Source organism: Coenobita brevimanus, chromosome 23 (genome assembly GCF_032717465.1).
Source record: "Coenobita brevimanus isolate Jiangsu-jjx chromosome 23, ASM3271746v2, whole genome shotgun sequence".
Taxonomy (NCBI): Eukaryota; Metazoa; Arthropoda; class Malacostraca; order Decapoda; family Coenobitidae; genus Coenobita; species Coenobita brevimanus.
This window is the reverse complement of record NC_136976.1, coordinates 53,265,616-53,739,129: the sequence shown is the minus strand read 5'-3', so window position 1 is coordinate 53,739,129 and position 473,514 is coordinate 53,265,616. Positions and strand designations below refer to the sequence as shown.

Genomic DNA, 473,514 nt, shown 5'->3' with positions numbered 1-473,514 from the left:
TATGTTTAGATAATTTCCCTTGCAGTTACAAAGTTTTATATATGATGTTTTATATATGTTCTCTGCATAAATGACATATATATATATATATATATATATATATATATATATATATTTAGATATATATATACAGTATGTATATATACAGTATGTGTATATAATGTCAGTAATGATTGCTTAATTCTACATTGCTATCCTAACTAAAAAGCACTTCACAGTGATGTTCCTCATGGACTTCATTTGTGATTTTATACCTAACGATAACAATAAGTGAGTGTGGTTAATAGGTTAGTTTCTTGGCCTGGATGGAAGAGTATGGGAGGGACATGCTTATAGTGCCGCGTGTTGTACGAGTTTAATGTCGTGCAATGCTTTATGTGAAGAGCTTACTAATGATTTTATTCCAGGGTAGCCAGTGTTTGTAAAGTACAATGCCCATAACTCTGAGTCAGTTCCAGGCCTGTATCGATAGCTTTTTGGTGGAGCCTCATGGGTTCTTGACAGTTATGAGTATGTTACCTCAGACATAAATTGTATATGACATGGATACATAGACTCATACTTTGTTATAATGATAATGACAAGGTCATTGATATTGTTATACCGATTACACCAAGGTTATGTACAGTAGATCATTTGCGTGAAAGGACAGGCTGTCATTTGAGCATCAGGTTAGGTCAGGGGATCACTAGCTTCATATTGGCTTGAAGGTTCAATAAACCAGTTTTGATGGAAAAAAGTTTGACTACCTAAATGAATTGTTTTGACCCATTAAATCATTATAGCTTAAAATATAAACCAGAATTTGAATGTATACAGACTGACATCATATACCATTGATTAATTCTGTATTAGTCATCAATGTTGCTCTAGTGAAGGATGAGAGTGGAAGAACACTGACAAGTGGAAGTGAATTAAGGTGCAGATGGGAAGAATATGTTGAAGAGCTGATGAATGGGAATGATAGAAGCAAAATGGTAATAAGCATGATTGGTTTTGGTAGTGTGCTTAGAAGGATTGGAGTGCTAGGATGTATGGCACTGGCAGAAGTGAAAAATGCTGTGAAAGGTGAAGAACGCGAAGGCAGCAGGTGGTGAGGTGTATGCAAGAATGATAAGTGTAGTGGAGAGAGTGGAATGAAGTATTTGTTATCATCATCATCATCATCATCATCAACATCTGGACCTCCTTTCCCACCCTAGGACTGGGTGAGGAGTAGCAACTTGCAGAGCCCAAGTTTGCCCAGTTCAATGGGCCACATTTCTATCCACTCATCATTCAAACTCTTAGTATCCTGGCTCTATCTGATATGCCAAAAACTTTCACCACATTCTGTCGCTTCACAGAAACGTATCCGATAGTCAATTCAAACGCTGTCACGTTAAAAAGCAGTGCTAAATCCCCGATCATGCACTTCTTACAAAATTCATCCAGCCAGCTTGATCTCTTGTCAGTCCCCTCTCTTCCTTACACACTCATCCACCATATCAATCCATCTTCTTGGCCTGCCTCTCCTCCTCCTTCCTTCAGATTTGCTCAGCTATACCTCTTTCGCCACTCTGTTGTTATCCATTCTCTCCACGTAACCATACCATCTCGGTATGCTTTCTTCGATTCTGGTGTCCACAGACTTCAGCACTCCACACCTTTCACGAATCACATTATTTCATATCATATCCAGTCTCTGTACTCCACGTACATTCTTCAGCGGTCCCGTCTCCACTGCTCTTACTGTTGACTTTTCATTTTCGTGTCACACCATGGTCTCACATCCATTGGCACTGACATTCCTTGATGTAAGTTTCATGCAGCTGCAATACAGAAGCCTCTGTTTCTTATCAAAGTCTCCATAGCACCAGCTACTTTCTTTCCTTGTGTCACTCTACTTTCCACTTCTGTTGCACATTTTCCTGCCTTTTCTGTCACTGTATGCGGGTATTTTTACTCTCTCACCACTTCGAGTCTTTCTCCATTCTCTGTAACATCACACTGGGAGTCACCTTCTCTCTCTCGATAACTATCACTTTGTTCTTTTCTGCTTTTACTCTCGAGGCATGATGTTCATAGACAACAAAACTCTGCACTAGTGTACCAAGTTCTTGTCTGGTATTTGCAAGTAGCACTGCATCATCAGTATGCAACAAATTTGAGATATTCCATCCATCACCATTTATTACCAATGCCATCCCTCTCTCCATTACTCTTGTTTTTACTTCTCTCATCACCCCATCCATATCATCATCATCATCCGGACCTCCTTTCCCACCCTAGGTCAGGGTGAGGAGTAGCAATGTCCAGACAGCCCAACTTTGCCCAGTCCAATGGGCCACGCTTCCATTCACTCACCATTCAAGCCCCCCAAATCGTGGCTCTATCTGATACACCAGAAACATTCACCACTTACTGTCACTTCATATGAATGTATTTGACAGAGTCAATCCAGACGCTGTCACATTAAAAAAGGATGCCAAATCTCTGATCAGGCACTCCTCCTCACAATATTCATCCACCCAGCTCGATCTTTTGTCAGTCCCCTTAGCCTCATCGACTTCCAAACCTCTCTTCCTCACGCACTCATCCACCATATCCCTCCACCTTCTCCTAGGCGTACCTCGCCTCCTCCCTCCTTGAAATTCACTCAGATATACCTTTTTCACCACTCTCTTATTACCAATTCTCTCCACATGACCATACCATCTCAGTACACTCTTCGACCCTGGTGTCCACAGACTTCACTCCACATCTTTCATGAATCACATTATTTCGTATCCTATCCACTCTCTGTACATACATTCCTCAGCAGTCCCATCTCCACTGCTCTCACTCTTGACTTTTCATTTTCTTGCCACACCATAGTCTCACATCCATATGTTAAAGTTGGCATTAACACTCCATCGCGTAAACCTCGCGCACCTGCAACACTCAAGCGTCTGTTTCTTATCAAGGCCTCCATTCCACCAGGTACATTCCTTCCTTGTGTCACTCTACTTTCTACATCTTTTGCACATTCCTCTTTTCTATCACTGTACCCAGGTATTTGAACTTTGTCTCATCCATCCATATATATACTGTATATATATATATATATATATATATATATACGGTATTGAAAAACCATGGGGACATCGCAGAACCTTGTCGCACTCCCACACTGATCGTGAACCATTCACTTAGGTGCCCATTTACCCTTACACATGCCTCATTACCATCATAAAAATTCGTGACAGCATCTAGTAGTTTACCGTCTACACTGTACGTGTGCAAAACCTTCCAAAATCCTTCTCTTGTCTACTGTGTCATATGCTTTAGTCCAGATCCATAAATGCCATAAACTCCTTATAGTCCTTCTCACAAGCCTTCTCCACCATCTATCTCACTGCAGGTATTTGATCCACACATCCTCTGCCACCCTGTTCATCACTTGCAAGGAATTCTGATATCTCTTTTACTTTATAATAATTCTTTCATATACCTTCCCAGCAACACTCAATAACCTTATGCCACGATAATTCTTGCGCTCACTTCACTTGCCTTCATTTTTGTCCAGGGGTACAATCACCACCATTTTGCACTCTGCTGGCATAGTTTCAGTCATCCATGCATTCCTACATACCTCCATTGAGCTCTTCATTCCACTCTCTCCACTACTCTTAATCATCTCTGCATACATCTCATTAACCCCAGCTGCTTTCCATTTTTCTGCCACTTCACAATGTTCTTCACTTCTGTGAGTGTTATGCTTCCTGGCACAACATGCCTTCTCTGCACACCCCCAAAACCAATTATGTTTGCAATTGGTCTGCTTTGTCTATTCCCATGCATCAGGCTTTCAAAATATTCTTTCCATTTGGTCCTTGTTATGCTAGGTGTTTTCAGGGCAGCTTACTGTCCTAAGAACGCCTGGCCTAGTATTGGGTTCTTTTCAAGACCAGGGCTATACCACAAATATAGGAGGAACAGGGCATAAAAACTCAAGGCAACAACTTCCACGTATATTCACTAATCTTACACAAGGGCAATAGGATGTCTCACAATATTTCTGACTCATCAATTCTTGGGCTGCTGAAAGGTGTAAGCGTATCTTGCAGGACACATGACAGACACAGTTCACATTTCAGGGTGGTACAGTTCACAATATGAATCTGGATGCCTTGGAATTATGATTTGTATACAGTGTCTACGATTGGTGGCTCCTGGTCACATGAGAGTTCTTATGTTCAACATTGTCATGATCACTGAGGGGTGCACTGACTTGATCTTGTTGCTGGGAACAAAGGGGGGGGAAGGGAGAATCTAGGTTGACACAGGGGCAAGGAAGAGGGGGTAGGGCGTGCTGAGCAATAATGATCACCACTTTAGATACGGGAGCCTTACTTCTATAACACTGCACTTTAACCCCTTAACCACGGGGCGTCACTTTCTTGACGCTCGGGTGCAATGGATCATACCGCTGGGCGTCACTTTTGCGATTCTGTGTTATTTTGAATTCTCCTGGGCTTTGAAGTGGTTGCTTGTGTCATCTGTCAGTACTGCCAGTGTCTAACAGTAGTCAGTGCTGCTATTGTCATCTGTACTCCCATCCATTGTTGACAATTTAGCCATTTCTCCCCATTCTTGACTCCCCTCCCTACCTCCCCTCCGTTACCCTCTCCTCCCGCCTGCTTCAGCTGCGCCTCACTAGACAAATCTTGCCCAGTTTTTTCCACTCATTTCATCCATTGGAATGAGCCCTATGCCTTATTCTTATACAAAATAATATATATAAAAAAGAAAAAAGGTAATTGATAGTGCCATACACCTGGAATTGGCTAATTATCACCTGGCAACATCCCACGTGCACTCATTCGCTAATTTTTCCTGTTTATTTCCCCTTGAAATATGCTGTATGACCTGTTCTCATAATAAAAATATATATAAGAAAGGAAGGGAGAAGCCTAAGTGACATTTACATTCACCTGGAACTACCTAATTTCCTGCCAATCATTTCACAGCATATAAATTAGCAGCTGTCACCTTGCTAACATTGTCAACCCTTGGCGGCCCCACATCTGCCTCATCATTCAGTTCAGTGTTGTCTCTTGAGATGAAAGCACGTAGCACTCACGCCCCTCCATTTCCGCCGCTTCTAGAGGGCCCTGTGACCTCTGCCCCTACTAAACCCCATGTGGGAAGGGGTAAAGGACTAAGTGACTGCTGTGGAGTGTGAACTGGCTAATTTATCCATGATAATGATGGACTGTGACTACAATCTTTCTGGTGAATCATGTGATGAGCCAGTAGAGGAAATGGTGATAAACTACGAGTGCTTCAGTGTCCCAAGTTCATCCTGGCTCCAAGGGAAAGGAGCCTTTAGTTACTGGAAGTGACAGTGTATAACATAGTTTAATAAAATAGAAATGTAAACAATTACTAATATAAGAATATGAGTACAAATACTTGGAGTAATGACAGTGAAAGCTTTGCTCTCTACACTAGTTTAATGAACTTGAAAGCTAATGCCTGGAGTGAAAATAAACTACTATTACTAAAGGAAACTTACGTGTATATATAAGTGTAATAAAGTACTAGGAATATAAAGTGTGAGTGTTTTTTAAAAAAGCAAATGACAGAATACCAGCGGGGAATAAATGCGGGTGGGAAGCTGGTATGCGCTCGTAATTTACATTGCTTTCACGGTGTTTTTTTGTTGTTGTATGGATTCCAAACTACATGCAAATCATAGAATAGTGTCTCTAGCGATAATAACAGGCTGGGGTAATCATATTACGGGGTGTCAGGAAGTGTAAAGTGGAGACTTCATTACCCAACTTCAAAAGTCTCCACATGTCCTACGGTAGTCGATGAAGGCTCAACAAACATCCCAGGAGAAAGCTGAAGGTATGTGCCATATGCATATTTAATTACTGTATAATATTCTAGGACTAATAACTGATTTTTGGTAAATATTTTTAAAAAGTCAGTCGGAGCGCGAATATCCCCACGTGAGGTGCACGGACTGCCTCCTACATGCCCACACTTAAGGGGTTAAGTCACTGTCTTGGCATGGTCACTTAATGAATCCACTTTTGGCAGTCTACTGTAGGTCAGCATACTGAGCCACACCCGAGTCACTTATAGTTCAGGTAGGTTGATGTCGTCCCCCATGGGCGTGATGAAGGGCCCTGGGTGCTGGGGACTGCGGCCAGAGGTCTGTCTGGTGAGGTAGGGCCAGACAACTCCAGACGCCTTCTGAGCCGCTGGGTGGAGGATCCACGTTGCCTCAGCCAGGGGTGGGGTGGGTCTCGCCCCAGGGAGCTGGGGGTGCCGTCAGGGACCTGGGGGCTGTGGTCCGCACCGGGGTACTCCACCGTTAGGAGGGTACTGCGGCATCGTTCCAGGGAGGGTTCCGTCAGGGGCAGGTCTTCCTCAGGGGCCGGCTGCTGGGAAAACAGCCCCAGGGACAGTACAGGGCCCTGCCACCAGGCTGCGAGCAGTGGACTCCTGGCTGGGGACTGGTACCACTGCAGGTGGACGCAGGAGGGCGACGTGTGGCCATAGAGCGGCTGGAGGCTGTCTCTTGTCTGCGGGCATGGCAGGAGACTGTCGCCTGTGTCGTGTCCTCAGGACTGGCACGGACCCTGTGGGTAGTATAGATGGAGCGGCTGGAGTCCATCTCAAAAGTGGAGCGACTTGAGGCCGTCTCTTTGGTGGAGCGGCTGGAGGCCGTCTCCAAGGGGCTGTATGGAGTGTAAGGTTCGGTTCCACCCCAGTCCTGACGCAGGCTGGGCTGGCGAGAGGGTAGTGCGCCCTGGCTGAGGTGTACGGGTTGGGTCGGTTCCGGGGAGTATGGACACGTGGCTACCTGGGACTTGTGCTCATATAGTACAGACACCCCGTACGCTACATCTAACCCTCTGTTGTCGCCTCCTGGGGGTGTTGTGTCACTGCTCGTTGTTATCATTTCACCACCGTCGTCGTGGGAAAAGTCACGTCCCCATGCCCGGAGGTAATATGTGTGGATGGTGTTGGTGCTGTGTACCGGCGTCAGGTGTTGCAGGAGAGCGGTCCAGTGGTCGGTCATCTTGTCCGGGTCATGGTGTGAGGCATAAGTGAGGAAGAGGGTGGAAGGTAGGGTGGCTGCCTGGAGGAGGCGGAGTAGGTGGTGGGGCCCGCGGATGCAGTGTTTCACCCCGAAGGCTGGGGCCCAGGTGACGCGCCTGATCATCATGGTGAGGGCCTCGGCTGAATTCTTGCAAGGGCAGAGGCAGTGGTGCTTTTATGCTGGGGCATTGCGCATTGGTTTACCCTGGAGATAGAGATAGGAGATGGCTGAGCCTGGTGTATCATGAAGGTGATTGATGTTGTGTTCGGGGTGAGAGAGCTGGGAGGGGAGGGTGGAGGAGTGGGGGATGGGGTGGCAGTGTATCTTGCGGGAGGGTGTGAAAGGTGACCGGAGTGGGTGACGGTGGTTTTGAGGGTGGGGTGGGTGGTGATGTTGGTGTGGGGCCTTGTCTTGTTACAGCTGTGTTTGGGGTGGCATGTGGGGTGGTAATGTTAATGGGTTGGCGGTGTGCTGGTGAATGTGCGGTTGTGGTCGGGTGGGGAGTGGGCAGCTGAGGGCGTCTGGGTCCGGGGTGGTGTGGGCATGGACAGAGCAGGCTGCAGGTGGGGGGCGGGTGGAGTGGTGGGGGAGGATGGGGGTGGTGGGGTGGGGTGGGTGGTTTTTGCAGCATTGGTGAAGGTAGCGGTGAGGTGTGATGCGGCGTTGGTGAAGGTAGCAGTGAGGTGTGATGCGGCATGACGGGGTAGCATCGATGATGGCAGGGAGGGAGGAGTGACATAGCAATTGTTGGAATTGGGAGGGGGGTCTGGGGTGGCAGAGGAAGGTGAGGCAGCATTAGGGTAGGTGAGGTGGGCAGGGGCATGGAAAGGGCGGACGTGGCGGTTTCTGAATGTGTGGGGGGTGTTGTGATAGTCTATAGTCACTTGATAGGGGTTTGGGACTTGGGTGACGGTGTAGGAGCCCATGAAACATGGGGCGAGTTTGTGTGGTACAGGCAGCTTTGCCACCATCATGGTGTCACCTGGCTTGTAGGAGTTGGAGGGCGCAGCATCCGGCTATAGGTCTAGGCTGTTTTGTAGACTGTGGAGTTGCCTCTTAAGGTGGTGGAGGGGATCGGACGTGGGAGGAGTAGAGGGTGGTTGCAGGTGTCGGCGTAGGGGAAGGAGTGGTGCTTCCCTAAAGATGCGTTCGTGTGGGGAAATGCCATCTTCCCTGGGGCAGGAGTTCATTCCCCATTGGATGATTTTAACGTGGGCTGGCCAGTCTTCATTCTTTGTCTCCTCTATTCGGGCCCGGATTTGATTCATCAGGGTACGGTGGCTCCTTTCATATATCCCGTTGCCCTGCAGCCAATACGGGGAGGAGTGGGATACTAAGTAGCCGAATAGGTTGGCTAGCTCCTCCAAGATGGCACCAGTGAATTCGGGGGTGTTGTCCGAGTTCAGGGCCTGCGGAATTCCAAAATAGGGGAAGATGTGGCGGACCAGGGCCTTGGGTACAGCAATGGCGTGGTGTTCTTTGGCTAGGCATACTATGAGGAACTTGGAGTAGGTGTCCACAAAGGTGATAATGTACCGATAGCCTGCCTTCGGTGGTAGGGGCCACACTATGTCCATGGACAGCAACTGCCAGGGTTGGTTGGCAGTGATGTTTCCCGAAGGGCTGGATGTGCAGGTGATGTCCTTGCCCAGGGCACATGCTCGGCAGGATTGGGCGTTCTGCTTGGCTAGCTGGGAGGGGTTGGGGGTCCAATAGATTTTGTTGAATATCTGCAGGAGCCTTTTCATCCTTAGGTGGATCCTGTTGCTGGAATGAAGATGTCTCATGGCATCCATGGCGGCGTCAGGGGCAAGGACAATGTGCCCAGATGGAGTGAAAAGATGGTCGCCCTGTTGCTGCAGCTTGGTGAACAAATGAGATGGGATCCATGGTGGCCAGTCCTTACTACACTACTGCGCAAGGAGGTCCGATCCGGGCTGGAGTGCGTGGATGGGGTAGGAGAGGGCATCGGCATTAGTGTGGAGTTTGCTGGGACAGTAGGAGGTCTCATAGTCGAACTCCTCTAGGGTTTCTCTCCACCTAGTGAGCTGGGAGTTATGGGTGTCTGATTGGCGGAGCCATTGGAACGACTGTTAGTCAGTGATGATGATGACAAGGGTTCCGGAGAGGTAAGCCCGGAAGTTCTCCAAGGACCAGATGATGTCCAGGAACTCCCTCTGGGTGGTGGCGTAGTTCGCTCCGCATGATTTAGGGTGCGGCTGGCGCAGGCGATGATGTGTTCCCGTCCTTCTTGCACTTGCGTAAGGACGGAGCCGATGGCTATCAGGGAGACGTCTGTGTACAGCCGGAATGGTAAGGTATAGTCAAGGAAGGCGATGATCAGGGTGGTTGTGAGCTAGCGCTTCAGTGTCTGAAACACTTCCTGTCGTTCAGTGGTCCAACTGAAGGGTTCCCCCTCCGGGTCAAGTCGTGGAGTGGCTTGGCAATATCAGCGAAATCCTTCATGAATCGCCGGTAATAGGAAGCAAGGCCCAGGAAGGACCAGACTTTGTGGACGTCCCGGGGTAGGGGAATGTTGGCGATAGCACGCAACTTGTCTGGGTCAGGTGCAAGCCCATATTTTGAGATCACATGCCCCAGGAAGGAGACGGTCCGGGCTGCCAGGACGCATTTGGAGGGCTGGAGCTTCAGGCTGGCCTGCCAGATCCACTGGAATACTCTTCTGAGGCAATGGAGGTGATCGGCCCATGTCTTGCTGAAGATAATAACGTCATCCAGAGATGCCAGACAAATTTCCCAGGTCAGGCCACTGAGGACTGACTCCACCAATCAGGAGAACGTTGCTGGGGCGTTGCAGAGGCCGAAGGGCAGGACACTGAATTTGTGGTGCTTCCCATTGCTAGTGGAAAACGACGTTTTCTGTCTGTCCTTGGGTTGCATGGGGACTTGCCAGTAACCCGATTAGAGATCTAGTGTGGAGAACCAGGAGGCACCGTACAGGGAGTCGAGGGAGTTGTCTATCCTGGGAAAGGGGGTGGCATCTTTGATGGTCATGTTGTTGAGGTGGTGGTGGTCGACCTAGAAGCGCATGGTACTGTCTTTCTTTTGGACAATGATGACGGGGGAGGACCAAGGGCTGGTGGAGGGTGAGATCACGCCAGCATCAAGCATTTCCTGGACCTGCTGGTCTTCCTCCGCCGCTGTTTAGGGTTTTTTCCATCTGGATGATTGGCGGATTGGTGGTCCTGTGGTGTGTACAGTAATCTCTCCACTATCTGATGTAATTGAGCCAAAGGCATGTCCAGAAAGTGGTCCCGTCCGGATAGTGGGCCCCAGCCTCCTGGACTTGTACTTATGGACCCTAACTCAGAAAAACGCCTATACAACTCCCTCTGGACATGCATAGCACCTATTCTAGACCCAAATCACACCAATAAGGGACATAAAAGACTGAAATAAATGTAAAAGAACCAGAAAATGAGGTTTCAGAGGTGAGTTTATACAATACTTAACATTCTGGGTACCTACTTAGAAGTCCCTGGCTCCTGGACTGGTAGTTATGGACCCTAACCTAGCCTAACTCAGAAAAACACCTCCCTACTGCACATGCATAGACCTAAGACCCTATTCACACCAATAAGGGACATAAAAGAATGAAATGAGGTTTTAGAGGTATGGAAAATACAGTATAATATGAAACCTTCTGGTTACAACAAGTCCCTGGCCATTTCGATGAATAACCCGCCTCCTCTCAGACTCTGACAGTAAAAAGGAGTTCCTGAAGCACCTGCAGTGCACTGTACATAAAGTCTTGCATTGAACTTTAGTCATTTGCACTCAGAAATCCATTCTCTTAACACTGAGCACTCAAGTCTTACTTGCGCTCCATTGTACCGTAATGAAATAAGTGTTGCACTCTACACTTAAAGTCTTTTCACTCATAAATCCATTTTCTAAACATAACACACTACTTTATTTGCACTACACTAAGTCTATAAAATCAGTGTTGCACTCTGCACTTTAGTCTTTGCTCTCAGAATTCTAATTTCTTAACACTATGCACTATTTTTTTCACTGCACAACACTGTAAATTCCCGTGATTGACGCAAGGAACGAGGATTTTGGCGATTAATGATCCGCTGCCTGAAAGCGCGCACTTCCTGCACAAGTCCCAAGGGCCCCATCTCCCTGTTGCAGTCCGGGTGTTCCAGGTAGTCGAGAACGAACTCTACGTGTTCCTGGAGTGCGCTCAGCTTGGGGATTGCTGGTGTAGTGTCATGCTGAGAGGAGTCTGCATCATTGTCGCCGTCCTCGACGCAATCTTCAAGCTGGGTACTGACACCTGCAACTGAAGATGCGGTCTCGATATCAGACATGATCTGACACCCAGGATTGCCCTCGTCGTCATCCAACCACTCACGCACTTCGTCCACATCAACATCGTCCCCGTGCGCACATAGACGTACATGGAAGTCATCCACGTCAAAACCTAGGAAATCGTGCTCCACATCCGTTCCGAGAAGCAGACGAGACCAACCATTTGCTAGAGTCTTGACAGGGACTTCCTTCCATGCACTGGCCCAGTTGTAAATGGCAGACTTGATGTTGTAGCGGCAAAGGTTTTCCAAAGTCTGCTGGCCTCGCGTGTCCCGTCCCTCACTGCGCTCGTCCTCGTCCTCGAGAACAACCATCACCTCGTCCAGGAACTTCCTTCGGTACAGCCTCTTCGTTGCCACGATCACTCCTTGGTCCATTGGTTGGATGAGAGCAGTAGTATTAGGTGGCAGAAACATGCACCTAATGCGCCCATTCTCAGCCACCAAGTCCTAGTCGCACAGGTGAGCAGGTGCATTGTCAAGGAGAAGGAGGGCCTTTACCTGGTCGCGTGGGATTTCCAGTTTCTCTGTCTGGTAATGTTATGACCTCCTTGACGAAATGGCGGTGGAACCAGTCTTTGAAGATCCGGGCAGTGAACCATGCCTTCAAAGAATGGTACTGTAACGTCCAAAGATGTTATCCATACAGGTAGGGATTGTAAAACGCCTGGTCTTGTACTCGGGGTCTGCTTTATTGGATGTTCATCACAAATAATGTTGCTTACGCCGACGCTCCCCTCGGAGGCCTCTCACGTAGCAACCCCGGTCATAAATCTTGTCCACCTCCCCTCACCTCGAGAGGCGGCCCATACACAGACCCCTATCCTGAGCAGTACGACTGAAAGGAATTTCGTCTACTTTAACCTTACTTTTACATCAATGCAAAGTATATAACACTGTTTTCTCACTATCAGCTGTTACACAGATGCTTCACGGACTAACATGAGGTACTTACAGATTGTGGCACCTCTCAATCCCTGGTTAATCCCCAGAAAATTACGGGGCCCCTTACACACTTCTTTCCAATTAGGCGGGTGGTCTGCCTGATTCCCGGAAAGAAAGTATCAGGAAAAAAAGTAACAGTAAAAAACGTAAGGGAAAGAGCTAATCTAACCTAACCTAACCTAATCTAACCTAACCTAACCTGACCTAATCTAACCTAACCTAACCTAACCTGACCTAACCTAGGAAAAGTTGTTACTTTTTGACTGTTACTTTTTTTCCTGATACTTTCTTTCCGATTCCCGGTCTGCCTCTGCCCCTCTAGCGGCCTAGACCGCATAAAACAACAAAGTCTTTGTATTCATACAAAGAGATCGTACATATAAACTGAATACAGTACATGCAAAGTTTTCCTATTTTACCTTAGTTCAAGCAAAAATTTCTTACTTAATAAAATGCAAACTATAGCAGGCACTACAAACTAAATATCATGTCACAAAAAATAAGAGAGACTTTATATTCATGTGATGTGCCGTAACATTCCGGCCCCTTAAATGAGACTCCTCTCATTTACAAAGCTACTACTACAAGGCACATCTCAAGCACTTATATAAATTTCCACTAAAGGCGACAAAGCACAAGTAATACTACAAAGTATACTAAACTATGATGGTACATTTAAGTTGAGGTAGTGATACAGAGTACACATTAATACTACAAATGCACAAGTTTATTTAGCCTTGCAGAGCGGAGCACGTCGCACACTCTCAGTCAGGAGGCATTATTATGGCCAGAGTCCTGACTGCTCAAGGCTCAACTAACCTACTGTGTTGCTGCCCTCTAACAAACACAACTTTGTCACTGGCCTTACAAACTTATTGTAGGCTGTGCGCACTTCTACACTGCGCACCAAGCCGTCTCTGCCAGTGAACACCTGTGTAACTCTCCCCAGAGGCCAGCATTGCCTTAGGGTACCTCCTTCCATCACTAGAACCAAGTTCCCAATCTGGAAATTTCTTTTGGGCTCCAGCCACTTCTGACGCAACTGTACTAAAGGAAGGTACTCTTTAAGCCATCGTTTCCAGAAATGATCAGCTATAAACTGAATATGTCTCCATCTTTTACCATACAAATCCTGCTTGCACGTTTTACCCAGTGGAGCAGCATGACCTGGACGGAGCAAGAGCAAGTGATTTGGGGTCAGAGCCTCTAGATCTTTGGGATCATCTGACGCAAGTGTTAAGGGCCTACTGTTGACAATTCCTTCTACCTCGCAGAATACAGTGTCTAACCGCTCATCGTCAAGAACCTGATTCCTTAGGATGACGGTCATGATCTTTCTTATTGTTCTTATCTGTCTCTCCCATATCCCTCCCATATGTGATGCTGCAGGAGGGTTAAACTCCCACTTGATGTGCTTGAGAAGAAGCTGATCCTTTACTTTGTTTGACTCATTCCACTGATTGAGGGCTTCTCTTATCTCTCTATGAGCCCCAACAAAGTTTAGTGCCATTGTCTGAACGAATCTTTTCGGGAGCTCCTCTCCTCGCCATAAATCTGACCAAAGCATTTATGAAGGAATCTGCATCAAGTAAGTTCAGCTTTTCACTATGTACGGCTCGCACTGTTAAGCATGTAAAGATACAGCCGTATCTCTTTTCCTGGGACCGGCCCCTCTTCACTAGGAAGGGCCCAAAACAATCTATCCCCACATACGAGAAGGCGGGCTTGTTAGGAGTCACGCTCTCCTGAGGTAGCTGGGCCATTTGCTGTGAGCCCATCGGTACTCTACTTCTCCTACAAGTGATGCAATTTCTTGTTACTTGACTAATCAGTGGCTGCAACTTGGGTATCCATTAGCACTGCCGGACAACTGCTGCAACATGTTCTCGCCCGGCGTGCCCTGTATTCTTGTGAGCTTCCCTAACAATTAGCTCTGCTACATGGTGCTGTCGTGGCAATATCACTGGATGCCTTGCGTCTTCAGTGCGTGGTGCCATATGAAGGCGACCTCTTACTCTCAGCAGGTCGTCATCATGTATATAGGGTTCTAAGCGGTAGACTGGACTATTTGAGGGCACACACCCTTGTGCTCTAAGAGCTTGTATCTCGGCACCATAATGCTTTCTCTGGATGCACCTAAGTATAGCATTCCCAGCTCCTTCCAAGTCTGTAACTTCAAGATCCTTGCCCTTCAGGCACCATGAAGCAGGTTTTCTTTCTTTAAGCCATGCTCCGAATGGACGGATCCGTGCTACAGTCTTCTTCATACGGAACCAGCTTGAGAAGCTTCCTATTAGCCTGTCAGTTGCACTCTCAGTGACCTGAGATACTGTTAATGCTGTCGGCATCTGTTTCACTTCTTTGTCGTTGTTCAAGATTTCAGGATTTTCTTCAGGGCACCCTGACCACTTTACTTCTTCTTGCCAGAGGAACTCCGGCCCCTGTTTCCATCTTGCATTGGTGATCATTTCATTTCCAGTCAGCCCTCGTGACGCGTCATCAGCGGGATTCAGCTTCGTGCTCACGTGCCTCCACTGTATGGCATGGGAGCCACTGTGAATTGCTGCCACTCTGTTGGCAACAAAGGTGTGAAACCTCTTAGACTCATTCTTAATGTACTGGAGAACAATCATACTATCAGTCCAGAAGACAGATTCTTGGAGTTTTACTTCCATCTCTTGACGCAGTGTAGTGTCCAATTTTACTGCTACTACTGCTGCCAGGAGTTCCAATCTAGGGATTGTTAACTGCTTCATTGGTGCCAGCCTAGATTTGGCTGCTAACAAGGTACAGTGGATTCCTCCTGCTTCATTCTTTATTCTCACATAACTCACAGCTCCATATGCTTCCTCCGAGGCATCACAGAAATGATGCAGCTGATAACTAATGACCGTACCAAAGTCTGGTGGTATGATAGAGCGACCAATTCCAAATTCTTCTAATTCTGGCGGATCTTCCAACCACCTTTCCCACCTTTGTTTGCTGTGTGGAGTCAGCTCATCATCCCAACCTTTACCTAATCTGAACTCATCCTGAAATATCTTCTTAGCTACCAACACAAAGGAGGAACAAGACCTAAAGGATCGTATGCTGAACTCAACACACTAAGCAATCCTCGCTTCGTGCTTTCCTTCCTCTTCGGTTTTGTTCTGATACCCAATTTGTCATCTTCAGTGTTCCATTCAAGACCCAATGCACGTTCAACTGGTAGAATATCTTGATCAAGGTTCATCTTCACTCCTTTAGCTCGTTCTTCTGTGGGTATTGAGCTGAGCACTCGTTTGCTGTTGCTCATCCATTTTGTCAAACGAAAGCCTCCACACGACGGCATCTGACAAAGTTCAGTCACTAAAGTCACTGCTACATCCTCAGAACTTACAGACTTCAAACAATCGTCTGCATAAAAGTTATCCAACACAGTGTTCACAGCTAACGAGCTAAATCTACTGGACTGATCAAGTGCTGTGCGACGAAGTGCAAACCCTGCACAACTTGGACTCCATACTCCACCAAACAAATGTGCAGTCATCCTGTAGACTTGAGGCTTCTGTGCAATGTCTTCGTCTGTCCACCAAAGGAACCTTTACACGTTCCTGTGTTCTGGTGTGACACGTACTTAATGGAACATGGACTAAATATCTGCCATAATAGCTATCTTCTCCTGCCTGAATCTAAGCAACACACCAAGCTGTTTATTCGTGAGATCCGGTCCCTTATATATGTACTTGTTGAGTGAATATCCCTGGGACTCAGCTGCACAAACACTAATCTGAATTTTTCAGGTTTACTGGGATGGTTCACATTAAACACAGGCAGATACCAAGTTATCCCTGGGAAGGCACTGATTTCTTCTTCAGGCACCCGTTCAGCATGTCCTTTAGCCACTAAGTTGTTCACTTCAGACCTGTAGCTCTCCAGAAGACTATCATCCTTAGCTAAGCGTCGCTTGAGGGATCGAAGGCGCTTCTCTGCCATACTACGATTATCGTGCAGTCCAGGCGGGTTGGACCTGAACGGTATTGGTAATTCATAATGACCGTTTTTTAACACAATAGATCGAGCCCAAAGATCCAAAACATTTTGGTCCGCTATAGACATTGCGGGCTTCTCTAACTGTTGACCTCCATCTACTGCCCAAAACCTTTCCACCTTAGTCTCTAGGCTTGTTTCCGGCACTGTCATGGAATTGATGTAGCTGCAGAGGGCCTTTTCTCCTTGAAAGTTTTTATTCACTGGCCCGTTAACCATCCAACCTAGTTTTGTGCGGATAGCGTAAGGATCGTCATCTCGACCACGCCTTACCTCTAGTGGTGCTAAGATCTCTGGATAGTTCTGACCAATAATCATTTCAACGCAGAGGTTGGTCATGTGGGGAACGTCAAGATCTCGCAAGTGCTCCCACCGCTCAAAGTCCTTTGGAACTGCTATACTGTCTTGAAGATCAGGGATCTTTTTTACTGCAAGCACTTCTGGTAGGCTTAGTAACTTATTCTTGCGACCTGCACCCTTCAGTTCTAAAGAAACTATCGCTGCACCTGCATCTGTCTCACTGTTTAAGGTGGAAAGGGACACATTTCTTGGTTCACCTTGAACGTTTAACTTTTCCACCAAAGACTGGGAGCAAAATGTCCTGTTACTTCCCGTGTCTACCAAAGCAAGAGCTCGAACAGCCTTAGATCCACCTTTGCCTCGTACTAGAACGCTAACTATAGGCAAGGCTATTTTGTCGTTAGTCCCTGGTGCCCTGCATCCGTAGCTTCTGTGAGTAAACTTCGCTGTCTTTTCGTTACCTCCACTGGTTCCCTTAGTTTTCTTATCCGTACCTTGGAATGCCTCGTGCAGTAGCTTGGAATGCCATAGGTCGCAACCCTTTACACCACAGGTAGACCACTTCCTACACTGATCCACCCAGTGTTCTCCACGCAGGCAGTTGTAACAGAGTCCTCTTTTTTGGGCAAAACTCAGTCTCTTCTCTGATGTCAAATTCTGGAACTGCTCACAGTCCGGTAACCAGTGCTCTTTATTGCAAAGCTGACACCATGGTTTTTTCTTATTGCTTGCCCTCACAGCACCAGCTTCACTCTTGGTCAGAGAAATTACCAATATGCCGGGAATCGAACCCGGGACTCTCAGGTGAGAGCCAGGCAGCATACCACTACACCACGACCAGGTAAAAGATAACTGACGTTGTCACAATCTTGTAACCAACGTCCCTCCGCCCCCACTGTGGGCATCAAGAGGATGAGTTAACCCCCTGGCACTCGGGCAAGTAGATGCTTTTAATCTATCCCAAACACTTACGGCAAGTCAGAATGAAGAGAGAACCTGCATTTTTTCCGATTCCCGGCATATTGGTAATTTCTCTGATGATTTTTCCTGTGAAAAAAATGCAGGTTCTCTCTTCATTCTGACTTGCCGTAAGTGTTTGGGATAGATTAAAAGCATCTACTTGCCCGAGTGCCAGGGGGTTAACTCATCCTCTTGATGCCCACAGTGGGGGCGGAGGGACGTTGGTTACAAGATTGTGACAACGTGAGTTAACTTTTACCTGGTCGTGGTGTAGTGGTATGCTGCCTGGCTCTCACCTGAGAGTCCCGGGTTCGATTCCCGGCATATTGGTAATTTCTCTGATGATTTTTCCTGTGAAAAAAATGCAGGTTCTCTCTTCACTCTTGGTCTTTGTGGATTCAACCGAGGTGGTGGCAGAGTCCCTATCACGAACTTCAGTACTGAAACAAACTTTCTTGGACGCAATTTCCTTCTTGTGGTTCGTTCGCTATCTTTGCTGATTCCTCAACGAATTTAGAAAGCTTTTCTATATCTGGGTACTCCTTATGTTTCCCTTTGAAATGGACCACCTCAGTGACCCATTTTCTTCTACAATCATAAGGCAGCCTCTCTACTATTTTGCCCATACTGTACTCTGAGCCCTCCAGGCAATCCTTAATGCTATCCACAAGTTCTTGCAGTCCGGTTTTGTCATTTGGACGTATTTGGGGGCCTTGAATAATCTTGTTTAGCCAGGCTTGTGATACCGTGAGGTCATTACCAAACCTCTCCTCCAGGATCTGTCTTGCCCATTTATACCCTTCTTCAGCTTTCATCATGTAACAACATGACACCGCTCTGGCAGCAGGTCCAGTACACAGCCGTAACAATCGGTTCTTCTTAACTGCAGGACTAACTGAAGCACTACCATTGGATTCGTCAAAGTTACGTATGAAACGCCAGTAATCGAGCGGGTTTCCATCGAAGGCTTGTAGTTCTATCTGTGGTATACGATGCATTTCTGTGAGATGTGGTCGATCACACTTCGTGCTTACTGCCTGTGAGTCAATACATTCATCACTTCTCTTGGATGGTTCCCCGGGAGGAGTTTCCTTATGGCATTGATATTCTGTTTGAGATGTCATTAACTCAGGAGGTTTATATGGCCGACATGGCTCAACCATGGGGCCTTTATCAGACTCCTCACCATGCGGATGCCATGGATTTGCATAAGGATCGAGTCTCATAGGTCTGTCATCCTTGGCTGAACTCCAGACCTGGTTGTTCCATGGGACGCTCTCAAGTGCCGGTTTCAACCTTGCTCCGATTTTCCTTATTTCTGTAGCCGTCCCCCTGGACTTCCTTTCTTCATAGTCGTCCCAAACTTGTCCGGCAGCGGCAGCCGCAGCAGCTTCACCTTGCAGTGCCATATATTCTGATTTCAACTTGGCCTCTTTTCTTTGCTGAGCCAACCTTTCAACTTGTTCCTCTAACTCAAGATCACGCATCTTCCTCTGTCGTTTTACCATGTTTTCTTGTCCTTCTAACTCGAAATGTCGCAGCTTACTCTGGAGAATCTCTTCGGCATTCTTAAGCTTGGCCTCCTGTGCAGCTCTGTGCACCATAGCACTCCTTTTAGATGAAGAATTATTTGAGGATGTTTTCGACAGTACCGTAATCCTTGATCCTGAGGCCCTCGAACTTACTCTATCAGATCTCTTTGGGTCTATCACACTAATCCCAGGATTTTCCTTTCGCCTCAGCCAGCTCCTAGCTTGACCTATATGTTCATGAGCTCTTTTTCTAGCGAGTTCAATGTACGATTCTGCCATATGCTGCTCCTCCTCATTCTGGTGAGAGTGTAAGATTTCAATGAGCTTTAAATGACACTCCTCAAGACTTAGAACAGAGGCTTCTACAACATCGATTGCAAACCTAACTGCTTGAACATCGGAATCATCATTCGTAAAGAGTGACTGCAAATTTTTGAGTCTTTTGGTTAATGCCCCTAATTTACCGGCTCTCGTACCTTTCAGTGCCTGAATCCTCTCCGCCATCACCCCGTCTTCGTCATCTGCTTGTCGACTTTCTTGATTACCTACATGGGCTGCGAAATGCTCTGCGTCCAACTCATGCTGCTCCCTTACATTTTTGTTAGTATTTTCACCCGACTCTGAGACAAGAGTGTTATCACTATCAACAGCATCTGAGCGACTTGACATTTGTCGCAGGTGGAGAAGCTCGTGCTCTTCTGCCTTATCAGACATTTTACTTCTACAGTACTAGACAAATGACAGACTGAATACAATTTGCCAACAGTTACAGAAATAATATCTAAATGCTTCTGCTGAAACCCAAACAAACGATGTCAAACAATAAATCTCCATATAGTTAAACCAATGGGAAAATAATTGATCAGTCATAGCAATCAGTACCGCACAAATTATAATTCACAACAGCAATTCAGATGGTATTGCACGGCAACAACAATACTGCAAATGAATAAACAAAGCACTTCAAGGCAATTCATCGCAATTTTACTTTAACAATGATCTTTACTATTGCTCAGCATCCAACACAGCAATATCAACTACTGCGCAGCACAATACAGCAGTCTTTACTGCAGAGTATTCTTTCTTTGGGCATGCAATCATACACCAAACAATACTAAGTTGTATCACAATGATGTTACAGTACCGTACAACATGCATTAATATCTGAGTAGCTGTTACCATGTAATGGCAGCTTGAATTCCTTTGTTCCCAGCACTAAACTCTATTCATTTATCACTAGTTAAAACTGGGAAAATTTTCAAACTGTACCACTCATACATGAATATTATAAGTCCAATGATGTTATATCACTTGCCTACTCTGTGGTTGTTTCCCCTCTGATGTTCAGTAGGGCCAAAGTCTGGTACACTAGGTGGGGCTCCGCACAAAATGGCGGTCCTGGGGCCAAAATACATAAATCAAACACCTCACCTTGGGCGACGATTTTCTTACGTGAAGCAAATCTTCGTACTTCGACGTGTAACGTCCAAAGATGTTATCCATACAGGTAGGGATTTTAAAACGCCTGGTCTCGTACTCGGGGTCTGCTTTATTGGATGTTCATCACAAACAATGTTGCCTATGCCGACGCTCCCCTCGGAGGCCTCTCATGTAGCAACCCTGGTAAAATGCCCGACGCCGGACCACCCACCCTGCCACCCCCCACCCCACCACCGGGCCACCGCCACACCACCACCCCAGGAAGACACAACGGGGGGGCTAGTGACCCAGGGAAAAAGGGTCACCTGTCCACTACTGACCTGCGCCCCTCTTCCCCGCAACTGCCCCGACACCAGGTGAACAAAGATCGGCAACGACCTTGCAGGCGGGACAACCATCGCCAGCAGTGGGGTGGGACTGAACAGGTTTCAGTCCCAAGTAACGTTTTGGCGACGGCCATAGTTACACCCTCAAGGGCAGGAGGCCCAAGGCTACGGCCTAGAGTGAGCACCGAGGCGCCAGTACCCTTAGCCACGTCCAGGGCAGGAGGCCCTATAGTGTGCACCGGGGTGTCAGTGCCCTCAGCCACGTCCAGGGCAGAAGGCCCAATAGTGTGCACCGAGGTGTCAGTGCCCTCAGCCACTTCCAGGGCAAGAGGCCCTATAGTGAGCACCGGGGTGTCCGTGCCCTCAGCCACTCCAAGGGCAAGAGGCCCAATAGTGTGCACCGGGGTGTCAGTGCCCTCAGCCACTTCCAGGGCAAGAGGCCCTATAGTGAGCACCGGGGTGTCCGTGCCCTCAGCCACTCCAAGGGCAAGAGGCCCTATAGTGTGCACCTGGGTGTCAATACCCTCAGCCACTTCCAGGGCAGGAGGCCCTTATGTGAGCACCGGGGCGTTAGTACCCTCAGCCACTCCAAGGGCAGGAGGCCCTAGCAGACAGCTAGAAGTGGGTCCCAGGGTGAAAAGACCTGGAGCCACGGCTGTGACAGACCCAGGAGAGAGAGTCGCCTCTGTGCTTCCCTCCCTGTATATAGGAGAGGACACGGTCTCCGTGTACACTCAGCCTATCTCGTTCCCCTGTGGGAACTGCTTGTCACCACCCGGGAGTGTTGCCCCGGAGGTGTCGCCAGAGTGGTGGCAAAGTCCGAGACCGGACCTGCCTCCCACTCCTGGGAAATCTCTGTCCTTTGCAGGCACCAGCAGGAGACGAGGCCGCTGTCCAACCCTGACGGCGCGTCTCCTGGCAGGCGACCGCACCCCCAGGACCCTCAGGCGAGCCCAGCAGACTACAGGCGAGGGCGACCCCGACTCCCTCATCCCGCGGAGCCACTGATGCCAGGCCCGCCTCCTCCAGTTGTTTGGACCCAGTCCCGAGGGCCACCTCTCAGGTCGAGGCCCCCAGACAGGAGGGCCTCCCTGCACCCCACCAACGAGGCCCCGAGGTAAAGGCCTCCCTTCAGGTTGAGGCCCCCAGACAGGAGGGCCTCCCTGCATCTCACCGACGGCCCGGATCCGGGCAGTGACTCCCCTGCGGGTAGTGTGTTGGCCGTTACAGGCAGAGTTGTGGGTGACAGATAAGAGATCATTAATATAAACTAGGAATAGGGTTGGAGCCAGAACTGATCCTTGTGGTATGCCGGTGTTGAGTGAAAATTGGAATATACATCGTCTACTTTATTACTCTTCTTTTTCTGTCACTGCGATATGAGGAAAGCAGAGGAACAAAAGACGTTTGTCCATAGCTAGGGAGTTTGGGTAGCAGGGAATGGTGCCACACTGTGTCGAAAGCTTTTGAAATATCAAGGGCTACTCCGTCAGTTTCTCCATGTTAGTCATTTGGTTGATGGATGGTATGAGTCAGGAGATTGAGTATATCAATGGTGGATTTTTCGTGGCAAAAACCATATATTCTATCACAGATTAAGTTGTTGGATTCAAGGTGTTCGGTTTTGTGCTTATTAATTACAGTTTTAAATACGTTACCAAGAGAAGACGTTATAACCATTGGTCTGTAATCAAAGCGGTCAGAGGAACTTCTCTTCTTTGGAACTGGATGAATATTGGCTTCTTTGCAGGAATTTGGGAATGAAGAAATATGTATACCTAGTCTGAATAATTTGGCTAGAACAGAGGCAAGTTCTGGGGAGCACTTTTTCAAAACAAGTGGAGAAATTCCATCTAGGCCTGGAGCTTTGTTGGTAGGTAAATTGTCTAGGATGGATTTTACATATCTAGTCTGTATTTTAAGTGGAACAATTTCGGGAGAGTCAAGTTCTAGTACTGGGACGTTCTGGCTGACTTCCTGTACGGTAGAATTTCTGGCAAATGTACCGGCAAGGATATTCACTTTACCACGCAGGTTATTTGTAATGTTACCATCTGAACATTTTAGTGGGGGAATGGGTGATGACTCGTTAAATTAATTGACAGGATTGAGAGTTGACCAGAATATTCAATTGTCATTAGGACTGTTAAGTAGTTTTGATGCCTGATTTTGAAGAAAATTTGATTTAGCGACATTTATTCCAGCTTTTGCATGGTTTCTGGCAATTTTAAATTGTCAGTGATTCAGAAATTTTTTATTTTAAGGAAGAGTTATATGCTAATGACTTTTGCGCCTTTGCTCTGGCACGATTGCTATCAAGTCATTTTGGAGAGTTTGATCTTTTAGTGAACTGTTGACTTGATATGAATAAATCCATACCAGCTATACTAAGTCATTAATGTGGGACTGGGTAGAACTGACATCACAGAGAAGAAAGACTGCCATGGAATGACAGCAAGATAATTTCTTGATCCATCCCAGTTTGCCCTGTCATAGTGCCATCGGGTCACCCTGAGAGGTTCAGAACGGGGAGGTTTGGGGGAGCCGACTAATGAGGCTTTGATGAGATTGTGGTCATAGGATCCAAGTGGTGACAGTACTTCTAACCTGTACTATCTGGACTATTTGTCAGGAATAGTTCCAATTGGGTGTTATGGTCAGGATTATCTGGTATTCTGGTTGGTTGCTTTACCAACTGAGTGGAATTAAATGATTCCGCAAACAGCTCGCACTCTAGGTCAGTAGCCTATCATAAGTCTTGGCAGAATGCAATAACCATTTTATATTATGTATGTTAAAATTACCCAAAGTGGTAATTTCGGTGGTAAGGGTAGGGTTAAGGTTACTCATCTGTGTGCATTGATGAATAAAAGGAAGAGAGTTGGTGATAGGACAGAGCCCTGAGGAACACCACTATCTATAGATCTAGAAGAATGGTGGCCGTCTACAACAGCAGCTATAGAACGACCAGAAAGGAAACTAGAGATGAAGTCACAGATAGGATAGAAACCTTAAGAGGGCAGTTTGTATATTAAAGATTTATGCCAGGCTCGATCAATAGCTTTTGAGATGTCAAGTGCAATGGCAAAGCTTTTGCAAAAGTCCCGAAAGGAGGATGACCAGGAGTCTGAAAGGTAGGTGAGATCACCAGTGGAGCGTCCCTGATGGAACCCATACTGACGATCAGAAAGAAGGTTGTATTAGGAAAGATGCTTTATTTATTTATTTATTTTTTAAAGAATAGGCTCGAAAACTTTTGAGATACAGGATGTTAAATTAATTGGGCAATAGAGGGTTGGGAATGGTCACCCTTCTTTGGGACAGGCTGAATGAGAGCAAACATCCAGCAAGAAGGAAAGGTACAAGCTAATAGACAAAGGTGAAAGAGTTTACTTAGGAAGGGTGTAAGCTCAGAAGCACAGTTCTTGAGAACAACAGGAGGGACCCCATCAGGCCCATATTCCTTATTAGTACTGAGGCTAGTGATGGCAGAAAATTATCAGTTGAAGAAATTATAAAGTCAATCATGAGGAAGTCAGAGGGGGTAACTGATGGGGGTAAGCACCGGAATCGTGTAGGGTGGAATTGGAGGAGAAAGTCTGAGCGAAGAGATCTGCTTTATTAATAGAAGAAATAGTTACAGAGCTATGGAGGTTAAGCACCGGAATCGTCTAAGGTGGAATTGGAGAAAGTCTGAGCGAAGAAACTGCTTTATTAGTAAAAGAAATAGTGACAGGAAGGACGTTGCCCAGTGAGTTGTTCCTCCTAGAGGCAGCCTTTCGGTGTACAGTACACAGGATCAGCTCAGGAGTCGTAAATAAACACTGGCTTCTTGTTCGCTATCTTTATTTTCCAGATAATTACACTTAAGCTTGCGAACCTTACTTCACTGTTTTCACAAGTTATGGAGCTATAGCCTGCAATCTTCACTAACTGCAGTTACACTTAATGCTTGCCATCTAGACTCCACTGTTTTCACAAGTACCGGAGCTATACAGTTTTCACTATAACTACACTGAATGCTTGCCAACTACACTTCACTGTTTTCACAGGTACTGGAGCTATACAATTTTTACTAACTGCAGTTACATTGAACTACACTCAAATTGAACTAGAACCGACTGAAACTGTTCTAGACTCTTCTCCATCCTTATATAAGCTTCCTGTATGCTAGACTGATCTATTACTTCTCCAAAGTTCTCGTGCATTATCGAGGGAGCAACGGTTACAACAATTACCAACTCAGACACATCCAAAACATGCCAAAGTTTACTTATGATGCATAACACTGAATTATTTAGCATACAAACTGAGATAAAATTACATAATTTAACAGTCACATAAATAAAAACACATAAAACAAAAGAGCACAAACATTAATGTACAACTTTCTAAATACTTCCACTCACAAATAGCAGGCTAACTGGCAACTCTGACATAGCGGAAAAATATTCGAGAAATGTCGAGAATACTCCAGTACTAACGACCTGGCAAATCCCACTTCTCAACATGAAATGTATAAAATAAAGCAGATTACTGTACGCATCACACTGGGCTGCTACAAATACACCCTCTGTGGCCCAGGCGGAACCCCTTGTGACGTCACGGGTCAAGGAAACCAGTCATAGACGATCTGTGCAAAACCTACCTTATTTTGGACCAGATATGAACGCACTGTTTGACTCTACAGCTATCCATCCTTCCTACTTACCCACTTACCCCTCTCCATACCCACTTACCCCTTTCCCTACCCACTTACCCTATCTGCTCTGTAATTTATCATATCCTAGTCCTAGCCGAGCTGTAGTAGACAGTGAGTAGATTTGTAGGAGATAAATTCAGTTTACTTGTAGTCAATGACAGGGGAAAGATAAAGACTAGTCCCGAGGTTTGTAATTTATTTCTTCAAGGGGATATCTCAAAATTTACACTAAGTTAACTTCGCGAGCCTGACCCCATTTTAACCCCACCGTGCTTCTCTCTCTCTCTCTCTCTCTCTCTCTCTCTCTCTCTCTCTCTCTCTCTCGAGTCTAGACCCCCTTCTCCCTCTCCTGATTCCTTCTCGCTTCTGTATCCCTTCTTCTCTCTCGTATAGGAGAGCTTCTATCACGTGTACTAAGCGGTTGAGTGAAACTTCCTCGCTGCTGGGGGCTTTCCTATCAGGCGTCACGAAGTGCTGACTGGCATTCCTCTGAGGGAATGTGCAAACGGTATTTCCTGCAGGCCCTAGCCATGACTTTGACTTAACCTCTAGATTACCTATGTATGTTAGCAGCTATAACGTAGAGTCCTGACATCTCCACTTCCTACTCACTTACCCCTCTTCCTACCCACTCATCCATCTTCCTACCCTCTCCCTACCCGCTCACCCCTCTTCCTACTCACTTATCCCTCTCTCTACCCACTCACCCCTCTCCCTACCCACTCACCCCATCCATTCACCCACCTCCTTGCCCACCCTACCCACCATCCCTATCCAGTCACCCCTCTCACCCACTGCACAGCTCACCATATCCATTCTCACAGCCGCCTCCCCCTCCCTGCCCTCCCGCTCACTCAGTAACTCACACATCCACCCTGCTTACCCACCCACTGATCCACCACGTCCATCAAGCCACTTGCTCTGTTCACCCACTCACCCTGGCAAACCACCTGTTCCAATCAACCTTCCATATATATATATATATATATATATATATATATATATATATATATATATATATATATATATATATATATATATATATATATATATATATATGGAGCCTCTGTGGTACAGTGTTAAGAGTGTGCGTTTCGTACACGGGTGGACCAGGGTTCGCGCCCCGCCAGGGTAATAAACTTTGGGAGTGTTCACCCGGCCACGTATTACATTGGCGGACACAAGGGGTGCTGTGGGTGAACCAGTGTCGTTTACTGTAAAGTATGCATGCAACCAGTCGGCTTGCGCGGGCCGATTACACTTGGTTCACAGACTACACACACATCCAAAGCCACTCCAACACTACAGTTACACTTACAAGCACTTCTCACCCTACATACAATCTCTACCAGACAGCCTAAGCCACTTGATAGAGATACATTGGCTGTATCGTCCCGATTTCGGTCGGGATAGGCCGGTCCTGCAGTGGATACTCAAACGGCTGATGATGATATATATATATATATATATATATATATATAAACTGAGACACTACAACCATAACCAGTTGTTTGTGAGCACAGTTTCACTCTGCAGCACAATTCTGACAGACTTTTTACTTAATGCCCATTATGCTACCACACTTTTTCTATTCCATTTCAGGCAAATGTGCAGCCCAGTTATTGTGAAAATATGTTTAAGAAAGTTATTGTTTCCAATAACACAGTAATAAATATACATGAAACTCAGGTAAGAATGTAGTGTATATATATTTAATGAATGGGAGGACAAGATGGCCGTGTTAGGTCACTAGGTACAAGGCAACCCTCCTGGTAGTTGGCAATGTCTCTAAGATAGCCAACAGCCTCATTATATTGGTCAGTGGGCGTGATGTTTGTACGAACGTGGATGCGATGGTAGTGGTCCAACAGGGTGGAGCTCTCCACTCTTCGATTTACTGGATCAGCAGTCACTGCTGCCATCAGCAGTTGCAGGGCTTCTAAGGTACTCTAGAACACAGCAGTATTAGCAAGTATTCAACCCAGGTCACTTTCACACAATAATTATTATGTACGCCATTTCAGTGAACTATATATTTCCATGAAGTGGCATAATGTATGATTTAGCATTTATCACAAAATTACTCGATAATTTGGTCTATAGGATACTTGTATAGGCTGCAGTGGCAAAGTGTTATTTACTTACATGTGTTGAGAGCGCTGCAAGATGTGAGAGGATGTGGTCCCACTCTACAGCACCACCATCACCACCGCCTGCACGTTGCCATGCATCCTGTGCTGCTTCTTCTGCCACACCCATGGCAGCACACATCTCCTGCAAATGCTCCCATTCCACACGTCCCTTCTCACTCAGCTGGTTAGACCAAATGCCTTCATGAGCTTCCTTATTCGACATGGGCCTTCCATAAATAATTTGCATACTCTCATAGAGAATTTTACACTGCAGCGAATATACAATACATTCGAAAAAATATATATGTTGCACATAATGGTTTTTGACGTGAAACCTGTGTTTTTCCGTAGGATTCTGGTGTAATTTAGTCGATTCTGGTTTTGATTTTCGTCTGATATAATTTTTATAATATGGCACTATCTTTCCTGGCGATCTGAATAGAGTAGATCAAGAAAACTTGTGAAGCACAAGCCATTAACCTACCCAGACCACACTTAACCTAGCCTAGATCCATGTAATTCAAACATAACCACGACTAAATCTGTTATACAATTTTGAGGCGGCTCCGTCCATCTGGCGCCATGGCGTCCGGCAATATAATACAATCAGCATTATAGGTAACTTTTTAAAAAAATCCTACATCTATAAATTTAACTGTCTGTCTATCATTCTGCCGTCTGGCAATATAATAGGCTACAATCGACATGACAGGGCACTTGTTAAATATTGCCCTATATCTTTCTATTTCTCTATCTATGTCTTTGTCTACATTTTTTTTTGTAAATAACAGAACGGAGGAAGGAAAAACAAATGAGTAAAAAAAAAAATAATAATCCACACACCAGATTACTGGTGTCCTCTGTTCATAAAATATCTGTAACAGTTAGACTTGAACAGTTGTGGGTTGAAATTTGGAGGGAAACAACTCTGGGGAAGCGAGTTCCAGAGAGATGCAGTTCGGGAAATGAAAGAATTCTGATAGGCAGAAGTTCTGCAATATTGGTGAGTGACATTCCAGTCATGAGCGCTACCAGATGCCCGTGTAGCAGGAGGGAAGGCATGGAGAGGTGGCACCATGGACGCAACTTCGTCTGAGCATTTGCCAAAAAAATACTGTAAAATAATGCAAGGGAGGCAACATTCCTTCTTCCTTGCAGGGGAGGTAGTTTATATGTAATGGCAGGGTTGTTAATGATTCTAACAGCTTTGTTTTGAATTTTGTCTAGTTGTCTTAATGCAACCTCTCCACAACCATTCCACAAGGGTGAACAATATTCAAGCTGAGAGTGCACATAACTCTTATAAATTATAGCTAACTGCTCATTGGCGAAGAAGTTACGGACTCTGTACAATAATCCAAGTTTCTTTGAGGCGGTTTTAGCAAGTGATCTGACATGAGAGTTCCAGCTGAGGGCACTGTTAAGTGAGACGCCAAGAATTTCAATACTTTTGGAGATGGGAATATTAGTAACACTGAAGGTAATGTACGAATCTGGCAATATCTGTCTGTTAGTAAACTGTATATATTTAGTTTTACTAGCATTAAAAGAGACAAGGCTGTTTTGTCCCCATTCACTGATTGTAGATAGATCTTGATTTATGGAGATGGCTGTACTGAGTTGAGAGGTAGAGATATTAGATTTTGTAAATGGATGTCTGAGTGTGAATGAACTATGTAGTGTTGAGTCATCTGCATATGAGTGAATGGGATAGTGGGTGACAGATAAGAGATCATTAATATGAACCAGCAATGGGGTTGGCGCCATAACTGATCCCTGCGTCACGCCGGCGTTAAGTGGAAATTGGAATATACATCATCTACTTTTACTCTTATTTTCCTGTCACTAAGATATGAAGAAATCAAAGGAACAAAAGACGTTAGTCCATAGCAAGGGAGTTTGGACAGCAGGGAACGGTGCCATACTCTGTCGAAAGCTTTAGAGATATCAAGAGCTACTGCATGAGTTTCTCCAAAAAGATCAATTGATTGATGGATGGTATGAGTTAAGAGATTGAGTATGTCAATGGTGGATCTTTCGTGGCGAAAACCATATTGTCTATCACTAATTTAGTTTTTGAATTCAAGATGTTTAACAATGTACTTATTAATTAAAGTTTCAAATACCTTACCAAGAAAAGATGTGACAGCTATTGGTCTGTAATTGGAGGGGTCAGACGAACTTCCTTTCTTTGGAACTGGGTGGATATTGGCTTCTTTCCATGAATTTGGGAATAAAGAAGTACGTATGCATAGTCTGAATAATTTAGCTAGGGCAGAGGCAAGTTCAGGGGAACACTTTTTCAAAACAATTAGCGGAATTCCATCTGGGCCTGGAACTTTGTTGGTAGGTAAATTGTTTATGATGGATTTTACGTATCTTGTCTGTATTTTAAGTGGGGCAAATTCGGGAGAATCAAGTTCCAGTACTGGGACATTCTGGCTGGTATCGTCTATGGTAGAGTTTCTGGCAAAGGTACTGGCAAAGATATCTGCTTTCCCACGTGGGTCATTTGTAATGTTGCCATCTGAAGATTTTAGTGGAAGAATGGAAGATGACTTGTTAAAGTTATTATTGAAAGAATTAAGAGTTGACCAGAATATTCTATCGTCATTAGGGTTGTGAAGTAGTTTTGATGCTTGCTTTTGAAGAAAGTTTGATTTAGATAGATTTAATACAGCTTTTGCATGATTTCTAGCAATTTTAAATTGGGAGAGTGATTCAGATGTTTTTGATTGTAAGTAAGAGTTATATGCTAATGACTTTTGGGCTGTTGCTCTGGCACAGTTGCCATCAAACCATTTTGGAGAGTTCGATCTTTTAGTGAACTGTTGACTTGGTGTGAATAAATCCATACCAGCTAGTATTAAGTCGCAAATGTGGGACTGTATATACAAACATATATATATATACACACACATACATGCATTCATACAGAACTTTGTTGTAATGTAATGAAGCATTCCGAGTTAGGACAAATTCCTTCACTGAAGAATGGTTCGTCAGAATGTTGCTGGATATTTAGTGGTTTACCCAGAAACATGAAAGGATAAACAGAAATGACATGTACTTCTCGACAGGTACAACAAAAAAAAGTGTGTGTGATACAATAGGATAAAAGAGCCAAGGATTCAGAATTACCATCATCAAACCAAGACCAATTAAGTTCTACAAATCTTTTCAAAGCTTATCGCACCTCGGGAGGCAGACAGTTCTCTGGTGGACGGTACACACCGTAGCCTATACTGAGAAATGATCTTTTAATACCGCACTGAACTGAAAGTACAGTTTGATTATAACTTGTTATGCTAGGTGTTTAAGGGTCAGCCTCCCGTCCCTTGAACGCCTAGTGTGCAGCTGGGTTCTCCTAGACCGGAGCTTAGACAAATAAGAGAGAGGTAGGACACAAAAACTCAAGGCAACAACCTTACACGTGTATTGACTAATTCTATTTGTGGAACAGGTAGATGTCACAACAACAGGAATCTGGGGAATTATCAATCATGTATCGTAGTATCGCGCAGATACTATTTAGTCAATAATTCAGAACAGCAGGTGAATGGCACGATAAATAGTGTTCGTAGTATTTCGGGCAGGGGAATGGTTCACTATCACTTGGCGGGGAATAGAGACTCTACGTAGGTTGGGCAAGTATTACACTGGTCTTGTAGTGCAGAGGAATTACACAATAAAGGCCAAGTCCGATATTTACTGAAACCACTGCACTCTTATTAGATTTCTCTTCTTGCTCTCACTGTGTCACTTCGTCCGGATCTTAATTATCACACATTACTAGGCCTTGTACTTATGTTCTCTTGGATATCACCTGCCCGAAATTCTAGTCACTTTCACAGTTACTGCACTGTTCACTGTCACTCACTGTCGGTGGGGCGGCGTGGTTAATGGGACGGCGGGAGGACTCACAGCCCGACTCCTGATGGGGGCTGAGTCCTGCCTGTGGTCTCTGTATCCAGCGGCCATGGGATCACTCGTAGGGGCGTCCTCTCTCGTCCGGAGCTAGGGGCGGCAAAGGGCCCTGCACTGCTAGGACTGGGAGTTGGAGTGCGGCCCTCAGGGCTGGGGCCGAACAGCTCCCTGAAACATGCACTCGGGCTCCTGATGGAGGACGAGGGTCGTCAGCGTCAGGGTGGAGAGAGGCCTTGCCCCGGGGGTCCTGGGGGCGGCTACAGGGGCCTGGTGACTGCAGCCTCCTGCTGTTGGGGATGCCGTCAGGGGCGAGCTGTGGCATCGGTCGTCATCGAAGTTCGTCAGGTAGGGTCCCTCTGGAGCCGGCTGGGTAGAGTACAACCCTGGGGATAGCACAGGGCCTCTCCACAGGTCCTCGGGACTGGGACCCTCCTCCTGGAGGATATATCGTGGGGGTGTGGCAGCACCTGATGGAGGAGCGGCTGCTGGCCGCCTCCTGCCATAGGGCCTGGCTACTGGCCATGGCCTGTGTGGGGGAATGGCTACCGGCCATCTCCTGAAGGAGGGGTGAGTGGCTACTGGCCATCTCAAGGGCACTTTTGGAGCAGCTACCTGCTGTCTCCTGATGAAGGCGGGAGCGGCTACCGGCCATCTCCTGAAGGAGGGGTGAGCAGCCACTGGCCGTCTCAAGGGTAAATTTGGAGCAGCTACCGGCCATCTCAAGATGAAGGCAGGAGCGTCTACCCTCCTGAAGGAGGGGTGAATGGCTACTGGCCGTCTCAAGGGCACCTTCAGAGTGGCTACCGGCCGTCTCCTAACGAAGGCGAGAGCAACTACTGGCCGTCTCCTGAAGGAGGGGTGAGTGGCTACTGGCCGTCTCAAGGGCACCTTCGGAGCGGCTACCGGCCATCTCCTGAAGGAGGAGTGAGTGGCTACTGGCCGTCTCAAGGGCACCTTTGAAGTGACTATCAGCTGTCTCAATACAAAGATGGGAGCAGCTACCGGTCGTCTCCTGAAGGAGGGGTGAGCGGCTACTGGCTGTCTCAAGGGGACCTTCAGAGCGGCTACCGGCCGTCTCAAGACAAATGCAGGAGCGGCTACCGGCCGTCTCCTGAAGAAGGGGTGAGCAGCTACTGGCCACCTCAAGGGCACCTTCAGAGTGGCTACCGGCCGTCTCAATACAAAGGTGGGAGCAACTGCAGGCCATCTCAAGAAGGGCGCAGCTAGTGGCCATCACTGGGTTGCTGCCTGGAGCTAGAATAATAGCTCCACCCCGATCCTGTTGAGGGTCAGCTTGCCTGCAAGGTAGTCTCCTTTTCCTGCTATAGCGGCGGCGGGTGAGTTCCGGGTCATAGGGGTGCGCGGCCCGGGCGGACTTATGTCCCTGTAGCCCGGGGTCGGGTCGCGCTCTGTTCACCCCTCCGTAGGCTCCTCTTGGGGGTGTCATGTTGCCCTCAGTTGCTATTATTTCCGGTATTTTATAACTATTGTAGTATAGTAAATTCATGAGTTGAGAGAGACGCTATTTAACCAGATAGGGTAGTTCATAAGAGACAGAGGAGTCAGAATGAATATGGTCGGATGGTGCTGTACCAGCCAGTATGTGACTGTCAGTTGAGATAATGTAATCCATGGTAAATACAGACAGGTAGCACCACCGTTCTGTAAAAAAAAATAAAAATCCTAGTTGGCAACTTTTACTTGGCCATGTCCCTTTCTTCTAGCGAGCATACATACTATTCAGTTGCATTGTTTTTGTGATTCACGTAACAGACAGGTATGGAAGAAATGTAATATTTTGTTATGAATGTCCATAATTAACTACTTCGTACAGTATTCATTGTCAAACATGACCCCAGTAATAGAAAGTCGAGATAATGACTAAATAAAAACAAGTGTAGAGGGCTACGGTAGCTACGGTATTAAGATACCTCATCTTCCACACTGGAGGAGCAGTAAAGTATCTCCTAATCTGATTTTTTATATATATATAATGAATGGAGGGAGGGAAAAAAAAAAAAGTCCATGTGCCTAAAGGCATCCTCCATTCATAAAATACTTATAACAATTGGTTTTAAAATTGAGAGGATTAAATGTATGTGGGAAGCAACTCCCAGGAAGTGAATTCCAGAGAGTAATAGGTCTGGGGATAAATGAATTTTGATAAGCAGGTTCTGCATTGTGGGGGAGAGAGTGTGAGTTCATGGGCGCTCCCAGCTGCCCGAGTATTTCGGGAGAAAATATGAAGGGGAGGCACAATTGAAGCCAGTTCGTTAGAGCACTTACGGTAAAAATATCGATAAAATAGTGCTAAAGAAGCACTGATAACGGAGGAAGGTCCTGCGTTATGGCAGGATTATTGATTAATCTAATGGCTTTATTTTGAATTTTGTCCAACTGGTTCAATGCAACCGCTCCACATCCACTCCACAGTGGTGAACAGTATTCAGTCTGAGAATGCACATGACTTTTGTATATTGTGGCCATCTGCTCGTCAGTGAAGAACTCACGAACTCTGTACATAAGTCCCAGTTTTTTAGAGGCATTTTTAGCAAGGGATTTAACATAAGCTGTCCAGCTTAGGTTGGGGTTTAGAGTAAACCTAGGATATCAATTGTATTGGATATGGGAATACTGACTTCATTTAAAATTATGTGAGAGTCTGAGGGATTCTTGCAATTGGAGAAATTAATATATTTAGTTTTCTGAGCATTAAATGAGACCAGATTTTTTTTGCCCCCATTGATTAATTTTAGAAAGGTCCTGGTTCAGAGAAATTGCTGTGTTTATTTGGGAATTTATAATATCAAATTGTGTAGAGGAGGTACTAAATGTGAAAGAACTATGAAGGGTAGAGTCATCAGCGTAAGAGTGTATTGGGTTGTGCGTGACAGACAGGAGGTCATTTATATGTATGAGAAAGAGGGTTGGTGCCAAAACTGATCCCTGAGGTACGCCAGCATTTATGGAACGAAACTAAGAATAAATTCCATCTACCATGACCCGTATTTTTCTACTATGAAGGTAAGAAGAAATTAGAGGAACCAGTGATGCAAGGCCATAGTGTGACATCTTAGACAATAAGGCCTGGTGCCATACATTGTCAAATGCTTTTGAAATATCAAGTGCTACTGTGTGTGTTTCACCATGTTGGTCTATTGTTTTGTTAATCTGATGGGTAAGAAGGCAAAGAATATCTACAGTTGAACGTCCCTGTCTAAATCCATACTGCCCGATCATTGATCAATTTATTGATTTCTAGATGCTTGACTATGTGTTTGTTAATTAGTGTCTCAAAAACTTTACCGAGAATGGAAGTTATTGCAATTGGTCTATAGTTTGATGGATCAGAAGTTGCCCCCCTTTTAGGAACATGATGGATATTTGCTTCTTTCCAAGGGGCTGGAAAAATTGAGGTACGGATGGATAAGCGGAAAAATTTTGCTAATACAGGAGCCAACACTGAGGAGCAATTTTTAAGTACTATTGAAGGAATTTCATCTGGACCAGTGGCTTTGTCTGCTGATAGATTCTGTAATACGGCTTGTACGTGTCTGATGTGAATCATGAAAGGAGGTATTTGAGAGGAATCAAAATCAAGTACAGGAATATTATGATTTTCTGAATTTAGGGTTGAGTTTGTTGAAAAAATGTCAACAAGAAGGTTGGCTTTTCCGCGTGGGTCACTCATTAGATTTCCATTGGGGGAATGTAACGGTGGAATTGAAGAGGTGGTAGTGAAGTTAGTTTTGAATGAATTAAGGGTTGACCAGAATATTTTGTTATCATTTGGATTGTTTAGTAGTTTGTTAGCTTGTCTATGTAGAAAGTTTGATTTAGAAAGATTGATAATAGTTTTGGCATGGTTTCTGATATTTTTATAATAGTTAAAGGCTTCTTTGGTTTTGGTCCTTGTATAAGTGTTATACGCTATTGTTTTATGTTCTGTTACTCTAGCACAATTGTGGTCAAACCATTTAGGAGAATTACATCTTTTTCTGTAACTATGATGGGGAATGAATGTTTCCATGCCGACTTTAATGAAATCCTGCATGTGGCCCAATGTGGAATTTGCATCATGGGAGAAAAAGGAGGTCCAAGGAACATCCATGAGAAAATTTTGAAGTCCCTCCCAGTCTGCCCTGTCGTAGTGCCATTTAGTCATCACGACAGGTTCAGAGCAGGAGAGTGTGGTAGGTGTGAAACTAGTGGCTTGAATCAGACAATGATCCGAGGATCCGAGGGGGGACTTCACGTCGACATTATAATTATCTGAATTGGTTGTTAGAAACAAGTCCAATAGGTGGGGATTTTGATCGGGGTTGTCTGGTTCACGAGTGGGTTGACTGACGAACTGGGTGCAATGATATTTAAATGAGTCTGCAAATAGCTCACATCCAAGACCAGAGTCATCAGTTCTGGGTGAATAAGTGAGCCATTCGACATTATGGACATTAAAATCACTCAGAATAGTAATTTCTGATGCAGTATTAATGTTGAGGACAGTTGTGAAGACAGAGTCAAATAAACTCGGCTCTGAAGGGGCATTAGGGAAACGATAAACACAACAGAAATACTTAATTTTACCAAAAGAATTTAATTTGTATATGGAATAGTCGAAAAAAGGACAATTAAATTTATTAATCTCCTCCAGGGCAATTTCTGATTTAGCAAGGCAACATACGCCAATCCTTTGGGTCTGAAATTTTGAATCAAGATATAACCAGGAAAATTAAATCTAGCTAAATCAGAGGTGGAGCTTAATTGTGTCTCTGTCAGAAATAGCAGATCAGGGGATTCAAACTGGAGGAAATTTTGAACAGAGTTGATGTTGAAGTCCCCTAATATTGCAAAAGAAAATTTTACTACACTGACGAGCAGATTTAGGGCGCCGCAACAATGGAGGTGGCACAATCGCTTGATGACGACCGGGAGGGCCCTGTGCAAACGACCCAGCCCTGCCGGTTGTGGTCACCCGAGAAACCACCGCACTGATTCCCAGTATTGCAGCAGCCATGGTTCTTTTTATGGGGGGGAGAACAGGGATGTGTTGTGGAATGTGTATGATATGTAATGACAAGATCGGTGTTTTTTGGAGAGAGGATAGCTGGTTTAAGGTAATGTAATATATTGTAGATGTGTGTATTGTGTAAAGAGGGCAGCCTGATGCCCTCCGGTGTATGAGGCAGAAAGATGTGTAACCAGCTACCAAGGCCTAGGAGAGAAAATGGAATCCAGGCTATTCCTTGAGCCTCCCATAACCTTGGCGGTAGTACTTCCCTGGGCGGGGCTGCCTACCCCTACTACTCACAAATTAATTAAATAGGTGTGCAGTTCTTGTCCTTCCATTGAAAACGGAAACTGCATACCCGATCCTGCAATATGCATGCCAGGTTGAAAGAATTACAAAATAATATCACTGCATTATAAAAGAAGTTAGTATCCTGATGTAAAAGCCACATGATCGCAATGGTGGCATATGTGAAAGGGTGATATCCCAGGATACACTCAATGAGCAGCAGCAGCAGCAGCAGTAGTAGTAATAGTAGTAGTAGTAGCATTAGGAGTAGTAGTAGTAGTTAGCGGATAGGAACCTATTTTACAACATATACTAAGATATCAAAGCGATATCTGCCCTCCTTCACTAGTTTGTATCCATAATAACTTTTGAAGGGGGCTGACCCGCTAAAAATAATAGTGGGAATTTTTATATAGTGGTAAACAGTATCTAGTAACCAGACGAACTGACCTAGAAGTTCTGTTGAAATCCATGCTCACAAATGTCGCATTACAGATGAGAATCCCTTGAACAACATGTACTAAGATATCAAAGCCATATCTTTTCTGAGATATTTAATTTGGTAAGGGAGCTGACCTAAAAATGATGGTTGGAGAATTGTATATAGTGGAAGACCTTCGAAGTAATCTGTCAAGCCCACCTGGGAAGTTTCATATTGTTATACTAGGGTATTCCTAGTCTGATGGGGCTCTTCTAAACAGATTGGAACACCAAAGCAGGATTCAACACACCTTAAGAGTACAGGGTAGACACAGAAACGTCCGATGGCAAGACCAGAGAATTGTTATTGCATAGGCCTCTATATACAACTTTACATCCAATATCGTGAGGTTTATATAAATAAGAAATGGTCAACTGAGGCGAAGGGGAATTGGGAGGGGAGATCTGGAGGGAGAAGTCCCGGATGTTACACTGACACTCGCCGCTGGGATATTCTCTGGAAAAGGAAGGGGGCCAGGGTTTGACTCTAAGTCTGTAATGGGTGTTGTGGTATAGTGAATCAAAGGCGATAGGGCCAAGGGGGAGGTAGGCTACTTCTCTGGCTCCGGAACTTGGAGGCCCAATGTCTGTCTCTTTCTCTCTCTTAGCCTGGTGATCGAGTTGTGTGGTTTGTGCCCAGTGGGTCAAGTGGTGATGTTAGAAGGGACCCAAGATAGTCGGGACATTAAGTTTATGTTACTAAGCAAGGGATTCCTTTTCCAGGGGTAGCAGGGCACTCTTTACCTGGGGATGGAGATGTGTGTGTGTGTGTAGGGGACTTGCTTCAGCGTCGCGTTGGGGAAGCCTACCGGACTCTAGGGAGTCTGTGGTCTGGAACTCCTTGTGTGTTGCCAAGCCGCTTCTAGCAAGCTCGTTGTGCCACGTCTAGCAAGCACACTGGCATACTGGAACTCCTGCGTTGCCAGGCCGCCTCTAGCAAGCTCGGGGGTGCCGCATCTAGCAAGCACACTGGAGCACTGAAACTCCTTCTGCATTGCCAAGCCGCATCTAGCAAGCTAGGTTGTGCTGCCTCTAGCAAGCACTAAGTTGGAGAGCTTTCGTCACTGCTGGTACTGGTGACTCGGCTTGCGATGGGGGCAGTGTGGCAGCTCAGGACTAGAGAGACTTCTGGCCGCGGGACGCGCTGGCTCCCTGTGTCCTTCTTGGGCAGACACTCGTATTCTAGCGATCTGGTGGTGGCTTCTCATGGCGCGTGTATTTTCTACTGCCACCCTTGAAGCCGGGACTGTGGTAGATCTTTCGGCCTATTGGGTTGGGGTCCTGGGCTTTTTAATTTCATATCCCTCCAGTAACCAAGAAGGTGTAAAGGCACAGGCACACAGACAGGCTAAATAGCATAACGGTATAGAGCCGGTTGCCGAAAATGATACCATCCTGCAGTCGGATTGGTCATCTTTTTGTCAAGCTTGTGTGCATTATGCTGCATAAGTTGAAGTAACTACTGAGATGGACATTGCGGGAAGCAAATGGAAAGGTGAAAAGTGGAATCAGCAGCGTATGAGTGGATGGGGTTAGAAGTACAGCATAGAAGGTCATTGATGAATAAAAGGAAGAGAGCTGGTGATAGGACAGAGCCCTGAGGAACACCACTATTGATAATTCTAGGGGAAGAACAGTGGCCGTCTACAGCAGCAGATATAGAACGACCAGAAAGGAGGCTAGAGATGAAGGCAGAGATAAAAGAATAGAAACCGTAAGTGGGCATGGAAATTAAAAATTTATGCCAGACTCGATCGAAAGCCCTTGAGAGTACAAGTGCAATGGCAAAGCTTTCGCCAGAGTCCCGGAAGGAGGATGACCAAGAGACTAAAAGGTAGGTGAGAAGATCGCCAGTGGAGCATCCCTGGCGGAACCCATACTGACGATCAGAAAAAAAGTTGTGATTGGAAAGATGCTTTACTATTCTTTTGTTAAGAATAAACTCGAAAACTTTTGAAACACGGGATGTTAAAGCAGTCGGGCAATAGTTAGAAGGATGGAAATGATCACCCTTCTTTGGGACAGGCTGAATGAAAGGAAACTTCCAGCAAGAAGGAAATGTATATACAAGTTGATAGACAAAGGCGAAAGAGTTTACCTAGGCAGGGTGTAAGCACAGAAACACAGTTTTAGAGGACAACAGGAGGGACCTCATGCGGCCCATTTGCCTATTAATACTGAGCCCAGTGATGGCAGAAAGTACATCAATTGAAGAAATTTTTATGTCAGCCATAAGGAAGTCGGAGGGGGGGGGGGATGATGGAGGAACAGCACCGGAATCGTCTACAATGAAACTGTAGGAGAAAGTCTGAGCGAAGAGTTCTGCTTTATCAGTGGAAGAAACAGCTATAGAGCCCTCAGAGTGGAAAAAGGAGGGAAGGATGATGATGTAAAGTTGTCTGAAAGGTTTTTGGCAAAGTGCCAGAAGGAGCTGAAAGAATTTGAATTGGAGAGTTTAGAGAATTTAGTACGAATGAAATTATTTTGATCAGCGCGAAGAACAGACTTTGCACGATTCCAGGCAGAAACATAAAAGAAATGAGATTCAGGGGTAGGTTGGCTCCGGTACCTTTTGTAGGTCCTCTCCGCGTTGTTGACAGCATTAGAACAAGTGTGATTAAACATTTTTTTTGTTGTTGTTGCATTGGTCATGGGATACAAGGAAGGAATGTATGCTTCCATGCCCGAGAGAATAACCTCCGTAATGCACAAGGCACACTCAGATGACTCTCAGCCACGGAAACAATAATCATTCCAGGGAAAATCAAAGAAATACTGCCTGAGAGCCTCCCAATGGGCAGGCCCAAAGTGCCACAACCGACACTTCATGGGAGGATCTACAGTCCTTACTGGAGTGACAGGACAGGTTAAGTTGATAAGGTTGTGATCAGAGGAGCCCAATGGAGAGGAAAGATTAACAGCGTAAGCAGAATTGGTTGAAAGGAAGAGGTCAAGTATGTTGAAACTTTCTCCAATGCGGTCAGGGATATGGGTAGGGTGCTTTACAAGCTGCTCTAGGTCATTAAGGATAGAAAAGATTTAGGCTTGTTCACCAGATGGATCAGTGAAAGAAGATGAGGGGCAAAGGTGGTGGTGAGCATTGAAATCTCCTAGAATGGAGATTTCAGAGAAAGGAGAAATTGATGTGTTCCATTTTAGAAGTAAGATAGTCGAACAATTTCTCAGTCAGTAGAATTAGGGGTTTAGTAAACAACTTGTTCCAACCATGCTCAAGCGCAAGTGCAGGGAGTTTCCTCCAAGTTTGCATCCGATTATTGATCTCAGACTTGAAGAAATGCAGCTTGAGGTTGTCCAAGGTCCTCTCCTCCCTACTGTCCTCGCTTTGGGCTGTCTCCTCCTCATCCTCGTGTACACACGGTAAAAAAAAGTATCGCGCAGGAGGGGTACGATAATATCCGAAATTATCAATATAGCTTGTGTTGTACTTGGAAAATTAACTGATTATCATCTGAATATGCATCCAGTAACAATATCAACCATAAATTGTCATATGAAACCTATCTGTGACATACTTTTGTTGGCATGTTTAACAACAAGGGGGAAAAAATCAAACATTTCTAGACTTCATCGTCTGTGGCGTCAAATTTTTCGGGCCAAATGTGCACTGATACTTTTTGTATCGAGTGTACAACCATCACGTCTTCCATAAACCTTTTCCGGTACAACCGCTTCGTTGCCGTGATAATAAACTGGTCCATCAGTTGCAAGACTGAGGTCGAACTAGGGGACAAGAACATGACCCTAATATGACCTCCATCTCTAAGCAACTTCTCAGAATGATGAGCAGGAGCTTTGTCAAGGAGCAGCAAAGCCATGATTTGGTCGCGGGCAAGGCCAAGACTCTCCGTTTGGTAACGGATAACCTTCTTCACACCATGATTGTAGAACCACTCTTTGGAGATCTTGGATGTAAACTAAGCCTTCAGTGAGTGGAAATAAATCACTGGGAGACTATCCATCAACCCCCAGAGACAACATGACTGTTTTGCAAGTCCCACTGCAACAGGTTTCAGACGATGGAAGCCTATTGCATTGGCACAACACAAAACAGACATGCGCTGTCTGCACATGTTACCAGGTAACGACTTCACCCTCTCGTCAGCCAAGGTAATAATTGGGACAGACTTGCAGAACAGACCACTTTCATCAGCGTTATAAACCTGACCGAGACAGACCTTCTTCATCAATCAGGTTTTAAGCATGGTGAAAAACTCGTCTGTTCCGTCAGTGTCTGCATCAGTTTGAACTCAGCTTCAGAGACCCTGAAATCTTTGATCCCCAGCTACTCAGCAAGCTTGGTGGCTGTAACCTTCAGCTTGACGGTACGCACAATCACACCACTAGCACGCTGTTGTCGGAACCACTTTAGGCAGGCCTGGTCAAGTTCGCCATAGCGTGGCTTGGCTATCATCTTGCACTCATTCCATCACACAGTCGTGCGATAATCGTCCTGGAAAAACATCTTGATGGAGTGCTTGTTCTTCCGCAGATCCTGCAATGTGGTCCAAGGTATATGTCATAATGGCGGATCAGCCTTGCAATGTTCCAGCCTTGCTCCATCTTCTCGTTTACCTCCATCCTCTTCTCCATGTAGAAAACGATACGATGCCTCTTAGCAGGTGGTGGAGGAGCCATGAAGACAACCAGGACAAAACACAAGGGCAGCAGGACCTGCAGCAGCCAGGGCATCGCCACAAAAGCCACAAACTCAGCCATCATACAAGACTAGGGTAGAGTAGTCAGAGCACCTGGGCATGGAGCACTTAGGTGTCACCAGTGAGGCACCTGGGACGACAAGCAAAGTCACATTAGGGAGTAGGTATCATGTGTACAGAAATTTAAAAATCACAATAGAGCGCTAGGACACGAATGGCTGAGAGGCCACAAGCTTTGCAACAACAACAAGCAAGGCATGGGAGGCCACACAGTAAGTCAGAGCTCTACGGTTTTGCCACCACGTGGTCAGAAGAGCTGAGCCACATAGATGCATATTCACTATAATGAAATTCACGGGAGAGAATGAAAGAGTGATTGTAGGCTCGGCGTGCCGGGTGGGCTGCCCCCGCAACACGCTGTGATTGGCTGGAGCATTGTAGGGTTTTCCCAAGCGCCGGTTGGCTCCCGCATCTGAGCTGGATGATACCCCACTCCACTGGATATTGCATAGGACCGCCGGTTGCTTCCCGTTTCAGCGCTGGATATTGCCAAATTCCGCCAGATATTGCTGTATAGGGACGAGCAAAAAGCGCCAGATAATGCGTTGTTGAGCTGGTTGTTGAGATGACGGATAATTGAGAGTTTACTACATTTTTAGGGCAAGTTCCTTTCGTTCCCCCCAGTGCATTGCCTTCCTGTACGCTTATACTGGTAATAGTATTATGGAATAAGCCTAAGGTAAGCTGTAACTGTGCCAAGATAAGTTGTAGCATATCCCACCTGGCGGTGTAGAACTCGTAACACACCCGGAGAGATACCATTGTCAGATTCAGGAACGGGAAACTCCAGCCTATCCTTCACAGGTGGTTCCTTGTCATGTGTCATGGCCCTGCAGACCGCAGATTGTAATATAGCATTAACTGAAATGAAACAGTGTACAGTAGTATAACATTTATTCTGATATACTTGCAAAAGGAGAGGAAAATAGAGAAAATCAATGACGTAGCAGAACGAGTGGCCAAAGTGGCAATGGCCAACCCTGAAATATGCCTGCCCACCTCAAATTTTTAGTCAGTAACCCCGGATGCATAGTTTTCTTGGACTACCTCATAGTTAGGCTTGGTCACCCCATTTCCTCTAAAAGCCTAGCTACTCCTGGTGAGAAACAGTGAATGAAATGAATGAGTTTATGATTAACTGTAAGTTGGTAGTGTGTGAGCAGGTTACCTGAAATATGCAGCAGACCAGGCAATGAGATCTCTAGGCTGTGTACGGATGGCAGCTTTGGTATAGTCCTTCAAGATGCCGGGCAGAGGGGCAGGAACACGGGCCTCGCTCACCACCATTTTTTCCTTCCTGATGATTGAGGTGAGAGGTAACTGTAAAACAGAAGGATCATCATAATCCTAACCCTATCTTTGGATTACCCTGTGATGCAACCATAAAATTCCATTATATGAGTACATTCATTATATGAAAGATCTACATCTGGCTTCCAAGAGTTGAACAAAGCTGGTGATGGGAAAACTTTAGGTCACTGCATCAACAGTCATTTTCATAAATTACACTAACTCCAGATTGTCACCGCAACAGTGATTTCAATAGATAATTGCAGTACGTAATTTATGTAAAGATATACCCTATGTTGTTTATTTAATTGCTCAAGTTTCCTAGTAAATTACGCTGAAGAATGTTTTCTTGTGCATGGTTGTGTACCTATAACTGCTCCCAGCATTTATAGGCGGTCCTATGCAATATCCAGTGGAGTGGCGTATATTCACCAGTCGAGTAGGGTAGTACTCCCAAGGTGAATGGAAAACTGATGACAAGGAGAGCTGGAGCTCCCGTTTCATCAGCCCTCGGGACTAGTTCCTGACCATCCCCCTTTGCTGATAACTTTTTCAGTGTTTCAGTAACAAAGAGGGTAGACCAGCATGCTCTGCAATACAAGTTCCTCTAACTGTCAACAGCAAACTACATGCACATTACACACTACACTTCCTTTGCAAAACTAAAAAAAAAAAAGGGGGGGGGTGTCTAATAACCAAGCCTCGGAGTCCCCAGAGGGGGTGGGGGACCATAAATGCCACCACCATCCGCCCCTCTCCTGGTGACGACTCAGCGAACTGCCTGGAACCGCTGTCTGGCTCACTTCTTCATTTCTGCAACATTTGCGGCCCTTCACCTAACTTTCTGTCTGTTGAGTACCACCTCGACTCCTCTAAATCTCACCTTCTCTTCTTAACAGAGACTCAGTTGTCTGTGACAACTGATAGCAAACCCTTTTCTGTATTATCCTACTTTCTCTATACTCACTTCAAAGCCAAAGATGGCTGTTGTGTAGGCTATATGTACGCAATGACTTATCTTACTCTCGTGTTCAGTGAACTTGATTCTTCTGAATTCTTTACTCCCTGGCATCGGCTTTCCTGTCATTCTCTGACTAAATATATCTGTGCTGTTTACTCATTCCCTAACTCTACTGACTATGAAAAATTCTTCGAATATCTTACTTCTACGATGGAACACATCTTATCCGTTTCTTCTTTCTCTGACATCTTCATTCCAGGAGATTTCAATGTTCACCACCACCTTTGGCTCTCCTCTCCTTTCACTGATTCACCTGGTGGAGAAGCCTTCATCTTTTCTATCCTTAATGACCTAGTACAGCTTGAACAGCACCCTACCCGTATCCCTGACCGCCTTGGAGAGAGTTCCAACATACTTGACCTCTTCGTTACAACTAACCCTTCTTCTTACACTGTTAGTCTTTCCTTTCCGCTGGGCTCTTCCGATCACAACCTTATTACCTTTTCTTCTTCTTACACTGTTAATCTTTCCTCTCCTTTGGGCCCCTCGTATCACAACCTTATTACTTTAACCTGTCCTATCGCTCCAGCACGGCCTGTGGACCCTCCAAAGAAATGTTGGTTGTGGCACGCTGCTGATTGGGAGGCCCTCAGGAAGTATTTCTTTGATATTCCCTGGAATGATTATTGTTTCCATGACCGGGAGCCATCTCAGTATGCCTTGCGCATTACAGAGGTTATTCTCTTGGGCATGGAAACATATATTCCTATATCATATCATTTGACTAATGCAAAAAAAAACAAAAAAACTTGGTTTAATCACGCTTGTTCTAATGTTGTCCACAACAAGGAGAAGGCCTATAAAAGGTGCTGAAGCCAACCTACCCCTGAATCACATCTTTTTTATGTTTCTGCCCGGAATCATGCTTAGTCTGTTCTTCGCTCCGCTAAAAATAATTTCATCCATACTAAATGTTCTCAACACTCCAACTTGAATTCTTCCTGCTCCTTCTGGCACCTTGCCAAAAACCTTTGTAACAACTTTATTTCATTCTTCTCTCCTCTTTTCCACTCTGATGCCTCTGTAGCTATTTCTTCTACTGATAAAGCAGTTCTTTTCGCTCAAACTTTCTCCTCCAATTCCATCCTACAAGATTCCTGTGCTGTTCCTCCAGCACTTCCCCCCTCTGACATATTCATGGCTGACATTAAAATTTCATCAACTGATGTATTTTCTGCCATCATTGGCCTTAATATTAACAAGGCATATGGGCCTGATGGGGTCGCTCCTGTTGTCCTCAAGAACTGTGCTTCTGTGTTAACACCCTGCCTTGCTAAACTTTCGCATTTGTCTATCAACCTGTACCTTTCCTTGTAGCTGGAAGTTTGCTCCCACTCAGTCAGTCCCTAAGAAGGATGCCCATTCCCAACCTTCTGACTATCAACCAATTGCTTTAACATCCTATGTCTCAAAAGTTTTCGAGTCTATTCTTAACAGAAAAATATTAAAGCATCTTTCCAATCACAACCTTCTTTCCTATAGTCAATATGAGTTCCGTCAGGGATGCACCAATGGCGATCTTCTCACCTACCATTCAGACCCTGGTCATCCTCCTTTTTGGACTTGGCCAAAAGCTTTGCCATTGCACTTGCCATCTCAAAGGCTTTCGATCGAGTCTGGTATAAATCTTTAATTTCCAAACTGCCCACTTACGGTTTCTATCCTTCTGTCTGTGCCTTCATTTACATGTATAGCTTCTTTTCTGGCCGTTCTGTAGCTGCTGTTATAGACGACCACCGTTCATCTCCTAGTTCTATCAACAGTGGTGTTCCTCAGGACTCTGTCCTGTCACCAACTCTCTTCCTTTTATTCATCAATGACCCTCTACACTGTACATCTAACCCTATCCACTCATACGCTGATGATTCCACTTTTCACCTTTCCTTTCAGTTCCCGCATCGTCCATCTCAGCAGTTACTTAACAAACACGGGATGAGGGTATGGCACACCTAATGTCTGACTTGGCTCTTATCTCTGACTGGAGTAAAAGTAACCTTGTTTTTAATGCAACAAAGACTCGGTTCTTACACCTATCAACCCGACAAAATCTTCCTCGGGAATACCCACTAATGTCTAATAATATCTAGCTCAATCTACATCATCCTTAAACGTACTTGGGGTTTCATTCTCCTGGACCTTATCTTGGAAAGATCATAATTACATCTCTTGTAAAATCTGCTTCCAAGCGATTAGCTGTGCTAAGCTGACTCTGTTCCTTCTTAACCCCATTACAGTTGTTGACTTTATACACGGGTTTTGTTCGCCCGTGTGTAGAGTACAACTTTCATGTGTGGGAAGGCTCCCCACACACAGCTTTTCATAACAGGGTGGAGTCAAAGGCTTTTCGTCTCACTAACTCTCCTCCTCTTACTGGTTCCCTTCAACCTCTGTCTCTTTGCCGCACTGCTGCATCTTTATCTCTTTTCTGTCGTTGCGTCAATGGTCACTGCCTCTCTGAACTGTCTGCTTGCATCCCTCCCTCTCTACGACGGGCGTGTATCACCCGTCTAGCGACATACTCTCATCCCTTTTCTGTCCAGCTCGCTGATGCAAGAGTTACCGGTTACTCTCAGTCCTTCATTTATGCAACAGGTCAAATCTGGAACTGTCTTCCTCTGCATATCCTACTTCCTATGATCTCCAGTCTTTCAAACGCAGTGTGTCCAAGCATCTCAAAATGATCGGATCTTGAATTTAGCTCGCTTTGTATTTTTGTTTTGTTTTGTTTTTGTTTTTCTTGGAAGGAACGGTTTACGGATTCCTGGCCTTTGATTCATTTTTCCTTGCATAAAGATAAAATACATAATAAAGAAACAGGAGAAGCTGGTAACTCCTGGATGACGCATCATGTTACGTTGTTAGATTAGATTAGACTACCTTAGGTTAGGTTAAGTTAGGTTCACTTTGGTTAGTTCAAGCAATATACCTACCCATTTCTCCCATCTTTCTTGTGCATGCATACTGGGGCAAAGACAACTCTTAATCGGGAACTCCTGAGACCATGATACACCAAGCATTACTCTCTCCCTCCACCCCATACCCCTTTACCCACAAACTTGAGTCCCGGCCCTAATGTGTTCTTACCTAATTGTATTTTTACAGGAATGAGTCAAGCTCGTACTGTCCCGTGTCTTAAACCATATTTATCGTACATATCCTTAAATTTGTGAATTGTTTTGGCACACACTATTTCATTCGGTAGTGCATTCCATTGATCAATTGCTCTGTTTGGGAAACTGAATTTCCTTACGTCTTTATCACCTCTCTTCTTATGCAGTGTCCTCTTGCTGATGCTTCTCCATATGTTAAGTAATCATTTATGTCTATTTTCTCCTTCCCTGATATGCACTTATATACCATTATCATGTCACCTCTTTTCCTTCTCTCCTGTAGTGTTGGTAGATTCAGTTTATTTAGTCTTTCTTCGTAGCTTAGGTCCCTTAAGCTTGGTATCCATCTTGTAGCGGCCCTTTGAACTTTTTCAATCTTGTCTATGTGCTTTTTGAGATGAGGACTCCAGACTACTGATGCATATTCCAGGGTTGGTGTAATGAATGACGTTATTATCCTTCTTAGCATGTCTTCATTTATGTATGTGAATGCTATTCTCATATTTGCAAGCAGTGTATACATGTTCCGTACCTTCTCGCTGATGTGGTCAGCCGGAGAGAGTCTGTTATTGATAATCAAACCTAGGTCTTTCTCTCTTTCTGATGTATATAGGGTTTTATTTCCTAACTTATAATCCCAATCAGGTCTTTTTCCACTTTTACCAAACTTGATTACATGACACTTGTCCACATTGAATTCCATTTGCCATGTACTACTCCATTCATGAAGTTTATTTAATTCTTCTTGTAGTTCCCTACAAGAGTCTGTGTTAGTAATTCTCCTTTGTATTTTTGCATCATCTGCAAACATATTCAGATAGCTCTCATTTCCAGTGTTACTGTTTATATCATTTATATACACTAAAAACATGATTGGTGCCAGCACCGAACCCTGTGGTACTCCACTAGTCACTTCTTTCCATGATGAGTAGTGTCCTCTTAGTACTGTCCTCATTTCTCTTTTTATGAGAAAGTCTTGCATCCAACAAAACAGTTTGCCTCGAATTCCTCCTTGATGGTACAGTTTCCATAAAAGTCTTTGGTGTGGTACTGTGTCAAAAGCTTTCTTGAAATCTAAATAGACACTGTCCACCCATCCTTCCCTTTCCTGTATTGTGTTTGTTACTCTGTCATAGTAGCTCAACAGATTAGTAACACATGATTTTCCTTTTCTGAAACCAACCTGTCTTTCTGTTATCATACTGTGTTCTTCTAGATGATTTACCCAAGCTTTTCTTATAAGTTTTTCTAATACCTTGCTTACAACACTGGTCAGTGATACTGGTCGGTAGTTGAGTGGATTTTGTCTATTTCCTTTCTTGAATAAGGGGACAATATTTGCTTTTTTCCAAATATCAGGTAGTTTACCTTGACTCAAGGATTTCTTGAAAATTAAAAATAATGGTTTACATAACTCCTTTGCACATTCTCGTAATACCCAACATGAAATTTCATCAGGACCACTTGCTTTTCCTCTGTCTAATCTACTTAACTCCTCCTGTATTACTTTTGCTGCTATTTGTATATCTGGTAGTATGTGTGGACATGCGTGTTCCACATAGTCCCTCTCAAAATTTTTTTCCTCCGTAAAAACTAATTGGAAATTCTTATTTAGTGCTTCACATATACCTTTCTCTTGTGTATAAGTGATTCCCTCGTCCGTAATGGATTGTATTATATCTTTTACTTTAGTTTTGCTTCTGATATAGCTGTAAAACAGCTTTGGTTGATCACTACTTTTATTTATTATATCCTCCTGAAACTGTTTTTGGGCTTCCCTCCTTATTCTTGTATAGTCGTTTCTTGCCTGTTTGTAATTATTGTACGCCCTCTCACTATTGTGTCTTCTGTATCTATTCCACAACAAATCTCTTCTTTCTTTTGATTTTTACATTCTGTATTGAACCATTTCTGTATTTTCTTATCTGCTTCTTTGTGCTGTGGGATGTACTTCTGGACTCCTAGATTGAAGGCCCTTGGGACTGGGGCCAAATAGGTCCCGGAACCTCTGGGTCAGGTCCCGGCGTCGTGGGGGCGTGGCGAGGTCTCGCCCAGGTGTCCTAGGGAGGGCCGAGAGAGGCGACGGGCTGCGGTCTCCCACGTCCAGAGGCGCCGTCAGGGGAGGACTGCGGCAGCGACTGTCACTGGGGCCCGACAGGTGTGTCTGCTCTAGGGCCAGGCGTAAAGAACAGAGACCGGGGGAGACAGGGAGGTCCGTCCGGGATGTTCTGGGACAGGACACCTGGAGTTCAATCTCCGGTTGTGGAGACGTCCCTCTCCTAGCTACGCCCTGGGAGCGACCATAGATCGTCTCTACCTGGACACTGGGGGAGCGACCATTGATCGTCTCTACCCGAACACTGTGGGAGCGACCATTGATCGTCTCGACCGGAACACTAAGGGAGCGACCATTGATCATCTCTACCTGGACACTGTGGGAGCGACCATTGATCGTCTCGACCAGAGCACTAAGGGAGCGACCATTGATCGTCTCTACCTGGACACTGTGGGAGCGACCATTGATCGTCTCAACCGGAACACTAAGGGAGCGACCATTGATCGTCTCTACCTGGACACTGGGGGAGCGACCATTGATCGTCTCAACCGGAACACTAAGGGAGCGACCATTGATAGTCTCTACCTGGACACTGTGGGAGCGACCATTGATCGTCTCGACCGGAACACTAAGGAAGCGACCATTGATCGTCTCTACCTAGACACTGTGGGAGCGACCATTGATCGTCTCAACCGGAACACTAAGGGAGCGACCATTGATCGTCTCTACCTGGACACTGTGGGAGCGACCATTGATCGTCTCAACCGGAACACTAAGGGAGCGACCATTGATCGTCTCAACCTGAACACTACGGGAGTGACCATTGATCGTCTCTACCGAAACACTGTGGGAGCGACCATAGATCGTCTCTACCAGAGGGGCGCTGTCTGAAGTACTGTTTCTGACTCCACCCCTAGCTAGCTCAGTGATTCCGCCATGCGAAGGTACTGTCTTTCGCCTACGGTGGCGGCGGCGTGGTGGCTGTATGTCACAGGGGCGCACGGCCCGGGCTGACATGCGCTGTTGTTGCCCGGAGTGGTGGTGGCTGGTGGCGGCTACCCCGTGGGGTCCGTGTGGGGGTGTCGGCATACTTGTGGGAGAACTCTGTTGTTCCTGGTTCGCACTATCGTCGGGGATACTATAGTATTCTCCGGGAGTTTCCTCGGGAGTACTGTCAAAGCCACGCATTTCAGTATTAATAATGGAGGAGGGTCCTGCGTAATGGCAGGATTATTGAATAATCTAATGGCTTTATTTTGAATTTTGTCCAACTGCCTTAATGCAACCGTTCCACATCCACTCCACAGTGGTGAACGGTATTCGATCTGAAGGCGCGATTCCACCGAGGCAACATTTCGGCAATGTGGCATGCTACATTGTCGCATAGGCCAAGTGTGTTCCAACCAGTTCAACACAAGGCAACATGTGGCATGCGACTGTGTGGCATGCAACAGGTGGCAACAAGTTGCCCGTAGAACGTGACGCATGCGACAAGATTTAGCCAGTTGCCTATACTCAATTTTTTTTATCGAGGCGAAGATGCACTTGACAGATTTGTGATTATTGGCAGAATGCAACATTACTTCATAATCTAGCATTATTAACTGACAACAAATATCTGAGAGGGAAATTTGGGTTAGTATATAATTATAGGACATGTTGCACTCAGCCAGTCATCAATAACCTGTCAAGTGCATCTTCGCCTTAAAAAAAAAAAAAAAAAAAAAAAAAAAAAAAACAGTATAGTGTTGCCGGCCTTCCCAACAGTCGCGGGAAGGATTCGATGTTGAAGGCAACAAGATGAATTGGTCTCAAGAAAAAAAACGAAGAATTTATAGAAGAATATAGAAAACTTGTTGTTCTATGGGATATACGCTTGGAACAATACAAGAATAACCAGGCTAAACCAGATGCATTGCGGGGATTAGCCAAGAACACACACTCTCTCTCTCTCTACTTTTGTCTTGTCGCTTCTCTTTCTTCCCTACTTCTCTCCGTTCCCTGCCCCCCCCCCCTCTCTCTCTCTCTCTCTCCGCCAGTCCTAATACTGTGCCAACACTAGCAAATCTTTCTTCTGTTACATTATTCTCTCTATACTGTCTCCTGTTAAGCTAAGGTATGGTACTTCAGAAAATTTTTGCATTCGTGTCTTCTTCTTGACGGCGGTCACTCAGCACTCGTCTTTCTATACATTCAAACCTTTTTATAAGTTATTCGGCAGTGTGTGTGTGTGTGTGTGTTGTGTGTTGTGTGTGTGTGTTGTGTGTGTGTGTGTGTGTGTGTGTGTGTGTGTGTGTTTTACACGGTATCTACTGGTATGATTTTTTGTTAAGCTCTGTCTATCTACATATTTGTCTGTCTGTTACATCGTGTTGACAACTGGCTCAGTTTTTGTTGAATCGGTGGAAATGGTTTTATGGCATTCAACATAAACATTGGCATGTAGCGTGCTACATGGAACAACAATGTCGACCTGTCGCAGTCAACATGTCTCCTGGTTGAATGCCGCATTCAACATACATGTTGAAACCCAGGCAAGTCGCATGTTACATGTTGCCCGTGTTGCCTCCGAGGCAACATTTCGGCAACATGTGGCATGCTACATTGTCGCATAGGCCAAGTGTGTTCCAACCAGTTCAACACAAGGCAACATGCAGCATGCGACTGTGTGGCATGCAACAGGTGGCAACAAGTTGCCCGTAGAACGTGTCGCACGCGACAAGATTTAGCCTGTTGCCTGGTGTTGCCGGCCTTCCCACCAGTCGCGGGAAGGATTCGATGTTGAAAGCAACAAGATGAATTGGTCTCAAGAAGAAAACGAAGAATTTATAGAAGAATATAGAAAACTTGTTGTTCTATGGGATATACGCTTGGAACAATACAAGAATAACCGGGCTAAACCAGATGCATTGCGGGGATTAGCCAAGAACACACACTCTCTCTCTCTCTCTACTTTTGTCTTGTCGCTTCTCTCTCTTCCCTACTTCTCTCCGTTCCCTGCCCCCCCCCTTCTCTCTCTCTCTCTCTCTCTCTCTCTCTCTCTCTCTCTCCGCCAGTCCTAATACTGTGCCATTATAGCAAATCTTTATTCTGTTACATTATTCTCTCTATCCTGTCTCTTGTTAAGCTAAGGTACGGTACTTCAGAAAATTTTTGCATTCGTGCCTTCTTCTTGACGGCGCCAAGGCGATTCCACCGGGGCAACACGGGCAACATGTAACATGCGACTTGCCTGGGTTTCAACATGTATGTTGAATGCGGCATTCAACCAGGAGACATGTTGACTGCGACAGGTCGACATTGTTGTTCCATGTAGCACGCTACATGCCAATGTTTATGTTGAATGCCATAAAACCATTTCCACCGATTCAACAAAAACTGAGCCAGTTGTCAACACGATGTAACAGACAGACAAATATGTAGATAGACAGAGCTTAACAAAAAATCATACCAGTAGATACCGTGTAAAACACACACACACACACACACACACACACACACACACACACACACACACACACACTGCCGAATAACTTATAAAAAGGTTTGAATGTATAGAAAGACGAGTGTTGAGTGACCGCCGTCAAGAAGAAGACACGAATGCAAAAATTTTCTGAAGTACCATACCTTAGCTTAACAGGAGACAGTATAGAGAGAATAATGTAACAGAAGAAAGATTTGCTAGTGTTGGCACAGTATTAGGACTGGCGGAGAGAGAGAGAGAGAGAGGGGGGGGGCAGGGAACGGAGAGAAGTAGGGAAGAAAGAGAAGCGACAAGACAAAAGTAGAGAGAGAGAGAGTGTGTTCTTGGCTAATCCCCGCAATGCATCTGGTTTAGCCTGGTTATTCTTGTATTGTTCCAAGCGTATATCCCATAGAACAACAAGTTTTCTATATTCTTCTATAAATTCTTCGTTTTTTTTCTTGAGACCAATTCATCTTGTTGCCTTCAACATCGAATCCTTCCCGCGACTGTTGGGAAGGCCGGCAACATTATAGTTTTTTTTTTTTTTTTTTTTTTTTTTTAACCGCGGGTATTGTTTTGGTCTGACTGTCCTCTCCCGCGGGGGTTTCAGCCAAATGTAAACAAACCTTTAAACCTTAATAACTCTGCACAGAATAAAGCTAGAGAAAAAAATAAGGTACCATTAGAAAGTACTAACCTTCAGCTTTCCATTGATGTAGGTTTCATGACTCACAGGACGGGCAGAGCCGTTAGAAGTGAGGGGTGTAAAATCGCTATTTTACGCCCCACACACCAGTACCAAATGCCAACCACTCTCTGATAATAGTACTATAAACATATATGAACACTGCACATACGATAAACACCCACTCTGTGTTCACTGAGGTAGGTAAAAGGCACTTCCCTGCGGCTGCGCCCGCTCTTCACTATGGCTGCGCCTCACTTCACTGCGGCGGCACCCGCTCACTGACGTTTCATGCGATCTTTTCATTCTTTCTAACTTCTAATATTATTTTACATATAATCTGGGCAATATACATTATATTTACACTGCACTTATTACTATATTGCGTCACTGTCGCATCACAGAATTACACAAGTGCCGCAGATTCTCTTATTACAATATCACATTATACTGGCCAATATTTACATTTTTTTCTAGGCAAAATATCCCTTATTACTACATTATCCATTATACAATTATTGGTAAAGCACGTCACTGTCGCATTACTGTATATCACTGTCACTTTCAGTAACTCTGCACAGAATAAATCTAGAGCGAAAAATAAGGTACCATTAGAAAGTACTAACCTTCGGCTTTGCAATGATGTAGGTTTCATGATTTCGTTGACTATCACTGGATGGGCAGTGCCATTAGAAGTGAGCGATCTAAAATCACTATTTTTCGCTCACACACCATTACCAAATGCCAACCTCATTCTGATAATAATACTATAAACATATATGAACACTGCACATACGATAAACACCCACTCTGTGCTCATTGAGGCAGGTAAAAGGCACTGTCATTACCCGCACTTCACTGCCACATCAGCGGTGTTGTAATCACTATTTTTCGCTCACACACCATTACCAAATGCCAACCTCATTCTGATAATAATACTATAAACATATATGAACACTGCACATACGATAAACACCCACTCTGTGTTCACTGAGGCAGGTAAAAGGCACTGTAATTGCCCGCACTTCACTGCCATATCAGCGGTGTTGTAATCACTATTTTTCGCTCACACACCATTACCAAATGCCAACCTCATTCTGATAATAATACTATAAACATATATGAACACTGCACATACGATAAACACCCACTCTGTGTTCACTGAGGCAGGTAAAAGGCACTGTAATTGCCCGCACTTCACTGCCATATCAGCGGTGTTGTAATCATTATTTTTCGCTCACACACCATTACCAAATGCCAACCTCATTCTGATAATAATACTATAAACATATATGAACACTGCACATATGATAAACACCCACTCTGTGTTCACTGAGGCAGGTAAAAGGCACTGTAATTGCCTGCACTTCACTTCCACATCAGCAGTGTTGTCACTCACACAGCTGGACAGATACTGATGCGTGTTTGGTCCGGGGTGGGGTGGGGGGCCTAGGGGGTGGGAGGTGGGGCCCAAGGGGGGGAGGGAGGTGGGGGTCAGCTGGAGTGAAAGAACTTAATAGCTACTCTCCCTTGAAACAATTGGTGCACGGAAAAAACGCGGGGTATTCAAAATATTCACAAACATTCGAGAATGACACCCGCGGTTTGGTCCAGTTTTGCAATGTCACTCTGGAATGACACCCGCGGTTAAAGGGTTAAGGCGAAGATGCACTTGACAGGTTGTTGATGACTGGCTGAATGCAACATGTCCTATAATTATTTACTAACCCAAATTTCCCTCTCAGATATTTGTTGTCAGTTAATAATGCTAGATTATGAAGTAATGTTGCATTCTGCCAATAATCACAAATCTGTCAAGTGCATCTTTGCCTCGATAAAAAAAAAATTGAGTATAGGCAACAGGCTAAATCTTGTCACATGCGTCACGTTCTACGGGCAACTTGTTGCCACCTGTTGCATGCCACACAGTCACAAGCCACATGTTGCCTTGTGTTGAACTGGTTGGAACACACTTGACCTATGCGACAATGTAGCATGCCACGTTGCCGAAATGTTGCCTCGGTGGAATCGCGCCTTCAGATCGAATACTGTTCACCACTGTGGAGTGGATGTGGAATGGTTGCATTAAGGCAGTTGGACATAAAATTCAAAATAAAGCCATTAGATTATTCAATAATCCTGCCATTACGCAGGACCCTCCTCCATTATTAATACGTAGAGATGTTGCTTCTTTAGCATTATTTTATCGATATTTTTGCCGTAAGTGCTCTGACGAACTCCTTCACATCTCCCGAAATACTCGGGCTTTTGGGAGCCCCCATGAACTCACACTCTCTCCCTCGCAATGCAGAACCTCTGCTTATCAAAATTCATTTATCCCCAGAACTACTATTCTCTGGAATTCACTTCCTGGGAGTTGTTTCCCACAAACATTCAATCCACCTCAATTTAAATCCAGTTATAAATATTTTATGAATGGAGGATGCCTTTAGGCACATGGACTTTTTTTTTTCCTTTGTTTTTCCTTCCTCCATTCATTATTTAAAATATATATATATATATTGTGCATCCTGTAGTAAACGTGAAGGGCGTCAACTCTCTTCCAATACTAACCCATCACGTTTTAATCATCTCCACACATTCCCAAATTATCACAATTTAACAAGTTAGATAACCGACAGGCTCACAGTAGAGAACGCGTCCCGCAGTATGTAAGCTTGCTAGGCAACGGACTAGCTGACTTAACTCAGCAAGAAGTGCGATTCTAGGCCCACCCACTGGGAGGATTCGGCAATAATGGACCGTAGCCAAAGGTGGTTGTGTGATTTTTCTCCACGCACACACACACTGAGGAGGAGTTAAGTAAATTAGACAAAGGAAAAGGAAGTGGTCCTGACGAAATTTCATGACGGGTGTTACATGAATGTGAAGAGTTAAGTAGACCAGTATATTTAATATTCGAGGAATCCTTCGGTCAAGGTAAACTACCTGATATTTGGAAGAAAGCAAACATTGTTCCCCTATTCAAGAAAGTGAATAGATAAAATCCACTTGTAAGTAAGATATTAGAAAAGCTGATAAGAAAACTATGGGTAAACCATCTAGAATATAATATAACAGAAAGGCAGTTTGGTTTTAGAAAAAGAAAATCATATGTTACTAATCTATTAAGCTACTATGATAGAGTTGCAGAAACATTACAGAAAAGAGAGGGATGGGTGGACAGTATCTAACTAGATCTCAAGAAAGCATCTGACAGAGTACCGCACCAAAGACTTTTTGGAAACTGTACCATAAAGGAGGAATCCAAGGCAGACTATACTGTTGGATGCAAGAATTTCTCAGAAAAAGGGAAATGAGAACAGTACTAAGGGGAAATTACTCATCATGAAGGGAAGTGACTAGCGGAGTTCCACAGGGCTCAGTGCCGGCACAGATTATGTTTTTAGTATATATAAATGACATAGATAGTAACATTGGAAATAAAAACTGTCTAAATATGTTTCCTGATGATGCAAAAATACAAAGGAGAATTACTAACACCGACTCTTGTAGAGAACTACAAGAAGAATTAAATAAACTTCATGAATGGAGCGATAAATGACAAATGGAATTCAGTGTGGACAAGTGTCATGTAATTAAGTTTGGTAAAAGCGAAAAAATGACCAGATTGGGATTATAAGCTAGGAAGTAAAACCCTACACATATCAGAAAGAGAGAAAGCCCTGTAGGAGTGATTATCATTAACAGACTATCTCCGGCTGACCACATCAGTGAGAAGGTACGGAACGTGTATACCTGTACACTGCTTGCAAATATGAGAACAGCATTCACATACTTAAATGAAGACATGCTGAGAAGGATAATAACATCATTCACCATACCATCCCTGGAGTATGCATCAGTAGTCTGGAATCCTCATCTCAAGAAACACATAGAGAAGATTGAAAAAGTTCAAAGGGCCGCTACTACATAGGTACCAATAATAATAATAATAATAATGACGTATAGAAAAGGGGGGGAAAGGAAGGAAGGTAAAGAATGATTGTGTATATGTGATGAGTGTTATGCAACCAGGGCGACGACACGTGGTGGCAGGAACTAGGCCTTAGTTTAGTCTCCCGGCCTTACTGAGAGCTCTGGTCCTGGTTGCATTGTGTAAAGTGCATGTTTTTTTTTTTTTTTTTTTTTTTTTTTTTTTTAAGTAGGAGAGGAAGAATTTAGACTAAGAGAAAGAGTGTCGGGGCTTAACCCAACGTGCGTGTGTTTGGTGTTGGGAAAGGGAGGGGGGGGTCTCGCACGTGCACAGGTTGTTACTTAAGGGCGGGAGGAGTGAATCGCTACGGCTTTCTCTGCCAAGCATTAGCTTATTGGCTGCCTCTCAGGTTCATCTGATTTTTCCGGCTCCAGGAGCCTGGGTAGGATGGATAGTAGGATACGGGTGTTGGGGTAAGGTGTTGTAGCCCTAGGGGGCTTGGGTAGGGGGATAAGGAAAGGGGAGGGGTGGAGGAAGGGGAGTATGGGGGGTCAGGGTCTGAGGCGGGGGTGCTGGATATGAGGATGGCGGGTTATACGTGGCTGCCGTGATCTTGATAATAGGTGTAGGGGTGGTTTGGGTCATAATTGAATTGCAGGGGGTGAACTAAGTAGTTAATTAATAAAAGGGTCAGTAAAATAAACTATTGGTGATTAAGTGAACAATGGGGTTGGTGCAGGTCTTGCGTCAGGGTGGAAGAGGTTGGCTAGAGGTCGTGTGGGGGGTGTGATCCGGGTGAAAAAGTCGATGAAGTCAGTGTGAACGTCGGTGAGTTTGGTGATTTGTTTTTGTTGTAGGTGGTGAAGGTAAGTGTTGATGGGTGGAATGTTGGCGCGTTCATGAGAGTGTATGTTGGTGATAAAATCATCCCACCGTATGCTCAGTGCCCAACGTATGGCTTTGTTTTGAACTCTCTGTAAATTTAGAATGTTGCTTTTGGCCGAAAGAGATAGACTTAATGGTGAATACGTGAGCAGTGGTCTGATCAGTGCTTTATATATGTGAAATTTAGTTGACGATGTTGCACTACGGAACCGGTATATTTGTGTGAGTGCAGTGCCAGCCACGCCTGCCTTGCCTCGTATATGATGATGGAATTTGAAGTTTTTGTCGTATGTAAGACCAAGTACGGTGCAAGTATTCCTAATAGGAATGGGAACGCGATCGGGATCACGCGAATTTAGAAAAAGTGGGCGGGGGTTGGCTGATTTGATACGAAAATATGTTACTGTGCATTTCAAGGGATTCGCTTGAATTCGCCACTTCTGCTCCCATCGTGCAATTCGGTCCAGCTCTATGCTCGCTTTGTTGGTAATTCCGTCAATTGTCGTTGATCGTACAAGTTAAGTAATGTCGTCTGCGTATTGGATGGTGAGTGAATCGTCATGTAGTGGGGTGGGGATGTCATTTGTGTAGAGTGTGTAGAGGGTGGGTGCGAGGACGGAGCCCTGAGGTACACCTGCATGAAGCTGGAAAAAGTCTGAGTAATTATTTTTAAATTTAATGCGCATTGTGCGGTTGTCTAGAAAATTGCAAAGTAGTTTTTTAATGAGTGAGGGAAAGTTGAATTGTTCGCAGATTTTGTACTTCAGGCCTGCGTGCCAAACAGAGTCAAATGCGTCACGAGTAATAAGGGCTGTCTTGTATGCATTGCGGATGTTTTGGTTGATGTGTAAGTAATTGGTGATGATGTTTAGGACGTCCTGTGTGGATCGCCTAGGTCTGAAACCAAACTGTCTGGGGGAAAGAAGGTTTTCGTCTTCTAAGTATTGGCGTAATCTACTGTTGATGATTCGTTCGAACGTTTTTCCTAGCACTTCGAGTAAACTAATGGGCCTGAAGTTTAAATGGTCTGTTGTTGTCTTGTCTTTTTTAGGGATTAGAGTTGCTGTCGCGGTCTTAAACGTATCCGGAAAGTAGCCGGATGCCAAGGCAGCGTTGTATAAGTGTGTAAGTGCATTTATGAATGTGTCTGGAAGGTGTTTGAGTATGTGATGTCCGATGCCTGTGGCACCCGGCGCCTTCTTTGGAGTTCTAGCGAGCATAGACTTGACTTCTTCGACCAGTATGGGAGCAGTGAGGGGGTTATGTATGTCTAAGTTGTTTATATGTATGTTTGCGTCTGGTGTGATATGTTCGTGGATGGTGTGAAGGTGTTGTTCTATATGTCTTATGTGACGTGTTGCGGCAGGATGAGGAGGGTTAGGGTGGTATACGTGTTGCCATGCATTTTTAAATGTGTTTGTGATTTCCCTGGGATCTGTGATTTCTCTGTTGTTAACAATTAATTTCCTAACTCTAGGTAAGTTACAGCCCTTGAGTCGGCGAATGTGTTTCCAGAATTCCCAGGGCTTTGTTTTCCTGTGCTTTTGTGCAGTTTGTATGAGGCGTCGCCAGTGTGCATTGTGGTCGGATTCAAGGCTATTGATTACATGTGTCCGAAGGTGTGATAGATCGAACCGCACTTGGCCTAAGTTGTTTTTGTTTTGTTCAAACCGACGACGGTAACACACTAGGAGTCGTTGTGTACGTATTGATGGTATGAATGTGTGAATAGGTGTGTGTGTGGTTGTGGGTATGGTAATGTTGGCAGTGTTGAGTATGCACGTGTGTAGATGTTTACATTGTTCTTCAATGTCAGTGTGGTGTTTTTCCTCATAGTCAGTGGTGTATTCTTGTTCTGAAAGGGTTTGTGTAAAGGCATCCCAGTCTGCGTGTAGGTAGTCATAGTGTGGTGTACTGGGTATCAGGATCGGGTTGGTGGAGATGGACATTATAATGGGGATGTGATCAGACCCAGACATGGGGCCGGGGGTGATGTGGTGATGAAAAATGTTAAATGATCTATTGGTGAAGATGAGATCTGGCTTACCTGATCCCCTAGGTGTAAATGTTGTGAGAAAATCAGGTCCTAGGAAATTTAATCTTTTGTGTTGGTATATAGTGAACATTTGTCGTCCATGATTGTTGGTTGTGCTGTGTTGGAATGTCCCGTGTTGTGCATTTAGGTCTGAAATGAATAGTGTTGGTGCAGTGTTATTGAAGAGTCAGTTTATGTCTGTGAAGGGGATGCCAGTGTTGGGTCTGGTGTATGAGGTGGAGACTATGAGGGGGCCAAGAGTAGTGTGTGTTTTAACTGCTAGGAAGTGCCTGTGTGTCCATGTTGTGATGAAATCATGTTTAATGGTGCCTTTAATCATGATAGCAACTCCGTCCTGTGGACCCTCGTCGGTTTGAAGTGTAGTGTAGCCATAGTGTTTGATTTTTCTGGTGTTGTTGGTGCAAGTGCTGTTGAGTAATATTATGTCTGGGTCGTGTTCGTGAATGAGTTGAGTAAGTAGGTGCCTGTTTGCGTAATAGTGTCTAATGTTAAACTGGATGATTTTAAGCATGATGGTGATCGTGTTGAGCTGAGTCTGAATGTGCTATGTATGTGGCATTTCTGGGGGAGGCAGGGGAGAAGGATGGGGTTCTCTTTTTGGGAGGGGGGGCACTGCTTTTCCTGGAGCGTGATTGATGTGTGTGAACTGAAGGGGAGAGGGAGGAGGGGGATTCGGGAGAGTCAGCCGCCTTGCGTTTGCAAGAGATGCTGCGATCTCGATCGCAGGTGAGGGGGGTGGTTGGGGTAGGTGGAGGGGGCATGGAGTTAGGTTGGTTGGGGGTTGTGCTGGTGGAGGGAGATGGGGTTGGGGGCTGGGTGGTTTGGTTAGGATGACGTGAATCAGCAGGAGGGGAGGGATGGTGAGGGGGGGAAGATGGGAGTGCTTTTGAGGATGCAGGAGTGGGATGAGGTTTAGGGTGAGTGGGTGTGGTGGGTGGGTTGGGAGTGCAGGGGAAGGACGAATGAGAGGTGGAGGGGATGGGAGGGGGTGAGGTGGGAGGGACTGAGGTGTGGGAGGTGTTGCCAGTTTGCTGTGAAGGGGGGGTGAAGATGTGAGGCGATTTCTTGGCTGTGTGCCATGAAGGGGGGATGATTATGGTGGACAAATTATTGGCTGCTAGAGCATCATTGATGAGGGATGCAAAGGGCACATCAGAGTACAGAGCTTGGGCTAGGGCGGACATGACAACTGCGGTAACGTTGGGGGGAAAGGGTGAAATGGAAGATGGATTGGGAGGGGTGGTGTTGGTGGGTGTTGGATGAGTGGTGGGTGCTTGAGTTTGGGGCTGTGAGTTCTGAGTGGCTTGGGCATATGACATGGTGGATGAAGTTTGTTGGGGTGCTGTGTTTGATTGAGGCGTGTTGATATGCTGTGCGGGCTGGCAGTTAGCCCTTACGTCCTTTAGAAGATTTTTCCTAATAGGGCAGTTTCCGGCGATTGCAATATGTCCTTCGCCACAATTAATGCATTTAGTAGTAGTGCTAGTGCAGTTTGTATGAAAATGACCTTGGGCAGAGCACTTTGAGCAGATTTGAGTTTTTTTGCATGATCGAGTTGGATGCCCATACTGGTAACATCTAAAGCATTGAGCAAGATCAAACCACTGTTCGAGTCTAAGGTTGCTGGGTGGGATGATTGTATTGAACGCTCTGACACCGTGTGAATGAAGTTTCTGTACCTCTTGAGGTGAAGCACAGAGAATCTTGATGTTGTTTGAATTGTCAAAGCGAACAATGTGGGTGGCGTGAATGTCGTTTTTCAGGGACAGTTCAGTCATAAGGTCATCATCGGTGTGTCTGAGAACATATTTGGTAACATTACGGGCAATTATTGTACAGGCAGCTTTTAGCTCAGGAGTTGAGATCAGTTCATATCCAGCCTGGGAGTATTTGGGCAGGTTGCTGGGGGAGAGGTATGAATCTAGATGAGCCTGAGAGGCCAAGGTGATCTTAATGATTTTGTCTTTTGCACTTGGAAAAAGGTTAACAAAGGGAGTTTCGGTGATGCAGAAAAAGGTCTGACCAGGGTCTGAAGGCAGGGAGGGGAGGGTACATTTAAACTTAACTGAGAAAGCCATCATTAGTCAAGGGGGAGAGGGGGGAGAGTGTAGCGCATGACGTTAATAAAAAAGAGGGGGAAGAAAACCAATCACCACACTTTTGCACAGATCCCGGGGTGCAGTGGGTGTGCAGGATGAGGTGTTGGCGCCGTTACCCTGATCACTAAACTTGTTGTGAGAGCAGGGTGGTTCCAGATTGTTAGGACCGAAGTCCTAGCCAATCAATCACCAGCAAGATGGGAAGGAAGTAGGAGAACAAAAAGGCCGAGTCTCTCAGGCGCACGGCTATATCTCCTGGACCCCCGGCTACTGTTATGGCCATGGCCCCAACAAGGTAGTGGGGGGGTCCCGGAAGTATCTCCGAATTCACAAAAGAGCAGGGGTTAGTAATAACAGAGAAATTAGAAGAAGAGAGGAAAAGAGGTAGGAGGAATGATGTGGGTGAAGTTTATTAATGACGTGATGAATGGGTGAAGTTTATTTAATGAGGTGATGAGTGGGTGGGTAGCACATGCCGACAAAGTCGTTAGGCAGCTTTGATGAAGGCAGGGAGTCACAGAGTGAGAGCTAAGGAGCGAGCGGTCGAGACACGCGTGCTTCCGGTTAGGCGTCGTCACCAAGTGATGACATAGGTACCAACGAAGATAGACTAGAAAAATTGAATCTGCCAACACTACAGGAGAGAAGGAAAAAAGAAGACATGATTATGATATATAAATGTGTCTCAGGGAAATAGAAAAAAGACGTAAATGAATATATAACCTATGGGGAGGCATCAGCAAGAGGACACGGTAAAAAACTGCATAAAAAGGTGATAAAGACGTAAGGAAATTCAGTTTCCCAAAGGGGTAATTGATCAGTGGAATGCACTACCGAATGAAATAGTGTGTGTCAAAACAATTCATAAATTTAAGGGTATGTATGATAAAAGTGATTTAATACATGAGACAGTACGAGCTTGACTTATTCCTGTTACGATACAGTTAGGTAAGAACAATTAGGTAAGAACACACACACACACACACACACACACACACACACACACACACACACACACATATGAGGACCTGGCAGAGAGTACAATTCAGAGTATAAGATCCTTGCTACATAAAATGGAAGAGAAATCGGAAAGAATTATACTAACTGGGGATTTCAATACAAATATAAATTGGAATACTCTAGATATAAATAGCCAAGAAAGCTGTTGGGACCAAAAGCTCCTGGATCTCGTACAAGAGTTTTTCTTAACGCAACATGTGAGGGAAACCACTAGAAAAAGAGGACTTGATGTACCTTCAGTGCTAGATCTAATATTTACTAGGCAAGAAAATGACATTGACAGTTTAATATATCACTCTCCACTCGGCAAAAGCGATCATGCAGTACTAAATTATAACTTCAGGATAGCATATGACATAGTAAACAGCAATGACAGTTACAAAAAGAGACTAAACTATAAAAAGGGAAATTATCAAGACCTAAAGAAGTATTCCTTAGAAGTTCATTGGGAAAATGAGCTTAGAGGACAAGATTTAAATGCTGAATATAAAAAATTTTGTGAATTTTATGAAATGGGAGTCCAGAAGTACATCCCACAGCACAAAGAAGCAGATAAGAAAATACAGAAATGGTTCAATACAGAATGTAAAAAATCTAAAGAAAGAAGAGATTTGTTGTGGAGTAGATACAGAAGACACAATAGTGAAAGGACGTATAATAATTACAAACAGGCAAGAAACGACTATACAAGAATAAGGAGGGAAGCCCAAAAACAGTTTGAGGAGGATATAATAAATAAAAGTAGTGATCAACCAAAGCTGTTTTACAGCTATATCAGAAGCAAAACCAAAGTAAAAGATATAATACAATCCATCACGGACGAGGGAATCGCTTATACAGAAGAGAAAGATATTTGTGAAGCACTAAATAAGAATTACCAATTAGTTTTTACAGAAGAAAAAAATTTTGAGAGGGAATATGTGGAACACGCATGTCCACACATAGCCTACTACCAGATATACAAATAGCAGAAAAAGTAATACAAGAGGAGTTAAGTAGATTAGACAGAGGAAAAGCAAGTGGTCCTGATGAAATTTCATGTTGGGTGTTACGAGAATGTGCAAAGGAGTTAAGTAAACCATTATTTTTAATTTTCAAGAAATCCTTGAGTCAAGGGAAACTACCTGATATTTGGAAAAAAGCAAATATAGTCCCCTTATTCAAGAAAGGAAATAGACAAAATCCTCTCAACTACCGACCAGTATCACTGACCAGTGTTGTAAGCAGGGTATTAGAAAAACTTATAAGAAAAGCTTGGGTAAATCATCTAGAAGAACACAGTATGATAACAGAAAGACAGTTTGGTTTCAGAAATGGAAAATCATGTGTTACTAATCTGTTGAGCTACTATGACAGAGTAACAAACACAATACAGGAAAGGGAAGGATGGGTGGACAGTATCTATTTAGATCTCAAGAAAGCTTTTGACACAGTACCACACCAAAGACTTTTATGGAAGCTGTACCATCAAGGAGGAATTCGAGGCAAACTGTTTTGTTGGATGCAAGACTTTCTCATAAAAAGAGAAATGAGGACAGTACTAAGAGGAAACTACTCATCATGGAAAGAAGTGACTAGTGGAGTACCACAGGGTTCAGTGCTGGCACCAATCATGTTTCTAGTGTATATAAATGATATAAACAGTATCACTGGAAATGAGAGCTATCTGAATATGTTTGCAGATGATGCGAAAATACAAAGGAAAATTACTAGCACAGACTCTTGTAGGGAACTACAAGAAGAATTAAATAAACTTCATGAATGGAGTAGTACATGGCAAATGGAATTCAATGTGGACAAGTGTCATGTAATCAAGTTTGGTAAAAGTGGAAAAAGATCTGATTGGGATTATAAGTTAGGAAATAAAACCCTATACACATCAGAAAGAGAGAAAGACCTAGGTGTGATTATCAATAACAGACTATCTCCGGCTGACCACATCAGCGAGAAGGTACGGAACATGTATACACTGCTTGCAAATATGAGAATAGCATTCACATACATAAATGAAGACATGCTAAGAAGGATAATACCATCATTCATTAGACCAACCCTGGAATATGCATCAATAGTCTGGAGTCCTCGTCTCAAAAAGCATATAGACAAGATTGAAAAAGTTCAAAGGGCCGCTACAAGATGGATACCAAGCTTAAGGGACCTAAGCTACGAAGAAAGACTAAATAAACTGAATCTACCAACACTACAGGAGAGAAGGAAAAGAGGTGACATGATAATGGTATATAAATGCATATCAGGGAAGGAGAAAATAGACATAAATGATTACTTAACATATGGAGAAGCATCAGCAAGAAGACACTGCAAAAAACTGCATAAGAAGAGAGGTGATAAAGACGTAAGGAAATTCAGTTTCCCAAACAGAGCAATTGATCAATGGAATGCACTACCGAATCAAATAGTGTGTGCCAAAACAATTCACAAATTTAAGGATATGTACGATAAATATGGTCTAAGACACAGGACAATACGAGCTTGACTCATTCCTGTAAAGATACAATTAGGTAAGAACAATTAGGTAAGAACACACACACAAGGTAAACTACCTGATATTTGGAAAAAAAGCAAATATTGTCCCCTTATTCAAGAAAGGAAATAGACAAAATCTACTCAACCACCGACCAGTATCACTGACCAGTGTTGTAAGCAAGGTATTAGAAAAGCTTATAAGAAAAGCTTGGGTAAATCATCTAGAAGAACACAGTATGATAACAGAAAGACAGTTTGGTTTCAGAAAAGGAAAATCATGTGATACTAATCTGTTGAGCTACTATGACAGAGTAACAAACACAATACAGGAAAGGGAAGGATGGGTGGACAGTATCTATTTAGATTTCAAGAAAGCTTTTGACACAGTACCACACCAAAGACTTTTATGGAAACTGTACCATCAAGGAGGAATTCGAGGCAAACTGTTTTGTTGGATGCAAGACTTTCTCATTAAAAGAGAAATGAGGACAGTACTAAGAAGAAACTACTCATCATGGAAAGAAGTGACTAGTGGAGTACCACAGGGTTCAGTGCTGGCACCAATCATGTTTTTAGTGTATATAAATGATATAAACAGTAACACTGGAAATGAGAGCTATCTGAATATGTTTGCAGATGATGCAAAAATACAAAGGAGAATTACTAACACAGACTCTTGTAGGGAACTACAAGAAGAATTAAATAAACTTCATGAATGGAGTAGTACATGGCAAATGGAATTCAATGTGGACAAGTGTCATGTAATCAAGTTTGGTAAAAGTGGGAAAAGACCAGATTGGGATTATAAGTTAGGAAATAAAACCCTATACACATCAGAAAGAAAGACCTAGGTGTGATTATCAATAACAGACTATCTCCGGCTGACCACATCAGCGAGAAGGTACGGAACATGTATACACTGCTTGCAAATATGAGAATAGCATTCACATACATAAATGAAGACATGCTAAGAAGGATAATACCATCATTCATTAGACCAACCCTGGAATATGCATCAGTAGTCTGGAGTCCTCATCTCAAAAAACATATAGACAAGATTGAAAAAGTTCAAAGGGCCGCTACAAGATGGATACCAAGCTTAAGGGACATAAGCTACGAAGAAAGACTAAATAAACTTAATCTACCAACACTAGAGGAAAGAAGGAAAAGAGGTGACATGATAATGGTATATAAGTGCATATCAGGGAAGGAGAAAATAGACATAAATGATTACTTAACATATGGAGAAGCATCAGCAAGAGGACACTGCATAAGAAGAGAGGTGATAAAGACGTAAGGAAATTCGGTTTCCCAAACAGAGCAATTGATCAATGGAATGCACTACCGAATGAAATAGTGTGTGCCAAAACAATTCACAAATTTAAGGATATGTACGATAAATATGGTTTAAGACACGGGACAGTACGAGCTTGACTCATTCCTGTAAAGATACAATTAGGTAAGAACACATTAGGGCCGGGACTCAAGCTTGTGGGTGAAGGGGTATGGTGTGGAGGGAGAGAGTAATGCTTGGTGTATCATGGTCTCAGGAGTTCCCGATTAAGAGTTGTCTTTGCCCCAGTATGCATGCACAAGAAAGATGGGAGAAATGGGTAGGTATATTGCTTGAACTAACCAAAGTGAACCTAACTTAACCTAACCTAAGGTAGTCTAATCTAATCTAACAACGTAACATAATGTGTCATCCAGGAGTTACCAGCTTCTCCTGTTTCTTTATTATGTATTTTATCTTTATGCAAGGAAAAAGGAATCAAAGGCCAGGAATCCGTAAACCGTTCCTTCCAAGAAAAACAAAAACAAAGCAAAACAAAAATACAAAGCGAGCTAAATTCAAGATCCGATCATTTGAGATGCCTGGACACACTGCGTTTGAAAGACTGGAGATCATAGGAAGTAGGATATACAGAGGGAGACAGTTCCAGAGTTGACCTGTTGCATAAATGAACGACTGAGAGTAACCGGTAACTCTTGCATTACCGAGTTGGACAGAAAAGGGATGAGAGTATGTCGCTAGACGGGTGATACACGCTCGTCGTAGAGGGAGGGATGCAAGCAGACAGTTTAGAGAGGCAGTGACCATTGACGCAGCGACAGAAAAGAGATAAAGATGCAGCAGTGCGGCAAAGAGACAGAGGTTGAAGGGAACCAGTAAGAGGAGGAGAGTTAATGAGACGAAAAGCCTTTGACTCCACCCTGTTATGAAAAGCTGTGTGTGGGGAGCCTTCCCACACATGAAAGTTGTACTCTACACACGGGCGAACAAAACCCGTGTATAAAGTCAACAACTGTAATGGAGTTAAGAAGGAACAGAGTCGGCTTAGCACAGCTAATCACTTGGAAGCAGATTTTACAAGAGATGTAATTATGATCTTTCCAAGATAAGGTCCAGGAGAATGAAACCCCAAGTACGTTCAAGGATGGTGCAAATTGAGCTAGATATTATTAGACATTGTGGGTATTCCCAAGGAAGATTTTGTCGGGTTGATAGGTGTAAGAACCGAGTCTTTGTTGCATTAAAAACAAGGTTACTTTTACTCCAGTCAGAGATAAGAGCCAAGTCAGACATTAGGTGTGCCATACCCTCATCCCGTGTTTGTTAAGTAACTGCTGAGATGGACGATGCGGGAATTGAATGGAAAGATGAAAAGTGGAATCATCAGTGTATGAGTGGACAGGGTTAGATGTACAGTGTAGAGGGTCATTGATGAATAAAAGGAAGAGAGTTGGTGACAGGACAGAGTCCTGAGGAACAGGCTGACTCGGAGGCAACACCTTCGGAGCGGCTACCGGCCGTCTGAAGAAGGCGGGAGCGACTACAGGCCATCTCCTTCTGCCGGAGGGAGGAGCGGCTACAGGCCGACTTGGGGACAACTCCTTCGGAGTGGCTACCGGCTGTCTGACGAAGGTGGGAGCGACTACAGGCTGTCTCCTTCTGCCAGGGGGAGGAGCTGCTACAGGCTGACTACTGCAGGAGGGGGTGTAGGGCGGCTTCAGGCCGTCCCTGGAAGAACACCTGACGAAGGCGCGAGCGGCTACCGGCCGTCTCCTGATTACCCTCAGGTCAGTGAGGCACCAATTCCTTTACGAGGGGCAGGCAGCTACCGGCCATCCCAAAGAGGAAGACACCTTCGGAGAGGCTACAGGCACACTCCTGTTGAAGACAGGAGTGGCTACAGGCCAACTCCTGAGGGGAGCTGTTTGGAGCTGGATAGGCAGCTCCACCCCGATCTGATCCGATGGTACCTCTTCCCGAAGGTAGTGTCCTATGTCTGCTAGGGCGACGGTGAGGCGGCTGCGTGTCATAGGGGCGCATGGCCGGGGCTGACATGTGCCGTTGTCGCACTGTGTCTTGCGGTTCGGCTGCAGCTCCTCCGTGGGGTCCTGGTGTGGGTGTCGGGGAGTTTCCGGGGGCACAAAGCTGTAGCTCACGCATTTTAGTATTACTGTGCAAAACATGACCAGCGAACCGTCAAGAGATCATTCAGCAAAACATCCAGAGGGAAAAACATGTTTAAAAGAAATTAACGTTCAAGTAACGTTTCCGTGAATGGTTTAGTTCAGTCCAGTTCATCGCTCGAGCGGCAGATGCTGGTTGGTCTCGATTAGTACACAAATAAAACATTGGTGAAAGGTTTGGAATTCGAATCCACCAGTGAAGCCACAACGTTTCCTTCAAATACATATTTTCTTCCAGAGTATAACAAAATGAACAAAAAGACAGACTGAAGGCAACATGAGAGAGAGAGAGAGAGAGAGAGAGAAGGCTGGATATTACGTCTCACGCCACTGCTGTAGGGGCACCCAACATCCACTTGCTATTAAAAAGAGACTCTTGACTGACAAGCCAAATGGTTTACTGTAGCCCAGGAAACCATTTACTGCACTGGGTGGTCACCATGTAACCACATGAACGCCTGGTGATCTAGAGAGTTGAGGCATTCCGACTACCTGTGGCCCGTAAGTTTTTGTAATATCACTCACGGACGAGCGACCGGTCACCCTTACCTCAGATATTGGAACTATATAAGCTAGTCTACTTATAGAAAAATAATGGACTGGATGACAGATAGAAGAATGAGGATCGGATGGAAAGTACCTGTGTCTTGAAAACTGATGACTGATAATAAGACATGAAAACTCGTCTGGTGGCGCACAAAAGACGGAACATGGGGTCTGAGAATACAGCAATGGCCGAAGTGAAGTATACTGTGAAGGTTGCAGAAAGGGAAGGCAGCAGGTCGTTGATCAGGTATGTGGTGGTGATAAAATGTGAGGGAATGAAATATTTGGGGGACATACACCAGATAGCCTGGAAGGAATGGAGTTAGAGCAGTGAAGTTGAGAAAGGCTCTGACTGATTTTTTGTTAAAGGTTATCGAAGCGAGTGGAAACATTATTGTGGGTCAGTTTATGCTTCCTGAGTTTTGTAAGAAAGATATTTTGAATAATAAACGCGGTAAGAAGATATCTGAATGCCTGGGGAGTGATCATGACGATTTTAAGATTGGTAGGGAATGTATAGATCAAATATTTGCAGTAAAGTAGACAGAAGAAAGCACTGGACAGTAAGGAATTTGCGGCATTTTGTATCTAGAAAATGAATACGACAAGGTGAATAGAGACGAAGTAATGGAAGGTCATATTTATGCACTGTTTGAATGAAAAACTGATAATGTTGTAGTTTTCTGATGGTAGTTGTAGTCCCTTCTCTTGGTAGGGGGGTTGTTAATATATTTTCCAAGTCAGATGTGTCAGTTGCATTGATTGGGCAAGGTATGGCAGAGGTTCCTGAAAGATGTGGAGTAAAGAAGTCTACTGGTGAGAGGGTACAACAGAGCGTACTGGGATATAACCATGTAGAGGGAATCGATATATATAGGGTGGTTCAAATTAATGTGTGAATTTGAAGATGGGAGGAGTAAATGGGAAACCAAAAATGGGTGGATTTGTCACGGATAAATCAGTGAATGAGAGACCTTAGTTTGAAAGGTAGGGAAACTAAGGAAATGACAAAGGATCGGAATGCGTGGAGATTCCTATGGAGAGTATAATTCCTTTTTTTTTTTTTTTTTTTTAACCAGGTACTTAGTAGAATGATCATCCTACAGGGGGTTATATCAAGCACATTTAAAAAACAAACAAACAAACAAACAAACAGAATACAAAGAGATTGTGTAACTAGTCTGCCTCGTGATATGACGCCCGATTTCGAAAGTTTGAACTATGTGGACAGTTTCACTGGGCTTGCGGTTTCAGTCTTTCCCTTCGATTTTTTTTTTTTTTTTTTTTTTTTTTTTTTTTTTTACTGAGATGATGATGATACTCATGATAATGATGATGATGTATCCGAAGATTTGTTTCATTTACCTCTTGCAGGAGGTATATTTTTTTACCCCGCGTTTGGTTGTTTGGTTGATTTTTTGTTTGTCTGTCCGTTAGCAGGATCACTCAAATAGTTATGAATGGATTTTCATGAAATTTTTTTTGGAGGGGAAGAGTATGGCCCAATGAACAATCGTTTAGATTTTGGTTGTGATCCGGAATTATTTGTTTGTTCGCACCATATCTCAAAACGTTCTCAATGAATTTCAATAAAATTGTGTGGAAGAGCCATGGGCCAAGAAAGAATTGATTAAATTTTTGGGCGGATCCGGATCCGGATCCTTCCGCAATCTCCAAAAGTTCTCGATGAATTTCAATGAAATTTTGTGGAATGATGGGCCATGGACAGAGAAAGAATTCTTTTTTTTGGGGGGAGGGAGGGGATCCAGATCAGTCATTGGCGGAGGTATGCGCTTTCTGAGTGCTGCCCTAGTTAGCCTTATTTTACGTTTTGCCGAACGCCTTGCTGAATGTTACCCACCCACAAAGGATACACAAGTGCAGTAAGAGAATTATACTGGCTTTAATATAACACAGAAGACCCAAATGCGCGAGCGCGTTTACTTGTTTATATGGTAAAACTGGTAGGGTTTAAAAGTTAAGAATTGTCATGCGAGTATCAAGTGAAGAGATGATGATTATCAACTGTTAAAACACGTTAGCAAAATATGTAATAGCTTACACATGAGTTGAACAGAAGGTATGACTGCTGCTTACCTAACCTAATGTGGCTGTGAAGGGTGAATGTACTGATCCTGAAGTGTGATGGGGCAGCGTCTGGCGGAGTGGCGAGGCGGACCGTCCCAGGAATGTGTGACGTCACAGGTCAATACCGCGCATGGCACACACACACACACACACACACACACACACTCACGATCGTTTCCTGGCATAAGCAGACTAAGTTGTCGGTAGGGCCCCACTGCTACCAGGGGGTCCCCCATTCATATGCAGACTAAAATTTGTCACTACGTACAGGGCAAAATCTGTTCTGTGTACGGCAATTTTCGTCATGTTAAATGAACTGTATCAAGAGGTAGATGTCTGTGGAATCCGTTTCTAAACTGTGTTGTGATGTGTTGCATGTTTGATTGACTTATTATTACCATACCTATTTCCATCATGTTGTATTTTGTATCAAAGAAGTATTTTTTCCCTTCCATTACTTTTCTTTCTCGTATTTCCTGCATTTTACTATAAAATGCAGTATAGTGCCCCCGGAGGCACCCAGACACCCCCACAAGGAGACCACAGAGGAGCAACGACAGCGAGGCGGGACTCAGAGCGACAACGGCATAAGTCCGCCAGGGCCGCGCGCTCCTATGACCCGGAACTCGCCCGCCGCCACCATAGCAGGAATACTAGACTACCCTCCGGGAGAGCCTTCCCCAGCCAGCTAAGGGGTGGTGCTGTCTATCCAGCTCCTGTCAGCACCCCTGAGACGGCCTGTAGCTGCTCTGAGGGTAATAAGGAGATGTCCAGTAGCCACTCCTGCCTTCATCAGAAGACGGCCTGTAGCCGCTCTGAAGGTGTCTTCCTTGAGACAGCCTGTAGCCGCTCACCCCTCGCTAAGGAGACGGCCTGTAGCTGCTCTGAGGGTAATAAGGAGACGGCCTGTAGCCGCTCCCGCCTTCGTCAAGAGACAGCCTGTAGTCGCTCCAAAAGTGCCTTCCCTGAGACAACCTGTAGCCACTCACCCCTCCTGAAGGTGACGGCCTGGAACCACTCCCGCCTTCGTCAGGAGATGTCTGTAGCCGCTCACCCCTCCTGAAGGAGACGGCCTGGAGCCACTCCCGCACGGCCTGTAGCCGCTCCCACCTTCATCAGGAGATGGCCTGTAGCCGCTCTGAAGGTGTCCTCCCTGAGATGGCCTTTAGCCGCTCAACCCTCCTGAAGGAGACGACCTGTAGCCGCTCCTACCTTCGTCAGGAGACGGCCTGTAGCCGCTCTGAAGGTGCTTTTGGGTCTGCTGGCAGCTGCTCACTCACCCAGGCCACAGCCAGTAGCCGGGCCTTGGCGACGGCCTGTAGCCACGCCCCCAGGAAGCCACGGCCAGTAGCCGGGCCTTGGCGACAGCCTGTAGCCACGCCCCCAGGAAGCCATGGCCAGTAGCCGGGCCTTGGCGACAGCCTGTAGCCACGCCCCCAGGAAGCCACGGCCAGTAGCCGGGCCTTGGCGACGGCCTGTAGCCACGCCCCCAGGAAGCCACGGCCAGTAGCCGGGCCTTGGCGACGGCCTGTAGCCACGCCCCCAGGAAGCCACGGCCAGTAGCCAGGCCTTGGCGATGGCCTGTAGCCACGCCCCCAGGAAGCCACGGCCAGTAGCCGGGCCCTATGGCAGGAGACGGCCTGTAGCCGCTCCTCTGTCTGAAGCTGATGCCTGTTCCCCGAATCACGACCCAGAGGGAGTCTCGGGCCTAAAGGAGTACTGGAGAGGCCCCTTAGTCTCCCCCGGCCTCTGCTTCCTACAACCGGATCTGGAGGAGACCGACCTGACGGACCCCAACGCAGACCAATGCAGCAGCACCTTCCTGTCAGCGGCACCAAGGCCTGGGGACCGCAGCCCTGGGGAACCCCAGACTGCCCCCAGGACTCCCGGGCGGAAACTTCCCACACTCGACGTCGGAGATCCTCGTCCTCTGTCAGGCGCCTGAACAACAGGTTCAGGCAGTTATTCGGCCACAGCCCTGAGGTCCACACCCCTGTCCCCAGCCCTGAGAGCACAGGACCCTTCGCCACCCACAACCCGGACGAGAACGGACGCCCCTGCGCGTGATCCTGTGGCCTCTGGATATAGAGGCCCCCGGTGGTGCCCAGCCCCTTCAGTAGCAGAGCTGTGACACCCCTCTGCCCTTGCACCTGACCGCCACGACTCCCAGACCCGACAGGAGTGACAATAATAGTACAGTGTTTGTGACCAAGTGATATAAAGGCAGAACAGTGAACTAACCCTCTAATGGAAGTCAGTGATAATACCCAAGTGGTGGAGTGAATAACAACTACAGTGTACAGTGTCTGTGACCAAGGGATATAAAGACAGAACAGTGAACCACCCTTCTAATAGAAGTCAGTGATAATACCAAAGTGGTGGAGTGAGTAACAGCGACAGTGTAAACACAAATACGGCCACCCAGTGAGAGTCGAGTCTAACAGGGTAAATACGCTACCACCAGAAAATACCTCCTGATACTAAGACCATAATCAGACCCCAGTGCCAAAGAATACTCACCAGTAGGAAATAACATTGGTAACTCCACAAGTATAGAAAACCCAGACTTCCCATAATTAAGAACACTCTGCCTCAAGTGCTATTCACTGTGACCCGAGCAGTATCTTGCGTGATACTGATAACCATATCTAGACATAAGAGCTTGTAATTGCCCAGTGTATTTGTATCAGTGACATCTACTCGTTCCCCTGTCCACCTAAGTAATACACGTGTAAGGTTGTTGCCTGGAGTTTTTGTGTCCTACCTCTCTCCTATTTGTCTAAGCCCCGGTCTAGAAAGAGAGCCCTGCTATACGCTAGGCATTTACGGGACGGGAAGCCGAACCTAAAACACCTAGCATTACATACTATATAGCCTAATGCTTTACTGGTATTATTATTATTATTACTGTATTTGACAGGAAAGGGCCTCCCTGCACCCCAGACCAGAAGCGCTCCCGGGCCGTGACGCCCTCGAGAGCTGTCCCTTGTCTTCTGCAGGAGGGCTCACCAGTAGGGCTCCCTCCGACTCCCGGAGGCCACCTCTTGAGCCCTGACCTCGGCAGCCCAGTGACGACGCAGTGAGACCCCAGTGTCGTATTTGAAACTCAATAGTGACAGTGAGTGTGTGGTACAGAAACAGTGAGACCGGAACACGACCCGTAGTGTGTCTCTACCCCAATCTACTCAGAGTGCTGTGTTAGTACCTAAGTTCCCAGGACTAGAGCAATATACAAATGTGTGGCGATACCCAAATGCAAATAGACCAGTGTACTACGTAGAGTCCAAGGGACCGAGTGTATGAACAGTGTCACCACCCCTATGTGATATTCTCTTGTGCAGTAACTCAGGTGTAACCACAGTGTCTGTTTAACTTAGTGTACCAATATTAACTAACATGTCACTATACCCATTCCACATTCAGTATCCCATTGTATGTATATTGTAAGGAAGTTGGATTAAGGCAATATATGTGTTAAGGTATACTGCCGAGTTTTTATGCCCTGTTCCTTTGTGAGTGTTCTGTTTCAAGTCTAGAAAGAGGACCTCGCTCAGTCGCTGGTGTCTTTAGAACGATAAGTCGGACTAAAAACACCCAGCATAACAAGTACACTCACTTTTTGATTCACTAACTCTGTCACCGAGTCATTGACTGTTCACTGGCGAAAAACACAACTCGAAGCTAACTCACTAAACCTCCTCTGCCTGACGCTCTCTCTCTGGCACACTGTCAGCAAACCATTAACCTCAGCTCCCCCTACTAGCGCAATCCAGAATATTTGAGTAAAGGAACTCACATTTCCTGATGCAATAATGCACATTTTATATCCTAGGAAAGCACTCTCATTTTTTCACACAATAATACACTTAGATCACTTATAACAATGAAAAATTGATTTGAAAAGACTCCCGACCGAATGAGCCGTTAACTGAACGATAAACTGGGATTCCACTTGAGTTCGTGGTTTACCACAAAAGCCAATGTCACTAGCCGACTCGTGACAGTGTCAAACACTCCATGTGCGAGATCACTGGTAGTAGAGTTCACTATGGCACACTGAGGGGGGGGGGGATTACACCGCAGCTGCCGGAGGGAGGGAGAGAGGATAAGAGCACTGGGGAGGGTTGGTCAACACTCAGGAGAGGCACCATGGATACGGGGGAGGAGTCACAGGGGCTGGTTCACTGGGGGAGGGGTCCAACAACACTGGGGAAGTGCACGATCACAGGATCTAGTACTCACGATTCTGGTGGAGTGGAGGACACGGCCCACAGGGTGGGAGGGCCTACACTGGGAGCTTCAGATGTCGAATGTGTGTGGGAGGTGGGCTGCCCAGTGAGTAGTACAGGGTAGGGTGGTCCGTGAGGTCACCACAAGTCCTGGAGAAGTGGGCAGGTGCTGTGTTGGGCGGCTCCCTAGCTGCTATGGCCCGGCAGGAGGCAGGGCTCTCCAGGCTGGGGCCGAAGAGGGCCAGCAGACGCACTGTTTGGCGCTGGCCCTTAGTCGTCGTCGAGGTCCTGGGAGAGGACCTGGAGAGGCCCAGGGTGGGGGTCAGGTGTGGAAAGGGTGGCACCTAGGGTGGGCTGCTGCCTCATTCTGCAGAGGCGGCCGTCGGGGAGGGTCTGCGGCCGCCGTCACTGAGGGAGCCTAGGCTACTGCAACAGGCACCGGGGGAGGGATGCTGACTCCAGGGGCTGCAGTCTCGCCATCGGGAGGAGGCCAGCAGGGGTGAGCTGCGGCCTCTCGTCCTGGAGGAGTCCAACAACACCTGGGGCTGCAAGGACAGGACACTGGGCCTCAGGGACGTCACACCCACTCCGGTCTCTGGTGGGGTCCCTGAAAAGAAGCAGAAACTGCCCTCTCATGTAGAGGGACGGGGAGAGGGGCACCTTACTCTGCCACCGGAATGGTGGTCGGGGCAAGAGCTCCTGCTCTGCAGGAGCCTGGGGATGAGTGGAGGGAGAGCAGCCAGGAGCCAGCTCTCCTACCTGGCAGGGCGGGGAGGCCCCGCCAGAACTCCAGTCCATGCTAGAAGGGGAAAGTCCAAGGGATTCTCCCTCTGTCAGGCAGCCCTGTTGGGCACTGCCTGGGCTCCCACGGGGAACAGGAGGGCAAGAGGAGTCAGGGGAGGCTCCTCTGGGCACTACAGACCCTGGCGGCGGGGAGAAGGCACCCGATGGATATGCCCAGCTATTGCCACAGCTCCGATAGAGGCTGCGCTCCGGCCATAGTTCTGGCAGTGGGGAGAAGGCACCAGATGGATACACCCGGCTATTGCCACAGCTCCGATGGAGGCTGCACTCTGGCCGTAGTCTTGGCGGCGGGGAGAAGGCACCCGATGGATATGCCCAGCTATGGCCACAGCTCCGACAGAGGCTGCTCTCTGGCTGTAGGGTCTGGGACTCCTGTCCCGGAGACAGCACTGGGGGACAGCGATGTCTCGTCCCGTGTGGTGCCTCTGGCAGAGTACCCCAGGGCCTGCCTTCCTCCTTGGGGCTGCCAGCGAGGGTCTTCTGGTGGATGTGCTGACGTGCCAGCTCCCGAAGGGGGTTGGCAGAGGGTGGCAAACCGACGGTCCTTCCACCCACGGTATCCACAGTGGGTGATACTGTGCCGCTACTCCTTTGGGGGAATAGGAGCCCTTGAGGCTCCTCCTGAGTCCTCTATTAAAAAGGAAGCCAATCCAGGGGACTCGGCGTCTGAGGGTATGCTTGGGATCTTGCCACTGCAAGTCCCACCCCAATTTTGGCGAGCGTTCCCTCCGCCGGAATGTAGTGTACTGTACTTTTCCTGTACACTGCCGGTGGTCTGGCTGCGGAGAAGAGGGACGTCGGGTCACGAGGGAGATAAGACGCTCTTGCCTGGAAGGTATGACAGGTAAGCCAGCCTCCCTGTCATCTCCTGGTGAGGTGGGTATCGCCCTACCCCCATACTCTGCTCCTCGGGTGGTGGTGTCTGGCTTACCTCTCCGCGCGGGTATTTTAATAATATATCTTACAAATTCCTTAACATCTTAATAGCGTATGCTATATCTACTATTTGCTAAAGGACGTTTGGCTACACTCACGAATTTATAACCAGTGACTAAGGTGTGGCACGACAGACGACATTCTTTTTTCTTGTATATGTACTCTATATACTTTTACAACAATACATATTTCAGGCAGTCAATCAGTCAATGAGGAACTTTCAGCGCGTCATCTGCTACCGAATTCAGTCTAGGCAGCTCTTTCCCAGTTACTATGTAAAACACCCGCCGCCGGACCCCCCACCCTGCCACCCCCCACCCCACCACCGAGCCACTACCACACCACCACCCCAGGAGGACACAACGGTGGGGCTAGTGACCCAGGTCAAGAGGGTCACCGGGACACTACTGTCCTAAGTCCTTTTTCCCCGCAACTACCCCAACACCAGGTGACCGGAAAAAGGCAACGACCTTGCGGGCAGGACAGCCATCACCAGAATCGAGGTGGGACTGAACAGGATTCAGTCCCAGGTAACACCGCGTCGATGGCCACTGTACGTGACGGGGAAGGAGCGGCCACTGTACGCCCTTCAGTTACCACCCCAAGGGCAGGAGGCCCAAGGGCAGGAGGCCCAAGGCTACGGCCAGAAGTGCACACCAGGGTAAGGAGACCCTCGGCTACGGCCTTAGTGTGCACCGGGGAGGGCGCTGCCTCTGTGCACCCCTCTCCTGCTGTTCTCTCCTATGGGAGAAACACCGCGTCGACGGCCACTGTACGTGACGGGGAAGGAGCGGCCGCTGTATGCCCTTCAGTTGCTTCCCAAAGGGCAGGCAGGCTTACGGCTACGGCCGAAGTACACACCAGCGTAAGGAGACCCTCGGCTATGGCCTTAGTGTGTACCAGAGAGGGCGTGGCCTCTGTGCACCCCTCTCCTGCTTTTCTGTCCTACGAGAGCAACACCGCGTCGATGGCCACTGTACGTGACGGGGAAGGAGCGGCCACTGTACGCCCTTCAGTTGTTTCTCTAAGGGAAGATAAGCTATCGGCTACGGCCAAAGTATGTACCAGGGTAGACAGGCCCTCGGCTACGGCCTCAGTACGTACCAGAGAGGGCGCGGCCTCTGTGCACCCCTCTCCTGCTTTTCCCTACTACGGGAGCAACACCGCATCGATGGCCACTGTATGTGACTGGGAAGGAGTGGCCACTGTATGCCCTTCAGTTGCTTCTCATAGGACGGGTAGGCTTACGGCTACGGCCGCAGTACGTACCAGGGTAAGCAGACCCAAGGCTACGGCTTCAGTACGTACTGGAGGGGACACGGACTCCGTGTACCTTTCTCCTGCCTTTTCCTCCTGTGGGAGCAGCACCGCCAGCACGGCCTCTGTTCGTGCGGGGGAAGGAGTGGCCACTGTACACCCTTCAGCTGTGTGCCCTAGGAGTCACGGAACCACATTCATGGCCATTGTGCGTGACGGGGAAGGAGCGGCCACTGTACGCCCTTCATTCGTGGCTCTAAAAGCACTCCCGACGCAGGAAGTCCATTGCGCGGCCGACCCCTTTCCTCTCGGCTGCGTGGGACGCCCTTTGTCACCATCCGGGAGTGTTGCCCCGGAGGTGTTGCCAGAGTGGTGGCAAGGCCCGATCCCGGCCCTACTTCCTACCCCTGGGAGATCTCTGTTTCTGTCGGACACCCGACGGAGACGGTGCCACAGCCCACCCCTGTCGGCGCCTTTCCCTACAGGCAACTGCAGTCTTAGGACTCCAGGCCCGACCAGCAGCCTCCAAACGAGGCAACCCAGGCTTACTCACCTCACAGAGCCAGAGGCGACAGGCCCGCCTCCTACAGCTGTTTGGCCCCAGTCCCGACGGCAACCTCTCAGGTCGAGGCCCCCAGACCGGAGGGCCTCCCTGCACCCCACCAACGAGGCTCCAGTATGAGGGCCTCCTCTCAGGTCGAGGCCCCCAGACAGGAGGGCCTCCCTGCACCTCACCGACGACCAGGACCTGGGCAGTGACTCCCCTGCAGGCAGTGTATTGCCCCTTGCAGGAAGGCTTCCCCTAGGGCCTTCCCCTCCCGCCCATACTCCAGAGTGATCTCTACCCAGGATACACGGGTAAATAGTGATGCCCCTTTGTACCGAGAACAACCCAAGGGGAAATAACAGTGAACAGTGACCAAGTGAAGGCCAGTGACAGTTACCATTAGTCTATAAGAACCCGATACCCAGCAGAACAGAAAATAGCCTGAAAACTTATAGTGATTTTGTGAGTCCTAAATAAGAGAACTTTCAGTAACTGTGAATGGAGATTAGGGTGCACTGGCGAATCAAAAGTCTATATATAAGTGCCACCGCGACTGACTACATCAAGTGTCGCGATCCGCACCCTGGTTAATTATAGTAGTATTCACCCGACGGACTCTTAATCTTGTTCATTCCCATTGCATCTAACTAAATATATAATCTGCCTAAAGATGAAATACGGGTATCACTACATATAACTAATAATAAAATGCCCGCCGCCGGACCACCCACCCCGCCACCCCCCACCCCACCACCACACCACAACCCCAGGAAGACACAATGGGGGGGCTAATGACCCAGGGCAAGAGGGTCACCCCCCCACTACTGACCTGCGCCCCTTTTCCCCGCAACTGCCCCGACACCAGGTGAACAAGGATCGGCAACGACCTTGCAGGCGGGACAACCATCAGCAGCAGTGGAGTGGGACTGAACAGATTTCAGTCCCAAGTAACGTTTTGGCGACGGCCATAGTTACCCCCTCAAGGGCAGGAGGCCCAGCAGTGTGCACAGAGATGTCAGTGCCCTCAGCCACTTCCAGGGAAAGAGTCCCTTTAGTGCGCCACGAGGTGTCCGTCCCCTCAGCCACTTTCAGGGTAAGAGGCCCTTTAGTGTGCACAGAAGCGTCAGTACCCTCAGCCACGTCCAGGGCAGGAGGCCCTTTAGTGTGCCACGAGGTGTTAGTACCCTCAGCCACTCCAAGGGCAGGAGGCCCTTTAGTGCACCACAAGGTGTTAGTACCCTCAGCCACTTTCAGGGTAAGAGGCCCTTTAGTGCGCCACGAGGTGTCCATGCCCTCAGCCACTTTCAGGGTAAGTGGCCCTTTAGTGTGCACAGAGGCGACAGTACCCTCAGCCACGTCTAGGGCAGGAGGCCCTTTAGTGAGCCACGAGGTGTTAGTACCCTCAGCCACTCCAAGGGCAGGAGGCCCTAGCAGACAGCTAAAAGTGGGTCCCAGGGTAAAAAGACCTGGAGCCACGGCTGTGACAGACCCAGGAGAGAGAGTCGCCTCTGTGCTTCCCTCCCTGTATGTAGGAGAGGACACGGTCTCCGTGTATACTCAACCTACCGCGTTCCCCTGTGGGAACTGCTCGACACCACCCAGGAGTGTTGCCCCGGAGGTGTCACCAGAGTGGAGGCAATGTCCAAGACTGGACCTGCCTCCCACTCCTGGGAAATCTCTGTCCTTCACAGGCACCAACAGGAGACGAGGCTGCAGTCCAACCCTGACGGCGCGTCCCCTGGCAGACGACCACACCCCCAGGACCCCCAGGCGAGCCCAGCAGACTACAGGCGAGGGCATCCCCGACTCTCTTACCCCGAGGAGCCGCCGACGTCAGGCCCGCCTCCTCCAGCTGTTTGGCCCGTCCCGAGGGCCACCTCTCAGGTCGAGGCCCCCAGACAGGAGGGCCTCCCTGCATCCCACCGACGAGACCCCAAGGTAAGGGTCTCCCTTCAGGTCGAGGCCCCCAGACAGGAGGGCCTCCCTGCAACTCACCGACGGCCCGGACCCAGGCAGTGACTCCCCTGCGGGTAGTGTGTTGCCCGTTACGGGCAGAGTCCCCCTGAGGTCCTCCCCCTCGAACAGTGACAGAGTGAAACAACCCAGGAAACACGGGTAAATAAGTGACGCCCCTTATACCGAAAATAAGCCAGGGGAAGAGGAACAGTGAACAGTGGCAGAGTGTGATCCATATAAAACCAGTGACTATTGTTATTAACCCAACAGAATTGCATACCCAGTAGAGTAGAAAATATTTAATAATAAGAAATAGAGTAATATCACCTGCCCAGAATAAAAGAACTTCCCGTAATTGTGAATGACGATCAGGGTGCGCGGGAGAACCAAAAACCTCAATAAAGTGTCGCCGCGACTAGGTAACTGTGTCGAGTGTCGTGATTCGCACCCTGTCTTCGTTATAGTAATATTCCTCCCACGGACTCTTAACCTTGTGTGTTCCCCTTGTTATCGAGTGTATATATATTTTGGGTTTAAATGAAAGACGGGTATCTACATATATATAACTAAAGATATTGGTATACATGCATCATATCGTGTGTTAAGTGCAACTGTATTTTGTGCTATCAAAGCCTAACTCCGTGTCCCTGTATCCTGTATCTCAAATACCACTCTGTATCATATTGTAACGGTTTTAGAATTAAGGCAATAGATGTGTTAAGGTATACTGCCTAGTTTTTATGTCCTGTTCCTTTGTTGGTGCTTTACTTCTGGTCCGGAAAGAGGACCCCGCTCAGTCGCTAGTGTTTTTAGGACGAGGAGTCGACCTAAAAACACTCAGCATAACACTGGTGGCAAGCGGTGGTTCTGGATCCGAGTAAATGCACGGAGGAACGAAGAAGGAAACTTGCACAATGGCAGCCAAACCGCACATTCAATTGCCGAAATTCAACCCGGACCAATGTGACATTGATGTGTATTTAGATATGATTAAACCCCTCTTAGACATAGGGTTTGACTCGTACAAGGAAAAAATTGTGGTCACACTACCTAACCTGGGAAAAATAATCGCCACTGTCGCACCGAAAGTCGTCCCAAAACTGACATGGGACCAGTTCACGCAAATTGTGAAACAGGCTTTCATGCCTTCCATGGGCAGAGTTGTCGCTCTCTCGCAGCTCGACGCCCTCACCTACGACAGTAACCTAGACGACACATTCGTCCAGGCTCGGCACCTCGTCAGCGCCGCTTATCTCGAGGCAGCAATGAATACTCGGGATACTCACACATTTAATGCTCTGCTGAGGATTCTCCCTAGCACAGTCAGGGAGCACTTCTTTATCTATGATCCCTCAGGGAACATAGATCAGGACCTTCAACTCATCAGACGTCTCCTCGCCGCCCGTCCCACACCACAACCCCTTCACGCAGTAACAAGATTCCCCACAAGTCACAACCCTCCACCAAAGCCTAAGCCGCCACCTCACCAGCCGCCTACAGAGCCGCCTCCTACAGTGCCCAGGGCTTACCCACAAAAGAAGCGCCCAAACTCCAGGGAACAAGGCAACTTGATTACCATAAACCCTTGGGAATTCACGGCCTGCAGTCGCACCTGCCCCCTGCACGACATAAGTGAGCAACTCAAGGCAAGCAGGTGCAGGAATTTCCACCAGGGGCGTAAGAAAGTCTCCCCATTAGACGCCGCCGCCCAGGAAGACGACGCGCCACCACTATTCTACCCAGGACCGGACGACGACGAACATGACGATCACACCCAACCTCAGCAGATGGATTTTTAGGCCCGTCCCCGCACCTCCCCACGGTGGCGGGGGCCACCTCACACAACTACAGACCCCCAGTCTACAACAAGATCTGGCTAAACGGGGTCAAGGCAAGACTACTGGTGGATATGGGAGCAGCCAGGTCATGCCTCTACTCCCATTTCTACTCCCGCCACACCTCAACATTCGGCCCACTCCCCCTTCAGCCAACCTCGTAGACGCGGGGGATGGCCCCCTACCCATCCGTGGGGAAACCCGGGCCCTACAAACCAGCACTCACCAACGAGTCTCTACCAACCACCCATTCATCATATTTGATTCTACATGTAATCAATATGATGGATACCTTGGGCTGGACCTCCTTCAGAAACTCCATGCGACCATCGATTGTCATCAGCGTCACCTCCACTTCAGTCCAGCCTGCCCCAACCAAGCATCCATCAACAAGGGAAAAAAACAACAACGAAGGACAACGAAAAACATCACCACCACCCCTACACCCCCCCCCACAACACTCACCCGCTCCAACCCACCTGTACATGTAACCCCACCCCAGCTTCACTCAATGCCTCACTTCATCCCCCTCCATCCCCATCTCCCATTCCGCCCTTACTACCCCCCTCCCCATCCTTCCCTGCCACTATTGCTTCCACTATTACCATTCCACCTCACCACGAAGCTTGGGTGACACTCACCAGACCCTCAGGTACATCAGTCCTTTTCTCACCATCCATACCCACCGGACCCCTATCATCCTGTCTAGTTTCCCCCACTTTCCTTCCCCCCCACGCCCACCAAATCTGTATCGCAAACCTCGCCACAACACTTTTAACTCTGCCACGAGGACTCATCATTGGCTATACAGAAGAAGTAGAACCGTGCTCAGCACCACTCCCCAATCACCCCACCCTCCCCAACCTACCATCACATCTATCCCCTTCCCAAACAGTCTCCACCAACTACTCCTGAACTTTCAGGACCTATTCTCCGCCGGCCCAACCGATCTTGGCCACACCACCTATCTCAGCCACGAGATTCATACTACAGGACCTCCCATTCACCAACCATCACGCCGAAAAAAAAAAAACAACGGGAAGAAGAAGACCGGCAGGTCCAGGATATGCTCGATGCCGGTGTCATCTCAAACTCCACTAGCCCATGGTCCTCACCTGTGGTACTCGTGCAAAAGAAGGACGGAACCATGCGTTTCTGCGTCGATTACCGCAGAGTGAACAACGTTACAATCAAAGACGCTACACCACTACCTAAGATCGACGACTCTCTAGACTCCCTCCACGGATCGACATGGTTCTCTACCCTAGACCTGCAATCAGGCTATTGGCAAGTCCCAATCCACCCCGATGAGAAACACAAAACCACCTTCTCAACATCAAACGGGAAGTACTATGAATTTAATGTCCTTCCCTTCGTACTCTGCAACGCCCCAGCCACATTTTCCCGCCTCATGGAATCTGTTCTGAGCGGATTCACCTGGGAAACCTGTTTGGCTTACCTAGACGACGTCATCGTCTTCAGCCACACCTGGGCCAACCACCTCCACCGCCTCAAACAGGTATTCTAGCATACTGTATACGCCAGGCCGGGCTCAAACTAAAACCCACAAAATGTGTTTTAGCAGAACGCTCAGTCTCCTTCCTCAGACACCTGATCAATGCAGAGGGCATCTCTCCCAACCCTGACAAGCTGCGTGCAATCGCCGACATCCCCCTACCCCGCAATGTGCACAAAACCAGAGCCTTCCTAGGTTTAACCTCCTATTACCCGGCGTTTCGTGAAAGGTTTTGCAGACATCGCCAAACCTTTGCACGACCTCACCAAGAAAGGAGAACCTTTCATCTGGACAGAACCCAGAAAGAACGCATTCACCACCCTCAAATCCAAACTGACCTCCGCCCCAGTCGTCGCCTTCCCAGACTACAACCTGCCTTTCCGTCTATATACCGACGTCTCACTCCTCGCCATAGGGGCTGTCCTTGCCCAAGTCCAAGACTGCCGCGAGCATATCATCGCCTGTGCCAGCCGCACCTTAAACCCTGCGGAGAGAAATTACGCGGCCACCAAACGTGAATGTCTGGGAATTATCTGGTCACTCGATTACTTCTCACTCGTACATCTCAGGCACCCATGTGATTATCATTTCTGATCACCAATCCCTGCAGTGGTTACGCCAGTCCAACACCACCAACGCACAACTCATACGATGGCGAGAAGCTCTCGAGGAATATGACTTTGAGATATCATACCGTCCAGGCAAGCTCCACACAAACGCCGACGCCCTTTCCCGATTACCCATCAACGCCATCTCAGCAGAACCGGACCTTATCCAAATGTGGCACAATAAGCAACGCCCTACCTGGATCCCGCCAAACACTTTCAACAAACTCCACCTGCACGGCGAACACCTGTTCGACCCCAACGGCCACATCGTCCTAAGCCCCACCACCGCCCACGACACCATGCTGCACCTTCACGCCAACAATGGCATTCACCTGGGGACTAAGAAACTCGTCCAAGTTTTCAGTGACATGTACCGGACACCAAACCCCTCCACCATCGCCAAGAACATTATACAATCCTGCCGCGCTTGTGCTTTAGGGAAAGACATCACCCGCACACCCGGCCCCTCAGGAAAAATAACAGCAACAAAACCCTGGCAACTACTTTCCCTCGACGTCGTCGGCCCCCTCACGCCCAAAACAGGGTATAAATACATAATCACCTTCGTGGACATCTATTCCAAATTCATCATCGCATGCCCTGCAAAAGATCATAGTGCAGTATCCATCGCTGATGCTTTAACTTGCCACGTATTCCATATTTTGGCATTCCCCAGGCCTTGCACTCCGACAATGCACCAGAGTTCACAGAAAAAGTCTGGCAAGAGTTAGCAAAAATATTCGGGTTCCACATCTCCCACTCATCCCCCTACTGGCCCCAAGGCAACAGCATCTGTGAAAGAAGTCATCGCTCCCTCCTCAATCAGGTCCGCACTCGCATCATGCAAACAGGGAATGAAGATTGGCCTGCCCATGTCAAGATAGTACAATGGGGCCTAAACACATGCCCACGAGAAGACGGCATAACACCACATGAATGAGTCTTTGGGGAAACCCCGCTTCTCCTACCCCTCCGCCACCACCTCCAGCCACCCACCCCGCCCTCCACTACTGACCCTCTCCACCACCTCAAACGCCGCCTCCACCACCTACAAACACAACAGGACCTTACGCCCGACACCAACCACACCAACCCATACAAACCTGGCCAATCTGTTGTTGTGGCACACCTCCCTACCCCCAATAAGATCTCACCCCGATTCATTGGCCCCTTCACCATAACCCGAGTCCCCAACCCCTATCAAGTAATCATAAATCAGCAAGGCTAACAACGCACGTATTGCAATCGCCACATGCGACCCTTCCACCCACCCAACAATGACCACCCCCACACCCGCACGCCCCGCACCTCTTCCCGCACACCTGGCCACACAGACATTTCTCAGAATTACCCCCCAGACTCCTACTCCTACTCCTTCTCACCCCCACCCAGCACCTCACCAACAACCACACCACCCCCCATAACACCTGGTCTCGACTCACCACCTCCACCGCCCACATCACCACCCCTGCCCAGCACCACCACCCACTCACCACCACCCACATCACCACCCCCGCCCAGCACCACCACCCACTCACCACCTCCCACACCACTCTCTACCACCCATCCTCCTACCACCTCCCACACCACGTTGCCCCCACCACCTACCTCACCACCGCCGCCTCAAGCCGCCACCTCCTCACACCTCACTTCTCACCCCCCTGCCACCTGCACCCACACTGCTCCCCTACCTACCCCATCAAACACCCTCCCCCTCCCCCGCGACCATGCCCATTATACATGCCACACCGCACTCCCACCCGCCTCACCCCCCAACAGCCACACGCCCTCACCACCACCACGTGCACCCTCACCACCCAGACCCACACTCACCACCACCACTACCAAATCAGGCCGCCTCTCACGCCCACCATCCAGATACACTCCAACACCACCCCCCAGTGCACGCCCGGCCCACCACCCACCACCACAAACCCCCCCTCCCCCAAACACCTCCCCCATCACCCTCCCTCTCCACCAAGCACGATGGAATCCTCCCAAATCCCAATTCCCAAAAGTGAAATGCTCCTCCCACAGACCCATTCCCCATAAAAGCACCAACCCCCCAACACTCTCCAGCATACAGCTACTGTCTCCTCACCAGGCACCAACCACCACGATGAGGGTTACCAGAATCCATTGGCTCCCTCGCGACCAGCCACCCATCAGGATCCGGGGGACACCCCACCTTCTCCGCCTCCTACGCCAGACAGAACATCCATCCTCCATCTGTCTCTCTCTCAACCCCCATCGGGAGCCGAACAACATATCCCACCACTGGGCAAACCTCCTACAACACCTCACCCCGGCCCACAAGACGTCCACCTCCACCACCTACCACCTGCAGTCACGAGGTCGTGACTTTTTCAACAAAGACGGTGGTAAACTGCCAGCCGCCAGACCACACACCCCACCACCCCCCACCCCACCACCGGGCCACCACCACACCACCACCCCAGGAAGACACAATGGGGGGGCTAATGACCCAGGGCAAGAGGGTCACCCGCCCACTACTGACCTGCGCTCCTTTTCCCCATAACTGCCCTAACACCAGGTGAACAAGGATCGGCAACAACCTTGCAGGCGGGACAACCATCGCCAGCAGTGGGGTGGGACTGAACAGGTTTCAGTCCCAAGTAACGTTTTGGCGATGGCCATAGTTACCCCCTCAAGGGCAGGAGGCCCAGCAGTGTGCACAGAGGTGTCAGTGCCCTCAGCCACTTCCAGGGAAAGAATCCCTTTAGTGCGCCACGAGGTGTCCGTGCCCTCAGCCATTTTCAGGGTAAGAGGCCCTTTAGTGTGCACAGAGGCGTCAGTACCCTCAGCCACGTCCAGGGCAGGAGGCCCTTTAGTGCGCCACGAGGTATTAGTACCGTCAGCCACTCCAAGGGCAGGAGGCCCTTTAATGTGCCACGAGGTGTCCATGCCCTCAGCCACTTTCAGGGTAAGAGGCCCTTTAGTGTGCACAGAGGCGTCAGTACCCTCAGCCACGTCCAGGGCAGGAGGCCCTTTAGTGCGCCATGAGGTGTTAGTACCCTCAGCCACTCCAAGGGCAGGAGGCCCTAGCAGACAGCTAAAAGTGGGTCCCAGGGTAAAAAGACCTGGAGTCACGGCTGTGACAGACCCAGGAGAGAGAGTCGCCTCTGTGCTTCCCTCCCTGTATGTAGGAGAGGACACGGTCTCCGTGTATACTCAACCTACCGCGTTCCCCTGTGGGAACTGCTCGACACCACCCAGGAGTGTTGCCCCGGAGGTGTCACCAGAGTGGAGGCAAAGTCCGAGACTGGACCTGCCTCCCACTCCTGGGAAATCTCTGTCCTTCACAGGTACCAGCAGGAGACGAGGCCGCAGTCCAACCCTGACGGCGCGTCCCCTGGCAGACGACCGCACCCCCAGGACCCCCAGGCGAGCCCAGCAGACTACAGGCGAGGGCAACCCCGACTCTATCACCCCGCGGAGCCGCCGACGTCAGGCCCGCCTCCTCCAGCTGTTTGGCCCCAGTCCCGAGGGCCACCTCTAAGGTCGAGGCCCCCAGACAGGAGGGCCTCCCTGCACCCCACCGACGAGACCCCGAGGTAAGGGTCTCCCTTCAGGTCGAGGCCCACAGACAGGAGGGCCTCCCTGCAACTCACCGACGGCCCGGACCCGGGCAGTGACTCCCCTGCGGGTAGTGTGTTGCCCGTTACAGGCAGAGTCCCCCTGAGGTCCTCCCTCTCGAACAGTGACAGAGTGAAACAACCCAGGAAACACGAGTAAATAAGTGACGCCCCTTATACCGAAAATAAGCCAGGGGAAGAGGAACAGTGAACAGTGACAGAGTGTGATCCATAGAAAACCAGTGACTATTGTTATTAACCCAACAGAATTGCATACCCAGTAGAGTAGAAAATATTTAATAATAAGAAGTAGAGTAATATCACCTGCCCAGAATAAAAGAACTTCCCGTAATTGTGAATGACGATCAGGGTGCGCGGGAGAACCAAAAGCTTGTATAAAGTGTTGCCGCGACTAGGTAACTGTGTCGAGTGTCGTGATCCGCACCCTGTCTTCGTTATAGTAATATTCCTCCCACGGACTCTTAACCTTGTGTGTTCCCCTTGTTATCGAGTGTATATATATTTTGGGTTTAAATGAAAGACGGGTATCTACATATATATAACTAAAGATATTGGTATACATGCATCATATTGTGTGTTAAGTGCAACTGTATTTTGTGCTATCAAAGCCTAACTCTGTGTCCCTGTATCCTGTATCTCAAATACCACCCTGTATCATATTGTAACGGTTTTAGAATTAAGGCAATAGATGTGTTAAGGTATACTGCCTAGTTTTTATGTCCTGTTCCTTTGTTGGTGCTTTACTTTCGGTCCGGAAAGAGGACCCCGCTCAGTCGCTAGTATTTTTAGGACGAGGAGTCGACCTAAAAACACTCAGCATAACACTATGCATGTAATATTTGTGGATTATTTTTACTCCCTTGTCGAACTGTGAGATATAGTAATGGCATATATCTTTGAGAATAATCAAACACTACTTAGAAAACTCATAACCAATATGAATGATCTTTTTAATTTGTGCAATTTCATGAGTTACGATGGTAGAATCGCTTCTTAAATGTTAGTACTTCACAATTCTCTTTGCATAAATGCTATTTTGATTGTTGGATATTGTAGCTGATCCCACCACCACCCCAGGAGGACACACCGGTGAGGTTAGTGACCTCGGGCAAGAGGGTCATCGGGGCATCCCGACCCTGAGCCCCTATTCCCCGCAAGAGCCCCAACACCAGGCGTTCAGACAACCTGAACTACTGTGCGGGCGGGGTAGTGACCGTCAGACCAGGGGTGGGACTGAAAAGAGGTCAGTCCCAGGTAACACCGTCTTGACGGTCTTGTTACACCCTCTAGGGCAGGAAGAGGCCCAAGGGCAGGAAGAGGCCCAAGGCTACGGCCATAAAAGAGAAATAGACAGGCTACGGCCTGACAAAGTGTGTAAAGGGGAAGGTGACCCCAGGCTCTGGCCTTAACACGCTGAGGAGAGAGAGTTGCCTGTGTGCATCCCTCTCCAGTTGTACTTTGGCTACGGCCAGAATACGGTCCAGGGTAGAGAGACCCTGCTACCGTACGTGTAGCGCTACCCAATTACGGAAGCGGCGACTTGGGGCCGGCCTCTCGCCGGAGCAGACGGGTGATCCCGTTTCTCCGTTAGTCGTTTCCCGTCTGCCACTCGGCTACGGCCGGGGCACGTACCAGGGTGGAGAATTCCCTGACGGTAGGATCTGTCCGTATTGGAGAGAGTGCGGCTCTTGAGCCCCTCACTCCGGCTTGTCTCCTACTGCGGGAGGAACACCACGTTGACGGCCTCTTGCCTCGGCGAAAGGGCGACCTCGATCACCCTACTGGTGTCCCTCGCACGCTGGGCAAGTTCACGGCTCCAGCCAAAGTCCACACTAGGGGAAGTAGAGCCCCACCTCAGCCCTATGAACACACTCAGGGAACCACGAAGAGCGTGAGTCTCCCTCAAGCCTCTTTCCCTTCGGGGAGCCCTTCGTCGCCATCCAGGCTTCTTGGCCAAGCGGAGGCGTTAGAGTGGTGGCAAGGCCCGATAGCGGATTTACCATCCACACCCGGCCGCTCCTTAGCACTGTCGGAGCCCTACAGGAGACGCTGCCGCAGCCCAGCCCTGACGGCGCCTCTCCCCCTGAGCACCTGCAGCCCCCGGACGCCCAGGCCTTCCACCACGGTCCCCGACGACGGAGACCCAGGCTCCCTCACGCCCCGGCAGCAGAGGAAGCAGGCCCGGATCCTCCGACTGTTTGGTCCTAGTCCCGAGGGCCCCCGATCAGGTCGAGGCCCCCAGACAGCAGGGCCTCCCTGCACCCCACCAGCACGGCCCTAGGAAGGAGCCGCCCCTCAGGTCGAGGCCCTAAACCAGGGAGCCTCCCTGACAGTAAGTACCAGTGACTTAACTACCCAAGAAACAAGGGTAAAACAGTGACAGTGACAGTGACCCCTAATACAGTGACAGTGATCCAATGCACAGTGGCAGTGTCTAATAAAAGTTATATTAAACAGTGGTATCATAGTAAGTCGTGCGTAAACGTTAAACCGTTCAGTCCTCCTCTATAGGAAGGAAGCGGGGAGTTTTCTGTGGAATTGGAGGTAGGTGCGTGAGTGAGCCGAAAGGCAAGTGAAGTGCTCCCCCGCGACTAGGTGACAGTGTCGGATGTCGCCATACGCACCCTACCTCTATTGTAGTAACATCTCCCCCACAGACTCCCGATCACAGTGAACCCAAGTGAAACTCCCCCGTTTATTATTACCCACCAGTGACACGACAATTAATCTCAACTGACAACCGCAGTGAAGTGATATCTCCTCTAAGTAACAGTAACACATATCATCTGGTAAATTACCAATATGCTGGGAATCGATTCTGACTTGCCGTAAGTGCTTGGGATAGATTAACCCGCCCCGTCCCGGCCACTTTTCGACCACTGGTACCCCCCAATCCCGGGCAATTTTCGACCTTTTTTTTTTTTGCTAAAACTTTCGCTTTTGGTGAGAAACATCGAAAATTCATAGAGAAATCGCTCACCTGAGGTTTAAAATACTCATTACAGGTAGGAGAGCCTCCTTACTTTACTGGGTTTTCTATCAGGCTGGCGCCAAAGAAAACGAGTTCTATGGGAGGATAACTATTTCACACCACTCATAAACGGTTTTTATTTATTTACTGTTACGAATTTATATGTAGTACAAAAGTATATTGGTTTTCAAGCAGTAATATAGGCATTATAAGCATTGTTTCACTCACTAATACCTGACCTTTTTTTGCCACATTACCTGATCATCATTTCTAACTGTTTCTTCCTCTAATGCTATGTAAAGTTTGTCCTCCACATTGTCATTGATTGGGGAATCACTCTGGCCCTGAATTTCGTACCGTGGCATGACATGGCTATACTGGCCAGGTCACTGATAACAGGTGAATTGCTGAGAAAAGGGCATGCAGGGGGGGGAGGAGGTCATGCTGGGTAAGGCATTGTCTCTGCCTGGCATCTTGTTGAGGCAGGTGTCCCGTGTATACGTACCAAAAATGACTCGCGAAAATTGAAAATTGTGGAAATTATGAACCTTGCAATTGCAGGACGTTGAAGTACGTCCTCGGGATTAGCTGTGACAAAACGTGAGGACGTGGAAGTACGTCCTCGGGACGGCGCGGGTTAAAAGCATCTACTTGCCCGAGTGCCAGGGGGTTAACTCATCCTCTTGATGCCCACAGTGGGGGCGGAGGGACGTTGGTTACAAGATTGTGACAACGTGAGTTAACTTTTACCTGGTCGTGGTGTAGTGGTATGCTGCCTGGCTCTCACCTGAGAGTCCCTGGTTCGATTCCCAGCATATTGGTAATTTACCAGATGATTTTTCCTGTGTACAGTACAGGTTTCTCCCTTCAGTAACACATATCCATGACTGCCCTGTGTAAATGTATATTGGATCAAGTTATGTCAATGAGTGTATTATTGTATCTCTGTTCTATTGTGTGTCAAATATTGTGTATGTACACTGTAAGGAGTAGAATTTAAGCAATAGATGTGATTCGGTGTACTGTCTCTTTTTATGCCCTGTTCCTTTGTTAGTGCATTACATCCGGTCTAGTAAAAGGACCCCGTTCCAGTGCTCGTGTTTTTACGTCGAGAAGTCGCCTTAAAAACAGCATTACACTTAACACCGATTTTCGACATGACAGTCATTGTCTTACCTGTAATTTATTAGTTTGTAAATTTTACCTCTTAACATTTCTCTAATACACTCGCGCATGAGCACCAGAGGGACAGTCCCGGATATGAGAAGAGGCCACCGACTCACCGAGAGTATTTACAAAAACAGACGAAGGCGAAACATGATTGGAGAAGTAGAATGTGGTTGGCGACAAGGATGTTTCTTATCCTTGGTTGGCGAAGGGTCAGCTTCTTAATGTATTGCTACCTAACGTGTACAGGAAACCATTTGGCTTGTCATTCAGTGTAAAGTCACCCATGGACAGAAGGAAGAGGAAAGAATGAAGGAAAGATAGAAGAGGGAATGTAGTCACCCGTAGACAAAAGGACGAGGAAGGAATGAAGTAAAGAACGACAGAAGAGGAGGGAAAGAAAGAAGGAAAGAGGAAAGGAAAGGATAGACACCCAAGAGCAGCACTGCATGCTGTTACCTAATAAATGCTGAATATTGTTTTCTGTGAGTGTTTTCCTATCCACTTCTTTTTTCAGAAACTCTTACCACTGTGACTACACAATTATTTTGCAGTTGCTACAGTATCTACATTTCTTATTCCTAGCTACCTGTTAACCTGTAAGTGCATACTCCCAAGAAAATACACATCCAGACTGGAACAAACTGCCTTCCCGGTGGCATTTGTAATATAGAGAGAAGTCGTACCAAGTCTCCCGTGCTATTTAGAATCATGTATGTTCCTTCAATTTTTGGCAGGGATGGTAAAATAAATCATAAAACGTGTACCAAATGATCAGGTAAGCTTCTGAGCCCTCTGAAAGAGAAAGTGATGTCAGAAGTCTCTTTCAGTCCGATGATATACAGTTTTATTCTTGCTGCCAAACGATATAGCATTTAGAATACTCATACTGAAAGGGGTTAATGAAGCTGTATCATCCAGTTCAGTCTCTCCTGAGCTGAACAAAGTCGTCGGAATAAAGAATAAAATTATTTACGTCCTCATAGTTAAGAAAATAACACGCTCATGTAGCAGCACTACGCTAACTTGTAACTGTCTTTTTTGTATCCTCATTGTATAAATCAAGGTACATCATACGAATCATGCAAATATTGGACTTCAAAACCTTGGTTAATCGCCATAATGGTCTAGTAAATGAAACGTGTACACATCCACCTTCACCGAGAGCTAGCGAAAAGTGAGCTATGTTCTATCCCGCCATAGGGACGGTCGCCTATGGCGTATGGAAACAGATGTCATGTGGCGGTATTTGGCAGATATTAAATTTCAGAAAACTGAGTCAATGACAAGCTTCAAGAAAGCACTATTCTTACTCAAAAAGACGATACGAATGTAGATATGAAAGCCAATTCCACTGAACTCATCGGTAACTTAACGAAATGACTGTGTGTGAGGGATTGCCGGATGGAAGCTCAATGTACGCATATACATAATAGCCAGTCAAAAGTATTCATTCATGGGCATGATATTTTTTATCAACGATTATTTTAGTGACTTTAATGGTCTATAGTGTTGCTAACTCTTGTAAGTGTATCCAGACATATAGAATAGTCACAATAGTTATGTTACTTTTCTAGGTCTTGACTGAAATAGGGCTCACCAGCTAGGTAGCAGACGACACCTGAAAGTCCCTCATTATAACAAATGCACAGGAAGCACGTCACCCCGGAGCGGTTACCATGTTCCTAGTGAAGTAAGAGCACCAACATTATACTTTGAAAGTAGAAATTGACTTCGGTTATTCATCTCGTAAAATATTTGAGAGACAGGTGAAACATCATAGCTTGGGGTGCGTTTCCCTTTGCTTCCCACACTTTTTTTTTTTTTTCTTACAGATGCCTACTGTGACTGTCACAATGTGTATTGTTTTTGTTTACATATAGCGCCGCCAGAAACAGGCGACAGCACTGCCATCTAGCAGAGCAACAGAGTATTAAATACCTCCTCGCTTTGCCTCGTAAAGTTTGAAACTTCCTCGAGATATATTTCATGGCAAGGATCCTTGGCACGTACGTAGCTTTCCAGGCTGTGCGGCGAGGGGACTGCACACCTTAAGGTGCCTGAAGTCTTGTCACAACAGCAAATACCAAGTTGCCTTGGATCATTTTGGGACCCGCAAAGGGCTGCTCGTAGGCAGCACAGTATGTAGAGGATAAAGAATTTGAGGAAGGCATACTGTTTTAGTAAGCCTTGGTAAAAAAAAAAAAAGAATTATGTTAGCTACATGAGCTATATAATTGCATTCTGGGATTGTTTAGGGAGGGAATTAGTGTAAAAATACCAAGTTCTTGCTTTGTTTATTGTAGGTTGTGGCTTTGGGTGGTGGGACGCAACAGTATATATGCAGGATGTAATAAGTGTTACCTATAATTATTTATGGTAGTGGGGAATAAGAAGTACTGTAAACATCTTGGTGATCAGCAAGGAGGAATAGACCACCTCTTCAAAATTAACAAATTTTTTTTTACCTACCTTTGAATTGATTCAGTGACAGCATAAGTGTATGAAATGTGGGATAATGTTTAAAAAACATAACTCCAGACTCCTAAGAAGGAAGAATGAGACTCAATATGTTGCACAGCTCTTAAGTCAACCTTTAGTAATCATTTATGAAATGGGCATGCCGATTCACCTATATTATTATAATCTTATTATCTCAAGGTAATTTTGGTACAGGCAAAAACACAGTTAACTGCAGAGTTGTGACTGCAGGAAGTGATTGGGAAAAGAAAAAATTTACCAATATTTTGGGTCAAATTTTGGAAAACATTTCTCCATTTCGAAACCAAAAATATTTTTTCTGGTCAATTTTAGTGTGATTTGAATTAATTTGACCTTCATTTTTGTCGGAAGTCACTCATTTTATAGATAGGCCTACCCAAGCCTGTCTCCAAAACGAATGATTTCCGACAAAAACAAAGATCAAATTCATTCAAGTCACACTAAAATTGACCTTAAAAAATACTTTTCGTTTTGAAATCAATGTCATAGGTTGAATTGTATACCTTAACTGGGGGGGGGCTTCACCCCCCCAGACCCCCCCATATTATTAACCTAACCAAACCTAACATTAACCAAACCCAGCCTAACCTAACCTTACCTTATGTTAATTGTCGTCAGAAGGGAATGAGGTGGAAGGGTTTGCCTCAGTCCTCTAAACCCACATGCCCTCTGCTTTGAATTTGCATAACTTAAAATTCTTACAGTACCACCAATGAAGGTCCTCTCTATAATGTAGGTCACTTCCACACTTCTTACACTTCGGGGATGAAGGCAGAACACCGTTACTGCGAAGGAAATTCACGATTTCCTGATTATACTTAAAAGAAACAAGCTCTGGCCTCGTTGTTCAGTCACAGCACGCCCACTACAAGTGGAACCCATCGTTGAATTGACTAAAGAGATTTTAAAATTTGAAAATCTGATGCTATCAATGAACTGATTGGTCTGCCTTTTGGCTGATTTTAATTTCACTGGACAGGACATCCGAGCATGCACTGTATTGGTATGACATCACGCACGGGAGCTACCATGATAGCCAGTAAGAACGATGTGAAAGTTTGAATCTGAGGGGTGATCCAAGGTAATATTTTATCTATCTGTCTATTGCCTGATGCCATAATCCCGTAAGGGGTGGCCATTTGAGTTATTTGTTTTAGGGGGAGAGGCATGAACCCTCCACCAACCCACTTGTTATTGGTGCACTCTCCTGTCCAGGAGTTCTGTTTTACAACAGATGGCATTTTTTTTTCTATTTTATTTTTTTTTTTCCATATCCTTTATCTATTTCAATTGTTCCTTTCTCATATTTAGTATTATACTTCATCTTTTCTGTATTTTTTTCTACTGTTTCTGCCACTTTAACTATATAATTTTCTTGAATTGTTTCCTTTATTATTATGTTCTCCACTGTCACCACTTGGATCCTCTGACCACAATCTCATCAAAGCCTCATTAGTTAACCCTCCTACACCTCCCCATTCCGAACCTGTCAGGGTGACCCGATGGCGCTTTGACAGGGCAGACTGGGATGGATTTAGAAATTATCTTGCTGATGTTCCATGGCAGTCTTTCTTCTCTAGTGATCCCAATTCTACCCAGTCCCACATTTGCAACTTAATACTAGCTGGTATGGATTTATTCATACCAAGTCAACAATTCACTAAAAGATCAAACTCTCCAAAATGGTTTGATGGCAATTGTGCCAGAGCAACAGCCCAAAAGTCATTAGCATATAACTCTTACTTAAAATCAAAAACATCTGAATCACTCTCCCAATTTAAAATTGCTAGAAATCATGCAAAAGCTGTATTAAATCTATCTAAATCAAACTTTCTTCAAAAGCAAGCATCAAAACTACTTAACAACCCTAATGACAATAGAATATTCTGGTCAACTCTTAATTCTTTCAATAATAACTTTAACAAGTCATCTTCCATTCCCCCACTAAAATCTTCAGATGGCAATATTACAAATGACCCACGTGGGAAAGCAGATATCTTTGCTAGTACCTTTGCAAGAAACTCTACCATAGATGATACCAGCCAGAATGTCTCAGTACTGGAACTTGATTCTCCCGAAATTGCCCCACTTAAAATACAGATAAGATTCGTAAAATCCATCCTAGACAATTTACCTACCAACAAAGCTCCAGGCCCAGATGGAATTCCGCCAATTGTTTTGAAAAAGTGTTCCCCTGAACTTGCCTCTGTCCTAGCTAAATTATTCAAACTATGCATACGTACTTCTTTATTCCCAAATTCATGGAAAGAAGCCAATATCCACCCAGTTCCGAAGAAAGGAAGTTCGTCTGACCCCTCCAATTACAGACCAAAAGCTGTCACATCTTCTCTTGGTAAGGTATTTGAAACTTTAATTAATAAGCATATTGTTAAACATCTTGAATCCAACAACTTAATTAGTGATAGACAATACGGTTTTCGCCGCGAAAGATCCACCATTGACATACTCAATCTCTTAACTCATACGATCCATCAGTCAATTGATCTTTTTGGAGAAACTCATGCAGTAGCTCTTGATGTCTCTAAAGCTTTCGACAGAGTATGGCACCGTTCCCTGCTGTCCAAACTCCCTTGCTATGGACTAACGTCTTTTGTTCCTTTGATTTCTTCATATCTTAGTGACAGGAAAATAAGAGTAAAAGTAGATGATGTATATTCAAATTTCCACTCAATTAACGCCGGCGTGCCGCAGGGATCAGTTCTGGCGCCAACCCTATTTCTGGTTCACATTAATGATCTCTTATCTGTCACTCACAATCCCATTCACTCATATGCAGATGACTCAACACTACATAGTTCATTCACACTCAGACATCCAATTACAAAGTCTGATATCTCTACCTCTCAACTCAGTACAGCCATCTCCATTAATCAAGATCTATCTACAATCAGTGAATGGGGACAAAACAACCTTGTCTCTTTTAATGCTAGTAAAACTAAATATATACAGTTTACTAATAGACAGATATTGCCAGATTCGTACATTACCTTCAGTGCTACTAATATTCCCATCTCCAAAAGTATTGAAATTCTTGGTGTCTCACTTAACAGTGCCCTCAGCTGGACCTCTCATGTCAGATCACTTGCTAAAACCGCCTCAAAGAAACTTGGATTATTGTACAGAGTCCGTAACTTCTTCGCCGATGAGCAGTTGGCTATAATTTATAAGAGTCATGTGCGCTCTCAGCTTGAATATTGCTCACCCTTGTGGGATGGTTGTGGAGAGGTTGCATTAAGACAACTAGACAAAATTCAGAATAAAGCTGTTAGAATCATTAACAACCCTGCCATTACATATAAACTACCAACCCTGCAAGTAAGAAGGAATGTTGCCTCCCTTGCATTATTTTACAGATATTTTTTTGGCAAATGCTCAGACGAAGTTGCATCCATGGTGCCACCTCTCCATGCCTTCCCTCGTGCTACACGGGCATCTGGTAGCGCTCATGACTGGAATGTCACTCAACCATATTGCAGAACTTCTGCCTATCAGAATTCTTTCATTCCCCGAACTGCATCTCTCTGGAACTCGCTTCCCCAGAGTTGTTTTCCTCCAAATTTCAACCTACAACTGTTCAAGTCTAACTGTTACAGATATTTTATGAACAGAGGACACCAGTAATCTGGTGTATGGATTATTTTTTTTTTTCCATTTGTTTTTCCTTCCTCCGTTCTGTTATAAAAAAAAAAAAAAAAAAAAAAAAATGTTCTCCGTTATGTCTTCATATGCCTTACAGTGAAACATGAAGTTGCATTTCTCCTTCCTCCATGCATAATTCACACAGTAAATTTTGTTCATATTTATTTTTGTAGTTTGCCTTAACATCAAGCATTCTCTTTCTTAGCATAAATATAACTTTTGCTTTTTCAGAATTCAGCTTTACTAAATATTCTATTTCCTGTTCTGCTGCTTCTTTAGTTTTGTTTCCTTATCTCATTTCAGCTATGATTTCTTCTCTGTTCTTTTCTTGTACCTTACTTATCATTTTCTTTGCCTCATTTTGTTCCATATTTGTTATATTTTCTGTAATATTATATAGCCTTTTCAGGTCTTGTATTTCTTTTTCGTATTCTCCCTCATTTTCCTCACTAAGCTGTTTCATTTGTACTTCCATTGCATCCTCATTTCTGTAGTTTAGCTCCATATAAGATTCTAATTTTCTTGTATTTATCTTATGTTCCATTTTCATTGATTTTGTTTCATATAGTGGGGCACATTTAGGTGTCGTTTTTGGTAATTTGATTAGTTTGGTTAAATACTTTGTTTGGATGTCATTAACCTTTTTTCTTTCTTTTTCTTTTAACTTTTTCCAAGTTTCTGCTCCAAACAAGGGTACTAGTGTGACACGTAAGAAGCATGTATGGCTTGGTTATATGGTTGCCACCCAGCATTGTAAATGGTTTCTTGACTTCAGGAAACTGTTTGGCTTGTTACTCAATGTAAAGCCACCTGTAAAGGAAAGAAAAGCAATAAGAAGTGACAGGAAAGTTGGGAGAAATGGGAAGAGAGGAGGGCAGGCACAGAAAGAATGATAAAGGTTAAGGAAGAAGCAGGCCTACTAAGGTAATATTATATAGGATTTTTATGTTAAGTATACATTTCCAAAAACAAATGTATAGTGGAATATATTTAGAATAACGTGGTCTACAACGTGGTTGTGTCAGATTTCCTGGATCGATAAGTGTAGTTTTCTGAAAATTGACCATTTTTTGGTGTTTAAGGAAGCGACCAGGTTGCCCATGTCATGTTGTTATCAGCAATCTCCCTGACTGCCCATGCTGTTTACCAACCATTGCATTAACTGAACATGTCAGTGTATCATACTCAGATATGGGCAAAAGAAAACACTAATAAGTGTCAAAGCTATGGAAAACGTAGAGATTTAACCAAACCTAACATAACCTTATCTAACTTAGTCAAAGCTAACAAGGGGCAGCTTTGCCCCCCCCATATCCACCATTCTTTTAACCTAACCTACCTTATGGTAACCTAATCCATCCTAACTAAACCTAACTCCTCCCGAAATTGGGATTGCCACAAAATATTACTGGCCGGTAAGTGCCCCAATCGAATGTTTTAGCGGGTAACTTTAGGTTTCTTTCATAGTTTCCTTGGTGTAAAAGTTTATGTAGGATATTCCCATGTGTAATCTGATGTCAAAATATGGCAGAATGACCTGAAAACAATGCCAAAAATAGGAGGGGTACTGTACTGTATAGATAGGGTGTTTTTATTTTTTTTTATTTTTTTCATGGTTTTCTTTGTGTTGACAAACTTTTTGGATAATCCTGTGTATGTTTTTATGTCAAAATATGGCAGAATGACTGGAAAGCACTGCCAAAATAAGGCGAGGTACTATTCCCTAAGTGTGAACAAGTGGGTTGGTGGAGGGTTAGTGCCCCTCCCCTTAAAACAGACAACTCAAAAGTCAAGTGGCCACCTCTTAAGGGATTATGGCACCTGGCAATAGATAGATAGTACTATACGTACAGTAGTGTATAGGTAGGGTGTTTTTTGGGTTTCAGTGTTTTTTCTGCATGGTTTTCTCGGTGTTTAGCATTACTTTGGATAGTCCCATGTGTTTTGATGTCAAAATATGCCTGAATGACCGGAAAACACTGCCAAATTAAGTACAGGTATGTGTACATAAATAGGTATAGGTTGGAGGTTGGGTATAGGTAGGGTCTGGGTATAAGAGGGGAATAGTATTCATTATCTGGATGTTGCTACTACCTGAACATACCTTTGGCTCTAATTATGTCCAGATAAATGAGGGATTACTGTACTTTCTCATGTCCATCCCTTCTAATCCTCGATTTCATTTGAACTTTGACTTTCACCACCAGCAAGTGGTGGTCAGAAAGTCCACTCTCCAACCTCCATATGCTCATACATCCATTACACACTGTCTAATTCTGTCATCCACATACATATAATCAGTCATTGCCTTCTCATTCAGTTCACCATCCACCCTTCTCATCACTTAGGCCTACCACATATACCTTTGGATCATTTTTTGTCTCAAGACAACATCAACCCCTTCCTGACACAAATGTCCACTAGAGCACTGTCATTCTCGTCAACTTCTGCCGGCACACCCCACTTAACCAACTACATCACTCTATCCACCTTCACATTCCCTACTTTTCCATTCTCATCTCCAATCAAAAACAGTCTCTCATTCATTTTAGACTTTTCCGTGCACGCTTCCACATTTGTCGAGAAGTCTTCTTTCACTCTACAGTAATCCCTGTAAGACCCGGATGCCCAAATCCTGGACACCCCAAATCCTGGACATTTTGGGCTCGGGCCGTCGGAAACCAAAAATGGCCAAAAAACATTAAAAAGCAAAAAAAAAAAAAAAAAATCTGATATGATTTCAGCCGTACTTTGAACTTGGCGTGCAGCGCCGAACAGCTGTATTTTTGCATGTAGTAGAGCACCCCCCTGCATCCTCCCCTCCCCAGTTCCCGCCTAACTACTGTCGTGACTAGACACTCGTCACAATGGCTGCCCCACGTGCTCGTTTTTGTGAATAAACTGCAATACCTCGCTACTTGACCACTTGGGAATTTACAGTGTTGTGCATTGTTAAGAAATTAGAATTCAGAGTACAAAAGATTAGGTGCAGAGTGCAAACTGGCGTGTTGCAACTGGCGTGGCACAAGCAAGAACAGAATGTGCAGTGTTAAACAATTATAATTCACAGTGCAGAGGATTAAGTGCAGCACAACACTAGATTACTGTATGTGCTTCAAGAGCATTTTCACCACCGTCAGAGCCTTAGAGGAGGCGGGTTAATCTTCGTGACAGCCACAGACGTGTTGTAAGTACGCTGTACACTGCCAAACATTTTCCATACTCACTTCTAATTTCCCATTCTCTGGTTCCTTTTCATTTATTTCATGCTTTCTGTGCCTTATTTGTGTGAATAGGGTCTTAAATAGGTGCTGTGCATGTCTGGTAGGGAGTTATTTAGGTGGCTTTCAAAGTTAGTTTGGGTTAGGGTCCATAAGTACCTGTCCAGGGGGCATTTTTCCAAGTCCTGGACAAACCCAAGTCCCGGACATGTCTTTTGCTCTATTACGTCGGCTCTTGGAGGGATTACTGTACTAACACGATCTTGCGTTGGCGTATACACACAAACAGACACCCACATTTGTTGTCCAACTTTCAGTCTTACCCACACAATCCTTGAGCCAACTAATCCATACTCTCTTATATTCTCGTTCCATTTCTTGCACACAATAATATACAGTATGCTCCTTTTGCCCTTTCATTCTGACCCACTCCTGCATATATACCCCATCCGTACTCCCATTCTCTCACATTATCACCTCACCATTTAGTCTGAGTTATTCCATATATATCCACTTTTGCACCCTCAAGCACTTGGACAATCTCTTTCTCTTTCAGCTCACGCGTCCCTCACATTCCACGTTACATGCCGGACCACGTCCTTTGTTCAGTCCTTAGTCGTCACTTGTTGGTCAGGACTGGTCGGAGGCTGCTTGTTCGTATTTTTAGTTATTTGTTTTCCAGGGAGGGTCACTAACCCTCTGCCAACCCACTTGTCATGTAGGGAACACGTATTGGTTGGTTATAAGGTTACCACCCAGCGTTGCTAATGATTTCCTGATTTACAGGAAATCATTTGGCTTGCCACTCAGTGTAGAGCTACCCTAAAACAGAGTACCACTACTCTAGATGGGTGCACAAAGTTATTTCCCGAGTGCAGTTTAAAATCTTTGGTATGGCTCATATTTCTTTTGCCAGTCAACAGTCCGCTACATAAATGAACTCAAAATTGGTGTCAAACTAAGCCTTTTATCATAAGGAACACACTCATTATTAGGAAGAAACATTTGAAAAGCATTTCTTAGTTTTTGCTGAATTAAAAAGAAAAGAATCAAGTTCTTGATATTACTCCACCAATACGATAATACCCCATGAAACAGTATAATTGAGGCACTGAAATATAAAGGGCATGATCTCAATGTGGGACTGAAACAGGGTTGTGTGATGCCTCCATGGCTGTTTAATACATACATAGATGAGGTTGTAATGGAGGTGCAAGGTAGTGCAGTGGATGTGGGGCTGGCTCTAATGAATGAGGGTGAGATTTGGAAGATTCCGGTGTTGCTGTTTGCTGATGATACAGTATTGTTGAGTGAAGATGAATGGGAGTTGCAAGGTTTGGTGAATGAATTTGGGACAATGTGTAGGAGGAGGAATCTGAAAGTTAATGTAAACAAGAGTATAGTTATGGTGTTTGAGAGGAATGAAGTCACAGAATGTAGTGAGGTTGGATGGTGAGGGTATGGAGAATGTGAGTGCATTCAAGTACAGTAGAACCTCGGTCCTCGAACACAATCCGTTCTGGAAGGCTGTTCCAGGACCGAATTGGTCGAGGACTGAACTAATTTTCCCCATAAGAAATAATGTAAATCATTTTAATCCGTTCCAAGACCCCAGATGCTTATCTATTTAAGTTTCAGCACTGGTACCAGTGCTTTCCTTGACGAGGTGACTGTATATTTCTCTTGCCTTTTCACAAATTATATACTCACTGTCTCCTGCTAACTGTTGCTCATTGATGAAGATAAGCAATAATTTTTCCACTTCTTCAATTATTTTCCGCACTACTTTCCTCTTTTCACTGCCAGTAGCAGTACTGGATGAACTTGCTTTCTTTGGAGCCATTATTAGGGGCTAATACTGCACTGAATCAACAAAAAAGTGAAGCACAGCAGGACGACCATGTTGACGAACAACAAAGGTGGACGCGTGACTGTCGGTCGGCCAGCTTCCCTTCGTTTGGCTACGTTCAGGTTGGTCGAGGTCCGATATTTTGGTCGACCTCTGGAGCAAACATTTCTTGAATTTTTTGGTTGAGGTCCGATTTGTTCGACATGTTAGACGTTCGAGGACCGAGGTTCCACTGTACTTGGGTAGTGTGATGAGTAAGAATGGAACTTTGGGGGATGAAGTGCTTGAAAGGGTACAGAAGGGAAGGAAGGTTGTTGGTTCACTGAAAGCAGTGATGAGCAATAGGGAGGTGAGCATGGAAGTTAAGAAGTCACTGCATGACAGTATTGTGATCCCTACCCTGGCATATGGAAGCGAGGCATGGACCTTGCAAGAGGGGAACAAGCCAAGAGTGAGAGCAGTGGAAATGAGTTACTTGTTAGGAGCATGTGAAGTGACATAGAGGGACAGGTTGACAAATGAAGAAGTGAAGGAAAGTTGTTGGGTGGATTAGGATGTGGTTGAGAAGATTAGGAGAAATACACTAAGGTGGTTTCAACATGTGGAGAGAATGGAGAATGAAAGACTGACTAAGGGGATATACGTAGGTGAGGTGGAGGGAGGGAGAGGGAGAGGAAGACTGAGGATGAGGTGGAGGGATGGAGTTGAGAGGTATATGAGGGAGGGGGGGAGTGAGTTGGGGGGAGGGTAGTCAAGTGGTGGGTGACAGAGCGACTTGGAGGCGTTTTGTCTGCGGCCACCCTTTGCGGGATTAGGATGTTGGGCTATAGATAGATAGATGACAAGTGCTACTGAATATTGAGCATGCTGTAATCCAGCCATTATATTCTTGTTCAGGTACTGTTTTTTTGTACATGATAATAATTAGTGTGATTTTATCCATATGTCTGTTTGAAGAAAGTCAGAACAGGTACTGAGAAAATCGTGGGAGGTGATGCCCACCATTCACCAAACGAATACAGTATGTGTTTTATGGTATGCTTTTCACATTTCTGTTTGCACAGCTACTTTTACCCCAATAGGAGATGTTGACTATAACCCTCTCACTCAGTATAGTGCTGCCTACTTTACTTTAATGGTGGTTTTCCGTTGTTTGCCTTTCTCACTTTTTTTTTTTTTTTGTCACTTTCCATTATTTTTATCTCCACTACAGGTAGCTCTATACCTGGTGACAAGCCACTTACACTGCTTGGTGGTAACCATAGCTATACAGTAACCAAATAATGGGGTGATGTGGAGCTTGGTGTGGTGTTCCTGTTAACTGGATGAAGAAATACAAATCCGGCATGCATGCAGGAACCAAACTTCCACAGTCTTCACTGTGCTTCATGCTTTTTGCATTTCTCTCTGCACAGCAACTTTTACCCCCTTAGGTGATGTTGACTATAATCCACTCACTTGATGTAGTGCTACCTACTTTACCTTATTTGTGGTTTATCCTTGTCTGCCTTTCTCTCTTTTTTTTTTTTTTTTTTCTTTTTTTTTTTTCCCCCCGTCACTTATCATTATTTTTATTTCCACTACAGGTAGCTCTACATCTTGTGACAAGCCACTTACACTGCCTGGTGATAACCACATCCATCCATCCATCATCCAGTCCTGTGTTGCCCCATGAGAAGCATAGAAGCCCAGGGCTAGACAACTTGGTACTGACATTTAAGATGAGAGTGACCAGCCTCACTCATCCCAGAGTGGCATTACCTGAGCAGTAAACGTCAACCACCCCTTGAATATAAATCTGCTCAGGTTCAATTCGATTGGTGCGCCATAATAACCCACTAAACCACCATGCGCCTTAATTTGGTTATATGGTTACCACCCAGCACAATGAATAGTTTCCTGGTGGACAGGAAACCATTTGGCTAGTCACGCATTGTAGAGTCACCCATAGGCAGAAGGACTAGGAAACAATGAAGGAAAGAAAGACAGAAGAGGGAGTGTAGTCACCCATAGACAGAAGGAAGAGGAAAGAATAAAGGAAAGAAAGACAGAAGAGGAAGGAAGGAAAGAAGGATAGACGAGAAGAAAGAGCAATCACCCAAGAGCAGCACTGCATCGAGTGAGTGGATGGTGAGCACCCCCACCTACAACATATACAGTAACCAAATAATGGGGTGATGTGGAAGAAAAAGAAAAGAAAAAAAAGAATAAAGAAAAGTAAAACCTCACTACATCGGACTAATTGGGGCCCAAGCCAGTCCAAAAAAAGCGAAAGTCCGATAAAAGCAACATCTGGACTTCCTCCTCCTTTTGTTATGCACAGAGGCTTGCTTGTCATTCATGCATTTATTCTCTCTCTCTCTCTCTCTTTCCGCACTGGGCACTTCAGTTTTACTTCACATATTTTTGTCTTCGTTGTCACCTTCATCTTCACCTTCCCATTCACTTTTATCTTCACTTTCAGTTCACTCTGACATTCACATTCGCTTTCATGTTCTCTTCCATGCTCATTTCACATTCACCTTCACACTCGCTTTCAGTATCACCCATTTTGAATTTCCACTTCACCTTCACTTGCAACCTTACTTTCTCTTTTTCATATTTACCTTTACAGTTATTCGCTCACTTTCACTCTTGTCCTCCCTTCTTTTACTATCACATTCACTCACACCTTCACTTTCACCCTCATCTTCACTTTCAAATTAATTTCACTTTCACCTTCATCTACACTTTTACATTTATTTTCACCTTCATTTTCGTTCACTTTCACATTCACTTTCACCTTCCACCTTCATTTTCAGCTTCACTTTCACCTTCAGCTTCACTTTTGCCTTCACATTTACATTTACCTTCACCTTCACCTTCACTTTCACCTTCCATCTTCTTTTTCACATTCACTTTCAGTTTTGACTTCACTCACATTCACTTTTACTTTCACCTTCACTTTCACCATCACTTTCACCTTCCACCTTCATTTTCACTTTTGACTTCACTTTCACCTTCATGTTCACCTTCCACCTTCACTTTTACTTTTGCCTTCACTTTCACTTTTACTTTCACCTTCACTATCACTTTCACACTACCTTCACTTTCCCCTTCACAATGCCTTCACTAACCTTCACTTGAGACAGAGAGAAGGGGAGGGAATATAGAAGGAAAGAGAGGAGGGACCAAGGTTATGCCTATATCCCTCATTTGTTTATGCCAAGGGGACGCCACTTGTGTGTGTGTGTCTCTCTCTCTCTCTCTCTCTCTCTCTCTCTCTCTTGACTCTGACATTCCATATTCACTTGTGTGCTCTCTTTCACCCTCATTTTTACACTCACTTTCACAGTTACTTTAATTTTCATTTTCAGTTTCACTTTTCTCTCTCTCTCTCTCTCTCTCTCTCTCTCTCTCTCTCACCAGAGAGGAATGGGGAGGAGGGGGAGGAATGGAGGAGGAGAGAGAGAGGAGGGACCGATATTATGATATCTCCTCCGTTTGTTTCTTTATTCATTTATTCCAAGAGAGGACTGTTTCTGACTTTATTGGACTTTTCCTGAGCACAAGAATTTAGTCCACTTGGCTCCTCGAGTCTGATAAAAGCGAATTCCGCTATATTGAAGTCTGTCATATCGAGGTTTTACTATATTAGCTGCGTAAACAGTGGGTCTGTTTGTTTGTGCAGTAGTATGTTGTACAAGCCTCTGGTGATCTGTACAGTAGTTAATATTTTATTACTACTGCCATAAATATTTCTAGTTAAGGTTATTTTGTAATTTCTTTCAGATAAGGTGACAAAATGACCGGAATAGAGATGCTGTCCCGGGATATGGTGACACGCTCAGTCAACTTCCATGGCCACCAGCTTCTCAAACAACTCACCATCTCTTACCCTCATGATATCGAGTCACTCAACCTCAAAGGAATTGACTATAAGGTGTACAAAGCCCGCATTCCAGAAATAAGGTATGTGTGTATGATAAAACCGAAAATGTATATATATATATATATATATATATATATATATATATATATATATACATATATATATATATATATATATATATATATATATATATATACACATACAGTGGAAGCTCGATTATCCAGGCTCGGATTATCCAGCTTTCGGTATATCCGGGCTGTGACCCAATGGTTCAGTGGTACAGTAATTCATAGAATTATCCGTACGAATGCTCCGGTTTAAACAGGAAGCATCCAGTTGCTAGGGAGAGAGGCATGGATAAACCGTAGCCTAACCTTGCTTAACTACTTAATAATTTAACCTAACCTGACCTAACCTGGGCTCCAGTTGGGAAATCGGGAAACTAAATCCACTTTTGTGTACGATGAGTTTCTTCCTTTATGCCCGAAGCAATCGTAGGTACGGCTTAAAGAATGTGATAAAAGAGAAAATCTTTCAGCAAGAGAAGGTAATTTACTACCCTTAAAATAGAAAAACACAGAAAACAAACTGCAGGAATATGAAGTGAATTGGTGAAGTCTTTAGGCTGTATGCATAGACGAAAAGTAGTGGGTTTCCTAGTTTTAGGGAACGAAATGAAACAAGAATGTCTGCTAATTAGAAAAAACAAAACAAAAATTACTCATCTCATGTCTTCTCGTAAGTTAGCATTCAGTTCTGCATTCTTCGTTAGGTATCGCCCCTCCCAACACATTTCGGACCGACAGAGCATTGTTATTTCTTCCTCTTACATTTACTATTCACTCTTTTGTTCGTTCTTAAGTGTACTGTATGTATGAAAGAGAGTATTAATCATTTCGTTTCGTTTTTCGTTTTTTTTTTTTTTTAAAGGCTCCAACATGCTTTCATGTGTCGGCCTTGGTCACCTAATGGCGGCTCTCCACGCTGCACGATCCATTGCAGCCTCCCTGTTCAGTCCCTTAACCCTAAGGTCACACTTAATGACCTCGTCCCATGTCTTTCTCGGTCTGCCCCTCATAACCCCACCCCCAATATTAACACTTCTCACCTTCCTCACCCAATTATCATCCCCCATCCTCTCCACATGTCCAAACCACCTCAATCTACCTCTCCTCATCACAACACCAATACACTCCAGTCCCATCCTACCTCTCAACTCTTCCATTGTAAACCCAGCCCCTCCAGGCCTTGGACGCAGGGATGCACTGCACATCCACCTAATCATTGTCATTTCTGTACGTCTGAGCCGGCGAATGTCTTCCTCCTTCACTGCCCAGGTCTCACTGCCATACAGCATTACACTCCTAACACATGCTGCATACAAAGACCCGTTAGCATGTAGGGAGAGCCCTCTCAATGTCAGGAGAGGCAAGAGCTCCCTGAACTTCTTCCAATCACTTCTCACCCTAGCCACAGAGCTAGCTCTAGCCCCACCTCCAGCACACAACATGTCTCCCAAATAACAAAACTCTTCCACACACTCAAGAGATTCACCAGCAAGTTCAATCCTTTCACGTCTGACGATCACCACCTGCTCACCCCGGCACGCCGTACACATAAAATCAGCATTATCTCGCAGTCTACCTCTGATACCACTACATCTCTTATGCACCCATTTATCACACACACCGCACAAGATGGAATTACTTCCCACGCCCTTGTGGCAAACTGCACATGGCCACTCTCCCTCGTCTTTGACAGTACCGCCACCAACCCTAGATATCATCACTTTTGTTTTTTCTGCATTTACCCTTAAACCCTTTTGCCCCATACCATCTCTCCACTTCCTAAACCTTTCCTCCGCCTCCCTTTCATTCTCTGCAATCAACACCAAATCATCAGCATACAACAACTCCCACGGGAGTCCGTTTCTAAAGTCACGTGAAAGGGCTTCAAGTACCATGATAAACAACATGGGACTCAAGACTGACCCCTGATGCACACCAACATTCACGGAAAACTCATCACTCAAATCTTCATTCACTCTCACCTGGGTGTGAGCACCCACATACATGGCCATAACCACCCTAACCAGCCACTCCTCCAAGCCAAGCTTTCTCATTGCCCACTTCACCACCTCTCTAGGGACTCTGTCAAAGGCCTTTTCCAAATCAACAAAAACAAAATAAAGATCCCTTCTCCTACCGATATATTTTTCCTGAAGCTGTCGAACAATGAATATGGCATCAGTGGTCCCCCTACCTGGCATAAACCCAAACTGCATCTCATCAATATTCACTCTTTCTCTAATCATACCTTCTAAAACTCTCTCCATTACCTTCATTATCTGATCTAAAAGCTTTATACCTCTATAATTTCCTCTTTCCAGGGCATCACCCTTCCCTTTATACACATTTACAATTACACTCTTCAGCCAATCATCTGGGACAACACACTCATAAATAATCCTATTTATCAGGTCAGTGACTAAACTCACCCCTATATCGCCTGAGGCCTTCAACATTTCAGCAGTCAACCCAGACACACCTGCTGCAAACAGTACAAACAATAATGCATTCCATTAACCCCACCATAGCTGTCAGCCTCGAACAATGGTTTACTGTACCGGTGTCAGGGATGTTGGGTTAGGGAGAGCTATAAAACACTGCGAACAATTATGGGAAGGGAACGAAGGTCACTGGTATGTTTTCATGACCCTCCTCTACCATCTCAAACAGTCAGGCGGCCTGCCACTTCATCTCAGATGTTTTCGCCGATATGTTTAAATGCTAATGTAACATGCATCCTAATTATGAGTAAGTTTCTTCCATTATGCCGGAAACAATCGTAGGTAAGGCTTAAGGAACATTATGATAATAAGAAAACAAACTAGAAAAATACAGAAAACAAACTAGAGAATATGAATTGAATTGGTAAGGTTATTAGGGTGTATGCTTGGATGAAAATTTACGAGTTTCACAATTACAGGGGACAAAATGGAACAATTATGTTTACTAATAAGAAAAAATACTTTCATCTCAAGTGTTCTCGTAAGGTGGCATTCAGTTCCACATTCTTTGTTCGATGTCGCTTCCCAAGACATTTCGGTTTTTACAGAGCATACAGTTATTTCTGCTCCTTACAGTTAAGTGTACATTTATTGCACATTCTTTTGTTCGTTCGTGAATGTGTGAAAGAGAGAGTATTGATACAAACAATAATGTATTCCATTAACCCCTTATGGCTGCTAGCCTTGAACAATGCTTTACTGTACCGGTGTCAGTAACGTTAAGTTAGGGAGAGCCATAAAAACTGCGAACAATTATGGGAAGGGAACGGTCACTGGTATGTTTACACGACCCTACTCTACCATCCCAAACAGCTCGTCGGTCCTTTCATCCCAGATGTTTTCGCCGATATGTTTAAATGCTAAAGTAACATGCACCCTAACTTTATGTTTAAATTCTAATGTAACATGCCCCCTAATTTTCTTTCACAAACCATAGCAAATCACAAGATGGGTTTAGGGAGGAGGGGAAAAAGCCAGGTGTACCAGATGAGTATTTTCAAATCTGTAAGAAAAAGAAACTGACTTTATAACTTTGAAAAAATGGTTTCAAGGTCTGCCACGGGAGCACACAAATTTCTGAACTCACGAACATTGAGGATTTGAGGGGGGTAAACATACGCTTTGCTGTAAGCAGTAAAAGCACCTTACCAAATCAGTTCATCCTGATAGTCTGTTATATTTTTCTTATTATTTCTGGGTTGTTAAATAAACATTTCTTGTTAAATCTTTCCCCACTGTTTTTAGCTGTTCTGATGTGACGACTCTTTGACTCGTTAACGTAACGGCAGAAGACACTTCTAATCTAAGTGTTTAAACCTGGCCTAACCTAGCTTAACTGCCCCTAATAATGTAACCTAACCTAATCTTCAGTTGGGAAGTTGGGAAACGAAGTCCACATTTGAGTACGATGAGTTTCGTCCATTGTGCTGGAAACAATCGTAGGTACAGCTTTAGAACGAGACGATACTAACAGGGAGGAAATCTTTCAGTAAGAAAACGTGATTTACCGAACTGAATAAAGTCTGAAAAATACTGAAACAAGCTGGAGGAATATACATTGAACTGGAAAGGTCTTTCTGGTACTTAAAGTGTACATTTACCGGTAAATAAATCAGTCTAATAGTACAGTACTTGTGTTTCTGCCGGATTAATCGTGCTTTCGGACTAAGTGGGCACCCCTTAACACCATATAGCCCGGATAATCGGGCTATCTCTGTATATATGTATATATGGGATTATGACGTCTGGCAATAGATAGATAAATTATATATATATTTATACAGTATATATATATTTGTGTTTATATACACACACACACACACACACACACACACACACACACACACACACACACACACACATCTGCTATCACACCTATTTTGTTACGCAACTGCGTGTGATAGCAGAAATATGTGATAGATGAATTGAAGAATCAATGGAAATAATTCTAATTGGTTATTGGGTGGCTGATCTACCTACATTTTTTGCCTGTTATACATCTCTTTGCATATATTTGCTTACCAAACTCTGCTCCAACATGAAAATGCATAACATCCACAACATTATAAATAATAAATAGGCAACATAAAAGGGCATCACAATTACCTTTATGAGGAAGAATGGAGGCTTGGGTGGTTTGAAGGGTTCCAGGGCTTGCGGGTGGGTTATTGGCAACCAGGCGCCTCACTGGCCTTCCCCTCACTTAGCAGAATATCCCGTCTCCGCTGGTCCAGATCATCCAAGAAGGCATCATAGTCAGAGCCCTCAAATTGTGAAGAGGGGGTGAAGCCCTCAAATTGTGATGAGGGGGTTTGTCGGCTATTGTTCTAAAAAAAAATAAGTTTATGGTACACAGCACACCACTTTCACCGCTGTCCATGCAAGGATGTGTACTTGACTGAATTGGCGGGAAAGTGGGCCAGTCACAGAGCAAGGATGGTCAATGACATTGCACCAATCAGCTGCAACATGCCACACGGCCCGGGTGATTCAAATCCACTGGCGCATCCAGGTTTTGTGTGCATGATAACATGTTCAGGTGCGGGATAGTAAGAGGAGGGCAGCATTCAGGATGTGTGTGATAGCAGTAAACGGCAATAGCAGAACGCGTGATAGCAGGCATGGTGGGTGTATGTATGTATATATATCTGTATACTGTTTACAGTATATATATATATATATATATGTTCCTCTCCTCCATCCTTCTTTCCATCCATCTTCCTCTGTCTTTCTTTCCTTCATTCTTTCTTCTTTCTCCTGCATGCAGGTGACTTTACACTCCCTCTTGTGTCTTTCTTTCCTTCATTCTTTGCTCTTCCTTCTGCCGGTGGGTGACTCTACACTGAGTGACAAGCCAAATGGTTTCCTGTACACCAGGAAACCATTTACTACGCTGGGTGGTAATCATATTACCAAATTTTGGCGCCTGGTGGTTTAGTGGGCAATAACAGTGCTCCAATCGGATTGAGCCGGTGAAGGTTTATATCCAAGGGATGGTTTGGGGTTTATTGCTCATGTAATGCCACTCAGGGATGAGTGAGTCTGGTCACTCTTATCTTAACAGCCAGGAACAACTTGCCTAGCCCCGGGCTCCTACGCTTCTCATGGGGTAACGTAGGATTAGATGGTGGATGGATATATATATACTGTACACACAGTCCACCCAACCGTGTCTCTCCTGTAGCATGCCAATCACTCGAGTAAAAGCTCAACAAGTTGGAAACGCATGACCTTCCACTTCTGAATCAAAACTGACTTTCATCCAAAATGTGTGGTGAAATGCAGAAACATGGGTAAGAGATAGTTGTAGAATTTATATGAAAGATGTGCAGATTGTCCTGGGAGGAAGGTAGAGTCCCAGAGGATTGGAAGTCAGGTATAATTATTCCCCTGTACAAAGGAAAAAAGAAGTGTGTTGTAATCATAGAGGCATTTGACATATTAGTGTAATAGGAAAAGTGTGTGGTACGATACTTATTGACAGAGTTAGGGAAATAGCAGAGGAATTAGTTGGGGAAGAGCAGAGAGGCTTCAAGAAGGGAAGAGGTTGTGTAGATCAGATATTCAGGCTTAGGATACTTATTGACAGAGGTAGGGAATTAACAGATAAATCAATTGCTGAAGAACAGAGAGGTTTCAGGAAGGGAAGAGGTCACATTGATAAGATATTTATTCCTAGTCTTTAGTTGAAAAGTGTCTAGAGAAGGGAAAGAAGTTGTATGCAGCTTTCATGGATTTGGAGAAAGCATATGACAGGGTGGATAGACAAGGAATGTGGAATATATTAAGATTATATAAAGTAAGTGGGAAGTTGTTAAATGCCATTAAGGGTATGTATGATGGTGCTAAGGCTGCTGTGTGTGTGGATAGTGAATTGAGTGTATTCTTCTATTCGGATTTTGGATTGAAACAGGGATATCTCATGTTTCCATGGTTGTTCAGTTTGTATATGGATGGGTTTATACAAGAGATACAAGGTAGGGGAGTGGATGTTGGAGTGGCTTGAATGAGAGAGGGCAACGTTTGGAAACTCACTGTACTGTTGTTTACAGATGATACTGTAATGTTACGTGAAGATGAAGGGAAACTGCAAGGCTTGGTGAATGATTTTGGAAAAGAGTGTAAGAAATGGAAGCTAAAGGTGAATGTAGGGAAGCATAAAGTTATGTCTTTGAGAGATATGAAGTTACTGTACCTGATGTTACTGGAGGTTGTATGATGCAGAAATGGGAGAATTTGGGTGCATTTAAGTACTTGGGTAGTGTGATGGGTAAGGATGGAAGTCTGGAGGGTGAAGTGCATGAAAGGGTACTAGAAGAAAGGTTGCTGGTTCCTTAAAAGCAGTGATAAGAAAGAGGGAAGTGGGCATGGAAGTAAAAAAGGTCATTGCATGACAGTAATGATACCAACTCTAACATATAGAAGTGAAGCTTGGATCTTGTTGGGAGGATGCAAGACCAGAGTGAGAGCAGTGGAAATGAGTTATTTAAGTGGAGCATTGGAGTTACATGGTGAGACAGACTGACAAATGAGGAAGTGAAGGGGCATTGTGGTGTAGATGTGGATGTGATAGAAAGTGTTAGGAGAAATACATTGAGGTGGTTTGGCCATGTGGAGGGGATGGAGAGCGAGAGACTAACAAGAAGAGTGTATGTGATTGAGGTAGAGGGAGGGGGAGGCCAAGGATGAGATGGAAGGATGGAGTGGAGAGGTCTGTGAGAGAGGGAGGTGTGAGCTGGGACCAGGGTAGTGAAATGGTTGGGGACCGGGTGACAAGGAGGTGATTTGTTTGTGGCCACCTTTTACGTGATGAAGGTGTCTGTCAATAGATAGATAGGTAGAATGTCTCCCACTTTTTAATGCTTTTTCATTACATGATCATTGTGGTTGTGAATAAAACAATCGCCTCTCAGATAAGAAAGCCACTTAACCCTCTCAGGCACGGTCACGTGATTCTCGTTCCATGTGGTTTGTTATAAAGAAGCACAGTCACGCGAATCGCTTCCTAAGCAGAAAAAAACGCTGTCAAAAGAAAAGTTTTCAGCCGATTTGCTTCAGATTTTGGTGCATTCTCTTTTCCGAGGTAAGCATTTGGCAACACTATGACTGCTCTGATGAGACAATGCGTAGCAGAAATATCTCAGTATCTCATGACCAGCCAGACAGGAGAGTAGCGCAGCTCTCAGCGTCCCTTTAAACCCGCCATTTTCCCCATCCTACCCAAGGCAGAAGCCATTATTGAAATATTGTGATTGTACAGTGTTTTTTACTATAATGTGAAGTGATTGTGTCTGTGGAACATAGATATATTGTCTGTAAATCATTGGGGCCCATTATCAGCCGTTAAGCCTACGGGCAGGAATGTGGTTTGTTATAACGGGGTTTCCACTCTGCTTCACCCTGCCCGTAAATGATGTGAATATTGTACCTTTATATAGTGAAGCCATTACTTATATATGTGAAACATATAGTGCCTGGATTGATGAAATAGCTGACCTACCATAGCAGGCATTATGCACGCCATAGAGATATGCAACAGTCGCTAAGGAAACAGGCAGTCACGTACGGCATAGAGTCGGGAATAATAGAGGAGGTTGGGATGGAATCATGTGATGGTGTTTTATATTGTGTATGGTTTAGTGTGAAATATACATATAAAATAGTGCAGTGAGTGTTCACAGAGAAATATTTCATGCACTGACTGACTTAGCTAAAACATAACACAAGTGTCAGAGACAAGAAATATGCCACTGCCACATATACATACGTCTGTCGTGCAGCGAATGTTCGTGGAGAAATCTACTGTGTGCATCGCATGTGTTTAATCCGCCCCATCCCGACGTTTTTGGACCTTTTTTTTTTTTGGGGGGGGTTCAAACATCCGCTTTTGGTGAGAAACATCGAAAATTCATAGAGAAATCGCTCACCTGAGGTTTAAAATACCCGATTTAGGTATGAGTACTTCCTTACCTGACTAGGTTTTCTAACAGGCTTCCACCAAAGAAAACGAGTTCTGTGGGAGGGTAACTATTTTATCCACTCATAAACAGTATTTATTTATTTACTTGGTACGAATTTATATGTAGTACAAGAGTATATTGGTTTTCAAACAGTAATATAGGCATTATAAGCATTGTTTCACTCACTAACTCATCACCATTCATGACCTTTTTTTTCCCACATTACCTGATCATCATTTCTGACTGTTTCTTCCTCTAATGCTATGTAAACTTTGTCCTCCACATTGTCATCGATTGGGGAATCACTCTGGCCCTGAATGTCTTTATTGGCCAGGTCACTGGTAACAGGTGAATTGCCGAGACAATGGCGTGCAGGGGGGGGGGAGAGCTTATGCGGTGTAAGGCATTGTTCCTGCTTGGCATCTTGTAGAGGAATAGAGGAAGGTGTCCCGTGTATACATGCCAAAAATCACTCGCGAAATCACTCGCGAAAATTGAAAATTGTGCAAATCAGGGACCTTGCAATGTTGCCGCGTTAATTCACGTCGCCGGGATGGCGCGGGTTAAGGCAAATGTATCACAAAGAGAGAAGAAAATACGCCACACACACACACACACACACACAAAACGCTCTCACTTGCCAATTGGTGAACGGGAGTTCGCGCCTCGCTCAGGTTGCGAAAAGTTTCACTGACGAAGTGGGTGGTTACTGTACCCCTTGAGCAAGGGGACGGGTGTGTGCGTGTGTGAAGGTCACAGCCTTGCCCTTAGATCGGACTATATGAGCTCTCAGCTCCCTTCCGGGAGTGTAAAAGCAGACGATCACGACCATCAAGTGATCCTGACCGACCGGGTGAATTACACACACACACACACACACACACACACACACACACACACACGCACATGCTCACACACTACATAACTCCTCATCTTCAAGCTACTGCCAGCATCTCAACACCTCTGGAGGTAGTGAGTTATCCATATTTTGTTGATTTGTATATTGATCTATTTCTGTAGGTCAATATTTTTTACACAAATAAGTAATGTTTTTGACACACACATATGAGATGGATGAAAGTTCAGCTTCAGTATCAGAACCTAGCAAAAAGACTAGTGGTCATGTTGAATTTCTGAGAGCACTATCAAAAACCTTATGATATTTTACGTGTATACTTTCAGTAAAAAAAGAAAATAATAAAACGTAACAAACGAAAATATGTAGCCGTGGGTGAGGCAGGGAAAGAATGTTTTTTATTTCGTGTGCAAGTGAGGAGGAGTATTCTACGTTTGTCGTCCAATTACTCCCAAACTATTGGACGTATCAATTTCCTGTAAGAACCATGATAAAGAGCAGTACAAATGCTACGTATGTTCATTTGCAGAATATAAGCCTTTGGGAGCATGTTTTTGTAGGAAAAGGCAGTGGAACAGACTATGTTTTTTTTTTTTTCCCTCGCTTGAGGTAAAAGTCGAAAGCGCTTTGAGGAATAATCTCACTTGGTCGGCCAATTACTCGAAAACTGTTGGACATCGATTTCCTGTAAGAACCATGATAAAGAGCAGTAAATTCTATGTATGTACAAGACATAACAATGTAATATTTATGATAAAAATTCGTTGTTACGTAGGCGGGAATATTGCGTATGCTGTGCGTTCATCACGAAAGTGACGCATGGATGTGAGTTCCGAGTCGTTTTTGGTGATTTACTCGAAAACTTAGAGGCATATTGAAACCATCTTTGCTCATTAGAAAGCTTGTGAAATTCTGCATAATATTATGCAATAAAAACATAAGGTGTGCAAGAAAAGTTCTGAATGAGAGCTCATTGAATTTTTTCAAAAATGGCTTTCAGTTTTTGGCTGTTTTCTTGAACACTACAAATCGTATCACAACCGGATTTGTCTCATTAGAAAGCTGATGAAATTCTCTATCAAAACTTCAGATAACATTTTCCTGTATGATGGAAAGCATTCAAATGGTGATGTTGAGAAGTGAAATTGACGTAGTGAATTGTTTATTCATGGCCGCCTAATGTTGTTTTATTTGTGTTTTCCTGTTTTTTTGTGGTGCTTATCAACTAGAACAAACTTTGACGAATAAGATGACATAGGTTTCATGGCAGTATATTGATGGTTGGGTGACGAAAATAAGGCGAGAATATGTGTTATTTGCCATGCGTGGGCAGCCAGGCTGGGCGGCCTTGCAGAAAAAATTGTGCGCTGGAAAACTTACCGAAACTTATCGTGCACAAGAGGGTTAAAATTAATGGTCTCCTGTACATACTTTTTATATTCTATATGATTCCTGTTTATTACAAGAAATGATGTCCCACTGTGTGTTGAACTCAATATCATCATCATCATCTAATCCTGTGTTGTCCCAAGAGGAGCGTAAGAACCCGGGGCTTGGCAGGTTGATCCTGACATTTAAGATGAGAGTGACCAGCCTCACTCATCCTTGAGTGGCTTTATGTGAGCAATAAATCCCAACCATCCCTTGGATATAAACTGACACAGGGTTAATCTGGTTGGAACACCTGAATTCATTAAATCACCAGGCACCATAGTTTGGTTATATGGTTACCACCCAGCATAGTAAATGGTTTCCTGGTGTACAGGAAATCATTTAGCTTGTCCCTCAGTGTAGAGTCACCTGTAGACAGATGGAAGAGGAAAAAAAGGACATAAGAGGAAGGGAGGAAACAAGGAATAATCTATTGCCAGATGCCATGATCTCATAAGGGTTGGCCATTTGACTGAGTTATTTGTTTTACAGGAAGGGGCACTAACCCTCCACCAACCCACTTGTTGACACGTAGGGAGCACGTATGGTTTGGTTATATGGTTACCACCAAGTGTTGTAAATGGTTTCTTGGCTGACAGGAAACCAGTTGGCTTGTCAGTCAATGTAAAGCCACCTGTAAAGGAAAGGAAAACAATAAGAAGTGACAGGAAAGATGGGAGAAATAGGAAGAGAGGAGGGCAGGCATGGAAAAAGAATGATAAAGGCTAAGGAAGAAGTAAGCATCACTACATCAAGTGAGTGGATGATGGTTGTCACCACCTACCACTAACAAGGAATAATGCAGACTAAAAAAACATTGTATGATGCAGCTCTTCAAGAAATTTGCACCTGTTTTCAGCATTAATATGCAATGCCTGTATGTAAAGTTTTTGGGTGCATATACGTTGCAGACATGCCAGTTAGTTATCTTGTTGAGTATGAATGTGTGGATGGTAATATCAGCATTATTATGAACTAGCGAGGGATATTTACTCAGTTAAGTTTGGAATGAGCATCCCGGCCCAACCCGTCGGTCACACTAAGCAGAAGCTGACAACTTTATTTCTGAGTGATGTATGTGAAGTAGAGTTGAAATTCTTTCTGCATGTGAAGCATTTATTCAGTAAATATTGTTGTCAACTAAAAACTCACCCATAAAGGCATAGCAACCCCTTGGAATCTCGAGTTTTGCTAGGGAATATTCGGCTTTAATCAGTGAATGCCTTGATTACGAAATCAAATTAAAAACAGATTTTCCGTTATAAAAATGTGTTTTTTGGCATCAACTCTATCAATTAAATATCGGAGATTCTGCCTATCAATGTACATTAATGGTTTTTGCTGTATTTTGATGGTGAAATCACCAGGGGAAAACACCCCATTTTTGCTTTAATCATCTCATCAATAATCAAGATTTCATTGTTTCAGTTTTGTCGACATGGCAGGATGGCAGCGGAGATTGGAAAAAGTAATATATCAGGGAAATTGTAATAACATGGGGCTTGCTTGCCTGCTCGTCACACGCTCGGCAAAACTCACTTTACTAGTATTATAGTAGTGCTATAATCTGGATTTACAGTATTTGATTGACAGTTTATAGTTAATAGTAATGTACAGTACAGTATTGTGATTTTGCTTTAATCTGATTTTATGTTTTTTTTCAGCAAGCAGAGTAGCTTGACAAGAAATGAACTTCTAAGTTTTATCACAGAGAAGTGTTCAAGAGTTTTCAGAGAGCATGAGGAAACAACACTTCCAGAAGAGGATGAAGAGGATTATGGGTATAAAGGTAAGTGTGGCATGTGGATTTAAGTATAGTGACCAGTTCATGTATTTTATGGTAGTTTCATAATCAACAACTTTTTTAGAGACAGAACAACATATACCCAATAATAACACCACAGAAGAAACGTCACTATAAATCAAAATGCATAGTGAAAAATGCAGCATAATAAACATGTACAGTACATAATACCACTTGCATAACTTCCACGGTAGAAACCTGTACTCTATGAAACAGTTTCTGAATAGACATTGCCTCTTTGCATTGGTTCTTAGAGTGGGCATGTCTTTTGTCAGTTACTGTAATGGAATATGAATAGGTCTTCCAGATAATCTGTTCAAGAAAGCTCAGTTGGTGTTGAATAGGGCAGCTAGGCTTACTTTTGACCTGCCTCCAAGAACCCTCTTACCTTGTTTCTAAATGAGTGGCAGTGGCTGTCAGTAAAGCTGGAACAGAAATTAAACATTGCTCTATGACTTTCAAGGTTTTTACGTTTGGTGAACAAAAGTATCTAGCAGAATTGTTAAAACTTCTGTCAGAATGCCCAGATGTGATGTTAAAAAAATAGTATGATCCATTGCGCTTGAGTGTCGGCATGCCTAGGTGTGATGTTGCAAAGTAAAGACGATTCTTTGCACTTTGAGGAACCAGGAACTGTGCATAAAATATGTTTCTCTGATGTCATTTTTCTAGACGTTCCGATAGCATCAGTTTCAGCTGTATCAGCCATTTTTTAGTATCGGTATCAGTGAAAATGTGGCTGATACTCTGATACTTTACTGTAATATATATACTCCAATACTAATATACTATAATAGAAAATATAGTAGTATTAATATGATAAAGGAATTTTTATTATTATTTTTTTTGTTGATGGGGGTGCCCATCATCCACTCACTTAGTGTAGTGGTACACTTTCAGAGAAGTTCTAAATTGAGTGGCAGTCCAAATGATTTCCTGTAAACCAGGAAATCATTTAATATGCGGGGTAATCAGCGTATAACCAACCAACACGTGTTACCTACATCTCAACAAATGCATTGGTGAAGGTTTCTGCCCCTCCCTGAAAATCAACCAACTAAAAATACAGACAAGAAGCCACAGACGAGGACAGACAAACAGGTGATGACCAAGGACAGAACAAAGGACATGGTGTAGATTGCAACATGGGATGTAAGGGGTGTGAATGATGAGGGGAAAGAGATAGAGATTTTCCAGGTGCCTGAGGGTGCGAAAGTGGACATATGTGGATGAACTGAGACTAAATTGGGAGCTGAGAGTGTGAGAGAGTGGAAGTATGGGTGGGGTATATGTGTGGGAGTAGTTGAGAATGAGAGGGCAAAAGAGGGAGTATGTATTGGTGTGTGCAAAAGATGAAAGGATAATATAAGCGAGTGTGGATCAGTTGGTTCAAGGATTGTGTGGGTAAGATTGAGAGAAGTATTACAAATATGGGCAATTGTGTGTGTGTATGCACCAGTGTAAAATCGTCCAAGCAGAGCAAGAGAAGAGTTCTGGACAAATGTGGAAGCGTGCATGGAAAAGTTTGAAAGGAATGAGAGAGTGTTTTTAAACGGAGATATGAATGGAACAGTAGGGAATGTGAAGGTGGATGGAGTAGTTGGTGAATGGGGTTTGCCTGCAGAAGTGGATGAGAATGGCAGTGTTTTCGTGGACATTTGTGCTGGAAGGGGGCTGGTGATAATGAATACCCTCTTTAGGCACAAAATGATCCACAGGTATACGTGGCGAGTGATGAGAAGGGTGGGTGGTGAACTGAATGAACAGAAGGAAATGATTGATAATGTGTATGTGTGGATAGCAGAAGGAGAAGGATGTAATGGATGCAAGAGCATACAAAAGTTTGGAGGAGTGGATTCTGAAAGTCAGGGTTCAAGTGCAGTGGAGGAATACAGGGAAGGAAGGACAGGAGGAAGTATTCCATACAAGGATGGTAGAAAGGTTGCAGGAGGATGGAAGAAAGGCAGAATATAAGAGAAAAACAGAGGAGCAACTGGATAAATGTGATTTGGAGTAGATGGGGAAGGTAGAAGGTGTGTGTAAGATATTTGCGGAAGAATGCTGTGCAGCATGTGAAATGGTGTGTTGGGTGAAGAGAAGACATAAGGGGGTGCAAGGAACAATGTGGTGGAATGAAGAGGTGAGACAGGCTGTGACGCAAAAGAAAAAAGCATATAGTGGGTGGATGGGAAACAGAGGCCTGGAGGAAGTTGAGAGATGGAAGAGAGAGTTATGTGTAGAGAGGAAAAGAGAGGTGAGAAGATTAGTGGATAGGGGCACCCATCATCCACTCACTCAGTGTAGAGTGATGCTATATGAGCTGTACACTGAGTGACAAGCCAATGGTTTCCTGTACCCAGGAAACCATTAACTACGCTGGGTGGTAACCATATAACTGGAGTTTCTGATAGGGCTAATTAATCCCCAGATTTCTCTTTCTAAAATCACGTAAACATGGGAGTCGTTTCAGAGAGCCTCGGAGGGCCCAATACCTGCCAAAGGCCCCAACCAAGTGGGGAGATTTGCATGGCCATGTGGAATGTGAGAGGTGTGAATGAGGAGAGCAAGGGGGTGGAAGTGGTGAATGTGTTCAAGATTGCAAGATATGCTGTGATGGCATTGTGTGAAACGAAGATGAAAGGGTGCGAAGTGGAGGAGTGGGAGGGTGTGAAATGTGTAAGATCGGGAATGAATGGGTGAAGAAGATGCAAGGAAGGAGTTGCTTTGTTGATGAATGAGGTGTGGTAGAGTGGAAGGAGAGATTACAAATGTATCAGTTCAAGGTGTATTTATGTCAGGTTCAAGTTTGGGAAGGTGAAAGTGGCAGTGATTGTAGCATATGCACCATGTGAGGACAGGAGTGAGTGAGAGAAAGACAGATTTTGGGATGAGCTGGATGAAGTAGTGGGGGGAATGCCCAGGAGCTATATGAATGAAAGAGTAGGCACTGGTCCTGAGGATAACATAATGGGTTTAATGGGGTACCAGGAGAAAATTATAACGGGAAGTGACTAAAGGATACGTGTCAGGAGAGGAGGTTGTGCAATTTGTACCTCGTATTTCATACACAAAGCTACACATAAAGGTACATGGTATAGAGGGAGTGGGGATCGTGTTGAAAGAAGCCTGATTGATTACGTGCTCGTAGAGAGGTCGATGATGGGAATGGTTGCTGATATGAGGGCCGTGAGAGGTCGATGTGCAGGTCTGTCAGATCATATGATTGTGGTATGCAAGATCAAGCTGAGAGGAGTGAGATGGTTCAGGAGAGAGAGGAGCAGTCAGGGAGAAAGACTGAAAGTTGAGAAGCTGAGGATCAAAGAAATGGCAGATGATTACAGGACCAAAGCAGAGGAATTAGAATCAGTGAACTGGAATGAAATGGATCTGGACAGCCTGTGGAATGCATATAGGAATTGCTTAGTTAGGAATGCTAAAGTGGTGTGTGGTGTGGCAAGAGTAACAACAAACAAGAAAGGTACGGTATGGTGGAATGAGGCGGTTAACAGAGCAGTGGAGGAAAAGAGGAAGAAATAGCTAAAATGGAAAGAATATTTTGAAAGCGTGATGAATGGGAATAGAGAAAGCAGAGCTGCTGTAAACATGATTGGTTTTGGGGGGGTGCAGAGAAGGCATGCAGTGCCAGGAGACATGACACTCGCACAGGTGAAGTTTTTTTTTTTTTTTTTTTTTTTTAATGCGAGGAAGAAGAAACCAAAGGCCATGAGCCCACAGTAACAGTCCCCTCCAAGAGAAAAACAAAATACAATAGAGAGCCAAATTCAAGATCCGATCATTTTGAGATGCCTGGACACACTGCGTTTGAAAGACTGGAGATCATAGGCAGCAGGAAATACAAACAGAGGGAGACAGTTCCAGAGCTGACCTGTTGCATAAATGAAAGACTGGGAGTAACGGTTAACTCTTGCATTAGAGAGTTGGACAGAAAAGGGATGAGAGTTTGCTGCCAGACGGGCGCACGGGTGCTACGCGCCCGTCGTAGAGGTGGAGGAATGCAAGCAGACAGTTCAGAGGAGCAGTGACCATTAAAGTAGCGTTAGAAAAGAGATAAAGATGCAACAGTGCGGCGAAGAGACAGAGGTTGAAGGGAGTCAGTAAGAGGAGGAGAGTTAATGAGACGAAAAGCCTTTGACTCCACCCTATTGAGAAGAGCTGTATGTGGGGAGCCTCCCCACACATGAGAGTTGTACTCCACACAGGGGCGGATAAAACCCCTGTATAGAGTCAACAATTGTGCAGGGGTAAAGAAAGAACGGAGTCGGCTTAGCACACCCAATCTCTTGGAAGCAGATTTTACTAGAGATGTAATATGATCTTTCCAAGATAAGTCCCGAGTAAATGAAACCCCAAGCATGTTCAAGGTTGATGCAGGATTAAGCTGAATATTATTAAACATTAGTGGATATACCTGTGGAAGATTTTGTCGGGTTGATAGGTGTAAGAACTGAGTCTTAGATGCATTAAAAACAACCATATTATTTTTACCCCAGTCAGAGATACGAGCCAAGTCAGACATTAGGTGTGCCATAGCCTCATCCTTTGTTTGTTGAAGAAACTGTTGAGATGGGCGTTGCGGGAACGAATGGAAAGGTGAAGGGTGGAGTCATCAGCGTATGAGTGGATAGGGTTAGATGTACAGCTTAGAAGGTCATTGATGAATAAAAGGAAGAGAGTTGGTGATAGGACAGAGCCCTGCGGAACACCACTGTTGATAGATCTAGGAGAAGAACGATGGCCGTCTACAACAGCGGCTATAGAACAACCAGAAAGGAAGCTAGCGTTGAAGGCACAGATAGAAGGATAGAAACCGTAGGAGGACAGTTTGGAAATTAAAGATTTATGCCAGACTCAATCGAAAGCCTTTGAGATGTCAAGTGCAATGGCAAAGCTTTCGCCAAAGTCCCGAATGGAGGATGACCAGGAGTCTGAAAGGTAGGTGAGAAGATCGCCAGTGGAGCGTCCCTGACGGAACCCGTACTGACGATCGGAAAGAAGGTTGTGATAGGAAAGATGCCTTAAAATTTTTCTATTGAGAACTGACTCGAAAACTTTTGAAATACAAGACGTTAAACAATTGGACGATAGTTGGAGGCTTGGGAGTGGTCACCCTTCTTTGGGACTGGCTGAATGAGAGCAAACTTCCAGCAATAAGGAAAAGTACAAGTTGACAGACAAAGGCGAAAGAGTTTGCCTAGGCAGGGTGTAAGCACAGAAGCACAGTTCTTGAGAACAACAGGAGGGACCCCATCAGGCCCATATGCCTTGTTAGTACTGAGGCCAGTGATGGCAGAAAATACATCAACTGAAGAAATTTTAATGTCAGCCATGAGGAAGTCAGAGGGGGGGAAGTGATGGAGGAGCAGCACCGGAATCGTCTAAGGTGGAATTGGAGGAGAAAGTCTGTGCGAAGAGATCTGCTTTATCAGTAGAAGAAATAGTTACAGAACCATCAGAGTAGAAAAGAGGAGGGAAGGATGATGAGGTAAAGTTGTTAGAAAGATTTTTGGCAAGGTGCCAGAAGGAGCGGGAAGAATTTGAGTTGGAGAGTTGAGAGCATTTAGTATGGATGAAATTATTTTTAGTAGAGCGAAGAACAGACTTAGCACAGTTCCGGGCAGAAACGTAAAGATGATGTGATTCAGTGGTGGATTGGCTCCGGTACCTTTTGTAGGCCCTCTCCTTGTTGTGGACAGCATTAGAACAAGCGTGATTAAACCAAGGCTTTCTTGTGTTAGTCAAAGGATATGAGAAAGGAATGTATGCTTCCATGCCTGAGAGAATAACCTCCGTAATGCGCAAGGCACACTCAGATGGCTCCCGGCCATGGAAGCAATAATCATTCCAGGGAAAATCAAAGAAGTACTGCCTGAGGGCCTCCCAGTCCGCGGCTCCAAAATGCCACAGACGACGTTTCCCTGGAGGGTCCACAGGCCGTACTGGAGTGATAGGACAGGTTAAGGTAATAAGGTTGTGATCGGAGGAGCCCAACGGAGAGAAAAGATTAACAGAGTAAGCAGAAGGATTAGTTGTGAGGAAGAGGTCAAGTATGTTGGAGCTTTCTCCAAGGCGGTCAGGGATACGGGTAGGGTGCTGTACAAGCTGCTCTAGGTCATTAAGGATAGAAAAGATGTAGGCTTGTTCACTAGGTGGATCCGTGAAAGGAGAGGAGAGCCAAAGGTGGTGGTGAACATTGAAATCTCCTAGAATGGAGATTTCAGAGAAAGGAGAAATGAATAGAATGTGTTCCATCGTAGAAGTAAGATAGTTGAAGAATTTTTGATAGTCAGTAGAATTAGGGGATAAGTAAACAGCACAGATATATTTAGTCAGAGAATGACAGGAAAGCTGAAGCCAGAGTGTAGAGAATTCAGAAGAATCGAGTTCAGGAACACGAGAGCAAGATAAGTCGTTGCGTATATATACACAACAGCCATCTTTGGCTTTGAAATGAGTATAGAGAGTAGGAGGATACAGAAAAGGGTTTGCTGTCAGTTGCCTCAAACAGCTGAGTCTCCGTTAGGAAAAGAAGGTGAGGTTTAGAGGAGGAGAGGTGGTGCTCAACAGAGCGAAAGTTAGAGGAAAGGCCGCGAATGTTGCAGAAATGAAGAAGAGAGTCAGACAGAGGTTCCAGGCACCTTGAGTGGTCACTGGGAGAGGGGCAGATGGTGGGGGCATTTATGGTCCCCCCCTTGGGGACTCCGAGGCTTGGTGAAGAGACGCCATTTTTTTTTTTTTTTTAATTTTGGAGAGGAAGTGTAGTGTGTACTGTGCATGTAGTTTGGTGTAGATAGTTAGAGAAATTTGTACTGGAGAGCCTGCTGGCCTACTCTCTGTGTAACTGAGACACTGAAAAAGTTCAGCAAAGGGGGACAGTCAGGAACTAGTCCTGAGGGCTGATGAAACGGGAGGTCCAGCACTCCCTGTCATCAGCTTTCCATCCACCTCGGGAGTACTGCCCTGCTCGACTTATGCTACAGTGCTGTGATGCAGCTGAAAATTGGGAGAGCAGCTGGGTTGGTGAAGTGTATGCAGAGATGCTTAAGTGTAGTGGAGAGAGTGGAATGAAGTGTATGGAGATATGTAAGAAGGCATGGATGAGTGAAACTGCGCCAGCAGGGTGGAAAAAGGCCGTGATTGTACCCCTGTACAAAAATAAATGTGACCAAAGTGAGTGCAAGAATTATCGTGGCATAAGTTTATTGAGTGTGGTAGGGAAGGTATATGGAAGAATTATGATAGAGAAAGATATCAGAAGTCCTTGTGAGTGATGAACAGGGTGGCTTTAGGAGTGGCAAAGGATGTGTGGATCAAATATTTGCAGTGAGACAGATAACAGAGAAGGCTTGTGAGGGGGACCATAAGGTGTTCATGGCATTCATGGATCTGGAAAAAGCATACGACATAGTAGATTGAGAGGTATTGTGGAAAGTTTTGTGTATGTATGGTGTAGATGGTAAGCTGCTAGGTGCTGTCAAGAGTTTTTATGATGGTAGCGAAGCATGTGTAAGGCTTAATGGGCATCAAAGTGAATGGTTCACGATCAGTGTGGGCATGCGACAAGGTTGTGTGATGTCCCCATGGTTGTTCAACATATATATGGATGGGATGATGAGAGAAGTAAAAACACAAGTAATGGAGAGAGGGATGGCATTGGTAATGAATGGTATTGGATGGAATATCTCAAATTTGTTGTATGCTGACAATGCAGTACTGCTTGCAAGTACTGGACAACAACTTGGTAGGCTAGTGCAGAGTTTTGCTGATGTCTGTGGGTGTTGTGCCTTGAGAGTAAATGTAGTAGAGTGACACAAGGAAGAAAAGTAGGTGGTGCAATGAAGGCCTTGGTAATAATCAGAGGCTTGAGTGTTGCAGCTTCACAAGGCTTACATGAAGGAGTGTTAGTGCCAACTTTAACATATGGATGTGAGGCTATGGTGTGGCATGAAAATGAAAAGTCAAGAGTAAGAGCAGTGGAGATGGGACTGCTGAGGAATGTATGTGGAGTACAGAGGGTGGATAGGATACAAAATAATGTCTATCTATCTATCTATCTATCTATAGCCCGACGCCCTAATCCCGCAAAGGGTGGCCGCAGACAAAACGCCTCCAAGTCACTCTGTCACCCACCATTTGACTCCCCTCCCCCCAACTCACCCCCCCCCTCCCTCATATACCTCTCAACTCCATCCCTCCACCTCATCCTCGGTCTACCCCTCCCTCTCCCTCCCTCCACCTCACCTACATACACCCTCTTAGTCAGTCTTTCATTCTCCATTCTCTCCACATGTCCAAACCACCTCAGTGTATTTCTCCTAATCTTTTCAACCACATCCACATCTACCCCACAACGTTCCTTCACTTCTTCATTCGTCAACCTGTCCCTCCACGTCACTCCACATGCTCCTCTCAAGTAACTCATTTCCACTGCTCTCACTCTTGACTTGTTCCCCTCTTGCAATGTCCACGCCTCGCTTCCATACGTCAGGGTAGGGATCACAATACCATCATGCAGTGACTTCTTAACTTCCATACTCACCTCCCTATTTCTCATCACTGCTTTCAGTGTACCGACAACCTTTCTTCCCTGCTGTACCCTTTCACGTACTTCATCCCCCAAAGTTCCATCCTTACTCATGACACTACCCAAGTACTTGAATGCACTCACATTCTCCATATCCTCACCATCCAACCTCACTGCACACTCTGTGACTTCATTCCTCTCAGACACCATAACTTTACTTTTGTTTACATTAACTTTCAGCTTCCTCCTCCTACACACTGTCCCAAATTCATTCACCAAACCTTGCAACTCCCATTCATCTTCACTCAACAATACTGTATCATCAGCAAACAGCAACACCGGAAGCTTCCAAATCTCACCCTCATTCATTAGGGCCACCCCCACATCCACTGCCCTACCTTGTACTTCCTTTACAACCCCATCCATATATATATTAAACAGCCATGGAGACATTACACACCCCTGTTTCAGTCCCACATTGAGATCAAAGAACTCACTCAGCTCACCATCCACTCGCACCGTAGCCCTAGCTCCCTCGTACATACTCTTCACAGCACTCAACAATTTCCCCTCCACTCCATATATTCTTAATACCTTCCACATACCTTGCCTATCTATTCTGTCATAAGCTTTCTCCAAGTCCATGAAGGCAGCATACACTTTCCTTCCCTTCTCTAGATACTTCTCCACTAAACATCTTAGAACAAATATCTGATCTACACACCCTTTTCCCTTCCTAAAGCCCCCTTGTTCTTCTCCGACTAGCTCCTCTGTCATATGCCTAACCCTATCAATGAGTATTCTACCATATATTTTACCAGTCACACTAAGAAGGCAACTACCCCTATGGTTACCACATACTTCTCTCTCCCCTTTTCCTTTGTACAGAGGAACAATTATACCTGATTTCCAGTCCTCTGGAACCCTTCCCTCTTCCCAAGCCAATCTACACAACTTCCATATCCACTCCACAACAATCTCACCCCCATACCTAAGCATTTCACCACACACTCCATCAATTCCTGGGGCCTTTCCCAGCTTAATCTTCTTCATCGCTTCCACTACTTCCGACCTACTGATCTCTTCCTCCCTCCTCTCATCTCTTCTTTTCCCAGCCATTCCCCAACCACTTTTACTCACACTGCTCTCACTCTCTACATTCAACAAATCCTCAAAGTGCTCCTTCCATCTCCTCAATTTCTCTCTCTTCACCAACAATCTATTATTCCTATCTTTCACTCCCCTACTATTTCCCCTTTCACACTGCCTTACTTTCTATACCTCCTTCCAAAACAATTTCTTACTCTCCCTCCATTTCACACTCAGATTCCTCCCAAACTCTTCATCCACTTTCTTCTTACTCTCCTTCACCAGTCTCTTAACCTCCCTTCTCCTGCTCACATATACCTCTCTCTTCTCTCTCTCATCTTCTCCCCTACCTCTACTCGCCAACCATTCACCATATGCATTCTTCTTTTGTTCCACAGCTCGTTTCACCTCATCATTCCACCATGCTGTCCCTTGCACACCCTTGCATCTCCTCCTCACTCCACAAACTGCCTCACACGCTGCGCTTATCTCTTCCGTGAATATCTTACATACGTCTTCCACCCCTTCCATCTGCTCTAGCTCATACCTTCCCAATCTTTCTTCCACTATGCTCTTATACTCTGTCCTTTTCTCACTATCTTGCAATTTCTCCACTCTTCTCACAGGAGCTGCTTCCTCCTGTCTTCCCCTTCGCCTCCTCAACCACTTTCTTTGCAGCTCTACTTTGGCCATCACTAAGTGATGGTCCGAGACTCCATTCCCCCACCCTCTCCACACCCTTGCATCCAACACTTGTCTTCTCATTCGCTCATCCACACACACGTAGTCTATCATTGCCTTTCGTTCAACAAGTTCACCATCCATCCTCCTCATTACTCTCCATGTATACCGGTGGATCATCTTATGTGATTTGTGAATATGTGGCATGAGGAAGTCTGTGGACACCAGAATCGAAAAGGGTGTACTGAGATGGTATGATCATGTGGAGAGAATGAGTAACAATAGAGTGGTGAAAAAGGTCTAGCAGAGCGAATTTGAAGAAGGGAGGAGGCGAGGTAGGCCAAGGAGAAGGTCGAGAGATATGGTGGATGAGTGTGTGAGGAAGAGAGGTTTGGAAGTCAGTGAGGCTAAGGAACCGACAAGAGATCGAGCTGGCTGGATGAATGTTGTGAGAAGTTCATGATCAGGGATTTTGGCACCCCTTTTTAACATGGCAGTGTCCAGATTGGCTCAGTTGGATATGTTTATGTTGAGCTACAGAACATGGTGAATGTTTTTGGCATATGTGATAGAGCCAGGATTCCGGGGCTTGAATGATGAGTGAATGGAAGCATGGCCCATTGGATTGGTCAGATTTGGGCTGTCTGGATGTTGCTACTTCTCACCCTGCCCTTGGCTGGGAAAGGAGGTCCGGATGATGATGATGATGATTTTTTTTTTTTTTTTTTTTTTTTTTTTTTTTTTTTTTTAAATACAGTACCCTCACATCCAGTACTCGTTTTTCCAGTACTATTCTCATCCTGTACGGTCAGCAAAAAAATAGAATAATTCATTACTGTAGTACGATTTGTTGGGCTAGTACGGATCGACCATGAAAAGTGGGCCAAATCCGAAGAGTTCTTTTTCTAGTACTGTGTTTTGCATCCAGTACTATTACCCGCCTGGGCGTGGGAAGATGGCAAACACCGAGGAACGTTTCCCTAGTACTGCCGTGCCAGTCCAGTCACTGCCTCAGTACGCCTTCCTCGTGACTCGTATCGTGTGCCAGTCACATTGCAGTATTGCACTTCCCCCTGATGACGAAGACAACATTGTGTCAGTGTGTGACTGTGAGGGATTTATGAGGGAGGTTGAGGCAGAGGCCTCCTCAGGATCCTGAAGGCCCTCCTTCAGGGGGTCAATAGGACCTCCTACAGCCTCGGATACTTCTTCTCCTTCCCCCTCAGGCCCATCACCACTCACCTTAAAAGTTGGTAAAATCTTAGTTGTGTCAAAACGTAGTTAAGTTGAATTCAGGGAGGACTTTTTCAAGGCTTGTCTGACATTATTAATTTTCCCCATGAGGTCTGTTGTTTGTCCAGTATGGCAGTACCGTCTGACAAAAATACTGTGCTGGACGTGAGGGTACTGTATATAACAACACAGGAAAGAAAAACAAATGAAGAGAAAAAATTATCCATGCACCAGATTACAGGTGTCCCTCATTCATATAAAATCTGTATCATTTGGACTTGAAAAGCCGGAGGTTGAAGGTTGGGGGGAAACCACTCTCGGGAAGCAAGTGCCAAAGAGATGCAGGTTGGGGAATAAAAGACTACTGGCAGGCAGAAGTTCTGCAATAAGGCAGTGTGACAGTCCGGTCATGATTGTTACCAGATGCCCGTGTAGCATGGGAGGAGGGCATGGAGAGGTGGCACAGTGTATGTAACATTCTCTGAACATTTTCCATAATGCAAGGAGGGCAACATTGCCTCCTACCTGTAGAGGAGGTAGTTCATTTGTGATAGTAGGGTTATTAATAATTCTAACAGCTTTGTTCTGAATTTTGTCTGGTTGTTTTAGTGCAACCTCTCCACATCTATTCCACAAGGGTGAGCAATATTCCAGCAGAGAGCACACATTACTTGTAAACTATAGCTAACTGTTCGTCATTGAAGAAGTTACGGACTTAATACAGTAATCCAAGTTTCTTTGAAGTAGTGTCACCATGTGATCAAACATGAGAGGTCCAGCTCAAGGCATTGTTAAGTGAAACACTGAGAATTTCAGTACTTTTAGAGAGAGGAATATAGTAGCATTGAAGGTAATATAGGAATCATACAAAAGTCAAGTCGCTTAAGGCGTGGCTAATTGGTTTTGGCCCAAGCCTGCGCCATAGAAAACTGTGCCATACAAATAACTAAACCCATGGGAGAAATGGAATTTGGTTCTGGATGTTTGCCCAAAGTCCCTCTTTTCACCTCACTTTTCCCCCACTTTACACAGGCACACAATCAAGCAATCAGTCAGTGTATGTATTACACACAAATTAAACACCAAACATTAAATAATAAAGAGCTTTAAGGGCATAAAATACTGAACGTACCTAACTCTGACGATGATAGTGCTAAAGTGGAAGGGGTAAGGTTGGGGGTTCCGAGGCAAGAAGCGCGTTTCAAACCTTGCTGCACCATAGGTATTTTATGTGTGTGTGTGTGTGTGTGTGTGTGTGTATGTGTGTGTGTGTGTGTGTGTGTGTGTGTGTGCGTGTGTGTGTGTGCGTGTGTGTTTTTTAGCACCTTGCCGTGTCATAGAAAACCGCGGCATAGAAGTCTGCGCCATAGGCGACTTGTCTGTATCTGTTTATTAGTACACAGTAGATTCTCGACTTAACGACCAAATTCAGCCAATCCCTATTCCGTTTTCTCAGATATTCCACAAAGTTGAGCTCCATAATCAAGGCTCAATCCAGTAATGGGACGCTCCGTATCAGGTCATGCTTCGTTTACGGACGTTAGGCCTTGGCCCTGTTAGGTCCGTATCTGGATTTATTTGTCCATACCTGGACAGAAAAGTTCTGGCATCAGTGGCCGGCCAGCGTACAAAGTCAGAAAAGTCTGTTGGGTGGCTCACCAGCCTCTCTGTCCATGTTCGGGTAATAGGTGACAACCCACAAGCAGAGCACCCTTTTTTCCACTCTGATGGCACAGTACATGTCTCCAACAAGCACTTCATTTCGTTCTTTCCACAACACTTAATCATCTTTGCATACATTTCATCAGCCTCAACTGCTTTCCCATTTTTCAGCTGCTTCATGGTGTTCTTCACCTGTGCAAGTGTCACGTTTCCTGGCACTGCATTCCTTCTCTGCACACCCCCAAAACCAATCATGTTTACAGCCACTCTGCACTCTCTGTTCCCACTCGTCAGGATTTCAAAATATTCTTTCCATCTGGTCGTTACTTCATCCCCATTGGTTAATAATCTACCACTAGCATCCTTCACACTTTCACATTTCTTTTTGCAGTCATATCTACATTTCTGCACCTCTTTCCGGAATACCTTCCTATTTCAGAGTAGTTTGCATTCATTTTTCTTCCTAGGTCATCATTCACCTCATCTTTTTCCTCTTCACTAGTCTCTTTATGTGCTACTTGTCCTCAGTATATTCAGTTCATATTTCAATTGAACCCCCTGTCCTGTAACCACTCTTGCCACTTCTTTCTCTTATCCTCCACTGGTCTCTTAACCTCTTCATCCCACCATGCTGTACCTTTCTTCTTTGCTGTTACTCTTGCCACACCTAACACCACTTTAGTATTCCTAACAGCAGTCCTTATATGCCTTCCATAGGCTGTCCGGATCCATTTCATTCCAGTCCACTGACTCCAACTCCTCCCCTACTTTGGTCCTTTATTCATCTGCCATTCTTTGATTCTCAGCTTCTTGACTTTCAGTCTTTCTCCCTGACTGCTCCTCCCTCTCCAGGTCCACCTTACTCCTCTCAGCATGATCTTGCATACCACAATCTTATGATCTGACAACCCTCCACATCTTCCCCTGGCCCTCGTTATCAGCAGCCATTCCCAGCATTGACCTTTCAACGAGCATGTAATCAGACTCCTTTCAACACGATCCCCGTTCCCTCAGTACCACGTATATTTATGTGCATCTTTGTGTTTGAAATATGGGTTACAAATGCACAACCTCCTTTCCTGACAAAATTCTTAAGTCGCTTCCTAGTATCATTTTCTCCCGGTATTCCATTACAACCCATTATGTTATCCTCAGGACTAGTGCCTACTCTTCCATTCATATTGCCCATTACAATCACTTTAAAGCTCTTGGGCATTTCTCCCACTGCTTCATCCAGCTCATCCCAAAACCTGTCTTTCTTTCTCTACTCCTGTCATCACATGGTGCATATGCTACAATGACTGCCACTTTCACCTTCCCAAACTTAAACTTGACATACATATGCTGACACATTTGTAATCTCTCAATCCACTCTGCCACACCTCATTCATCAACAAAGCAGCTCCTTCCTTGCATTTTCCTTGCCCATTCATTCCAGATCTTACACACACCCTCCCACTTCCCCACTTCACACCCTTTCATCTTTGTTTCACACAATGCCATGATGCATATCTCGCACTCTTGAACACATTCACCACTTCCATCCCCTTGCTCTCCTCATTGACACCTCTCACATTCCACATGGCCACGTGAATCTGCCCGTTTGGTTGGTGCCCTGGGCAGGTATTAGGCCCTCCGAGGCTTTCTGAAGTGTCTGCCATGATTAAGTGATTTTGGAAAGGGGAATCTGGGGGACTCTGAATCCAGCATTGTGGTTACCACCCAGCATAGTAAATGGTTTTCTGGGTACAGGAAACCATTTGGCTTGTCACTCAGTGTAGAGACAATAACGCATCCCTACAGTCACTGAGTGAGTGGATGATGGGTGCCCTCACTGTCAAAATTGTTCCATTAAAAATTGTTCGGTTAATTGGCTGATTATAATTTGAGTTCGTGGGTTATGTCATGTGGCCATGGAGGTTTACTCTTTTTTTATTTTAATCACTTGTTCCTCTGTACAAAGGAAAAGGGGAGAGAGAAGTATGTGGTAACCATAGGGGTATTTGCCTTCTTAGTGTGACTGGTAAAATATATGGTAGAATACTCATTGATAGGGTTAGGCATATGACAGAGGAGCTAGTTGGAGAAGAACAAGGGGGATTTAGGAAGGGAAAAGGGTGTGTAGATCAGATATTTGTTCTAAGATGTTTAGTGGAAAAGTATCTAGAGAAGGGAAGGAAAGTGTACGCTGCCTTCATGGACTTGGAGAAAGCTTATGACAGAATAGATAGGAAAGGTATGTGGAAGGTATTAAGAATATATGGAGTGGAGGGGAAATTGTTGAGTGCTGTGAAGAGTATGTACGAGGGAGCTAGGGCTACGGTGCGAGTGGATGGTGAGCTGAGTGAGTTCTTTGATCTCAATGTGGGACTGAAACAGGGGTGTGTAATGTCTCCATGGCTGTTTAATATATATATGGATGGGGTCGTAAAGGAGGTACAAGGTAGGGCAGTGGATGTGGGGGTGGCCCTAATGAATGAGGGTGAGATTTGGAAGCTTCCGGTGTTGCTGTTTGCTGATGATACAGTATTATTGAGTGAAGATGAATGGGAGTTGCAAGGTTTGGTGAATGAATTTGGGACAGTGTGTAGGAGGAGGAAGCTGAAAGTTAATGTAAACAAAAGTAAAGTTATGGTGTTTGAGAGGAATGAAGTCACAGAGTGTGCAGTGAGGTTGGATGGTGAGGATATGGAGAATGTGAGTGCATTCAAGTACTTGGGTAGTGTGATGAGTAAGGATGGAACTTTGGGGGATGAAGTACGTGAAAGGGTACAGCAGGGAAGGAAGGCTGTTGGCACACTGAAAGCAGTGATGAGAAATAGGGAGGTGAGTATGGAAGTTAAGAAGTCACTGCATGATGGTATTGTGATCCCTACCCTGACGTATGGAAGCGAGGCGTGGACCTTGCAAGAGGGGAACAAGTCAAGAGTGAGAGCAGTGGAAATGAGTTACTTGAGAGGAGCATGTGGAGTGACATGGAGGGACAGGTTGACGAATGAAGAAGTGAAGGAACGTTGTGGGGTAGATGTGGATGTGGTTGAAAAGATTAGGAGAAATACACTGAGGTGGTTTGGACATGTGGAGAGGATGGAGAATGAAAGACTGACTAAGAGGGTGTATGTAGGTGAGGTGGAGGGAGGGAGAGGGAGGGGTAGACCGAGGATGAGGTGGAGGGATGGAGTTGAGAGGTATGTGAGGGAGGGGGGGGTGAGTTGGGGGGAGGGGAGTCAAATGGTGGGTGACAGAGTGACTTGGAGGCGTTTTGTCTGCGGCCACCCTTTGCGGGATTAGGGCGTCGGGCTATAGATAGAGATAGATAGACTTTCTTACAGTACTGTACATATCTAGTTATACTCATCATGTGCTTCCAGCAGTTCAACATTTGGAACAGAAATCAGATAACACTCAATAACACAAGGATTTTATGGAGTTATGTCAGATGGCAAGAGGCTTACTCATGTGTGACCCCAGTTACCCTCTTCCCAATAAACATCCAGTCATAATTATATACTGTATTACAACACCTGCAATAGAATTAAGATTACAGTATATAATACATGGTTTTTTTGGAGTTATGTCAGGTGGTCATACTGCGCAGTGTTATTGTGTGGTTTGAGTCCCCCCCTCCCCCCCTGTACATAACCAGTTATTATTACACACTTAAAGTATGCACAGCTGCAATGGAATTACGGTAATGCATGGATGAATATGGGGCTATGTCAGTTGGGCATATTGTACAAGGTTATTATATGTGGCTTTAGTCACTCCTAAGTGCATATCCAATCAGAAGTACACACATATAGAAACATAACAACTGCACTAGAATTTGTATAAAACTCAATAACACATGGGTTATTTGGGTTGTTATGTCAGGTGGTCATAGAGGATTTTTCCCAAATACACAAAAATACTGATTTGTTTAAAGTATTCTTTGCAAAAAATACAGCACAGGCACACTTTCTAGGGGGTTGGCTGGGCTTTTGTTTGTGTCTGGCAGTTTGGGTAGGGGTATTATTTTGTATTGGGAATTAATGTAATCAAGAAGTACTATTTGAATGAAGGGTTTTGGTGTAAAAAACGGCATTCAGATAAGTGAAATTTTTGGTCTTGGTCATTCAGATACGGAGAGTTACCTGTATACGAAAACCAACCATTCTGTCTGGGTTAAGGAGAGAATGCATAGTATCATTGAGATACTGGAGTCATTGTTAATGCATTTACCTCTTAGACATTGCTAGTCTGCATGTCACAACTGCAAGTACAGTACATCATTTTGCAACTCGGGATGATGGGTACTGTACACCCCTGAGTCAGAGGGAATTGGCGCCCAGATACCGAAGCCTGTTCTTGTATCGTGTCCATTGTGATATTTTCCTGCTTCACTGTTTACATATACTCCTTAAGCTTTTTTTTTTTATTTATTTATTTATTTTTTTTTATATATACTGTCAATCCACCAGCAAGGTTTCATGATTGTTTTATGGTTTAGCCTACCATGTCTTCAGTGTGCACTAGGCTGTGTACTTTTATTCTAGGTACCACAGAGGGTAATGACAACAAGTGATAATAAGTCAGGTTCCGAGCAAGGTGACCATGCATTCTGCTCACCCCCTCGCAGTGCTGTGATCCTGGATATACCAATAACTTTATTGACAGGTTGGGATGTTTCATTCATAGTCAGGGTCAAATACTTCCCTTGTATGTAAGATTTGAGGCCATTGACTCAGTTTACTTTGGATGTTGCCATATCTGTGTAGGATTGGCAATACAGTGATGTTTGGTTATTGCGTTTAATTAGTACTGAGCCTAGTGCATGATAACAGAACTGCCATAACAAATGTACAGAACCTATGGGATTTATCGTAATTGGTAACAGGTTACCCCTGGGGGTAGGGGGTTTTTCAAGAATACTCTCCCAGTATCCCTGCTTGTCGTAAAAGGCGACTAAAAGGGTTGGCGGAGGGTTAGTGCCCCTCCCCGGAAAACAACTAACTAAAAAAACAAACAAGAAGCCTCGGACAAGGACTGACCAAACGATGACGACCCAGGACCGGACAAAGGACTTGGTAATGGCTACATGGAATGTAAGAGGAGCGAATGATGAGGTGAAAGAGAGAGAGATTGTCCAGGTGCTTGAGGGTGCGAAAGTGGATGTATGTGGAATAACTGAAACAGAATGGAGAGGAGAAAGTGTGAGAGAATGGGAGTATGGATGGGGTATATGTGCAGGAGTAGGTGAGAATGAGAGGGCAAAGGAAGGAGTATGTATAGTTGTGAGTAAAAGATGGAAGAAGAGCATAAGACAGTATGGATCAGTTGGGTCAAGGATTGTGTGGGTAAAGTTGAAAGTTGGAATACAAATGTGGGCGATTGTGCGTGTGTATGCGCCAACGCAAGATTGTGCTAGAAGAGCGAGAAAAGAGTTCTGGACAAATGTAGAAGTGTGCATGGAAAAGTTTGGAAGGAATGAGAGAGTGTTTTTGATCGGTGATATGAATGGTAAAGTTGGGAATGTGAAGGTGGATGGAATAGTTGGTGAGTAGGGTGTGCCTGCTGAGATAGATGAGAATGGCAGTCGTTAGTGGACATTTGTGCTGGGAGGGGGTTGGTGATAGCCAATACCCTGTTCAGGCATACAATGATCCACAGGTATACATGGCGAGTGATGAGAAGGGTGGGTGGTGAACTGAATGAAAGGAAGGCAATGATTGATTATGTGTGTGTGGATGAAAGGATGCAAAGATGTGTAATGGATGCAAGAGCTTATAGAGGTTGGGGGAGTGGACTTTCTGACCACTACTTGGTGGTGGCCAGAATTAGGATTCAAATAAGATGGAGGAATAGAAGAAGGGAAAGACGAGAGGAAGGAGTAGTTGCAAGGAGAGTGGAAAGGTTACAAGAGGATGAGAAAAAGGCAGAGTATAAGAGAGAAATGGAGGAACGATTAGGCAAATATGAATTGGAGCAGATGGGAGACGTGGAAGGTGTGTGTAGGATATTTACAGAAGAAATATGTGCAGCATGTGATGTGGTGTGTGCAAGGAAGAGAAGACGGAGGGGGGTGCAAGGAACAGCGTGGTGGACTGAAGAGGTGAGACAGGCTGTGGCTCAAAAGAAGAAAGCATACAATGAATGGATGAGAAATAGGGACGTGGAAGAAATTGAGAGGCGGAAGAGAGAGTTATATGTAGAAAGAAAGAGAGAGGTGAAAAGATTAGTAAGAGAGAGTAAGAAGAGAGTGGATGAGGAATTTGGAAGGAATTTGAGTGTAAAGTGGAGGGACTGTAAGAAAATGTTCTGGGAAGAGGTGAAAAGAGTAAGACAGGGTGGAAGTGAAGTTAGCAGGGGAGTGAAAGATAAAAATGGTAGATTACTAGTGGAGAAGGAAGAAAAAATGAGCAGATGGAGAGAACACTTTAAGGAATTGTTGAACATAGAGGATGGAAGTAATGCGAGTATAAGTGGCTGGGGAATGGCTGGGAGAAGGAGGGAGGTGAGAAGACGGGAAGAAATCAGTAGGATAGAAGTTGTGGAAGCAATGAAGAAAGTTAAATCGGGGAAAGCCCCAGGAATTGATGGAGTGTGTGGTGAAATGCTGAAGCATGGGGGAGAGATAGTAGTAGAATGGATGTGGAAGATGTGCAGATTGGCCTGGGAGGAAGGTAGAGTCCCGGATGATTGGAAGTCAGGTATAATTATTCCCTTGTACAAAGGAAAAGGGGAAAAAGAAGTGTGTGGTAATCATAGGGGCATTTGTCTTCTTAGTATAATAGGAAAAGTGTGTGGTAGGATACTTATTGACAGAGTTAGAGAAAGAACAGAGAAATTAGTTGGAGAAGAACAGGGAGGCTTTAGGAAGGGAAGAGGTTGTGTAGATCAGATATTCATTCTTAGATCTTTAGTGGAAAAGTTTCTAGAGAAGGGAAAGAAGTTGTATGCGGCTTTCATGGATTTGGAGAAAGCATATGACAGGGTGGATAGACAAGGATTGTGGAAAGTGTTAAGAATATATGGAGTAGATGGGAAGTTGTTGAATGCTGTGAAGAGTATGTACGATGGTGCAAAGGCTGCAGTGCCTGTGGATGGTGAACTAAGTGAATTTTTCTCTTTGAAAGTTGGGCTGAAACAGGGATGTGTCATGTCTCCATGGTTGTTCAATCTGTACATGGATGGGGTAATAAAAGAGGTACAAGGTAGGGAAGTGGATGTTGGAGTGGCCCTGGTGAGAGAGGATAGTGTTTGGAAACTCCCTGTACTGTTGTTTGCAGATGATACTGTGTTGTTGAGTGAAGACAAAGGGGAGCTGCAAGGCTTGGTGGATGAGTTTGGGAGAGTGTGTAAGAAACGGAATCTAAAGGTGAATGTAGGGAAGAGTAAAGTGATGGTCTTTGAGAGAGGTGAAGTCAGTGAATGTACAGGGAGGTTGGATGGTGAGGAATTGGAAAATGTGAGTACGTTTAAGTACTTGGGTAGTGTGATGAGTAAGGATGAAGGTTTAGAGGGTGAAGTGCTTGAAAGGGTACAGCAGGGAAGAAAGGTTGCTGGTTCTTTGAAAGTAGTGATAAGAAACAGGGAAGTGAGCATGGAAGTGAAAAAGTCACTACATGACAGTATTGTGATACCAACTCTAACGTATGGAAGTGAAGCTTGGACGTTGTTGGAAGGACACAAGTCAAGAGTGAGAGCAGTGGAAATGAGTTATTTAAGAGGAGCCTGTGGAGTCACATGGAGAGACAGGCTGATGAATAAGTATATAAAGGAGCATTGTGGTGTGGATGTGGATGTGATAGGAAGCGTTATGAGGAACACACTGAGGTGGTTTGGCCATGTGGAGAGGATGGAGGGTGAAGAGACTGACGAAGAGAGTGTATGTGAGTGAGGTGGAGGGGGGAAGAGGTAGGGGGAGGGCAAGGATGAGATGGAGGGATGGGGTGGAGAGGTATATGAGAGAGAGGGGTGTGAGTTGGTAGCAGGGCAGTGAAATGGCGGGGGACAGGGCGACTTGGAGGCAATTTGTTTGTGGCCACCCGAAACGGGATTGAGGCGTCTGGCAATAGATAGATAGATAGATAGTAACAGGCACTCCACTTGTAAACCCAAATTTTCCCTTTTGCAACAATTTATATCCACTAAATGCATACATACTGTTGTGCTAAGTACCAGAAACACACATAGGCATGGTTAGGTTAATAGAAATTGATGTAAAGAGCAAACTAAGAAGAAACACGTACCTTTGGGAGACCTGAGATGGACGTGAGGTAGGGGTGGAGAGTTAGTGGCCTCCACTTGGGATTAACTCAAGTAGGGCCTCATCTTTGAATCCCTCAAAACCACCAGAAATCACAGACACTGCATCATCATTGTTGGCAACACTTTATCAGGGGGTATAGGAGATGGTGGTGGTGTTCTTAGCACTGGAAGGAAAAACTCTGTGGTTTGCCTCTGCCTTGTTGTGTTGTGTTGGTGGTTGAAGTGTTTTGGCTATGTAGCTTGAAAAATCTCACTGCTGTAGCCCAGGGGAGTGTTCTGTTCAATGAGGAATCTCGAGCATTCACCCAGCTCTGCAATCTACCTGATGTCTGGTAGATGCATTGTGGTAGATTGTGCTTCAGTGTTCCCTTTCTCATATTCTCATTTTTTTTCTTCTTCTGCAAGTCAGTCTTCCTCTGGAATATGCTCAAGTGACAGCATACCAGGATCAGTCATTTTCTGAATGTCTTCTTCTGTTGTCTTTGTCACGAATCAATTCGCGACATTTCCCTTTTGTGAGAAGCCACGAACTATTAGTGGAAAACTCACTGTGTATCGCTCAGTTAACCGTTTCTCTCTCCATTTCGGGGTATACTTTTCAAAACATTCGTCACTGTTTAAAAGTGACCGATTTAATGCACGTCACTAAGTGCGCTACTGAGCGATACTATTGTTTTTTTATTGTTCGCCTCTGCTTTGCCTCAACCGTTAGCCACGCCTTCTTCCGGTGGCTTGTGCGTCCTGCCCATACAATGTATTTTGAATTCAGTCTAGTTGTTGCTCTGACGGAGAGAGGTCCTGTGCTCCAGAAGCGCAAGAGAAGAGGTCCCTAGCACCCAGACTCCACTGAGACAGTTTCTCCAAACTCCCACCCCTTGGGTGATACAAAGCATTCATCGACTACAGTATTCCCTTTTTGTATTTTGTAGTCTTAAGAGTTTAGTTAAGGTGTTTTTTCCTAGGCGTAAGTATTTAGCTTTTGTGTGAGTGAGTGAGTGCGTCTCATTGATTTGATTTGAAATGTAACGTTAAATTTATTTTTGTAATCAATAAATTTAACAGTTCTTTTTCTTGAGCTTAATGTAAAGTAAAATCTTGTTTCATTTCTCCAAATTAAGCTTATTTCCCAATTAGCTCCTAGCTTGCATAGACGCTTTACTATTCATAACTGGTACTTAGACCAGTCTTGTTGTATTAACTTAAAATCCGTTGTGCCATAGGAGTTAAGCATCAGCAAGGACCTGATTATTATTATTAGTATTAGTTATTTATTGTCAGGGGTGAAGTAACTTTCTCCAGAGGCTAACAGTACTAATTCAGCATTTGTGAGTAATTAGTCTTTGCTGTGTACTGTTGAGAAAGTTTATAAATTCTCGTTCTGAGAGAATTGTGCGAAGCAGGCCAGCGTAAAGTAATCATTGCTTGATGTAGCAAGACAATCATTGTCCCTGCTCTTTAATATTATTGAATATTAATATCAATTAAATAATATTTAAGCATTTATTTTAAAAACACCGTGATATTATAAAAACCCCGTGACAATTGGCGACCTCATTCCAGGATATTAACTCCTATAGTAGGACTCGCGCACGTTTGCGGCTGTGGTGTGGCCCGCACCTGTGTACAATGGTGCCACGTTTCCCCAACTTGCGATGTGAAACGGAAGCTATTTATGTACAAGGCATCACAAATTCGATAAATTCAGATGAATAAAACTTACACTTGTGTATTTTGATGGATGAATCAACAGTAATCTTATTATGCATAAAATATTTATACAGTAACACAGAAACCTGGCATACATATTGTACAGTGTTGCTAAAAGAAATTGTAGTCACTTTTAATGGTTTTTAGCGTAGTTTTAGAGTGGGTAATAATATCACAGTTATGGATATAAGATAATGAGCCTGAAAAAAGAAGAAATATGCCAATATCCAAAGTAAAAGAAATAATTCATGTAATTCTTGTGAGTGGCAACACTTACACACCCATCTGGCCTAAGATAAAGTACCGTAGACCCAACCATAGCTTGTACAGGTGTTGCTAGGGAAAAATGCTCACATTTACTGGCTTTTACCATAATTTTAAGGACGAGGAATAATCACATTTATAATCATAAGCTAATATGTAGGACAAAATAGTAGGCATATGCCAATACCAAAGTAAAAAAAAAAAAAAAAAAAAATTATTCACTCGCGAGCGGCAACACTTCCACACCCAGTCGGTGAGAGAGCGAGAGAGAGAGAGAGGCAGGAGAGGGGCATGCATTGAATGCATTGTCGGCATCACTAAATATAACAAAACCAAATTTTCAAATGAAAGCACAATTATAAATAACTTATAAAAGAATCAAAAGTACTCAGGGTGGCTCACATTTCCCGCCAGGAGAGAGAGAGAGAGAGATAACGGTATAGAAAACGTGGCAACACTGTACACAGGTGCGGGCCACACCACAGCCGCAAACGTGGGCGAGTCCTACTATAGCTATAAAGCCATTCACGAGATAGTGCTCACTCGTTCATATTTAGGTAGTTATAATTAAAGTTTATAGGCACAAGTTTACTGGTGTTTACCGTTAATTTAGCAAGTGAATTTTTGCTTTATCAATCCATAGAGTACTTAACTCTAGTTTATTCTTGGTAACGCCAGACGATTTTATTCGCTCCTGGGTAGTCGCTACCCATTGTGTCTATTATTGAGTCTTCCCAGTCATTTACATTTTGATTTATTCTTTGCCAGTTAACTAGATAAGACTGGTCACCACTAGCTTGTGTCTGTACTCTTTACTTGTGTCATTAGTATTCGTCGCTAAGCAGTCAGTACTCAATTTCAGTTTGCTTAATAAAGTAGCGCCATGGCTACCGCTGTATTTTTACAGGAAGCCAAAGATATGGGTCTTACGGACCCAACTGAAATTAAAGAATACATACTCTCACGGTTCAATTACGAGCAAGAACGTGAGAAAGATGCTCGTGAAGAGCGTAGAATTCAGCGCGAATACGAGCGAGAACAGTGTGAACACGAGCAAAAACAGCGCGAACTCGACTTGGAACACGAGCGAGAACAGCGTGAACACGAGCAAAAACAGCGCGAACTCGACTTGGAACACGAGCGAGAACAGCGTGAGGAACGAGAGAGAGAACGAGAACACGAACGTGCCGAGCGAGAAGCACATGAAAAACACGAATATGAAATGATGAAGCTCAAGCGAGATTCCTTGGCTTCAGACACGTCTGGTGCAGTTGGTCCAAGCTCCACGAGCATTCCCCCTGCACATGTCCTGGCGACCCCACACATCAAGCTTCCTTCATACAAGGAAAGCGAGCGAATCGAGCCGTACATAGCTCGTTTTGAGGACATGGCAGACATGTATCAACTGGATGAGGCAGCTAAGTGGATCCAATTTCTTAGTTTATTTGAGGGCCCTGCCCTCGATATTCTCCACAGAATTCGTGGAGACAATCTTACATATGAGATGATGAAAGCTGCACTCATTAAGGCGTATGGTCTCACAGTAGACGACGCCAAAGTTCAGTTCATGCGAGCTCGTCTCCAAGACAAGGAGACAGCTGTTCAGTTCCTTTATCGTCTCACAGCTTACTTAAATGAGTGGATGGAAAAAGATGAAAGTCCTTCCACGCGTGAGGGGATAATTGACCTTATGCTCCGTACACAGCTAGAGAGGTCGTGGCCTGCTGAGCTCATAGCACAGCTTAAGATCTGCCAGGTGAAAGATGCCAGCCAAATGGCAGAGAAGGCTGACGCATTCTTTACAGCATACGGGTATCAAGCTCGTAAGCAAAACACCTGGAACAGAAAACCTGATAAATCTGGGAAGCTGTCTCAGACTGAAACCCAGCAACAAGGCCATTTTCAGAATAATGGCCAAGGTCCAAGCAAACCGCAGAAGGACCAGGGGCAAAATACACAGCAGCCTGCTTGGAAGCAGTACAACAAGTACCCTAACCAGCAGCAGTATCAGCCACGCAACCGACCGTCGGGACAAACTTTTTCACCACCAGCTCAAAAGAGGCAGGAAGCGAATGCAGCCTTCATTCCTCAGCAGCGCACGGTGGTCACGTCTCTACCAGTGTGGGTACTTCCCCACAGTTCACTAGTCCCACAGTGACAGTGAACCCCCCTCCACAGATGGCCAATGTTCCATCTTCCCAATATAACCCTCAAGGCACAATGTTCGCCGCATCAGTTCAGCAGCCTCATGAGTGGCTAGCTGCTTCCTCCACAGGCCCTCCCACAGGTGATAGTACCTTCCTTGTTCAGCCAGGGTTTGTGGGAGACATTCCTGTGAAGGTCCTGAGAGACAATGGTTCCTCAGGTTGCTCTGTTAAGCAGAGTTTAGTTCGGCCTGAGCAGTATACAGTTCGACAGATCCATGCAAACCTTATTGATGGATCAGTGAGATTGTTCCCTGAGGCATGTATCCAGGTGGCATCTCCATTTTATACTGGTACGACACTTGCAGTTGTCATGCCAGAACCTTTATTTGACCTCATCATTGGAAATATTAATGGAGTCAAGGATAGTTACTCCGATGATGACGCTACTCAGACTTCGGCTGCTGCGGTAACACGAGCCATGGCTGAGGCTCCAGACTGTGTCACCCCAGTGATCATTGAATCGCCACAAGATCTGATGTGTAGTCAACTTGTTGTACAAGAACAACATTCTGACCCGACACTTGCTGCCGTGCGGAACAAACAAAAGGGTTGAGTGATTAAGTATTCACGGGGAGGTCGAGCCAAGTTCCTTCGCAAACAAGGACGGCTCTACCGTGGGTCACGAACACCCGAGGGCGAGGTTCGACTGCAGTTTGTCGTTCCCGCCAAGTACCGCCTAGCAGTGTTACAATGGGGTCATTGTTCAGCCTCAGGAGGTCACATGGGCAAAAGGAAGACCCAGGGCCGTATCCGAGCTGGCTTTTTCTGGCCAAGGATGGGACGAGACATAGATAGTTTTGTCCGTTCCTGCAGTGTGTGCCAAAGTATCACCACTAATCAGGGACATGCCCTTCCTGTGCCATTTGTAACCACACCCGTAATCTCTGAGACAGTTGAGAGACAGGGTAGTGGTGAAGTGGGTGCAGACCTGACGTCTCGCCCATTGGCCCCACAGGACACATTATGTCCAGGGCCTGTACATACATATTATGTACCTTAAGTTAAGGGGGAAGTTGAGAGGCGACTTGAGGCTATGGAAGACCCAAGTTTGCACAAGGATTCTCAGCTCCCCGATACTAATATAAGTACTGTAGGTTAAGGGGGAAGTTCGAGAGAGAACTCCGCAGAGGCGACTTGAGGCTATGGAAGACCCAGGTTTGCACAAGGATTCTCAGCTCCCCGATACTAATATACAGTAAGTACTGTAGGTTAAGGGGGAAGTTCGAGAGAGAACTCCGCAGAGGCGACTTGAGGCTATGGAAGACCCAAGTTTGCACAAGGATTCTCGGCTCCCCGATACTAATATAAGTACTGTAGGTTAAGGGGGAAGTTCGAGAGAGAACTCCGCAGAGGCGACTTGAGGCTATGGAAGACCCAAGTTTGCACAAGGATTCTCAGCTCCCCGATACCAATATAAGTACTGTAGGTTAAGGGGGAAGTTCGAGAGAGAACTCCGCAGAGGCGACTTGAGGCTATGGAAGACCCAAGTTTGCACAAGGATTCTCAGCTCCCCGATACTAATATAAGTACTGTAGGTTAAGGGGGAAGTGAGAATTCCGCAGAGGCGACTTGAGGCCATGGAAGACCCAAGTTTGCACAAGGATTCTCAGCTCCCCGATACTAATATAAGTACTGTAGGTTAAGGGGGAAGTGAGAATTCCGCAGAGGCGACTTGAGGCTATGGAAGACCCAAGTTTGCACAAGGATTCTCAGCTCTCCGATATTAATATAAGAACTGTAGGTTAAGGCACAGGTTGAGGACCCCTGTGCGGTTCGAGGCTATGGAAGACCCGAGTTTGCACAGGGATTCTCAACTTGCCGACCATAATCGTGTGCTATAATTAATGGCGACCTCGAATGTACGTCATAGCACTGACTGCTAGGCAGAGAGAGTAATTGTAACATAATAAAATTTTGTCTCATTGACACTTTTGATCCTCCACCTCAATTGGTTTTGCAGGTTCAGCAATGGGTGTAGCAGTTTTGCTGTGCGGGCCAGCTGATTGTCTGCCACACGCTGCCGCCTCTTCTCTGTCTTCGTCGTCGCCATGTTATTATTTACTATGTCATTTTACACGTAGGTACAGTTACACTACAACTGTCACACCTACACCGTGTATTACATACATCACGCTACACAACAATTAGTTGTCAGTGTAAATGTAGCGACTTTTCGCTCAGTTTGACCTGAGTACAGGATTTTCACCGTCGTCATGGAGTTTTTCCCTCAAGCTTGCTTCTATTAACTTAAATACGAGGTTTTTTCGCTCACTGGCGACTGTGACTTTCTCCTGTAGCAGGATAGCACACACACCACAGTGTGAATCTTGTGTGACTGAGTTAGGATGTGTACATATATATATATATCCACAAATTTTTTCCCATAAGGAAAAAATTTAATTTTGTGGGGGCGTAATGTCACGAATCAATTCGCGACATTTCCCTTTTGTGAGAAGCCACGAACTATTAGTGGAAAACTCACTGTGTATCGCTCAGTTAACCGTTTCTCTCTCCATTTCGGGGTATACTTTTCAAAACATTCGTCACTGTTTAAAAGTGACTGATTTAATGCACGTCACTAAGTGCGCTACTGAGCGATACTATTGTTTTTTTTATTGTTCGCCTCTGCTTTGCCTCAACCGTTAGCCACGCCTTCTTCCGGTGGCTTGTGCGTCCTGCCCATACAATGTATTTTGAATTCAGTCTAGTTGTTGCTCTGACGGAGAGAGGTCCTGTGCTCCAGAAGTGCGAGAGAAGAGGTCCCTAGCACCCAGACTCCACTGAGACAGTTTCTCCAAACTCCCACCCCTTGGGTGATACAAAGCATTCATCGACTACAGTATTCCCTTTTTGTATTTTGTAGTCTTAAGAGTTTAGTTAAGGTGTTTTTTCCTAGGCGTAAGTATTTAGCTTTTGTGTGAGTGAGTGAGTGCGTCTCTTTGATTTGATTTGAAATGTAACGTTAAATTTATTTTTGTAATCAATAAATTTAATAGGTCTTTTTCTTGAGCTTAATGTAAAGTAAAATCTTGTTTCATTTCTCCAAATTAAGCTTATTTCCCAATTAGCTCCTAGCTTGCATAGACGCTTTACTATTCATAACTGATACTTAGACCAGTCTTGTTGTATTAACTTAAAATCCGTTGTGCCATAGGAGTTAAGCATCAGCAAGGACCTGATTATTATTATTAGTATTAGTTATTTATTGTCAGGGGTGAAGTAACTTTCTCCAGAGGCTAACAGTACTAATTCAGCATTTGTGAGTAATTAGTCTTTGCTGTGTACTGTTGAGAAAGTTTATAAATTCTCGTTCTGAGAGAATCGTGCGAAGCAGGCCAGCGTAAAGTAATCATTGCTTGATGTAGCAAAACAGTCATTGTCCCTGCTCTTTAATATTATTGAATATTAATATTTGGTTAGTACTTGGATGGGTGACCGCCTGGGAACACCAGATGCTGTTGGCATCCCTACGTGTCAAGTGGGGTTGGTGGAGGATTAGTACCCCTCCCTGTAAAACAATTAACTCTAAGCCCTTGACCACCCCGTTTGGGATACATGGCGTCTGGCAATGAATGAATGAATGAATATCAATTAAATAATATTTAAGCATTTATTTTAAAAACACCGTGATATTATAAAAACCCCGTGACAGTCTTATCAAACCCGCAACTAGCCACCTGCCTTGTTTCCTTTGTCACCAACCCGACCTCTGCCTCGACTCATTGTGGTTCCCCTGGCACTCTTTTTTGCAGGTCCATAGATAGCCCCTCAAGCAAATTCCTCCATGTGTGGTTCACAGTAGCTTGAGTACCCTCATGCCAGCCTCAACCATCACATGGATTGCGTGCTTGACTTCAAAATTAATGACTGCCATACTCCTCCTCCTCCCCCTCCTCCTCTTCCCCCTCCTCCTCCCCCTCCCCCTCCTCCTCCTCCTCCTCCTCCTCGCGAAGTACAAAATGAATAATATCCAGTTATCAAGTACAGACAATGAAAAAGATCTTGGTGTGATAATATCAAATGACCTGAAACCGAGTAAACAGTGCACCGAGGCAGTTAAAACTGCAAACAAGCTGGTGGGTTTTACTAGAAGAACTTTCGAGTTTAAATTGGAAGAAGTCATACTTGCCTTGTACAGCTCATTAGTGCACCGCCATCTTGAGTATTGTGTGCAATTCTGGTCTCCATATTACAGAAAGGACATAGAAAAATTAGAGAAAATACAACGAAGAATCACAGAAATGATACCACGACTTAGAAACAAACCATATGAGGAACGCCTTGAAGAACTTAAATTATTTAGCCTAACGAAGCGCAGGTTAAGAGGGGACCTTACTGAAGTTTTCAAAATCATGATGGGATACGACAACTTAGACATGAATAAATATTTTGCAATAGACCGGTCGAGTCAAACCAGAAGTAATGTCTGCAAAATTATGGGAAAGCATTTCTAATCCCATGAAGCAAAATACTTCTTCAGCAGAGTCGTAAATATCTGGAACAGATTACCCTCAGATACCGTGAACAGTATCTCAGTTAAGACATTCAAAAACAAAATAGACAAGTATTTGCACAAGAATCCTCAGCTGACTCTTTTTCTGTCCGAATAACTTGCTTTTATAGCTACGTATAAGTTCATTCCCTTTTTGTCTACAAGACGCCCTGTAAACAACATTCCCTTACATAGCATTGCATCATGTCATTATATGATTTTCAATTTATTCAGTGCAAATAAAGTTATATAAGCATAGATTAGGATCTGCACAGATAGCCCTGAGTTAACGGTCACTACTCTTACTGTCGACCTGTAATGGGCTGCGGATCACTGAGGGTCCCTGTTAGCCAAGTGATCCCCATCGGGATTTTTTTTAATGTACCAGGGGTCACTGCTTCAGGAGGAGACTTGTGTACTTGTCCCATGTGGGAGAGTTCCTTGTCTCAGTGGAGTGAACGGAGCTAGGGCCTGATTGACTGCTGCCTACCTTAAAAGTGCCAGGCAAGGCTGCCACACCACCCTAAACATCCACACTGTGCACTGTGTAGTTTCCATGTTATGTCCACAGACGCCCCATTAACTCAACGTACCCGTTTATAATATCATGCCATAACTATTAGTTTATTCGATTACTTTTTCTTTCAGATTACTCAAATGGGTAGCTTATAGATAAAGTATTATAGAATGTGACTTTTCATTTCCAGTATTTCCTGTGAAATTTCCATGCCAGTTTTTCCTTACTGCATGGTGGTTTTTCTCACTTTTTCCTGGAGGGTTTGGGGATGGGGGGAGCCTTCTTGCTCTACTATCCTTATCCTTCAGCATGTAGAGTTAGCTCTTGTAGTCATAGTCTTCTCTGTAACAAGCAGCCCCAAAAGGACCGTAAGGTCTGTTGCTGTTTGCTTTCCTCCTCCTCCTCCTCCTCCTCCCCCCCTCCTCCTCATCATCGTCATCATCATTATAAATGACAGTACGAAAATCTACCCCGCATATCAAAAAGACTTATTAAACAAAGCAGAAGTGCACTGGAGATCCATATTGCTAATATTTGCAAATCAGATCCTTAAAATTTTACATTATTTCCTGTAAGCCAAAAATCCATTTACAACGCTGGGTGGTAACCATATAACCAAACCATACGTGCTCCCTACGTGTCAAGTGGGTTGGTGGAGGGTTAGTGCCCCTCCCTGTAAAACAAATAACTCAGAGTCAAATGGCCACCCCGTACAGGATTATGGCGTCTGGCAATAGATAGATAGATAGATAGACATTAGAAAGAAAAAGGTTATGACTACATCAATAGGCCCTCTAGAATCGAACAATGGCAAACACACAGAGAATGAGGTTGAAATGGCTAACATTTTTAACGATTACTTTGTGTCTGTTTTTACAGTAGAAAACACCACCAGAAACCTTCTATTACCCACAATCCAAGCAAATAGCACAGTCCTTAGTAACTATGCTATCCATAATAGCGACATCCTTTCAGCCATAAATAGTACGAACATAAACAAAACCCCTGGCCCTGATAAAATATCACTGAGAATTCTCAAAGAAGCAAAAATTGAGTTACTGCTACCACTCTCTGTCATATTCAGTAAATCATTAAGTACTGGGAAAGTTCCATGTGAATGGAAACTAGCAAATATAACACCAGTTTTCAAATAAGGAAACAAGTTGCACCCAGAAAAGTACAGACCAATCAACTTAATATCAGTAGTGTGTAAGTTAATAGAAAAAATCATAAGAGATACAATAGTTAATTATCTAGAAGAAAATAATATAATTAAAGACTCGCAGCATGGATTCAGACATTGTCGATCGTGCTTAACTAAGTTACTGGACTTCTTCCATGATGTTTACAAGTCATATGATGACTTACCAGCAGTAGATGTAATATACCTTGACTTTCAGAAAGCATTTGACACTGTCCCTCACAAGTGTCTCATGAGCAAAATAGAAGCACATGGAGTAAAAGGAAATACACAGAAATAGTTACAAAACTGGCTTTCAGACCGAAAACAGCGAGTTTTGATAAACGGAAAGGAATCCAAATGGCGTAATGTGATTAGCAGCGTTCCCCAAGGCTCAGTACTTGTACCGATACTTTTTATTATCTGTATAAATGATATTGATGAGGGTCTGAATTGTAAAGTATCCAAATTTGCAGATGATACTAAAATAACTAGTAAAGTAACTTCAAAATTCCAGTGGCAGCAGTTACAAAATGACTTTAATACTTTAGCAAGCTGGGCAGAAAACTGGCAAATGAAATTCAACACAGAAAAATGTGAAGTACTTCATATTGGAAGGAACAATGTCCATGCAAATTACAGACTGAACAATATCCAGTTATCTAGTACAGACAGTGAAAAGGATCTTGGTGTGATAATATCAAATGACCTAAAACCAAGTAAGCAGTGCACCGAGGCGGTTAAAATTGCAAACAAGCTGGTGGGTTTTATTGGAAGAATTTTCGAGTTTAAATCAGAAAAAGTCATACTTGTACAGCTCACTAATGCATCCCCATCTTGAGTATTGTTTGCAATTCTGGTCTCTGTACTACAGAAGGGACATTGAAAAATTAGAGAAAATACATCAGAATCACAAAAATGGTACCACCACTTTGAAACAAACCATATGAGGAACACCTTGAAGAACTTAAATTATTTAGCGTAATGTTGCGCTGGTTAAGAGGTGACCTTATTGAAGTTTTCAAAATCATGAAGGGATATAACACCTTAGACATGAATAAATATTTTGAAATAGACCACTCAAGTCAAACCAGAAGTAATGTCTGCAGAATTATGGGAAAGCGTTTCCAATCCCATGAAGCAAAATATTTCTTCAACAGAGTTGTAAATATCTGGAACAGATTGCCCTCAGATACCGTGAACAGTATCTCAATTGAGACATTCAAAAACAAAATAGACAAGTATTTGCACAAGAATCCTCAGCTGACTCTTCTTCTGTTCGAATAACTTGCTTTTACAGCTGTGTGTAAGTTCATTCCTCTTTCATTCCTCCTCTTTTTTTTTTTTTTTTTTTTTTTTTTTTTTTTTTTATTTAGTAACAACAGAGGAAGGAAAAACAAATGAGTAAAAAAAAAAATAATCCATACACCAGATTACAGGTGTCCTCTGTTCATAAAATATCTGTAACAGTTAGACTTGAACAGTTGTCTACAAGTCACCTCATAAACAACGTACCCGTACATAGCTTTGCGTCACGTCATTATATATTTTTCAATTTATTCAGTGCAAATAAAGTAATATAAGCACAGATTAGGATATGCATGGATAGCCCTGAGTTAACGGTCTCTACTCTAACTTCTGACCTGTGATGGGCTGTGGCTCACTGGGGGTCCTGTTAGCCAAGTGACCACCATCGGGATTTTTTTAATGTACCAGGGGTCACTGCATCAGGAGGAAACTTGTGTACTTGTCCCAGTGGGAGACTTCCTTGTCTCAGTGGAGTGAATGGAGCTAGGGCCTGATTGACTGCTGGCTACTTTAAATGCACCAGGCAAGGCTGCCGCACCACCCCTAAACATCCACGCTGTGCACTGTGCAGTCCCCTCGTGTCTACAAGACACCCCGTAAATTTAGCCTACCCGTACATAGCGTCGCGTCACGTCATTATACATTTTTCAGTTTACTCAATGCAAAGAAAGTAATATAAGCACAAATTAGGATCTGCATAGATAGCCCTGAGTTAACAGTCACTACTCTTACTTTCGACCTGTGATGGGCTGTGGATCACTGAGGGTCCCTGTTAGCCAAGTGACCACCATCGGGATTTTTTTAAGTACTTGTGTACTTGTCCCACATGGGAGAGTTCCTCGTCTCAGTGGAGTGAACGGAGCTAGGGCCTGATTGACTGCTGCCTACCTTAAAAGCGCCAGGCAAGGCTGCCACACCACCCCTAAACATCCACACTGTGCATTGTGTCATTTCCATGATATGTCCACAGACGCCCCATTAACTCAACGTACCCGTTTATAATATCATGCCATAACTTTTGTTTTATTCGATTACTTTCTCTCTCAGGTTACTCAAATGGGTAGCTTATAGATAAAGTATTATAGAATGTGACTTTTCCTTTCCAGTATATCCTGTGAAATTTCCATGTCAGTTTTTCCTTGCTGCATGTTGGTTTTTCTCACTTTTTCCTGGAGGGTTTGGGGATGGGGGGGAGCTTTCTTGCTTTACTATCCTTATCCTTCAGCATGTAGAGTTAGATCTTGTAGTCATAGTTTACTCTGTAACAAGCAGCCTCAAAAGGACCATAAGGTCTGTTGCTGTTTGCTTTCCTGTGTAATCCTCCTCCTTCTCTTCCTTCTGCTGCTGCTGCCGCCCCCACCACTGTGGAGGAGGAGGACATTTTTCAGAACTGCTTGTGGTAGTAAGCTGCCTTCACACAAAATAATTTCCATTTCCATTGGCTTGATGAGTGAGGGGGGGGCGGGTAGGAATTCCATTTGTATATTTGGATGCACTGATTGCAGGAGGGGAAAATGGCCAGGCATATTGTCAAGCAATACAGGTCCGATTTTTCATCTTTCACCAAGGTAAATTTTGGTCTTACAGATTTCAAGAGCTTGAATTTTCGCACCTGAAAATGTATATTTCATATGCCTTATGGTTACAGCTCTGTCGACTGTCGAAGATAAAAAGTGTCATCCTTCGTGTCGGAAGGAAAACAGGAAAATTATTGAAAATTCATTATTTTTGCAAAATAACTTTACAGAAATCACTAAAATCAGTATAAATCGTGTGCCTAGGCATGAAACAAGTTGAAGGAATGAATGTGAAAGTAAAAAAAAAAAAGGTTTATGATCTGGAGTGTGGCTTGGAAAACGCCACGTCACGGAGAACAAAGGGGAGGTGGGGTAGTGTGGGAGAGCTCTGGAGTGAGGAAATATGCATGGTATGCACACATACTACGTGGTAGAGGAAGTATGGGGGGTAGTTTGAGTGGGAGATGACACTCAGGACAGGTCCCAGTGGGGCAGAGGGAGGTGGAGAGATGGCAGTGGGGTGACTCTCCCCCACTGTGTCTAGGGGGACCAATGAGGCCAGACACCACCAGATATTGTACTTTCCATTGGCTAGGCCCCATATATGTCATCAAAGAGGTGAGGATATCTCGCGCCAGTTTTTGGTAGCTTGTGTACCTTTGATGATATTAGGACTCATTGTACCAAGGCCTGAACACATCGATAGATGATCAAAAGACTTAGGGTTAATGTTATTCATCTCATGAAACAGATGGAAGAGGATGGAAAAAAGGCAGAATATAAGAGAGAAGCGGAGGAGCAATTGAGTATATATGATTCAGAGGAGATGGGGGAGGTGGACGAGGCATGCAAGATATTCAAAGAAGAAGTATGTGCATCATGTGAGGTGGTGTGTGGGGTGAAGAGAAGACAAAGGAGGGTGCAAGAAACAGCATGTTGGAATGAAGAGGAGAGACAAGCTGTGGTGCAAAAGAAGAAAGCATATAATGAAAGCAGAGCATGGTGGTTGTTGAGTGATGGAAGAGAGAGTTATATGTAGAAAGGAAGAGAGGGGTGAAAAGATTATTAAGAGAGAGTAAGAAGAGAGTGGATGAGGAATTTGGAAAGAATTTGGGTGTAAAGTGGAGGGAATTAAGAAAATGCTGTGGAAAGAGGTAAGGGGAGTAAGATAGGGTGATAAAAAAGTTTATTGGACCCTCTATCTTTACAACTAAGTGTCCTCAACATTAATACTGCATCAGAAATTACTATTCTGGGTGATTTTGATGTCCATAATGTTGAATGGCTCACTTATTCAGCCAGAACTGATGACTCTGGTCTTGAATGTGAGCTATTTGCAGACTCATTTAATCTCGCCCAGTTAGTCAGTCAACCCATCCGTGTACCAGATAACCCCGATCAAAATCTGCACCTATTGGGCTTGTTTCTGACAACCAATTCAGATAATTATAATGTCGAAGTGAAGTGCCCCCTCGGATCTGATTCAAGCCACCAGTTTAAACCTACCACACCCTCCTGCTCTGAACCTGTCGTGATGACTAAATGGCACTACGACAGGGCAGACTGAGAGGGACTTCAAAATTTTTTCACGGATGTTCCTTGGACCTCCTTTTTCTCCCATTATGCAAATTCCACATTGGGCCACATACTGTACAGGATTTCATTAAAGTCGGCATGGAAACATTCATTCCCCATCATAGTTACAGAAAAAGATGTAATTCTCCAAAATGGTTTGACAGAACATACAACAATCGCCTGTTGAACTTATACAAGGACCAAAACTAAAGAAGCCTTTAACTATTATAGAAATATCAGAAGCCATGCCAAAGCTATTATGATTCTTTCTAAATCAAACTTTCTACATAGACATGCTAACAAATTGCTAAACAACCCAAATGATAAAATATTCTGGTCAACCCTTAATTCATTCAAAACTAACCACTACCACTTCTTCCATTCCACTGTTACAGTCCCCCATTTGAAATCTAGTAAGTGACCCATGTGGAAAAGCCAACTTTCTTTTTGACCTTTTCTCAACAAACTCATCCCTTAACCCCTTAACCGCGGGGCGTCACTTTTGTGATTCTGTGTTATTTTGAATTCACCCGGGCTTTCAAGTGGTGGCTTGTATCATCTATCAGTACTGCCAGTGTCCAACACTAGTCAGCACTCCAAATCTCATCTGTACTCCCATCCATTGTTGACATTTTAGCGATTTTCCACCTTTCCTGACTCCCCTCCCTACCTCCCCTCCATTACCCTATCCTCTCACCTCCCCGGCCGCGCTTTGCTAAGCAAATCTCCCCCGGATTTTTCCACAGATTTCATCCATTGAAATAAACCCCATGCCCTATACTTATACAAAATAATATATATAAAAAAAAAAATAAGGTAAGTGATAGTGGTATACACCAGGAATTGGCTAATTATCACCTGACAACACCTCACATGCATTCATTCGCTACATTACCACGGTAATTTCCCCTTTGAATTATGCCTTGTAATCTATTTCTGTAATAAAAATATATATCAGAAAGGAAGGGAGAAGCCTAAGTGACATTAACATTCACCTGGAACTACCTATTTCTTTATGTATTGCCGAGATTTTCTACCAATAATTTATTAGCATGTAAGTTAGCAGCTGTCATCCTCATTGTCACTGTCAACCCTTGCCTTCTCAGATAAGCTGCGGCATTTAGTTCCTTGTCCTCCGCTGTGGTCAAAACATGTCGCACTCGCGCCCCGCCATTTCTGCCGCTTCTGCGCCCATTGCAAAGGGCCCCGTGACCTCTACACCCAGAAAAACTCGTGAGGGAAGCAGGAAAGGACTAAGTGACTCTGCAGTGGAACGTGAACTAGCGGAATTGTCAATGGTGATGATGGATAGTGATTCTGACCCTTCGGGAGAATCGTGTGATGAGCCGGGTGAGGAAATCGTGCCAGAAAGTACTAGTACGAGTGCTTCAGTGTCCAAAGTTATCTCTAGCTCCAAGGGAAAGGAGCTGTTAGTGCAGCAAGGGAAGGAATTTGGGAAGGGAGTGAAAAGGCGGTGTGTTAGCCCCAGAACAATGGCCCCGCGTGACCCAGCCCGCCATGAGTCCTGAGTTGATTCATCTCCCCGTTCCCTAAGCCCCACTTCACTCATTTCTTCCTCTTCTTCTGCTGAATTATCTCCGGAGTCTTTGTCGTCGGAGTCACCACCAGCATCAACAGTGAAGGCAGGCCGTAGAGGAAGAGGTAAATCCCTGACCCGTAAAAGTAGAGTTGCTACTAGAGTAAGGGCTGCTAGTGCTGTACGGCAACTCAGGGTCAGTGCGAGTGACCTTGAACGTGGTAAATCTCCCTCACAGCCACCCACCACCCTCACCCATCCTACACCGCCACGACGGAATCCTAGATGCCTTCGCGTGGACGGAAGGGTCCGATTTTGTCCCAGAACATTTAGATTTTGATGAGAGTTCCTCAGGAGTACAGCCTGCCTTCACTCTTGACGATGATGCTGAGTGTGTGGACTTTCTTTTGGCCTTCCTAGATGACGAAGTCATGCTGCACATATGTAATGAGATCAACAGGTATGAATCACAACGTGCTGCAAGTGGTACAGGTGCAGCCAAGATGCAACAGTGGTCCATGCTGGGAGTGCAGGAGCTGTATGTTTTCTTCGCCCTCATGCTTCTCATGTCACACTCAAAGAAGCATGAGTTGGAAGAATACTGGTCCATGGATCCCTTACTACCCTCACCCACCTTCAATAAGTACATGGCCAGAGATCGCTTCCGGAACATCATGGGAAACCTGCACTTTGCCGACAATGATGTACCTTCCCAAACCGACCCACTCTGGAAGATCCGGGAGATTCTGAGCAGAATGAAGGATAAGTTTACGTCATTCTTCCACCCCTTTCAGAAGGTTGTCATTGACGAATCCTTGGTTTTGTTCAGAGGACGTCTTCGGTTTGTGCAGTACATTCCAAGCAAACGCCATCGCTTTGGAATCAAGTTCTTTATATTCTGCGACTGTAAGACGGGGTGCTTGCTTGACTTCATCATTTATTCAGCCAGCACTGTCGATCTGGATAAAACACACCCCCTTGGCTTCTCAGGCTGTGTAGTGAAAGTGCTCCTTGAAAAGTATTTTGGTGGGAATCATGTGCTGTATACAGACAACTATTATACAGCACCGAAACTTGCCAAATACCTTTCAGAGCACAGCATTGGCTCCTGCGGCACTGTCAAAAGTAATCGTGCCCACTTCCCTAAATTCCCAGAGGCAGGACCCTCGCAACGAGGAGACGTGCATCTACGCAAGTCTGAGAAGATGCTGGCAATTCGGTGACGTGACAAGAGGGTCGTGCACATGCTCACCACCGTACATAAGGGGGAAATGACAGACAGTGGGAAGGTCGACCGTAGGACAGGCGAACCTGTGATGAAACCAGATGCTGTGTTAGACTACAATATCAACATGCGGCTGACGGACAAGTCCCACATGATGATTGGTGAGATCGACTGCCTCAGGAAGAATACTAGGTGGTACAGGAAAGTTTTTCTGCATCTCATAGACATGACGATGCTGAACGCCTTCATCCTGTACAAGATGAAGGTCAAGTCACCCAAGTCCTTCTCCCTGAGGTTGTTCGCCAGGACTTGTGTTCAGCAGCTGCTGGAAAGATATGGTAGGGTGACAGCAGCAACTCCAAGGCGCCATCCAGTAACACTTCCCGACAGACTTGAGCAGAGGGCGTACATGGATCGGCACAGACTGGTATACTAATGCCTGCCACAGGCAAGAGGAAGGCTGCGATCCGCAGGTGCCAGGTGTGTGCACATACCACCCAACACACACCTGAGCACAAATGCACCTCTTGGCAGTGCGCTGAGTGCCAGGTTCCCCTCTGTGTTACCTGCTTCTTTGATTACCACAGCCAGAAGCAGTTCTAAAAGTGCAAGTGGGAAAGGAGAGTAATGTGAAAATAATGTGTAAATAGCAAGTGAAAGCAATGGATGTTCAGTACATATGATTGAACAGTGTATTATAGTTTTATCTTACTGAAAGTGACAGTAAATAACATAGTGTAAGTAAAATAGAAGGGTAAATATTGAAAATACAATAGAAAATGTATATAGTAATGTAAGTAATTAGTAATATAAGAATATGAGTACAAATACTTGATGTTATAACAGTGAAAGTGAATCCGTGGCTCTCTACGTATTTTACTGAATGAAAAATTGAATGACTTCAGTGACAATAAACTAATACTACTGAAGGAAACTTATGGATAAAAACTCTAGATATATATAAGTGTTATATAGTAATAGAAATATAAAGTGTGAGGGGTTTTATGAATAATAAATGACAGAGTACCAAGAGCAAACTAGCGCAAGTGGGAAGGTCATACGCGCTCGTAATTTTCATTGCTTTCACAGTGGTTTTTTTTTGGAGTATGGATCCCAAACTACTTGATAATCATAGAGTAGTGTTTATAGTGTTAATATCTGGCTGTGGTAATCATATTACGGGTTGTTGGGAAGTGTAAAGTGGGGACTTCGTTACTCAACTTCAGAGGTCTCCACAAGTCCTACGGTAATCGACGAAGGCTCAACAAACATTCCAGGAGAAAGCTGAAGGTATGTGCCATAAGCATTTGTAATTTTAATATTCTAGGACTAATAACTGATTTTTGGCAAATATTTTTTGAGAGTCTGTCGGAGCCCGAATAACCCTGCGGGACACGCAAAACATTGGTAAACATGCCCGCGGTGTAAGGGTTAATACAGAAAATCACAATACTGTATTCCTGTACTTGATTTTGCTTCCCCTCAAATACCTCCTTTCATGATTCATGCCAGATACATACAAACTCTGTTATAGAATGTCTCAGCAGACAAAGCTGCTGGTCCAGATGAAATTCCTTCAATAGTACTCAAAAATTGCTCCTTAGTGTTGGCTCCTGTATTGGCAAAATTTCCGTTTATGCATCCGTACCTCACATTTTCCAGCCTCTTGGAAAGAAGCAAATATCCATCCTGTTCCTAAAAAAGGGACAACTTCTGATCCCTCAAACTACAGACCAATTGCAATAACTTCCATTCTCGGTAAAGTTTTTGAGACACTAATTAACAAACACTTAGTCAAGCATCTAGAAATCAATAAATTAATCAGTGATCGGCAGTATGGATTTAGACAAGAACGTTCAACTGTAGACACTCTTTGCTTTCTTACCCATCAGATTAACTAAACAATAGACCAACATGGTGAAACACACACACTAGCATTTGATATTTCAAAAGCATTTGACAGAGTAGGCCTATGGCACTGGGCCTTAATGTCTAAGATGTCACACTATGGCCTTGCATCACTGGTTCCTCTAATTTCTTCCTACCTTCATAATAGAAAAATATGGGTCATGGTAGATGGAATTTATTCTCAGTTTCATTCCATAAAGTTCTGGTGCCAACCCTCTTTCTCATTCATATAAATGACCTATCTGTCACTCACAACCCAATACACTCTTATGCTGATGACTCGACCCTTCACAGTTCTTTCACATTTAGTACCTCCTTTACACAGTTTGATATTATAAATTCCCAAATAAACACAGCAATTTCTCTGAACCAGGACCTTTCTAAAATTAAGCAATGGGGACAAACTAACCTGGTCTCATTTAATGCTCAGAAAGCTAAATAAATTAATTTCTCCAACAGAAAGAATCCCTCAGACTCTCACATAATTTTAAATGATAGTATTCCCATATCCACTATAATTGATATCCTAGGTTCTACTCTAAACCCCAACCTAAGCTGGACAGCTTATGCTAAATCCCTTGCTAAAAATGCTTCTAAAAAATTGGGACTTATGTACAGAGTTCATGAGTTTTTCACTGATGAGCAGATAGCCACAATACTGTATACAAAAGTCATGTGCGTTCTCAAGTCGAATAGTGTTCACCACTGTGGAGTGGATGTGGAGCGGTTGCACTGAGGCAGTTGGACAAAATTCAAAATAAAGCCATTAGATTAATCAGTAATCCTGCCATTATCCAGGACCTTCCTCCATTATCAGTACGTAGAGATGTTCCTTCTTTAGCATTATTTTATCAATATTTTTACCGTAAGTGCTCTGACGAACTGGCTTCAATTGTGCCTCCCCTTCACATTTTCTCCTGAAATACTCGGGCAGCTGGGAGCACCCATGAACTCACACTCTCTCCCCCGCAATGCAGAACCTCTGCTTATCAAAATCCATTTATCCCCAGAACTACTACTCTCTGGAATTAACTTCCTGGGAGTTACTTCCCACAAACATTTAATCCACTTCAATTTAAATCCAGTTGTTATAAATATTTTATGAATGGAGGATGCCTTTAGGCACATGGACTTATTTTTTTCCCATTGTTTTTCCTTTCTTCACTCATTATTAAAAAAAAAAAAAGAAAAGAGTGAAGGATAAAAATGATAAATTTCTGGTGGAGAAGGGAGGAAAAGTGAGCAGATGGAGAAAACACTTTCAGGAACTGTTAAACATAGAGAATGAAAGTGATGTGGGGGCACACCCTGGGGGGAGGGCCTGGGCCCCCCCCCCCCCGTTAGCTCTCTGGATCCTTTAAAAATTTATATATATTTATTTCGATAACAGCAAAACATGAAAAATTGGCAAGTACAAACAAAGAGTAACATATGAGCCAGCAGCTCCCTGTCTCTAAACCTGCATATGACCTCCCAGTAATTATCGGATTACCTGACCTCACCTCACTACGGCCCCCCCCCCCCTTAGAAAATTCCTGGGTGCGCCCCTGAAGTGATGCCAGGGTAAGTGGCTGGGGAATGGCTGGAAGAAGGAGGGAAGTGAGAAAAGAGTAAGAAATCAATAGGATAGAAGTAGTGGCAGCAATGAAGAATGTCAAAATGGGGAAAGCCCCAGGAGTAGATAGTGTGTGGTGAAATGCTGAGGCATGAGGGAGAGATACAGGTATACCCCAGTTTGACAGTGCAATTGGCTAAGTAAAAAACCATCGTTAGGCGGGGTAACATATCTCGGGGTAGATTTAACATGTAAAGTATAGGAATGTGTTTTTGAGCATTGGGTTTTCTCCCCAACCAAGTCCTAAACCCGCCCAAATGAGTTCAAAAATAAGTTTATTACCAATCTAAATGGCCTAACAGCTGTAAAAGAAGCTAACCTAAGCCTAACACCAGTAAATAGCTCAGAAAAAACAACAAATAAATCTGAAAATCGTCAAAAATACTTCTGGAAAAAAGCTTATTAAACTGTACTCCAAAATGACAATGTTCACCCTACCTGTGGCTAAAACACTAATCTAAGTCTATAAACAATTTATAAATCAACGTAAACACAGAATTTTTGTCTAAAATATTATCAAAATCGGTTTTAAAAAGATCAAAACCCATCTTTAATTCATGGTTTGGCCATTGTTAGGCAGGGTATGGTGGTACTTCTACCCCCATCGTTAAGCCGGTGAATCGCATCTAGGGGTATCGTATATTGAGGTATACCTGTAGTAGAAGAATGGATGTGGAATATGTACAGATTGGCCTGGGAAGAAGGTAGAGTCCCAAAGGCTTGGAAGTCAGGTGTAATAATTCCCCTGTACGAAGGAAAAAGGTGTATGGTATGATACTGACAGAGTCAGGGAAATAACAGAGGAATTAGTTAGTGAAGAACAGGGCGGTTTTGGGAAGGGAAGAGGTTGCATAGATCAGATATTCACTCTGAGGTCTTCAGTGCAAAAGTTTCTAGAGAAGGGAAAGAAGACCTTCATGCATTTAGAGAAAGCATATGGCAGGGTGGATAGACAAGGAATGTGGAAAATGTTAAGAATTTATGGAGTAAATGAGAAGTTGTTGAATGCCATGAAGAGTATGCATCAGGGGGCTAAGGCTGCAGTGCATGTGGATACTGAATTGAGTGACGTTTTCTCACTGAATGTTGGATTGAAAGAGTATGCATCAGGGAGCTTAGGCTGCGGTGCATGTGGATAGTGAATTGAGTGATGTTTTCTCTCTGAATGTTGGATTGAAACAGAGATGTGTCATGTCTCCATGGTTGTTCAGTCTACATATGGATGGGGTTATTAAAGAGATACAAGGTAGGGCAGTGGATGTTGGAGCATCCGTAACGAGTGAGGGCAGCCTTTGGAAACTCACTGTACTGTTGTTAGCAGATGATGCGGTATTGTTAAGTGAATACAAAGTGGAACTGCAAATCTTGTGAATGAGGTTGGAAGTGTGTATGAAATATAGAATCTAAAGGTGAATGTAGGGAAGGATAAAGTTATGGTCTTCGAGAGAAATGAAGTCACTGGTTGTGCAGTGAAGTTGGATGATGAGGAAATGGAGAATGTGAGTGCATTTAAGTACTTGGGTAGTGTGATGAGTAAGGATGGAAGTTTGGAGGATGAGGTGCTTGAATGGAAGAAAGGTTTCTAGTTCTTTGAAAGCAGTAATAAGAAACAGGAAAGTGAGCATAGAAGTAAAAAAGTCACTGCATTACGGTATTGTGATACCAACTCTAACGTATGGGAGTGAAGCTTGGACCTTGTTGGAAGGACACAGGTCAAGAGTGAGAGCAGTGGAAATGAGTTATTTGAGAGGAGCATGTGGAGTTACATGGGGTGACAGACCGACAAATGAGGAAGTGAATGAGCATTGTGGTGTAGATGTGGATGTGGTAGAAAGTGGTAGGAGAAACACATTGAGGTGGTTTGGCCGTGTGGAGAGGATGGAGAGCTAGAGACTCATGAGGAGAATGTATATGAGTGAGGTGGAGGGGGGGAGAAAGAGGGGAAGGCCTAGGATGAGGTGGAGGGATGGGTGGAGAGGTATATGGGAGTGTGTGTGTGTGAGCTGGGAGCAGGGCAGTGAAATGGGAGGGGACCAGGTGACATGGAGGCGAATAGTTTGTGGCCACCCCTTAAGAGATTGTGGCATTGGGCAATAGATAGGTAGATAGATCAGAGATGCAGTTTTCCAGACACCCCGGCCTTCTTACAAGTTGACCAGTGAACAGTGACTTTTGCCATATCTTTGTGTCTGTATGGTTTGGGGTGTGTTGCACAATGGATAGCAGTAAGACAACAGTAATACAGGCTCTAATGGGTTATCTGCCTTGCATCTTGGCTGCTGTCTCAGTGATTAAAATATCCTCCTGGGCATAGATTCCATAGTATAGCACAGTCATTACTCGTTTTACGATGTTTCGGTTTACGATATTTCACTACAACGATAATAGAAAAGTTGCACCTTAAAATCCGTTTTACAATAAATTTCCTGCTATAACGATTTTGCCATCGGGAAGCATCAGGCACATGCAAGGTGACCATCGCTTGTCTCAGGCAAGATGGCGGCCATGGCGTGCAGCGCATTGTTATGGTTCAGGTCCCCTTCAAAGCCCTGTCTTTTGAACTTGTTCATGTGTGCCCCCCTGTTATCATCACTTCTCAGCCAAACATTGTACTACAGTACAGTAATCCCTAACACTTACTGAAAACTGTCAAGCACAGGCGAAGGTGGAGACACTTTAGCACAGTCTGGTGCACTAGCCATCACTGCCTCCCGTATGCTACGTTCTGCCCTCTTTATTGTATGAACAGTTGACTCATTCACCCCAAACATACGGTTCCGAGACAGTTCACTGTAATGTCAATTCACCATCAAAACATGGATGATTCCCTGTCAGGACAATTCGCACCCTGGACAATTCCCTGTCATTTTATAATATACTTATTATTGATTAATTAATACTTTAATAATTAATTTCCAGGGGGATTTTATAACTCTTATAAGTAAAAAACTAGTGTACTGTACTTGCCAAATAAATTGGTATGAAAATAAGTGATGGGGAATCGTCCTGACGGCGAATTGTTGCTGACATTCCTTCCCTAAGTTTGTCTAACACTTTAACTGTCTCTGTCAGCCACATAGCTTTACAAGCCCTCTTTGGTGTGTTACCACATGCATCACTAGCACCACGCTTAGGTCCCATGTTGACAAACAAGGCATGCAATCACTGGAAGGCAGAAAAATAAGCCACAAATAACGATTCGCCAGTCACACACTGTTTGACCGTTGGATTCAAACTGACTGTGTGGTGCATGGTAGGCCGACCTCCCACACACACACACACACACACACACACACACACACACACAGTCACACACATGTATGCATGTGCCTGGCAGCAGGCAGGCATTTTTATGTTTTATTTATTCTCTTATATTAAAATGATTTATTTCAATACTATAATTTTGTTTTAATTATTGTACGAAAAATTCGTGGGTAACCAAAATCGTGTAAAAAAAGTTCGCGTGAATTAAGGGATTACTGCGGATTTGTGTGCCCAGTGGTAAGGTCGGTGCCAGTGTAGGCCCCAGTGCTATGGTTGGTGCAGGTATGGGTCCCAGTGCTAAGGTTGATGCAGGTATGGGCCGGATTTCCCTACCCCTAACCTGTGCCTGTCTGACTCAGAGGCTGACCACTAGTGCCTGTAAGCACAGGCTGTCCCCCAGCCTCGGGGGGGGATGACTTGGAGACGACTTGGACCAACACAGGAAGGAATGAAGGTGGGTTGTTATTTATGGTTCAATCTTGATTAGGTGACTTTGGGAAGTTGAGTTGACGTAACCCCCCTTATGTAATTGGTTTCAATCTACCAATTTACTATAAAATCGGTATGCGATTAAGTATGACCTGACGTAACCCCATTGTAAAATGAGTAATGACTGTATAGTGTTCAGATTGAAATGTATTGCTCTGTGCTTGAAGTGGGTGTAGGTATTTATTCGTTGTTAGTGTAGGAACATCTGGAGGTGGGATGTTGTTAAAGAAGTCTTCTGCTTTTATAATGACTGGGTTGTTATGTGTTGGCACAAGCTGTTGCATAGAATTGTATGCCTCTCATATTGAGGTAATCCCTAACAGAGTGTGTATATTTACCTATTTGTAGTATACAGAAACTGAGCAATGCTCGTGTTGTCCTGTCTCCATATCCATATTTATCTAGTCTACTTTTACACACATGAATGATTTTTGCCTGCACCACCTCTTCATCTAAGTTGTTCCAAATATACCTAATTGTGATATACGGGAAATGAGTTACGTTCGTGGGATCCCGTCTCTGTTTCTCAGTAAGTCAGATTTAGCTTTGAACTCGTTTAAGTTTTTAGACTGGACGATCTCTTTGTCCAGGCTGTTCCACAGATCTATACTTCTATGAGGAAAACTATATTTCTTGATATCCTTCAAGCAGCTTGACTTCTTCAATTTCATTCTGTGTCCTCTTGTTGCTCTTTTATCCCATACAAACAGATCTTCTCGGTCAATTTTATCTACTCCTATCATGGTCCTGAACACTGCAATCATGTCCTCCCTCTTTCTCTTTTCCTCTAAGGAAGGCAAATCCAGCTTTTCCAGCCTCTCTCTGTATGACAGATCTGCCAGACTGGGGACCATCTTGGTTGCTGTTCTTTGTATTCTCTCAATCTTGTTAACAGTATATCTTTCTTTTTGTGTGGGGACCATATTACCACTGCATATTCTAACCTGGGGCAGATCATGGCCACTATCAATTTTTTCATCATCTCCTCATCCATGTAATGAAATAATACTCTTACGTTAGTCAAGAGTTTATATGTCTCTCTAACTATCTTGTTAATATGTTTTTCAGGTGACAAACTATCCTGGACCAGCACTCCCAAATCTTTCTCTTCTCTTGCTTTAGTGATTGATTCATTACCCATCAAATAATTCAGTGATGGCCTCTTGGTACTTTTACTCATTTCCAATATTTTACATTTCTTTGCGTTAAATTTCATTTCCCACATCCGGCTCCAATCATGTATCCTGTCCAGATCCTCCTGCAGCATTTTACAATCCTCCTCAACCTCTGCCTTCCTCAAAATCTTTACATTATCAGCAAATAGACTTGCATAACTGTTCGCTCCTTCTATCATATCATTTACGTAAATCAGGAACATTACAGGCGCCAACATCGAACCTTGAGGGACTCCACTTGTTACTTCCCTCCATCCAGACATCCTGTCCTTTATTACTGTCCTCATTTGTCTGTTTCTCAAAAAGTCTCTCATCCATTCCAGGAGTTTCCCTTTCAGTCCTCCTATATACTCTAGTTTCCACATTAGTCTATTATGGTGTACCTTGTCAAAGGCCTTCTTCAAGTCTAAATATACACAATCCACCCAACCGTCTCTTTCCTGTACCACGTCAATCACTCTTGAGTAAAAGCTCAACAAGTTGGAAAACATGACCTTCCACTTCTGAATCCAAACTGACATTCAGCCAAAATATTTATCTCTTATAGATATTTTATCAATCTGTCTTTCAGGATTCTTTCACACAATTTTGCAACCATGCTGGTTAGAAACACTGGTCTATAATTCAGGGGTTCTTCCCTGTTTCCTCCCTTAAAAATTGGTACCACATTTGCCCATTTCCATTCTTGAGGCACTTTCCCCTCTTCCAGAGAACACAGAATTAAACTGTGAATTTTATCCGCCAGTTGTTCTCTGCATTCCTTCAGTACCCAATTAGAAATTCCATCAGGTCCTGGGGCTTTCCTAACATTTTGAGTTTCCAGTAATTTATACACTTCCTGTACCTCCACTTTTATCTCTTTTATCACTGGTACATTTCTAATCACTCCCTTCCCTTCCACAAACTCCTTTTCATTAGTGAAAATCGATTGGAAACATTTGTTCATTTTTTCAGCTTGCATTGCCGCATCTTTATAGACCTCTCCATCTGCTTTCAGTTTGGTGATTCCTTCCTTTTGTTTCAGTTTGCCATTAACAAATCTATAAAACAGTTTGGGTTCATCCCTGCATTTATTTATTATACCTTTTTCAAAATTCCTTTCTTCTGCTATACGTATTCTTGTGTATTTATTTCTAGTTCTTTTATATTCTTCCTTTGTTCTGTTGTTACCTCTCTTTCTCCAGTTGTTCCACATCTTATCTCTCTCATGTTTTTGCTATCTTGCACCTTCTATTAATCCACTCCTTTTTCCTGTTTTCTTTCCCCCTTACTCTTGGTAAAAAATTTTCCAGTCCCAAATTATAGAGGTCTAGAAAGATATCCCACTTCCTGTGTAACTCCCTTGTTTCTCTTAATTTTCTCCAGTCTGCATTTTTGAAAAATTTTCTCAATCCTTTAAAATTTGCTTTCTCAAAGTTGTATCTTCCCTGCCTATAAAGCTCGTCTCTTGGCTCGACGTTCCTTATTATCATCTGGAACTCAGTGACCACATGATCACATTTTCCTATAGGACACAAGTATTTCAAAGATTTTATTACATCGGGTTCTTTGGTAAACAGTAAGTCTAATCTTACTGGTGTGTCCTTACCTCAGAACCGTGTCTCTTCTTTGACCCATTGCGTCATCACATTATTCATTGTTATATTTATTAATATAGTGCCCCATGAGTCTTCGCTGCCTCCTGAGTCCCATTCCTCCCAATTCACCTCTTTACAGTTACCGACCAAAATTATATTGCTGCTTTTCTCATTTATTTTGTGTGTGTGTGTGTGTGTGTGTTCTTACCTACCTTACCTAATTGTATCTTTACAGGAATGAGTCAAGCTCGTACTGTCCTGTGTCTTAAACCATAATTATCGTACATATCCTTAAATTTGTGAATTGTTTTGGCACACACTATTTCATTCGGTAGTGCATTCCATTGATCAATTGCTCTGTTTGGGAAACTGAATTTCCTTACGTCTTTATCACCTCTCTTCTTATGCAGTTTTTTGCAGTGTCCTCTTGCTGATGCTTCTCCATATGTTAAGTAATCATTTATGTCTAGTTTCTCCTTCCCTGATATGCACTTATATATCATTATCATGTCATCTCTTTTCCTTCTCTCCTGTAGTGTTGGTAGATTCAGTTTATTTAGTCTTTCTTCGTAGCTTAGGTCCCTTAGGCTTGGTATCCATCTTGTAGCGGCCCTTTGAACTTTTTCAATCTTGTCTATATGCTTTTTGAGATGAGGACTCCAGACTACTGATGCATATTCCAGGGTTGGTCTAATGAATGCTGTTATTATCCTTCTTAGCATGTCTTCATTTATGTATGTGAATGCTATTCTCATATTTGCAAGCAGTGTATACATGTTCCGTACCTTCTCGCTGATGTGGTCAGCCGGAGATAGTCTGTTATTGATAATCACACCTAGGTCTTTCTCTCTTTCTGATGTGTATAGGGTTTTATTTCCTAACTTATAATCCCAATCAGGTCTTTTTCCACTTTTACCAAACTTGATTACATGACACTTGTCCACATTGAATTCCATTTGCCATGTACTACTCCATTCATGAAGTTTATTTAATTCTTCTTGTAGTTCCCTACAAGAGTCTGTGTTAGTAATTCTCCTTTGTATTTTTGCATCATCTGCAAACATATTCAGATAGCTCTCATTTCCAGTGTTACTGTTTATATCATTTATATACACTAAAAACATGATTGGTGCCAGCACTGAACCCTATGGTACTCCACTAGTCACTTCTTTCCATGATGAGTAGTTTCCTCTTAGTACTGTCCTCATTTCTCTTTTTATGAGAAAGTCTTGCATCCAACAAAACAGTTTTGCCTCGAATTCCTCCTTGATGGTACAGTTTCCATAAAAGTCTTTGGTGTGGTACTGTGTCAAAAGGTTTCTTGAAATCTAAATAGATACTGTCCACCCATCCTTCCCTTTCCTGTATTGTGTTTGTTACTCTGTCATAGTAGCTCAACGGATTAGTAACACATGATTTTCCTTTTCTGAAACCAAACTGTCTTTCTGTTATCATACTGTGTTCTTCTAGATGGTTTACCCAAGCTTTTCTTATAAGTTTTTCTAATACCTTGCTTACAACACTGGTCAGTGATACTGGTCGGTAGTTGAGTGGGTTTTGTCTATTTCCTTTCTTGAATAAGGGGACAATATTTGCTTTTTTCCAAATATCAGGTAGTTTACCTTGACTCAAGGATTTCTTGAAAATTAAAAATAATGGTTTACTAAACTCCTTTACACATTCTCGTAATACCCAACATGAAATTTCATCAGGACCACTTGCTTTTCCTCTGTCTAATCTACTTTACTCCTCCTGTATTACTTTTTCTGCTATTTGTATATCTGGTAGTATGTGTGAACATGCGTGTTCCACATAGTCCCTCTCAAAATTTTTTTCTTCTGTAAAAACTAATTGGAAGTTCTTATTTAGTGCTTCACAAATATCTTTCTCTTTTGTATAAGTGATTCCCTCGTCCGTAATGGATTGTATTATATCTTTTACTTTAGTTTTGCTTCTGATATAGCTGTAAAACAGCTTTGGTTGATCACTACTTTTATTTATTATATCCTCCTCAAACTGTTTTTGGGCTTCCCTCCTTATTCTTGTATAGTCGTTTCTTGCCTGTTTGTAATTATTATACGCCCTTTCACTATTGTGTCTTCTGTATCTATTCCACAACAAATCTCTTCTTTCTTTTGATTTTTTACATTCTGTATTGAACCATTTCTGTATTTTCTTATCTGCTTCTTTGTGCTGTGGGATGTACTTCTGGACTCCTATTTCATAAAATTCACAAAATTTTTTATATACAGCATTTAAATCTTGTCCTCTAAGCTCATTTTCCCAATCAACTTCTAAGAAATACTTCTTTAGGTCTTGATAATTTCCCTTTTTATAGTTTAGGCTCTTTTTGTAACTATCATTGCTGTTTACTATGTCATATGCTATCCTGAAGTTATAATTTAGTACTGCATGATCGCTTTTGCCGAGTGGAGGGTGATATATTAAACTGTCAATATCATTTTCTTGCCTTGTAAATATTAGATCTAGCACTGAAGGTACATCAAGTCCTCTTTTTCTGGTGGTTTCCCTCACATGTTGCATTAAGAAAAACTCTTGTACAAGATCCAGGAGCTTTTGGTCCCAACAGCTTTCTTGGCTATTTATATCTAGAGTATTCCAATTTATATTTGTATTGAAGTCCCCAGTTAGTATAATTCTTTCCGATTTCTCTTCCATTTTATGTAGCAATGATCTTACACTCTGAATTGTACTCTCTGCCAGGTCCTCATATTCATCTCTTTCCCATGTGTTTGATCTGGGTGGCATGTACAAATTGGCTACAATTACTTTACCTTCAGATGTGTCGATCTCTACTGCAATCAGTTCTACTTGTGATGGTATATCTAGTTTTATTTCCTTGACTTTTAGATTTTTCTTAGTTAATATTATAATTCCTCCTCCCTTTTTTAAATATCTGTCTCTTCTCCATATATTGTATTCCTCTAAGTTTAGTATGTCATTTGATATCCTTGGTATTAATTTTGTTTCAGTTAGGCATATTATTTGTGGTTCATTTTCTCTGACATAATCATTCATCTCTAGTAATTTAGATACCATTCCATCCACATTTGAGTACATCAACTGTATCATCTTGTTTATATACTTGTCATGACATGGTTCTACTACCTTCCTCCTTTTTCTTCCATCCTGTTTGTGTACCACTTTCGTACCTGCAATCCTATTACTTTGTAAAAAAATTTCTTCTTGTCCTCTTCTGATCTTCCCTCATTTTTTGTTTTTGCTTCCTCCCTTTTCTCTTTCAGTAATTCCAGTTCCTCTTGTGTTAGGCATTTTTTTATCCATACATTTTTGAACTCCTCTTTTTCCTTAAGATTCTCTGCATTTTTTAGTATCTCTTCCACAGTGTTTACACTCTGGAAAGTCACCTATAGAGGTCTTGTCTTGCTTTTCTCATATTTCCCTAACCTTTTGTGTTCCTCTATGTCTTTACTACAGATTTCCTCTGATACTTCTTTCAGTAAGCTCATTGCATTTGCCATCTCCTTTTTGTCTCTAGTGATCTTGTTTTTAACTTCTTCCTCTTCTATACCAGTGATTACTATTGATTTGTTTATCTCTACTGAATCTCTGACTAACTTTGGATTGTTTTGGATTATTCTTTTCACCTCCTTTTTAATGCTTTTTTCCTCCACCCTTGTTTCTAAGTCTTTCTTTACTTTCACCATTTCAGCATAAGTGGTTTCTACATCATTTTTGTAGCATTGCACAGCTTCATTCACTTGTGTTATCTTCTCCTCAATATCACTGCTCTGGTCAATAAGACTGCTAACTTGCCTAATTGTCTCTGTGTCATTTTTGAACTCTTCCATAACACTCTCGTGATTGACTACTGTACTTGCCATTTCACTCATTTTCTTCCTAAGTGTACTCAATTCCACTGTTAGTTCACTGATGGTTGTGTCTTTCTTATTTGCCTCCCTTCCTAGTTTTTCTATTTCTTCCTTTTGCAAATGCATCTGCTTCTTTATTTCATCAATTTCATTTTTGAAAGCCATTTCTAGTTTATTTACACTTTCAACCAGTCTATTGTGAGTCTCTACTTCAACCAGTTCTTGGTAGAAATCATCATTTTGCTTTTTACCTTTATCCCTTTTCTTTTCCAAATTTGTTTTACTGAAGTATGTATCCATTTTGCAATACTTAAAGTGCAAAGCATTGTACAGTGTGTGTGTGTGTGTGTGTGTGTGTGTGTGTGTGTGTGTGTGTGTGCACAATTCATGCAGTTTTAATCTAATTTAGACCAAAGTTGGTAGAAGGGTTAAGGTTCTGGCAATGGAAAAGTTACTTGAGGACTGTATATCACGGGGCTAAATCACACATGTTGGGTATGGGTGTTGGACCATGAATGTTCCTTCTTGTTTTTTGGATGAACTGTCTGGAAACTGTTTTCAGAAATTCCCTCTGCTATCCGCAAGTAGTGCCTGTGCGTTATTGCAAGACATCATTGTACAGGATGGTTTTCCATTGATGTTGCATTTGTGTTGAAAAAAGTCTGTAGATTCAGAGGAAATCCATGAATTTTGGAAAATTATGTATGTATCCAGAGAAAATTCGTGAAGTTTGTAACATTACTGTAAGGAGTGACGTTAAAGAGGCCAACTCAAGAGCATGTTTGAGGTTCATGTGTGAAGTGATAGTTGATTTTGTTGGTGTAACATTCTGTTTTAAAAAAACCTTGTTCTAGTGGGTTTGAGTGTTGCTGGAGCTGGCTAGTACCCTGTTGAGTTTTGTACAGTAGTGTTGTGAAGCTATTGCTAGGTCATCAGTATAGGACATATTACTGTTAGAGAGGGAGAGGAGAGTTGGTAAGTTGTGGAAGTAAATGTTAAAAAGTGATGGTGAGCTAGCTGGTTTCAAGCACTTCTATAAATGGAAGGGGGCTTCAGAAAGACCCCTGATTAAGACCCACTTATACTGTAAACTCCAACCTCAACACCATCCATTCTCACATATGTTCTTGACCGCTCATACATATTGTTATACATACCAACCACAGTCCCTGTCTCAACTCTCAATGCCCACAGTATGACTTCTGAGAGTGCTGTATCAGATGTCTCCAAATGTATAGAAAGTAGAGTTCATTCCCCCCCCCCCTCCCTTAGAACTAGTCAATTAGTTTTTTAAATAAGAAAAAAAAAATCCAAAAATAAACCAAACTTTTTAAATAGCGTACCAACTAACAGCCATATTGTGATCGCGAAGAGGGTGCTCTGTATCAGCTGCTTTGAGAGTCTAGCACTAGCCACGTCACACAACATCACTTAGTCATCGATGTTCATGTGCATCTTAGTCATCGAGGTACATGTGCATGAGTGAATGTGTGTTTAGTGCAGTTGGCAACTTGTTGCAAAGTGAACAGTGAGGGATTTGGAAGACCAACGTGTTTGCACGAAGTTCTGTTTCAAATTGGGAAAAACTTATACTTCAGAAAGATGTCATGACAGGTGATGAAACGTGGGTGTATGACTATGATGTCAAAACAAAATGACATTTGTTGTAGTGGGTTGGAACAACACGACCCAAAAAAGCACCTCAGAGTCACTCAGATGTGAAGATGATGTCGATTTTTTTAAATTTATATTTATTTTTTTATTTTTTTACTGCAGGGCGTCACTTTCGTGAGGCTTGGGAGCAAGAGATCATACCGCGGGGCATCACTTTTGTGATTCTGTGTTATTTTGAATTCCCCTGGGCTTTCAAGTGGTAGCTTGTATCATCTATCAGTACTGCCAATGTCCAACACTAGTCAGCACTCCTAATCTCATCTGTACTCCCATCCATTATTGACAATTTAGCCATTTCTCCCCGTTCTTGACCCCCCTCCTTACCTTCCCTCCATTACCCTCTCCTCTCGCCTGCCCGGCCGTGCTACGCTAAGTAAATCTTCCCTGGAATTTTCCACTGATTTCATCCATTGAAATAAGCTCTATGCCCTGTTCTTATACCAAATAATATATACCAAAAAGAAATAAGGTAAGTGAGAGTGCCATACACCTGGAATTGGCTAATTATCACCTGACAACACCTCACGTGCACTCGTTCGCTAATTTTCGCTGTTTATTTCCCCTTCAAATATGCCGTATAATCTATTCTCATACTAAAAATATATATAAGGAGGGAAGAGAGAAGCCTAAGTGATATTTACATTCACCTGGAACTACCTAATTTGTAATGTATTGTCTAGATTTCCTGCCAATCATTTCACTGCTATATATTAGCAGCTGTCAAGAGGCTGATGTTGGCAGTAATGCATTTCCCTAGGTAGGCCACCCTGGCCCACCCCTATCAGTTCACTGTCATCTTCCAAAGTGAAGGTACGTCTGTTTGCTCCTGCTAACTTCAGCCAATTTTTAGCCCCATGCAAAGGGCCCTGTGACCTTTAGCCCCTACTAAACCTCGTGTGGAAAGAGGTAAAGGGCTGACAATTGAAAGAGAGTGACTACGATCTTTCTGTTGAGTAAAACAGTGCAAGTGGAATTGTAAATAATGTGTAAATAATGTGTAAACAGCAAGTAAAGGAATGAATGTAAATATAAGTGAACAGTGGAAAATAGTTTTATAAGTTACTTCAAGTGACAGTGCATAACACAGTGTAAATAAAATAGAAATGTAAATAATGTAAATAAAATACAGAACGTAAATAGAAATGTAAATGAGTAGTATTATAAGAATACGAGTATATATACTAGGAGTAATGAAAGTGAAAGTTTCACTCTAGCATGTATGAATACTATGAGTTATGAGAGTGAAGGTGAAAGTGACATTCACTCTCAGTGCTAGTATACAGGACGAGAAAGTGAATGCTACGTATTACAGTATACTGAAAGAAATTGAATGCCTACAGTGACAATAAACTACTATTACTGAATGAAACTTATGGATAAAGACTGTAGATATATATAAGTGTTATATAGTAATAGAAATATAAACTGTGAGTGTTTTTATGAATAATAAATGACAACACCAGCGGCAAACTAGCGCAAGTGGGAAGGTCATACGCCCTCGTAATTTTCATTGCTTTCAGTGTGTTTTTGTGTTTTTTTTTTTTTTTTTTTTTTTTTTTTTTTTTTTTTGAATATGGATTCCAAACTATTTGAGAATCATAGAGTAGTGTTTCTAGTGATAATATCAGGCTGTGGTAATCATATTGCGGGTTGTCGGGAAGTGTAAAGTGGAGACTTTGTTACCCAACTTCAGAGGTCTCCACAAGTCCTACAGTACTCGAAAAAGGCTCAACAAACACCCCAGGAGAAAGCTGAAGGTATGTGCCATAAGCATATGTAATTTTAATATTCTAGGACTAATAACTGAGTTTTGGCAAATATTTTTAGAGAGTCTGTCGGAGCGCGAATATGCCCGCGGGTGCCGGAAGAAAAAGCAAATCAAGCCCGCGGTTAAAGGGTTAAGGGTGTCATTTCTCAAGAGTTTGTTCCATTTGGTCAGACAGCCAGTAAGGAGTTGTACTTGGACATCCTGCTTTTGAAGGAGGCATTGCAAAGGAAGAGGCCTGAGGCATGGACAGACAAAACCTGGATGCTGCATCATGACTGCACCTGCTCACGCTTCATCCCTTATCCATGACTTTTTGGTTAAGCACTAGACGACTATCGTTCTCCAGCCACCCAACTCTCCGGATTTTCCACCTTCCCCAAAAGTTGTGGCATGATGGGGCTAGTGTAGACTAAAGCTCAAAGTCTCCACCACACAGTTGCGATCATGATATGGCTGCTAGTTGGTGTGCTATTTAAGAAGTTCAGTTTCTTTTTGTACAGACCTTGTATATATGTTTTACTTCTGTCTAGCATAAATTCAAATTGCATATCATCATTATTCAGTCTCATATGAATCTTGCTCCCTCAGACCCTTTCATGGTGCAACAGTTGTGTTAACATGCTCAGGTGCACATTCCTTCCCCTTCAGAATGATCAGTCATACTCTTGAGCCAGTATTTTACAGTTTCTTTATGTACCTCATCACCATGTGTTACCTTCCCTGTCTTTGACATGTTTATAAACTTTTTCATATCAGCTATTGATATTTTCTCAGGCACAGTGTTTCTTCCTTGTGCACTGTTATGATTCATCTCTCACCATTGCCAGTCAACAGTTTTTGCCTAGATAATCTCTTCATCTGTTGCTTATTTCTTAGTTGTTCTTTATCTAGCAGATCAAGCAAAACTTTTGTTGCACTTCCCTTGTCATGGATAACAAGAATTTATATGAATTTGCATTCATTTGTGTGATGCTATTTTACATAGCCTGTAAACAGGAATGGACTCGAGGTGAAATTGCAGCTAGAGATTTTTAAATGATGTTGAATCTTTGAATCATTGGCAGACTCTAACCATAGGAATAATTGATAAGTGCATAGTAGTAATATTGCACTGTACTCGTAAATACTGTATTAGTTTGTAATATGTAGATCTCTGACATTCCAGACAGAATCAATAATTTGCCACCACTAGAATACTTCATGAAGGTGGACAGCCAAGTGAGAAAGAATATGTTTTTTAAGGTGAGTGCCATTGTATATTGCTGTGTATGTTTATTCTTTTGTAAATATTCATGTGCTATGATTCACCACCACCATGACCTTATCTTTATCATTATGCTTATCTTTATCATTATTCTTATCCATATCTGCTCACCATCCACTCACTTGATGTAGTGCTACTTTGGGTGTCTGCCCTTTCCTGTCTTCCTTCCTTCTGTCTTTCTTTCCTCTTCCTTCTGCATATGGGTGACTTTACACTTCCTCTTCTGTCTTTCTTTCCTTCACTCTTTCCTCTTCCTTCTGCCAGTGGGTGACTCTGCACTGAGTGACAAGCCAGATGGTTTCCTGTACACCATGAAACCATTTACTATGCTGGGTGGTAACCATATAACCAAATTATGGCGCCTGGTGGTTTAGTGGGTAATTAAGACGCTCCAGTCGGATTGAGCCTGTGTAGGTTCATATCCAAAGGGTTGTTGGGGTTTATTGCTAATGTAATGCCACTCAGGGAAGAGTGAGGCTGGTCACTCTCATCTTAAATGTCAGTACAAACTTGCCCAGCTGCTGGTTCGTGCACTCCTCATGGGGCGGCATAGGATTGGATGATGGATGAATGGATGGATTTATATTTGTCCTTATTTTCTTTATCCTTAGTACTGTGGTGTGTAGAATGGTATCTCTAATGCAGGAGTTTAAAGTACTAGGTAATAGGTGTCCATACTAAGGTGTGGAATGTGTTTTAGGAAGCAGACCATATTCAAGCTGAGTAGTTTTTGATGAAAAGTATGTTAAATCTAGATGTTGTTCAGATTTACCACTTTCCACTGGAGTTTCACCATTTCCTCTTGTTTGAAGTGATTTATTTTACTTTTTGTTTATTTATTTATTTATGCATTTTATGTTTGCTTGCTGCAAAAATCAGAGAAGCAAGTTCTGACTTGTGACTTGTGCCAAAATCTTGATTTGTGTGCTTTGCCTTTGGTGATGGTACCAGACATCAAACAAAATCAGTCATATATAATCTCCCATAAAATCAGTATTCCATTATGAATTTTTATCAGTTAAGTGGCAAATCCAACATTTTTAAAGATGTCCAGTCAAATTTATAAAAAAAAAAAAAAAAAAAAAAAAAAAAATCTTCAGTAAGCTTTGTGCTATGACTATGAAATACTTGTGTTTTTTTTATAAAAATTTTGGTGAATTAGTATTTCACATGGACATATTACCCCTTACATGAGGATTTCAGAAAAGAGTAATTCATATCCGTAAGTTCAGTATTTCTACAAAATTACAGGACAAGAGGGTGCCCCAGTTTACACCTTTACCTACTCACTGGCTTAGGGAAGAAATGTTGACTGTATGTAAGTGTTCTTACTCACTCACTTGAATAGTTATTCAGTACATAATTTTTGTTTTATTTTATTCCAGTCGGTGAAACGTGGTGATATATTGTATGTACGAGTTGCCAGCAATGCACATGAGTTGCTTCACACAGTGAAAGTGCAAGCAAAAAGAGGTAGCACAGTTCGTGATTTAATCGATGCTGATATTAAGGTGAGGTTCTTATACGTGTTGTTCCAACATTTAATATAACTTTTATTTAGTGGTAATTTTTTAAAAGGTCACTTAATACTGAAATATGATGTAGTGCTGGTGCAGTAAAAGCTTAGTTACATGATCTATTTGAGGCCAGAAGTATCAGTTTATTATAACAGAATTGTTTGTTCTCAAGGTGGCTGCATATTGATTATCCTTTCTCCTTTGATATATGTACTGTAAATTACATTTTCATAGAGGTATGCAGTCTCTTGCTTTCCCTGGTTGGTATGAATATGGAAATTTGTGTTATGATGGTAAATGTATTGAAAATGGGAGAAACTATGTAAGACATCTGCTGGTGGTCTAAGACATTGCAGTTTCCAAAAAAGTGATAGGAAACGAAAAATACTCTGATGAACATTTCGGAAAGCAGATTTTTGGAGGTGGGGGCATTCACCATTCTCTCACTCAATGTAGTGCTGCCCTTGGATGACTGCCCTTTCCTCTCTTTTCTCCTCCTTTCCTTCCTTCCTCTTCTGTCTTTCTTTTCTTCTTTCTTTTCATTTTCCTTCTGTCTTCAGGTAACTCAACACTGAGTGACAAGCCAAATGATTTCCTGTACAGCAGGAAACCATTTATTACGCAGGATGGTACCCGTATAACCAAAATTTGGTGCCTGGTGGTTTAGTTGGTAATTAAGTCGCTCCAATAGGATTGAGCTAGCACAGATTTATATCCAAGGGGTGGTTGGGGTTTATTGCTCATGCAATGCCACTCAGGGATGAGGGAGGCTGGTCACTCTCATCGTAAATGTCAGGACCAACTTGCCTAGCCCCGGGCTCCTACCCTCCTCTTGGGGCAACACAGGATTAGATGATGATGATGATGATGAAATTTTTGGATATCACAGGCTATCATCAGGCAGATTATTTGTTGTATAATGTCACCATGACAGTTATCATTTAATATGAAAGACCTTATGAAGGCAGTTGTTATTTAATGATGATAATTTAATTCTTTATTTTCATAATTGTTTTAGTAAGGTCATTCATATTAAATGGTAATTGTCATAGTGACATTATTCTAGGACAGTAGTGACCATCATCCACTCACTTTATGTAGTGCTGTGTACTTCTTCCTTAGCCTTTAACTTTTTTTTTTTTTTCCTCTCCCTGCCCTCCTCTCTTTCTATTTCTCCCATCTTTCCTGTCACTTCTTATTGCTTTTCTTTCCATTACAGGTGGCTTTACATTGAGTGACAAGCCAAATGGTTTCCTGCAAGCCAAGAAACCATTTACAACGCTGGGTGGTAACCATATAACCAAACCATACGTGCTCCCTACGTGTCAGCAAGTGGGGTGGTGGAGGGTTAGTGCCCCTCCCCGTTAAACAAATAACTCAAAGTCAGTGGCCACCCCTTACGGGATTATGGCGTCTGGCAATGGATGGATGGAAAATAATCTGCCTGATGATGGACAGCGATGGGTGGAAAATTTGCTTTTCAAAAGCTTCACCAGAATATTTTATGTCTTTTTACTACTTCTCTGGGAGAAACTCGATTCCATTTCACCAAGTTTCGCACTGTATCAGTGATGTCGTCAACATCTGTAGCATTGATAAAAGTCTTCAGTACTGGATATACCTTTTTGTATTGCATTCATATTGGTTCTCATGGTAATAAATAGAGGTTCATCATGTGCTGAGGATTTACATCAACACTACAGGCGTTGACAACATTGCTGATGGTGCCAAACTTGGTGAAATGGCGTAGTTATTATCTGTGTACGGGAAATCTTACTCCTGCAGGCACTTTATTTGGTCTAGTAATTGTCTGAGATGCACATTCTATCAAGGAACTATTTTAGCTTATGAGAAATCAGTCAGTGATTCAGAGAATGTTGAGATAACCTATGATATATCTGTCAAGGAACTGTCTTTGCATATGGGAAGTGTGTTAATGTTTCATGGAAAGTTGTGATAATCTGTAACTTGTGTGGTGATGGTTTAGGCTCATCTGCGTGTGGAAGACACCAAGCCTGATCCCATTGACTGTGATGATGCGGGGCGGTGGCTGCTGCAGACCAGGCTGTGTGTGGAGGTGCTGGAGGTGGATGCTAGTGACTACTACCTTCTGGTGGGGACTAAGGGTGTTACCATCCCACAGCATCTTAAAGACAAAATCAGACTTGGAAAAGTCACAGTCAATGACAGGCCACCCATCATCAAGTAAGGCTTGCAAGTTTTAGTTGTATTCATAATTGGCCTCGGTTAACCCCTTCTATCGAGTGATATTCTGTTTTTTGCTCTCTGTTTCCATATAAGTCTTTTGACCTTAGAAGAACGCCACATTACTAAAAGGGTTAAAGAAAACTACTTTCACCATTCATTTATAAAGGCTCAAACATGCTTGCCTGCATCAGCGTTGGTCACCCAGTGGTGGCTGTCCATGTTACTCGATCTCTATTCAGTTCCATATCCCTGAGGTCACACTATAACCATATCCCAGGTTGTTTTCAGTCTGCCCCTTTCAAATCTATCCTGAATGTTCACATCTCTCAGACTGTGCCCCTGGTTGTTATCCTCCATCCTCTCCACATGCCCAAACCTTCTCAATCTGCTCCTCATCACATCACAAATACATTCAGGTAAACAACCTTTCTCTCAGCTCTTCATTAGAAATCCTGACTCCTCCAGGCCTGTCATTCAAGGACCACTACACATCCATCTGATCATTATTATCTCCGTATGTCTGAGTCTGCTAATATCCTCCTCCTTTGCTGCCCGTGTCTTATTAGTGTACAGCATTACACTCCTAACATATGCTACATACCAGGACCCCATAGCATGAAGAGAGAGCCCTCTTAGCATTAGGTGGAGCAACAACTTGAACATCTAACCACTTCTTACTCTTGCACCCAAGCTAGCTCTTCTAGGTACTGAGTTAGTCCATCCTTCTTCTGTATGCTCAGCTTTACATGCTGCACACACAAAATCAGTATATTTTGCTGCCTGCCTCTAATACCACCATGTCTCTTATACACCCACTTATCACAGACACTGAACAAGATGGAATTAGTACAGTAATATTCCGATTATCCATTGTAATATAGCCGAGGCCATGTGTTGCAAATTTTTGTTTGATGTCACATTACCCCCTACCAGCCCCTCTAGGGTGGATATAACCTTAACGAAAACCCTGTACTCCACCGTATTTTACTGTATAACTACCGGTATCTGAACATAGAGAAAGTATCTTAAAATAGTCTTCCAGATTAAAAAGCATCATGCAATATATTATGCAGTATAAATGTACTGTACATGCAGTATACTGTGTATACAGTACAGTATAACTAATGTACTTGGACCACAAGGGACACAAACACTTACGAACATATCAAACTACAGCTACTTACACAACATAGTACCCAACATCTGGAAGTATGGTACTATCATCACTATCCCCAAACCCAACAAAGACCCCATGTTGCATTCCTGGCACTACCCCATCAGACTCCTCTGCACCCTCTCAAAGCACTGAATTACTAGTACTACAATAAGCAACACCTCACATCCCCTTAGCCCCATCACAACATAGTTTTAGGCCACTACACTCCACAAACACTCTTCATATAGATCTTGCACAAAGAGTTATTGATGGCATCAATTCAGCTAGGCCACCACACACAACATTCCTAGTCACACTAGACAGTAGCAAAGCTTTTGATGCCATCCCTTGCCAAAACCTCACAAACAAAACATTCAACACAAACTTGCACAGAAACACCAAAAGATGGCTGGCAAACTACTCCGCAGGCAGATGCGCACATGTAACATTTGCCGGTTGGTCATCGAACATCAGAAACTTCATAAATGGTGTCTCTCAAGGATCTGTTTTGTCCCCTACACTCTTTAATCAATACATGCATGACAGACCCACACCCTACATGCCACAGATACACATAGCTTCCTATGCAGATGACAACACTTGCATGTACACACCAAAATGCAGACACAGCCTCACACATCCTCCAACCTCACCTCAACACACTACACGAATGGTTCATCACAAACAGACTCAGTACAGCCCCAGCCAAATCAGTAGTGACTCTTCTCACAAACTGGACAACAGAACATAGTCACATGCCTTACCATAAACAACCCCCCCCCACACACACACACACACACTGCTGTCTCAGTCTCTCATCACACTTGCATTCACACACACACACACACACACACACACACACACACACACACACACACACACACACACACACACACACACACACACACACACACACACACACACACACACTTGGTAAGCTGCTGTACTCAGGCAGTTGCAAGCGCTGGTTCGAATCCTCGCAATATTTAATCTGTATAAATTACTGGAAACTCAAGATGTAAGGAAAGCCCCAGGACCTGATGGAATTTCTAATTGGGTACTGAAGGAATGCAGAGAACAACTGGCGGATAAAATTCACAGCTTAATTGTATGCTCACTGGAAGAGGGGAAAGTGCCAAAAGAATGGAAGAGGGCAAATGTGGTACCAATTTACAAGGGAGGAAACAGGGAAGAACCCCTGAATTATAGACCAGTGTCTCTAACCAGCATGGTCGCAAAATTGTGTGAGAGAATCCTGAAAGACAGATGGATAAAATATCTGGAAGAGATGAATATTTTGGCTGAATGTCAGTTTGGATTCAGAAGTGGAAGGTCATGTGTTTCAAACTTGTTGAGCTTTTACTCAAGAGCGATTGATGTGGTACAGGAGAGAGATGGTTGGGTGGATTGTGTGTACTTAGATTTAGAGAAGGCCTTTGACAAGGTACCTCATAAGAGACTAATGTGGAAACTAGAATATATAGGAGGACTAAAGGGGAAACTTCTGGAATGGATGAGAGACTTTTTGAGAGACAGACAAATGAGGACAGTAATAAAGGAAAAGATGTCTGGATGGAGGGAAGTAACAAGTGGAGTCCCTCAAGGCTCAGTGTTGGCGCTTGAGGATGCGAAAGTGGATGTATGTGGAATAACTGAAACAAAATGGAGAGGAGAAAGTGTGAGAGAATGGGAGTATGGATGGGGTATATGTGCAGGAGTAGATGAGAATGAGAGGGCAAAGGAAGGAGTGTGTATAGTTGTGAGTAAAAGATGGAAGAAGAGCATAAGACAGTATGGATCAGTTGGGTCAAGGATTGTGTGGGTAAAGTTGAAAGTTGGAATACAAATGTGGGCGATTGTGTGTGTGTATGCGCCAACGCAAGATCGTGCTAGAAGAGTGAGAGAAGAGTTCTGGACAAATGTGGAAGTGTGCATGGAAAAGTTTGGAAGGAATGAGAGAGTGTTTTTGATCGGTGATATGAATGGTAAAGTTGGTAATGTGAAGGTGGATGGAATAGTTGGTGAGTGGGGTGTGCCTGCTGAGATAGATGAGAATGGGAGTGCGTTAGTGGACATCTGTGCTGGGAGGGGGTTGGTAATAGCCAATACCCTCTTCAGGCATAAAATGATCCACAGGTATACATGGCGAGTGATGAGAAGGGTGGGTGGTGAACTGAATGAAAGGAAGGCAATGATTGATTATGTGTGTGTGGATGAAAGGATGCGAAGATGTATATTGGATGCAAGAGTTTATAGAGGTTGGGGGAGTGGCCTTTCTGACCACTACTTGGTGGTGGCCAGAATTAGGATGCAAGTAAGATGGAGGAATAGAAGAAGGGAAAGACGAGAGGAAGGAGTAGTTGCAAGGAGAGTGGAAAGGTTACAAGAGGATGAGAAAAAGGCAGAGTATAAGAGAGAAGTGTGGAGGAACGATTGGGCAAATATGAATTGGAGCAGATGGGAGACGTGGAAGGTGTGTGTAAGATATTTACAGAAGAAATATGTGCAGCATGTGATGTGGTGTGTGGAAGGAAGAGAAGACGGAGGGGGGTGCAAGGAACAGCGTGGTGGACTGAAGAGGTGAAACAGGCTGTGGCACAAAAGAAGAAAGCATACAATGAATGGATGAGAAATAGGGGCGTGGAAGAAGTTGAGAGGCAGAAGAGAGAGTTATATGTGGAAAGGAAGAGAGATGTGAAAAGATTAGTAAGAGAGAGTAAGAAGAGAGTGGATCAGGAATTTGGAAGGAATTTGAGTGTAAAGTGGAGGGACTGTAAGAAAATGTTCTGGAGAGAAGTGAAAAGAGTAAGACAGGGTGGAAGTGAAGTTAGCAGGGGAGTGAAAGATAAACATGGTAGATTACTAGTGGAGAAGGGAGAAAAAGTGAGCAGATGGAGAGAACACTTTAAGGAATTGTTGAACGTAGAGGATGGAAGTAATGCGAGTATAAGTGGCTGGGGAATGGCTGGGAGAAGGAGGGAGGTGAGAAGACAGGTAGAAATCAGTAGGATAGAGGTTGTGGAAGCAATGAAGAAAGTTAAATCGGGGAAAGCCCCAGGAATTGATGGAGTGTGTGGTGAGATGCTGAAGCATGGGGGAGAGATAGTAGTAGAATGGATGTGGAAGATGTGCAGATTGGCCTGGGAGGAAGGTAGAGTCCCGGAGGATTGGAAGTCAGGTATAATTATTCCCTTGTACAAAGGAAAAGGGGAAAAAGAAGTGTGTGGTAATCATAGGGGCATTTGTCTTCTTAGTATAATAGGAAAAGTGTATGGTAGGATACTTATAGACAGAGTTAGAGAAAGAACAGAGAAATTAGTTGGAGAAGAACAGGGAGGCTTTAGGAAGGGAAGAGGTTGTGTAGATCAGATATTCATTCTTAGATCTTTAGTGGAAAAGTTTCTAGAGAAGGGAAAGAAGTTGTATGCGGCTTTCATGGATTTGGAGAAAGCATATGACAGGGTGGATAGACAAGGATTGTGGAAAGTGTTAAGAATATATGGAGTAGATGGGAAGTTGTTGAATGCTGTGAAGAGTATGTATGATGGTGCTAAGGCTGCAGTGCGTGTGGATGGTGAACTAAGTGAATTTTTCTCTTTGAAAGTTGGGTTGAAACAGGGATGTGTCATGTCTCCATGGTTGTTCAATCTGTACATGGATGGGGTAATAAAAGAGGTACAAGGTAGGGTAGTGGATGTTGGAGTGGCCCTGGTGAGAGAGGATAGTGTTTGGAAACTCCCTGTACTGTTGTTTGCAGATGATACTGTGTTGTTGAGTGAAGATGAAGGGGAGCTGCAAGGCTTGGTGGATGAGTTTGAGAGTGTAAGAAACGGAATCTAAAGGTGAATGTAGGGAAGAGTAAAGTGATGGTCTTTGAGAGAGGTGAAGTCAGTGAATGTATAGCGAGGTTGGATGGTGAGGAATTGGAAAATGTGAGTACGTTTAAGTATTTGGGTAGTGTGATGAGTAAGGATGGAGGTTTGGAGGGTGAAGTGCTTGAAAGGGTACAGCAGGGAAGAAAGGTTGCTGGTTCCTTGAAAGCAGTGATAAGAAACAGGGAAGTGAGCATGGAAGTAAAAACGTTACTACATGACAGTATTGTGATACCAACTCTAACGTACGGAAGTGAAGCTTGGACGTTGTTGGAAGGACACAAGTCAAGAGTGAGAGCAGTGGAAATGAGTTATTTAAGAGGAGCTTGTGGAGTCACGTGGAGAGACAGGCTGACGAATGAGGATATAAAGGAGCGTTGTGGTGTTGATGTGGATGTGATAGGAAGCGTTGTGAGGAACACACTGAGGTGGTTTGGCCATGTGGAGAGGATGGAGGGTGAAAGACTGACGAAGAGAGTGTATGTGAGTGAGGTGGAGGGTGGAAGAGGGAGGGGGAGACCGAGGATGAGATGGAGGGATGGGGTGGAGAGGTATATGAGAGAGGGGGGTGTGAGTTGGGAGCAGGGTAGTGAAATGGCGGGGGACAGGGCGACTTGGAGGCGATTTGTTTGTGGCCACCCCAAACGGGATTGAGGCGTCTGGCAATAGATAGATAGATAGATAGATATGGTAGATGGAGTGAACAGTTATGCGAGTCTGTTTGCTGATGATGTAAAGATCTTGAGGAAGATAGAGGTTGAGGAGGATTGTAAAATACTGCAGGAGGATTTGGATAGGATACACAATTGGAGCCGGACGTGGGAAATGAAATTTAATGTAAAGAAATGTAAAATATTGGAAATGGGTAAAAGTACCAGGAGACCATCACTAAATTATTTTTTGGGTAATGAATTAATCACAAAAAGGAGAGAAGAGAAAGATTTGGGAGTGCTGGTCCAAGATAGTTTGTCACCAGAAAAGCACATTAACAAGATAGTTGGAGAGACTTATAAGCTCTTGACTAACATAAGAGTAGCATTTCATTATATGGATGAGGAAATGATGAAAAAATTGATAGTGGCCATGATCCGCCCCAGGTTAGAATATGCAGCGGTAGTGTGGTCCCCACACAAAAAGAAAGATATAAACAAGATTGAGAGAATACAAAGAACAGCAACCAAGATGGTCCCCAGTCTGACAGACCTGTCATACAGAGAGAGGCTGGAAAAACTGGATTTGCCTTCGTTAGAGGAAAGGAGAAAGAGGGGAGACATGATTGCGGTGTTCAGGACCATGGTGGGAGTAGATAAAATTGACAAAGAAGATCTGTTTGTATGGGATAAGAGAGCAACAAGAGGACATGGAATGAAATTGAAAAAGTCAAGCTGCTTGAAGGATATCAAGAAATATAGCTTTCCTTACAGAAGTATAGACTTATGGAATAGCCTGGACAAAGAGATCGTCCAGTCTAAAAACATAAACGAGTTTAAAGTTAAATTCGACTTATTGAGAAACAGCGACGGAAACCCACGAGCATAGTACATTCCATATATATCACAATTAGGTATATTCTTAAATATTTGGAACGACTTAGACAAAGAGGTGGTGCATGAGAAAAACATTCATGTGTGTAAAGGTAGACTTGATAAATGTGGATATGGAGACAGGACAACACGAGCATTGCTCAATTCCTGTATACTACAAATAGGTAAATACAAATAGGTAAATACACACACACACACACTGAGGCACCGAGAGAGAACAGACGCATGTCGACACTGCTCTATACCTGGCCAACTTGGCCAGCGGCATTACCTAAACACAGTATCTTTATATGAGTCAAGCTCTGTACAAGGTTAGACTAGATGGTGTTCTAATATAAAAAAGAAGAAGTTTTAAGTAAGACTTGGTCAAACAGAAAAGTAAACAAGCAGCGCAAGAATGCGCACAATCAGCTGATCATTGTTTAGTCTACAATCTGCCCCAGGGAATGTAAGTACTATATGCGCTTTTAGTACTGCAAAATGACCACATACTTTAGTAAAGCAAATTTGGAAAAGAAAGGAAAAGAAAAGGGATATAGATAGAAAGCAGGATGATTTCTACCAAGAACTGGTTGAAATGGAGACTCACAACAAACTGGTTGAACGTATACACAGGTTAGAGACGGCTTTTCAAAATGCAATTGATGAAAGTAAGAAACAGATACACTTGCAAAAGGAAAAAATAGAAAAATTAGGAAAGTAAGTCAACAAGAAAGACACAACCATAAATGAGCTAACAGTTGAAGCAGGTACACCTAGGAGGAAAATTAGTGAAATGGCAAGTACAGTAGTCAACCACGAGAGTATTATGGAAGAGTTCAAAAATGATACAGAGACAATTAGGCAAGTAAGCAGTCTGTTAGATCAGAGCAGTGATATTGAGGAGAAGATAACACAGGTGAATGAAGCTGTGCAAAGCTACAAAAATGATGTGGAAACCACTTATGCTGAAATGGTGAAAGTAAAGAATGACTTGGAAACAAGGGTGGAAGAAAAAAGCATTAAAAAGGAAATGAAAAGAACAATCCAAAACAATCCTAAGTTAGTCAGAGATTCAGTAGATATTAACAAATCTATAGTAATCACTGGTATAGAAGAGGAAAAAGTAAAAAACAAAATCTCAAGAGACAAAAAGGAGATGGCAAATGTAATGGGCATATTGAAAGAAGTATCAGAGGAAATCTGTAGCAAAGACATAGAGGAACACAAAAGGTTAGGGAAATATGAGAAAAGCAAGTCAAGACCCTTAAAGGTAACCTTCCAGAGTGTAAACACCGTGGAGGAGGTACTAAAAAATGCAAAGAATCTTATGGAAAAAGAGGAGTTCAAAAATGAATGGATAAAAAGATGCCTAATACAAGAGGAACTGGAATTACTGAAAGAGAGGAGGGAGGAAGCAAAAACAAAAAATGAGAGAAGATCAGAGGAGGAGAAGAATACATTTTTTTACAAAGTAATTGGATTGTGGGTACGAAAATGGTACATAAACAGGAGGGAATAAAAAGGAGGAGGGTAGTAGAACCAAATCATGACAAGTATATAAACAAGATGATTAAGTTGACGTACTCAAATGTGGATGGAATGGTATCTAAATTATTAGAGATGAATGATTATGTCAGAGAAAATGAACCACATATAATATGCCTAACTGAAACAAAATTAACACCAAGGATATCGAATGACATCCTAAACTTAGAGGAATATAATATATGGAGAAGAGATAAGAACTTAAAAAAAGGAGGAGGAATTATAATATTAACTAAGAAAAATCTAAAAGTCAAAGAAATAGAATTAAATATACCCTCACAAGTAGAACTGATTGCAGTTGAGATAAATACATCTGAAGGGAAAGTAATTGTAGCCAATTTGTACATGCCACCCAGATCAAATACATAGGAAAGAGACGAATATGAGGACCTGGCGGAGAGTACAAGTCAGAGTTTAAAAGCATTATTACATAAAATGGAAGAGAAATCGAAAAGAATTATACTAACTGGAGATTTTAATACAAATATAAATTGGAATACTCTAGATATAATAAGCCAAGAAAGCTGTTGGGACCCAAAACTCCTGGATCTTGTGCAAGAGTTTTTCCTAATGCAGCATGTAATGGAAAGCACCAGAAAAAAAGAACTCGATATGCCCTCAGTGCTAGATCTCATATTTACTAGGCAAGAAAATGATATTGGCAATTTAATATATCACCATTCGGCAAAAGCGACCATGTAGTACTAAATTGCAATTTCAGGATTGCATATGACGTACATAACAGCAATGAAAGTTACAAAAAAGAGCCTAAACTATAAAAAGGGAAAGTATCATGACCTAAAGAAGTACTTCCTAGAAACTGATTGGGAAAAGAAGCTTAGAGGACAAGATTTAAATGCTATATATGAAAAATTCTGTGAACTTTATGAAATAGGAGTCCAGAAGTACATCCTACAACACAAAGAAGCAGAAAAGAAAATAAAGAAATGGTTCAATACAGAATGTAAAAAATCAAAAGAAAAGAGAGATTTGTTGTGGAATAGATACAGAAGACACAATAGTGAAAGGGTATATAATAATTACAAACAGGCAAGAAACGATTATACAAGAATAAGGAGGGAAGACTAAAAACAGTTTGAGGAGGATATCATAAATAAAAGTAGTGATCAACCAAAGCTATTTTACAGCTACATCAGAAGCAAAACCAAAGTAAAAGATAAAATACAATCCGTTACGGACGATGGAATCACCTATACACAAGAGAAGGATATTTGTGAAGCACTAAAGAATTTCCAATCAGTTTTTACAGAGGAAAAAAATTTTGAGAGGGATTATGTGGAACATGCATGCCCACACATACTACCAGATATACAAACATCAGAAAAAGAAATACAAGGGGAGCTAAGTAAATTAGACGGAGGAAAAGCAAATGGTCCTGATGAAATTTCATGTTGGGTGCTACGTGAATGTGCAAAGGAGTTAAGTAAACCATTATTTTTATTTTTCAAGAAATCCTTGAGTCAAGGTAAACTACCTGATATTAGGAAGAAAGCAAACATTGTTCCCTTATTCAAGAAAGGGAATAGACAAAATCCACTTAACTACTGACCAGTATCACTAACCTGTGTTGTAAGCAAGATATTAGAAAAGCTTATAAGAAAAGCTTGGGTAAATCGCCTTGAAGAACACAGTATGATAACAGAAAGACAGTTTGGTTTCAGAAAAGGAAAATCATGTGTTACTAATCTGTTGAGCTACTATGACAGAGTAACAGACACATTACAGGAAAGAGAAGGATTGGTGGACAGTATCTATTTAGATTTCAAGAAAGCATTTGACACAGTACCACACCAAAGACTTTTATGGAAACTGTGCCATCAAGGAGGAATTCGAGGCAAATTGTATTGTTGGATGCAAGCTTTTCTCATAAGAAGAGAAATGAGAACGGTACTAAGAGGAAATTACTCATCATGGAAAGAAGTGACTAGTGGAGTACCACAGGGTTCAGTGCTGGCACCAATCATGTTTTTAGTGTATATAAATGATATAGACAGTAACTCTGAAAATGAAAGCTATCTAAATATGTTTGCAGATGCTGCAAAAATACAAAGGAGTATTATTAATACAGACTCTTGTAGAGAGCTACAAGAAGAATTAAATAAACTTCATGAATCGAGTAATACATGGCAAATGGAATTCAATGTGGACAAGTGTCATGTAATCAAGTTTGGAAAAAGTGGAAAAAGACTTGATTGGGATTATACATTCGTTTCATTTCGTTTCGTTTTGTTTTTAAAGGCTCCAACATGCTTGCATGTGTTGGCCTTGGTCACCTAATGGCGGCTCTCCACGCTGCACGATCCATTGCAGCCTCCCTGTTCAGTCCCTTAACCCTAAGGTCACACTTAATGACCTCGTCCCATGTCTTTCTCGGTCTACCCCTCACAACCCCACCCCCAATATTAACACTTCTCACCTTTCTCACCCAATTATCATCCCCCATCCTCTCCACATGTCCAAACCACCTCAATCTACCTCTCCTCATCACAACACCAATACACTCCAGTCCCATCCTACCTCTCAACTCTTCCATTGTAAACCCAGCCCCTCCAGGCCTTGGACGCAGGGACGCACTGCACATCCACCTAATCATTGTCATTTCTGTACGTCTGAGCCGGCGAATGTCTTCCTCCTTCACTGCCCAGGTCTCACTGCCATACAGCATTACACTCCTAACACATGCTGCATACAAAGACCCCTTAGCACGTAGGGAGAGCCCTCTCAATGTCAGGAGAGGCAAGAGCTCCCTGAACTTCTTCCAACCACTTCTCACCCTAGCCACAGAGCTAGCTCCAGCCCCACCTCCAGCACACAACATGTCTCCCAAATAACAAAACTCTTCCACACACTCAAGAGATTCACCAGCAAGTTCAATCCTTTCACGTCTGACGATCTCCACCTGCTCACCCCGGCACACCGTACACATAAAATCAGCATTATCTCGCAGTCTACCTCTGATACCACTACATCTCTTATGCACCCATTTATCACACACACTGCACAAGATGGAATTACTTCCCACGCCCTTGTGGCAAACTGCACATGGCCACTCTCCCTCGTCTTTGACAGTACCGCCACCAACCCTAGATATCATCACTTTTGTTTTATCTGCATTTACCCTTAAACCCTTTTGCCCCATACCATCTCTCCACTTCCTAAACCTTTCCTCCGCCTCCCTTTCATTCTCTGCAATCAACACCAAATCATCAGCATACAACAACTCCCACGGGAGTCCGTTTCTAAAGTCACGTGAAAGGGCTTCAAGAACCATGATAAACAACATGGGACTCAAGACTGACCCCGGATGCACACCAACATTCACGGAAAACTCATCACTCAAATCTCCATTCACTCTCACCTGGGTGTGAGCACCCACATACATGGCCATAACCACCCTAACCAGCCACTCCTCCAAGCCATGCTTTCTCATTGCCCACTTCACCACCTCTCTAGGGACTCTGTCAAAGGCCTTTTCCAAATCAACAAAAACAAAATAAAGATCCCATCTCCTACCAATATATTTTTCCTGAAGCTGTCGAACAATGAATATGGCATCAGTGGTCCCCCTACCTGGCATAAGCCCAAACTGCATCTCATCAATATTCACTCTTTCTCTAATCATACCTTCTAAAACTCTCTCCATTACCTTCATTATCTGATCTAAAAGCTTTATACCTCTATAATTTCCTCTTTCCAGGGCATCACCCTTCCCTTTATACACATTTACAATTATACTCTTCAGCCAATCATCTGGGACAACACACTCATAAATAATCCTGTTTATCAGGTCAGTGACTAAACTCACCCCTATATCTCCTGAGGCCTTCAACATTTCGGCAGTCAACCCAGACACACCTGCTGCCTTCCCCACCCTCATCCTGCCTATTGCCTCACTCACAGTAGCAGTATCAATCAAAGGCCAAGGGCCAGACACTGGATCTGCTGGCTCCAAACCTTCCCTGTCCCAGTCAAACTCCTCATTCAACAACCGTTTATGATGCTTTCTCCATGCATCTTTAATATCCTCACTGTTCACCACTACCCTTCCTTCATCATTCTTCACACACTGCTCACCTATGATATCCCGATTATCCCTCTTCACCTGACCTGCCACCCTAAATATATTTTTCCTTTCCCCATGATTTAGGTTATCAAGTAATTGTCTCTGTGACTCAGACTTTGCCCTGTATACCTCTCTCCTAGCCCTACGCTTGGCAGCCAAATATTCCTCTTTGCTACCACCCTTCTTCCATTCCCGGAAAAGCCTTCTTTTCTCCTTAATTGCAGCTTCTACACCCTCATCCCACCACCAAGTTACTTTATGTCTTGGTGGTCCTCTTGTCCAGCCGCATGTTACATCAGTAACTCTCAAGAAATTGTTCTTGAGGGCTTTGTACTGTTCATTAACGCCTCTGTCTACAGCTCCCTGTTCAGCCACCACTCTCCTCAACTCGCTATAGAAGGCATCCCTTACTACTTGGTTTTTCAGCTTCCATATTTTCCTCCTAGGTACATAAGTCCTCTTTTTCATCACTTGTTCTTTAAGCACCATATCACAAATCAATAGTTTGTGCTGCTGCACACACTCCTCACTTCCTATAACTTTAACATCCCTCACTAACCTCCGATCGGCCCTCCTAACCAGAAAATAATCTATCTGACTGCTATTTCCCCCAGACTCATACGTAATTAACCTACTGTCTCTTTTCCTAAAATATGTGTTGCACACAATCATGTCCGTTGCCTCCCCAAACTCAAGTATCCTTTCCCCTTCTGCATTCCTTAGACCATATGCACATCCCCCATGCACTCCTTCATAACCTTGTGCTGCTTCACCTACTTGACCATTTAAGTCCCCTCCCAAAATCACTATCTCATCATCCCACATACCACCCACTACACGTATTAAATCATCCCAAAATCTATCTTTCTCTGATTCATCCAATCCTGCCTGTGGAGCATATGCCGATATAATCACAGCTATCTTTCTTCCCAACAGAATTTTCACTACCAATATCCTATCGCTTACTCTCAAAACATTCATAACATATTCCACCCATTTCTCCGCAACCATCACACCAACACCTCCATATCCGTCTGTCCCCCCCTGCCAAAACAACTTATAGCAACAGTCCTTCCCAACAATCTTTCTGGCTGATCCACCCCTGTACCGGACTTCCTGCAAACACGCCACATCCACCCACCTCCTACTGAATGCCTCAACGACTTCCCCTGCTCTTCCCCTCAAACTTCCCACATTCCATGAACCCACCCTCATCCCCATGGGTGATTTACTGTCCTCAGGCTTGCTTTGAAACCTTTTTTGTTTTGTCATCTTCAGTATTAATAAATGGGGACAGACACAGCACAGGTCCCACTCACTGCACAATCCCAGGTCCAGGCAATGGATCTGGGACCCCTAGCCCACCAGCTTGCCAGTGGCTGTGGTAGTGGCCTCGGGGCACCCTGCCAGGACAGCTGCAGGGATACCCTCCAAGCGCGTCTTGGCACTGCAACTATCCTGCCATTATACATCCACTGATAGGGCAGCCTCCTGGGGCGCTACTCCCAGGTTCGGGCCCCTCTCTATTGGGCGGAAGCGGCAGCCTGGGAACCGCAATGCCCTGTATCCTCTAGCACAGGCCCGAGCCCCATCTCGCCCTGGACCCATGATCTATGCCGGCGGAACCCCCACCACGCCTCCCCCCAGAAGTCCGCCACTAGGTACCGGGGGCAAAGTTTTCTGGCCGCATGCCCTTGCTGGCACCAACCCCTGTAACGTAGTGGGATACGTTGTGTGAAATGTAAAGTGCATGTGGTGTAGTGCATAGATAGTTAGAGGAAATGTTTGGGAGAGTATGCTGGTCTACTCACCATGTTACTGTCACACTGAAAAGGTCAGCAAAGGGGGATGGTTAGATAGCTAGTGAAACAGGAGCTCCAGCTCTCCCTATCACCAGCATTCCCACTCCCCTCGGGAGTACTACCCTGTTCAGCCCGTGCTACGGCCTCCTCCTACATTAGGAAATAAAACCCTACACACATCAGAAAGAGAGAAGGACCTAGTTGTGATTGTCAATAACAGACTATCTCCGGCTGACCACATCAGTGAGAAGGTATGGAACATGTATACACTGCTTGCCAATATGAGAATAGTGTTTACATACATAAATGAAGACATGCTAAGAAAGATAAAAACATCATTCATCAGACCAACCCTGGAGTATGCATCAGTAGTCTGGAGTCCTCATCTCAAAAAACACATAGACAAGATTGAAAAAGTTCAAAGGGCCGCCACAAGATGGGTACCAAGTTTAAGGGATCTAAGCTACGAAGAAAGACTAAATAAACTGAATCTACGAACACTCCAGGAGAGAAGGAAAAGGGGTGACATGATTATGCTATATAACTGCATATCAGGAAAGGAGAAAATAGACATAAATGATTACTTAACGTATGGGGAAGCTTCAGCAAGAGGACGCTGCAAAAAACTGCATAAAAAGAGAGGTGATAAAGACGTAAGGAAATTTAGTTTCCCAAATAGAGCAATTGATCAGTGGAATGCACTACTGAATGAAATAGTGTGTGCCAAAACAATTCACAAATTTAAGGATATGTACAATAAATATGGTTTAAGACACGGGACAGTACGAGCTTGACTCATTCCTGTAAAGATACAGTTAGGTAAGAACACACACACACACACACACACACACACACACACACACACACACACACACACACACACACACACACACACACACACACACACACACACACACACACACACACACAAAACTTGGTGTAACATGCAGTACATCAGTGACATTTAAACAATGCATCACAAACATTAAAAATGAATTAACACCAAGACTCAACATCCTAAGGTCACTTGCCAGTACAACATTTGGACACAACAAAGAAACCACCATCGCAGTATACAGACAGTATGCATGTTCATTGATGAGTTATACAAGTCCTGCTTGGGCTTCTAACCTCACTAAAACACACTACAACACCCTACAGACCATACAGAAGAAGGCCCTAAAAATAATCACAGGCTACATTGCTACTAGACCTACGGACCACCTGCACCAAGAAACCAAAGTCCTCAAAGTCAAGGAATGTCTAGACACGAGAGGCACACAAATTCGTGCCGCAGCCTCCACAAACCCACACCATCCACTACACTACATGGCAGCACATCCACACACACCAAGGAACATCAAAACAACGCCCAGCACACGATACCATACACAAATACTGTCATCTCTCCCCTCCTCACCTGCCTCAAACCAGCTTCCAGGAGCATATCCATGCTTAGATCACTTGCCATTCCATTCAGTCACTCAGAGACAACACACAGCTGGATGCACGACCTCCCGATATCCATCCTTCTGAATCCTTCCTCCCTCGTCCACCTGGCCAGGCTGAGATGTGGGGATCATCCAGCCCTCTTGAGTTATCAGCAGAGGCTGTATGACAAATTCGCTGATGCCTGTCCAGGATGCAGCACAGTACCCCATACTATTAAGCACATTGTGGAAGACGGCATTGCATACAATCGCATGCACCAACTGTGCAACATACACTTATTGAGAGCTCTGTGGGAAAGCCTGGTCTCGGCCATGGCCTTCCTTAGGGACTCGGTGCTGTTAGGTCAGACTGCCTAGGGAACAACTACTACTACTACAACACAAAATATGCTCAAAGATCTCTCTGGGGAAGGCTGGTCTTGACCATGGCCTTTCTTAGGGACTCAGGGGTGTTGAGGGGAACAATTTCAACACTACCACTGCTACTGTACTTACAGTACAGTGTAACTCTACATGCAATACACTAGGTAATCTGCCTCCCCCCCCCCCCAAAAAAAAAAAAAAAAAAGGCCTTTGTGGTATTCATAATTTGTTTGAGAATTTTCTGAGTACATTTTCAAGTTTTGATGTTTTTTGTATTTCTCTTATAAGTAATGAATAGCATTTAAAAAGTAGTCTTAGTTTACAGTTCTTATCATTGCCAAAGACAAACTGACGCCATCTCTTGGTGCACTGAAGACAAGTGGATGTCATGTTAGAAAGCCATTTTTTGTGCAGAATTTCCCTCATCAGGGGTGATTTATTTGTACTTAACCTAAATTTTCATAACTTTTTTCCCCTAACTAATTTCCCATAACTTAAACCTAAACTGACCAATTTTATGTTAACCTATAGTTCTTCCAAATTATCGAGATCGTTTGGGCGTTGTCCCTCACGGGAATTCCCCTTCGTGCGACACTGCCAAATCTATACCAAAACACACCTCTCTGTCTCATGTCAGCTATTTTTCATTCATTCATTCATTGCCAGACGCCATGTATCCCAAACAGGGTGGCCAAGGGCTTAGAGTTAATTGTTTTACAGGGAGGGGCACTAATCCTCCACCAACCCCACTTGACATGTAGGGATGCCAACAGCATCTGGTGTTCCCAGGCGGTCACCCATCCAGGTACTAACCAGACCCAACGTTGCTTTTACTACTTCTAAATGAAATTTATTTACAGTATATATGTATATATAATTCTCTAATAAGGCTATATAGTGTAAGAAAAAGCCTATTGTTTTTAATAATAACAATGACTTTTTATTAATACCTCAACACTTGGCACCATTGCTTTCCAACGCTGTCACGCTTGGAGGTGAGTCAGTGAGGGTAGGTCAGGTGTCAATCCGCTGGTCACTTCCTCTATGACCGCCATTAAAGATGATAAGCTCCTACCCCTACTACTCGCCCTCATTTGCTCCACAGTCGAGAAAAAGAACTCTGTTTACAGCATTACAGTAATAAGTATTTTTTAGAAGAGAAGGCAAACAGAGGACCTATAATTCACAAAACCATATAGACATTTTACTGAAATAAATCTCCATAAAATGTAGATTTTATATGCAGAGAGAGATAGTGAGAGAGAGAGAGAGAGAGAGAGAGAGAGAGACAGTCAGGAGGTTTTCCTCAAATTCTAATAATTCATAAAACCATATAGGCTTTTTATAGAAATAAATCTCCATATAGCTTTGATTTTATATGCAGAGAGAGAGAGAGAGAGAGAGAGAGAGAGGTAGTGAGCTGGGAGTGAGGGTTGTCCCTTGAAGTTTGTCTCTAATCCAATAATTGGCCCTGTAGAAACTGTGGTAATGTCACACGTAGGGGAATTCCCGTGAGGGACAACGCCCAAACGATCTTGATATTTTGGAAGGACTATAATCAGACCTATCCTCATCATCATTCATCTTCATCACCTGGACCTCCTTTCCACCCTAGGGCAGGGTGAGGAATAGCAATGTCCAGACAGCCCAGGTTTGCCCAGTTCATTGGGCCATGCTTCCATTCACTCATCATTCAAACCCTTGAAATCCTGGCTCCATCAGATAGGCCAAAAAAATTTCACTAAGTTCTGTGGCTTCACATATACCTATCTGATAGAGCCAGTCCGAACACTATCACATTAAAAAGGGGTGCCAAATCCCTGGTCATGCACTTGTGTGCACAGAATTCATCCAATCAGCTCGATCTCATATAATTCCCTTAGCCTCACCAACTTCCATACCTCCCTTCCTCACACACTTATCCACCATATCCCTCCACCTCCTCCTTGGCCTACCTCACCTCCTTCCTCCTTCAGATTCGCTCACCACTCAATCGTTATCCATTCTCTCCACTTGACCAAACCATCCATCTCACTACACTCTCTTTGAGTTTAGTGTCTGCAGACTTCCTCACTCCACGTCTTTCATGAATCACATTATTCTGTATCCTATCCACTCAGTCATATAAGACAGATATTGAGTAATGCTGTCATCAGGAGTAATGAAGTGAATCTTACTGCTTTCATGCCCGGTCAGAGAAGCTTTGTGTGGCAGGTAGCAACTGACCATCATCAAGTGACTGTGCACAACTCTGAAGTACTGAAAGTGGCTTCATGGAATGTGAGGGCATTACATCAGGCAGAAAAGTTAAGGAACACAGAAAGAGAAATGGCTAGGATAGGGATCGATCATCTCGGTATGTCAGAGGTTAGATGGCCAGGAGTGGGTAGGATAGACTCGGATGAGACCACGATAGTTACTCTGGAGGTGAGACAGCAGAGAGAGGAGTTTGAATGTTCATCATCATCATCATCCAGACTCCCTTTCCCACCTTAGGGCAGGGTGAGGAGTAGCAACATCCAGACAGCCCAAGTTTGCCCACTCCAAAGGGCCATGCTTCCATTCACTCATCATTAAAGGCCTTGGAATCTTGGCTCCATCTGATATGCCAGAAACTTTCACCACATTCTGTAGGTTCACATAAACATATCTGATAGAGTCAGTCTGAACACTGTCCCGTTAAAAAGGGGTGCGAAATCCCTAATCATACACATCTTCTCACAACATTCATCCAGCCAGCTGGATATCTTGTCAGTCCCATACCCTCATTGACTTCCATGCCTCTTTTCCTCACACACCCATCCACCATATCCCTCCACCTTCTTGGCCTACCTCACCTCCGCTCTCCTTCATATTCGCTCCGATATACCTTGTTCACCACTCTGTTGTTATCTGTTCTTTCTACATCCATACCATCTCGGTACTCTCTTCGATTCTGGTGTCAACATCTTCAATTCTGGCGTCTACAGACCCTTTTCATATCTTTCACGAATCACATTACTTTGTATCCTATCCACCCTCTGTACGCCACGTACATTCCTCAGCAGACCCATCTCCACTGCTCTCACTCTTGACTTTTTACCTTTGGACCACAACATAGTCTTACATCCATATGTCAGAGTTGGCACTAACACTCTTCCATGTAAGCCTTGCACAGCCGCAACACTCCAGCCTCTGTATTTTATCAAGGCCTTCATAGCACCAGCTACTTTCCTTCCTTGTGTAACTCTACTTTTCACTTCTTTTGCACATTTTCCTCTTGTTTAAATCACTGTACCCAGTTATTTGAACTCTCCTACCATTTCTAGTTTCTTTCCATTCATTGTAACATCACACTGGGAGTCACATTCTCTGTTAATAACCAATACTTTACTCATTTATATATTTAATCTCAAGGCGCGACACTCACAGACATCTACAAAACTCTGCACAAGTCCACCACACTCTTCTCCAGTATTTGCAGGTAGCACTGCATCATCAGCATACAACAAATATGAGATATTCCATCCATCACCATTCATTACCAACACCATCCCTCTCTCCATTACTCATGTTTTTACTTCTCTCATCACCCCATCCATAAGTACAGTAAAAGTTCTCCAATCCAACCACCAATAATCCGAATATCCCAGTACTCCAAATTCTTCACAGCAGAATTTTTCAAAATTTTCTAGGCTTCATCTAAGGATTTAACAGGCTTGGACTTCCTGTTTAACGTGAATGTACCTGCCGGCAACTATTCATCTACAGTTCTATGCATTTCCTGTGAGTAAAACAGTAATGCATATAATTTTAAGTATTTATTTAATGATCATGTACATAATTCTAATGCTTTCGGAGGTCCCTCCCAACAGTCCAAAAAGAACAGTACTCCAAAATCCCTTGGTCCCCTGCCATTTGGATAACAGGATTTTTACTGTACAGTATACTGAACAACCATAGGGACATCACACAACCTTGTCACATGTCCACATTGATCATGAACAACATAGATTCTCACTTACCCATACAAATGTCTCGCTACCATCATAAAAACTCTTGATGGCACCTGGGAGCTTACCATCTACACCATACATTCGCAAAACCTTCCACAGTCCATCTCGATTGCTTTGTCATATGCTTTTTCAGATCCATGTATGCCATAAACATCTTTTAATCCTTCTCACCAGCCTTTTCTGTTATCTGTCTCACCTCGGATATTTGATTCACACATGCTCTGCCACTCCTAAAGCCACCCTGTTCATCACTCACTAGGACTTCTGAGATCTCTCTTACTTTATAATAATTCTACCATATACTTTCCCTACAACACTCAGTAAACTAATGTCACAGTGTTTCTTGCACTCACCTAGCACACCTTTATTTTTGTTCAGGGGTACAGTCACTGCTTTTTTCCACTCTACTGGCACAGTTTCACTTGTCCATGCCTTCTTACATATCTCCGACAAACACTTCATTCAGCTTTCTCCACTACACTTGCTCATCTGTGCATACACCTCACCAACCCCAGCTGCTTTCGTATTTTTCAGCCACTTCCCAGCCCAGCCTTCTTCACTGTGTGAGTGTCATGTTTCCTGGCACTGCATTCCATCACTGTACACCCCTCAAACCAATCATATTAACAGTTGCTTTGCTTCCTCCATTCCCATTCATCAGACCTTCGAAATATTTTTCCTCATCCCAATGAGTTAGTAATCTACCACTTACACCCTTCACATTGCTCTCAGGTGACTGCCCTGTCCTCTCTTCCTGCCTTCTTTCCTTCCTTCCTCTTCTCTCATTCTTTCCTTCATTCTTTCCCTTCCTTCTGTCTGTGAGTAACTCTACACTGCCATCACGCAAGACCTTCCTTCATTATCAGTACGTAAAGATATTGCTTCTTTAGCATTATTTTATAGATATTTTTACTGTAAGTGTTCAAACGAACTGGCTTCAATTGTTCCTTCCCTTCACATTTTCTCCCAGAATACTTGGGCAGCCGGGAGCGCCCATGAATTCACACACTCTTCCCTGCAATGCAGAACCTCTGCTTATCAAAATTCATTTATCCCCGGAACTACTACTGTCTGGAATTTGCTTCCTGGGAGTTGTTTCCCACAAACATTTGATTCATTTCAGTTCAAGTCCAGTTGTTATGGGTATTTTATGAATGGAGGATGCCTTTAGGCAACTTACTTTTTTTCCCTTTGTTTTTCCTTCCTCCATTCATTATCTGTTTAAAAAAAAATAAAAGGAAAAAAAAAAAGCCAAATGAATTTCCTGTACACCAGGAAACCATTTACTACCCTGGGTGGTAACCATGTAACCAAATTATGGCGCCTGGTGGTTTAGTGGATAATTAAGGCCCTCCAGTCGGATTGAATGTGGGCAGGTTTATATCCAAGGGATGGTTGGGGTTTATTGCTCACTTAATGCCACTCTGGTGGCTGGTCACTCTCATCTTAAATGTCATGACCAACTTGCCTAGCCCCAGGTTCCTACGCTTCTCATGGGGCAACACAGGATTGGATGATGGATAGATGGATATATTTATTAGTTACCACAGTTTAACACATACCATTACATTAATATGCATATGTTGTATTGATTGCTTATCACAGTTTATTGTTATTGCAGTAGTTTGGTGGACCAGGTAACCTTGAACAAGGAGGTTTTACTGTAATGTGATGTTGAACATTTACCTTGATATTGGGCATTGAGGCCTATCCAACCTTTGATGTAGGATTATGTAGCCTGGTAATAGTAAAGGTTTGTTAATACTCTGGCAGCGAGATGGAGAAGCGCAGCATCAAGTCATATTCCCAGACCCTGGAGCGACTCACCATGTACACAAACCCTCGCAGTATCAGACACCTCGCCTCTAAATTCAATATTGATCTCTTCTCTCATTCATCCCTCATGGGCAGTCTCAGGTGAGATATATGTATATTTTTCTTATCATTGATGAGTTTTGTATATCACTGAGTTATATGGGGGAAGGCAAAGAATCCTCTATGTATATTTTTCTTATCACTGATGAGTTTTTTTATATCACTGAGTTAAATGGGAGAAGGGAAAGAATCATTTATGGTATGTATTTTTTCTTATCATTGGTGAGTTTTTTATATGACTAAGTTAAATGGGGGAAGGGAAGGAGTCCTCAGCAGTATGCCAAACCTTTATATGTGCATTTATGTTACAGGAAATTTGTGTAAACAGGGATTTCACGAAATCCCCAGAGAATTCATGAAATGAGTTTAAACTGGGATGGGTTAATGTGGGTAAGGTTAATTTTAGACTGTGGTTAGGTTAGGCATGGATAATCTTGGTTAAGTGTAGGTTAAGTTGGGCTAGGTTAGTTAGGTTAGGTTAATTTATATGAATGCTTAACATAAATTAGCATTCATATCAATTAACCAAACCTATCCCAGCTTAACCTAAATCTAACCTAGATTATCCCTGCCTAACCTAAGCACAGCCTAAATTAACCTATCCCAGTTTAAACTCATTTCACGAATTCCCCAGGGCTTTTGTGAAATCCCTGTCTACACAAATTTCCTGTAACATATATACAGTAATCCCTTGATCATCTGACATGATAGAGCCAAAGGCATGACCAGAAAGGGGCAAACCCATACCCTGCCTGTACCCAACCTATATGTACAGTACCCCTCCTAATTTTGGCAGTGTTTTCCGGTCTTTCAGCAGTGTTTAGACAGAACATGCATGGGAATATCCAATATAATCCTAGACACTCAAAAAGCAATGCATAAACAACATAAGTCCACACAAAAATAAGTGAAGTTGCAGTAAGTATTTTTGACCCTCCCAGGAACCATAAGTTTTCAAAAAGTTTCTGGGACAATAGATTAATAGCTGCTTCTGCAACACAAAGAAAACTTTCCCACAGCCAGATATGGCCCCAGCAGTTGGTTATATTGGTATAAATTGCATACCATCATCATTACTGATGTTTATACAGTACTATAAGATAAGCTAATGAAAACATACAAAACTGATGAGTAAAAGTACAGTACAGAAATACAGTGAGAATAAACTTGTTCAAGAGTAAATGTTACCTTCAGTAGCTTCCTAGCATCCTAGTGCAAAATATTGCCTGCACTGTGAAGGAGCTAAGCATATGTCTAGATGCAGATTTTCATGAGTTTTCTCGTGGTATTTTCAGAATTTTGATACAGCCAATAGTACAGTAATTCCTCAGTTATCCAGACATAATAGAGCCAAAGGCATGTCTGGGTAGTGGCAACATCCGGATAATGAACACTATTCCTCTACCGCACCCAGACCCTACCTATACCCACCTCCAACCTATACCAAACTTATTTCTACAGACTGCCTGTCTATCTATCTATAGCCTGATGCCCTAATCCCACAAAGGGTGGCTGCAGACAAAATACCTCTAAGTCGCTCTGTCACCCATCATTTGACTGCCCTCCCCCCAGCTCACTTCCCCTTCCCTCATATACCTTTAAACTCCATCCCTGCACCTCATCATCGGTCTCCCCCTCCCTCTCCCTCCCTCCACTTCACCTACATAAACCCTCTTAGTCAGCCTTTCATTCTCCTTTCTCTCCACGTGTCCAAACCACCTTAGTGTATTTCTCCTAATTTTCTCAGTCACATCCACATCCACCCCACAACGTTCTTTCACTTCTTCATTCGTCAACCTGTCCCTCCATGTCACTCCACATGCTCCTCTCAGGTAACTCATTTCCACTGCTCACACTCTTGACTTGTTCCCCTGTAGCAAGATCCACACCTCGCTTCCATATGTCAGGGTAGGTATCACAATACTATCATGCAGTGGCTTCTTAACTTCCATACTCACCTCCCTATTTCTCATCACTGCTTTCAGTGAACCAACAACCTTCCTTCCCTGCTGTACCTTTCAAGCACTTCATCCCCTAAGGTTCCATCTTTACTCATCACACTACCCAAGTACTTGAATGCACTCACATTCTCCATATCCTCACAATCCAACCTCCCTGTGCATTCTGTGACTTCATTCCTCTCAAACACCATAACTTTACTCTTGTTTACATTAACTTTCAGACTCCTCTTCTTACACACTGTCCCAAATTCATTCACCAAACCTCGCAACTCCCATTCATCTTCACTCAACAATGCTGTATCATCAGCAGACAGCAACACTGGAATCTTGCACACCTCACCCTCATTCATTAAAGCCTCCCCCCACATCCACTGCCCTACCTTGCACAGTACCCATGTGTAATTTGGCAGTGTTTGCCGGTCATTCAAGCGTATTTAGACATCAACACACACGGAGGCATATCAAAAGTAATGGTAAACACCAAGAAAACCATGCAAAAAAAACAGAAAACCCAAAAACCCTACCAAACACTACAGTATGTACAGTACACCTCCTTATTTTGGTAGTGTTTTCAGGTCATTCTGGCTTATTTTGGCATCAAAACATGCTTAGGAATATCCTAAATAATTTTCAACACCAAGAAAACCATGCAAAAAAAAAAACTGAAAACCAAAAAACTATCTATCTATCTATCTATAGCCCGACGCCCTAATCCCGCAAAGGGTGGCCGCAGACAAAACGCCTCCAAGTCACTCTGTCACCCACCATTTGACTCCCCTCCCCCCAACTCACCCCCCCCTCCCTCATATACCTCTCAACTCCATCCCTCCACCTCATCCTAGGTCTACCCCTCCCTCTCCCTCCCTCCACCTCACCCACATACACCCTCTTAGTCAGTCTTTCACTCTCCATCCTCTCCACATGTCCAAACCACCTCAGTGTATTTCTCCTAATCTTTTCAACCAAAAAACACCCTTCCTAAACACTACTGTATGTACAGTACCCCTTCTTATTTTGGTAGTGTTTTCAGGTCATTCTGGCATATTTTGGCATCAAAACATACATAGGAATATCCTAAATAATTTTCAGCATCAAGAGAACCATGCAGAAAAAACAAAAAAAAGTCCTACCCTAACACCACTGTGTGTACAGTGCCTCTCCTATTTTTGGCACTGTTTTTGGGTCATTCTGCCATATTATAACCTCAAAACACATATAGGAATATCCTAAATAAATTTTAGCACCAAGGATACTAGGAAAGAAACCTAAAGCTACCTGCCGAAAAACATTTGGTTGGGGTACTTACCACCCAGAACACTGCCGCCAGGCTTCGTAACCCACCACCTCCAGCGGGTTGTCCCATGTGATCTAGTGGCAATCACTAGCATCTGACAGAGGATAAAGAATCGTCTTCATCATCCTCAACCTACTGGAGCTGTGCGTTGTGGTGGTGGTGGCCTTCCTACCTCAGGAGACTCCAAAGACAGCCACAAACTTACTTGTAACAGACTCGGCAGCTGTCGATGAGCTCGGTTGTGGGTCTGAAAGTGACAGCAGGAAATGAGGTGGTGGTGGTGGTGAGAATGGGCTGGCACTCGTGGGGGTCGCAGGCTTGAAGAATGAGTCGATCTTGGTCTGACGGTAGGACCAACGATTCTGCCGGAGAATAACAACAGCCAGGACTGCCCGCAGCTCCATCGCCAGGCTGAGCGGCACCAACTCCATGTCACAGTGCAGATGCTCAGCATACTCCAGCTTCCCCTCCAGGTAGCCATAGAGGACACTGAGATGAGGGAGTGAAGGAGTTGCGGAGGGCTGCGGGTCAGGGTCCTCATCCTCATCCTCGTCCTCATCGGTCCTGCTGTCCTCTTCTGTGGCCGCTGAGGCAGCAGTGGCGATCTCCTCATCAGACATGGTCTGGTATCTAGGATCGTTTCCACCGTCATCCAACCAATCCCGCACTTCATCAGTGTTCACCTGCTCTCCTGCCTGTCTGAGGTGACCGTGGAAATCATCCACGTCAAACCCATCGAAGTCGTGCTCAGCTTCAATTCCCTGCAGGAGACTAGACCATGCGCCCTCGAGGGTTTTAATGGAGACTTCGGGTCATAATGCCGAAGATTCTACAAGGTCTGCTTCCCACCTTTGGCCTCCACCATGTCCTCGTCATCCAACGTCACCATCACCCCATTGAGAAACCTCCGGCGGTACAGTCTTTTCGCAGCCATGATCGCACCCTGGTCCTTTGGTTGAATCTTAGGAGTCGTATTAGGCAGCGGAAACATAAACCTATTCCACCCGTCAAAAAACAACCAAATCCTTCTCAGACAGATGCACAGGAGCATTGTCCAGGAGGAGGAGTGCCTTCACCTGCTCATGAATGATTCCAAGGACTTCCATTTGATAACGGATAACCTCCTTAACGAAATGTCTGCGGAACCAATCTCCGAAGATGTTAACGGTAAACCAGGCCTTCACAGAATGGTACCACACAACAGGCAGACTATCTATCAACCCACAGAGACAGCGTTGTTGTTTTGCATGCCCAACAACAACAACGGGTTTGAGGCGGTGCGTCCCGTTAGCATTGGCACAGCACAAAACAGAGACACGTTTTTTGTACAACTTCTGACCAGGCACAGACTTCTCTCTTTCCTCAGCCAGGGTGTGGGTGGGCAAGGAGCAGTAGAACAGACCAGTTTGCTCAGCATTATAGACTTGACCTAGGGCAAGGCCCCTGTCCTTGATCAGGCACTGCAGTTTCTGGCAAAACGGGCCAGCTTCTTCCGCTGCCATGTCCAAGGCTTCACTGTGTGCTTTACAATTGGTAAGTCCATGACATACCTTGAATCTGAAGAGCCATCCCTCCAGCGTCTTGAAGTCCTGGACATTGTGCAGGCATGCAAACTTCTCAGCAGCAGCCTTCACTTTGGTCCCACACACTAGCACACCAGCTTCACTTTGATGACGAAACCACATCAAAGTCGACCGGTCAATAATGGCGTGCCGAGCCTGGGCCATTACCTTCCTGTTGCCGCATCATGTGCTTTTGCCAAAGTCCTGTCCATACTTTTTAAGCTTGTTGCATGACTTCTTGATATCAAACAATGTTGAACGGTCTATATCGTATTCGTGAAGAATGTGTCCTGTGGTCTAGCCCGTGTCAACCTCGCCCAGTATCTCATGCTTCTTCTCCAGACTCAGAACCTTCCTCTTCTGCTTTTCAGGTTGTGGTGGGACCATCAGCACACACACAAGAATGCAGCAGAGCAAGGCCACAACCTGATGAAGGTAGGGAACCACCACAAAAGCAACTGCAGTCACAGCCATCATTGCAAGCAGAACCACTCACGAGGAGCAGAATCACACCCAACGGTTGCTTTTGAGCACAGAGAAAGCTGCTCACAGCAAACTGATTTATGTCTATAAGGTTCACTTCCGTTTCCCCAGGCAAGGGTTAGTACATGACGGCAACAGCAGATGACCAGTAGATCACTGCCTCAGGCAGTGTATGACTCATACGGCCTGCCAGGTGACTCTGACCATTCGGTAGGGAAGCGGACAGGCGTGCGTGAAGGGGGGTTTCCGCATTAATCCCGGAGGCCAGGGGACTCCTGCCATTCAGTGTAGGGCTGGACGGGCAGTTTTACCATACATTAACTCATGGCTTGTAGTCTGTGTTGCACACGCGGTGGCCTGTACCCCTCAGCTGGGAACAATGCTCGCCTCCTCCGTTCAAAAATTACCAAAGAATTATCTGGAAGATATGCTCAGTGTCTTCCCCAGCCAAAATTACATACAATATCTTTACTTAACCTTACCAAATCTAACCTTTCCTAATAGGGCTGCTTGGTTAAGGAGGCTGACTGTTGTATTAAAACAAATACCCATACTAAATGGAAGTGTATTGTACTGTACATACAGTACTGTACACACATGCAGTAGAGTACTGTGTACTGTACAGTACTGTAGTACTGTACTGTCATATGCATTGGTGCAGAAATTACCGTAGTGATACTCTGTCATCATGGCGTGTGAAGGAATCTCTTTGTGTGTGTGGTGCGTGTATGTCTCCCAGTGGTCGTGCGATTTTTGACCTTCTGTAGAGAGGCGGATGGGGGCTGCCACCAAACATGTACTTGTGGGTTGTGGTCTGTGTTACATGCATGATGGCCACCCACATCCCTCAGCCAGAAACCACACTCGCCTCTTCCTTTCAAAAATAACCTCAGGATTTTCTTGAAAATACAGTACGACCTCACTATAATGGACTAATTAGGGCCCAAACCATTCCGATAAAAGCGACATCCAGACTTCCCCCTGCTAATCCGGACTTTTTCCGATATATCAGACATTAATCCTGATTGCTTGAACGGTTTTTAAACTGTTTTGACTACCATTATGGCACTGTACTTTGTTATAACGTCACTACATTAATCAAATGGTATAATATATAAAATACTACTGTACTGTACTGTGCACTGATAAATATGCCTTTTATTTACCTTATTGTAGTGAACATAGCTGAAGTGGTCAGGCAGTCCGGACTGCTTTTGGCTTTATCAGACTTTTTCCGATATATAGGAATTTAGTCCGGTAGTTCCTCGAGTCCGATAAAAGCGAATTCCGGTCTACTGAAGTCCATTATATCGAGGTTTTACTGTATGCTCAATATGTTTCCCAGGTAAAAATACTTAGATTAACTGTATTTTACCTTACCAAACTTAACTATCCCAGTACGGTTGCTTGGCAGAGGTGGGTGACTGTGGCACTGAAACCCCATACCAAATGGAATTGTACTATACATACACACATACAGCACTGTACTGTGTATAGTACTCTACTGTAGTACTACCATATGCATCGGTACAGAAAGTACTGTAGCGTGCTGGTATTGTACATGGCCTGGGAAGGTTCTCTCTCTCTCTCTTTCTCTCTTTGTGTGTGGTGCAGGTGCCTCCTGTTGGCCACGTGATTTTCAGTGTTTGGTAGAGAGGCGGACGGGAGCTGTCACTGAACATGTACTCATGGCTTGTGGTCTCTGGTCGATGGTGGTGGCGGTTGGGCAAGACTTAGCCCTGTGGCCACACAACTATTGATGTTTGGTGCAGAGGCAGACAGACACTGTCAGTGAACATGTACTCGTGGCTTGTGGTCTTTGTTACATGCACGATGGCGGTGAGGAAAGAGCTAGTCCTGTGGCTGCACGATACTAGACATTGGGTGGGGATGCATACGGACGTTTTGACACACCTGTGGGTTACAATTGTATTGCTCGTGTGCTGGAGATTCATTGGGAGTGTTCAGACAAGCACGTGACCTTGACCATTCAATTCAGGAGCGAATGGACATTTTAGCTCTGGTTGTGGGTTACGGACTTCTTTCCACTCACAGCTCGAGCCCAATGGCCACAGTATTGAATGTTTGGATGTGTCGGCTTACTGGCCGAAGTTTTCAGACACTTTTACGTCCAAATAATAGCAAGTAAATTCGAATAATGGTTTAATTGAGCCAGAGCCCAGCGTCTGGATACTGAGCGTCCAGATAATTGAGGGATCACCATATTTGAATAAATTGCCAAAAACTTAAAAAGCTCACTGATGTCGAAGCAGGGAGGGCGAGAGGCTGGGCGAGAGGCTGGGCAAGCAACGCTAGGGTAGGGGATGACTGAGGGATGGGGAGGGAGATAAGCCTGGCTGCAGTGAGCATGGGAGGGGACGGAGGAGGGACAGGAATGGAGGGGAAGAGAAGCAAAAGCTGCCAGGGTACTTTGACCGTTCGGTGAGAAGACAGATGGGCGCCTTTGCTATACTGGTGGGTTAGACTCTGTTACTTGCATGAGACAAGTACGTTCACATTGATCCAGTCGGGTGGGGTACTTTGACCATTCGGTGATGAGCCAGATGGGCATTTTCAGTCAGCTTGTGGGTTGTGGTCTGTATTACTCATGCGCGGCTTTTAGCATCCAGGTGATCTGGGTGGCTGAGGGATTTTGACCTTTCAGTAGAGGTCTGGACAGCCGTTTTTGCTCAGCTTGTGTGTTATGGTCCATTACTCGGGAGTGGCCGATAGCATCTAAATGAACCAGTATACTGGGGGACTTTGACCATTTGATAGGAATCCGGACAGCCGTTTTAGCTCAGCATCTGGGTTACGGTCTATTACCCACATGTTAACAGAGAGGCTGGCAAACCACCCAGCCGATTTTTTTAACTTGTCGGCTGAACAGCCACTGACATCGTAAATTTTATGTTCGGATGTGAACAAATAAATCTGAATACAGAAATAATAGATCCAAGGCCTAACATCTGTATACGGAGCGTGTCCTGATATAGAGCGTCCAGATAATCAAGTGATTAATATATATATATATATATATATATATACTGTATATATATATATATATATATATATATATACTGTATATATATATATATATATATATATATATATACAGGTATATATATACTGTATATATATATATATATATATATATATATATATATACAGGTAACTCGCACGGAACACGAGGGTTTCGTTCCTACCGTGCCGTGTTAGGTGCGAAATCGCGTATATTTAAACTACTCCGTATTTTGCTCCCTAGACCCCCCAAATGTGTTGTTTTGCTGTTATCTGTCACTAGAAAGCACTTTAAGTGGTTAGAAGGTTTATTTAATGTTATAACTCACAAATACAGTACTCCTGAGCAAAACTTCAACACACAAATACTGTACGTAAACACAAGGAAACATTCCGACGCCGATCATAGGTAATAAATTAGGTTAACTGGTACCAGTGCTTTAACTTACAAGTACATACCAGAACAGTACATATTTAACTTAGAAATGCAGTACTGTGATATCGAATGATTTCAGTACATAATCTGTTAGGAATGGCTGGAAAAAAAAAAAATGTTATGAATACATTTTCACCTTTTTGATATATGTTTATGGTAGTTTCGAGTTATTTTTTACGTTATCGTTGTGCCCATGCTTGGAAAAGGGAGCGAAAGAGTTGAATTTTCAGTCCTAAATGAGAAAACTGCACGTCCTCCAAGGCTAGACTCTGCCACGGGAGAATAAAGTGGAGGGTCAGTCCGATTAGCAATAAGGAAGTTGTGTCACAACTTCCAGCTCCCACACCACAAGAATGGCTAAAAATAGAATCGTAATGCAGTTTCAGAACTAACAATAAGTCTAATTATTACGAATACAGATACAAAGCAGAAATAAATACGTTTACAGACAGGGAAAACGTACTTCTTCCGTCATAACATGGTCATCTTTCTCAATCATTTTACGTTCATATTTATCATTTTACCTTGTTATTTTCGCAATATATATTGCTGTCTCGTAAACAGGGTGGTTGTTTGTGTTTTGCAAGGGAGGAAAAAGGTTGTATTTTCTGTCTGGGTCGAGATAATGGGTGTAACTATGTGTGGTTAGGCATGGCCACGAGCGAAAAAATCGTTCTTCCACTCATCACGGTAGCCGGTGGTGAACTGACAGATGATACATGAGACGGTGAAGTCAAGGTCATGTCCCAGATTTTCGTTCACTTCCCGAAAGTTTTCACAGTTTTCTACAAGTTGCAAACCATTACAGCAAACCTGAGCAAATAGGTAAAGATACCAAGACAAAAATGTATTTTTCTCTTATTATAAGTCTTTAACGAACAAACTAAAAAGGCAATATTCCGACGCCGATCATGGGTAATCATATAAATCAGGTTAACTGGTTACAAGGCTTTATTTAATAATTTAATTGCTTACAAGTACATACCAGAACAGTAAATATTTAACTTACATATACAGTACTGTAGAAAAGCAGTACAGTAAGAGTTTAACGAACAAACAAAAAAGGCAATATTCCGACGCCGATAATGGGTAATCATATAATTCGGGTTATCTGGTTACAAGGCTTTATTTAATTATTTAACTTTATTTAAGTGCTTACAAGTACAGTACATACGAGAACAGTAAATATTTAACTTACAAATACTGAACAGCACTGTGGAAAAAACGAACAAATATAAAAGGCAATATTCTGACGCCTATCAGGTAAACTGGTTATAAGACTTTATTTCTTGCTTTAACGTTATTTAATAGTACTTTAAGTTGCACATAAACTTACCAGAACAGTACAGTACTGTAAATATTTAACTTACAAATACTATGCTACTGTACTCGGGAATGTCTCACTCACTGAATAATTTCCCGCCTAGATCGTCACGTAATCAAAACAAACCGCGCGCTGCGGTGACGTTCGAGGATTTGATCTTTCAAAGGCCTCTCCTGCGTTAATTTGTAGTTTTCATAATGGTTTTTTAATCTTACGTTGTCTTATATGTATCCCAGCCCTTACCGTGTATAATTGCGAGCGCGTTCCGTGAGATCGTGTTCCGTGCGAGTTACCTGTATATTAGTGCCCTTCCCTGTAAAACAATTAACTCTAAGCCCTTGGCCACCCCGTTTGGGATACATGGCGTCTGGCAATGAATGAATGAATATATATATATATATATATGGAGCCACGGTGGTACAGTGGTAAAGTGTGCGATTTCATACACTGAAGAACGAGGGTTCGCGCCCCGCCAGGGTAATAAACTTTGGGAGCATTCTTCTGGACACGCACTGCTTGGCGGACATCAGGGGTGCTGTGGTTGAACCAGTGTCACATACTATAAAGTTTGCTTGCACCCAGTTGGCTTGCGCGGGCCGATTACACTTGGTTCACAGACTACACACACATCCAAAGCCACTACAACACAACAATTACACTAACAAGCACTTCTCACCCTACATACAACCTCTACCAGACAGCCTAAGCCACTTGGTAGAGATACATTGGCTGTATCGTCCCCACTTCAATAGGGATAGGCCGGTCCTGCAGTGGACACTCAAACGGCTGATGAGATGATATATATATATATATATATATATATATATATATATACACACCTGACCCTCGATTTCCTTTACCCCTATTTCCCGGATTTCTGATTTCCCGGACATAAACTGAGGCCGGACAATATTATCAAATGCCAGACAAATGCCCGTACAAGTCCGGGATTCTCACAAAAGTCCGACCATTATTCTCTCATATAAGACACAACACAGTATAATTTGAACAAGGTTTTGACTCGATAAAGGCCATTTGTAACACACACAAGAAGATATTTTCATATGTGAAATGCATCCTGGCCACCATCCTGCTTCACTCCACCAGTTCCTTCTAACTTGTGGCAATATCCCATTTGCCTCTTACTTTTCTCAAATCCCACTATAATATTTTTTGCTTAACATAGTAAAATTTAAGGAAGCCTTGGACACAATAAAATTCATAGATAATAAAAAAAAAAAAAAAAAAAATCTTACGGGCAAAGTCAGTGGGATCATCCATTCCTACTCACGTGGCTCACCCGGCTCAGTGCGACTAAATATGAAATCGACACTTTAACTGGAAAATATTTAATTTTTTTTTCGCCACAGTGGCTCATACACACCTAATTATCTGAAATCCGCTAAAAAAATTGTGCTTAATATAACTTAATTTAAAAATTAGGTTTCAGAGCTAAAATGCGCCAATGTTAGCAGATATTTCCCCTTCAGATAGTCGGTACGCCTTGACAGACTTCTGTTTTGCATAAATATTTATTTTGGGTATAGAAAAATGTATCTGCATTGTCAGTCGATATTTATACAAAACAAAAGTCTGTCAAGGCGAGTTGTTAGGCTAGAGCCAAAATGCTTCTGCTGACTTTAAGAAATTTTCACTCTGAATCCTGATTTTCTATTAATAATTAAATTAAGCACAAATTTTTGAATGAAAATCAAATAATTTAGGTGTGCAAACCTAAATGGTGATAAAGATTAAAATATTTTCCAATTAAAATTGCCGACTCGGTCCAAGATTGAAATCACATTCGATGAGTGTGTGTTTGTATCTCGGTCACCTGATGAGTGGTTGGCCAGTGTTAAAAGATATTTCCCCCTCAGATCGTCAGCATGCCTTGACAAAGTTCTGTTTTGCATAAATATTTATTTTGAGTACAAAAAAATGTATCTGCATTGTATCTAATAAAAGTGACATCTGGACTTCCCCCTCCTAACCCAGACCTTTTGCGATATACTGTTCATATTGAAGCAGTTTTCCTAGTAAGATACTGAAGAAAAGCTAGAGATGCATTCCAGGCCCAAACCCAGATTCTCATGTACCTTACTTAATCAACAGAGACTGATACAGAAACATCATAGGTAACAGTATCATCATCATAAACAATACTATTCTAAAAAATGAGACAGCAAACATCACATGCAGGTAGGCGAGGCGGTGGGAGGGCAACTGACAGGCTACAACCAGGCAGGCGGCAGTGAGCTACGTGGGGGCAGGGGAGGGCAGGCGGATGGGAGGGAGATAAGAAGGGGTGGGAAAGGGGGAGGTGATGGGGAGGGTTACAAGAATGGGATGGGGAGGGAGACAAGTGGGGGGTGAGGGAGGACGGGGGGAAGGAAAGGGCAGGGGGGCAGGAAGGGAGACAAGCAGGAATGGGGGAGGGTGGGGGGACAGGTGGGGAGACATAGGAATGGGGGAGGGGGAGGGGACAGGGGGGGTGACAAAGCCAAACAGCCCTACTACCCCAGCACCCCACCCCTGTCTCTCCCATTCTCTCTCTCTCTCTCTCACCCATCCCTTCTCCATCCACCACCATGCTCACTTTTTTTTTTTTTTTTTTTTTTTTTTTTTTTTTTTTTAAGGCGATCTGCTCCAAAATTATTGCTTGTATCGCAGTTCTGAAAACACCACAAGAAAGCTTGTGAAATTTTGCATCCTGACACATGCTGTGCTGTTTGCACAGTGTCGACAAAATTTTAGACTAGGATGTTGGGAAGTTATTTGGAGCTATTTTTACACTTGAACAAGTTTTAGTCTCACTGCATTTATGTACTTTTATTCATGAGTTTTGTGTGTTTTTATTAGTTTATAGTATGAACACCACCAAGTATGACAGTATACAATGTATACCAATACAGTGTAACCAATTTCAGGGGGCAAATTTGGCCATGGAATTTCATTCTTTATGCTTGGGCAGAAGCCCCCATAGCTGGGATGGAGGAGGATGGGGGGGAGAAGAGAGAGGGGTGAAGGGAGGACTGGGAGAGCTGCGTACACCACCACGTCTGTGTTCAGATGCACTTGTGTCTAACCTAGGGAGAGGGGAAGCACTTAGAAAATATTTTATTGTTACAACTTAATTTTAAAGACTTTTCAAATACTGAACTGTACACTTTGTTGTTTATGATCTTACAAATTAAAGATGTTCACTTTGTCTGTATATTTCATTTATCACGTGTCACCCTTAAACTTTTCCTGATATCTAAGAATTTAGTCTGGTGGGCTCCTTGACTCCGATAAATGTGAATTCTGATATATTGAAGTCCATTATATTAAACTTTTACCGTATACTGTATGGTAAACTTGGTTATCCGTCGTCATAATATCCGGCCCATCACAATATATGGCACTGTAGACTCCACTCTTTTAACCCCAAGGCACCGGGCATAGGTAGACCTATCAACGTTCCAGAACCAGGTTATTTTCAGGAAAATCAATTTTCCCCCCAATATTTTTTTTTTCCACTACAAATCAATTGCAAATGACAAAAAACACATAAAAAGCGCCTACTTATTCTCTGTTGGCGATTTGATGGTGGTGTGGTGTGAGGGAGCCGATATGTGGCGGCTGGGCTGAGCCTGTTCAAGGTCACGGTGGCGGTGGAGGGAGGAAGAATGATTACCTCGTGCCAAAATAAGTGTTGAGTGTGTCTGTTTCACTAATTCACAATGCCGTATGAACACAATATTACAACTAAAATAGCAAAAAAACAAAAGAAAGTAGCTAATAAAGACTGGCTTATTTTATGTTTTTCATGATATTTATTTTCTAACAGATTTATGTCTGCTTAGGTATTCATTGTTATTTACACACTATTTACACATTATTTCACTGTTTTCAGTTATTCTTGACAGTATGATACTCCCTAAAGGCTGGCTATGGTCAGTACAAGTGTACTCAGGCACCCCACACCCCTCAGGGCCCTCTAGTAGCCATCCCCACCACCCCACCCCTCCCCACCCCTCCCCCTACCCTGAACCAGTATCAGCTGGTTCCAAGGCCACACTCTCCCTGTGCTGTCCTCCCACCACCCTCCACCACAGCCCTCCTCACTGCTGGGCTGCCCTTCCACCCCTCCCCCACCCACACACCCACCCCCTCCCCCGGCCAGCCAGCCTGACCCTGCACACTAGCCATGCCAGGACAACACTCTGAGTCCATATGGAGTGCTACTAATTTCAAACATGCCCGCAAAAAATTAACACTTCAAATGACGTGGACCATAGGCCTCTACCAACACGTCTTATGACGTGGACCGGCGCCTAGAGGTTAAAGCAATATCTGGTGAAATTATGCAATATCTAGTGCCGAAACGGGACGTAACCGGCATTTCTGTTCAGTATCCGGTGTTGACTTGTATCAGCTGGCTCACAAATGGAAGTCAACCGATGCTGTATTACTGTATTGTACTGTATCATTATTTTATTGTATTTTCTGCTTAATAATAATCTTTTACTCATAGGAAAGTTTTTAGGATGGATGTTCAAGACAGTAACGCAGTACAGTATCTGACTCTACACTGAATATTGAGCCATTGGTGGGTACTATGCAATAGTCAGTGTTTTGCTTTAACCGGCATAGGGCTCGGCTGAATTACGTTGGATATATGAGTTTTTACTGTATAGTATATATATATATACATACAGTATATATATTTGTGGTAGGTGGGGACGATCACCATCCACTCACTCGATGTAGTGCTGCTATCGGGTGTCTGCCCTTTCCTCTCCTCCATCCTTCTTTCCTTTCATCCTCTTCTGTCTTCCTTTCCTTCATTCTTTCCTTGTCCTTCTGCCTATGGGTAACTTTACACTCCCTCTTCTGTCATTCTTTCCTTCATTCTTTCCTCTTCCTTCTGCTTGTGGGTGACTCTACATTGAATAACAAGCCAAATGGTTTCCTGTACACCAGGAAACCATTTAATATGCTGGGTGGTAACCATATAACCAAATTTTGGCGCCTGGTGGTTTAGTGGGTTCTCATTGCGCTCCAGTCGGATTGAACCGGTGAAGGTTTATATCCAAGGGGTGGTTGGGGTTGATTGCTCATGCAATGCCACTCAGGGATGAGTGAGGCTGGTCACTCTCATCTTAAATGTCAAGACCAACTGCCCAGCCCCGGGCTCCTACGCTCCTCATGGGGCAATGTAGGATTGGATGATGGATGGATATATATATATATATATATATATATACTGTATACAGTATATATTTATCTATCTATCTATAGCCCGACACCCTAATCCCGCAGAGGGTGGCTGCAGACAAAACGACTCCAAATCGCTCTGTCACCCATCATTTGATTACCCTCCCTCCAACTCACTCCCCCTCCCTCATATACCTCTCAATTCCATCCCTCCACCTCATCCTCGGTCTTCCCCTCCCTCTCCCTCCCTCCACCTCACCTCTTAGTCAGTCGTTCATTTTCCATTCTCTCCACATGTCCAAACCACCTCAGTTTATTTCTCCTAATCTTCCCAACCACATCCACATCCACCCCACAACGTTCTTTCACTTCTTCATTCGTCAACCTGTCCCTCCATGTCACTCCACTTGCTCCTCTCAAGTAGCTCATTTCCACCGCTCTCACTCTTGACTTGTTCCCCTCTTGCAAGGTCCATGCCTTACTTCCATATGTCAGGGTAGGTATCACAATACTGTCATGCAGTGACTTCTTAACTTCCATACTCACCTCTCTATTTCTCGTCACTGCTTTCAGTGAACCAGCAACCTTCCTTCCCTGCTGTACCCTTTGACGCACTTCATCCCCCAAGGTTCCATCCATACTTATCACACTACCTAAGTACTTGAATGCACTCACATTCTCCATAACCTCACCATCCAACCTCACCATGCATTCTGTGATTTCATTCCTCTCAAACACCATAACTTTACTCTTGTTTACATTAACTTTCAGATTCCTCTTCCTACACACTGTCCCAAGTTCATTCACCAAACCTTGCAACTCCTATTCATCATCACTCAACAATACTGTATCATCAGCAAACAACAACACCGGAATCTTCCAACTTTCATCATCATTCATTAGAGCCAGCCCCACATCCACTGCCCTACCTTGCACCTCCTTTACAATGCCATCCATGTATACATTAAACAGCCATGGAGACATCACACAACCCTATTTCAGTCCCACACTGAGATCAAAGAACTCAGCTCAGCATTCACTCGCACCATAGCTCTAGCTCCTTCATACATACTCTTCACAGCACTCGACAGTTTCCCCTCCACTCTATATATTCTTAATACCTTCCACATACCTTGACAATCTATTCTGTCATAAGCTTTCTCCAGGTCCATGAAGGCAGCATACACTTTCTTTCCCTGCGTGCCGCAGAGATCAGTTCTGGCACCAACCCTGTTCCTCGTTCATATTAATGATCTGTTATCTGTCACCCACAATCCCATCCATTCATATGCAGATGACTCAACACTTCATAGTTCATTCACACTCAGACATCCATTTACAAAGTCCGATATCTCAAACTCTCACCTCAGTACATCCATCTCTTAAAATCAAGACATCCACAATCAGTGAATGGGGACAAAAGAACCTTGTCTCATTTAATGCTAATAAAACTAAATATATACAATTTACTAATAGACAGATATTGCCAGAATTGTATATTACCTTCAATGCTACAAATATCCCCATTTCCAAAAGAATTGAAGTTCTCGGCGTCTCGCTTAACAGTGCCCTCGGCTGGACCTCTCATGTTAGATCACTTGCTAAAACCGCTTCAAAGAAACTTGGATTATTGTACAGAGTCCGTAACTTCTTCACTGACGAGCAGTTAGCTATAATTTATAAGAGTCATGTGCGCTGTCAGCTTGAATACTGCTCACCCTTGTGGAGCAGATGTGGAGAGGTTGCATTAAAATAAGTAGACAAGATTCAGAACACAGCTGTTAGAATTATAAATAACCCTGCTATTACTAATAAACTACCTCCCCTACAAGTAAGAAGGAATGTTGCCTCCCTTGCATTATTTTACTGATATTTCTACAGCAAATGCTCAGACGAAGTTGCATCCATGGTGCCACCTCTCCACGCCTTCCCTCGTGCTACACGGGCAGCTGGCAGCGCTCATGACTGAAATGTCACTCAGCCATACTGCAGAACTTCTGCCTATCAGAATTCTTTCATTCTCCGAACTGCATCTCTCTGGAACTTGCTTCCCCAGAGTTGTTTCCCTCCAAACTTCAACCTACTGCTGTTCAAGTATAGCTGTTACAGATATTTTATGAACAGAGGACACCAGTAATCTGGTGCATGGATTTGTTTTTTTTTAATTCATTTGTTTTTCCTTCCTCTGTTCTCTTATTAAAAAATTTTTTCATTCATTCATTCATTGCCAGACACCATGTATCCCAAACAGGGTGGCCAAGGGCTTAGAGTTAATTGTTTTACAGGGAGGGGCACTAATCCTCCACCAACCCCACTTGACACGTAGGGATGCCAACAGCATATGGTTTTCCCAGGCGGTCACCCATCCAAGTACTAACCAGACCCAACGTTGCTTAACTTCACTGATCGGACGGAAAGCGGTGTACTCAACGTGGTATGGCCCTCCTAAATCCCCCTTATTCTTCTCCAACTAGCTCCTCTGTTATATGCCTAACCCTATCAATGAGTATTCTGCCATATATTTTTCCAGTCACGCTAAGAAGGCAAATACCCCAATGGATACCACATACTTCTCTCTCCCCTTTTTCTTTGTATAAAGGAACAATTATACCTGTATTTCCAGTCCTCCGGAACCCTTCCCTCTTCCCAAGCCAATCTACATAACTTCCATATCCACTCTACTACAATCTCACCCCCATACCTCAGCATTTCACCACACACTCCATCAATTCCTGGGGCCTTTCTCATCTTGATCTTCTTCATTGCATCCACTATTTCTGCCCTACTGATCTCTTCCTCCCTCCTCTCATCTCTCCTTCTCCCAGCCATTCCCCAACCACTTATACTCGCACTGCTCTCACTCTCTAATTCAACAAATCCTCAAAGTGCTTCTTCCATCTCCTCAATTTCTCTCTCTTCTCCACCAACAGTCTATTATTCCTATCTTTCACACCCCTACTATTTCCCCTTTCACACTGTCTTACTTACTTTACCCCCTTCCAAAACAATTTCTTACTCTCCCTCCATTACACACTCAGATTCCTCCCAAATTCTTCATCCACTTTCTTCTTGCTCTCCATCACCAATCTCTTCACCTCCCTTCTGATCACATATACCTCTCTCTGCTCTCTCTGATCTTCTCCCCTACCTCTACTCGCTAGCCATTCAGTGCCTTCTTCTTTTGTTCCACAGCTCGTTTCACCTCATCATTCCACCATGCTGTCCCTTGCACACCCCTGCATCTCCTCCTCACTCCACAAACCAACTCACACGCTGCACCTATCTCTTCCGTGAATATCTTACATATGTCTTCCACCCCTTCCATCTGCTCTAACTCATACCTTCCCAATCTTTCTTCCACTATGCTCTTATACTCTGCCATTCTCCCACTGTCTTGCAGTTTCCTTACTCTTCTCACAGGAGCTGTTTCTTCCTGTCTTGCCCTTCGTCTCTTCAACCATTTTCTTTTGCAGCCTTACCTTGGCGATCACCAAGTGATGGTCCGAGATTCCATTCCCCCACCCTCTCCACACTCTTGCATCCAACACTTGTCTTCTCATTCGCTCATCCACACACACATAGTCTATAATTGCCTTTCGTTCAACAAGTTCACCATCCATCCTCATCATAACCCACCATGTATACCTGTGGATCATCTTATGCCGAAAGTAGGTGTTAGCTATTGCTAACCCTATACCAGCACAGATGCCCAACAAATCACTACCATTCCCATCTACTTCAGCTATATATATTGTTACGGAACAGAGAAAGATAATGTACACTTTAAGTGAGAATGCTAAAAATCACTACTGTCCCGTAAAGTTCCAGGTTCGAAACAAAAGAGTTAGGTAAAATTACAAGTTAAAGTTTAATGCTCAAAATAACAACAAAACATTCAGGACTCATAAGGATAATGTAATGGCAAATAAACAGGTTAAATATATGGTTAACTGCAATAGCCTCTATTAACACGAAATTAGCAAGAGTAAATTTATCTAAGTCAGCCCTGATAAAATGAGATACCAGATAATACTCAGTGAATGCCAGATAAATTATTACAGATACAAACTATTATCAAAAATGACTGACATAAAACCCAACATTAATCAAAAACCTCACTAGGCCTACAAATTAAACTTATGCTATACAGTACAAGAAAAAAATGCAACAACAGTTATACTCAAATTACACACAGCTGCTAGATGTTTGGAGATTTCTTGAGCACTCACAATAATAATATCTGTACAGGGGAGGACAGAGATGTGAACAAAATGAGGAGCAGATCTAAGTGGCCATGATGCAGAGACTGAGCTCATTATATAGGGGCCAGGAGAGCCTGATACAACTTGTAAGAAGGACGCGCAAATGAAGCCATGGGGACAAAAGGCTGAAAATCCCGCTCTGAATAACAGAGAGAACGACTTACTCTACTATAACGGTAGAAGGGGGGACTGAGGCAGAACACGCTCGTGATCAAACATGCAGCAACTGTGCGTTAAAATTACACAAAGGATGATGAGATCATAGGCTATGTAACACCTCCCCACAAAGAAAAAGAAATTTACAAAGGAAATTTCTTATTACTCTAAAACAATCTGTCTAAAGTCTAGATAAGCAATCTGCAATAACATTTTCTTTCCCCTTGACATGTTGTATGTCTAATGAATACTCCTGAAGAAGTAGGCTCCATCTTGTCAATCTCTGATTTTTATCTTTAAACTTACTAAGGAATTTCAGTGGGTTGTGATCGGTATAAATGACTATGGGGTCAAAACCAGAACACAAATAAAATGAAAACTGCTGTAAACCCAAAATCAAGGCCAAAAGCTCTTTCTCAATAGTGGAGTAGTTCTTTTGAGGTGGAGTGAACTTCTTACTGTAATAAGATACAGGGTGTTCAATACCCTGATCATCCTCTTGCAGCAAAACAGCCCCAGCTCCTGTATCACTTGCATCAACAGCCATCTTAAAAGGCTTAGCAAAATTTGGAGTAGCGAGCACTGGCTGACTTAATAGAATAGCTTTAAGTTTGTTGAAAGAGGATTCACAGTTATCGGTCCAGACAAATTTAACTCCCTTTTTTAGTAGGTCTGTAAGTGGTGATACAAGAATAGAAAAATTAAGAACAAATCTCCTGTAATAACCTACCATTCCCAAAAATCTTTGTAGCTCTTTCCTAGTTTTAGGTCTGGGAAGATCACTTATAACCTGAACCTTAGCTCCTGGTGGTGCAACATGTCCATCACCAATTACATACCCAAGGTACTGAACTTTAGCTTGACCAAACTCACACTTTGATAAATTAGCTACAAGATTAGCCTGAACTAAACAGTCAAGAAATTTACTGACATGGCATAGATGATCTTTCCAGTTGTCACTGAAGATTAATACATCATCAATATAAACAACACACCCTGCCAAACCCTCTGTTACAACATTCATGAGCTTCTGAAATGTGGCTGGTGCATTCTTCATACCATATGGCATTACCGAACATGCAAAAGCCTTTCCTAGTGTTACAAAACATGAGATCTCCCTAGCACGTTCAGTCATAGGTACTTGCCAGTAACCCTTTAACAAATCAAACTTACTTATGTACCTAGCCTTTCCGATCTTGTCTATGCAATCTTCCACACGAGGGAGAGGGTAAGTGTCTGTTTTAGTTATCTGATTAACACGTCTGTAGTCGATGCAAAGCCTCTGTGACCCACCTGGCTTAGGGACTAGAGTGACAGGAGAACTCCACTCGCTCTGACAGGGCTCAATCATCTTGTGGTCCAACAGGTAGCCAAGCTCCTTCTGGATGAGAGGAACTTTCACTGGGTTCACACGGTAAGGAGGCAATTTAATTGGCTTTGCGTCTCCAACATCGACATCATGCATCAACACATTGGTTCTTCCTGGAGTAGCACGGAACACTTGTGGGTACTCCTGCAGTAATGCCGAAAACTCCTGCCTTTCCTTGGGAGGTAGATGAGAAAGCTTAGTCTGGAGATCATTCATGATATCAGGATTCTTCCCCAAACTATCACTCAGGCTCATACTGCATGGGAGAGCTTCACTTGCAGACTCGGGTGGAACAGCTACAGTGCAGACTGGATTATTTTCGTCCCGCCCGTGATATAACTTCAGCATGTTGATGTGACATAGTTGCTTGCTCTTTCTACGATCTGGTGTGGCGATGACATAGTTCACATCACTGAGTTTCTTCTCCACGAAATAAGGGCCACCAAACTTGGCTTGAAGAGGTTGCCCATGAACTGGTAGCAGAATCAAAACCTGATCTCCTGGCTGAAAGTGGCGCAACCTGGACTTCTCATCATACCAAGTCTCCATCTTCTCCTGAGCAGCTCCTAAATTCTCTCTCGCCAGCTGTAAAGCAGTGGACAGCCGTTCCTTGAACTTCATCACATACTCCAGCAGGTTGACGTCATCTTCCTCCGACAGCCAGCATTCCTTGAGTAACTTAAGGGGTCCTCTTACTTCATGGCCAAACAGTAGTTCAAAAGGTGAGAAGCCCAGTGATTCATTTGGAGATTCTCTTGCGGCAAACACAACGAATGGAAGACCTTTATCCCAGTCTTTCTGATGTTCCAAACAGTATTTCTTGAGCATCGATTTGAGTGTTTGACGATATCTCTCCAACGCTCCCTGGGTCTGGGGATGGTAAGCTGAAGACGTGATCTGGGTGATGCCCAACTCTTTCAGAGACTGCTTGAAAACGCTTGACATGAAATTACTTCCCCGGTCTGACTGTACCTCCCTAGGCAGACCAAACTTTGTGAAGAACCCCAGCATTTCCCCAACCACGCTCCTTGCTGAGATGTTTCCAAGTGGAATGGCTTCAGGATAACGAGTAGCCATATCAATCATGGTCAACACATAAGAAAATCCTGAAGAAGTCTTAGGAAGAGGGCCCACAATATCCACCAACACACGGGTGAAAGGCGCCTCAAAAGGAGGAATGGGAACTAGAGGTGCAACCTTTTCGGTCTGATTACACTTCCCCACAACTTGACAGGTGTGACAAGACTTACAATACCAGGAAACATCCCTGAAGATACCTGGCCAGTAGAAGTGTTTCAAAATGCGTGCCACAGTCTTCCTCACTCCAAGGTGTCCTGCCAAACTGGAATCATGAGCCACTCTAATGATATCCTGCCTACAAACATGAGGGATGACAACTTGATGTACAACCTCCCATTCACAGTCGGCTGATGCTGTTGGGGGTCTCCACTTCCTCATAAGTACTCCTGACTTTACATAATAACAAGTAGAAGCACCGGCTGACTCTTCTTCACTGTAAGCAGAGTTAGCTAGACCTTTCAACTCAGGGTCAGCAACCTGCAACTCAACCAACTCTTGACGAGACAAATTATCAACACTACGGGGTACTGCCTCATCTGGTGAGTGGTCCAAATTAGCAAGAAAAGTGTCAGCTAGGATAACATCATCATCATCATTATCCTCTAAATCACCAGTAACTTTAGACTTAGCCCTAGTGACAGCACATGCAGGGAACACATCAGGGACATCACAATCCTGGGACGCAGCCACTGGCTCACTAGACAACTGAGGAGCTGGACACACTTGACTTCCACCAATATCATTTCCAAGTAAGAAAGTTACACCTGACATTGGGAGTGTCTCAACCAACCCAACCATAACGGAACCATTAACAAAACCAGACTCTAAATTCACTCTGCACAGAGGGACAGAGAAGTAATTATTCCCTACACCTTGTAAGATTACAGTTTCATCAGAGGAATTAACATTAGAGCCTAGAACACTGGTCAGCATAAGGGATTGGCAAGCACCTGTATCACGATATATTTGAACTGATTTCCTGTCATTACTGTCCAGAGGACTGACAAAACCATCAGACAGGAAATTAGCACATGAACTCTTGAGAGTGTCACCCACGTTACTGCTCAAAAGAGGAGCTCCATCATGAGAATTTAAGTTACCCCTCAAAGCAGGTTCAGTTAACTCAGTTAAAGAATTCTGGGAACTCTCAAGAGTGGACACTAGACCAATTGACTGAATATTTAAAGACTCCTTTTTGTTCACATCACGCTGTCTCCTGAAACATCTCTGCGTAGTATGACCAAGCTTACTACAATAAGTACATTTACTTTTCTGAAATCTAGAGGTGAAGCTGGTATTTACTTCCTGAGAAACATCATCCTTATTCTCTTTCCTGTTACCTGTACTCTGAGTAGAGGCAACGTACTTACTCTCAGCTTTCCCTTTTTCTTTAGAATATCTCTTGTGAGTGAGAACATATTCATCAGCTAAAACTGCAGCATCAGACAAATTATCTATTCTTTTCTCATCAAGATATAGGCTTACATCTTTACTAATACACCTTTTGAAGTCCTCCAGCAAAACCATCTGCTTAAATTTGTCAAAATCAGAATCCACATTCTTAGAATTTAACCACTGCTCTAACAAATCTTCTTTGATTTTTGCATACTCAACATGGGATTGCTTATCTTGCTTGTAAGTTGTCCTAAATTTTACTCTATAAGCTTCAGGAACAAGCTCATAGGCCTTAAGAATCAAGCTCTTAACTACATCATAATTATCAGACTGATCCTGAGGCAAAGATGCATAAGTTACTTGAGCTTTACCGGTGAGAACAGTTTGAAGGAGTACTGGCCAATACTCCTTAGGCCAATTAAAACCTGTAGCTACCCTCTCAAACAACTGAAAATACTTTGTTAAATCAGAATATTTAAAAGGAGGGACAAGTTTAACATTTTTAGCCACATCAAAATCATCAGAGCTAGATGATCCAGTTCCACCTTGTGTCATGCGATACTCATGGTCTGCCTGAATCCTGGCAAGTTCAACTTGTGCCTGAGCCTGTATCTGTGCCTCCTGAATCCGAACCCGAGATTCCGCCTCCTTAGCCTGAGACTCAGCCTCCTTAGCACGTGCTTGAAATTCAGCCTCTTTAACACGAGACTCCTGCAGGGCTAGCTGTAACTTAGCTAATTCAATCTGCGTTTGCTCATTTGGAGGAGTTACATTAAACAAGCTTTCATTAATCATGTCAACAATTTGATCTTTAGAATGATGAGAGCGAACAGCAATTCCCAATTGTTGAGCAACAAGCTTAAGTTCATTCTTTGTTCTGTTTTCTATATCACACACTGTTTGCACATTTGACAAAAAATCTTTGGCTTCATCAAGTGTGGTAATAGTAGACATAATTAATAAGTAACAGTCACAAAATATCAAGCAATATCCTTATGATAATATCCTGAATATCCTGATATGAGGTCGCCAAATTTATGTTACGGAACAGAGAAAGATAATGTACACTTTAAGTGAGAATGCTAAAAATCACTACTGTCCCGTAAAGTTCCAGGTTCGAAACAAAAGAGTTAGGTAAAATTACAAGTTAAAGTTTAATGCTCAAAATAACAACAAAACATTCAGGACTCATAAGGATAATGTAATGGCAAATAAATAGGTTAGATATGTGGTTAACTGCAATAGCCTCTATTAACACGAAATTAGCAAGAGTAAATTTATCTAAGTCAGCCCTGATAAAATGAGATACCAGATAATACTCAGTGAATGCCAGATAAATTATTACAGATACAAACTATTATCAAAAATGACTGACATAAAACCCAACATTAATCAAAAACCTCACTAGGCCTACAAATTAAACTTATGCTATACAATACAAGAAAAAAATGCAACAACAGTTATACTCAAATTACACACAGCTGCTAGATGTTTGGAGATTTCTTGAGCACTCACAATAATAATATCTGTACAGGGGAGGACAGAGATGTGAACAAAATGAGGAGCAGATCTAAGTGGCCATGATGCAGAGACTGAGCTCATTATATAGGGGCCAGGAGAGCCTGATACAACTTGTAAGAAGGACGCGCAAATGAAGCCATGGGGACAAAAGGCTGAAAATCCCGCTCTGAATAACAGAGAGAACGACTTACTCTACTATAACGGTAGAAGGGGGGACTGAGGCAGAACACGCTCGTGATCAAACATGCAGCAACTGTGCGTTAAAATTACACAAAGGATGATGAGATCATAGGCTATGTAACAATATATATATATATATATATATATATATATATATATATATATATACAGTACCCTTGCGTCCAACACGCGTTTGTCCAGCACGATTCGCGTCCAGCACGGAGAGCAAAAAATTAGTACGATTTAATACAATTTAATCACTGTAACATGGGTGCATTAGCTTAACACGCACGGAGCTCCGAGAAGTGGGCGAAATCCGCAGAGTTCGCCTCTAGTACAATCACCCCCGGTCCAACATGGTCATACTGGATGTTCCTGTGATGCTGACAGCCAATCAAAACTTCTGATCAAGTTGCCTCCCCCACCCGCTATCGTGATGTGATCGTGATGTCACCCAGTCAAAAATGCTTCTGCTCTCACGTGATGTTTTGTTTAAATTTCTCCCGCCACAGTGCCACTCAGTCATATCACATTGGAAGGTGCTTTTTTCTCGCTGCATTTTCTGCCCTTGCTACTGCAATTTATCCTGCTCACGATGCCTAGGAAGCCTTCTGAGAACCCCAAGAAGTGGCGGCACCTCCCTCAGGCCACCAAGCTTGAAATCATCGAGAGGAAGAAGAAAAGGGAGAGGAAATTGGACATCACCAAGGCCTACGACGTGAATGAAGCCAGCGTGAGGACCATAATAAAAAACCAAGACAAGATCCTGGCAGCAGTGAAGGCTTACGGAATGCTAGGACAGGAAGAAGCAGGACTTTCCATGGATGTGGATGAGGATAGTCTTTCTGAGTGTGATTTCGCAGGATTTATGAGGGAGGTTGAGGAGGAGCAGCAGCCATTACCCGCTAGTCACACAAGCAGCCATCCTCCGGGGACCCAGTAGGACCACCTACAGCCTTGGATACCACCTTCCATTCCCAGCAAGCCCACCAACACTATCCTAAAAAGTTAGTTATCATTCATAGTACAGCACCGTTTATTATAATTACAGCAGTACCAATATATGTAAAGGTATATGGTAGGTATTTAGGGTGACTTTTCCCAGGGTTGCTGACATAATTCATTTTTCCCCCTAAGCTCTGTTGTTTGTCCAACACGTTTTTGGTCCAACACGGGACCTGTGCATGACAATATTACCATGTTGGACGCGAGGGTACTTATTTATATATATATATATATGCTGTATATATATATATATATATATATATATATATATATATATATATATAATCGTTTCGTTTCGTTTCGTTTTTAAAGGCTCCAACATGCTTGCATGTGTCAGCCTTGGTCACCTAATGGCGGCTCTCCACGCTGCACGATCCATTGCAGCCTCCCTGTTCAGTCCCTTAACCCTAAGGTCACACTTAACCCCTTAACCTCGGGGCGTCACTTTCGTGACGCTTGGGAGCAAGGGATCATACCGCGGGGCGTCGCTTTTGTGATTCTGTGTTATTTTGAATTCACCCGGGCTTTCAAGTGGGGGCTTGTATCATCTATCAGTACTGACAATGTCCAACACTAGTCAGCACTCCTAATCTCATCTGTACTCCCATCCATTGTTGACAATTTAGCCATTTCTCCCCGTTCTTGACTCCCCTCCCTACCCCCCCTCCATTACCCTATCCTCTCGCCTGCCCGGCCATGCTACGCTAAGTAAATCTTCCCTGGAATTTTTCACTGATTTCATCCATTGAAATAAGCCCTATGTCGTATTCTTATACCAAATAATATATACAAGAAAGAAATCAGGTAAGTGAGAGTGCCATACACCTGGAATTGGCTAATTATCACCTGACAACACCTCACGTGCACTCGTTCGCTAATTTTCGCTGTTTTTTTCCCCTTGAAATATGCCGTATAATCTATTTTCGTAATAAATATACATGTAAGGAGAGAAGGGAGAAGCCTAAGTGATATTTACATTCACCTGGAACTACCTAATTTATAATGTATTGTCTAGATTTCCTGCCAATCATATCAGTGCTACACAAAGCTGTTTCAAGATTTAACATTGGTAGCTCTGATTATATATCTCCTAAGTAGGCCTCTAATCTATTTTCGTAATAAATATACCTGTAAGGAGGAAGGGAGAACCCTAAATGATATTTACATTCACCTGGAACTACCAAATTTATAATGTATTGTCTAGATTTCCTGCCAATCATATCAGTGCTAGACTTAGCTGTTTCAAGAAGTAATATTGGTAACTCTGAATAACCCCTAAAGCAGGCCTCTAGGCTAGCTGGCCTGGCAACTGCGTTATCAGTGTAGTCTCATCTTCCGAAGTGAGAGGACGTATGTTTCATCTTGCTGACTTCAAGGCCTTTTTTCACCCCCATGCAAATGGCTCTGTGACCTTTACCCCCTACTAAACCTCGTGTGGAAAGAGGTAAAGGGCTGACAATTGATAAAAGAGTGACTACGATCTTTCTATTGAGTAAAACAGTGCAAGTGGAATTGTAAATAATGTGTAAATAATGTGTAAACAGCAAGTGAAAGTAATGAATGTAAATATACGTGAACAATGGAAAATAGTTTTATAAGTTATTTCAAGTGACAGTGCATAACACTGTAAATAAAATAGAAATGTAAATAACGTAAATAAAATAGAGAACGTAAATAGAAATGTAAATGAGTAGTATTATAAGAATACGAGTATATACCCTAGGAGTAATGAAAGTGAAAGTTTCACTCTAGCATGTCTGAATGCTATGAGTTATGAGAGTGAAGATGAAAGTGACATTCACTCTCAATGCCAGTATACAGGACGAGAAAGTGAATGCTACGTATTTTACTGAAAGAAATTGAATCCCTACAGTGACAATAAACTAATACTACTGAAGGAAACTTATGGATAAAGACTGTAGATATATATAAGTGTTATATAGTAATAGAAATATAAAGTGTGAGGGGTTTTATGAATAATAAATGACAGACTACCATGAGCGAACTAGTGCCAGTGCGACGATCAGACGCGCTCGTAATTTCCATTGCTTTCACAGTGTTTTTTTTTTTGAGTATGGATCCCAAACTACTTGAAAATTGTAGAATAGTGTTTATAGTGTTTGTATCTGGCTGTGGTAATCATATTACGGGTTGTTGGGAAGTGTAAAGTGGAGACTTCGTTACCCTACTTCAGAGGTCTCCACAAGTCCTACGGTAACAGACGAAGGCTCAACAATCATTCCAGGAGAAAGCTGAAGGTATGTGCCATAAGCATATGTAATTTTATTATTCTAGGACTGATAACTGATTTTTGGCAAATATTTTTTGAGAGTCTGTCGGATCCCAAATAACCCCGCGGCACACGCAAGTAATTGGTAAACAAGCCCGCGGTGTAGGGGTTAATGACCTCTTCCCATCTCTTTCTCAGTCTACCCCCCATAACCCCACCCCCAATATTAACACTTCTCACCTTCCTCACCAAATTATCATCCCCCATCCTCTCCACATGTCCAAACCACCTCAATCTACCTCTCCTCATCACAACACCAATACACTCCAGTCCCATCCTACCTCTCAACTCTTCCATTGTAAACCCAGCCCCTCCAGGCCTTGGACGCAGGGACGCACTGCACATCCACCTAATCATTGTCATTTCTGTACATCTTAGCCGGCAAATATCTTCCCCCCTCACTGCCCAGGTCTCACTGCCATACAGCATTACACTCCTGACACATGCTGCATACAAAGACCCTTTAGCACGAAGGGAGAGCCCTCTCAGTCTCAGGAGAGGCAAGAGCTCCCTGAACTTCTTCCAACCACTTCTCACCCTAGCCACAGAGCTAGCTCCAGCCTCACCTCCAGCACACAACATGTCTCCCAAATAACAAAACTCTTCCACACACTCAAGAGATTCACCTGCAAGTTCAATCCTTTCACGTCTGACAATCTCCACCTGCTCACCCCGGCACGCCATACACATAAAATCAGCATTATCTCGCAGTCTACCTCTGATACCACTACATCTCTTATGCACCCATTTATCACACACACCTCACAAGATGGAATTACTTCCCACGCCCTTGTGGCAAACTGCACATGGCCACTCTCCCTCATCCTTGACAGTACCGCCACCAACCCTAGATATCATCACTTTTTTTTTTAATCTGCATTTACCCTTAAACCCTTTTGCCCCATACCATCTCTCCACTTCCTAAACCTTTCCTCCGCCTCCCTTTCATTCTCTGCAGTCAACACCAAATCATCAGCATACAACAACTCCCAAGGGAGTCCGTTTCTAAAGTCATGTGAAAGGACTTCAAGTACCATGATAAACAACATGGGACTCAAGACTGACCCCTGATGCACACCAACATTCGCGGAAAACTCATCACTCAAATCTCCATTCACTCTCACCTGGGTGTGAGCACCCACATACATGGCAATAACCACCCTAACCAGCCACTCCTCCAAGCCAAGCTTTCTCATTGCCCACTTCACCACCTCTCTAGGGACTCTGTCAAAGGCCTTTTCCAAATCAACAAAAACAAAATAAAGATCCCTTCTCCTACCAATATATTTTTCCTGAAGCTGTCAAACAATGAATATGGCATCAGTGGTCCCCCTACCTGGCATAAACCCTAACTGCATCTCATCAATATTCACTCTTTCTCTAATCATACCTTCTAAAACTCTCTCCATTACCTTCATTATCTGATCTAAAAGCTTTATACCTCTATAATTTCCTCTTTCCAGGGCATCACCCTTCCCTTTATACACATTTACAATTACACTTTTCAGCCAATCATCTGGGACAACACACTCATAAATAATCCTATTTATCAGGTCAGTGACTAAACTCACCCCTATATCGCCTGAGGCCTTCAACATTTCGACAGTCAACCCAGACACACTTGCTGCCTTCCCCACCCTCATCCTGCCTATTGCCTCACTCACAGTAGCAGTATCAATCAAAGGCCAAGGGCCAGACACTGGATCTGCTGGCTCCAAACCTTCCCTGTCCCAGTCAAACTCCTCATTCAACAACCGGTTATAATGCTCTCTCCATGCATCTTTAATATCCTCACTGTTCACCACTACCCTTCCTTCATCATTCTTCACACACTGCTTACCTATGATATCCCGATTATCCCTCTTCACCTGACCTGCCATCCTAAATAAATTTTTTCTTTCCCCATGATTTAGGTTATCAAGTAATTGTCTCTGTGACTCAGACTTTGCCTTGTATACCTCTCTTCTAGCCCTACGCTTGGCAGCCAAATATTCCTCTTTGCTACCACCCTTCTTCCATTCCCGGAAAAGCCTTCTTTTCTCCTTAATTGCAGCTTCTACACCCTCATCCCACCATCAAGTTACTTTATGTTTTGGTGGTCCTCTTGTCCAGCCACATGTTACATCAGTAATTCTCAAGAAATTGTTCTTGAGGGCTCTGTACTGTTCATTAACGCCTCTGTCTACAGCTCCCTGTTCAGCCACCACTCTCCTGAACTTGCTATAGTATAATATATATATATATATATATATATATATATACACTAATCACTCTAATATCCAGACGCCCAATATCTGAACATCCCTACTACCTGGACATAATCGTCCTGGGATCCAATATTCCCAAAATGTTCCGGAACTCCCCCCCCCCCCCAAATCCTGCCTGTAATTTGAACTTGCCGCGCATGGCGCGGGAGAGCATTGTTGTGGCGCATCATTCCTCCGACGTCCGATAGAGTGCCGCTGCATCCTCCCCACTTTCCGCCTGTCTCTTGCCGTGAGTGCACACTCGTCGTTATGGCTGCCCATGTGATCGCTTTTGTGGTGGTGCCTTACTTGCTGCAGGGCCTCCTGCTGCTCTTGGGCCTCCTCTTAGTGTGTGTGATGATGGCCCCGCCATCTGAGAAAAGGATGAGAGTGGTGTTGACTCTGGAGAAGAAGCGGGAGATATTGGAGAAAGTAGATGCGGGGTGGTCTTCTTCCCGCATTCTCCGCAAGTTTAACCTGGCCCGGTCTACATTGTTCGATATTAAGAGATCCCGAGACAAACTCATGCAATACACGGCTGACTTCTCGTCGAGAAGCAAACGCAGTGTGGAAAGGAAGGTTATGTTTACCCCCAAATTTGCAGAAATCGACCGATCCACGTTGATTTGGTATCGCCAACAACGTGCTGCTGGTGTGATGGTACGTGGAACGGAGCTGAAGGCTGCTGCTGAGAAGTTCGCCAGGCTTCATGACGCCCTAGACTTCAAGGCATCCGAGGGTTGGCTCTTTGCGTTCAAGTTACGGCATGGCCTTACCAAACGTAAAGCACATGGCGAAGCATTGGACGCTAACGAGGATGGAGTTGACGAGTTTCGGCACAAGGTGAAAGGCTTGATCGACAGGGAGGGTCTCACTCTCGGTCAAGTCTACAACGCAGACGAAACTGGTCTATTCTATCGCTCGCTGCCAACGAACACTCTAGCCGAGGAGACGGAGAAGCGTGTACCTGGCCGCAAGCTCTCCAAGGAACGGATATCTGGTTTGTGTTGTGCCAGTGCTAACGGCATGCACCGGCTTAAGCCCGCTGTTGTTGGCCGCGCAAAGCAACCTCGGTGCCTTCGTGGGGTAATGGATGTCCTTCCTGTCGTCTGGTACCATTCTTTGATGGCATGGTTCACAGCTGTGATCTTCAAAGACTGGTTCCACCGCCACTTCGTCAAGGAGGTCATCCATTACCAGACGAAGCCACTGGGAATCCCGCGCGACCAGGTAAAGGCCCTCCTTCTTCTCGACAATGCACCTGCCCACCCGTGCTACAAGGACTTGGTTGCTGAAAGTGGCCGTATTAGGTGCATGTTTCTGCCACCTAATACGACTGCTCTCATCCAACCAATGGACCAAGGAGTGATCGTGGCAACAAAGCGCCTATACCGTTGGAAGTTCCTGGACGAGGTGATGGTTGTTCTTGAGGACGAGGACGAGCGCAGGGAGGGACGGGACACACGAGGCAAGCGGACTTTGGAAAACCTTCGCCGCTACAGCATCAAGTCTGCGCTGTACAACTGGGCTAGTGCATGGAAGGAAGTCCCTGTGAAGACTCTGGAAAATGGTTGGTCTCTTCTGCTTCTCGGAACGGATGTGGAGTACGATTTTCTAGGATTTGACGTGGATGACTTCCATGCACGGCTGCTTACGCACGGCGACGATGTAGATGTGGACGATGTTCGTGAGTGGTTGGATGACGACGAGGGTGATCCTGGGTATCAGACGTCTGATATCGAGATTGCGTCTTCGGTTGCAGGTGTCAGTACAGAACTTGAAGATTCTGACGATGAAGGCGACGATGATGTGGACTCCTCTCAGCAGGACACTACTCCAGCGCACTCCGGGAACATCTAGAGTTCGTCCTAGACTACCTGGAACACCCGGACTGCGACAGGGAGATGGGGCCCTTGGGACTCGTGGAGGAAGTGCGTGCTTTCAGGCAGCGCATCATCAATCGTCAGAATCGTTGGTCATTGCGTCAATCAACCATTGACAGTTTTTTCAGGCCCGTGACTCCCGCTGTGCCCAGCCCTGGCTCCACTCCGTTGCCTTCCCCCCAAGACAGGCCCTCCTGCTCTGAGCCACAGCCCAGCACATCAGCCACTGTGGAGTCACCGCTCGACGTGAGTTTGCGGCTGTCTTCAGAGTCGTCTGCAGTGGGTACGCCATCACCACGACCCAGCGATGCATCCCTATGTCGCCTGCCAGTGATACTCTTGGACTCTGACAGTGAATAAACAGCAAGAACATCTCCACTAGACCACACGGGAATTTAGGGTGTTGTGCAGTGAAAAAAGCGGTGTGTTGTGTTAAGGATTTACAGTTGTGAGAGAAAAGACTCAATAGAAAAAAAATTTAACGTAAATAGACTTGTTTGTTTTGGCTTTGGAAAATTATAAGAATGGGAAAAGTTAAAGTGCAACACTTAGTAAGTTACAATGGAGCATTATTTAGACAAGAGTGCACACTGTGAAGAGAACGGACTTCTGTGTGTGATTGACTAAGGGCACTGACTTCAGGAACAGTGTACTGCAAGTGCTTCAGGAAATCCTTCTTACTGTCAGAGTCCGAGAGGAGGCGGTTATTCATCGAGGTGGCCAGGGACTTGCTGTAAGTAGGCAGAATGTTTCATACTGTACTTTTTTCCATACTATACTTACCTCATTTCACTCTTTAATGTCCTTTATTGGTGTGAATAGGGTGTTAGTAGCTATGCATGTGCAGTAGGAATGTGTTTTTCTGAGTTAGGCTAGGTTAGGGTCCATAAGTACCAGAATGTTTATTAATGTATGAACATACTTCTAAACCCTCATTTTATGTTTCATTTGCATTTATTTCAGTCATTTATGTGCCTTATTGGTGTGATTTAGGTCTTAAATAGGTGCTATGCATGTCCAGAGGGAGTTGTATAGATGTTTCTCTGAGTTAGGGTCCATAAGTACAAGTCCATAAGCTGGGGCCCAATATCCGGACAGAACCAATATCCGGACCTACCTATGGCTCTATTACATCGGATATTGGAGTGATTACTGTATATATATAATATATATCTATCTATCTATATATATATATATATATATATATATATATACAGTAATCCCGCATATTTCGCGGTAGTTACGTTCTTGTAACCCCCGCGAAAAGTCAATTCCGCGAATACTCTATTAACAATTGAAAACTTGCACTTGTGTCCACCATGCTGCCCATCACACAGTCCATGTCCATACTGATTGCGAGACAATTCGCCGTCAGACAATTCCCCGTCAAAACATGGACGATTCCCCTTCAGAACAATTCGCACCCTGGACGATTCCCCGCCATTCTATAAATATACTAATCAATACTTTCATCAATATACTTATTATTAATTAATCAATACTTTAATAACTATATTTCAGGGGATCCAGCAGTCTATGTTCTGTAGCGTAGGTTCTGGATATTATTTATTAGTTGTACCTTTAGTCAATAATTAACTTGTTTCTTCCTCGCTGTAGTCGCCTTTGAATTATATTCTAGCGTCACCCATAGCTATCTTCATTAATGAAGGCGAATTGTTTTGTGTTTGTTGTGACTGCGAATTGTCCCGAAACCTCCATACTCATCCCGAAATACCTTCTTACAAGATTGAAAGCACATACTCCATTATGAAGGAAAAACGTAAACACCGTACTGTAATACACAATTATCTACACATTTATTAACAAAACAGTACAAAATAAAAAGATGCATTAACTGGTGATAGCAAACACTCGCACGGTCGTTTCTTAGCTTGTCCAGTAACACAATTTTCTCTGCTAAGGTCATAACTTGATCGTTTTGTCACTTTGGAGTTCTTACTAATTGTATTATTAGCCTTTGGTGAGGCTGGCTTACGTCCTGGGGCCATGTGGAAAGCAAGTGGGAGGCAAGAGGCTCATATCATAGTGTGGTTACAACCACAACAGCCACCTAAGGCAGTCAGGCGTGGACTGAAGAATGCGAGGCAGAGAGCAGTGTTGCCATATCCAAACAACGAAATTATGCTAGGGCAATGAAAAAATTATGCTAGACTGAGCATATTTGTTCCAAGTAAAAAATGATTTATGCTAACTTGAAGCTAAATGATAAAATTCTATACATATTCGTGCAACATATTAATTATGTATTGTTTACTATGAAAATATTAAAATGAACCTACATACAGTAAGAGGATAAATATCGGTATCTACCCATACTGCTTTTTCCCACGAAACTTACGTTTTTCTGATGGATTTTGATGTGATTCGTTCGATTTTGAGCATCATTTCCGTCGGAAATAACCAGATTTTGAGATATGACCCCCCCCCCATCCCCCTGAAATAATCAGGGATCTTTGGGGAATCGGGGGTTATAGGGAGGGGGGAAAACACAGAAAATGGTCATTTCCGACTGAAATGAAGCTGAAAATCGAATGAATCATACCAAAATCCATCGGAAAAACCTAGGTTTCATGGGTAAAGTACAAAGCTCAAACTTATCCTAACCTAACCGAACCAAACCGAACCTAACCTAAAACCTAACCTAACCTAATCCAACCTAACCTAACCTAACCTAATCCAATCCAACCTAACCTAACCTAACCTAATCCAACCCAACCAAGCCCAAACTGAAAGTAACCAATTATTCAAACATCTTACCTTGTTCGTCTCTCTCTCTCTCTCTCTCTCTCTCTCTCTCTCTCTCTGATTTGTAGCTTTTATAAAATTATTCTAAAAATATTCTATTCCATTCTAAATTATGCTAGAATGATTCTAAAACTTCTAATATGCTAAAAAATATTCCAGACTCGAAAATTTGATCAAAATTATGCTAAAAGAATAAAATTATGCTAGATATGGTAACACTGGCAGAGGGGCCACAGGAAAGGGACAGAGGGTGGCGTGAGTTTACCGCGCTACAATTGGAAGCTGCGGGAATTTCATTTTTTTTTTTTTTCTGTATATTCAAGGATATTTTTATTGAACTTATTAATGCTAAGAAAATCCGCGAGAGGGCAAAACCGTAGACAAAAAATCCGCAAAAAATGCGGGATTACTGTATATATATATATATATATATATGAATATATATATGTATATTCATATATATATATATATATATATATATATATATATATATATATATAATATATATATAGATAGATAGATAGATAGATAGATAGATAGATATATAGATAGATAGATAGATAGATTTATATATATATGTATGTGTTGGTAAGGGGTTAGCAATAGCTAACACCTACTTTCGGCATAAGATGATCCACAGGTATACATGCAGGGTTATGAGGAGGCTATGTACAGTACTGTATATATATATATATATAGGGTTTTTTTTTCAAGAATACTCCCCCAGTATCCCTGCTCGTCGTAAAAGGCGACTAAAAGGTTTGCGGAGAGTTAGTGCCCCTCCCCGGAAAAAAACTAACAAAAAAAACAAACAAGAAGCCTCGGACAAGGACTGACCAAATAATGACGACCCAGGACCGGACAAAGGACTTGGTAATGGCTACTTGGAATGTAAGAGGAGCAAATGATGAGGTGAAAGAGAGAGAGATTGTCCAGGTGCTTGAGGGTGCAAAAGTGGATGTATGTGGAATGACTGAAACAAAATGGGGTGGAGAAAGTGTGAGAGAATGGGAGTATGGATGGGGTATATGTGCAGGAGTAGGTGAGAATGAGAGGGCAAAGGAAGGAGCATGTATAGTTGTGAGTAAAAGATGGAAGAAGAGCATAAGATAGTATGGATCAGTTGGGTCAAGGATTGTATGGGTAAAGTTGAAAGTTGGAATACAAATGTGGGCGATTGTGTGTGTGTATGCGCCAACGCAAGATTGTGCTAGCAGAGTGAGAGAAGAGTTCTGGACAAATGTGGAAGTGTGCATGGAAAAGTTTGGAAGGAATGAGAGAGTGTTTTTGATCAGTGATATGAATGGTACAGTAGGGAATGTGAGGGTGGATGGAATAGTTGGTGAGTGGGGTGTGCCTGCTGAGATAGATGAGAATGGGAGTGCGTTAGTGGACATTTGTGCTGGGATGGGGTTGGTGATAGCCAATACCCTCTTCAGGCATAAAATGATCCACAGGTGTACATGGCGAGTGATGAGAAGGGTGGGTGGTGAACTGAATGAAAGGAAGGCAATGATTAATTATGTGAGTGTGGATGAAAGGATGCGAAGATGTGTAATGGATGCAAGAGCTTATAGAGGTTGGGGGAGTGGAGTTTCTGACCACTACTTGGTGGTGGCCAGAATGAGGATCCAAGTAAGATGGAGGAATAGAAGAAGGGAAAGACTAGAGGACGGAGTAGTTACAAGGAGAGTGGAAAGGTTACAAGATGATGAGAAAAAGGCAGAGTATAAGAGAGAAGTGGAGGAACGATTGGGCAAATATGAATTGGAGCAGATGGGGGACGTGGAAGGTGTGTGCAGGATATTTACAGAAGAAATATGTGCAGCATGTGATGTGGTGTGTGGGAGGAAGAGAAGACGGAGGGGGGTGCAAGGAACAGCGTGGTGGACTGAAGAGGTGAGACAGGCTGTGGCACAAAAGAAGAAAGCATACAATGAATGGATGAGAAATAGTGGCGAGGAAGAAGTTGAGAGGCGGAAGAGAGAGTTATTTGTAGAAAGAAAGAGATAGGTGAAGAGATTAGTAAGAGAGAGTAAGAAGAAAGTGGATGAGGAATTTGGAAGGAATTTGAGTGTAAAGTGGAGGGACTGTAAGAAAATATTCTGGAAAGAGGTGAAGAGAGTAAGACAGGGTGGAAGTGAGGTTAACAGGGGAGTCAAAGATAAAAATGGTAGATTACTAGTGGAGAAGGGAGAAAAAGTGAGCAGATGGAGAGAACACTTTAAGGAATTGTTGAACATATAGGATGAAAGTAATGTGAGTATAAGTGGATGGGGAATGGCTGGGAGGAGGAGGGAGGTGAGAAGACAGGAAGAAATCAGTAGGATAGAAGTTGTGGAAGCAGTGAAGAAAGTTAAATCGGGGAAAGCCCCAGGAATTGATGGAGTGTGTGGTGAAATGCTGAAGCATGGGGGAGAGATAGTAGTGGAATGGGTGTGGAAGATGTGCAGATTGGCCTGGGAGGAAGGTAGAGTCCCGGAGGATTGGAAGTCAGGTATAATTATTCCCTTGTACAAAGGAAAAGGGGAAAAAGAAGTGTGTGGTAATCATAGGGGCATTTGTCTTCTTAGTATAATAGGAAAAATGTATGGTAGGATTCTTATTGACAGAGTTAGAGAAAGAACAGAGGAATTAGTTGGAGAAGAACATGGAGGCTTTAGGAAGGGAAGAGGTTGTGTAGATCAGATATTCATTCTTAGATTTTTAGTGGAAAAGTTTCTAGAGAAGGGAAAGAAGTTGTATGCGGCTTTCATGGATTTGGAGAAAGCATATGACAGGGTGGATAGACAAGGAATGTGGAAAGTATTAAGAATATATGGAGTAGATGGGAAGTTGTTGAATGCTGTGAAGAGTATGTATGATGGTGCTAAGGCTGCAGTGCGCGTGGATGGTGAACTAAGTGAATTTTTCTCTTTGGAGGTTGGGTTGAAACAGGGGTGTGTCATGTCTCCATGGTTGTTCAATCTGTACATGTATTGGGTAATAAAAGAGGTACAAGTTAGGGTAGTGGATGTTGGAGTGGCCCTGGTGAGAGAGGATAGTGTTTGGAAACTCCCTGTACTGTTGTTTGCAGATGATACTGTGTTGTTGAGTGAAGACGAAGGAGAGCTGCAAGGCTTGGTGGATGAGTTTGGAAAAGTGAGCAAGAAACGGAATCTAAAGGTGAATGTAGGGAAGAGTAAAGTGATGGTCTTTGAGAGAGGTGAAGTCAGTGAATGTACAGCGAGGTTGGATGGTGTGGAATTGGAGAATGTGAGTACATTTAAGTACTTGGGTAGTGTGATGAGTAAGGATGGAGGTTTGGAGGGTGAAGTGCTTGAAAGGGTACAGCAGGGAAGAAAGGTTGCTGGTTCTTTGAAAGCAGTGATAAGAAACAGGGAAGTGAGCATGGAAGTGTAAAAGTTACAACATGACAGTATTGTGATACCCAACTCTAACGTATGGAAGTGAACCTTGGACGTTGTTGGAAGGACACAAGTCAAGTGAGAGCAGTGGAAATGAGTTATTTAAGAGGAGCCTGTGGAGTCACATGGAGAGACAGGCTGACAAATGAGGATATAAAGGAGCGTTTTGGTGTGGATGTGGATGTGATAGGAAGCGTTTTGAGGAACACACTGAGGTGGTTTGGCCATGTGGAGAAGATGGAGGGTGAAAGACTGACGAAGAGAGTGTATGTGAGTGAGGTGGAGGGGGGAAGAGGGAGGGGGAGGCCGATGATGAGATGGAGGGATGGGGTGGAGAGGTATATGAGAGATGGGGGTGTGAATTGGGAGCAGGGCAGTGAAATGGCGGGGGACAGGGCGACATGGAGGCAATTTGTTTGTGGCCACCCCAAATGGGATTGAGGCGTCTGGCAATAGATAGATAGATAGATAGATAGATATATATATATATATATATATATATATATATATATGTACGTATATATATATACGTATATATATATATATATATATATGTATATATACGTATATATATATATATATATATATATATATATATATATATATATATATACGTATATATATATATATATATATATATATATACGTATAGATAGATAGATAGATAGATATATATATATATATATATATATACACACAGTACATCCCCCTAGTATGCACCTATATGGGTGGCAGAGGACGTCGTGTACTAGGAATTCGCGTACTGTGAATGCATAAACTTATGGGATAAATTGCATATGAGCGGCACCACCCTTCATGGGCAACCCTTGAGACGCCTTCCAGACCTAAGTACTGTACTATACAGGGAAACTATCTAAGACATATTACCTAAGATAAAGTAAACCAACGAGATTATTGCTTTACTAGGTAAATCAAGAAGGATATGGCTTAAGTAAATCAACAGGAATATGGCTGCTCATCTTTACCCGTTATCACTTCTTTGGGTGCAATATATTGCGTACTCAGGATAACCCTGGATTTGGGCCATTCCTCGCTGCCCGTCTCGCTTACAAGGAATTCACTTTGCGTACTTTAAAAAAAAAGAAAAAAAAAAAGTTCCTCGCGTACAAGGGGGATCGCATTCTCGGAACTCGTGTACTGTGGGGATGTACTGTACTTATATTTTAATACAGTCCAATAATCTTTCATTCATTCATCTTAATTGCCCGTCTGCATCCCGGAGGGTTTCGGGGACAGGTATTGTTTTCACTCGGCATGTCTGTCCGTCTGTCCATTTGTTTGATTGTTTGTATGCATGCTTGCTTGCCTGTCTGTCTGTTAACAACTTTACAAAAAAACTATTGGTGTGATTTTGACCAAACTTACAGGGGGGATGGGCTGTGACCTTCTAATCTCCTGATTAAATTTTGGGCCAAATTGGTCGAAGACCCAGGCTGTAGGCCCCCCAAATGTAAAAAATGGGGACATGTAAGAACCTTTTTTTTTTTTTTTTTTTTCACTCTATCTCCTTTCAAATCCATCATATCAGCATGAAACCAAAACCTACAGGTGCATCTTTCAAATTTACATCCTGTAACATGCCTCATTACATCAGGGGGTCACCCCCCAGTTAGCGATGGGGTCAGAGTCAGGTGGGTCAGGCTTAAAATTTCAAATGGGCATAAAATTGTCAATTTTCACCTGATTTTCCCCAAATTTGATACGTGACATCGTTGCCTAGATATCCTGTTGTGTTTATACGTCAGCACTAAAATGACTGCTGGGGACGGGTATGCTGTGCCTTGGCACCACCTCTGGTTTCATTCTTGATTTGGTAAGTTGGATATTCCAGATCTCTGAATACAAATTTGATGGATTGATAGGCAATGCCATTGATATCTTGCAATCTTCTCTGCATTTTTTTCCATTGTAAATTTTTGTATATTATGTAGATTGTATACATTTCAGGAACAAATTCCCTGAGCGTGAAATGTACAAGTCCCTGAGGAAAGCGCAGATGTCACGATGGGCCCATAAGTCTGTAGCAGATGGTGTGGTATTCTTCAAGCGTGGACAGCACGAGGAAGCCTTTCAGTGCTTAAACAAAGCTCTTCAAATCGACAATGAAAATGTAGAAGCCTTTGTAGCAAAGGGTGCCCTGTGAGTCATTTCTGGATGTTTTTTTTTTATTTTTTTATTTTTTTATTTTTTTGTATAGGTTGTTTGAGACTTCAGTGTCTATCTCTGTCTATAGTCAGATGCCATAATCCTGTAAAGGGTGGCTGTTTATAGGGAGGGGCACTAACCCTCTGCCAACACACTTGTTGACATGTAGGGAACACATATGGTTGGTTATGTGGTTACCACCCTGCATTGTAAATGGTTTTCTGGCTTACAGGAAGCCATTAGGCTTGTCATTCAATGTAAAGCCACCTGGAAAGGAAAGAAGAGTTTTAAAAAATGACAGGAAAGATGGGAGAAATGGGAAGAGAGGAGCTCAGACACAGAAAAAGAATGGTAAAGGTGAAAGAAGTAGGTAACACCACATCAAGTGAGTGGATGATGGTTGCCACCACCTACCACTGGATATTAATATGTACAGTATGCATGAATATTGTAGTGACTGTCTTGTAGACATCTGGCCTGGGCAGGCAGCTCTACTTTAAACATTAAAGCTAAGTTTTACATGTCTTGAAGGACAGCTGATCTAAGGGGCAGAGAAAAACCATTATGGTGACCTCTCCAGTTACACAGCTAATGTATCATTGAATTTTTCCATAGAAATCAGATTGTGCTAATGGTACCATAGAAACCCATGTTATAAGGCTAATTGGTATGGTGAAATCCAGACATTTCCCCAGAGTACCCCTTTTGACCCTCTTGACAAATTTTGACATCTCCCCCTAGATTAAACCTAATATTTATTGTAGTACTCATACAAGCTCTAGGAACATCACTGCATAAAAAGGGTTAAGTAGTGTACAAAGTAGTAAATAAGTGGTGATCACTTGCCATGACAGAGGATGGAGCATTGCTTGGGTGTCAGGGAAGTGTGTATCCAAGACTGAGCCGCTACAGAGGGGAAGTGAGCAATGTCTCTAACCCCTCAAGGGATAATGGTAAACTCACACTCCTCAAAGTTGCTCCCTCCCCCTCCCCCTGTTTTGGGGGAGTCAATTTCTAGGATTTTCCCACGCAAACCAGATTCTTTCCAGCGTAACAGGCATCAAGATAGGGCTTATTTCTCCTTGTATAAACCTATTTACCTTGGGGGAAGGTATGGAAATAGAAAAAACAAGCAATAAGGGATGCCTTATATAAGGACATGTGTTGAGTGGTGGCTGAACAGACAGCTGTTGACAGAAATGTAAAACAGTATGGAGCTCTCAAGAACAGTCTCATGAGAGTTATTAATTCAGTGTGTGGATGGACAAGGGGTCTCCCAAGACATAAGATAACATGGTGGTGGGAAGAGGGCATGGAAGCTGCAGTTAAGGAGAAGAGAAGAATTTTCCGGGAATGGAAAAAAGAGGTAACAAAGAAGAATACATGGCTACCAAGCATAAGGTTAGAAAAGAGGCATACAGGGTAAAATTTGAGTCTCAGAGACTTCTGCTGGATAAGGAGTAGACTGTAGCACCAGTCGAGCAGGGCAGTACTACCGAGGTGGATGGAAAGCTGATGACAGAGAGTGCTGGAGCTCCCGTTTCATCAGCCCTCAGGACTGGTTCCTGACCATCCCCCTTTGCTGAACTTTTTCAGTGTCTCAGTTACACAGAGAGTAGGCCAGCATGCTCTCCAACACAAATTTCTCTAACTATCTACACCAAACTACATGCATAGTACACACTACATTTCCTTTTCCAAAATTCAAAAAAAAAAAATCATGGCGTCTCATCACCCAGCCTCGGAGTCCCCAGGGGGGGGACCATAAATGCCCCCACCTTCTGCCCCTCTCCTGGTGACGACTCGAGGTGCCTGGAACCAATGTCTGACTCTCTTCTTCTTCATTTCTGCAACATTCGTGGCCTTTCCTCTAACTTTCGCTCTATTGAACACCACCTCTCCTCCTCTAAACCTCACCTTCTTTTTCTAACTGAGACTCAGCTGTCTGAGGCAACTGACAGCAAACCCTTTTCTGTATCCTCCTACTTTCTCTATACTCATTTCAAAGCCAAAGGTGGCTGTTGTGTATATATACGCAACGACTTATCTTGCTCTCGTGTTCCTGAACTTGATTCTTCTGAATTCTCTACACTCTGGCTTCGGCTTTCCTGTCATTTTCTGACTAAATATATCTGTGCTGTTTACTTATCCCCTAATTCTACTGACTATCAAAAATTCTTCGACTATCTTACTTCTACGATGGAACACATTCTATCCATTTCTCCTTTCTCTGAAATCTCCATTCTAGGAGATTTCAATGTTCACCACAACCTTTGGCTCTCCTCTCCTTTCACTGATCCACCTGGTGAACAAGCCTACATCTTTTCTATCCTTAATGACCTAGAGCAGCTTGTACAGCACCCTACCCGTATCCCAGACCGCCTTGGAGAGAGCTCCAACATACTTGACCTCTTCCTTACAACTAATCCTGCTTACACTGTTAATCTTTTCTCTCCTTTGGGCTCCTCCAATCACAACCTTATCACCTTAACCTGTCCTATCACTCCGGTACGGCCTGAAGACTCTCCAGGGAAACGTTACCTGTGGCATTTTGGAGCTGTGGATTGGGAGGCTCTCAGGCAGTACTTCTTTGATTTTCCCTGGAATGATTATTGCTTCCATGGCTGGGAGCCATCTGAGTGTGCCTGCACATACGGAGGTTATTCTCTCGGGCATGGAAGCATACATTCCTTTCTCATATCCTTTGACCAACGCAAGAAAGCCTTGGTTTAATCATGCTTGTTCTAATGCCGTCCTCAACAAGGAGAGGGCCTACAAAAGGTACCAGAGCCAACCCACCCTTGAATCACATCATCTTTACGTTTCTGCCCGGAATCGTGCTAAGTCTGTTCTTTGCTCTGCTGAAAATAATTTCATCCGCACTAAATGCTCTCAACTCTCCAACTTGAATTCTTCTTCTGGCACCTTGCCAAAAACCTTTCTAACAACTTTACCTCATCATCCTTCCCTCCTCTTTTCTACTCTGATGGTTCTGTAGCTATTTCTTCTACTGATAAAGCAGATCTCTTCGCACAGACTTTCTCCTCCAATTCCACCTTAGACGATTCCGGTGCTGTTCCTCCATCACTTCCCGCCTCTGACTTCCTCATGGCTGACATGAAAATTTCTTCAGCTGATGTATTTTCTGCCATCACTGGTCTCAATACTAACAAGGCATATGGGCCTCATGGAGTCCCTCCTGTTGTTCTCAAGAACTGTGCTTCTGTGCTTACACCCTGCCTAGGCAAACTCTTTCGCCTTTGTCTGTCAACTTGTACCTTTCCTTCTTGCTGGAAGTTTGCTCTCATTCAGCCAGTCCCAAAGAAGGGTGACCACTCACAACCCTCTAACCATTGTCCAATTGCTTTAACGTCCTGTATTTCAAAAGTTTTCGAGTCAATTCTCAATAGAAAAATTTTAAGGCATCTTTCCTATCACAACCTTCTTTCTGATCGTCAGTACGGGTTCCGTCAGGGATACTCCACTGGCGATCTTCTCACCTACCTTTCAGACTCCTGGTCATCCCCCTTTTGGGACTTTGGTGAAAGCTTTGCCATTGCACTTGACATCTCAAAGGCTTTCGATCGAGTCTGGCATAAATGTTTAATTTCCAAACTGCCCTCTTACCGTTTCTATCCTTCTATCTGTGCCTTCATCACTAGCTTCCTTTCTTGTCGTTCTTTAGCCGCTGTTGTAGACGGCCATCGTTCTTCTCCTAGATCTATCAACAGTGATGTTCCTCAGGGCTCTGTCCTGTCACAAACTCTCTTCCTTTTATTCATCAATGACCTTCTAATCTGTACATCTAACCCTATCCACTCACGCTGATGACTCCACCCTTCACCTTTCCATTCAGTTCCCACAACGCCCATCTCAGCAGTTACTTCAACACCCAAGGGATGAGGCTATGGCACACCTAATATCTGACTTGGCTCGTATCTCTGACTGGGGTAAAAATAATCGTGTTTTTTTAATACATCTAAGACTCAGTTCTTACACGTATCAACCCTTCAGAATCTTCCACAGGTATACCCACTAATGTTTAATAATAATCAGCTTAATCCTGCATCATCCTTGAACATGCTTGGGGTTTCATTTACTCGGGACTTATCTTGGAAAGATCATATTACATCTCTTGTCAAATCTGCTTCCAAGCGATTGGGTGTGCTAAGCCGACTCCGTTCTTTCTTTACCCCTGCACAACTGACTCTATACACGGGTTTTTTCCGCCCCTGTGTGGAGTACAACTCTCATGTGTGGGGAGGCTCCCCACATACAGCTCTTCTCAATAGGGTGGAGTCAAAGGCTTTTCATCTCATTAACTCTCCTCCTCTTACTGACTCCCTTCAACCTCTGTCTCTTCGCCTCACTGTTGCATCTTTATCTCTTTTCTATCGCTACTTTAATGGTCACTGCTCCTCTGAACTGTCTGCATGCATTCCTGCACCTCTACGATGGGCACGTAGCACCCGTCTAGCAGCAAACTCTCATCCCTTTTCTGTCCAACTCTCTAATGCAAGAGTTAACCGTTACTCCCAGTCCTTCATTTATGCAACAGGTCAGCTCTGGAACTGTCTCCCTCTGTGTGTATTTCCTGCTGCCTATGATCTCCAGTCTTTCAAACGCAGTGTGTCCAGGCATCTCGAAATGAATGGATCTTGAATTTTGCTCTCTCTTGTATTTTGTTTTTCTCTTGGAGGGAACTCTTATTGCAGGCTCATGCCCTTTGGTTCCTTCTTCCTCGCATTAAAAAAAAAAAAAACTTAATGATATGGAAAGGAAGAATATGATATTTAAGGTGACAAAACAGATGAAGAAGGAAAACATGGATATCATAGGTGAGCAGTGTGTGAGGAATGATGAGGGAAAGACAGTGGTGAGCAGTGAGAATGTTGAATGCCCCTGGAGAGAGCATCATACCTGGTTGCTGAATGAGGAGTTTGGAGTTGGTGTATCCAGTGTTTGGCCCTTGCCCTTTGATGCTGCTTCTGTGAGCAGGACGACAGGCGGGATGCAGTTGGGGGGGTGTCGTGTGTGTTTAAGTAGACTGCTGAAATGCTAAAGGCCTCAGGAGATACAGGAGTGGGGTTAGTTACTGATTTGATAAGTTTGATAATATACTGTATGGTCAAGTGGTAGGTGGTGGCGACCATCATCCACTCACTTGATGTAGTGCTGCCTACTTTTTCCTTAGCTTTTATCATTCTTTTTCTGTGCCTGCCCTCCTCTCTTCCAATTTCTCCCATCTCTCCTGTCACTTCTTACTGATTTTCTTTCCTTTACAGGTAGCTTTGTATTGAGTGACAAGCCAAATGGTTTCCTGTAAGCCAAGAAACTATTTACAACTCTGGGTGGTAACCATATAACCAAACTGTACGTGCTCCCTATGTGTCAACAAGTGGGTTGGTGGAGGGTTAGTGCCCCTCCCCATAAAACAAATAACTCAAAGTCAAATGGCCACCCCTTACGGCATTGTGGCGTCTGGCAATAGATAGATAGATAGATAGATTATATATGAGTGTGATACCCCAGATTACTGGCTGGGGAGTGATTGTGGGTGTGTACAAGGGGAAGGGTGATGCTTTGGAGAGAGAAAATAGTAGAGGCAAAACTTTTGGACCAGATAACAAAAGTAATGGAGAGAGTTCTAGAAGGTATGATTAGAGAAAGAGTGAATGTTTATGACATGTGTTTGGGTTTATGCCAGGCAAAGGAACTACTAATGCCATGTTCATTGACAACTTCAGGAAAAATAGAATGAGAAGGGATCTGTACATTGTTTTTGTTGATTTGGAGAAGGCCTTTGACAGAGTCCCCAGGAAGGTGGTGAAGTAGGCTGTGAGAAAGCTTTGAATCAAGAAGTAGCTGGTTAGAGTGGTTATGGCTAGGTATGTGGGTGTTCACACCCAGGCGAGAGTGAATGGAGATTTTAAGTGATGAGTTTACCTTGAATGTTGTTGTGCATCAGGGGCCTGTCTTGAGTCCCTCCTTGTTTATCATGGCAAAATTAGCTGTTGAGGATAGTGTTAACATAACACTACATGTTTCAGATTAGCAAACTTGGGTCGTCTTGAAAAAGCTGTGAATGACTTCGACGAGGCTTTGAAGTACAACCCCAAGCACGGCAACGCTCGCAAGTACATCTGTGAAACTCTAGTAGAGCTTGGACGCCAGTGAGTTGATTCTTCCTTTTTCATAGCAGTTGAGATAATAGTTTTGGTTGTTCAGATTCTGTATTGGTAGCTGTTTAGTCCAAAACTATGTTTGTATTGTATACTATACAAATTGATTATGAAAAGGTAATTCTCAAGTAAGAGCACCAAGACTAATGGCAGAATAATCTTTTAAGTCTTTATATATGACTTGTAAAGTTGCTACAGTTTTTAGAAAGAGTTACCCAAAAGTTGAAGGATTTAAGTGACTTTTGTTATCATTGTGTAGTTTGGTAGTACATCGAGGTTGGCTGGTTCTTTTCTGGTATAATAATTGTTACTGTCATTATGAAGAAACAGAAATACTGAACATGAAACTGGACACAAACGTGCCTCAATTTTTTTTTTTTTTTTTTTTTTTTTTTTTTTTTTAATGGAATCATACATACATTAAGTGGTTGGATAGCAGAGTTGTCACCATCTTGTATATCATAAACACAGTTTTTTCTTGTCATTATATTATAGGTCAGTTCAGATTTAATGTTAGTGCTTGGTTTTCATAGAATGAAAACTTATCTTTATGTTAGTGGATTGTAGGAATCTGAAGAAGTATGGTAAAAATTTATGTTGGTTCACTGAGTTATGTTAATGAAAGTATTCAGTTACCAGTGATGGTCAGCTTTGTAATAGTGCTGTGCTCAAGCCAGTTTGATGAACTAATAACTCACCTGTTTTTGCATTTTCGCCAGTACTGAATGGATACCAATATTTGCCCACTGCATCAGCAAATTATATATAAAAACAGTACCTTTATGTAGAAATAACAAGTTGTGATAACACTGAGCCATGAAAACACTTTTAGACGTGGTGCTCAGACCCATTGCGTCACAGCAGGTCTAAAAGATGAGTGGCAGTCATTTGCTGATTTTTTGCCATCTTTTAGGATCCACACCGTCCTACCTAATGTCATGTGAGGAGGGTAGAGAGCTTAAGCTTACTCAGACATGATGTTTGGCAGGTTGTATGAGGTCTTTTCAGAAAGTATCCAACCTTAGACTGTGAAAAAATATATAGCTAACCTGGTGAGCTAGGACACTAATCCTCCTTAAAATAGGCCCCTTCTGACTTGACATACGTAGCCCAGCATTCTTTCCATTGTCTGACACATTTTTTAGAGCCGGTTTTCGGTATCTCCTGCAGGTGCTTCATCGTATTTTCCCTTGGGTAAACATTGCTCAAGACATGTTGAACTGTGCAAATGGCAATCCAGACTTTCTGAAGACTGTTATCACTGGAGATGAGACTTGGGTGTACGAGTATGACCCAGAAAGCAATGCATAGTCGTCCCAGTGGAAGCTTGCGGGGTCGCCTGAACCAAAAAGAACATGACAGGTCGACAGCAAGGTAAAATGCACTCGCTTGTTTTTTTTTTTTTTTTTTTTTTTTTTTTTTTACTACCATGGTGTTGTGCATCACGAATACATGCCAGAAGGTCAGACTATCAACAAACGTTACTACCTCTACCTAATCAGTCGTCTTTGTGACTTAGTTTGGTGGAAGAGACCAGACCTTTGGAAAGTGGCTAGTTGAAAGCTGCACTATGACAATGCCCCTACCTATTTTTCTCAACTGATTCTGGAATCTTTGCCCAAGCACAACATCCCGCTGATCCAGCAGGCTCCTTATACATCAGACGTGGATCCATGCAACTTTTGGTTATTCCCCAAGTTCAAAACTCCGCTGAAGGGTTCACGATTTGAGATGTGAGAAGAGATCATGACAAATGTGCCGAACCACCAGAAGGAGATTCCAAAAACCAACTTTGAAAATTGTTTCAGTGGAAAGAACACTGGGCTACATGTGTCAAGTCATAAGGGGCCTACTTTGAGAGGGATTAGTGTCCTAGGTCAACAGGTTAGCTATTTTTTTATAGCCTAAGGTTAGATACTTTCTAAACAGACCTCTTATTGCCTAATTTTGCCTGATATTGTTTTAATAGTGCAGAGCAAAAAGCGCCAAATATTGCAATTGGCCAGACAGTGTGACAACAGATAATTGAGAGGGATCTGTGATTAACCCCTCAATGGATGTGGGTTCAGAAATTTGAGGGCTCCTCTGGCTGGTCCATTTTTTTTGAGGTTGTAAAATCAATGTTTTGTTCTTATAGATATAAAGAGAATATCTAGGGAACCTGGTAATGTATTTTGTAGCTTCCTAAACCCATCCAGTGGTTTATGGAAGATATAAAAAAATTCACAAAATTCACTGAGCATATGCCATTAACACATAAACATCAGAGCGAAAGCGTCCAAGAAAAAATGACTGCCCGAGTGCTTGGGATGGTTGAGTAGGGTCAGGCAAACATACCAATGACCATCATTCCTCTACCATAATTATTCGCAGTTTTCTATAGCTCGCACTAAATTGACATCTCCGGCACGTTTACGGCAAAGCATTGCTCAACGCTTGGCATCCATTGAGGGATTAAGATCAGATAGTAATAATAATAATAATAATCTGGCCTCTTGTTTCTCAAAAGCGCCAGTTCTTCCTCTGGGAATTCACTAGCGCTCGACACACATACATTATTTTTACAATTACAAGAATTTGACATTTCTTGTATATAGGACAAGCTACATCATATATACGTGAAAGTGGCAATAATTAAACCGTATAATCCTCTGTCATAGTACCTCTTTCCAAGTCATAGCATTTTGAAAAAATGAAAGGCTTTCAGCTGTCTCTTAAAGGATTCAACAGTAGAGAGTTGTCTTATGGACAATGGCAATCTGTTATATAATCTAGGGGCTCTATACGAAAAAGAACGATCAGAGAAAGATGACTGGTGAATGGCTCCTGGCTCGTCAAGATGCAAGGAACCATCTTCACTGCGTAACATCACACCCGGGTGTGCCGATGGGAGTTTTAACAATTCAGCAAGATACTTCGGTTCACCAAACTTAAGACCCTTGAATGTAATAAGACATAGTTTAAATTCAATTCTAGCCTTTACTGGTAACCAATGCAACTCAATCAGAAACAGGGTAGTTGAGGTTCTCGGAGGGAGACCAAAGATAAGCCGTGTTGCCCAGTTCAACACAGACTGAACTTTTGTTATTATATTATTTGGAAGACCAACCCACAGTGAATTACAATAATCATCACGAGACAAGACCACTGCGTGGACCAGTGTTAAGAGGCGATGTCTATTTCAGGAATTTTCTCACAGAGTACAGATTTCTGATATGCAAGTTACACCCTCTTACAACCTGATTAACATGTACTTTGTAATTTAACTTAGAATTAAAATAAGCACCCAGATTTCTAACAGAACTGACTGGATGAAGCTGTGACATGCCAGTGTTCAAAGCCAGGGCATTGTTAGTGTCATCACCCCTTATGTTTCCTCTGATGATGACGATCTCAGGTTTACCTTCATTCAGCTTAAGTTTCCTCTTAGCCATCCAAATCTTAATATCAGACATTAGAGATTCAAGCTTTGTGTTAGTATTGTTGATATCTGACATCTTAACATAGAGCTGGGTGTCATCAGCATAAAAATGATAGGACACATCATGAGCATCAAGTAGAGACGATAAACTACTTGTCTCTATCTATTTATCTATCTATTACCAGACGTCTCAATCCCATTTGGGGTGGCCACAAACAAATCGCCTTCAATTCGCCCTGTCTCCAGCCATTTCACTGCCCTGCTCCCAACTCACACCCCCCTCTCTCATATACCTCTCCACCCCATCCCTCCATCTCATCCTCGGCTTCCCCCTCCCTCTTCCCCCCTTCACCTCACTCACATACACTCTCTTCGTCAGTCTTTCACCCTCCATCCTCTCCACATGGCCAAACCACCTCAGTGTGTTCCTCATAACGCATCTTATCACATCCACACCACAACGCTCCTTTATTTCCTCATTCGTCAGCCTGTCTCTCCGTGTGACTCCACGGGCTCCTTTTAAATAACTCATTTCCACTGCTCTCACTCTTGACTTGTGTCCTTCCAACAACGTCCAAGGTTCACTTCCATACGTTAGAGTTGGTATCACAGTACTGTCATGTAGTAACTTTTTCACTTCCATGCTCACTTCCCTGTTTCTTATCACTGCTTTCAAAGAACCAGCAACCTTTCTTCCCTGCTGTACCCTTTCAAGCACTTCACCCTCCAAACCTCCATCCTTACTCATCACACTACCCAAGTACTTAAACGTACTCACATTTTCCAATTCCTCACCATCCAACCTCGCTGTACATTCACTGACTTCACCTCTCTCAAAGACCATCACTTTACTCTTCCCTACATTCACCTTTAGATTCCGTTTCTTATGCACTCTCCCAAACTCATCCACCAAGCCCTGCAGCTCCCCTTCGTCTTCACTCAACAACACAGTATCATCTGCAAACAACAGTACAGGGAGTTTCCTAACACTATCCTCTCTCACCAGGGCCACTCCAGCATCCACTACCCTACCTTGTACCTCTTTTATTACCCCATCCATGTACAGATTGAACAACCATGGAGACATGACACATCCCTGTTTCAACCCAACTTTCAAAGAGAAAAATTCACTTAGTTCACCATCCACACGCACTGCAGCCTTCGCACCATCGTACATACTCTTCACAGCATTCAACAACTTCCCATCTACTCCATATATTCTTAACACTTTCCACAATCCTTGTCTATCCACCCTGTCATATGCTTTCTCCAAATCCATGAAAGCTGCATACAACTTCTTTCCCTTCTCTAGAAACTTTTCCACTAAAAATCTAAGAATGAATATCTGATCTACACAACCTCTTCCCTTCCTAAAGCCTCCCTGCTCTTCTCCAACTAATTCCTCTGTTCTTTCTCTAACTCTGTCAGTAAGTATCCTGCCATACACTTTTCCTATTATACTAAGAAGACAAATGCCCCTATGATTACCACACACTTCTTTTTCCCCTTTTCCTTTGTACAAGGGAATAATTATACCTGACTTCCAATCCTCCGGGACTCTACCTTCCTCCCAGGCCAATCTGCTCATCTACCACATCCATTCTACTACTATCTCTCCCCCATGCTTCATCATTTCACCACACACTCCATCAATTCCTGGGGCTTTCCCCGATTTAACTTTCTTCATTGCTTCCACAACTTCTGTCCCACTGATTTCTTCCTGTCTTCTCACCTCCCTCCTTCTCCCAGCCATTCCCCAGCCACTTATACTCACATTACTTCCATCCTCTATGTTCAACAATTCCTTAAAGTGTTCTCTCCATCTGCTCACTTTTTCTCCTTTCTCCACTAGTAATCTACCATTTTTATCTTTCACTCCCCTGCTAACTTCACTTCCACCCTGTGTTACTCTTTTCACCTCTTTCCAGAACATTTTCTTACAGTCCCTCCTGTTTACACTCAAATTCCTTCTAAATTCCTCATCCACTCTCTTCTTACTCTCTCTTACTAATCTTTACACCTCTCTCTTTCTACATATAACTCTGTCTTCCTCCTCTCAGCTTCTTCCACGCCACTATTTCTCATCCATTCATTGTATGCTTTCTTCTTTTGTGCCACAGCCTGTCTCACCTCTTCAGTCCACCACGCTGTTCCTTGCACCCCCCTCCGTCTTCTCTTCCTTCCACACACCACATCACATGCTGCACATATTTCTTCTGTAAATATCCTACACACACCTTCCACGTCCCCCATCTGCTCCAATTCATATTTGCCCAATCGTTCCTCCACTTCTCTCTTATACTCTGCCTTTTTCTCATCCTCTTGTAACCTTTCCACTCTCCTTGCAACTACTCCTTCCTCTCGTCTTTCCCTTCTTCTGTTCCTCCATCTTACTTGAATCCTAATTCTGGCCACCACCAAGTAGTTGTCAGAAAGTCCACTCCCCCAGCCTCTATAAGCTCTTGCATCCATTACACATCTTCGCATCCTTTCATCCACACACACATAATCAATCATTGCCCTCCTTTCATTCAGTTCACCACCCACCCTTCTCATCACTCGCCATGTATACCTGTGGATCATTTTATGCCTGAAGAGGGTATTGGCTATCACCAACCCCCTCCCAGCACAGTTGTCCACTAACACACTCCCATTCTCATCTATTTCAGCAGGCACACCCCACTCACCAACTATTCCATCCACCTTCACATTCCCAACTTTACCATTCATATCACCGATCAAAAACACTCTCTCATTCCTTCCAAACTTTTCCATGCACACTTCTACATTTGTCCAGAACTCTTCTCTCACTCCTCTAGCATGATCTTGCGTTGGCGCATACGCAAACACAATCGCCCACATTTGTATTCCAACTTTCAACTTTACCCACACAACTACTTATGTTGGTAGTAAATAGAATTGGACCCAAACCTGATCCTTGAAGGACTCCAAATAGAAGGGGAGCAGAATCAGAGCTAGCATAATCAACAACCACTCTCTGAGATCTGTGCGACAGATACAACTTAAGGAGCAAAAGGACATCATAAACGCCATAAAAATACAGATCATCCAACAATAGTTTATGATCTACTGTATCAAAAGCTGCAGACAGATCCAACAGAAATAGGAGAGAGGACATCCCACTACAAGTGTTTGCCACTGTCACTCTGAATCCTTGTTAGTGCAGTTTCAGTTGAATGGTATTTTCTGTATGCTGCTTGAACAACAGGAACAACTCTGTTGTGTTCCAGTAGTGGTACGAGTTGATCGATATGGCCCGCTCAGTAATCTTGGATAAAAAAGACAGGTTAGAGACGGGACGATAATTTGTCATGCTCTCGACATCAAGGCCAGGTTTCTTAATTAGGGGCCTAAGCAAAGCACATTTCTCAGACTGCACAAACTTACTTTCTAAGAAGCATCTCTCTATTATGTTGCAGATAAATTCTACAGAGTGCCCATACACATCAGGCAGTTGTGACATGTTACAGGGATTGAGTGAGCTAAATGTTTTATTTAGTTTTCTGATGTAACATTTGACCTTGTTTACATCCATCGGATGAAATGTTGAAAGCAAGTGATCGCTGGTGCACCGTGGCTGGAAGTCAGCTGAGTACGCTTCCCTAGGAGAACTGCTTTCTAAATCACTTCTTATGCGAGATATCTTACTTGTGAAAAATGAAGCAAAATCAGAAGCCAATTGGGCATCAGATACAGAAGTTAGTTTAACAATTACATTCCTCCGACCAACCAAATTGTTCACAACTGCAGACAATTTTTTTTTTATCACCACCACATGAATCAACTTATTTTGATAATACCTAGTGTTTTGGGCTTTTACAGTAGTAGTAGTAGTAGTAGTTGTTCCCTAGGCAGTCTGGCCGAACAGCCCGGAGTCCCTTAGGAAGGCCATGGCTGAGACCAGGCTTTCCCACAGAGCTCTCAAAGAGTGTATGTTGTGTTGTTGGCATAGGTGATTGTGTGCAATGCATTCTTCCATAATGTGCTTAATAGTATGGGGTGCTGTGTTGCATCCTGGACAGGCATCAGCGATGGAGTCATCCAGCCTCTTCTGGTAGCTTAAGAGGGCTGGATGGTGCCCACATCTCAGCCTGGCCAGGTGGACCCTGTCCTCACGAGGAAGATAGGATTCAGAAGGGTGGCTGTCAGGGGGCCGTGCATGCAGCTGTGTTGTCTTTAAGTGACTGAATGGAGCAGCGAGTGATCTGAGTGTGGATATGCTTCTGGAAGCTGGTCTGAGGTGGGCAAGGGGGGAGAGATGACAGTATTTGTGTATGGTATCGTGTGGTGGGTGTTGTTTTGATGTTCCTAGGTGTGGGTGGATGTGCTGCCATGTACTGTAGTGGATGTTGTGGGTGGATGTGCTGCCATGTACTGTAGTGGATGTTGTGGGTTTGTGGAGGCTGCAGCAAGAAACTGAGTGCCTCTCATGTCTAGGTGATCCTTGACTTTGAGGACTTTGGTTTCTTGATGTAGGTGGTCTGTGGGTGTAGTAGCTGTGCAGCCTGTGATTATTTTTAGGGCGTTGTTCTGTATGGTCTGTAGAGTGTTGTAGTGTGTTTTGGTGAGGTTAGAAGCCCAGGCAGGGCTTGCATAATTCATCACTGAACGTATGTATTGTTTGTATACTGTGGTGGTGGTTTCTTTGTTGTGTCCGAATGTTGTATGAGCAAGTGACCTCAAGGCATTGAGTCTTGGTGTTATTTTATTTTTAATGTTTGTGATGTGTTGTTTAAATGACATTGATGTATTGTATGTTACACCAAGGATTTGGGGGGGGGGGGTAGGGGAGTGTTGTTTATGGTGAGGTGTGGGATGTGACTGTGTTCTGCTGTCCAGTTTGTGAGAAGAGTCACTGTAGATTTGGCTGGGGCTATTTTGAGCCTGTTTGTGGTGAACCATTTGTGTAGTGTGTTGAGGTAAGGTTGAATGATGTGTGCAGTTGTGTTTTTGCATTTTGGTGCGTACATGTAAGTGTTATATCATCTGCATAGGAAGCTATGTGTATCTGTGGTGTGTGGGGTGTGGGTACGTCGTTCATGTATAGGTTAAAGAGTGTAGGGGACAAAACAGATCCTTGGGGGACGCCGTTTGTGAAGTTTCTGATGTTAGAAGACTGACCGGCAAATGTTACGTGTGCACATCTGCCTGCTAAGTAGTTTGCCAGCCATCTTTTTGTGTTATTGTGCATGGTTGTGTTGAGTATTTTGTTTGAGAGGTTGTGGCGGGGGATGGCATCAAAAGCTTTGCTAATGTCTAGTGTGATTAGGAGTGTTCAGTGTGGTGGCCTAGCTGAATTCATGCCATCAAAAACTCTCTGTGTAAGGTCTGTAAGAAGGGTGTTTGTGGAGTGTAGTGGCCTAAAGCCATGTTGTGACTGGGCTAGGGGAATGTGAGGTGTGACTAGTTGTAGTACAAGTCATTCAGTGACTTTAGAGGGGGTGCAGAGGAGTGTGATGGGGCGGTGTGAGGAGGGTAATGTGGAGTCTTTGTTGGGTTTAGGGATAGTGATGATATTGCCATGCTTCCACATGTTGGGTATTATGTTGTGTGAGTAGCTGTAGTTTCATATCTTGGTGAGTGCTTGTATGCCTTGTGGTCCTAGGTGTTTAAGGTGAATGTTGCTTATGTTGTCTGGTCCACAGGCAGATGAGTGCTTGAGGTTGTTAATGATGTGCTTCGTCTGGTTGTAAGTGAAAGGTGTGTAGTCTGGGTCTGTGGGGAACTGTCTCTTACGCTGGATAATACGTCGGTCTTCAGGATGGGGGTTTAGATGGCTGACTTGTGAAAAGTGATTGATGAGAGTGTTTGCTTGTTGTTTGTTTGAGGGTATGGCGTCTGTTGTTGTGATGGCAGCGTGTGATTGTGTGGTGTTGCTGTTGGAAAGTGTGATGCTATTTAGTGTTTTGTAGAGTTTGCTGATGTTTGTTTTGTGGTCAAGTGTTTGGAGGTAATTTTTCCAGTTTAGTGTTTGCTGTTCTGATATTTTATTGTTTATTTGAGTGTTGAGTTTTTGTATTTGTTGTACGGTGTCTTGTGTATGGGGTGTTGGGGAGTGTCGCAGTGTGTCCCGTTGTCTGATGAGGCCTTGAATTTCTGGTGTGAAGTTGGGGTTGTGTCTCTTTCTGTTGCCTCTAGGGATGTGTCTTTTGTCTGTGTTTTGTATAATTGTATTGAAAGTGTGCCTTCGGTGTTGATGTTTGTGATGGGTGTACTGTTTAGTGTTTCGTGATGTTGTTCTGTTTCAGTTACAAAGGCCTCCCAGTTGGCTCTCTTATAATTAGTGTATGTGTGTTTGTGGCCAGCTGGGGTGATTCTGGTTTTGGTAGTGATGATGATTGGGAGGTGATCAGAACCTAGGGTTTTGACCACTCTCCATGATGTAGTGGGGACGAGGTTTGGGGAGCAGGTGATGTTTGGAGATGATGGGAGGAAGAGGGCTTGGTGTGGGATATGGGTATGTTGGTCTAGAATGTTTAGTATGAAAAGGAGGTCGTCTGGGATTTGTAGTACCAGCCCTCTGTCTGTGTCAGGGTTGTTGACATGCCAGGCCGATGACTTGGCGTTGAAATCACCACCCAGGATGATGTTGGGTATGTTAGTGATGTGGTGTATCTGTGGAGAGTAATTGTGTGGTACTGTGGGGGACGATTGGGGGGGAATGTATGTGTTAGCGATTGTTATGTGTGATTTGTTGCCAGTGCGTATTTTAATTGATTGTATTTCTGTTGTGGTGTCACGTGGGGGGAGAAAGGACTTTGTGTGTGCACTGGTATCTGCAAAGTTGATGGATTTGTGTACCAGGGTGATGAGTCCACCGCCACCGCCATCGGCCCGGTCTTGTCGAATGGTGGTGAAGTTATGAAATGTCGGTGTTTTCTGTGCTCTGTGTAGTTTTGTTTCTTGTAAGATGGCAATGTGTATGTTCTGTTGTTTGATGAATTGTGTGAGTTCATGTTTTTTGGTGTTTATGCCATCTATGTTTAACTGAAGGATGTTTATGTTGTGTGTGCGATGTGTGTTGGCTGCTGCAGCACTGGGAGGAGGTGGTGTGGGTGGAGGGGAAGGGGTAGGAGGAGGTTTTGATGGAGGTAAGGGTTGAGGTGGATTAGGATGGGTTGGAATGGGAGGAGTTGGGGGACTGGATGGTGTGGGAAGGGTCAGTGGGTTTGGCTGTGGAGGTGTGAAGGAAGTAGGAGTAGGATTGGAAGGGGGGTTGATGGGTGGGGGGGAGGAGCAGAAGGAGCAGGTCCAGGTGTTTGTGTAATGTTTTCTGGATGCAAGTGTTGTGCAGGTTTAATGGGTCCAGTTCTTGCAGGAATTGCACTGAACTGAACCCTTTGTCTGTCGTCTGGATGTGATAGGTTTTGAGCGTGTTGGACATATGTATTGTTGGTGGGTCCTGGCTTTTACAGTGTAAACGGCCACTCTTCTCATAAAAACATAACGCAAACGAGTTACTTTGGTCCGCTGCAAGTGCCACTCATGCTCTGCCCTTCTACGTTGTCTATGCAAAGAATTAATGGATGTACCATACCATGGAGAATTATCACGTACAGTGATTGTTTTTACTACCTCAGGACAATAATGGTCAAAAATTGACCTAAGCTCATTGTTGTAAATATCAACCAATTCATCAGAAGAAAGATCTGAAGATTCAGTGTAGTTTAAACGCTGATCAGTTTCAAGTCACATCAACTGGCGGTCAACATTCCTGTAATTTCTGAACCAGATGACCTTTTCATATGAAGGGGATTTTGAGACATCAAAACTATGAGTGATCAGAGCATGGTCAGGGATGAGGGGGCCAAATGAGTCAACCTCCACATCTGATATGTGCCTGCAACCAACAGGGGACAAGATCAAGTCAAGGACATGTCCTGAGACATGAGTTGGATTACCCACATGATTGAAAAAATTGTTGTGGGTGATCAGCTCAAGGAATTCTGAAGAAAACAATTCTGACTCTGGACCGTCAACCCAATAATTGAAATCACCACAAACAAGAAGTCCTCCAGGTTTAAGAGAAAACCCTTCAAGAAATTGCCCAAACTCCTCCATAAAACCTCGTTTTGTGCCCAGATGACCTGGTCAATAGATGGAAATTTATTAACCCCTTAACCGCGGGGTGTCTTTTTCGTGATCCTTTGGAGCAAGGGATCATACCGCAGGGTGACACTTTTGTGATTCTGTGTTATTTTGAATTCGCCCGGGCTTTCAAGTGGTGGCTTGTATCATCTATCAGTACTGCTAATGTCCAACACTAGTCAGCACTCCTAATCTCATCTGTACTCCCATCCATTGTTGACAATTTAGCCATTTCTCCCCATTCTTGACTCCCCTCCCTACCTCCCCTCCATTACCCTATCCTCTCGCCTGCCCGGCCGTGCTATGCTAAGTAAATCTTCCCTGGAATTTTTCACTGATTTCATCCATTGAAATAAGCCCTATGCCCTATTCTTATACCAAGTAATATATACAAGAAAGAAATAAGGTAAGTGAGAGTGCCATACACCTCGAATTGGCTAATTATCACCTGACAACACCTCACATGCACTCGTTCGCTAATTTTCGCTATTTCTTTCCCCTTGAAATATGCCGTATAATCTATTTTCGTAATAAAAATATATTTAAGAAAGGAAGGGAGAAGCCTAAGTTATATTTACATTCACCTGGAACTACCTAATTATTGCAGGCCACCACACTGTATTCTACGTTAAGTAAATCTTCCCTGTAATTTTCCACTGATTTCATCCATTGAAATAAGCCCTATGCCGTATACTTATACCAAATACTATATACAAAAAAGAAATAAGGTAAGTGATAGTGCCATACACCTGGAATTGGCTAATTATCACCTGACAACACCTCACGTGCACTCGTTCGCTAATTTTCGCTGTTTATTTCCCCTTGAAATATGCCGTATAATCTATTTTCGTAATAAATATACATATAAGGAGGGAAGGGAGAAGCCTAAGTGATATTTACATTCACCTGGAACTACCTTGTTTATTATGTATTGTCTTGGTTTCCTGCCAATCATTTCATTGCTGTATATTAGCAGGTCTCACAGGGCTGAAGTTGGTAGTATTGCACTCACTCTAGCCAGGCAGCAGGAGGCCACTACTATCAGGTCACTGTCGTCTTTGAAGGTGGGAGTATGTCTGATTAGCTCCTGCTAACTTCCGCCGCTTTCTAGCCCCATGCAAAGGGTCCAGTGACCTTTACCCCCTACTAAACCTCGTGTGGAAAGAGGTAAAGGGCTGACAATTGATAGAGAGTGATTACGATCTTTTTATTGAGTAAAACAGTGCAAATGGAATTGTAAATAATGTGTAAACAACAAGTGAAAGCAAAATGAATGTAAATATAAGTGAACAGTGGAAAATAGTTTTATAAGTTACTTCAAGTGACAGTGCATAACACAGTGTAAATAAAATAGAAATGTAAATAATGTAAATAAAATAGAGAACGTAAATAGAAATGTAAATGAGTAGTATTATAAGAATACCAGTAAATACACTAGGAGTAATGAAAGTGAAAGTTTCACTCTAGCATGTATGAATACTATGAGTTATGAGAGGAAGGTGAAAGTGACATTCACTCTCAGTGCTAGTATACAGGACGAGAAAATGAATGCTACGTATTTTACTGAAAGAAATTGAATGCCTACAGTGACAATAAACTATTATTACTGAAGGAAACTTATGGATAAAGACTGTAGATATATATAAGTGTTATATAGTAGCAGAAATATAAACTGTGAGTGGTTTTATGAATAATAGACAACACTAGCGGCGAACGATCAGAAGTGGGATGGTCATACGCTCTCATAATTTTCATTGCTTTCACAGTTTTTTTTTTTTTTTTTTTTTTTTTTTTTTTAGTATGGATTCCAAACTATTTGAGAATCATAGAATAGTGTTTCTAGTGATAATATCAGGCTGTGGTAATCATATTACAAGTTGTCAGGAAGTGTAAAGTGGAGACTTCGTTACCCAACTTCAGAGGTCTCCACAAGTCCTACGGTACTCGACAAAGGCTCAACAAACACCCCAGGAGAAAGCTGAAGGTATGTGCCATAAGTATATATGATTTTAATATTCTGGGACTAATAACTGATTTTTGGCAAATATTTTTAGAGAGTCTGTCGGAGCGCGAATATGCCCGCGGAGCCACAAGTCAAAGCAAAACAAGCCCGCGGTTTAACCTGCCCCGTCCCGGAGACGTGAATTCACATCCTCACATGATGTGCACTCATATCCCGGAGACATAAATTAACGCGGCAACATTGCAAGGTCCCTAACAATTTTCAATTTCGCGAGTGATTTTTGGCACGTATACAGTTGACACCTTCCTCTACAAGATGCCAGGCAGGGACAATGCCTTACCCAGTATAACCCCCCCCCCCACATGACCTTTTCTCAGCAATTCAACTGTTATCAGTGACCTGGCCAGTAAAGCCATGTCATGCCACGGTACGAAATTCAGGGCCAGAGTGATTCCCCAATCGATGACAATGTGGAGGACAAACATTAGAGGAAGAAACAGTCAGAAATGATGATCAGGTAATGTGGCAAAAAAAGGTCAGGAATGTTGATGAGTTAGTGAGTGAAACAATGCTTGTAATGCCTATGTTACCGTTTGAAAACCAATATACTCTCGTACTACATATAAATTCGTACCAAATAAATAACTAAATACCGTTTATGAGTGGTGTAGAATAGTTATCCTCCCATAGAACTCGTTTTCTTTGCAGCCAGCCTGATAGAAAACCCTGTAAGGTAAGGAGATACTCCTACCTGGATCGAGTATTTTAAACCTCAGGTGAGCGATTTCTCTATGAATTTTCGATGTTTCTCTCCAAAAGCGGATGTTTAAGCCAAAAAAAAAAAAAAAAGGTCCAAAAATGTCGGGACTGGGGCGTACCACTGCCCAGAAAACGTTGGGATGGGGCGGGTTAATGGTTAATTAACCACACGATCGGATGATGATTGATCGTATGGTGAGGTTGACCCATACACACACATGCATACATATATACATACATAAATACAAATTTACAGTTCTATATGATGATGAGAAGGGTGGTTGGTGAAATGAATAAATGGAAGGCAGTGATTGATTATGTGTGTGGGGATGACAGAATGAGGAGGTATATACTGGATGCAAGAGCATACAGACAATGGGGGAATGAACTTTCTGACTACCACTTGGTGGTGGTGAATGTCAAAGTTAAATTGCAGTGGAGGAACAAAAGGAGGGAAGGACAGGAGGGAGTACTCCATACAAGGGGGGTAGAAAGGTTGCAAGAGGATGGAAAAAAGGCAGAATATAAGAGAGAAGTGGAGGAGCGGTTGGGTAAATATGATTGGGAGCAGACGGGGAAGGTGGAAGATATGTGCAAGATATTCATCGAAGAAATCTGTGCAACATGTGAGGTTGTGTGTGGAGTGAAGAGAAGACAAAAGGGAATGCAGGGAACAGCATGGTGGAATCAAGAGGTGAGGCAAGTTCTGGTCCAAAAGAAGAAAGCATATTGTGAGTGGATGGGAAACAGAGTCATGAAGTTGAGAGACAGAAGAGAGAGTTATACTTAGTGAGGAAGAGAGAGGTGAAAAGATTAGTAAGAGAGAGTAAGAAGAGAGTGAGTGAGGAATTTGAAAGGAATTTGATTGTAAAGTGGAGGGAATGTAAGAAAATGTTCTGGAAGAAGGTAAAAAGAGTTAGACAGGGTGAAAAGGAAGTTAGTAGGGGAGTGAAAGTTAAAAATGTTGGATTGCTTGTGGAGAAGTGAAAGTGAGCAGATGGAGATAGCACTTTAAAGAATTGTTGAACATAGAAAATAAGTATTTCAAGTATATATGGCTGGGATAAAGAAAGTGGTGAGAAGGGAGGAGGAGATCAGTAGGATGGAGGTAGTGGAAGAAATGAATAAAGTCAAAATGAGGAAAGCCCCAGAAATTGATGGAGTGTGAGGTGAAATAATGAAGCATGCAGGAGAGTTAGTTGTAGAATGGATATGGAAGAAGTGCATATTGGCCCGGGAGGAAAGTAGAGTCCCGGAGGATTGGAAGTCAGGTATGATTATTCCCCTATACAGAGGAAAAGGGGAAAAGAAGTGTGTGGTAATCATTGGGACACATGTCTGATTAGTGTAGTAGGCAAAGTATATGGTAGGATACTTACTTACAGTTAGGGAAATAACAGAGGAATTAGTTGGAGAAGGACAGGGAGGTTTTAGGGAGGGAAGAGGTTATGTAGATAAGAAATGCATCCTTAGGTCTTTAGTGGAAAAGTTTCCTGAGAAGGGAAAGAAGTTATATGGAGCCTTCATGGATTTGGAGAAAGAATATGAGAGAGTGGATAGAGAAGCAACGTGGAAAATACTAAGAATATTTGGAACAATTGGGACATTGTTGAATGCTGTGATGAAGAATATGTATGAGAGTGCTAAGGCTGCAGTGCATGTGGATCGTGAACTGAGTGAATTTTTCTGTTTGAATGTTGGAGTGAAACAACATCTCCATGGTTGTTCAGTCTTTATATGGATGGCTTTATAAAAGAGATACAAGGTAGTGCAGTGGATGTTGGAGTGGCCCTAATGAGAGAGGGTAGTATTTGGCAACTTCCTGTATTGTTGTTTGCAGCTGATACTGTGTTGTTAAGTGAAGATGGAGAACTGCAGATCATAGTGAATGAGTTTGGGAGAGTGTGTAAGAAATGTTATTTAAAGGTGAATGTAGGGAAGAGAAATGAAGTCAGTGAATGTACAGTGAGGGTGGATGAGGAGGAAATGGAAAATAAGTGCATTTAAGTACTTGTGTGGTGTGATGAATAAGGATGGAAGGTTGGAGGGTGCATTGCTTGAAAAGGTACAACAAGGAAGAAAGGTTGCTGGTTCTTTGAAAACAGTGATAAGAAACAGGGAAGTGAGCATGGAAGTAAAAAAATCATTGCATGACAGTATTATGATACCAACTCTAACTAATGGAAGCGAAGCATGGACCTTGTTGGTAGGACACAAGTCAAGAGTGAGAGCAGTGGAAATGAGATATTTGAGAGGAGCATGTGGAATTACATGGAGAGACAGACTGACAAATGAAAGAACGTTGTGGTGTGGATGTGAATGTGATAGAAAGCATTGGGAGGATGGTTTTTCCATGTGGAGAGGATGGAGAGTGAGAGACTAATGAGGAAAGTGTATATGAGAGCTGGAGGAGGGGAGTGGGAGGGGGAGGCTGAGGATGAGATGGAGTGGAGTGGTATATGAGAGAGGAGGGTGAGAGCTCGGGGGAGGGCAGTGAAATGGTGGGGGACAGGGCGACATGGAAACGATATGTGTGTATCCACCCTTATTGGATTAAGGCATCTGGGAATAGATCTATCTATTTATTGCCAGACGCCTCAATCCTGTTTGGGGTGGCCACAAACAAATCGCCTCCACGTCCCCCTGTCCCCCGCCGTTTCACTGCCCTGCTCCCAACTCACACCCCCCTCTCTCATATACCTCTCCACCCCATCCCTCTATCTCATCCTCGGCCTCCCCCTCCCTCTTCCCCCCTCCACCTCACTCACATACACTCTCTTCGTCAGTCTTTCACCCTCCATCCTCTCCACATGGCCAAACCACCTCAGTGTGTTCCTCATAACGCATCTTATCACATCCACACCACAACGCTCCTTTATTTCCTCATTCGTCAGCCTGTCTCTCCATGTGACTCCACAGGCTCCTCTTAAATAACTCATTTCCACTGCTCTCACTCTTGACTTGTGTCCTTCCAACAACGTCCAAGCTTCACTTCCGTACATTAGAGTTGGTATCACAATACTGTCATGTAGTAACTTTTTCAAATCCATGCTCACTTCCCTGTTTCTTATCACTGCTTTCAAAGAACCAGCAACCTTTCTTCCCTGCTGTACCCTTTCAAGCACTTCACCCTCCAAACCTCCATCCTTACTCATCACACTACCCAAATACTTAAACGTACTCACATTTTCTAATTCCTCACCATCCAACCTCGCTGTACATTCACTGACTTCACCTCTCTCAAAGACCATCACTTTACTCTTCCCTACATTCACCTTTAGATTCCGTTTCTTACACACTCTCCCAAACTCATCCACCAAGCCCTGCAGCTCCCCTTCGTCTTCACTCCACAACACAGTATCATCTGCAAACAACAGTACAGGGAGTTTCCAAACACTACCCTCTCTCACCAGGGCCACTCCAACATCCACTACCCTACCTTGTACTTCTTTTATTACCCCATCCATGTACAGATTGAACAACCATGGAGACATGACACATCCCTGTTTCAACCCAACTTTCAAAGAGAAAAATTCACTTAGTTCACCACCCACACACACTGCAGCCTTCGCACCATCGCACATACTCTTCACAGCATTCAACAACTTCCCATCTACTCCATATATTCTTAACACTTTCCACAATCCTTGTCTATCCACCCTGTCATATGCTTTCTCCAAATCCATGAAAGCCGCATACAACTTCTTTCCCTTCTCTAGAAACTTTTCCACTAAAGATCTAAGAATGAATATCTGATCTACACAACCTCTTCCCTTCCTAAAACCTCCCTGCTCTTCACCAACTAATTTCTGTGTTCTTTCTCTAACTCTGTCAATAAGTATCCTACCATACACTAAGAAGACAAATGCCCCTATGATTACCACACACTTCTTTTTCCCCTTTTCCCTCGTACAAGGGAATAATTATACCTGACTTCCAATCCTCCGGGACTCTTACCTTCCTCCCAGGCCAATCTGCACATCTTCCACATCCATTCTACTACTATCTCTCCCCCATGCTTCAGCATTTCACCACACACTCCATCGATTCCTGGGGCTTTCCCCGATTTAGATAAGATAGATAAATAGTATAATATAGTAAAGCATCATAAGAATGTTCACTGATAATGCGTATTTATTCCTCTAGATTTGAAGGAGAGAAGAAACTGGAGAAAACAGTACTAAAGTATTAGAAGTGTTATAGAGTTGATTTTAAAATATGAGCTGCTCTCTCTCTCTCTCTCTCTCTCTCTCTCTCTCTCTCTCTCTCAGTAAATAAATAAATGAGTAAATGTAAAATTAAATTAAATAATAATTGATAAGAGGGAAGGTGTGTCATGGTGATGTGCAAATGAATGGAGAGAGTTGGTGTGGTGGGGAGTTTAAGTACCTAGGTGCAGTATAAAAATCAGAAGTAAATGTAGGAAGAAAGTGGAAAATAGAGTAAAAACCTCAGGGAAGGAATGTGACTGGTGCTATAAAGGCCTTGATATTAAATAGGTCTGAGTGTACAGGCTGGAAGAAGGTTGAGTGGAGTTGTTTTGGTGCTCTAGTGAACATAAGAATGTGAAACTGGTGTGGTATGATAATGGAAAATCATGAGTGAGAGGAGTGGGAATGATGTTATTGAAGAATATACCTGGAGCATGGAGAGAGGATGTGATTATGGTATGAAATAATGAGAGATATTGAGCAGGGAAATTTTTTGACAGTAGGTTTGATGAATGTGCTTATATGGTATGGTCACATGGGAAGAATATGTAAATTGGATGATGAAAAAGTATAAGTGGGTGAGTGTGAAGATGGAAGATGATATGCTAGGCCAATAACATGGATAGGCCAATAACATGGATAGATATGGTAAATGATAAAGAAAGAAAGTAAATAATGGAAGTTGATCAGAGTAGGGAACTGACTGGGAATTGAGGTGGCTGGATAAATTTTTGTATGGAGGAGCACATAACAAAGGTTTGACACCTCCCCCCTCCCCCCCCACTTTTTTTTTTTTTTACCCCTAAGCTTCATAGGAGTTGGAGTTACAATACCTAATAATGAATGCGAAGGACTTCTGTAAAGAAAAATGAATAAAAAAGTAGGATTTTATGCCTGTGAGGTGGAGTCAGAATTCTGGGGACTTGAGCCGTGAGTGTGTGACGTATTTTACTGAGCATGCTGTTGAATAGTTTTCCATCTATTGTACTTTATCTTTCCTTACGTTCTGGACCCTAATTTGTTCCAGCATTAGGTGGGAAATAGAGGTCAAGATGATCAGGAGGAAAAGAAGACAAAAACTAGAAAACAAACTTTATAGATAATAATTGTTTAAAGAAATCATCCCTAAAGTATGCATCGATGTTACTCATTTTATTTTATTTACTTTTTTTTTTTTTTTTTATATAGATTAGAAGAAGAGAAGAAGCTGGAAGAAGCCGAAGCAAAGTACAAGAAATGTTTGGAGATCAACCCGGACCACACTGCTGGTTGTGCTGCCCTGGCTGCCCTCAACAAGTGCGCACCCACGAACTCTCGCTTTAAACCATTAGCACAGGGACATCTTTTTCCTTTTTTCTTGCTGTCCTGAAACTTTCTTTTAGTATAGGATAAATTATTACAACTGGAGGGGATAGAAATGGCATTAATAACCCCTTTAGTACAAGAAGCCTTAGTCAGGTTGAACCAAATCATCTGGTAAGCAGCTAGAACAAGTAAAACATGGTCAGAGATTGCATACCTTTGCCATGGCCTGTACCAGACAACTTGGATCACCACCAAAATTTAACCAACTGTTCCTTTGCCCATGACTTACATATCCACAGAAGTTAAGTGAAATCTTTGCTTAACTTTTTGTGATATCTTGTTGACAGACAAACCAAAAAAAAATGTTCTGGACCAGGACTCAAACTCAGATCACCACTAAAATGAGTAAACTCTTACTTGGCCCATAGGTGGTATGTGGTGGCCATGATCATCCACGCAGTTGATGTAGTGCTGTCTGTTTCTTCATGTTTATCATTCATTTTCTTTGTCTGCCTTCCTCTTTTCCTATTTCTCCCAGCTTTCCCATCACTTTCTATTGCTCTTCTTTCCTTTTCAGTCAGCTTTATATTGAGTGACATGCCTGATGGTTTCCTCTAAGCAGGAAACCATTTACAGCATTGGGTGATAACCATTTAGCCAACCCATATGTTTTCGGTACATGTCAACAAGTAGATTGGCACAAGGTTACTGCCCCTTCTCATAAACCAACAAACTCAAAGACAAATGGCCACTCCTTATGGGATTATGGCATCTTGGTCTAGATAGATAGATAGATTCCTTGGCCCGTAACCCACGTATCCACAAAATTTCATTGAAATCCATCCATAAACTTTTGAGATCATGTGGACAAACAAACAAACAGGGGTGAATACTGTACATAAACATCTCCAACTTCATTGGCAGATATAATAAACTAAAAAGAATGCCCCCAGAATTCAAGAGGTTTATACAGTGTTTTTTCATATTTGTGGTAGGTGAGGGCACTCACCATCCACTCACTCGATGTAGTGCTGCTCTCGGTGGTCTGCCCTTTCCTCTCCATCCTTCTTTCCTTCCATTCTCTGCTATCTTTCTTTCCTTCATTCTTTCCTTGTCCTTCTGCCTACGTGTGAATTTACACTCCCTCTTCTGTCTTTCTTTCCTTTATTCTTTCCACTTCCTTCAGCCTGTGGGTGACTCTACACTGAGTGACAAGCCAAATGGTTTCCTGTGCACCAGGAAACCATTTACTACTCTGGGTGGTAACCAAATTTTGGCGCCTGGTGGTTTTTAGTGGGTAATTATTGTGCTCCAATCGGATTGAGCCGGTGAAGGTTTATATCCAAGGGGTGGTTGGGGTTGATTGCTCATGTAATGCCACTCAGGGATGAGTGAGGCTGGTCACTCTCATCTTAAATGTCGGGACCAATGCCTAGCCCTGGGCTCCTACACTCCTCTTACATAACTGATTTTTGATGCAGTGCATGGTATAGATGTCTAGTCCTAATACCTGTCTAATAATGCTCTTGTTTACTCCCTTGAACAGTAAAATAACATGCAGGACACTATCGAGGTGTAATATGAAAAATAAATTGCTAAGGAAGAGGTATAACAAATCCCCTATACTAACAAAAATATGGTTATTATCATGATCGAAATAACTATCTAGGAAAGCTATTCTCATGATATGAGTTCTGTGTTGTTGTGGTTGAAATTTAAGTATACCTCTGATGCTGAAAATACAGTTAGCTTGCTTATAATGTGGCAGTTTGGCCAGCAGTATGTTGAGTGCTATGCGAAAATGTGTTATGGAGAAGACAGCCTCTGGAAAGAAAGGAATTAGTTCAGCATTTTCCCCAGTGTTACTCCCAACTTTTCTAGGCTTGTCTTAACTTTCTCCAGATTGGCCTTAAAAATACCAGACATCCATAGGGAAGCCTAGTAACACATTAATAATTACATTTATGAAAGCACTTCCTTAACTTACAGTGAACTGTGATGGTAGACATCGATGTGAGGGATGGAGGAGGAGGAGGAGTTGGAGGTGGACAGTGGATCTCTAGGCACTCACATGCCATGTACTATGGGAAGGAGAGGCATTTGCAAAGGCTAGAAATGCCATAATTGGGACTGTCTGAGTCTGCATCACATGTTGTGAAAGCATTTTGAATCTGTCCATCAGCTTTGGGTGATGTATATGAATGGCATTATGGAAGTGTGCATTATGGGTGAGGTGACTGTATATAATACCTATTTTTATTAGTAAGGGTAATCCTTATTTTAGTTTGAGTTTTGTCATTGATGATTTATATCACCTGGACAGGAAGCTGGGCCGTGAACCAGAGCCAGAGTTGGAATTGGAGCCAGACACAGTGCAAACAGTCCTCAAAGATCTCATTGAAATTGAAGAGGAATTCAAGAGGTAAGAAAAAAAAATTGTAGAACCTTGTTTATTCAGGTTTTATACCACAGTAGGTTCGTACTGGTGAGAGCACCTACTATCCATTCACTCAGTGTAGTGCTTTCTTCTGGTAATACTACACTGAGTGACAAGTTTCTTGTGGTCAAGGAAACCATAAATAATATTGGGTAGTAATTGTATAATTACAGAGTGGAATGAGAGACTACAAATGTGTCAGCTCAAGGTGAATGCATGTCAAGTTCAAGTTTGAGAAGGTGAAAGTGGCATTTATTGTATGCATCATGTGAGGACTGGAGTAAGAGAGAGAAACACAGGTTTTGGGATAAGCTGGATGAAGTAGTGAGAGAAATGCCCAGGAGCTTTAAAGTGATCATAATGGGTGATATGAATGAAAGAGTAGGCACTAGTCCTGAGGATAACATAATGGGTTTAATGGGGTACCAGGAGAAAATTATAACGGGAAGTGACTGAAGGATACGTGTCAGGAGAGGAGGTTTTGCAATTTGTACCTCGTATTTCATACACAAAGCTACACATAAAGGTACATGGTATAGAGGGAGTGGGGATCGTGTTGAAAGAAGCCTGATTGATTACGTGCTCATAGAGAGGCCGATGGTGAGAATGGTTGCTGATACGAGGGCTGTGAGAGGACGATGTGGAGGTCTGCCAGATTATATGATTGTAGTATGCAAGATCAAGCTGAGAGGAGTGAGGTGGATCAGGAGAGAGAGGAGCAGTCAGGGAGAAAGACTGAAAGTTGAAAAGCTAAGGATCAAAGAAAGGGCAGATGATTGCAGGACCAAAGTAGGGGAGGAGTTAGAATCAGTGAATTGGAATGAAATGGATCTGGACTGCCTGTGGAATGCATATAGGGATTGCTTAGTTAGAAATGCTAAAGTGGTGTGTGGTGTGGCAAGAGTAACAACAAAGAAGAAAGGTATGTCATGGTGGGATAATGAGGTTAAGACAGCAGTGGAGGAAAAAAGGAAGAAGTGGCTAAAGTGGTTATTGGACAGGGGTTCAGTTGAAATAATAACTGAATATATTGAGAACAAGAAGCATGTAAAGAGAATAGTGAAGAGGAAAAAAGGAGGAGGAAAATGATGATCTAGGAAGAAAAATAAATGCAAACTACTCTGAAAATAGTTAGTTATTCTGGAAAGAGGTGCAGAAATGTAGAAGTGAAAGTGGAAAGAAATGTGATGGTGTGAAGAATGTAGGTGGTAGATTATTAACCCATGGGGATGAAGTAAGGACCAGATGGAAAGAATATTTTGAAAGCCTGATGAATGGGAATGGAGAGAGCAGAGTGGCTGTAAACATGGGTGGTTTGGGGGATGTGCAGAGAAGGAATGTGGTTCCAGGAGACATGACACTCACACAGGTGAAGAACACTGTGAAGAGGCTGAAAAATGGGAAAGCAGCTGGGGTTGATGTAGTGTATGCAGAGATGGTGAAGTGTAGTGGAGAGGGCGGAATGAAGTGCTTGTTGGAGATATGTAAGAAGGCATGGATGAGTGAAACTGTGTCAGCAGAGTGGAAAAAGGCTGTGATTGTACCCCTGTGCAAAAATAAAGATGAGCAAAGCAAGTGCAAGAATTATCGTGGCATAAGTTTATTGAGTGTGGTAGGGAAGTTAGATGGAAGAGTTGTTAAGAGAAAGTAAGAGTGATATCAGAAGTCCTAGTGAGTGATGAACAGGGTGGCTTTAGAAGTGGCAGAGGATGTGTGGATCAGATATTTGCTGTGAGACAGATAGCAGAGAAGGCTTGTGAGAAGAGCTATAAGGTGTTTTTGGCATTCATGGATCTGGAAAAAACATACAACAAAGTGGACAGAGAAGGATTGTAGAAAGTTTTGCACATGTACGATGTAGATGGTAACCTGCTAGGGGCCGTCAAGAGTTTTTATGATGGTAGTGAAGCATGTGTAAGGGTTAATGGGCATCTAAGTTAATGGTTCACGATCAATGTGGGCGTGCAACAAGGTTGTGTGATGTCCCCATGGTTGTTCAATATATATGTGGAAGGGGTGATGAGAGAAGTAAAAACACGAGTAGTGGAGAGGGGGATGGCATTGGTAATGAATGGTAATGGATGGAATAACTCAAATTTGTTGTATGCTGATGATGTAGTACTACTTGCAAATACCAGATAAAAGCTTCGTAGACTAGTGCAGTTTTGCTGATATCTGTGAGCGTTGTGCCTTGAGAGCAAATGTAGAAAAGAGTAAAGTGATGGTTATTGAGAGAGGTGACTCCCAGTGCATTGTTAAAGTGAATGGAGAGAGACTAGAATTGGTGAGAGAGTTCAAATACCTGGGTACAGTGATAGGAAAGAGAAGAAAATGTACAAAACAAGTGGAAAGTAGAGTGACACAAGGAAGAAAAGTAGCTGGTGCAATGAAGTCCTTGATATGAACCAGAGGCTTGAGTGTTGCATCTGCATGAGGCTTACATCAGCAATCATTCCCATCATTGACCTCTCTACGGGCACGTAATCAATTAGGCTTCTTTCAACATGATCCCCGCTCCCTTTATACCATGTATCTTTATGTGCATCTTTGTGTATTATATGCGAGTTACAAATGCACAACCTCTTCTCCTGACACATATCATTTAGTTGCTTTACATTATCATTTTCTCCTGGTACTCCATAACATCCCATTATGTTATCCTCAGGACCAGTGCCTACTCTTCCATTCGTATCACCCATTATTATCCCACTACTTCATCCAGCCCATTCCAAGACCTGTCTTCCTTTGACTCCTCTCCTCACATGGTGCATATGCTACAGTCACTGCCACTTTCACCTTCTCAAACTTGAACTTGACATACATTCATCTTGAGCTGACATATTTGAAGTCTCTCATTTCATTCTCCCACACCTCATTCATCAACAAAACAACACCTCTCTTGCATGTTCCTCACCCATTCATTCCCGATCTTACACATTTCACACCCTCCCACTCCTCCACTTCACACCCTTTCATCTTCATTTCACACAGTGCCACCACGGCATATTTTGCATTCTTGAACACATTCACCACTTCCACCCTCTTGCTCTCCTCATTCACACCTCTCACATTCTACATGGCCATGCGAATCTGCCCATTTGGTTGGGATCCTGGGCAGGTATTTGGCCCTCCGAGGCTCTCTGAAATGACTGCCATGATTAAGTGATTTTGGATAGGGGAATCTGGGGGACACTTAACCCTGCCAGAAACCCCGGTTATATGGTTACCACCCTGTGTAGTAAATAGTTTCCTGGGTACAGGAAATCATTTGGCTTGTCACTCACAATAGAGATCATATGGCATCTCTACATCGAGTGGATGATGGACCCCCCCCCCCTCCCACCCAAAAAAAAAAAAAAGTATTCCATGATAGGTTAGATGACAGTCAAGTGGTCAGACGACATATTCTTTGTTGAGTCTCGTAGTTGGCCACGCTGTTTTGTACCTCGTCTGATTGACGAGAAACCATACCCCAATTAACAATGTTCATTCCACCTATGACTTAATCACATTACTCTAAGTCTAAAAACAGTTTATAAATCAACCTAAACACAAAATTTAAAATTATCACCAAAATCGGTAAAGAAAAAATAAAAACCCATCATAAAACCAGGGGTTGGGCCACAATACTGTAGAAGGGGCAGGGTGGTATTTCTACCCCCATCACTATTCTGGGGTATCACATCTAGGGATATCGCAAATCAGGGTTTGCCTGTATTCAGTTCTTATTTCAGTTGAACCACTGTCCTGTAACCACACTAGCCACTTCTTCCTCTTTTCCCCCACAGCTGTCCTAACCCCTAGGATACACAGTTCGATCAACCGAACTTCCCTGAAAACCTGTACAATATATGGAGCCAATTTTTCAACCCTTCCATAAGTAAAAAGTTTTATGCCCAAGGTTTAGAGCTTGAATTTACACACCTTATGCCGCAAATCAGAGCATTTTAGACTACCTGGTTCATGAGCTATAGCCCGTCAAAGTTGACAAAAGTTACCCTTCCAGGTGGGGCGACTCCAGTTTTCTGTGTGCTCCCACCCTCATTCCTCCCCTCCTAGTACCTTTCTCACTCACTCCCATCATCCCCCCCTTCCCTCTCTTCCTCCCCTACCCCACCGTTCAGAATTTTCCAGCTTTTTTTTTTTTTTTTCCCAATATCATTTTGCAAAATAATTATGTCGGTGTTTCTCCCTCCCTCCCTCCCAACACCCATCCCCCCCAAACACTTCTCCCTTCCCCACCTTCCCTCCTCCCATCCCCTTCCCTCATAGCTGTGTAGCTGTCAAAATTAAAAATAAATTGAGCCAAAGCATGCAAAACCTTTTTGTGGTGTTACACACTCCATCATCCCCTCTCCTCTCTCCTTTCAAGGGGAAAAAAAAAAGCTAAAGCATGCAAAATAATGATAATGGTGTAAGAGAAAGACAAACACACAAATACTATCTATCTATCTATCTATAGCCCGACGCCCTAATCCCGCAAAGGGTGGCCGCAGACAAAACGCCTCCAAGTCACTCTGTCACCCACCATTTGACTCCCCTCCCCCCAACTCACCCCCCCCTCCCTCATATACCTCTCAACTCCATCCCTCCACCTCATCCTCGGTCTACCCCTCCCTCTCCATCCCTCCACCTCATCCTCGGTCTACCCCTCCCTCTCCCTCCCTCCACCTCACCTACATACACCCTCTTAGTCAGTCTTTCATTCTCCATCCTCTCCACATGTCCAAACCACCTCAGTGTATTTCTCCTAATCTTTTCAACCACATCCACATCTACCCCACAACGTTCCTTCACTTCATTCGTCAACCTGTCCCTCCATGTCACTCCACATGCTCCTCTCAAGTAACTCATTTCCACTGCTCTCACTCTTGACTTGTTCCCCTCTTGCAAGGTCCACGCCTCGCTTCCATACGTCAGGGTAGGGATCACAATACCATCATGCAGTGACTTCTTAACTTCCATACTCACCTCCCTATTTCTCATCACTGCTTTCAGTGTGCCAACAACCTTCCTTCCCTGCTGTACCCTTTCACGTACTTCATCCCCCAAAGTTCCATCCTTACTCCTCACACTACCCAAGTACTTGAATGCACTCACATTCTCCATATCCTCACCATCCAACCTCACTGCACACTCTGTGACTTCATTCCTCTCAAACACCATAACTTTACTTTTGTTTACATTAACTTTCAGCTTCCTCCTCCTACACACTGTCCCAAATTCATTCACCAAACCTTGCAACTCCCATTCATCTTCACTCAGCAATACTGTATCATCAGCAAACAGCAACACAAATACACAATTTATTATTATAAAAAACAAACATTACTAGCATTTACATGGAACATTGCAGTATATTCACGGAGGTGAATATACCGTAAATACATGAAAAAACACACATTCTTTTTTGTGCATCGGTGTATGCAATTACACAAACAATAATCTGTTATTGAATAAAAACATGCGACGTGAATATTAACAATGACGTATACATATAATATTCTAGGCGGGGGGGAAGCAAGCAGATGGCATACTACAGGGGTGGGGGGTGGGGGTGGGGTGAGGAGAAGCCTGGAGGGGTGGTACGGGGGTATAGAGGTGGGAGACAAACTCCACAAGACAAAGAAGAAAGGCAGAGAGGGAGAACAGGGGTGGAGGGTGGGTAGGGGGGATACAACCCTCCCCAGTGAGACAGGGAGGGGGGAAAGGGGGGGGAACCACGGTGGCATGATGGAGGATGGTGGGGGAGGGGGTGGGAGGGAGCAGGAGGCAATCAGAGGCAAGGGAAGGGGAGAGGGAACAAAAGTATTGGGGTAGAGGAAGTTGGCGAGAGGGCTGTGGGAGAATCACCTCCCCCCCCCACAGTGGGTAGGGGCCCATATCCTCTCCCCTCCCTACTCAGGACTTAGTTCTCATTGATTTGCATCGATATACATCACAGTCGGGCCGAAGCCTAGTGTCTGCAGTTTTTTACAAAGGCTCCTCTATCGATCCTATTCAGCCTCAAACCAAATGCTGGAAAAGGATTGATCGATCCTATTAGGACTTTAGGGGTTAACCTCCTCATCCCACCATGCCGTACCTTCCTTCTTTGTTGTTACTCTTGCCACACCACACACTGCTTTAGCATTCCTAACTAAGCAGTCCCTAGATGCATTCCACAGGCAGTCCAGATCCATTTCATTCCAATTCATTGATTCCAACTCATCTCCTACTTTGGTCCTGTATTCATCTGCCATTTCTTTTATCCCCAGCTTCTCGACTTTGAGTCTTTCCCCCTGACTGCTCCTCTCTCTCTTCTGTTCCACCTCACTCTCAGCTTGATCTTTCATACAACAGTCATATGATCTGAAAGACCTCCACATTGTCCTGTCACGGCCCTCTCATCAGCAGCCATTCCCACCATCGACCTCTCTGCGAGCACGTAATCAATCAGACTCCTTTCAAAACGATCCCTGTTCCCTCTGTTCCATGTATATTTATGTGCATCTTTGTGTTTGAAATACAAGTTACAAATGCACGGTCTCCTTTCCTGACACATATCCTTCAGTTGCTTCCCATTATCATTTTCTCCTGGTACTCCTTTACAACCCATTATGTCATCTTCAGGACCAGTGTCTACTCGTCCATTCGTATCGCCCATTACGATCACTTTACAGCTCCTGGACACTTCTCCCATTGCTTTATCCAGCTCATTCCAAAACATGTCTTTCTCGTACTCCTGTCATCACTCTGTGCGTACATTGCAATCACTCCCATTTTCACCTTCTCAAACTTGAACTTGACACACAATTCATAAGTTTTGAATTGCAGGCCATTCTGAGTAACGTGATGAAATCTTGCGCAGTCCTGCTTCATCTTGCCTGGGACATGAATCATCCCTTCGTCCAGCATATCCACACTCTATACGTTACCCACCTATTAGTCACTTAGTAGCCGTCTTGGTTATCAGATCGACTGTTGCAGTATTGCAGTGCTTATTATAATTGTTCTATTTTATTATTAGTTATTGTTGTTAATATCTTACCGTGATCAAGTTATAAATTAAACTTTATCATATGGATGTATGTATGTATAGGAAAAAAACAAGTATAAATAGGGTTCAGTACTATCCATGGGTTTCAGGCATCCACTGGGGGTCTTGGAATGTATTCCATGCAGGTAAGGGGGGACTAATGTAATTAAAAAGTTGCAAAAAATGCATAGCTTTGAATATATAACTACTGTACAGGCATATGATATTCTAACCAGCAAGCCAGGAAACCAGATCTCTCTGAAAACCAGTCATTTTCTCAGGTAAACAACAAAAACACTTAAATTAGAAGGAAAAATAGAAGATTCTGTGATTTTCGTAACTCGTATTTTTGCCACTTTGTGTTGGTGGCGCTGTTGTGTTTCCCGCCCGATTCACACAGTAACTGGGTGACTTCTCTGTTCCCTCCCCTCAGTCGTTCCCTCCTGCTCCCTCAGTCAAGGATTGAGTCACGGTGCTGCTCCTTCACCCGTCTGTAGCATTCCACATCTCATCAATAATCATCAGTTCACCATGACTGAAAGACGTGGTGAAAAGAGTGAGGGTCTTGATAGTATGAAGAGAATGCATATATCACTCCATCATTAAGAAGATAGAGATATTAAAGAAATTTGACAGAGGTACCTCCATGAAAGCACTAAGTAATGGATCTGAAAGCTGTTTATTTATATATATATATATCTATCTATCTATCTATCTATCTATTGCCAGACGCCTCAATCCCGTTTCGGGTGGCCACAAACAAATCGCCTCCAAGTCACCCTGTCCCCCGCCATTTCACTGCCCCGCTACCAACTCACACCCCCCTCTCTCATTTACCTCTCCACCCCATCCCTCCATCTCATCCTCGGCCTCCCCCTCCCTCTTCCCCCCTCCACCTCACTCACATACACTTTCTTCATCAGTCTTTCACCCTCCATCCTCTCCAAATGGCCAAACTACTTCAGTGTGTTCCTCATAACACTTCCTATCACATCCACATCCACACCACAACATTCCTTTATATCCTCATTCGTCAGCCTGTCTCTCCATGTGACTCCACAGGCTTCTCTTAAATAACTCATTTCCACTGCTCTCACTCTTGACTTGTGTCCTTCCAACAACGTCCAAGCTTCACCTCCATACGTTAGAGTTGGTATCACAATACTGTCATGTAGTAACTTTTTCACTTCCATGCTCACTTCCCTGTTTCTTATCACTGCTTTCAAAGAACCAGCAACCTTTCTTCTCTGCTGTACCCTTTCAAGCACTTCACCCTCCAAACCTCCATCCTTACTGATCACACTACCCAAGTTCTTAAACGTACTCACATTTTCCAATTCCTCACCATCTAACCTCGCTGTACATTCACTGACTTCACCTCTCTCAAAGACCATCACTTTACTCCTCCCTACATTCACCTTTAGATTCTGTTTCTTACACACTCTCCCAAACTCATCCACCAAGCCTTGCAGCTCCCCTTCGTCTTCACTCAACAACACAGTATCATCTGCAGACAACAGTACAGGGAGTTTCCAAACACTATGCTCTCTCACCAGGGCCACTCCAACATCCACTACCCTACCTTGTACCTCTTTTATTACCCCATACATGTACAGATTGAACAACCATGGAGACATGACACATCCCTGTTTCAACCCAACTTTCAAAGAGAAAAATTCACTCAGTTCACCACCCACACGCACTGCAGCCTTCGCACAATCGTACATACTCATCACAGCATTCAGCAACTTCCCATCTACTCCATATATTCTTAACACTCTCCACAATCCTTGTCTATCCACCTTGTCATATGCTTTCTCCAAATCCATGAAAGCCGCATACAACTTCTTTCCCTTCTCTAGAAACTTTTCCACTAAAGATCTAAGAATGAATATCTGATCTACACAACCTCTTCCCTTCCTAAAGCCTCCCTGTTCTTCTCCAACTAATTTCTCTGTTCTTTCTCTAACTCTGTCAATAAGTATCCTACCACACACTTTTCCTATTATACTAAGAAGACAAATGCCCCTATGATTACCACACACTTCTTTTTCCCCTTTTCCTTTGTACAAGGGAATAATTATACCTGACTTCCAATCCTCCGGGACTCTACCTTCCTCCCAGGCCAATCTGCACATCTTCCACATCCATTCTACTACTATCTCTCCCCCATGCTTCAGCATTTCACCACACACTCCATCAATTCCTGGGGCTTTCCCCGATTTAACTTTCTTCATTGCTTCCACAACTTCTATCCTACTGATTTCTTCCTGTCTTCTCACCTCCCTCCTTCTCCCAGCCATTCCCCAGCCACTTATACTCGCATTACTTCCATCCTCTATGTTCAACAATTCCTTAAAGTGTTCTCTCCATCTGCTCACTTTTTCTCCCTTCTCCACTTGTAATCTACCATTTTTATCTTTCACTCCCCTGCTAACTTCACTTCCACCCTGTCTTACTCTTTTCACTTCTTTCCAGAACATTTTCTTACAGTCCCTCCACTTTACAATCAAATTCCTTCCAAATTCCTCATCCACTTTCTTCTTACTCTCTCTTACTAATCTTTTCACCTCTCTCTTTCTTTCTACATATAACTCTCTCTTCCGCCTCTCAACTTCTTCCACGCCCCTATTTCTCATCCATTCATTGTATGCTTTCTTCTTTTGTGCCACAGCCTGTCTCACCTCTTCAGTTCACCACTCTGTTCCTTGCACCCCCTCCGTCTTCTCTTCCACACACCACATCACATGCTGCACATATTTCTTCTGTAAATATCCTACACACACCTTCCACGTCTCCCATCTACTCCAATTCATATTAGCCCAATCGTTCCTCCACTTCTCTCTTATACTCTGCCTTTTTCTCATCCTCTTTTAACCTTTCCATTCTCCTTTTAACTACTTCTTCCTCTCGTCTTTCCCTTCTTCTATTCCTCCATCTTACTTGAATCCTAATTCTGGCCACCACCAAGTAGTGGTCAGAAAGTCCACTCCCCCAGCCTCTATAAGCTCTTGCATCCATTACACATCTTCGCATCCTTTCATCCACACACACATAATCAATCATTGCCTTCCTTTCATTCAGTTCACCACCCACCCTTCTCATCACTCGCCATGTATACCTGTGGATCATTTTATGCCTGAAGAGGGTATTGGCTATCACCAACCCCCTCCCAGCACAAATGTCCTCTAATGCACTGCCATTCTCATCTATCTCAGCAGGCACACCCCACTCACCAACTAGTCCATCCACCTTCATATTCCCAACTTTACCATTCATATCACCGATCAAAAACACACTCTCATTCCTTCCAAACTTTTTCATGCACACTTCTACATTTGTCCAGAACTCTTCTCTCGCTCTTCTAGCACGATCTTGCGTTGGCACACACACACACACAATTGCCCACATTTGTATTCCAACTTTCAACTTTACCCACACAATCCTTGACCCAACTGATCCATACTGTCTTATGCTCTTCTTCCATCTTTTACTCACAACTATACATACTCCTTCCTTTGCCCTCTCATTCTCACCTACTCCTGCACATATACCCCATCCATACTCCCATTCTCTCACACTTTCTCCTCCCTATTTTGTTTCAGTTATTCCACATACATCCACTTTCGCACCCTCAAGCACCTGGACAATCTCTCTCTCTTTCACCTCATCATTCGCTCCTCTTACATTCCATGTAGCCATTACCAAGTCCTTTGTCCGGTCCTGGGTCGTCATCATTTGGTCAGTCCTTGTCCGAGGCTTCTTGTTTGTTTTTTTAGTTAGTTGTTTTCCGGGGAGGGGCACTAACCCTCCGCCAACCCTTTTAGTCACCTTTTACGACAAGCAGGGATACTGGGGGAGTATTCTTGAAAAAGAACCCTACCCCCAGGGGGTATATATATTTATATGTAGTATATATATATATATATATTTATATATATATATGTTGGGAAGAAAGATAGCTGCGATTATATCGGCATATGCTCCACAGGCAGGATTGGATGAATCAGAGAAAGATAGATTTTGGAATGATTTAATAAGTGTTGTGTGTGGTATTCGGGATGATGAGATAGTGATTTTGGGAGGGGACTTAAATGGTCATGTAGGTGAAGCAGCACAAGGTTATGAAGGAGTGCATGGGGGATGTGCGTATGGTCTAAGGAATACAGAAGGGGAAAGGATACTCGAGTTTGGGGAGGCAACGGACATGATTGTGTGCAACACATATTTTAGGAAAAGAGACAGTAGGTTAATTACGTATGAGTCTGGGGGAAATAGCAGTCAGATAGATTATTTTCTGGTTAGGAGGGCCGATAGGAGGTTAGTGAGGGATGTTAAAGTTATAGGAAGTGAGGAGTGTGTGCAGCAGCACAAACTATTGATTTGTGATATGGTGCTTAAAGAACAAGTGATGAAAAAGAGGACTTATGTACCTAGGAGGAAAATATGGAAGCTGAAAAACCAAGTAGTAAGGGATGCCTTCTATAGCGAGTTGAGGAGAGTGGTGGCTGAACAGGGAGTTGTAGACAGAGGCGTTAATGAACAGTACAGAGCCCTCAAGAACAATTTCTTGAGAGTTACTGACGTAACATGCAGCTGGACAAGAGGACCACCAAGACATAAAGTAACTTGGTGGTGGGATGAGGGTGTAGAAGCTGCAGTTAAGGAGAAAATAAGGCTCCGGAAATGGAAGAAGGGTGGTAGCAAAGAGGAATATTTGGCTGCCAAGCGTAGGGCTAGAAGAGAGGTATACAGGGCAAAGTCTGAGTCACAGAGACAATTACTTGATAACCTAAATCATGGGGAAAGGAAAAATATATTTAGGGTGGCAGGTCAGGTGAAGAGGGATAATCGGGATATCATAGGTGAGCAGTGTGTGAAGAATGATGAAGGAAGGGTTGTGGTGAACAGCGAGGATATTAAAGATGCATGGAGAGAGCATTATAACCGGTTGTTGAATGAGGAGTTTGACTGGGACAGGGAAAGTTTGGAGCCAGCAGATCCAGTGTCAGGCCCTTGGCCTTTGATTGATACTGCTACTGTGAGTGAGGCAATAGGCAGGATGAGGGTGGGGAAGGCAGCAGGTGTGTCTGGGTTGAATGCCGAAATGTTGAAGGCCTCAGGCGATATAGGGGTGAGTTTAGTCACTGACCTGATAAATAGGATTATTTATGAGTGTGTTGTCCCAGATGATTGGCTGAAGAGTGTAATTGTAAATGTGTATAAAGGAAAGGGTGATGCCCTGGAAAGAGGAAATTATAGAGGTATAAAGCTCTTAGATCAGATAATGAAGGTAATGGAGAGAGTTGTAGAAGGTATGATTAGAGAAAGAGTGAATATTGATGAGATGCAGTTTTGGTTTATGCCAGGTAGGGGGACCACTGATGCCATATTCATTGGACCACTGATGCCATATTCATTGTTCGACAGCTTCAGGAAAAATATATTGGAAGGAGAAGGGATCTTTATTTTGTTTTTGTTGATTTGGAAAAGGCCTTTGACAGAGTCCCTAGAGAGGTGGTGAAGTGGGCACTGAGAAAGCTTGGCTTGGAGGAGTGGCTGGTTAGGGTGGTTATGACCATGTATATGGGTGCTCACACCCAGGTGAGAGTGAATGGAGATTTGAGTGATGAGTTTTCCGTGAATGTTGGTGTGCATCAGGGGTCAGTCTTGAGTCCCATGTTGTTTATCATGGTACTTGAAGCCCTTTCACGTGATTTTAGAAACGGACTCCCGTGGGAGTTGTTGTATGCTGATGATTTGGTGTTGACTGCAGAGAATGAAAGAGAGGCGGAGGAAAGGTTTTGGAAGTGGAGAGATGGTATGGGGCAAAAGGGTTTAAGGGTAAATGCAGATAAAACAAAAGTGATGATATCTAGGGTTGGTGGCGGTACTGTCAAGGATGAGGGAGAGTGGCCATGTGCAGTTTGCCACAAGGGCGTGGGAAGTAATTCCATCTTGTGAGGTGTGTGTGATAAATGGGTGCATAAGAGATGTACAGTAGTGGTATCAGAAGTAGACTGCGAGATAATGCTGATTTTATGTGTACGGCGTGCCGGGGTGAGCAGGTGGAGATTGTCAGACATGAAAGGATTGAACTTGCTGGTGAATCTCTTGAGTGTGTGGAAGAGTTTTGTTATTTGGTAGACATGTTGTGTGGTGGAGGTGGGGCTGGAGCTAGCTCTGTGGCTAGGGTGAGAAGTGGTTGGAAGAAGTTCAGGGAGCTCTTGCCTCTCCTGACATTGAGAGGGCTCTCCCTATGTGCTAAGGGGTCTTTGTATGCAGGATGTGTTAGGAGTGTAATGCTGTATGGCAGTGAGACCTGGGCAGTGAAGGAGGAAGATATTCGCTGGCTCAGACGTACAGAAACGACAATGATTAGGTGGATGTGCAGTGCGTCCCTGCGTCCAAGGCCTGGAGGGGCTGGGTTTACAATGGAAGAGTTGAGAGGTAGGATGGGACTGGAGTGTATTGATGTTGTGATGAGGAGAGGTAGATTGAGGTGGTTTGGACATTTGGAAAGGATGGGGGATGATAATTGGGTGAAGAAGGTGAGAAGTGTTAATATTGGGGGTGGGGTTATGAGGGGTAGACCGAGAAAGACATGGGACGAGGTCATTAAGTGTGACCTTAGGGTTAAGGGACTGAACAGGGAGGCTGCAATGGATCGTGCAGCGTGGAGAGCCGCCATTAGTGACCAGGCTGACACATGCAAGCATGTTGGAGCCTTTAAAAACGAAAATGATATATGGTGTATATATATATATATATATATATATATATATATATATATATATATATATATATATATATATATATATATATATAGATATATAGATATATAGATATATATATAGATACTAATATATATATATATATATATATATATATATATATATATATATATATATATATATATATTTTACGCCAGGTATCCCCGAAGGGCTAAGGCGTTGCCTCTGGGTAGAGGACTTTTGGATTGGAGTGTGTAGCATTTTATGACCGGATGCCCTTCCTGATGTCTACCAATGACCCTTGGGTGGATTCGATCCTCCGACCCTTCGGTCAGAGCGGAGCGTTCTAACCCACTGAGCTACGGCTGCTACATATACTTGTACAGTACATGTACTGTATATATATATATATATATATATAAAACATAGCGAAAAGTGATGGCGCGAGAGCGCCACGTGTTACATAAACAACACAGCTCGTATATGAAATGCAAAAAAGAATATGGAGTAACTCACCTAAAATGCAGTATGTCAACCCTTGGCCTTCTTGACAGCTCTCAGACGCCTAGGGACACTGGCAGCAAGGTTGTTTAAGGTTGTTTGTTCTAAATTATTCCATATGTCTTGGATGTGGTCCACCAGCTGAGTGACAGACGTAATCTGGCTGCGGCGTAGTTGCTTCTTCATGATTGCCCAAATGTTTTCTATTGGGTTAAGATCTGGGGAATTGCCAGGCCAGTCCTTAAAATACTTAACACCACAATCATCCAACCACTCTGTAACATATTTGGCTGTGTGACTCGGTGCACCATCTTGCATGAAAACTTTTCCCTGGTGCGAGTGAAACTGGTAGGCAAATGCTAAGTGAGTAAGTCAAGATAAGTATATTGGTTCATGGAAATGTTCTTTGGCAGCACAACTAAATTCCCAACACCATGGTATGTGAAGCAACCCCATACCATCACGCTGTCCGGATGCTTAACTGTGGTGTCAAGGTACTTTTGGCGCAGGCGTTTGCACCCCTTCCTCACATGTACTGTTCCACCTCGGTTAGAAGTCAGGGTAAAAGTGGAATCGTCACTCCACAGCACTGTTTTCCACTTGTTAATGTCCCACTGCAAATATTTACCTGCAAAAACTTTCCTTTTCTTCACTTGCTTTAGTGTTATCAAAGGTTTCTTCAAAGGGCACAATGCACGATACTTCAGTTTGTCATGCAAGGCCTGGGCAATCGTCCTGATGGCAACGTTGTCAAGCAGCCACGGGTTTCTCTCTCTTATCTGCCGTGCCGTGAGTCGGGGATTGGCCTCTATTTGCCTCCGAATAAGGTTCAAAGTCCTCTGTGATATTTTTCTGGGCCAGCCAGACCGTTGCTTTGGGGCGGTGCTAATGGCGGCGCCTTGCTCTCTGAAACGCTTTGTCCAGCGCTGAACAGTTCGTAGTTTTAATCCAGTGTGGGTGGATATTTCCTTATTTGTCTTCCCCACATCGAAGACCACCTTAAACCGTTCTTTACCAAAAATGTGTTTTGATGTAACCCTGTTCAGCGCCAGTAAACACCCGTGAGACACCGGAACCGCTACCGTTGTACGCTAGTACACCCTCTAATGAATGGCAGCTTATGGGCCTCATGGTAGCCCGGTAACGCTGTTTCTGAGGACCTCGTGTTAGCAACAGCTCTGTGTTTTGACGACAGAGACTGTGACAAAGTTCTGATGAATTCTGACATCATAAGATACGTTATGACTGAGTTGCGGTGGCACCAATGGCTTGCTCACTCATCTGTGATGTAACCTCTTTTAGACCAATCATTATTTTATTTATAATTTCTACTACAGATATCATACTATATTTTCTGCTGACATATGTCAAAATTTACACCCCTTGGCCTGCCTGAGAGAGTCAGTTACCACGCACTTGACCACAAGAGAGGGTGTACAGGATATTTTTCTCTCATGGCATCTCTGGTGGATTTAGATAGTGACAAGTTTATTCCTTATGAGGATACTTATTTAGATGCATCAGATGATGATGCAGCAGTGTTTGATGTGTCAGTAGATGACTGTGATCCTGAAAATGATAGCGAGGTTGATGTGAGTGAGGAGGAGGAGGAATTAGTAGCGAGCTTAGTGACGCTGCACTCTCGGCAACAAGTGGGTCAAGGTCGCCATCACCATCACGTGTGTCCACATACTTCATGCTTAGTTTACAAGGTAAATAAATAAGCCATCTATCTGTGCAGGACATTTTTTTCAAGCCAGTTTGTACAGTAGTTACCTGGGTAGTAGTACTTTAGCATAAGATATGTAAACTTAAATACTGTAATGATTTATTTAATAATATTTTTTTATTACCAACATCATGCTGGGTTTATGTGATCATCAGTATACAAACAAATAAAAAAAGAGTGAATAGTTTCGACGTGGCAAAAAATATACACTACCCCTCACACTACGGGAGGGGGAGCTATCAGGTCGGTATGGGGGATAAACATAATGTTTACATTTGGGGGAGGGGTCGGTAAAGAAGGGGTTAATGCCTTCAATCTGGGAAGGACTCAGCTCCTTACGACCACTCATGATGGTATAGCACGACAAAGAGGGGGGGAAAGTGGGGTGTAACACTCTCCTCTACGACAGCCAACAGGACACTGAGTGGGCATATGGCAGGGTCTGTGTGTTTGTCAAGGCTGAACCTCTATGTCAGACGTACGATACTTCGATACTTATGATCCCACACCTCACCCAGAGAACAGAGGGGTATGTGCAGATATAGCGAAAAGTTATGGCGCGGGCCCCCTTGCGCCATCACTTTACGCTATGTCCGGATGCCCACTTTCCAGACATCCCCACTTACCGGACATAATCGTCCCGGGATCCAATATTCCCAAAATGGTCCGAAAACTGCAAAAAATTAGAAAAAAAAACTACTTTTTCCCGCCCATAATTTGAACTTGGCGTGGGACAGCTTTGTTTTGGTGCGTCATTCCTCCGACGTCCGCTAGAGCGCCCCTGCATCCTCCCCACTTTCCGCCCGTCTCGTCGTGAGTGTACGCTCGTCGTCATGGCTGCCCACGTGCTTGCTTTTGTGGTGGTGCCTTACCTGCTGCAGGCACTTCTGCTGCTCTCGTGCCTCTCCTTCGTGTGTGTGATGATGGCCCCGCCGCCTGAGAAGAGGAAGAGAGTGGTTTTGACTCTGGAGAAGATGAGGGAGATATTGGAGAAAGTAGATGCGGGATGATCTTCATCACACATCCTTCGTGAGTTCAACCTGGCCCGATCTACTTTGTTTGATATTAAGAGATCCCGAGACAAATTCATGCAGTACACGACTGACTTCTCGTCGAAGAGCAAATGCATCGTGGAGAGGAAGATGATGTTTACTCCCAAGTTTGCTGAAGTCGACCACTCCACGTTGATTTGGTATCGAGAGCAATGTGCTGCTGGTGTGATGGTACGTGGTATGGAGCTGAAGGCTGCTGCTGAGAAGTTCGCAAGGCTTCACGACGCCCTAGACTTCAAGGCATCCGAGGGTTGGCTCTTCGCGTTCAAGTTACGACATGGCCTTACCAACTGTAAGTCTCATGACGAAGCTTTGGACACTAACGAGGATGGAGTAGAGGAGTTTCGGCACAAGGTGAAGGGCTTGATCGACAGGGAGGGCCTCACTCCCGGTCAAGTTTACAACGCTGACGAAACTGGTTTATTCTATTGCTCTTTGCCTATGAACACTCTAGCCGAGGAGACGGAGAAGCATGTACCTGGCCGCAAGCTCTCCAAGCAAAGGCTTTGTGTTGTGCTAATGCTATCGGCATGCACCGGCTTAAGCCCGTTATTGTTGGCCGTGCAAAGCAGCCTCGGTGTCTTCGTGGGGTGATGGATGTCCTTCCTGTCGTCTGGTGCCATGCCTTGAAGGCATGGTTCACAGCCCACATCTTCAAAGACTGGTTCCACCGCCATTTCATCAAGGAGGTCATACATTACCAGACGGAGAAACTGGGAATCCCACGCGACCAGGTAAAGGCCCTCCTTCTCCTCAACAATGCACCTGCCCACCCGTGCGACAAGGACTTGGTGGCTGAGAATGGCCGCTTTAGGTGCATGTTTCTGCCACCTAATACTACTGCTTTCATCCAACCAATGGACCAAGGAGTGATCGTGGCAACGAAGCGGCTATACCGACTTATGTTCCTGGATGAGGTGATGGTTGTTCTCGAGGACGAGGACGAGCGCAGGGAGGGACGGGACACACGAGGCCAGCGGACTTTGGAAAACCTTCGCCGCTACAGCATCAAGTCTGCCATTTACAATTGGGCCAGTGCATGAAAGGAAATCCCTGTCAAGACTCTAGAAAATGGTTGGTCTCATCTGCTTCTTGGAATGGATGTGGAGCACGATTTCTTAGGTTTCAACGTGGATGACCATGCACGTCTACGTGTGCAAGGGGATGATGTGTATGTGGATGAAGTGCGTGAGTGGTTGGATGACGACGATGGTGATCCTGGGTATCAGACCCAGTCTGATATCGAGATCGATGATCCCCTTTAGGATGGCTGGATAGTCCTTGGCTGCCATTTTATCAGCTGATGCACGCTCGCCGGTGAGATGAATGTGACGTAGCTCCTTCCTCTTCAGGAACCGGCCTAACCATCCCACGGAGGCTTTGAATGGTTTCTCGACACCAAGCTTACGAGCTGCAGCTTTGAAGAAAAGCTTTGCCCGCTCCCTGATGTAGTTCCCGTTCAGTTGCACTCCCTCCTTTTCATTCCTCATGATGTATGTTGCCAAGTACCGCTCCATGAGAATTATTGCCCGGTTGGTCAGCCTGCTTCTCCCGTCAAGTGCTGCAGACCCATACGTCGTAACAGTCTTCTTTATGGCCTCCCTGTTCGTCCATATTGTCCGTACCGTCGATTCCGCCAAGCCAAGTTCCTTCCCAAGGTTTTTTTTTTTTTTTTTTTTACAGAACAGAGGAAGGAAAAACAAATTAATAAAAAAAAAAAAAAAAATCCATGCACCAGATTACTGGTGTCCTCTGTTCATAAAATATCTGTAACAGTTAGACTTGAACAGCAGTAGGTTGAAGTTTGGAGGGAAACAACTCTGGGGAAGCGAGTTCCAGAGAGATGCAGTTTGGGGAATTAAATAATTCTGATAGATAAGTTCTGCAGTATGGCTGAGTGACATTCCAGTCATGAGCACTGCCAGCTGCCCATGTAGCACAAGGGAAGACATGGGGAGGTGGCATCATGGACGCAACTTTGTCTGAGCATTTGCTATAGAAATATCTGTAAAATAATGCAAGGGAGGCAACATTCCTTCTTACCTGTAGGGGAGATAGTTTATTAGTAATAGCAGGGTTGTTAATAATTCTAACAGCTTTGTTCTGAATTTTGTCTACTTGTTTTAATGCAACCTCTCCACATCCACTCCACAAGGGTGAGCAGTATTCAAGCTGAGAGCGCACATGACTCTTATAAATTATAACTAATTGCTCGTCAGTGAAGAAGTTACAGACTCTGTACAATAATCCAAGAGTCTTTGAGGTGGTTTTAGCAAGTGATCTAACATGAGAGGTCCAACTGAGGGCATTGTTAAGTGAGATGCTGAGAATTTCAGTACTTTTGGAAATGGGGATATTTGTAGCATTGAAGGTAATATACGATTCTGGCAATACCTGTCTACTAGTAAATTGTATATATTTAGTTTTACAAGCATTAAATGAGACAAGGTTATTTTGTCCCCATTCACTGATCGTGTATAAGTTTTGATTTAAAGAGATGGCTGTACTGAGTTGAGAGTTAGAGATATCGGACTTTGATGAACTATGAAGTGTTGAGTCATCTGCATATGAATGGATGGGATTGTGGGTGACAGATAAGAGATCATTAATATGAACGAGGAACAGGGTTGGTGCCAGACCTGATCCCTGTGGCACGCCGGCGTTAACTGAGTAGAAAGTGGAATATACATCATCTACTTTTACTCTTATTTTTCTATTGCTGAGATATGAGGAAATCAAAGGAACAAAAGAGTTTTGTCCATAGCAAGGGAGTTTGGACAACAGGGAAAGGTGCCACACTCTGTCGCAAGCTTTAGAAATATCCAGGACTACTGCATGAGTTTCACCATGTAGGTCAACTGATTGATGGATGGTATAAGTCATGAGATTGAGTATGTCAATGGTGGATGTTTCTTGGCGAAAACCATATTGTCTATCACTTATTAAGTTGTTGGATTCAAGATGTTTAACTTTGTGCTTATTAATTAAAGTTTCAAAAACCTTACCAAGAGAAGATGTGACAGCTATTGGTCTGTAATCAGAGGGGTCAGAGGAACTTCCTTTCTTTGGAATTGGGTGGATATTGGCTTCTTTCCATGAATTAGGGAATGAGGAAGTACGTATGCATAGTCTGAATAATTTTGCAAGAACAGAGGCAAGTTCTGGGGAACACGTTTTCAAAACAATTGGTGGAATTCCATCTGGGCCTGGAGCTTTGTTGGTAGGTAAATTGTCTATGATGGATTTCACGTACCTTGTCTGTATTTTAAGTGGAACAGTGTCGGGAGAGTCAAGTTCTAGTGCTGGGACATTCTGGCTGGCTTCCTCTAAGGTAGAATTTCTGGCAAATGTACTAGCAAAGATATCTGTTTTCCCATACGTGTCATTTGATATGTTGCCATCTGGAGATTTTAGTGGGGGAATGGTTGATGACTTGTTAAAGTTATTATTGAAAGAATTGAGAGTTGACCAGAATATTCTATTGTCATTAGGGTTGTTAAGTAGCTTTGATGCTTGCTTTTGAAAAAAGTTTGATTTAGCAAGATTTATTACAGCTTTTGCATGGTTTCTAGCAATTTTAAATTGAGAGAGTGATTTAATGCTGTGAAGAGTATGTACGATGGTGCGAAGGCTGCAGTGCGTGTGGATGGTGAACTAAGTGAATTTTTCTCTTTGAAAGTTGGGTTGAAACAGGGATGTGTCATGTCTCCATGGTTGTTCAATCTGTACATGGATGGGGTAATAAAAGAGGTACAAGGTAGGGTAGTGGATGTTGGAGTGGCCCTGGTGAGAGAGGATAGTGTTTGGAAACTCCCTGTACTGTTGTTTGCAGATGATACTGTGTTGTTGAGTGAAGACGAAGGGGAGCTGCAAGGCTTGGTGGATGAGTTTGAGAGAGTGTGTAAGAAACAGAATCTAAAGGTGAATGTAGGGAGGAGTAAAGTGATGGTCTTTGAGAGAGGTGAAGTCAGTGAATGTACAGCGAGGTTGGATGGTGAGGAATTGGAAAAGGTGAGTAGGTTTAAGTACTTGGGTAGTGTGATGAGTAAAGATGGAGGTTTGGAGGGTGAAGTGCTTGAAAGGGTACAGCAGGGAAGAAAGGTTGCTGGTTCTTTGAAAGCAGTGATAAGAAACAGGGAAGTGAGCATGGAAGTGAAAAAGTTACTACATGACAGTATTGTGATACCAACTCTAACGTACGGAAGTGAAGCTTGGACGTTGTTGGAAGGACACAAGTCAAGAGTGAGAGCCGTGGAAATGAGTTATTTAAGAGGAGCCTGTGGAGTCACATGGAGAGACAGGCTGACGAATGAGGATATAAAGGAGCGTTGTGGTGTTGATGTGGATGTGATAGGAAGCGTTATGAGGAACACACTGAGGTGGTTTGGCCATGTGGAGAGGATGGAGGGTGAAAGACTGACGAAGAGAGTGTATGTGAGTGAGGTGGAGGGGGAAAGAGGGAGGGGGAGGCCGAGGATGAGATGGAGAGATGGGGTGGAGAGGTATATGAGAGAGGGGGGTGTGAGTTGGGAGCAGGGGAGTGAAATGGCGGGGGACAGGGCGACTTGGAGGCGATTTGTTTGTGGCCACCCCAAACGGGTTGAGGCGTCTGGCAATAGATAGATAGATAGATTTAGATGTTTTTGATTTCAAGTAATATTTATATACCGATGACTTTTGGGCTGTTGCTCTGGCACAGTTGCTATCAAACCATTTTGGAGAGTTCGATCTTTTAGTGAATTGTTGACTTGGTATGAATATTTCCATACCAGCTAGTATTAAATCGCAAATGTGGGACTGGGTAGAATTGACATCACTAGAGAAGAAAGACTGCCATGGAATGTCAGCAAGATAATTTCTAAATTCATCCCAGTTTGCCCTGTCAAAGTGCCATCGGGTCACCCTGACAGGTTCAGAATGGGGAGGTTTGAGGGGGCTAACTAATGAGGCTTTGATAAGATTGTGGTCAGAGGATCCAAGTGGAGACAATACTTCTATCCTGTACTGATCTGGATTATTTGTCTGGAACAGATCCGAAAGATGGGCATTATGGTCAGGATTATCTGGTATTCTGGTTGGTTGCTTTACCAGTTGCGTGAGATTAAACGATTCTGCAAACAGTTACCCTTGCCCTTCTCCTTTCTCTTGATGACTTCCATCTTTAGGGCATGGCTGGTGCAATTCTTCTTTCTGGTTAGACATCCTGGCATAGTATGGCGATTGCAGGAGCGGTTGTAGCATACAAAACAGTAGCCTCAGAGTGAACGAGAATGTAGCTGGAACAGTGAGCGTACCCTCTGTGCGTGCGTGTTTCCTCTGCTCCTCCTCTCTCTCCACACTCCAAGTGGCACATTGGGCATCACGTCACAAGTGTGTATCATCGACGCCACAAAGTGGGCGGAGTGTAGGCAACCGTTGGCGCGTCTTGGGGTGGCAGTGTCGCGTGCACGGGGTAACCCTGGGTTTGGGCCACGTATTGCTGCTGTCTTGCTTATTACGAGTTCAATTCGCGACCCTATTAAAGAAATACACTAAAATTCGTTAAAAAATAGGTCCTCGCATACAGTAAGATTCGTGTTCTATGCGTGCCTACTGCAAGTATATATATATGTACAGGTAGTCCTCAACTTAAGAAAATATTTGGTTCTTAAAGGTCTTTCATAAGTCATTTTTTTTTTCCGTAAATCTCTATCTCTCTCTCTCTCTCTCTCTCTCTCTCTCTCTCTCTCTCTCTCTCTCTCTCTCTCTCTCTCTCTCTCTCTCTCCAAACCAGCCCTAATCCCATAATTACTAAGGATACAAAGTTCTTTACCCCATCTCCTTTATACTTCATACCTACTGTGTGCTTTCCTCTCTCTCTCTCTCTCCAACCCAACCCTAATCCCATAATTACTGAGGTCACAAAGGTCTTTCCCTCTGTCCCATTGCCTTTCTACTCCATACCTACTTCTGTGCTATCCCCTCTCTCTCTCTCTCTCTCTCTCTCTCTCTCTCTCTCTCTCTCTCTCTCTCTCTCCATCCCAAACCTAATCCCATATTTACGGAGGTCACAAAGTTCTTTCCCTGTCCCATTGCCTTCCTACTCCATACCTACTTCTGAGCTATCTCCTCTCTCTCTCTCTCTCTCTCTCCCCAAATTAAAGCCCATTATTGTCTCTACTCCTCCACTTATCCCCAACCCATTTCTGAAGTACAATTGTCACCTCACCTCCTTGTAGTGTCTTCACCTGACCCCATCCTTCCATGCTATGACTGACCCACTGTGTGTGTGCGTGCACACACACACACACACATTTTTGTCGTATCTCCGGATTTTTCGTAAGCCGATCTTTCGTAAGTAGGGGTCTAACTATACATATACAGTATATATATGTACATATATAGGCTTTTATATATATATATATATATAGTATATATCCATCCATCATCTAATCCTACGCTGCCCCATGAGGAGCATAGGAGTCCGGGGCTAGGCAAGTTGGTCTTGGCATTTAAGATGAGAGTGACCAGCCTCACTCATCCCTGAGTGGCATTACGTGAGCAATAAACCCCAACCACCCCTTGGATATAAACCTTCACCGGCTCAATCTGATTGGAGCACCGTTATTACCCACTAAACCACCAGGTGCCAAAATTTGGTTATGTGGTTACCATCCAGCGTAGTAAATGGTTTCCTGGTGTACAGGAAACCATTTGGCTTGTCACTCAGTGCAGAGTCACCCATATGCAGAAGGAAGAGGAAAGAATGAAGGAAAGAAAGACACAAGATGGAGTGCAAAGTCACCCGCAGGCAGAAGAAAGAGGAAAGAATGAAGTAAAGAAAGACAGAAGAGGATGGATGGAAAGAAGGATGGAGGAGAGGAAAGAGCAGACACCCTAGAGCAGCACTACATCAAGTGAGTGGATGATGAGTGCCCCCACCTACCACAATATATATATATATATATATATATATATATACTGTATGTATATGTATATATATATATATATATATATATATATATATATATATATATATATATATATACTGTATGTATATGTATATATATATACACACACACACACACACACACACACACACACATACGCACTTACATACACATATACAGTAATCCCTTATTTATCTGAACGTGCAGTATCCGAACATGCTCATTAGCTGGATACTGGACCTTGGCTCTATTGAACCATTATCTGAAATTGCTATTATCCGGACGTAAACGTCCCCCAAGAACTTCAGCTGGCCAGCCGACATGTTCAGACATTCTGTATCCTGACCGTTGAGCTAGAGCCATGAGCGGGAAATAGGCTGTAACCCACAGACAGAGCTAAAATGTCTGTCTACCCCTGTACTGAATGGTCAAAGTCTCGTGCTGGTCTGGTCACTCCCAGCGAACCTCCAGCACCAGAGTAATACGACCGTAACCCGTAGGCGGTGTCAAATTGTTTTTACGCGTTCCCATCGAATGTCCAGAGTCGCGCGGCCACCTAGCTAAGTCATTCCCAACTGCCACCACGCATCGAACACAGACTACAAGCCATAAGTACATGTTCGAATACGCAGCCGTCCGTCTCTCTACTGAACGTCAAAAGTCGCCTGGTCACCAGGAGTTTTGTTTCCGAATAACCACCACCTATCTAACAGACCACAAACCACTGGTAAATGTACGGTTAAAGTGCCCATACGCCTCGTGATAGAAGGACGAAATCTTGCCCAATGCCTCGCTGCCCCCCTATCCCTCTATATTCTCCTGGCTCCCCCCCTCACTCCGTCCCCTCCTTTGCACTGATAGCACAGACTCATGAGTTTTTAAATTTTTTTGTGATTTATTCTAATACTATTGGTCATATCAAAATTCTGAAGTGACCACAAGAAAGCTCATGAAATTCTGCATCTACATTAGACATGTGCTTAACTCTTGGAAGATGCAGGCAAAATTTTGCACCAGGATGGTGGGAAGTTATGTGAAGGTAAGTTTTACTCTCTTACTCTATTTATTCTCATTGCATTTGAGTACTTTTACTCATCAGTTTTCTGTTTTTATTAGCTGATTTTATAGTATAAACACCAGCAAAGATGATGGTTTACCATTTATACCAATTTAACCAATTACTAGTGCCATATTTGGTGGTGGGTTAGTGCCCCACTCCGTGAAAAGAACTAACTAAACAAGCGAATAAAGCACCTCAGACCAGGATGGACCATACGTTGATGACTAAGGAACGGACAAAGGACATTATTAGGGTTGGGACGTGGAATGTGAGAGGAGTGAATGATGAAGCGAAAGAGAGAGAGATTGTGCAGGTGCTTGAGGATGCAAGAGTGGATATATGTGGAATGACTGAAACTAAATGGAAAGGTGAAATGGTGAGAGAATGGGAATACATTTTAGGTAAATGTGCAGGAGTTAATGAGAATGAGAGGGCAAGAGAGGGAGTATGTCTGATGATAAGCAAGAAGTGGAACGAGAATATAAGAGAGTATGGAACAGTGGGTGCAAGGATTGTATGGGTAAGGATGAAAGTAGGTATACAGGCGTGGGCGATTGTGTGTGAGTATGCGCCGAGAGAGGACCGAGTGGCAAGAGTGAAAGATGAGTTTTGGGCGAGTGTAGAAGCATGTATGGACAAGTTTGAGAGGAATGAGAGAGTGTTTGTGATTGGAGACATGAATGGCTAAGTTAGGAATGTACGAGTGGATGGAGTGGATGGTCATTGGGGTGTGCCAGCTGAAGTAGATGGGAATGGTAGTGCTTTGTTGGACATCTGTGCTGGTAAGGGGTTAGCAATAGCTAACACCAACTTTCAGCATAAGATGATCCACAGGTATACATGGAGGGTTATGAGGAAGATGGATGATGAACTTGTTGAACGAAAGGCAATGATAGACTATGTGTGTGTGGATGAGCGAATGAGAAGACAAGTGTTGGATGCAAGAGTGTGGAGAAGGTGGGGGAATAGAATCTCGGACCATCACTTAGTGATGGCCAAGGTAAGGCTGCAAAGAAAATGGTTGATGAGACGAAGGGGAAGACAGGAGGAAACAGCTCCTGTGAAAAGAGTGGAGAAATTGCAAGATAGTGAGAGAATGGCAGAGTATAAGAGCATAGTAGAAGAAAGATTGGGAAGGTTTGAGTTAGAGCAGATGGAAGGGGTGGAAAACGTATGTAAGATATTGACGAAAGAGATAGATGCAGCGTGTGAGTTGGTTTGTGGAGTGAGGAGGAGATGCAGGGGTGTGCTGGGGACAGCATGGTGGAATGATGAGGTGAAACGAGCTGTGGAACAAAAGAAGAAGGCATATAGTGCATGGTTAGCGAGTAGAGGTAAGGGAGAAGATGAGAGAGAGAAGAGAGAGGTATATGTAGCAGGAGAAGGGAGGTGAAGAGATTAGTGAAGGAGAGTAAGATGAAAGTGGATGAAGAATTTGGGAGGAATCAGTGTGAAATGGAGGGAGAGTAAGAAATTGTTTTGGAAAGTGGTAAAGAAAGTAAGGCAGTGTGAAAGGGAAAATTGTAGGGGAGTGAAAGATAGGAATAATAGATTGTTGGTGGAGAAGAGAGAGAAATTTAGGAGATGGAAGGAGCACTTTGAGGATTTGTTGAATGTAGAGAGTGAGAGCAGTGCGAGTATAAGTGGTTGGGGAATGGCTGGGAGAAGGAGAGATGAGAGAAGGGAGGAAGAGATCAGTAGGGCGGAAATAGTGGAAGCAATGAAGAATATCAAGGTGGGAAAGGCCCCAGGAATTGATGGAGTGTGTGGTGAAATACTGAAGTATGGGGGTGAGATAGTTGTGGAGTGGATATGGAAGTTATGTAGATTGGCTTGGGAAGAGGGAAGGGTTCCGAAGGACTGGAAATCAGGTATAATTGTTCCTTAATACAAAGGAAAACGGGAGAGAGAAGTATGTGGTAACCATGGGGGTATTTGCCTTCTTAGTGTGAGTGGAAAAATATATGGCAGAATACTTATTGATAGGGTTAGGCATATAACAGAGGAGCTAGTTGGAGAAGAACAAGGGAGACTTAGGAAGGGAAAAGGGTGTGTTGATCAGATATTTGTTCTAAGATGTTTAGTGGAGAAGTATCTAGAGAAGGGAAAGAAAGTGTACGCTGCCTTCATGGACTTGGAGAAAGCTTATGACAGAATAGATAGACAAGGTATGTGGAAGATACTGAGAATATATGGAGTGGAGGGGAAATTGTTGAGTGCTGTGAAGAGTATGTACAAAGGAGCTAGGGCTATGGTGCGAGTAGATGGTGAGCTGAGTGAGTTCACTGATCTCAGTGTGGGACTGAAACAGGGTTGTGTGATGTCTCCATGGCTGTTTAATATATTCATGGATGGGGTTGTAAAGGAGGTGCAAGATAGGTCAGTGGATGTGGGGCTGGCTCAAATGAATGAGGGTGAGATTTGTAAGATTCCGGTGTTGCTGTTTGCTGATGATACAGTATTGTTGAGTGAAGATGAATGGGAGGTGCAAGGTTTGGTGAATGAATTTGGGACAGTGTGTAGGAGGAGGAATCTGAAAATTAATGTAAACAAGAGTAAAGTTATGGTGTTTGTGAGGAAAGAAGTCACAGAATTCACGGTGAGGTTGGATGGCGTGGATATGGAAAATGTGAGTGCATTCAAGCACTTGGGTAGTGTGATGAGTAAGGATGGAACCTTGGGGGATGAATGCATCAAAGGGTACAGCAGGGAAGGAAGGTTGTTGGTTCACTGAAAGCAGTGATGAGAAATAGGGAGGTGAGTATAGAAGATAAGAAGTCACTGCATGATAGTATTGTAATCTCTACCCTGACGTATGGAAGCGAGGCATGGACCTTGGAAGAGGGGAACAAGTCAAGAGTGAGAGCAGTGGAAATGAGCTACTTGAGAGGAGCATGTGGAGTGACTTGGAGGGAAAGGTTGACGAATGAAAGAATGTCGTGGGATGGATGTGGATGTGGTTGAGATTAGGAGAAACACACTGAGGTGGTTTGGACATGTGGAGAGAATGGAGAATGAAAGACTGACTAAGAGGGTGTATGTAGGTGAGGTGGAGGAAGGGAGAGGGAGGGGAAGACCGAGGATGGGGTGGAGGGATGGAGTTGAGAGGTATATGAGGGAGGGGGGGAGTGAGCTGGGGGGAGGGTAGTCAAATGGTGGGTGACAGAGCAACTCGGAGGCGTTTTGTCTGCGTCCACCCTTTGCGGGATTTGGGTGTCGGGCTACAGTATAGATAGATAGATAGATAGATATTTGGCCGTGGAATTTTTTTGTGGCCAGGGAGCAGTTATCACTGGTGCCAGATAACTGATTTGCCAGCTGTCCAGAGGTTTTTTTGTGGGTGTTATTTATACATTGTTTCCTTGGTGTTTAGCATTAATGTGGATAATCCTATATGTGTTTGATGTCTAAATATGGCAAAATTGCTTATTGGTGACCCTATTGTCAATACTGTATTGTATTTTATGCCTAACTTTCATCCTTTACTCATGGGAAAGATTTTAGGATAGAGATTCTAGATGGATAGTAACACATTATCCGGCTCAACACTGAATGTCGATCTGATGGAGGGGAGGGTACTATGCAGTATCCAATTTAGGGGTTGGCTGAATTATGCCAGATAATTGAAAGTTCTGTCTATCTATCTCTATCTGTCTATTGAAAGTTTACTGTAGATATAACTGAATCTTTATTGGCCTTGGTGGACCTAACTAATTTAGCTGAAATAATATGAAGTATCCTAAACTAATTGAAGTGGCCTGAGTGATCTGGAAATGATCTGAAACAAAATGGGAAGAGAAGGTCTTAATTATTGTACCTGAAGATATCTGATTTGAACTTGCGAGGATTGGCATGATTGGATTGAAATGGTTGTAATGAGTTAGGATGGACCCGAAGTGGCTTGACTTAAGCATTGAATATATTTGTTAAGTAGGTTACATTGGAAGAATATCCAGTATATTTCAGTTTTTATCCTAACAAGACAGCATGATGCATGTATGAGTTAAACAAATGTGCATTTTATGAGCAGATTGTGCTATATTAAAGATCAGGCCCACCATTTACCTGTCTTTTTACCTTGCATAGCAGAGCATGACATGAGAGCAGTGTGTTTTTATTGTCTTCTTGTTGGATTTATTTGATTGTTGTCAGTCAGTCTAGTTAACAAATCTTATTTGCCAGAAGCGACAGGAATGCAACTTTATTTGTTACAGTATTAAATGTGTATTTTTACAGTACTTATTTTACAAATAAACTTTACATGCATTGAATGTGCAGAAAACGGCAACGCACAAACTCCATCTCCAAAAGCAGTCCCTCTGCCAAAAAGGATGCTGGATCAATGCAGTCAGAATGGGCAGTGAGCAGCAACCAGTCAGAGCCGCAGTCACGAAGTCAGTCACTGTCCCCTTTGTCAGCCAAGATGGCCATGCAGGAGGGGAAGTGGCAGCCACCCCCCTCCATCAACACCACTTCATCTTACATGACTAGTGTGCCCCCGTCTGCCATCAATGTAGCATATCCATCCATGCTTCCAGGCTACAGCTATCCCCCACCTTCACATCCCTGGCCACCCTCTACTGTTATGTCCAACCAACCCCAGGTTCCAGTACCACAGTTGTTTGGTGTCCAGCCCAACACTTACCCTCCACAACCACAAGGTGGGACACACTTATTTATCCATGATTCTTTAGTTGAAAAATGTAGACCAAAAATGTGTTTGGGGTGGCTGTAAGAATGCATCTTGATACAAAAGATTTGACTCTTGGAATTGGTAATACACCAGTATTTTCTATGAAAGCATATAATATCGTATGACACCCCCAAGTATTATCACTTCTCAGGTAATAAGGTACTGTTAGAGAAGAGGACACATGCAATTTCAAGAAAATATGTATGTGGGTATAGGTGGGTATGTGAGTATGGGTTGGTATATAAGTGAGTGGGTGTGCAATGTACTCACCCATTTGTTGTGTAACAGGACTGAGTCAAGCTTGTAATGGCCTGTCTTCTTTCCATACATATTTCTTTAAGTTTGTGCGTGTGTGTGTGTGTAATTCACCGAGGTCTGTCAGGATCACATGATGGTTGTGATCATCAGCATTTTATCCTCCCAGAAGAGAGCTGGGAGCTCACATAGCCCGATCTAAGGGCAAAGCCTTGACCTTCACAAACGCACAGACCCATCCTCTTGTGTCAAGGAGGACAGTGACCACCTGCTTCATCAGTGAAACTTTTCGCATCCCAAGCAAGACGCAAACCCCCGTCTGTGAGTGTGTTGAGAATACAGTAGCCATATTTATTAGTCAGTCCAATTTCATATAATGAACAGTTGGCATCAAAAGCCTTTTTGCCTCTCCTGCCTCTTTTTTCACAGACTTTGAAATTGAGTGTTTGCACCTGCAGCAGATGGCACTTATGACATTGACCTGAGGCAATGTGAAGTTGCAGTTGGTGGCTGGGAATCCACCGTACTGGATAGAAAAGCAGGAGAGGTGACAGAAATTTTGATGCCAGTTGTTCAATAAGTAATTAGAGATATTGTTGACAGTTGGCATTCCCTGATATTCATTGTGTATTTAACCACTATAATAACAATTAAAGAACCCCAGTTACTAGCATTAACAAAAGTGCTTCTGTGTTACCCATGTACATGTTTTCATGTTTTGTTTTAATATGTTAACATTATTTCATAATCAGTAGTGGAAATGAGTCATGGTAAGCATTTTAACACTTTGAGATTCCGATGACGCGTTTTTGGATCATTTCAGATCCAACCTTAGAGAGTCTGATGACACGTCATTTTAAGATACTTTTGTAAAATATTCACCATAAATCGCGGTTACACATCATAAGAAAGAGACGAGCGTGACGTCACAGAATGGTTGCTCTATGTGTGGGGGATACTGTATGGCTGGTCTGACTCATGGCTTTGTCTCTTTATCACTTTATTCTTGGCGAATATTTTTCTACAGCAGAGTAGTTTGACTTTTTATTTTGTTTGCTTTCCTTTTTTGAACATACTATGATAAAGTACTTTACAGCTATCCAGCTTTTAAATGACACCAAAACCAGCATTCCTTCGTAAAAACTTTATTTACCTATACCGATCAAAGAAAAAGATAACTAAACGAATATGCGACTGAGAATCATACAAAATTGTGCGTCTCTTTTCTTTCACCTGTCAGCGCTGTAACATGCATAAATTGCCATAAACTGTATATCATTTTAAAGGTAATTTATTGTAGTTTTGCTTGGTTTATACCAAATTCATATACTGTATCTGTATTAGTTCCCCCCCCTCCCAAATATTTTTCTACGGCAAGGTATAACATTTTTGGTTTTCACCTAAATTCAACTTGCCATTTTTATTTTTTATTTTCTTTGTTTTCCATTTTTGAACACTGCAGTAAAGTACTACTATTCAGCTTCAAAATAACACCACAACCAGCATCCTATCTTAAAAAGTGTATTTACATCAACCGTTCAAAGAAAAAGATGGCAAAGCGAATATGCAGCTGAGAAAAAAAAAAAAAAAAAAAAAAAAAATCTTTTTCCTTTTTGCTTTACCGTGCAATAAAATACAGAAATAACCATAATCTGTATATCATTGTAAAGCTACGGTAATTTATTGTAGTTTTGTGTCATTTAAACCAGACATACTGTATATCTATCTATCTATCTATCTATACCTAGGCTGCTTCCCCCAAGGAAAGGGAATATACCTTTATTATTATTATTTTTTTTTTTTTTTTTAAGAATATTTTTCTACGGCAAGATATAAAATTTTTGGTTTTCACCTAATTTCAACTTGTCATTTTAACTTTTCATTATCTTTGTAATCCTTTTTTGAACACACTTCAGTAAAGTACAACTATTCTGCTTTGAAATTACACCAAATACCAACATTCTATTATGAAAAGTGTATTTACACAGCGCGATCGAAGAAAAATATTGCAGTGCGAAGATGTGGGTCAGCATGAGAGCGTCTGACTGTAGCACAGACATAATCTGTCTGGACCAGAAACCTATCTATCTATAGTCCGATGCCCTAATCCCGCAAAGGGTGGCCGCAGACGAAACACCTCCAAGTCGCTCTGTCACCCACCATTTGACTACCCTCCCCCCAGCTCACCCCCCCCTCCCTCATATACCTCTCAACTCCATCCCTCCACCTCATCCTCGGTCTACCCCTCCCTCTCCCTCCCTGCACCTCACCTACATACACCCTCTTAGTCAGTCTTTCACTCTCCATTCTCTCCACATGTCCAGACCACCTCAGTGTATTTCTCCTAATCTTCTCAACCACATCCACATCCACCCCACAACGTTCCTTCACTTCTTCATTCGTCAACCTGTCCCTCCATGTCACTCCACTTGCTCCTCTCAAGTAACTTATTTCCACTGCTCTCACTCTTGACTTGTTCCCCTCTTGCAAGGTTCACGCTTCACTTCCATACGTCAGGGTAGGGATCACAATACTATCATGCAGTGACTTCTTAACTTCCATACTCACCTCCCTATTTCTCATCACTGCTTTCAGTGAACCAACAACCTTCCCTGCTGTACACTTTCACGCACTTCATCTCCCAAAGTTCCATCCTTACTCATCACACTACCCAAGTACTTGAATGGACTCACATTTTCCATTTCCTCACCATCCAGCCTCAGTGTACATTCAGTGACCTCATTCCTCCTGAAGACCATAACTTTACTCTTCCCTGCACTCACCTTTAGATGCAATTTCTTTCATGCTCTTACAGACTCATTCACCAAGCCTTGCAGCTCCCCTTCATTTTCACTTAACACACTATCATCTGCAAACAACAGTACAGGGAACTTCCACACATTGCCCTCTCTCATTAGGGCCACTCCAACATCCACTGCCCCACCTTGTATCTCTTTCATAACCCCATCAACATACAGACTGAACAGCCATGGAGACATGACACATCCCTGTTTCAATCCATCCTCTTAAATAGAAAAATTCACTCAGTTCATTGTCCACTTGCACTGCAGCCTTAGCACCCTCATACATCTCTTCATGGCATTCAGCAACTTCCAATTTACTCCATATATTTTTAATACTTTCCATATTTCTTGTCTATCCACCCTGTCATATGCTTTCTCCAGATCCATGAAGGCCACATACAACTTCTATCCCTTCTCTGAAAAATTTTCCACTAAAGACTTACGAATGAATATCTGATCTACACAACCTCTTGCCTCCCTAAAACATCCCTGTTCTTCTCCAGCTAAATCCTTTGTTACTTCCCTAGCTCTGTCAATAAGCATATTTGCATCTCTTAAATCATCCAAGGTTTATACTGATGACCATAATCTTCTGTTTCACCTTCATACAACTTAGTTTCAAACCCCTGTGTGCTGTGGACTGTATCACCAAAATGCTTAACTTTGTGAAGATGACTTTGATTTTCATCCACACTGAAGAACTGGAGTTCCATACTTTCTACAATCTTAGTTCAGCATTGTTTTCTTGTACATCTCACTTCTTTAGCACTCTGAGCTCCAGTTTTCTCTTGGTTAATTCATACAGTTCGTATCAGGCCTAGCAGTGTAGGTAAGGCAGGCATATCCACAGTATCTTCATCTCATCAAAGCATACTGATGCTCCAATTTTCTCTGGGTTATATATATATATATATATATATATATATATATATATATATATATATATATACAGGTAAGCCCTTAATTCACGTAAGGGTTAGGTTCCCAGACCCTTCGCGTATGTGGTAAATTCGCGTATATGTTCTGCCCTTGTGTGCACATAATTACGCATGTCTATACGTATATTACATCTGAATGATACTGTTTATGCACTCCATACACCTTATAAACTAGCATAAAGTATTAAAAACAACAAAAATGTAACAAATTTAAAACTGAAACCTGACAAGCACAGGCGTATGTGGAGACACTTCAGCAGTCTGGTGCACTAGCCCTCACTGCCTTCCGTATGCTACATTCTGCCTTCTTTATTGTATGAACAGTTGACTCATTCACCCCAAACATGCGGTTACAAGACAATTCACAGGCGTAGGTGGAGACACTTTAGCAGTCTGGTGCACTAGCCCTTACTGTCTCCCGTATGCTACGTTCTCCTTCTTTATTGTATGAACAGTTGACTCACCCCAAACATACGGTTCTGAGACAATTCACCATCAAATCAATTCACCGTCAAAACATGGACAATTCCCCGTCATTCTATTAATATACTTATTATTGATTAATTAATACTTTAATAACTAATTTTCAGGGGGATTTTATAACTCATATAAGTAAAAAACTAGTGTACTGTACTTGCTAAATAAACTGGTATGTAAATAAATGACGGGGAATTGTCCTGACGGAGAATTGTCGCCGACATTCCTCCCTGAAGTTTGTCCAACACTTTAACTTTCTCTGTCAGCAACATCACTTTACAAGTCAGTTTTGGTGTGTTACCACATGCATCACTAGCACTACGCTTATGCCCCATGTTGACAGACAAGGCAAGCAATTACTGGAAGGCAGAAAAATAAGCCACAAATAACGATTTGCAAGTCATGCATGGTTCGACCGTCGGATTCAAACTGACTGTGTGGTGCGTGGTAGACCGATCTCCCAGGCTCCCACACACACACACACACACACACACACACACACACACACACACACACACACACACACACACACACATACATATATGTGTGCACACGGGCAGCAGGTAGGCATTTTTTATATTTTATTTATTTCTCTTGTATATTGAAATTACTTATTTGAATACTATAATTTTGTTTTAATTATTGTACGAAAAATTCGTGGATAACCGAAATCGCATGAAAAAAGTTCGCGTGAATTAAGGGATAACCTGTATATATATATATATATATATATATATTTATATATACAGTATATATATATATATATATATATATATATATATATATATACAGTGCTCGTCAGAAGTATGGAGCGCCCTGCGTCCCTCCTGAGAAACAAACCTTTCAACATTGAAAAAACATATAAATAATGCATTTTATTTACCTTTAGTGCTTCGTAGGGTAGCCTTTACGTTTCTTCACGGACCTGAGACGTCTTGGAAGTGAAAGGGCGAGGCTCCTGAGGTGCTGGAGCGGTATTTTGTCCCAGGAGTCACGAATGGCGGCTTCCAGCTTAGGCAGAGAGCTCACGTCCTTCCCTTGGAGACTCTTCTTTACGAGGTACCAGAGGTTTTCAATCGGGTTGAGGTCTGGGCTATTTCCTGGCCAGTCTGTCATGAATGATACCTCGCAGTCACGAAGCCAATTGGTGACCGATTTGGCCTTGTGAGGAGGTGCACCGTCCTGCTGAAACACTCGTGCACCTGTTAGCTCGAAGGAGTCTAGTAAATGATCACACAGAAGCTCCAGGTAAACATCCTGATTCACTCTGAGGTTCTTGGGAAGTACAACAAGCTTCCCCAAACCCTTCCCTGAAAAACAACCCCATACTATGAGTGAATCAGGATGTTTAACTGTGCTTTCTACATACCGTGGGTCAAGTGGGTCACTACCTTTGCATGCTCCTCTGTTACAGGTAACACTAAACGTTGCCTCATCAGACCACAACACTGACAACCATTGCTCCTCACCCCAATTTAGATATTTATTAGCAAAGGCAAGCCTACGAATTCTCTGGCTGCTAGAGAGAAGAGGCTTTTTCACAGGCCTGTGACTTGTGTAACCAAGCTCATGCACCCTACGAGACACTGTTCTCACTGACACCTCACCAAACACTTCTGGGTTGCTCTCCTTAATTTTCCTTGCACTCACACGAGGATTAAACTCCACTGCACGTTTTAAAACATTAACAGACCTTGGGGAAGTTTTCTTAGGCCTATCAGACCTCGGTTTCTTTGTGGGAACTTCACCACTGTTTTCCTCCCGAAACCGCGCACACCAACGACGCACTGTCGATCGTGCCACGCCAACCAATTCACTAATTTCCTTTGTCTGGTGGCCTGCCTCCTTTAGAGCAATGATCTGGGATATGATTTCACTCGATAGTTCATGGGTAGGTGCCATAACAAAGTTTTGAAGGCCAAAACACTGCGGGACACTCGGTAAAAAATGGCGCAATTTGAGAGGGACACTCGGCGGAGTTCCTCTCTCTCAGGCAGCCCGTGGGCGACTGAGGCGGGAACCAACCAGCGCGTCAGAAGGCCCCAGGCTACCGTGACGTCATGCTCGGAGCTCAAACTTGTGGCTCAATTCTTACCCCCAAAAATGGGTGATTCTTTTTGGGCCATAAGTATTGCGCGCCCGGCGGACAACGCTGAATACTTCTGACGAGCACTGTATATATATATATATATATATATATATATTGCTCGTCCCTCTACTTTCCGGATGCCCACTTTCCGGACATCCCCACTTACCGGACATTCTGGGCCTGGACCATTGGAACCGAAAAATGGCCAAAAAAAAAGAAAAAAATCCCCCCAAAATCCTAATTTTTTCCCATTCGTAATTTGAAATTGCTGCGCGGCGCCAAACAGCTGCTTACACTATGGCCCCTTCACCCCTTCCTTCCCCCTCCCCCCTCCCTGTCAGGGTTGCTGTTTGTTATTTTTCATTACCAAATGTGGGCCAATTTGGTAATGAAAAATTCGTTTGGTAATGAATCAGAATAATGCATTACCAAACGGATTTTTCACATGTGTGAGGATACACAGGATGAAGATGGTGGATTGTTTGCTCTCTCTGATTAATCTGCTACCCTCTATAGTGTGAAAATAATCAACATGTTGTTAATTATAAGGAGAGTGATTACATGTATTTCCTCTTGTATATATAATTAGTGAAGAATAAATGCTAGCTTTACGAATTTGGTAATGAAAAGTTAAATTTGGTAATGAAAGTTGAGAAGATTGGTAATGTGGCCATTGCAGTCTGGCAACTCTGTTTCTCCGACATCAACAGTTACTCCCTAACTTCGATTGTGAATAGATGCTTATCGCACTGGAGCCACACGTGCTCGTTTTTTGTGAATAAACAGTGAATATACTGCAATACATTGCCTCTAGACCACATGGGAATTTATGGTGTTGTGCAGTGTTAAGAAATTTGAACTTAGAGTGCAAAGGATCAACTGTGGAGTGCAAATTGGCAGTTTAAACTGGCGGTTAGAACTGCAGTGGTGCAGTTAAGAACAATGTGCAGTGTTAAACAATTATAACTCACAGTGCAAAGAATTAAGTGTAGCACAAGACTGGATTACTGTACGTGCTTCAAGATCGTTTTCAGCACTCCCAAAACCTTAGAAAGGCGGCCACAGACGTGATGTAAGCACCCTGGCTGAGGTACAGTCACTTCTAATTCCTCATTCTTTGGTTCCTTTTCATTTATTTCATGCTCTATGTCCATTATTGGTGTGAATAGGGTCTTAAATAGGTTTAAATAGCTGCTATGCATGTCTGGTAGGGAGTTATTTAGGTGGCTTTCAAAGTTAGGCTGGTTAGGGTCCATAAGTACCAGTCCAGGAGGCTGGTGCCCACTTTCCGGACATGCCTTTGGCTCTGTTACGTCGGATAGTGGAGGGATTACTATATATATATATATATATATGATCGTACAGTATGATACTACATGGTGTTTTGATAAGGTATTATATACCCCAGTACAGCACACCCCCATTACTGTACCTGAAGTTGCATTATAGAAAGTGGATCGGATAATGATGTGTTGAATACAGGGACGATTATAACATGGTTTCACTGCGGTTATACATGAGGCCAGAGGGCATCCACCATATCACTTTGTATCATTTATAAGGTTTCAGCATGCTTGCATGCATCAACCTTGGTCACTCAGTGGTGGCTGCTTGATCTCTGGCAGCCTCTCTATTCAGTCTCATGTCCCTGAGGTCGCACTGATCCCAGTTCTTTTTCAGTCTGCCTCTTGCAACCCTACCCGTGACATTCACACTTCTCACCTTCTGCGTGCAGTTGTCATCCTCCTTCCTCTCAGCATGTGCAGACCATCTCAGTTTACCCATCCTCGTCACAGCACCAGTACACTCAAGTCCCATCCTTCCTCCTGACTCTTTAGTCACAATCCTAGACCCCCCAGGCCTCTCATTCAAGGATGCACTGTAGTCGGTTTCATGGAGTCTGACACACCGATTTTGCCAACTGAGGACAGTTGGAATTGGTAACACTGAGCAGTGCTCCAGGGGGTGATTGGTCAGTTCCCTTTGTGTTTGAACGTGCACCAAATTGACTTTGTATTCCAACCAAGGCCCTCACTTATTTATAAGATACCGGATTATACAGATATAAATTAAAGCAATGATCTTAAAAATGTGCCTTTTAAATGATTAGAGATAAACCTGAATGACACTGATAACAAAACTAAGTTAAGTCGCAACTGGACGCATACGGACAAGTCATCGACTGATTTATTTGTTTAAATTCATTATGTTTGATTTTGTTCATACTGCACGCAGTTTTATTATAGCAGCATAGTTCAGCTATTATTTTCTCATGGGGTTTGCTTGTATCTTACTTTCCTTTCTTCCACTATTAACAATAATTTGGTTCATTCTACACTGATGTAAACCATTACTTTCCTGGCCCCTCTCAGTTGAGGGGACATAGATACATCATGCCTGAGGAGAGGGTGCATGGTGACCAGGGGTAGGGTGCCGGTCTTTCTGTCTGAATGTGTCTTGTATGATACTTATGAAAATGTTCGGGAAAATCAAACACTATCTATCTATCTATAGCCCGACGCCCTAATCCTGCAAAGGGTGGCCGCAGACAAAACGCCTCCAAGTCACTCTGTCACCCACCATTTGACTACCCTCCCCCCAACTCACCCCACCCTCCCTCATATACCTCTCAGCTCCATCCCTCCACCTCATCCTCGGTCTACCCCTCCCTTTCCCTCCCTCCACCTCACATATACCCTCTTAGTCAGTCTTTCATTCTCCATTCTCTCCACATGTCCAAACCACCTCAGTGTATTTCTCCTAATCTTTTCAACCACATCCACATCTACCCCACAACGTTCCTTCACTTCATCATTCGTCAACCTGTCCCTCCACATCACTCCACGTGCTCCTCTCGAGTAACTCATTTCCACTGCTCTCACTCTTGACTTGTTCCCCTCTTGCAAGGTCCACGCCTCGCTTCCATACGTCAGGGTAGGGATCACAATACCATCATGCAGTGACGTCTTAACTTCCATACTCACCTCCCTATTTCTCATCACTGCTTTCAGTGTATCAAACACCAAACCTGTTAATGTAAGAAATAATTTTACTGAATCTGACTATGAATGCAAACAAATTCAGATTTTTAAAACTACTGAAGGCAATGGAAATGTGTATGTACACTACATATATAGTGAAAATAGCATGTATTGACACCAGTGTGTGTGTGTGTGTGTGTGTGTGTGTGTGTGTGTGTGTGTGTGTGTGTGTGTGTGTGTGTGTGTGCTTATTCAAATCATAATTATTAGAAGATAAGCTAAGCATATCTAGGGTAAGGTTGTATATTAGTAGATGATGTAATGAAGGGCATGGTGCAGACTAGTCTGTGACACTGTGTAGTAGTGGTGGGAAAAACATTCGAGCCTTCACAGGACCTCAGGACTACCTTGCTATGAACAAATGAATTCCTGCCACAGTCGCTAACTGTGTCCGTATGCGTCCACTTTTGACTTAACTTATTTTTTTTATCAGTGTCATTCAGGTTTATCTCTAATAGTTTAAAAGGCACGTATTTATCATTAGAGATATTCATTCATTCATTGCCAGACGCCATGTATCCCAGACAGGGTGGCCAAGGGCTTAGAGTTAATCATTGCTTTAATTTGTATCAATAAAATATGGTATCTTACAAATGAGGGCCTTGGTTGGAATACAGTCAGTTTGATGCACATTCAAACATAATGGAAATTGACCAATCACCACCCAAGATCATCACGCAGTGTTACCAAATCCACCTGTCCTCAGCTGGCAAAATCAGTGCATCAGACTCCCTGGAACCGACTATAGACATACATCTAATTATTGTCATTTTTGTACATTTGAGCCAATAAATATCCTCTTCCTATACTACTCAAGTCTCACTACCATACAGCATTACTTATGCTGCTTGCTAAGAATGATCCCATAGCATGGAAGGAAAGTCCTCTCAATGTTAGAAGAGGCAACAGCCCTCTGAGCTTCCTCCAGCCACTCCTCATTCTAGCAGTAGAACTAGCTCCAGATATGTCATCCAAATAAAAAACTTCAACACACTCAAGAGATTGACCAGTAAGATGAACTCTTTCATGCTTGACAATCTCTACGTGCTTTTCCCAATGTGCTGCACACACGAAATCAGCATTATTTCACAATTCCACGACATATCATATCGTTTTGTTTTCGTTTTTGAAGGCTCCAACATGCTTGCATGCTTCGGCCATGGTCACCTAATGGCAGCTCTCCATGCTTCTCGATATATGTCAGTCTCCCTGTTCAGTCCCTTAACCCTGAGGTCACACTCGATGACTTCATTCCAGGTCTTTTTTGGTCTACCCCTTGCAACCCCACCCCTATTATTAATGCCTCTCGCTTTCTGCACCCAGTTATCATCCCCCATCATCTCCACATGCCCAAACCAGCTCAGTCTACCTCTCCTCATCACAACACTAATACACTCCAGTCCCATCCTACCTCTCAACTCTTTCATTGTTGACCTAGCCCCCACCCCCCTCAGGCCTTACAGTCAGGGACACACTGCACATCCATCTAATCATTGTCATTTCTGTAAGTTTGAGCCTGCAGATATCTTCTTCAATTACTACCCAGGTCACACAACCATACAGCATTACACTCATGACACATGCACATAGGGAGAGCCCTGTCAGTGTCAGGAGAGGCAGCAGCTCCCTGAACTTCTTCCAACCACTCATCACCCTAGCCACAGAACTAGCTCCAGCCCCACCTCCAGCACATAACATCTCTTATGCACCTACTTACCACAAACACTGCACAGGATGGAGTTGCTTCCCACACCCTTGTGGCAAAATGCACATTGCCACTGTCCCTGTGCTTTGGCAGTACCACCACCAGTCCTACATGTCATCACTTTTGTTTTATCTGCATATAGTCTCAAACTCTTTGTGCCCCATACCGTCTTTCCACTTCCCAAATGTTTCCTCTGCCACCCTTTCATTCTCAGCAGTCAACACGAAGTCAGCAGCATACAACATCTCCCCGTGGAGTTCATTTCTGAAGTCATGTGAGAGAGCTTCAAGCACCATGACAAACAGTATGGGACTCAAGACTGACCCCTGATACTCGCCAAAATTCCCGGAAAACTTGTCACTCAGATCTCCATTCACTCTCATCTATGTAAGAACACCCACATGCATAGCTGTAACAACTCAAATCAGCCACTCCTCAATCCCAAGTTTTCTCATTGCCCAGTTCACTACCTCCCTAAGCACTCTGTCAATGGTCTTCACCAAGTCAACAAAAGGAGAGTACAGTTCCTTCTTCTTCCAGATATATTTTTCCTGAAGCCGTCAGACAATGACTGTTGCATCAGTGATCCCTTTGCCAGGCATAAACCCAAACTGCATCTCATCAGTATTCACCCTTTCTCTGATCTTACCTTCTAGGACTCTTTCTGTTACCTTCATTGTCTGGTCCAGAAGTTTTATGCCTCTAAAATTTCCTCTTTTCAGGGCATCACCCTTCCCTCTTGTACACATATGCAGTCACATTCTTCAGCCAGTCATGTGGGACAGCACATTCATATATAATTGTATTTCTCAAATCAGTAACTAAACCCACTCCTGTATACCCTGAGGCATTCAGCATTTCAGTAATCAACACTGACATACCTGCTGCCTTCTCCAACTCCATCCTGCCTATTACCCTGCTCGCAATAGCAGCATCAGTCAAAGGCCAAAGGACAAACACTGGATCCGCTGACACCAAACCTTCTGTTCCAGTCAGTACCCTCATTCAGCAACCACTTGTAATGCTTTCTTCTGGCATCATTAATAGCTTCACTGTCCACCACTACCTGTCCTTTATCTTTCCCCTCACACACACTGCTCACCTATAATTTCCCCGTTTTCTCTCCATCTGATTTGCCACCTTAAATACTGTACCATATTCTTCCTTCCAGTGCTATTTACGTTAGGCAGTAAAAGTTTCTGAGACTCAGATTTTGCCCTGTGTACATCCTTTCTAGCTCCGTGCTTGGCAACCAGTTATTGCTGTCTGTTACCATCCCTTTGCCATTCCCAGAAAAACCTTCCTGTCTCCTGAACTTCAGCTTCTACACCCTGATCTCATCATCATGTTACCTTTTGTCTTGGAGGGCCCCATGTCCATCCACGCATTGAGTCAGTAACTCTCAGGAGATTGTTCTTGAGAACGTTTTACTCTTTATTAACACTTCTGTCAGCAGCTCCCCTTTCAGTCACAAATTTACTCATTCCATTATAGAAGGCATCCCTTACTGCTGGGTTTTTCAACTTTCAAATGTTCTTCCTAGGTGCATAGATCCTCTTCTTTACCACCCACTTCTTAACCCCTTAACTGCGGGTGTCATTCCAGAATGATATTGAAAAAACTGGACCAAACTGCAGGTGTCATTCTGGAATGTTTATGAATATTTTGAATACCGCGTGTTTTTTCCGCGCGCCAATTGTTTCAAGGGAGCGTAGCTATTAAGTTCTTTCACTCCAGCCGACCCCCACCTCCCTCCTTCCACCCCCCGGGGGCCTCCCCCACCCCTGCCCAAACACACATCAGTCTCTGTCCAGCTTTGTGTGTGACAATGACACTGACGCGGCAGTGAAGTGCAGGCAATTACAATGCCTTTTACCTACCTCAATGAACATAGAGTGGGTGTTTATCGTATGTGCAGTGTTCATATGTGCGTATAGAATTATTATCAGAGTGTGGTTGGCATTTGGTACTGGTATGTGGGGCAAAAAATAGTGATTTTAGATCACTCACTTCTAACAGCACTGACCGTCCAGTGAAAGTCCACGAAGTCATGAAACCTACATCACTGCAAAGCTGAAGGTTAATGCTTTCTGATGGGACCTTATTTTTTGCTCTAGCTTTATTCTGTGCAGAGTTGTAAAGGTTTAAAGGTTTGTTTAAATTTTGGCTGGAACCCCCGTGGGGGGAGGGGGGGGAGTCGGATCAAAACATTGCCCGCGGTTAAAGGGTTAAGTACCATATCACATGCCATTAATATGTGTTGCTGCACACACTCTTTGCTCCCTATAACTTTTAAGATCCCTTACTAAACTCCTGTCAGCCCTCCTTACTAGGAAATTTTCAATCTGGCTGCTATTTCCCCCAGACACATATGTAATCAATTTACTCCTTTTCCAAAAATGCTTGTTGCACAAACTCTCAAGGAAGAGATAGGCACTGTGTGTGAGGTGATTTATGGAGTGAGGAGGAGATGCAAGGGTATGCAAGGGACAGCGTGGTAGAATAATGAGGTGAAACGAGCTGTGGAACAAAAGAAGAAGGCATATAGTTAATGGAGTGTGTGATGAAACGGAATCTAAAGGTGAAAGTAGGGAAGAGTAAAATGATGGTCTTTGAGAGAGGTGAAGTCAGTGAATGTACAGCGAGGTTGGATGGTGAGGAATTGGAAAATGTGAATACATTTAAGTACTTGGGTAGTGTGATGAGTAAGGATGGAGGTTTGGAGGGTGAAGTGCTTGAAAGGGTACAGCAGGGAAGAAAGGTTGCTGGTTCCTTGAAAGCAGTGATAAGAAACAGGGAAGTGAGCATGGAAGTGAAAAAGTTACTACATGACAGTATTGTGATACCAACTCTAACGTATGGAAGTGAAGCTTGGACGTTGTTGGAAGGACACAAGTCAAGAGAGAGAGCAGTGGAAATGAGTTATTTAAGAGGAGCCTGTGGAGTCACATGGAGAGACAGGCTGACGAATGAGGATATAAAGGAACGTTGTGGTGTGGATGTGGATGTGATAGGAAGCGTTATGAGGAACACACTGAGGTGGTTTGGCCATGTGGAGAGGATGAAAGGTGAAAGACTGACGAAGAGAGTGTATGTGAGTGAGGTGGAGGGGGGAAGAGGGAGGGGGAGGCCGAGGATGAGATGGAGGGATGGGGTGGAGAGGTATATGATAGAGGGGGATGTGAATTGGGAGCACGGCAGTGAAATGGCAGGGGACAGGGTGATGTGGAGGCGATTTGTTTGTGGCCACCCCAAACGGGATTGAGGCGTCTGGCAATAGATAGATAGATAGATAGATAAGTAGAGGTTTGGGAGAATGTGAGAGAGAGAGAAGAGAGAGGTATATGTGAGCAGGAGAAGGGAGGTGAAGAGATTGGTAAAGGAGAGTAAGAAGAAAGTGAATGAAGAATTTGGGAGTAATCTGAGTGTAAAATGGAGGGAGATTAAGAAATTGTTTTGGTAGGAGGTAAAGGAAGTAAGATTGTGTGAAAGGGGAAATAGTAGGGGAGTGAAAGATGGGAATAGTAGGTTGTTGGTGGAGAAGAGAGAGAAATTGAGGAGATGGAAGGAGCACTTTGAGGATTTGTTGCATATAGAGAATGAGAGCAATGCATGTATAAGTGGTTGGGGAATGGCTGGGAGAAGAAGAGAGGAGAGGAGGGAGGAATAGATCAGTAAGGTGGAAGCAGTGGAAGCAATGAAGAAGATCAAGATGGGAAAGGCCCCAGGAATTGATGGAGTGTGTGGTGAAATGCTGAAGTATGGGGGTGAGATAGTTGTGGAGTGGATATGTAAGTTTTGATTGGCTTGGGAGGGAAGAGTTCCAGAAGACTGGAAATCAGGTATAATTGTTCCTTTATACAAAGGAAAAGGGGAGAGAGAAGTATGTGGTAAGCTTAGGGGTATTTGCCTTCTTAGTGTGACTGGAAAAATATATGGTAGAATTCTCATTGATAGGGTTAGGCATATAACAGTGGAGCTAGTTGGAGAAGAACAAGGGGGATTTAGGAAGGGAAAAGGGTGTGTAGATCAGATATTTGTTCTAAGATGTTCAGTGGAGAAGTATCTAAGGAAGAGAAAGAAAGTGTATGCTACCTTCATGGACTTGGAGAAAGCTTTTGACAGAATAGATAGGCAAGGTATGTGGATGGTATTAAGAATATATGGAGTGGAGAGGAAATTGTTTAGTGTTGTGAAGAGTATGTACGAAGGAGCTAGGGCTTCAGTGCGAGTGGATGGTGAGCTGAGTGAGTTCTTTGATCTAAATGTGGGACTGAAACAGGGATGTGTTTTGTCTCCATGACTGTTTAATATATACATGGATGGGGTTGTAAAGGGGTTGCAAGGTAGGGCAGTGGATGTGGGGATGGCTCTAAGAATGAGAGTGAGATGTGGAAGATTCCGCTGTTGCTGTTTGCTAATGATACAGTATTGTTGAGTGAAGATGAGTGGGAGTTGCAAGGTTTGGTGAATGAATTTGGGACAGTGAGTAGGAAGAGGAATCTGAAAGTTAATGTAAACAAGAGTAAAGTTATGGTGTGTGAGAGGAATGAAGTCACAGAATGCACAGTGAGGTTGGATGGTGAGGATATGGAGAATGTGAGTGCAGTCAAGTACTTGGGTAGTGTGATGAGTAAGGATGGAACTTTGGGGGATGAAGCGCTTTATAGGGTACAGCAGGGAAGGAAGGATGTTGGTTCACCAAAAGCAGTGATGACAAATAGGGAGGTGAATATGGAAGTTAAGAAGTCACTGCACGACAGTATTATGATCCCTACCCTGACGTATGGAAGCAAGGCATGGACCTTGCTAGAGGGAAGGAAATGAGTTACTTGAGAGGAGCATGTGGAGTGACATGAGGGACAGGTTGACAAATGGAGAAGTGAAGGAACGTTGTGTGGTGGATGTGGATGTGGTTGAGAAGATTAGGAGAAATACACTGAGGTGGTTTGGACATTTGGAGAGAATGGAGAATGAAAGACTCACTAAAAGGGTGTATGTAGGTGAAGTGGAGGGGATGACCGAGGATGAGGTGGAGGGATGGAGTTGAGAGGTATTTGAAGGAGGGGGGAGGGCAGTCAAATCGTGGGTGACAGAGTGACTTGGAGACGTTTTGTCTGCGGTCACCCTTTGCGGGATTGGGGCGACGGGCTATAGATAGATAGACAAACTCATGTTCGTTGTCTCCCCAAATTTGAGTGTCCTTTCCTCTCTCACATTCCTCATGCCATATGTGCAGCACCCATGTACCCCTTCATATTCTTGAGCTGTGTTACCCACACAGCCAATTGAGTCCTTACCCAAAACTACAGTATCATCATCCCCCATACTACTTACTAAACGTATTGTCTTCACAAAATCTGTGTCTTTCTACATCATCCAAGCCAGCTTTTTTATTTGCTTACTAGTACTTTTTTCATGAAAGAAAAAGGAACTTGAGGCCAGAAGTCTGCAAGATAGTTCCCCCCAAGAAAAAATGAAAGCAAGATAACTGAAAGCCAGATTCAAGATTCGTTCATTTTGAAATGACAGAACACAGTGCATTTAATAGACTGGAGGTCATAGGAGGTAGGAAATACAGGCAGTGGAGGATAGTTAGATTGACCTAACTGGAGTAACAGTGAACTCTTGCATCAGAAAGTTGGACAGAAAAGGGATAAGAGTTTGCTGCTAGACGGGTGCTACTTGCCTGCTATAGTGGTGGAGGAATGGAAGCAAACAGCAGAGGAGCAGTGACTATTGAAGTAGTGATAGAAAAGAGAGAGATTCATCAGTGCAGCAGAGGGACAGAGGTTGAAGGGAGCCTGTGGAAAATACTGTATGCTGATATAAATGAAATTTTGAATTTACCAGACAGTATGCTGATATAAATGAAATAATGAATTTACCAAACAATATTTTCACTGCTATAATCTTCCCATTCAGTCTCATAACATTCATGACACATTCCACCCATTTGTCCCTAACCAGCACACATACACCACTATATCCATTTAAAATTTTTTGCCAGAATGGTCTATATCTACATTCCCTCCTGGCAGTCATTCTGGCTGGTCCTCCCATGCACCTTTCTGTATGTAACCAACATCCACCCACTTCCTGCTCATAGTCTCAACCACTTCCCCACTCAACCCATCAAACTGCTTACATTCCATGATGCCACTCTGAATCACTTGGGTGATTTAATATTTGCAGGCTTGCATTTATTATTGTTTTTCTCATTTTTTGTCTAAGTCAGTGAAATAAAGGGGGAGCCAGACCACAGGCCCCACCCACCCACACAGTCCCAAGTCCAGGCATGGGAACCAGTACCTATAGCCCACCAGCCATAGCCAGCGGCTGTGGCTGGGGCCTCAGTGCACCCTGTCGTGAGAGCCAACAGGGACTCCATCCAAGTGCGCATTAGCTCTGTAACTGCCCCGCCATTAACCCCTTCTTTACCGACCCGTCCCACCAATGTAAACACTACGTTTACCTCCCATACCGACCTGATAGCTCCCTCTCCTGTAGTGTGAGGGGTAGTGTATATTTTTTGCCATGTCCAAACTATTCACTCTTTGTGATTTATTTGTATACTGATGATCACATAAACCCCGCATGATGTTGGTAGTAAAAAAATTATAAAATAAATCATAACGGTATATAAGTTTACATATCTTATGCTGAAGTACTGTTACCCAGGTAACTACTGTACAAACTGACTTGAAAAAAAATGTCCTGCACAGATAGATGGCTTTTTTATTTACCTAGTGAGCTGAGCATGAAGTGTGTGAACACACGTGATGGTGATGGCGACCTTGACCCACTTGTTGCCGAGAGTGCAGCGTCACTAAGCTCGCCACTAATTCCTCCTCCTCCTCACTCACATCAACCTCGCTATCATTTTCAGGATCACAGTCATCTACTGACACATCAAACACTGCTGCATCATCATCTGATGCATCTAAATAAGTATCCTCATAAGGAATAAACTCGTCACTATCTAAATCCACCAGAGATGCCATGAGAGAAAAATATCCTGTACACCCTCTCTTGTGGTCAAGTGCGTGGTAACTGACTCTCTCAGGCAGGCCAAGGGGTGTAAATTTTGCCGTATGTCAGCAGAAAATATAGTATGATACCTGTAGTAGAAATTATAAATAAAATAATGGTTGGTCTAAAAGAGGTTACATCACAGATGAGTAAGCAAGCCATTGGTGCCACCGCAACTCAGTCATGACGTATCTTATGACGTCAGAATTCATCAGAACTTCGTCACAGTCTTTGTTGTCAAAACACAGAGCTGTTGCTAACACGAGGTCCTCAGAAACAGCCATTTATTAGAGGGTGTACCAACGTACAACGGTAGTGGTTCCGGTATCTCACTGGTGTTTACAGGCGAGGTACGGGGGTACATCAAAACACATTTTCAGTAAAGAAGGGGTTAAGCACCCACTGATAGGGCAACTTTCTGATATGCTAGTCTTAGGTTTGGGCCCCTTTCTTGTGGATGGAAGTGGCAGCCTGGGAACTGCAAAGTCCTGTACCCTCTGGCACAGATCCAAGCCCCATCCCATCCTGATCCCAAAAACTGCACTGGCAGATCATGCATCATGCCTCCCATCAGGTTAGCCACTAGGCAGTGGGAGTAAAGTTTTCTGGCTGCATGTTTTTGCGAACATCAATCTCTGTAACATAGTGGAGTACATTATTATGATATGAAAAAGGCATGTAGATTAGTGCATGAGATAAGCAGAGAAAGGTGTTTGGAAGAATATGCTGATCTACTCTCTGTGTTTGTCACACTGCAGAGGTCAGCTAAGGGGAATGGTCTGGATATCCTGATGGCTAGTGAAACAGGAGCTCCATCTCTCCCATTCACCAGCATTCCCATCCTCCTTTGGAGTACCACTCCAATTGGCTTCGTGCTACAGCCTGCACGCTATCTGGCCGCTGTTACCCCCAGACTTTTATGTAATCCTCCTCCTTTCTCTTAAATGCATGTTGTACACAGTTATGTTTATTGCCTTGTGAAATCTGAGTATCATGGAAAAACATATACAAAGAAGAAATGGACTAGTCCTGATTGGAGACTTCATTTGCCAAGAGGTATATTAGGAGAATGATGTGGGTAATAATATGAACACATGGAGTTATAAATTATATAAACTGGTAACGGATAACTTACTGCTTCAGAACATCAGGGAGAACACAAGAATGAGAGGTGATGATGAACCCACAAGGATATATGAATGGTGCAGTGATAGATGTAGAATAAAAGTTGAGAAAGAAAGAAGCATAGAATACAGCAAGAAAAAATAGGTGTAAACCAGCATGGGAGAGATATGAGCTTAAGAAATGATTGTGTGAGGATTAGAAGAGAAGCAGCAGCAAGATATGAGATAAACATTGTGGATAAGTGTTGAAGCAATGCAAAATTATTAAATATATTCAATATATATACAGTAAAATCTCATTATAATGGACTAATTAGGGCCTAACCCATTCCAATAAAAGTGACATCCAGACTTCCCCCTCCTAACCTGGACCTTTCTGATACATCAGACATTAGTCTAGATCGCACCAACGGTTTTTGAACAGTTTTCACTGCCATTGCAGTACTGTGCTGTGTTATACATTCACTATAATAATCAGATGGTATACAGTAGTCTTCCGGACGCCCACTACCCAGACATTTTGGGCTCTGGCCTTCGGAACCCAAAAATAGCCAAAAAATGTAAAAAATCCTCCCCAAAATCCGATTTGCACATCACCTGTAACTTCAACTTAGCACACGGTGTGGACCAGCTGTGTTTTGCCATGTAGTTCCGCATACGTCCAGCAGGGCAATGCTGCCTCCTCCCTATTTCCTGCTCATCCATCGTCGTGAGTGCACACTTATCACCATGGCCGCCCACGAGCTCGCTTTTGTGGTGGTGCCCTACCTGCTGCAGGCCCTGCTGTTCTTCTCCTGCCTCTTCCTAATGTGTGTGTGATGATGGCCCCACTGCCCGAGAAGAGGAAACGAGTGGTTCTAACTCTGGAGAAGAAGAGGGCGATATTGAAGAAGGTGGACACGGGATGGTCGACATCACGCATCCTCCTTGAATTCAGCCTGGCTTGCTCTACCTTGTTTGATATTAAGAGATCCCAGGACAAGCCCACCCAGTACACGGGTGACTTTGCATCGAAGACCAAACGCAGCGTGGAGAGGAAAGTTATATACACTCCCCGGTTTGCAATAATCGACCGCTCCACACTGATTTGGTATCGACAACAATGTGCTGCTGGTGTGGTGGTGCGTGGTACGGAGTTGAAGGCTGCTGCTGAGAAGTTCGCAAGGTTACACAACACCCCAGACTTCAAAGCATCCGAGGGTTGGCTTCTCACTTTCCAGTTATGGCGTGGCCTTACCAACCATAAGGCCCATGGCAAAGCTCTGGACGCCAATGAGGAGGGAGTAGAAGAGTTTCGTCAGAAGGTGAAGGGCCTGTTGGACAGTGGGGGCCTCACTCTCAGTCAAGTCTACAACGTTGATGAAACTGGTCTGTTCTATCACTTGATGCCAACGAACACTCTAGCAGAGGAGACGGAGAAGCTTGTACCTGGTCGCAAGCTTTGCAAGCAGCAGATATCTGCTTTGTGTTACGCCAATGCTGACGGCATACACTGGCTCAGGCCCGTTATTGTTTGCTGTGCAAAGCAGCCTTGGTGTCTTTGTGAGGTGGTGGATGTACTTCCTGTTGTTTAGTACCATTCTGTGAAGGCTTGGTTCACAGCCAAGATCTGCAAAGACTGGTTTCATCAGCACTTTTTCGAGGAGGTCATCCATTATCAGACGAAGATGCTGGGTATCCCGCGCGACCAATGCACCTGCCCATCTGTTCGACAAGGAGTTGGTGTCTGAGAATGGCCGCATTAGGTGCATGTTTTTGCCACATAATATGACTGCTCTCATCCAACCAATGGACCAAGGAGTGATCGTGGCAACGAAGAGGCTGTACTGTCGGAAGTTCCTGGACGAGGTGATGGTTGTTCTTGAGGACAAGGATGAATGCAGGGAGGGATGGTACATGTGAGGCCAGTGGACTGTGGAAAACATTCGTCGCTACAGCATCAAGTCAGCCATCTACAACTGGGCCAGTGAATGGAGGGCAGTCTCCGTCAAGACTCTGGAAAGTGGTTGGTCTCATCTGCTTCTTGGAGCCGATGGTGCACGACTTTCTAGGTTTTGACGTGGATGACTTTCATGCACGTCTTCGAGCAGCTGGTGACGACGTTTATATGGACGAAGTGCATGAGTGGTTGGATGATGACGAGGGCAATCCTGGGTATCAGATCATGTCTGATATCAAGATCGCATCTTCAGTTGCCGATACAAGTACCCAGCTTGAAGATTACGACGAGGACAGCGACGATGATGCAGGCTCCTCTCAGCGCGCCACTACTCCAGCCATCCCCAAGCTGAGCGCACTGGAAGCACGTTGAGTTCGTTCTTGACTACCTAGAACACCCGGACTGCGACAGGGTGTTGGGGCCCTCGGGACTTGTGGAGGAAGTGCGCACTCCAGCGCATCATCACTCGCCAGAATCGCCGTTCCTTACGTCAGTCAACCATTGACAGTTTCTTCAGGCCCCTGCCTCCACACCGCTGCCTCCCCAAGACAGGCCTTCCACCTCCGAGCCATCCCAGCACATCACACACGGTGGAGTCGCCACTGGACGTGAGTTTGCGCCTGTCTTCAGAGTTGTCTGCAGTGGGTAGTCCATCACCATGTCCTAGCTACGTGCCCCTAGGCCACTTGCAACACCTACTGTCAGACTCTGACAGTGAATAAACAGCAAAAACTCGCCACTAGACCACACGGGAATTTACAGTGTTGTGCAGTGTAAAGAACACAATGTACAGTGGTAAGAAATTAGAATTCAGAGTGCAAAGGCTTCAATGCAGAGTGCAACAGTGTTGAGGGTCAAGTAGAGCACAAGTGCGAAAAGAATGTTTAGTGTTAAGACATTCGAGTTCAGAGTGCAAATGATTAAGTGCAGTGGAAAACTGGATTACTGCAGGTGCTTCAAGTGCACCTTATTACTGGCAGAGTCTGACAGGTTATTCATCGCAATGGCCATGGACTTGTTGTAAGTACCCTGGATACTGCTAAATATTTTCCATACTCACCTCTGAATCCTCATTCTCTGGTTCCTTTTCATTTTTTTTATGCTTTCTGTCCCTTATTTGTGTGATCAGGGCCATAAATAGGTGCTATGCATGTCCGGTAGGGAGTTATGTAGGTGGTTTTCTGAGTTAGGCTGGATTAGGGTCCATAAATACCAGTCCAGGAGGCAGGGGCCCATTACTCGGACGAACCCACTTCCCGGACATGCCTTTGGCTGTATTACATTAGATAATGGGAAGATTACTGTAATATATATAACTATACTGTACTGTACACTGGTAAACATGTCTTTTATTTACCTTATTGTGGTGAACATAGCTGAAGTGGTCAGGCAGTCCTGACTGCTTCTGGCTTTATTGAACTTTTTCCAGTACAGTAATCACTCCAATATCCGGATCAATAGAGCCATCGGTAGGTTCGGATATTGGTTTTGTCCGGATATTGGGCCCCAGCTTATGGACTTGTACTTACGGACCCTAACACAGAGAAACACCTATACAACTCCCTCCGGACATGCATAGCACCTATTTAACACCCAAATCACACCAATAAGGCACATAAATGACTGAAATAAATGCAATAGACACATAAAATGTGGGTTTAGAAGTATGTTCATACATTAATAAACATTCTGGTACTTATGGACTCTAACCGAACCTAACCTAACCGAACCTAACCGAACTCTGAAAAACACATTCCTACTGCACATGCATGAGGTAAGTTTAGTATGGAAAGAAGTACAGTATGACACTTTCTGGTAAGTATAGTATGGGAAAAAATACAATATGAAACATTCTGGTAAATATAGTATGGAAAATAGTACAACATGAAACATTTTGGCTACTTACAGCAAGTCCCTGGCCACCTCGATGAATAACCGCCTCCTCTCGGACTCTGACAGTAAGAACGATTTCCTGAAGCACTTGCACTACACTCTTCCTGAAGTCTTGCACTGAACTTAGTCACTAACACACAGAAGTCCGTTCTTTTCACAGTGTTCACTTTAGTCCAAATAATGTTCCATTAAATTTAAGTGTTGCACATTAACTTTTCCCAAGTTTTTTTAAGTTTCCAAAGCCAAAACAAAGAAGGTTAGTTACGTTAAATTTCTTTTCTACTTAGTCTTTTCTCCCAACTTGAAAACCTTAACACAACACACCGTTTTCACTGCACAACACTCAAAATTCCCGTGTGGTCTAGTGGAAAAGTTCTTGCTGTTTATTCACTGTCAGAGCCCGAGAGTATCACTGGCAGGCGTCCAAGGGGTGCATCGGTGGGTAGTGGTGATGGCGTACCGACTACAGAAGACTCTGAAGACAGCCGCAAACTCACGTCGAGCGGTGACTCCACTGTAGCTGATGTGCTGGGCTGTGGCTCGGAGCATGAGGGCCTGTCTTGGGGAGGCAACGGAGTGGAACCAGGGCTTGGCACAGCGGGGTTCACGGGCCTGAAAAAACTGTCAATCGTTGACTGACGCAAGGACCGACGATTCTGGCGATTGATGATGCGCTGCCGGAAAGCACGCACTTCCTCCACGAGTCCCAAGGGCCCCATCTCCCTGTCGCAGTCCGGGTGTTCCAGGTAGTCTAGGACGAACTCTAGATGTTCCCGGAGTGCGCTCAGCTTGGGGATGGCTGGAGTAGTGTCCTGCTGGGCGGAGTCTGCATCATCATCGCCTTCGTCGTCGGAATCTTCAAGTTCGGGACTGACACCAGCAACCGAAGACGCGATCTCGATATCAGACAACGTCTGATACCCAGGATCGCCCTCGTCGTCGTCCAACCACTCACGAACATCGTCCACATCAACATCGTCGCCGTGCGTACGTAGCCGTGCATGGAAGTCATCCACGTCAAACCCTAGGAAATCGTACTCCACATCTGTTCCGAGAAGCAGACGAGACCAACCATTTTCAAGAGTTTTCACAGGGACTTCCTTCCATGCACTAGCCCAGTTGTACAGCGCAGACTTGATGTTGTAGCGGCGAAGGTTTTCCAAAGTCCGCTTGCCTCGAGTGTCACGTCCTTCCCTGCGCTCGTCCTCGTCCTCGAGAACCACCATCACCTCGTCCAGGAACTTCCGACGGTACAGGCGCTTTGTTGCCACGATCACTCCTTGGTCCATTGGTTGAATGAGAGCAGTCGTATTAGGTGGCAGAAACATGCACCTAATACGGCCATTCTCAGCAACCAAGTCCTTGTCGCACGGGTGGGCAGGTGCATTGTCGAGGAGAAGGAGAGCCTTTACCTGGTCGCGAGGAATTCCCAGTGTCTTCGTCTGGTAATGTATGACCTCCTTGACGAAGTGATGGTGAAACCAGTCTTTGAAAATCACAGCTGTGAACCATGCTTTCAAAGAATGGTACCATACGACAGGAAGGACATCCATCACCCCACGAAGGCACCGAGGCTGCTTTGCACGGCCAACAATAACGGGCTTAAGCCGGTGCATGCCGTTAGCATTGGCACAACACAAAGCAGATATCCGTTCCTTAGAAAGCTTGCGGCCAGGTACACGCTTCTCCGTCTCATCGGCGAGAGTGTTCGTTGGCACTGAGCGATAGAATAGGCCAGTTTCGTCAGCGTTATAGACTTGACCGAGAGTGAGGCCCTCCCTGTCGATCAAGCCTTTCACCTTGTGCCGAAACTCGTCCACTCCATCCTCGTTAGCGTCCAATGCTTCGCCATGTGCTTTACAGTTAGTAAGGCCATGTCGCAACTTGAACGCGAAGAGCCAACCCTCGGATGCCTTGAAGTCTAGGGCGTCGTGAAGCCTTGCAAACTTCTCAGCAGCAGCCTTCAGCTCCGTTCCACGTACCATCACACCAGCTGCACGTTGCTGTCGATACCAAATCAACGTGGAGCGGTCGATCTCTGCATACTTGGGAGTAAACATAACCTTCCTCTCCACGTTGCGTTTGCTTCTCGACGAGAAGTCAGCCGTGTACTGCATGAGCTTGTCTCGGGAACGCTTGATATCAAACAAAGTCGACCGGGCCAGGTTGAACTCGCGGAGAATGCGAGAGGAAGACCAACCCGCATCAACCTTCTCCAATATCTCCCGTTTCTTCTCCAGAGTCAACACCACTCTCTTCCTTTTCTCAGGAGGCGGGGCCATCATCACACACACTAAGAGTAGGGCAGAGAGCAGCAGGAGGCCTTGCAGCAAGTACGGCACCACCACAAAAGCGAGCACGTGGGCAGCCATGACGAAGAGCGTAGGTCTTGTCGCGGTGAGAGACAGGCGGGAAGTGGGGAGGATGCAGCGGCGCTCTATCGGACGTCGGAGGAATGACGAACCAAAACAATGCTCTCACGCGGCGCGCGCGGCAAGTTCAAATTACGGACGGCAAAAAATCGATTTTTTTTCCAATTTTTTTGGATTTTCGGACCATTTTGGGAATGTTTGATCCCAGGACGATAAGGTTCGGTTAGTGGGGATGTTCGGTTATTGGGCGTCCGGATATTAGAGGGATTACTGTATATTAGAAATTACTCCAGTAGCTCCTCGATTTCAATGAAAGCAAATTCCGGTCTATTGAAGTCCATTATATTGAGGTTTTACTGTGTTTGTGTGTGTGTGTGTATATATATATATATATATATATATATATATATATATATATATATATATATATGTATATATATATATATATATATATATATATATATATATATATATATATATATATATATATATATATATATATATATATGTATATATATATATATATATATACACATGTACATGGAGTCTCTGTGGTACAGTGGTAAAATGTGCGTTTTCGTACACTGGAGAGCGAGGGTTCGCGCCCCGCCAGGATAATAAACTTTGGGAGCGTTCTCCTGGCCACGTACTGCTTGGCGGACACAAGGGGTGCTGTGGTTGAACCAGTCGCATATTGTAAAGTATGCTTGCATCCAGTCGGCTTTCGCAGTCCGATTACACTTGGGTCACAGACTACACACACATCCAAAGCCACTCCAACACTATAATTACACTTACAAGCACTTCTCACCCTACATACAATGTCTACCAGACAGCCTAAGCCACTTGGTAGGGATACATTGGCTGTATCGTCCCCACTTCGGTTGGGATAGGCCGGTCCTGCAGTGGATACCCAAACGGCTGATGATGATGATGATATATATATACAGTATATATATATATGGTATACATAACAGCTAGCTCTCACATAACTTGCGAATATTGTCCCCGGAAGGTCCCGCTTTATGAGATTTTTGCATTATAGGGCCATATATTTACATGTTTCATGGTACTCAGGCTGGCCCGAAGTTTACCTTTTGGGGCAATTTTCAGGGATGTTTCCCAGGACATTTACCTACCTAACAATGACTTCATTACAAACACTGGAGGATTCCTTACATTAAATTGAAGAGGTTGTGGGCTTCCTGGGGGGAGGGGGAATGGAATTCCGAGACAGGGCAGGACTCCTACTGGTCCCCAGGTGGCCAAAAAGAGAGAGAGAGAGAGAGAGAGAGATCAAAGATAACACTCAGCGCATGTGGGACCAAAGCGCGGGAAGAGGGTAGGCTCAAGTGGGGCAGGAATGCTCAGTGGACCATGACGACACCCCGCAAAGACATGTGACAGCCAATCGTCATTGGCTGATGCAAACCGAGCTATGACTGTTGTTGCCCACGTTATGTCTGTTCCCACTGCGTTATGACCGGTGTTTTCGCGTGATGACTGTTTAAACCATAATTTGTGGCCTCGGGCCGCGTAATTCATATTATCACAGTGTAGTACGATTTTTGATAAAATGGGCAGTTTTTTCACCTGCGTTATATCTGTCATTTTCGTAATTTGACCATTTCCCGGCCTCAAAAATTGCCTTCCATGTTATGAGAGGTTTGTGCACTCAGATCACGCATTATGTGAGAGCCTACTGTATACTGTTTTCGTTTTCGTTTTCGTTTTTAAAGGCTCCAACATGCTTGCATGTGTCGGCCTTGGTCACCTAATGGTGGCTCTCCACGCTGCACGATCCATTGCAGCCTCCCTGTTCAATCCCTTAACCCTAAGGTCACACTTAATGACTTCGTCCCATGTCTTTCTCGGTCTACCCCTCATAACCCCACCCCCAGTATTAACACTTCTCACCTTCCTCACCCAATTATCATCCCCCATCCTCTCCACATGTCCAAACCACCTCAATCTACCTCTCCTCATCACAACACCAATACACTCCAGTCCCATCCTACCTCTCAACTCTTCTATTGTAAACCCAGCCCCTCCAGGCCTTGGACGCAGGGACGCACTGCACATCCAACTAATCATTGTCATTTCTGTACGTCTGAGCCGGCGACTGTCCTCCTCCTTCACTGCCCAGGTTTCACTGCCATACAGCATTACACTCTTAACACATGCTGCATACAAAGACCCCTTAGCACGTAGGGAGAGCCCTCTCAATGTCAGGAGAGGCAAGAGCTCCCTGAACTTCTTCCAACCACTTCTCACCCTAGCCACAGAGCTAGCTCCAGCCCCACCTCCAGCACACAACATGTCTCCCAAATAACAAAACTCTTCCACACACTCAAGAGATTCACCAGCAAGTTCAATCCTTTCACGTCTGACGATCTCCACCTGCTCACCCCGGCACACCGTACACATAAAATCAGCATTATCTCGCAGTCTACCTCTGATACCACTACATCTCTTATGCACCCATTTATCACACACACCGCACAAGATGGAATTACTTCCCACGCCTTTGTGGCAAACTGCACATGGCCACTCTCCCTCATCTTTGACAGTACCGCCACCAACCCTAGATATCATCACTTTTGTTTTATCTGCATTTACCCTTAAACCCTTTTGCCCCATACCATCTCTCCACTTCCTAAACCTTTCCTCTGCCTCCCTTTCATTCTCTGCAATCAACACCAAATCATCAGCATACAACAACTCCCACGGGAGTCCATTTCTAAAGTCACGTGAAAGGGCTTCAAGTACCATGATAAACAACAAGGGACTCAAGACTGACCCCTGATGCACACCAACATTCACGGAAAACTCATCACTCAAATCTCCATTCACCCTCACCTGGGTGTGAGCACCCACATACATGGCCATAACCACCCTAACCAGCCACTCCTCCAACCCAAGCTTTCTCATTGCCCACTTCACCACCTCTCTAGGGACTCTGTCAAAGGCCTTTTCCAAATCAACAAAAACAAAATAAAGATCCCTTCTCCTACTAATATATTTTTCCTGAAGCTGTCGAACAATGAATATGACATCAGTGGTCCCCCTACCTGGCATAAACCCAAACTGCATCTCATCAATATTCACTCTTTCTCTAATCATACCTTCTAAAACTCTCTCCATTACCTCCATTATCTGATCTAAAAGCTTTATACCTCTATAATTTCCTCTTTCCAGGGCATCACCCTTCCCCTTATACACATTTACAATTACACTCTTTAGCCAATCGTCTGGGACAACACACTCATAAATAATCCTATTTATCAGGTCAGTGACTAAACTCACCCCTATATCACCTGAGGCCTTCAACATTTCGGCAGTCAACCCAGACACACTTGCTGCCTTCCCCACCCTCATCCTGCCTATTGCCTCACTCACAGTAGCAGTATCAATCAAAGGCCAAGGGCCAGACACTGGATCTGCTGGCTCCAAACCTTCCCTGTCCCAGTCAAACTCCTCATTCAACAACCGGTTATAATGCTCTCTCCATGCATCTTTAATATCCTCACTGTTCACCACTACCCTTCCTTCATCATTCTTCACACACTGCTCACCTATGATATCCCGATTATCTCTCTTCACCTGACCTGCCACCCTAAATATATTTTTCCTTTCCCCATGATTTAGGTTATCAAGTAATTGTCTCTGTGACTCAGACTTTGACCTGTATACCTCTCTCCTAGCCCTACGCATGGCAGCCAAATATTCCTCTTTGCTACCACCCTTCTTCCATTCCCGGAAAAGCCTTCTTTTCTCCTTAATTGCAGCTTCTACACCCTCATCCCACCACCAAGTTACTTTATGTCTTAGTGGTCCTCTTGTCCAGCTGCATGTTACATCAGTAACTCTCGAGAAATTGTTCTTGAGGGCTCTGTACTGTTCATTAACGCCTCTGTCTACAGCTCCCTGTTCAGCCACCACTCTCCTCAACTCGCTGTAGAAGGCATCCCTTACTACTTGGTTTTTCAGCTTCCATATTTTCCTCCTAGGTACATAAGTCCTCTTTTTCATCACTTGTTCTTTAAGCACCATATCACAAATCAATAGTTTGTGCTGCTGCACACACTCCTCACTTCCTATAACTTTAACATCCCTCACTAACCTCTTATCGGCCCTCCTAACCAGAAAATAATCTATCTGACTGCTATTTCCCCCAGACTCATACGTAATTAACCTACTGTCTCTTTTCTTAAAATATGTGTTGCACACAATCATGTCCGTTGCCTCCCCAAACTCGAGTATCCTTTCCCCTTCTGTATTCCTTAGACCATATGCACATCCCCCATGCACTCCTTCATAACCTTGTGCTGCTTCACCTACATGACCATTTAAGTCCCCTCCCAAAATCACTATCTCATCATCCCGCATACCACCCACTACACGTAATAAATCATCCCAAAATCTATCTTTCTCTGATTCATCCAATCCTGCCTGTGGCGCATTTGCCGATATAATCACAGCTATCTTTCTTCCCAACAGAATTTTCACTACCAATATCCTATCGCTTACTCTCAAAACATTCATAACATATTCCACCCATTTCTCCGCAACCATCACACCAACACCTCCATATCCGTCTGTCCCCCCCTGCCAAAACAACTTATAGCAACAGTCCTTCCCAACAATCTTTCTGGCTGATCCACCCCTGTACTGGACTTCCTGCAAACACGCCACATCCACCTACCCCCTACTGAATGCCTCAACGACTTCCCCTGCTCTTCCCCTCAAACTTCCCACATTCCATGAACCCACCCTCATCCCCATGGGTGATTTACTGTCCTCAGGCTTGCTTTGAAACTTATTTTGTTTTGTCATCTTCAGTATTAATAAAGGGGGACAGACACAGCACAGGTCCCACTCACTGCACAGTCCCAGGTCCAGGCAATGGATCTGGGACCCCTAGCCCACCAGCTTACCAGTGGCTGTGGTAGTGGCCTCGGGGCACCCTGCCAGGGCAGCTGCAGGGACACCCTCCAAGCGCGTCTTGGCACTGCAACTATCCCACCATTATACACCCACTGATAGGGCAGCCTCCTGGGGTGCTACTCCCAGGTTCGGGCCCCTCTCTATTGGGCGGAAGCGGCAGCCTGGGAACCGCAATGCCCTGTACCCTCTAGCACAGGCCCGAGCCCCATCTCGCCCTGGACCCATGATCTATGCCGGCGGAACCCCCGCCACGCCTACCCCCAGAAGTCTGCCACTAGGTAGCGGGGGAAAAGTTTTCTGGCCGCATGCCCTTGCTGGCGCCAACCCCTGTAACGTAGTGGGATACGTTGTGTGAAATGTAAAGTGCATGTGGTGTAGTGCATAGATAGTTAGAGGAAATGTTTGGGAGAGTATGCTGGTCTACTCTCCATGTTACTGTCACACTGAAAAGGTCAGCAAAGGGGGATGGTTAGATAGCTAGTGAAACAGGAGCTCCAGCTCTCCCTATCACCAGCATTCCCATTCCCCTCGGGAGTACTACCCTGTTCGGCCCGTGCTACGGCCTCCTCCTATATATATATATATATATATATATATATATATACAGTTAAACCTCGATATAATGGACTTCAGTAGACCGGAATTCCCTTTTATTGGACTTGAGGGACTACCGGACTCAGTTCCTATATATCGGAAAAAGTTCGATAAAGCCAGAAGCAGTCCGGACAGCCTGACCACTTCAGCTATGTTCACCACAATAAGGTATATAAAAGACATGTTTATCATTGTACAGTACAGTATTATTATATATATATATATATATATATATATATATATATATATATATATATATATTACCCCATTTCATTAATGTAGTGAAGTTATAACACAGTACATTACCGCAGTGTTAGTCAGAACAGTTTAAAAATTGTTCATGCGATCTGGACTAATGTTTGATATATCGGAAAAAGTAAGTCCGGATTAGCAGGGGGAAGTCCGGATGTCCCTTTTATCGGAATTTCGCATTCTTCGGAATGGTTTGGACCCCAATTAATCCATTACAGTGAGGTCTTACTGTATGTATATATATATATAATATACAGGTCTCCCTCTCTATCCGATTGGGTTACGTTCCTGAATAGGCAATCGTAAATCGAGCAGTCGTGTACTGAACTTAAGGTTTAATGGGAAAAATAGGGATGCGTTCCTAGACTCATATTTATGTGCCCTACTATACAGTACCATATAATTTATAAATAAAAGATGTTTTATGTGCTGTAGTTACGTGTCACACAAACTCATCCCGGCATCATAAACACTCGTTCCTCACTCCCTCTTCATGCAAAACACTAAACAGTCAGCGGAAGGTTTGACAAGGGAGGCTATAAATAAAAGATGTTTTATGTGCTCTAATGATAACAATTGCAAAGCAGTGAAAAACACACATCCAACTTAGAATTTGAAACATTTACATAAACACTGACTTAAAACTTATGTGTCACACAAACTCGTCCCGGCATTGTAAACACTCGTTCCTCACTCCCTCTTCACCCAAAACACTAAACAATCGACGGAAGGTTTGACAAGGGAGGCTATAAATAAAAGATGTTTTATGTGCTCTACTTTAATGATAACAATTGCAAAGCAATGAAAAACACACATCCAATTTAGAATGTGAAACATTTTCATAAACACTGACTTATAAAACTTACGTGTCACACAAACTCATCCTGGCACCGTAAACACTCGCTCCTCACTCCCTCTTCACCCAAAACACTAAACAATTGATGGAAGGTTTGACAAGCTCGTTTCACCAGCCTTCTTAACGTTGGCAGCATTCTTAATCACTGTTGATACCGTAGACTGGGCCAGACCAAGGGCGTGAGCAATGGAGTTTACCCTTTCGCCTCCCTCATGACGCCTAATGATGTTGAGCTTGGACTCTTAATTTAAGCTCTTCCTGGCTCTCTTAGGCTTGAGATCAGAGGCACTAGAGTTTGCAGGCCACTTGGAAGACATCACGGAACTTGTACTTGAGGTTAGGCGAGAAATAATAGTGAAAATCACGTCACTAATGCACAGGAATACAAAGCTAGTGAATCAAACGGGAGCGCGGGAAAGACTAGGCTGAGCCAGGGTTGCCAGATTTTTGTGACCAAAAGTAGCGGTAACAGGCCTCAAAAGTAGTGAATTTCGGTATAAAGTAGCCCAACATAATTACGTAGTGTATACTGTATATACATATCTATCTACAGTATCTCTCTCTGTCTGTCTGTCTCTCTCTCTCTTTCTCTCTGTCTCTCTCTTTCTCTTTCTCTCTCTCTCCACGAGTATATACATACAGACACAAATAATTTAACTGTGCACAACTTACCAGTTGAATGCTGCTCCATTAATTCTCCTGTAAGGTTGTTTAAAGTGATGTAAGCCTAAAGTTAATTAACACAGAACTCCTTACTTACCGCATTAACTAAATTTACTTCTCTTTTCTTTAAATTATGTCATTTCTTTTACATTCGCGGAACGAAGCTGTTTTCTTCTTCACAAAACATAATTCCTACTGTTGGACTTAGTCATTTTTTCAGCTTAACAAAAGTATTTTAGGAACTAAAGGAAAGTGTTTTCTTGCACCTCATTATAATAACATATTTAAATAATTATTCAGTAAGCCTCCACGACCACGTCTTCGCAGCTGAAGATTATCAAGGTCTGCTTCTGCATCCACAAGTCGTGGATGAAGAGAACACGACTGACTGGGGTGGTAATCTCATACTTCAGGTCGAATTAAATAGCCAGTCAGGGATTAATGCAAGAGTGCGAGAAATTTAAAGAGGGATGATATGATAAATTATAATTCATTATCTTTTTGTGTCTTCAGAAGGTAATTATATTAGGCAATATTTTAAATGATACATAATCACTAATCAACCTTTGACTTTTGTCTCATTAGTAGCCCAAGTTAGCCCAACTTTTAAAGTAGCCCAAAAAGTCGTAAGAAGCTAAATTCAAAATTTAGTAGTCCAGAGCTTCCAAAAGAATCCCAATTCACTACTTGTAGCCCAAGCTGGCTTTGATGGGTGGCCGCACCATCATCCTTGGCGCGGCAATCGCAATTCCAAACAAATGCCTATTGACTTACGCTGAGGAACGCTGGACCGACCGCGCTCGTGCAATCGTAAGTGTGAGCCAGAGCAATCGTTTAGAGGGCCAAGGGTACTAAAGAAGATCGATTGTATACGTGAAATATCGTATACAGAGTGCATCGGATGGCGAGGGATTACTGTATGTATGTATATACAGTACATCCCCACAGTACGTGAGTTCCGAGTACGCGATCCCCCTTGTACACGAGGACCCTTTTTTTTTTTTTTTTTTTTTTTTTTTTTTTTTTAGTAAGCAAATTGAATCATTTGTAAGTGAGACGGGCAGCGAAGAGTGGCCCAAATCCAGGGTTACCCCAAGTACACGACATTGCCTCCCCAAGAAGCGATAATGGGTAAATGTGAGCAGCCATATTTTTGTTGGTTTACTTAAGCCATATCCTTGTTGATTTACCTAGTAAAGCCATAATTTTGTTGGTTTACTTTATCTTAGGTAATATGTCTTAGATAGTTTCCCTGTATAGTACAGTACTTAGGTCTGAAAGGCGTCTCAAGGGTTGCCCATGAAGGGGGATGCCGCCCACATGTAAATTTTCCCATAAGTTTATGAATTCACAGTATGCGAATTACTAGTATGCGGCGTCCTCTGCTGCCCATATAGGCATGTACAAGGGGGATGTACTGTATATATATATATGTAAATACCTGTACTGCATATACATATTTATATGTACATATAGTAAACCCTCCAAAATCCGACGTAATAGAGCCAAAGGCATGTCTGGGACTTGGGAAAATGCCCCTGGGCAGGTACTTATAGACCCCAACCCAACCTAACTTTGAAAGCCACCTATTTAACACCCTACCGGACATGCACAGCTCCTGTTTAAGACCCTATTCACACAAGTACGGGACAGAAAACATAAAATAAATAAAAAGGAACCAGAGAATGAGAAATTAGAAGTGAGTATTGAAAATATTTAGCAGTGTTCAGAGTACTTACGACACGTCAGTGACTGTCACAAAGATTAACCCACCTCCTCTATGGCTGTGACAGTGGTGAAGGTGCACTCAAAGCACGAACAATAATCCAGTGTTGCGTTGCACATAATCCTTTACACTCTGAATTATAATTGTTTAACACTGGACATTCAGTTCTTACTTGTGCCATGCCAGTTGCAACATGCCAGTGTTGCACTCTGACTTCTAATTTCTTAACACTGCACAACACTTTAAATTCCCATGTGGTCTAGTGGCGAGGTATTACAGTTTATTCACTGTCCACCACAAAAGCGGTCACTTGAGCAGCCATGGCAACGAGTGTGCAGTCATGATAGTAAATAGGTGGGAAGTGGGGAGGATGCAGGGGCATTCAATCAGACGTCGCCGGAACTATGTGCCAAAACACAGCTGTTTGTCATGGCAAATTTAGAGTACAGATGAACATATCCGTGTTTTTTTTTTTTTTTTTCTCCAAGCCCAAAATGTCAGGGACTTGGGCATCCGAGTCTTAAAGGGATTAGTATATATATATATATATATATATATATATATGTAGATAGATAGATATAGATATACTGTAGATATATATGTATGTATGTATGTATGTAAGTACTGTAGATATATATGTATGTATGTAAGTACAGTAGGATGGGGTGGAGAGGTATATGAGAGAGGGGGGTGTGAGTTGGGAGCAGGGCAGTGAAATGGCAGGGGACAGGGCGACTTGGAGGCGATTTGTTTGTGGCCACCCCAAACGGGATTGAGGCGTCTGGCATTAGATAGATAGATAGACAGTAGGTTCGCACGTGCGCGTCATCACAGTGCGCGATTTGCATTGTGCACGAGTGACCAAAAATCATAACCAAAAACCCTTGAATGCGCAAGTTTACCACACAGAACGCGAGGCAGAGGCAAGGAGTGGCTCAAAAATGCCATTTTCTATTAGTGCGCAACCACCCCTCACACAGCGTGTCACATGTCGTCATGTTGATGCGCAGAAATTCCCGGGCATTCTACTGTTGACAATGAAGAGGATGCAATGTCAGAAGTGTCAGCATTGGACTTTGAAGGGTTTATGGCCAAAGTGAGTGACTTTGATGCTCCTGGGAAAGGTGCTCAAGAGGAGTCTGTGGAGGGAAGTGTTGGTGCGGTGGGGAGTGCGGCGCTGTAAATGTTGCCGCGCCTCGGAACCCCTGTTATTTAAGGTCATCAAGCCTGTTGTCTACTGTTGTTAAGGCGACTGCCCATATTTTTGTTATTGTAGCTATAGCTTTAGTACAGTGTCTGAAAAATATGAGCTTTATTATGTCTCTAAGAGCCAAAAAATGTCCAGGTTTGAGGGGGTACCGCCCATATGTAATTATTCCCATAAGATTATGTATTCCCAGTGCGCGAGGTCGTGGACCGCCCAATCTCTCGCGCACTGTGCGAGCCTACTGTATTTACTGTACGGTAAAAGTCCTCCAATCCAGCCACCAATAATCCAAAATTTCCAATACAGTAGTCCCTCATTTATCCAGACATGTTCATTATCCGGATGCTGGACCTTGGCTCTATTAAACCATTATCTGAATTTACTTGGTAGTATCCAGACGTAAGGGTCCCCGAGAACTGTGGCCGGCCAGCCAACATGTTTAGACATTCGGTATTGTGGCCACTGGGCTTGAGCTGTGAGCGGGAGGTACACTCGACCCTTGATTTCCTGTACTAAATGGGGAAGAGACCAGCCCGGGAACCCCAAAAGTCCAGGAATCGCAAAAGTCCGGCCCCACATACCATTCCCCAAACTTTTACCATGCATTGTCCGAATTCTCCCACATTGTCCAGCAATTATTCCGGCATTCTAGAGCATTCTGGAATGTAGGCTACCTATACGAACATAATTGTCATAACAGTACATAAAATGGTAACACTGACACAGTAACGTTAATAGTAACATTGACACAATAGCAGTATTTTGCTAGCTGCAACCCCAAGAATGGTTGGTTAAACAGTAGTTGATGAGAATGGGGAGGATATGATAGAGAAGATCAGAAAGCCGAGGAAAAAGAGGAAAACAAACATGGAATGGAACACCACAAGGTAAGCCAACCACTTATCAGCTGATCGAGATAGAAACACGCAGTCACCGAATGTGATCTTGATCTTGGACCGAAACAGCAATTTTAATTGGAAAATATTTTAATCTTTATCACCATATAGGTTTGCACACCTAATTATCTGAAATCCAGTCATAATTTTGTGCTCAATTTAATTATTACTTAATAGAAAATCGGGATTCAGAGTGAAAATTTCTTCAAGTTAGCAGAAGTGTTTTGCCTCTAGCCTAACAACTCGCCTTGATGGATTTTGTTTTGTATAGATATTGATTGACAATGAAGATACATTTTTTTTGTACTCAAAATAAATATTTTTGTAAAACAGAAGTCTGTCAAGGTGTGCTGACGATCTGGCGCATTTTAGCTCTGAAACCTAATTTTTAAATTACGTTATATTAAGTACAATATTTTTTGTGGATTTCAGATAATTAGGCATGTATGAGCCTCTGTTGTGAAAAAAAATCAAAATATTTTCCAATGAATAGTGCCGATTCGGTATTTAGTCGCACAAGTGAGTAGGAATGGATCCCATTGACTTTGCCCATAAGAAAATATATATTTTTTTTATTACTTATGAATTTTATTGTGTCCAAGCCTTCCTTAAATTTTACTGTGTTATGCAATAAATATTATAGTGGGATTTGAGAAAGGTAAGAGGCAAGTGGGATATTGCCACAAGTTAGAAAGAACTGGTGGAGTGAAGCAGGATGGAGCCATGATGCTTTTCATGTATGAAACTATTGTCTATCTATCTATCTATCTATTGCTAGACGCCTCAGTCCCGTACGGGGTGGCCACAGACAAATCACCTCCATGTCACCCTGTCCCCTGCCATTTCACTGCCCTGCTCCCAACTCACACCCCCCTCTCATATACCTCTCCACCCCATCCCTCCATCTCATCCTTGGCCTCCCCCTCCCTCTTCCCCCCTCCACCTCACTCACATACATTCTCCTCGTCAGTCTCTCACCCTCCATCCTCTCCACATGGCTAAACTACCTTAGTGTGTTCCTCCTAATGCTTCTTATCACATCCACATTCACACCACAACGCTTCTTTATATCCTCATTTGTCAGCCTGTCTCTCCATGTGACTCCACAGGCTCCTCTTAAATAACTCATTTCCACTGCTCTCACTCTTGACTTGTGTCCTTCCAACAACGTCCAGGCTTCACTTCCGTACGTTAGAGTTGGTATCACAATACCGTCATGTAACTTTTTCACTTCCATACTCACTTCCCTGTTTCTTATCACTGCTTTCAAGGAACCAGCAACCTTTCTTCCTTGTTGTACCCTTTCAAGCACTTCACCCTCCAAACTTCCATCCTTATTCATCACACTACCCAAGAACTTAAATGTACTCACATTTTCCATTTCCTCACCATCCAACCTCACTATACATTCACTGATTTCACCTCTCTCAAAGACCATCACTTTACTCTTCCCTCATTCCCCTTTAGATTCCATTTCTTACACACTCTCCCAAACTCATTCACCAAGCCTTGCAGCTCCCCTTCGTCTTCACTCAACAACACAATATCATCTGCAAACAACAGTACAGGGAGTTTCCAAACACTACCCCCTCTCACCAGGGCCACTCCAACATCCACTGCCCTACCTTGTACCTCTTTTATTACCTCATCCATGTACAGATTGAACAACCATGGAGACATGACACATCTCTGTTTCAACCCAACCTTCAAAGAGAAAAATTCACTCAGTTCACCATCCACACGCACTGCAGCCTTAGCACCATCATACATACTCTTCACAGCATTCAACAACTTCCCATCTACTCCATATATTCTTAACACTTTCCACAATCCTTGTCTATCCACCCTGTCATGTCCTGTCTCCAAATCCATGAAAGCCGCATACAACTTCTTTCCCTTCTCTAGAAACTTTTCCACTACAGGTCTAAGAATGAATATCTGATCTACACAACCTCTTCCCTTCCTAAAGCCTCCCTGTTCTTCTCCGACTAATTCCTCTGTTCTTTCTCTAACCCTGTCAATCAGTATCCTACCATACACTTTTCCTATTACACTAAGAAGACAAATGCCCCTATGATTACCACACACTTCTTTTTCCCCTCTTCCTTTGTACAAGAGAATAATTATACCTGACTTCCAATCCTTCGGGACTTTACCTTCCTCCCAGGCCAATCTGCACATCTTCCACATCCATTCTGCTACAATGTCTCCCCCATGCTTCAGCATTTCATCACACACTCCATCAATTGCTGGGGCATTCCCCAATTTGACTTTCTTCGTTGCTTCCGCAACTTCTATCCTACTGATTTCTTCCTGTGTTCTCACCTCCCTCCTTCTCCCAACCATTCCCCAGCCACTTATACTCGCATTCCTTCCATCCTCTATGTTCAACAATTCCTTAAAGTGTTCTTTCCATCTGCTCACTTTTTCTCCCTTCTCCACTAGTAATCTACCATTTTTATCTTTCACTCCCCTGCAAACTTCACTGCCACCCTGTCTTACTCTCTTCACCTCTTTCTAGAACATTTTCTGATGGTCTCTCCACTTTACACTCAAATTCCTTCCAAATTCCTCATCCACTCTCTTCATACTCTCTCTTACTAATCTTTTCACCTCTCTCTTCCCTTCTACATATAACTCTTTCTTCTGCCTCTCAACTTCTTCCATGCCCCTATTTCTCATCCATTCATTTTATGCTTCCTTCTTTTGTGCCACAGTCTGTCTCACCTCATCATTCCACCATGCTGTTCCTTGCACCCCCTTTCATCTTCTCTTCACCCCACACACCACATCACATGCTGCACATATTTCTTTTGTGAATATCCTGCGCACACCTTCCATGTCCTCCATCTGCTCCAATTCATATTTACCCAATTGTCCTGCTACTTCTCTCTCATATTCTGCCATTTTCTCATCCTTTTGTAACTTTCCACTCTCCTTGCAACTACTCCTTCTTCCCGTCCTTCCCTTCTTCTATTTCTCCATCTTGCTTGGATCTTGATACTGGCTACCACCAAGTAGTGGTCAGAAAGTCCACTCCACCAACCTCTATATACTCTTGCATCCATTACACATCTTCGTATCCTTTTATCCACACACACATAATCAGTCATTGCCTTCCTTTCATTCAGTTCACCACCCACTCTTCTCATCACTCGCCATGTATACCTGTGGATCATTTTGTGCCTGAAGAGGGTATTGGCTATCACCAACCCCCTCCCGGCACAAGTGTTCACTAACGCACTGCCATTCTCATCTGTCTCAGCAGGCGCACCCCACTTACCAACTATTCCATCCACCTTCACATTCCCTGCTTTGCCATTCATATCACCGATCAAGCACACTCTTTCATTCCTTCCAAATTTTTCCATGCACACTTCCACATTTGAAAATATTGTGTGTGTTGCAAATGGCCTTTATTGAGTCTAAACCATGTTAAAATTATACTGTGTTGTGCAGCAGCCTGTTTATAGTTTTATATGAGAGAATAATGGCCAAACTTTTGTGAGAATCCTAGACTTGTACACTCATTTGTCCGGCATTTGATAATATTGTCCAGCCTTAGCCCGTGTCTCTAAAATCCAAAATCCTAGAAATTGGGGTACTGCAAATGGAGGGTTGAGTGTAGTGTGTAACCAACACCCATAGCTAGAATGTCTGTCTGCCCATGTTCTGAATGGTCAAAGTCGTGCCCTTGTCCTTTCACTCCAAACGAACCTCCAGCACCCGAGTACTGTGACTGCAACTTGCATGCGGTGTCAAAACGTCCGTACGCATTCCCCACCGAATGTCTAATATTGTGTGGCCACGGGGGCTAAGTCTTTCCCAACCACCATCTCTATCAAACACAGACGGCAAGCCACGAGTACGTGTTCAGCAACAGCGGCCGTCTACTTCTCTACCGAAGGTCGAAAGTACCCATGTCATGGTGAGTGTTGTTTCTGCCTGACCCATCGGCGTCTAACAGATCCCAAGCCATGAGTAAATGTGCGGCTAATACGCCCGCCTGCCTGTTGACAGAAGGGGGAGTATCCTGCCCACAGTCTCGCTTCTCCATGCCCTCCCGGTTACCCTCCTCCACGGTGATAACAGTTACTCGTGAGTTTTCATAGTTTTTTGTGATTTATTCAACTACTATTGGTCGAATTAAAATTCCATAGTAACCACAAGAAATCTTATGAAATTCTGCCTCAAGGCATATGCTTAACTCTTGGAAGGTGTGGGCAAAATTTTTCATTACTGTAGGATGGAGCGTTGTGGTGTTGTGGATGTGATAGGAAGCGTTATGAGGAACACACTGAGGTGGTTTGGCCATGTGGAGAGGATGGAGGGTGAAAGACTGATGAAGAGAGTGTATATGAGTGAGGTGGAGGGGAAGAGGGAGGGGGAGGCCGAGGATGAGATGGAGGGATGGGGTGGAGAGGTATATGAGAGAGGGGTGTGTGACTTGGGAGCAGGGCAGTGAAATGGCAGGGGACAGGGTGACTTGGAGGCGATTTGTTTGTGGCCATCCCAAACGGGATTGAGGCGTCTGGCAATAGATAGATAGATAGGATGGTGGGAAGTTATATGAAGATGAGTTTTTCTCCAGAACTCTTTATTCTTGTTGAATTCTTGTAATTTTACTTGTCAGTTTTATGTGTTTTTATTAGCTTATCTTATAGTATAAACACCAGCAAAGATGATGATATGCCATTTATACCAATATAACCAATTTCCGGTGGCATACTTGGTAGTGGAATATTTTGGGGGGGCCCCAAGAGCAATCACACGTACAGACAACAGATTTTCAAACTGTCGTCATTTTTTGCTGTTGTTGTTGTTTATACATTGTTTTCATGATGTTTATCATTAATATGGATAATCCTGTGTGTGTTTTGATGTTTCAGTATGGCAGAATGACCGAAAAACTGCCAAAATTAGGAGAGGTACTGTACATACAGTAGTGTATAGGTCGGGTGCCTTTTTGGTTTTCAGTGTTTTTTTTTTAATGGTTTTCTTGGTGTTTAGCATTATTTTGGATATTCCTATGTGTGTTTTGATGTCTAAATATGGCAGATTTACCTGAAAACAGTGCCAAAATTAGGAGGGGTACTGTACTTACAGTTGTGTTTAGGTCGGGTGTTTTTTGGTTTTCATTTTTTTTTTTCATGGTTTTCTTGGTGTTTAGCATTACTTTGGTTATTCCTGTGTGTTTTGATGTCTAAATTTGGCAGATTGACCTGAAAACAGTGCCAAAATTAGGAGGGGTACTGTATACTGTATACAGTGGTGTATAGGTAGGGTTTTTTTTTTTTTTTTTTTTACATGGTTTCCTTGGTGTTCAAAATTATTTTGGATAATACTGTGTATGTTTTGATGTCAAAATATGGCAAAATGGCTGGAAAACTCTGCCAAAATAAGGATGGGTGCTGTACATAGTGTTTAGGTAGGGTATTATTTGGTTTTCATTGGTTTTTCTGCATGGTTTTCTTGGTGTGCACTTTAGCTATTCCTATGGGTGTTTTGATGTCTAAATATGCCTAAATGACCAGAACACCTATGTGTGTTTTGATGTCTAAATATGCCTAAATGACCAGAACACCTATGTGTGTTTTGATGTCTAAATATGCCTAAATGACTGGAACACACTGCCAAATTAAGCATAGGTACTGTACAAATAGATTAGGTATAGACTGGAGGTGAGTATAGGTAGGGTCTGGGTATGGTAAGGGAATAGTGTTCATTATGCAGATGTTGTCACTACCCAGACATGCCCTTGGCTCTGTTATGTCTGGATAAATGAGGGATTAATGTACTCCAAATTTGTCAAGGCAAAATTTATTTATTTATTTTTTTTTTTATTTTTTTTTTTGGGGGGGGCCTTTATCTAAGGATTCATCTGGCTTGGACTTGCTCTTGCATGTACCTGCCAGCAACTGTTCTTATACACGTCTATGCATTTCTGGTGAGTAAAACAATAACCCATATCATTTAAAATGAAAGTGATATTTAATGATCATGTACTCTAACGATCACTAATTTCTGCTCAGGGCTGCCCCCATCATACCCCTATATACCTGTGGAAGAAGAGAGGGGGGACGAAACGAGCTCTACCCGCCTCTACCCCAGCTCCCAACCTTCCCCCATACCCATATCCCACCCAACCCCCCACTCATCATTCTTAACTGGCAGTTACATCTCGAGGTAACTTCATTCTTTACACTCCTAGTCACATACTAATACACAAACAAAACACTAGGATATGTAAAAAATATGTAATATAACTATGAACACACTGCAGCAAGAAATTAATCCATTACAACTCTGACAGTAAAACAAAAACATTAACAACGGCCATCCCAGGCTTCATGCATTGGGTGCTTGCGTGTCTGTGTCTACGTGTGTGTGTGTGTGTGTGTGTGTGTGTGTGTGTGTGTGTGTGTGTGTGTGTGTGTGTGTGTGTGTGTTTACCTATTTGTAGTATACAGGAATTGAGCAATGCTCGTGTTGTCCTGTCTCCATATCCACATTTATCAAGTCTACCTGTACACACATGAATGTTTTTCTCATGCACCACCTCTTTGTCTAAGTCATTCCAAATATTTAAGTATTTACCTAATATACCTAATTGTGATATACACGGAATGTGCTATGCTCGTGGGTTTCCGTCGCTGTTTCTCAATAAGTCAAATTTAGCTTTAAACTCTTTAAGTTTTTAGACTGGATGATCTCTTTGTCCAGGCTATTCCGTAAGTCTATACTTCTGTAAGGAAAGCTATATTTCTTGATATCCTTCAAGCAGCTTAACTTTTTCAATTTCATTCCGTGTCCTCTTGTTGCTCTCTTATCCCATACAAACAGATCTTCTTTATCAATTTTATCTACTCCCACCATGGTCCTGAACACTGCAATCATGTCTCCCCTCTTTCTTCTTTCCTCTAAGGAAGGCAAATCCAGCTTTTCCAGCCTCTTTCTGTATGACAGGTCTGCCAGACTGGGGACCATCTTGGTTGCTGTTCTTTGTATTCTCTCAATCTTGTTTATATCTTTCTTTTTGTGTGGGGACCACACTACCGCTGCATATTCTAACCTGGGGCGGATCATGGCCACTATCAATTTTTTCATCATCTCCTCATCCATATAATGAAATGCTACTCTTATGTTAGTCAAGAGTTTATAAGTCTCTCCAACCATCTTGTTAATGTGCTTTTCTGGTGACAAACTATCTTGGACCAGCACTCCCAAATCTTTGTCTTCTCTCATTTTTGTGATTAATTCATTACCCAACAAATAATTCAGTGATGGCCTCCTGGTACTTTTACCCATTTCCAATATTTTACATTTCTTTACATTAAATTTCATTTCCCACGTCCGGCTCCAGTTGTGTATCCTATCCAAATCGTCCTGCAGCATTTTACAATCCTCCTCAACCTCTACCTTCCTCAAGATCTTTACATCATCAGCAAACAGACTTGCATAACTGTTCACTCCATCTACCACATCACTTACGTAAATCAGGAACATGACTGGCGCCAACACCGAGCCTTGAGGGACTCCACTTGTTACTTCCCTCCATCCAGACATCCTATCCTTTATTACTGTTCTCATTTGTCTGTCTCTCAAAAAGTCTCTCATCCATTCCAGAAGTTTCCCCTTTAGTCCTCCTATATATTCTAGTTTCCACATTAGTCTCTTATGAGGTACCTTGTCAAAGGCCTTCTCTAAGTCTAAGTACAATCCACCCAACTATCTCTCTCCTGTACCACGTCAATCGCTCTCGAGTAAAAGCTCAACAAGTTAGAAACACATGACCTTCCAGTTCTGAATCCAAACTGACATTCAGCCAAAATATTCATCTCTTCCAGGTATTTTATCGATCTGTCTTTCAGGATTCTCTCGCACAATTTTGCGACCATGCTGGTTAGAGACACTGGTCTATAATTCAGGGGTTCTTCCCTGTTTCCTCCCTTATAAATTGGTACCACATTTGCCCTCTTCCATTCTTGTGGCACTTTCCCATCTTCCAGAGAACTTACGATTAAACTGTGAATTTTATCTGCTACTTATTCTCTGCATTCCTTCAGTACCCAATTAGAAATTCCATCAGGTCCTGGGGCTTTCCTTATATTTTGAGTTTCCAGTAATTTATACACTTCCTGTACCTCTACTTTTATATCTTTTATCACCGGTACATTTCTAATCACTCCCTCCCCTTCTACAAGCTCCTTTTCGTTAGTGAAAACTGACTGGAAACGTTTGTTCATTATTTCTGCTTGCATTGCCACATCCTTATAGACCTCCCCCTCTACTTTCAGTTTGGTGATTCCTTCCTGTTGTTTCAGTTTGCCATTAACAAATCTATAAAACAGTTTGGGTTCATCCTTGCATTTGTCTATTATACCTTTTTCAAATTTCCTTTCTTCTTCTCTCCGTATTCTTGTGTATTATTTCTTGTTCTTTTATATTCTTCCTTTGTTCTGTTGCTACCTCACTCCAATTGTTCCATGCCTTATCTCTCTCTTTTTTTTGCTATCATACACCTTCTATTAAACCACTCCTTTTTCCTGTTTTCTTTCCCTCTTACTCTTGGTACAAATTTTTCCACTCCCAAATTATAGAGGTCTAGAAAGATATCCCACTTCCTCTGTATCTCTCTTGTTTCTCTGAATTTTCTCCAATCTGCATTTTCAAAAAACTTTCTCAATCCTGTAAAATTTGCTTTCCCAAAGTTGTATCATCCCTGTCTATGAAGCTCGTCTCTTGGCTCGATGTTCCTTATTAACATCTGGAACTCAGTGACCACATGATCACTTTTTCCTAAAGGACAGAGATATTTTAATGATTCTATTACATCGGTTTCTTTGGTAAACAGTAAATCTAACCTTGCTGGTGTGTCCTCACCTCAAAACTGTCTCTTCTTTGACCCATTGCGTCATCACAATATTCATTATTATATATAATAACAGTGCCCCATGAATTCTCGCCGCCTCCCGAGTACCATTCCTCCCAGTTCACCTCTTTACAGTTAAAGTCACCCACCAAAATTGTATTATTGCTTTTCTCAATTATTTTTTGTAAATAGCTAGCCATATCTGACAACATCTCCTGGTATTCGTCATCCTTCCATGCTCTCATCTTAGGGGGAACATACACTACCGCCATGTCTCTCTTAACAGTCTCTTCAGTTTCTAATTTCATATATATCACTTCAGCCCTGCCTTCTCCCATTTCCACGGTATCTACATTTATGTTGTTCTTCACTGCTATCATCACTACTCCTCTCATTTTTTCTTTTCTGTCTTTTCTCCACAGTTTGTATTTACCATCTCCCAAATGAACATCAATATCTTCTCTGAATATGGTCTCTACAAAGCACATGACATCAGGTTCATGTTCTCTCAAGAAATCGTTAATTTCGAGCCTTGTCGATATGAAACCATCAACATTAGTATACAGTATATCACCTTCAAATTATTTTTGAAATTTTTTGTACCCTCTTCTCTCCTACTCTCCATCCGTACCACTTCCTCAACTTCTGATCTTTCACAGCCATCCCCCTTAGTTTCCTTCACTTCTGTTTCCTTAAATACCACTTCCTTACTTTCATATCCATTACTCTAAAAAAAAAAGTATTACATTCTTCCTCTGTCCTCTTATCATTTTTTTCCTTTGCTTCTTCCTTCAATGATTTTAAAACTTCTCTTGCTTCTTCATTCAGATCTTTTCTTATTATAATATTTTCCATCCCTGCCTCTTTGCTTAATTTCCAGGTCACTCTAAGGATATCATTTACTACACCTTCTGATGTAAACTTAACTCTCATTGGTCTTGTTTCCCCATTCTTATATGGCCCTATTCCTTACTTCCTCAATTTTTTTTACCCACTTGTCTCCTTCGGGTCAATCTTGCCTAATATTCCTCTCACCAGGTTCGTGTCTCTCTCGAGTCTCATGAACCTAACCTTTTCTTCCTCTTCCCTGTTTCCAAATATTACCACACATCTGTTCCTTTCTACAGTTTCTCCCACTATTTTCTCTTTTTTCTTCAGTATTTTCACTACCTTTTCTTCCATTTTTTCTTGTTCATTTCCCTTTCTTCCTGGATGATTTCTCTTAAGCTTACCACTTCTTTCTGTTCTTCTTCTATGTGTGCCCAGTTTGCTTTATGCTCTTCTAATACACTACTCACCTTCTCCGTTTTATTAGTACTCTCTTCTAGTTTCTTCCTCAATTCGACATTTTCACGCTTCAAATTTCTAATCTCTTCATTCGCTGTCTCATTGGACTGGATCAGACTCTGTATGGTAGTCTCTGTATTTTCAGACACGTCCTTTATCACTAGATTCTCTACTTTCTTTTCAAGTTCATTAATCCTCATAATTAATGTTTTAACCAGATCCATGAAATTGGTATTTCTATCAAATCCTGTAAATTCGAGTCCCTCAGTGTTTACATTTTCGGCCATGTTTGATGTTGGTTAAAGTACCAAAACAGCTGTTACCGAAAAATACTACAAACATTCATGTATACTCTAGCCAATAAATCTTTAAATTTTTGGTAGTCTATTAACTTTCATTATTTTAAATTTAAAACAAGACAAAATTCCTGAAAACTACTTAAGGTTCGCAGCGATGGCTGGGACGTCTGCTCTCTCTGGCTTTTCATTCGTGTGGTGTGTAATTCACCGGGTCGGTCAGGATCACTTGATGGTTGTGATGGTCAGCTTTTACCCTCCCGGAAGGGAGCTGAGAGCTCATATAGTCCGATCTAAGGGCAAGGCTGTGACCTTCACACACGCACGCACCCGTCCCCTTGCTCAAGGGGGACAGTAACCACCCACTTCGTCAGTGAAACTTTTCGCAACCTGAGCGAGGCACAAACTCCCGTCCACCAGTTGACAAGCGGGAACGTTACCACTGCACCAGCGAGCGGTGTGTGTGTGTGTGTGTGTGTGTGTGTGTGTGTGTGTGTGTGTGTGTGTGTATTTACCTAGTTTACCTTGTTGTGATATACAGGATATGAGCTACGCTCGTGGGGTCCTTTCTCCATTTCTCAGTAAGTCAGATTTTGCTTTGAACTTGTTTAAGTTTTTAGACTGGATGATCTCTTTGTCCAGGCTATTCCACAAGTCAGTGCATCTACATGGAAAGCTTTCTTGATATCCTTCAAGCAGCTTGTTTTTTTCAGTTTCATTCTGTGTCCTTTTGTTACTCTCCCATCCCATACAAACAGATCTTTTCTGTGAATTTTATCTACTCCCATCATGGCCCTGAACACTGCAATCATGTCGCCTCTCTCTCTCCTTTCTGCTAAGGAAGGCAGATCCAGCTTTTCCAGCCTCTCTCTGTACGACAGATCTGCCAGGCTACGAACCATCTTTTTTGCTATTCTTTGTATATATTCCCTTGATCTTGTTTATATCTTTCTTTTTGTTTGGGGACCACGCTACAGCCGCATATTCCAACTTAGAGCGGATCATGGCCACTATTATTTTTTTCATAATTTCCTCATGCATGTAATGAAATGCTACACTTATGTTAGTCAAGAGATTATACTTCTCTTTAACTGTCTTGTTAATGTGTTTTTCAGGTGACAAACTATCTGGACCAGCACTCCAAATCATTCTCTTCTCTCACTTTTGTGATCAGTTCATTACCCATCAAATAATTCAGTGATGGCCTCTTGGTACTTTTGCCCATTTCCAATATTTTACATTTTTTTGTGTTGAATTTCATTTCCCACATGTGTCTCCAACTATGAATCCTATCCAGGTCCTCCTGCAGCATTTTACTGTCTTCCTCAACTTCTACTCTCCTAAAGATCTTTGCATCATCAGCAAACAAGCTTGTATAACAGTTCACTCCATCTACCATATCATTTGCATAAATCAGGAACGTTACTGGCACTAACACCGAGCCTTGTGGACCTCCACTTGTTACTTCCCTCCATCCGGACATCCTGTCCTTTATTACTGTCTTCATTTGTTTGTCTCTCAAGAAGTCTCTCCTCCACTCCGGGAGATTTCCCTTCAGTCTTCCAATGTGCTCCAATTTCCACATTAGTCGCTTGTGGGCTACCTTGTTAAAGGATTTCTCCAAATCCAAATACACACAGTCCACCCAACCGTCCCTCTCCTGTAGCATGTCAGTCTCTCTTGAGTAGCTGAACAAGTTGGAAACACCTGACCTTCCACTTCTGAATCCAAACTGACTTTAAGCCAAAATGTTCATCTCCAGATATTTTATCCATCTTCAGGATTCTCTCGGACAGTTTTGCGACAATGTTGGTCAGGGACACTGGTCTATAATTCAGGGGTTCTTCCGTGTTTCCTCCCCTTATAAATTGGTACCACATTGGCCCTTTTCCATTTCTGAGGCACTTTACATTCTCCCTGAGAACACGATTAAATCGTGAATCTTATCCTCCATTTGATCTTTGTACTCCTTCAGTACCCAATAGAGATTCCGTTCAGTCCTGGGGCTTTCCTTACGTCTTGAGTTTCCAGTAATTTATACACTTCCTGCACTTCCACTTTTATATCTTTTATCAGTACATCTCTAGTCACTCTCTCCCTCTCCACAAAATTCCTTTCTTTAGTGAAAACTGATTGGAAACATTTGTTCATTATTTCAGCCCGCATTGCTGCATCTTTATACACCTCTCCTGCTTTCAGTTTGGTGATTCCTTCCTTTTGTTTCAATTTGCCATTACAAATCTTTAAAATAATTTGGGTTCTTCTTTACGTTTGCCAGTTATACTGTACCTTTTTCAGAGTTGCTTTCTTCCTCTCTTATGTAGTCTTGTATATTCATTTCTATTTCTATTCTATATTCTTCCTTTGTTCTGTTATTACCTCTCGTTCTCCAGTTGTTCCATGCCATGTCCTTCTATTTTTTTACCATCATACACCTTCAGTTAAACCAATCCTTTTTCCTGTTTTCTTTCCCACTTACACTTGAAACATATTATTCTACTCCCAAATTGTGTGTGTGTATTTACCTATTTGTAGTATACAGGAATTGAGCAATGCTCGTGTTGTCCTGTCTCCATATCCACATTTATCAAGTCTACCTTTACACACATGAATGTTTTTCTCATGCACCATCTCTTTGTCTAAGTCGTTCCAAATATTTAAGTATTTACCTAATATACCTAATTGTGATATACACGGAATGTACTATGCTCGTGGGTTTCCGTTCCTGTTTCTCAATAAGTCGAATTTAGCTTTAAACTCGTTTAAATTTTTAGACTGGACGATCCCTTTGTCCAGGCTATTCCATAAGTCTATACTTCTGTAAGGAAAGCTATATTTCTTTATATCCTTCAAGCAGCTTGACTTTTTCAGTTTCATTCCGTGTCCTCTTGTTGCTCTCTTATCCCATACAAACAGATCTTCTTTGTCAATTTTATCTACTCCCACCATGGTCCTGAACACCGCAATCATGTCTCCCCTCTTTCTCCTTTCCTCTAACGAAGGCAAATCCAGTTTTTCCAGCCTCTCTCTGTATGACAGGTCTGTCAGACTGGGGACCATCTTGGTTGCTGTTCTTTGTATTCTCTCAATCTTGTTTATATCTTTCTTTTTGTGTGGGGACCACACTACCTCTGCATATTCTAACCTGGGGCGGATCATGGCCACTATCAATTTTTTCATCATTTCCTCATCCATATAATGAAATGCTACTCTTATGTTAGTCAAGAATTTATAAGTCTCTCCAACTATCTTGTTAATGTGCTTTTCTGGTGACAAACTATCTTGGACCAGCACTCCCAAATCTTTCTCTTCTCTCCTTTTTGTGATTAATTCATTACCCAAAAAATAATTCAGTGATGGTCTCCTGGTACTTTTACCCATTTCCAATATTTTACATTTCTTTACATTAAATTTCATTTCCCACGTCCGGCTCCAGTTGTGTATCCTATCCAAATCCTTCTGCAGTATTTTACAATCCTCCTCAACCTCTATCTTCCTCAAGATCTTTACATCATCAGCAAACAGACTTGCATAACTGTGTGTGTGTGTGTGTGTGTGTGTGTGTGTGTGTGTGTGTGTGTGTGTGTAATTCACCGGGTTGGTCAGGATCACTTGATGGTCGTGATCGTCAGCTTTTTACCCTCCTGGAAGGGAGCTGAGAGCTTATATAGTCCGATCTAAGGGCAAGGCTGTGACCTTCACACACACACACCCGTCCCCTTGCTCAAAGCAGTGCACCGAACACATGAGGCCTCAGGTGGCCATTATTATTTTTTTTTGTTTTACCGTCAACGTCATAATGCATTAATTTCTTGCCACAGCTTGTTGATTATTATAGTATACAGACATACCCTGGTTTAATGATGTAATTGGTTAGGTAAAACCCCATTGTTAGGCAGGGTATCGTATATCAGTGTACTTTTAACATTTAAGGTAATGTGGTGTTTACCAGCCTTGGGTTTCCCATCAAACCAACCCCAAAACCTACCCAAATGAGCCCAAAAACAAGTTTAAAGCCAATCTAAATGTCCTAACAGCTGTCAGGGAAGCTAACCTAAGCCTAACACCTGTAAATAACTCACTAAAACCAACAAATAAAATCTGAAAATCATCAAATATTAGTCTGGAAAAAGTCAAGCTTAGTAAACTGTTCTCCAAAATAACAATGTTCACCCTACCTACGGCTAAACACCTTAATCTAAGTCTAGAAACAGTTTATAAATCATCCTAAACACACAATTTTAGTATAAAATATCATCAAAATAGGTAAAAAAATCAAAACCCATTGTTAAACTGTGGTTTGGCCATCGTTAGGTGGTGTATGGTGGTATTTCTACCCCCATCGTTAAGCTGTGATATCGCATCAAAGGGGTATCGTATATTGAGGTATTACTCTATTCTTTTGACGTATCCTAGTGTTCCATGTCTGTATTAGCAGTGGGACCAAGAGTATTAAGTATGAAATCAGCTTGAGATGTAACTGCCAGTGAAGAATAATGGGTGGGGTGGGGGGTTGGGTAGGGGTGTGGGGGAGGGTTGGGAGCTGGGGTAGAGGCAGGTGAATTTCACTTTGTCCCTCCCTCCCCTCTTCCCTGTGTATACAGGGGAAGGAAGGGGGCACCCCTGGGCAGAAATTAGTGATCATGAGTGTATGAGGTGCTACCCAAAAGTTCCAGTAATTTGAACAGAGGGAGCCAAATGTTTGCAGTTTTGCCTTTTGCTGCTAGATGTCAGCGGCACCCCTTGTGCGTCAGTGTGGCTGTGGCCGTGTGTGTGAGTGGATGTGTTGTTGAGCTACACTTACTGTTGTAATGTGGCATGTAGGTGGTTTGGTGGTTTTGCAAAGGGAGACCAATGGCGCAGCAGTGTCAAGTCAATGTTGATCGTTTTCTTCTATATCCAAGGGATTGTTCATAAGGAATTCGTCCTACCCAGTCAATCTGTCAGCGGAAAGTTTTGCAGCATCTGAGGGAGATCATCTGCCGCAAACGTCCAGAACTGGGTCCTGCATCATGACAATGCCCGTGCCCACACATCAATTGTTGTTCGGCAGTTCCTGGCTTTCACTAACACAGTAGTCGTTCCCCACCCACCCTATTCGCCTGACCTTACCACCTGTGACTTTTTCCTGTTTCCCAAGCTGAAATTACAACAGAAAGGGCGTCGATTTGACTCGATTGAGGAGATCCAGACAGAATCGCATGAGGTGCTGAAGACCATCACGCCTGAAACCTTCCAGGGATGCATGGACTCATGGAAGAAATGCTGGGACCACTGTATACATGCCCATGGGGCTACTTTGAAGGCGACAGTGAAAACTAGGAGGTAAGACAACTTATTTTCCTACAATATTCAAATTACTGGAACTTTTGGGTAGCACCTCATTCATATATCATATATCTAATGTTTTCAGAGATGTTCTCCCAATAGTCCGGAAAAACCAATAGTCCGAAAGACCCACAGTCCCCAGCCATGCGGATTACAAGACTTTTACTGTATATAGATGTATATTCACTGCTCGCATAACGTGCAATCCCATAGCGCGAAACTCACGTAACACGGAAGGCAAAATTTGATGCCAAAAATTTTGTCACAACATGAAAATGATAGACATTATGCTAGTGGAGGAAGGTGCCCATTTTTTTAAACACAGCACTGCGGAGCGATGATAGACATAATGTGGCCAGAGGCCCCAAATTTTGGTTCAAACAGTCATAACGCGGCAAAGTAGGGTCATAATGCGGTGGGAACAGACATAACGTAGCCAATGATAGTCATAGCGCGGGTTTCATAGCATATGACATACTGCTGTCATGTGTCTGCGCAGGATGCCATGATGGTCCACTAAGCATTCCCGCCCCAGTGAGCCTACTCTCTCCTCTCAGTCTGGCTGCACACGTGCTATGTGTGATTTTTGCTCTTTCTTTTTGACCAAGGAACTTCACTCCACCCCCTCCTGGCAAGCCCACAACTTCCATTCAAGGGGGGGAATCCTCTAGTGTTTGTATGTAATTGAGTCTTTATTAGGTAGGTAAATGTCCTTAAAAAAAAAAAAAAAAAAAAAAATGAAAATTGCCCCAACAGCTGAACTTCGGGCTCGCTTGGGAACCATGAAACCATTTAACATTAGCCTACCTCTTTTCCCATTTCTCCCATCCATTCTGTCACTTTTTATGCCTTTTCTTTTTACTTTAGGTAGCTTTGCACTGAGTGACATGCCAAATAGCTTCATGCAACCCAGGAAACCATGTACAGTGCGGGATGGTAACCACATAGCCAAATCACAGGGTGATGTAGAACTTACTATGGTGCCCTTGCTAAGTGGTTGGATGCATGCAAATGCAGTGTCCTTCTGAGAACCAAGCCTTTAAACTTACACTTCAAGTCTGGCTGTGGCAAGACGTCTGCCATGAGGGAACATCGGTTCACTGCATGGGATGGCCCAGCTGGAGTGGCTGCTTTCCTGCAGTTGATGAGTCTACATGGCCAGACAGACCAGGGAGGCTCAACAGTAACAGTTATGAAGCTGTGTAGTGTTATGGTACCATAGTGAACTGTTTATATAATGCACAGTTGAGCAGATTATATGCAGTATTGTTGGGGGCATTCTGGTGAAACTTTGTTGCATACTGCCTGATTTATTGTATATTTATTCTAAGGTAAGTGGAACCATATGTAATATACCAAGTACCATTGAATATGAGAGTGTATTAGAGCCATTCAGTGCTGCTTCAGTCTTCTTTAAACTTTTTTTCTTAAATGAAAAATATGGTCAAATATTGTATTTGATAGTGGCGACCATCATGCATTCACATGATGAAGTGCTGCTTACATCTCCCTTTACCTTTTATTGTTCTTTTTCTGTGCCTGCCACTCCTCTCTTCCTATTTCTCCCATCTTTCCTGACTTTTTATTACTCCTCTTTTCTTTACATTGACTGACATGGGTAGTGGTTTCCTGTAAGCCAGGAAACCACTTACAATGCTGGATAGTAACTATATAACCACTCCATATGTGTTCCCTATGTTTCAGCAAGTGGGTTGGTGGAGGGTTAGTGTCCCTCATAAAACAGCTACAGAAACTCAGTCAAATGGCCACCCCTTACGGGAGTATGGCATCTGGCTATAGATAGATAAGTAGAATATTCCCAGTTGAGACATTATTATTGTGCATTCAGTTATCGGGACCATAGCCAGACTTTTCAAAGGGGGGTCATTTTCTGGTGATTCTGAACTTGCATAGCTGCCGGCTGATCAAAAACCTGATGCAATGGGGTTCTGGGTGTATGCATAGGTGATGTCAAGAATCAGTACAAAAGTTCTGAACAATGAAGAGTGACTCTGCACCTATTAAAAAAAAAAAAAAACAGACGATAAAGTGAAACCTTTAGGTAGGTGGGGGTATCGCCCTATCCACTCGACCCCCCAGGCTATGGGCCCATATTCAGGGAATAGTAATGTGTCAGTTATTAGTGGGTTCAGCTGGGTATGATATTGTAAAAAAGTTAACAGCATTTGTTCTGTATATTAAGATTCACATATTGTTATGTGGTATTTTATTAAATTTGTTCTTGAATCAGGCAGTCTTCCACTCTTCCACTTGTATAAGCAGCCTTGTTTCCTGTGGCTCAAGGGAAGGAACTGGAACTGGCACTTCTTTCCTCTCTGATGGAGATCCAGAAAAATAGCATAAATACCATGCTGTAGATCTTCCCACTCCATCAGGAAAATAGAAAACATGCTACTTGTGTTGATAATGGTGATTTTTTTTTTTTTTTTTTTTTTTTTCCATAATATTTGGAAATTGTATTTGGATAAAGTTGATTTATATTATGTTCCAGGATCCTATGTAAGTCAAGAAGATGAAGAATACAAAGCTCGTGTCGATAGGTTTTTGAAGGATCTGGAAGGCTCGAGGTACTGTAAGATGTTCACTGTATTTTGTATGTTTTTCTACACATATCCTTTTTGTAGTATAGAACTTGTAAAGGATAAGGAATTGCTAGAATGGACTACAGTATGTCTGACATGAGTGCAAGGTATGCGTTGATCAACAGTTGGCATTTTATCGCCAAAAGCTGAATTATTGAAAAAAAAAATTAATATTATATTTACCTAACTTAGCCATTTCTGACCCTCGTTTCCTTCACAGACCAGTAGACAAAAAGGATCGTGACAAAAAAAGCCGAATCAGTGGGCGGGAATCCAGGAGTCGCAAGAAACGCAGAGGTGAGATGAACCATATGGGATGAACCATTCTTCGTCAGTCTCTCCCCACTCTCCAGATTTATTAGTTTTCTTGGCCATAGGAGATTGGTTTTATCATATATATGTTTATACCATTGTTATATTTTTGTATGTAAATTTACAGGTGCTGGCCACCAAGGGAGAGTGTGGATGCTATTTTTTAGTTTAAATATCATTGCTATTTTTTTACCTATACTGTATTTTCTCACTGATTTTGAGGTTTTTATAATGTTTGTTGTTTAAGAGGTATGGAGGACATGGAAAGGAGTAAGCTGATATATAAATGAATAAGCAGAAGTTTTCCAATACAATGTGTTGATTGCTGTTTCGATATCTGAGTTTTATTACCATTAATTTGCATGACAGTGTGCATGTGTGTGTGTGTGTGTGTGTGTGTGTGTGTGTGTGTGTGTGTGTGTGTGTATGTGTATTTACCTAAATGTGATTTACAGGAAATGATCTATGCTCGTGAGGTCCCGTCTCTGTTTCTCAGTAAGTTAAATTTAGCTTTAAACTCATTTAAGTTTTTAGACTGGACGATCTGTTTGTCCAGGCTAACCCACAGGTTTATACATCTATAAGGAAAAATATATTTCTTGATATCCTTCAAGTAGCTTGGCTTCTTCAGTTTCATTCCGTGTCCTCTTGTTACTCTCTTATCCCATAAAAACAGATCTTCTTTGTCAATTTTTTCTACTCCCATCATGGTCCTGAACACTGCAATCATGTCGCCTCTCTTTAACCTTTCCTGTAAGGAAGGCAAATCCAGCTTTTCCAGCCTCTCTCTGTATGACAGATCTGCCAGACTGGGGACCATCTTGGTTGCTGTTCTTTGTATTCTCTCAATCTTGTTTATATCTTTCTTTTTGTGTGGGGACCACGCTACTGTTGCATATTCTAACCTAGGGCAGATCATGGCCACTATCAATTTTTTCATCATCTCCTCATCCATGTAATGAAAAGCTACTCTAATATTAGTCAAGAGTTTATACATCTCTCTAACTGTCTTGTTAATATGTTTTTCAGGTGACAAACTGTCCTGGACAAGCACTCCCAAATCTTTCGCTTCTCTTGCTTTTGTGTTTGATTCATTACCATCAAATAATTCAGTGATGGCCTCTTGGTACATTTACCCATTTCCAATTTCTTTGTATTGAATTTCATTTCCCAAGTTCGGCTCCAATCGTGTATCCTATCCAGATCCTTCTGCAGGATTTTACAATCCTCCTCAGCCTCTACCTTCCTCAAGATCTTAGCATCATCAGCAAACAAACTTGCATAACTGTTCACTCCATCTACCATATCATTTACGTAAATCAGGAACATTACAGGCGCCAACACCGAGCCCTGTGGGACTCCACTTGTTACTTCCCTCCATCCAGACATCCTGTCCTTTATTACTGTCCTCATTTGTCTGTCTCTCAAAAAGTCTCTCATCTATTCCAGGAGGTTCCCCCTCAGTCCTCCTATATGCTCTTTGTTTCCACATTAGTCTCTTATGGGGTACCTTGTCGAAGGCCTTCTCCAAATCAAAATACAGTACAATCCCAGTTAACCGGGTGGCTTGGGGAATTTACCTTCCCGGTTACAGATTTTTCCCGTATTTCTGATTTTCAAGTCAAATCTATACAAAGGCTATCACAGCAGTAAATACAGTTCAGGTACTCACCAGTCACATTAGGGGTTACACTAAGAGATTCCGCCTGAAAAACTGCCTTGTAAACACACACCATGGTCATAACGCACGTGTGCATTGTCTAGCAACTAGCAGTACTGCAAATTACACCAGTCCATTGTTTACCGAATTACTGTATTCATTATATGTACTGTACTCATAAAAATTGAAAAATAAAATATAGAAATAAAAGCTTGAACATTTATTAGTGAACTGATGATGTGTTAAGACTGCACTGTAGAATTATCACAACACCTGTGCCCCCACGTGAGTTTGTTTACGTTTCCGACTGTTCTTCTTCTTCCCTACCTGACCTCCATCACTCCACCCCTCACCCGCCACTCAGCTGTTTTGCAGAAAATAAAATAAATGATGTACGTATGAAATGCAGGCATATTACCATTATTTATTTATTTTTCTTCCAACAAAGTAAACTTTTATTCCTATTAACATTTATATTCAGCCATTAGTGTTTTATAATGTTCGCCTTTTTCAAGTCTGTTGCATATGTCCAGCTTCTGTTTCAAGGTAAGCACGATACGCTTACGTTTAGTTTGCACTTTAGGCATTTTGGAGTGTACAAATTACCGTCTATCAGAGGAACACAATAGCAAGAGACCTTGTTTACTGTCTGGTGGCAAAACGCAGACTGGTGATTTTTGGAAGGTGTGGAGGATGACTGAATTCAAGTAGGGGAAAGAGGGGGAGAGGAGGGGTGGTTAAGAGGATTTGCTAGGGATTTACATCAGCCGGAAATGCCTTCACCTCGCTTTGTCTGACTTCCCCCAGCCTCGTGTGACACAATCAAACGGCGGTTTGGCGGTCCATTCAAATTGGCGCACAGTTATAACTTACTGACATTTTTACCAGCCCTTGAATTTTCCCGTTGTTCTGAGTATTCCGTTTGTCTGGATACCGGATTGCTGGGATTGTACTGTACATACAATCCACCCAACCACCTCTCTTCTGTAGCACATCAATTGCTCTTGAGTAAAATGTCAACAAGTTGGAAACACATGACCTTCCACTTCTGAATCCAAATTGACTATCAGCCAAAATATTCATCTCGTCCAGATATTTTATCCATCTATCTTTCAGAATTGTCTCGCACAGAGTTGCGACCATGCTGGTTAGGGACACTGGTCTATAATTCAGGGGTTGTGCCGTGTTTCCCTCCCTATAAATTGGTACCACATTTGCCCTCTTCCATTCTTGAGGCATTTTCCCCTCTTCCAGAGAACACACAATTAAACTGTGAATCTTATCCGCCGGTTGTTCTCTGCATTCCTTCAGTACCCAATTAGAGATTCCATCAGGTCCTGCAGCTTTCCTTACATCTTGAGTTTCCGGTAATTTATACACTTCCTGTACTTCCACTTTATATCTTTTATCACTACATTTCTAGTCACTCCCTTCCCTTCCACAAACTCCTTTTCATTAGTGAAAACCAATTGGAAACATTTGTTCATTATTTCAGTCTGCATTGCTGGATCTTTATAGACCTCTCCTTCTACTTTCAGTTTGGTGATTCCTTCCTTTTGTTTCAGTTTGCCTTTGACAAATCTGTAAAACAGTTTGGGTTCATCCTTACAGTTGTCTGTTATACCTTTTTCAAAATTCTTTTCTTTCTCGCTACTTATTCTTGTGTATTCATTTCTAGTTCTTTTATATTCTTCCTTTGTTCTGTTGTTGCCTCTTTTTCCAATTGTTCCATGCCATGTTCCTCTCTTTTTTTTGCTATCATACATCTTCTATTAATCACCAGGCCTAGAAATATTACATTAATACCAGGTATGAACAGTATTCCGGACAAACTTTGTGGGTTAAAAAATATATATAGAAATGGCATAAATTTTATTCTAATATTTCATAACATGAAATACATGCATTTCTAAAGTAAATTATCTATTACTTACATTTTGAAATTAAACTAGCATAGAAGAGGAGAATAATGAAAAAGTTGTCAAAAATAGGAGAAAAAAATGACTTTTATCTTCTAAGGATCGCAGCCAGCCTCAGTCTTGAGGTATGCTGCTGAAACTTGGCACACATGGAGTCCATACATCCCACGTGATGCTCCAGTTCCCAGCACGGGTTGCTGTTTGCAATGTTGCAAAATGAAGCGTATGTTTCCATGTACCATGTATGTCCGGGATTCCGGACAATGGGGCTCTAACTCTATGGTAGAGACAGAAGCCACATGATTGCACCTCACACGGCAACAGCACATTTCAAACTAAGATGTCATGGGCAGCCAGCATCATAGGCCTAACACCGCCTTGTCCACAAGGCATACTAGACCTCTTCTCGGCATCTCGGACAAGCCTGGTGATTACGGGTATCACTCCTTTTTCATGTTTTCTTTCCCCCTTACTCTTGGCACAAGTTTTTCCACTCCCAAATTATAGAGGTCTAGAAAAATATCCCACTTCCTCTGTATCTCTCTTGTTTCTCTGAATTTTCTCCAATCCGCATTTTTGACAATTTTCTCAATCCTGTAAAGTTTGCTCTCCCAAAGTTGTATCTTCCCTGCCTATAAAGCTCGTCTCTTGGCTCCATGTTCCCTGTTATCATCTGGAACTCAATGACCACATGATCACTTTTTCCAATAGGACACGGATATTTCAAAGATTCTGTTACGTCAGGTTCTTTGGTAAACGATAAATCTAGTCTTGCTGGTGTGTCCTCACCTTGGAACCGTGTCTCTTCTTTGACCCATTGCGTCATCACATTGTTCATTGTTATAATTAATAATATAGTGCCCCACGAATCTTTGTTGCCTCCTGAGTCCAATTCCTCCCAGTTCACCTCTTTACAGTTGAAGTCACTTATTAAAATTATATTGTTGCTTTTCTCAGTCATTTTTTGTAAATAACTAGCCATGTCTGACAACATTTCCTGGTATTCATCATCACTCCATGTTCTTGTCTTTGGGGGAATATACACTACCGCCATATCTCTCTTGCTATTCTCTCCAGTTTCTAATTTCATATTTATCAGTTCAGCTCTGCCTTCTCCCATTTGCATGGTATCTACATTTATGTTGTTCTTCACTGTTATCATCACTCCTCCACCCGTTTTTTCTTTTCTGTCTCTTCTCCACAGTTTGTATTTACCATCTCCCATATGAACATCAATATCTTCTCTTAACTTGGTCTCTACAAAGCACATAACATCAGGTTCATGTGCCCTAAAAAAATCGTTGATTTCTAGCCATGCTGATATTAAACCATCAACATTAGTATATGCCACCTTCAAATTATTTTTGATGTTTTTTATACACTCTTTTCTCCCTCCCTCCGTTAGTACTACTTCCTTAATTTCTGATCCATGACTCTCCAGTAAAACACTATCTTCTCTTCCTCCGTTCCCTGTTCGTGTTTTACCTTTGCTTCCTTTACTAACTCCTTTATTTTAGCTCTTTCTTCCTCATTTGCATCTCTGCCTATCCAAACATTTTTTAACCCTTCCTTGTCTGATAATTTCCATGTTCTATTGATAATTTCGTTTACTGTTCTTGAGCTTCGTTGTTTTGCTCCATGACTACTGATATTATTTTGTTAACCTTACTCAGTTCTTCTCTTTCTCTCTCTGATCTTATTGTCATACATTTTTCTTTAACTCCTGAAATTATTACACATTTTTTCTTATCTGCTGCATCCCTAACTAAAGATTCTCTGCTTCTCAGTACCCTAACCACTTCCCTCTCCACCTTTTCCTTGCTTTGTTGTTTTATAATCTCTTTCAAATTTACATTTCCTTCTTCCACCCCTTATGTTGCTCCTCGATTTCTTTGGTCTTGCATTCTTGATTTGGATTCATGCTGATCAAGTTTGCTTTTCATTCTGTCCCTTTCTGCTTCCAACCTCATATTCTTCCTCTTAGGCTGTTTTATTTCATTAGAGGCAGATTCATTACTCATTTTTAATTCTGTAACTTCTCTTTCTTGTTCATCACTGCATGTACAAACTTTTTCCAGTTTATTTCGTAGAACTTTGATCTCGGTTTCCTGCTCAGTGTTCCTTTCCTTTAACGCTCTAATTACTGCCCATACCTTTTTGCTCTCCTGGACATTCCTCTCCACTGTTTTCTCTACTCCTGCTATTCTTGTTTGGTTCAACTTGATACTTCCATTTCCCACATCCTCTTCGGAGAAGCCCTCAAACTCCCTCTTGCCAGTTGTAAACAAAGCACTGTTCCTTTCCACCATGATTCAACCATATGGAGACTTTCTATTTCCACTATATCTTATTTTTATGACAAAAACCGCAATTTTTTTTTTTAATAACTACTGTCTGACGGGACCACCACTCACGCACTCATTAACCCGCCGCGTGCCAGTGCCATTTTAAAACGGTCTGACATAATTCCACAGCCAGTGCCAGTGCTGTTTTAAAATGGTTTAAAATAAAAAACTTCTCTGTGACCGCATTTTTCAAGATTCGCGGGTAAAAATTGGCAGGCATGTAAGGTAACTGTTCCTCTACCATCCCCCAGGCTGTCAAGGCCATACACTTACTCGCTTCCCCCCCTCACGCTTGCTCTGGCTCACTCAGCCTGTGTGCCTCACACAGTGCTGTACATAGTGAAGGCATTTTGTAAATATTTTCATGTAAGTGTAAGTTGTAAATACTTTCTTGTAAGTGTAAGGACTGTATAGTGAAGTCAAGTTGTAAATACCTTCTTGTAAGTGCCAGGACTGTACGTAATGAAGTCAGGTTGTACCTATCTTCAAGTAAGTGTAAGATAATGCATTCACAGTGAGAAAGACACGCAAATTGTGATAGATGCTGAAGTAATAAGTAATCAGAAAAGTGTACTGAACATTGTTATACCTTCCCAGCATAAATACCTGCGTATACTTTATATAGAAAATGGGCTTTCACGTATGTGGTGAGCATGAGAGAGCGGCTATACCTGTACACAAGTATGCAGGACTCGATAAAACTCATTTCTGAGCCTAGGTGAACATTTTAATGGCGAAATTAATTGTTTCCACATCAAAATCTATCATTTTAGCCAAAAACAAAAAGGTGGAAAAATGGCCGGCACTGGGGTGACCCATAGGGGTAAAAATAGCCGGCACGCGGCGGGTTAACATAATCACAAATAGGCTGGTCTCCTTTTCATCGCTGATTCAGCGATTATTTCCCCACAATCCAGGAAGAGCTCTGTCTCTGTCAGCGACCTGTGTTTGTGTGTGTATGTGTGTGTGTGTATATAAGTTTTATAGACAGCAGTGCCAAGTCATTGGATATAATGTCAAGAAAATCTTTATGTAGTTTGGGGATGAAAAGGCTAACAGGTGTGTCAATAGAATGAGGTGAAAATTCATGCATTGTAGGTTATAAGCCATAGAAATTAACTTTTTTTAACAGCTGCAGGAATAAGCAGGATAGGTACTATAAGTAGAGAAATTTGTGTACCGTGATCCTTTGGTTATCATGCATAATACGTGCCTAGCCTAATGCACGATTACAAATTTGCACACAAACAAAAGCACAGAACATAATGGATTTACCATAATTGGTACTGGGCACCGTACTTGAAAACCACAATTTTCCCATTTACAACAATTTAGACCCACTAAATACATACAAGCAGGCATACCCTGATAATCGCTGAGTAAAAAAACAATGATTTGTTCTTTCCGCAATGCACAATAGGGGACATACCTAGGAAAGCCATCACGTTTGGCTTCGCTTGCTTCACTCTTCCAACTATCAAACCATCACCAATTTGAAATGGATACAGTTCGTTAATGCATTTTTCAACACTGCAAAAGCAAATATTATGCTTTTCTATTACACAGTATCAGCTTGCAAGGGTTTCCCGTACATCATGATTATCACCATTAGTCATCTGAAAAACCTTGGTGGGCCAATATTTATGCAGAAATTTCATTACACATGCACCTCCACTGCTGGAGAGAGAGAGAGAGAGAGAGAGAGAGAGAGCAAAACTAAGGTAACCCAGAGAGAGAGAGAGCAAAAGTACATTTGCAAATGATAAAAGAGTGAGGGATGCAGTTTTCTTGTGTTTCCTCTTTTACTGTAATTTTTTCATATTTTCTTTTATAACCTTTGGATGTGACTTGACAGTGAATAGGAGATGGACAGAAGTAACAGGAGGAGGAAGGGGGGAATGTAGGGAGAGAGAGACAGCAATACCATTCACTCAGTTCACTATCCACACACACTGCAGCCTTAGCACCTTCATATATATTCTTCACGGCATTCAGCAACTTCCCATTTACTCCATATATTCTTAATGTTTTCCACATTCCTTGTCTATCCACTGTGTCAGATGCTTCCTCCAGATCCATGAAGGCCACATACAACTACTTTCCCTACTCTAGAAACTTTTCCATAAAAGACCTAAGGATGAATATCTGATCTACACAACCTCTTCCCTTCCTAAAACCCCCCTGATCTTCTCCAACTAATTCCTCTGTTACTTCCCTAACTCTGTCAGTAAGTATCCTACCATATACTTTTCATTTTACACTAAGAAGACAAATTCCCCTATGATTAACACACACTTCTTTTTCCCCATTCCTTTGTATAGGGGAATAGTTATACTTGACTTCCAATCCCCCAGGACTCTGCCTTCCTCTCAGGGCAGTCTGCACATCTTCCATATCCATTCTGCTATTATCTCTCCCCCATGCATAAGCCTTTCACCACACACTTCATCAATTCCTGGGACTTTCCCCATTTTGACTTTCTTCATTGCTTCCACTATTTCCATCCTACTGATCTTTTCCCCCCTTTCCACTACCCTTCTTCTCCCAGCCTTTCCCCAGCCACCTATACTCGCATTAGTTTCATTCTCTATGTTTAACTGTTCCTGAAAGTGTTCTCTCCATCTGTTCACTTTTTCTCACTTCACTACTATCGATCTGCCATTTTATCTTTCACTCCTCTACTAACATCTCTGTCACTGTCTAACTCTCTTTACCTCCTTCCACAATATTTCCCTACATTCCCTCGACTTAACACTCAAAATTCCTTCCAAGTTCCTCATGCACTCTCTTCTTACACTGTTTTACTAATCTTTTCACTGCTCTCTTCCTGTCTACTTAGTACTCTCTCTTCCGTCTCTCAATTTCCTCCATGCCTTTGGTTCCTGTCCACACACTATATGCTTTCTTCTTGTACCACAGCTTGTCTCACCTCTTCATTCCACCATGCTGTTTCCTCTTCTAAACCAAAGCAAAGTAAGTAAAGTGCATTCGCATAACTCACGGACTTCTAACTCACAAATTATCTAACTCACGGTGTCCTTATCTAAGTCACCATTATCACCAAACTCACGGAAAATGCTTTAACTCATGTTTTTCCACTAGAAAATGGTTTATTTCTGAGGAAATGTTTAACTCACGGTATTGTAGCCACAACTCCCAACTGGAAGGCAGTCATATTTAAGCACACAGTCATTGTGATTGTGCAGCCAATCAGAACAATGTTTTCTCCACCCATGCCACCTACACCTAGTGGCCAGTACTGCAACTAGGCTAGTGTGCCGAAACCGTTACCCATCTCTCATCGACATAAGCATTGTCATCAGTAGGATTTAGAAAAATGCTTTCAGTATTTTTTATTATCATACAAGGATATGTAATGTCTTTTAATATTGTTTATCATTATAAGATATTCAGTACATACTTCTGAGACAGGGTGTTAGTGTTAAATGGTGTTAAAAGGGGTTCCGTTAATGTTATACTAGGCTACCTGACACCATGGCAGAATCAAATATATTTTTTCCCATAAGGTGTGTTTTTTTTAACTTATGTTTTTCCAACTCACAGCATGAGTTCAGAAGGAAATTACAGTGAGTTAGGTGAGTGCAGTGTACTCTCAGCTCTTATAATAAAGTCTCCATCATATATTACCTTGTTATATAATTATATATCAAATCTCCTTATGCATAAATTGACACCAAACTCATGGAAAATATAGAGCAAAAGCCCTCCCCAACCGTAATCGAGTTCACCTAGACGTGTCTCTTTTCAGGATCGTCCCCATCTTTTATTATCAAAAATGGATCTTATACCACTTGTAGGAGCTAATACACGGGAGGTCTGAGTCAAATCTCTTTGATGTATACAGTACATAGTCCCCCTTCATTGGAGAGATTAATGTAATTGGAAGATAAGTGTTTAAAGCTTTATCTTGTTTATGAAAATATTAATATTTTTAATTATTGTTTTTCTGTAGTAATTTGAATCAAACCTATTATGTGCTCCCATCCAAGCACGTAAAAAAAATTTTACTGATCATAAAAAAAAAAAGTGTGAGGGCGACATGGAGGCGATTTGTTTGTGGCCACCCCGAACGGGATTGAGGCATCTGGCAATAAATAGATAGATAGAATAGAATTTTACTTCAGATCTAAATTACAGTAAGACCTCACTATAATGGACTAATTGGGGCCTAAACCATTCCGAAAAAAGGCGAAATTCCATTAAAAGTGACGTCTGGACTTCCCCCTGCTAACCCGCACTTTTTCCAATATGTCAGACACTAGTCCAGATTGCACCAACAGTTTTTAAACTGTTTTCATTACCATTGCAGTACTGTACTGTATTATAGCTTCACTACAATAATCAGTTGGTATAATATATATAATAATACTGTACTGTACATTGATAAACATGTCTTCTATTTACCTTATTGTGGTGGTCAGGCAGTCAGGAGTGCTTCTGGCTTTATCGGACTTTTTCTGATATGTAGGAATTTAGTCTGGTAGCTCCTCGATTCTGATAAAAGTAAATTCCGGCGTATTGAAGTCTGTTATATTGAGGTTTTACTGTACTATTTTATTTTTACTGTCTAACCTATGTCATTAAAAGAAATAAAATTAAATTAAGCTTTGTTCTGATACACTAATCTCTCCAATAAAGGGGGACTATATATTATCAGAGAGACTTGACTCGGACCCCCCGAGTATTAGGCTACTACGGGTGATATAAGATGCATTTTAGATGATGAATGATGGGGACGATCTTGAGGTAAGGCTCTTGAGGACCCTGCAAACACTGCCGTTGAGAGCATGCGTGAAGGGGTCCACAGGCCCAGCCGCACCCCCTTTCAATAGATCAATGACCATATGGACAGTGATAAATAAGGACCTGCTCTCCTTTGATATACTGTATTAGAAACTATGACTCTGCTTCTTCGTAAGTCATGATGAGATAAGCAGTTCCGATAGGGGAAATGTCTAGGTGAGCTCAGTTACAGTTGGGTAGGGCTTTCACTCTATATTTTTCTTGAGGTAAGTGTCAATTTGTACATAAGGTGACTTGATACACTGTATCGCCATGCCACTTTGAGTACACCGCTTCCCGTCCAATCAGCGAAGTTAAGCAACGTTGGGTCTGGTTAGTACTTGGATGGGTGACCGCCTGGGAACACCAGATGCTGTTGGCATCCCTACGTGTCAAGTGGGGTTGGTGGAGGATTAGTGCCCCTCCCTGTAAAAAACAATTAACTCTAAGCCCTTGACCACCCCGTTTGGGATACATGGCGTCTGGCAATGGATGGAGAATATGAAGGAATATTTACTACAACAGCTGAGAATACTTACCGTGCTTCGTTTTTTTTTATGTGACCGACTCTGGGCATAGGCTTCACAGCCTGCTTTCAAGGCCCAGTAGTTCTCCTACGTACCGCACACCTCTGCATGTCACCACTTCGGCGCTAACACCCACCGTCCATACTGAATACATGCTAGGGCTGTCTTATACAGGACTGGTGTATTGGTATTAGCGGGGGTATTTTTACGACATGTCGGCGGGTCTTCTGGTAGATCAGTAAAGTCTGATTTTATGAAATTCAAATCCTTAAACTGTTCCCTGCCCCAGCGGGATTTGAACCCGGGTCCGTAAGGATTGCAGGCCAACTCTCTACCGATTGAACCACCGCCTCCCCCGGTTATGGTTTTGGGGGCGGGGGGTTGACTTTTGTCTAGTACCGCAATATTCTGCTGGTAGCCATTGGTCAGTGCTTCTGCAGCATCTGCCCTGACTAACCACTGTGTATCTGACAAGCACTTGACAGCTGGCATGTGTTTCAGTGCATCTCTATGTTGTCACCAATGACAGGTTGACTTCATGAGATTAACGTACAGCCGTCGGATCATACCATAGTCACAGCAGCCATGCAGCACTCAGCAGCACACATCCTGGCAAGGTTCAGAGAATGAGCCATGCAAGGAATAAATTTGGCAAATGACTTTTTATGTGTACCTGGGTGCTGCAGTATTTTCCAGACTTGTTGCTGGCGTACAATTGATCCTGACAGTCAGAGATCAGAATTTTGTTTGATTTGCAGAAAATCCAGCACTATGGTATTTCTGCAATCTCCTTCCCAGAATGATTCAGTAAGGGTACGAACATCAAGAAGTGCTCTACTGGCCCCTCTGGCAACACGTAATGGATTGTTAGACATAGCTTGTCAATGTGCAACACCTCCTGAGTAGAGTCCACGTATAAAGACTAATATTTGGCCTTCCAAACTTCTGCTACAGTGGCACATGTTACTTTTCCACCCTGCACATTGATTTATTACATCCCATCAGTGAGAGGTAGTTTACTTGATCACATCCATGGTTGGCATGTTTGTAGAGATGTGCCGCGAGGAAAGTGTTGTACAGTACTTGCTAAGAATTTCCATCATTCTCAGGTAATTTCTGTTATGCACAGAGCCTATCACCTCATCGTCACCTTGGATGGCCAGACCGCGTTCACATAGAAACAAGAGGACATCCATGCACCGTTGTAGCACCTCATACCAATAATGCCATTCTGACTCATAGAGATGAACTAGCCCAGCATTAACGCACCCTATTGGCCAAACTTGTTTGTGCTGATCTGAATTACTGTGCCGTACTACTGACTCCCTTGCATGTTTCCAGTCTTGGACTCCAGAAGTAAACCGACTTTTAGTGTGTAACATCAGGCGGCACGTAGAACAGAACAGGCGGTCTTTCTCTTCAGAATTGCAAAGACAGCTGAGATTGATTTCTTCTCCAGATAATGTGTGTTTTCTGCTAAACAAGTTTTTTGTACAATGACAAGTTTTATTTCCGTCATGGACAGCCAAATTCTTGTAATCACTCTCTACATTACGACTTTCTGCATTACCCTTCTCGATCCTGCTGCTTCTGAACTTCTCAGTTAGTTGCACTGACCAAAGGCCAATGTCTTTTTGATAATCTCCAGCCAACCATCCTTGGAATACTTTCATTCACAAGAAGAAGAGTTGATGAGTAAAATGGTCATTAATTTGTTTCACTATGTGCTGTACTTTCCAAGATATTAAGGTTTGAAAACAAGCAATTAGTGGTTGGTGGGGGCACTCGCCATCCATTCACCCGATGTAGTGCTGCTCTCGGGTGTCTGCCCTTTCCTCTCCTCCATCCTTCTTTCCTTCCATCCTCTTCTTTCTTTCCTTCATTCTTTCCTCATCCTTCTGCCTAAAGGTGACTTTACACTCCCTCTTCTGTCTTACCTTCATTCTTTCCCCTTCCTTCTCAACACTGAGTGACAAGACAAATGGTTTCCTGTGCACCGGGAAACCATTTACTATGCTAGGTGGTAACCATATAACTAAATATTGGCACCTGGTGGTTTATTGGGTAATTACGTCATTCCAGTTGGGTTGAGCTGGTGCAGGTTTATATCCAAGGGGTGGTTAGGGTTTATTGTTCATGTAATGCCGCTCGGGGATGAGTGAGGCTGGTCACTCTCATCTTAAGTGTCAAGACCACCTTGCCTAGTCCCGAGCTCCTACAGTCCTCATGGGGCAATGTAGGATTCGATGATGGATGGATGGATGAACAAGCAATTTTCAGCGGTTTCTGAGAAATTGCCTGTAGTGAGGTGACGACTGCATTAATATTGCCTGGCATATGGGTGTTAGTATAATTTACCCATTGTTTACTTACGTATTTTTTCATATAAGTATTTTTCATAGACATGATTATTAATATGATTGGTCATTGATGTATTATTAGCTAGGTAGGCAGCCGAATTGAGCTATGTTCGAGCAGTGGAGGCAAATAGCATTATTGATTGTAATCATTGGGTCAGTGCGGGGCCCAGGGCTACGGCCCTGTTGGCCCTACCATAAATCCAGCCTTGATCATGACAAACAATAAGGGGCTCAAGATTGATCCCTGATGCTGCCATCATTCACAGAAAACTCATCGCTCAGATCACCATGCACTCGCACCGGGTTTGAGCACCCACATACATAGCTATAACCAATCTATGCAGCCACTTCTCAATCCCATGCTTTCCCATAGCTCATTTCACCACCTCCCTAGGGACTCTGTCAGAGTCCTTCTCTAAATCAACAAAAACAAAGTCTAGCTTGCTTTTCTTTCGTATGTGTTTTTCACAAAGCTGTCGGACAATAAATATGGCATTAGTTGTCCTTTTGCCTGGCTTAAACTCAAACTGCATCTCATCAGTATTCAGTCTTTTCATTATCATACCATCTAGGACTCTCTCCATTACCTTCATTATGTGGTGCAAAAGTGTTATGTCTACAGTTTCCTCATTCCAGGGCATCACTCTTCCCCTTGTACACATTTACAGTCACATGCTTCACTGAGAGTGGCGTAGTGGATACCAGCACTGTCCTGAATTTCTTCTCATTTTTCTTTATGTACCACACTGTGCTCTTGTTAATGTTAATAATTTCGCAACAGCAGCATAGCTCATACCCTCCCAACACTTGTGGAGCAGTTTCACCTTCTCCTTTAGGCTCATTACTTTCTTTGCCCGTTTAGGGGTGGGCTTACCACTAAGGGATGCGGGACGTTTGGGGCCCATGCTTGCAGGACAACACAGACACACATGGAACAAAGTTATCACAAGTAAATCATACAAGTGGGAGGTAATTCACTCACAAATTAGCACAGCAATGCACTTCTTACCTTTGAATGTGTGAGAGCACAATTAATGGGGACAGTACCGAGATCAAGGTGTTTTTGGCGTGGCAATGTATACTGTAGGCAGTGAAACGACTGCGACAGTGGCAGGACGCAGACTGAGAGGGAGACAGAGGAGCGCAGGAGCGCGGTGGTTTGGTGTTGGTCTGTTTTTGGTGAGAAATGACCCACAAGCGTCCGCACAGCAACACTTTGCTGCCGCGAACAAAATCTCAGCTCCACAGACAGACAGTCTGTGAATCTTTGAAGCCCGCGAAAGTTGATTCTGCGAATGTCGAGGGTGTTGTGTGTGTGTGTGTGTATATATATATTATATATATATATATATATATATATACTGTATTATATATATATATATATATATATATATATATATACAGGCATACCCCGGTTTAACGATGTAATTGGTTAGGTAAAACCCCATCGTTAGGCGGGGTGTCGTATATCGGGGTACTTTTAACATGTAAAGTAATGTGGAGCATTTACCAGCCTTGGGTTTCCCTCCAACCAAGCCCAAAACCCACCCAAATTAGCCCAAAAACAAGTTTTAAAGCCAACCTAAATAGCCTAACAGCTGTCAAGGAAGCTAACCAAAACCTAAAACCTGTAAATAACTCGCTAAAACCAGTAAATAAAATCTGATAATCGTCAAATATAAGTCTGGAAAAAATCAAGCTTAATAAACTGTATCCCAAAATGACAATGTTCACCCACCTATGGCTAGAACACACTAATCCAAGCCTAAAAACAGTTGATAAATCAACCTAAACACAATTTTAGTCTAAAATATCATCAAAATCGATTATAAAAAAAAAAAAAAGGAGCCCATTATTAAACCGGGGTCTGGCCATCATTAGTGGGGTATGGTGGTACTTCTGACCCAATTGTTGAGCTGGGGTGTCATCATCATCATCATCATCATCATCATCATCATCATCATCATCATCCAGACCTTCTTTCCTACCCTAGGGCAGGGTGAGGAGTAGCAGTGTCCAGATAGCCCAAATTTGCCCAGTCCAATGGGCCATGCTTCCATTCACTCATCAATCAAAGCACCGGAATCCTGGCTCTATCGGATACGTCAAAACATATATATATATATATATATATATATATGGTAGATGGGGGTGCTCATCATCCACTCAGTCAATTTAGGGATCTCATATGGTCTCTACACTGAGAGACAAGCCAGATGGTTTTCTCTACCCAGGAAACTGTTTACTATGCAGGGTGGTAACCATATAACTATTTTTTTTTTTTTTTTTTTTTTTTTTCCTGCCAAAGTGTCTCCCAATCTAAAATCACTTAATCGCGGCAGATGTTTCGGAGGGCCCAATACCTGCCCAGGGCTCCAACCATATGGGCAGATTTGCATGGCCATGTGGAATGTGAGAGGTGTGAATGAGGAGAGCAAGAGGGTGGAAGTGGTGAATGTGTTCAGAGGTGTGAGATATGTTGTGATGGCAATGTTAAAACAAAGATGAAAGAGTGTGAAGTGGAGGAGTGGGAAGGTGTGAAATGTGTAAGATTGCACATGAGTGGACGAGGAAGATGCAAGGAAGGAGTTGCTTTGTTGATGAATGAGGTGTGGCAGGTGGAATGAGAGATTACAAATGTGTCAGCTCGAGATGTATGTATGTCAAGTTCAAGCTTGAGGTGAAAGTGGCTGTGATTGTGGCATATGCACTGTGTGATGACAGGAGTGAGAGAGAGAGAGAAAGACAGGTTTTGGGATGAGCTGGATGAAGCAGTGGGAGAAATGCCCAGGAAGTATAAAGTGATCGTAATAGGTGATATGAATGGAAGAGTAGGCACTGGCCTTGAGGATAACTTAGTGGGTTGTAATGGAGTACCAAGAGAAAATGATAATGGGAAGCGACTGAAGGATATGTGTCAGGAAGGGAGGTTGTGCATTTGTAACTTGTATTTCAAACACAAAGATGCACATAAATATACATGGTATAGAGGGAACGGGGATCGTATTGAAAGGAGCCGTATTGATTACGTGGTCGTAGACAGGTCGATGATGGGAATGGTTGCTGATACGAGGGGCATGAGAAGACGATGTAGAGGTCTGTCAGATCAAATGATTGTAGTATGCAAGATCAAGCTGAGATGAGTGTGGTGGATCAGGAGAGAGAGGAACAGTCAGGGAGAAAGACTGAAAATCGAGAAGCTTAGGATTACAGAAATGGCAAATGAATACAGGACCAATGTAGGGGAGGAGTTAGAATCAGTGAATTGAAATTGATCTGGATAGCTTGTGGAATGCATATGGGGATTGTTAGTTAGGTATGCAAAAGCAGTGTGTGATGTGGCAAGAGTAACAACAAAGAAAGGTATGACATGGTGGGATGAAGAGGTTAAGAGAGCAGCGGAGGAAAGAGGAAGAAATGACTGAGTGGTTACAGGACAAGGGTTCAGTTGAAAGAAGAACTGAATATATTGAGAACAAGTTGCACGTAAAGAGACTAGTGAAGAGGAAAAAGAAGGAGATAAATGATGATCTATCTATCTATTGCCAGACGCCTCAATCCCGTTTGGGGTGGCCACAAACAAATCGCCTCCAAGTCGCCCTGTCCCCCGCCATTTCACTGCCCTGCTCCCAACTCACACCCCCCTCTCTCATATACCTCTCCATCCCATCCCTCCATCTCATCCTCGGCCTCCCCCTGGAGGATCACGATAGAAAAATAAATGCAAATTACTCTGAAAATGGGAAGTTATTCTGGAAACAGGTGTGGAAATGTAGAAGCGACAGTGGGAAGAAATCTGAAGGAGTGAAGGATGTAGGTGGTAAATTATTAACCCATGGGGATGAAGTAAGGACCAGATGGAAAGAATATTTTGAAAGCCTGATGAATGGGAATAGAGAGAGCAGAGTGGCTGTAAACATGATTGGTTTTGCGGATGTGCAGAGAAGGAATGCAGTACCAGGAAACGTGACACTCACACAGGTAAAGAGCACTATGAAGCGGCTGAAAAATTGGAAAGCAGCTGGGGTTGATGAGGTGTATGAAGAGATGATTAAGTGCAGTGGAGAGAGCAAAGTGAAGTGCTTGTTGGAGATACATAAGAAGGCATGGATGAGTGAAACTTTGCCAACAGAGTGGAAAAAGGCTGTGATTGTACCCTTGTACAAAAATAAAAGTGGGCAGAATGAGTGCAAGAATTATCATGGCATAAGTTTATTGAGTGTGGTAGGGAAGGTTTATGTAAGAATTACTATAGAGAAAGTAAGAGAGGTGTCAGAAGTCCTTGTGAGTGATGAACAGGTTACTTTAGGAGTTGCAGGGGATGTGTTGATCAAATACTTGCAGTAAGTCAGATAGTGAAGAAGACTTGTGAGAAGGACTATAAGGTGTTTATGGCATTCAAGGATGTGGAAAAAGCATACGACAAAGTAGACACAGATGGATTGTGGAAGGTTTTGTGCATGTATGGTGTAGATGGTAAGCTGCTAGTCAAGAGTTTTTTTGATGATAGAGAAGCATGTGTAAGGGTAAATGGGCATCTAAGTGAATGGTTCACGATCGGTTTGGGCATGCGGCAAGGTTGTACGATGTCCCCATGGTTGTTCAATATATATATGGATGAGGTGATGAGAGGAGTAAAAACACGAGTAATGGAGAGGGGGATGGCAATGGCTATGAATGGTGATGGATGGAATATCTCAAATTTGTTGTGTGCTGATGATGCCATACTACTTGCAAATATCAGACAAGAACTTGGTAGGCTAGTGCAGAGTTTTGCTGATGTCTGTGAGCATAATGCCTTAAATGTAGTAAAGAGCGAAGTGACAGTAATTGTGAGAAGGTGACTCCCAGTGTGATGGTACACGAATGGAGAGAGACTGGAATTGATGATAGGGTTCAAATACCTGGGTACAGTGATAGAAAAGGGAGGAAAATGTGCAAAAGAAGTGGAAAGTAGAGTGACACAAGGAAGGAAAGTAGCTGGTGCAATGAAGACGTTGATAAGAAACAGAGGCTTGAGTGATGCAGCAGCACGAGACTTACGTGAAGGAGTGTTAGTGCCAACTTTAACGTATGGATGTGAGACTGGTGTGGCATGAAAATGAAAAGTCAAGAGTGAGAGCAGTGGAGATGGGACTGCTGAGGAATGTGTGTGGAGTACAGAGAGTGGACTGGATTTGAAATAATGTCATCTGTGAAAGATGTGGAATGAGGAAGTCTGTGGACAGCAGAATTGAAGAGAGTGTTTGGAGATGTTATGGTCATGTGGAGAGAGTGGATAACAATAGAGTGGTGAAAAATGTATATCTGAGCAAATTTGAAGGAGGGAGGAGTCGAGGTAGGCCAAGGAGAAGGTGGAGGGACATGGTGGATGAGAGAGGTTTGGAAGTCGGTGAGGCTAGAGAACTGACAAGAGATCGAGCTGGCTGGATATTGTGAGGAGAAGTACAGCTTCAGGGATTTGACATCCCTTTTTAACGTGACAGCATCCGGATTGGCTCTATCGGATACAGTTATGTGAAGCTTCATATGTGGTGAATGTTTTTGGCTTACCAGATGGAGCCAGGATTCCAGGGGCTTGAACGGTGAGTGAATGGAAGGCAAGATCTGGGCTGTCTGGACATTGCAACTCCTCACCCTCCCCTATGGTGGGAAAGGAGGCCCAGATGATGATGTATCTATCTATAGCCCGATGCCCTAATCCTGCAAAGGGTGGCCACAGACAAAACACTTCCAAGTTGCTTGGTCACCCACCATTTGACTGCCCTCCCATCAACTCACTCCCACCTCTCACATTTGCTGTATCTCTCAACTCCATCCCTCCACCTCATCCTCGGTCTCCCCCTCCCTCTTCCTGCCTCCACTTCACCTACATACACCCTCTTAGTCAGTCTTTCATTCTCCATTCTCACCACATGTCCAAACCACCTCAGTGTCTTTCTTCTAATTCTCTCAGTCACATCCATATCTACCCCACAACGTTCTTTCACTTCATTCGTCAGCCTGTCCCTCCATGTCACTCCACGTGCTCCTCTCAGGTAACTCATTTCCACTGCTCTCACTCTTGACTTGTTCCCCTCTAGCAAGGTCCACGCCTCGCTTCCATACGTCAGGGTAGGGATCACAATACTATCATGCAGTGACTTAGTTCCATACTCACCTCCCTAGGGATGATATATACAATATATATATAAATATATATACAGGTATATATTGTATATATATATATATATATATATATATATATATACATACTGTATATATATATATATATATATATATATATATATATATATACATACTGTATATACAGTATATATATATATATATATATATATATATATATATATATATATATATATATACATACTGTATATACAGTATATATATATATATTTATATGTATATACAGTACCCTCGCATCCAACACGGTAACATTGTCATGCATGGGTCCCGTGTTGGACCAAAAACGTGTTGGACAAACAATAGAGCTTATGGGGAAAAATGAATTATGTCAGCAACCCTAGGAAAAGTCACTCTAAATACCTACCATATACCTATACATATATTGGTACTATTGTAATTATAATAAATGGTACTGTGCTATGAATGATAACTAACCTTTTAGGATAGTGTTGGTGGGCTTGCTGGGAATGGAAGGTGGTATTCAAGGCTGTAGGTAGTCCTACTGGGTCCCCGGAGGATGGCTGCTGGCGTCACTACTGGGTAATGGCTACTGCTCCTCCTCAACCTCCCTCATAAATCCTTCGAAATCACACTCAGAATCACTATCTTCGTCCACAGCCATGGAAGGTCCTGCTTCTGCCTGTCCTAGCACTCTGTAAGCCTTCACTGCTGTCTGGATCTTGTCCTGGTTTTTTATTATGGTCCTCACGTTGGCTTCATTCATGTCGTAGGCCTTGGCAATGTCAACTTTCCTCTCCCTTTTCTTCTTCCTCTCAATGCTTTCTAGCTTGGTGGCCTGAGGGAGGTGCCAACGCTTCTTGGGGTTCTCAGAAGGCTTCCTAGGCATCATGAGCAGGGTAAAATGCAGTAACAAGGGCAGAAAATGCAGCAAGAAAAAAGCACCTTCCAATGCAAATTATGCGACTGAGTGGCGCTGTGGCAGGAGAAATTTAAACAAAACATCACGTGACAGCAGAAGCGTTTTTAATTGGGCGGCATCACGATCATGTCACGATAGCGGGCAGGGAAGGCTACTTGATCAGAAGTTTTCATTGGCTATCATCATCATGGGAATGTCCAGTATGACCGTGTTGGACCGGGGGTGATCGTGCTAGAGGCGAACTCTGCAGATTTCGCCCACTTCTCGGAGCTCTGTGCGTGTTATGCTAACTCACTCATGTTGCAGTAATTAAATCGTATTAAATAATACTAATTATTTGCTCTCCGTGCTGGACATGAATCGTGCTGGACTAACGCGTGTTGGACATGAGGGTACTGTATATATATATATATACAGTATATATATATATATGAGGCGTCTAGAGCCAAAGGGGCATCCCCACCAATATACTGGTTTTGAGTTATGTAGGGGAGACAACAGGCTTAACCTTCTTCTTAGTGACAGCACTGGTTGCCATACAAGATTCGGCCTTCTGGACAGTGGTAGAGGGGCTCAAAGTCACGTGGGTTTGTCCATGCTGCCGGGCGAACAAATCAGAGCAGGCAGGCATCTAAGCCACACAGCCCAAACCAATCAGCATTCTCACTCTCTGCCACTCCCCCAGAGCAGCCAATCAGCAAGCGTGTGGCTCGCCCGGTGTGCCAGTGAGGATTCCCTCCCATGTTCACTGAGGTGTATAATTATTACGTATTGGATATTTACCCCATTTATCGTGGATTATTGGTGACAAGATGAGCTGTTGTTATTGTGGTTGAAGGGGGAGTGACAAGATGAGTTCATCACATAGTTACAGTGAGGAGGTGGTGCCTATAACCTCTCGTAAGTATCAGAAGTGTGTGGAGAAGTGGAAAAAGGTAGAAAGGAAGAGGAAAAGAGAGTGGTGAGGGGAGACAGCGGGAGGGGGCGTGGCACCGAGGAGGCAGAGTTGGATGTCGATCTCCTAGATGACGACCCCACCATTTAACCCCCCCACTACCCCTTCTCAATTTACCTAAGCACTACGCTACTTTTTTTTTTTTAAATGTTATTATTTCAATCTATTATGGTAGAGGAAAAATAATAACTGCATTGATTTCAGTTTTAGTCGTCAAAAACGTGAAATTACAGTAATAATTATTCGTTTATTAATATTAAGTGAACTGGAATCTTCAGTTAATAAAGTTTTGTACATTAATACATTAGTTGATATTTTTTCTGCTATGTTTTTAAATCCCTACAATATGTTATTAAGTCCACTTATAAATTGGGGCTTTGGTTTACTGCCTATTTTGTGGTTACGGTTATTGTTGTTTTGTTTTTTTGGCTTTACATGTAGAGCATAGGCGCTGATGATCATTTTGATGTATAAAAGGTTTGTTTATTGCCTTCTGGTTATGACGTTGCCATAAACACAACTTTAAAGCGTCATAACTCAAAAGTACATTTTGGCGCCGATGCCCCTTTGGTTCTAGACGCCTCATATATATATATATATATATATATATATATATATATATATATATAATATATATATATAATATATATACTGTATATACACACACAGTACAGTACGGTCAACAAAAAACAAATAAATTATTACTGTAGCACGGACTTATTGGGCTAGTACGGATCGGCCTTGCAAAGTGGGCCAAATCCAAGGAGTTCTTCTCTAGTACTGATGTGCTGTGGCCAGTACCACATGCGCGCGGGAAGATGCCCAACACCGAGGAACATTTCCCTAGTACTGCCGCGCCAGTCCAATATGCCTTCCTTGTGACTTGTGACGTGAGGTGATGAGAGGAGAGCCATGGGGGAGCCTTAATAACAGGCAGGAGCAGCAGCACTTCCCCCTGATGACGAGGATGACGATGTGTCAGTATATGACTATGAGGGAGGTTGAGGCAGAGAGGCCTCCTCAGGATCCTGAAGGCCTACCTCCAGGGGGAGAGTAGGACCTCCTACAGCCTTGGAAACTCCTCCCCCTTCCCCCCAAGCCCATCACCACTCACCTCAACCCCTAAAGCGCGGCCAACGGACAGCCGACCCCCCCCGGGTGGCGGGGTTTGATCGCGATCTGAGTACCTGTAGGAAAATATTAGCCAAAAATCAGAGATTAACCCTAGAACATTATACTTGGTATGGCAGATAGTACTTACATTCAGCTTTCTCCAGAGACAGGTGTTGAGCCTTCGTGGACTACCCAAGGACTTGTGGAGACTTGCAAAGTTGGGTAACAAAATCTTCACTTTCACACCTCCAGCAACCCGGTTTCCCCTCTACCACAGCCTCATTCTGTCACAGTAAACTTTATACTACAACGTACAGGTAGTTTGGAATCTGTATTTGTACAATAAGCACTGAAAATAAGGCTAAAATCAACTAAGCGTACAGCCGACATGCAGCGCGGCGGCGGTCTGCTCGTCACTCAACAAACATTTCCATTTTCACAGCTAAAAACACGTATACTACATTATTTTCAATCATATTACTTCCCAAAAGATCACCGCGGCACGCTTTTTATTCTGCCTTATGCCCATCACTTTATTCTCGTTCCTGTCAGCTGCTCGCACTGACTCGGAAGAGCTAGAACTCGCCATAATGTCACTTTGAAAGCCTGTGGTAAACTGACGCTAAACAGGGGCAAACCGTGCGAAAAAAAGCTAGTGTGACAACTGGGGAAACAAGCGTTTCCTATTAGCATAAACTGCTTGTGAGAGGAGGGCGCAGATTTACAGTTCTGAGCAGTCAGAGCACTGCCATGTATCACAGCCAGGCTGGCCAGGCCGTGACGGGGGGGGAGGGGGGAAAAACGCAATACTTGGCAACAATGGAGGTCAGTAGTACAAAGGTAAAGTATGCTAATTGTAGCTAAAGGGTGGTGGTACTGATAGACAATACCAGCTGGAACATCCTTGCCCGCGTTTATTCAAAATTAACTCGAATCGCAAACGCGACGATCCACCGTTATGTCCTTTTTGGCGAGCGTCGCAAACGGGACGACCCGCACTTTAGGGGTTAGAGGTTGGTAAAATCTTGGTTGTCAAAATGTAGTTAAGTTGAATTTTGGTGGGACTTTTTCAAGGCTTGTCTGACATTATTCATTTTTCCCATTAGGTCTGTTGTTTGTCCAATACAGATTTAGTCTAGTACGGTAGTATTGTCAGACAAAAATACCATACTGGATGCGAGGGTTTTGTATATACTGTATATATGTACATATATATATATATATATATATATATATATATATATATATATAAGTAGTCCCTCCACTTTCCGATGTAATAGAGCCAAAAGCATGTCCGGAAAGTGGTCCCTTCCAGAAAGTGGGCCCCAGCCTCCTGGACTTGTACTTATGGACCCTAACCTTCCCTGACTCAGAAAAACACCTATGCAACTCCCTCTGGACATGCATAGCACTTAATTTAAGACCCAAATCACACCAATAAGGGACATAAAAGACTGAAATAAATGCAAAAGAACCAGAGAATGAGGTTTTAGAGGTGAGTCTATACAATATTAAACATTCTGGGTACTTACAACAAGTCCCTGGCTCCTCGACTGGTACTTATGGACCCATACCTAACCTAACTCAGAATAACACCTCCCTACTGCACATGCTTAGCACGTAAGACCCTATTCACACCAATAAGAGACATAAAAGAGTGAAATGAGGTTTTAGAGGTAAGTATGGAAAATACAGTACAATATGAAATATTCTGGGTACTTACAACAAGTCCCTGGCCATCTCGATGAATAACCCGCCTCCTTTCAGACTCTGACAGTAATAAGGAGTACCTGAAGCACCTGCAGTACACTGTACATGAAGTCTTGCACTGAACTTAGTCATTTGCACTCAGAATTCCATTGTCTTAACACTGCACACTCTAGTCTTACTTGCGTTCCATTGCACCTTAATGAAATAAGTGTTGCACTCTGTACTTAAGTCTTTGCACTCATAAATCCATTTTCTTAACATTACACACTCTTGTCTAATTTGCGCTCCATTGAACGTCAATAAAATTAATGTTGCACTCTGCACTTTAGTCTTTGCACTCAGAATTCTAATTTCTTAACACTGCGCACTGTTTTCTTCACTGCACAACACTGTAAATTCCCGTGTGGTCTAGTGGAGAGTTCTTGTCACTTAATCACTGTCAGAGTCTGAGAGTAGCTGAAGCAGGTGGCCTAGGGGTGCGTTGCTGGGTCATGGTGATGGACTACCCACTGCAGACGACTCTGAAGAGAGGCACAAACTCATGTCCAGTGGTGACTCCACTGTCCCTGATGTGCTGGGCTGTGGCTCGGGTGTGGAGCCAGGGCTGGGCACAGCGGGGGTCACGGGTCTGAGCTGTCAATGGTTGATTGATGCAAGGAACAATGATTTTGGCAATTAATGATGCACTGCCTGAAAGCGTGCACTTCCTCCACAAGTCCCAAGGGCCCCATCTCCCTGTCGCAGTCCGGGTGTTCCAGGTAGTCGAGAACGAACTCTTCGTGTTCCCGGAGTGCGCTTGGCTTGGGGATGGCTGGAGTAGTGTCATGCTGAGAGGAGTCCGCATCATCATCGCCATCCTCTTCAGAATCTTCAAGCTGGGTACTGACACCTGCAACTGAAGATGCGATCTCAATATCAGACATGGTCTGATACCCAGGATCGCCCTCATCGTCAGCCAACCACTCACGCACTTCGTCCACATCAGCATCGTCCCTGTGCGCACGTAGACGGAAGTCATCCACGTCAAAACCTAGGAAATCATGCTCCACATCCGTTCCGAGAAGCAGACGAGATCACCCATTTTCTAGAGTCTTGACAGGGACTTCCTTCCATGCACTGGCCCAGTTGTAGATTGCAGACTTGATGTTGTAATGGCGAAGGTTTTCCAAAGTCCGCTGGCCTCATGTGTCCCGTCCCTCCTCGCGCTCATCCTCGTCCTCGAGAACAACCATCACCTCGTCCAGGAACTTCTGTCGGTACAGCCTCTTCGTTGCCACGATCGCTCCTTGGTCCATTGGTTGGATGAGAGCAGTAGTATTAGGTGGCAGAAACATGCACCTAATGCGCCTATTCTCAGCCACCAAGTCCTTGTCACACGGGTGAGCAGGTGCATTGTTGAGGAGGAGGAGGGCCTTTACCTGGTTGCGCGGGATTCCCAGTGTCTTCATTTGGTAATGGATGACCTCCTAGACGAAATGGTGGTGGAACCAGTCTTTGAAGATGTGGGCAGTGAACCATGCCTTCAAAGAATGGTACCAAACGACAGGAAGGACATCCATCACCCCACGAAGACACCAAGGCTGCTTTGCACGGCCAACAATAACGGGCTTGGGCCGGTGCATGCTGTTAGCATTGGCACAACACAAAGCAGATATCCGTTGCTTGCAGAGCTTGCGGCCAGTATATGCTTCTCCATCTCCTCGGCTAGAGTGTTTGTCAGCAAAGAGTAATAGAATAAACCAGTTTCGTCGGCATTGTAGACTTGACCGAGAGTGAGGCCCTCCCTGTCAATCAAGTGCTTCACCTTGTGCCGAAACTCCTCTACTCCATCCTCTTTGGCGTCCAAAGCTTCACCATGGGCCTTACGGTTGGTAAGGCCATGTCATAACTTGAACGCGAAGAGCCAACCCTTAGATGCCTTGAAGCCTGGGGCGTCGTGAAGCCTTGCGAACTTCTAAGCAACAGCCTTCAGCTCTGTGTCACGCACCAGCACACCAGCAACACGTTGCTGTCGATACCAAATCAACGTGGGGCAGTTGACTTCAGCATACCTGGGAGTAAACATCATCTTCCTCTCCACGTTGCATTTGTTCTTCGACGAGGAGTCAGCCGTGTACTGCATGAGTTTGTCGCGGGATCTCTTGATATCAAACAAAGTAGATCGGGCCAGGTTGAACTCACGGAGGATGCGTGAGGTTGACCATCCCGCGTCCACCTTTGTCCAATACCTCCCTCTTCTTCTCCCGAGTCAAAACCACTCTCTTCCTCTTGTCAGGCAGTGGGGCCATCATCACACACACTAACAAGAGACAGGAGAGCAGCAGAACCTGTAGCAGGTAAGGCAGCACCACAAAAGCGAGCTCATGGGCAGCCATGATAACGAGCGTGCACTCACAACAGGAGACTGGCGGTAAGTGGGGAGGATGCAGGGGCGCTCTAGCGGACGGCGGCAGAACTATGCACCAAAACACAGCTGGTCCACGCCGCGTGCACCGAGTTCAAATTACAGTGGGAAAGGATCTTTTTTTTTTTTTTTTTTTTTTTTTTTTAAAGGAATATTGGATCCCGGGACCAAAATATCCGGTAAGTGGGGATATCTGGAAAGTGGGCGTCTGGATAGTACGGGGATTACTGTATATGTACATGTATATATATAGATAGATAGATAGATAGATAGATTGATATGTATGTACATATCAGCAGCCATTGTACGTTCAGTGCTGAACAAAGCCCTCCCTCAGCCTTCTCCTTGAATTCCTTGACTGAGCCAATCTCTGCCATGTTTTCCCTGCAAACTTCTCTGTCTCATCTCTCCACCTTCTGTCTGGCCATTTTCTGCTACATTTACTATCTCTTGGAATCCAGACAGTCAGCCTCTTGGTCCATCAGTTATCCCTTAATCATGCTACATGACCTGCCCACCTGCATTTCTGTTCTTTTATTACTATAATCCCTGTACTATCCAGACGCCCACTATCAGGACACGCCACTTACCGGACATTTTGGGCCTGGGCATTTGGAACCTCCAAATGGGGAAGAAAAAAAAAAACGTACTTTGAAATTGGCGAGCAGCGCCGACGAGCTGTGTTTACGCTCGCTGCTTGCTTCCCCCATCCTTCCCGGCCTCCCCAGTTACGACCTAACTACCATCCTGACTAGACGCTCATTCAATGGATGTCGCACATGCTTGTTTTTGTGAATAAACTGCAATACCTCGCCACTAGACCACATGGGATTTTACAGTGTTGTGCAGTGTTACAAAATTAGAATTCAGAGTGCAAAGATTAAGTACAGAGTGTAAACTGGCAGTTCAAACTGGTGTGGTGCAATCAAGAACAATATGTGCAGTGTTAAACAGTTATAACTCATAGTGGAAAGGATTAAATGCAGCACAACACTGGATTACTGTATGTGCTTCAAGAGCATTTTCACCACTGCCAGAGCCGTAGAGGAAGCGGGTTAACCTTTGTAATGAACAGCCACTGACATGTTGTAAGTACCCTATACACTGCTAAATATTTTTCATACTCCTAATTCCTCACTCTCTGGTTCCTTTTCATTTATTTCATACTTTCTGTCCCTTATATGTGTGAATAGGGTCTTAAATAGGTGCTATGCATGTCCGGTAGAGAGTTATGTAGATGGTTTTCTGAGTTAGTCTAGGTTAGGGTCCATAAGTACCAGTCCAGGAGGCAGGGGCCCACTGTCCGGACGGACCCACTTTCTGGACATGCCTTTGGCTCTGTTACATCAGATAGCAGAGGGATTATTGTGCATCCATAATGTCTTTGACTTTAGTATGCTCCCTGACCCAAGTTGATCTTTTCCTGTCTCTTAAAGATATTCCCAACACTGACCTTTCCATTGCCCTTTGAGAACAGAATAGTTGATCTTCCATCAATTTTGTCAGTTTCCAGGTCTCACAACTGTATGTCATAGGTGGAATTATACAGTACATTAGTTATATACTTTTCATTTCATACATATTGGGAAGCTACTTTTCATGATGTCTCTGTGTTTACCAAAAGTTTCCATTCAATTGTAATTTGTCTTTTTATTTCACTGTACATAAATACATACATGCTGTATATATATAAGAATCTTTTAAAATCCAATAGTTGACTCATGTGGCAACAAATGGCCTTACTGTACCTATTTTCATCACTTAGAAGCACTGGAAACCAGTGTCTGTATTGTGGGCAGTGGTATAAATCTATTGATTATCCACTTGGTAGCTAACACCTTGTATAGCTTACTCTTATAATCATCTGACAGTTTTTATTCAGCTTGGTTAAGACCATGCTGACAAAAGAATTTAGGAGCAGTCTTTATTAACCCTTTTAGTCAGAGAATGTTATCTTCATTTTATTCTCTGGTTCTTTCCATACAGCTTTACTTAGCTAAGAGAAACCTCCCTGACTGAAGGGAATAATAATGGAGTGAGCTGGCCTTGACGAAAGTAATATAAACTGTTGAGATGACTTTCCTACTGTAGATAGCATTCTTTACCTCAGCCTAGCAGTAAGCAATCAGTGGCCTCACCAAATTGCAGTCACTTCATTTCCATCCTTTCAAAGAATCCTAGATGTTACTGTACAGATTTAAAAAAATAATATCCATCCATCCATCATCCAATCCTATGCCACCCCATGAGGAGTGTAGGAGCCCGGAACTAGGCAGGTTGGTCCTGGCATTTAAGATGAGAGCACCCAGCCTCACTCATCTCTGAGTTGCATTACATGAGCAATAAACTCCAACCACCCTTTGGATAAAAACCTGCACAGACTCAATCCAATTGGAGTGCCATAATTACCCACTAAACCACCAGGTGCCATAATTTGGCTATATGGTTACCACCCAGCATGATAAATGATTTCCTGGTATACAGAAAACCATTTGGCCTGTCACTTAGTGCAGAGTCACCCATAGACAGAAGGAAGAGGAAAGAGTGAAGGAAAGAAAGACAGAAGATGGAGTGTAAGGTCACCTGTAAGCAGAAGGAAGGGGACAGAATGAAGGAAAGAACGTTTTTTTTTTTTTTTTTTTTTTTTTTTCCCCACCAGTCTCTGAAATATCTGGCATAATTCAGCCAAACACCCTGCCAGAGATTGTCAGTATCCCAAATCAGCTTTTCATTCAGCATTGAGCTATATATAGTAATATGTCATCCCTCTGTCCTAAAAGGTTTCCAACAATAATACCCTTGAATAAAAGAGTAAAATCAAACATAAAATACAATACAGTGTTGATACATTACATATAGTACGGTAATACAGTACATAATATAATCATACCTAGTGTTGGCATTATAGAGTAGCATGCAGCAAATGGTTTCCTGTTTACCAGGAAACCATTTACTACACTTGGTGGTAACCATATAACCAAATTTTGGCACCTGGTGGTTTAGTGGGTAATAACAGTGCTCCAGTCGGATTGAGCCAGTACAGGTTTATATCTAAGGGGTGGTTGGGGTTTATTGCTCACATACTGCCACTCGAGAATGAGCAAGGCTGGTCACTCTCATCTTAAATGCAGGACCAACTTGCCGAGCCCTGGGCTCCTACACTCCTCACGGGGCAACACTGGATTAGATAATGAATAAATGAATGCAGCCATCATGCAGAACTAGGGTACAGTAGTCAGAGCACTAGGACATGGAGCACTGAGGGGCCACAAGGGAAATCACAGCACTGCAGCAGTGAGCGAGGGACAAGGGGCCACAAGCTAAGTCACAGCACTGGCAGGTAGTCACCGTGTGAGTCACAAATGCACAAGACACAGATAGGTCTGCAATGTACGGTGTCCACTGGACAGAATGAGAGGGCGCCAGTTGGCTTGGCATGTTGGGTGGGCCGCCTCAATGCATTGTGATTGGCTGGGGTGTGTTGTGGGGTGTGCCTATGTGCTGATTGGGTCTTTTGTCTGAGCTGGATGATACATATTATTGCTGAAAAATGCATAATGCCACTGATTGCTTTCTGTTTCTGAGCCGGATTTTGTCAGATATTTTTTTTAACATAGCCAGGCCGAATGCGCCGGATAATGCGGTAGGCCTGAAATTGTGATGACACATAATTGAAAGTATACAATTCCTTTAGCTTGAGCACATGTAGACACATGTGCTCAATCAAAAGGAACTGTAAACTTCTAATTCATATTCATGAATTTGGATTGGTATGATGTTACCTTGTGGGAGTCATACTTTAATAATTATTTACATTCCATGTAAATTTTTTTTGTTTGAAAGGCATTGATCCATGCATGCTTTGGTCAGCCTTGTTCATCTGATGGACAATTTGTAAACTTAGAAGGCAGTATCCAGTGGTTTACTCTGTGATTCAGGCTTTTGCCAAAGGCATTAGTTACACAAGTTTTAGTGCCATTTCCAGAATGCTGATAATTATAAAAACCCGCTACAGTCATGCCCCACTATAAGATGAAGTTGCATCCAGTCATAACCCATCACATAACAATACATGTATCGTATAGCAAGGTCGATATAACATGCTTTCAGTGGTAATAGGAAGGGGGGCCTATTAAAAAAAAAAAAAAAAAGCTGCCACCGACCTTGAAGTATGTTCTAGGCCTGTTCAAATCATTACCATGGGTCCACCCCTGAGGCTGTGGGATGGTTGTAGGGCCTAGACAATCACTCAGGGTCCTCTGGAGGTGAAGAGAGATGGGGAGAGCAAAGCAGTGAGGCTGAGGGAGAGCAAAGCAGTGAGGCCGAGGGAGAGCAGTGTGGTGAGGCAGAGGGAGAGCGATGCGGTGAGGCGGAGGGAGAGCGATGCGGTGAGGCTGAGGGAGAGCGATGCGGTGAGGCTGAGGGAGAATGATGCGGTGAGGCGGAAGGAGAGCGATGAAGTGAGGGTGATGGACAGCCTTGTGGTGAGGCCAAAGGAGACCATGGCGTTGTGGCAGCTGGGGAACATAGGGGTGAGTTGGGCAGTGATAAAAACGTGATAGACATGATGGAGGCAGGTGAGACAGGACATCATTTGCACCCCACTCGTTAATGGCCTTGGCTCTTCCTTGGTACTAGTAGCAAGGGCGAAGAAGGGAGTGATGATGGTCTGCTGTACTTATTTTTTCTTTTTTTTAAGTTGCCAGGAGCTTCCTGTATAGTCACAAGTGTTGCTCTGTGCCGTACATTGCTGCACTACTTTTCTCCAGATTTGGGTCCTTGCCCTGGATGTACAAAAAGGCCTTGTCTGTCTTTGATAGGAACATCTTCGAGGTCTCGATGTCGAGAACACGAACGGACTCATCTTTCCTGCCATTCTTGCCACCTTCCTGTGCCTCTGCCACCCATTTCCTTAGCTCAGTGAGCTCCTAAGTTGAGAGTCACTCATTGTTGCCGTCCAGCACATCTTGAACATCTTTGACAACCACTTCAAACCCCACATGTTGTGAGAGGTTGAGAATTCATGCTGGATGTTCGCCACTACTAGGAATCCTGTGAAAGAGTGTACACACTCTTGCCATGCATTTCACCAAACAGCGTTCCTTATGTTTGGCTGCACGTCCTTCCATGCCACCATGATGTTGTCAGTGGCATTCATGATATATTTTTTCCAGAAATGTTTTACTGCATCAGTCTCCTCTGAGCCACTTGTCCACACCATTTGCTCCATTGTCTGGCAGAGGTAGTGGGCCTTGAGAGTAGTGATAATTGCTGGGTCCCTTGGCTGAAGCAATTGTACTTTGTTAGGAGGCGGTGCAGTTCTTCCTCCAATTTTGCGAGAATATGATCGACAAATACCCTTGCAAACTCAAAATTTGCAAAATTGAAACAATTAAATATATGAATTATAGGCAAATTGGTCGACATCACCCTAAGGTAAGCACTTTTTCCCACTCTTTCTCTCAACTCTACCTCTTAATTTTACGATGATAAGTGAAACAAACATGAACTGATGCACTCTACAGTAATATTAATAAGAAAACATCATAGGTAAGAAACATAAAAAAAAAAAAAAATGCATTTACACTGGTGTGAAGGCTGGCGTGGTGTACGGGACTGGTGGCGGGGCGAGGCTTGGGTACGGCTACTGTGGCCCCGCGGGGCCTATGTCATCACTATCACTGTCGACAGATATTTCCACATCTTGCTGTGTTTTTTCTGCCTCTCTCATGAATCCCTTGAAGTCAGAATCGTGAGGGTCAGTGGTTGGGAACAGGTGCAAACAAACGTGGCGGGGCAGCAGACCAGTGAACTAGGAGGCGCAGTACGCCCAGTGAACCATGACATCACTACTCCACGTGGCAAAGTAGTGCGGGAAGACTCTCCCACCACTCGACCTCGCAAAGTGTGTAATCGCTCGCAGATTTTATAAATGTTAAAAAATACACGACTTTTGAAACTATCTCGCGAAATTGGTAAATAGCAAAGTTAAAATTCACAAAGTTGAAGGACTGTACACCACTTTGATATTATCCACCCAATCCCCCATGCCATCAGGGTGGCTCAGGCATTGTCCAACCAAGAGGAAGGAACGGTTTAACAGACTGCTTTGGCTGAAATAGTCATGCGGGCAAAGGGGATGCGTATCCTGCCATCTAAGAGCGGCAGAATGAGGTCAGCCAAGCCATGGAGTTATTCTACCAAATAACCCTAAGGTTCTCCATCATGTACCCAGCCAGTGCCATGGGGTTCTCCCAGGTCTTGTGGGAGATGCATTTCCAAAACAGGCCTATCTCATCAAAGTTCAGGATCTGTTTTGGAGAGTATCCCCCTGCCTCTGATTGCCTTCAACTTGGCATGGAAGGTCTTAGCCGCCACTTGGTCTGCACTAGCAGCTTCCCGATGCATAGTCACCTGTCCAAGGCCAGCACAGGCCCTAAACTACTCAAACCAGCCTATACTGGCCTTGAACTCTTCCTTGGTAAGCATTTCTTTCTCATCCCTCAGTCTTCTACAGATCGAGAGCCTTAATACGAATAAAACTACAGTGCAGAGGCTGATTCGCTTTGTTAAGTTCATTAACCCACAGCATAAGGAGACACTCCATCTCCTCCATTATGGGTTTCCTAGTTTTAATCGCTGGTAGTCATTTAGCAGTCAAGGTAGGCACGTTGTGCACTGCTGCTAGGACAGCCTCAGAGTTCTTCATTATTGTAGAGACCATGGACTGGGGCAGCTTTATGGCCCCAGCGACGTTGCTCACCCCTTGCCCTTCCTTACGGTGCATAACATTGTCCAATTTCACATCAAGGGAAAACCTACACCTTAGCCTTTTAGCCATACCCTTGGCAGCATCAGTAGCAACACATTTCGCAGTGGGGGTAGCACTAGACATGATTTCTAAGTTACGAGTTTCAGTTATTTTATACACAAAAAGCTCTCGATTTATTATCACACATAGCACTATCCACTGGGCACCTGCACTGTTATTTGGTGATAGCAGTGGTGTATCGATGGTCTTGCACATGTGGGGAAGGTAGGTAACTCAGAGAATGTGAGGGAGACGATCACAGGTGCAGGACACGAGTGAGTGGACGAGTGAGCTGGGTCCTTTAAAGGGTTGGCGAAGGAGACTGCCTGCACAGAGGCCTGAGATAGGTGTTCAGTGCATGTAAACACTAGGCAGTCATCTTGGGTCAAACTTCTGAATGTTGGGTTGCATGTGTCACTTCGTCCACATGGGATTGTCATAAATGTCCATCACAGTTATCATATATGCAAAGTTTTGTATCATTATCGCGAAACTGGGTATAACTTTTTGCCCTTCATTCTATTGATTTATCACATGTTGGAAATTGTATAATGAGACCTGACTGTATAAAGCTAGAAAAAGAATTTAATGAGACATTTCACAAGGCTTGTAGCAGAGTAAGAAGCTATGATTAGACATCAACTTGTATGTGTACTTGTGCCATCATTCTGTGGCCAAGAGTGTATGTTGTGTGGCTGATTGCAAAGCCTATAGCTATATATACATCATTCATATGGTAGTATCTTCCATAGTTGATTCTAACTAGCCACCTACTGTGGTTTATAGAAGAAAATTATTTTTTGGTGGGAGAAATTCATATTTTTGTAGTTACCTGCTGTACCTGTACTATTGGTTAACTTTTTTTTAGTGAAATGAAGAAATGTTTCTGCCTCCTGTTCTACACTAAGTATGAAAACAGAGTTGTTAATTTAATATTGTATACATTACATGACATGCATACATACATACATATATATATATATATATATATATATATATATATATATATATATATATATATATATATATATATATATATATATGTATATATATATATATATATTATATATATGTAATGCTCAAGAATATTTTTCATGTTTTACTGCAATGCTTACAGAAAATGCATCTTTCATCGATGGAAGATACTTTCTTCAATTTAATCATGCATCATTCATATAGATTCGAACAGGAAGCGAGGTAGAGGAAGCAAATCAAGTAGCTCCAGCAGCAGCAGCAGCACCAGCAGCAGTAGCCGCAGTCACAGCCGCAGTAGTGTTAGTAGCAGGAGCAGCAGCAGTAGCACCACTAGCAGAAACAGTGACAGCTCCAGTTCTAGAGAGAGCAAAAAGAAGAAACATAAAAAAAGGAAGAAAGCAAGGAAGAGTGAGCGGAGAGAGAGAAAGGGAAGCAAGACTGAGAAACAACAAAAGAAGAATGTGGAGGAAAAGCCAAAACACAAGTCTCTGGATGTCCAAGTGTATGTCTTAATTTATATTGCTTAATTTCTTAATGTTCCTTTGTTAATAAAGAATTTCAGTTTAAAAGAATATTACAGTACATTCATACTTTGCAGTGATGAATGATTGTTCATATAAGTTCATAAATAATTTCTGAATGAATTTTATGAGTCATACCTAAAGTACTGTAGTAGTTTTCTAGCACAAACTTGTTCATTCATTGTGGTGTGATTGTTTTCCAAGTATATACAGTATGAGTGATAAAGGTATATTCTAATGAGGTTTATAGTATTGGTATCTAACAAAATATCAATCCATTTCAGCTCTAGACAATGGAATTGAGATTCGTGCCTGACTATTGAGGAACACCAGCCTAAGCATAATAAGGAGTGGAAGTCCATATAACAAATCTAACTTTCATACCATAAGGAAAGCTGGCCCACCAACTGCAGCAGCAAGCTGGAAATAATATAATGTTATTTTGACTTTCTCACAGAAGTATTGTTATTGTATGACATTACTGAATCATAGGTTTTAGGTATACGTATCACATTAATAAACTTATAATGCTCATTTTTATTCTACTGATCTGAACTGTTGATGATGATTTTGATTGGTAAAACATGGTGTAACCAAAACAATAAAGCTGTAAACTTGAGAACTGGAAGTACACATTAGTGTTGCTAATTGGACCTCATAGAGTTCGAGGTGTGTTTGGATTGCAGATATTGGAAAAAAAAAAATAAACTAAACTTGAGAGCTGGAAGTACATTTTAGTATTTGTATGTGGTCCTCATAGAGACTGAGGTGTGTTTGGATTGCAGTTATTTTTTTATATAAGAATGTATATATATATATATATATGTATATATATATATATATATCCATCCATCCATCCATCCATCATCCAGTCCTACATTGCCCCATGAGGAGCGTAGGAGCCCGGGGCTAAGCAGTTGGTCCCGGCATTTAAGATGAGAGTGAATATATACATATATATATATATCTATCTATCTATCTATCTAATATATATATATATATATATATATATATATATATATATATATATATATATATATATATATATATATATATATATTATATATATATACATAAAGCTTAGTGTGTAGTGATACTGTAATGTACTACAAATCAATATAAATTTTACATTGAATATGTAACCACATTGAACAGAAAAGATATATTCAGTAACGTGTATATATATGTACGTTTGATCAAAATTTTTACAATTTTCTCCATTCAAAATGTGTAATATCATCATAGAAGTAATGAGTTAAGATCGTGGATTATATTATGAATTATCGTAAATACTGGTAGTCAGATTTGGGTTACAGAATTGTACAGCCAGTACATAGCATACTGCACAAGATGTCACACTGACTTGGCTCCTTACCCAGCATATTTTTTGTATACAGTTTTGGTTGTTCAGTACCTCTTGCCCCCAAAAACAGAGGGATATTTTATTCTAATCCCTCTGTCTGTTTGTCAACAAGATTCTGGAACAGTTATTTGAAGAATCTTCATTAAAATTTTTCAGAATGTTGTTATTGACCCAGGATTGAAGTAATTAGAATGACAAAAGCACGTTGAGCTACATGTACTGTACTCAGTCGTACTTTCCATACATAAAGTGCTAGGTGTTGAAAATTGATTCTGGTGATATGGAGACTCGCATCTGTAGTGTTGAAAAAAAAATTAATAAAAAAATAAAAGAATTCCTTAATGTGGCAGAGGTGAGCACTCTGCTGAATATATTTTTAATTGTATAACTTTTTTCAGTAATATGACAGACAAAAGCATATTGTTGTGAATATTATTTTTCTCTGCAGGGAGGATGACCAATTGCCAGGGTTGAAGAGCTTGAATGAAAAATTGACAGCATACTACAAGAAAGTAAAAGAAAGTCAGAGAGAGCCACCTCCCACGTAAGTTCTCAGTTCCAAGACTTTGGCTTATACTGTAATTCCAGCACAATAATTCATTGCACAACTCACATTCTTTGTTTATGCATTTTTCACAATAAAAATAGTAATCAGCACAGAAACTCATCAAATAACACACCATAGGGCATTATTAAATAGGTTAGGATATGCAGTGAAAGATCAGGGTTGATGCTACGTGTGCTGGCATACATCTCAATGTAACACACATTTCTTTAAATTGCTTATGCACTTTTAACATTTAATGCATACAGCTACACCTTATCTCATTATTGGGTACATTTTTAATGTGTACTTATTTTCAGCCTTCAGTATAAGTTTTCTGGTATTTGAAAGTAGTTTATCTTTCTTGTTGAAAGTTAACTCTTACTTAAAGCAGTTTTCTTATATACTGTACAGTAGTAATATTTAGGAACACATCTGCAGTGTCAGGTGAGGAAGTGCCATCCATGATTATCAGTGTCATTGCACAGCTAACTTACCTAGGACCAAACCTTAACTGTCACTTTACAGTTGACTGTTTAATGTTATAAAACGAGATTTTACTGTTGTGCAGGTATCTCACTTAATGGGGGGTTACATTGCTGAAAGCTGTTAATTTTTGTTGATTTGATGTTTAACAAGTATAATGTATGGTGGATTCTTTAGGATATGTTGCAGGGGGTCCAAAAGGTTGACAATATTGGGGTACTTTTATCTGACACAAGTCCAAAACCAACTTCACCCTTTGGCTGCGACCTAGCATTTCTCGGTCATTCCCTAGGATGCGGCCTAAGTCCCCCCAGAATGAGAGTGCTAGTTATAACTTTGTTGCTACTTTTTTAATAGGAAACTACTGTGAAGTTTCCATTGCTTGCTGTAATGATGGTCAGAAATGCACCTTTCTGAAAGAAGATTTTCATTTTCTGAGAAAAAAATGCAAAAATAGTTAATTTTTGGTGTTGTCTTATTTTGCATCTGTAGTGACTTGCTTTGCTTACACTTTGCTAAAATACATTTCAGAAGCATGACCATGCCTGAGAACCAATGTACCTTTCATGAGAGTTCATATTTCAGTGTTCAATAAGCCCCATTATGAGGTATATGTCATTCAAAACACTAGCCATCTTGGGTAAAACAAACAAAACATGTTAATCAGTCTTTTTATTTTATTATTCAGGTTGTTATTGTTATTCAGGCTTAGCTACTCTTTTCTACAACAGATGGCAGAATATCCTAGGTTGGTGCACAGCTCAGATTTGAGGGAATGCAGTACAGAAAAGTTTTTTGTCGTTTGTGGACAGTCGTCACCTGACATGTCATGAAGAACGATTAATAGGGTGACCACAGTCACCTAATGTGACCAGAGGGTTAAGGAAAATTCATAGCTACCTAATGAAAACACACACACTACCACTATAAACCAGTAAATGAATATACAGTCATCCCTTAATTTTCATGGGGGCAACATTATATGAACATCAGTGTGAAACAACTTTGTCAATACACGTTACCAACCCCCAGCAGGCCCGCGGAGCACCTGCCAGGCTGTTAATTACACTCATCACAAAAAGTATTGCAACATTCTTTCCTCTGGGATTGGGATAAGGTTTTGAATGGTATTTTATATTTTCCTACCCCTGAAATTCACTAATTATTGTTTGACTGTACTTGGCTACTCTCCAAGATTCATTCTCACACTTTGCTTTCCAAAAGCCTTCCGTGCTCATGGAGTTCCAATCACGGAGGGTGCATGCGCTTTGTTTCCAGCCCAGTCCACTGCTTAAAAAAATAAATAAAAAATAAGATAGATTAAAATGTGTACCCCCTAGTTTTTTGCAGTCCTTGCTCAAGTTGCCTAGGAGGAGCATGTCATGTAAGGAAATGGTCAGAATCCTGACCTTACAAGAAGAAAAGGTCCCTGTCAAAGAAATTGCCAGACTGTACTGTATGTTCAACACTGCAGACTGAAAGCTGCAGTAAGTGTCCTGCCAGCTATTCATTTCCTGCCGTAATATCCATGCTCCGGTTGACCACATATGACTTCTAAGGCCAGAAACATTCTGAGGTGAGAAGTACTGAAGACTCCTAGCATTACAGCAACAGAATTACAAAGAACTCACTCCGATATCCTGGGAATGTAACGCACCGCATCATTCAACATAATCTCTGAAAAAGAAAATTAACTGGTTTGTTGCTATGATGCCAGAAAAAAAGCACAGGCTCATCTTGAATTTGCCCTCTTATATATATGTGAGGGAGTAGGCTGTAGCATTAGCCAATCAAGGTGGTATTCCCAAGGGGAATGGGAATGCTAGTACTGTATTGTAATAGGACAAGCTGAAGCTCTTGTTTCACTAGCCATGAGAATATCCTGACTATCCCTCTTTGCTGACCTTTTCAGTATGACACTGACATGGAAAGTAGGCCAGCTTACTCTTTCAAACACTTTTCTCAATGTCATGCACTACCCTACATGCAGTTTACATATCACATAATATACCCCCCTAGGTCACGGGGGTTGATGCCAGCAAGGACATGTGGCCAGAAGACTTTGCCCTTGCTACCTAGGGGAGGCATGATGTGGGCTCCGCCAGCATAGTTTTTGGGACAGGGATGAGATGGGGCTTGCATGTGTGCTAGAGGGTACAGGGCATTGCAGTTCCCAGGCTGCTGCGTCTGCCCAATACAGAGGGGCCCAAACCTGGGAGTATCCCCCGAGGAGGCTGTTTTATTAGTGGGTGTGTAATGGCGAGACAGTTACGCTTCCAAGACGCTCTTGAAGGTTGTCCTTGTAGCCATCCAGGCAGAGTGCCCTGAGGTCACTGCCACAGCCACTGGTCATGGCTGGTGGGCTATGGGTCCCAGTTCCCATGCCAGGACTTTGGACTGTGTAGATGGGTGAGGCCTGTGGTCTGTCTCTCCCCCTGTTTAATTTTAATGACATGGCAAAAAATTGGAAAAAGTGGAAGTCCGATGATACTAAACCATCCAAGGGGATCAGAGTATTTATCTATCTATCTATTGCCAGACGCCTCAATCCCGTTTGGGGTGGCCACAAATAAATCGCCTCCAAGACGCCCTGTCCCCCACCATTTCACTGCCCTGCTCCCAACTCACACCTCCCTCTCTCATATACCTCTCCACCCCATCCCTTCATCTCGTCCTTGGCCTCTCCCTCCCTCTTCCCCCCTCCACCTCACTCACATACACTTTTTTCGTCAGTCTTTCACCCTCCATCCTCTCCACATGGCCAAACCACCTCAGTGTGTTCCTCATAACGCTTCCTATCACATCCACATCCACACCACAACGCTTCTTTATATCCTCATTCGTCAGCCTGTCTCTCCATGTGACTCCACAGGCTCCTCTTAAATAACTCATTTCCACTACTCTCACTCTTGACTTGTGTCCTTCCAACAACGTCCAAGCTTCGCTTCCATACGTTAGAGTTGGTATCACAATACTGTCATGTAGTAACTTTTTCACTTCCATGCTCACTTCCCTGTTTCTTATCACTGCTTTCAAAGAACCAGCAACCTTTCTTCCCTGCTGTACCCTTTCAAGCACTTCACCCTCCAAACCTCCATCCTTACTCATCACACTACCCAAGTACTTAAATGTACTCACATTTTCCAATTCCTCACCATCCAACCTCCCGGTACATTCACTGACTTCACCTCTCTCAAAGACCATCACTTTACTCTTCCCTACATTCACCTTTAGATTTCATTTCTTACACACTCTCCCAAACTCATCCACCAAGCCTTGCAGCTCCCCTTCGTCTTCACTCCACAACACAGTATCATCTGCAAACAACAGTACAGGGAGTCAATCCATGTACAGATTGAACAACCATGGAGACATGACACATCCCTGTTTCAACCCAACTTTCAAAGAGAAAAATTCACTTAGTTCACCATCCACACGCACTGCAGCCTTCGCACCATCGTACATACTCTTCACAGCATTCAGCAACTTCCCATCTACTCCATATATTCTTAACACTTTCCACAATCCTATCCACCCTGTCATATGCTTTCTCCAAATCCTTGAAAGCTGCATACAACTTCTTTCCCTTCTCTAGAAACTTTTCCACTAAAGATCTAAGAATGAATATCTGATCTGCACAACCTCTTCCCTTCCTAAAGCCTCCCTGTTCTTCTCCAACTAATTTCTCTGTTCTTTCTCTAACTCTGTCAATAAGTATCCTACCATACACTTTTCCCATTATACTAAGAAGACCAATGCCCCTATGATTACCACACACTTCTTTTTCCCCTTTTCCTTTGTACAAGGGAATAATTATACCTGACTTCCAATCCTTCGGCACTCTACCTTCCTCCCAGGCCAATCTGCACATCTTCCACATCCATTCTACTACTATCTCTCCCCCATGCTTCAGCATTTCACCACACACTCCATCAATTCCTGTGGCTTTCCCCGATTTAACTTTCTTCATTGGTTCCACAACTTCTTTCCTACTGATTTCTTCCTATCTTCTCACCTCCCTCCTTCTCCCAGCCATTCCCCAGCCACTTATACTCGCATTACTTCCATCCTCTATGTTCAACAATTCCTTAAAGTGTTCTCTCCATCTGCTCCCTTTTTCTCCCTTCTCCACTAGTAATCTACCATTTTTATCTTTCACTCCCCTGCTAACTTCACTTCCACCCTGTCTTACTCTTTTCACCTCTTTCCAGAACATTTTCTTACAGTCCCTCCACTTTACACTCAAATTCCCTCCAAATTCCTCATCCACTCTCTTCTTACTCTCTCTTACTAATCTTTTCACCTCTCTCTTTCTTTCTGCATATAACTCTCTCTTCCGCCTCTCAACTTCTTCCATGCCCCTATTTCTCATCCATTCATTGTATGCTTTCTTCTTTTGTGCCACAGCCTGTCTCACCTCTTCAGTCCACCACGCTGTTCCTTGCACCCCCCTCCGTCTTCTCTTCCTTCCACACACTACATCACATGCTGCGCATATTTCTTCTGTAAATATCCTATACACACCTTCCACGTCTCCCATCTGCTCCAATTCATATTTGCCCAATCGTTCCTCCACTTCTCTCTTATACTCTGCCTTTTTCTCATCCTCTTGTAACCTTTCCACTCTCCTTGCAACTACTCCTTCCTCTCGTCTTTCCCTTCTTCTATTCCTCCATCTTACTTGAATCCTAATTCTGGTCACCACCAAGTAGTGGTCAGAAAGTCCACTCCCCCAACCTCTATAAGCTCTTACATCCATTACACATCTTCGCATCCTTTCATCCACACACACATAATCAATCATTGCCTTCCTTTCATTCAGTTCACCACCCACCCTTCTCATCACTTGCCATGTATACCTGTGGATCATTTTATGCCTGAAGAGGGTATTGGCTATCACCAACCCCCTCCCAGCACAAATGTCCACTAACGCAATCCCATTCTCATATATCTCAGCAGGCACACCCTACTCACCAACTATTCCATCCACCTTCACATTCCCAACTTTACCATTCATATCACCGATCAAAAACACTCTCTCATTCCATCCAAACTTTTCCATGCACACTTCTACATTTGTTCAGAACTCTTCTCTCACTCTTCTAGCACGATCTTGCGTTGGTGCATACACACACACAATCGCCCACATTTGTATTCCAACTTTCAACTTTACCCACACAATCCTTGACCCAACTGATCCATACTGTCTTATGCTCTTCTTCCATCTTTTACTCACAACTATACATACTCCTTCCTTTGCCCTCTTATTCTCACCTACTCCTGCACATATACCCCATCCATACTCCCATTCTCTCACACTTTCTCCTCTCCATTTTGTTTCAGTTATTCCACATACATCCACTTTCGCATCCTCAAGCACCTGGACAATCTCTTTTTCTTTCATCTCATCATTCGCTCCCCTTACATTCCACGTTCCGATAACCATGTCCTTTGTCCGGTCCTGGGTCGTCATCGTTTGGTCAGTCCTTGTCCGAGGCTTATTGTTTGTTTTTTTAGTTAGTTGTTTTCAGAGTAGCCTCTTGGAATGTGGGTAGTTTGAAGAGTAGAGCATGGGAAGTGGTTAAGGCAACAAGTTGGAGGTGGGTGGATGTTGGTTGTGTACAGGATATTAGATGTAGAGGAGGCTCAGTGAGAATGATTGCCGGGAGGGATTGTCAGTATAAGGTATTTTGACAGGGAAGGGCAGATGGATATGGTGGTATGGGTGTGCTGGTTAAGGAATTGGTGGAATATGTTATGAATGTAATGAGAGTGAATGAAAGGATTATAATAGTTAAAATTTTCTTCTGTAGGCTCACATATTCATTTTTATTGGCGTATGCTCCACAGGCTGGCTTGGATGATGTGGAAAAAGATTGATTCTGAGATGACTTAATACATCTGGTAAGTTGTATGGGGGATGATGAGATTGTAATTTAGGACAAGGACTTAAGTAGTCATGTAGACGAAGCAGCTCAGAAATATGAAGGGGTGCATGGGGAATGTGCATATGGTACAAATAATGAGGAAGAGAAGGATACTTGAGTTTGGGGAGGTAATGAACATGATTGTGTGCAACACATGTTAAGAAAAGTAAGAGTAGGTTGATTACATAAGAGTCTGGGGGAAACAGTAGCCAGATAGACTATTTCCTGGTCAGGAGGGCTGATAGGAGGTTGGTGAGGGATGTTAAAGTTGTAGGGAGCATTAAGTGTGTGCAGCAACACAAATTATTGATGTGTGACATTCTGCTTAAGGAGCGGGTGATAAAAAGGAGGACCTATGCACCTAGGAGGAAAATATGGAAGTTGAAAAGCCAAGCAGTAAGGGATGCCTCCTATATCGAGATAAATAGAGTGGTGGCTTAACAGGGAGCTGTTGACAGGGGTGTTAATGAATAAAACAGAGTTCTTAAGAACAAGCTCCTGAGAGTTACTAATTCAGTGTGTGGATGGACAAGGAGCCCCTGAAGACATAAAGTAACATGGTGGGGGGATGAGGGTGTAGAAGCTGCAGTTAAGGAGAAAGGAAGGCTTTTCCGGGAATGGGAAAGGGTTGGTAACAAAGAAGAATACTTCTGCTAAGCGTTGGGCTAGGAAAGCGGTATAAAGGGCAAAATCTGAGTCTCGGAGACTTGTACTGGATAATGTAGATGATCTTCAAAGGAAAAATATTTTTAAGATGCAAATCAAATGAAAGGGGGAAAACAGGGATATCATAGATGAATGATGAAGGAAAGTTAGTGGTAAACAGTGAGGATACGAAAGATGCCTGGAGAGAGCATGATAACTGGTTGCTGAATGAGGAGTTTGACTGGAACAGGGAACATTTGGAGTCAGCAGATCCAGTGTTTGGCCTTTGGCCTTTGATGCTGCTACTGTGGGCAGGGTAACAGGCAGGATGCTGGTGGGGAAGTTGGCAGGTGTGACTGAGTTGGCTACTGAAATGCTGAAGGCCTCAGAAGCTATAGGAGCAGGGTAGGTTACTGATTTGATATGATTATATATGAGTGTGTTGTCCCAAATGATTGGCTGAAGAGTGTGATTGTAAATGTGTATAAGGGGGAAAAGTGATCCATTGGTAAGAGGAAATAGAGAGGCATAAAACTTTTGGATCAGGTAATAAAGGTAATGGAGAGAATTCAAGAAGGTATGATTTGAGAAAGAGTGAATATTGATGAGATACAGTTTGGGTTTATGCCAGGCAAAGGGACCACTGATGTCCTATTAAGTGTTTGACAGCTTCAGGAAGAATATATAGGAAAGAAAAGGAATCTGTGCTTTGTTTTTATTGATTTACAAAAGGCCTTCGATAAAGTCCCCAGGGAGGTAATGAAGTGGGCAATGAGAAATCTTGGGATCGAGGAGTGGCTGGTTAGAGTTTGTGTGTGTGTGTGTGTGGGGGGGGGGGCATAGGCTTCACAGCCTGCTCCCAAGGTCCAGTAGTCTTCCTACATACCATACACCTTTACATGTCAGCACTTTGGTGCTAACACCCACCGTCCATATTGAATACATGCTAGGGTTGTCTCATACAGGATTGGTGTATTGGTATTAGTGGTGGGTATTTTTACATGTTGGCGGGTCTTGTAGATGAGTAAAGCCCGATTTAATGAAATTCAAATCTTTAAACTGTTCCCTGCCCCAGCCAGGATTTGAACCTGGGTCCGGTAGGACTGCAGGCCACCTCTCTTCCTATTGAGCCACCGCCTCCCCCGGTTATGGCTATGTACGTGGGTGCTCGCACCCAGGTAAGAATGAATTGAGATTTGGGTGATGAATTTTCCATAAATGCTGGTGTGCATCAGAGGTCAGTCTTGAGCCTTATTATCATGGTGCTTGAAGCCCTCTAACATGACTTCAGGAATGGACTCCAGTGGGAGATTTTGTATGCCAATGATTTGGTGTTGATTGCAGAGATTGAAAGGGAGACGGAGGAAAGATTTAGGAAGTGAAGAGATTGTATGGGCCACAAGGGCTTGAGAGTAAACAAGAGTGATGGTATCTAGAGTTGATTGTGGCACTGTCAAAGAAGAGTGGCAATATGCTATTTGCCACTAGGGCATAGGAAGTAGTTCCATCTTGTGCAGTGTTTGTGATAAGTGGGTGCATAAGAAAAGTAGCGATATTAGATGTAGACTGCAAGATAATATTGTACTGATTTCATGTGTGCAATGTGTGTCAAGTAGTCTCTTGAGCGTGTTGAAGAGTTTTGTTACTTGGAAGACATGTTGTGTGCTGGAGGTAGGACTGGAGCTAGCTCTGTGGCTAGAGTGAGGAGTGGTTGGAGGAAGCTCAGAGAGCTGTTGCCTCTCCTGATATTGAGATGGCTTTCCCTCCATGCTAAGGGATCTCTCTCTGTGCTAAGGGATCTTTGTATGTGGCATGTGTTTGAAGTGTAGTGCTGTATGGTAGTGAGACCTGGGCAGTACAGGAGGAGAACTTTCACAGGAACAAATGAACAGAAATGACAGTGGTTAGGTGGATGTGTAGTGTATCCTCGAATGTGATGCCTGGGGGGGCTAGGTTTATGATAGAAGAGGTAAGAGGAAAGGTGGGACTGGAGTGTATTGGTGTTGTGATGAGGAGAGATAGATTGAGATGGTATGGACATGTGGAGAGAATGGAGGGTGACAGTTGTGTTCAGAATGTGAGAAATGTTAACACTTGGGGTAGGGCTAAGAGAGGCAGACCAAAAAAAAGACCTGGGATGAGATCATTGACTGTGACCTCAGGGATAAGGGTCTGAGTAGGGAGGCTGCCAGATATCGAGCAGCATGGAGAGCTGCCATTAGGTGACCAAGGCCTATATATGCAAGCATGTTGGAGCCTTTATAAATGAAACAATATTGCCCTTGGACAGCAGAGCAGTGGGCACGTCATGTGGTGCGATGAGAGCTCATTCTAGTGTGCTAAAATTGCGTGGTGCTGGGTGAGGCGTCCACTCACTCGGCAGGTATGATCATGAGTACACCAGGAAAACTGTGAAACATCCAAATTATTTTATGATTTGTGGGCTTCTTTTAGTGGTATAATGGGGAGAAGTAGTTTGTATTTCCTCCCACAGAATGTTTAAAAGAACAGTGACTGATATTTGCAGGTGTTAGAACATTATTTGCATGTGGTTTATGACATTCATGGTTGTAACATCTTAATGCAGGATGGTGCACTGTATCATTGGTCCAAAAAAGTGCTCAGATGTTCAGCTGATAACAATATTTATTATATGAAATGGCTGTACAATATTTATGATATGTAATGGCTGGAAAACAACCTGGATCTGATTCCAGCTGAAAATGCTTGTTCATACAAGAACAGAAACTTAATTTGGAGGATACCTCATCTGTGCTGCACCTAACAAAAGCCATGAAGCAGATGTGGATGCAAGACTAAAGCATAGAATACTTTCAGAGTTTGTTTGATTCCATGCCGAATGGTCATACACAGTAAAGTCTGAACAATCAGATATTAACTAAGTGGTTAGCAATAACTTAAAATGTTTTTTTTTTTTTCCCACCATAAAATAATTGTTACAAAAAATGGAGTATTGCAATCATTTTTGGAGTGGGTGTAGTTTTAGGATTATCTAAGACATTGCAGTGCTGTACAGCACCAGTGAATGCCAGAATCTACTCATTTTGAATGTATTTTGAAATGGATTAGCAACATATTAGTCTACTTAGGTCAAGTGTAGGTAGAATACATTACAGTAAGTGTATTACATGTGCAATACACAAGAATAAAGCAAAATGTACGGAGGTCCAATACTCAAGTTTGCCTCCAGGGCTGTTGTGCAATAGGAGGATCCACCAGGCAGATGACTGCAGCAGCAATGATGATGACTGCTGTTACATAGATGATGATAGCCATGCAATTATTGATGATAGATGAATAATGAAACATAACTATGTTATGATGAGCATACATGGCCTCAGGCTCATTCTTGTTGTCACTCAAGGTGAATGCAAGTAGAGGCGAAGAGGTACAATTTGCACTTGAGGTGGGTCCATCTGCTACAGTTAGGGTAGATTAACTCCACTAGGGAGGAAGAAGCAACAGCAGGGTCAGGAGCATCAGAGATTTCCTTGACCCTCTCAGAAAATATGGCAGTTGGAAGGTGATTCTGTTTCCTCATCAGATCCTCCATAGTCGTTTTCATTCATTCATTCATAAAGTATCCAACATGCTTGCATGCATTGGCCTTGGTCACCTGATGGTGGATGATCATGTGGTATAACATAGCTGCATCACTGAAGGCAAACATTACAGCACACTCTTGTAATGTGATCGCTCTGTATGAGGTCTGTCCACAAAGAAACCAAACTTTTTAAACAGTGCACCAACTAGCTGGCTTAGCATGATCACAACAGGAGCGCTGTGCAGCAGTGACTTTGAGCTTTTGTCTAATGCTAGCCTCATCATGCCATATCACTCAGTTATCGAGGTACATATGCTTGAGTGAACGTGGATCACTGTGCTTGTGGTGATTTGTTGGAAGTTGAACAGTGAAGGATCTTGAAGAGTAATGTGTTTGTGTGAAATTCTGTTTCACACTAGGAAAAACTTTTATGGAAACTTTTCAGCTGTTGCAGCAGGCTTATGGGGAGGATTGTTTGAGCCGTATGCAATGTCACAATGAGTTACAACAGTTCAAATCTGGAAGAGCATCCACCAAAGACGATCCCAGATCTGGATGGCCTTCTTCGTCAAGAGACGATCATCACAGAGAAAGTGTGTGCTGTGATCTGTGGAACTTGTTGCCTGGCTGTCCGTGAAGTTTCCGAAGAAGCAGGCATTTGTAAAAGTTTGTGCCACACAGTTTTAACCAAAAAGCTGAAGATGCATCATGTTGCTGCAAAATTTGAGCCACTTCTGCTGATAGATGAGCAAAAAAAGAACCCTGTCACTCAGTCAGGAGCTGTTTGATTGTTCGAATGCTAATGAAAACTTTCTGAACAGAATCATACCAGGTAATGAAACATGGATGTACATTGATGTCGAAACAAAAAGGCAATCATTGCAGTGGGTTGGAACATCATCACCAGGATCAAAAAAAGCACATCAGTCACTCAAATGTGAAGGTGTTGTTTATTGTCTTTTTTTTATTGGAAGGGCGTTGGTCATCGTGAGTTTGTTCCACGTGGTGAAACAGTCAATGAAGAGTTTTTCTTGGACATCCTGAAGTGTTTGAAGGAGGCAGTGGGAAGGAAGAGGCCTGAGACATGGGCAAAAAAACCTGAATGCGGACCCCCACCCCACCCCGTGCAGTTGAAATCCACCCGGAAAGGTTGCCAGTTTCAAACAGTAAAAGAGATAGAAGAAAATTTGCCAAGTGCACTAAACACACATTCACTCAAATGTGTGTACCTCAATAACTAAGTGACATGGCGTGATGCAGCTAGTGTCAGACTAAAGCTCAAAGCTACTACTACACAGCTCTCCCATCGCAATCTTGTTGGTTTCTTTTTGGACATACCTTGCATATCAGATTTTTCTTTCATTATAATTGTCAGTCCATGATGCGTTAATCTTTCCAGATTATTTTAGTTTCATAAGTTTTTGAAAATAATATTGAAAATTACTGGCATGAGGAGGTCTGAATTCCATACTGTCTGTTCATCATTTGTTTCTTTATCGCTCCATCAGGAGCCTAGCTGTGTGGGAATTAATTACTTAATGCAGATATTAATAGTGAGACTGACAAGTTGCTCCTCTGTGACATTATGGAAGAACAAGATTCCAGCTGCCCCTTTGATTTACACCCATTTGAAATACCTTAATCCACTTGACAAGCATCCATATGTTGGTTAAATGGTTACCCCTGTACATTGTACAGTAAATGGTTTCCATAGTACTGTAAATGGTTTCCTGGATTAAAGAAATCCATTTGGCATGTCAACTTATGTATTGTCACCCTACATTAAGTGATTAGATGGTAAGTGCCCCCACTTGTTAAATGTTTTTTTTAGTAATCCCCCATTTACCTGACACTGCATTACCTGACATACTTCATTATACAACAAGCAAAAAATCTGGCCAAATTGTAGTAATACTGTTTCGGCCCTCCCCCTATTACCAACAGTGTGCATGGAAACCAAATTTTTCAAATTGCCAGGTGCTCCCTGCATCACCTCTGTGCCACTGATAAAGAGCAAAGGTCATTGGCTGCTCCTCCTGTCACAGATATGAATGATTTAGTAAAACCGAGAGAAATCCTGGTAGTCAGAGGGATGAAGGCACTAGATTCATTTGAGTCCTGGATAATATTCAAGCTAACACCAGATAATTTTACACAGCTGACAACAATCCTACCAGTTAACCGTGTGATCAGTTGTTCAGCTGCATTTCCTCTCTGTGTAATAAGGGATACCTGTATTCAGTATATTATTATGTATGTATGTGTGAATGTGTAATGTATTTTGTACTCTGCATTATAATTATATGGAGGTTGTTTCATCTGTACACTCCTGTTATGAGAAAATTATCAACTGTTGGACAAAGCTAGAGTACTATATCTTTCATATCTTGAAGATCTAGTGTGGAGTGTATGTAAAGCAGTCAGTCTGTGTATGAGGTAAAGGAACTGTGCATTAATGACGGTACATGTTACATTCTCCATTTTTGTTCATACATTATGATATATTTACTCTGGAATTACTTGCTGTATCTTAATCAGTGTTAATTCTGTTTACAGTGACAAGAAAAACAAGGACAAAGTGCCGCCTACGAAAGAAGGGTAAGGCTAAATCTTGTAATTATTGATGTATAGTACTACTATAGATTTGACTGTCATATATTTATATTATATATGGATGGATGGATGGATATATATATATCCGTCCATCCATCCATCATCCAATCCTACATTGCCCCATCCGGAGCGTAGGAGCCCGGGGCTAGGCAGTTGGTCCCAACATTTAAGATGAGAGTGACCAGCCTCACTCATCCCTGAGTGGCATTACATGAGCAATCAGCCCCAACCACCCCTTGGAAATAAACCTTCACCGGCTCAATCCGATTGGAGCGCAATAATTACCCACTAAACCACCAGGCGCCAAAATTTGGTATATATACAGTAATCCCTCCAATATCCGATATAATAGAGCCAAAGGCACATCTGGATAGTGATCCTGTCCAGATATTGGGCCCCAGCCTCCTGGACTTGTACTTATGGACCGTAACTCAGAAAAACACCTATACAACTCCCTTTGGACATGCATTGCACCTATTTAAGACCCAAATCACACCAATAAGGGACATAAAAGACTGAAATAAATGCAAAAGAACCATAAAATGAGGTTTTAGAGGTGAGTTTATACAATATTAAACATTCTGGGTACTTACAAGTCCCTGGCCCCTGGACTGGTTTGAACCGCCAGTTTGCAGTCCACAGTTAATCCTCTGCACTCTAAATTCTAATTTCTTAACACTGCACAACACTGTAAATTCCCGTGTGTTCTAGTGGCAAGGTATTGCAGTTTATTCACTGTTTATTCACAAAAAACAAGCACCTGTGGCTTGCACTGCTATAAGAATCTGCTCTCGATCGGAGTTTGGCTGTGACTGTTGATGATGGCGGGGTAACAGAGTTGCCAGATCGTGACGGCCACATTACCAATCTCCTCAACTTTCAGTACCAAATTTAACTGTTCATTACCAAATTTGTAAAGCTAGCATATATTCTTCACTAATTATATATACAAGTGGAAATACATGTAATCACTCTTCGTATAATTAACACCATGTTGATTATTTTCACGCTATGTAGGGTAGCAGATTAATCAGAGAGAGCAAACAATCCACCATCTCCATCCTGTGTATCCTCATACATGTGAAAAATCCATTTGGTAATGCATTATTCTGATTCATTACCAAACGAATTTTTCATTACCAAATTGGCCCACACTTGGTAATGAAAAATACCAAATGGCAACCCTGACAGGGGAGGGGGGAGGGGGGAGGGGGAGGAAGGAAGGGGTGAAGGGACCATGGTATAACAGCTGTTTGGTGCCACGCGGCAATTTCAAATTACGGGAGGGAAAAAAGTCAGATTTTTTTCGAATTTTTTGGAGTTTTTGGCCCATTTTGGGAATATTGGATCCCGAGACGATTATGTCCGGTTAGTGGGGATGTTCAGATATTGGGTGTTCGGATATTAGAGGGAATACTGTGTGTATATATATACCCCCTGGGGGTAGGGGGGTTTCAAGAATACTCCCTCAGTATCCCTGCTTGTTGTATGAGGCGACTAAAAAGGTTGGTGGTGGGTTAGTGCCCCACCCCGTGAAAAGAACTAATTAAACAAGCAAATAAAGCGCCTCGGACCAGGACGGACCATATGTTGATGACTAAGGAACGGACAAAGGACATTCTGAGGGTGGGGACATGGAATGTGAGAGGAGTGAATGATGAAGTGAAAGAGAGAGAGATTGTTCAGGTGCTTGAGGATGCAAGAGTGGATATACAGTAATCCCTCTACTTTCCGGACATCCCCACTTACCGGACATAATCATCTTGGGATCCAATATTCTCAAAATGGTCCAAAAAAAAAAAAAAAATCCTGCCTGTAATTTGAACTTGGCGCGCGCGGCGCGGGACAGCTTTGTTGTGGTGCATCATTCCTCCGACATCCGCTAGAGCACCCCTGCATCCTCCACACTTACCGCTTGTCTCTTGTCGTGAGTGAACACTCGTCATCATGGCTGCCCACATGCTAGCTTTTGTGGTGGTGCCTTACCTGCTGCAGGCACTCCTGCTGCTCTGGTGCCTCTCCTTCGTGTGTGTGATGATGGCCCCGCCGCCTGAGAAGAGGAAGAGAGTGGTATTGACTCTGGAGAAGAAGCGGGAGATGTTGGAGAAAGTAGATGAGGGATGGTCTTCGTCACGCATCCTCCATGAGTTCAACCTGGCCCGATCTACTTTGTTTGATATTAAGAGATCCCGAGACAAATTCATGCAGTACACGGCTGACTTCTCGTCGAAAAGCAAACGCAACGTGGAGAGGAAGATGATGTTTACTCCCAAGTTTACTGAAGTCGACCGTCCCACGTTGATTTGGTATCGACAGCGACATGCTGCTGGTGTGATGGTACGTGGTACGGAGCTGAAGGCTGCTGCTGAGAAGTTCGCAAGGCTTCACGACGCCCTAGACTTCAAGGCATCCGCGGGTTGGCTCTTTGCGTTTAAGTTACGGCATGGCCTTACCAACCGTAAGTCTCATGGCAAAGCTTTGGACACTAACGAGGATGGAGTAGAGGAGTTTCGGCACAAGGGGAAGGGCTTGATTGACAGGGAGGGCCTCACTCTCGGTGAAGTCTACAATGCTGACGAAACTGGTTTATTCTATTGCTCTTTGCCTATGAACACTCTAGCCGAGGAGACGGAGAAGCGTGTACCTGGCCGCAAGCTCTCCAAGCAACAGCTTTCTGCTTTGTGTTGTGCTAATGCTAACGACATGCACCGGCTTAAGCCTGATATTGTTGGTCGTGCAAAGCAGCCTCGGTGTCTTCCTGGGGTGATGGATGTCCTTCCTGTAGTCTGGTACCATTCCTTGAAGGCATGGTTCACAGCCCACATCTTCAAAGACTGGTTCCACCGCCATTTCGTCAAGGTCATACATTACCAGACGGAGAAACTGGGAATCCCACGCGACCAGGTAAAGGCCCTCCTTCTCCTCGACAATGCACCTGCCCACCTGTGCGACAAGGACTTGGTGACTGAGAATGGCCGCATTAAGTGCATGTTTCTGCCACCTAATACTACTGCTTTCATCCAACCAATGGACTAAGGAGTGATTGTGGCAACGAAGCGCCTATACCGACGGAAGTTCCTGGACGAGGTGATGGTTGTTCTCGAGGACGAGGTTGAGCACAGGGAGGGACGGGACACACGAGGCCAGCGGACTTTCGAAAACCTTCGCTGCTACAACATCAAGTCTTCCATTTACAACTGGGCCAGTGCATGGAAGGAAATCCCTGTCAAGACTCTAGAAAATGATTGGTCTCGTCTGCTTCTCGGAACGGATGTGGAGTACGATTTCCTAGGTTTCGACGTGGATGACTTCCATGCACATCTACATGCACACGGCAACAATGTTGATATGGATGAAGTGTGTGAGTGGTTGGATGACGACGAGGGCGATCCTGGGTATCAGACCCTGTCTGATATTGATATCGCATCTTCAGTTGCAGGTGTCAGTACCCAGCTTCAAGATTCCGACGAGGACGGCGATGATGATGCGGACTCCTCTCAGCACGACACAACTCCAGCCATCCCCAAGCTGAGCACACTACGGGAACACCTAGAGTTCGTTCTGGACTACCTGGAACACCTGGACTGCGACAGGGAAATGGGGCCCTTGGGACTTGTGGAGGAAGTGCATGCTTTCATGCAGCGCATCATAAATCGTCAGAATTGTCGTTCCTTGCGTCAATCAACAATTGACAGCTTTTTCAGGCCTGTGACCCCTGCTGTGCCCAGCCCTGGTTCCACTCTGTTGCCTCCCCAAGACAGGCCCTCATGCTCTGAGCCACAGCCCAGCACATCAGCCACGGTGGAGTCACCGCTCGACGTGAGTTTGCGTCTATCTTCCGAGTCGTCTGCAGTGGGTACGCCATCACCACGACCCAGCAACGCACCCCTAGGTCACCTGCCAGCAATACTCTCAGACTCTGACAGCGATTAAACAGCAAGAACTTCTCCACTAGACCACATGGGAATTTAGTGTTGTGCAGTGAAAGAAAAACAGTGCATACAGTATTGTTAAGAAATTAGAAATTTGAGTGAAAAGACAAAATTTTTGGACTAAATTTAACGTAAATAAACTTGTGATTTGTTTTGAAATTGGTTTTATGAGAGGAAAGACTTGAAGTGCAGAGTGCAACATTATTAAGTTACAATGGAGCATAAGAGACAAGAGTGCACAGTGTGAAGGGAATGTACTTTTGAGTGCGAATGACTAAGTCAAGTGCAAGACTTCATGAACAGTGTACTGCAAGTGGTTCAGGAAATCCTTCTTACTGTCAGAGTCTGAGAGGAGGCAGTTATTCATCGAGATGGCCATGGACTTGCTGTAAGTATGCAGAATGTTTCATACTGTACTGTACTGTATTTTCCATACTATACTTACCTCAAACACCTCATTTCACTCTTTTATGTCCCTTATTGGTGTGAATATGTAGTGTCTTAGGTGCTATGCATGTGCAGTAAGGAGGTGTTTTTCTGAGTTAGGCTAGGTTAGGTCCATAACTACCAGTCCAGGAGCCAGGGACTTGTAAGTACCCAGAATGTTTAATATTGTATAAACCTACCTCAAAAACCTCATTTTAAGGTTCTTTTGCATTTATTTCAGTCTTTTATGTCCCTTATTAGTGTGATTTGGGTCTTAAATAGGTGCTATGCATGTCCAGAGGGAGTTGTATAGGTGTTTTTCTGAGTTAGGGTCATAAGTACAAGTCCAGGAGGCTGGTGCCCACTATCTGGACAGGACCACTTTCCGGACATGCCATTGGCTCTATTACATCGGATAGTGGAGGGATTACTGTATGTGGACTGACTGAAACTAAATGGAAAGATGAAAGGGTGAGAGAGTGGGAATATGGTTTAGGTAAATGTGCAGGAGTTAATGAGAATGAGAGGGCAAGAGAGGGAGTATGTCTGATGATATGCAAGAATTGGAAGGAGAATATAAGAGAATATGGAACAGTGGGTGCAAGGATTGTATGGGTGAGGATGAAAGTAGGTATACAAGCGTGGGCAATTGTATGTGCGTATGCACCGACAGAGGACCAAGTGGCAAGAGTGAAAGATGAGTTTTGGGCGAGTGTAGAAGCATGTATGGACAAATTTGAGAGGAACGAGAGAATGCTTTTGATTGGAGACATAAATAGCAAAGTTGGGAATGTACGAGTGGATGGAGTGGTTGGTCAGTGGGGTGTGCCAGCTGAGGTAGATGGGAATGGTAGTGCTTTGGTGGACATCTGTGCTGGTAAGGGGTTGGCAGTAGCTAACACCTACTTTTGGCATAAGATGATCCACAGGTATACATGGAGAGTAATGAGGACGATGGATGGTGAACTTGTTAAACGAAAGGCAATGATAGACTATGTGTGTGTGGATGAGCGAATGAGAAGACAAGTGTTGGATGCAAGAGTGTGGAGAGGGTGGGGGAATGGAGTCTCAGACCATCACTTAGTGATGGCCAAGGTAAAGCTGTAAAAAAATGGTTGAAGAGACGAAGGGTAAGACAGGAGGAAACAGCTCCTGTGAGAAGAGTGGAGAAGTTGCAAGATAGTGAGAAAATGGCAGAGTATAGGAGCATAGTGGAAGAAAGATTGGACAGGTATGAGTTAGAGCAGATGGAAGGGGTGGAAGACGTATGTAAGATATTCACGGAAGAGATAGGCGCAGGGTGTGAGGTGGTTTGTGGAGTGAGGAGGAGATGCAAGGGACCTTCTAAGAGCTAAGCATATGTCCAGATGCAGAATTTCTTGAGCGTTCTTGTGGACTTTGCGGAATTTCGATACGACCGATAGTAGTTGAATAAATCACACGCACACACACAAAAGAAAACTTATGAGTCAGTGTCATCGCCACAGAGGAGGGTGGGGACTGAGGGAGAAGCTGGCAGGGCATGGAGGAGGGACGGGAGGGGGCAACAAGCAAGGCTGTGGGCAGGATTCTCCTTCTGTAAACAGGCGGATAGGCGCTTTTGCTGTAAATTTACTCGTGGCTTGCGGTCCGTTAGATGCCAAGTGGCCATGCGGAAACACAACTCAGCATGACCTGGGGACTTTCGACCTTTGGTGAAGAGGCAGACGGCTGCTGTCGCTGAACATGTACTCGTGGCTTGTGGTATGTGTTTGATGGAGATGGCAATTGGGAAAGACTTAGCCTCGTTGACCGTGTAATATTAGACATTCGGTGGGGAATGCACACGGACGTTTTGACACCACTTGCGGGTTACAGTTGTATTACTCGGGTGCTGGAGGTTTGTTGGGAGTGGTAGGATGAGTGTGCAACTGTGACCATTCAGTACAGGGCCGGACGGATGTTGTAGCTCTTGTTGTGGTTACAGACTATTTCACGCTCACGGCTCAAGCCCAACGGCCACAATACAGAATGTTTGAACATGTCGGCTGGCCGGTCGGTGTTCTTGGGGACTTCTATGTCCTGATAATAGCAAGTAAATTCAGATAATGGTTTAATTGAGCCACGGCCCAGCATCCAGGTAATGAACACATCCGGATGCTGAGTGTCCGGATAGATGAGGGACTACTGTATATAGTATATACAGTAATCCCTCCACTATTCAATGTAATAGAGCCAAAGACATGTCCAGAAAGTGGTCCTGTCCGGAAAGTGGGCCCCTGGCTCCTGGACTGGTACTTAAGGACCCTAACCCAGCCTAACTTTGAAAGCCACTGAAATAACTCCCTACCGGACATGTATAGCACCTATTTAAACCTATTTAAAACCCTATTCACACCAATAATGGACATAAAGCATGAAATAAATGAAAAGGAACCAAAGAATGAGGAATTAGAAGTGACTGTACCACAGCCAGGGTACTCACAGCACGTTTGTGGCTGCCTTCTCTAAAGGCTTTGGCAGTGGTGAAAATGCTCTTGAAGCACATACAGTAATCTAGTGTTGTGCTGTACTTACAGTAATTCTTTGCACTGTAAGTTATAATTGTTTAACACTGCACATTGCTAACTGCACCACGCCAGTTTCAACCGCCAATATGCACTCTATAGTTAATCCTTTGCACTCTGAATTCTAATTTCTTAACACTGCACAACACTGTATATTCCCATGTGGTCTAGTGGTGAGGTATTGCAGTTTATTCACTGTTTATTCACAAAAAACGAGCACGTGTGGCTTCCATTGCGATAAGCATCTACTCACGATCGAAGCTAGGCAGTAACTGTTGGTGGTGACGGGGAAACAGAGTTGCCAGATCGCAACGGCCGCTTTACCAAACTCCTCAATTTTCATTGCCAAATTTAACTTTTCACTACCTAATTCGTAAAGCTAGCATTTATTCTTTACTAATTATATATACAAGTGTAAATATATGTAATCACTCTCCTTATAATTAACAGTATGTTGATTATTTTCACGCTATCTAGGCTAGCAGATTAATCAGAGACAGCAGACAATCGACCATCTCCATCCTGTGTATCCTCATACATGTGAAAAATTTGTTTGGCAATGCATTATTCTGATTCATTACCAAACGAATTCTTCATTACCAATTTGGCCCACATTTGGTAATGAAAAATACCAAATGGCAACCCTGATAGGGGAGGGGGGAGGGGGGAGGATGGAAGGGGTTAAGGGGTCGTGGTGTAAACAGCTGTTCGGTGCCGTGCGGCAATTTCAAATTATGGGTGGGGGAAAATTGGATTTTGGGGGGACTTTTTATTTTTTTTGGCCATTTTTGAGTTCCAAAGGTCCAGGCCCACAATGTCCAGAAAGTGGGCATCTGGATAGTATAGGGATTACTGTATATAAATACAGTAAAACCTCGATATAATGGACTTCAGCGGACCGGAATTCGCTTTTATCAAGGAACTACTGGACTAAATTCCTATATATCGGAAAAAGTCCGATAAAGCCAGAAGCAGCCTGGACTGCCTGACCACTTCAGCTATGTTCACCACAATAAGGTAAATAAAAGACATTTTTATCAGTGTGCAGTACAGTATTGTTATATATAGTATGCCATTTGATTAATGTACTGAAGTTATAACACAGTACCAGTGGTGGGCAGCACAAACGAAGAAGGATCTTGCGCAATCCACAGTTCACTACTTTGTGCAAGCGCAAGTATGCAATCTGACAAATATTTAGCTTGCGTAAAGTCGCAAAGCGCAAGCGCAAACTATTTGCATATATTTGTGGGAATTACTGTAAAATATTGAGATATTTACATAAAATAGCATACTTTTATATATTATTATTTTCTGTTATTTGTAATTTGCGCAAGTGCGCAATCTAATATTTAGCTTGCGCAATGTCGCTAAGCGCTAGTGCAAACCATTTGCATATATTTGTGGGAATTACTGTAAAATATTGAGATAATTTAATTAAATCAGCATACTTACTTTTATTTATACAGTAGTTATTCTATCTATCTATCTATCTATTGCCAAACGCCTTAATCCCATAAGGGGTGGCCACTGGCCACAAACAAGCAACAAATCGCCTCCATGTCACCCTGTCCCCTGCCATTTCACTGCGCTGCTCCCAGCTCACACCCCCCTCTCTCATATACCTCTCCACTCCATCCCTCCATCTCATCCTTGGCCTCCCCCTCCCTCTCCCCCCCCTCCACCTCACTCAAATACACTCTCCTCATCAGTCTCTCACTCTCCATCCTCTCCATATGACCAAACCACCTGATCGTGTTTCTCCTAACGCTTCTTTTCACATCCACATCCACACCACAACGATCCTTCACTTCCTCATTTGTCATGTCCGTCTCTCCATGTATCTCCACATGCTCCTCTTAAATAACTCATTTCCTCTGCTCTCACTCTTGACTTGTGTCCCTCCAACCAAGCTTCACTTCCATACATTAGAGTTGGTATCACAATGCTGTCATATAATAACTTTTTCACTCGTGGAAGGTCAAACAGAGGATTGAGCAGGCTGCGAAGCAAAGGAACAGGGAAACAAAGGCTGTGATGTTACCAGTTATACTTTTAACTGCATTTTTGCAAGACATTTAATAATTCAATATAGATATACAATTGCATGTGTAATTCCTTACAAAAATCATTAAAATATATTATTTAGATCAAATATCCACGGCCTAATAAATTAGTTGGCTGTGGATGTTTGATTTAAATAATATGTTTTAATGATTTTTTTAAGGAATTGCATATGCTACTCTTAATAAATAATGTATTTTTAATTTATAATTTACTAATAATAATAATTTTAAAAATATTAAAATACACTTTCTCTGTTGAAGCATTTTAAGAAATGCTACTACCTTCCGTCCCTCCTGCCCCCCCCCCCCCAGCAAAGCAGAACCCGCACGACTCGCCCGAGCCTCCCCCATTCCTTGTCCAGACGTACGGGAAGCTTCCAAGATCACTTGTCCCTTGGATTGCACAGTGTGCAATCCAGAGGACAGGTGAGCAAGGCAGGTGCACAAGCGCAACTAAATTTGCATTTGAGCACCTGCCTTTTCATGTGCGCAAGCACAATATTGCGCTTGGTCTCACGCGGTGCGCAATTGTGCTTTGCGCAAGTGTTTGCACACCTGCCCAGCACTGCACAGTACAGTACCACAATGGTAGTCAAAACAGTTTAAAAACCATTCATGCTATCCGGACTAATGTCTGATATATTGGAGAAAGTCTGGATTAGCAGAGGGAAGTCCGGATGTCACCTTTATCAGAATTTCACATTTTTCGGAATGGTTTGGACCCTAGTTAGTCCATTATAGTGAGGTCTTACTGTATGTATATATTTGTGTGTGTGTGTGTGTGTAAAATGTATTTATTTTTTTTCATGTATGTTGTATTCACTTGGGAAAGAGTCACATAACATACATGTGATAAAGTGACAGAGTTTTATGAAGATTCTTATTTTTTTAGGCACTTTTTTTTTTTTTTTTTTTTTTTTTTTCCAGAATTTGCATAACGTTTTACATGATAAAATAGAACTCCAAACTATTTAATGGATATACATTATTGCTTTTATATGGTATATTAAATATATTATTAGGTGATGTTAACTGAAGTTTGTATGACATTCTCAGTCATTCACTTTCATTTGCAGAGACAGGAAAACCAAGGATAAAGTGCCAGCAGCAAAAGAGGGGTAAGCATAACCAATAAATTTCAGTCAGTCATACTTTGCTTTTATGCCTTAAGATAACAGTAAACAAGTGTCAGTACCATTCTTACAATAACGTTGTAGCTTCTTGTAGTGTGTTTTGTAGATCAGTTATACATATATTAGACTCGTGGACGAGCGGTTGTTATATGTGAGTAGTTTTGTAAGTAGATAATCTTCGTTCCCTTTTTTCATGCAATGATAGGAGAGGTAAAGATTAGTATGGGACTATTTTTATTTGTCTTGGAAATATTAACAAAGTCTCTCACACGAGTGAAGTATAAATTAGAGTCCCGTGAGCCTCCCTCCCTCCCTCCCTTCCTCCCTCCCTCCCTCCCTCCCTCCCTCCCTGCCAGTTCTATGGCCTGTCTCCCTCCTGATCTCAGAATCCTACATTCTGGTGTAGCAGGGGTCGTGTCACGTGTGTTGCACTGTTGTTGAAATGTTCTAGAAGCCTGTGTGTGTGTGTATGGTCACGAGGCACTGTTCGTGGGCCATTTTGCTGGTGAGAGGTCCTTTTGGACCCTAGGTTTGACATTGACCTAACCTCTAGACTATATATGTATGTTGCTAGCTATTATGTATTAAGTTATTTTAGAGTCCTGACACCATGATGAAGTAACAGCTAAAGTAGTAAATGTGTAAAGGCAGTGGAGAGTAGACTGGCACCAGGGGCGTACCTAGAGATTTGGGGGCCCGGGGGACTAGGTTCTTTTCAGGGCCCCCCCTGCAGGAGGGGGGCCTCGCAAAGAACCTAGCCCCCTAATTCTCAAAACTTGTCTAATATCTCAGCCGGGATTGTCAGAATGATAAATATATATATTTTTAATTATTAATTAAAAAGCTTATAAATTTTTAAGGCTTTTGGATGCCCCCCTGAACTGGGGGCCTGGGTGGCAGTTTCAAGCACCCCCCCCCCCCCAGGTATGCCACTGACTGGCACAAGGAAGAGAGGTGGCCAGCCCCATGAAGGCATTGATATGAAACAGTGGACAGTGTATTGAGGTTTCAGAAGGACTGCCCACTTTAATGTATGGGTATGAGACTGGCAGAGCATGTGTCTAAAGAGGAAGGACTATGAAAATGGGAGTGTTAAGGAATACACGTGGTTCACCTAGAATGGACAGACTAAGATGCGTAGTCCTTAGTGAAAGATGTGGATGAAATTTTGATAATAGGTTACAAAGGAGTGAGCTTAGTATGAACATGTAAAGGGAATGATTGTAGTTAGGTTGGTGATACAGGTATATTTTGTATGACTGAAGGTGGGAGGAGGCATAGTAGAAAGTGAAGGGATATGTTAAATGAGTGTGAAAAAAACAAGATACAGAAGTTGATGTACTTAACCAGTGAGTTTCATTACAACAAAATTGCACTGGGGTGATGTTCCAGGCTAGCATTCTTATGCATTAAATTGGCAGTAATCATTAACCCCTTCACTGTAAGGACATCTCATATTATATTCTTCCCACTTCATAAATTTTTTTAATTCACATAAGAAAGACTTTCTGAACTAGAGGATTTAGATATATGAGCCTTCATTAACATTTTCACTGCAGGAGATCTCCGTAGAATCACTGTATATCAAATTGTCTGTATGATAGCCAGAATGAAAGTAAGAAGGATATCCTGAAGTTGAAGGAGTTAATAGCTTTACAGTAACGTGACACCATGGGAAAGAGTTGTCATGAATCTAATTTGGTCATCCATCTTAAATATTTGCCATTCCTGCTTTATGGATTAACTCCTTGAAGCCACTGACATTTTTGCAATTAATTTTTGCTACGAACAGATTATTTTATTCATCTTAGACCTTTAGCTGTGAAGATGTTAATGAAGAGTATGTCTGACATCTCCATTTCAAAAAGTTTCTCCAAAGCTGAAGAAGATCATCAGGTGGTAGCAGTAATAAAATTAGAATGTGTCATTGGAGTCACGAGGTACAAGTCAAGAACACAGGTATCTCCAGACAAGTTAGTTCAACTGAGGATAGACTTTTCAGATGGAATGGGTCAGATATAGCCTTCATTAACCACTTCACTGCAGGATGTCTTCCCAAAGCTGCATAAAATTGTCTGGAAGTAGCAGGAAATTAGTGAAAAGTGTATCATCAGACTGAAAAATAACTGCAGTGGGAAGGGAGCGAACTTACGGAAATGCCTTTTGCTTATCGTTGCTAGTGCTGCAACAAATAGAGAACTTTGAGGTACATTTTGGGTTGTTTTATTTTGGTAGAGCTGTTAGTAAGTAATGATTGTGGCATTCATGCTACAGTTAAAATTCTAGTAGTCTCTCTCTCTCTCTCTTAGGAGTGGAGGGTTGCACTCCTGCCATCAGATGTTCTGACTACAATAGTCTAGCCTTAGGCCTGTATACTGTACTATGAAAAGGATAGTATAGAATTAGTAGTTACCATTTTATTTACTTTGGAATTAAAAAGCTAGACAGTCATGAGGCACTATTTAGTAATGCCATTTAACCATATTTATGAAGTACAGTCCATTCAGATCTTAAGAATTCAGAAGCATATTTTGTTGTTGTTGTTGTTGTAGTTGGGGTATAACTAACTGTCCTCAGGAATGTCATATATTGTCAGTGATAATGTTTTCCATAATTCCCATCCATGATTATTTTCAGATTGGCAGAGAAAGGTGATAGTGTTTCTGAGATGATGAAAGTTATGAAGAGCTATGAGCAAGGATTTCGACTAACTTCTAAGCTCAAGACAAAAGCAGCTAATGCTCCCAGTGTAAGAGGAGTTCATCCAGTTTTTCAGGAAAGTGATGAAGAAGACGTATTTGATCAGCCTGCATCATCCATCATTAAGCAGGATGTTTCCCCCACAGTAAGTAAAGATGCAACCAGTAGCACATCTGTTAGTTCTGAGATTAAAACTCTTCCAAAAGGTCATTCAAAATCACCAGCCAAGGAAAAGATAAGGTCACCTGTTCGGAGTGGCCACAGGTCACGCTCACGGTCATGCACACGATCACACTTGCGATCACATTCACGGTCTAGATCTAGAAGCAAGTCAAAATCTGGGGGGAAAGATAGCTTTAAGTCACACTCCCAGAACTATTCACGGTCACCATCAAAGAGTTATACAAAATCCAGAGACTCCAGAGATCGCTCACGAAGTAGATCTCCAAGATTTGGATATTATCAGTATTCACGCTCTGGGCCAAGAACACATATTCACTCAAGACATAGTAGGGAAAAGGACATTCCATATGATGGTGATCGATGGCGCAAGTCAAATGTCAGAGGGATGGCAAAGAAGGACTTTAACTACCGGCCCCAGGGACGTGGTCAGTTCAGTTGGAAGAGAGATCACAGAGATACTAGAAGAGGACACAGTAATGTAGATAGTCATGATTTGCCAGAGCCTCTTAGTGATCAGGAGCGAAAGGCAGTAATTGAGGCAGCTAGGCAAAGACTAGAAGCTCAAATCAAGTTTGGAACTGTAGACTGGGATGAACACTCACCTCATCCCAAACCACAGAATAGGTTTGAGTCATCCTATCCAAAAACTCCCAGTAGATCGGAATCATCACGTCCAAGAACACCAAGTAGATGGGATTCATCTCGTCCCAAGACTCCAAGCAGCTGGGAATCATCTCGTCCAAAAACTCCAAGTAGGTGGGATTCCTCTCATCCCAAAACTCCAAGTAGATGGGATTCATCCCATCTGAGAACTTCAAGTAGATGGGATACATCCCGCCCTAAAACCCCAAGCAGATGGGATGTATCTCATCCCAAAACCCCAAGTAGATGCAGTGCCACTGAACCTAAAACCCCAGGCAGATGGAGGTCAAACAGTTTAGAGCGCATTGAGAGCAGTGATGAGGACAGCCAACCTCACACTCACGGTAGACCATCACCAGACAGAGGTGCAAGATTTGGAAAATGGGATAGTGATGAGAAAGGTAAAATTAGAGGTTGTAAAATTGGTACATCACTATCAGAAATGGAAACATTTGTTGAGGCAGCCAAACAGAAAAAGTTAGAAGAAATGAAAGAAAGAAACAAAGAATTTCTTAAACCAAATGTTGACTAAGTTAAATGTTAAGATAAGTACTTTACAATATGCTGCAGTACAGTGCTCAGAAATCATTTAATATTCATCAGTAATGCATGAATGTCCAGTGTTCATACTCCTGCAGATGTGATATGCATACAGTACTCTTATTATTCGATTAATAAAGTACTTAGTGTTATTGTTTTTGTTTTCTTTTTATACTAAACAATAATTGTCACCTTTAGTGATAAAATAAAATAGATAAATTTGATACACAAACTTCATTCTGTGTATATAAGAGAGTATGGGGACTATACAGTATGTTGTGCCATGAATTATTCAGAGAGAAGAATTACTGATATGCCAACATAGTGCATGTGTTTATTAGTATGATACAACCATTTTAGCCCAACTTGGACCTTCTTCCGATTTAAATTTGACCAAACTTGTATCCTCACAATAAACAGAATTTCGGTACTGGTATGTGGGTTATAATTTTTTTATGTAAAGTTTATTGTGTAACACCCTATGTATCTGCATCATCATTATTCTAAAATTTTTATTTTTATTCCATGTAATAATTTTGAATTGTATGAAACTGAGTTATTTAGTTATGACAGAGGATCAAAAAGTTATCTACATTTAGTGACCTGCTGTATAACCTCTGAAATATGATATTGTATATTAACTGCAATGCATTATGCCGATGTAACAGTTTGTTAGTGTAAATATTGTGCTTACTTTATACATGGGTTATGTATTAGGGTGTCCATAGGTTTGGTGATTGTTCTAATGTATAACTAAATTCACTTAAACTCTGAACTAGTATTTTAATGGATTAGTGAGCATCAAATGGTGTCTGTGAGTTTATAAACTTGTAAGAAAGTACTGTAATAAAGTATGAAGTAAATTAATGTATTGTATGACTTGTTTATATCTGGTACAACTTGAAAGAAATGCATGATGAATAGGATGCAGTTGAATTTGACATGAATAAATACTTTACAGCAGTTTTATATTCATCCATCATCCAATCCTATGTTACCCCATGAGGAATGGAGGAGCCCAGGGCTAGGCAAATTGGTCCTGACATTTAAGGTGAGGGTGACCAGCCTCAATCATCCCTGAGTGGCATTATGTGAGCAGTAAACCTCGACCGTCCCTTGGATATAAACCTGCACTGGCTCAATCCGACTGGAACGCCTTAACTCTTATCCAATGGGGGTTTCCCGCCGTCACCCACTCCGCCTTGTGGGGAATTTCCAAGATTTTGAGAAGAATACCCTTACATCAAACCCTAATATTTGCCAAACTATAATAGCTAGAGAAAACAAAAACATAAGACTCACCAACTGTTCCTCTTTCCAGTGAGGGTATCCTGAATTCTCCAGGTGGTCCCATCGATGAGTAAGGATAAGTTGAAGACGACTGGTTTTACATGTTTGGCGGGCTAGTTCCGAGCACACGCCATTGGCTGTGACCTTGGACTCGCTGGCTAGCAGTGGCAGCACTGACCAGAGTGGTGATTGTAACACTGCCCAGGCATCCTTGGTTGGAATGTGTAAGGTTCCATTCATTTATCGACTTCTCCTTACTCACCATCCTAAGGATGAGTCATCACCTTGTCCATGTGGCTCCCCAAAGGGTTTTCCGCCTGTTTCATAGTGCCACTATGCCCTGTAGGTGTGTGGGAAAGAAAATCGCTCTTTTTTTTCTTTTTTTTTTTTTTTTTCTGTACTCACTTCTTGCATCAGTTATAATAATTTCCCTTTACTACAACACTCATACTTGCACTTGACACAATTACGGGTAATCGCACTTTGACAAGTAAATGCTGTGGCTGTTTCATGCAATATGCTTGAGTATGAGGTAATTACTTGCACTATAATTCAGACTGATTTTTACTAATCAGGGGCATCGTGAAATTCTTACAAATGTTATATACAACTTACATTATATGTACTTAACATCACAAATATGTTTATACTCACATATTCAGCACTATTTTCCTGAGTATTGAGTGAAAAAAATGTGGTTATAGCCAGCGAGGTAATTTTCTTTCTGGCCCGCTCACAATTGGTTTTCTTTCATGTAAAAGGGAGGCTAACTCAAGGTATTTCCAATAATAATTTCACCAATATCCAATAAACAGTAACACTTATTGCACTGCACTTGTAGAACTTATTATAAAACACTTATATCATAGCACTGACTAGAAATCACTTATAATATCCAACATTTCACTTTTTTATAAAAACACACACTTGTGCATACCTGTATACTCTTTACACTTTCCCACACACCTGTTCAGTAATCACACTTGGAGTGATACTCGCAAAAACATTTAGGGCACAGGGGGACCTTGCACTCTGCACATTGGTAGGCTGCCTCTTTTCGTGCTGGGGGACGGCATTTGGTCATGTTACAGACGAGGCACCGCCTGTATGCCTGCGGACCTGCTGTGGTACGGGCAGTCTCTACCAGCCTGTGCTGCCAGAAATACTCAGCACAGCTTAGCCCGTCTGCTGTAGCCGCTGTCCCCCACCTAGCACCTGGCACCTGTGCAGCTGAATGTTCTTCAAGGAGTTCACGTGCAAGCTCTCTCTCAAACTCTCGCAGAGAGAGAGAGGTTTCCTGATGACCTCCTTGAACAGTATGAAACTGTTCAGGACGACGATATCAAGAAGGTGTAAAAACGCCTTCTTGTACCACCTGCAGGACTTACGTAGGTAATCAACCTCACCAATTTGCATGTCCGATTTATCAACCAGCCGCATGTTGACACTATAATCGTTGACAGCATCTGGCTTCAACACGGGTTTCCTGGTCCTGTAGTCTGTTTTTCCAGTTTCCTCGAACACACCCTTATGTACTGCTGACAGCATGTTAACCCGTATCTTGTCATGCCAGAGAAGGGCTAATATGTTGCCACATTTCTTGGTAAGAAGGGCTCCTTTCTTAGTATTTGCTGGAAATACAGGTACAGGGAAATTCTTTCTGTTTGCTCTAACAGTTCCACAGGACCCAGTACCATGTTCAAGCAAATACTTGGTCAACACCAGGGCAGTGTAATAATTATCAGTATACAGAATGTGGTGCCTGTTAAAATACCTTTCCATCAGCAGTTTCATGACTGATGCCGAGAAACCGTGAGGATTGTCACTAGGTATATCAACATCTGTTGGCGAATAAACTACCACATCAAGCACATATCATCGCAGTTGCAAAGGACAAAGAATTTGAGGCCAAAGCGGTGATGTTTGGATGGCACATACTGAATAAGTGCCAGACTGCCCCTGAATAACATAGCGACTTGTCAATTACCACTTTCTGAAATGGACGAAAAACCCTGGAAAATGGCTCCTTGAGCATTGTTAGGATGGGTCTAATTTTTCACAACCTGTCATTTGGTGCAGGCCCATAATTTCTCTTGAAATGGAGGAACCTTAGGATGGCCAAGTACCTGTCACAAGCCATATACTTACCGAAGACAGGCATGCCCACAAGTTCATCTACCGACCAATAGTCATGGAGCACATGTTTTCTTACATGCGCCATCAACATGGTAAGGGCTAGCCACACAAACAACTCCCCCATCTCCACAGGCTGCCAGTCCCTCATGTGCGTGCTTTTGCTGGCAGCCACATCCAGCCACCGCCCACACATAGCCTGGAGGAAATTTACGTCTTTCACCAGGTATTGCATTACTTCATTCGTGAAGATTGCCCTGAATATACTGCTAATAGTCCAAGGCCTGGGGGAAGCTCATCCTCCTGAACACCTGCTCCTTCGTTGTCAAACACCGGCACAGATGGTTCAAATCCTGCTCCATCCTCCCAGACAAAGGTATCCACTTTACCCATACCTGGTAAAGTGGGCCATTTACCATGTGCAAGACATTTTTTCTGCGTGCGTGCACACCCACGGGCAGGGGGTGAGGGGGAAGGAGAGGGAGAGGTGTGGGAGGTGGGGGAGTAAGCGGGTGATGACTCACCTGACATGGGCCTTCCCTGGGGAGACGCTCAGTCCTGAGTAACACCACGTGGGGCCCATTTGGAAAATTCCCCTCCTGAAGGGTCCAGTTGTGGTGATTCTGCCCTTGAGGTGCTCGGCTGAGATGAAGGTAAATGTTCAAGGGTAAGACGTTGGCAAGCAGGCGGTGAGCATGATGGTGAAACTGCTCATTGGTGTTTATTTCACAGATGACCACCAACTTCACGCACACCTGCCCAGTGTGCTGGGTCATCTACCTCCTCCTCATCAGTAAACTTGTCACTGTCAAAGGCCGTGCCCTCCTTCTGCCAGAGTTTGAGAGCCTTTTCTGGCATCTGAGAGCAGATAGGCGTCAGAGGGCAAGAGAGGGCGCTAACATGATAGCTCCTTCTCTCCTTTTAGGATGTGCATTCACTAAGTGTCCATGTGGACACCGTGTCGTCCAAGGCACGACCGATGGCACTATCACTGAACCCTTTCCCTGGCACTAAGGGCGGAGGTCAATGAGGTTATTGGCCCTGTGCACAGTGGTATGGAATCGGATGATGACAAAGAAGAAGATATGGCTCCTCACACTACCAGTGCCATCTACAGACCAAGCCATGCATCTGTGGGGCACCTGGGGGTCCTATCTATCCTATTATAGGTGCCATAGAAAATGGTCGAGAGTTCAAAGGGTGGCAGGAAGGTGCTTGTGGTATATCCCATCAGCCGGTGGTGCTTTGTGCCTTGAATCACAACAGCTATACACTTCAGTCTCTTAGGGGTTAATTATCCACCACCAGGTGACATAGTTTGGTTAAATGGTTACCACCCTTCATAGTAAATGGTTTCCTGGTGTACAGGAAACCATTTGGCTTGTCACTTAGTGTAGAGACACCCATAGGCAGAAAGAATGGGAAAGAATGAAGAAAAGAAAGACTGAAGAGGGAGTGTAAAGTCACCCGTAGGCAGAAAGAGGTGGATAGAATGAAGGAAAGAAAGATAGAAGAGGAAGGAAGGATGAGAGGAAAGGGCAGATACCCAAAGCAGCATTACATCAAGTGAGTGGATAGTGAGTGCCCCCATCTACCACTAAACAGTTTTATAAAAAGTTTTTATCTGTATGTTAATGCAGGTATGAAGATTACAGTTTGTGTGTGGTAGGTAGGAATGTCCACCAACTACCAATCTGATGTAATGCTACCTACAAGTGTCTGTACTGGGTGACAAACCTGTCTGCTTGCTGTATATCAGGAAACTATAGTGCTAGGAAGGTTGATCATAGAACCAGCATTATACCCTTGGATTAGGGAGAGAAAGAATGCAGCCACTATATCATTCTTTTGAATAAGCCAAAGGGGAGAGGGTTATGACCAGAAATCTCTTTGCTGTCTCATATTCTACCTAAATATGGTACATGTGATCACAGATTGGGGTTTTGTGCTTGCCCATTGCCCAGTACTACCAGGCAGGGTTATATGACTGTGTAGAATGTGGTAGTTGTGAATGAAGAGTAACAGAGTAGATGTAGTTAAGGTATTTTAAGATGAAAAACGCAGTGCAGTGTGTTGTAGAAAACAGATTGTGGTAGCACTGTGCAAGGTAGGAGGAAAGGTGCAACAAGTATAAGATCTGGTATGGAGATGTGTGGTTGGATTAAAAAAGGAGTTGGTTTGGTGATGAATGACACAAGACAAAGAGAAAGTAAAGATTCTCATCTGTAAATATTTCAGGTGACAAACAACTGTACTTACTGAGGAAATGTCAGCAAAGAAAGAAACAGAAGCAGCCGGCCATGCTGCTTTGTGATGTATACGGCACACTGGTGCCCTAGGGCATAGGGAATAATATAGAGCATCTTCAGTATGTTACATTTTTAGAGATGTTGCTAAGTCCCATTTTTGTACATTCTTAGATGCTTTTTCCTACAGCTACAGTTTTTAACTATCACAGCCCCAGAACATACTCCTGGATACAGGGGTGGAACTGTAGAATGAGACTGAGCCCATTGGAGTCAGCTTGGGAACTGAGAGGACAACTTATCATTCCAAAAATGGATCTTCAACCAGTACCACATGCTATACTGAATGCTGTTAGGTGTACATGTCAGACTAATTACATATGAACATGAAGCATTTGTAGTAAAATCCACCTTGGCATGAAGAGGACTGTAAAGGTGTGAGCTTTATTCAAGATTCATAGACTGGCCTCAGCAGTATTGCAGAAAAGAAGGTACAGTAGGTTCGCAATATAGTAATGATTGTTGCCTAGCTAATTTTCTTCTTTGCCACTATAGATTAAACCCCTTTTTGTACTACATGGTTACCTACCCAGATTTTATTATATGATACAACGATGAGTCTGAGAAAAATAAACTGAATGATTAGGCATTGTTACTTTCATTTTTTAGAATGCCAGTTAGCTGACAGTCAAAGTTCTGCATGTTGATGTCAACCACTCACCTTAGCATCTCCTATACAACTTGTTCCATGCATTCTTGGCATGTATTGCCAGTGCTTTCACACAACCGTGAAGACATGCACAGACCACCTCCAGCACCAAAAAAATTCCTCATACATTCACTATTGAGGAAAGTGTATAGATTGTCAGTGAGCTGAGGAAATGAGGTTTGTCAGCTTAGACACCGCTGTGTCACTGGCTGTGAATGTGAAGTTTGGGTTAGAAAAGTCCTCTGCATATTCAGGTGACTTGTAATACACATCTTAGAAAGACCATATATGTAAAGGTGAGGAGAAACACTTGTGGAACAGACTGGGATGTGAAATTTGTGAAAAGTAAAGCACTGTGATAAAAAAAATGCTGAATGTAGAGAGAGAAAAATGTGGAGAGCAGTTATGGAAAAAAGTAAAATACACTGAAAAATAGCATTTGATTGTGAGTTTGAAATACAACAAACTCACAGTCATCCAGCATAATTCAAACAACCCCCACACTGGATATTGCACAGGTACCCCCAGTTAACTATCCTTTTGGTGTCGAACCGGTTAATTTGTTACTATCAGTCTCAACCCTCTATCCTAAAAACTTTCCTACAATATTACCCATGAGTAAAAGATTTAAAATTAAGCATACAATACAATATAGTATTGATATAGTACAGTAATACAGTACCTACTATATTGGAATATAATCATAATCATACTGTACTCACCTAATGTTGGCATCGATGGAGGGTAGAGCAGCACACCATGTAGTACAGTGCACTTAATTCCTAGTGGTCTAGTGGTGAATGGCTTCCACAAAGATTACTCCAGCTCCACCACCTCAAGCTCTACCGGTATCTTTGCCAAGGTGCTGGAGTAGGCACCAGAGAAGAAGTGGCAGAGGGTGTGAGGTGCAGATCTAGTGAGGTCTCTGACTGTGGCGAGAGCTCGGGTGGTGACACCACCCTTGAAGAGGCTGAAGGGTGAGATGATGATGCTGTGGCAGAGGTTCCTCACTGTGACACCAATGGTGCTGGGCCAGAGGTGGATGGCCAAGATGGTGCCTGGCTGGGATGAATGAGGCCAATGTGAGGAGGTAGAGGGCTGGGGTGACATAGGCTGCTACGACAGAGGACGATGCCAGAGGTCGAAGGCTGGGACAACAGAGGACGATGCCAGGAGGTCACAGGCTGAGATGACAGAGGACAATGCTAGGAGGTCGAAGGGTGGGACAACAGAGAACGATGCCAGGAGGTCAAAGGCTGGGACGATGAAGTGGTAGGCATCACTGGATAAATATGACATGACAGATTACTGCTTGGTGATCCTTCTCGACTGCAGCTTAACATTTTCATAGCCCTCTTGCAGGTAGGTGGCCATGGCATCAGTAAAGATGGCCTGCTGAATGGAAAGCTCGCAGTTGTCGAGAAGGATGTCCACTACATCACGGACTTGCCGGAGCCTTGGGATATCAGCCACTTCATTCTCAACATCCTCTTCCTCCTCTCCTACAGTCACGGACTCCATGCTTTCCTGGTCAGATATAGTCTGGTACCTGCGGTCTCTCTCATCTACTTCCAGCCACTTGTGGATGGTGTCCTCAGTTACCTGTTCTGCTGCTGCTTCCATCCACTGGATGAGTCCTGAGCTTCGAAGCCAGTGAAGTCAGCAATGGCCTCTTCACCCACGAGGAGCTTTTTCCAACCGTCCTTGGCAAAGTCAGTAATAGCCTCTTCGCCCTTGAGGAGCTTGTTCCAACCATACAGAGAGTTCCCTCAAAGCCTAGTCCCAGTTACAGATCGTAGACTTGAGGAAATACCATTTGAGGTTGGCTGAGGTTCTCTCTTCCCTGCTGTACTTGGGCTGCCTCCTCCTTGCCCTCAAAGATAACCGTCACGTCTTCCATAAACTTCTTCTGGTACAGCCGCTTCATCGCCTTGATAATGCCCTGGTCCATCAGTTGCATGATGGTGGTTGAATTAGGGGGCAAGTACATGACCCTAATGTGACCTCCAACTCCAATCAACTCTTTCACAGCAGGATGAGCAGGAGCGTTGTCAAGGAGCAGCTGAGCCTTCACTTAGTCGCGGGCAAGGCCAAGACTCTCTGTTGGATAATGAATAATCTCCTTTGCAAGATGATTGTAGAACCACTCATTGAATATCTTGGCTATAAACCAAGCCTTCAGCAAGTGGAAATAAATCACTGGGAGACTATTCATCAACTTCTGGCCATTATGCATGCTCCACTCTAACGCGTTTCAGACAGCAAACCTGTTGCATTAGCACAACACACACTGTTTGCTCACCTTATGACCAGGTATCGACTTCTTGACGGCCAAGGTATTAGCCAGGACAGACCTGAAGAAGAGACCAGTTTCATCAGCATTATAAATCTGATTGAGACAAGCCTTTTTCATCAATCAGGTTTTTAAGCTTTTTGCAAAACTCAACTACTCCATTGGTGTCTGCATCCAAAGCTTCACTGTAAATGCTCTTGTTAGAAAGCCCATGTCAAAGTTTGAACCGAGTCAGCCAGCCTTCACAGGCCTTGAAATCTGCAATTCCCTGTTGCTCAGCGAACTTGGTGGCTGCAGCCTTCAACTGAACAAGATGCACAATGACGCCATTGTCACGCTATTGTCCAAACCACTTCAGGCAGGCCTGATTGAGTTCGCCAAAGTGTGGCTTGGCCATCATTTTGTGTTTTTTCCATTGAATGGTCATGCCATGTTCATCCTGGAAGAACATCTTGATGGAGTGTTTGTTCTTCAGCAGATCCTGCCATGGCACATCATAGTCCTATATCAACCTTGTGATGGTCCAGCCTTGCTCCATCTTCTCCATGGAGAAAACCACACAACACCTCTTAGCAGGTGGTGGAAGAGCCATGGGGATAATAACTAGGACCATGCACAAGGCCAACAGGACCTGCAGCAGCCAGGGCACCACCACAAAAGCCACAAACTCAGCCAGTATGCAGAACTAGGGTAGGGTTGTCAGAGCACTATGGCACAGAGCACTTAGGGACCACAAAGTTTGTCACAGCATTACAACAACGAGTGGGGCACCTGGGACCACAGGCAAAGTCACAGCATTCGGGAGTAAGTAGCACGTTGACCACAATTCACCATGCACATTTACATCCTTATTACAGTGCTGTATACATGTACTAGTCAGAGTACTATGGCACAGAGTACTGAGGGGCCACATGGTTTGTCACAGCACCACAGCAACGTGTGAGACGTGTGGCCACAGGCAAAGTCACAGCACTGGGGGGAAGTAGGCACCATGTGAGTCGTAAAATCACAGTGCACATACATCCTTGCTATAATAAATCAGAGCACTAGGGCACGAATCACTGAGAGATCACAAGGTTTGTAACAGCACAGTAACAAGTGAGGCATGGGAGGGCACGGACTAAGTAACAGCACTAGGGTTTAGCCACTGTGTGGGTCACAAGAGCTGGGCATACAGATACTTCCTCGCTATATGGTGTCCTTGGGAGTGAATGAGACAGTGATGATAGGCTCACTACATTGGATGGGCCAGTCCTGCAGGGCACTGTGACTGGCTGGTGCATTGGTGAGTTTTCCCAAGTGCTGATTGGATCCCACGTCTGAGCCAGATGATACTCCTTGCCACTGGAAAATGCACAGGGTCGTGGATTGCATCCCATTTCAGCGCCGGATATTGCCAAATTTCACTGGATACTGTTTTAATCCTATGAGGTTTCAGTCCCGGTCAAATTAGTCTCTCAGATTCACCCCCTTTCACGCTGACCGCGTTTTCGCATAGCAATATTTTTTTTGATCGGTTGGTGTAAATTTACTTTTCATGATAGGATGTTGATTTCGGTGTCATTTTAAAGCTGAATAGAGTAATCCCTCATTTATCCGGACATAACAGAGCCAAAGGCATGTCTGGGTAGTGGCAACATCCGGATAATGAACACTATTCCCCTACCATACCCAGACCCTACCTATACCCAACATTCCTACCTATACTTAACCTATTTGTACGGTGCCTGTGCTTAACCCGTCACGTCCCGAGCCATTTCGCACCTCTGACACCCCCCAATCCCGAGGTATTTTCAAAAAATTTTTTTTTGGCTAAAACCTCCGCTTTTGGTGAGAAACATCGAAAATTCATAGAGAAATCGCTCACCTGGGGTTTAAAATACTCGATCCAGGTACCAGTACCTCCTTACCTGACTGGGTTTTCTAACAGGCTGGCAGTAAAGAAAACGAGTTCTATGGGAGGGTAACTATTTCACACCACTCATAAACGGTATTTATTTATTTATTTGGTACGAATTTATATGTAGTACAAGATTCAAACAGTAATATAGGCATTATAAGCATTGTTTCACTCACTAACTCATCACCATACCTGACCTTTTGCCACATTACCTGATCATTATTTCTGACTGTTTCTTCCTCTAATGCTATGTAAACTTTGTCCTCCACATTGTCATCGATTGGGGAATCACTCTGGCTCTGAATGTCTTTACTGGCCAGGTCACTGGTAACAGGTGAATTGCCGAGACAATGGCGTGAGGGGGGGAGGGGGGAGGTTATGCGGTGTAAGGCATTGTCCCTGCTTGGCATCTTGAAGAGGAATAGAGGAAGGTGTCCCGTGTATACGTACGAAAAATCACGCGCAAAAATTGAAAATTGTGCAAATTAGGGACTTTGAAATTGCACGACGTACCAGTACGTCGCCGGGACTGGCAAATGCAAAATGTTGCAACGTACCCATACGTCAACGGGACGGGGCGGGTTAATTTGGCTGTGCTTTCCAGTCATTCAGGCATATTTAGACATCAAAACACACAAAAGAATATCCAAAGTAATGCTAAACACCAAGAAAACCATGCAGAAAAAAACCTGAAAAACAATAAACTATCTATCTGTTGCCAGACGCCATAATCCCGTAAACGCCCTATCTAAACACTACTGTATGTACAGTACCTCTCATTATTTTGACTTTTTTCTGGTCATTCTGCCATATTTTGACAAAAAATACATAGGGATGTCCAAAATAATTTTCAACACCAAGAAAATCATAAAAAACAAAAAAAATTACCTATACACCACTGTATATACAGTACCCTTTCTAATTTTGGCACTGTTTTCAGGTCAGTCTGACATATTAAGACATCAAAACACACACAGGAATATCCAGTGCTAAACACCAAGAAAATCATGGAAAAAAAAAAAAAATTGAAACCAAAAAACACCCAACCTATAAACTACTGTATGTCCAGTACCCCTCCTAATTTTGGCACTGTTCTCAGGTCAATCTGCCATATTTAGACATCAAAACAAAGGAATATCGAAAGTAACGCTAAACATTAAATGGCGCTTGATGCATCTCCACATTGGACCTGCAGTCTGGCTACTGGCAGTTCCCCATTCAACCTGAACATTGTAAAAAAACAAAAGAAGGCCTTCTTGACCAGCAGCAGACGACTGTATGAATTCAGTGTCCTAATCTTCAGCCTTTGCAGTGGACCGGCCACCTCCCAACTAATGGGTTCAGTACTTCAGTCCTACGAGGGACTTGCCCCAGATCCCAACGAGATCTGGGCCATTGCAGAGATCAACACCCCTGCCGACATCAAAGGAGTCTGGGCCTTCCTCGGTGTAGCCTCCTGCTACAGACATTTCATCAAAAATTTTGCCACCATCACTAAATCACTAAGCTACATTACAAAAAAATGTGAGGCCTTCCACAGGACTACCTCCAGACTCGATGCTTTTGAGATGTTCAAACACCACCTCACCACAATGCCAATAATCGCATTCCGTGACTACACACAACCCTTCAGGCCGTACGCCAATGTCTCGCTGGTCGAATAGGTGCTGTTCTCATACAAGTTAGGGAAGGGAAGGAGCACAACATAGTGTGCACCAGCTGGACCTTGAACCCATCGGAAGCCAACTGCGCAGCAACGAAGCGCAAATACCTCGGCGTGATCTGGGCATTAAAGCACTTCCGATCATACATCTTGGGGACTCCACCCACAGTAATCACGGACCACCAGTCCTTGCAATGATTGCGGAGGTCCCGCACGACTGACACCCTCTTAGTGCGGTGATGGGAAACCTTAGAGGAGTTTGACTTCAACATATCATACTGCTCTGGCAAACTCCACACCAGCGCAGACCCCTTGTTGAGGCTTCCCCTTAAGTCGCTTACTGAACTACAGAATACGGGGAACAGCCTCCCGATAACACCCTCTTGCGGCAATGGGAAACTAAACTAAAACTGGTGTGGATGCCTCTCAACATCTTCAGCAAGTTAGAGCGAGTAGGGGACCACCTCTACACCCCTTTTGGTCTCATCATCATCAACCCCACGGACGTTGAGGACGTCATGGCCCATCTACACCACGGGAATGGTATCCACCTCAGACAACAGAAGCTACTCCAAACGTTCAGGGATGTCTGCTGGACACCACACCCATCAGCCGTCGCCAGATGGTACTGTAATTGAAGCCTGCCTGGCCTGCACCCTATGGGGAAAGACATTTCCCGGACCCTGAGACCCACTAGACACCTTACAGTTATCAAACCTGTTGGTGGTAGACATCATGGTCCCTCTCTCAGCGGCCTCATTTGTCATTACCTTTGTGGATACATGCTCAGAATTTCTAGCTGCCTGCCCCGCCAAGTTCCATTCCACTACAGCAGTCGCTGAAGTTCTTGTCATTGATGTGTTCCCATACATCGGCCTGCCGCAGGTTCCCCATTTGGACAATGCTCCAGAATTCTTGGGGCAAGCTTGGAAGCTGTTCGGGTACCGGATCTCTGTGAAAGAAGTCACCGTAGCTTCACTAACCCACTCCGAACCAGGCTGGTCGCCCTTGACACCAAGGACTGGCCTTCCCAATTGAAAATCATACAGTGGGACATGAACATCTGCCCCAGAACAGATAGTTTCACGCCCCAAGAACAAGCCTTTGGTGAACCCCCACTTCTAATCCCCTTCCGACACTTGGCCCAGCCGCTGCCCTCCAGCCCCCGCTCCATAGACCCCGTCTCGCATCTCAAGAACCGGCTCTGTCACATGTAACACTGCCAAGACCTGGAAAGACGAGATCCCGAACCCGTGTCAAGTTGGCCAGCAAGTCATGGTTGCTAGATTGCCCCTGGACCACAAACTCCAGAAAAAAACTTATAGGACCCTTCGAAATTACATGCGTGCTAAACCGTTATCTGATCGTCACTAATTTTCACGGTGGAGCCAGGATCTACCGCAGCAGGCATGTCCGATGGTACAACCCCCTCCCGAACAACCAAACCAACACTGAGACCAGGGAAATGAAAACCCCCTTTGTCGTTAAAGCAGATCGCCAACCAACCCTTCGTCTGTTACTCTTAGGCCTATTATCCAGACATTCCCACACACTCTTAATTTCTCACCCCTTCCCTCGCCATCTCAACCCACCATCAGCCAGTCCCCCTCTTCCCCCCAAACCTCATCTTCCTCATCGCTACCCAGCCCTGCGACCTCACCATCGCCTGACTCGCATCCTTCCTCCATCTCATCACCAACCAGCTCTCCTGTGTCACGAACCCCCAGCCCACCACAGTCATCTACATCGTCACCACCCAGATCATCAGCCCCGTGCTCCCCGCCACCAGCCCCCAATCAGCTGACATCTTCCACTCAACTTCATCCCCTTCCCAACTCACAATTACTCCACCCCACAGTGTACTTTCAACCGGATGTTCTCACTCATGTCTCATCTGCAATATCACCTCACCCGCATCCCCACCATCTCCACAACCCTCCCTGACTCCTTCCACAGCACCCTGCAGCATTAACTCAGCCACCAGCTCCACATCCTCCTTCTCACACCCGGTTACTAGGAGGAGTCGTATCCTGGTCTTTACTAGATCAGGCTGGCAATCACCATCACCAAATATAGTCCCTCAGTACCATCAAACCATCTCAACCACCCCTTGCACCTCCTCCAACCTCGACTACCAACCCTACTTCACACATCATCACCAACCAGCAATGTCCCAAAATCAATTCCCTCACAAACACAAAATCCTACCCATCCAGCCACACTCCTGCCTCCACCCCTCCCAACAGTACTGTTGCATCCACATCAACCTACTTCAAGCCTGCCCCAGGGTCAAAGGCTACCATCTGCCTTCCTTCCAGTCTTGCAACCACCACCGTCGCCACCATCTCCTCTATCCAACCACACCCAACCGAAGTCAGAATGTTCATCCGCTACGCATTTTGGATCTTACAAGCTGGATGACAATTGAGGATCCAGAAACCACACCAGTTACCCTCACTCCAGCTCCCTGATCTTTGTCAGGCTCCCCACCAGGGAACCCGACAAATGGTCAGTGTCCTGGTACTGCCTCCTCGAAGACATCAAACCAACTTCCGTCACTGGCCAAGTACAAGTATTCCACCTCCTGCCATGGAGACGTGGCTTAAAAGATGACGGGAGTGACAAAATACCTGGGACAACGAGGACAATGAGATGTACCTCAGTCCCCATTCCAACTGTGACCACAGAAATTCAGCGCGCCGCCAGGAGCCACCACCGGATAGCCACAGTATGTCAGAACCAGAAGGACACAAGAAGCCAATGCACACAGCTCCCGGAAGACCCTCTAGCCTGGAGTTGCCACCCAACCACCACCGCAACCCGAGCCACCAATACCCCTGACAACGAGAGTTCGTGCATCCAGTGCCTGCTCTAAGTGACACAACCGAGTTTGCTAGAAGCAGCTTTGCGATGCAGAAGGATCCTACAGTGTCTGCTAGGAGCTTGCTAGAGGCAGCTTGGCAATGCAGGAGTTCCTGAACCCTCCCATATCTGCTAGAGGTAAGACAACCAAGCTTGCTAGAGGCAGCTTGGCAATGCTAGAGGCGGTGTGGCAGTGCAGAAAGATACCCCCAAGTCTGCTAGAGGCAGCCCACCCAAGCTTGCTAGAGGCAGCTTGGCAACACAAAAAGAGTTCCTGTACCCTTGTGTGTCTGCTAGAGGCATCACAAGCTTGGCAATGCAAAAAGAGTTCCTGTACCCTCCCGTGTCTGCTAGAGGCGGCTTGCCAACACAGAAGGAGTTACTGACCTCGTCCTCAATCCGCGAACTCACTGAGACTAGTCTGGGGACCTGAGGGCCACAACACTCCCCTGAATGAGGCCGACTACCCCACCTTGTCACCACTACTGGAGTGGATCCCCTCCCCTCACACTCTTAAATAATGTCCTCCCACCCCTGGAAAAGGAATCCTGGGACTAACAGACTAGCCTTGCCATCCCAACTATCCTGGGTCCCTTCTAACTTCCCCACTAGACCCACTCAGGGCACACACCTCACTCACCTCTATCCCCAGACTTAGAGAAAGAGCCAGGCATCAGGTCTCCCTTTTTCAAAGCCAGAGTCTTGGCCTATCTCCCCCTCAGACCTACCTTAATTTATTCACACACATCACAACACCCTTTACAGACGTAATGTTGAATCCCAGTCCCAGTCCCAGGGTGTACCCCTGTGATGATCACCCATATTCCACCAGGGATGCCTTTCAAGACCCTCCCCCCCCTCCCAAACCCCATTTCCCATGATTGACCATTTGTTACTCTGCCCCTCTTGTATCAAGGGTGTGTACAGGATCAACCATAAAATTATTGTAAAGCCATCTCTAGTTTATGTGTGTTGAATCTTGCTTTGTGTGTCTCCCGGTTTAGAAGAGCTCCAGCAGACCAGGATTGCCTTAACATAACAGGGTAATTACAATGTGAGCAGATGGGCTGAGGGTCATGGCTCATCAAATGACTATGAGTTAGGTCGTTATGACACAAGCGAAGACGAGCAAGGATGGTCTCCTTTCGATGATTGGGGTGGGCTGATGTGTGCCAGGGAAGAACAGAGGATTTAACACTATGAAGTTTGTTGTGAACCTGTTGGTTCCACAAGAATTGCCAATGATCATGAAAGAGATGAGTTGGAAGAGAAAGCAAAGGCAGGAATGGGGCGGAAAGAGAACCTAACGTAGAAAGTGGCTGTGTGCACCAATGACTCAGAGTAAGGAGTGCATGCTCAGAGCTTGGTCCCTACTTGGGTTATTGGCCAGACTTCTAGACTGTAGGTTCCACCAGCAGGGTTCATTATTTTTTAACGGTCGTGATGCGCCTTTTCATTTCCACTTATAATATTGGAAATTGTCTCAAGTTCCTCCCTCCCCTGGTCCTTTTGATGTTTTGGCCCTGACAATGACCCTGGCATCTCTTCATGCTACTCCAACTCTTGCAATTGTTTCTCACCTTACGCTGACCTCTACTGTTTTGTCAGGTTTACATGCACCAGCCTCCATCTCACAATCCTTCATGTCAAAGCCTGCAACCGTCTGTTCATCATCTAAAATGACACTCAGATTTTGTCCTGTATCCTTCCTTTCTAGCCCTATGCTTGGCAGCTGTTACCACCCTTTTCCATTCCCGGAAAAGACAACTCCAGCTTCTATGCTACCTTATGTCTTGGTGGGCCCCTTATCCATCTACACACTGAATTAGTAACTCTCAGGAGATTGTTCTTGAGAGCTCTGTACTGTTCATTAGCACATTTGTCAACAGCTCCCTCTTCAGCCACCTCTACTGATCTCGTAACCCTTACTGCTTAAAAATACAATGCTGATGATGAGGCCACAATCTGAAGCAAATAAAACTACACAAACAGCAAGGCATTTATTCATTTAAGCATTCTATCAAAGAAGCTAAGCTGACAGGACCGCTGTATGTGACTTGCACAAGGCACTTTCCAATGTATAAAAATATTTGATTTAACTGTTTTAGTAAAAAAGTGGAAATATAACAATATCAAACTACCTTAACTTCATAATACAGTAATATACGTCAATCATAAACACTGACAACTGTATAATCTAAGTCAATAATGGAGACTAGATATTCTAATGCTTAGGTTAAAGTATATTCATCTAAACTAAATTATAAAATGCAAACCACAAGTTTCCAAGATGTTTATCATTATAAAAGAAAACTGGGCAGAAACAACATTACATTTCCTAAACAGTTACTGAGAACTTGGGAAAACATTATCAGTTACTCCAAAAATACAATTTATAGCTGTTACTAGTGTCAACACAAACTACTGTAGTTGTTAATAATTGTTTATAATTTTAAAATATCTTTATACAACCTGTCGTTACATTGTACAGTTATACAAAATCAAGCAATGGTTGTGTTCATTTTTTTTTTTACTGATTACTTACAGGAATAACGAAGAAACTGGGTCTGAATTAATTCACTGTATTCATCCCTGTTTATTTAAATATTGCTGTCTAAAACAACCTTAAATGGCTAATCAAATACACTCTCTTAAAAAAAAAAAAAAAAAAAAAAAAAAAAAAAAAGTATCTATTACACCATCCTTTAACAACAAACAGAAGCTTAATTTGAGATCAACAGTTCTGCCCTTGTTTAAAGATTTGATTAATTTTGCAACTGAGCTGCCCTGTGAAACATTCAAATATTGCATACATAAACCAAACCTAAGATGCACCATAAGCTTTACCCAAATATTAGTAACTTCCATCTTTGGCAGCCGCAGCGTAACTTCGGCGTAACTTCATGCACAGAAACAACTGACTGAGCAGTTATGTACTCTGCTTCACCACTGGGTACAAATCTTCACCTTAAGAACCTACTGAAATTTCCAAGTCTTATATGCTAATGAAAGACACTCCCTTGTTCATGTCTTTGTCCAGTCCAACCTCTCCTAGTTCAGAGGATGAGGTGGGCAACACTGATCCTGCTTTCCACATCAGGCCTCAGTGCTCTCATAATTATTTCAGTTCATATCCTCACACTGGTTTGAAACATGAATTCCCTGGAACCTCTGACAATATGGAAGCTGCTGCCCTAAGATAAAAACAGGACAGGGTTTCATATATGGGAGATTGAATCTGAGACTTTCTTTTTTGTGTGTGGAGGGTACCCTATGAGTATTGCTGTATGAGTTATATATCTCACGGAGTGTTTGCTCTACATGATATAAAGTCAGCAAGACAAGTACACTTACTCTCACTGTATATTACATTCTGAATCATAATACAAAGCCAAAACACTGGATAGTACTGTATATTCTATTTCATAAAAAATAAATAAACTAGGTTACAATCCAAAACTTGTAGTTACTGATGGCTACCAAGCCACACAAAATATAAGGAGACCAATGCTCAGGTTCAGATTCATCATGAGTACAAGTAAAAATGCCTATTTTGCTGGCTTTACTTCTCAGATTCATGGACTCACTTCAGACAATTAATTTTGTTACATACTTTCAGTAGTCTTGATGAGAAAGCTCTGATACTTGCCACAGATTAATTTAATTAACTCAAGATGCTTATTATGAATGCTGCCTTGATCACTGAAACATGACTAAAAACTGAAACTTCTTTTCCAAAACTCATATTACTGAGAACTTAATCCAGCTCCACCAGAGTATATTAACCAGTATCGAAAATCCTGACCACCTACTTACATATTTTAAGCTATGAATATTTGTAAACTGCATGTTTTCTCTATTCCATTACATAACTACAGTAATCCAATCTCTGATCATGTAACATTAAATATTAACTACCTTCTTACCATATTGTATACAGTAAAACCTTGATTTAGTGGATAACAATTCAGTGGATTTGGGATTTAGTGGACAGGTTCTGAAAAACTAAATAAAATATTCATCTGTTTGGTCAAAGATTTCAAAGAGCAATTCTCCCTTCTCCACAGTGCCAAGGCTCTCTCTTAAAATTACTTGTGGCATTGTTATTCTTATTATTATTTCCCCCCCCCTTACTGTTCATAAATCCCTCTCCACCATATGGACAGGAAGGACACTGGACAATCCCATCTTGTTTGCATTCGCGACTGATTCGGATGATGTAAACAGATTTACACTTCCATTTAGGCAATAATAATAATAATACTCATAACAACAATAAAAATTACAACAATGAATTATTGTCTTAGGGGTTTCTTTTGTTCTGTTTATTATCATGACTGCATATGTGTTTACGAGAGGTACTTTGGTGGGGTTTTGAGAATGAGTGGGTATGGAGGGGTTATTTTGCAAACAATGGCAATCACAGACAGAGTTTTACCATTACTGGTCTGCTAAATCAAGGTTTTACTGTAGTGATCAAGCTACTTATGGAGACATTACAAGCGTGCAAAAACCCTACCCTGTGCAGGCAATATTACTACAGTACCACTAAACTCTTATCAGCTCCAAATAGTAACTACACTGGTAACAATGCAACCTTTACTCAGTGCAACTGATATCAGTCACAGGAAAGGACTGGAAACTTCAAGCTATGAAGCACATAACTGCATTCCATTCAAACAATATTTCTGTATGGTAAGGGTTTATAACAGAAGCTTAGAAAAATATGCATGATCATATTTTGTTTCTTCTAATTCCGTAACTACATCCAGATCTAAGGACAAAACTTTCAGAAGACTCTGATACAATATCATTTAGCATAACAAAAGACTGAAGCTTCACAGTATGCCTTCAGAATACTGCCACACTACTAAAATGCAGGTGCAAATAATTACTTTCAAACTGCCTTTCCTAGCAGGCATCAGTAATATGTAATATAACTGCTGCATAACAAGTACCATACTAATAACTGAGGTTCCCAGTACCAAGTCAGTACAAGTACCATAAAGAAGGAAAAAAAAAAAAAGCTACTTTTACATCAATGACCTTTTTCCCCACTTATCATCCACTCACTCGATGTACTGCTGCTTTGGTTGTCTGCTCTTTCCTGTCTTCCATCCTTCCTCTTCTGTCTTTCTTTCCTACACTCTCTCCCTTTCTTCTGCCTACGAGTGACTTTATATACTCTTCTGTCTTTCTTTCCTTCACTCTTTCCTCTTCCTTCTGCCTATGGGTAACTCTACACTGAGTGATGAGCAAAATGGTTTCCTGTACACCACGAAACCATTTACTAAGCTGGGTGGCAACCATATAACCAAATTATGGCGCCTGGTGGTTTAGTGGGTAATTAGGGTGCTCAAGTTGGATTGAGCCTATGTAGGATTATATCCAAGGGGTGATTGGGGTTTGTTGCTTGCTTGGAGCCACTCAAGGATGATTGAGGCTGGTCACTCTCATCTTAAATGTTAGGGCCAACTTGCCTGGCCCCAGGTTCCTATGCTCCTCATGGGGCGACATAAGACTGGATGATTAAAAAAGAAAAAGAAAAAAAAAAAAAAAGAGGGGGGAGAGGGTGTACACCATGTAGCAGATCACATCTTTAAGATTACTAAAAACTATAAATAAAAATAAATAAAACTAAGAATAATTCTGACTGCAGCAGCTTAAATGACTGTCATGAACACTTTCATAAAATCAAAATATACAGGCAGAAATAATGTATTCATCATGCAAGCAAAGTACAGGTATATTACTAAATATATCTATATCTATCTATCTATATATATATACTGTACATACAGTAAATCCTCATTTTTCGTGGCTTGGATGTTCTGCCAAAACCTCGCAAACCGTGAAACGTCGAACTGTGAAGTCAAGAATCAATGGGAAAAATAGCAGAGCGTTCCGGTGGGACATGTACCTACCCTATCAGAAACACCAAACAGGCCCTACCCAAAATTAAATGAAGAGTGTTTGCTACTACTAAAAAAACATAACACAATAAACATGTGCCTGAAAAGACATTAAATCTGTTGTAAAGAGATAAAACACCAAATATCCTTGCCAGAATTAAAGTGAAGACAGGCTTGAGTGGCAAGTGAAGGTGTGCTGAGAGTGGATGGGCTAGTTTGCAATGTCACTAACCAAGGAAAAGCTGCCACTTTTCACCAGATTATTTAATTTTTGACATCAAAGTACGTCAACTAAACCCCAGTCATTTTATGTGCCCTCTTTGTCACTAAAAGGAAGGGAGAAATTATAACGGCATTATTTTACTCACTGCTACAAGGAAGAGAGGCTGTAATATAGTCAAACAGAATCAAAAACTGGTGGGCTGAGTCTACCACCTCTGTACTGCGATGGTTATTATTCTTTCCTTCCTTAAATATTGATACACTTTATTTTACATCCATTTCAGGTATCTGTCCATCAAAACAAAAATAAATAGTGTTACGAGAAATGTGTAACAATTCTTTGTTAAGAAATAGTAGCATGACGCTGAAGATCGTGTTACAATCACAAACAATAATAAACTCTCGTGTGTCTACTGCCCAGCTGGACCTGCTGTGTATTCACGACACGGCTGAAGATCATATGTTACGATCATAAACAATAACAAACTTACATGTGTCTACTGCCCTGCTGTATAAAGAGCATGGAAAACTGTTGTATAGAAAAATGGACAGTGCCTAGACGCATCGTCTGCTGAGTGTCGGCTGCTGGCTGAGAGCATCGAATTGTGGTGAAATTTGCGAATTGTGAGACAACTCGGAAACTTTTTTCTTACGCAAAAAACGAGGCGTCGAAGTAAAATGCGTCCAAATACGAGGACTTACTCTACACACACACACATATACAGTATATATATATATGCTCCTTTTATTTCTTCTGTGGTTATTTTGCATACATGTCTTTATGGTGAAGTGAAGTTTCGGCATATACTGTGTGTGTGTGTGGAGAGGATGGAGGGTCAAAGACTGACGAAGAGAGTGTATGTGAGGTGGAGGGGGAAAGAGGGAGGGGGAGGCCGAGGATGAGATGGAGAGATGGGGTGGAGAGGTATATGAGAGAGGGGGGTGTGAGTTGGGAGCAGGGGAGTGAAATGGCGGGGGACAGGGCGACTTGGAGGCGATTTGTTTGTGGCCACCCCAAACGGGATTGAGGCATCTGGCAATAGATAGATAGATATATATATATACAGGTAAGCCCTTAATTCACGCGAACTTTTTTCATGCGATTTCAGTTATCCACGAATTTTTTGTAAAATAATTAAAACAAAATTATAGTATTCAAATAAATAATTTTAATATACAAGAGAAATAAATAAAATATAAAAATGCCTACCTTCTGCCCGTGTGCATACATATATATGTGTGTGTGTGTGTGTGTGTGTGTGGGAGGTCGGTCTACCACGCACCACACAGTCAGTTTGAATCCGACGGTCGAACCATGCATGACTTGCGAATCGTTATTTGTGGCTTATTTTTCTGCCTTCCAGTGATTGCTTGCCTTGTCTGTCAACATGGGGCATAAGCGTAGTGCTAGTGATGCATGTGGTAACACACCAAAACTGACTTGTAAAGTGATGTTGCTGACAGAGAAAGTTAAAGTGTTGGACAAACTTCAGGGAGGAATGTCGGCGACAATTCTCCGTCAGGACGATTCTCCGTCATTTATTTACATACCAGTTTATTTAGCAAGTACAGTACACTAGTTTTTTACTTATATGAGTTATAAAATCCCCCTGAAAATTAGTTATTAAAGTATTAATTAATCAATAATAAGTATATTTATAGAACGACAGGGAATCGTCCATGTTTTGATGGTGAATTGACTTCATGGTGAATTGTCTCTGAACCGTGTGTTTGGGGTGAGTCAACTGTTCTTACAATAAAGAAGGCAGAACGTAGCATACGGGAGGCAGTGAGGGCTAGTGCACCAGACTGTGCTAAAGTGTCTCCACCTACGCCTGTTAACTGGCTCGGAACCGTATGTTTTGGGTGAATGAGTCAACTGTTTGGACAATAAAGAAGGCAGAATGTAGCATATGGGAGGCAGTGAGGGCTTGTGCACCAGACTGAGAAGTGTCCCCACCTACACCTGTGCTTGTCAGGTTTCAGTGTTAAATTTCTTACATTTTTGTTGTTTTTCATACTTTATGCTAGTTTATAAGGTGTATGTAGTGCATAAACAGTATTATTCAGATGTAATATACTTAGTAGACATGTGTAATTATGTGCACACAAGGGCAGAACGTATACGCGAAGGGTCTGGGAATGTAACCCTCGCGTGAATTAAGGGCTTACCTGTATACAGTATATATATATATATATATATATATATATATATATATATATATATATACATATATATATATATATATATATATATATATATATATATATATATATATACAGTATATGCACTCAATCCTCGTAAATCACAGCAATTTGGGTCTGGACCACTGCCATGATTTACGAATTCCGTGATTTATGGATAATAACTCTTATGTGAGAAATTAATTTGGGTCTGGACTTTGGCCAACCCACCCCCACAGCACCCTACCTACACCTATCTAGGCACCATCAAACACAAACATACAAATTTAGGAATATTCAGTGCATGTATTTAGGGATCTCACCTTCATCCTATGACGAAATTGCTTAAGTGAATGGAGTGGGGTGGTGTTGGGGAAGAACTTAGAACCTCTCAGCACTTGTTCTTCCCAAACTCTTTTGCCAGCTTTGAAAACTTCTCTCCCCTCTCAACTCAACACGAAGAATGAACTCCAAACGTTGACTGTACAACAACTGTGGCAGCTTCTTGACGCCATACTGCTTAAAGCGTTTCATTGGTGGGTTGGGAGGGGCCATGGCGGGTAGGAGGCGGGGGGAAGTTGTACAAAAAAGGCAGGTAACTCTCATACCCCACGGCGACGGTCTGTAGTGTGCGGACTGGCGGGACAAGAGCAACAACAACATGGCGGCATTAGTATGCACATTTGCCACCAGGGACGCGTGGTGGTTGGTTGTTGGATCGCGATTTTCAGTTTGAATGCCGCGGTTTACGGTTCTCCTCGGAAAAGGCCCACTTGGGTGCCTATTTCCGCGATTTTCGTGACTTAACAGTGATTTAAGATTGCCGGCAGTCTGACGGCCACCTAGCCGTGATTTACGAATCCGTGATTTATGAACACACAATTTACGAGGATTGAGTGTATGTATATATATATATATACAGTATATATCCATCCATCCACTCATCCAATCCTATGTTGCCCATGAAAAGCATAGGAACCCAGGGTTAGGCAAGTTGGTCCTGACATTTAAGATGAGAATGACCACCCTCATTCATCCCTGAGTGATATTATGTGAGCAATAAACCCCAACCATCCCTTGGATATAAACCTACACAGGCTCAATCTGACTGGAGCACCATAATTACGCACTAAACCACCAGGTGCCATAATTTGGCTATATAGTTACCGCTCACCATAGTAAATGACTGCCTGGTGTACAGGAAACCATTTGGCTTGTCTGTGTAGAGTTACCCACTACGCAGAAGGAAGAGGAAAGAATGACGGAAAGAGAGACCGAGGAGGAAGGATAGAAAGATGGAAGCATACAATATATATATATATAAAGGTTCAATAATAGGGTTTCTTTACGTTACAGCAAACAAAAATACATTTTCCTTCTTATTCAATTCGTAAAACATTTGTTTTTTAGTAACATCTGCTAAAGCTGGCTTTAGCTTAGTATATGACAATCCACTATGGGCCTTCATCTTAAAAGCCATGAATTCAAAAGTGAATCACATCAGTTCTGCAGAGCTGAGTGAATAAGCCCTCCCTCGTGAGCACAGGGTCCATCTGGCCAGACTGAGATGTAGGCATCATCCAGCCCTCTTGAATTATCACAAGATGCTGGATGACTCCGTCGCTGATGCCTGTCGAGGCTGCAACACAGCACCCCATACTATTAAGCACATTATGGATGACTGCATTGCACACAATCGCCTGCACCAACAACACAATATACACTCCTGGAGAGCTCTGTGGGAAAGCCCAGTTTTGGCCGTGTCCTTCCTTGGGAACTCAGGGCTGTTCAGCCGGACTGCCTTGGAAAGAACTATTACTACAACAAACTCTATTGAGCTGAAGTCATTCACAGTCATTAAATGTTAAATTCAGTAAATAATAAAAATAAAATGGTCAGTGTCATTAAGAGATAAAGATCTGTTTATCCTGTAAGTTTGTTGCAACTTATTCTTCCCCAGTCTCATCACAACCATCTGTTACTGTTCTTTACAAACCCACTTATGAACTACCTCAAGAAAATAAAGTAAAATAAAAATAAATAAATATATCACCAGTTATGAGGAAAATATGAGGAAAGGGTCACTCTCTCTGACAAATAAACAAGTGAAAATGGAGGAATCTTCATAAACAATGTGAGGCCACATCCCACTTGGAGGATGGCTGCTGTTTTTTTCCCCCCTGCCCTGGGACTTTGCATGTGGGATGACTCTCACTTCCTCACTGGCTAACTAAACAGTCATGTTAAGTTTATCGAGACCAGATCTGGTGGATTTTACTCTTCAAAATTGTGTTTTGTCCTGTGAATTTGCATAATCACTTTCTCCAGGGATTTTTCTGTCACGTCACATTCTAACTGTGTTGTGTTGTAAACATGATTCATTTTATGCAACTAAACTGTATGCACAATCAATAATTTAACATCATACCTCTATATAATTACACTGCACGATCCCTGCAGTCAAACTGTATGCACAAATAATAATTTAACATCATACCTCTTTATAAAATTACACTGCACGATCCCTGTAGTCAATGTAAAATTATCACTATTACTATTATCATCAATGCATACAGAACAAAGACTGTTAGCCATGGTGATGCTTGTTCCAGTCTGCCATCAATATGTCAGCTATAATGAGCAATATTCACAAGAACAAAAGTGAAAAGCAAATGTAGTAGACTCTGAGTATTGTAGCTTATTTCAAATCATGCTTCACCCTTACTTTTAAGCTGCTGGTTTATTGGAATAAATGACTTTCAACCCTCTTTACACATTCTTCCTATCCTAAAACAAATTTGTAGAACAATTTCAAGTTTTAGGTCACTGGCACTTGTCCTGTTCTGGCACTGGCTACCTCATGTTATCAAAATGGATTTTATTTTCTAAATAAAAATTTACCATGGATAATATGATATTTCCAACTTAATACTAAATTGTCATCTGTTAAACAATAACCATCACAAGTTGTCTTTGACATAAATATATAAGTGTAAACCATCAACAATACAAACAGAAGACTGTTCTGCATTCAATGTACCAGTACCTAAAAAAAAATTAAGTAATAATGTCCATTCTCAAACTTTGCTCTTAAAAGTAAGATTAATACATTAAATCTACCTTACTGTTAAATGTCAGCTTATCCATCCTCTGATAACAATAAAATAAATGAATACCAGCACTTCTCTGCATCCAAAGCCTCATGCTTCAATAATTCAATCAACTGGACCCCTGTAATAAACCTTTCAGAAGTCCATATACTGTAACTTCCAAACTAACCTTGGAATAGTAAATTGCTTAAAATGGAAGCTGGATCTAAATCTACATAAATGCATACCACAAAGAAAAATCACACTAGAGGTGAAGTCTTGAGCACCCATTATAAACTACTCTTAATCTACTCTTAAATTATGTGCAGAAGCAACACCCTCACTGGAAGAGAGAGTACAAAGATAAAAGGCATGATCATTTTTCTCCATACAATAATTACTAAATCAATGGTTGCATGAAGGCTAAACACTGACACCCCAAATTCAGAAGTCAGCGCAAATTATGAAGAATAAAGAATGCACTTTTAAACAACCTGAGGAACCTTTTAATGAGAGAAAGGCGCAGAAGCTTAAATGGCTGCTCACTGGAAGTTTTCTTTAAAAATTCTCTAGAACTTTAAAACTGATATAAGGTACTGTTAACGTAACTTGATCCAATTAATTTTGTAACACTGAAAGTACAGTACAACTATAACAATAACAAAATAACATTAGTAACATAAACTTTAAGAACTACAGAAGTGAGACAACCAGGCCACAGGTTTTTGGAGTGAACAAAATGGTTAGCATAAATCATCAACCCTCCCTCCAGCTCTGCTTTTGTTTACATTAACAGAAAAATGAAGGAAAAAGGTTGGCACTGGTCTCTGACTTCTGTGATGTTTGAGGGAAAAAAAAAAAAAAAAAAAAAAATCTTAATTTGCTACTTAACCCATAAGCTGCAACGTACCTCAAAAGAGGCTGTGACTGTTACTGCGTCATAATACCCCAGCAGAGACTTGCTGTATTTTCCGTGCTTTTCTCCTTGGTGCTATTTATAGCTAAAAAAAAAAAAAAAGATACATCTGGAACTTTGCGTACCTTTATTTCAGACTGCCCTCTTTCATCCAATACCCATATGATTTTTTGATTACAGTAAAAGTCCTCTCATTTGGAGTCTCAGGGACCAAGCAGGTGCCGAAAGAACAGAAACTGCCGAATGACCGGGAAAACTTACCAAAAAGTTTCTAGAAATCATGGTTGGTCACCCCAATTCAATCACTGTGTCTAGCAAGTATTAATTAAGCACTAAATATTAAACAAGCAACTTTTATATAATGTATTTAACGATACAATAGACATGAAATTATCTAAACCTAGGTGTATTTACATATGTACACCATAAAATAGCACAACAACGTTTCCAAACTTTCGAAAGGTCCCAGTCACAAGGCCAGACACTTACGAGTCATGATGGCTGACTGCACATGCAGTGTTGGCAAGCAGAAATCTTCAAAAGTGCTAAGCTCCACTTTAAAATGTGATAAGCTATTGGTGAACTGTTCAAATATTCGCACTAAATTGGACATCAAAATGCACTATGGTAGGACAAATCTAAACTGGCGGCTAGGGTGGGGAACGAATCTCTGTACAGTGTTGCCACGTTTTCCATACGCGTGATCCCCCCCCCCCCTCTCTCCTGGGGGAGATGTGCATCACCCTGGGGAATTTTGTTTCTTTTATTTGTGACTTATAAACTTATGCTTTCATTTCTTTATTTTTTTATTATATCTAATTATATTTTAAAATATTTATTATTTTTTACATTTGTCGGCAGATGACCTCGCTGGTGCAGCGCCATGATTTGTTTTCATTCAATCACTCTCTACCTCCTCCTTTCTCTCCCTTCCTCCATCTCTCCCTCAACACCTCCCCTGGCCTGCCTTCCCCTCCCCCTTCTCTCTCTCTCTCTCTCTCTCTCATCAATGGTGTTTTAGGGTACATTTTGGTTATTTTCTTTTACATTATACTGTACATATTGTAAATTTGACTTTATTTCCACACCACCCAGGAGGTAAGGACACAAAGAAAAGTGACACGAGGAGGTTCTGGCCGGGTTAGTCTGGGTCTGTGTGAGTGTTGTCGCTCACGAGGGTTTAATATATATATATATATTTTTTACTAAGAAATTGACATATTTTTACTTATATTCCTGCACATTATCTTATAATCATAATTGTGACATTAGTACCCACCCCAGAAATACAGTAAAAGCCAATAAAAGTGACTACATTTTTTTTTTAGCAACACTGTAAAATATTTATGCCACGTTTCTGCATTGCCGTATAAATATTTTATGCATAATAAGTTTACTGTTCTTTCAAATATTACAATACACACGTTAACATTGTATTCATATGTGTTTATCATATTTGTGATGCCATTTACATATATAACAGCCGTTTCACATTGCGGGTTTGGGAAACACAGCAATACTGTACAGAGGGTCACACCACACCCTAGCCGCCAGTTTAGATTTGTACCACCATAGATACAGAAGAAATTCTAATATTTAATGGCACTAAATTATAATGAAAAGCATTAAATTATTATTAACTCTTTGAGATTCCGATGACTATTTCGATCGTCATTTGAAATCCAACCTCAGAGATTCAGATGACGCATTTAATCGTCATTTCAAGAAATTTTTGTAAAATATTCACCATAAATCGCATTTACGCATAATACCAAAGAGACTCGAGCATAATGTCACAGAATGGTTGCTCTATGTGTGGCGGTACTGCACAGCTGAGTCTGACTCATGGCTTTGTTTCTTTATAACTTTATTCTTGGTGAATATTTTTGTACAGCAAGGTATAAAATTATTGGTTTTTGCCTAACTTCAATTCATCACTTTGACTTTTTAATTTCTCTGTTTTCCTTTTATTAACATACTACGATAAAGTACAACTATTCAGCTTCAAAATAACACCACAACCAACATTCTATCATAGAAAGTGTATTAACACTGACTGATCAAAGAAAAACATCGCAAAGCGAATATGCGGCCGAGACTAAAATAAAATTGTACATCTCTTTCCTTTTGCTTTACTGCACAATGAAATGCCAAAATTACCATAATTTATATATCATTGTAAAGGTAATTTATTGTATTTTTGCATGGTTTAAACCAAACTTACATAGCTTTACTCATTATTTTTTGTCAAATATTTTTCTACGGCAAGGTATAAAATTTATGTTTTTCGCCTAACTTAAACTCATCATTTTGACATTTTATTTCCTTTGTTCTCCTTTCTCTAACATACTACGATAAAGTACAACTATTCAGCTTTAAAATGACACCAAAACCAACATTCTATCATGAAAAGTGTATTGACACAGAGTGATCAAAGTAAAATACTGGGCAGCGAAAATGTGGGTCAGCGTGAGTGGCTGACTCTGGCACAGATGAAATCTGCCAGGCCCAAAAACCTCAAAGGGTTAAGCACTAGATCTAGTGCCAACTGCACCATATTGACAACCACAGGCGCACAGGTACCAGCGACAAGCTGGCAACCCCTTCATGGGTGCCGATCGCCTCAGCATATGTGCCGGAAGAGCAGAGATGGGACTATTTATGAAAAACATCAGAAGACCAGAAGTAGTGTAAGACCAGATGCCAAATGAGAGAACTTTTACTGTATACAGTATATATATATACTGTATATATATATATATATATATATATATATATACAGGTTATCCCTTAATTCACGCGAACTTTTTTCACGCGATTTCGGTTATCCACAAATTTTTTGTACAATAATTAAAACAAAATTATAGTATTCAAATAAGTAATTTCAAGATACAAGAGAAATAAATAAAATATAAAACATGCCTACCCGCTGCCCGTGTGCACACATATATGTATGTGTGTGTGTGTATGTGTGTGTGGGAGCCAGGGAGATCGGTCTACCACACACCACACAGTCAGTTTGAATCCGACGGTCGAACCATGCATGACTTGCAAATTGTTATTTGTGGCTTATTTTTCTGCCTTCCAGTAATTGCTTGCCTTGTCTGTCAACATGGGGCATAAGCGTAGTGCTAGTGATGCATGTGGTAACACACCAAAACTGACTTGTAAAGTGATGTTGCTGACAGAGAAAGTTAAAGTGTTGGACAAACTTCAGGGAGGAATGTCGGCGACAATTCTCCGTCAGGACGATTCTCCGTCATTTATTTACATACCAGTTTATTTAGCAAGTACAGTACACTAGTTTTTTACTTATATGAGTTATAAAATCTCCCTGAAAATTAGTTATTAAAGTATTAATTAATCAATAATAAGTATATTAATAGAATGACAGGGAATTGTCCATGTTTTGACGGTGAACTGACGATGGTGAATTGTCTCAGAACCGTATGTTTGGGGTGAGTCAACTGTTCATACAATAAAGAAGGAGAACATAGCATACGGGAGACTGAGGGCTAGTGCACCAGACTGTGCTAAAGTGTCTCCACCTACGCCTGTGAATTGTCTTGTAACCGCATGTTTGGGGTGAATGAGTCAACTGTTCATACAATAAAGAAGGCAGAATGTAGCATACGGGAGGCAGTGAGGGCTAGTGCACCAGACTGCTGAAGTGTCTCCACCTACGCCTGTGCTTGTCAGGTTTCAGTTTTAAATTTGTTACATTTTTGTTGTTTTTAATACTTAATGCTAGTTTATAAGGTGTATGTAGTGCATAAACAGTATTATTCAGATTTAATATACGTATAGACATGTGTAATTATGTGCACACAAGGGCAGAACATATACGCGAATTTACCACATACGCGAAGGGTCTGGGAATCTAACCCTCGCGTGAATTAAGGGCTTACCTGTATATATATATATATATATATATATATACAGTAATCCATATACTATCTGGACGCCCACTTTCTAGACATTGTGGACCTGGACCTTCAGATCCCCCCAAAAAAATCCCCCCCAAAAAACTGATTTTTTCCCTCCCGTAATTTGAAATTGCCGCGCAGCACCGAACAACTGTTTACACAATGGCCCCTTCACCCCTTCCTTCCTCCCCCCTCCCCCCTCCCCTGTCAGGGTTGCCATTTGGTATTTTTCATTACCAAATGTGGGCCAATTTGGTAATGAAAAATTCATTTGGTAATGAATCAGAATAATGCATTACCAAATGGATTTTTCACATGTATGAGGATACACAGGATGGAGATGGTGCATTGTCTGCTCTCTCTGATTAATTTGCTAGCCTACATAGCGTGAAAATAATCAACATGCTGTTAATTATAAGGAGTGTGATTACATGTATTTCCACTTGTATATATAAGTAGTGAAGAATAAATGCTAGCTTTACAAATATGGTAATGAAGAGTTAAATCTGATAATGAAAATTGAGGAGTTTGGTAATGTGGCTGTTGCGATCTGGCAGCTCTGTTTCCCCGTCACCAACACTCCAACAGTTACTGCTTAACTTCGATCGTGAGTGGATGCCACATGTGCTAATTTTTATGTGAATAAACAGTGAATAAACTGCAATACCTCGCCAGTAGACCACACAGGAATTTACAGTGTTGTGCAGTGTTAAGAAATTAGAACTGAGCGTGCAAAGGATTAACTGTGGAGTGCAAACTGGCGGTTGACACTGGTGTGGTGCAATTAACAATGTGCAGTGTTAAACAATAATAACTCACAGTGCAAAGAATTACTGTAAGTGTAGCACAACACTGGATTACTGTATGTGCTTCAAGAGCATTTACACCACTGCCAAAGCCTTAAGTTGGCGGCCACAGACGTGCTGTAAGTACCCTGGCTGTGGTACAGTCACTTCTATTTCCTCATTCTTTGGTTCCTTTTTCATTTATTTCATGCTTTATGTCCATTATTAGTGTGAATAGGGTCTTAAATAAGTTTAAATAGGAGCTATACATGTCCGGTAGGGAGTTATTTAGATAGCTTTCAAAGTTAGGCTGGGTTAGGGTCCTTAAGTACCAGTCCAGCAGGCAGGTGCCCACTTTCCAGACAGGACCACTTTCCGGACATGCCTTTGGCTCTGTTACATCGGATAGTGGAGTAATTACTGTATATATATTTACATCGGACAGTGGAGGGATTACTATATATGTATATATATATACAGTATATATATATGTGTGTGTGTGTGTGTGTGTGTGTGTGTGTGTGTGTGTATGTATTTTTTTTTTTATAAAAGAACAGAGGAAGGAAAAACAAATGAGTAAAAAAAAAAATAATCCATACGCCAGATTACTGGTGTCCTCTGTTCATAATTATCTGTAACAGTTAGACTTGAAGAGTTGTGGCTTGAAATTTGGAGGGAAACAACTCTGGGAAAGTTCCAGAGAGATGCATTTCGGGGAATGAAAGAATTCTGATAGGCAGAAGTTCTGCAATATGGCTGAGTGACATTCCAATCATGAGCGCTACCAGATGCCCGTGTAGCATGAGGGAAGGCATGGAGAGGTGGCACCATGGATGCAACTTCGTCTGAGCATTTGCCAAAAAAAATCTGAAAAATAATACAAGGGAGGCAACATTCCTTCTTACTTGCAGGGGAGGTAGTTTATATGTAATGGCAGGGTTGTTAATGATTCTAACAGCTTTGTTCTGAATTTTGTCTAGTTGTCTTAATGCAACCTCTTCACAACCATTCCACAAGGGTGAACAATATTCAAGCTGAGAGTGCACATAACTCTTATAAATTATAGCTAACTGCTTATTGGCGAAGAAGTTACGGACTCTGTACAATAATCCAAGTTTCTCTGAGGTGGTTTTAGCAAGTGATCTGACATGAGAGTTCCAGCTGAGGGCACTGTTAAGTGAGACGCCAAAAATTTCAATATTTTTGGAGGGGAATATTAGTAACACTGAAGGTAATGTACGAATCTGGCAATATCTGTCTATTAGTAAACTGTATATATTTAGTTTTACTAGCATTAAAAGAGACAAGGTTATTTTGTCCCCATTCACTGATTGTACATAGATCTTGATTTATGGAGATGGCTGTACTGAGTTGAGAGGTGGAGACATTAGACTTTGTCAATGGATGTCTGAGTGTGAATAAACTATGTAGTGTTGAATCATCTGCATATGAGTGAATGGGATTGTGGGTGACAGATAAGAGATCACCAATATGAACCAGAAATAGGGTTCGCGCCAGAACTGATCCCTGTGGCACACCGGCGTTAATTGAGTGGAAATTGGAATATACATCATCTACTTTTACTCTTATTTTCCTGTCACTAAGATATGAAGAAATCAAAGGAACAAATGTATATGTATGTATGTATGTATATTTCAGTCATTCATCATCCAATCCTATGTTGCATAGGAGCCCGGGGCTAGGCAAGTTGGTCCTGATACTTAATATGAGAGTGACCAGCCTCACTCATCCCGGAGTGGCATTACGTGAGCAATAAACCTCAACCATCCTTAAATATAAACCTTCACCGGCTCAATCCGATTGGAGCGCCTTAATTACCCACTACTCCGCCAGGTGCCAAAATTTGATTATATGGTTACCACCCAGCATAGTAAATGGTTTCCTGGTGTACAGGAAACCATTTGGCTTGTCACTCAGTGCAGAGTCACCTACAGGCAGAAGGAAGAGGAAAGAATGTAGGAAGTTGAAACAGAAGAGGGAGTGTAAAGTCATCCGTAGGCAGAAGGACGAGGAAAGAATGAAGGAAAGGAATACAGAAGAGGATGGAAGGAAAGAAGGATGGAAGAGAGGAAAGGGCAGACACCCGGTAGCAGCACTACATCGAGTGAGTGGATGGTGAGTGCCTCCACCTACCACATATTTTATATATACAGTATACATACATATATGGTATACAGTATACATACATACATATACAGGGGTGTGTGTGTATATATATATATATATATATATATATATATATATATATATCTCTCTCTCTCTCTATATATATATATATATATATATATATATATATAAATAAGTACCCTCGCGTCCAACATGGTAATATTGTCATGCATGGGTCCCGTGTTGGACCAAAAACGTGTTGGACAAACAACAGAGCTTAGGGGGAAAAATGAATTATGTCAGCAACCCTGGGAAAAGTCACCCTAAATACCTACCATATACCTATACATATATTGGTACTACTGTAATTATAATAAATGATACTGTACTATGAATGATAACTAACCTTTTAGGATAATGTTGGTGGGCTTGCTGGGAATGGAAGGTGATATCCGAGACTAGGTAGTCCTACTGGGTCCCTGGAGGATGGCTTCTGGCGTCACTAGCGGGTAATGGCTGCTGCTCCTCCTCAACCTCCCTCATAAATCCTTTGAAATTCCTCTCCCCTTTATTCTGCCTCTCGATGAATTCTAGCTTGGTGGCCTGAGGGAGGTGCTGCCGCTTCTTGGGGTTCTCAGAAGGCTTCCTAGGCATCGTGAGCAGGGTAAAATGCAGTAGCAAGAGCAGAAAATGCAGTGAGAAAAAAGCACCGTCCAATGCGAATTATGCAACTCAGTGGCGCTGTGGCAGGAGAAATTTAAACAATACATCACGTGAGAGCAGAAGCGTTTTTCATTGGGCGACATCACGATCTTGTTACGATAGTGGGCGGGGGAGGCTACTTGATTGGAAGTTTTGATTGGCTGTCAGCGTCACGGGAACGTCCAGTATGACCGTGTTGGACCAGGGGTGATCGTGCTAGAGGCGAACTCGGCGGATTTCGCACACTTCTCAGAGCTCCGTCAGTGTTATGCTTACGCACCCGTTTTACAGTACTTAAATCATATTAAATCGTACTAATTTTTTGCTCTCCGTGCTGGACAAACGTGTGTTGGACGCGAGGGTACTGTGTGTATATATATATATATATATATATATACACACACAGTGGATTCTCATATTTCGATGAGGATGTGTACCAAAAAAACACATCGAAATTCAAAACATTGAAATTTAAACTGAACTTTCTTATGGGAAAAATTAGTTTGGGTCTTGGGCCTCCCAACTTCACTATATAAAATCATGATTTTTTGCCCACACTCCCTGTAAACTTTGTGAACTATAAATGTGGTTACATAACTGTAGTTCTGCATTGTATTGCCATACTGTACTGTAGTTCAGAATACAGCAAAATTTGTTACAGTTTGTCAGTATCCTGTCACAGTTTTTATTACAGTAGTTACAGTACAGCACACTGTAAAGTGCTAACCTTGGGTTATGGAATACTATCACTTGGCTGGCTGGTGTTGGTGATGTGTGGCAGGGGTGGACTACTTAGTTGAAGTAGCCTCCTCTGTAGAGGTATCCAACCCAAATTCCTCGAAATGAAAATCATCCTTGAGTATCTGGATATCTGCTGTGTCAACATCTTCCTCCTCACCCTCTTGGATGGTTATATCTTGCAACCCCTAGTAATTGGCCTGAAGAAGGTGATGATCTTTGACTGTTTCTGCTTATGAAGCCCATGACAGCATTGAAATTCGCAATTTTACATCGAAAAAAGAGGTAGGGAGACCACTCCAAAATGCATCTAAATTCGAATAATCGAATTCTAAACTGTCGAAATTTGAGAATCCACTGTATATGGGTGGTAGGTGGGGGTGCTCATCATCCACTCACTCGATGGAATGCTGCTTTGGGTGTCTGTCCTTTCCTCTCTTCCTTCCTTCCTCTTCTTTCTTTCCTTCATTCTTTCCTGATCTTTCTGCCTATGGGTGACTTACACTCTCTCTTCTGTATTTCATTCCTTCACTCTTTCCTCTTCCTGCCTATGGGTGACTTTACACTAAGTGACAGGCCAAATGGTTTCCTGTACACCAGGAAACCATTTACTATGCTGGGTGGTAACCATATAACCAAATTATGGTGCCTGGTGGTTTAGTGGGTAATTATGGTGCTCCAATTGGATTGAGCCTGTTTTGGTTTATATCCAATGGGTGGTTGGGGTTTATTGCTCATGTAATGCCACTCAACGATGTGTGAGGCTGCTCACTCTCATCTTAAATGTCAGGACTAACTTGCCTAGGCCCGGGCTTCTACACTCCTAATGGGGCAGCATACGACTGGATGATGAATGGATGGATGCATCTATATATATATATATATAAAACATACTGTATATTGGTGACACATCTTAACCCCTCACCCACAGGCCGTCACTACCGTGACGCTCGTTACATAAGTGCAATACCGCGGGGTGTCACTTCTGTGATCCAGGGATTTTTTAAATTGCCCGGGCTTTCAAGTGCGGTCTTGTGTCATCTATCAGTACTGCCAATGTGTATTTATAGGCAGCGCTGCTAATACTGCTAGTACTCGCATCCAGTGTTACAAATTTAGCAATTTTTCTGTTTGCCTCATCTCCCCACCTCCCTTCCTTATCCCTCTCCCATCTAGCTACAGCCAGGCTGCACAACACAACTCCCAGCCAGTTTTTTCCATTCGCTTTCTCCAATGAAATGTGCCCTATGCCCTATTCTCATACTAAAAAATATAAAAAAAGAAAAAGGGAAAAGGCTAATTAATACTGCCACTGGCCATGAAGTACCTAATTTATCACCTGGCAACATCCCACATGCACTTGGTCGCTAATTTTCCCTGTTCATTATCCACTGAAATCTCCCATATGACCTATAATCATACTAAAAAATATATATACTGTATAAAAAAAGGGGAAAAGGCTAAGTGATACTTCCACTGACCTGGAAGTAGCTAATTTATCGTATATTGTTTAGCTTTCCAGCTATCCCTGCGGGAGGGGCATGGCACAGTCCAGCCATCCCCGCAGGTAAGAGGTTATACGATTTCAACTTATGCTATTTTGACTATATGTGATTTAAAATACTGTACTGTACAAATATTTAATATTTAATTCAAAGTGTGGACGCAAGCTAAAAAGCCAAATACTGTGCCATTTCTAGGTTTGTGCACACACACACACACACACACACACACACGCACAGAAAAGTACAGCTACAGTAGAGTATAAAAAAAAATTTATTTGATAGAATCTGCTACAACAGACATGTATTTGTAGGACTGTGGAAATATAGTGGTCTCCTGAAACCAACCAACCACACATGCAGCCGCCTTGCAGCAGACTGGCTCACAGACCTCCGGAATTTAGAAATTATCTTTGTACGCGTGTTAAAAGCTGAACATACCACTCAATCAAGTATTTTACAACATATTCACAGCAAAATACTGCTCAACAGTCATGAATAGCAAATGTCTTAGTGTTTTATAACAGAATGAAAAGCTTATGCATTATGACATCCAGCTGATTGTGGTGGACTGCCACATCGTCATGATGTATGATGTGGTGCAACGGGTGGCTAAGGTAACCACGCAAGTGCCCTGCCTGCCAGGCAAAGACAGTGTTGTTCACAAACATTACTGCAATTTATGAATTATGTTTTATTTCCATGTAAGTACCAAAAATTACTGTGTCAGAATCTGTTTAAACCAAAATTTTCAATAATCATCAGCAATGAAAACATTTTGATAAATTACACATAAAATTGTACTATGGTGACAACAGGTGGTTGGTAGCGCACTGTGTGGTAATCAAGTTGTGCACTCATTCTTTCAACAAGGTATGGTTAGGCCATGTCTGATGAAGAGTTCACTTACCTCTCTGCAATTTATGAAATAACAGTACTGTACTCACATATCACTCCACATGATCAATGCTGTACATACTATTTATAAAAAGATTTTTGTCCGAGTTTTTTTTTTTTTTCCACCACGTCCACTGCCAAATCCCAAACAAACTTCGGCCCCTTAATTCAAAAAGCTTCATGAATTAATGTACTGTAGTCTACTGTTCTATTAACCCCTTAACCGCAGGGCATCACTTTCGTGACGCTTGGGAGCAAGGGATCATACCGCGGGGCGTCACTTTTGTGATTCCGTGATATTTTGAATTCACCCGGCTTTCAAGTTGTGGCTTGTATCATCTATCAGTACTGCCAATGTCCAACACTAGTCAGCACTCCTAATCTCATCTGTACTCCCATCCACTGTTGACAATTTAGCCATTTCTCCCCGTTCTTGACTCCTCTCCCTACCTCCCCTCCATTACCCTCTCCTCTCACCTGCCCGGCCGTGCTACGCTAAGTAAAACTTCCCTGGAATTTTCCACTGATTTCATCCATTAAAATAAGCCCTATGCCCTATTCTTATACCAAATAATATATACAAAAAAGAAATAAGGTAAGTGATAGTGCCATACACCTGGAATTCGCTAATTATCATCTGACAACATCTCATGTGACTTGTTCACTAATTTTCGCTGTTTATTTCCCCTTGAAATATGCCATATAATCTATTCTCGTAATAAAAATAAATATAAGAAAGGAAGGGAGAAGCCTAAGTGATATTTACATTCACCTGGAACTAGATTTCCTGCCAATCATTTCATAGCGTATATATTAGCAGCTGTCACCACGCTGACATTGGCAGCATGCACTCCCCCTAGGCGGCTAGGCCACCACACTGTATTCAGTTTACTGTTGTCTTTCAAGGTGAAACCACGTCAGATTCGTGCCTGTCCAATTCCGCCGCTTTTTTGCCCCATGCAAAGGGTCCTGTGACCTCTAGCCCCAACTAAACCTCGTGTGGAAAGAGGTAAAGGGCTAAGTGACTGCTGTGGAACGTCAACTGGCTAATTTGTCAATGAAAATGATAGACAGTGACCACGATCTTTCTGGTGAGTAAAACAGTGCAAGTGGAAATGTAAATAATGTGTAAACAGCAAGTGAAAGCAATGAATGTAAATATAAGTGAACAGTGGAAAATAGTTTTATAAGTTACTGCAAGTGACAGTGCATAACACAGTGTAAATAAAACAGAAATGTAAATAATGTAAATAAAATTGAGAATGTAAATAGAAATGTAAATGAGTAGTAATATAAGAATATAAGTATATATCCTAGGAGTAATGAAAGTGAAAGTTTCACTCTAGCATGTATGAATACTATGAGTTATGAAAGTGGAAGTGAAGGTGACAGATTCACTCTCAACGCTAGCATACAGGACGAGAAAGTGAATGCTACGTATTTTACTGAAAGAGAAATTGAATGCCTACAGTGACAATAAACTACTATTACTGAAGGAAACTTATGAATAAAGACTGTAGATATATAAAAGTGTTATATAGTAACAGAAATATAAAGTGTGAGGGTTATTATGAATAATAAATGACAGAACACCAGCGGGGAACGAGCACAAGTGGGAAGCTCTTACGTGCTCGTAATTTTCATTGCTTTCACAGTGTTTTTTTTTATGGAGCATGGATTCCAAACTATTTGAAAATCACAGAATAGTGTTTCTAGTGATAATATCAGGCTGCGGTAATCATATTACGGGGTGTCGGGAAGTGTAAAGTGGAGACTTTGTTACCCAACTTCAGAAGTCTCCACAAGTCCTACGGTACTCGACGAAGCTCAACAAACATCCCAGGGAAAGCTGAAGGTATGTGCCATATGCATACGTAATTTTAATATTCTAGGACTAACTAATTTTTGGCAAATATTTTTAGAGAGTCTGTCGGAGTGTGAATATGCCCGCGAGACACGCAAGTCAAGCAAAAACAACCCCGCGGTTTATGGGTTAATAAATATTTTAAGTTTAGGAATGTTTTAGTGGGTGTTAAAAAAATAAAAAGGTGTTTTGGCTATACATGAGACCATGCGAAAGTAACCCTTTTGTGTGTGTGTGTGTGTGTGTGTGTGTATTTACCTATTTGTAGTATACAGGAATTGAGCAATGCTCGTGTTGTCCTATCTCCATATCCACATTTATCAAGTCTACCTTTACACACATGAATGTTTTTCTCATGCACCACCTTTTCATCTAAGTCGTTCCAAATACTTATGTAATTACCTAATATACTTAATTGTGATATACACGGAATGTGCTATGCTCATGGGTTTCCGTTGCTGTTTATCAATAAGTCAAATTTAGCTTTAAACTTGTTTAACTTTTTAGACTGGACGATCTCTTTGTCCAGGCTATTCCATAAGTCTATACTTTTGTAAGGAAAGCTATATTTCTTGACATCCTTCAAGCAGCTTGACTTTTTCAATTTCATTCCGTGTCCTCTTGTTGCTCTCTTATCCCATAAAAACAGATCTTATTTGTCAATTTTATCTACTCCCACCATGGTCCTGAGCACTGCAATCATTGTGTGTGTGTGTGTGTGTGTGTGTGTGTGTTTTACCTAGTTGTATTTACCTAGTCGTGATATACAGGAAATGAGCTATGCTCATGGGGTCCCGTCTCTTTTTCTTGTTAAGTCAAATTTTGCTTTGAACTCGGTTAAGTTTTTAGACTGGATGATCACTTTGTCCAGGCTGCTCCAAGGGTCTATGCATCTATATGGAAAGCTATATATCTTGATATTCTTCAAACAACTTGGCTTTTTCAGTTTCATTCCATGTCCTCTTGTTACTCTCTCATACAAACAGATCATTTTTATCAATTCTATCTATTCCCATCATGGCCCTGAACACTGCAATCATGTCTCCCCTCTTTCTCCTTTCCTCTAAGGAAGGCAAATCCAGTTTTTCCAGCCTCTCTCTGTATGACAGGTCTGTCAGACTGGGGACCATCTTGGTTGCTGTTCTTTGTATTCTCTCAATCTTATTTATGTCTTTCTTCTTGTCTGGGGACCACACTACTGCCGCATATTCCAACCTGGGGTGGATCATAGCCACTATCAATTTTTTCATCATTTCTTCATCCATGTAATGGAATGCCACTCATATGTTAGTCAAGAGATTGTACGTCTCTCTAACTATCTTGTTAATGTGTTTTTCTGGTGACAAACTATCCTGGGCCAGCACTTCCAATTCTTTCTCTTCTCTCGCTTTATTGACTGGTTCATTACTCATCATATAATTCAGTGATGGTCTCTTGATACACTTACCCATTTCCAATACCTTACATTTTTTTGCATTAAATTTCATTTCCCACATCTGGCTCCAACCAGGTCTTCCTGCAGCATTTTACAGTCTTCCTTGACTTCTACTCTCCTCAAGATCTTCGCATCATCAGCAAACAGACTTGCGTAACTGTTCACTCCATCTACCATATCATTTATATAAATCTGGAACATTACTGGTGCTAACACTGAGCCCTGTGGGACTCCACTTGTTACTTCCCTCCATCCAGACATCTTGTCCTTTATTACTGTCCTCATTTGTCTGTCTCTAAAAAAGTCACACATCCACTCCAGGACATTTCCCTTCAGTCCTCCTATGTGTTCCAATTTCCACATTAGTCGCTTGTGGGGTACTTTGTCAAAGGCTTTCTCCAGGTCTAGATACACACAATCCACCCAGCTGTCTCTCTCCTGTAACACGTCAATCACTCTTGAGTAAAAGCTCAACATGTTGGAAACACATGATCTTCCACTTCTGAATCCAAACTGGCTCTCAGCCAATATGTTCGTCTCCCCCAGATATTTTATCCATCTGTCTTTCAGGATTCTCTCGAATAATTTTGCAACTACGCTGGTCAGGGACACTGGTCTATAATTCAGGGGTTCTTCCTTGTGTCCTCCCTTATAAATTGGTACCACATTGGACCTCTTCCATTCCTGAGGCACTTTCCCTTCTTCCAGAGAACACACAATTAAATCGTGAATCTTATCTGCCAGTTATTCTCTGCACTCTTTCAGTATCCAGGTAGAGATTCCATCTGGTCCTGGGACTTTCCTTCCATCGTGAGTTTCCAGTATTTTATACACTTCCTGCACTTCCACTTTAATGTCTTTTATCACTACATTTCTAGTCACACCCTCCCCCTCCACAAAGTCCCTTTCTTTAGTGAAAACCGATTGGAAACATTTGTTCATTATTTCAGCTTGCATTGCCGTGTCTTTATAGACCTCTCCTTCTACTTTCAGTTGGGTGATTCCCTCCTTTTGTTTCAGTTTGCCATTAACAATCTATAAAATAATTTGGGTTCTTCCCTATATTTGTCAATTATACCTTTTTCAAAGTTTCTCTCTTCCTCTCTGTGTATTCTTGTATATTCCAGTTCTTTTATATTCTTCCTTTGATTTATTATTACCTCTCTTTCTCCATTTGTTCCAAGCCAAGTCCCTTTCTTTCTTTGCTATCATGCACTTTCTGTTAAACCAGTCCTTTTTCCTGTTTTCTTTCCTACTTACTCTTAGAACATGTTTCTCCACTCCCAAATTATAGATATCTAGAAAGATATCCCACTTCCTCTGCATCTCTCGTTTCTCTGAATTTTCTCCAATCCACATTTTCGAAAAATTTCCTCAATTCTGTAAAGTTTGCTTTCCCCATAGTTGTATCTTCCCTGTCTATAAAACTCATCTCTTGGCACCACGTTAGGTTTATCATCTGGAACTCAATGTCCACATGATCACTTTTTCCTATAGGACACTGATATTTTAAATTTTCAACTACATCAGGTTCTTTAGTTAGTAGTAAATCTAATCTTGCTGGCGTGTCATCTCCTCTGAATCTAGTCTCCTCTTTGACCCACTGGGTCATTACATTACTCATTGCAATATTTAACAATATAGTGCCCCATAAATCTTCATTGCTTCCCGAGTCCCATTCCTCCCAGTTCACCTCTTTACAGTTGAAATCTCCCATCATAATTATGTTACTGCTTTTCTCAATCACTTTCTTTAGATAACCATATCTGACAACATCTCCTGATATTCATTGTCCTTCCATGCCCTTGTCGTAGGAGGAACGTACACCACTGCGATGTCTCTCTTGCCATTCTCTCCGGTTTCTAGTTTCATATTTATCGCTTCGGCCTTACCCTTTCCCAGTTCCACATTTTCCACACTGATGTTGTTCTTCACTGCTATCATCACTCCTCTTCCCGTTTTTTTCTTTTCTGTCTCTCCTCCACAATTTGTATTTGCCATCTCCCATATGGATGTCTATATCCTTTCTTAACTTGGTCTCTTATAAAGCACATGATATCTGGTTCATGAATTCTCAATTAATCGTTGATTTCTAACCTTGCTGATATTAAACCATCAACATTAGTATATGCCACTTTCCAACTTTTTTCACTGTTCTTTATTTCCTCTTCTCTCCCTCTCTCTGTCGGTACCACTTCCTCAATTTCTGATCCATATCTCTCCAATAAAACACTGTCTTCTCTTCCTCCGTTCTCTGGTCATTTTTTGCCTTGGCTTCCTTTAATAGCTCCTTTATCTTAGCTCTTTCTTCCTCATTTGCGTCTCTCCTTATCCAAACATTTTTCAGCTCTTCCTTTTCTGATAATTTCCATGTTCTGTTTATAATTTCATTTACTAATGCCTGAGACTTAAACTTTACTTTAAATGGCCTCGCCCCTCCCTCCTCGTACTTTCCTAGCCTAAACACTTCTTCAATCTCTTCTTGAGCTTCATTGTTACCCTCCATAACTACTGATAATATCTCTTTTGCCTTATTCAGTTCTTCTCTTTCCCTTTCTGACCTTACTGTCAGGCAATTATCACGCATTTTTTCAGCTGCTACATCCCTAACTAAAGATTCTCTACTTCTTAGTACCCTAACCACTTCCTCTTCCACCTTTTCCCTGCCTTGTTGTACTATAATCTCCTTCAAAATTTATATTTCCTTCCTCCTGGATTTTCTTCCACCCCTTGTGCTGCTCCTTGATTTCCTTAATATGTTCATCATGCATCCTTGACTTTGATTCATGCTCATCTACTTTACTTTTCATCCTGTCCCTTTCTACTTCCAACCTCTTATTTTCCTTCTTGAGCTGTTTTATTTCATTAGATGCAGATTCATTACTCAATTTTAATTCCGTAACTTGCCTTTCTTGGTCAGCACTGCGTGAACAGATGTTATCAAACCTGTTCTTAAGTATCTTAATCTCTTTATCCTGTTCTAAGGTCCATTCCTATAACTCTTTAATTATTAACCATACCTTCCTTAATTCCTGGACATTCCTCTCTGCCATTTTCCCCATTCCTGCAACTCGTTAGATTCAATTTAACACTTACTTCGCCCTTATCCTCGTCAGTAAAGCCCTCAAATTCTCCGCCATCGAGTGTAAACAAAGAGCTACCTCCTTCCGCCATAATGCAACCTACAAAAACGTTACACTTTCACTGTATTTTATACTCGTTGGACCAAAATCTGCATTTTTTTCACTGCTACCAGACGGGACCACCATTCACGTATTCATTTTCATAATCACAATAGGGTGGGTTCCTTTTCACCACTGGTTCAGTGATTAATTCCCCATGATCCACAAAGAGCTCCGTGTGTGTGTGTGTGTGTTCTTACCTAATTGTATCTTTACAGGAATGAGTCAAGCTTGTACTGTCCAGTGTCTTAAACCATATTTATCGTACATATCCTTAAATTTATGAATTGTTTTGGCACACACTATTTCATTCGGTAGTGCATTCCACTGATCAATTGCTCTATTTGGGAAACTAAATTTCCTTACGTCTTTATCACCTCTCTTTTTATGCAGTTTTTTGCAGTGTCTTCTTGCTGATGCTTCCCCATAAGTTAAGTAATCTATCTATCTATCTATCTATTGCCAGACGCCTCAATCCCGTTTGGGGTGGCCACAAACAAATCACCTCCATGTCGCCCTGTCCCCTGCCATTTCACTGCCCTGCTCCCAAATCACCCCCCCCCCTCTCATATACCTCTCCACCCCATCCCTCCATCTCATCCTCGGCCTCACCCTCCCTCTTCCCCCCTCCACCTCACTCACATACACTCTCTTCGTCAGTCTCACCCTCCATCCTCTCCACATGGCCAAACCACCTCAGTGTGTTCCTCATAACGCTTCCTATCACATCCACATCCACACCACAACGCTCCTTTATATCCTCATTCATCAGCCTGTCTCTCCATGTGACTCCACAGGCTCCTCTTAAATAACTCATTTCCACTGCTCACACTCTTGACTTGTGTCCTTCCAACAACGTCCAAGCTTCACTTCCATCCGTTAGAGTTGGTATCACAATACTGTCATGTAGTAACTTTTTCATTTCCATGCTCACTTCTCTGTTTCTTATCACTGCTTTCAAAGAACCAGCAACCTTTTTTCCCTGCTGTACCCTTTCAAGCACTTCACCCTCCAAACTTCCATCCTTACTCATCACAGTACCCATGTACTCACATTTTCCAATTCCTCACCATCCAACCTCGTTGTATATTCACTGACTTCACCTCTCTCAAAGACCATCACTTTACTCTTCCCTACATTTGTTAAGTAATCATTTATGTCAATTTTCTCCTTCCCTGATATGCATTTATATAGCATAATCATGTCACCTCTTTTCCTTCTCTCCTGTAGTGTTGGTAGATTCAGTTTATTTAGTCTTTCTTCGTAGCTTAGATCCCTTAAGCTTGGTACCCATCTTGTAGCGGCCCTTTGAACTTTTTCAATCTTGTCTATGTGTTTTTTGAGATAAGGACTCCAGACTATTGATGCATACTTCAGGGTTGGTCTGATGAATGATATTATTATCTTTCTTAATATGTCTTCATTTATGTATGTAAACGTTATTCTCATATTGGCAAGCAGTGTATCCATGTTCCGTACCTTCTCATTGATGTGGTCAGCCAGAGATAGTCTGTTATCGATAATCACACCTAGGTCCTTCTCTCTTTCTGATGTGTGTAGGGTTTTATTTCCTAACATATAATCCCAATTAGGTGTTTTTCCACTTTTACCAAACTTGATTACATGACACTTGTCCACATTGAATTCCATTTGTCATGTATTACTCCATTCATGAAGTTTATTTAATTCTTCTTGTAGCTCTTTACAAGAGTCTGTGTCAGTTATTCTCCTTTGTATTTTTGCATCATCTGCAAACATATTTAGATAGCTTTCATTTCCAGTGTTACTGTCTATATCATTTATATACACTAAAAACATGATAGGTTCTTTGCACTGAGCCCTGTGGTACTCCACTAGTCACTTTTTTCCATGATGAGTAATTTCCCCTTAGTACTGTTCTCATTTTTCTTTTCATGAGAAAATCTTGCATCCAACAATACAGTTTGCCTCGAATTCCCCCTTGATGGTACAGTTTCCATAAAAGTCTTTGGTGTGGTACTGTGTCAAATGCTTCCTTGAAATCTAAATAGATACTGTCCACCCATCCTTCTCTTTCCTGTAATGTGTCTGTTACTCTGTCAGAGTAACTCAACAGATTAGTAACACATGATTTTCCTTTTCTGAAACCAAATTGTCTTTCTGTTATCATACTGTGTTCTTCTAGGTGATTTACCCAAGCTTTTCTTATAAAATTTTCCAGTACCTTGCTTACAACAGTGGTTAGTGATACTGGTCGGTAGTTAAGTGGATTTTGTCTGTTCCCTTTCTTGAATAAGGGAACAATGTTTGCTTTCTTCCAAATATCAGGTAGTTTACCTTGACTCAAGGATTTCTTGAAAATTAAAAATAATGGTTTACTTAACTCCTTTGCACATTCACGTAGCACCCAATGTGAAATTTCATCAGGACCATTTGCTTTTCCTTTGTCTAATTTACTTAGCTCCTCCTGTATTTCTTTTTCTGATGTTTGTATATCTGGTAGTATGTGTGGCATGCATGTTCCACATAATCCCTCTCAAATTTTTTTTCCTCTGTAAAAACTGGTTGGAAATTCTACCATTACTTTCCCTTCAGATGTATTTATCTCTACTGCAATCAGTTCTACTTGTGAGGGTATATCTAATTCTATTTCTTTGACTTTTAGAATTTTCTTAGTTAATATTATAATTCCTCCTCCTTTTTTTAAGTTCCTATCTCTTCTCCATACATTATATTCCTCTAAGTTTAGGATGTCATTCGATATCCTTGGTGTTAATTTTGTTTCAGTTAAGCATATTATATGTGGTTCATAATCATTCATCTCAAATAATTTAGATACCATTCCATCCACACTTGAGTACATCAACTTAATCATCTTGTTTAAATACTTATCATGATTTAGTTCTACTACCTTCCTCCTTTTTATTCCCTCCTGTTTATGTACCACTTTCATACCTGCAATCCCATTACTTTGTACAAAAAATGTATTCTTCTCTTCCTCTGATCTTCCCTCATTTTTTATTTTTGCTTCCTCCCTCTTCTCTTTCAGTAATTCCAGTTCCTCTTGTGTTAGGCATCTTTTTATCCATATATTTTTGAATTCCTCTTTTTCCATAAGGTTCTTTGCATTTTTTAGTATCTCCTCCATGGTGTTTACACTCTGGAAGGTTACCTTTAGGGGTCTTGACTTGCTTTTCTCGTATTTCCCTAACCTTTTGTGTTCCTCTGTGTCTTTACTACAGATTTCCTCTGATACTTCTTTCAATATGCCCATTACATTTGCCATCTCCTTTTTATCTCTTGAGATCTTGTTTTTTACTTCTTCCTCTTCAATACCAGTGATTACTATAGATTTGTTAATATCTACTGAATCTCTGACTAACTTAGGATTGTTTTGGATTATTCTTTTCACTTCCTTTTTAATGCTTTTTTCTTCCACCCTTGTTTCCAAGTCTTTCTTTACTTTCACCATTTCAGCATAAGTGGTTTCCACATCATTTTTGTAGCTTTGCACAGCTTCATTCACCTGTGTTATTTTCTCCTCAATATCACTGCTCTGATCTATCAGACTGCTTACTTGCCTAATTGTGTGTGTGTGTGTGTGTGTGTATAATTCACAGGATCAGTCAAGATCACTTGATGGTCTTGACTGTCAGCTTTTACCCTCCCAGAAGGGAGCTGAGAACTCATATAGTCTGATCTAAGGGCAAGGCTATGACCTTCACACATGCACACACCCATCCCCTTGCTCAAAGGGGACAGTAACCACCCACTGTCACTAAAACTTTTTCACAACATGGGCGAGGAGCGAACTCCTGTCTCCCAGATGGCAAGTGAGAATGCTACCACTGAGCTAGGGTGCGGGGTGGGTGGGTGGGTGTGGATGAGGGTGTTTAACCCGCCCCATCCCGACCACTTTTCCACCACTGACTCCCCCCAATCCCAACCATTTTTATGAAAATTTTTTTTTGGCCCAAACCTCCACTTTTGGTGAGAAACATCGAAAAATCATAAAGAAATCGCACACCTGAGGTTTAAAATACTCAATACAGGTAGGAGTATCTCCTCACCTTACTGTGTTTTCTATCAGGCTGGCTCCAAAGAAAACGAGTTTTATGGGAGTTTAACCATTCCACACCACTCTTAAATGGTATTTATTTATTTATTTACTTGGTACGAATTTATATGTATTACGAGAGAATATTGGTTTTCACACAGTAATATAGGCAATATAAGCATTGTTTCACTCATGAAACACATCAACATACCTGACATTTTTTGGCGACAATACCTGATCATCATTTTTTACTGTTTCTTCCTCTAATGCTATGTAAAGTTTGTCCTCCACATTGTCATCGATTGGGGAATCACTCTGGCCCTGAATTTCGTACTGTGGCATGACATGGCTTTACTGGACAAGGTCACTGGTAACAGGTGAATTGCTGAGACAATGGCATGCAGAGGGGGGGGGGGAGGTCAAGATGGGTAAGGCATTGTCCCTGCCTGGCATCTTGTAGAGGAAGGTGTCCCGTATACACGTACCAAAAATCACTCGCGAAAATTGAAAATTGTGCAAATTAGGGACCTTGAAATTGATTCGCGTTTATGAACGTCAACGGGATTGGCAGTGACAAAACGTGTGGACGTTAATTCACGTCAACGGGACGCAGCGGGTTAATGCACGTAAGTAAAGACAGTTGATTTCTTTAAGCTGCAGTTTATGGGTTAATTTAAAAAAATAAAATAAAATGAAATCTTACTTTCTAAGCCAGATGGTGAAAAAAAAAAAAAAAAATCATGCACATCTCCAACACAGTATATCCACTGATAAGACTGAGGCTGGAAATCATCTAAGCAGCCCTTTTTTCCTGCATAATGATGCTTTAGGGTTAAAGATCTAAAAATAATATCACTTTCCTCTCCTTTGTCATATGTTGTTTTAAAAAAGTTAATACAATATAAGCCATTGATTCTCCTCATATTCACTTCTATCGTGATATTCTTCTTCGGCAATTACCTCCCATATACTGTATTGGTATAAAGCTGAACTACATTACTGGATATAAAATATATGACTGGAAAACACAAATTCTACATTGCAACCTCCCAGTTTCACATATTCTATTTCAATACAAGAAAGATAGGGTTAATGGATCTTCACAATCTAAATTCTTGAAGCTGACTTGCAGTAAATGGATTTGAAGTTTGTGGTATAGAGGGCTTAATGTACCTGAATGATCTACATCATTCTGGAAACATAGTGCATACTGTACATAATATT

The 473,514-nt window shown here is 43.1% G+C and overlaps 3 protein-coding genes and 2 pseudogenes across 3 annotated transcripts; 2 read left to right on the top strand and 3 right to left on the bottom strand.

Moving 5' to 3' along the window:
• Positions 1-10,003: 10,003 nt before the first annotated feature.
• On the bottom strand, positions 10,004-19,898 carry LOC145392710 (uncharacterized). Its single transcript, XM_080267012.1, has 6 exons — positions 18,286-19,898; positions 16,089-17,443; positions 15,520-15,927; positions 14,372-15,265; positions 13,187-13,917; positions 10,004-10,120 (listed from the first exon to the last, which is right to left on the bottom strand). The coding sequence occupies exons 1-6, from the start codon at positions 19,896-19,898 to the stop codon at positions 10,004-10,006; spliced, it is 5,118 nt and encodes a 1,705-aa protein (XP_080123138.1).
• Positions 19,899-27,144: 7,246 nt separating this feature from the next.
• Positions 27,145-43,540, bottom strand: LOC145392858 (ropporin-1-like protein). The gene is made up of 4 exons (XM_080267143.1): positions 43,395-43,540; positions 42,948-43,056; positions 27,798-27,965; positions 27,145-27,601 (listed from the first exon to the last, which is right to left on the bottom strand). Exons 1-4 carry the CDS (start codon positions 43,511-43,513, stop codon positions 27,365-27,367), a joined length of 633 nt encoding a protein of 210 aa, XP_080123269.1. The 5' UTR covers positions 43,514-43,540; the 3' UTR covers positions 27,145-27,364.
• A 52,312-nt stretch (positions 43,541-95,852) lies between these two features.
• On the top strand, positions 95,853-423,816 carry LOC145392973 (uncharacterized). The gene is made up of 19 exons (XM_080267267.1): positions 95,853-95,898; positions 108,893-109,072; positions 121,473-121,597; positions 179,088-179,164; positions 180,572-180,697; positions 182,691-182,908; positions 204,479-204,622; positions 245,389-245,580; positions 251,637-251,759; positions 271,420-271,527; positions 273,860-273,958; positions 303,275-303,657; positions 358,795-358,870; positions 359,106-359,182; positions 394,050-394,347; positions 396,178-396,273; positions 409,453-409,494; positions 419,556-419,597; positions 422,250-423,816. The coding sequence occupies exons 2-19, from the start codon at positions 108,906-108,908 to the stop codon at positions 423,667-423,669; spliced, it is 3,813 nt and encodes a 1,270-aa protein (XP_080123393.1). The 5' UTR covers positions 95,853-95,898; positions 108,893-108,905; the 3' UTR covers positions 423,670-423,816.
• On the bottom strand, positions 222,190-222,308 carry LOC145393156 (5S ribosomal RNA; annotated as a pseudogene).
• Positions 370,188-370,306, top strand: LOC145393169 (5S ribosomal RNA; annotated as a pseudogene).
• Positions 423,817-473,514: the final 49,698 nt, after the last annotated feature.

Excerpts from the sequence above, each read along its gene's own strand:
- LOC145392710 (XM_080267012.1), bottom strand. The coding sequence starts at position 19,898 with ATGTCTGATAAGGCAGAAGAGCACGAGCTTCTCCACCTGCGACAAATG. Across the intron at positions 17,444-18,285 it reads GATTGCCTGGAGGGCTCAGA|TGAAGCTGGTGCTGTGAGGG; the intron begins GTACAGTATGGG and ends TCTGACCAAGAG. Across the intron at positions 15,266-15,519 it reads CACTGAAGATGACAAATTGG|ACTTTGGTACGGTCATTAGT; the intron begins GTATCAGAACAA and ends TCATACCACCAG.
- LOC145392858 (XM_080267143.1), bottom strand. The coding sequence starts at position 43,513 with ATGGTGGTGAGCGAGGCCCGTGTTCCTGCCCCTCTGCCCGGCATCTTG. Across the intron at positions 43,057-43,394 it reads TGGTCTGCTGCATATTTCAG|GGCCATGACACATGACAAGG; the intron begins GTAACCTGCTCA and ends TGCGGTCTGCAG. Across the intron at positions 27,602-27,797 it reads TTGCAGCGCTCTCAACACAT|AGTACCTTAGAAGCCCTGCA; the intron begins GTAAGTAAATAA and ends GCTGTGTTCTAG.
- LOC145392973 (XM_080267267.1), top strand. The coding sequence starts at position 108,906 with ATGACCGGAATAGAGATGCTGTCCCGGGATATGGTGACACGCTCAGTC. Across the intron at positions 358,871-359,105 it reads AAGGATCTGGAAGGCTCGAG|ACCAGTAGACAAAAAGGATC; the intron begins GTACTGTAAGAT and ends TTTCCTTCACAG. Across the intron at positions 409,495-419,555 it reads GTGCCGCCTACGAAAGAAGG|AGACAGGAAAACCAAGGATA; the intron begins GTAAGGCTAAAT and ends TTTCATTTGCAG.